The 444,233-nt window shown below is 34.9% G+C and overlaps 65 protein-coding genes, 2 long non-coding RNA genes and 1 other non-coding gene across 154 annotated transcripts in view; 35 read left to right on the forward strand and 33 right to left on the reverse strand.

Moving 5' to 3' along the window:
- LOC127067478 (uncharacterized) overlaps positions 1–6,331 on the forward strand; it is a 64,423-nt gene extending 58,092 nt beyond the window's left edge. For both annotated transcript variants that reach the window (XM_051002443.1, XM_051002445.1), the window contains one exon: positions 369–6,331. In XM_051002443.1, the coding sequence (XP_050858400.1) occupies positions 369–454 (86 nt within the window). In that variant the 3' untranslated portion in view covers positions 455–6,331. The remainder of the gene's footprint in view (positions 1–368) is intronic.
- A 71,201-nt stretch (positions 6,332–77,532) lies between these two features.
- Positions 77,533–84,240, reverse strand: LOC127067481 (uncharacterized). 2 transcript variants are annotated; one of them, XM_051002449.1, is made up of 4 exons: positions 84,111–84,240; positions 81,541–81,602; positions 77,921–78,308; positions 77,533–77,841 (listed from the first exon to the last, which is right to left on the reverse strand). In XM_051002449.1, exons 1-3 carry the CDS (start codon positions 84,238–84,240, stop codon positions 77,943–77,945), a joined length of 558 nt encoding a protein of 185 aa, XP_050858406.1. In that variant the 3' UTR covers positions 77,533–77,841; positions 77,921–77,942. The 2 variants fall into 2 exon arrangements, with proteins under 2 accessions (XP_050858406.1, XP_050858407.1); XM_051002450.1 differs by lacking the exons at positions 81,541–81,602; positions 84,111–84,240 and adding an exon at positions 79,089–79,379.
- Positions 84,241–85,885: 1,645 nt separating this feature from the next.
- On the forward strand, positions 85,886–89,256 carry LOC127067448 (serine-rich adhesin for platelets-like). Of its 2 annotated transcripts, none has more exons than XM_051002354.1 (5): positions 85,886–86,039; positions 86,565–86,771; positions 86,888–88,225; positions 88,313–88,465; positions 88,549–89,236. In XM_051002354.1, the coding sequence occupies exons 2-5, from the start codon at positions 86,684–86,686 to the stop codon at positions 88,854–88,856; spliced, it is 1,887 nt and encodes a 628-aa protein (XP_050858311.1). In that variant the 5' UTR covers positions 85,886–86,039; positions 86,565–86,683; the 3' UTR covers positions 88,857–89,236. The 2 variants fall into 2 exon arrangements, with proteins under 2 accessions (XP_050858311.1, XP_050858310.1); XM_051002353.1 differs by lacking the exon at positions 85,886–86,039 and adding an exon at positions 86,079–86,445 and having other exon boundaries at positions 88,549–89,256.
- Positions 89,257–91,962: 2,706 nt separating this feature from the next.
- LOC127067467 (serine/threonine-protein kinase meng-po) lies at positions 91,963–99,989 on the forward strand. Of its 2 annotated transcripts, none has more exons than XM_051002418.1 (2): positions 91,963–92,433; positions 95,895–99,989. In XM_051002418.1, the coding sequence occupies exon 2, from the start codon at positions 95,895–95,897 to the stop codon at positions 97,056–97,058; it is 1,164 nt and encodes a 387-aa protein (XP_050858375.1). In that variant the 5' UTR covers positions 91,963–92,433; the 3' UTR covers positions 97,059–99,989. The 2 variants fall into 2 exon arrangements, with proteins under 2 accessions (XP_050858375.1, XP_050858376.1); XM_051002419.1 differs by having other exon boundaries at positions 91,963–92,271.
- Positions 99,990–107,853: 7,864 nt separating this feature from the next.
- On the reverse strand, positions 107,854–109,984 carry LOC127067480 (uncharacterized). Its single transcript, XM_051002448.1, has 5 exons — positions 109,683–109,984; positions 109,431–109,561; positions 108,902–109,239; positions 108,577–108,761; positions 107,854–108,403 (listed from the first exon to the last, which is right to left on the reverse strand). Exons 3-5 carry the CDS (start codon positions 109,141–109,143, stop codon positions 108,123–108,125), a joined length of 708 nt encoding a protein of 235 aa, XP_050858405.1. The 5' UTR covers positions 109,144–109,239; positions 109,431–109,561; positions 109,683–109,984; the 3' UTR covers positions 107,854–108,122.
- A 142-nt stretch (positions 109,985–110,126) lies between these two features.
- Positions 110,127–111,768, reverse strand: LOC127067479 (ciliogenesis and planar polarity effector 2-like). Of its 2 annotated transcripts, none has more exons than XM_051002447.1 (4): positions 111,396–111,768; positions 111,003–111,284; positions 110,777–110,913; positions 110,127–110,690 (listed from the first exon to the last, which is right to left on the reverse strand). In XM_051002447.1, exons 1-4 carry the CDS (start codon positions 111,396–111,398, stop codon positions 110,483–110,485), a joined length of 630 nt encoding a protein of 209 aa, XP_050858404.1. In that variant the 5' UTR covers positions 111,399–111,768; the 3' UTR covers positions 110,127–110,482. The 2 variants fall into 2 exon arrangements, with proteins under 2 accessions (XP_050858404.1, XP_050858403.1); XM_051002446.1 differs by having other exon boundaries at positions 111,003–111,268; positions 111,396–111,767.
- Positions 111,769–111,991: 223 nt separating this feature from the next.
- LOC127067435 (heterogeneous nuclear ribonucleoprotein U-like protein 1) lies at positions 111,992–121,285 on the forward strand. Of its 9 annotated transcripts, none has more exons than XR_007782627.1 (12): positions 111,992–112,247; positions 112,681–113,774; positions 113,854–114,034; positions 114,126–114,865; positions 114,938–115,066; positions 115,185–115,353; positions 115,510–115,791; positions 115,878–116,127; positions 116,260–116,586; positions 116,994–117,145; positions 117,320–117,430; positions 117,509–117,640. XR_007782627.1 is itself a non-coding variant. In XM_051002318.1 (10 exons), the coding sequence occupies exons 1-10, from the start codon at positions 112,118–112,120 to the stop codon at positions 117,650–117,652; spliced, it is 3,390 nt and encodes a 1,129-aa protein (XP_050858275.1). In that variant the 5' UTR covers positions 111,992–112,117; the 3' UTR covers positions 117,653–121,285. The 9 variants fall into 9 exon arrangements, 6 of the variants coding, with proteins under 6 accessions (XP_050858275.1, XP_050858276.1, XP_050858278.1 ...); XR_007782629.1 differs by having other exon boundaries at positions 116,260–116,581; XR_007782628.1 differs by lacking the exon at positions 117,320–117,430 and having other exon boundaries at positions 117,509–117,654.
- Positions 120,097–132,751, reverse strand: LOC127067431 (histone-lysine N-methyltransferase ash1). 7 transcript variants are annotated; one of them, XM_051002287.1, is made up of 15 exons: positions 131,222–131,734; positions 130,978–131,060; positions 130,368–130,733; positions 130,045–130,259; positions 129,788–129,910; positions 126,160–129,710; positions 125,733–126,065; positions 125,365–125,645; positions 124,785–125,281; positions 124,236–124,657; positions 123,822–124,148; positions 123,544–123,716; positions 123,262–123,428; positions 122,961–123,164; positions 120,097–122,885 (listed from the first exon to the last, which is right to left on the reverse strand). In XM_051002287.1, exons 3-15 carry the CDS (start codon positions 130,537–130,539, stop codon positions 122,727–122,729), a joined length of 6,624 nt encoding a protein of 2,207 aa, XP_050858244.1. In that variant the 5' UTR covers positions 130,540–130,733; positions 130,978–131,060; positions 131,222–131,734; the 3' UTR covers positions 120,097–122,726. The 7 variants fall into 7 exon arrangements, with proteins under 7 accessions (XP_050858244.1, XP_050858245.1, XP_050858246.1 ...); XM_051002288.1 differs by lacking the exons at positions 130,978–131,060; positions 131,222–131,734 and adding an exon at positions 131,741–132,751; XM_051002289.1 differs by lacking the exon at positions 130,978–131,060 and having other exon boundaries at positions 131,523–131,734.
- A 526-nt stretch (positions 132,752–133,277) lies between these two features.
- Positions 133,278–159,252, forward strand: LOC127067443 (protein enabled-like). 3 transcript variants are annotated; one of them, XM_051002339.1, is made up of 9 exons: positions 133,278–133,490; positions 145,279–145,600; positions 146,454–146,668; positions 147,178–147,357; positions 149,150–149,211; positions 149,417–150,612; positions 150,714–150,902; positions 150,990–151,242; positions 151,319–159,252. In XM_051002339.1, exons 1-9 carry the CDS (start codon positions 133,486–133,488, stop codon positions 151,345–151,347), a joined length of 2,451 nt encoding a protein of 816 aa, XP_050858296.1. In that variant the 5' UTR covers positions 133,278–133,485; the 3' UTR covers positions 151,348–159,252. The 3 variants fall into 3 exon arrangements, with proteins under 3 accessions (XP_050858296.1, XP_050858297.1, XP_050858298.1); XM_051002340.1 differs by having other exon boundaries at positions 150,717–150,902; XM_051002341.1 differs by lacking the exon at positions 147,178–147,357 and having other exon boundaries at positions 133,279–133,490.
- A 2,572-nt stretch (positions 159,253–161,824) lies between these two features.
- LOC127067439 (uncharacterized) lies at positions 161,825–178,874 on the forward strand. 8 transcript variants are annotated; one of them, XM_051002333.1, is made up of 18 exons: positions 161,825–161,990; positions 165,700–167,068; positions 168,449–168,544; positions 168,757–168,936; positions 169,540–169,746; positions 170,124–170,398; positions 170,485–170,674; positions 170,912–171,104; positions 172,972–173,069; positions 173,321–173,344; positions 173,670–173,714; positions 173,840–173,906; positions 174,009–174,176; positions 174,631–174,775; positions 174,895–175,002; positions 175,078–175,230; positions 175,514–175,549; positions 175,822–178,874. In XM_051002333.1, the coding sequence occupies exons 2-17, from the start codon at positions 166,280–166,282 to the stop codon at positions 175,539–175,541; spliced, it is 2,766 nt and encodes a 921-aa protein (XP_050858290.1). In that variant the 5' UTR covers positions 161,825–161,990; positions 165,700–166,279; the 3' UTR covers positions 175,542–175,549; positions 175,822–178,874. The 8 variants fall into 8 exon arrangements, with proteins under 8 accessions (XP_050858290.1, XP_050858287.1, XP_050858288.1 ...); XM_051002330.1 differs by lacking the exon at positions 175,514–175,549; XM_051002331.1 differs by lacking the exon at positions 175,514–175,549 and having other exon boundaries at positions 174,649–174,775.
- Positions 178,875–185,156: 6,282 nt separating this feature from the next.
- Positions 185,157–188,179, reverse strand: LOC127067422 (SKI/DACH domain-containing protein 1-like). The gene has a single exon (XM_051002271.1). The coding sequence runs from the start codon at positions 187,877–187,879 to the stop codon at positions 187,112–187,114; it is 768 nt and encodes a 255-aa protein (XP_050858228.1). The 5' UTR covers positions 187,880–188,179; the 3' UTR covers positions 185,157–187,111.
- Positions 188,180–193,545: 5,366 nt separating this feature from the next.
- On the reverse strand, positions 193,546–196,917 carry LOC127067787 (cuticle protein 18.6-like). The gene is made up of 4 exons (XM_051003120.1): positions 196,715–196,917; positions 196,370–196,611; positions 194,308–194,500; positions 193,546–194,043 (listed from the first exon to the last, which is right to left on the reverse strand). The coding sequence occupies exons 1-4, from the start codon at positions 196,724–196,726 to the stop codon at positions 193,819–193,821; spliced, it is 672 nt and encodes a 223-aa protein (XP_050859077.1). The 5' UTR covers positions 196,727–196,917; the 3' UTR covers positions 193,546–193,818.
- LOC127067424 (neuropeptide-like 3) lies at positions 194,641–195,480 on the forward strand. Its single transcript, XM_051002273.1, has 2 exons — positions 194,641–194,884; positions 195,066–195,480. Exons 1-2 carry the CDS (start codon positions 194,873–194,875, stop codon positions 195,294–195,296), a joined length of 243 nt encoding a protein of 80 aa, XP_050858230.1. The 5' UTR covers positions 194,641–194,872; the 3' UTR covers positions 195,297–195,480.
- Positions 196,918–197,848: 931 nt separating the features above from the next.
- On the forward strand, positions 197,849–200,318 carry LOC127067788 (cuticle protein 16.5-like). Its single transcript, XM_051003121.1, has 4 exons — positions 197,849–197,882; positions 198,041–198,358; positions 199,574–199,687; positions 199,778–200,318. Exons 1-4 carry the CDS (start codon positions 197,868–197,870, stop codon positions 200,198–200,200), a joined length of 870 nt encoding a protein of 289 aa, XP_050859078.1. The 5' UTR covers positions 197,849–197,867; the 3' UTR covers positions 200,201–200,318.
- Positions 200,319–202,184: 1,866 nt separating this feature from the next.
- On the forward strand, positions 202,185–203,111 carry LOC127067423 (cuticle protein 16.5-like). The gene is made up of 2 exons (XM_051002272.1): positions 202,185–202,318; positions 202,516–203,111. The coding sequence occupies exons 1-2, from the start codon at positions 202,301–202,303 to the stop codon at positions 202,771–202,773; spliced, it is 276 nt and encodes a 91-aa protein (XP_050858229.1). The 5' UTR covers positions 202,185–202,300; the 3' UTR covers positions 202,774–203,111.
- Positions 203,112–205,427: 2,316 nt separating this feature from the next.
- Positions 205,428–207,511, forward strand: LOC127067416 (tubulin beta-4B chain-like). Its single transcript, XM_051002259.1, has 5 exons — positions 205,428–205,646; positions 205,701–206,165; positions 206,314–206,618; positions 206,688–206,985; positions 207,080–207,511. The coding sequence occupies exons 1-5, from the start codon at positions 205,590–205,592 to the stop codon at positions 207,296–207,298; spliced, it is 1,344 nt and encodes a 447-aa protein (XP_050858216.1). The 5' UTR covers positions 205,428–205,589; the 3' UTR covers positions 207,299–207,511.
- A 925-nt stretch (positions 207,512–208,436) lies between these two features.
- Positions 208,437–210,224, forward strand: LOC127067417 (cuticle protein 65-like). Of its 2 annotated transcripts, XM_051002261.1 has the most exons (4): positions 208,437–208,682; positions 208,770–208,964; positions 209,466–209,660; positions 209,771–210,224. In XM_051002261.1, the coding sequence occupies exons 2-4, from the start codon at positions 208,953–208,955 to the stop codon at positions 210,041–210,043; spliced, it is 480 nt and encodes a 159-aa protein (XP_050858218.1). In that variant the 5' UTR covers positions 208,437–208,682; positions 208,770–208,952; the 3' UTR covers positions 210,044–210,224. The 2 variants fall into 2 exon arrangements, with proteins under 2 accessions (XP_050858218.1, XP_050858217.1); XM_051002260.1 differs by having other exon boundaries at positions 208,437–208,964.
- A 151-nt stretch (positions 210,225–210,375) lies between these two features.
- Positions 210,376–219,362, forward strand: LOC127067789 (uncharacterized). Its single transcript, XM_051003122.1, has 6 exons — positions 210,376–212,152; positions 213,046–213,314; positions 215,083–215,514; positions 217,030–217,157; positions 217,442–217,616; positions 217,845–219,362. The coding sequence occupies exons 1-6, from the start codon at positions 211,768–211,770 to the stop codon at positions 218,790–218,792; spliced, it is 2,337 nt and encodes a 778-aa protein (XP_050859079.1). The 5' UTR covers positions 210,376–211,767; the 3' UTR covers positions 218,793–219,362.
- LOC127067419 (larval/pupal cuticle protein H1C-like) lies at positions 212,845–213,381 on the reverse strand. Its single transcript, XM_051002264.1, has one exon. It carries the CDS (start codon positions 213,318–213,320, stop codon positions 213,042–213,044), a length of 279 nt encoding a protein of 92 aa, XP_050858221.1. The 5' UTR covers positions 213,321–213,381; the 3' UTR covers positions 212,845–213,041.
- Positions 215,086–215,713, forward strand: LOC127067418 (cuticle protein 70, isoforms A and B-like). Its single transcript, XM_051002262.1, has one exon. The coding sequence runs from the start codon at positions 215,164–215,166 to the stop codon at positions 215,533–215,535; it is 372 nt and encodes a 123-aa protein (XP_050858219.1). The 5' UTR covers positions 215,086–215,163; the 3' UTR covers positions 215,536–215,713.
- Positions 219,363–221,577: 2,215 nt separating the features above from the next.
- Positions 221,578–222,744, forward strand: LOC127067406 (neuropeptide-like 3). The gene is made up of 3 exons (XM_051002250.1): positions 221,578–221,663; positions 221,808–222,002; positions 222,334–222,744. The coding sequence occupies exons 1-3, from the start codon at positions 221,652–221,654 to the stop codon at positions 222,439–222,441; spliced, it is 315 nt and encodes a 104-aa protein (XP_050858207.1). The 5' UTR covers positions 221,578–221,651; the 3' UTR covers positions 222,442–222,744.
- Positions 222,745–224,837: 2,093 nt separating this feature from the next.
- On the forward strand, positions 224,838–231,555 carry LOC127067400 (uncharacterized). Of its 2 annotated transcripts, XM_051002237.1 has the most exons (8): positions 224,838–224,930; positions 226,507–226,807; positions 226,881–227,051; positions 227,132–227,404; positions 227,525–228,331; positions 229,758–229,923; positions 230,008–230,365; positions 230,456–231,555. In XM_051002237.1, the coding sequence occupies exons 2-8, from the start codon at positions 226,508–226,510 to the stop codon at positions 230,814–230,816; spliced, it is 2,436 nt and encodes an 811-aa protein (XP_050858194.1). In that variant the 5' UTR covers positions 224,838–224,930; position 226,507; the 3' UTR covers positions 230,817–231,555. The 2 variants fall into 2 exon arrangements, with proteins under 2 accessions (XP_050858194.1, XP_050858193.1); XM_051002236.1 differs by having other exon boundaries at positions 227,132–228,331.
- A 395-nt stretch (positions 231,556–231,950) lies between these two features.
- LOC127067404 (uncharacterized) lies at positions 231,951–233,781 on the forward strand. Of its 2 annotated transcripts, none has more exons than XM_051002246.1 (4): positions 231,951–232,117; positions 232,177–232,409; positions 232,488–232,905; positions 233,123–233,781. In XM_051002246.1, exons 2-3 carry the CDS (start codon positions 232,218–232,220, stop codon positions 232,887–232,889), a joined length of 594 nt encoding a protein of 197 aa, XP_050858203.1. In that variant the 5' UTR covers positions 231,951–232,117; positions 232,177–232,217; the 3' UTR covers positions 232,890–232,905; positions 233,123–233,781. The 2 variants fall into 2 exon arrangements, with proteins under 2 accessions (XP_050858203.1, XP_050858204.1); XM_051002247.1 differs by having other exon boundaries at positions 231,998–232,117; positions 232,199–232,409.
- On the reverse strand, positions 232,899–233,414 carry LOC127067407 (uncharacterized). Its single transcript, XR_007782619.1, has 3 exons — positions 233,285–233,414; positions 233,162–233,216; positions 232,899–233,077 (listed from the first exon to the last, which is right to left on the reverse strand). It is a non-coding gene; the product is annotated as an uncharacterized LOC127067407 (long non-coding RNA).
- Positions 233,462–234,052, reverse strand: LOC127067405 (IQ domain-containing protein K-like). Its single transcript, XM_051002248.1, has 2 exons — positions 233,700–234,052; positions 233,462–233,617 (listed from the first exon to the last, which is right to left on the reverse strand). The coding sequence occupies exons 1-2, from the start codon at positions 234,048–234,050 to the stop codon at positions 233,462–233,464; spliced, it is 507 nt and encodes a 168-aa protein (XP_050858205.1). The 5' UTR covers positions 234,051–234,052.
- LOC127067403 (uncharacterized) lies at positions 234,049–235,767 on the forward strand. The gene is made up of 3 exons (XM_051002245.1): positions 234,049–234,511; positions 234,604–235,296; positions 235,396–235,767. Exons 1-3 carry the CDS (start codon positions 234,457–234,459, stop codon positions 235,617–235,619), a joined length of 972 nt encoding a protein of 323 aa, XP_050858202.1. The 5' UTR covers positions 234,049–234,456; the 3' UTR covers positions 235,620–235,767.
- Positions 235,702–239,467, reverse strand: LOC127067401 (uncharacterized). Of its 6 annotated transcripts, none has more exons than XM_051002240.1 (7): positions 238,694–239,467; positions 238,173–238,600; positions 237,503–237,864; positions 236,955–237,388; positions 236,583–236,882; positions 236,335–236,516; positions 235,702–236,289 (listed from the first exon to the last, which is right to left on the reverse strand). In XM_051002240.1, exons 3-7 carry the CDS (start codon positions 237,575–237,577, stop codon positions 235,754–235,756), a joined length of 1,527 nt encoding a protein of 508 aa, XP_050858197.1. In that variant the 5' UTR covers positions 237,578–237,864; positions 238,173–238,600; positions 238,694–239,467; the 3' UTR covers positions 235,702–235,753. The 6 variants fall into 6 exon arrangements, with proteins under 6 accessions (XP_050858197.1, XP_050858196.1, XP_050858195.1 ...); XM_051002239.1 differs by having other exon boundaries at positions 238,173–238,290; positions 238,398–239,467; XM_051002238.1 differs by lacking the exon at positions 238,173–238,600 and having other exon boundaries at positions 238,896–239,467.
- Trnai-uau (transfer RNA isoleucine (anticodon UAU)) lies at positions 238,148–238,239 on the reverse strand. The gene is given in 2 exon segments: positions 238,148–238,183; positions 238,202–238,239. It is a non-coding gene; the product is annotated as a tRNA-Ile (tRNA).
- Positions 239,468–239,762: 295 nt separating the features above from the next.
- LOC127067807 (TATA element modulatory factor) lies at positions 239,763–246,007 on the forward strand. Of its 5 annotated transcripts, none has more exons than XM_051003163.1 (12): positions 239,767–240,043; positions 240,327–242,013; positions 242,086–242,302; positions 242,372–242,479; positions 242,556–242,834; positions 242,940–243,278; positions 243,394–243,606; positions 243,696–243,842; positions 243,954–244,346; positions 244,421–244,661; positions 244,756–244,879; positions 244,948–246,007. In XM_051003163.1, the coding sequence occupies exons 2-12, from the start codon at positions 240,339–240,341 to the stop codon at positions 245,232–245,234; spliced, it is 4,023 nt and encodes a 1,340-aa protein (XP_050859120.1). In that variant the 5' UTR covers positions 239,767–240,043; positions 240,327–240,338; the 3' UTR covers positions 245,235–246,007. The 5 variants fall into 5 exon arrangements, with proteins under 5 accessions (XP_050859119.1, XP_050859118.1, XP_050859120.1 ...); XM_051003164.1 differs by having other exon boundaries at positions 240,327–241,443; positions 241,603–242,302; XM_051003162.1 differs by having other exon boundaries at positions 239,763–240,043; positions 240,327–242,302; positions 244,421–244,631.
- Positions 246,008–247,492: 1,485 nt separating this feature from the next.
- On the reverse strand, positions 247,493–262,136 carry LOC127067806 (serine/threonine-protein kinase SMG1). 2 transcript variants are annotated; one of them, XM_051003158.1, is made up of 16 exons: positions 261,991–262,136; positions 260,930–261,194; positions 260,592–260,812; positions 260,263–260,515; positions 260,047–260,176; positions 258,585–259,932; positions 258,351–258,507; positions 257,618–258,146; positions 257,190–257,377; positions 253,311–257,105; positions 252,928–253,201; positions 252,557–252,819; positions 252,196–252,472; positions 250,234–252,118; positions 249,159–250,121; positions 247,493–249,068 (listed from the first exon to the last, which is right to left on the reverse strand). In XM_051003158.1, exons 2-16 carry the CDS (start codon positions 261,163–261,165, stop codon positions 248,884–248,886), a joined length of 10,704 nt encoding a protein of 3,567 aa, XP_050859115.1. In that variant the 5' UTR covers positions 261,166–261,194; positions 261,991–262,136; the 3' UTR covers positions 247,493–248,883. The 2 variants fall into 2 exon arrangements, with proteins under 2 accessions (XP_050859115.1, XP_050859116.1); XM_051003159.1 differs by having other exon boundaries at positions 260,930–261,214; positions 261,991–262,124.
- A 628-nt stretch (positions 262,137–262,764) lies between these two features.
- Positions 262,765–264,107, reverse strand: LOC127067732 (ATP synthase subunit d, mitochondrial-like). Its single transcript, XM_051003022.1, has 3 exons — positions 263,702–264,107; positions 263,319–263,487; positions 262,765–263,193 (listed from the first exon to the last, which is right to left on the reverse strand). Exons 1-3 carry the CDS (start codon positions 263,815–263,817, stop codon positions 262,948–262,950), a joined length of 531 nt encoding a protein of 176 aa, XP_050858979.1. The 5' UTR covers positions 263,818–264,107; the 3' UTR covers positions 262,765–262,947.
- Positions 264,108–264,247: 140 nt separating this feature from the next.
- LOC127067719 (uncharacterized) lies at positions 264,248–272,986 on the forward strand. Of its 2 annotated transcripts, none has more exons than XM_051002994.1 (8): positions 264,248–264,729; positions 265,308–266,958; positions 267,057–267,291; positions 267,373–267,482; positions 267,597–267,843; positions 267,933–268,137; positions 268,334–268,535; positions 268,605–272,986. In XM_051002994.1, the coding sequence occupies exons 1-8, from the start codon at positions 264,503–264,505 to the stop codon at positions 270,168–270,170; spliced, it is 4,443 nt and encodes a 1,480-aa protein (XP_050858951.1). In that variant the 5' UTR covers positions 264,248–264,502; the 3' UTR covers positions 270,171–272,986. The 2 variants fall into 2 exon arrangements, with proteins under 2 accessions (XP_050858951.1, XP_050858952.1); XM_051002995.1 differs by having other exon boundaries at positions 268,608–272,986.
- Positions 272,987–273,103: 117 nt separating this feature from the next.
- On the forward strand, positions 273,104–275,913 carry LOC127067726 (cytochrome b-c1 complex subunit 2, mitochondrial). The gene is made up of 7 exons (XM_051003009.1): positions 273,104–273,261; positions 273,847–273,983; positions 274,195–274,386; positions 274,468–274,684; positions 274,804–275,235; positions 275,335–275,556; positions 275,664–275,913. Exons 1-7 carry the CDS (start codon positions 273,217–273,219, stop codon positions 275,748–275,750), a joined length of 1,332 nt encoding a protein of 443 aa, XP_050858966.1. The 5' UTR covers positions 273,104–273,216; the 3' UTR covers positions 275,751–275,913.
- A 17-nt stretch (positions 275,914–275,930) lies between these two features.
- On the reverse strand, positions 275,931–278,625 carry LOC127067724 (nucleolar protein 11). Its single transcript, XM_051003006.1, has 5 exons — positions 278,372–278,625; positions 277,519–278,047; positions 276,409–277,439; positions 276,179–276,314; positions 275,931–276,073 (listed from the first exon to the last, which is right to left on the reverse strand). Exons 1-4 carry the CDS (start codon positions 278,501–278,503, stop codon positions 276,186–276,188), a joined length of 1,821 nt encoding a protein of 606 aa, XP_050858963.1. The 5' UTR covers positions 278,504–278,625; the 3' UTR covers positions 275,931–276,073; positions 276,179–276,185.
- An 80-nt stretch (positions 278,626–278,705) lies between these two features.
- On the forward strand, positions 278,706–281,891 carry LOC127067725 (histone acetyltransferase KAT8-like). Of its 2 annotated transcripts, none has more exons than XM_051003007.1 (7): positions 278,706–279,029; positions 279,581–279,840; positions 279,911–280,001; positions 280,092–280,219; positions 280,288–280,518; positions 280,589–280,833; positions 280,916–281,891. In XM_051003007.1, the coding sequence occupies exons 1-7, from the start codon at positions 278,834–278,836 to the stop codon at positions 281,133–281,135; spliced, it is 1,371 nt and encodes a 456-aa protein (XP_050858964.1). In that variant the 5' UTR covers positions 278,706–278,833; the 3' UTR covers positions 281,136–281,891. The 2 variants fall into 2 exon arrangements, with proteins under 2 accessions (XP_050858964.1, XP_050858965.1); XM_051003008.1 differs by lacking the exon at positions 278,706–279,029 and adding an exon at positions 279,043–279,310.
- On the reverse strand, positions 281,614–283,491 carry LOC127067728 (D-aspartate oxidase). Its single transcript, XM_051003010.1, has 6 exons — positions 283,208–283,491; positions 282,779–282,899; positions 282,478–282,623; positions 282,251–282,407; positions 281,888–282,172; positions 281,614–281,828 (listed from the first exon to the last, which is right to left on the reverse strand). The coding sequence occupies exons 1-6, from the start codon at positions 283,390–283,392 to the stop codon at positions 281,715–281,717; spliced, it is 1,008 nt and encodes a 335-aa protein (XP_050858967.1). The 5' UTR covers positions 283,393–283,491; the 3' UTR covers positions 281,614–281,714.
- Positions 283,492–283,820: 329 nt separating this feature from the next.
- LOC127067718 (uncharacterized) lies at positions 283,821–295,516 on the reverse strand. 4 transcript variants are annotated; one of them, XM_051002993.1, is made up of 18 exons: positions 295,253–295,516; positions 294,378–294,522; positions 294,111–294,248; positions 293,929–294,009; positions 293,720–293,855; positions 293,133–293,603; positions 292,779–293,045; positions 292,489–292,706; positions 288,376–292,410; positions 288,151–288,292; positions 287,857–288,048; positions 287,341–287,754; positions 286,904–287,236; positions 286,622–286,778; positions 286,138–286,564; positions 285,437–286,058; positions 284,967–285,369; positions 283,821–284,789 (listed from the first exon to the last, which is right to left on the reverse strand). In XM_051002993.1, the coding sequence occupies exons 2-18, from the start codon at positions 294,502–294,504 to the stop codon at positions 284,493–284,495; spliced, it is 8,460 nt and encodes a 2,819-aa protein (XP_050858950.1). In that variant the 5' UTR covers positions 294,505–294,522; positions 295,253–295,516; the 3' UTR covers positions 283,821–284,492. The 4 variants fall into 4 exon arrangements, with proteins under 4 accessions (XP_050858950.1, XP_050858948.1, XP_050858949.1 ...); XM_051002991.1 differs by adding an exon at positions 294,901–294,940 and having other exon boundaries at positions 294,111–294,522; XM_051002992.1 differs by having other exon boundaries at positions 286,904–287,218; positions 294,111–294,522.
- Positions 295,517–295,948: 432 nt separating this feature from the next.
- LOC127067722 (DNA replication licensing factor Mcm2) lies at positions 295,949–301,586 on the forward strand. Of its 4 annotated transcripts, none has more exons than XM_051003000.1 (17): positions 295,950–296,154; positions 296,325–296,494; positions 296,582–296,745; positions 296,862–296,944; positions 297,026–297,208; positions 297,313–297,524; positions 297,618–297,810; positions 297,877–298,080; positions 298,188–298,419; positions 298,527–298,777; positions 298,861–299,025; positions 299,108–299,413; positions 299,526–299,708; positions 299,814–299,969; positions 300,097–301,035; positions 301,146–301,189; positions 301,490–301,567. In XM_051003000.1, the coding sequence occupies exons 1-15, from the start codon at positions 296,152–296,154 to the stop codon at positions 300,223–300,225; spliced, it is 2,634 nt and encodes an 877-aa protein (XP_050858957.1). In that variant the 5' UTR covers positions 295,950–296,151; the 3' UTR covers positions 300,226–301,035; positions 301,146–301,189; positions 301,490–301,567. The 4 variants fall into 4 exon arrangements, with proteins under 4 accessions (XP_050858961.1, XP_050858957.1, XP_050858960.1 ...); XM_051003003.1 differs by having other exon boundaries at positions 301,146–301,184; positions 301,490–301,553; XM_051003002.1 differs by lacking the exon at positions 301,146–301,189 and having other exon boundaries at positions 301,490–301,586.
- On the reverse strand, positions 301,186–302,250 carry LOC127067733 (zinc finger CCHC domain-containing protein 10-like). Its single transcript, XM_051003024.1, has 3 exons — positions 302,072–302,250; positions 301,790–301,939; positions 301,186–301,711 (listed from the first exon to the last, which is right to left on the reverse strand). Exons 1-3 carry the CDS (start codon positions 302,104–302,106, stop codon positions 301,486–301,488), a joined length of 411 nt encoding a protein of 136 aa, XP_050858981.1. The 5' UTR covers positions 302,107–302,250; the 3' UTR covers positions 301,186–301,485.
- A 72-nt stretch (positions 302,251–302,322) lies between these two features.
- LOC127067730 (uncharacterized) lies at positions 302,323–303,940 on the forward strand. 2 transcript variants are annotated; one of them, XM_051003016.1, is made up of 6 exons: positions 302,323–302,602; positions 302,689–302,878; positions 302,986–303,160; positions 303,275–303,327; positions 303,408–303,586; positions 303,687–303,940. In XM_051003016.1, the coding sequence occupies exons 1-6, from the start codon at positions 302,429–302,431 to the stop codon at positions 303,789–303,791; spliced, it is 876 nt and encodes a 291-aa protein (XP_050858973.1). In that variant the 5' UTR covers positions 302,323–302,428; the 3' UTR covers positions 303,792–303,940. The 2 variants fall into 2 exon arrangements, with proteins under 2 accessions (XP_050858973.1, XP_050858974.1); XM_051003017.1 differs by having other exon boundaries at positions 303,438–303,940.
- Positions 303,941–304,088: 148 nt separating this feature from the next.
- Positions 304,089–310,163, reverse strand: LOC127067723 (leucine-rich repeat protein soc-2 homolog). Its single transcript, XM_051003005.1, has one exon. It carries the CDS (start codon positions 309,595–309,597, stop codon positions 307,765–307,767), a length of 1,833 nt encoding a protein of 610 aa, XP_050858962.1. The 5' UTR covers positions 309,598–310,163; the 3' UTR covers positions 304,089–307,764.
- An 858-nt stretch (positions 310,164–311,021) lies between these two features.
- On the reverse strand, positions 311,022–312,631 carry LOC127067731 (mpv17-like protein). Of its 4 annotated transcripts, none has more exons than XM_051003021.1 (5): positions 311,979–312,631; positions 311,792–311,893; positions 311,652–311,728; positions 311,430–311,561; positions 311,022–311,356 (listed from the first exon to the last, which is right to left on the reverse strand). In XM_051003021.1, exons 2-5 carry the CDS (start codon positions 311,847–311,849, stop codon positions 311,102–311,104), a joined length of 522 nt encoding a protein of 173 aa, XP_050858978.1. In that variant the 5' UTR covers positions 311,850–311,893; positions 311,979–312,631; the 3' UTR covers positions 311,022–311,101. The 4 variants fall into 4 exon arrangements, with proteins under 4 accessions (XP_050858978.1, XP_050858977.1, XP_050858976.1 ...); XM_051003020.1 differs by having other exon boundaries at positions 311,792–311,924; positions 312,100–312,629; XM_051003019.1 differs by having other exon boundaries at positions 311,652–311,893; positions 311,979–312,629.
- A 294-nt stretch (positions 312,632–312,925) lies between these two features.
- On the reverse strand, positions 312,926–315,544 carry LOC127067729 (transcription factor E2F4-like). 4 transcript variants are annotated; one of them, XM_051003012.1, is made up of 7 exons: positions 315,210–315,266; positions 314,866–314,975; positions 314,496–314,772; positions 314,186–314,406; positions 313,746–313,855; positions 313,609–313,656; positions 312,926–313,529 (listed from the first exon to the last, which is right to left on the reverse strand). In XM_051003012.1, exons 1-7 carry the CDS (start codon positions 315,249–315,251, stop codon positions 313,420–313,422), a joined length of 918 nt encoding a protein of 305 aa, XP_050858969.1. In that variant the 5' UTR covers positions 315,252–315,266; the 3' UTR covers positions 312,926–313,419. The 4 variants fall into 4 exon arrangements, with proteins under 4 accessions (XP_050858969.1, XP_050858968.1, XP_050858970.1 ...); XM_051003011.1 differs by lacking the exon at positions 315,210–315,266 and adding an exon at positions 315,316–315,544 and having other exon boundaries at positions 312,927–313,529; XM_051003013.1 differs by lacking the exon at positions 315,210–315,266 and adding an exon at positions 315,084–315,206 and having other exon boundaries at positions 312,927–313,529.
- A 343-nt stretch (positions 315,545–315,887) lies between these two features.
- On the reverse strand, positions 315,888–321,611 carry LOC127067720 (transcription initiation factor TFIID subunit 2). 4 transcript variants are annotated; one of them, XM_051002997.1, is made up of 19 exons: positions 321,449–321,611; positions 321,098–321,151; positions 320,866–321,029; positions 320,572–320,788; positions 320,264–320,502; positions 319,948–320,169; positions 319,639–319,852; positions 319,280–319,531; positions 318,906–319,114; positions 318,557–318,796; positions 318,229–318,478; positions 318,009–318,149; positions 317,696–317,886; positions 317,410–317,621; positions 317,071–317,275; positions 316,830–316,986; positions 316,580–316,741; positions 316,315–316,488; positions 315,888–316,223 (listed from the first exon to the last, which is right to left on the reverse strand). In XM_051002997.1, the coding sequence occupies exons 1-19, from the start codon at positions 321,491–321,493 to the stop codon at positions 315,954–315,956; spliced, it is 3,618 nt and encodes a 1,205-aa protein (XP_050858954.1). In that variant the 5' UTR covers positions 321,494–321,611; the 3' UTR covers positions 315,888–315,953. The 4 variants fall into 4 exon arrangements, with proteins under 4 accessions (XP_050858954.1, XP_050858953.1, XP_050858955.1 ...); XM_051002996.1 differs by having other exon boundaries at positions 317,071–317,290; positions 321,449–321,608; XM_051002998.1 differs by lacking the exon at positions 321,098–321,151 and having other exon boundaries at positions 317,071–317,290; positions 320,866–320,890; positions 321,446–321,581.
- A 10,380-nt stretch (positions 321,612–331,991) lies between these two features.
- LOC127067790 (uncharacterized) lies at positions 331,992–334,348 on the reverse strand. The gene is made up of 5 exons (XM_051003123.1): positions 334,295–334,348; positions 333,133–333,275; positions 332,916–333,054; positions 332,247–332,389; positions 331,992–332,168 (listed from the first exon to the last, which is right to left on the reverse strand). The coding sequence occupies exons 1-5, from the start codon at positions 334,346–334,348 to the stop codon at positions 332,009–332,011; spliced, it is 639 nt and encodes a 212-aa protein (XP_050859080.1). The 3' UTR covers positions 331,992–332,008.
- Positions 334,349–350,856: 16,508 nt separating this feature from the next.
- On the forward strand, positions 350,857–352,223 carry LOC127067851 (uncharacterized). Of its 2 annotated transcripts, none has more exons than XM_051003232.1 (3): positions 350,857–351,051; positions 351,284–351,476; positions 351,586–352,223. In XM_051003232.1, exons 1-3 carry the CDS (start codon positions 351,030–351,032, stop codon positions 351,944–351,946), a joined length of 576 nt encoding a protein of 191 aa, XP_050859189.1. In that variant the 5' UTR covers positions 350,857–351,029; the 3' UTR covers positions 351,947–352,223. The 2 variants fall into 2 exon arrangements, with proteins under 2 accessions (XP_050859189.1, XP_050859190.1); XM_051003233.1 differs by having other exon boundaries at positions 350,859–351,051; positions 351,318–351,476; positions 351,586–352,219.
- Positions 352,224–352,498: 275 nt separating this feature from the next.
- On the reverse strand, positions 352,499–354,002 carry LOC127067850 (neuferricin). The gene is made up of 4 exons (XM_051003231.1): positions 353,434–354,002; positions 353,220–353,360; positions 352,950–353,136; positions 352,499–352,868 (listed from the first exon to the last, which is right to left on the reverse strand). Exons 1-4 carry the CDS (start codon positions 353,741–353,743, stop codon positions 352,691–352,693), a joined length of 816 nt encoding a protein of 271 aa, XP_050859188.1. The 5' UTR covers positions 353,744–354,002; the 3' UTR covers positions 352,499–352,690.
- A 263-nt stretch (positions 354,003–354,265) lies between these two features.
- On the forward strand, positions 354,266–359,036 carry LOC127067847 (DNA topoisomerase 3-alpha). The gene is made up of 11 exons (XM_051003229.1): positions 354,266–354,679; positions 354,776–355,122; positions 355,201–355,319; positions 355,699–356,045; positions 356,149–356,437; positions 356,512–357,010; positions 357,094–357,439; positions 357,521–358,010; positions 358,077–358,326; positions 358,397–358,641; positions 358,735–359,036. Exons 1-11 carry the CDS (start codon positions 354,479–354,481, stop codon positions 358,773–358,775), a joined length of 3,174 nt encoding a protein of 1,057 aa, XP_050859186.1. The 5' UTR covers positions 354,266–354,478; the 3' UTR covers positions 358,776–359,036.
- LOC127067852 (protein chibby homolog 1) lies at positions 358,699–359,919 on the reverse strand. The gene is made up of 3 exons (XM_051003235.1): positions 359,403–359,919; positions 359,230–359,345; positions 358,699–359,144 (listed from the first exon to the last, which is right to left on the reverse strand). The coding sequence occupies exons 1-3, from the start codon at positions 359,584–359,586 to the stop codon at positions 359,064–359,066; spliced, it is 381 nt and encodes a 126-aa protein (XP_050859192.1). The 5' UTR covers positions 359,587–359,919; the 3' UTR covers positions 358,699–359,063.
- Positions 359,920–360,059: 140 nt separating this feature from the next.
- On the reverse strand, positions 360,060–362,113 carry LOC127067849 (26S proteasome regulatory subunit 6B). The gene is made up of 6 exons (XM_051003230.1): positions 361,949–362,113; positions 361,674–361,766; positions 361,217–361,550; positions 360,931–361,134; positions 360,595–360,859; positions 360,060–360,493 (listed from the first exon to the last, which is right to left on the reverse strand). The coding sequence occupies exons 1-6, from the start codon at positions 361,979–361,981 to the stop codon at positions 360,175–360,177; spliced, it is 1,248 nt and encodes a 415-aa protein (XP_050859187.1). The 5' UTR covers positions 361,982–362,113; the 3' UTR covers positions 360,060–360,174.
- A 605-nt stretch (positions 362,114–362,718) lies between these two features.
- On the reverse strand, positions 362,719–364,062 carry LOC127067555 (exosome complex component CSL4). Its single transcript, XM_051002608.1, has 5 exons — positions 363,638–364,062; positions 363,415–363,530; positions 363,080–363,328; positions 362,928–363,009; positions 362,719–362,852 (listed from the first exon to the last, which is right to left on the reverse strand). The coding sequence occupies exons 1-5, from the start codon at positions 363,672–363,674 to the stop codon at positions 362,740–362,742; spliced, it is 597 nt and encodes a 198-aa protein (XP_050858565.1). The 5' UTR covers positions 363,675–364,062; the 3' UTR covers positions 362,719–362,739.
- Positions 364,063–365,099: 1,037 nt separating this feature from the next.
- Positions 365,100–366,799, forward strand: LOC127067550 (28S ribosomal protein S7, mitochondrial). The gene is made up of 5 exons (XM_051002603.1): positions 365,100–365,569; positions 365,738–365,899; positions 365,971–366,202; positions 366,287–366,424; positions 366,601–366,799. Exons 1-5 carry the CDS (start codon positions 365,505–365,507, stop codon positions 366,685–366,687), a joined length of 684 nt encoding a protein of 227 aa, XP_050858560.1. The 5' UTR covers positions 365,100–365,504; the 3' UTR covers positions 366,688–366,799.
- An 878-nt stretch (positions 366,800–367,677) lies between these two features.
- On the forward strand, positions 367,678–371,477 carry LOC127067534 (transducin beta-like protein 3). The gene is made up of 15 exons (XM_051002564.1): positions 367,678–367,835; positions 367,907–367,958; positions 368,041–368,248; positions 368,345–368,519; positions 368,601–368,771; positions 368,839–369,017; positions 369,097–369,296; positions 369,378–369,581; positions 369,702–369,891; positions 369,983–370,104; positions 370,164–370,322; positions 370,395–370,560; positions 370,650–370,874; positions 371,016–371,143; positions 371,228–371,477. Exons 1-15 carry the CDS (start codon positions 367,810–367,812, stop codon positions 371,441–371,443), a joined length of 2,421 nt encoding a protein of 806 aa, XP_050858521.1. The 5' UTR covers positions 367,678–367,809; the 3' UTR covers positions 371,444–371,477.
- A 148-nt stretch (positions 371,478–371,625) lies between these two features.
- LOC127067540 (pH-sensitive chloride channel 2) lies at positions 371,626–376,859 on the forward strand. Its single transcript, XM_051002582.1, has 9 exons — positions 371,626–372,148; positions 374,068–374,257; positions 374,366–374,595; positions 374,709–374,791; positions 374,879–375,034; positions 375,201–375,356; positions 375,430–375,595; positions 375,704–375,890; positions 376,015–376,859. The coding sequence occupies exons 1-9, from the start codon at positions 372,066–372,068 to the stop codon at positions 376,276–376,278; spliced, it is 1,515 nt and encodes a 504-aa protein (XP_050858539.1). The 5' UTR covers positions 371,626–372,065; the 3' UTR covers positions 376,279–376,859.
- A 118-nt stretch (positions 376,860–376,977) lies between these two features.
- Positions 376,978–385,007, forward strand: LOC127067535 (kinesin-like protein KIF19). Of its 3 annotated transcripts, none has more exons than XM_051002565.1 (14): positions 376,978–378,592; positions 379,185–379,256; positions 379,345–379,440; positions 379,508–379,711; positions 379,788–379,937; positions 380,148–380,363; positions 380,494–380,969; positions 381,043–381,218; positions 381,331–381,497; positions 381,599–381,812; positions 381,874–382,069; positions 382,618–382,764; positions 382,925–383,046; positions 383,336–385,007. In XM_051002565.1, the coding sequence occupies exons 1-13, from the start codon at positions 378,491–378,493 to the stop codon at positions 383,043–383,045; spliced, it is 2,337 nt and encodes a 778-aa protein (XP_050858522.1). In that variant the 5' UTR covers positions 376,978–378,490; the 3' UTR covers position 383,046; positions 383,336–385,007. The 3 variants fall into 3 exon arrangements, with proteins under 3 accessions (XP_050858522.1, XP_050858523.1, XP_050858524.1); XM_051002566.1 differs by having other exon boundaries at positions 383,919–385,007; XM_051002567.1 differs by lacking the exon at positions 382,618–382,764.
- On the reverse strand, positions 383,989–385,161 carry LOC127067556 (uncharacterized). The gene is made up of 4 exons (XM_051002610.1): positions 384,977–385,161; positions 384,679–384,898; positions 384,262–384,435; positions 383,989–384,131 (listed from the first exon to the last, which is right to left on the reverse strand). The coding sequence occupies exons 1-4, from the start codon at positions 385,117–385,119 to the stop codon at positions 384,072–384,074; spliced, it is 597 nt and encodes a 198-aa protein (XP_050858567.1). The 5' UTR covers positions 385,120–385,161; the 3' UTR covers positions 383,989–384,071.
- Positions 385,162–385,294: 133 nt separating this feature from the next.
- LOC127067547 (elongator complex protein 6) lies at positions 385,295–386,938 on the reverse strand. The gene is made up of 2 exons (XM_051002598.1): positions 386,403–386,938; positions 385,295–386,293 (listed from the first exon to the last, which is right to left on the reverse strand). Exon 2 carries the CDS (start codon positions 386,171–386,173, stop codon positions 385,313–385,315), a length of 861 nt encoding a protein of 286 aa, XP_050858555.1. The 5' UTR covers positions 386,174–386,293; positions 386,403–386,938; the 3' UTR covers positions 385,295–385,312.
- Positions 386,939–387,633: 695 nt separating this feature from the next.
- On the forward strand, positions 387,634–391,184 carry LOC127067548 (peptide methionine sulfoxide reductase). Of its 4 annotated transcripts, none has more exons than XM_051002599.1 (5): positions 387,634–387,928; positions 389,551–389,711; positions 389,795–389,915; positions 389,999–390,135; positions 390,248–391,184. In XM_051002599.1, the coding sequence occupies exons 1-5, from the start codon at positions 387,839–387,841 to the stop codon at positions 390,483–390,485; spliced, it is 747 nt and encodes a 248-aa protein (XP_050858556.1). In that variant the 5' UTR covers positions 387,634–387,838; the 3' UTR covers positions 390,486–391,184. The 4 variants fall into 4 exon arrangements, with proteins under 4 accessions (XP_050858556.1, XP_050858558.1, XP_050858557.1 ...); XM_051002601.1 differs by lacking the exon at positions 387,634–387,928 and adding an exon at positions 388,228–388,658 and having other exon boundaries at positions 389,514–389,711; XM_051002600.1 differs by lacking the exon at positions 387,634–387,928 and adding an exon at positions 388,232–388,658.
- A 103-nt stretch (positions 391,185–391,287) lies between these two features.
- LOC127067539 (protein phosphatase 1 regulatory subunit 16A) lies at positions 391,288–402,576 on the reverse strand. 10 transcript variants are annotated; one of them, XM_051002578.1, is made up of 9 exons: positions 402,525–402,576; positions 397,498–397,773; positions 397,101–397,403; positions 396,867–397,009; positions 396,643–396,768; positions 396,495–396,570; positions 396,175–396,392; positions 395,883–396,054; positions 391,288–394,016 (listed from the first exon to the last, which is right to left on the reverse strand). In XM_051002578.1, the coding sequence occupies exons 1-9, from the start codon at positions 402,559–402,561 to the stop codon at positions 393,703–393,705; spliced, it is 1,665 nt and encodes a 554-aa protein (XP_050858535.1). In that variant the 5' UTR covers positions 402,562–402,576; the 3' UTR covers positions 391,288–393,702. The 10 variants fall into 10 exon arrangements, with proteins under 10 accessions (XP_050858535.1, XP_050858532.1, XP_050858537.1 ...); XM_051002575.1 differs by lacking the exon at positions 402,525–402,576 and adding an exon at positions 397,969–398,285; XM_051002580.1 differs by lacking the exon at positions 402,525–402,576 and adding an exon at positions 402,093–402,451 and having other exon boundaries at positions 391,291–394,016.
- LOC127067558 (transmembrane protein 42-like) lies at positions 399,804–403,017 on the forward strand. 4 transcript variants are annotated; one of them, XM_051002615.1, is made up of 4 exons: positions 399,804–399,949; positions 400,829–400,985; positions 401,171–401,317; positions 402,639–403,017. In XM_051002615.1, exons 1-4 carry the CDS (start codon positions 399,903–399,905, stop codon positions 402,786–402,788), a joined length of 501 nt encoding a protein of 166 aa, XP_050858572.1. In that variant the 5' UTR covers positions 399,804–399,902; the 3' UTR covers positions 402,789–403,017. The 4 variants fall into 4 exon arrangements, with proteins under 4 accessions (XP_050858572.1, XP_050858574.1, XP_050858571.1 ...); XM_051002617.1 differs by lacking the exon at positions 399,804–399,949 and adding an exon at positions 399,958–400,104; XM_051002614.1 differs by lacking the exon at positions 399,804–399,949 and adding an exon at positions 400,244–400,341.
- A 2,421-nt stretch (positions 403,018–405,438) lies between these two features.
- LOC127067544 (dual specificity protein phosphatase 15) lies at positions 405,439–416,740 on the forward strand. 4 transcript variants are annotated; one of them, XM_051002592.1, is made up of 9 exons: positions 405,439–408,161; positions 408,357–409,081; positions 409,145–409,220; positions 411,190–411,306; positions 411,417–411,541; positions 411,608–411,779; positions 412,087–412,265; positions 412,398–412,595; positions 412,983–416,740. In XM_051002592.1, the coding sequence occupies exons 3-9, from the start codon at positions 409,200–409,202 to the stop codon at positions 413,218–413,220; spliced, it is 1,050 nt and encodes a 349-aa protein (XP_050858549.1). In that variant the 5' UTR covers positions 405,439–408,161; positions 408,357–409,081; positions 409,145–409,199; the 3' UTR covers positions 413,221–416,740. The 4 variants fall into 4 exon arrangements, with proteins under 4 accessions (XP_050858549.1, XP_050858550.1, XP_050858548.1 ...); XM_051002593.1 differs by having other exon boundaries at positions 405,439–405,894; XM_051002591.1 differs by having other exon boundaries at positions 405,439–405,713.
- On the reverse strand, positions 409,572–411,249 carry LOC127067561 (uncharacterized). Its single transcript, XR_007782660.1, has 2 exons — positions 411,171–411,249; positions 409,572–410,587 (listed from the first exon to the last, which is right to left on the reverse strand). It is a non-coding gene; the product is annotated as an uncharacterized LOC127067561 (long non-coding RNA).
- Positions 416,741–417,708: 968 nt separating the features above from the next.
- Positions 417,709–418,924, reverse strand: LOC127067553 (ER membrane protein complex subunit 8/9 homolog). Its single transcript, XM_051002606.1, has 5 exons — positions 418,694–418,924; positions 418,419–418,495; positions 418,266–418,339; positions 418,107–418,197; positions 417,709–418,023 (listed from the first exon to the last, which is right to left on the reverse strand). The coding sequence occupies exons 1-5, from the start codon at positions 418,901–418,903 to the stop codon at positions 417,852–417,854; spliced, it is 624 nt and encodes a 207-aa protein (XP_050858563.1). The 5' UTR covers positions 418,904–418,924; the 3' UTR covers positions 417,709–417,851.
- Positions 418,925–418,976: 52 nt separating this feature from the next.
- LOC127067557 (uncharacterized) lies at positions 418,977–424,513 on the reverse strand. Of its 3 annotated transcripts, XM_051002612.1 has the most exons (6): positions 424,213–424,513; positions 423,947–424,079; positions 423,741–423,861; positions 423,559–423,676; positions 423,351–423,406; positions 418,977–419,112 (listed from the first exon to the last, which is right to left on the reverse strand). In XM_051002612.1, exons 1-5 carry the CDS (start codon positions 424,343–424,345, stop codon positions 423,372–423,374), a joined length of 540 nt encoding a protein of 179 aa, XP_050858569.1. In that variant the 5' UTR covers positions 424,346–424,513; the 3' UTR covers positions 418,977–419,112; positions 423,351–423,371. The 3 variants fall into 3 exon arrangements, with proteins under 3 accessions (XP_050858569.1, XP_050858568.1, XP_050858570.1); XM_051002611.1 differs by lacking the exon at positions 418,977–419,112 and having other exon boundaries at positions 423,317–423,406; positions 424,213–424,512; XM_051002613.1 differs by lacking the exon at positions 418,977–419,112 and having other exon boundaries at positions 423,317–423,406; positions 423,947–424,122; positions 424,213–424,349.
- On the forward strand, positions 419,100–423,332 carry LOC127067533 (trichohyalin-like). 4 transcript variants are annotated; one of them, XM_051002560.1, is made up of 13 exons: positions 419,100–419,240; positions 419,328–419,542; positions 419,609–420,279; positions 420,358–420,879; positions 420,998–421,203; positions 421,292–421,457; positions 421,524–421,815; positions 421,924–422,156; positions 422,252–422,389; positions 422,459–422,623; positions 422,721–422,878; positions 422,970–423,105; positions 423,194–423,332. In XM_051002560.1, exons 2-13 carry the CDS (start codon positions 419,356–419,358, stop codon positions 423,284–423,286), a joined length of 2,967 nt encoding a protein of 988 aa, XP_050858517.1. In that variant the 5' UTR covers positions 419,100–419,240; positions 419,328–419,355; the 3' UTR covers positions 423,287–423,332. The 4 variants fall into 4 exon arrangements, with proteins under 4 accessions (XP_050858517.1, XP_050858520.1, XP_050858519.1 ...); XM_051002563.1 differs by having other exon boundaries at positions 419,139–419,240; positions 419,381–419,529; XM_051002562.1 differs by having other exon boundaries at positions 419,148–419,256; positions 419,381–420,279.
- A 235-nt stretch (positions 424,514–424,748) lies between the features above and the next one.
- On the forward strand, positions 424,749–427,267 carry LOC127067537 (protein Hook homolog 3). The gene has a single exon (XM_051002568.1). The coding sequence runs from the start codon at positions 425,071–425,073 to the stop codon at positions 427,180–427,182; it is 2,112 nt and encodes a 703-aa protein (XP_050858525.1). The 5' UTR covers positions 424,749–425,070; the 3' UTR covers positions 427,183–427,267.
- A 908-nt stretch (positions 427,268–428,175) lies between these two features.
- LOC127067546 (dehydrodolichyl diphosphate synthase complex subunit DHDDS) lies at positions 428,176–430,319 on the reverse strand. Of its 2 annotated transcripts, none has more exons than XM_051002596.1 (6): positions 430,174–430,319; positions 429,319–429,494; positions 429,070–429,231; positions 428,817–428,965; positions 428,558–428,742; positions 428,176–428,485 (listed from the first exon to the last, which is right to left on the reverse strand). In XM_051002596.1, the coding sequence occupies exons 2-6, from the start codon at positions 429,477–429,479 to the stop codon at positions 428,240–428,242; spliced, it is 903 nt and encodes a 300-aa protein (XP_050858553.1). In that variant the 5' UTR covers positions 429,480–429,494; positions 430,174–430,319; the 3' UTR covers positions 428,176–428,239. The 2 variants fall into 2 exon arrangements, with proteins under 2 accessions (XP_050858553.1, XP_050858552.1); XM_051002595.1 differs by lacking the exon at positions 430,174–430,319 and adding an exon at positions 429,601–430,121.
- A 1,403-nt stretch (positions 430,320–431,722) lies between these two features.
- Positions 431,723–442,599, forward strand: LOC127067531 (PH-interacting protein). Its single transcript, XM_051002558.1, has 22 exons — positions 431,723–431,871; positions 431,982–432,040; positions 432,120–432,149; positions 432,365–432,424; positions 433,191–433,341; positions 433,616–433,714; positions 433,823–434,160; positions 434,274–434,428; positions 434,504–434,821; positions 434,960–435,377; positions 435,492–435,717; positions 435,805–436,129; positions 436,214–436,409; positions 436,479–436,727; positions 436,826–437,050; positions 437,127–437,505; positions 437,633–438,032; positions 438,122–438,349; positions 438,427–438,607; positions 438,684–438,840; positions 438,951–439,058; positions 439,164–442,599. Exons 1-22 carry the CDS (start codon positions 431,811–431,813, stop codon positions 440,054–440,056), a joined length of 5,256 nt encoding a protein of 1,751 aa, XP_050858515.1. The 5' UTR covers positions 431,723–431,810; the 3' UTR covers positions 440,057–442,599.
- Positions 442,600–444,233: the final 1,634 nt, after the last annotated feature.

Genomic DNA, 444,233 nt, shown 5'->3' on the forward strand with positions numbered 1-444,233 from the left:
AATAAAACGTTTTTCTCTCGTACGAATGCGTCCTTTTAAAGATCGAGGACAAAACGAAACGAGATCGTGGTAAATTGTATACCACTCGCGTGATATGCATCGAGAATTTTTCAAACTTGTTAACTCCGTTTATGTACAAAGGAAGATATTATATATGCACGTAACATGCATATCTTCATGGTATACGCACGCACGCATTTATATATATATATATATATATATATATATATATATATATATAAATGAAGCAAGATCAGCTGACATTTATCTCTATCTCGCAAAAAAATGAAGCGATTAATGCAATTAAAAGCGTATTACGATCATGATTTTCCGATAATAAATTCCCACTTTTAATTACTCTGTTTCAGTTCAAGGCCAATCCAGTCTCTTGAGGCCGTCTGCTTGCTTGCTGGTGACTCTCCTCTTATTACAACGATTATTGGTGCCTCATTAGACACCTTAAAAGGGCAAGAGATTTTTTATATGACTTTTTCCCTCTCTCTCCTTCTCTCTCTCTCTCTCTCTCTCTCTCTCTTTCTCTCTCTCTCTCTCTCTTTCATCTCGGCTTTCTTAGCCTTATAAAAGAAAAGGAAAACGAGAAGGAATATCTTTGAAAAAGAGAGAGAGAGAGAGAGAGAGAGAGAGCGAGAGAGAAAGTATAAGAAAGATCGTCAAAAGAAGAAGATGAGAGAAAAAGAAAAACGGAGCTTTGAGTTTCGTGACGAAAGACAATCACACCTTCGATGCCGATCGATGGTGATGAATGATTATACGATTGGCAATGAACAGGTATTGGAGTAGTTTTCAATTAAATAAATCGTTGACTGTACAGTCTCTCGCGTTTTGCGAAAGGGTACAAAATATCTCAAGTTGTTATTTTCGGGATCAAGCACCCGATATATAAAGATTACCCGTAGATAGTCAATTGTGCGAAAGGAACGCCCTGAAGGTGTTCACGAAGAAAAACAGGAAGAAGATGTGAAGAAAATGTCGATTTACGAAAAGAGGTATTAAGAGTTCGGATAACGCACAAGCAAAAGAAAGAGAGAGAGAGAGAGAGAGAGAGAGAGAGAGAGGAAATAACATATATCTTTAACGTCGTCATTATCGAGCACTGAATATTTCCAGTCACTTTATCATTTAACGCGACGACGATTTTAGCTTCCAAATGGGGATTAGATTTTGTCCGTACGAAAATCATATCATTTTTGAAAAAAAGCGTTAGACGTATTCCGACTTTACTCTCGTCAAATGGAAATATCTAACGCGATAAAGAAAGTCATGAAAACTGCCATCGAGGAACGTAGAGTTTCGCGCGTTTCTTTGAGACGCGACATCTTCCTACTTGACTTCTTCTCCGTACGTAGAAGTAAAAATCGGGATCAAGCAACACGGTGCATACGTTTGAAAAAGAGAAATCCAACATTGATTCCACGAGAAAGAAAGAGGAGAGAAATAAGGGTAAAAGCTTCGAATCGGAAAGCTGCGGGACTTTTATTTTCTACTACGAGTATATCACAGAGAGTGCTGTTCGTTCTCGTCGTGTGTCGCAGTGTTTCCATTTCGGCGAACGCATTACCATGAGAGCGTTATTGCTGGTATGTATAAAAAATAAAATAAAACAAAACAAAAGAAAAAAAAAGAATTTTAAAAAAATAGGGGAAAGAAACAAAAACAAAAAGAAAAGCACCAGAAAAAGCAGAGTTCGTGCGCCGTGATCCTTTTCTATGATAATTAGTTCGTTATTCAAACGCGTCGTGCAATTCGATTGTACGCATCCGAGAAGATACGAGATAAATCGTTGAACGTATTTTCGATCGTTTATTCGTAAGCTTCGTCCGTAAAGATCGTCGCGCGAGCTTCGATCCGTAATCTGAAATATTTCGATTCGCACGACGACGTTTTTATATCTATCCAGAGGAAGTTGAAGCGTAACCGTGAGGGTACTATCTGATATATTTCGTAAAAGTAAAAAAAGAAAAAAAGGAAACCCAAAGAAAACAGAAAATAAGAAAAAAAGATAATACTAATAATACTAATGATAATACTAATAATAATCATAATGATAATGATAACAATAATAATAATAAGAATAATAATAATAGTAATAATAATAATAATAATAATAATAATAATAATAATAATAATAATAATAATAACGCAAGTAGGGGTCTCGAAATCGAGTTGGTTGATAAAATTCCAAATGAAAGTTCATTCCGTACACAGAAAACATAAACTTTGAGCAAGCACGTTGGACTTTTTCCGCGACTACGGAAAAGTCGTAGACGAGGAAGTAGGGAATTACGTTACGCGGTGAACGAACGAAGACGCGATGCGGACGAAAAGTTTAAGTAAGGTCCGAGCGAGAGAGCAACTTCGGTGTTACGTAGCATTTATAAAACTTTCCGAATGCCACTTGTCCACCGAGGCGAAACTTAAGATCGTTTCCCATGGAAACGCCTTCTGCCGAGGTAGTTTTCTACTATTCGACGAGTAGCAGTAGTAGAGTCGACTACGCTTATCTGCGGACGACCAACAGGAATGAGAACGTTCTCGCTCTTCTGCCTCGAGAACAATGGAATCCCATCAAAACGGTCAACCGACGCTCGACTTTGGAGAGATTCGCGATTAATCCCAAGTACGCAGGAAGGAAACACGAAACATTCGGTATAATAACGAGTCCTTAACTCAAACTACGTTTGATAATACTCGATCGTATAGAATAAAATCGACTGGGTCGAGACAACAATATCGCGATTCTGAGTCGAACGAACGTCTATCTACCGACGGTCTAGCTACCGATGGATATAAAAAAAAAAAAAAATGCGATCTCGATCGGATCTGATACATCGGACATCCCACCTGTAATACATTTTCGAAGAAGAATTTAATACAGCGTGAGGTTAGATCAAAGTATCGAGATACGAAAAGGAGTATTTAAGAAAAATCGATTGCAAGTAGGTCGCCTTCTAGGTTTGAACTTTCAGAGGACGACGTTATCGGCTCGTTCCAGTGGGTGACAGTAGTCGAACGTTCGTATAATCGGCCCCATTCAGAGAGCCAACGTCTTTCTCGAGAAGCACAAGCTCAAATCTTCCTCCCGTGATAGATGTTATATAACGACACTCGGCACTCGATAATAAACCCGCACACGTACTTACACAGAAATACGAGCAGACGCGTGATATAGCGCGCGACATATCAGAATACGTAGACCGTAATATGCGGTCGTCCTTCCATTATAGTACGCTTCCTCTACACGTAGTCTGGCCTATCAACCTTGCCGAATAGAAGAGAAGAGAAGAGAAGAGAAGAGAAGAGATGAGATGAGAAGTGAGACGTCGCATCGTCGTTAGACCACGCGCATCAAGCCACTCTGCCAGTTACTTTCTGCCTAAAAGCAACGTCTTCTAGGCTGGTATCTCGAAGAACCATCGATAAAGTATCGTTCCATCCACGGTATATAGTTTCCCCGAGTAAAGTAGACGTCGAAGTAGCAGCAATAGTTGTAATAGCAGTGGTGGTGGCAGTAATAGTATAGTACACAGTAGTAGTGTAGTAATAGTAGTAGTCGTAGTAATAGTAACACCAGTCTGACACGCGTGATAACGTCTTCCTGCGTTTTCAAGAGGATCGGCTTTTCAAAAGAGAGGCGCGCGAAAAATCGAATCGTCATTCGAACCTTTCTAGTCGCGATAGCTACTAAGAGCCCACATCCGACACACGCGTTCGGAGATAAAAGTAAACCTTGGAAAGAAGAATCGTGGCTGGCGAGAAGCGAAAAGATCGAAAGTAAAAGAGCAAAAGAGAGAGAGAAACACGGTGAAAGAGAGAGAGAGAGAGAGAGAGAGAGAAGAAGAAGAAAGGAGTAGGGACATTAAAGAGAGAACCGAGATCAGGAAGCTGAGAGATGTTGGGAAAGAAGACGATGGGGTAGAAGAAGATGAGGTAGGGGAGGGTGGTAAAGGAAAGAAAAATTTTCGCTAACGCTTCGTCGTCGAGCGAGCTCGTTCGAGCGAGCAAAGCCAAGCCAGCAGCATCCAGACTTCTCGCATCCAACTTTCCTATTTTCACCGCCTACTTTTATCTCTTGCACTTTCCTACTTTCTCTCTCTCTCTCTCTCTCTCTCTTTCTCTGTATCTCTCTTTGTGTTGCTTATTCTTTCTTTCTCTATCTTCTCCTTGCACGACACTAAGCTCACTTACTCGCTTTCGAAATCTCGTTGCACGGCCACGACTACGAAGGCGCCTGTTTCTATTTCTCTCAGTTTTCTACGCGTTTCTCGCTTCCTCGAAAATAACCTTTCATCGACACAACGTTGTCGTTGCAAAGTACATGTCTTCTGTCGTCTCTTTTTTCTTGTCCTACTCGTCGTCGTCGTCGTCGTCGTCGTTGTCGTCGTCGTCGTCGTCATCGTTGTTGTCGCCGTTTTCGTTGTCATGGAAAGAAAGTAGAAAATGAAAAAAGAAAATGTGTGTGGTCTACGATCGATGCGAACCTTCTCTCTTTTACCATTCAAGATAACGATTAAACGATCGACTCGGTAATAATCATTGAGAAGATATTTCGTTAATCCTCCATTAAGTCAAAGTTCGTTCTCGCGTATACAGTATACATATGTACGTCGTCTACGTTATAGGTCACGTCAAAATCTCCTTAAAATATTTAAACGACATAAAGTCCATTTTGAAAGCCCGCAGCTTCTTTTTCCTTCGGTCGACGACTGACAAAAAAAGAAAAGAAAAGAAAAAGGAAAACAGAAAAGAGAAGAAAAATTATAAATTCACGTCGTCCGTTTTTCCCTCTCTAACTTTCCTCCACAAAAATTCCACAACGACACGCAAATCAATATCATCGACGATCCGATCCGTTCAATCGTCGATATCGTCGCGCACGATCTCGAAATATTTTGTCACGCGTTTTGGTTCTCACGTTTTCTTCGTGACATAACACGATATATATATATATACGTACACACAAGATAAATACATAAATACATAGATGCGTACGTATCGATGTACGTAAATAGATACATACATAGATACATACCTTTTTGCTCCGGACGATGGCCCCGAGGCCGTGAAATCGTCGACATTCCTAGTCGAGAACGTGAAAATTTTAAAATCACTAAAAAAAAAGAAAAAAGAAAATCTCGACGAGAGATTTGTATAAACATTGTACATACATGCATATATATATATATATACGTGAGCAGGTGTATGTATATGGGAGAGAGAGAGAGAGAGAGAGAGAGAGAGAGAGAGAGAGAGAGTGAGTGTGTGTGTGTGTATGTGTGAGAGAGAAAGAAAAAGAGGTGAGGGTACGCGCAATGAACCAAGAGAAAAAGCGTTTTGTATCGCGATACACTAGCGTGGAAGCGAATTTCAAAGAACCTTTTGTGCTTTCGATGGTCCATTAAAAGAGTGAAAACAAAAATGATGCGTCCTCGTCGTTCGTGTATATACACACCTATACATATACATATACATACGTACATACATATATCAAATATATATATATATATATATATAGTTCGTTGGCAACATCATCTTCCTCCTTCGTTCGAGCGACGCAAGATTTTTTTTGCGATCGAACGAAATCGCTAGATCGAAAATTCTACTTTCGTCTCGTTCGTTCGCGATCGATCGCATTACACGAGGTTAGTAATAAATGAAAAAAAAAAAGAGAAAGAAAAAATAAGAAAAAAAGAAAAAGAAAAAAAACAAGTACTACTCAGTGTTGTTTAGCCTTCAGTTGTTACAAGCTTCCGATACACTGTTACAATTAAGGAAATTAAACGAATCGAAACAAGAGAGGAAAAAATAAGCTCTGTGTGTGTCTGTGTGTGTGATATGTGCGCGTGCGTTCGTTCGTTCGGCCGTTCGGCCATTCGTTCGTTCGAATATTCGTTCGTTCGAAGGGAACACGCAAAACCAATAAATGCATAATACACATTGTTTAATTCGCGGATCACTGTTCAAACGAGAAGCTTCGTCGAGTCGAAACGCATACACATGTACCTACGCATACACATATTATACATACATACATACATGCTATCCAATATGCATCACCGCTCGAAGAAACTTTTCTCGCCCGTTCGCGCGCATTTTATTAAGATACCCAAGGAAGGATACCCGAGAGAGAGAGAGAGAGAGAGAGAGAGAGAGAGAGAGAGAGAAAAGAAAGAAAAAGACAAGAAAAAGTATGAAAAAGAATATAAAAAAAAAAGAAAGAGAACAAAAAAAAAAGAAAAACAGGATTATGTACTTATGTGTATGGCCTAATGTATATATTTCGCATATTTAGTAATAAATCATATTTCATTAAGTCTTGATTAACTCATTTAATTCCTATTACGATCTTCTTCATCTTGGGCAATGAAAAACGGTAAGTAAAAATGATAGGATATATTCAACGTCGTTATATCAAATTGCCTACCTACCTACCTAGCTACCTACCTACCTACCTATCTATATACCTGCCTAAAGGAAAAGCTAGAACATCTTTGCGAGATGAAATTGCTGTGAGATTAGTTTGACGTAGAGTAGTCTTAAAAGTTCCAAGCTAACGATCCCCTTGATATTTAATTATCGTCAATAATTAATGATTCGTTTATTTCTTACTTTAACGAAAGATGATAATTCTCCGAATGATTATGTGATTATATGAAAAGGGATAAAAATATAATCGATAGAAATTTCCTGCGTGATACAAGGAAAAAATAATCGTTGTACGGAGAAAAAGGGAGAGTGAGAGAGAGAGTTCTGCTTTGAGATGACCCCTTCGTGCTCGATGATAATATCGTTTAAATAGGATGGGTGATTCACCGGCGAAAGAAAAATGATAAATAGATGGAGAGAGAGAGAGAGAGAGAGAGAGAGAGAGAGAGAGAGAGAGAGAGAGGGAGAGAACACATTGGAGAATAGCTCGAAGACGCAAGGATGAGCTCGATACAATATGAATTCCCTGGCGAATAAACGTTCGGTCAATGGCGCCGGGCCGGAAGGCGATTAATGCTAATGGTTCGTGCAAAACGAGAACCCATCGTGTTCTCTCGTTTGAATATGTATCGATGCATATTTTACTTGGAGAAGAGAGAGAAGGAGAAGGAGAGAGAAGAAGAAGGAAGAGGCTAGCATCGTCAGAAAAGACTCGTTGTAGATATTCTCAGCGATCGCTCGCCAGCTGAAAATCCACGATCGTAAAAAGGATTTAAAACGTCGTACTACTGAGACACAACTCGCTAGGGATAAAAGAAACCTTTTCGTCGTCGTCTTCGTCGTCGTCGTCGTTCCCGACGACGTCTTTACTACACTGAAACGTAAGAGGAGTCGAACACGAATCGAGAAATTTGCTCGTTTCGTACGATATAATATCGTTATCGATAGACTCGATATATTGGGTATTAACAATGGGAATTGGAATCCTCGAATATTTGCTCGAGACTATACATCTAATACATCTACGGCAAGGGTCAAAAGTATTTTTTTTATCAAGACCATGAATTAAACACACCTCATGTATTTTTCATCGTCAGGATTGTCTTATCTCAGAAGTTTTCTCTCGTTCTTTATATACCTTGTAACCTGGTTATCTTTACGATCCGAGAGAAAATCGTAAGAAAATCTTCAGTAATTTACTAATTACTCTCGTTAAACGACAGAACGGAGAAACGGGTGATATTTTTGAAACATATGGATAAATATATTATGTCACATCGACGTTCCGATAAAATTGTACCATAATAGAAGAAATAACGTGTCTGGTTGAAGACAGTACAACGTGCATACACGAGTGCTACAAAAATGCATAACAAAAATTCTCATCGCGGAACGTAGTCACGATCGATAATATACTAAATTAGTTCGAATTTTTATTTTCTGCTCTTTCCTCTTGCTCTCGTGAGTGTTAATTTCGCTTATTAGATGAAGGATTGATAGACAACTCGACGGATATAGGTAATCGATCGGTAATCATACGGAGGAATGAGCAAACCGTCCTCGTATACGCATTTGCAGAACATCGATATTGAGCAATCGCAAACAAATATGGCCGACGTGGCCGTTCGTCCGGGGGTTGTTGTCGATGCGTGTCACAGAATCGATCGTGCCGGAAGCGTTGATCGTGCGATAACTCCAAGCTCGTAAGGCGGTCCGCTAGATAGGTGTTACCCCTCAGCATGTAAACAAACGAGACGAGCGTCAGGAGTACTTATCTGTGGGACGCTTCGAATCTTTCTTTCTCCCCCTTGTTACCAACAATATTTCCTTACAATTATTATTCCAAAGCTTCCTTTACGATTTTACGAATCAACACGATACGTGTATAAGAAAAATATCTTGATATCTTTGAATTTATTACATAGCTCGTTAGACGAATAAACGGATTAATTAACATCCCGTCATCGATCGTATTATTGTATCGTCGAGAAATTTATATACGTACGTAAGTATCGTATATAAACACGAAGGACCGTAATTGTTTATCAACTTTGCGAGCGACGTCCCCTTTGAAAAGATTTCCTTATTGACATTTATATAATCCTAATCACCAGGACGTATCGATTCCCGTAGTCTCCATTTTAATCTCGAAGCGAGTGGACGACGAACGTGAATGTACTTACGCGGCCTCGAAGCGGAGAGACAGATGCTCGGTAATTGTTAAATCGCGTGCGGCGATCGAAGATATCGCGCGACTTTGAGTACCCTCGACTCCACCTCTTCTTTCTCCCCCTACCTTCCTTCCCCTTTCCATTCTTCCCTTTCTTCTACTCCGATACTCGTCCCTTTTCTTTTTTTCCCTTTATCCAACGCAATAACGTTTTACGAGCAGCACAGCTTTTGCTCGTAGGGTAGCCACCTTACGAGCGAAATGCGCGTCTATCGACGATAATAAAACTCGTTGGAGCTTACTCGCGAGCTTCGAGCTTCACGATATATTATCTTTTTCCTTTGCAAACGACGAAAAAAAAAAGGAGAGAGAAGAGAGAAAGAGAAAAGTAAGAGATAGAAGAAGAAAAATCAAAATTCGCGCAAATCCAAAACAAACGAGAAGAAATATATTATATATCGGTAATAGAATAAACGATAAGTAAAGGAGATGTATATGTAAGTAAGAAAGGGCAATGAAAAATTGATCTTCCTATATTTATCCTCCTCTCCATCGGCGTTTCTACTCTTCATACATATGTAAAAGTACGTAAGTACGATATTTTTATCTGAAAGCGTGTTCTTATCTGAGTTCAGAGAGTTAAAACGAATAATTTACTGGACGTAATCGAAATGTTTCGTGACGATACAACTCGTACGAGATTGGACGGAATCTTCGTGATAGTTTTACGTCGTTAATCCGGATATTAAATTATGTATTATACGCTTTTATAGGAAACGCGGTACATCGTTCCGGATATAAAAAAGGAAAAAAGAAAAAAGCCTCGTACGACGATGGCTTCTCCTCCCGAGCTTCTCGAACGAAATGAATTGACGCTGCGGAGAGAAAGAGAACGAACATGATTATAGAGTATATTTCGTACGTAAAGTATGGCTTAAAAGAAAAAGAGAGAGAAAAAGAGAGAGAGAGAGAGAGAGAGAGAGAGGAGACTAACTGCTTCGAAATAGCTCAAATTTATTACTTTCACCGGCTTATTTTTCCCTCGAGAAATTAGTTATTTTTAATATCGTCGCTTTGACTACTTCTTCTCCTTCTACCTATCCTCCGTCTACCTCATCCTCCCTTTCCTCTTTTCCCTCTTTTCATTCTTAATTTCTTTCTTGCCTCTTAATCTCTACGCAAAAGCCACAATAATAAGTTGGTTAATTGAAACGGATCGAAGCTTCGAACGAGATAGAAAAGAAATTTCGAAGGGGAATGGCCAGGGTGTTGGTGGGTGGCATTAATTCGATCGTTTCCTTACCGTTATGTAAATTACGAGAAGCTCGAAATCTTTTTTAATAACGTCGGACGTTCGAGAAACGACGGCGAACTGTGAGCAATGACGTGTATTCGAGCGAAGCGAGCGAAGGAAACGTTATCATTTCCCCGACGCAAACTTTATTAAAATTTTTCTAATATTCCCATTATTTCCCCGCTATGGTTTCCGTGTATCATAATAATATCCAGATTTATTCGATGGAATACAGTTACCGTCGATAATCGTACGAGAAATAAAAAGAGGAATATAAGGAAGGAAGTTCGAGATGTTTTCCTTTTTCTCTTTTTTCCTTTGCCTTTGTTTCTTTTTTGTCAATTTTCGAAATTCATTTTCAAGCTATCCGGAAAGCAAGACGGTGGGACAACTTTGCGATTTCCCATGTCACAAACTTGCTGGTACATCGAACCACTAACGAGCTGACAGAAGAGAAATTGTTTCTCTTGGCAAGATGCGATTGATCGATGGTATAGTTGAGTTGGCTCGAGAGAATCTTGTGCCTTTCTTTCTCTCTCTCTCTCTATCTCTGTCTCCTTTTACCCTTCGATCCCTTTCCCTATCTATTCGCGTCAACGAGTAAGGATCACTTCTTTCGAAAACGAGAGGCTCTAGCATAGATAGTATACTAACCTATACTCGCGAAATAGCGAATTCGTGCATCTTCGTTACTCTCTCTTTTCTCTCTCTCTCTCTCTCTCTCTCTCTCTCTCTCTCTCTCTATTTCTCTCCCTCTCTCCCTCCATTTCTCTGTCTCTCTCACTCTCGACAGGGAACGGAGAAGGACGCAAGGTCTCCTCTCTCGAACGTGAAAATTTATCGGAAAGGGATTTTTCGCTGTCCGACCGAATACGGCCCCGTATCTACTAATGCATGATATAATATTAAAGCGATAGAGGGCGAAGAGAATCTTTCTTCTTTCTTTTTTCCTTTCCTTCCCCTCTTCGAGACATTAAATAGTTAACGACGATCCGAGTTGTTCGTTTCTAGTCTGATGATCATTCATCGGAATAAATCTATCGTCCAGTAATCCGATACACGATGAATGGAAAAAGCAACAAGGAAAAAATAGAACAAGAGAGAGAATAAGAAGAAGTTATCGTATATCGTAAGAACGATATCTTAGATTAGTCTCAAAGAAGCAAAGAAAAAAAAAAAGAAAGGAAATATTAACGTACGCGCAGGGATCATCGTAGCATCGATAATTGCTAGGCGTTGAAAATCGTCATCGAAATCATCAAGCGTGATTTTAACTCGAGTGCGTCATCGCTTTAGCGAGGAAAGAGATCGCGTACAGATGCGGTAGAAACGCACGCGAACGAAATTTCGAAATAGCTTCAGCATCGTTCCCCGGCTACGAGCTTGTGACAGATACGAGCTTGTTATCGTCGAGCTGTCAAAATTTCTCCGCTAGTTCGCGACCACGTATGACCTCGATGACCCTTCATCCTGCCAGCATTCAGCAGGACGTTCCTGTTCTGGAAGCCGGAACACGCTGCGGAGAGCACCGGAGGAGAATGGAGGGATAAATGCGGGGTGAACGCGGAGGATACTCCCCGTTATTGGCATGCGCATACGTGTGCAAATGTGTAGATTCTACAGGGTGATTCCGTTGTTAGAAACGATCGATGTAAAGTCGCTCTTAACGTTTGATTTTTTCTTAAAATTAAAGTCTGATTCATAGAAACGAAAGAAAACTCGATCGTTCGTTCTCCTTTATTCTTTGTTATTTCTATGTTTTATTAACGCTCGTATAAATTATACAAAAGGGTAATAAAAATCACAATAATTAAACTTGTCGCCGACTGTTGAAATATACGAAACAGCCGCTTTTCAAATATGAATTATATTTTACCCGATAAAAGAAAAATTAGAAATATTTAATGGAAGAGCGGTTGGATCGACCTGTATAACGACGCGACGGATATATCTCTCTCTTGCGACATACACACATATGCATACATATCTATATACACATATCTATATCTATATCTATACATCTATATACATACATACATATATATATATATATATATATATATATATATATATATATATATATATATACACACACACATATAACACATGGCGGATCTGTCACCTCGTTGAAATCGGACGTTCGTCGGCCCCACCATTGGCAGTAGAGGCTTCCCCGAATGCGCGCGAGCCCTCAAAACCAAAGCTGCCTCCTTCTACAACACACGGTTGGCCGCATGCGGCACACATGCGGCCTGCACGCGAGCGAACGCGGTCACATAATCAGCACTATTGACGCCATTATGGCCGCGAGAAGGAGAGTAACGTCGGTGGACAGCTAGCCTCCCTCTAGTAAATGCACTCACCCTCTCGCAACCATCCCCTACGAGCCATTCCGTATTCCCGTTGACGATAGTCAAAGGAGACCCGCGAGTAAACAGGCCACGCACCTAATTGTCTCTCTCTCTCTTTCTCTCTCTCTCTCCCTGTGTCTCTCTCTCTTTCTGTTTCGTACCGTATTACAAAACTCGTTTTTACACAGCGCGCCAATCTGTTTTTTTATTACCGTTACTATTGTTTTAGAAAATAAACTCGTTTCGACGTTTGCCGTTTCGCATCCTCTTTTTCTCCCGCGTCATTTTTATTTCTACGTTTTCTCATTTCCCAGACATTCGCGCGTGTAAAAATCTTTCTTCTAAGTTTTTTTCTTTCTTTTTCTCGGTCTCTCTTTTTTTTTCTTCCTTTTACTTTCTTCTTTTCCATTTTTTTTTTTTTTTATTTTCATTTGAAGGACAACGTATGTTTTAGTACACACCATTCCAAAATAAATGGACAAGGACGCTAAATATTGACGCGAGGATAGCAACGTTGTTTCACTCGTCGAAAGCATTCCGTCCCGTTTGGATTTTTTAACGTAACGTCGTTGACCAAATTGCCGCATGTGTTTTCGAAATGAAATCAAAAGAAAATAAAAGCTAGAGCGTTTGGTATTTCGAGGGTCTTCGAGACTAGATCCAGTTTTATCAACTCGGACAAGTTAAACAAATTGATTACGCATCAAGTATTAAACGCGTTATTTCAAAAAGTTTATCAAATAACGTTCGATTGTTATTCCTTATTCATCGAATAACTTTTTACGGAAAAAAGAAATCGGAACATCGTTATTAGCTAAAATGTAAAATTATACAAAGGTCAAATACGATATATCAAGCTTGATGAAGAACTTAATCTTCGTACTTTGCTTTTATTCTTTATTACCTTTATTACGACATTCTCTCTTATTCTCGCTTCCTTTCATTTCGTTGAAAGGGTCTTAAGGGAAAAATTTCCGAGTGGATTTCAAAACCTCACACGTTAACTTGTTTCTCTCTCTCTCTCTCTCTTTTTTGGAAAATCTCGTCTTACTTAAAAAGGCAAGAAGAGCCATACTGAAAAACACAGACAACGATCAAAGACCATTGATATCGAGCATGCATCCTCTCGAATGTCTACAAGGTGTTCGGAAAAGGAATGCCTCGTTTAGTGTGCGTAAAGATGAAAACGAGAGGACGGCGATACCGGTGCTTAATTAAAATTCCCAGAGATGGCAAATCCAAAGGTGGAATTTATAAACTGAAGTCTTCTCGTACATGAAAATTTATTACGACACTGAGAGACCTAAAGAAGAGAAGGAAAGAGAAAGAAAAAGAGAAAGAGAGAGAGAAAGAGAGAGAAAGAGAGAGAAGAAGACTTCGTTCTCTTACCAGTTGAAGATTGAAAACTACTACAAACGTTTCTCTGTTTCGCTCGTTGACGCGTTCTATTGCCATTAAAAGAGCAAGAGAGAGAGAGAGAGTATGATAAAGAAAAAGAGAGATAGTTTTCGCGTGCACACACGCATACAAACTTGCATCGACTTCAATGCACACGTTGAAAACAACATCGAAGTAAACTTGGCTGCATACACAACAGGATTTTCTGGCAAAGAGGTAGATAGGTAGCGTAGGTAGCTATTGCCGGGAGGATAACGCACGCAGGCCGACGCTACTCGAAACAGCAATTTCGTAGGTATATTCGTAATGAGGCTTCTCCCCTCTTGCCCTCCTTCTCAGGCCGTACGTTCTCGTTTTACATTTCTCTCTCCCTCTCTCCCCCTTTCTCTCTCTTTCTCTCTGAAAACCAACCTTTCGTCTTTCCTTCCTTTTTACACCAGTACTATCTACCTAGCTGCTACTACCAGACATGATTGCGGCCTGGAAAATATTTACTGTAAATACTACGAATAGAGCGCTACAGTCGATTTAAGTTTCAGCTAAATTATTGCGTAGGAACATTGCTATATAGATATTATAGCTATCTACAAAGTATGTATAAATAGATATATGTATATCTATACATATGTATACATACATATGTACGAAAGGAGAAAATTTTATTTCTTGTCTCGAATATTTTTCTTGTATATTTTTATTCGCAAAAAATAATTCATACGATCCGTTTTCTATATGTATATAATCTTTTTTATTAAACTTCATTTACTCAATTGGTACTGATTACTACTCTGTCCTGATTAATCCTCCTTCTCCTCCTCCTTCTCTTTCTTCTTTTCTTTCTTTCTTTCTTTCCTGCTTTCTTTCTTCCTTTCTAAGTTTCTTTATATTTTCTCTTTATAGAAAGAAAGATTTTTATGGAGATAGTGTCACTTTCTCGATGCACAAAGGAAAAAGAAGAAACTTCTTACGAGACAAGATGAAATGGCGAAGAAGAGAGAAAGAAATATATATATATATATATATATATATATATATATGTATAGAAATGGTATAGTTTCTAAAGATTTTTCCTGACGATTTCCCTGAAAGCACCAGTCCTTTGACGAACTTCCGGAATATTTCTTAGTACGAAAAAAAAAAGAAAATTATAAAAAGAGGGAAAAAAAGGGAAGCATTTCTTCTTTCTCGCGAAGAAAAACGTAAAGAAAATTGCGATGGGACAAGTTTCGCGGACGAGTGATTTTTCGTAAAAGACGAAATCAATAGTTTTCACTTGGTTTCAAAGCTCTCTAATCGTTTTCTTTATATAATACTTTCTTAAGATAGCTGGTGCTTTTCTAGCATCCTCGAAGATTTGTCGATCGAAAAAGTACTCGGTCCGTCTTAATAAGGCAATTACGTTAATAAGACTAATAATCAACGTCTTAATTAATTAAAGGAAACATTCCAAGAATAATTTTTCAAGGTAGCTAGAGGAGGACGGAGGATGCTAACGAAGGGCGAACGAAAATGAATCAACGAAGATTATGGGAAAAATTAATCTCCGTTCTCGAAAAATTTTCAAAAGAAACGATCGGAATAATAAAGGAACGAAAGAAAAGTAAAAATTTCTCAATGTCCATCTAGTATCTATCTATTACAAATAAAAATATTTCGAAACTTCGTGCGATCGTGAAGATTCTTGAAATTTTATTAAAACATGAATGCGTCTCGCGATTTGAGACTTTCGCGTTCGGGCGAAACCACAAAAACGAAGAAGAATCTCGAGAATTAACAGCGTCGGTGTTACCTCCTTCTCTATTTTCTCGGTATGACCGAATTTTCTACAGGTTGGCGTTATCGGAAAATTTGAACAATTTCAATGAATAAGCGGAAGAAGTTCGGAGGAATGTTCCTGCGAACGTTTCAGTCTCACGAAATGCGAAATTTCCACGTGCACGTGTACGTACGAACATACAAATACGAGCACAAGCAGGCGCACACGCGCACAGAAATAAATAGATTCGTAAATGGAAAGGTTCGACCCTCTCGTTGCTCGTTTCCAAGGTGGCCAGTCGAATCGGTGGCCGGTCGGTGGAAAGAGGAAGAAGAGTGAAAATCAAGCGCAAATATTGATTTTCAATTACGCCATTCGTGACTTCGCGCAATGTCCCTGCAGAAGCGTGCACGGTAGCCTTGGCATAAAATAAAGCGCAATCTCAAGGTCCATCTCGGTGCAGTACCGTCGTATTATCGATTTGTCGCGAGTCACGTCTTACCTTACGTCGTGCAAATCTACTATTTCGCATCCTTGAACGTTTCTACATTGTTATTTCCTAGAAAGAAACTATCCAATTTCGTAACGAAAAAAAAACATAAATGAAAATCGAAATGATTTCCAATTAAAATCGGAATATTTTACTGTATCGAAATATCAAAAACAATGACTCACTTTTATTAATTATACGATTTTATATAATAGTATCCACTCGTTACCTTCCATCGTGTATAATCGATGTAATTTAAATGCTGAATTTATTATCGAGAGTAAACGATAAATGAATTAGTAGAGAAGTCGTTAATAACGAAATGGCTAACGTTGAGAGTCACAAAAATCGATAAAATATACGGTCATCGGAGATCGCACGTACGCGATCTTTTTCATTCGTTTTAATCACATTTTCTCGTATATCTCGATGTCAACGTTAAAAAGATAGCACGAAAATGTTATTAATAAATATCGTACATGTATATGTTTAACAACTCTCCCCAAAACGAATGACCGATGCAAGAGTAGGACCGAAAGAAAATAAAACATTGACTAAGAGAACGAACGGTCTGGTCGAATAATATACGATGAGGAAAAGAAAAAAAGAAAAAAGAGAGAAAGAAAAGGAAAAAAAACAGTTTCTTCTCGTGGTATCACCTGTCCGCATTGCTCGTTCTCGATATTTATCGATTCGTCCAATTTACCGCTTGAAATTCCATCGGAATCGATTTCGTCGTACTGCGAAACGACTGCGAATGACATTTCGAGTACTCCGAGATAACGTAATAAACGACATTGGCGAGAGTAGTATCGTTTACGAAGAGAGTATTGCGAGAGGACTGGTACGGACGATTTCTTTTTTTTTCTTTTTCTTCTTCTTTTTGTTATTTTCTGTTTCGTCGAAGATGAGAAAAGGAGAATGAGATGAAAGGTGAGAGACGAAACGACTGTGTGGAGCGGAATAACACGAAACGTAGTCGAAACTAAATAGTTCGAGAAATATTCTCCATGAAATAGCGACACGCAACGTACGTAGGTATGAAAACGTATAAAAAAAGAAAAAACAAAACAAAATGTACGAACGGAGTCAGTCGATCGTAGGACACGTTATCGTCGAAGAGACCAATGCCATTCGATGTTGCACCACGTTCGAACCAATTGCATTAAATTCCAAAACTTTTTGCGGCAGTAGTACGAACGTGGCCGAAATATGTTAGTCCGGCTAAGAATCTTTCGAAAAGAAAAAAGAATTTATACAAACTGCGTCGTATGCTCCTTGATCTCTCAATAACATATACATATACATATACATATATATATATATATATATATATATATGTGTGTGTATATATCGAAGAAAGAAGGACGTCGAAGAATACTAAGGCAGAGATGGCCACCATGTTTCCAGTCTTCGACAATGCAAACCTCTTTTTGATTCCCCATTCCGAATAACAATCTATGGTCACGTTCGTCGAATACTTCTGGAAAAAGGTTCGCTTGCATCACTATTATATATGGCACACCAGTCTATCACTAAACGACGAACGTTAGACTTCTGTTTCTTTCTCTTTCTTTCTCTATCCCTCCCACACACACACACACACACACACGTGTGGAGAAAGAAAGAGAGGGAGAGACGTTTCTTTCACTTTTTATTGCTTTCCTCCTCTTTCTTTCTACTCTTCTATTTCTCATAAATTCTCCGCGATCCACGAAAAGGTTCGTAGGTTCGTAGGTTCGTGGGTTCGTCGGTCCATGGCAAAAAGAATGGTTCGTACGAGAGTAAGCAGCGAGAAAGAGAGAGAAAATAGAAATTGAGAGAGAGAGAGAGAGAGAGAGAGAGAGAGAGAGAGAAGATGGTGGAAGGACGGAAGAAGCACTTGCGAAAGAGAAGTAAGCAAGTCGGTGGATATCGGAGAATAACGATGAACGCGAAGGTAGAAATAAAATGAGATAGAAAGAGAGAGAGAGAGGGGGGAGATAAAGATAGAAAATAAGTTGAAGGGGAAATGGGAGAGGAGGTGAAGGAGAAATGCTTACGGAGGACGAGAAAGAAGGTAAAAACTGCTTTCAACGAGGTAGGAGAAAAGCATTAATTAATTCGTAGCCCTTCCTCCCTTTGTAATTGCTGCCGGGCGGCTCTAAAACGAGCTGCAATTAACGCTCGATTCCATTAGAATTTCTCGAACGTGAAGCTTTTACCTGGCGGCGTCGGCAACGCCACTACCAACTCTCCGTTTCTGTTTTACTACTATTCTGACTGACCAAGATTCGAGAAACGACCAAATAGCATTCGAGTTTTCTGTATATGCGTCTGTGTTTGTATCTGTGCAAACGTATTGGTGCATCTCTCTCTCTCTCTCTCTTTCTCTCTTTCTCTTTCTCTTCTATCTATCTACCTATCTATCTATGTATGTATCTATCTATCTATCTATCTATCTATCTATCTATCTCGGTCGCATGTTTCGTACGATTATAAAGCAGCTCGCTCGGTTACTCGAAACGACACTTGCGAGTTCCTAGTCTGTCCTCGCAGTCAAACGAATTCTCGAGATTCCTCGACCTCTCGTCATTATATTCGTCCTTCTCTTCAACGAATTCTAATACCTCCAACGCGAGTGGAGAATTTCCATACTAGAAATAAATGATTCCAATTTTACTCCAGAGAAATAAATTCATTCGGAATAGATTAGATTATTTTAATTGCTTAGGACTGTCGAATTTTTCTTAATTATAATAACAAATATTTCCTATGCGTTTTAATGACGATCCGTGATTTAAAAAAAAAAAGGGAAGTAAAAAAGAGAAGAGCAAAAAGTAGAAGAAATAATACATATCAAAGAAAAGAGAAATAACAACAACAACAACAACAACAACAACAACAAGGAAAAAAATACTTGAAATCGAATAGGAAAAGCGTGTTGCGAGATTTGGTGTCCATCGAGAGTGGCGTGACCGCACATACTTTATTTCCCCAGAAGCATATCTTTTTTTTATGATGCTCCAACCATATTTCTTCGGAACGGACAGCATCTGATTTCCTCACACTCCTTTTTCTCTTTCTCTTTCTCTTTCATTTTTCTTATTCCTTTCTCTCTCTCTCTCTCTCTCTCTTTTTCTCTCTCACACATATCCATACACATACTATTTCTCTTTTGTTATATCTTTTTCTGGTAGTCTCTTATCGGGGTTCTTCTTCTATAGGCTCGGATAGCAAGATGGTAGAGCAGAGGAGGAAGAAGAAGAAGAAGAAGAAAAAGAAGAAAAAAGTTTCGCTTAAGGTGTTTCCTCGAAGATGGAGGAGGAGGAGAAAGAGAAGGAGGAGGATCGTAACGCGAGAACGAGATGGACCTTATGACGAAATCGAGTAGCAATAGCGTGAGAAAACGAGATAGCGATGCTATATGGCCCATGTAAACTTCTGATTGAGAAAAGGTAGAAATAGCATCGACAACAGATTGGAGCTTTCGATGAAAGACGGTCGAACGTCAACCTATTCCTTTTCTTTTTACTCTCTTCTCTCTCTCTCTCTCTCTCTCTATCACCCTACCCTTCTTTTTCTCGTTACCATCCTCTTTTATTTTTTATCAGTTTCACTCTTCAGCGAACTTTGTTAATCCGCTTTTGCGCGTAAGTATTAAAATGTGTAGGTGTGTGTGTGTGTGTATGGATGTACATGTAAACATGTAAGCGTATGCATGTTGCAGAATGGGTACAATTTACGACATTCGTGTCGCACGAAAAACGATGTCAACCGGGAAAACGAATGTCTTAATCCGAGGGAATATTGTTTATACTTTGTACATACATACATATGTATGTACATGTACGTATGTATACAGATCTATACATAGATCGTGTAACATTGGAGTTCGATGTTCAACTTCCATGTGACTAATTGATTCCAACGAATGGCTGTCTTTTTTTTCGGTTTTTTGTATTGCGCATACTTTTTTTTTCTTTTTTTTTAATATCGACGCTTTTACAAGTCGCGTCACGACGATAGTTATTTTCTCTCGCCCTTATTTCATTCAACCGACAAATTAAATAAATTGATGAAATAATCGTAGCTATGATAATTTTGCAATTTTCTTCGTTCTTTTTCTTTTTTTTTAGACGCGAGAAACAGCGACAATTCAATTAGGGCAATGTAGTATATCAGTTAACAGAGCTCCTTGATTAATAAGTCTGATTACCTTGTGGAAAGTAGATAAACCTTTGCGAAAGAGGGCACGAGAAACCGTACCTCCCGTGATTTCCGGCTGAACTCAGAAAGACAAACATTTGCACGAACTCGAAACTAGCAGAGGAGTCGAGAAAGAGGGCAGGTGGCTCGTGAAATGATGCAAAAAGCGGACGCCACTGAACGACGCTGCGGTAGCCACGTACCATCGAAATCGCGGCATGGGAAGGGGTTAGAGAAGCGCATCGAATTATAACTTTCGACCAACGAGGAAAGTGGTTGGAAACGATGAGAACTAGGAGTACACGACGTCGTTATAATACCTTCGAAGATTAACTTAAACGAATCTTGAGAATAAATTTCAATTCTAAAATAGATCTCCGTTACGTAGCTGCTACGTACTCGAAATAAAACGTTTTCGTTAGCAAAATTTTACTTTATTCGCGTCTCGGATTCGCGAACAAAACGTAGATGGCAGTCATTTAGGAGGGTAACTTTAACGACCATAGTACCGTTGGAAGTGATCTAACGACGCGTGACTGTGCTCGAGAAAGAGAAAGATAGAGAAGGAGTGAAGAAGGGGTGGGTGAGGAGAAGGGCTCGGGCAAAGGGTGTCGGGAGACTCTCGAGCGACGGTGACAACCGCGCGTTAGCATATCACGGTAAAGGTAATCGCGCTCGTTGAATCCAATTGTCTGCATCTAGGTAGTAAAGGAGAGAGAAGAGCAAAGTGGGTGGCGGATGAAAACTTTTAATTAAATCGAAACGAACGTCGTGCCGTTCCTCCGAATTTTACGTCGAAAGCTCCCCCGTGAAATCAAGAGAGCAATTAGCGTGCTAATGAGCGTTCGGTTTGAATACATTCCAGTCGGTTCCTTACCCTTCTCTGTGTATCGACTCCTAGCCGACGTTTATAAACGTGGTCGCACCCCTTCTCGTTCTCTTTCGGCCTTTGGCTATTGTATTTGACGTTTCGAGGTATCCCTCGAACATGAACTTCACCTTCGGATTATTTCTTTCTCCTTTTTCTTTTTTCTTAACATTTGAAAAATGCTAAGACAAGGACGCGACGATGGAACAGTAGATAAAATGGGGAGAAAGAGAGAGAGAGAGATTTTCGGATTAGAAAAGTAGAGTCGGTAGTGCGTTAGTTATCGGCTACAGGTCTCATTCTCTACGTTTAAAGGGAAATGGTGGGCGCTCGCACGCTTTCGTTCGAAAAGGGGTAGCCGAGCTTGATGGCAGACGAGATAAGTTGTTGGCGTTATGTTCGAGAAAATAGTACGGTGGTGGTCGTACGTACGTAAGAACGTAAGTGTGCGTTCGTTGCCACTAACGCCCTCGGTGCACGTCGCACTAAACAACCCCTTTTCAAACTCGTCTCCTCCCCTTCTTTCTTCTTCTTCTCTTCTTCTTCTTCCTCCTCTCTCTCTCTCTCTCTCTCTCTCTCTCTCTCTCTCTCTTACTCGCACGACCGATCGCTTCTCCCCACGTCATGTGCAATCATTAACGCGAGGATACGTACGCTTTATGCGCACCTAACTCCTGAATATTTACGGCCCCTTCCAAGAAGCTAGCCCGGAAGTTCCAAGTGCCAAGACCTTATCTGATTCCTAACTAATAGAGAGGGAAAGAGAGGGAGAGAGAGAGAGAGAGGAAATCCAAATAGCTCGAGCCACGTAAGCGTGATATTTTTCTTGGCCAATTAGCTTTTTTATGGATTCGGTGAGATCCACTTTACGCATACTTTATTAAGAACGAAAATTTTCTTAAAGACGACAGAGTAGAATTATTAATTACGGACCGATATTGACCATTATTTTTTCTATCGTCACACCGATTACCATCTACTCTTATCTTTTCATCATCGCTTATATCCACGCTCTTCAACGAAACCTATGCTTGGAAAAGATTAAGAAGAAGATAACGAGACGAGGGTCGTGAAGTAAAACGTTATTCCAGAGGTGGCACACTCTTTTCTTACACTTTTTCTCGCGCGTTGAAAAAGTCCAATTGAGATGTCCGGTCTCTCATATTTTCAAAGACCTGGAACGCCTAAGCGTGGAAACGAGTGCCTCGGAAAGTGTTTTTCGTTGCATTGACGGTGTCCTAATTAACGATGTGCTTACCTCTTTTATACGTCGACGTGCCATCAGAAAATCTATTGTTTTCGAATAACTCACAGCGTTTTTTATTTGCCGAGTACGATAGAACCAATTTCAGTGTAAACTTCTAAAAGAGAAATCTGCAAAGGAATACGCCAGGTGAATTTACTAACGAGTCTAACAAAAAGTTTTAAGATTCTTCGGAGCTGGCTTTTATCAAGTTTGAATAAAAATGAACCCTTCCGTTATCGATGTATCACTCGTAGAATCGAATTTCGAACGTCTCCATTGGAATCTCCATTGATATCATTGTCCGATAGAAATTACATCCCATTCGCAAACATAGGACGAACATAATTCTTCCGAAAGGGCAATTTATTCTCGTCCCTTCCACGAATTTCTAAGTAGAGTATGGGCGTTCGATAACAATCGGAAAATTTGTTACGGACGAATATTCGCGCACGGCCGCTGGGACGTGTTTCATTGGTGCGATAAAAGAGAAAAGAATATCGAGCTAACTTTCTGAATCTATCGAACGATATCTTTGTCCGAACGATTTCTAACTATACGCTCGAAAGAATTATGTTTTTACGATTCGAAGGGACATTTGGATTTTGATTGCGACCGTTCTTACCTGCAGCCAGTAAGTAGAACATTCCCAACATTTATGGTCTCCGTTTCTACGCGAATGACACGTCGATGGGAGATCGATCGTATCGTAATCATAATTTCAATAAAGATGGAGAACTGTTTCGTACTCCATTGTGGATATTTATAACTACGAGAGTACCAAGAAATCTAATTAATTTCGTTTCGCACCGAGTCGAATTAAGAATGAATGAAACGAAACGTCAATTTGTAAAACAGTAAAACGTCTGACGATGTTTAAAGAAAGTACGATATTTAAAAAAGTATTTATAATTTCTTACCGTCAATTATAATAAATGACACGACTTTGGATGCTTTAAATAAGAGAACTTTTTCAATTAAAAAAAAAGCGAGAACTATCCGTTAGACGGATTTCGTAGTGATCTGAACAGGAAAGGCGGCTGAACACATCGGAGTAATTCATTCGAATGCGTTTCAAGCCGTTGCGCGACGGACGGACGGACGAGCCAGATGAAATTTCGTTAATGAAATTACCGAAAGACTGGGACGAAAAAGACGATACCAACGTCGAGTACGACCGAGATGGAAAATACCGAAACGAATGGAAAGAGTAAGATAGAAACTTTCAAGACGGATGGACGAAGCAGATCCCGAAGTAGATAGATAAAGAGCGAAACAGAGACACGGACAGAGAGAGAGAGACAGAGTGAAAGAGAGCGAGAAGCCTCTGTGGAGCAGGGATGCTGTATCGTGAACGGACCTTGAGAATTCGCAGCACGTTTTACGCGGTCCACAGTCACAAACCTGGATCCTCGAACGAGTGTTCAAACTCCTCGAGCTACATTTTCTTTCTTTCTTCCTTCCTTTCCTTTTTTCTCTTCTCGTCTCTTCTCTTCTTTTCTTCTCTTTACTTTACTTTTTCTTTCCAGTCTTCTTCCCTTTCCCCGGGCCGGTCCTTCTATTTCTTCGTGCCAGCCTGCCTCGTTCTCTATTTATCCGTCATCCTCTAATATCGTCTACCTTTTCAAAATTTTCCGCTTCCGTATTTCCAACGATCTCCTGATTCGATTCCCTTGCCAAGACGAAATAATTTCTCTCGACGAAAGCGAACGAACCGACCGAAGGATCGCCGGGGTACTAATTAAGCGCGCGTCTTCCAATTATTCTGCTATTGACAGTCGGACAATCAATCTAGTCGACTATGTAGAAAGAGAGAAAAAGAGAGAGAGAGGAAGAGAAGGATAGAACGAACAAAGAACCGTTAACTCATCATCGATGTCTGCCACCGCAATCGCGTCCTCTCTTTCATTACCACTATCCATCCTCTTCTCTTCTTTCAGCTCCTTTTACTTTTACACATAGTCATCGTCTAACAATCTCTTCTTACTTTCCTTCGTTCTTTCCTCCCTTCCTCGAGATTTTTTGTTCTTTCTTTTTTATCTTTCTTCTCTTTTTTCTTTCTTTTTTTTTCTTTATTTTTTTCTTGTTCTCTCCCGCTTAGTTTTTTTTTCTCGTCTCAAATTCATCCACCGAACGAAACAACAACAAGAACAACGATCTTTACTTTAAACTCTTCTATACTTCGTCGAAGAGTCATGATTTTAAATAAGAATAAAAAAATCCATCTCCCTCCCTCTTCTACCTCCTACTTCATCCCCGTTCTTTTAATGTCTTCTATTCGAGATCAAGATCTTATTAAGGAATTATTTATGAGGATCAAACTTATTCGTCGTTACGAATCGTTCGAGATTTTTATTACCCACTCTCTTTCTATATATACCGAAAAGAGATCGATAAGTCGAACAGAGCGATCGTAAAACTCGAGAAAAGAAGGAAGAAAGGAAGGAAGGGGGGGAAGGACGACGATTCGTTCGAAGTAATCGTGAGACGAGTTAAAAAGAAACTTTTCGAAAGCGAGTGTTTTATACTACTCTATTTTTTTCTTCCTTTCTTTTTTGTTCCCTCTTTATATCGAGATAAAGAGATTCGTCGATTGATTTAGACGACTCGATTACTCAAATCTTTGAACAATCAATTTGTATTAAAGTCTTCTATTTCGGATCTAATCAAATTCGAGATTGAACTGATCCGAACGATAAAGATCGATACTTGCGCTGCTTGAGATTTATATATAACAGAAAGAGGGAAAAAAGAAAAGAAAAAACGAAGGAAAGGAAGAAAGGAAAATGAAAAAAAAAAGAAACAAAATAAAATCAAGAGATATGAAAAGATGTCGGTAGAGTCAATCAACGTCGGATCCGTGATAGACGGAATCGTCGATTATACGATATATAACAGGCGTATGTATATAAATAGATGTACGTATCTGACTCTCTATAAATAGAATATATCTATAGGAACGAACGGACGGATGTACGAGCGGATGGACCAAGCGGATGCGAATGAATATGAAAACGACCGTCAAAAGAACGCTCCGGCGAGCTGGTGGTCGATGAAAAACGATTCTGTCGATGCTTTCGAATGAAATTATTGTAACGGCGAACGACACCTTTGATCTCATTCCGTGCAGTCGAGTCCGCGACAAAAAAAGAAGAAAAAAGAAAAATATACTCGACCGGCTTCGTCAGCTTATTTTTCGCGACACGAATCCGTCCGTTCGATGTACTATTAGAAAAGTTCTTTATATCTTGTTTCCTTTTTTTCTTGTTTTCTTTTTTTTTTTCTTTGTCGACGTTTAAAATATGGATCGAACGAAAGCCGAGATCGACAAGTTCATCTCTCCTCTCTTTTTACATTTTTTCATGGACGATCTATCTCTCAGCATCCTTCGATGACCTTCCCATTTCGAACTTTGCTTTAAATTCTTTCGAGTTGTATCGCGCGTATGTTCGTTAAGTGGATACCTTCGAAAAAGGCTCGTTAAAAGGATTTTATCCGTTTCTGCGGAAAAAAAAGAAAAAAAGAGAGAAAAAAGAAAAAAGAGAGTAGCCCAAAAAATGTTACGGGTCTCTCAGGAATAGAGATAACCGATGTAATAGCTTTCGATTTCGATCGGTTTTATCGGTGTAATATCTGACGATTAGAGGGAATATGAAACAACGAAAATGTTTATATTTTTAACGAACCTGTGGCGAAATTGAAAGAGCGAATCTTTTAAAATGAAATACATACACACGCATATATATATATTGTATGTATATAATAAACGCGAAGCGTATTTGAGTCGAAAGGAAATGAAAATATGAAACGAACGCGACATTATTGCCGATCGTCGTACGTTTTATTAAAAAAAGAAAGAGTGGAGACGCATAAGATAGAAAAATAAAATATCTTGATAAAAAGAAAAGAAAATAATACAATCGAGCTCGACGTTCGAACGTTTACCTAGCGCGTTCGTTGTGCGAAACGAAAGAGATAGGCGTGAGGCAATCGAATGAAAGCAAGCCGAGTCGTCTACTTGGATGACAACACGTTTGGAATATTTGTGATAAAGCTATCTACTCGTTTTTTTCATTTCGCGTCTGAATAACTTGATTATGAACTCCTTTCTTCTTCTTCTTCTCCATCTTCTTATCTACGTAAACGCGCGTGTATATGTACGTATGTATGTGCGTATAGTTTCCAAAGCAACGAAGAGAAAAGCATTGCTCGTTCTTTCTTCTTTTTTCCTTTTTTATTTTTTTTTTCGACCAGATGCACATTTGAAAAAAGACTTTTCAAACTTTTCACGTTGGTAATGTCCCGAATTTTCACCTCGGAAGGTTTAGTAGTTTCCTTTCGACTTAAGAAAAAGAAAAAGAAAAAGAAGAAGAAGAGAAAGAAATACCCGTGGAGAATATCAACCGATCTGCAGACCTGCAATAAAAGACAAAATTTGCATTCGCTGACGTCACGTCCTGTCTGGCGCAAAGTCCTTACAAGTCAGTTTCGCGGTTGCGTTACGAAGGTTTCCCTTTCTTTTCTCCCCGTTCCATCCGTTCAACACCCTTTACTTCGTTCAAAGCGAGAGAAGGCAGTACGCCTAAGTAAAAGATGGAATAGTTGCCAACTGTTACTACTGGCAAACAGTACGTTAGAAAATGGAAAGGAAGAGGGAAAGAAAAAAAAGAGAAACTTGTTAAGTTAACCATAGACTTAGAAACGGAGAAAAACTAACTCAAAGAGAATAATTGCGAGTTAAAGATGGTAGTTTGAACTCTTAGGTGAAAAACGGAAGTCTTGGAGATACGTGATACGAATAAATATAATTCGTTCTTCTAATAGATTATCATTTTATATATTTTGCACGAGTCAGGACGCATAATCGAGTGATATCCGAATACGAAATGTGTTATAGAACTTCAACAACGAATGTTACAAATTTACACTATGCCATTCTCTCTCTCTCTCTCTCTTTCCTTCGTGTATATCTACGTATTTAAATTCGTAACCAAGGTGATTTACAAACATTAGAGAAATACGGATTGAGGAGTTTATCTTTATCCTCTTTGACTAGAATACGAAACGATTCGCTTTTATATAAAAGGAGATTTTCAACGTTTACTAGAGAAGTTCGAACAAAGGAATGCATAGAGTGGAATAATTGGAAGACTTAATTCCTGCCTTGTGACGATCAAGAGTAGTTAACGGGGACCTTTATCTGGAAAAGAAAGAAAAGAAAAAGAAAAAGGTTTAACGGAATAGTACGAAATAATAAAAGCGAGGCTTTTTATATACCGTAAAAAAAAGAGAGTTAATCTTTACGAAGAGTTGGTAATAAAATCTTGGAAATCGTGTTCGGTCGACCTAACTTATCTAGTTTATTAATTGCAACTTTGATGCAACCCGAAGAGTAGCATATTTAAGTAAATTGTAGAAGGTCGTAGGACGCGAGGTTCGTCTAATGGCACGCGCGCGTTAGATCGATGGCATTTAAGCGATGGCATAGGCGCCACAGCGTCGCCTCTTCCCAACCCCTTTTCCAAACCCCTTCCAAGCCTCGCCAAGTCCCATCCGTCGTCCTCTTCCCCTCTTCATCCTGCTCACTCTCTCTCTCTCTCTCTCTCTTCTTCTTCTTTGTCCAACTTCGACGCGGCCGCATTAAGGTAAGTGCAGGTGCACTCGACGTTCCATCATTGTGCGGCTCATTCTACTACCATCGTGCCCGCCTCTCTTCCTTACGAAACTCGAAGTTTAGATTTCGAGGACTTTGCAAACCGAAGCGGCATTGAAACGCAATGATAAAACGAACAAGTACACACCTCTATTACTTGCGAGAATTAGTTTCATCTACGAAGATAGGAATAGAGATAGGACAGTTAAATACATATACATATATATGTGTGTGTTATGTATGTATATGTATATAAATTTATAATTGATCGAGAACACTATCCAACCTGTACTCTCCTCTCGATAAAATCTTGAAAAAGCGATACCACGAGATTGAATAATTCTACTTATATAGGAGAGCTTTGACAAGGGGTTGAACGAAGAAAGAACTTCCCTAGATAGTATAATGTTTTTTATTTTCTCACTCCATCTCTCTCTCTCTCTCTCTCTCTTGGGGTACCATTCGCCGGAGCATAGACGGATTTTCATGTCACTTTTATCACGATGGGAAGCTTTTAACCCATTAACGTCTTGGATGAAAGAATAACTAGGAGCGCCGTAATTACGTAAGTAGCTACTCCTCAACTTAAAGCTTGCAAGCACGTAGTACTTTTAGCTTTTCCCTCGGTTAAGAGATTTTTTGTTTCGGCCGATGTCTACGAAAAGTCTTTCTTTAGATTTATCGTTTCTGACATTTACCATCCAACTTTATCGACTCTTTGGTAACATCCCGTCCGAGAAAATCGAAGTTTCCATGGGCTATCGTCGAAACAGGAAGACCTATAAATTTCGCTAATGTCGCACCGATAACGTTTACGTAACTTTAGATTTAGTCTCGCGGAAGGCCATTATTTCGCGGGAGAAACCACCGCACAGGGAAATTTCATTATCATTAAGTTGATATACGAGAGTTTTCCCGTTAAACCGTTATAATCGTTTTAATGGATATAAGGATAAGGATATGTTCGTTTTGCGACTAATTAACTGGGTCGTTTCATTCGCAACCTTTTATTCGTGGCTGCCTATTTTTCGAAAAGGTATTCGATAAAATGAATTATTTTGACAGAAATATTTCACTAGATTTAATGAGCGGAGAAAATTAATACGGGATATCGTAATCATTTATTCATGCTTATATGCATTATTGCGAACAAAATGTAAACTCTTGAACTGATTCGTAATATATTCGATTATCAATTATAATAATATATAGGTATGTGTCTATTTATAAAATGATTTCGTAGAAAAACATGATTAAAAATTTGCAGTCGCGGTTAAATTCTGACAGCCACGTTTTTACTCTCTTTTCCTTTTTTTGCGTAGTCTTTTCATCTATCTCGATTTTATGTATTATTTCTTACCATTAGCCAGGCAATAATGTTGCAATATTTATCGTTTTCCTTGTAATTCGATCGCCACGAAATGAAATCGATATGCCGCGAGGAAATACATTCGAATTAATCATTTCGATACCGACGAATATCCGATAGCTGCTACTCGCATCCATTCCGAAACGAAATCTATTAATGGACCGTATATTTCCTTTTAAACTACTCCATCACACAAGCCGAAAGTTTGAAACGCATACCCAGCCAAACCATAAAACCCACGTTGTTAGGTAGACTATAAAAGCGATACAAGATGTAACGTTTCGAAATAATACAAGCACCATTTTGTGCATTTTGATGAGTAATGAATTCCGAGCGTTATTATCATTGTTACTATCGTAGCTACAATTAATGAGGAAACTTCTACATTGAGATTCTTGCTTTTGTTTCGAGAACTCGACGTTCGTGAATAACGTCTTCGTTAAACATTTGAAATATCTTATCAGCGTTCGATAAATTTGTCTAGGATTCGTTTCGTACTTGTAGAAATTTTACGAGAGAAACCCGAATCGAGTAACAGGAAATAAAGCGTCGAAAGATTTTCGAAGCTCGCTACGAAGTCGCGATAAAACTTGATCCACTAAAATTCTCAAACGTTCTAGAAACAGTTTTCAATTTCTTTTACGCGAGTGGTGACTCGTCGTAAATCCCGGAGAGTATATGTTCTGAAAAGCTTATTAACTGATTAAACTCGGTATTCGCGCGGGTTTGCACAGCTGTCTTTCGTCTTCGGCACCCTTGACCCGTCCATATCGCTTTTATTACCTTCTCGGTATTTCGCTCGATTCGGTTTTACGAGGATGCGCTTGACATCGAGAAACGACGATTCGATCCGTTAGAATTTTGTCAAAGAAAGAGAAAGAAAGAGAACGTTCATAGAAAATGAAGAATCAAATTTGCGTTGCAAATTTATGAGACGCGATATGACATATCTTAAAAATAACTTAAACTCCATCTACGAAAATAAATAACGTAATTAATATCATAGAGTAATGAAAGACGCGTAATCAAATGTTTCTTTAAAGACGAAGAGGTAAAGGAAGAAACGATTGTTAAAACGAGTTTAAATAGTAAAGATTATTAAGCGAGTTACGATAGGTCAGGAATTATCGAAGTAGCTATGCATGTCCGACGGTAGTATATCCTCATACACGTCACTCGACCCCGGAGGTGGTGCTTGGGCTCAGGGCCGTTCCGGGGATATTTATTTACATTCTGGCAATTAGCCTACCATTAATGGAGCCTACAGGGGTGCCAGGAATAGTGAACAGAACTGCATCGTATCGCGTTCTCTCGACGACGACGACGACGACGACGACGACGACGACGACGACGACGACGAAGATAACTTGCAGAGTAGAGACGAACTGTGCTTTAATCTTTTACAGAGAAGTCCTATAAACTTTTTCAAACATTAAAATGAGCTGTCATACCGGGATTAGAAGAAATTAATTCTCGCTAACCCAGTTTTATTCGGTATCTCTTAAAGATAAGTACTTATTTACTTACGACTCCATTCGCATAGACAATAAAATTTTTTTGTCGGGTATATGAATAAGAAAAGAGACACATATAAAAAAAGAAAAAAGAAAAAAATGAACTTATTACCATTGCTAACAATGCATGACTGAAAAACTGAAAACGTAGGCTTGAATTGGACGACTGCCATTGAAACTTTTGTTTTCGCTTTGGACAATCGTTCACGATTTTTCTATTTCTTTTTCTCTTTTCTCTCTCTCTCTCTCTCTCTCTCTCTCTCTCTCTCTCTCTCTTTTCTCACGAAAAAATGTGCACACCCGCGCCTCTGTTACGTTCTAGTAGTCAAGCTTTGTTTTCCGTTGAACGATCGTAAATGTTACACCATAGGAAACGAGCCGAACGATATTTAGATAATCGATCGTTCGAGACGAGTAAGTACGCGTGCGCTTATACGAGTTTTATAGATACATATATATAGATATATACATATACATATATACTTACTACTTTGATCGATTAAAATTTCTTAAAAGGCCTAATGTCGTCGTCGAGTGTTAAAGCTATTTCGTTTAAACGATACAAGAACGGACACGCTTTATCTAATACCTTTTCGAAGATCGATCGCGTGTCATCGAGTATTTTTCCTAGACGAACTATCCCGAATAAATATAAGTTTCTCTGATATCGCGTTCGCGCTCGTGTGAGAATAAACTGAAATTTATTAGATACCAAGAGGAAGAGAGAGAGAGAGAGAGAGAAAGGGGAGGAGAAAGGCACCCTCGTAGTTTCTCGTTTCGTTCTCGAAAACGAGTGGTACAGTGAAATCCAGATTATCCGGGCGAAAGCTTCGAATGAAGAGAAAGACAAATAACGTATTCGCACGAAATGAGTTTTAATATGAATTAAGTTCTACGAAAGTAAAATTAATGTTTTGCATATAATTCACTACCGTATGTGAAATTAATTATAATTTCATTAATTTAAATATCTTTCAATAATAATAATAATGATAATAATAATAATAACAATAATAATAATAATATTAATGATAACAATAATAATGATGGATAAAGTAATAACAATGATAATGACGTCACGATGATAACACAGTGCTAGTACGTTGGTAAAAAAAGAAAGAAAAAGAAGGAAAGGAAGGAAAAAAGAAATACAAAGAAACAAAAAGATGCGATAGAGAAAGAGAAAAAATATAGACCGGGGGTTAAGGGAGGAGGTAAAAGTTTTAGAAAGTAGAAAGAATAATAAAGCTTTATCTGTGTATCCTTTTCTTCGTCTCGACGAAGTGAAAGACCTAACGAGTACGGACATCTCAACGTGTATAACCATGCATACGGTGAAGCGATAGCGCGCGCAACGCGTTGTTCTCTGTATAACAAAGATATGAAATTCATTGAATTAGAGCGCGCGCCAGCCGCGTATACCTAGCCAGAATACAGAACGGGGTTGGCTCTTCTTGTCGAGAACTCGCGTCTGCTAGCTCTTCCGCATACTCTATGTAATACCCGAGACAGAGATACGCGTGAACGCAGAGAGACAGATATACATGCGCACACACATACATACACCATATATACAGAGAGAGAGAGAGAGAGAATATATATATATATATATATTCTCGACGATACTACCATGAGGTAGCTAGAGCGCTTGCTTAAACAGAGGTGACAATCGCTCCTCGTGATTCGCATAATCTCGAGCGACGCGCGTGCTTCTCCGCTTCGGTTGACGCGCGATTTCACGGAGTGAGGGAAGACTACTATCGTCCTCTCTTCGCTATACTAGTCTATGATACTGAGAAGGAGAGAGAGAGAGGGAGAGAGAGAGAGAATTTCTCCGAGAAGACCCATTGAATATTGTTCGTGATACGAGCGGTTGATACATCGGCATCGATCGATCGCTATACTAGGTGATCATATTGGGATCTAACGCTAAGATTACAACGGATCCAGCTCCTTGTTCTCTAGAAATTGTATACGTGCGTGATATATCCGATATCTCTTGCTCGTCTTATCTTAAATAATATCAAACGAGAAAGAATAAATCTTATGTTCCTTTTTAAATATTTCTCGCAAGACGTAGAGAAAAAACAAGGAACGGTGTGATATTCCCGAGGTAAATCCTAAGTTCTAGAAGATAGAAAAGCCAGTAGAAAAGACAAATCGATCGGATTTTTAGAGTAGTAGAAGTGAAGGGGAAAAAATTCATTAAAGTCCGAGCGCGTTATACATAATACGTACGTATGTACATACCTACACGTATGTACGTGCGATGCAACCCTGAAATACTAAACTAGAAAAGTGAGGGGCTGATATTTTACTTCGGCTGGGAGCCCGCCACCAGAATTTCTCGCGACTTTTATACCGCTGTAAATCCCATGGATTTATTACCGTATAACCATATTGCAGTGACACGTAACGCGTCTGTGAAAACGATGAGTACGTACCATGTTCGAGAGGGTAATGGCTGAAACTGAAGCCAGGAGAAAAAGAGAAAAAGAATCAAAGAAAAAAAGAAAAAAGAAAAGAAAAGAAAAGAAATGAAAAGGAAGAAAACGAAAGATAAAAAAAGATGATCGATCGTTGATAATTTTCGACTGGATTCCGTCACCCTTTCCGGCGAATCAATTTGTAGGTGGCAAAAGCCAACGAGAGAGATATACAGAATGAAAGAGAGAGAGAGAGAGAGAGAGAGAGAGAAAGAGAAAGCCATAGTTTCATCGGGGAAGCCCGATGTTACCGGCCAGAATAGTGACAATCTGCATTAATGTGTTTCTCGGCCATTGGCCAGTACTGCTAAATATTGGATCGGGACATATACGCCGACATCGGAATTAACATGTCTGATAGGCAATTTCCGGACGAAACTAGCCAAATGCTGTACTGGTAAACGCTGTGAAAACCCTCCGAGCTCTTCTACGTGCTTATATATATGCATATATATATATATATATGTGTGTGTGTGTGTATATCTATAAAATGAACGAACGGGCTCGAAGATGGCGATGCCATTGCATTAAAGAGGATGAGAGAGAATAGAGAAAGGGTCGAAGGAATGGGGGATGAAGCTTGCAAAAGAGTGGCGAAGAAGTTTGGACCGAGTTCAAGATGGAAATGAAAAGGGGGTGGACAGAGAAACCACTTTATTAGCGGTGGGAGTCTTGAGAATGCTCGAAAAAAGTAGCGCGCGATGAAATGCGGGAAAATGCTTTTAAAAATAGAAAATACAAAAAAAAAAGTAAAAAAGAGGAAGAAAGAAAGAAGGAAAAGGAAAAGAAGAAGAGAAAAGCGGAGAAAGAGAATATGGTCGATTCCGTTGCTCGCCACGTGAGTGGCTACTCAGAAGTGAAAAAAAAACAGAGAGAGAGAGAGAAAGAAAAAAGAAAGCTCAAGACGTATGCATCGTATCTTTTCCACTACGTTTACCGTACGTGCTTCGGCCAATTTTTAAAAAAGAAAGATATTTCGTCGCGTTGCGGTGAATTTTCCTAATATTCTTCAAAATGCACTTCGTCCGCAGTAATGACTTTCGATACGATGCGTTTCCACGGATAGAGAATTATCCAGCGATGAGAGAACGAGAGGAATTATTATCTCGAATAAATCCGCACTCGCTGATAGTGGGTCTCGCATCGGTTGCGAGTAGACATTTATAAATGATTTGAATCTCTATCGTTTGCACGTTTAATGACGTTCAGGTGTCGATGATAAATTGAACATTATAAAGGTACACGATAACGATTGCTGTTGTCGGCGTTTTTCTTTCTTTTTTTCTCTTTTCTTTTTTTTCCTTTTCGTTTTCATTTTTATTTCCTTTACAATCGATTTTCACGATGAACAATAAATTATTCTATGTCTTGCGCTTTGTTCTTTTTTCCTTTTCTTTTTTTTTCCTTTTTCATTTTGAAAAAGTTCCAAAATTCATTTCCCCCACGTGAGTTTGGGACACGTTCGTTCTTATTTTTTCTCTTTTCTTTTCGGAGACATACGATCAGGATTATAATGAACGAACGTTCGAAATTCTCGTTATCATATGCATAAGGCATTTCTGGTTACAGAGTTAAGCGACGCGTCGATCTCGCGGAAACGACACAAAGGTTCCTACTGTTTCCCGTTAAATTCACGACGAATGGCCGTATGTCATGCGATCGCGAGCTAATCTCACGCGTTTTCCGTCAACCTCGAGGCACGCATAAACGCACCGGAAAGTTACCATGGCTACGCTTTCAGAAAACTTTCTCTTATGGACGAATTTATTTTCACGATGGTATAGATTAGAATTTCAGATAATTAAATAATTAATTAGAAGAGAAAGGAAAAAGGAACGGTTACAGTAAGGTAATCGAATAGATTTTGTCGAGAGTCACGAATTCACAATCGCGATAGGAAAGGAAAGGGTAGGAAAGGGTAGGTGCGGAAAAAAGAGAGAGAGAGAGAGAGAAAAGAAAAAAAGAGGGTCGATCGGGCTAATCTGATTAAGGGTTCGTGTTCCATCGGACAGTGCGCGCGGAAAGATAGAGGGGGTTGAAATGGGTAAGGGATTTGTAGTCGCGTAAACGCAGTGGTTTCAACATCACGCGGGGGTTTCAAGCTTTCCTTCCACTTTCTACCGGCGCACCCTCTCGTAAATAAAGTCAAGCATACACGACCGGCACCCCTTTTCTTTCTCCTACCCCCTTGCTCGGCCTTTCTCTAAATGAATGCGTATATATTACCATTGTGTCCCGTTGAATTCGTATTCGTTCGCAAACTTAAAAAGATTCAAGTATTAAATGACGTTCGTTAGCTAATTTTTATCGAATTCTACGCTCGTACACAAACATACACCCACGTTTCCTTTTTCCTCTTCTAAACTTCGTATTCCGAGTTATTTTCTTCGTACTTGAAAATTGTACGTAGATCTTGTCGTAGATTCTAAGTCGAGAGAGAAAAATACGAGAAAAATTGTATCGTATTTATTTAAGAAAAATAGGAACCCTGCGCAAAAGTCGACGCGAGGAAGGTAGTAGTAGGACGCTCGTGGTGGAATCGTTCGAAGAGGAGTAGAGAGATAGAAATGTAAGGAAGGTGATAGCATAGAAATGTCGCTAGAAGAGGAGAAACCGGAACGAAACGAGACAGCTGTGTCACGTACGGGATAGAAGATATATCCCGTGTTTTCCTCGTAAACTCCCCGTCGACGACCATCGGTCCTACCATCCATCACGCCCTATATCCCGAAGAATGTATCACTCTTGGAGTGGACATTACCTCCGGGGGAATCAAAATCTTCAAGAAATTTTAATAAATAGGTGATAAATAATATTAGCTGCCTTTCTCCTACGTCACCATTATATTGACAAACGATCGTAAACAAATGATACTGATCGATCCGATAGAAAAATATAATAGGAACGAAGTTAATGCCGTGATAATTTGACAATTATAAAAAGAAAAAGAAAAAGAAACGTTCTCGAATTCATTCAATTTTTAATACATTTCCTTTTATTTCCTGACGATTCGTTAATATTATTTTATGGATAAAATTGCGAGAAGGAATTACGTTCGATATTTGCAGTATCATTGACAAAAGAGTGAAACGGAGATTACCGAGGAAAGAGAGAGAAACAGAGAGGGAGGGAGAGGGGGAAAGAGACGAATAGCGTTTTATCGCATTAATCGCGTTAGCTCGGAAGAACAGAACATTCCTTTCTTTTTTATTGATCGACGTTAGTAAAAGCTGCCGTGACGAGGACGTCCGTCGGTGAGTTCTACCGGTGATAGAAATAAAATGGCGAATCGATAGAAGCGGTAAAGGTACGACGAGGGTAAAAGATCCGAGAGAGAGAGAGAGAGAGAGAGAGAGAAACGGAGAAAGGCAGAGAGATAAAAAGAAAGAAAGAGTCACAATCGAGACACAAATCGTTGTACGTTTCCGAATCGTGAACGAGGTAAATGCCGATATAATGATAACGTACCCATTCCCGTGGGAGTTACAGGCATCTCTCTCGATACGAGCCAATTCACACCGTCGCACGATACGAAACACTTTAATCCCTTTCGACTAATTCGCATATATATTATCGCCACGAATATACGCTTGAAATCCATCGAATTTTCAGATTCGAAAACGAGACAACGTATCCTGTCGTTTCCGCGTCGTGATTCCAACGTAATTCTCATTACGTAATTTCTCATTGAATAATCGATACCTGATCAGCCAACTCTAGGAAACGAACGCTTACGTATTACCGTCACATTTACGTTGAATTTCTTTTTTTTTTCTTGTATTTTATTTTCTTATTTTCCTTTTTTATCGAAGATCTAGGTCTTCCTTAACATTTCACTTTTCGAAGAAATGAAGTTTCATAAACCCGATTGCATAACGCGGAACGAAGACAAATGAGTAAAACGTTGAGTTTAAAGTTTGTCGAATGATATTAATACAGCAAACAATCGATGAACGATCTCGCGCGTTGTCGATCGGTCATTGTCAAAAACAGTCGAGTCCAAGGCGGTAAAGGGTCGAAATAAAAGTATTGTAAGAAGAGGTAAGATATTTGTTTGGAATCCGACGACGATTAAAAATAATTTCATTGCGAGAGCTACCGGAGGTACTCCGACACGTATTTAGTTACTCGTTTGCGAGCAGACTTTGTACTAGCGCTCTACAAATACTATAGAAATGACAATGACAAAGAAAATAACAGAACGAGACGGATATTTGCATTCGATCGTACGGACGCGTCCCAAGATTAATCGCATCGAAGCTCGGATCGGACAAAGAAAATTGTTGGTTTGGCGCAAAGAGGCAGGTAGTGCGCGAAGTAACGATTTTGTGTAGTCAAAGGGTGACGCGGTTGATACGAATCGAAAAAGAAACAAACCGTGGACGAAGGGAAAATAAAAAGAAAGAAAGAAATAGAGAGAGAGTAACTCGGTCGAGCGGATGGTGAATGGACGGTGTAGTGGTAAATGGGCAGGGCCTATATGCATATAAAATGTGTCAAGGTGTGCTATATCATGGCCGATTGCTTGGAAAACTCACGCGAAAATATCGATCGGTGACCCGGTAACTCTAATCAGATCGATTGCTGTAGCGAGGAGAAGAGAGAGAGAGAGAGAGAGAGGAACAGAGAGAAAGCGCGCGCGTGTGTCGATGCGATCGATATATCGTCGACAGGCATGAGTCCCCGATACCAGGACCATAGTCCCATTTATCGTATACCTCGCGATAAGTTTACGCGAAGCGAAGAATGATTTTTCAACGATTCGTCATGAACGTCGCGTGCCACGTCGTTTTATTTGTCGGTCACGAGACACCATTAACGTTGTACACCCTACCCCCGCTCTTATCTGGCCCAGATTTTTCTTCCTTTTCGTTCGCGCTTTACTTTCGTGCCGGACGTGCGAAATGGATCGAAGGGACGTGATGCCCCTTGGACGAGGAAAAGTTTCTCTTTCGATCAGCTTTGATTAATAGATTCGTTGATTAATAGCGTCCCTTGTATCTCAGAGTATCGTTTCGTAGAAAGATATAGTATGGGCAAAAGATGGATCGCACTAATGCGAACAAACTCGGAAAAATTAGCCGTCCTAGTACGAAGAACTTGGGGTCTACGTTACGTAATCCGCATAAAATAGAACTTTTTAAATTTTGACATACATATGTTAGATTCGCGAACGGGATAAAACAATCGTAAGTAAGTAAAAATTTATCAATTTGTCCTGTCGACGAGAAGGCGTCCGTTCTTGAAATAAACTGACAGATCGATCGATCATTTCGTTGGCTAATCGCTTTCGTCCTTGTCACTGATCGTAGAGAAAACAGGAGAATGTAAGAGAACAGCGAACGCGTTCGTTAAAGTAACGTCGTAAAACTCTCCTAATAATAAATTCTTCTAAAATTATTCTTTCTATGGATGGATACTGGATTACCTCTAGAATCGGATTCGCAAGCGATATACGTATACTCGACTTCTCGCAAATACGAAAACGAGGAGATAAATGCGATAAGGATGGTCCAACGTGGGTAGTAAAAAGAAGGGGAAAATGAAAAAGGGAAGTCGCGGTTGGTGGAAGGGAGGGGGATGCGTGATGCAAAGGAGGAATGGCAGAGAGAAGGGGGAGGATTTAGAAAAAGACAACTAGACGTAGGAACACAATTTAATTTCCATTAAATTTCACGGGTGAGCACGGTCGTGTTTGCGAAGTACACACTTCTAATTTGCAACTATAATTTCGCATGGTGGTGGTTCCACTTTCACGCGGAAACGTTCGCGTGTCGTTACGGGTGCCCTTATAAACTTTTCTCATAGGTCGTCCTTCTTCCTTCCTCCATCTTTTAAAACTCTTCCCTTTTACTTTCTTTTCCTTAGCATTTTTGCTTTCATTTTATTTGAACAAAAACGAACCACGCCGCTAACTGCTCCCGTTGGTACGAACACCAACGAGACTCATCTGCATTTGCTAATCGCGCATTAGAATATAATCATCCTATAAACGTTGTTATGTTAACAAGCGCGACCGCGTGGTTCATGTCCTCGAACAAATCGATACGATCGTGCTTACGCTAACCACCAAAAACGGATACCTATTCTCTGAACAACGAAACGTAACGAGAGAACGCGATACTATCGATTCGAGTAGATCGAACTGCAAGGTTTGTCAGCGATGAATGTTTCATTGCAATTAACGTGGGAATAAATATCCCGATGTACTCGATCGCAAAATATTAATGTGTAAAATAAACGTAAATACGTGCATGCGTATGGGTAGAAAATATATACAAGAATATTAAATCGTTTCAGGTAACAGAATTCAATTACCGAATATTCTTGAACGAGTCACAAGTTCCAGATGATGCGATAAACGAAGATATGGAAAACGAGAGATCCGTTTGTTAATTACGATAAGTCCGGGCAGTAACGAGCCGAGAATTTATAATCGTTTCGTCGAGCGTTCTTCTGGAATTCCTCTTTTCGCGGTTGTCGGACGGGTGTCGGATGCGAGCGACGCAGACACACACACACACACACACACACACGCATACATATTGGGTGGGAAGTTTATCCGATTAATTTCAAACGTCGACGTGTCCTCCTGCCGAAACCGTTGAAATATCAGTTATGGAAATTTTTTTAAGCCCTAATAATAGCGAACGAACGATGAATTTCAGCGAGATAGCAATAACGATATTCTCGGCGAATGGCATCGTCGTTTTCCTTCTTTTCCCCGTCTTACCTCGATACCTTGCCTGGCAACCCTCCGTTTTTCGTCGGGCGTTCGCGATTCGTGCCGGCGATCATAAACGGAAATGGAAATTAGGGTGAAAACAATGTTCCGTTTCGAAAGCACGACAATCTTCGTCGTTAGCTAAATATGAAGTAGGAATGGGAATGGCACTTGGTTTCTCGGATTAAGGTCGATATACTCGTCCTGTAAACGACTTTGCAATTATGCGCCTTTTCCTGTTATTCGAGGATAATGCGAATGATTTTCGCTCGGGTTGACGTCGGCACAAAAAAAAAATAAAGAGAAAAGAAAAAAAAACAACAAAAAAGAAAGAAGAAAAAAAAACCGATGAAAGGACTGCAGCAACGTATAATAGATAAACGACTTACGATATGTAAAATCGATCTCGCATTAAATTCTAATCAAGCGTCGACTACGACACCAACAAACGGAATTATTCATAAAGTCTCGCCGACGCTTCATTTTCAATCGAGGGCTCACGTTTCAACCGGCAATTTGTCGGAATGCTAAAAGCCGAGCACGTGACGTATATTGACGCGCGGCGCGCGCACCTTCTCCGATAATAATCGGAATAATCGCTTGTTTCCATTATAAAGACTATTGACACATTCTACCAACAACGTACGTTTCAATTCGCTAAAACACGTGGACTCGCGATAGTCAGGCTTATCAGGTATATCGATTGCTATAATAGACAATTAATTCTTTCGATACTTTCATTTTTCTCCTTCTACGGCATACATACTAGTAACTCGAGATTCTCGTCGAGACGTCGAATAAATTCTATTTCGAAATTACCAAGCAACTTTGTTTTTCGATTCTTTGAACTGCCGTGCTAATTGACTATTATTCGATACTTGTTTAAAGCATTGAAACGACTATTGAAAGGGCAAAAAAAATAGAAAAAAGAGAGAGAGAGAGAGAGAAAAAAAGGAAATGGTTTTCCTTGTTGAAATGCTTGAAAAAAAAAGTTTATTGGAAGCAAAGTCGATAAAACATCAAAAGTATTGATAGTATCGCATAATTTACTCTCTTTTATCCGCAACACGAACACACGCGTCTACACACATGTCCCTTCGTTTTATAGTTTTACTACGTTTCTCTCTCTCTCTCTCTCTCTCTCTCTCTCTTTCTCTTTGCTGACGTGCGCATACTCGTTATTATACAGCACTGTGTTTTACAATAGAATTGTGAGTTCCTCTCTGAAGGTTTAACAAAGCATAAATCAGCCACAATTGAAGCTACAATGACATAATGATATCATTATTCTTGTTGTATATATTTTCTGAAGAATAATAAAATGTCCTTAAAGTTTCGTTATTACTTTCAAATCGAATAAAAAATACATTTACGATTAAGAATAACATATATATATATATATATATATATATGTGCGGATAATTCGATGATCGCGCGATAAACTACGAATAAAAAAAGCGCACGCGTGCGAGAGCGAGAGAGAAAAAGAGAGAAAGAGAAATCTAAAATCATCTATCATAAAGCAGATATCTCGACTTCTTAAACCGATGTTTCGAAATCGGCTTTGGAATCGGTCGATCGAAAGTTTCGATAGGGAAATAATTTCTGGCTGGTAGAACGATCAGAATAGGGGTGTAAAACTCAATTATAAATTTAATGGAGAGGATAGCATGGTACACGCAGAGCCCAATACCCTTTTTCTCTGTGTTCTGTGTCATCAGTGTAACTGCTGACCACGGTTGAAAGAGAAAGAGAGAGAAGAAGAAGAAGAGAGGAAGAGAGAGAGAGAGAGAGAGAGAGAGAGAGAGAAAGCTTAACATCCAATACATACATACAACCATGAGTCGAAACACGTGGAAAGGGCAGAAGTAGGAGGGCAAGAGTAGAAGGGATTAATCCTCGATAACGAACCATTACCAGATACAGAAACGTTGCATTCTCTGTATGTGTATCGTCAGAGAAATATAATAGTAGACGTGCTTCCGATATACTATTTTTCTATGTATTTATATATATATATGATACACATACACACATATATATACATATGTATGCATTACATGCACGTAGCCAGATACAAACACGAGTACACGTATTCTCGAGATTTCTCGATTTGGTTCTATTTCGTTCCCGCCGCCATTTGTTCGCTTGTTTCCATCTACTCGCTCTATCGTTTTACCCTCGTAAAGAGAAATCTTGAATAGCTAGAATCGCCCCGGTTTTCCTCATCTACTTTGTATAATGAGTGGAACGAGAACGTAATGACGAACGAACGTGATGCCCGATTCACACAGCATGTATTTAACCATCTCTACGTCGATTTGCCACTGTTAACGAAGAACGTCCTGTTCGTTTAAAAAAAAAAAGAGAAAAAAGAAGAAAGAGAGAAAAGAAAAAAGAAAGAAGAAAAAGGAAAAATAATCCTATTGTTTCTCAAAAATACTAGGGAAGAAATATGATCTATTTTTTACAATGTTTCAACGTCCCTTTCATTCTAGCTTTGGTCGACGAATCGAATGTTCATGACTGACGTATCAAAGTCGGATCGGAGATTATGGTCACCTATATCGAGCAGTCTCCACATATAAATCGAACTGTTAAAATACGAACACATAGACGAATAATTGGATTGTAAATCGAGTTTAGTTCCACAATTAAATTATTGGATTCAATCCCTTTACAGGTAAATGACACTGCTTACTACTCGTACATACATCTACATGTTGTATTTTCTATGTGAAATTTCTACGATTATTCTATCTCTCTCTCTCTCTCTCTCTCTCTCTTTCTTTGACTGGCTCTATTCTCCTTGATCTCCAGTTTGATAACAAGTATATCCTAATATCAACCGTATATTCAAGTCAATATGTTCGAGAAACGAACGAAATTGACTTTATAGCGCCCGTAAAATCGATCGTCTACTAAATAATCACTTTAATCCAATTTCGTTTCGGATGAAAGCAGAATCGAGAAATTCGATTAACTCGACGTACGAACGTCGATGAGAATCATAGAGAGAAGGATGCGCGTTCCATCCTCGCAATATGAAATTGCATGTCCATGGAAGAAGCAAAGAGAAAGAGAGAAAGAGAGAGAGAGAGAGGAAGAGAGAGAGAGAGAGAGGGATCGAGGTTTAACTTTCTGTCCTTTTAAGGATTCCTTCGTATTAGGGAATGTTAATTGAAATGCACCAATCGTTTCCAAACAAGAGGAAATTTCTTGACCAAAATATTCATAATAATTTTTGAAAAAACATAATGTCGAAGCGAAATAAATACGTTATCTTATTTACTTTCATTCTTATGAATTTTTTATACTTTTATTTATTATACCTAAAATGAAATTAAATATAAAAAGAAAATTAATATAAATGATAATTTTCAAAATTAAAGAGAGAGAGAGATTGAGAAAGGAGTAGATAGATAAATAATAGGAAAATTAAATAACACCGAAATTAATTGATGCAGTATTAATACATAACATTATCAATGAAACTCGATATGCTTCCACTATACGAATATAGCTTTCAAAGAAAATCAATGCGATATCGTAGGACAACGTGTTATCCAATCTGATATCAATTTATCGAGTAATGCGTAACATCAAGATGTTTCCGAATATTATTCAATAGAACAAATTAATGATCAATTAATTGGATCGAATTCATATTTACAACGTGTAATATTTTTTATCTTCGTTGTTTTTTACTTTCTCTTTTTTTTCTCTTTCCTTTTTTAACGACAAACAATAATTGAATTACGAAAAAAGAGGAGGTAAAAAACACTGGTCACGCTCGCGTATGAACCATTGTGGTCGAATTACTTTTCAATTTCAACGAAATTCAACCACCCACATACACACATACATATACCCACACACATTCTCTTGACCAAGTAAACCACCTCTTTCTTTATTCACTTTCTTAGTGGTTTATGTTTCTTACGTGTTCGCGTTCCTGTTCCGACCTATCGGAACGATTCCGGAATCCGTACTTTTCCTGCGTCTACGAACGACGAGTTTCCTATAGAAAAGGAGGAAGAAAGAAGGAAGAAAAGAAGGAAGGAAGGAAGGAAGAAAAGAAAAGAGAAAAAATAATGGAAGAAGTCGAAGAGAGAAAGGCAAATAGGGATGAGCGAACACGGAAGAATAAGAGGATAAGAGATAAAGAAAGATAGAAAGAGAGATGAAAAAAGAAAGAGAGAAAATGGCAAGAACGGCAGCAACCCCCAATTTCCCTCTTTCTCCCCGAACACACGAATTCGTAACTTTCTACGGGAAAAACAATTTCACGTGATACGAACGAGAGAAACGTAGAGGAAGAAAAGAATGGTAAGAGAAATAGAAAAAAAGAGTGAGAGAGAGAGAGAGAAAGAAAGAAAAAGAAAGAGAGCGGTGGAAAAAAAATAAAAGGAAGAAACAATGGGAAAGAAAAGAGAAGGGTGGACCGGTGCCGCCAATAGGAGAATCCAATTTGGATTATCGAAAATTCATGGAAGCACTCCGTATCCGCGTGTCCGGCGAAAGAGACGTGGATGAGGTGGGGGACAAGGAAGAGGGTTGAAGAGAAAAGGGGTGTTGAAATGAGGAAAGAAGAGACGTCATGTGGGCTACGTAGCTATGGCTGCACCGGTTCTTCCTGACACACGGAAATATACCGGAGATAATATAAAACGTTGCTTTCATGAATATGTGGACTATCTTTCTCTCTCTCTCTCTCTCTCTTTCTGTCTCTATGTCTCTCTGTTTCTTTCCCCTTGAGTAGATCGTTTCTCCAAGCCGTGCACCACCCACGTACTTCTCATTCTTTTCCTTGTCATTCCCCTCCTACTTTTTCTCTTTGAACGTACCGTTTTACTGACTCCAAATATATCTACCTATCGTATAGGCCAGGCTTGCCTCTCAAAAATTCATCATAATACGTCGAACATACATATCCATCATTTCGGAATGAAGTGAACTGTTACAAATAATTTTATCCGATTTTTCGATAAAAGTTTATATATATATATATATATATATATATATATATATTTAACGATAAATAAATACGTATCTTTTCGTTTCTGTATCATCGAAAACGCGATATATCCAACTTTGTTTTATAACACGATATTACGAAAAATATATATATTTGGATTTCTTTTTTCTTTCTGTTTTGTTTTTTTTCGTTTCAAATAATATTTTACAAAGAAGGACGAGAAAAGATTTCTCGAAGCTTTTCAATTACTGGGACAGCGATCAATCTTAAAAGAAATTAACGTCGACGTTTTCGAGATACTCGAATGAATCGCAGAAAGGCGCATCTCCACGTTGTATCATTGGCTCATATTTCTCCATCTCTCTCGATCTTCCTTCGCGGCAGCGCACGTACAACATTCCTTCATTTTCTCTGTTCCTTTAGGTCGCCGGTGTTTCTTCGGCACGATTTCTGCTAGAAAGCTAGAAAGAAAGGATGAAAGAAGAAGAAGAAGAAGGAGAAGAAGAGGAAAAAGAAAAAGAAGAAGAAAAAGAAAAAGAAAAAGGAAAAGAAAAAGAAAAAGAAAAAGACAAGACGAAGGAGAAGAAGAAGGAGAAGAAGAAGGAGAGTCGATGCGAGCGTCTTGAAGAAAAAGTTTTTACGCTTCACGACGTTCCCCTCTCTCCTTTCCCACCCTCCATTCTTTTTCTTATTCTTTCCGTAGACCCAAAGGAGGAAAAGAATCGGGCAAAAATATTTTTCCTCGTGCCTCGTTGACACACGCTGGCGAACTAGCTGGCGAAGAAGCACGTACAAGAAAAACAAAGTGCCACTACGAGTGTCATGCTCACGAAACCCATCTTACTTTCTGCGGTATTTCCGATTGGTTCTTCGTTGGTGGTATCGTCGTTGATGGATAATAAGAAAAATGAAGGAGAAAGAAAATGACCATTTTCCTTCGTTTTTTTTTCTTTCTTTCTTTCTTTATTTATTTTTTTAATTAGTCTATCAAAATTTCTTATACTTAGTTTATATACTTACATATATTTAAATTTTATATACTCGCTTTAACTTTATGTACTCATTTATCTTCAAGTTTCTTATACTTACTAGGAAGGGTCAAAGGTTATCAATTATGCGTACTGTGTTATTCTTACGTTAATAAACAATTCACGAATTGGTCGGTTCAGTAGTCAGCTAGGTCGCTCACACGACTGCGTGCCGTTGATTATCATTACGATTTCCTCGTAGTCTGATAACCAGCGAAACGTAAAACAGAGTTGTTGCTATTCCCGCGGTTGTTGTTCTTGTTACGAGCTGAGGGCAGTCTCTACTACTGAGGTAATAAAACGTAATACGTTTCAAGCGGGTGGATATGTATCGATAGGAAACAGAGCATCTGTCAATAATGCGTATGCACGGTGGTACGAAGCAGCATAAGAAAAAAAAAAGAATAGAAATAAAATTAAACCGAGTTAAATTAAAAAAAAAAACAAAAAAATAGAGAGCAACTACACATACGAAACGCGCTAATAAATAAAATAAATAATATATACGTAGGGCAATACGCATGTAGTACGTAGAAAGTCTTTCCCGTCGAATTTTTCAGAGAATCGACGTGTTCAATGAAATTACGTGAGAGAGTACGAAGGGAGGCCACATTCGGTTTTTCGATTTCTAGCTCGACGAGCGTGCCACGCGCAGAATGAAAATTGAAAAGCCATCGTTTTCTATTTATAATCGTGTCGCGTGCTCGTTCATGCGTATGTTGCCGGTTACATATGTAGGTACGTATAGGCGGGAAAGCTCACGTTGTAACAACGAGATGGAGAGTAGAAAATTTTCCCTCGATTGTAGTAAAATAAATCAAGTAGAGAGAGGCCGGTAGCCTCTATGCGAGACCTACGTCGATTGTAAAACACGTCGGCTGTGACGCTCCATAAAATGAAATACGTTACGCGCTTTTATCGATTTTCAACCCTAAAATGATTTTATATCCTGACTAGAATTGACTGATCGATGGGATTAACGATCGGTACACTATCATGCTCGGCTTCTATTTCTCTTTGAAATTAAAAGCGTAAATTCTAGTCGTACTAGAAAGAAATACCCTATACAAACGCCAACCGAACGGATTAAGCGTATAACGCTATGTTCCATTAAATAGGATATAAATTTGCCGTGGAGTTGGAATGAAAGTCATATTTATAGTCGGTGAATCAAGTCGAAAGTCTCAGATTGAAAATAATTATCGATCGAGGCCAACTCTACCAAATTTACTGCTCAACGGGAATCGGAAATGATAATTATTTTTATAAATTTGTAGATCGCAAAAGAAAAGAAAATGTAATATGCACGAGAGAAGAAAAACAAATATATATATATATAAAGTAAATGTAGCTTCGATCGAAATGAACTCTCTCGCACTAACGAATCAATTAGGCAAAGCGCCTATAAAACTGTCGGTTATGAAATATCCATTCGCCGACGCGCGTAATCTCTTAAATCCGTGCGGGCGTCAATCGAAATCTCACGAATATTTCGTTGAAAAGCGAGAGAAAAATCGGTCACACGGTTCAAGTCGAAAGAGTCACCTCTCTCTCTCTCTCTCTCTCCTTTTTCCTTTTTTTGTGGGATCTTTTATTAGCTCGGATCGACGAATAAGTGCCACGTAGGTGAATTGCGAGAACAGTCGTCGATCTTTTTTTACTATCCTTTTCTTTCTTTTTTCCACCTCGTCGACTTTTCTTTTTTCGTGTCACTCTCATCGAGTTGATAAAATATCGAACGAACGAATGCATTTTCAAGTGTAAAATTTCCTCCTTTCACTTATTTCTTTCTTCCTTTATTTTTCTCTCCTGCCCTCTCTCTCTCTCTCTCTCTCTCTCTCACACGATTTAACAGCGAGCCACGTCTCCGTGGTACGCTCATTTTCTCTCATGTCAGCACGCGCCGGGTGCTGTGCCGACGGGCTCGATGGACGGCGACTATTTGTTTTTCGTTACGCGAAATTGCGACCCGGTATTTCTCGAGAGCTCGGCAAACTACGCTCGCCATTGACCACCAACTTGCAACAAGCGAGAACGCTCTAGCTCCTGAAGAACGTATTTGTTCTTCGCACGCAGAGCACCATTTTGAGAAAGACGGAAGGAATGAAAAAAAGAAGGAAATGGAAAGAAGAAGAAGAAGAAAAATAGAAAAGGAAATCGAGAAAGAGATGGATAAATGGGAATAAGCATCGATAAAAATCTATAAAAGAAAGTCAAATTTCATACTTCGGGCTCGTTCGTAAAAGCGTAAATTCCATCGAGAATCAAATAGGAATCGAATGTATCCGAATAACGTCTCGTTGGGTATGATGATAGACGATCTTTTCATCTCTGTGATCCTCGAGAAAAAGAGGAAGAAAGAGAAGGGAAAAATATAAAGGAGAAAGAGAGAGAGAGAGAATTCTCGGTGACGAAGGATAAAACGTAGACGATGTCGGCAAGGAAGATACGATTCATCCTTTTCGGTCTGCTGCCAGGATCTGGGATCCTTAAGGGCTTGCCCGAAGCCGTCGAAACTTCGATTTACCTTTCGAGACGGAAACGATGCAAGTTATAACGCGAGTGCTTCCCTTCGCGAGCCGAAAATATAGAATTACAAAGCGAATACGAAAGATATTTTTCAAGATACTCCTTATCGTTAACCCTTTAAACGATCTAGCATCGAATAGAGAACGATCATTTATCGAGATAAATCTTTATATTTGTCGTTCGTATTAGATACAAGTAATATCGATGAGATTAATAAATATTTATGCAAAGATCAGTTAAAACGTATTCTTTGTTCGATCTAAATAAATGTATATACGATATGTAAAGAGTATGGCTTGTACCGGTAAATACTTCTTTTTTCTAGCCCTATTTCCAGCGGACTGCATAAACTATGTTCGCACGATTAACGTTTGTAGGGTAACGCGTAGAGTAGGATTAATGAAGCGGTTAATGAATATGCATCGAGTAGATTAGAAATGTTGTGGAACCTGGATAACACTGGTAGCTGGTATAGAAGCCATGCTCGCTTGAACCGCGATATAATGATAACTTGTTATTATATGCATATATATTTTATGTTTCATATGTATTCTATGTATTATATGCACATATATGTATATATACATATATATACATGTATACGTATGTATATATATATATGTGTGTGTGTGTATGCGTATAGATTTCTATGACACATTAACGTTTCGAATACGCAGAAGTAACAAGTGTCAGTAATAGATATTATCTTTCTTTGAAAATCGAATATTCGATTATATACATTTTATAACGAGACGATAGACGATCAAAGCTCCACTTTGACCACTCTTCTGAATAGAATAAATAAATATAACATCGAGCTTCCAAACTTTATCGGAATCATAATATCGATACAAAAGAGGCCAAACGGTTTATGTATTCCATAAACGATAATACTTTTTATTTTTCTGAAACTATCGACTTCGGTCGAGGTTGCTGGGCCGAATTGTCCAATAAAGCGGTTCTACACATGTAGCTACTTACGTGGAAAGGAAAATCGATGAAAGCGTGTACCGGAGAGCTTCGAGAAAGTAAGGGATAAGTGGGTGGGCCAAACGTGGGCACGGAAAAATTTTCTTTTGACGAAACGAAGGATGTAGAACGTAACGAAATCGTTGAAAATACCTGGAGAAAACGTCGAGTGCTCTGGCAGATTGCCATTGTCGCCGGGACAATTCAATCGCGAAGTTAGCTCGTTCCCTATAGAAATCACATAATGTGCGGTTACCCAACTTTGCTCCTCTCTCGTCCCCTTCTAACCTCCTCCTCTCTCTCTCTCGCTCTCTTACTCTCATCATCCTTCTTCCTCTTAACCGACGTCGTCGTCGTCGTCGTCGTCGTCGTCGTCGTCGTCGTCGCGCATGGTCCTTCTACGAAAATATCTTTCACTCTCTCTCTCTCTCACTCTGTCTCCTATTCCAGTATATTCCCTTCCTTCTTTGTCTCTGTCTATTTCCCTTTCCTCCCTCTCTCTCTCTCTCTCTCTCTCTCTCTCTCTCTCTCTCATACATACACACACTCTGCCAACTATCTCGTGGGAGCTAACAAATCAAAAACACCCCCAAAGAGCCACCCGGGACGCCTCGACCCCGACTCACCGTCGCAAACTCGCGAAAGGGGCTAAATTAAAACGCATCGCGGGACGTGGCTGCATCGAATTTATGTCAGCCGGCATGTTCGACATACGAAACTACCAAAACTGCGTATTTATTATATACGAATCAACGGGGAACGAATTCTTTACTCTTTTTCGTTCTTCTTTTCCCTCCCATAAGCTCCAAAAAAAAAAAAGAAAAAAGGAAGAAAAAAAGCATTCGAACTATAACGAACGATAAATTATTTATCGGGATTACTGAATAGAAATCTTCCGATAACAAAACAAAATGCTCGATCCATTTCGGACATAAAAATTCGATCGAATTATTTGCAAACTAATTTTCGGAACCTGTATAACGTCCTTCATTGCGGCCGTGAGGAATTTCATAATATACGCGCTACCTTTCTGTGCAAGCAACGCGTTCCGAGATACCGTGAAAATAATCCACGGACGAGTCTCCTAATTCCAAGTTGGTCAGTTTGTAATTAGTTGAAATTTCGACGCGAGCGTCCAACGAAATGGTGACCCTTTGAAACGTATGAAAACTCAGAGTGAATAGTAAAATAGGAGAAATAGTAAAATAGGAGAAAAAGGAAAGGGGAATGCAAGGGACACTGTTATCGACTCCGAACCTTCTGCGGTAAGCATTCTGCAGAAACGTTTAATTAACAGCTCGACGATTCGACCACTTTTTACGAAAGTTAATACGAACGGTATTAATATCAAAGATTTAAATCGATTGTTCCCTGATTCGCAAAACATTAAATACTGTAAGCAGTCCCAGAGAGAATGACGCGAACGAAATCACTTACCAATATTTATAGTTGCGTTTATATATATCTCTGAAATATACCGGCGTGGGAGTATTTTAAACAAACGGAGTATTCAAGAGCAGTATTATATAAAGGCATTAACAGTTAAATCGTGTAAACTCTTTAGAAGCTATACCGTGAAACATTGAGGACTCATTCGTGTTTAAAAATCGTTCCAAATTCTTGGATGTGTACCGACTGTAAATTTGCATCGGTGCTAATTTCAAAAACCGGTCGACCTCGCAAAGAGAAATACGATATATAAACATAGCGGAAAATTCTCTTAATCATAATCATTTATCGATACGATATTAAAATACAGTCGATCAGAAAATCAAGTTGGATAAAAGAATCATGGTCGATTTCCAAGCTAGTTAGGAATAATAGATCTAATAAAGTTTTAACAAAGAATAATAGATTTAACAACGTTCACCGACGTAATAATTCATTGATTCATTAATTTTTCAACGATCATACGAACGTTATTACTTTCTTGGAGAAAAGATATATATATATATATATATATATATATATATATACGAGACTCTTCGAAAATGTACAATGCGTATCTACCAGAAAGGAACTATCGCTTCTAATAAAAACTTACTCCTATCATCCACGACATTTAGAGAAAAACTTGGAGAGAATAAGTCTTAAGATACCATCCGGAAGGAGTCTTTGGGGAGTCGCACCGACCGTATCTTTCTTCGTTGTTCGTCGAAATGTGTGCCACCGGTATGAAAAAAGAAAAAAAAAGTTGAAAAAGAAAAAGGGAGAAGAAAGTAGAGATTCCGTGAGTACCCGTCCAATTAAGCGAGCCTAACGCGCTGAGGATAGAAGACAGCGAGAAGATGGGTGGAGGAGTTTGGGGTGGGGACAAAATGGGAACGTAGAAAGACTGAACAAAGAGTGAAGAAAGGAAGAGGAAGGTGGGGGAGAAGTGCAGTAAGAGAAAAACACGAAAAAAATGCGTGCAGCCTAGAAAAGAGAAACGGATGGAGAACAAGAACTAAGAAACGTAAGAAAAAGTAAAAGAAGAAAAAGAAGAAGAAAAAGAAGAAGAAGAAGAGAATGCAAGTTTCGTAGCTGGAGATCTGCAGAGTGGCCAGTGTAGAGATAGAAGACACTGTTTGACTGAAGCAGGTGTTTAATTTAGCGGTACTTGGCAGCACACAGCAATGCTGTAAACGCGAAGGAAGATATCGCGAGTAGTAGTGGTAAGGACGGTAGTGGTGGTGGTCGCTCGTTGGTAGAGTGTATCATGGAAGAAGAAGAACGAAGAGAGAGAGGAGAGAGAGAGAAGGACTAACGATTGGAAGAAAGGTGAGGGAGGCGAAGAGAGAAGGAAGGGAGAGAGAAGAGGAAGAGAAGGGAGAAGAGGAAAGGGTGAGGTGAGCTCTTGGCTTTAGCGTGCAGAGTCTGCCTACTCATGGTAATTAAATGCCAGGCAATTTACAGGGCATGCATTTGCTGAAGGCCGAAGGAAGGAGCTCGACTCCTACGAGCGAAGAGAGCTTTACTCGCATTCTCTCTCTTTCTCTCTCTCTCTCTCTCTATCTGTCTATCTCTATCATCTCTCTCTCTCTCTCTCTCTCTCTTACTTGTTTCTAACTACCGTCGCACTCCCGAAGCAAGCTCAATACAGCAAACTCGCTTTGGCTCGACGCCTAACCGAAAGCTGACGCCGATGAAGGTACTAGTATGGCCGTCCACGCGTTCCTTATACACGAGCAGCGTCCAAGATACGCATGACTCTGTCGTCCTGTAACTTATCCATCCATCCTCTCTCAGCTTCCGCCGTTCTCATCTACAACCTATCCTGTAAATACCCAATGCTCTTCCCCGTTGCGATTAATCTAACGCAATTTACCTTTACCAGATTTACCTACCCGCCACAGCGGACTACGGACTTTGTATATAACGTTTACCGTCTACGTTGCATCAACCTTTGAATTAATAAAATGATAACCGGCGATGATCGTTTCCCTTTGCCGAAAGGTATCATCTTCTGTCCTTAATTTTATTCGATGCGCGTCAACGCGAATGAGAAATACATTGCACGTTCCACCCTTATTATTCCGAATCCGTTTCGCAACATTTCCCTCGACTTTTTTGCCGTATAAAGTCGGATACCAAGTCCGTGATAAAATTTTAATTAGATATTCATGGAATGTCTTTCTTATTGAAACAACTGGACGAGCGAGTTTATTTGATTTTCCCCTGGCACGCTACCGACACGCCAACACTTACCACGCAACTCTATTAGGATCGTACGTTAGCCCTTTCTTCCTAACTTCTCTCTCTCTCTCCCTCTTCTTCCTTTCTCGGTAGTTTCATCGATGCATACATATGTACGTTTCCCACGTTGCAAGTAAATACACGATAAGGAACTTCCCCTGTAAAAGTTTTATTGACGCGCTCAAAAGAGGATCTATCAATGATTGATCGAACGGGAAACTATCGCGATATAGATGCCCTTACGAGGACGAGAACGAAGGAAGGAAAAAGAGAAGGACCGATATACAAAATACGATGGGAGAAAAACGAGTGTAAAAGTATCGACAGATTTTAATAGAACCCATAAACGGCCATTACTATTCTTATCTCGACATTATCGCGCACTTCGATCGATCGAAAGCACTTTCTTCGAGTCCGTGTCACTTGCACGGAGAAAAGAGAAAATGAGTGATGGACTCGACAAAATTCTTTCTACCCAACACACCGACGACGACGACGACGACAACGACGATGATTCTCGAACATTGCACTCGAACGCGTCGCTTTATCGTGATATAAAAAAAAAGAAATAAAAATGAAAATAAAAATAAAAAAAAAAAGGAAAAGTATTCTCGACTTTTCCAGACTGGATTCGAACCAACTTGGTAGCAAGTTTCCGATCTACGTTGAACGAATCTCCTTTCCCCTCCTCGATTTCTTCCCATCGTTGCTATCCCCCTATCCCCTCCCGATCCCTCCTTTTTCCCTTTCCAACCAAGAAGACTTATCTCCGCCATTACCTTCGGATAACTTTTCGAGACTCCTAGACGCGAGTTTGAGGCGGAAGCTTCCACGATAACACGCACGGCGAAGCTACCTTCGCACGTTCCATACCTAGGTGTAAAACGCGTGGAAACGCTGACAACGTATTTTCGAACGTATTTTAGAAAATTTATCATTCGCTTTAACGAAAATTATTACATTCCTTTACGACAATGATTATTACTATTATTCTCTCTCTATTATTCTTCTCTTTCCAAACTCCTCGTGAAAAGCACGCTTACCGTGCAAAACCGTGCGAAGAAGATAAAGAAATAAAAAGAGGCAGGACTCGCTTTAAGGTTTAGAGGTTAATACACGTTATCGCACATTTTCCCTAAGAAATGATATCGAGCTTTTATATAAGGAATTTTATATAAGGAATACATATATAAATATATATATATATATATGCGTGCGTGTATGTGTTTATGTCTGTATTTATACGTAGTAGGTACTATCGAAACGATTTCGACGATTAAACTACTTACACCTATACGTCGTGAATGCGTAGGGTGAGAGGGAAGGAAGGAAGGAAGGAAGGAAGGAAGGAAGGAAGGAAGGAAGGAAGCAATGCTTACTCCCGTAACCACCTATGCATGGCGAAGGAAATCGATTTAAAACGCGTATTCGAGCAAATCTTCCATTTATAATGCCTTCCCTTTAACCGCCTTCTTCCTTTTCGATTACGACTTAAGTAGATAATACCATTTACATAACACATCAAATCAATTTCTTCTTACCCCCTGATCTACATTCATTCGAAAATTTATATCAATTTCATATTATGCGTTCTCGATCGTTTAACTTCGTTTAAGTCGCGACTATGAAAAAAACAAATCTGTTAATAGAAATGGAAGAAATCGATAATCGATATCGATAAAGATTAACAATATCGTATAGTTTGAAATACTTTCGAAATCGTTTTTTGTTAATTGCCATCGGATTAATTCGTAAATAGCTAATAATACGTTTCGATCTTGAAAGAACGTAATTACGTGTTGGATCCGACGACGATAAACAACCACGATTTCCAATTCGATAAAATCGCCATCGTCCAAACCACCGACGTGGTTTTCCGCATCAAAGCGGAAAAAGAAGGGGATGGAGGAGAGGATGCGAGAGAGAAAAGATAAGCGTACTATAGCGAGGTTTAGAGAATGGGGGAAGGTGAAAAAGGGAAGATAGAGAAAGAGAGAAATGGAGGAATAAAGAGAGAAATAAAAAGAGGGAAAAAGAGAAACGGTGTTAGCAACGCCCTAAAATTCGATACCGCTCAGTGAGCGTAACGAAACTGACGAAAGCGGATGGACGGTGTGCATTTTTCCGTTGGACGAATTCTTTCCCCTTCCTCCTAGTTTCCTGAAAGCGAAACTTTTATCTCGTTTTCACTCGGCCTCAACGACAACGATGACGACGGCGACGACGGTGACGACGACGACGACGACGACGACGACGACGACGACGACGGCGACGACGATCGTGACGGTGACGACGAAAAAGAGGGAAAGCGTGGCACACGTTATCCTTTTTTCCGGCGCGTAGTCAGCGAGAGAAAGAAAAAGGGAAAATAAAAATAAGAACAAAAAGAAAGGAAAAAAAAGAAGAAGAGAATATTTTCACATAATAAAGCTTCATCCATGACGGATTCCACGGCATTTCGCCAACGCACAATGCGCCTACTCGTCCGACGAGAAGCTTTTTTCGACCATTCGACAAATTCTCGATACTTCCACTACGTCGAGCACGAATTCATCGACGCGTGCTATTGACGACGTTTAGTTATCGTCATATCACGGAACGATATTTCTTATCTGATATAAAAAAATAAATAAATAAATAAAAAGATTTTTCTAATTCCTCTTTATTATATATCAATGATGTAATATATCTTTGCTAAGGACCGAGCAAAGATCATTACTCCACGAGAGAGATCTCATCTCCACGATTCGGTATTAATATACAACGTATCAAATATCGTCGGCCTTTATATTAATTATAATTAATAAGATGAGATGATCTTGACGAATATTACGTTTCTCGTATCGTATTATTTTAATAATAGATTTAATAATAGAACGAGGTATCGCATTGCATTCACCGTATTAAATATTTTTTTTTTTCTTTTTTCTTTTCATATTCCCTTCGCAAGAGCTTCTGAAAATAGCTTGGTCAGTCCGAGCACCAGCAGCAAACAATGCTCTTTCTCCTTTCTATTTCCTGGCCAAAAATGCGAGGCGAGCTGTTGCCGATTAAAATGACTCGTACAACGTAACAAAGTTAGCCGTAGTTTGAATAGAACCCCAACGCTGCTCGCGTGTCAGCATTTTCCAGAGTGACACGCGACGCGACGCGACGCGACGCGTCCTCTCCTCACCGCCTCTCCCTCCCACTCTCCCACCCATTCTCTCTCTCTTTCGTCTCGAAGCGATTGAAAAGAGCCAAACGCGCGTCGAACGTGTCTCGTTCCGTGTCGATAATGTTCGTTTTCTACGGAAGTCTATTCGATTTCTCTAACGCGAGAAATTTCGTGTCGGAGTATTGAAACAGATGTTTCGGAAATGAAAAAAAAAAGAGGAAGAGGAAGAGAAAGAGAAAAACGAAAGAAGCAAAATGATATGTTAACGACAAAAAGTAAGCCGTTGTGCGAAGAATCGCACGGTGTTTAAAAGGAAAAACCATGAGAAAAGGTTGGTAAATACTTTCTCGTCTTCGCAAAAACCGACTCGCGTAAAAGGTAAAAGGATATCTCGAAGGATTGCCGGTGTCGTTTCTCTTAAACGTCAACGGCAGAAACCGTTGAAAAGTTGAACGGTTTCTATCTTCTAAACGAACCAACTCGAAAGATAATAATCGTGGTGGAAGTTAAATTTCTCATGAAATTGCGTAGCTTCGTTGAAAATCGCCTGGCAAATTTTTCATTGAAAACTTTCAACCACTTCTTTATCATTTTTATTGGGTCCTTGGTTAAGATGGAAAAAATAAAAAAAAAGGAAACAAAAGTCTTCTTGTCGATACATAATTTAAATTGCTCCGTACGTAAATATAAATGAAGATACATAGAACATGGATGATTCGATTTAAAGCGAAAATTTGCTAATTACCCGAGAGGCAATATCGTGCGATCTACACTCAAACCTTACTACGGTTTCTTTGGGTTGAAGCTCGTAGATACGTGTGCAAGTACGTACTTCCATGTAGTCGTCAAAATCGTCTGACGTTGTAAGAGAAACACGCCGGGAATATGGTACGCCTCGCGAGCACGAAAGTTCATGCCTTTGTTGTGCTTTATCGATTTTCTCGAATGTAACATCCACCGCCGAACGTGTAAGAGAGCAAACGATCACGGCTGCTCTTAGCGATTTTCGTAACAAGATTTTATGGGTTTTCTTTCCCGAGAGTTTAACGCGTCAACCGTTGTTCTCCGATCGCATCTTGTTTGACATCGTTTTCGAAGAAAATTCGTTTTGAAGATTTCCTCGGATAAATTTCGGTAGTCGATAATGCCCCCGTCGACGTTACTTTGCGCCGCGACAAAAGGTCGAGGTCGAGGTCAAGGTCGAGCACGAGATTCGGGCAAACTTGGAAGGCCGCGCACGCAGACACGTATCGGCCAGGGTGCTGATTGCACCAAAGGCCAAACCACGCTCGCCAATTTCGCTTCCCTTTTCGTATCATTTTTCGTGGCGTACGTCCTTCGTAGATACGCCCACGCAAGAACCTGGATTCCATTCGCAAGGAACAGGAACCAATTTGCCGCAGTCACTGCGGCGAGAAACGCTAAGCTGTGGCGCATTCTACGAATTTTATTATAACTCCTAATCGCTGTCTCGCGTTTAGTACAAATCCTGCCTTACAATTACGGGAAAATAAAACGTTACGATTATCTTACTCCGATCATTTCTCGTTTCAATCACGAACGTTTATTTCTTCCTGAGTTAAGGACTATATACGTGTTTTATTTAACAGTCATTATATTTCTATTATCGGTCCTACGATAAGGTCACAAGGTGAAGGATCAACTTTTTCGATTTTATCCTTCCGACCTAGATCCTCTTTCCACACTTCGAAAGCTTTAAAACTTGGAGGTCTTAAGATCGCGATAAAGACGTCCGGCAATTTTGAAGATCTCCAATTTCGAGAGAATACCGCTCGAGATCCGACTAAAAGCTCGTAAGAGTAACTATCGTAATACCGTTTTATCTCGAGGGAAGGTACAAAGGGATAGTGCCGACGACTTTCGATATTCGAGAAGATATAGATAAATGGCGCAAAAATGGTTAGGATCGATGGATCGAAACGACTGTTTGCCAGAATTCCGTGAAAGTTCGTCGATATCGAAGATCCGATCGATATCTATCGACGATTACCCATCTCCTTGCGATTTTTTTTCTCGAATAAAGAAAAAGACTTTTTTTACTCGAAACGAAGCCTACGGAGGTCAAATAGTTCGATCTTCGCATCTCATCCGCATTCAACCGCAGAACAATCCCCTTTTAAGCCGCAAGAGTAGCGAAGTGGCGGCCACTCGAACGAGGAATGTTCCAGTAACGCACTCGATGTACGTAACAAGGGGAGGAACGGAGGGGCGAGTGCAACAGAACGATATCACTACTTGTCTCTCTCTCTCTCTCTCTCCTCGTGTTCTCAGTAAACGAGTATTCTCGAAGCAAGAGGCGTGCCTGAAACCCTGTCCAGGATATCCGTCGGAGATCAGTCTCATTCGTTATTCGTGGATTAGAATCTTGAGTTCCTTGTCGACCGTTAATTCGACGATGATTAAGTTCTCGGTACGTCGATAATTACGCAAGCGCGAACTAGGAGAATAGAGAAGTGGTAGCCTCCAGTTACGAAACGTTATATCCTCGCTAACCGTAAACGCGAGAGAAATACCTAAGTCGAGAGCCTTTATTCATCTACGAACTTTCATTTATTTTCTTTATTCTTTTCTTGATCTCTTTGTTTCTTTTTTTCACGATTCGTTCGAGCACGGTTATTAATAATTGTGTAGACGAAAAAATATAACGCGGAAGAAAACAAGGGGTAAAGGAAGGAAGAGGAAGAGAGAGAGAGAGAGAGAGAGAGAGATAGGTAGGTAGGTGGGTAGGTATGACCGAGATGAAAGAGGATAAGCGTGCGGCGCTGTTATCAAGAACCGCAGCGCACGAATATTAAACTCGCTGAGAAACGAGAAATCTGTGCTTGTATTGGTGTTGCACGGCTCTTATTCATTCTCTCCATCTCTCTCTTTTCTCTCTAGCAAGCGTTCAGCTAGTCTAGAACGTCCTCTTCCTGGCTAAAGGGAGTAAAACACACAGAGCCTAGTTTACACGCGGGCTTGTAAAAGCTACACTCTCTCTCTCCCTCTCTCTCTCTCTCTCCCTCTCTCCCTCTCTCTCTCTCTCTCGTATACCCCGCTCGTATACGGGCCTTAAGTCGGCCCGGCCCCTCAAAACGTTCCGCGATCGAAGGTAACGCCGAGTTTGCCCGCGAGGAAATTAATTGACGCGGTGAAATTAACGACGGCGTACGAGCGCCCTCTTTCAAGCGTTTTGTTGCTTTCATCGTACGGTCGCGTGATTGCTATGCTACGCCAGCTTCTTTCTAATCGACATCGTCGTTTTTTACCAGGGTCTTAATCCGTCCTTTTCTATTTGTCCTCCTTTCTTTTCACGAATAAAAGTTTCCGCGGTTCATCCTTCTTGATTAACGATTCCCTAGTCTTTTCAAGAAAAGAAAAAGAAAGAAAGAAAGGAGATAAGAAAGAAAGAAAACGGATTTTCGCCATGCAAAATAATAAAAGAATAGAAAAAAAAATTATTTAGCATAAAGTTTTATTTTGTGAGGGACAAGCGACGACCGTACGTCGTCGTATTCGCGTAATCGAGCGAGGAACGAAGAAATTTAACTCGCTTGAATTTTTCGTAAGACTCTGAGAGAACTTTTCGACGGGAAATTGATGAACACGAGAGAAAGAGAAAAAGAGTGAGGGAGAAAGGGGAAGGGACGAGAGAGAGAGAGAGAGAGAGAGAGAGAAACAAAAAGAAAGAAAAAAAATAGGAGAAGCCGTGGATGCCTTTGGGTCTCTTTAAGTAAGAACAGAAATTTCGTAGTTTCTGGATGCACTTGAGCTCATTGCTCCTCCCGATGACATTATTAAAAAAAGACAAAGCGTTCCTTTTCCTTTAAAGGAGAGTAGAAGGGAGAAAAAGCTACTTCCTCGACAAGGAGTTGTTCCGCGTAATTTTATAAGACCGCAATCTACGAGACGAGAACGAGGAAGACCGAGAAGGAAAAAGAGGAGGAGGGGAGGGGAGGGGAGGGGAAAAAGGATGAGAAGAAAGTCTCGCCATGTTACTCCTCTTTGAGACCGGCAATAGTCCGTGTCATCCAGCCGGAAAGCAACAATGTTGCTCTGGAAGTTCATTTCTTCTTCCCACCGCGGGAAAATCCAGCTTCCCTTCCACCCTTTCATCCCTTAGCCATCCCCTTCTGCCTCATTGTTTTCGACACCCTCTTCACTCGCATAGTCATCAGGATATTATATTAAAACTAGAACGAATGTCCTCTTTTCTTTTCTTTTCTTCATTTTTCTTCTTTATCGCACCAAAAAGGCAACGTTCTCGTCAGAGGAGAACGGAGAGGGAGCTGTAGATCACGTCCTTGAAGACGCACGACGGATCGATCACGACAGAGAGATTCAAAGATCGACGATGTTCTTCTAATTAATTTCACTCGATTATTTTATTCGTAAAGATTAATTATCTCTTTGTTACTTTCAATCGATACAAAGTATTGTCGTGGAATTTTACTAGAGCGATTATATATTATCTATTATGTATTGTCTATATTACTAGGTACTATACTAATATTATATACTTAATTAATTTAATTTCTTCTCTCAAGACGAATCTCAATGTATTCTTATTATTTCTAAATCGTCTTTCTCTCATTATGTACGAATTTTATTGTACAGGTTTGGCTTGAGAGAAACTACTACGAGAGAAATTAGTCTGGATTCCACTTGCTCTCTTAATTATTAAATCGAAAACAAGAAGATCCTTTCGCGAATTTTTCGGCACTTTAAAAATACTCTTTAAATTAGTCGACCCTTAACGTGGCTTATTGTTCGCAGTCCGAAACGAGCGCTCCGCCGTGCCATTTTTAGGCACTTGTCGTTAAATGGACGTGCAGTCGGTGAGTCGACGGAAGAACAATCTTCTTTCTCTCTTTTGCATTTTTTTCTTGTGCGCTTCTCGGTCGACTTTGGCAAGACCAAGCGTTGCCCTTTGTTCTCCAAAAAAAGACAGAGAACTCGGGTTAGAGAGTCGAGATTTTTCTCTAGACTCTCGTCGAATCGTCGAATCGTCGCGTTGTCCTCTCTCCCATGAAAAGCAATACCCTTCCCATTTTCCATTGTCTTCGTAAATTATTCACCATAAACCCAACGAGTCTACTTTAATAATTTCTTTCTTCTCTTTTCATTTTCTTCGTCTTCTTTTTTTGAAATTTTTCATTAATCCCAACCTCATGAATTCGTTGGTTAATATCCTTTATACAACTAAGAGTCAACCGGCCATTTTACATTGAACGAACTAAGCTTTCTCAAAATTATACGAATATTATTCCTATATTCTTGCTCTCTCGCCTCTTCCCTTTCTATATTTTTATGCCAAACAAATCTCACGTCAAGCTCCGATCTTAGGATCAATTAATTAATAGGAATCATTAATTATCAGACAAGATATTGGATCGCGCTCGATGTTATTTATTTCGTTGAAACAAATTTAACATTCAATTTAACAATGGTTGAAGCTTAGACATTTGCTCGTAAAGGAAACGTTTATCTTCAAGACAGAGATAGAGAGCGAGAGAGAGAGACCATACTAGCCATATCTTCAGCTTGTGTCTTCTGATAGCTAGCGCAACAATTACACGTGGAATGCGGAAGCATTAAAAGCAACAACTAAGCCAAGACGTTCTTGAAACTCTATCTATATTCTCCTTGTCTCAACGTTTCGATGTAACCAAATCTATTCCGTCTCTAGCAAGGTTAAGTGCTAACGTAAACGCACGGATGCTGTAGCTTCAACGTTGCTCGACCGATAAGCCACAAGACCGTGCGAGATAATGCGGAATTTGATTCGCGTCTCTTTGCCACATGCTATCGCATCCTTATTATCACGATCGTATAACCATGAACATGCAAAGCCAGATGGTTTCGTGCGCACTTTACGAGAATGTATCGTCCTGCTCCCTCGCAAAATCACTCACCAAATTTCGATCGATACTCATCATTGAGAACTCTCTCTCTCTCTTCTCTCTCTCTCTCTCTCTCTTCTCTCTATCTATCTATCTATCTATCTATCTATCTATCTATCTATCTATCTGCCTATCTATCCTTCTATCTATCTATTTACTTATCTATCCATCCATCCATCCGTTTTCATTCAGTAAAAGAAATAAAATGAAAAAGATTAAAATCATAAAAGTATTTACTTTCAAAGCTTTGTCGACAAATTCGATAAAACATTCAAAAGAACAACGGAAACACTACGAGCAAGGATAATCGCACTCGTTAAGACCATGGAACTTGAAAAAACAACGAAAATTAATCACGCTCTAATTATAAAGGTTTGCTGAGCTCGAGTTAATCCCCCACCCTATAGTTTCATTCACTCTTCTGTTAACCACCTCCGTACTCCCAAGTAGCAACCACAGACGATTATTTCTCGACCGTCGTCGTTAGCTCGTTATCGAACCCCTCGAAAGGCTCCACGAGAAAGCTCTTCGAAAGAAACTTGAAGCGCGTAAACGGCAGAAGAAGCAGTTTTTGTCTGATTAATCGCCTAACAAAATGTACATTTTGTGAAACGTGAAATGGAGTAGAAGTTTGGATACTGATAACTTTCTTATGTATGAAGACATTCAAGCACCCTTCGACATTTTTTTATGTTCATATACTGCTAGACTTAGAATTACAATATAACTTTCGAATAAGAAATAGTAAAAAACTTATTTAACAAAATACATTTACTTATGCGGAAGAGCGCTTAAAAATTCTACGATACTACGATATGAACAAAATATGAACTATAAGCGCAATACTATTTCCAGCATGCATCTATCGCATTGGTGCATAAACTTGTAATCTAACAATCGGATTCGTATGTGATAGAAATTTTTTTATGTAATATAAATAGTAGTACTATCTAACAAAAGCCATTCAGAAACGTACGCAGATTACATGCTATGTATTATTTGAAGATAGATTATTTGAAAACCATTTGTTAATTATACAAACTTTATATTTTTCGTAAGTAGTTAAACTTATACGTATAGTCAAAAATTCTTTAAGCAAAAAGTGACTCTACCCTTTTATATCAATACTATCAGATTTTCGAATAGCAATGAAATATGCAGCCATTCGCCCGATAGTACTTGCGTTACATAATCAAATGATTTCGATACATCGCAAGTGCTATCGACCCGGGTCTCACCACGTGGAGGTTGCTGCATCTGAAAACCCATTTATAATCTCCCGTGTAAAGATCTAAACCGATGTGTACTCAAAGCGGACAATTTTAAATTGATAATACGTATTAATCGGTAGTACATGATAGTACACGTATATGATCTTCGTAATGTTCTAAAAATGTTCTACTACTTAAATATTAATTAATCATAGTTCATATACCTCATGCGTCGTCTATATGTTAATAAAATAATTTCATTTATTAATTATTTCCTCTCGAATTCGCGATTTATATTTGTCGATAGATCAGATCGAATCTATTTTAGAATTCATAAATTATTTTAGATTTAAAATCTTATTAAGATCTATTTCTCGTATCTATAAATTTAAATATCATCGTTTTCTTGATCTGTGTTTCTCACGAACAAATCTATATATGTAATTCCAAATATTCATAACTTCTAATATATTCCGAAACCTATAGCGAACTAATTATATCGAAAATGAAAAATTCTTCAAATTTAATCTCCGTGTAATGCATTGAAGTTAAGAACACGCTATATATTAAGTGTACTTATCCTCGTGTTTACCTTTATTCGATGCAGTTTCAGTAGTCTTTACAATTGCCATATCTTATACATCTCGTAGCTATGACTTTAATATAAAATTTGATTTTTTAAGAATAAAATTATGAATTTAATTGAATTTTAGAAAAGAAAAAAGTGTAAAATTTATGATTTGATTCTGACATGGAATTTAATTTTATTAAGATGATATTTTATATTTTATTAAACTTTAGAGAGAAAAAAGTGAAAAATTTGACTGGACTTTAATAATAAAAATGCATAAAATATAAAATAATCCTATTCGCGTACGCTTGATAAAATGGGACCGAGGACGAAATGTTACGTCGTCTTAGCTTTTCTAAAATTTGCTTCTATATTCATCACCATGAGAGCCATTTGAGTGACAATATGTTAAAATTAAAATATGACTATGGGCCATTCTCGAAGGATTTCATTAAACCTTCGAAGATAACTCAATTACAGCCTCTTCTTTGTTTCATACCTTAAACAAATTGATCGTCATTCAAAAAGTGTAATAATAAAATTTGATTCTAGATTCTAAGATGTAAAAAAAAATCCTAACGAAATCCCAACACACCTGGAAATTAAAAACTTCATCTCGTTAAATAGAAACTTTGATTACCACCTTTTCGAGAGATAATTCTTCGCAGCGTAAAGGAAACGGAAATTAATATATTAATATCTGAAAATCCTGAGCTAAAAATTGATTAATTACTCTAGGGTATACGGACTGTGATTCTATAAGTCTCTGTCTTTTATCAACGACTTCACTCGACTTTTCTCTTTAAAAGCTAATGACTCGATCGAGAGACTTTTCTTTTATCAATAAAATTGATTAAATATTTAATTAATTTTTATTTAAAAATATAATTAAAAGTCCGTAGACGTTTCATCTTATAAGCGATTACTGTAATTATTACACAAATAATCAAACAAAAATAATCAATTTCGCTTGTAATCCAAAAACGATAGTCATCGCGAGTGACTTCTTGCTCATTCTTTATTAAATTCGTGAATATCGATTCTTTACTATTTTCGCGAGAGAAAAATATTTAAAAATGTATTAAAATATTCGAAACATGAAATAATTATAAACCTATTTGAACAAGAATACTCTATCCTGATCTAATAAATAAATCAAAAAATAAAAAATTAATGGCGAGTGAATTTTGAAAAAAATTTACTCGTGGTTATTCAACGCTCTTCTACGAATTAATTACGACCAACCACTCGTGCCGATTCGGAGCTTTCGTTCTCGACATGATTGAGTAATGGCAGAGATTTTTAAATTTATTTACTACTTAAGAAGTTTTGCGATGCCTCTAAAACACTCGTCTGCGATTTAGGTCGAAATTGAGGGTGGATGATACATAGATGGTTGAAAATGAAATAGATCGGCATCGAAGTTGCTTTTAGAGATCCTCCTCAGTGATGCACTGACTCTAATTCGGGGTAGTTATTTATTAACTGACTGAATTTACTTCGCGATACTCTACTCTGTTTTTTATAAACACAGTCTGTGCAACTGTTAAAAAAACAAAAAACTTTTCGAACAAACACTGACTCTAACGATTGCACGCAGTCGATCCAAGTTCACTAGTTTAAATCGCGAAACACGAACAAACAAACACTGTTTCTACTTCGCGGTATTTTTATTTCAACGATACAAGCACTCGCTTACTTCATTGCTACACGCGCGATTGCAATGAACTTGTGAAACAGAAAAATGAAAAAAAAAAAATTGATAATATATAAATAATATAACAAGAGACCGTATAAATTATTCAAGAAATACGTGATATCGTGATAGAATTTCGATGTTCACTCGTTGAAGTGCAAAAGAAAACTGATCCAATGATCTTCTTAAGCGAGTCAAGAGTCCGTTTTTGTTGACCTAACGCGTCAACAAAACCGCGAGATATTTACGCGTAACGATCTTGTAAATTTAATCCACTACCCTTTAAATATTAGTTTATTGTGTCCGGTGTATATTAAAAAAGTTCGTTTAAATAATTAAAAAATAATAATAAATATTATAAATTCTTGAAATTCTGGCCGTACCGACTGAGTATTTGTTTTGTATATATCATATTATATCATTGCTGCAATATCTGCGTTCATTCGACCATTTCCTATCGATCATTGATCTATTCTACTTGCGAGAAGAGTGCAACTATTGTATATTCTGATTTAGGATATAAGATAAACGAGATAGAAAGAGTTAGGTAGGTCGTCGTCTTTGGTGTAGACGTACATATGCCGTATATACGTCGGATAGCTTTCACAGCCCCTGTGACAACGTAATGTATTACCATTTACATAATAGAGAAAGAGAGAACGAAAACGAAGGAGGTCGGAAACGTGGAAAGGCGGGCGGTCTGGGTTTGTAGGGAATAACGCAACTATATAGCACGCCCGAGAAGCTCCAGACTTATAAAGCCGGCTACCTTCCTTCTTCCTTTCTCTCCTGGGAATATTTCCTACGAATAAAGGGGTAAAGGGAGAGAAGATACTCAAAAGAAAACGTGCCTGTCAAGGACCGACGCGAGACACGAACTTTGTTTAACGTTGTATCGTATTAAACCTTTAGACCAATTAATCCATAATTATCACCTACATTTATCGTGCTAATTACGTAAACTCGCTCTAAGCTAATATCAAAAGTTTATCTCAATTATAAATAAAAAATGATACAAATCGATTATGAAAGTGTAGGAATTAAAAAACTATCTGATTTAAATGGGACATTGAAAAATTCGAGCTAAGAGAAATAGCCGAGAAACGTGCGTTCATTTTCTTGGAAACAAAATTTGTTTAATCCACCCACGTTTTATGTAATAACAAAGCCGTACCAAAGGAAATATCTCGCGTATAATTTTACAATTACGTTCAAGACATTATCATTATAAAGTATAATCACGAGAAAAAGCTTAATGAAGCAGGTACATATACTTTTTTGCTTGGGAACTAAAAGACTTTGCGAAAGAAATGGAAAGAAAAAGGATGGGAATCTTTCCCCACGTAAAATTCCAAACACGTACGCATCGCGAAAACTCACGACGGCTTTCAGGATTTCTCTCTTGCATCTTGAAATACTCGTAAGGCAACACACGGCTAATGGTGCATGTCTTAAAGAGAATTCTAATTCTAATCGTTCCGTAGCGATTCCCACGCGTATATACCAACCATTAGTTTAATCCCACGTTCTCGTATCGCAAGACGTATATCGCATTATGTTTTCCTCGTCTCTAAAAATTCGTCGAAAACTTTTCAAATTACTCTTAGGCGGTCTGCCTTTTCAAATTCAAATAATATGAAATATCTTTCAACGAAGGAATACGTATGAATTAGACCTATCTATGTATCCGTTATGAAAGGTGCATGTTCATAAAGTCACGTCGAAAGCATCCTCACGTAAACGGGATTTCTCTGTGAAATTCTAAAGAGAAAAGAGACGCGAATTCTGAAGAGGTATTTTCGCTTGCCAAGTTACCGATCCCGTTTATTCGGTCGGATTATACACTCGATAAACCAAATAGCCAGTGCAACGTTGTGTTGGCTAGCGGTGCAATCTAATCTAATCACAGCGATAGCCGGCCGAGCTTTGGTCCTTCTCCCTTACCCTTCGCGCAGAATCTCGTGTCGGATTATTGGTACGAGAATCCTGGACATTCCTACGATCCTTCGCGATCTCGAAGAGATCTCATATCTGCCTCTCTCTCTCTCTCTCTCTCTTTCCCTCTCTCTCTCCCCCCATTCATCTATATACGTCTATACCTTACAATCCTTTGAATGACCAATTATCTTCATCGTACGAGGAACCTTTGAAGAAAATATTTCGCAAATACGTTTTACGTGTACTCAACCGTATAGGTATTTACATTTCATGATAAAAAAAAAAAAAGAGAGGATTAATATAAATTAATTCCCTTCGAAATCATTCGCGTCCACGTTCGTAACGAGATAGGTTTAACGACCCACAAAATTCATATAGTAGATTTATTAAAGAACTCTTATAAAGGAACTATGGATCTTGTTTTTCACCGATCGCGCAGTTATCTCTACGAGAGGCATGTTTTATCTCGTTCATTTTATAGAACGTAAAGAACGCGGACACGCGAGTTCACCATCGTTCACATTTTTTTCATTCAGGTGCAAAATGCAACACGTAGAAGCAAGAGAAAGAGAGAGAGAGAGGAACTTTTCGAAGCTTATTTTGTTATTTTTTCTTCGATGAAAATTATGAAGGGACCCGTAACAACATCTCCATCCTTTTTACGAATTTATAAACCCCTTTGACACGAGATCGAACGATTTCTCTTTTAGATTATTTTCTACCGAGCTTTTGGATTTTAAAGTTCCTGTCGCGTTGCTGAAATAGCCGAATAAACTTCAAACAGCACGGTATTGAAAATCGCCTTGAATAGGATAACGATCTTGGGGATTTCGATGAAATATGCGAATCCTTGTAATCTTATGACGCAAACAAATAGAACGGAATATCAAACGATATCAAAATCGAAGGATTTCCGATCGTCGATTCCGCTAATAAGCTTTTCAATCATTGACGTACGCATATCCATGACTCGTTAATAGCTGGAACGTCGAACTGCGGTCAGAGGCCGATGCCATCGTATTTGTTGCACTTTGTAAATCTACGGGAGACCGTCTAGCAAACAGAGAAATTACTGTCCATTTCGTTGACCCATGGTAACAACCCTTTTATTACTTTTTTTACGATACGCTTCTTTCGAGCTCGACCGCGAGTTATATATGACCAACAGCGAATTCCCCTGTGACGAATCAAAAGTAATGATTCTTTTTCGAACATGAAAATGCGTCAAATGTAGATAATAAGATTTCTTTCTTTCCTCTTTAACCATGCTCTAATAATAAAATTGTCAGCTTGAAAATTGTAATCTGTGTCAGTTTCGTTAAATAATTATAAAATAATTCGATTATGGATAACTTAATAAGAAATTGAAGATAGATGTTACATACGTTCTCTTTCTCTCTCTCTCTCTCTCTGTCTCTTTTACTCTCCTTCTCTCTTTATCTTTTCTCTTTATCATTTGGTCTCGTACACGTATATACGTATGCACGATCGTAAGAAAATGTTACTTTAGATAGTCGTAATCGATATTTCCTTATCCCTTACCGAATATAACCGAACATCCATGCGACAGGAACGTAAACTAAAAATATTTTCTGACCTCCTTCGATTTCTCCGTAGAAACGACAATTTTATCGTAGTTTTTACGATTACTCCGTCCCGACGTACGTTCAGTAACGTAACGAGAATGTTTCATAGACGGTAACACGCGAATATCGTCATCGAGGACACAAAAGAGAGAATGGTCGAATGAAAAATTGAAAGAAATGTCTAGAGACTGCTTTCATCCTCTTGATGCTGATTGAATGTTGTCTACGAAAGGAAAAAAGAAGAAATATTACGCGTCGTCCGACGTAAAATTTGTTCATAAAATTTTTTTCTACAAATATAAAATATTCTTATATAACGCATGCATACATACATACATACATATATATACAACAAACGAACAAATATACAATAACTTTTAACAATCACGGAACGTATTAATCTGTCGGACCATTGATCATCGAATCCTATTTACGAACGAACGAGAGAACGAGCGAACAAACGAACTAATCGTTGGGAATAAAATTCTGGACGTTTTTAGAGTCACTCGGTAGATAGAATAATTCACGATGCGTGACCGTTATTAACGCAATCATTATCACTTAGTAGTACGACGCTAGACGCTGCTGGCGTTCCTAAGAGTCTAATTATGACGTATAAACGCGGTTCATCATACGTAACGCGAAACTACGCAGCTTGTGTTAGCTAGTACGAAGACACAAGGAAAGGGAGAAGTGTAGACCCAGGTGGACAAAGAAGGAACAATGAGAATAGAGAGAGATAGCAAGAGAAAGGCAACAGAACGCAGGTGCAGGATAGCGAGAAATGAGATAGTTAAGCAAATTAACCGACTAAGCTCTAGGCGACTAACTTTTAGCCCGAAAACCCTGAACCTCTGCCCCGATGCGGCCATTCTGTTGTATGAAAAAAACTTTTTCCTTTTAGTTCTAACCTTCCTTTTCTTTAATTATTATCGTTATTATCCTCACGAGTCCTCAATGAGAACGAGCCCTCCACGAACGTGGATGCGTTTGCGCTAGGACATCCTCTTTGGCTCGGCCACTTCCTTCCACCTCGACTAAGAACCCTTTTCCCATTAACGTCCCTTTACCACGAAATACATGATTTTTCAAAGATTTTTCTCTAACTACCGTGAAAGATTGTTCTCTGTGAAAAGAAAAGAGAATGAAAATATAGAAGAGCGAGAAAAAAAGAATAAAAGAAAGAGCAACTATAGTTATCTCTATAAATTTTGTTTTATAACTAATGCGTGAAAAGTTTATTTCCTATTACAAAAGGACTCGTTTGTTTCCTCTATCCTCGGTAGAACGAAAACGTCTACGGTTTTAAAACAATGGTAATTCAACTTATTCGAAGCAAAGGGTAGCGCAATTTCTCTCTCATCGGGTGCGGTCGTTTTCATTTTATTACAAGTTGCAAATGGAAGAAGACTCGAGAGCCGAGTCAGCTCATTTCTCGAGATCTTAAAGGGTTCTCCTTTAAAACTTTCGCCCTCCCGCCTTTAACCATCTAACCGTCTCCAGTCCTTCTTTTTTATCGTCGACTTGCTACCTTCGTCACCGTCACAGTTACGAGATACTCGTAACTCCTTACTCCCTGTTGCATTTTATTTTATTTTACTTTATTTTATTTTATCTTATCTTATCTTATTTTATTTTATGTTTTATATGTAATATATGATACGCGAGGATTTTATATACATACATAAAACGCGAGGCCTCGCGAGCAAAACTTTGCGCACGTCCGATGACGGAAATATTAATTTTAGCTTCTTTCCACGTAACCATCAACATTTTCGAAAAATTTTTGTAAAAACAATTTTTCAAGGAAGAACACGATATAGGAGCATTAGAGAAATTTGTCTAGAAAATACCTGCCAACTAGAAAACATCTAATGTATGCAGATTTAACATGACGCGTCTTATGTACCGACATTTATAACGTTAAACTTAATGGGAAACTTACCTAATTGGTTAAGAGAAGTATCGGTAACTCGTGGAAGGAGGAATATACATATATAACGAAAATTCCACTTTCCTAGAAACGTATCGCGGAACAATAGACGGCTTACGCCAAGTCGCACGGCAAAATCTTCAACGATGCGACGAGTATTACATTTCTACGACTCGATAGAGTGTTGAAGCCTTAGACGAAGGAAAAGAGAGATAGACAGAGAGAAATATATATATAAAGAGAAAGAGAGAGAGAGAGAGAGAAACTTAAAGGGGTGTATCTGGAAAGATGGTTTCCGTGCTTCATTCAAATTGACAGATGCGAAACGACAATTTGTCGGAAACAATTGACGCGAATACGACTGCGAGTGGTAACACTCCCATAAGATTCCTCGTGTTTCAGCAACACCAAGGGAATTTATTCGTACCTATATACGTATGTAAGTATTTGCGTATGCACGTAGCTATGTACGCGTATAGGTGACTCCTTTCTTCAAAGTTAAAATTATTCGATGGTTTCTTTGACGTCATTTCCTAAACTTATCTTTTTCTTTCCGAAAGAGAAGAGATAACGTTCGGTCTCCAAACACGATTTGAAAAGTTCTACTTAGCCATGCAAATGAAATTTTTTCCTATCTTTCTGACATGACACTCTAATAAATACAGATATCCATGTACGTACACGTAACGCGACACTCGCGAGCAAGCTCTATCTCGTAGAGGAAAGTTTCAAGAGGAGGAGAAGGAGGAGAAGGAAGAGGAAGATACGTTATCGACACGAAATATTACGATTCTGTTTCGCGAGAGGTTGCGTCGCGAAAGAGAGATGCGTGTCGCGCAAACGGCAAAATTTTCTCCAATTTCCGTCAAGCTGAAAAGCCCATAAGCGTCAATAGTTGTTCGGTAAACAAAGCAGCGAATCCCATTGTTCAAGCACAATCATGGCCCACCCACTCTCAAGTTGAATACGCGAATGCACATAAATACTTACGTATGCATAATAACCCTTTGACTGTCACATCCATTTGCATACTCGTGAGGAATACATACTTGCCTTTGCTACCGAACTACATCTACTCTCTCTCTCTCTCTCCCTGTCTCTTTCTCTCCTCCTTTTGCACCTCTTCTTCCGAACCTTTCCCACCTTCCTACGCACGTACATAGAGTATATTTATCTTAAACACTACGCGATAACGATCTCGTTAGTCGCACACGAGACTCCAAGATTATAGAGAGATCCATACGCGAGAATGCTAATTCCTGTCTCTCGATATTTCATACAATATAATAGTTTGTCTATAATATCTACGTAGTATTTATCCAATAATAATGATGATGATGATGATGATGATAATAATAATAATAATAATAATAATAATAATAAATACGTGAGAAAAAAGAGAATATATATATATATATATATATATATATATATATATATATATCACGATAGAAATGTTACTCGCCTACTTTTAAACTGGCATCTGTTCTTATTCTGTTTCACGAGAACGCACTTTAGATTTTCAAAAAGTGCGAGCGGTACGTTTCTTTCAACGGAAAATAAAAGTCGAAAGGGAAAAAGAGTGTGAGTAGCGAACGAGTAGGTATGTAAGAGAGAGAGAGAGAGAGAGAGAATAAAAAAAGAGGGCTAATAGCACGCGAGAGGAGGAACTCTCGTAGAGACGCGTACAAAGCCTGGTTTAGAACGCGGCACAGTGTACGACGCGTGGCGCAAAGTATACTCGGCGAAACTCCACTACTACTACTACTATTACTACTACTACTATTACTACTACTACTACTATGGTATAATACGGTAGCAGCTTGGTAATGCGGTGCATTGTAACGTTTTCCTCCTAACAATCTCTCGACTGCACAGTGCACATGCAGATGCAAGGAAACTTCCTATGCCCTTCCACGGTGTCGACAACGACAAGGACGTTTTACTCGAAACTCGATCCCCTATCCGATCCTCGATCTAAATTGTATCCTCTCTTTGTTTTTTTTCCACTTTTTTGCTTCCCTTTGCTCTCTTTTCCAATCTCTCAATCTCCATCCTCCTTCCTTTCTTCCATTCTTCTTTTCTTTCTTCCTTCTTTTCTTTCCTTCACAAGACTTTCTTCTATACCTTTCTATAAACATAAGTTTTAAACGAATCCGATGGATTCGCACAACGAAAGAGTTTCTATACGTTCGAGCTCGTCTATAAATTTTCGAGTGAGAAAGTAAATAAAAAAGAAAATATTAGAAAAGGAACTAGAAGAAAGTCTTTTTAACATTATCGATTATTAGTAATAAATTAGTATTAGGATCTGCGTATGGAACGGTGAACGCGATATAGAAGAATCCTTTTACCGATAACAGGATAATAGATTCAGTAAAAGATTCTCTCTCTCTCTCTCTCTCTCTGTTTTTCTCTGTCTCTCTCTCCCTCTCTCTTTTTGCGAAAAGCTTTGTACGATTGAATACAATGGCGTATAGTTTAACGGTGTGATACAAACGACTGCGTACGAGTTCAGAAAAGTGGGTGGACGTAGTAAAGCGTTCTATTATTTTCGATCGGCAAGCTCCAATCTGGAATCCGTCGATAGAATTCACTTTGTCCTGTCGTAGCTGAAATGAATGTACTGATTACACGGTCAAAAAGATGTTTGATTCAATATCGAGTTTCTCTGCGTTGTCCAAGCCGCAGAAAACGTCCAAGTAACGCACTCGTGCGTGCGTGCGTATGTACGTATGAACGTATATACGTACGTAGATACGCAATCGCACGAACGAAATTCGATTACATGTTATCCCGACGTTTCTCTCTTCACGGAGAACGAATTGCCTTTGAATTAATCGACACTTTTTTCCTGTCCTTCCTTCCTTCCTTTCTTTCTTCCTTCTTGCTTCCTTTTTTCTTTCCTTTTTCTTTCTTTTTTTCTTCTTCTTTTCCAATTGACGATTACGACAGAATTTAATAAAAAATAAATAAACGAATAAAAAATGATCTCATTGTGAAAAAAAAAGTGACCCAGCGACGACTTTATTTATTTATTTATTTATTTATTTTCTTTTTTTTGCGTTTACGAAACATTAACTAAAAATGTAATGCCGACATTTTTCTCGACGATAAGTGAATATTATAGAACGAAGAAAATGATTGTCTACCAACACGGGTATCCGTTGCATTTAACAAAAGAGCCATTTATTACTTTCGCCGAGCTATCGTATGCACCTTGATATTTACGGTATCGCATAATCGTGGAAAACGAGATGGTACCGTCATTAGCTCATATTGCAATTCGCCTAGCGTGGTAAACGCTACATCGCCAACGTAAGCGATCGATCATCGACGTTGTTCCGTCCTGGCTTTCATAACAATCCGTGGAATTATCTGAACATGCTGATAATCGTACCAGGTACTTCATCAATTATTCCTCATAGCTGCATGTTATTAAGGTGGCTCTACGACGAACGATGATCTTTCGATGAGAGAGAGAGAGAGAGAGAGAGAGAGAGAGAGAGAGATAGCTAGCTAATTAACAATAACGATTCTACATAACATTCACTAGGAATATTACGCCGGTGTTTGAAAATTTACATAGATAAAATACAAAACAGGAAAATGTAAAAGAAAAAATACAAAAAAAATCTGACGAACGAACGTTCGAAATAAAACAAAAACGACTATATAATAATCGCGGGATTAAACGATCGAACGGGTGGATTTAACCGTACTAATAAATTCCCATATGAATCTGTTGGAATGATCGGCTCGTGAAATGGTCGATCTCTCGGTCAGTTTGTTGGGAAAAAGCCATTGAATCGTACAAGGATCGTTATGACGATCGCGTGTTCGTGAATAAGAGCTTTATTTTCAACGAACGTTAAATGCCAACGCGTAAACACGAAGGTGCGTTATTTGTACCGGGTAACCATTTTATTTTATTTTTATGTCTTGTTTTTTTTTTTTCGATATTTAACGCGAAATTGGTCCCGGTCGTCGCTTATTCGAGGTTACTATAAAACCGTAGGGAATTAGAATGCTAGAGAAGGTCCTTGTTAGACAATTTGAAATTTTTCAAAGTAAAAGAATGAACGAAGGAACGTAAACGATCTCATATCTCCGAAAAGGATCGAAACAATGGAGATAAGGAAAAAGTCGACGACGCTGGTAGCGTTTAAAACGTAAAAAACGAGAGCGTTTCTTTTTTTCCTGGTCCACTACACCCCTTTCTCCCACCCACTCACCCATCCACATACACAGACATAGACACCCCCACATCTCCACACCCCCTCCCCACCGATCTCTTCTTGTTTCTCCTCTCGCGTTTTACTTTATATGAAAAGACGAAGGAATGTAAAACTTTAATGGAGAAAACCGCACCCATGTAATCTCCTTCCGCAATTTACCTTTTAAACGTTTTTCAAGTTTAAAATCGGTCGAGTGAGAAGGGTAGGTGGTGGCAGGGAAAGGATGGTGCCTTACCACTCAAGAGTAACGTCGACCAGTAAATAAGCGCGTGAAATGAAACTCGTAATTTATCAGATATGCAAATGTCCTCGTTTTTAACACTCGTCTTTTGGCTCGCGAGTATGTTCGGCCGAGTAACACGATTCTGCATTGATTATTAACCCATATATATATATGTGTGTGTGTGTGTGTGTGTGTGTGTGTGTGTGTGTAGGTATTTACCAGAGTTTAATTTCTTTGGAAAAAAAGAGTATATACATCGTTAATGTTCGTTTTTTTAAGAAAAATTTTGCCCAACAAACTACACAGTTCGCCCGACGAAATTTCATTTTAAAAGAAAATTTGATGTACCTACGAAAAATGATGGAAAAAAAATGTTTTCCGATCTGGTAAACGATCTCGCCGTTCCATTCTCCTAGCAAAGTCGTCTGTTTGTTCTCACAGCCAAAATTCGTTTCCCATTACTGCGAAATATTCACTGGGATGTAATTAACGAGAGAAATATGTTGGCGAGGGAAAGGCGAATCAGGCATCCGGTAAAAAAAAAGAAGGAAACGTACATACGTAATATTACGTACTAGTAGTACGCGCGTTTTACGTAATCTGATCGCTATAATTAATCGTTCTAAGTTAATTGCCATTGAGAATATTCCGAACGTACTATTATCACGTCGAAATGCATTTTGCTTTACTTTGCATATACAAATTTCAAAGGCGAAACAAGTCGGATAAAAAATATGGTCGGTTAAAAAACGCGAGAATAGAGAAGCTTTCCTCGAACTATTTTTCTTAGGTTTCATTTAACCTCTGACGAATAATTAACGCGATAATGATGATAAAACCGAACGGAAAAATATCGAAAGATTCGTACAATCGATCGATTATCAATCGACGTAAAATAAAGCTTTATCTTATCTCGATGCAAATCGTAATCATCCTCGTAGATTATATAAATCATTTCTTTATCTTTTCGAAGGTAAATCATCGAACAAAGGGATAATAGATCGATAATAATCCGTTTAATCGAGTTTCCCTTCGCTAAGAAACAAAGTGCGCTGCTTGAGTTTGCAGCAGCTTTGTCATTCGAGAAAGAGAGAATAGGAGAGATAGAAAAGGAAAAAGAGAGAGAAAGCCAAAGTGAGACCGAGTGAGAGAAATAGAGAAGAAAGGAAATGGAAAGAGAAAAAAAAGAAGGTAAAAGTATCTCGCACAGAGACCGATGGAATGGGTATTAAAACGCGTTTCTCTCTAAAAGGGAAAATCCATTACCTTAGTACTTGACGATCTGCATTTGCCGGCTCATAAGATACGGTAGCTGTATACATCAAACTTGTGTCTCACTGAATGTATATATATCTCTATGTATAATATAGATTCACACACATTTTATACATATATATATATGAGTTCCAAGTTCAATTAATTTTGATATAAAGCTTCTCTAAGCCAGTGAAATGCAAGTAAGTCTTCTATAATTTCGTCGTTAATCGTTTGCTTGTATCAAAATTTCATCTTTGGACTGGCTTAAATTTCAAACGAAATTTTATTACAGTTTCATGTAACACGATGTAATCTCTCTGTTATAAAAATTATTACATGAAGCATTCCAATCTGTACGTACTATTCGTCACAGTAAATCTCAAATGGAAAATCTTGCTACGTTAATCCTACTTTTGTGTCGGAAAGGATTTGAAAATAATCCACAAGTTTTTCTACTTGTTATACGCAAATGCTGCCATCTTACATACGTTTCGTCAAACTCTTAAATATTTTTACCGACTCGATATACTGTCGGTATGAAAGTTTCCATTTCTTGTGCTCTACTTTATCAACGATTAATTTAACTAATTCATAAAACAGAGTCTTTCATATTTACCGATAAGGTAGGAATCGTTCAAACGAAGCTCCCGCAGTACGTTGCCGCGTAAATCAAACGACGAACCAAGTACGAATATATATATAGTTTTGATTTTTATTCATTCATCCTCACCTTCCTTCCCGTTATATTTTATTTCTCTTATATTCGTGATCACACTCGATCGGAATGACGATACATAGGAAAGATAAAACATAACTTCATTAAACATTATAATAAAATACGAATGATCGTACGATGCAGGCAACACGGGGGTAAAATCATTTGCTAAATATTTCCTCTCTGTTTATTTTAAATTTCTTGGAATGCCTTGTCCCCCAATCGACGTCGCATTTATAATAATGAATATTTAAATATCTATAAATCTTGATTCATTCAATTTTGTCTACAACATAAATAAAATATATTATAACAAGAAAGATACATCGATACGTTTTGTCTAAAAGATCTACGACGATACTCACGTAATTAATCAACAACTTCCTTTCATTGAATAGGAATTTCTTCGAAATCAGGATGACTGGAGATACGACGATTTTCCGGATTGGCCATCCTTTTAAGCACGTAATCGGGTATACTTTTTTCCGCAAGATTTTGAGTACCAGGTAGAATCGCGCGTATCTGAGTTCTTTCTTTTAAATTTTGATTGCCTGGTAAACTATCTGTTTCGATAACGTAAAGACGAGATATCGGTAACGCTTTCTCATTTAAATTCGTCGAACCGGGAAGACGAGCTTCGACGACTTCGGTGTCATCGTCCGCGTCATTACCTAGCGTGCGGAATTCACGATCCGTGAGCGGCTCGTACGGAGCAGCGATCGTTCCGTAAACGCCAAGAAACAGTATAATTATCTGCGAACATAAAATAAAATAATCATAAAACCAAAGTAGCTATAAAATCACAAAAAAAAAACATGTATAACTATTAATGGGACGAAAAAAAGAAATCGAATGAGAAAAAAAAAGAAAGATAAAAAATGATCTTATTTGACCCGTTTTTATCAAAAATGAAAGAGATATTCGCTAAATATTTTCTGACAGATATCTTTCGCTTGACAGAAATCTAGAAAGTCTGAAATATCTCAAATCACATCTACACCCACGCTGACTATTATAATATAATAAATTCTTTAGCATTCCAGTTGACCCAAATGACGCATTTCCAAATAAAAGACGGGCCATCATTTTCTTACCGACAATTTTTTTATATCGCCGATATAAACGTAAGAAAAATTATAATTTTTGCCTCGCGAAAGAACACTTACGAAAACTTGGCACACACGTACGCGTACACGTAAATGCATACATTCGTGCTTAATAAATCGAATTTTATCTCCTTTTTTAACCGATCTTGACCCTAACTAGCCATGAGATAAAACAACGACACTCTTTGAAAAAATTGATCTCAAAAAAAAAAAAGAAACAAAGATAATTAAGTAAAAGACGAATTTTTTCATTTGGAAATGGAGAAGACATTGTTATCTTCTATTTTTCTCTCTTTTTCGCTCGTCGTCGAAGAACGTAACACACACACACACACACACAGATCTATTCACTTTTGGTTTTAACTATTCAATCTCACTCCGAAATAATTATATACGTCGAAATCTGGATTCCTTGAGAATCTCTTACCTCGATCATGTTCGTTCGAAGCTTCGAGTCCAACTATCCTCGGCGAATGGCACGATGACACTTTTATATGGATATACGTATACGAGTATGTATATACACAAGCAACACCACCGGCACTGGTCTTACAACATGGATCAACGTTTTATTTTGATGAGTCAAGCGGTTTCTCTCGATGAGTCTTTCCACGGCTCTTCGACGAGATTTCTTCTCCAAATCGTTTTTCTTACGACTTATATCGGACTTAATTGGCAACCACTTCCATTCAACGCCCCCGTAATTAATTCGATAAGTTCTTCCATTTCACTGTTATCTTACTTTGACATTTTTTTTTTTTTTTGTATTTTTCTTTCAACTTTTCTATCTCCAACAAATACAGCTACTCTACTAGATCGACGCTTTTTATGCTAATGCGTTTTAAACAACGAAAAATCTATTCGGTCGAATTTTAATCGGAATTTAATCGACGAATGAAACAATATAGTAACTACAATTTCGTTGAAACGATATAACAGTGACTATTACTTACTTACGAAAATATATATATATATATATACGTGGCGACCATATTTTATTTATCGGAAATAATGCACGCAGCGTTACATTCGTGCACAGAGCGATCGTGTCACACGTGTTAGTACTATTATATTTATAACGATAGTACATCCATCGCGTTAGGTTTCAGAAATTCCCACGTATGTGTGTGCGTGTGTGATACGTCTTAACGTTTTCGAGCGACGACGTGCCGCAGCCGATCCTTTGTGCTTTTTGTTCCTTATAATGCTTCGTATATATTCGTAATTTTAATCAAATAACAAAGAGTTGACGACGCGATCGATCGTCAGTTACAATCGGTACTCGAGACCCGGAGGACGGAGGAAAAAAAGAGACTAAGAGTAATTAATTAATTACTACTTAACGTATTAGGTAAAACGTATTTCGTTGTTTTCTTAAAAACGTGCCAATTCGTCAAAACTCGTGCGTTTTTTTTATTTTTCGTTCAAGTTATTCTTTTCCTCTTTCTTTTTTTTTCTTAATTGTCACAAATCGATATATTTATACAGATTGTTTTCGCTTATTCCGATCGCACTTTCATACCGCATATCGTTTAGGCGTATGCATTTTAAGAAGGTATCTTACATCGACGAGTCAAGGCTACACATAGAAAGAAGAACGAACGCATACCAAACGTACGAAATTATAACTCGTTGATAAATAAATGCTCGAGAGGGTATGGCGAATTGAATACAATACCTGATGAACGATATCGTCGTCGGCTTAAATTTGCGTTTAAATTTATAGTCCCCACGTGCGATGAGTCTTAGCGATCTTTTTAACGATAAGTATGTACGTATGTACGTACGTATGCATTTTATACTTTTGAAATATAAATCGGTAAGTCGGAATCTTACACACGTTCGATCGAACCGAGAGAGAGAGAGAGAGAGAGAGAGAGACAGAAAGAGAATATTACAACTTGCTTCTATTTTCAAATAGTCGAAGCTAAATATAAAATATAGTCAAGCCCGAATTAGCAAGGAGATATCGATCGACGACTTCGTTTACGGTACATCGACCGATTATTGGGGGTTGTTTCGTGACTCGTATAGAAAAAGAGAGAGAGAGAGAGAGAATGAAACTCGTATTAAACATAGAAGACAATCTCTCCCAATGACGTCGCGTCGCGATCTGCGTAACAGTTCGATCGAATTTCTAATACCGAGATACATATGTACCTACGTATGTATATACGTATGTATGTACGTATGTATGTTTGTACGTACATCTCGACGTTGAAAATCTTATCGACTGTTTCCAAGGATATAAATATTGTTTCGCGAAAAGAAATAAATTTAATGGACCGTGGCGTCCAACGGTTGTTTGTCTATTTGTCGAAAGTCAAACGGCGCTCACGGTTTATTGAACGATAGTAGCTGATGCGCGTCATTGCGTGCCTGCAAAATTATCCTTCTCACGAAATTCGATCGAATCTGTTTCGTTCCAGAGACACGTGCAAAAGAACGTACAACTTACATGCATACAGACATATATACATACGTGCATACATACATAGATAAGCGATACAAGAAAGAAAAAGAGAAAGAAGGTTCGACCTAACATTTTTTTTTGAAAACAATTTCTTCTCCCATAGAAACTCCATTCGTCGTCTTCTTCGATCTTTTCGATGGTAGGAAGAATGAAAGAAGATGACGTCATTCGTCTATAATATACTGTCGTTTGAACGGTGACGTCACGCAACCCTCTTTTCTATCTTTCTATCTTTTTTCTCCCTCTTTCTCTTTTTTTCTTCTACCACGTTTTTTTCCACGTTTCTTTCCACTTCGATACCTACCCGGCGCCTATGCAAATTATCGACCCTACCCTCGGCATTGAACGAATCTCTAGTAGACATCAATGACGTCATTATTATATCCTTCGAACGGTACATACATACGTGCATACGTGCATATCGCGTCCTCGTCCTTCTATTCACGCTCGTTGCATCACTCGTCGGTCCTGAAAATGTCAATGTTTCATTGTAATCGATGTTCGTTGTATGGAGGTGTAAAGAAAAAGAGAGAGAGAGAGAGACGGACAATCAGAGCGTGTTATGTGTAGGCGCTATGAACTTGGCAATAGAACGGTGTGGTGTCTTTACCCAAGGATAAATTCGTATCTAACAAATCGTTCTAAAAGAAAAAGAAGAAAAAAAGAGAAAACAAACGAACAAACAAACAAAAAAAGAAAAATTAAAGCACGGATAAAAAAATGTTTAGACCAACGCTTCGATATCTCTTTGTAAAATCTTCCGATCGATATGACAACGCTTACATGTATACCTATCTAGATATGTACATATATAGGGACGCGTTTGCTTTACTTACTACGGCAAGGGGTCAAACGAAAATAAATGGAGAAAACGAATGATTAATTTTCGATTCGAAACGAACGTGCTCGTGCTATAACGTCAAATTCTATTCGTCGAAAGAGAGAAACTCGATTCGCTTTAATCTCGTTCTAGGATCGTTATTTAAATTATATTCCTGGATATCCATCTGGCGCGAGAAGTACGATTTTAGATCGGCCGAAAGCATCGCTAGGCGAACTTGCCGAACAGGTTCCAGATCTATTAATAGATAGTTAATTCTATATGGTTTATGAACTTGTTCTAGGAGCGCGACGAGTCGATGTACCGTCGTTGTCTCTCTATGGTCGTACGAAAAAGAGTAAGGTGAATCTTTTGTGTGCGTGTGCGTGTATGAGGAATTTTATATATATGAATGTTATATACGTATACGCATGATTTGTGTGTGTAGACGTATTATTTATACAGATAGATAGGTGTATATCGTATACATATATAGTTAGCAGCAACGTAGCGGCTTTCCCGGCAAACTCCTCGGCGGACTGCCAACGAGTTTCAGTCCGATTGTCAAAGCGGTTTCTTTGTTGACCGTCTTTAACTCTCTCGACCGACCAATCGACCGACCAACCACTTTCATTCTCTGTCGAACAAATCTCTATATCTATGTATACGTATGTACGTGTCACTTATTCGTGCAATCGCGTCATTTAAATGTTTCGAAACAGATGACGTTCTTATGGAAAAAGAATTTTCTTAAAGCAAAATCAAACGATAAGAATCTTCTTTAATATATCAATTCGGCTTCCCGATGTTTCGTTCTAAAAATTAGTTTCTTTTTTGTCTTCTTTCGAAAAAGATATATATATATATATATATATATATATATATATCCTACACTATACATTTTTTAACTTGGGGGATAAAATAATACGAGTATTTCGAACGAGTCGCAAAAGTACGCGAATAATTCGTATTACCATTTTCTATTTCAGTCCGACGCATTAATCACGAATTCATTCAATTATCCAAGTTTACTTCGTCGGGGTGAACTATAATTATTTACCGGAAAGATTCGACTTCTCTCCGCGCTCATAGTATCGTCTCGGCTGCCTCCGGCTTCGGTTATATAAAAAGACAACGTTGCACCACTTCAATATTAGAAACGCGTGAAAATGCAAATCCCATAACGCCAACGTACCATTAAGTTAATGACACCAGAGCCGTTTGCATTTATAGAGTTCGATTTTCTTCCAAATTCGTCCGAGACCAGACGAAAGAGGAGTTCTTCCATTATCGTTTTTCACTGAACGCAAACTTTCAGAATTTATAATTAATACGAACGACGAGTTACGAAGGAACGAATCCTATTATAATTCCGTTTTATATAATCAAATGTGGAAAGTCAATTCTAGAGAGTATATTGGAGAAACTCCAGAAACTTATACGCACGTACACAAGTATTCTACGGATAGGTATCAAAAAATCAAAACAAACAACGCCTTAAATCAAAACAAAATCTTGGTTGTACCATTCCGCCCGATCAGTAGAGAGGAGATATACGCGTATCGTGCGTGTAGAATATCCATCTCGGAATCCTCTTAAGAAAGATAACATCTTTTCTCGCGTTTTCTATTGCAACAGAAATTGAATCGATCGTTCGATCGTTTTCTTTCTCTCTCTCTCTCTCTCTCTCTCTCTCTGTCTGTCTGTCTGTCTGTCTCTCTCTTTCTGTCTCTCTCTCTTTTAATCTCTCATTTTCTCTCTTTCTCTCTTTTTACGTCTTGTCTTTGCCGCGCGGGCACGCGAGGAAGTGATAACAAGAAAACCGCTGACGTACGTTCGGTAAGTCTAAAATAAGCATACGCATTGGTATATACGATAATTTATTAGGGGTAACAGCGATATCTGTCTGTAGAATTGGAGAATGATTTCTCGCATCTGATATTTTTACCAATGTATTTTCGACCAGGTGGCCTAATAAAAGAAGAATTACAACTATCGGTACGGAGATGCGATCAAAAGCTCCGAAAAGCGTGCGAGAATTTGTTTTCGCTTGCTCCGAAGAAGCAATTCATTCTCTCTCTCTCTCTCTCTCTCTCTCTCTCTCTCTCTCTCTCTCTCTCTCTCTCTGTCTGTCTGTCTGTCTATCTGCCACCCACCTTCGACAGGAGACAAAACTTTCCCCACTGGCAAAATATATCTTCCTCGAAATCCTGAACTTTCCTTTATCTTCGCAGAAATCATCTGTAAATCAACGAAATGGCAAGGCCTGCTAGCGAGGAACAACATTTTGTCGAAATGCTTAATTATATAAGCGACAAGAGCGAGACGCCCTTAAACGTTAAAACGTCTATTGAGAATTGTTCCGCGAAGGACGATGGTTCTTTTATTGAGAACAATGTTTTGGAGGACGACGACTCATCGATAATCTCCAATGCTTCGTACTGCTCTTACTCTTCAGACTCCTCGTTCATCTCTTATTTTATCCAATTGGAAAATGAATCTTCTTTCTCAGAGTTGGACGATACCGAGGGTAAGTCGTGCTCTTTTCATTTGAAACCTCGGATCATTTTCTAAGATTGACATTTGTCTGTTCTCATTGTTAGAACGAAATAATTGTTCTAAGAAAATGCGTGACGTCGACGAAGCGTAGGTAAAGTCGTGACGTTAATAAGTAAACGGAAATCGATGCTTGATGGTTGGCCGTGTCCGTGATACGTGTAAAAGAGAATCATTTTAACATTGCCTGTGCCGTTCAAACGAGAAAGAAATGAGGAACGACGATAAAGAAAAACGATATAATACCTACGCCTCGTCGCAATCTCTCTAAAGTCCCGTAATATTAATGATCCTTACGTAATCGAAGTTACGTAAGAGAAAGTGGTCTTTTTTCTTTTTTCTCGCGTTATCTTTATTTATCCTCGTCCTCTCCTCCCATTTTTCTACGAATTTCCAATCGTTTCAAATAATTTCTCGCGCCCACGTTTCTCGAATCACGTAAACGAGAATCCATACCCGTTACCACTACTCTTCGATGTTTATTCTAAAAGATTTGAAAGAATAGAAAATTTTTATTTCCCTTCCCCTCTCCCACCTCCAAGATTATAATCTTACATTTATAAGGAGAATACTTTTTCCTTTCTTTTTCTTTTTTTTTTCTTCTTAACAGACGATATCGATAATTACTTGGATAAGAGCGACGATTCGTTGGACAGCTGGTGCATGATTCCATCCAACAGCGATTACGTTAATACAAGCAGCAGCGACGAAGGGAACACTAACTCTTATCTCAGCGATAGTTCGAGTCCGGAAAGTTTCTTCTTCTTGGATTCGACGTCCACGTCTGGAAACGATTCGAGTATCGTGTCGTCGGACGACGAATACTTCTACGATTAACATTTTGTTTGTTGAAAGAGTGATCAAGTTGAAATATTTTTTTTTTGTCAAATATTGTTTAATATTACGTTTCTATTTTAATCGTATTAAATAATCTATCGTTTCATCTCATTTTTCTTTCTTTTCTTCTTTCTTTTCTTTTTGTATTTTTCTTCCAACTTAATATCGTGCGCGAGAGAAAATATCCATTTGTTTTTATCCTCTAATAAATTTGATTACGCGTGAGAGAATCGCTCGTTACGATGTTTTCAATGTTAAACTACGCGAAAAATTTTTCCTCTCTTGTCTGACCTTCAATAAACAATTTCCAAAAGGCGATCTTCAAACTCTCGACATCTAAACAATAATCAACGGCAGAGGTCGAACCAATCGTAGAAAGAAGTTTTCGTTTAACAGGATGAATTTATTCGTGCTACGTATCTCGCGTTGTATAAGCGATATCAACACGAGCTGGACTTTGATAGCTTCTTAAATCGATCTTGAGTAAAAAAAAAAGAAAGAGAAAAAGAAAAAGAAAGAAAAAAAAAAGACCGTTCGACTCTTCCATCCTTTCTTTTTGTCTTTCGATAACGCGTCCAAACATTTGGCCCCTGGCTGTTACTACTTATTTATTCCTTGCGAATAAACAGGATATTTTAAAAAATAAACGTCCCTTGATGCAACGATACGATACGATACTACACGTTGTTGAGGTAAGCAAGCAAAAAAATACGTTTTCTTTTCTTTTCTTTTTTTTCTGTCTTTCTTCTACGTTTCTTCGTTTCTTCTTTTTTCTTCTTCGTCTTCATCAACTCGTTTTGAAAGCGATACGTGCTTTATTATTTATGTTTGAAACTTTCTGTTTTCGATGATCTTTTCATTCGGAAAGTAAGAAGAGGAAGAGAAAGAGAGTGAAAGAGAGAGGGATACAGATAGAGATAGAAATAGAAATAGAAATAGAAATAGAGAGAGAGTTTCGAAGAAAACACGTTTAACCTTTCCCATCGAACAAATACTTATTTGTAACCGAATCGTGTTAGACAATCGTTATCCTTCGGTCCGTTCGTTTCACAGTGGAATATAGCGAGAGAATGAGCACAAAATCACAAAGGAAAATTGGTAAATTTATGGTCGACAAGAATCGAGGGAGACTTTTGTGAAAATAAAAAAAAAATTAATGTTGATAATAAGACCCATTTGGCCGTAGGTTTATACGTTTAATTTAAATAAATTCACAGATGCCGTGGATCGCGTAAGAATCGGTTGGATCATAAATCTTATATTAAACCATAAAACTCAAGAAGAAATCGCAAAGGATATTGCCGATGGTATTCTTAACTTCGAGGAAATCGAAGAAATGTTCCCATGGAGATACGTACAGGAACTACGCCGAGGCAATCTCGAATCCACGCAAAACTTTTTGTACCGGTTTACACAAATATCAGGTAATTAAATAAATTTGTTAAAGTCTTTTATCCGGTTGGTTCCACTCATTCCGTAGATAGAATTTTACGTGTTCTTCTTTTCTATCTTTATCGTTTTCACTTTTCTCCGTTCGCAGACGATCGAATGAAAGTAATTCTGGACAAATTTTTGCGTCAAAAGAGTCGAAATGAAATTATCAAATTGATCAGCGATCACGCTCTTAAACTCGACAAACTCCAGGTATCCTATCTTTGGAAATATGTGATAGAAAATAAGGAAAATGTCAATTCCGAGGCGACACCGAGCACTTCGTTGATGAGTCCTAACGAACACATCGTCATTGAGAGCAGAGAATCGTCTAATACGGGGACGAAAAAGAAACAGACGACGAAGAAAAGCGATACGAAAGAAACGAAGAAGAGCAAAAAGAAGGAGACGAAGAAAAGCGACGAGGAAGAGACGAAGAAAAGCGGTAAGGAAGAGGCAGAAAAGAAAGTGGAAAAGACGAAGAAAGTTCGTACTGTAACGAAGAAAGTGGCAGACGTCGAGTCGAAAAACGTGAAACGAGTGGATAGTAACGTTGATGATAGAAATGAAATCGAAGAAGCGATCGAAGAGAACAACTCGGCGAAAGGGGATCTCGGATACGTGGAAAAAGCTTCGATCGATCTCGGTGTATCTACGAATCAAGAATCGCAACAGGAAGGATTAAAGGAATTATCGGAGACTTGTCAAGGAGATCGCTCGAAGGACGAAAAATCGACCGGAGCTAAAAAGAAAATTAGCAAAAAAGTCAGCAAGAAAAATACAAAGGCAAGTATGGAAAAAATAAGTGAACGTGACTCGAAAGATATGAATTTTCCTATTGAAGGTACCTCCTCAACGAACGAAGAACAACGAGTCGAGGAAAATAATAAATCGGAAAGTAACCAAAACGTGATTGAAAAAGAAGAGGCCAGTTTCGCGAAGACAAACGATAGTATTATTTCTTTGGAAATAAGGGACGACGAAAGGTTCGAGGAGGATTTGCAAAAATCTCGATCAAACGAGACTGTAAATATTTCATCTTTAATTGGGGAAGAGCAGGAAATATGCGATAATCAAAACCAGAAGGATCGTGACGTTCAAGAATATGATCTCAATATTCAGCTCGATGCGAGCACTCCAAAGAAATTGGATAACGATGGTAATATAATTCAAGTGAAAGAAGAACTCGAGGACGAGCGTTTCTTCAATGAAATCGATTATTCTACTAACAACGATCTAGAGAAGGATGCGGATTCGGAAAAGAATTTTAATAAAACGTCGCAAGTGATAAACGATGAAGAAGTTTCAAATTTGGGAAATCCGGTAAAATCGATAATCGTAAAACCAGAAAACGTTACTAGATCGCCCGGAAGCTCTAAGCCGGCAAAGCACAATCCTTCTTTCTTCGAAGCAAAATCGAAAGTTAAACAATCGAAACATAAAAAACGTAAGAAAAGAATCATCCTACTCGTACCTAATACTTTTTGTCAAAGTGAGATTCGTTTCATTTTTTGTATGTTTTTCAATGTTATAGAAACCGACAGATCGTTGGAGCGACAAAAGCAGAGCAAACGTAAGCGATTAAAAGAAAAAGAGCTACGAAAATGTGAAAAGAAAATTCAAAATACCATGGAGGGATTAAAAGATCAGATAAATAAGCTGGTGAAAGACATAAGATATCTCGGAGGTAAACTTTTGTAAATTTCTTCGTTTTTTTTTTTTCCTAGTAATGCACTGATTAAAATTTCTTTTTTATTTTTGTCCTAAAAGAAAATAGATCTTCCTCTTCTACCGACGACAGTTCCGAAAAGGAGTCATCGAGCTCCTCTGACGAATATATTTCCGAAGAGGAGTATTCCGGCTCCTCCGGAGACGATTACTACACTTCCGAAGAGGAGTCCTCGTACGAATTATCCTCGGAGTCTTCCTCAAAACTTGTCTTAGAAACTTCCGAGGAATGTTCCTGTCCATCCTGCATGTCATCAAAATATAATTCTTCGACGTCCAACTCGGACTCGGAATACACGATCTGTTCCTGTTCAAATCATTACAGTTCTACGGAAAGTGATGATTCTTAACCCTTTTGAATGCTTTTACAAAAATTGATCTAGAAATATGAAATCATTTTTAATTGCATTTTTATCAATTTATCAATGACATTCGATATATTTATGTTCGCGCTAAATGTCTTATCTCGTTGCTATTATATGTAAAAATAATGAATTTTTAGATTTGAATCATTAGAATAATCTCAAAGTTATCGTACGTTCCAGTTAATCTATAATTTATTTATCCGTAATTTATTTTTATTCGTGATAATAATCACGGCTTGTAAATGAATGAATTTTATATTTGAAATTCCGCGAAAGGCTCTTCAAACATGTAACGTTATCGTTCTAATTTCCACGAATGTATCACTGTATTAATAATGAAACAAATAAATTATTCCCAATCCTTTCGTCATAGCCGTCAGTTTTATTTCCTTTTCCAATAATCGATCATTCTACGTCGAAGGTCGTAACAGGTTTGATCTGTCGAAACGATGAGAAAGTTTCCCAATTAAATTTTTTTGTTCCTTTTTTCTTTTTTTTTTTTTTTACGAAAGAACTCGTATCTCGTATCTCAAGGAAATTGCATATTTAGATAAAGGAAGAAGATAGGAGAAACGAGATAACTGTCACGAGTCGATTTTTGGGCTCGACGTAAATACAGGTTGCGTCAGACACGAGATAGCGTTTCACGGAATGCCCAGAGGCAATATTATAATTATGTTTTCCACGATTCGCAAAATATCGTCACGGCTACTCCCATCATTTTTCTTTCTCTTTCGACTTGACTTTTCTTTCTTTTTTCGTTCTTTCTTCTACTTCTTTTTTTTCTTACACACCTTGCGCGCGACGCTGCACCCAATATCGTTGTTCTGGCACCCGATCGATTCGTGCCTTCGAGGAGGAGAACGCGTGGGCGCTCTGACTAAACGCTTCTGCGTCTCTCTTCTCCCCTCTTTTTATCTCTCTTTCTCTCTTTATCTTTCTCTTTAGTTTCGTTTCAACGAAAACGAGAGACATCACGTGTAGACGATTCCAAAACGACGTATTTAAGCTGACATCATCATCTTTCCCTCGGTAACGTACGACGAACTGTAAAGTTTTTCTGATATTTTCTAATACGACGCATTATTTTGAGTTATTTTCGTTTGCAAGAAAAAAAGAAAAAGAAAAGAAAGAAAAATACGTCTATCAAGAACGAACTGTGTTTCCGTAGACCGAGCGACGAGATAAGTTTCTCTTTCGCGGAATAGGCCAGATTTATTGAAAATCTATGACTAGACTATTTCCGAGAGGACAAAGTAGAACGCTAGTTTCAAAGTTTTGTGATAATCTATGTGTACACACACGCAAACACATACATACATATAAATGGATCGACGATAATAAATTTGAATTAGGCTCTTCGAAAAAATCAAAGACACGAAAGACATTTTTTCGGAAATGACAGTCGATCCCGACATTGTTTTTTCCTTGATACGAATAAACGCGCGGGAAGGTCCGGAAACGAAAAAAGAGATCGAGGGAGATAGAACGAGTCTCTAGAATCGAAATGTCAAAACGTTCGATCGTTCGGCCGTTAAACGAGAACTATTGTCGTTAGAAGGACAGACGGGGAAGAACGACAAGTACGACAGGAAATGTTCGTCCCTATATCAAAGTTTCAACGACGTCACCTTTACGCTTTGTAAAATCAACGGATTGTCGAGCTCACAATTTCTATTTGCATCTCTGTTGCGTACGCTTCTTAACGACGCTCTTTTCCTACCCCGGAAATCGAGTCGACGTTGAATACGATTCGACACGTGATATACGCAGCTTGGTATAACGCTCGGCTTAACGAACCGAAGAAACACAGCCCGAGATGAGGAAAATGACGATGACGACTACGACGTATTACACAATAGCCCTACTTGCATTTAAATTTGCATCGCCACACCGCCGGTTTCTTCTATTTATACTTTAATACCACGAGCCGCTGTTACGGTCCAGCGAACTATGGACATACATATGTACTTATGTATACTTGACATAGATTTTATAAATACTTGCAGGTGCAAATTCAATTACGAATCGGTCACGCATTCTGCGTCCATTTTTTTTTTACTATTTTTCACGTTCGATCGTTTTCTTTTATTCCTTTCTTTCTTCTTTTTCCTCTTCTTGCTTTTTCATTCGTCAGTCAGGAAAAAAAAGAACGAATGTACTTTCGAGAAACGCTGGGTATTCTCCGATCGTATCGTTTTCGCTTTTATTTATTTACCAGGGGTAAATAAACTTCCCGATTAGAAGGAGAAGAAGACGAAAGGAAAAAGAGGAAAGCCCGTCATCATTTTCTGATTATTGTCAACAGCTGGAACGCAAATGCATCACTATCATATTCTAAAATCGAATTCCGAGCTCTCTAAGATATTTTCTTTGGCCTGTTACCAGTTAAGTCGCAAATTGTCGATATCGAAATGCTCGCCTAGCGCCGCGTATCGTACGGTTTACTTTGCACAACACGTTTGTGGATTATGAAAATATAATCCTGAGTTTCGGCCCGTGTCGAACGCCTTAGACCGACATGAGTCTTTGAATATAAGTAAACTAAGCGAATTTTCATGGAAGAATTTTAGAGATCACGAACATAAGATAAATAGAGAAAGAGAGAAAGAGAGAGAAAGAAATACGTGTTGTCAGCTAATACACAAATTTCGTAGGAAATGTTTTCTTACTTCCTGCATATAAATTTGTTTACTTACAAGTGTAGAAAATAAAAAAAAAATAAACGCAACTCAAAGTATACTAATTCTTCGTAAGAACGTTCAAAACATTTCTTTTTTCTTTTTGTTTTTTACGATCCTAAAAATATTACGAATAATAAAATAAAGTTTGATATTTTCAGGCAATTAAAAAAACAAACGATCGGATTGTTGATCAGATTTACAGCAGTGAGAGGAAGGGAGAGAGAAAGATAGAGATAGAGAGAGAGAGAGAGAGAGATAAAGAGAAAAAAAAATTAAAAAAAAATACAAAAAAAAATGATAAGGGTAACGAGCGTTACTCTTCTTACTTCACCCTCGTAGATTCTCTTTCTCGATTCACGTCTGCGCGGCATGGCGGCGTGTCTATAAAAGCGACGCTGGGCGTCGCGATGCCTCCAGACGCGAGATACGCGCACGACTGAAAATGTTAACGCGCTCTACCGGCTTCTTTTATTCTCTTAACGTCGTTTATCTCATTGAACGAGGTTGATCTGTCGTCGATCGTTATTTGACAAGGAGGAGCGATTAGTGTGACAAACTTTATTTTCTTTTCTTCACGTGAGAAACTCTCGTACTATTTATTCATTGTTATTTTTAAACGACGATCGTCCAAGAGACAGAAAAAAGAACGTCGTCTTTGATCCCGTGGAAGATGTAAATGAGAAAGAAGATACTCGGAAAGACTTTTCGGTGACAAGGCAAGTGAAACGGACACTCGAGTGATCTCGAATAGTAAATAATCTATCGTGAAGAGAGATAGAGAAGGAGGGAAAAAGAAAAAGAGAGAGAGAGAGAGAAGATTCGACGTCTAGCTTGTGCAGTGAATCCTTCGTGATAATTTATTCGGGCCTTCGATCGTGGTAAGTTCACAAAGCTTCTTAGATGGATGTCAAATATATAGGATATTACGCAATCTGTATCAATGAGAAATAAGTCTTTTGAAAATGATTAAGTCGATGCGTTTTATTCGATCGCACAAACGTTTCGTCATTGTCATCGCTGACTACGCGAGCCTTCGACACAATAGCTTTGACATAATTAATAATCCATTTTTTATTCCTCTCTCTTCTTTCTCCCCTTACTTTCCTATCTCGCTCTATCGAAGTAACGATATTCGTAGAACACGAGTGTTCAATTTTCCGTGAATCCTGCTATTTAGACACGAACGATCAATGTGTCGCTAATGGAACATTCGCGAGATAACGAGTCGAAAATTATGGACGATATTTATGTGATATTTATCGATTCCAAAAAACGACGAGACGTGAGCCTGACGTTTCGCCATATACACCTATATCTGCATATTGATAACTGATATCTCGGCAAAACGATATTAATATTTCTTTTTTTTTTGCAACGATAACGAGGAGAACACTTGGAGATTATTGATCGCCGAGGAAGACGATACGAGGTGCTCGAGTTAATTCTTTTAAGAACGCGAAAAGTATTACTAATTGGTTTATGTTATCTTTGAAGAAACCTGCAATTTACTTTGAACGATCTCCGAATACGATATTCCTACGAGAGATAATTATTATTGACGCGTGATCGATCATCGATTCGTTCAATCACTTGATTCGATGTTAAATTCGATATTAAAAAAAGGAACAATTAATTTCTCTCCCGGAGGAAGCGAACTTATGTCAACGAGTATCGATCGTCAGACCTTTTGAATAAAACCTTTCTACTATATATCGATCTATATACTCGAAAATAGACAGCCGATATTTAATTTCAGGAATCATAAAGAACGTCCAGTTTTGCCGAAAATAAAATCACCACGTCGAATCGATAATCATCCATTTCTGGGACACATTTATCATCCGAATGCAACAAAGTTAACTTTAGCGGTCCGTAATAACTCATATAAAGTACGTATCGAGTGGCTCATAAAATCCTTTCGACGAATTTTATCGAGATAAATTCAGCGTATCGAAATATCACAAACTTTTCGACTCTGAATTCTGTCACGTTTGTCTTGATCAAGTACGGACGATGTATTACTCGAAAAAATAAAAAAGAAAGGAAGAAAGAAAGTAGAAAGAAAGAAAGAAGAATATTGACTTAGTCATCCAATGGCGTTACGCAGTCTGCTGATTCACTGCGTAGGTCATTCCCTCGTAAAACGACTCACTCGTATCTATTTCTATAATTTCGTAGTTCTTTTATAATAAGAACGGATAGGCCTTTAAAATATCGAGGAGGAAAGTGTCAACCTGAAAGGCGTTGCTTAATAATAAAAAATAAAATCAAAGTCGTGCCGTGAAATTTATGTTTTTCGATGAACGAGACACCTTCGTCAACACGTGCATCCTTTCCACGCTACTTAACCCTTTCTCGATCGTTTCATTGGACACACGCATTCACATCAAAGAATCATTCTCTCACTCTCTCCACCCCTCGCACGACATTAAAATAGACGCGGTAAACAGAAATGCTAAATATACTTGCGCCTAAGGCTTGTCAGAACGAACCAGTGTTAACCGGTCTAGTAAAAATAAAGAAAAATAATGATGACGTTCTTGGGAAAAAAAAAGAAAAAAAAGAAAAAGAAAAATGCGATCGGATGAAGCAAATCTCCCGACGGTTAAGATTCGATAGCTTTTTTTACTTCCGGATATGCATACACGTCAGAACTCGAACATCGACGCGACGATAAATTTAGGAAAAGTCGATTTCGAACGAGCGTCCCTATTTGAATCGATGCCAAACTTCCTTCGACTCCGTCAGGGTTTCTAGAAAGTCGCGAAATCTCCTCCGCTAGCCAGATTGCGTTGGCCAAACCGAGGTCCTTGCTATTGATCTAGGAGCCGGCTGTAAAGGTCCTGGGTTCACCCGGCCACCCCCTCCCTTCGTCCTCACCCTGCTTCCTTCTGCTTTCTATGCCATGCTCTTTTCTCCTTCCAAGAACTTTACATCTTTTACCGATCCATGCCGTCTCGGTCCCGAATTTCCTCGCTGCTTTTGAAAGGCGCCAGACATGTGGATAGACCGAGAATACGTGTTTGCGAAATTATAAAAACTCGTCAAAAGATCGAGGACACGAGTCTCGAACAAGTTCCTCGTTAAGTTGCCTAAGAGACGATCGTAATTAATTTCCTCTTAGACATTATATATTATTCATTTAATCGATTTCGTTTCTTTCTTCTTTTTTATTACTATTTTGCTTAGCCACGTCTCTCTCTCTCTCTCTCTCTCTCTCTCTCTCTCTCTCTCTCTCTCTCTCTCTCTCTTCCTCTCTCCATACCTTCTCCCTCGTACGAATATATTACCGAGCAGGGGCGTGAATCAACAAAGTTATAAATCGGTGGATCAAGCATAAATCTCCGTAAGAGATCCCCGACGATTTGGACGATACGTTTACATCGTGCGCGCATGCAGCTGGACGAATGACGCACGTGGAAACGTGCGTTCGAGCCTCGGATCGTCTTTGCTACAAAATCGATATTAATGTTGCACGTTAAATATATTTGATAGCTCCATAACAGTTTGATTAACTAAGATGAAATCGGATTTTACGTTCGACGATATTCTTGAGGAAATGAGAAAACGTTATTATCAATCTTTCCTTTGTAAAATCCCTTCGTATATTATACCTCTCTAGATAGAACGAACGGCCGGTGCTCGAAGCGGACTGACATAACTATTTTTGAAGTAGGGCGCGCTTTGTCACTGCATCGGAAACGTAAATATCCTCTTTTCACCCGTTAGAAGAAAGGAAGGCATCCATCACTCGGAGCAGACCCTCGTGCTTTCCTCACGGATGTCTCGCGTCATCGATGCATTCATCGTTTTCCGATCGAGCCGGTCGACGTTCGTATAATCGATACGTCTAGTAAACTTGCGACACTCGATCTAACGAGATTCGCTCGCACGGAGAAACTGGTGACAAAGTCGAGACGGTTTCCAGCACCCCACGTAAAACGATGCATTCGTGCGTTAAATCGTACGCCGCCCGTTCCGAAGCCTCGCCTCCTCCCAATTCCACGCTTCCTATCCTCGGGGTAGCAATCCCTCGAACCGGAAAACTACGCTGACGTAAGGATGACGTTGAGACGATAAACTTCCTGAAGATCGATTAATGCTTTGCTTTGCTTGATTAATTTAATCCCGCTGACAGGAAGAGTAGCGATTTCGCAAAGGTTCAACGCCGATGTCCTGTTAATGTCAGACGAGCGTGTTAGATAATAGAACGGTTTGCGTATTTCCTTGTTGATGTCGAAAGAATGACGTCAATTAAGAGTACATAAATCGTCTTAGATATCACTATCCACGTGCGAACGATCACTGAAATTTATAATCCTCCTCTTTGATGTTTCAGATGAAGCTGCACGAGAAGAAGGAATCGGGTATCCACAGGATACAAGAGGTACCGCTCGAAGAGTTGGATCTAGCAAAGGAGTACAACGTGGAGAAGACTTTGGGCGAGGGTAGTTTCGCCAAGATCCTTCTCGCGACGCATAGGGCAACGCAAACGAGGGTGGTCCTCAAGGCGGTTCATCAGGAACTCACCACCGAAAAGGATTTCTTTCGGGAATTCCATTACTCCTATCATCTCAGTCCGCATCCTAGTATACTCTGTTCTTACGCGGTTGCCTTCAAGGCCGAGAAATGTTACTTCTTCGCTCAGGAATACGCGCCGTTCGGGGATCTATCCGGAAACGTAAAAGCCGGAGGATTAGGCGAAGATGCCTGCAAGAGAATCGCCGGACAATTGGCTTCGGCTCTCGACTTCCTTCATTCCAAGCAACTGGCACACCGAGATATTAAACTCGAGAACGTGCTGGTGTTCGCTCAAGACATGTCCAAGATAAAGCTCTGCGACTTTGGTAGTACGAAACGCGAGGGTAGTCTAGTGAACAAAATCAGATGCACCTGGGTGCCATTTCAGCCGCCTGAGATCTACGAGGTTATCAAGAACGAAAGGTACGCCTGCAAGAGAAGCGCCGATTGCTGGCAATTCGGCATAGTCCTCTTCGTCTGTCTGACGGGCAATCCACCCTGGCAGAGTGCCGACCTGATCCAGGATCCGGATTACTCGGGTTTTCAGAGATGGCTCAAAAGACGTACCACCAAAATACCACCTACTTTCCGACGTTTCACGCCACGGCTTTTGAGGTACTTCAGGCGAGCCTTCGAGCACAAGCCCGAGAAGAGACCGCACGTGACGGAGATCAACAAATACCTGAAAGATTCTTGGTGCATCAGCAAAATCAGTCACAGTGCTACCTCCACGTCGGTCGACGTGAACGAGAGCCTAGCCAGGAGAGGCGACAGCCTTCTCTATTTGGACACGATCGTGGACGATCGTCACAACGTCGACGAGAACAAGAACAAACTGAGAAAACTCTTAAACAGTTACGGTCTCGAGACGACGGTCGATCAGAAGGTTGTAACGAAGAGAATCTGGGAATGGGTGATGCAATGCGATTCCACCATCCACGATCCCAGTTTCATAGGTGGATTTGGTACGGAGAATATGTGAGAGATGGTTAAATCTTTCAGCGAACCGTGCTTGCAGAGCATCAAGCAGGAACGCAAGTACAGCCTGGCAGATCTCGACGTGCAAGTCGAGCGTGCGAAATAATGCCGTGGTGGCGAATAAGCATAGTAAGCTATCGAACTGCATTATCCATGACGTGGACGTCGAGTGCAATTTCATGCATCGATCACATCTCCAACGTGTTCAGTAATACCGTTTGATAGACTTAATCGACGGACCGATAATCGATGAACTCTTCGCGTCTTTCGAAATCGTTCAAGGGCGATACCGATAAAAAACATGACGAGGTCGTAAGGTCGCGCGATGCAGAAGTGTACGAGTGACTTATCGACGATGCAAGAAGAAGACGAGAGAGAGAGAGGGAAGAGAGAACAATTACTTACGTTCTCTACATCTTCTTCTCTTTTTCTTTCTTTATTAGATGTACGAAAGAGTCTAGTCAGTAGATAAAAATGAATGTGATATAGAGGATGAGTAGGATGTAGTGATCGTGACACAATAAGGATAACGAAGTGTCAGCATGCCAGCCAAAGAGACAATAATAAATGTCAGACGAAACTTAATAGTCAAATACCTGTGTCCTTGTAGTCAGTAAAAAAAAAAAAAAAAAACCGTAGAGATGGAACGCGGATTTTTCCGCGATTAAGCACGAATTTTATCGGTCGCACCAAACTTTTCCTTTTCTTCGTGTTCATTCTCCTTTTGCACGCGATCGAGGTCAAGGTATCAATTAATATCCTAAAACATTCACGCGAAAAATGACGCTTCGACGATTGGATATAATTATTATTCGAGTACTATAGAAGTTCCTTTGAAATTATATTCGATAATCAATATGATATATCGTTCGAATTCTATCAAAGTATTACAAAAAAAGTTATCCCGAATATTTAAACAACAAATTCAGTAAACGCTAAATATCTTGACTAGACAGTTTTATTCTAACGAGTATGTAATTTTGAAAAGCAGTTCGAAAAAAGCTCCTATATCGGATTAAATGAACGGACAAAGCAAAACGAACGCTGATCGTGACTTGGAACTTTGATTGTTGTCTAATCGATAGAATAATGCGTATGTATATACAATATATATATATATATATATATATATATATATATATATATACACATACACAGACACATACACACACATTATACATATATTCTTGTAGGAATTTATAGTAGAATGTAGAAAAGTAAGAGGATGAAAAAACTAGTGACGTTGTTCCTTAACGACGAATGTAAATAGAGAAGAAAAATTAGAGAGCAACTCTGCCTAAAATACAAATGTCCGAATGCCGAACGTGTGTGCACCGAAAAAAGCAAAAGAAAAAGAAACGAGAAGAAAACAGAATGCAATCGTTACGAAAATCGCGGGAAAAACGACGAATGGCATTTTTGGTGCCGACTAGTAAGTACCTATCGCTCCAAAATTAATACTATCTTTTATATACGCTATTTAATTACCTAGCATATGACAATTGGATTATATTTTCTCGTAAAAAATTTTGATCGACATCTCGACGATTGTAAATCTTGTCTCTCAGCATGCATAACTATTTCTTGATACTTATACTCTTCAAATAAAAACGAAAGAATTATTCTTGACGCGTCATGCAATGGCCGATTGATTGACACCATTGCAAACTGCATCTTTACATACTGATTAAAAAAGAAAAAAGAAAGAAAACTGAGAAAAAAAAATGAGGAGAAACAAAATTAAAGGGGAAAAAAAAAGAGAAAGAAAAAAAAAGAAAAAAAAGAGCAAAAAACGGCGGAAAAAAAAGAATAAAACAAGCAAGCTTCGCGTCAATTCGTTCCTTGTTGTACTTCGTGGGTCCAAAAGTGAATCGGGAATAAAATAAGACGTATTTGTGATAATAAAAGTACGTAGGAACGATTTTGCAAGAGGCTACCTAGCGTAACGTTCGGTTTTCGGATCACTAACAAATAAATGCATCCTTATTGCTATCGATGAGCTATAGACTGGATATTAGAAAAGCTGTAAGAAAAACGCCTCATGACCATCCATCGTTTCTATTTTCAATGCTCGCATAGTGTATGTTAAATACTATATCGAATGGTTGCGAGTCAAAATCGATGACGAACCCTCGTAATAATTAATCCGTTAGATTGCTCCTCATTAATTGGCACAAATCACGTTAATGTTTTTATATTCATCGATATGTATTACTCAAAGAACCTACAATTAAGAGATCACAGAAATGTATGATGTCAGAACTAATTAATAAGCTTACGTAATGTTTCGTTACATATCAATGGCATTAGTTACGTGTTTTTAAATATATCGACGTGTTTGATAACGTCTCTATTTATTGGCACGGCGAGTATAATGTTCTTTTTCTTTTCTTTTCTTGTTTTTTTTTTTTCTTTTTTCTTTTTTGTTCTACGTACGACCAAAAGAGAAATTTGCCAATATTTTAGCGCCAAGTTTTACAAGGATTAACATGTTTCTGACGCCAGCCTAATTTTGAGAGGTTCGATGTCATCGATTTTTGCACACTACGCGTACGAAACGTTGGAAGAGAACGATTATTGTAAATAGATGTGTGAGCGTACGCGTGCCAAACACTCTCGGATCTCAAATACGAGGATTTCCGAGCAGGTTTGTCCGCTTTTCGAGCGACGAGACGATTTAGATGTATTAATGCGAAGAAGAAAGTCGAAAGTTTGCGTACACGCGTTTCTACATTTGTACGTTAATCCTGAAGATGTTTCAGTAGGCAAAACTCTTTGTAGATCCTTTCTTAGAAGAATTTAAACGCAAGAGGGATTGATTTTAAAGAGCGGCGGCGAAGACGACGATTGGACTACGTGGTGCGTGGCCTCTGTTAAACGTCAAGCAATGTTTTGTATATATCGAAATAAACGTTGAAATTGTATAAAACAGTTATCGGATGCATTCTAAACAATTTAATCGATCCTTCCCACGGCAAATTCAACTCTCATCGAGAAATGAAAAAAATTGTATCCAACACCGATCCCACGATGACTTCCTTCTTTAATATAACATTCGCATTCGATGTATAAATAAGAGACGCGATGTGTGACCCAGAAATACAAGTCGAGTAAAATATTGAATCGTACTTTCAAACCACTCGGAATAAAATATCCCACGACCTTGTACTATTTGGAACGGCATCCAACTATTTTTACGTGACTCATGTTTCATATAAAACGAAAATTTACCTTTAGCTTTTGCACTTTGTAGGTGGTAAAGGAAAAAAAAGTCTCGATAGGAATTTTCTTTCGTCCGAGAAAAAGAAAAAAAATTGTTCTAAACGGAAACTACTGATCTGATATCGAAGATAAATGAAAAGTTATTAGAGTCATTATGATCTTTCGATATCGAACGATCGTCGATAGTCAATAAGTCGTTATCCGATTGATTCGATATAAACGAATAAATTAATTAGAACGCGGCGGTGTAGTTCATAGCGGTGTAGCCTTTTGCAGCCCGCCACGATCCCGTGGCTCGAGGAGCAGAATGCAGTGGTCGCTCGTCGGAGGGTGTGTTGTCATGACGACGAAGCCCGGATGCCCGGGATAAGGGGAATCTACGGAACACCGCGCGCATTCCCACACAACTCGCCCACGCATGGTGCTCTCCGCAATATGGAGATATATTTCTGGTGCCGATAATAAACGCACCGTATGATTGCCGCCAAGTGTCCAATACCAAAAAATTAAATAAAAGTTCTTATCGAACGAGCCACCGACAGATTATCCGTTACGTGACATTTTCCCACTTCGTAAATGTCAACGACGAAAATATGACGAAAAAAAAAAAGAAAAGAACTTTTTATTAACATTCATTTGGATAATATCGATTAATTTTAATTAATAAAATGCACACTTACAAAAGTAAACGAAGCTCAAGGATACGTTTGTTCGACCTTCCCCACTAATGGAAATATACGTTTCTCCCTCCATCGAACGGAAATAAAGCACGTACAAAGTTCAATTAGAGCCGACTAATTGCGCGAAGCATCTTGATTTCAACCTTGAAGTTCTTACGACCGGGCTGGAGTCTGCCCCGCTGGCAAATATCCGCCCTTTGACCTTTTTTCACGTTTTCAACGTGCCAACGCCAAACGGTCCACGAACGTCAGCTTGAAAAACCACAAAAATGAACTAATTTAATCTTCTACTCGGGTGATGGCGATTTTAAATATCATCTCGAATAAAATGTTCCTCTATTGGATTTAACTATATCCCGACGAAAATATCCCGGATGCGCAATTTTTATATTAAAAATCGAATTTGTTACGTGCGCGGATTAAAATTCTACATCCTCTCTCGCGAAAAGATAATAGTCGTTGATTTAATTGAAAATAATAAAAGATAACAATATACGAACTTTGTTCTATCGTATTTTTATACCACTAGACTCATCGAATTTTCCCTTTCGATTTCTCAAAGTTTTTATTGCGAACTCGTGAGGTCTAACGACGTCGTGCTTTCGAGAAGTTCGCCTATAAACTTTTGCGGTACATCGTTCTGTGGAAGCATTAAAGCTCGAGGAAGTACATCGTCGGATAATAAAAGATTTTTCTCGCATTACCGGGATACTCCTCTCATCCGCATACTTTATTCGAGAACGATGAACTCAGAACGGAACATATGTTCGCGATTACACCGAGTTATCTCACGTGAGAATCTTACGATTTGTTGCCATCGTGGATTATTTCTTGGCAACGATCATGGGCCAAACGAAATACATTAGGTGTAGTAAAATTTGGGGTGGAAAAAACGTTTCGAGGAAGAAGGCGTGTAACGAGGAAGAGTAAAAGTCGTTTCACGAAACGTTCGTTTCGAAGATTCGAAAATCAAGGAGAGAGAAAAAAGAGGAAAAACCGATAAACCAAAAAAAAAGAGAGAAAGAGAGAGAGAGAGAGGAAAAAAATAAGAAGAAATAGAGGATACATATATACCTAAGGAAGTTTTTAAGGATGCACCCGTCGATCGTTGATCGCTCTATATTCCAATCGCATTGGTTTCTGAACTCTATCCAGGGATTTCAAACGTCACGAAGCCGAACGTATCAATCGAGCGTTCGACTTTAAGTTAGCTCCCACACGACGTCTAACGACGCTCGTGATTCGGTGCCAAGTAAAGTCGAGTGGCGACACGTCGTCCAGAAGCTCGTCTCGTTCGTGGTGTCATCGACTGCCGCCTTGCCACGGCTGAGGACGTAACACCTGACGAGGGTATGCCACGACGCCAACGTCCGGACGTCCTTCCCTCCTCCTCCTTCATCCTCATCTTCTTCCTCGCTCGCGTCGTTCGTTCGCGTCGGTACTTAAGTCAGGATGCACCCGCGTTCCATTATCTTGCGATTCGCTTATTTCGGGCCACCGTCTTGCTATTTCCGATCACGATCCGTGTATTCTTAGGCGCATGTTTTGACAAGCTCTCACGTTCGGCGAACCGACTCAATACAGACGATTCTTCGTCTTGTTCCAACCGTCCGATCCAAACGTCCAACTCTCTCCATGCAGTATACTTGTAGATAGGTATAACGCGCCACACGCGATTCTCTCTCACTCTCTCTCTCTGTCTTTCTCTGCCTGCAGTGTTTACAAATCCATCGAATGAGTTATAACCTTCCAGCGTGACGCAAATGTCTTCGTCTTTTTAGCAGATCTACGAATCCCTTTTTCATGCGATCTTCTTTCGATTAATAGAATTTCCATTTCGAGAATTCTTCGAGTGTCTATAAAAGAAACATTCTATATCAGGACAATTGAATTATCCATAGAAGAGAAAAGAAACAAGACGATCGCGATAATGATCAAAACAGACAATTGAAGCAATCGGATTGAAATAATCCTGAATGAGCGGACGAGGATGATGGAAAGTCGAGGAAATTCAATGAAACGACGTTCCTCCTCCGACGTTCGGTCCAAATAGACGAGCTCTCGCCTTCGTCGTCGACGAGGACGAGAAATCGCATCGATCCTCAGGTCCAACGCCCCGGTGACTATTTTCATACCCGCTAACCCATTTATACATCGTCATACGGACAATGTTCTACTTCTATCAGTCCGCGCCCTGGCGTGGCATCGGTCACAAGCAATATTTAACCACTCGACGTTATCTTGCTTTAACGCTTTAACGCTTTACCTGAACGCCCGAGTCACGGCTTAGAAAGATTAAAAAAAAAGAAGAAGACAGAAAGAAGGAAAAAAAGAAAAAAAGAAAGGACGCGAAACCGTGAGACGTAAATCCGTCGTAAAGTATAGGAGACGCAAATCACGATGAATAACTCGCCGATTGCGGGTCGTTCAAGGAACACGAGCAAAGATAGACCGCTAGATGCAGTGCTAGAGAAAATAATCAAGTTTCCCCTCGCTCTTGTACCGTTGGTTCAAAGATCTCCCTTCTATCGTGGTAATATCAATAAATTTCCCCCGAAATACGAGGGAGAGAGAAACACTGCCGTGAAACAGAAAATTCGTGACGCGTTGCAAAGGATAAAATGAAAAGGTAAACACGAGGGATAGTCTCTGGGATGTCGTGCTAACATCGGCCAAGATGCAGACCTTCTTGAATAGGGTAAGCGGGTGCGCGGGGAGAGGGTTGTTTAACCCCAACTGACCCCACCCTGATTGGGATAGCAAACGTGGCACGCGAGACAAGGCGCGCGCGTTTCGCGACGTGCAGTTCTCGGTGTATTTCGGTTCGGTGGCTGGTCTCGTTTTACGACGTTGCCCGATTCCCTCTGACGTCAAAGAGCCGCCTCTTTCAGGACGCGCTCGTGCCAGGTTCGGGGGAGCGGCGGGACGCTAGGGAGGAGCTGCTAGAGGTGGAACGACGCTTGGCCAGGACTCGAGAAAACTTAAAGGCCGTTCAACCACGGTCCAGGGTTCAAGCACCCCTCTCTTGTCTCTCTCTCTCTCTCTCTCTTTCTCCCTCTCCGTCTTTCTCTTTCTATCTCTATCTACTGCATACAACGTAGAAAAACGTGATCGCAACGAGCACGACGTCGGCCGGGATGGAGGAGGTGGTGCAGACTACGATGACGACGATGGCGACAAAGACGATAATCCAACGGCGTAAACACAGGCTTTCTCTCTCTTCCTCCCTCTTTCTTTGAAGCATCGAGCGAGAAAGATATTCTCCCTTCTCTCATCCTCGCTTTTTCCTCGGTCAATTTTCAAACCGCTGCAAGATAAAGTTCGATGACCAAACTGGTTATCTCTGCGACTGGATGCTTCTAAAAATGTACAGGTTCCTCGATAAACGAACAAAAATCGAAGACAGGTGCACCGGTACGTTCTTATTTTTGGATCCAAGAAAGCTTCGTCCTCCTCTGTGCTCGCTCGTTACGAGAATGCGTTCGTAATAGATGGAATCGTACTTTCTCGTCTTTAAGGACCTTCTTTCCGAATCATCCATCTTTCAAACTTTAAACTTCATCCTTCGCTTTCTTTGTTCGAAACTATTTGCCCTTTGTTCCAACTAAGTACATTTTCCTTCGTTTCCATATGACGTGGTACGACGTGGTAAAGTTCTTTGGATCGTCAGAATATGGTCAGTGACCTCGTGAAACGACTAAGCTGCTTGCGATCTTTCCGAAGACTTACGAGTCAGTAATCATTCGAAGATCTAAAAACGTCGAATCCGTTTCAACGCCTTTCGATAACTTCGACATAAAATATAAATACACACGCTCGCAGGAAAGAGGAAACATAAACCGGAGCGTACGGAGGGGTAACGTTTATTGCACAATTCGATGGACGGCATGTTCTCTGGAGTTAGGATCGCGTATCTCGTCGTCTTCGAAAATTTAATTTCTACGAATTTCTTTGCTTCGCTTTCAAAAATCATCCTCGATATCTTAATGGTTTGCATATCTCAAGAGAAAGATCCTGCGTAAAAAAATGAACGATCGATTACAAAAATATTAATAATAAAAATGCTCGTTGCAAATCGACACAACCAGCGAGTTTGATATTATAAAGTTACGTCTCACGAATCTGGGTTGCGTGAATACTAAAGCGTGTCACCTGTCGTTGGTTTAAAATCAGTCTGGAAGAATACGAGGGTGGTAGGATTATACGCTGCCAAAATCTGAGGCATTCGTGACCGATGGAAACGCCAGGAAGATTGATAATCGTTCTTCGGAAATCGTCGACGTGCGTGGGTGGATGAAAGGTAGATTATTAAATAGAGGAGGGCTTTCCTGTCACAAAGCGATCTAGTTTCTCGATCCTTAAATCGTTTATCTCAAAATATACGTTTGAGTGAATGACACGACGGAAGCGATCGCGTTCGTGCGTTAACAAAGTACATATGCGCATCGACCCTTCCTGCTAAATATTTCGAAGTAACCTAGAAATATTAAATAAAAGCTAATTGTTAACTTTTACAATCGTTTCATTTTCATTTGAAATTCTTTACTCGAAATAATGTATCTCGAATAAATAATGTTTATTTTCTGAAATACGAAAATCCTGCGAACGCCAAGATTCGACAGAAAGTTCCGTTGCGCACATTGCCTTCTCCGAAAGCTTTACGATTTTTCCCGTTGAAGAAAATGGGACGGATTTGTCTTTGCGTACATATAAATCTCTGTCTTTCTCTCTCTCTCTCTCTCTCTCTCTCTCTCTCTCTCTTTTGCGACTCCCAGGTGACGCACTTGAAACTCCATGACTTTCTGCCGAAATTAGCGACGACGCAAAGACGTGAAATTGCATTTTTCGATACGCGCTCGTGGCGTCCATACGCGTTGCGTATGCAAATCGAACGTGTCGAAAGAAAAATACTCGGGTCCTTCTTCTTTCTTGATTCGAACGAGCGAGTAGTTTTCCACCCTTTCGACGGATTGCAGTTGAGTACGAAAAAAGAAGGAGTAGCGATCGCACAATTCAACCCTCTCGCCAATCCTCTCTCTCCACCTTCTCCCTCGCTCTTGATCTTTGTGCTGTCTAGCGAGAAGGGAGTCGGGGCTGTTGCTGGTGTTGCTTCTGATGCCGGGGCGAAGTCTATTTTTGGATTCGAGTTAATATTTGACGCCGGCAGGGTTGCCGCTGGCAGATCTAAAAATACTCAATCAATACGCGCGAACCACGATGGAATTAAGATCGCAGGTGTAGCGCGTGCTCGTGAGCGTATGTATATATTCGAAAGATTCAACCCCCGAAGGCAAACGTACGGAAATCTATTACTCCTTACGATTTGCAAACACAAACGCACAGTTTCTAACGCTTCTTAGTAATCGATATTTCTTCGACGTCAAAGCTTCTCTGCAGAACATCAATGAATTGTTAATAAGGAAATGTGTAAAACAATATTCGAGCATCGATCTGACAATTTAGAATACATTGACATATTTAAATTCTCAATAATAATAATGATAATGATAATAATAAACCTGTATAAAAAGAAATCTATAATTAACCACGAACTTTGATTATTATTTTTACACGAAATCGAGCTAAGACGTTGTCGTTACTTCGCCGTTGCATTCAACCATCGACTAACGTCGATTACACACGTACGTACATATGGATAAAGTCCGTGAAAAAAAAAAAAAAGAAAAATAAAAAAGAAAAATGTCGACTCGGCCTTATTCGTGTCCTCCTCTTACAGCGAAAAGACCTCGACACGGTATAATAGAACGTTAAAGCAATGTCAAGTACGTCTATTCCAGGCCTTGTGAGATCGCCACCACGATGCACATATATACATACATACATATATACATACGTACATATATATATATATATATATATATATATATATATATATAAACACACATCGAGACACACGTGGCTCTAGCATGCCTTTCTCGATCTCTAAAGTTCGTTTCATCCCACGGCATCTCATCGAGTATCACGCTACGGTAATTCCAGAAACGTTAGAAGCATCGTCGAGCATGTTTCCAGTGGGAAAATTCAGTCGTAACGGAGATATCTAGCCTTACGAGCTTGTAAACTCGCAAAATATTGCAGCTTTTAGATGCGGCTCTCTCAATATTCGAAAACTTTCTCAATGGTACTAACCTCCCTCGTTTTTCCTACTTGTTCTTTTTCCTTCTTTTTTTGGAAACCTACAAAATGCACAGTTCCTTCGTAACTATCGTCGACAACTGCCCACGCGTTCAAACTCCTGGAACTGTACTTCGTAAAACTTTCCGTCGTCTGGTAACTTTATGATCTTCTTTATGAATTCAAACAGTTAAGAGCTTGACGTTCAATTTGATCTAATATTAGATTGATAAAAGTGCAAACCATTTAACTTTAGTCTTTTCATTTAAATCGTATCCTGTTTCGATGCATAACTACACAAATAAAATCAAATTGAAAAATAAAAGTGCGAGTAACGCGTACAAATCGCAAACAAATTGAAGTAGGAATTAATTGAAAGTGGTTACGGTGTAGTAAAACCGCTGTTATGATGTCATTAAATGTATTAATGTACGTTCTTGTAACGCGTGACTGATCCTGCGCAAGAATCGACTGTTGACGTAATCCTGCGGTGACGTCACGTTCAAGGATGATCGAAACTAAGTAATAAAACGTCCACCGAAATTATCTTCAAGATATTCGTTATCCGTCGTAATGAGAAACAATTGTACTTGCGATCTAGTGCGTTTTAATCTTCGGTATTCCGAAAAAAAAAAAAAATCGTCTATAACAAAGGAAAATTTGATTAATATAGCGACTAAATGTCTTACGGTACAGGTACGAAAAGATAGAATATAATGCGAAGAATAACGGAGGATGATATAGTAAGTAAAGTCAGAATCGTCATGGTAACTCCCCCAAAGTTTACTTTGGCTTAATATTATAAGAAATAAATTCCATCGCCGAGCACAAAGACCCATGATATTTGCACTAAAGACACAGATAAAACTTCACAAAAATATGACATTACGTGTGAAATTAAACATAAATAATTATAAAATGATTAACCTACTTAAAAAAAAAATAATATCGATATTTATTACAAAATTAAAAATTTACTTCCCTTTATAAAAAATAAAAAACGCTGTACCATAATATCGTTATTATTAGTATTATCTGTTTTCTACCGTTTTCAATTGTCTTATTTCTATCCCTTGGGATTCAAGCGAAGCTGATTCTACAAAATCTTTGTCATATATGTCCCACAATTTTTTAAATTCATCTACGAATCGTTTTACTAATACAGAATGATTGGTTATTATAATATTTTCTGTATTTCCAAATAAAGCCTGCATTGTCCAGTTAGCGCTTCCTGTGATAAGAATATCATCATCGATGATGACGAATTTATGATGCATAAGATTATCTGAGACTTTAGTTCTAACTTTAGTACCTGTAAATATATACATTTTTAAGACTTTTTACTTTATCGACTAATCGCATGAAACATATATAAGGTTTGTATAAAAAAGATATGAAATTACGACGATTCATTGCACGATATTTGTCGGTATTCGATATCAATTGATATTCAATGACATTCCTATTATTATGCATTTGACTTACTTGTTTTACGAAAAGCCACAGCTTGATTACCATCACACTGTGCCATATTAGCATCGATTATAACTTTAACTGCGACTCCACGCTTCTGTGCTTCCATAATAACATGGCTCAATTGTTGAGAAGTAAAAAAGTACATACACACGTCTATAGTACGTTTGGCAGAATTCAAATACTTTTTCAATTTACTGTAAACAATTATAAAAATTTTAATGTCTCAACAACACAGTGGAAACATCATACGTTAAAACTTTTTTTGTAAAACTTGCATAACGTAAATAAACTATTAAAAAATTTAACGAGATACTTAATTATTTTTTGCTCTTACTTTAAATTAGCCACGGCACAGTTGAATCTTTTGCAATTATTAGGAGAATTGAGATGTGGTCGACATAAAGCTGACTCTTCCGAAAAAAATAATACTTCCATTAGAGATTCTTTTTTTTCTTTAATAGCAGAACCTTTGAAAAAAGGATTCCATCTTAAATTACGATATCTTTTATATCCTTGCCAAATGATCTCCGACGAAATAACACCCACTGCGATAAAAAACATCGTTGATCTATTCATTTTTATACGCGATATTTCGTCCTTGGTCCTTTTTACGAATCCTATATATCTAATTGCGTGATTTGTTTCAATCGACTTTGCTTAATCTGTTTCCCGCTAAAATACAAATAATATATATGTGTCTACCCAAAAAAAAATCATTTCTAATTACGTTGTATATAAATACTTAATTGAGACTACAGATAAAAATCGCTAATATCATTTCGAGAAATTTACGATAAAAATTACAATAATCGAGGTTATATCGTAAAATAGAAATTACATTTATACAAATTTATTTTACTTACCAAAATGTTTCGCCATAGTAGATTGCGTTGCGAATCGGTGTTACGATGGTAAAACAGGATATCTTCAATTATTATCGACCTACATTTTTGTTTTATCGACTGTTTACCATAACAATTAAACGAATTTCTTCCTAGTACAAGCATAAATAATAAAAATATGAATAAAATAATGGACAGCGAGCATTTGATCAAAATCTAATAAGAAATTGATATAAAATTAATCCAATAAATACTTTTATGCATAAACATTACCTCGACACTATTTTTCGTTTTGGTTATCGTTTCGTTACATCACAAAATAAACATTATATCGCAAATAATATTAATTGTCGTGGTTGAAAAATCTCATCGCATGGAGATTGCTGCTTATAGAGATCCCCATTCTTTTTAAAACCATAGTACGAATGAAATATATTGGATAAAATATGTTTCGATACGATTTATAACAGCGTCGACTTATTGTTATATATTCCGACAAAGTACCTTAACCTAATGACCGAGAGAGAGAGTACAACACACGAACTCAATGATTCGTATTGTTTACATTCGTAATCCTTGATAATGTTTACGTATGACAGTGTGTTTTTATCTTATATCTAATTACGTACACACAAAGGAATCTAACTTTTGTTTGAAAGTACAGCATATATGTTACGACGTATAATATAAAGTACAGCGTTCTATCAAATAAAATAATTTAGGAAAGAACTAACCTATTTTATTAAACAGTCTTTTACATGTACACTGCAAATTTTTGAATACAAAATTTCTAATCCTTACGCTAGAAAATGGAAAAATCTTAACTCATGACGCCAGTCTTCCGTCTACTACGATTGCTCCTACGTAAATGACGAAGTATCATAGCAGCTACGATCCAATTGGCTCTTGACTTTCGCTAATCTTCTGATCGATTCAACGCGCGAAAATCGCATAATTTAAAAATGGTTATTTCAATATATTTGATATATTTGATCGTTATATCAAGTAATAATTAAAATAATGAAGAATACATCTACAACGACGTATTATAAACGATTAAAAATCGATAGTTATTAACTTTGAACAATTTGTTTGGATAAGAATTCTTTATCTCTATTCCACAAAATATTGCAAATAGTATTTAGTTGATAAGAACAGTCGAAAAGTTCGGATCTGTTGGTTAATTTATTTGAATCAATTTTAATAATCTTCACTTTCCACTTATCTTCGAATTCTTTGACTTGAGTCTCTTCCACCATCGAATTTGACCATGGCTTAAATCTGTTAACATCAAATACAATAAAAATAATGATTGTTTGTACTTTAATAATTATTATCTATAGTAAATATTATTTATATAATCTTACTTTGTGCCGATTACTATATTTGCAGGTTTTTCTTTGATTGTACTCATTGTGTTTATCAGATAAGGTATGTCATTAAAACTGGTTACATCATCGAAGGAAAATACAGAACAGATTGCATCTACTTTATCTTTACATGTCTACAAAGATATATACGTACATATATATATATATATTTATATATATATCAACTTTTCATGTATGTACTATGATATAAAAATAGGCATACTGGTAAAATATGATTATATTTTTTAATACTGCTTTCCGACGTATCCCAAAATTGTAATTTAAACAATATGACTTTATCCCATATCTTCACTGGCCAAAATACATTTGTTTTTTTTATACCATTCGTTTCAATATAGTTATTAGGTTCCGAAAAACCAGCTAAACGTGTTATAACAGAAGTTTTTCCTACACCAGATCTACCAATCATAAAAATTTTATAAGTAACTTCCTCAATGGAAGATGGCAATGACGGCTTTTCCAAAATACCTAAAAGCAAAAGATACTACTACCGAATAGAACGTATTTCCATCTCTAAAATCTTGAAAACAATTAGTAAAATTTATTCCATACATTATTCAAGAAATTATCATAAAAATTCGCAATTATCGATTACCATAAAATCTTCTCTTCTTAGATGAATTTATATAAAAATGATGCATCAATGATTCACCCTCGGCCGAGCTTAACCAGTTCATGTTTATTGCATTCATGATGATGTTAAATAAAGTATTTAAATTCCTACGTATAATTAATTATATCAATGTATATATATATATATACACACTACATAATGTCACATGTTAAAAACGTATATTAAAGTTTGTATCAACTACGTATATAAAAATACAAAACGCAAATAGTAAAGAAACATTACGCCGTCACATAGAAAATTCTTCGAGACAGCGTATGTATTAATTAAAATAATCGATGAGAATCGATTTCGATTATCGGGATTGCGTTTATTTATCAATATATCGAATGCGTAACGATATCGTCTAAAGTTTGTCGGTTTGCTCGTTCTTTTTCGCAGATAGATGCATCCAACGGTATTGACCAATAGAAGCAAATCCCGCCTTGTTTGAACCAATGAACGCTCGCGTTTCCCCCAATATCTGAATGACAAGCATTTCTATTAGCCGTGAAGTTAGCAGTGGTACAATATTCAGCGTTACATTGGCCAATAAAATCCACTGATCATACGTAACGCGTTGTTTGCAGTCATACCGCCATATTGTATATGTAGCGCGGGTCACTGGCGCGTGTATGGGACTTTTTGTGAATATTTCGTGAGGTAAAAGTGTGTGAATCGACAAAAATCATAGGATAATACACGCGATGGATCCGGCAAAATTAAAAGTGGTTGAATTAAGATCGCAGCTGTCTCAGCGAGGTCTTGACACGAAAGGCAACAAAGCGGTGCTTGTTGAGAGACTTCGTAAGGCGTTGGAAGAGGAAACGGAAAACAGTAAGTTATGCGTTTCAAACAGTAAACAACTTGCCTCTACAACCTTTGCCACCATTCTCCTCCCCCATTTCGTAAACACCGTTATCGATTTACTATATAACGTATACGTTACTGTTCTTATATTACAAACATTTTTATACTGCATAAATATTCTATTTCCTTTTATTTTACGTTTAGCGTTGATCATTATTATAGCACAGTCATTATAAATCGTACTCGGATAAAAATATTTATATCTTCGAAACATTCGATTTATCTTTATAAAATCGTATTTTTTCGGTCGTCTGTAATATCGCTTATACCATGGTAATACTTTTACATAATAAAGCCACCACCAGTGTTGTTTTCTTACCTTTATCAATGTGCTGATATATTTCTAGTAATTATTTTTTTTATCGTTAATTATTAAAAAAAATATTTACTTTCATTTTAGAACCAGAACAAAAGATGACTGAAAATACAGAAAATGTAGATGATACTGCTTTGAAGGAAGCAAGTAAAAAATCAGTCCAACCACCGAGAACACCTAGTCGTTCCTCTAGAAGTTCGTCCTTGACACCGACAAAAATTAGTACCAGAAGTACGCCAAAGCATGCAACAACACCGTTATCTAGTAAATCTTCTACACCAAATAAAGAACAGTCTATAGAAAAAGCAAAAGATTTATTGACTACAATACCGAAGTCAATTACAGAAGAACATATAACGACCGAAAGAGATCTAAAAACTCCTCCTCCTCTGCAAAAGGATCAAGAAGATGAAGATGAAGAAGATGAACAAGATGCAATGTTACTTGCGCAAGAAAAAGTACAAACGTCTACTTCTGAAGACTTAAAGGGATACTTAAGCGAAGATCAAAAAGAAGAAGAAGATAATTTATTAAAGGATGATGCCGATGAAGATGCATTACTGAAAGATACATCGGAAGATGAATTACTGAAAGATTCGTCGAGAGACGCATTACTAAAAGATTCATTAGAAGATGCGTCGATGGAAGAAGCATTGGAACATGTTGAGGAACGATCTTCTGAGATACCTTTAGATTCGAGTAAAAAATTTGAAGGTAGCCTAGAGGAAACGAATGAAAGAGAAGAACGCGACGTGGAAGAGGAAAAGGAAGAAAAAACAGTGGAGAACGAAAGCACTTCAGAGAATATTGAATCATTTAATGAAAATAATCAAAATACATCGAACAAAGAGTTGCAAAAGGACGTTGAAAAAAGTGAGGTAGAGATACGATCAAAGGACGGTATTTCCGATACAGACGGCGATGTCGAGATGAAAGAAAACGTAGAAGCGGTGGAACGTGTTACCGAGGAAGACAAAGATTCAACAGCGGAACAATCAATTTCGGTTATCAGTGAAAATCAAAAGGAATCTGATATAATACAAGAAGAAGAAACGTTGGAAGATGAGAAGAATACTCAGGTAGAAGAAACAACAATAGAGAAAGATGATCAACAACAATTAGATACGAAAGAAGCGACCGAAGAGGAATGTAATAACGACGTATCTATAGCCGATCAGGTAATTTCATACGAATTTTTAGTTTTGTTTTCTAACGAATTAACGGTTTGTTAATAATTGAATTTTCATCTCATTAAAGGATGTAGAAATGGTAGAAGTTAAACGCGAAGAAAATATAAAGGAAGATAATAAGGAGTGGAATATGGATCATAATGACAGAAAACGTAAGAGATCTTCTAGTCCTCCCGAAGAATTCCCTTTATTACCTCTACCAGAAAATGAACCTGAAATTGATAATTCTGCTGTAATTTTATCTTGGTGTAAGTTATTTACATTTTTAATGATCTCAGTATATGTCTTTATATATCATTCGTAATGTTTCATTAATCAACGATGTTATGATGTTTTCAGATGACTCAGATTTAAATTTGCTTATTGACAAAAATGGTTTCGTATCTGCTACACCGATGCACAATGATGGTTTCTGCTATATATGGGCAGGAGCTCGAGCGTCGTACGGATACACAAGCGGAAAAATATATTACGAAGCAAAGATCATTGATTATTGTTCTATTAATATACAAGACGAAGAATATTCGCATGTACTTCGTGTAGGATGGTCTGCTTCTTATACTTCCATGCAGCTTGGCGAAGACAAATTAAGTTATGGTTATAGTGCAATAGGGAAAAAATGTACAGAAAATAAATTCGAAGATTATGGATCACAATTTAATAAGGACGACGTTATTGGATGTTACGCGGACATGTCGCTTGAAAATGACGTTGTATTGTCATATACATTGAATGGAAAAGATTTAGGAACTGCGTTTTGTATTCCTAAAGAAGAGCTCGGAGATAAAGCATTATTTCCGCATGTTTTAAGTAAAAATTGTACTTTTACTTGTAATTTTGGTCAAGAAAAACCATGGAGCGAAGAAATTTTGGAAGGATACGCGGTAGTCGGTACCGTTGATTTAGAACATAGTACCCCTGGTCCACGAAGACCAGAGACAAAAGAAGATTGTGAAGTTTTAATGATGTGTGGCTTACCTGCTGCTGGAAAAACTGTATGGGCAACAAAACATGCTGCGCAATATCCAGAAAAAATGTACAATATTTTGGGAATAAGCACGCTTGTTGATAAAATGAAAGTACGTATATAAAATAAAACGCGTTTTCCATTATTTTCATTCGTAAGAAAAATAATCCGAATTTTGATTTAGAATATGGGCCAACCACGAAAACAAAATTACCACGGTAGATGGGAAGTACTTATCGAAAAATGTACTCGTACTTTAAACAAGTTATTAGAAATGGCATGCAGTAGAAGACGTAATTACATTTTAGATCAGGTGAGAAGTAATATTGTAAATATGTATATATATCGTTGAAATCGATAGGTCCTATTGAGATATCCGTATCTAAAAGACACTATAATCATTGCAACGTTTATATTTTTTACTCGTACAGACAAATGTATATCCTTCTGCACAAAGACGAAAAATGAAGAATTTCCGTGATTTTCAATGTAAGGCCATAGTTGTAATACCAACGAACGAAGAATTCAAATCACGTACTGCTAAACACGAAGCGATTGATGGAAAGGCCGTTCCTGATTCCGTAGTAATGGAAATGAAAGGTTTATAATTTTTCATAATAATTTTTTTGTGCTGACACCAGTAATCCTAAGCATGCTATATAAATTTCACACACAACTTTCGAATGATGTGTATACATTTACACACACACACACATATATATACAAATTTTCTAATAAAAATGTTCTATTTTAAAGCCAATTTTAGTGCTCCAGAGGTAGGAGAACTTTTCGATAATACGGTTTGGGTCGAACTTAACAAAGAAGACGGTAGGAAATTAATTGAAAAATACAACAAAGAAGGAAAGGAAGCCGGTTATGGCCAACAATCGGCTAGTAAACGACCAAGATTCGAAAGAAGTGAAGGTCACAAAGATAACCGTGATTCGCGAAATAGTCGTGATAGTAGAGACAGTCGAGATAGTCGAGACAGTCGAGATAGTCGAGATCATCGGGATCATCGCGACAGAAGAAATAATTGTGAGTAATTTTGTTTTCTTATCTAATGATGATAATAATGATGATACAATAATAATATGATTTGATCGTGTATTTTGGATTTATAGATTCAAATAGAAATCGTAATTCCATGTGGCGTGGTAGCAGTAGTATGGGAAGTTGGAGAGACAGATCTTTAAGAGGAGGTCACATGAGACACAGTGGTGGATATGGTCCACCAAGCAATTGGAGAAGCAGAGGTGGTATGCCTATCCCACCACATCGTGGAGGAGATAGGAGAGGTGGAAATAATGACAGAAGAAGTGGAAATGATAGAAATCGATCGGTAGCGCGACAAAGTGGATGGGGCTCTGCAAGGTATAAGATGTTTTGCGTTGATATAATATATATCTAATTAGGCGTTTGATTTTTTTTTTCCCTTTTTTTCTTTTTATCATCTTTCAAGAAAACAAGATTTATTGTTTAATATCTACTTTCGTTTATCATTAGTAGTTACCAAGGATCACAACCATCGGGATGGAATCAACAAGGTGGTAGTTGGTCAAATAGCAGCCAATCGCAAGGAGGAGGTTGGGGACAAGGAGGATGGGCGGGACAGCAGCAATCAGGCAGTTGGAAGAGTTATGGCCAAGGATCGTACAGCCAGTGTAGTTACAATCAACAAGGTTATGGCAATGGAAATTGGAACCAACAGTATTATAATCAGTATTGGGATCCGCAGCAGTCAAGTGGGCAGACAACTGCAGCTGGTAGCCAAGCTGTAAGCAAACAATAATCCAGCACAGTAAATGTTACCAGAGTGGAACAGAAAGTAAGGTATAGATGCCTTCAATTTTTCTTGTTTCTATACTGTTGTTCACATATTTATTTATGTAACTAGTTAAATAGCTAAAAATTATTTCGTCTCATACTGACGAATTACTTTTAGATTTCTAAACATGGAGTAAAGGAGTATGCTATAAGATAGCATAATTCAAGCTGTTACATATTGCACATTACATATAAAAGAATTATTAAATGACTGTGATGAAATACATCGACGAAGAGAATGATCGTATATCTAAACTTATTTTGTTTTCTTTTTGTGTTTATATGTATAAAAGAAGTTGATGGAGTTTAAAAATAATATTTATATTGCTACAACACATATTTTGAGAAAAAAAGAAAAAAAAAATACATATAAAAATCTGAACATTCTCATAATGTTCTATATTATTTTTTAGAAAGGACCACTCACTCTACCTCACTTTCTGATTCTCATTTAAGATAGTAATAAAACTGTACAAACACTAATGGTATATAGACAAAATAATCTTGTACAAACAAAATTGAACAATGAGTAATGAGATATTTTTTAAAGACTACACTTTAAAAAGTAAGTGTTTACTTACAGCAATAATAATGTTTTAAAATGTATTAAGATTATTTGCTTATAAAAACCATAGTGGATATTATTCAGTAAAATAAGCTTCTGTCTAATAATGCTATTGTATTATTTTTTTTTTATAAATACCTTGCTTGTTATTACGAGTAAATATTTCTTTTGTAGAGAATAGTAATTGGATTTACTTAAATTTATCATACCAACGTAGCATGTCAATATAATCGTGAAAATAATATTGATTTAAAATAATCAATTACTTGCAATGATATATTTAAAGTTCGTATATTCTAAATATAAATAAATAAATAAATATATATATATACATGAAACATGTATGAATATTCCTATTTACAGGTAAGCACAAGTGTAACAGAAATCTCTGAAGATTCAGAGGCTAAGTATAGTCACCCACAAAGATGGCAAGGATATACACAGACATATTCTTTCCCCTCTCAGAATGCTACTACAGACGTCCAACAGTCCCAACAACACAAGTAGAAAATATATTTCTAGATAAAAGAAACGTAGCAATAATGCATTCATTTTTTGTTTCACTATCTTGCAATGTGTATGTTTTTTAGGAAATATTGCATAAATAGCAATAAACGATATGCTTTCGATGCTTCAACAATACAGTAAACAAATCTTATAAAGGCATTACGATTATATCGTATCAAAATTCTAAATTATATATTTTACAAAGTGGTGCATTGAGAATGCAGAAAGCAAAATCATTTTACAAATTTAATTACTATATCATAGAGAATAATCCCACTATATATATATATATAATATATATTATATATATATACATATATATTATATACATATATATATGTATTGTATACATATATATACATACATATATATTTGTATAATATATATACATACATAGATGTGTGTGTGTGTGTGTGTATACATATATGTATATATATATTTAGTTATCGATTAAACGTAGTTCTAATTCTGCAAGTGCATTAATAATAACATTGACATATAATCGATATGAATAGTATAATTATTACTTTTATAACGGGTTTATAACAAATGTTTAAAGAGGAATATTACTATGTATGGATACATTACATGATTAGTATTATGGCAACAATCTTTACTTATTTATCATTATTATTATAAAGGAAACCGTGTAAATATGTACATATCTCATTATTGAGTTATGCAAAAATAATTGGTAATCTATATTTATATTTTAAGACAAATTTTTAAAAAATATTGTTATATTTTGTCATGCAGAAAATCAAGAACAAATACCCATTTTGTTTCAACTTTCCATATCAACGATGATGTATAAAGATATGGCACGAATGAATTATTCTTGGACTTATACAAAATTATTTTTTATTATACGAAAGGACTGTAAAGACTAATAACTATCTTTATCCTTATATACAAAAGTAGAGCAAAAAAAAAATGATATGGGCAAGAATATAAGCCTCTTAATATTTGGTACAAATGTCAGAGATCAGAACTGCAAAAAAAAATATATATATATATTTTTATTTATACTCTTTTCTAAAGAATAATAATAAGAATGATCGATTGAGTTTACGAAATAAATTATATAAGAAAAAATTAATTTCTAGTGAAACAAAATATTATAGCATGTAAATTTAAAAATTATGAAATAAATAACATAAAATATATTTCCGTTGCTCATGTAGCATGTTAAATGTATCTGTAATCCAGTGTAATTCCTCTGTCTATATATTCGAAAATGCAAATATCTTTTTAAATAATAATAAGAATTTTGTGGTTTTTTCTATTTTCAAGATGATGTATTATTATATATTATTCTCTTACACATTTTTCTGTAGAAAGTTAAAAAGCGTCGAATTAGTTATAAAAAATATATATCGCGAAAATTTTTTCATAATTGTGATCAAGTAAGTAATGTCACGTGACTATCTGTGTTGTAATAATATAAGCACTTGCATTTTAAAAATATATGTGAATAATCAGGGTTAATATACAAATGATTAACCCGATTATAATAATAATGGAAATTTTAAAAAAGGAAACGTAGGTAAAGCAGATAACTTGGCAAATGTCTATACTATCAAAAATCTTTGAGTTATAGTAAAGTACGTTGTACTTGTGCTATTATTAAATATACAAACCTTGTTATCTGCTCTTCCTTAAAAAACATTGTACAGTAAGAGACATTTCGAACGAACAGTCTTTACCAAGTACATCAAGTTGATTATACAATAAATTAGAATTTAGATGACTATATATTCAAACTGTGAGAATATTAAGAAGTATGAAGAGAGTGTGACATATTTTATAAGAAATAATCAGAAAATCTATTTAAGCTAAGTGTAGGATAGAATACCATTATAATGTTACCACAATTCAAAGTTCACAATATTCGCAATGCCTTCTGTAAAATCACCCAAATGCGTCATATTCGAAATTTTTTCTATACGAGAAAGATTATAGTGCATAATCGATAAATTTAATTGTTAACGAAAATGTGTACAAACTTATTCAAAGAAATAAAAGATTTCTTCTACCTATTTTATCAATAATTATTATATTATAATAACTTTAGTGACTAGTGTATATTTTCTAAATAAATTTGAATAAGAAGAAAATATTTATAAATTTTTATTCTTTTGGTCCTATCTTTGCACTAATCTTTAAAACTATGAATCGTTGTATAATAGAAAAAAAAATCATAATCGTCGTCTTTCAATCTCTTTTCTTTAAGCGTGATCCTTGCTGTCTTCGATTCTATGCAAAGTGATAGTAGACGAAAACAATAGAAGTACAACTTTTTTATTTGAACAATCTTTACATTTATGTATACGTTTTTACAATAATTTCAATTTCTTGTAAAAGACGACGTTTTATTAAAATTGCAATAATCAAAGGAAAGGAGTAAAATTTTCGAATAAAACGCATGTGTGTGGACAGTATAATTCGATTTTTATGTATATATTTATCTTTTTCAGAAAGAAATACAGTAATCTGTACATATTCTACTTATACAATTTAAAGAGTTGCCACTGTAATCATCGCGAAATTTGTATGTATGATTTCAATTAAATATTCGATCATCTGAGGAGTAAAAAGTATAAAGTTTATTACGATTTGTAGATTAACGACAAATACGTTTTTATTTTAATCGAGATTACTTTGTTTGTCTCCATGGGCTTTATTAAATCTTTTCGCATATTTTCAAGATTTATTAGAAACATTTCGATCGACATAATTTAGACGTAAGACGAAAAACATATTGGGCGAGATAAACGATTACGTGTTTTTAGTTATAGCCACTAATATGCAAGTATTTTTGTAATATTATAAAGCATAAGAGTAGATACTTCGTTGATTTTTATTATGCGCTAATACGAAAATTTGTATAATTTCGAAACGATTGCATTTAGATATGCAATCGAAAAAAAGAATATACGCGCAAACGATTAGAAAACGATCCTTAATTTAGAGGTATCTACTCGCGTACAATTATAGACTTACATATTTCATTATGTTTGATGACGTATTTTATTTACTTTTATAGAATGGATGTAATTGGTAGACAATGAATATTTGAAGGACACTTAGTATAAAAGTTATATAATACAAGTTTATATATTTTAATATATCAGTGTCTTGTATATTGTGATAACATAATAAACGTCATGGTATTATCTGTGTTTATATATATAGCAATAATGAAAGCATTCCAGAAAGCCTAAAACACATATTGTGTAGAGATGTTATGCTTCCAAACGATGATCCATGTTACACAATTATGATCATGTAAGTGCATTGTATAGTTTATACGATATTAACTGTTGAATTGTGAGCGATATATCTATTTTAAAAAAGAAACCAAAATATCTGTCATGGATAATAGCTCGTCCGTCTGTATATTATATGTTATTATTTAGACTTTTTAAGCTTTCTTAGATATCCAATGTTTAATAAAATCACCACTCGCTAAACTAATTTAGTATCCGTGATACCTCCACCCTTGTTAGTTCCTCCTCTTATATAAATATTTTTCTTTAAATATCCTCCTACTAATAATATAATATAAAAATTCATTGATTATAAATGTAAAACAAATCATTATGTTAAAATATATTTAATATACTTTGTTAATCGACCAATCTATATATATTTTAAGAAATGCACACAATTCGCACCAAATACTTTCGCCTTACGTCAGCTTAGATGAAATGATTAATTTAATGAAAATAGAAGTATATCAGGTAATACACTACAATTAAAATATAAAATAAATCTTACGCATATTAAGTGCATATGCATATTAAATACATTAATACAACATGATTACCATACTTTTTAATGCAGCAATAAATAGTAAGTTGTGTTTGTGTGCATGCAGCAGCTGGTGTCCATGTCTGTATCGCGCGCGCGCGCGCGCGTGTGTGTTTGTGCTTATACAGTCACCTTGACGCGTATACTGTATGTATATATGTGTATGTGTTGTGTGTGTGTATATATATATATATATATATGTTGTGTATGTATATTTATTTACAATTTAATTCATAGCAATGTTTAAACACTCTTGAGTTTTAATAACTCACACAGATAAATTAAATACATTAGTCAAACTTGCTCTATTAATTGAAAAACCTACTATACACTTAATTCAAATGACACTGGGTTTTATGAAAAATATAATATTACTTTTGTGCAATAAATTGTCACACATTCTTTCTCTTCTTTTCCTTCTATTAATCTACATGTTCATTATTTTCGTTTGTTCCTTCGTATGATCTCTTTCTTTGTGTAATTCATTATTTGTACATTTAACTACATCAACTATGAAAGGATTTACAAATGATTCTATACAATTTTTCAATATTAAAGTAGCCTGCTACACCCAGATAGAGAATAACGTTTCTTTTGCTTTATATGCATTTGAAATCGTATATCTTTAGATAATTTTTATTTATATGAAAATCACCACTAGTAAGTCAAAACAGTTACAAACTGTACCCGATATACTATTTGGGATTTTATTTTATAAATAATTAGCGACTATTTTCTCACTGAAACTCGAATCAGAACTGATATTCTTGCATCAGTATGCCAGCATATTATGCCAGATTTAATTGGCAAAATTAAAGCCAATCTCTCGTTACGATTATTTTCGAAGAAATTCTCATAAAAAAGTACTATACAAAGATTCGAAAGTGTCAGTGAAAATACAGTCCTTCACATAAAAATACGAGAAAAACTGTAGAAAATTTTCGAGCAAAGTAAATTTTCTATAGTCTTTTTTTTTTTTTTTACACACGGAGACGATATATAAAAACATCTTAATTCATGTAATTTATCCAGGAAATGTAATGCATGTCTACGTTTCCAATACAGATTATATGAATGGACGGGTTGTATGAAAAAGGAAACGCTTTTTCAACATTTTTTTTTTTAAGAGAAGGACAAAATAGTACATTTACGTATTGCTGTTCCGAGTTATCTACTGATTAGCCAGTTTATCTACTCCAATCGTAGTAAAAGTTTGTTACCTACACATAACACAATATTATTGTTGTTGTATTATCCAATGTCACGGATTGAGTCCGATTGGTCTTTTACGATTTCGTCTGTTCCTTTCCAAAAGGAAGGATAAATCCAATGGATCTTTCTTGTTTGGCATTTTTTGCAACAAATTGATCAGAATGCTATTCAGTCTCTTTCTCTGTTCTTCTCTCTGTAAAAGGTTTATCTTTACAGAGCTTATTTTATGAGAGAAGGAGAACTTGAAAAGAATAGAATTGCAAGCTGTTATCGATTGGTTTACCTGAGCATAAGACGTAACGGTTGGCGTGATTGTTATAATTTCACTGGATCTCCGTCTAGTCTTGCTATTAGACGGTTTATCCTTATTATTTGCTTTTGTATTGTCGGTTGATTCTGTTTTGTGATGACTATCTGCATCTTGATTATTCTTTTTCTTATCTTTGTTAATTTTACTTCCAACGTTAATACCATCGAGACTGTGAGGCTAAAAACAATTAACATTAGATTGCCATTGATTCTTTCGACGTATCCTTTAACTAACGATTAATGAACTCTAATGCTACAAAGTATTATTGATTTACCAAGTATGTGCGATAATGTTTGATCCGTTGTGGAAATGTTTCAAATGCATAAGGTTTCGTGCACACTTGATGCCTGGCTCTTGCGACTTTCGTAAATAGACGTGCAGCACGATCAACGCGATACTCACAAACATAAGTATGTTCTGGTGTAGATCCGACTGGTCGGCCTATGTTCGTTATAAAATATTAAAATAAAAAGAAAGAAAAAAAAAATAATTCGCACATGTAAATATATATATATATATTATATCCACCATTGATACCATGTAATTACTATAATACCTTTACAATAAGTATGTGGATCAAGGACCCAACAACGTTCGGCAACAAGATCACATGGAACTGCTTCGTACAACGGAGCGCATACTACTTCATTTTCATAAAACTTTCGAGTTGGTTCATGATAAGTTTCATGAGGTCTTAAATAATGATGACCAAACACAAACCTTTCTCCCCTGCAAGATAATATATTATATTATCGCAAATGTAATATTTCGTATGGCTCGATTTTTTTTTGTTTTGTTTTTTCTTTTCACATTGAACGTTCGACGAAAACCTACTCGGTATTTTTCCAAAGTCGTTCAATTCTAAAAATATCCATCTGTTCGTAATCTGGCTTTTGAATAGTTTTATATGTATGTTTTTCAGGTGTATCTCTTAATACATATACTGTGTCCCCTTGTCTAAGTTGTAGATCTCCTCGCAATAACGTTACGTAATGTTTCTTGCCTTCTTCTTCCTCCTCACCTTCCAATGGTATCTCTAGATCAACCGGTCTTGGCTGACATCTTTCGCACAAATAAGATTCAATGCTTGTATCAGCTTTGACACAATCGCAATGTTGCCAAACGAGACAACGCTCGCATTGAATCATTAGGCCTTCGTCCCTGAATATTAAATAAATTTGTGTTACTGTAGGAAAGTAAATACGAAAAAGATTAGATCGTTCAAAGCATTTGTTTCCTCCACACTACCTATGCAGTCCACATATACATCTAATGACATCTTCTTCTCCAGCGGTAGATCCTCGCGGAGGTAAGAATCCTTGAGACGGAGGCGAACCCGTTGCTTCCGTGATAGCTTCTACAAAATCAGGTTTACTTCCCAAATATAATTTTCTAAGTCTTGCTGCCGCGATTCCAACTTCGGACGTTCTTCCAAAGAACCTGACATTGTTATCAAAAAGTCTGATCATATCTTGATCAAATTGTTCTGCGGTTTTATAATGACCAGTGCCGATACATTGATCTATAGTATTCAAATCTATAGGATCTGGTATTTTTTCGTAATAATCAGGCAATTTTCTTTTAGCAGGTAAATTCACAAATGGCGTGCACAATAATTGGCCATTTTCATCATTAGCGTTCGCTACTATAGAGTATAAATCTTTTAGCACCTATAAAAAAAAAAAAAGAAAAAAAAGAAACAAAATAAAAAAAAAAAAGAACAAGAAAATATGAAAATTGTAGGTAAATGCGATTGGTTTGTAGGTGGGTTTTAGCGTATAAAAAAAATGTATGAACCTTGGCTAACTTGGCAGTCTTATGCACTTCTGGATCATCCTGCGCTTGTGCAAGTCTTCGCGTACGTACGGTTCTTGCATTGGTATTCGTTAATGCCGTTAATTGAGAAAAGAATGCGTCCGATTGCGTCTTCGAATCGCCAGAATTTTTTTCCTTTATATTATGCGTACTACTACATTTTGTTTTACCATTTTGTACTTGCACTTGATTAATCGAAGATTTAAGTCGTCTTACTTTCTCCAAGTTTCTTAACAGGAAGCAATGATGTTGTTGGGCGAAACAACGTTGTTGATGCGACATAGGTTTCAGCATAGGTGCATTAACGAGACTAGAATCGCCTACTTTACGCGATTTGCAAATTCCCTTAGAATTAGTAGATTGCACCGTGTTGGATTTACGAACATTTTTACGGGGTCTACCCACTGATCTTCTCTCCGCAGGTTCTAATTGAGAAGGAATCGAGGTAATAGTTCTTGGCACCCTTTGACTTTTCCCACCTGATAAAATGAAAAACAAGATATACGCATAAAGATACAGACGACGTTTTCATCCTGATAAACGAATGTCGTATATCATATACCTATAACTCCTCTACACGCGCTACTACCGCATCTACATTGCTGACCTTCCGACGGATTAAAAAGAGCAAAGTTATAATCATATGTTAGTTCTTCCCCAGGTTTTATATCTCTGGACGCAAATAAAGCCATTCGCGGTAATCCATGTACACTCCATTTTTGCATCTCACAATTAGGTTCGCACGAATGATTAACAAACCTCCCATCGCCACCCATACGGTGACCATCGATTACCAAACCTCCGTCCAAATGTAAACAATAATGATGTGTATCATTGGCGTATCTAAATGAGGAATGAGCCAAGAAAAATTATTATTTCTTGTTTATGACACTAAAACTTACAAAAAACTAAACGAAAGAAGTAGAATACCTAGTCGCCATCCTGGATTTAAATTCTCGTTCCGAAACGACTTCACCGACATATTCCAGAATAAAGTCTCCCGATTTAATGGACTGTTGGGTTCTCACACCCCAACCTTTGTCTTCGGTCATAAACCTCTGCAGTCCTGGTGCCCAGTCGTGTTTTTGAATTCTTTGATTTTCACATTTCTCGCCACAAGGACAGAATTGCGGTGAACATTCGCTAAATACCATACGATTAATGCAATCGTCGCCACAACCACTTTCTGGTTTACACTCACAGGCTTGTGCCTCGTATAAAGTTGTTGGTTTGACATCGTAATAAACATTCGTTCTAATTTTCCTGCAATTCAGTGCATACGTATTACAAAACGTAAAAAACAAAAACAAACAAAATGAACGCTCCGGATGCTACCTAAACAAAGCGTTCCACTTACTTGTAATTCCAAGATGGCACTAAATCTCTACCTGGTAGTCTTGAATGAGTATGTAACCACCATAAATCATATGGCAATTGAAATGGCATTTTTCGTTGACGTAAAAGTTTACCACATTGATACGAGGCAGGTAGTAAAGCAGATGAATGATCATTCGTATCACATAATAATTTATTCTTCCCAGAATTAGACTCAGTATTTGAGATCTTCTTGGAATCATCTTCCTTGGCGTATTCGGAAAAAATGCCTGCCTGCAAATAGCGTTTTTTCCATCTAGATTGTTTCTTTCTGGTGTGCGGTATACTCGATTGTTTCCCGGTTTCATGCTCATCGCTAGTTACATCACTGCCAGGAAGAGCATCGCTTTCGGTATCATAGCCCGCGCCTCGTAGACGTTTCGCATTCCTCAATGTTAAATTACATGGACTAGCTGATCCTCTTCTCTTCTTATGATTATTATTGAAACAACTAGATAACTCCATCTTTACATTAGCATGAGCATTTGCACGTTCTAACTTTTTTAAATTTTCTTCATTGAGTTCTGCTATTCTTTGATTCTGAGTATATCTTTCAAGAGATTCTTCCAACGACGCATTCTCGTCATAAATTCTACAATCTTGAAGTTTTTCAAACTTGACCGGATATATCTTATCGGAAGGAGTACTACTGTCGGATTCAACGAGGTCTTTACGTACTCTCAATTGTCCCGGACAAGAGTCTAATATCTCATCAGAACCGCTATGACTGGATGTCATATTGCGTCCTGAATTAGAATCCTCGAAATCTTTGACCTCTACGTGACTCTGTGATTTAACATTATTTCCACTTTTGACCTTGACGTCATCCTCAATCGTAACATCATCCGAAATTTTGTCATTTGACAGAGGTACTTTACTATCCACCTTACTTTCTTGCACATCTCCTTCCGTACAATCTTGATCCTTAGGCATCGCATTACTTTCGGGTACAACAGTTCCCTTTTTCATCATAGTCGTTTCATTATTCTTAAATGTTTTCTTTTTCTTCTTCTTTAACGTCGGAAAACCTGTACGATTGATGGTCTTGCGCCTTCGCATTTTTTTCTTGGTAAGAAGCAACGCCGCAGAAGGATTTACCGGATTTGGAACGTTCAATGCGTTGTCTTGTTTAATCTTTTTTTCAAGCCCACCCTCTTGCGCCTCACCATTCTCAGTTATATTTTCCTCCGTATCAACTTTTATTTGTTTTTCTAAGTGGTCGTTATCGATCGACGAATCAATTTTTTCCACTTTATCCGCTTGGTTTTTATCAGCTTTTACAATTTTTTCTGCCACTACTTTGTCCGACTTGCTCGATTTGTCTACATGATTTTTCAAGCTTTTCTCGTTCGTAGATTTCTCAGATTTGTCAATTTTCTCCAATAACCCGTGATTTTCGGACGACAACTTCGTAACCGTGACTCTGAGATCTTTTACAATCTTCTTCTTTCTTCGAGGTTGTACTTCCAATTGATTTAACGGTTTATCTTCTAGAGATTCACCAGAATTGTTTCCTTGCTTTTCAGGTACTGCATTTTCACTATCTCTAAGTCTCTTTTTGGGCGTAATTACGACATTTTCGTCATGAACAGAAGACGCCGAGCTGCCGCCATACCTATTTATAGTAGCTTCGATTGCTTCCTCTATATGGCTTTCGGTCGAATTGGATTCATTCGGATTAGTATCGGTACAACTAGCATTTGAACTCTGGGAGCTATGCGGACTAGACACGTGATAATGCCTTTTTTTTAATGGCAATCTTTGTTCATTTGGATTAGAATTTGTACTCGTGTTTGTATTGCTCTTTGAGTCCGAGTTCAAAAGTACTTTTTCCTTCTTCAAGCGTCTTTTCAACTTCTGTTCGTCGTTCGAGCTAACGTCACCTTTCCTTTTCTTCGTGAGCTTTTTCACTCGAAAGATTTGTGGTAACTCCGTGTGATTAGAATTATTGTTATTTCTGCCTAAACTACAAGATCTAGTGAACTCCTCGATTAGCTTTTCTAATTCCTGTATGATACATGGGTCGATACGAATTGGATTTTTCGGTGGCATCAACAATCGCCGGCGATGTTTATGATGGTGGTGCTTGTGACAATGAGTGTGTATCGGTTGCGTCGCTTTGTCGCACTTGTTAGATACATTATTTACATTTTCCGTCTTCAATACTTCTCCGATAGGTAGGGATATCAACGTTTGGACACCAACTCCATTGGTTTCGAACGTCGAATTACTCTTTTTGTTACATTTGTTTTCTTTTAAAACGCGCCGCGTAGCAGCTTGCGGAACGGGTTTCTTCAACGAGCTTTGCTTTCTCGTTGTACTCGCGTTGTTTCTATTTTCCTTGGAGCTTCTTTTATTGGGATGCAAAGTTTTCTGTTCGCTCGCGTTACGCTCGCAAGAAGATTGTTTCTGACGCGTTACCGGGATCATGCCTTTGTTAGACGCATTAGGTTTCTCTTGTTTCACCTTCTTATAAGCTTTGCTATCGCATTGTGTCGTTTCTCGCATAGCTTTGTTCGTTACCGTTCTGCTTAGGCACTTGACTCTAGCTGGCGATGCTTTTTCGTTTTTCTTACTAGCTTTCTCCTGTAAAACTTTCACTGTATTAGACCGTTTATTCGGGAAAGGCTTTTTATCTTTGACTTTTTTGATCACAGACGTGTCCTGTTGAGCTGTCGTTGATTTTGGCAAGGGCTTGACCTTTCCTCTCTTTCCCGGAGTTACTTCCTTCTTGACAACCTTCTGCTGCAACTGAGTACTTTTTTTCTCGTGTTTCTCGACTTTCTCTATTTTCTCGGCGACTTCTGGCTTTAATCTGGGCCTTCCCGGGCCACGGGGTTGTGTGGACACGGTCTTTGCAGGCCTACCCGGTTTTCTCTTAGGCGGATACAATACTCTATCCACGTTGACAGCTGGTTTCGGTACGATAGGCTGTACAGGCGATTGCGTGGGAACTGGCGGGCTAACAGGGCTAATCGCTAAATGCAAAGGACTATTATCTACGGACTGAATGCCTGAATCCGGTGAAACGTTTGATACGCAAGGATATTCCGTATCATTGAGTTTCTTCCCCAATTTGCTACGTCTTTTTCGAGGCTCTGACAAAAGTGCCGTTTTTTCAACGAATTGTTGTAAAAGCGTAGAACTATATACAGGTATAGGATTTTGATCACCGTTTTCACTAGTGTCCGAGTCTGCTCCTAACGACATACGTTCGATAGCTTTTGATACTAAACGACCACTTTCCGAGTCCTCGAATCCATCGAACGGGGCATCTTCGTGTTCTTGATCCGGTAAAATAGCTGCCAAATCTTCTTGATTTATTTCTTGAAGCGGCTGATGCTGCTGCTGATGCTGCTGTTGCTGCTGCTGCTGCTGCTGTTGCTGCTGCTGTTGCTGCTGCTGCTGTTGCTGCTGCTGCTGCTGCTGCTGCTGCTGCTGCTGCTGCTGCGATTGTTGAACGATCGCTTGCTGCGTGTGTTGAAAATTCTGACTTGCCGACGAATCGGAGTCATCGCTGCTGCATTCTGAAGACTGATCGCACGGAAGAATAGTATAATAAAAACAAAATCTACGTGTCAATCTAAATTGTCGCGTTATAAGAAACTTACTTTTACTCCACGACTCGTCGCTTTGATCTTTTTCGTCATATTTCTTCGATTTTTATCATATTTACTTTTATCGATATCTTCCTTTTTCGGACCCTTCATGGTGATCTTTAGTTTAAGCGCTCCCTACAAGATAAACCTTTCTTATACGATATAATTACAAATAATAAACACAGATCTGATTTTATACTTATTATTTTGTCTACTTATTTCTTCCAAGTTTCTTTACAATACACGGAAGTATACATTTTTACGCGTACCGATTCAAAATTTGTTTCTTGGATCGAAAATGTTTGCTCGCTATGTTCAGATGTACAATCTGAATTAGATCCCGTGTCTTCCCCTTCTTCTTCCTCTCCGCTACTTTCGTCGTCGGATTCTGAATTTGAATCTGAATAAGAACAGCTACCCTCGGTTCCGCCAGAACTTTCCTCGTCGGAATCAGAATCTTCTTCGGAATCAATCGAGTCAGTTCCTAAGGGAAAAGCACGCGATAAGCTTACGCGCCTAACCAGTTTACGAATGAATTTACTCGCCGTATCGAAGCCTATAAAAACTAAACAATGCGATTTTATCGTAGTACCATTAGTTCCATTAGCAGGATCCCAGCTACCTCCACCTTTTATGGCATCCATATCAACCGTCGAAGGAAGTTCTCTCTCCTGTTCTCCATCGTTTTCTTCCCAATTCCAATTCTGTAATTCTAATTCTGAAGGATGATGGATAACAGCACTCCATCCTGAATCACCAGACATTTTTCAGCTTATCTGACATCCAGGGAGAATAGAATAGAATACCATTCCTTATGTTTTGCTTCGACCATTAAGCCCGGTTAGTATCACATTTTCGAATTTTGAAATATTAGACGTTCGCTGGAGGAGTATCGTACAGAGTTCTTTTCTACATGTCGATACGTTTCTTTTTCAAAGATGCACTGGGAAGAGGAATACTGAAAGTCAAACACATCGATTATAAATACAAAAGTAAACATTGACCGCACGATCGTTCCACTGTTTATACGGGCAAGATTATCCATAAACACACAATTTTCCACAAATATTTGATACAAGCAAATAACGGGACACAGTTGTTATCCCTTGACGTTGTTCTTACGTGAAATTTCTCAACACTTGAATAAATAGATCACACATATTTATAGACAAACGCATTTATAATAATTCTGAAATAATTACAATTCCATGAGAGTCCAAACGATGAGACAAACTTGGAAACAAAACCGAGACTCGTTTATGCCATTTGTCATCGAAATTCATGACTAAAAAAATTAACGAGAGATAAACGGTAACCGACTTTTTCGTTTTAACGTGACCGAATTGAAAAACATAAGGCGCATTATGAGAACGGTTATGGGACGGCTCGGAAGCAATCGCTGACCGAACGTTAGCGACGTTAAATGGATCCCACGAAATGATCTACCTGGCCGGATGAGCGTCCTTTAAACGTAAAAATCGACGACCGATCGTGGATATCCGAAAAATCGGCAAGGAAACGGACAGCTGTTTGTGAGGTGTTGCGCCAGGTGCGTTGTGCCGGATTTGGCGCGAAACGTCTCTAAGGAAGGAACAGAAACGGCTAAACCATTGCGAGAGTCATCGGTCTCGAACGATCGCACACCTATCGTATTATACTTTTTCCTTCGATCAATGAAAAATTGTCTCGTCGTTCGCGATAAACACGATTAGAAAGTTTTGATGTTTACGTCGCGATGCGTGCTCACAAAATGGCGTTTATATCCAAGAGAGACGTCCACCCGCTGATTTGATCCGCGAAGATTCCCGCTATTTCGCGTTCTCGCATAGAAATTTATTCATTCGAATATTCCTTCGTGGATCCTGACGCTCATACCGATCACTTCACCGATCCTCGATTCGTTCTTCTCGCCGAAATACATATATTTTTTGTGAAATAATCGAATACACGGCGCGTATCGCGTACCTTGATCGGTGCGTTGCTGACCCCTCGCCACGGCAAATTTCGAAACTATCCTTTCATTCGATGCCATCGATAACATCGGTAATACAGAATCATCCAATTCTTTTTTGGCCTCGTCTCCAAGTATGACCAACGAGCGACTTCACCGTTGACTTTTTTCTTTTTCCTTTCTTTCTCCAATTTTTGCCTCGTAATTTCAACTTCCTCGGGAAGGTTCTCTCTCATTGGTCGATCCTTCGATTCAATGCCCCATAACTCTTGACTTACGATTTGGATTTTCTTCGATTTTCATCCTGATTACGTTTCTATGCATCTTATTCGATAATATCGTTTACGATATTTTCTTTTTCTCAAGATTTCCATTCAAAATCCAAACTGTTGAGATCTTTTCAACTAAAGAATTATCACAGATAATCGTTTCTCCTTCTTAATCCTTAAGAGGTTACGACTCGAAAATCGTCAAACGTAATACGTTACTTATCCTACCGTTTTATTATTGTATAAACGTATTACAATAGTAAGGAGGCATAAGTACGGTAAAGCCAAGGGTCAAAAGGTTTATTTGTATACGGTAGACGCAGGTAGAAATAAGCAAACAAAGAGAAACGAAGATTCTCACAAATCCTATTAAATCGTTGTAAACCAGGTATGCTGGTAAATTTTTAATTATCGAATTTAATATATATGTATATACGCGTGTGTGTGCGCGTATGCGAAGGTAATATCTTAAATGTCGCTTATGTATACAAATCATCTCTTATAACGCGATACGTCGTATTTTTAGTAGCCGTTTGTTTTTCTTTTTTTTTTTTCAGATAAGGCAGGACAAAATCACGGTCGGTGCACTTTCGGTCGAAGGAGCGTGTATGAAACGTGATTAATTAGAGCATTACTAATTAACTTTGTAAATCTCTACACGCAGGAAACTCCGATAGAAGGCATAATCGCGGAACTCGCTAAATATGCTCGAAAGTTCTTTAGTTATAACTCTCGTTACACGAGCGTTGAAAGCTGTTTCCTGCTATTCACCGGTAAAGGAGAGAACTTAATATGAATAAATAACGTAAAGATATCACATTGTGTGTGTGTATATATATATATGTGTGTATATATATATATATATATATATATATATATATACGCGTAGTGATCTCGAGATACACATATAAGACATTGTTAAACGAGAAGAGTAAACAAAAAAATAGAGAAAGAAAAAACCAAACAAAAACAATAAAAAGCAAATTAAAATCGAAAGTTGGATCGTTCAATAATTAACATTTAATCGTATCGTATCGGATCGAGAGAGAGAGAGAGAGAGAGAGAGAGAGAGAAAGTGAGAAAGATATAAACATTCGATCAGCGAATAAGAACTCGAAGAAATCCGACGAATGGGAAAGGACCAATGACAAAGCGAGTAGCGGAAGACGCCATCTGGTTGGTGGATCGCGTCGAGCGAGGGAGCGAGCGTGCGAGGATAGTTTCCCTATCTATGATGGCGCCCGCGCACCAAGACGGAACGACGAAGGCGGTGGTGGTAGGAGTAACGAATCTCGAGAGTCGGCAATATGGCCGGCCAGATGTGCAGTAGCAGGGTGTCACGGTGGTGTTAGTGCCGCGCGTTATTTATGTCGAACTACCGAAAGTCTTGTCCGAATCTCGCGTGTTTTCATGGGATCGGTGATATACTTTGTAGAAGCAGGAATAACGCTTGCACGAGGGCATAGCACACGCTTCCCGGCCAAGCAAATATGAAGTAAGTAAGAGCTTTTTTTACTAGTAGACACACGGCATTATCGAATACACACAAATCGAGCGAACCTACGACGAGGACGACGACGACGACGACGACGACGAGGAGGAGTAATATATATATATTTCTTCGAAAGTGTTAAAATCAGTTAAGTCGATTCAAAGCCGTTGGATTTCTTTCTTTCTCTCTCTCTCTTATTATTTTGTCCCTACATATTTTTTTCTTTCTCACTCTCGCTACGCTCGTTTGTTTTTATTCAAATCTTTCTTTCTCTCTCTCTCTCTCGCTCTCTGATTCGCTCGTTCGCTCTCCCTCTCTCTCTTTCTCTCTTCCATACACTTTATTTCTCTGCTTCACCTTTTCGCTCATTCTCCCCTTCCAAGGCCTTACATGGGGACCTAACGGACTGTTTACGGCCCTTGACCCTCTGCCACCCGATCATCCTGGCAATCCCCCGTCACGACGCTCGCAAAAAGGATTCTTTCCATTCCTCTCTTCTCTCTCTTTTTAGCTTCTCCCTCGCTAACTCATCGGTTCTCTTTAAAATTCTCGTAGAATCTAACAGAGTTTAAAGACTTCCTTTTGGTTGAGAACAAGCAAGTTTTTTTTTCTCTCGACAGGAGATGGAGTCACACATACACACGCGCACAGAGAGAGAGAGAGACGACAGGAGCGTGTATACGTATACGAGAAAGAGAAAGATAGGGAATATAATAGGAAAGGGCGAGGAAGGATGTCGAAAGGAGGGGAAGGAAAAAGGAGAAAGAGAAAGATATTGTAGGTGGTGTGACGGGGGGACCAAGTAACGATTTTTGACAGAGCATTTCGATCGAGCATCATCCGCGGTATCGTGCATCGTGAAAACGAGCAACGCCACCAGCTGCTTTCCTGCCCTTCTTTGCGTCCTCGCCCTTCGACGTGTCCTCTTCCATCTCCCTCCGTTTCTTTATATATATGTATGTATCTATCTGTCTCTATCTTTATCTCTCTCTTTCTCTTTCACTCAACATCCTTGCATCGTCCTTCCTTTTTCCAAGTTCGCCAGCTCCTACTTCTTCTTCTTCTTCTTTTCTTGTTTTCTTTCTCTGTTTCTCCAATGAGAAGGTTTCTTGTATGGAGATCTCGCGATACTACGCACGTACGACGTGGTGGCTTTAAAATGCGATCGATGTCAAGGCGAGTGCGATGACTTTTCGTGGGACTCTCTTTCTCTGTCTCTCGCTCGCTGGCTCGCTCGCTCTCACGCACGGAAGGAAGGACTATACGCGCGCGTATCCTGGACCGGCTGCTTTAAAAAATGATTCTTCCCTCGGTAACTTGTAATTCTTCTTCCGTACGAGAAAAAAGACCGAAGAAATATCGTATTTACGTTTCCAGGAATATCGAACGAAGTAAAGAAAATTATTATAGATAGGTAGGATTGTTATATAGATAATGTAAATTATATACAAATTTTTAATTAGAAAGAAAACGTAAGCTAGTGTAATAAAAGAGAGATCTAGTCCTCTCGCTTCGTCGATCCTAGCTTATTTTCCTAGATATTTGCTAATCAGTTCCGTATATTTGCGTTCGTTGTTACGCTCCTCGAAGAATGAATAATAATCTGAGAATAGAAGATATACTTATGACCCACTTTTGTCCTTGGAAAAAGAAATGACGGAAGAAAGATCGGTCGAGATCGCGATTGGAAGTCGCCGATAAAGACTCGAAACAAGGGGTGGAAGTGGGGGAAAAGAAAGAACGGATCGCGGATGATTTCATGGATCATTACGAATTGCGATGCGATTAGTCGACGTTATTATCTCTCTATTATACTTTCGTAGAATTGAAAAAAGGTATTTCGTTGCAAGATAAGAAAAAGATATTTCTTTTTTTATTTATATATTGTTATTACAACGATAAACGATATCGATCGAATGAGTCATCGAAATGCGCGCGTGTGTGTGTGTGTACGTACGAAGAGGGGGAGGTGGCAGGAGGGGTGTGCGGGGGGCATTTCGAATCTCTTGAGTTTCGTGTACGTGGCAAAGAAGGGCGAGCTCGATCGATATTTTCTTCCTAATTTCACTAGGATATTTCTCTTCGTCATCGGGAACCTAGTGTGAGAAAGAGAGAGAAAGAGAGTCTAACGAGCGTGCACCTGGAAGTCACATGTAACGCGAAAGATGACGCATCTGCGCGTTCACTCGAGCAAAGCTTCTCGCATGTGTGCGCCTTCTGTATGCGCTTTTTACTGGTCGTGTCGCATAGAGAGCTTCAACGACCTCGCTATTTCCCATTATTCGGTACTACTAGAGGATTCAGGTAAAAATGTTGTCAATAAAATTGAGATCGAATGGAAAGAAGCGATTATTTTTGCCGAGTATACCATTTACGATTGCACTACATGTTCTCTTTAAAGCATTACAATTCTCTTTTCTTTTTGCTTAACTTCAAACGTATCCCCTTGCCTTTTACTTCTTCATTTGTTCTTATTCTTCCTCCCCTCTCTCTTTCTCTCTCTCTCTCTCTCTCTACCTATCTTTCTATCTCCTTCTTTTTCTTTCATTCTCTTCTTCGACTCGAAACGCTTTGCGAGTTTTACGACCGACAGGAAACAAGAATTATCCATAAAATCCGATTTCCTTTCGTATAATCGCCTTACGAACTACCGGACAAGTAGAATGAAAGAAAGAGAAAGAGCACGCTTTTAAGTCCACCAAACTCCTCTATAGAACTACTACTACTACTATTGCTACACCACTACACTGTTATTGCTACTACTATTGCTGCTACTACACTACTACTACTACTACTATATTACACTGCTACTACCATCGCTACTCTCGTTTGGTCTTTTAAGAAAGAGAGAGAACCTGTTCGATGATCGATACATCTTCTGAGTTCTGTTGCACGCATTATTTTGTTGTACCTTCGTTCAATTATTTTTGATTTATTTATTTCATTGTATTTTTAATCCTTTTTCTTTTTTTCTTTTTTAATTTAATTTAATCGATCTTTATGACACAGAGATCGACTTTTTTACGATCATACTCGTGCGTACTTTTATTGGTTCGGTTAAATGCGAGAGTTCATGCTATAAGTTAATGCATACGTACAACTGGTTTTGGTAAAGCGTACAAAAGCGCGTTAACGAGAAACAAAAGGCTTGCGGACAGGTTGAAAGAGTTGATGGTACGACGACGACGACTACACGACGTTTAATAAAGGAACGAATCAATGCGTTTTTCTGTCGTTCCTGTGTCGTCCTTATTCTTCGATCGAAAGAAAAATAAAATATATAGAGAGAGAGAGAGAAACTTTTAGTCCGTTCTATAATAATGTAAGGAGAAAAAAGTGGAGACTCGGAGCAAATTCACCGAGAAATTCAAACTCTTCCGAACGTGTTAGGGTCAACGTACCACAGTTATTTGCATCGTCAGCTTCCATCGTCTCTTTGCGAAATAGTTCGAGGAGGCATCTCGCGACGATCGAGACAGAAGACAAGCCGTGAGAAATAAATTTATAGGTAAACCCCGTTCGCGATAATTTCCGATATTAATGAAAATATTATTGTTATGAAAATTGCGTAGATTATAATATATCGGATTTCGACGATACGTTATTCGCGATCGATTATTGTTACACGTTTAATCTTACCCTTTGTCTCTCTGGTTCGTCGTAAAGCTCGCTTAAAAAAGATAAAAAATAAACGAAAGCTCGATAAGAGAGGTAGTAGTCCTCCTCCCGCTTGAATTCCAAAGGAACGTCGAGGCATAATAATCATTGTTCCAATTGCGGCACACGGGGAGTAACCACAGAAGATTCCAATGCTAATGGGATTGCGCATGTTAATGATGCGCAAAGCGTCGCAGCAGGACGATGATGCGATCGAAGAAGAAGGAGTAGAAGAGAGAGAAAAAGAAAAAGAGGTACAAGTGTCGTGGCATTATTATGTTGCATCGAACGAAACTTTTTCGTTACGATCAAATCTCGTAACAAAGGTGCTTTTGTTATTGAAGATCGATCTCTCTCTCTCTCTCTCTCTCTCTCTCTTTTCTTTTATCACGTATTTATATCATACAAATCCGTTATTCTTGCCGAAAAATCCACCTTCCTCTTCTTTGTTACCTTTCCTCTCGAAGGAGGAAACTCTTTAAGTTCAAACGAGATTCGTTGACGTTCTCTCATAGCCTTATATGCCTTTGTTACGAATCGTTCCACTTGTCTAAAGCTGCCTTCTTTTTTCCTATGCACACTAACAGAGTCTTCTCGTGCTCACTCATGAGTTTAATTAAGAGGTACGTGCCAAAAGGCACAAACGGGGTCGCTTCTGAGTTAGTTAGCAATAATTGCTGCGTACCTTGAAAAGAAAGAAATGGAGAGCTTGAAAGAGAAAGAAAAGGAAAATAGAAAATAGGTACGAATAAAACAGAAGACAAAATTTTACGCTTATCAAAAATATATCTTTTTCATTTTCGTACGACTCTCCTGATCGTCTTTTTCGCAATAACTTATATTTCTTTTAGGGTAAATAAAATGTGGTAAATATAATGATATAAGAGAGAGAGAGAGAGAGAGAGGGAAAGAGGCGCAAAACAATACTGTAGAAAAATCAATTGACTTTTTCTGCCAAGCGACTAAGTAGATACAGATTTCATAGCCGTCCAACCCGTGTCAAGACTTCGATTTAGTTCCGTATATTTTTGCGACATCCGATCGACAGGGAGTTCGAAGAGAGTTTGAGAAAACGAGGTTAGTGGAAACCGAAACGTCTTCTTCTTTCCGTCGAACTTTGGCAGTGGCTGGATAAACGTCTGTATACTCGTCAAATTTCGTTGGGAATGTTAGAGACGTTGAAGTTATGCCGACTATCAAACGGAAACGTTAGACGGGAGCGTGCATTGACAAGTACGATTTCTATCTCTCTTTTTCTCTCTCTTTCACTCTTCGTCTAACGAAATAGATCACAGAGAGAATACAGACGTCATCACAGTCGTGTCGTTACAACGGAATTGATAGAGCCTTCTCCTACTACTTCTTCTACTCCTGCGTTCAACGTAGAAAAATATCAAGAGGAATCTTTGGACGTAGAATTAAACCGTTGCAACTGATAGATTTATAAAATTCTTTAAGGGCTCGACTTACATTTAAGTCGGTATAATGTTCGCGTCCAAGCTGTCTCGTACACAAAGGGCATGGTATGATAAAAAGAAGGAGACGAAGAAGATACCTCGTAGATTTCTACATCCCTCGTGTCCTTGGTAGCTCCGTACCTTTATTTCGAAGCCGGTGATACGCGAGACTAGTGCATGGTCCCCCGGTGAAAAGATGATACATCGTACGTTCACAGGGGGTAAAGAGGGACGTGGGTGGTTTAGGAACGAGGGGAAAGGTGTATATAGGTATATGTACGTACATATGTATTATACAGGGTGTTCGAAAAAGCTACTTAAAAATGTTAACCCTTTGTATAACACAGAAGCAAGACGAACGAACGAGACGTAAGAAATAGATAGATGTTCGACAGAAAACGTTTCACTTAGATTTCGATCCGATCGATCCTAATTTCCTTATACATTTTGATTAATTCCTCTCCGATCGAAGCGTGTACTTCTTTTACACCCTGTATATTAGACGCATAACATCGGTCGAACGAACGAAGAACTACTCGAGTGTCCGTTCGGGGCTTGACTTACCTATCCAATTAATGTACCCGTTCAGTTACCATATGCTGCTGCTTTCGGCGATTGTATCGGGTTGTCTTTAAAGACAAAGCCGTACCCTTTCTCTCCTCCTCCTTTTGAAGAGTATCCGTTCTAGGTTTCAACGGCGACCGAATAAGCCAGACTGTCGTCTCTTACGATCTGACTCACGCTCCACTGTCAGGGACTTTTCCTCCCTTTCTTCTACCTTTCTTAGCCAGATTAGAGAACGTCGGTGGAGCCTTTAGCCTTGTAAACCTAGGACTAACTTCGAGATTAAAGTCCATTGGTGTGAACGAACTCGTTGACCTCGTTGTTGTAACGCCTGGTTAGAATTTTCTTGAGAAAAATCTCTTTAATGGATACAATGTTGTTGATTTTCTAGGAAATCAATGTAACTTATACGTCGTACGTCATCACCGAACGACCGCGGAAGAGAATACTCGAGCCGAGAAAAGATTTATGTTAGGCCGGTGCAAGGTCGAACAAGATGCGTCGAGAAACCTAATAAATTATTATACAACCGGTGCGCTCGGTACTACAGGGGAAAATGCCTTAGGCAATATAAATTTGTCGTGCGGCGTTCCCAATAGCGCTCTCGCTCACATGTTTGTTACGCTTTGCAGGATGTTGTAACTCTCGGAGCATAAAGCATGAAAAGCTGGTATCTCGCGGAAGTAACTCGATGCTTCTCCGGGCTAACACCGATAGCCCTCGTGCTCTCTCTCTCTCTCTCTTTCTCTCTCGCTTTCTTGCTGAATAAATATGCATATGCATTCACCGTTTCCTCTTCTCCGTCTCTTTTCGTCTCTTTCCTTCTCTCTCTCTCTCTCTCTCTCTCTCTCTCGCCATCCCTATGTCAAGAGAAAGAGATAAAGAAAGTACATATCAGTCGATTCGTGCATACAATCTTATATCGCTTCTATCTCTGATATTCGAGGAGGGAGAAAGAGAAAGAGAAAGAGAGAGGGAGAGAGAGAGAGAGAGAGAGAGAGAGAGAGAGAGAGAGAGAGAGAGAGAGAGGAGCGTAGGCTCATTTGCAAAACGAAATGATACGTTGTTTAGTGCGACAATCGCATCATCGTTTTACATTGTTGCATTCGTTATAGAGAAAGCTTTGGGATGCAGTCGAGTTGGAGAGCGGAACGGTTCGCGTATGTCGTATATCTATGAATGTATTAGATATCTATACAACATCATCGACGTCATCAACGGAAGTGAGAGAGTACAAAAGGGAAACGGAACGTTTCTTCTATCCTTTTTCAACGTATTCATCGGAAACAGTTCGATGAAAATGCGAAGGCAGGTTTTCTCTCTCTCTCTATCTTTTTTTTATACTCTTGAAAATGAGATTATTATTGGTAAAGAGAGAAAAAACGAACGTGCTGGAAGATCAACGAGACGCTCTCGATTTTTTAAGAGAATCTGTGTTATCGTTAATCTACACATGTATACGATAACGAGCGAGAAATTGACGTCACCGATTCGTAATTGAAAAATTTATCGAGGATCGATCGGATAAATCTGTGTAGAATGTTTCCTGGGTATCTCGATATTCTTTATTCGGGCAGCCTCGAATAAAATTAAATCTCGCGGTCGTCGGGTCGATATTTAAATTCTTTTCTGAAGCGTCGCAGTCATTAACCCGAACAATTAATCGTCCTAATTCTCGACAGTCGCCGACACCGAAAGGAGCACGTGGTAATGCTGGGGGAGATGATTGTTATGACCTGAATTTCTTAACTATTTCGTTCCTATTCGCAGAACGTCGAGCGATACGAAAAAGAAAGGGGCCGGGGAGGAAAGAGGGGAGGGGGAGGGGAATAAAAAAGAACAAAAAAAAAGAAAACAAATCGCAAAGTTCTTTCTTTTATATTCTTTCCAACGTGTGATTCTTCTGTACACTAGGACGTCACGTTGGTCGCGATACGATAGGAAAAATACGAAAATAAAGCGAAAGGAAACGCGAACCGTTCTTGGACTGTACCACCCGCGTCGAGTTCTCGAGAGTGGAAATTCGAGAAGTTTGAAATATTTGGACGAGTATTCTAATAGTTGACGCGTTGATCTTTACGGGAACTCGCACGATTCGTAGAGAACAGAGAACACGAGTAAACCACTCTCGAACGATCGTAACACCGAGTGTTTACGAAGCGCGAGAATGTTATTATTTGGTTTGGATCTTTCGCAGCAGGTACTTACATGCTTACCTATTCTCCTATACCACAGCCTTTTCTTCTAACTATTGGAAATTCTAATCGCGTCTAACGTAATGTTACTCGAGGTGCTGTTCGATTCGATGGTACGTACGTACGTATGTAGGTAAATATCAGTGTTTTTTTACGTTACCTTGACATTTTCAACTATATATCACGTTTATCTCTCCGCGTTAACAATACTACGATCAAACTATCGCATTGTTTATCAGTGAAAGAACCGATAACCACGATTCAAATTGCGAACTCCCTCAAGCGAGCCGAATTCAAAATAGCGTTAAATCGATAATTCATTCGGTGGTTCAATAGGGGAAGCTTCCCTGCAAATAGTCGACGAGGAGTTTACCCTGACAATAAATAACTATGGACGATCATCATTTTCGTTGAAATCTAAACCGTCCTCGTCGATCCTTGCTAAAACGACTCTTAGAAAATTCAGAGGGTTTTAGTTATTTCGTGGAAGTCCGACCTACTAAAGTTCCCGATTTATATCGTCCAATATTTTTCTTTCTCGCGACGAGCGTCGTTCATCGATTCGGTTGTTCCACGAACCACCCTCGAGTACGATCTTATCTTTAGAATTTCATCGTAAATTTTGTCAAAGCGAGAGAAGGAATAAACTCCTGTAAACGATATCAACGAGTCCGAACGAAATATTGCATCGAGAGTAAATTTTCCTTATATATCTATAAAAAAAAAAAAAAAGAAAAGAAAAAAAAGAAATAAAAAATGGACTTTGCTATCGTAGAACTTTCAAACGTCACCCATCGATTCTCGATCGATCGTCGATCGATTCCATAGTTGGTCGGTTAAACGCGACTATCGTCGGTTGGTCAAACCTCGCGTCCAACTCGCGTTATCGCGACTTCTAGCTTGGTGTGTCGAGTGGTAAGTACTACGTGCGACAGCACCGAGGAGGAAGTGATGGATGTGGCAGTATCTTAGCCACATCCTACCTCGTCCTGTTCCCGTTTCGCGAACGCACGGAGACTCGTTTTAACGATCAATCGCGGTGAAAGTAACACCATCCAGGAGTTCTTCCGCGAATCGATGAGCTAATTTTATCGTGCTTAGGGTTATCCCCATCCCCACCCCTACCTTCCTTCGTCTCCATCCTCCTTTTTATCGTCCTCTTCGTTTACTCTTCTCTCATTTTCGAAACCAGAGAGGTCAGAATTCCGAACTGTGGAGGTGCGCTCGATTATCGGAGCAAACGGAAACGCGATTAAAATAGAAAGTTTTAGCTCGACATTCGCGAACATAACGTTGATCAACGTTGTTACGATCTTAATTCGTTTAAAACGTAAAGTTCATCCGTAGTCAAAGGTTACTAACTTCGATAATCGGTCAACTAACGCGCTAGGACGTATTTCGATTTTATTTAAATTCGATTTTTAAAACCAGACGACATCGTTCTTTTTTTTTTTTTTCGAAAGAACTTCATCGATTTTTCGGATAAACTGGTCGCAAAGCGAAAGCTCGATCGAACGAGTCGAAGCAGCGTGAAATGTCATCTGTGATTTCGAGCGGAAGAAGCGGATAAGAATAATTCGTTGATCGTATAGTTTGCGTCGATTATTCGAGTGACAGCGAGATGTAATCGAAATGTACATATGTACGTACGACGCGAGATCGAGCTTGACTTTTGCTAAACTCTCTTTAGTACCGCACTCCCTCTCTCTCTTTCTCTCTCTTCCCCTCTCTCGTTCTATCGGAATGATCGTGTTATACATGGAGAACTCGAAACCGGCTAGACGATGAAAGACGAGGAAGAGGAGGAGGAGGAGGAAGAAAATCGAAGAGAAACGAAACTTATACATTCACGGGATCGGAAATCTCAACGGGGAGTAATTGTAACTGTTCGATAGAGAGCTACAAGTTCGTCTTGCGCGAGATCGAAAGTTTCTTCTGAAATAGCGACAAAGTCGAGGTAACAGGTTGAGGAAGACTTAGAAGGACGGTGATCTAACGGTACACCCCGTCCTGAACCGAGCGTGAATATGAAACCACTACGAGCAATACGGTCTCGTCGCGACAACGAGCAACGACGAATCGACGAGAGCTACCTATCTGGGAATATCACTGGGCATGGTAGTGCTGCATGCTAATATCGGCTTTTATCTCTCATCCTCTATCTAGCCGTTTTTTTTCTGTCGGGTATCCTCGACAGGCGCCGTCCGATATGGCAGAGAGAGAGAGAGAGAACAAAAAAACTATTTCACAGGAACATTTCCCGAGACACCGCCATTTTGTCCGTTTTTCTTTTTTCTTCTTTTTTGAAATTTCGATCGAGTTTCCCCTTCCTTTTTACATTAATCTCTCTCTCTCTCTCACTTTTCTTTTTTTCTTCTGTGCTTTCTCTTTCCGTGTTTACATATATACAGAAACTTGTATATACGGAAATACACAGGAAAGACATTTTATGTAGGACGATCGAGGTGGAAGATACGCTTCGTGTCATTTTCGGAGATAGTCCGACCTGTTTTTTTTTTGTTTTTTGTTCTTTAAAACGCGATCTCTTCGTCTCGTCGTCGGAGTCAAGGAAGCAAGAAAAATATCCGTCTACAAGAAGCAGTAGTGGCAGTAGCAACGGCAACAGCTACAGCAGCATCGTTTCGTTTCGAATCAACGTGTAGCCCGTTGAAACAGCTCGCGTTCTCAATCTCTCCGCGAACCGAGAAAGCCTTGCGGATTTATCGTCGGAAATAATCTCTCGTGGAACTTAACCGAACATTTTCTTTCTTCTTCTATCCGTATCTTTCTTTTCCTTTCTTCTTTTTTAATTACTCTGAAAGGTGTGTCCTTTAGAGATTAAATGCGGATTATTGCTTTGACATCGTCGCGAGAACGATAAGAGTCATGTTTTTAAAGGAAAAAAGTAATCATAAATACTAAGCGAGCTTTTCTCATCTCGTGCTATTCGAAACGCGCGCTTTCGCGATACGATACGATACGATACGATATGCGATCGTATCGAGAAAACGTTTTCGAAGCATTCACTTTTCTCTATTTCAAAAATAAAAAAAATAAAAATAAAAGGATGGAATTTTTAACATTATTGTCATTCAAAACGTTTTCTCTTTTCATTCACAGACGTTTACACGGATACGTGAGGAAACTCGAAACGATTCGAGGTACAAATAACGCGCGCGCTTACATCGATGTAGTAGAGAGCTTCGATCTCGTACGATACTCGAACGATACTCGAACCGGACGAGAAGTCGAAGGGATTTTTCATCGCGTTGGATGTTACGCAAACAAATTGAGTGACTACCTGGCTCCTGGTGATACGTACATAATAATATATATGTCTATATCCATACAGATATACGAACGTACGTCAATGAGCTGCTTTGCGTTCTCACTTTTACGTCGACCTTAGGCGTTCTTTTTTAAGCAGCAAATCGAGTCACGCTACTTTCACGCGTAATGTCGTAGAGAAAAATAAAGTTGCATAGCGTACTTGTATACCACCTAGATATGTAGTTTTACGCGTATACGTATATATCTTACACCGTTGAATACCGTCTCGCGTGCGATTGCATTGGCTGATTAGAAATCTGAGCTGGTACACCACGATTAAACGTTATAACGTTACGAGTAACATTATTAATTAATTGCAAGAGAATTATCGAATTATACCAAGAGGTCGAAGGTTTTTCACGCTTGAGAGTTATTTAAATCGCTAACGAGCAAAGGCAAGTGTTCAAGCTCGTAGTTAGCAGGTACCTATCTCGGTCGCGGAAGATTCATCTTAACGAAGCTTTTTCATTCTGTTTCTCTCTCTCTCTCTCTCTTTTCCTCCTTTTTTATCTTGCTACAGTGATCCCTGGTTTTACCAACTTTTTCATCGTAATTAAAGAACAACTTTTTTTCTCTAATTATTTTCAGCGAAGTGAGCATATCATCCGCTCGGGCGGCGGTGATGGTCTACGACGACGTCAACAAAAAATGGATACCGAGTGGTACCTCGGCAGGACTTTCCAAGGTCCAGCTATATCACCATCAGGTGAACAACACCTTCCGCGTCGTTGGGAGAAAGTTACAGGATCACGAGATCGTTATCAATTGCGCCATCCTTAAAGGACTGAAATATAATCAAGCAACGGTCACGTTCCATCAATGGAGAGACAACAAGCAGGTTTACGGACTGAATTTTTCTAGTAAGGACGATGCCGACGCTTTTGCGAGTGCTATGCTTCAAGCTCTTGACGTAAGTTTCCTCTTCATTGAAAAAAAAAAAAAAAAAAAAAAAAAAAAAAAAATCAGATAGTATTCAAAACGTAAGAGTTTTAAAATCGTTTCGACGTTTGCGATTATTTCCGGATAAATCTATTTGTATATATGAGCTGAAAAATTCGCGAAAAACTACGAGAAATTTCTAGGATGATTTTTCATTCTCAGTCCCTCTTTTACGATCGCTCTTGTTAGCTACTGGGACAGGACGACGACTATTAGCTGACCGTTATCGCGTGGTTATCCAGACAAAAAGAGGGTGGTCTGTTAAATTAATTTCGGTCATCATCCTCCTCCAAACGACCTTGCATCTTTTTTTCGGCATAAATTTCAAAAGACGCCGCTTCGTCATCGCGTCGTTAATATCGCGAGATAAAGAAGAATGGTGGAATAATTAGTTTCGTGGCAATTACAATTAGTCCATGGTGACCTTAGAATTGATCGTATCTCGTTACCGACACGACACTTTTAATCGAGTATCTACTAATTATCTGGAAACTCTTTCTTTCGTTTATATAATAACTTAAGAAGGCAACGTTGGAACATTTCCAAAGATATCCGACTTTTATTTCTTCTTTCGGTTACTTAAATTTGCGTCTTATCTTGTAAATTATTGAGAAGATCATTACGTTTAACTTTATAAGTCTCTAGTCGAATTAACGATCGTTTCTTTTTTCGACCTTCTTTCTCGATGGTCCGAAATTAACGTAGGTGCGAGTATTAAATTTTTCCCCGCATTTACGCTTACCCTCCTCGATGCCGCAGTCCCAGGACATTTAACAGAGTATAATTCAATTCAATTCGATTCAATTGTTCGACCGGTTGCGTAGGTGCTAAGCAACGGAAGCAACATATCAAGAAGTCTGGGTCCGGCAGTCGCACCGACGACTCAGCAGCAACCTGTTTATCAGCAGCAGCAGCAGCAACTGCAACAGCAGCAACAACAGCAACAACAGCAGCAGCAACAACAGCAACAGTCGCAGCAACAACAACAGCCGCAGCAGCAGCTGGCGAACGCTCAATACGAGGAGGACATGGGATACAGGTCGGTGATCTTTTGCTTGTCGAGACTCTTTCCTTTTTTTTTGTCCTGTCTATGGACGATCACGCTGAAAAGAGTGCCGTGCGTAAAAGCGTTTTGTTATTAGAATCATCGAACGAGTTTGAAATATTCATTTGTCAAAGTCAATGTATCCCACTGTTTAGCTCGAACGAACTTTGTTCCGATCATTCGTTAAAATTCAGTCGATCATTTTGACCGAGCAAAAAACAGTCTGATTCATTCGTACTGAACCTACCGATTGAATAAGCTCGTTCGTCCAGTGTCGCTGGATAATTATTTCGGTTACCAAGATTTAAGGCTCCGCTGTAAGAACGTACATGCGTTTCTTTCATATATATATATATATATATATATATATATATATATATATATATATATATATATATATATATGTCAAAACGTTAGAGATTTTGTCAAACGGAACGCGTAGACGTTCAATCAGCAGCCCCCTTTTGGGTTGAGAGCCTTTGGTCATAGTTGCGTGGTTCCAGTCAAGGTCATAGCGCGCGAGTCTCCTTGTCTTTGGGCCATCTTCCTGCCGGGGGCCAAACGGGTCTCTCCGTCGGGCCCCCGACACCAACCCCCAGTCATCATCCATCCGTTAGTAGCGCCGTCACCACCGTCATTCAGGTGGGCTGTTCGCGTGGCTCACCGGCCGAGGGACTCACGAGGTGATTTTGCGCCTTTTAAGCGACGATATTATCCATGTACTCGTGATTTACGATTTGGGATATCTCACGTCTGATCGTAAAAGAAATTTTGTGTTAAATTTATTCGACGATCTTCGATAATCTCGATTTTTATACGAGTCGAAATATTCTGATAATATCAAAAAAAGAAGAAAAAAAAAGAAAAAATAGATAAATAAAAGAACGAGAAAAAACTGCCTATCGAAATAATTTCACACAATATTTCTTACTTATTTTCATACTTAGTTTGAAAATCATTTCACCCTTTCAAACTTTGTCCTCTCATGACTTTCATTTTTTGTCCGCCCCTCACCCCCCACTAGAATCACGATCACTCTATCACACGATGCAATGATAGCTTCTGCATTCTTCTAATTGATAGAACATTTCTTTGACATTTCAATGCTTAATTTTCCTACAACACGTACTCTGGTGAATGTGTACGAATATAAAAGGAGAGAAAGGAAATAACCTTTTCGAGACCTCCGAAATAATGTTCAGAGTGTATGCAGCAATGTCGACCGTCGACGAAAATAACTCGAAATCGTAAAATGTCGGTATACACGGTCGTTTTTGATTTTTCGCGTTACGTTTCGTACGTGTGGTTGTAAAAAAAAAGAAAAAATAAAAGAAAAAAAGAAGGAACGAAACAAAAAGAGAGAGAGAGGAAAATTTATAATTCCGATTCGAGATATTGCATTTTCGTGTAATATATCAAGTCACGTTGTCGCTGAGTGTGCTCGCTCGAAGTTCCATTGAAAATAGTCATCGTTCGTTAATGCGTACGAGCTATTCGAGGAGCTACGGCAATTCGTTTTTCTACTTGTCGTCTCGCCATTCAACGCTCGCCAGTATTTATATTGAAACCATCCATTCCGAGAAATGTTTTTCTCGGTTGAACGAACGCCCTCTCTCTCTTTTTGCAAAAGAAAAGAAGACAAAAATATTCATCGTATTAAAACCTGAAACCCGGAGACGTCCTTTCGTTCGCGTTGATTCTTTTACTTGCTTCTTTTTTTTTTAATTTTTTTCAACTTTTCGAAAAGATCCGTGGATGAAAATGTTAAAGAAATTCGTCTAATAGTAATCGCAGTGGATATTTCACATGGGCGATGGTTATAACGCAGATGCAGTAGACACGACGACGGTACAAGATTAGAAACGGTACTGGGGTACTCAGCTGTGTTTACTCGTTCTCTCCACCTTCTCTTTCTCTATCTCGTATCCATGGCTTTTTCATCTCAATACTCCTAAAACGCCGGGTCCTCCTCTGGTACTTGTTAGATGAAGCGCATAAAATAATAGCAATAGCGATAATCTATGTAAATAATGCGTTGAACCTACCGATAAGTTTTAGACGTTAGTTGACATTTTCCAAGAGCGTCCTTACGGGTGTGTAACGTGATATTGATGTTTAGCCACCTTAGCGGTAGCCTGCGATAGCTTTAATCTCGAACAAATATCGCATCGAGATTACGATTGTATGTTATTCGTTTCCGATTATCGTCGACGTACACGTCGAAAATAGATATATTGGTTTGTTACATACTCGAAAACCCGTACGTAGGATGGTTAATAGAAGCACTTATCGCTAGGGTGGTTGAGACGAACTTTAGACACCATTGTTCTCTAGATATAGCTGATCGTTAGAGATATAATACTTTTCTATTTGTTAGTCTAGTTGGCTGATCGAACACGCTTTGCACTAACCATACGTGCATCACCCTGCGTAACAACGTCGTTCGTATTGTAATCGATTTCGTTCTGAATCTAGGACTATGACCAGAGAAGACGTGGCGATCATTCAGGAGCGCAGAATGTCCCAACAGAGTCAAGGTACGTTACTTAAGAGCGCTCTTACAGGTTCTTGTTGGTAACCGGAATGGACTCTAACTTTCTTGTAAGTTGTAACCATTCGTTATTATCAGAATTAAGCTGTATAAGGTCGTACATTAAAACCCGTATGGGAAAAGAAAGAAAAAAGAAAAAAAAAGAAACAGAAAAAACAAATTCTCTAGAACGTTGAAACGCTTCTATACAGCAACGAACAGTCCGAGCGCCATTTCACCGAGCTGCCCGCCAACGACGCAACAGCAGCAGCAGCAGCAGCAGCAACAGCAGCAACAGCAACAATCGGGTCATCACAGAACGTCGTCCGCACCGCCGGCGCCGCAACCTCAACAGCAGCAACAGGCCGCTCAACAGCAGACGCAACCGCAACAGCAGCCGGCGATTCAGGGGATGCAAGGACCGATAGTCTCTTCGACCGGTCCTTTATCCGCTGGCGGAGGTGGACCTCCGGTACCACCGCCGCAACCACCCGCGGCGCCACCCGCTCCTCCGTGTCCGCCGTCTATGATAAACTTCAATGCACCCGTACCGCCGCCCCCGATGATGATAAATCAGTACGCACAATCGCCATCCTCTCAAACGCAGGCTCAGTCGCAATCGATCTACGCGGCACAGAGTCAGGGTAATCAGTACGGCGGAGGAGCGCCCGGTAACAATCAGTATTCGAATCCCAACGTGACCGGATCCGTCGTGGTCGTGGGTCAGAATCCGAATCAGTACGCGTCTGCCGGTCAGAACAGCTTTTACGGGAACAACGGACAGGGTAGTAACGTGTACGGTAGCGGTGGTCAGGCTGGTCAGACCAGTCAGAGCAATCAGTATGCTGTGGTCGGCGGTCAGGGCACGCAATACGGTGCCGGTGGCGGTAGCGGGCCTAGCAATCAGTACGCGAGCAACAGTTCGATCGTTCAGTACGCCGGCGGTCCACCTTCGGCGGCTAGCCAATACGCTGCCGCTGCCGCTGCCGCCGTGGTAGCTCAACAACAAGGCCAGACGCAGTACGGTGTCGTGTCGCAACCGCAGCCACCGTCTTACGTTACCGGACAAGTGCAGGCTGTCGCCAACGCGAATCCTTATGGTACCCCCTCGAATTCGGTGAACCAGTATGCCAGCGGAGGACACCACGCGGTCGCCGCTAGCGCTTACGCTCCACCGCCGCCCCCCATGGTACCATTGGCGGCTGGTCCCGCTGCCCCACCTCCGCCTCCACCCCCACCCGCGCCTAACGCAAGCAATGCCTCGAATCTTTCCGCTTCTTCTTCTTCTTCTTCCGCCGTCGTATCCTCGTCCCCTTCGCCCTCCGTAACCACGAACAACGATCCACCGCAACCGGATGCCAATTCTCTCGCTGCGGCCCTGCAGGCTGCCAGGCTCAAGAAAAAGCAGGTTGGTATGTCGGCCAACGATGAAAACTTAAACTCTCCTCGTCCTGTTATATAAACGACGCTTCTTCTTCTTCTTCTTCTTCTTCTTCTTCTCTTCGCCAGCAGCAAACGCAGCCCGTGGAAAATAGCGGTTCGAGTACCAGCAGTAGCGGAAGCGGAGGAGGCGGTGGCAATTACGGGACGTTGGGAAGAGGCGGAGGTGGCGGTATGGCTTCTATGATGGACGAGATGGCGAAAACGCTCGCACGTAGACGCGCTGCCGTTGAGAAGAAGCAACCTGAACAACCACCGGTTCGTTTAAGCGAGTCCACCTTCTCGAGCGTTCCCTTTACGAGCCAAAATATCTTTTATTACGAGCACCCTCGTCTATCCTTTTAGGAACCCGAAAGTTCACCGGACAAGAAGTCTTGGGACAAGAGCAGTTCGTCGAACAATAAATTTTCCAACGGAGCCGAATCACCAAAGTCGGTTCGAAAAAGGTTTGGCTCCGCTTCCGAGGACACGCTTCTCAAAGTCAATGGCGTTAACGACGGTTCCTCCTTGACGGCGCAAGAAATGGAGGCGTTTAAAGCAGAGATAATTAAGGAAGTGCGCAAGGAGTTTCAAAAGATGAAGCAAGAAATAATCGATGGTAGGAGTTTGAATTAAATCGAATCGATGGTGTTGACGACGAGTTGAAATTAACTTTTATTTTTCTCTTTTCCTAGCGGTAAGAACAGAACTGAGTAGAAGGTAAAAGACGACGAACGAAACTAATCCGCACGACTAAAAGGATCTACGAAGACGGGACGAGGAGGAGGCAGTGAAGGAGAGAGAGAGAGAGAGAGAGAGAGAGAGAATGAGAGAGAGAGAGAGAGAGAGAGAGAGAGAGAGAGAGAGAGAGAGAGAGAGAAACGAAAGATTTGATTAGATGATAGCTCGATCGAAGCATTATCGACATTCACACATACAGGTTTTTATTACATATTTGCGAGAACGCAGTGTAGTTATACCATGTATATCGATCATTTGTGTGTAAGTACGTTATCCTAGCTTAGTATCTTAAGTGATCGTACACCTTGGTTACCTATTTCGACAAAAAAAAAAAAAAAAAAAAATAATCGCGAAATGCCGTTGGATCAATTGAGCCGCACAATCGTTCGTAATTGCATATGATTTTAGAATTTTTATACGCACATGAGGGCGATCTACGTGTATCGTTGAGTTAAATACCGCGTTAAAACGAACAATTATTCACGCACAGTACATTCAACGTAAATTACGTTAACATTGACGTGCAAATACTAAACTAAAACGTTCGTAACGTATTTACATAATCACGATCAGTTATGTATGTATAAGCAATAGTTTTTCAAGCAAAGGTTTTTATTTTTATCGACTTTTAACATCGAGGATATAATGAAATTGAAGATTAGCTCAATTGACGCAACGCGACGACGATTCATTATCATATATTTTTTAATCTCATATGATCAAGTAGGATTTTTAAAGCATTTTGTAATAACGTTAAGACAGATAGAATAACGGTCCCGTTATAAAGGATAAATGTACAGAATTCATTCACCAACGTCGTGGCACATTTTACTCCTTGACATGATTGAAGAGAGAGAAAGAAAGAGAGAGAGAGAGCGAGAGAGAGAGAGAGAGAGAGAGAGAGAGAGAGAGAGAGAGAGAGAGAGAGAGAGAGAGAGATAGAGAGCATTTAGTTTCATCTAGATTTTCGCGTAAGTTTTGAATGAATCCAATTGCAAAAATACGTATCTACGTCAGGACGATACATTCCAAACGCGAACAGAAGATCGAAGCGAAGCACTCTTTTGTTTGTCGTTTTTTATCTTTTTTATTTTTCTAATCATCATCATCATCATCATCATCGTCGTCATCGTCATCGTCGTCATCGTCATCGTCATCATCATCATCATCATCATTATTATTATTATTACTACTACTTCTTTTTTCTTTTTTATAAATTCATAAAGCATCGCGACACGGCCACGACTTTGGACAATCAGATTCGCAATATTTCCTACGTCTCAAACGCGAATACAACGTAAAATAAATGCGTTATTATAATAATAATAATAATAGAGATGCTAGAACAGTGCTTTGCGCTTGTAACATTGATAAGAATTTTCTTACGTTATTTTTCAAATAATCTATGCCGAGTCGTTTGGTATAAGTAATTTTTTGTTTATTTTTTTGTTCTTTTTTTTTGTTTTTATACACCGATACGTTACATTGTACACTGCGTGTCCTCGACGATGGCATTACCCATCGGCTATTGTAAAGGTGATAAAAAGAAAAAATTGTAAAATGTTAATGTAACAAGTCGCATGAAAAACACAAAACGATAACGTACCTTTTACACGCGTATGTGTGTATATACGCTGAATTAACACACACGCTCGCATACACCACGTACACGATCGTTCGAACAGTTTTACCATTTCTCTATTTCAGTCATCATCGGATTAGCCGCATTCGTAAAAGTTTTGTTTTTTTTTATATATATATATAAAGTGGCACGATGACTTAACCCAATCGAGATTTTACCGAGCTAAAACTCTTTATCCGATTTATCGACCTACATATAAATACATAAATAACGATAACACATATTCCATTTGCCAGGTGCATCCAAGAAATTCCATTTTATACGAACGGTCATAAAACTCGATCATCCATATATTCTACGATGATATCGCGTTGAAAGTCGCGATGGGTTTTCCTTTTAAAGGCTGACGAGAAGACAGGAATAAGTTTCGCGCATACGTAAAACGATTTCTCCTTTTCGAGGCTTCGCGCCGTGAATTATAACTAATTATAATCTTCTCGTACGTATTATTGATAAGTACTCAAAATAATCTAAGAAATTCGAAATTTTTCGAATGTATACCGGTTCGTCGAAACGATTTCTAGTCTGTCGTCGGAATGAAAAAATAATTTGAGAGAGAAAGCGAGAGAGCGAGAGTGTGTGTGAGAGAGAGAGAAAGAGAGAAAGAGAGAGAGAGAGAGAGAGAGAGAGAGAGAGGCGGCATTATCATTTTTTTCTTCGGTGTTTCAAACGTGCCGAAAATATCGATGGAAGAGTCAAGAAAGAAGAAAAACAAAAACGAAAGAAAAGGAACAACGTAGAAATAGAAAGAAGAGGAAAAGAATGAAAATTACGAACGAACAATGGAAGACAAAAATAATTATCAGCGATCGCCCGTGGCAATGCATTTTCTTTTTTATAAGGATAATCGCGACGTCCTCTTATAATTTTATATATATCTCTTTTTTATATATTTTATATATATACACATACACGCACACACGTATACACACATATCGATACGACATCGATGATACTAACGCTACTTTTCGTAACGCACCATTAGAACGGCTAAGCTTTTTTAAACATTTTCGATTCGACTTTTCATAGAAATGAGAGATGAAAAGTCGTATTAATTTTTAATTTTTTTCTTCTCATTGAGAAGAAACGAATGATTAATAATAGAAACGGTGAGATAGAGATAGAGAGACGGAGAGACGGTGATACGCGGAGAAGGGAGGGGGATAAAAAGCGTAACTAAGGAAAGGAGAAAGCAAAATTGAAAGAAGAAAAAAAAAGAAAAGAAAAGGTCGCGCGTGTGTGAACACGTGATATGCAATTGATACGCAATTATTAAAATATGCAATTAGATACGCGCCAGGCACGCGTACGTACGTTATTGTACACGGATCGGTATTTTTTATCTATATATTTTTTTAAAGTAATTTCTACTATCGTTTTCTTACCTTTGTAAATATAAATTATCATCGCGCATGGTTCTTCCAACATAATATATATTTATTTTTTACTTTCTTTACGGTAAACGTAGAGAGAGAGGGAGAGGAGGCGGGATGGAGTGAGAGGGAGAGGGAAAGGAAGAGAGAAGGAGAGAGCATGTTTATTGTACGTAAGCGAACGAAAGACGGAGTTAGTGAGACGCACGTTGCTGAAGTCAAAGGAAGGTCTCTATCTTCTTTATGCATATATATATATATATATATATATATATATATATATATAAATACATACATACATACATACATACGTATACATACGTGCATAGCATATGTAATTTTGTTCTTTTCTTTTTCAATTACAATCATCTTTTTCTAAATTTTTACTCGAGCTCGCTTTCTTCTTTATCGCATAACACGAGTACACACACGCATGATACAAGACCCTAAGAGGAACAAATACGAAGGACATGGGCACACACGCATACATACATTATGCACGCATGCCATTCCAATTCGATTATTCGACGTTCCTGACTCGCACTCAGGGGAGAATTCTTTAAAGTTCATAGGACTAATTGCAATATCTGTTATCTCTTGATTATTAAGGAAAGGGAGGAGAGACACTCTTTCTCTCTCTATCTCGTCATTTATCTTTTTTATATTCTTTGTGAAGGACGCTCTCGAACGTAGGAGAGACATTCGCATTCTTATGTCTCGAGTATGGTGTTCCTTTTTCTTTGTACTATTTTTTTCTCTGTTCTCTTTCCCCACCCCTATCTCTCCATTTTTTCTTTCGTCTAGTAGTAATAGTAATAACAACAACAACAACAATAATAATTGTTATAATAACAGTAATGATATAATAATAAAAATAATAATAACAAGAATAATAATTATAATATTATAATAATAATAATAATAATAATAATAATAATAATAATAATAATAATAATAATAATAATAATAGTTACTCACGCTTTTTTGGAGGTTCATCCCTTGATCGGAGTTATTACTCGAGAGAGAGAGAGAGAGAGAGAGAGAGTGACAGAGAAAAAAAAACTACCAAGTACCTAAAGCATTCATTGTTGTCGTTTCGTAGGAGTGCATAAGAAAATAAAAAAGAAAGAAGGGGAAAAAATATAATGACGCAAGTTCCTCCAAGGATCTACCGATTTCTCGTACGGACGTTCGGGACTATTACGCGTTGTGAAATAATTAATTAATCATCGAGTTTCGATGATTCGAATCGAGTTTTCATATGGCGGAACGCGTCGTAAGAAATCGCGAGAACGGGAGGGATGGTTCCTTGATGCCTTTGCAATAGTTTTTCGAATAGTGCTCGGTATATTCACTGAAACGCATTATATCATAGATATTAAGTGTGACCGTTATAAAAGGGTTAAAACTTTGTATAAACATTTAACGAGTAAAGGAAAACATGCAAGAAAGAAAGAAGAAAAAATGAACAAAGAAATAAATAAAGAAAGAAAAGGAGCAACGTGCGCACGCTTTTTAAGAATGTAGAATACTTCTCACCGAAGTAGAATCGTGTTGTTTCGCAGTAAGAAACTTGGAGGGGCGAAGAAGCATAGGGGAGGGGGAAATATGAAGAAAAAAAGAGAGAGAGAGAGAGAAAATAAATAAATAAATAAATTCGATTAAAGAAAGAGAAATTTTGGTTGGTATCATCGAACTCGTTCGGTAACAGATTGCTTTTGATTTTTTCTTTTCTTCTTCTTTTTTTCATTTTCCTTTTCCTTCTTCTCTTTTTATTTTCTCTTTTATTTTTCTCCTGACGTTCGAGATCGTGAACGAAGAATTCGAAACGGCGATCGTGCCTCGTTACTTCCGACCTTGATAACCGACGATAAACGAAGCTGTCAAATATACATATATATATATGTATGTATGTATGTATGTGTATATGTATGTATGCATGTATGTATGTATTTGCGTGTGCGTTGTACCCTAAAATGAATCGTCGAAACTATCGGTGATAGTAGTATCGGCATACGCGCGATCGGGATCTCGATCTAATACTTTTATCTAAAAGCTTTAAATCTGGATCGACTTGGCCTGAAGTAGAACAACGATCCTTGTATAATAATCGCAACGAGACACGATCGTTCGACCTTTGTTCGAAAAGTTGCGATAATATGTTACATCTTAACTATATAGAAAATGAAAGCAAGCAAGAGAGAGAGAGAGAGAGAGAGAGAGAGAAAGAGAAAGTTAGAATACGGGAAAGAATGAAAGTGTGACGAGTAAAAGAGAGAGAGAAAGAATGCGAGTGAACGTGCGAATGAAAGAGAGAGGGTCGAATTAAAAAGAAACGGCTGTTTGTAATGTGCTCTTCGGAAAGCGGCGATCTCTTTTCCTTTTTTTTTTTAGCGGGATCTTATCGTCGAAAGAAGGAAATAAAAGGAAGTTGAAGAAAAAAGAAAAATACAAAAAATAAGAGAGAAAATTGCTGCAAATCTGTTACGCGAATAAAACAGCTGCGGCACTCGCAATTACCTTTTTTAGTATTAGAATGCATTTATATATACACACGGATACACATACACATACACACACATGCATACGTACATACATGTGTATATATATATATGTGTATGTATGTATGTATGCATATATATGATAGATACTATAATTTTACTATGGTAGTCCTAACGAGAGTATTAAGAGTGTTTGTTATAATTAAAAAATTATTTAAGGATCGAGCGAGATGTACGAGAGAGGTCAAAATAAAACTAAAAAGATATAAAAAAAAAAAAATATAAGAAAAAGAAACAGAAAAAATATTAAAGAATGAGAGAAAGAAAGGAATAAGAACGAGGAGAGATGATAATAGGCGTACGCGTCCGTGATGAATATAATCGATGAGAGAAACGAGGAGAGAAAAAAAGATATAGTAACCGAGGCCATTTATAAACACTGTGTATTGTAATTACTGTGCTACCATTGAAATATATAAAGGATTAAGAACCAGACGCTTTTTCGGACGCTCGCGATCGTCGACGCGAACAGAAGGAAGAAAGAACTAATCCCCTCATTTTTCTGACGCCGTCGTCCAAGTTTACCTTTTCCCCGTGAATCCGGTTTTTTATATTTCTAGAAGATATCTAATGATTTTGTATATAATCGATTCGTGCAACTAACTATATAATAACCTTTGTCGTCGATCGCGAGCGTTTTGTTTCATCAAGAAATTCGTATAAATACTTATTCTTAAGCGGAGGAAGCATTTAAAGAAGGAAAAAAGAAAGAAAGGGAAAAAAAAATAATAATAATAAATATAATAATAATAATAATAATAAGTTTTACTTATGTGATGATCAAAGATTAACTTGTTAAGCGTTTATACATTAAGCCAAATGGGGGATACGACTTTGCTCGGAAGAGAAAATCAACGTCTTTTTGAAAATTCGATAAACGAGATGAACGAATGAGAGTGGAAAAAAAGAATGAAAAAAGAAAAGAAAAAGAGAATAGTCCTTAAGTTTTATGTCTCTCTTTCTCTGCCGGAGCAATATCGATCCCACGATGATAGAAAGCAGATTCCAACGTATGGAATTCGCTCTTCGACATAAAATCCGAAATTTTGCGTCGAGTCAGGATACATATATAATAAGAAAGTCACTTCAGAAAATCGTTGCACATCGAGACGTATCGTTGTACTCTCTCTCTCTCTCTCTCTTTCTCTCTCTCTCTCTCTCTCTCTCTCTCTCTCTCCTAAACATTTTTTAAATAAGACTACTGGTGATATGATACATTGTTCTCAATTAACTTTTAAACAAACTATACGTTTACGTAAAACTCCAATGATCGACTGCCAAAAAAAAAAAAGAAGAAAAAAGAAAAGAAAAAAAAATATAGAAGAAAACTCGTTCGAACGGTTCTTTTCTGCACGAATACGAGCGATTGTAAACGATATCGTCGAACTTAACTAAGGATAATTGTTATTAACGAAGAGGACGAAGATGAAGAGGAGAACGAGAACGAGGACGAGGACGATGAGAGAAGAAGGAAGAAAGGAAGAGAAAAGGTTCTCACAACTATACAATAATTTATAGAATACGAGAGGCTGGCTAATTTAAATAAGCCAACGTGCTTACGAAAAAGTGCGATTATTATAATCCATTTGGACTCGTCGCGCTTGTTTCTTCCGTGAACAAACAAACGTTAATCCTCGATCAGATAAATCCCCGATATCCTTTCATCAACGATATACAACTTATATTCCTACGGATCACCGGCAACGTCCACCATCGGCAATTGGTGAGACCGTATTCCTATTCGTTGTTGATCCGTATGTTGACAGGATTATCATTATCATTATCATTATCATTATTATTATTATCATTATTATTATTATTATTATTATTATTATCATTATTATTATTATTACTATTATTATTATTATTATTATTATTATTATTATAAAAGTAATAAGAGACAGGAAGCTTCATTTTATAACGTATCACGTATTATTAACGAAAGACGGGGGCCGAATCGAAGCGGAGTTCGACGATGAGGAAGAAAAAAAAAGAAAATTAAAAAAGGGGGGAAAGCTTGGGGGAAGGGAGGAAGGGTGAACAAAATGGGAGTTTTATGTATTCGAAGAGAGAAGGAGGGAGGGGGGTTGAACAAATTTGTATCAAACGCCGTTTAACCGTGCTGGTTAAAGCGGTAAGAGAGGAGAGAGAAAAAAGAAAAAGAATTTAAAAAAAAAAAAAATAAAAGAACAAGAAATGGCGCGAATTAAAGCGAGCACTGAATATCGGCGACTACTTCGTTTCTTAAGACGTATCTTGAAAATATTTGTATGTAAATGAATGACAAAATAATAAAAAGTATACGCTGTAAACGTTCCGTATATTCTTTTTATGCGGCATGATATGATTTTTCAGGGATTACTTTAGAATCTTACTGCGAATTTTTTCGTAGAGATTCTTCGTAGAATCCCTTAGGTTATCAGTGAAATACATTTTGAGAACCACTGGGATTAGAGATTTACGACCTTCCAGGTCGCCCAACTGGGACACTCCGTTCCCTTACTGTTCACCGTTTACATTATCTTCCGTGTCTGAATCCTTGCCGTTTCGTCTTAGAAAAGAAATGATTTTAATAGATCAACGATATGCGTATCTCCTTCTTTACAATTATTCGCTTATTTCGTTTCAATTTAACGGATCTTAATTATGTGCGTGTATAATAATCCGAAAGGAAGTCGTGCTAAATAGCCGTACCACGAGCACGCTTGAAATAGGCATGACAACGCTATCGATTATGACATCATTTTCTTACTCGTTATCACGTTTTAAACATGAATGTTATTTATGTTATACCACTAACAACGCGTATACGATCTACATATAATTATTTGTTAAACCTTTTTTTAAACGTTTATTTAGACAGTTCTTTGTCGACACATTTCGAAAAATATTCCTTTTATTGTTTTTTTGTTTTTTACATAACAATTATTTCTACGTAAAATTATTCGAAGAAAAGCGAGCGATCGCCGACTTAAATTTTGATAAAACAATAGCTGGATATCTCCTTTGAGAAAACGAAGGAATTCTAACACGACCTTTCTAATTCCTTGTCGAGATCATCGACTTCGAAGGAGATCATCAGCGAGTGTTCATCATCGATGACGTCACCTTTCTTTCTTCACCCACAGATCTCACGATGATATAAGAAGAACGAGGCTATGACACAATATTCATCCTACTCCTTTTCCCCCTCATCCTCCTCTTTGCTTCTCGTACCGCGCAGAATCGAGTGACGTCGCAATCTTTACGAACCGAATCCACGCGAGGGAAGGGGAGAGAGAGATAGAGAGAGAGAGAGAGAGAGAGAGAGAGAGAGAGAGAGAAGCAGAAAGACATAAACGCACACATTTGCACGTTTACTCGAACAGGATCGTGGTACGTTAAGGTCGAATGACGTCACCGTTTCGCGTAGACCGGGTTCTACGATCGAAAAGAAAATGAGCAACGTTGCTTAATCGTCGATTAGAGCGACTTACTCCGATCGTTTCATTTTTTTTTTGCCAAGCACGATGATATCACGTTAAAAACGAAAATAACGCGAACGACGTTACGAGCTCGTGCTATACGTTAAATTCTATTCGTGACTTCTTAATCGATCGTGCACGTTCTACATTTTGTAGAAAGACATTATTGTTACGCACGCCCCCGCGTTGTCTCTCTTTCTTTCTTTTTTTTTTTTTTAATCGCCACGTGCCGAGCCCTTCCGAGTCATTAATAGAGTTGGCCGAATAGTTTAACGTTCAGTACAATCATACCGACGTGATACAATCGAACATTAATCTTTAAAATAGAAATGGGCTGAGAGAAAATTTGTGATGTTTAAGGAAAAGTCCCTCGATGGATGCGGATGCGGAGGAAGGGGTCTAGGGATATGAGAAGATTCGAAAGAATCGAGATCGTTGTTAGAAATGAAAGGGGAGGCGGGGTGAATTTGCGAATGGGTGCGCATTGGATCGATATCATCAGGGCTTGCGGGCCACGCGTTTTCCCGAGGGTTGTTTTAGACGACGCTGGCGCCGCTAGTCGCGACGGCACAACGAGCTCTTTCTTTCAACGAATCATTCGCAACATTTGTTTTTCTTCTCGTTTGACAGGCTAAAAGAGTCATGGAAATTGGACGTAAAAGTAAATTTGGGAAAAACTATGATAGACGAGTGAAACGAGGAAAGCGAACGGAAAAAGCCGCTTATCATTAATCACGAGTCTTGTAAATTGGGATCGTTGAGATCATTCTTTTAGGGTGAGCCGTTTCTAAACCCTCCCTCTTAGTCGTCTCTTTACGACTTCTTCCCTTGGACGGAAAACGAGCTCCGACGTGCTGGCGCCTAAGACGTCGCACTAAAATCCTTCTAGAAAATATAGAACGTTATTACAAAATGTAGATCGATCTTTTCTTGATAATAAAAATGCGATAACGTAGAAAAGACGGAAGAATTATGTAGGACGGAGTGGAAAGCGAACGTAGGATAAAATTTTGCTCGACGATTTTAAAAATCGATTTGCATCGTGATATCGAAATAGTCACTTATGTTTCTCGACGAACGAATTAAAAAGAGAGGTTCTCTTACGTGGTCTGAAGCGGAAGAGCGATAGGATAGAGGTCAAAGAGTAGGAAGGGAAAATATTATAAACGTGATCTCGCAAGACGTTAGTCGACCTTCTTCAGTTTCGCGAGGTCCTCGAGTCGCACGTCAAAAATCCTTGTCGAGGGATCGGTTGAAGGATGGGAGGGGTATGACGACACAGACACGAAAGATCGGCAAAACCATCAGCAAGAACCAACGAAGCAGTCACAGCAACGAAGAAAAAGAGGGGGATCCGTTGGTGCAGGCGCTGCCGGCGCGGTGTCGGGCCGCAGTGGGGTGGGGTAACTTAGAAGAGTGGTGGGGGTTGTAGGTTCCCCTACGATGGCGTGGCGACCCATTCGTTCGTTCCATACGCTTTAATCGAAAGTCAGATCGCCGCGGACTGCCGCGTCGTCACGCGGACGCTCGTCGCATCTTTCCCCTATCTCTTCTTTCCACAATTTTGGCTGCATAAAATTATCGAGGTAATTTTCCTTAGTTCCTTCTATCTTTCTTTCTCTTAACCTTCTTTCTAGTGCGTATTTGTATCCAAAAGAAGTATATATACGTATATATATTTTACACGTATTTCGTCGAAGATTAGAAAGTGTGTCACGATTTTTGTCGAAGCAACGTGTTACCTTTCTCCTTTCCGCTTTGTTTTTAGGGTTTAAGAAATGTATAAAGGAAAAAGCGAGTGTTAAATGAGAGTGAGAAAATCGAAATATATACTCGTGCGAAGTAAGTGTAAACAGAAGAGAGAGAGAGAGAGAGAGGGAGAGAGAGAGAGGTTTGTTGGTGCGTTACACAAAGAGAGTATTTACCCGTGTAGGAGGACGGTTCACTGGCCGTACAAAGTACTGGTAATGTTGATAGTTCTTAGGTACACATATAAGAGCAAGCACAGCGGTACGTCGTTGATTTAATAATTAAACGTCGCGCTTAATGTATCTACGTATTAAAAGGATCGTAGCAAAAGGAATATTTATTGGGCACGTGGCACGTGACAAGATCTAGTATTTCACGTACGAGATATCACGTTCTCTCGATACGATCAACGTTCGAGATTTCTCGTAAACAATAGACCTAGACTAGCCACCTTGGAACTGTATGGCGCCAAACGACGAGGGTCGCTGATATCAACCACTCCTACGCAACCGAAGTACGCTGCTTTGTATACGTTTGCGACACGCGCGAATACATTTTGCAATTACGTTTAATAACAAGAACATTATTTGAAAAGCTTTACGATCGATTTCAAAGAATATTTTGAAAAGTCATGATGTGGCATTAAATACGACAAGCTTTTCTCAGCGATGTTTACGTGTTTTGTCATTGCCAAGGAGTATCGTTAAGGTACTCTTTCGAAAGAAAGATAATAAACGAAAAATCGACTAACACGTTTTAAACAAGTCGGACAAACTTATCGTTTCTAATCGTTGAAGGTTCAACAAGGATAGACACGTGCGTGTTCTTTCAATACGTTCGATCAAGCGAGATAAGAATTACACGAAGCGACACCGATGAAACTCTTCGATGCAACTCGAGAGTATCGATTTTACGATCGCATACTTCCCCCGAGACATAAATTCTTAGCCGTCCCTATTATCGAATCACGTAGCGTGTTCTCAAAATTGATATAAAAAAAAAAGAAATAATAACAACAACGATCAGTTCCACGCTCGACGATTTTCCCTTCGGTACAAATATTCCTTACTGCTACATTATTCTATCTTACGGTGGAATCTACGATAGTATCGGAAATTAGTTCGAACTTTGAAAGAAAACTTTTCGTGAAAACATTTCGCGTGACAAGCGCTCGTTTTTATCGTTCGTTACGTCGATTCGATAACTCCGAAGGAATCGTCAACGTTTTTCGAACTCTTATCGAATTACACTTTACGCGTCGATCGGGATCGACTTCCTTCGACGAATCGCTTATTCGTCTATTTAATTTTTTTTATCCGACGTTATATATAAATCCCGTAAAATAATAAATAAGAAAACAGACGCGCTGAGGTTTTTCCTTAAATTTATTTGGCAGACCACGTTTAAATGGCTTTAACGAGATTTAAAAGAGAGATTAAACGCGGAATAAATGGCGCACCGACACACGTTCGTGCGGTCCGGATACGAGCAATTTGCAATTCGATCGAGTGCTCTCTTGCTATCTCTCTATCGTCGGCGACGAAAGTCTCGCATTGCCGGATACATTGGATCGGCACGGTAGGTCGCTGCTCCGGATGATGTCAACGATGATTGATACGCTTTTGAAAACCTATGGGAGCAAACGAGCCCAAAGGGAATTTCATTCCGCGCCTATTTATTTCGCTATTTTTCCTTTGTTTTCTCGACGAAAATTAATAATCGTTGAGTATCGTTTTAATTTTCATTTTCTCTCTCTCTCTCTGTTCCCTTTCTTTTTTATTGCAGTTATTTTCCATCACGAGCGTAACACGCATATACAAACACAAATGCAAATGACGCGGCCAATAAAATAACAATAACAACAACAACAACAACAATAACAGTAAACGCAAATAAAACGACAGCTTCTCTTGTTACGAACGACTATTAAAATTTACGGTGTTACATATCGTGGGTCAAAGGTTAGAGTCGATTGACATTTATCGTTTGTTAATGTGAATCGACAAGACGATGATCCGGTCAAAGGTTTACGACGAGATTTTACAGGGCGGCTCGCTTAGTAGGTGAACATACGAAATTTTGATAAGAGGAAGATAAACGTTTCTTTTTGCGCGTACTTACACACACATGCACGCGCACGTATATCATAATTTCCGAACTTGACCTAATTTATATAAAATTATCTTCGGATGGGTCGACCCTGTTCGAAAAATTGTCCCCTTCGAATCATCTTCGTAATTAAACGACCCACTTGAAATTTAACAGAGAGAAAGGAAAAAATGAAAAAAAGAAAGTGGAAATAATTACGATGACTTCTCGCGTCATAACGATTCGGACATGCACGGTGAAATCATGGAACGGCGAAGGTGAAATTAAACGAGAGGAAAGGAAGGGGAATCTCTCCGTACAAGAGACACGTGCCGACCTTGAATCGTTTTCTACGATCAAGAGTCGTTCCAGAGAAAGATATATTTAATTATCCGTTTTTTCTCCTTTTTTTAAAGAGCAAACAATAAGATGAGAAACGTTTCGAACGAATCGACCTCCCTCTCGTCGTTCATCTTTTTCTCAAAACGTGAGTCATCGATGGTTCGTGTCATTGCATAAAAGATTATGCGAGTGCTACATGTATCGATAAAGAAGCGTATTTATCGCCAGTGGCATTGACACCATCGCGTTAATCGCATCGTGTTTATTGACACTACTCCTGCTCTTTACCACCCCTCTCCCCTTCGATCATTAATTATCGTTTTATTCGCCGTCCACGAGACATCGCGTGCAGAACGCATAATGTTCTTAATAAAACGAGTATTACGAATCTTTTCCCGCCATCGTTAAAGACTTTTTTTCCTTTTATTCTCTCGAACGTTTCGATCGTTCTAACAAAATGGATTAAAATTTAAAAGTCACCACGATGACCTTTTGGAAATTCGCATTTTGCCCGACGCCTGACATTTCGTTGTTGAGATCGTTTTGTGTTATCCGGTGTAGGAAATGGAGGGAAAAAAATATAATCGAAGCGATAAAGATCGTGCGAACTAAAACCATTGGCATTGGCACCGATGCGTCAATAGCAGGCACGATTCACGGTCTAGTTTGTTCTTCGGTTCGAGTGTTTTATCGTTCTCTTGCTACCATTTGGTTTATTAGCGAGGAAATACACACGCTTACGCACGCAGGTAAATTAATATTCGAAGAGAAAAGGAAGGTATCCTTCGGTGATATCGGTGTTAATCATAGCAATCGTATTTGGCTATCGATCGGCTAGCTAGCTTATCGATTCGCCGATACGAAGATAACGCTTCGATGAACGTCGTTAAATATTCGGAAATGTTTATACGTCGCATAACTGACCTTTTCCACGTGTACGTTATCGCCTCGCAGAGGAAATGGTAGAGTAATGGTAGCAGCAGTGGTAGTAGTTGTAGCAGTAGAAGCAGTATAGTTGTAGTAACACCCATCGCATTTATCGGACAGACATCGTGTTCTTTTGCATAACGTAGAACGACTTAAGCCTTTATAACGGTCCTTTGGTTTTTTTTTCAGAAAACTCAACGACATGTACCCCGAATAAAGAGAAACACAAAACGAACGAATTTGGAAACCCCTCTCTAATTTCTTTCAATCGCATTCGAACTTTGATCGTCGTGGAATAATGATCCATCGTGTAGAGGAAATGGAAACTCGATAGACGAAACAAAATAGGATAAAACAAAGTAGAAAATCTTTCGAACGCGAACGTCGAATATTGGGGATACTAATCGTTGATCGATAGCTCGCAAGAAAAAAAAGAGAGAAAAGAAAGGAAAAGGAGAAGAGAAGAGAAGAGAAGAGAAGAGAAGAGACGAGCGAAGGATACCGAAAGAGAGGCGTCGGGTCGCGTCGCCTCGCCGACGGTTTGGAAGAGTTGGAAAAGCACGAAAATCGGAAGTAGGAGTAAGACTGAAGAGGAAGCTCGAGGCGGAGGCGAGAAGAGCGATTGGTGCGAACTCTTAGGCGAGTAGCGCGCGTATCAACGGTATAGTCCGGGGGCATATACCCAGGGTATATGCGTGGCGTATTAATAGACGTCGGTAGCTCGTTGGTGGGGGGGACGACGCTTGCTCGCGGGTGAAAATAGAAAAGAATGTTTTTGGAATCCAATTGGACTTGGTTGGCAGAACGATGGGTCAATATGGCCGACTTGGCCGAGCGGGTGGACGATCTGATATGCAGTTTCGACTCGGCTGGTGACACGACCATGGATACATTGTCGATGCTGATATTCGGTTGGATGTTGTTCGGTCTCGTGGTGTTGTGCGTCGGCAAGTACGTTTACAACCGTTTTGTCCTAAACGAGCTCGGTACCTCTCGCACCGCGAAGGACGGCCATGTCTTTCACGGCGATAGTGTTGTGGTGACGAGTGGTGCTGCTGCTGCTGCTGGTGCTGGCGCCACCGGGGCCAAGTTCCTCGGTCATCAGGAAAGATCCACCAAATTATCGGCGTCGTCGGTCGGTGTTGCGTCGGGCTCGAGCTCGAAAACATCGACTTCGACCGGTCCCATCGGAGTAAGCGGTGCCGTGTTAGCTGCCGCTAATACAGCCGCATCTTTCGGGGGAGGTGGCAGCGGCGCGTCCTCGACTATAGCCGCGGCACCCGTTGCATCCTCGCCGTCTCCCTCCTCCCCTGGCTACGTCCCACCAACTCCGCCGGTCCGGAAACGACTGACGAGGAAGACTTCCGGTGCTCTTATCACTCCTGCCAGGAGTTCGAGGGCCCTTCATTTACCTACGGCGACCGGTGCCGACGCCGAAGCCGTCCGTTGGGTCAACGAACTGATCGTCTGGTTGCACTCGGACCTTGTCATCCTCAACGAACTTCTCGCCCTTTGGGTGGCTTCCTTGAACGACTTTACCGCCGGCTCCGTCGACGAGGTCAGTCTCTCCCCCTCTCTCTCTCTCGTCGTTCTCGAGCCTCCTCGCAAGCGTTATTTTTTATTCGCGGAAGACTCGCCTTCGTGAACCGAGCTCGTAGCGTGTCAGATGGCGCTGGGGAATCCAAGAATAGCGGCTCCAACCTGTTGGATGACTTCGTTTCGTAGCCTTGTCTACAGAGACTCGTTTATCTTATTAACGGGAAGCGCGGAGATACATCTTTCTCATCGGCCGATCAATTTCGTAATTGCTCTTTTTTCGATCGTCGAAAATCTCGTATTCCGCAGAAGCGGAAAAAGAAAAAAGGAAGAAACGATAGGGACTCGGGGCGCCAGATAATGTATCGAGCGGAATGTTGCACGCGTAGGCGTTTGTCGGTTACGAGCGAGGCGACGGATCTCTAAGATGAAACGGCTCGACTCTACGAGCACTCAATTCGAGCCAGTCGGCGAAAGTAATTTGATTCGAGCGAAAGGCGTTTAATTCGAACAACGTGTTCTTGATCGAATTTGATCCGATTGAATTATCTCGTTGACGTGGCAAACTTGACCTCTCGCGTGTCCGAGGAGCTCAATGGAATCCAAAGCGTCTCGATCCGCTCGCGAAAGAATGCGTTTGTTAGTTCCTTTAACAACGTACCCTCTGCCCCTTCTTCCCACCCTTACGAAACGTTATCTAACGCACCTAACATGCTAAATTCGTTTTTGGAATCGCGGGCGTGTTTCCAATTCCTCGTACATTCTCTCTCGTCTGACTCAGGATGATTTATCACGACGAAAGCTTCGGTCACGCGACTCGACGGAAGACGTCGCTCACTTTCGTCTGGGTTATGAGATCTCAAATGGGAATTAGCTGAGCATCGAGCAAACGTTTGGTAGTCGCATCTCTTTCGAAAGGAAAGATATTTATAGATTCGTTATGCACGTACGTACGTTACACGCGTACGCGTAATTATCGACGATCGCAACGATTAAACGCGGCCTCGAAAAAACGGAAATGAGATACAAAGTGGTTTCTTCGGCTTATCGATGCAGATCCAGAACGAAAGGAATCTCGCAAGTTATTCGTTCTTCTATGCTTTAAGATGCAGCCAGTCAACGTAGCCAAAAGTATTTACGTTGGAAAGGGGAGCCGTAATTTATAGGCCGTAAAATGTTTTCGCGTGATACCGCCGGCCCGAGTGCGTTCGTTTCTTGCCAAAATTTTACAATAATGTTATTATCTAATCGTACGTTCGTAGACACGTCAGGAATTCTTGTTGATACATGTTATACGTTGTTATATTACATACTTACGTACGCATGTAATAAATACGTTGCAGCGAACATTCAAGAATATTTTCTCGACGAATCGTTGATATCGACACGTCTGATGTTACAGCATGGAGTGGGCGTCGAATTTGTTCGTGTTCTTCCGGAAACGCATCCGCCGACTCTGTCAAATATTTTCTGCGAATGCGACTCCAAAGACGACGTGGTAGGTAATCGTATTCATAGAATAAGTTTTTGCGTCTTTTTTATGTCTTTTTTCTTTTTTTACATCCCGGAGAAAAAAAAAGACCGAGACACCCTGTATACGATATAATGCCTCCATTCATTCCTCTTTCAAAGACGTCTTCCTATTCCTCTTTCTTTTTTCTTTTTTTTCGCTGTCGTTCTCGTATAATACATACCTCCTTCATTCCGTAGACCATAACGTGCGACTGCGAGGCAACGCCAGCCCTGCAGTTGAAAGCGTTTCGTCAAAGAGGCGACAAGTTGGAATCTAGTCACTATCGCGTCAACGTAAATCGCTTCCGTGCTCGGCTCAACGTCGTTTGCATCACCGAGAAACTTCTAATCGATCTGAAGTGCGACGGATGGCCAGAGGTTTGTTTTCAATTAACCCCTTATAATACCCTGTGAGTCTTTCGGATACATCTTTCAAAGATACCGCGTACAAAAATATAAAAAATATGCGTTTTTTGTGCTACCTATTAAAATCAACAAATTTCTCTTGAGAACGAAGATACGTTTTTATCGAATGATATAGTTTTTCCTGAACGAATAAAAAACTGTTTTCCTTAAATAAAGATTTACAATGAACGGCGAAAGAAACTAATTTTTCTTTCGCGACAACGAACTTGTACGATAACGTCCGAGACAAAATTGCTCGATACATAGATACTTCCTATTCCCTTCGAACTACGTAAACTTAGCTCTTAAAAATAAAATTAAAAATGGAAAGCCGATATATCCGTTGAAGACAGTTTTGCGGAAAATCCGCAAATCCGGATATATGGGCTTTGAGGTGCATTGAAAGGTTTCGATCGTAAACGATCTTCTTTTCCAAACGCAGTCGTACTCGCGACGCGGGGAGAAAAGAAGAAGAGAAAAGGACAGATCCATTCTCCGATAAAAAATCATTTCGTTCGATCGAAGGTAGGACGTAAAAAGGAGAGGAAGTAAAAATTGTTTTGATGTTCGTACCAGGTGAAGGTATCCCTGGCACAGGTAGGAACGATAAAGAAGGATTTGGACGAGAGCCAACTACAGGAAGTAGTGACGGAAATTGTGGTTGGTGCTTTGAGAGGTACGAACGTTCATCTTAATCTTTCGCAATATCCAACGTGTCCACGATTATGGAGAGAACCACCTACGCAACCTGGCTTCTCTTTGCCGGTACATTACGACAGTATGGTAAGCAAAAATCGCTTTATCTCGAATAAATTCATTTACGATCGGCTAATTTCATAATTAATATATTTTATCGAGATGTCAGCTAGGATGTCAGCTATCTACGTTTATCTATGTATTTTGCTGTCGATGAGAACGCGCAGAAAAGATCGTGTGCACTTTTACTTTGCCAATCGCGAAACTCACTTTATTACCATCGATAAGCGTGCGTTTATCGATCGCAAAGAAGTGGACTTTGCATGCGATTACCAAAGTAATTAGAGCAGTGTCTCTTTTTATCCGAACGAATCGGAAAAAGTGGAAAAGATTTTATCGATTGATCTAAATTAAAACAATGGAATTATCTTTTAATCTTTGACGCTTTAACGCTTCGCTCGTAGAGCGGCTCGAATTCTATGATACACAAGGCATCTCCTCAACGTCTTCACGCTCAGCGTCATGCCACTTCCGCGGCGCAGCTGCAACAGCAGCAACAGCAATATCTGCCTGGCGAAAAGCGTTTGCTCGTAAAGGTCGTAAGAGCAACCGAACTTGGCGGGCAGCATCCCTCGGTTGAACCGTATTGCGTCGTCGAACTGGACGAACCACCGCAAAAGCATCAAACGTCGATCAAAAAGGATACGGTCAATCCGATCTGGGACGAAGCTTTCTTGTTGTAAGTTAGACCTTCTTTCGATCCGTTGACATAAAAAAGTCCGAGAGTATATCAGATCGTATAAACAAGAATTTTATTCTTACCAGCGATGTCAGTCACAACACGACGGAGGTACTACTGGAAGTTTACGACCACGTAAACAAGAGCCAAAAATTCTTGGGTCTCGGAATAGTAGGGGTCGAAGAACTTCTGGCAAATCCTAGCCAGAGGCAGATCATACCGTTACAAGGTAGACCTTACGAGGAGGACGACGTAACAGGCACCCTCACGGTAGAGGTAATCGATTTTTCGAATTCAACCTCGTGCATTCGTCTACTCGACCTATAACCTATGACTTATGAATTATAACCCAGTTTCGATACACGCGGGCGTCTTTACTATAGCGACAACAGCGAGAACTCGTCATAGATTATTTCTTTATGATATCGGAAAAGAAAAACAAAATATGTTTACGTGCTTGTGTATCCGTATATACGTACGTGCGTACGTTTAACGATCGTTTCGTTCATGCAGTTTCTCTTCATCGAGGGTGCAGAGGTGCCACAGATCGGATCGAAGCCTTACAAAGTGAAGGAGACGATAAAACCGATGTCCCCGACTCGTACCTACAATCCAGCGACCAATCTCGTCAGCAGCAATAGTCTTAATTACAACAATGGTAACAGCACTCTTATCTTGTACGACAATACCACTCTGTCAGACGGGGGTAATTATCGATTGCTTGTCTCAAAGGTATTGCATACTTTGATGTGTGAATCCTTAGTGGTTTTTCGATTAGTCTGAACCAACTTCCACTTCCTTTATCTCTTTCATTCCTTATCAAATTATGAACAAAAAATTCAAAAGGATTTTACCCTTTGTATTCTTTGTGTATTTGCAAATCTCGATCGATCTTGTCTCAAACTTCGATTCATCGACGTTTTCGCGAAAAGACGATAATCGTTAGTCATTCGATCGTTGCGACGATTCCAAGGAATCTCATTTCGATCAGAATTGTCTCGCGTTTACGTTTCAACATCGTACGTCTAAAGATTTCTGTTTTCTTTTTTTGTTTCTACTTTTTAGTCCTATAAAAAAGTCCTTTACTTCCGACCCCTTGCAATCCACAGACACACAGTAGCTGGCATGAAGATTTTTGGTTTTTTTTTTCCCCGTTTGGCGAGACCCGGTTCTAATCATAATTTAGATCTACTCTCACAATCGATTCCCTCAAGTAGAATAAGTCCCAATTACAAGTTTTTAGGTATTTCATTTAGTAAGAATAATCGTAGGATATTTTCAATAGTTCGCAAACAAACAGAAATGATTGGTCTTCTTATTTTCGATGGTACACGAGGCGAGGGAAATGTTTTAGAATATCGAGATACCTCGTATCGCGCGAATTTTTATATATTTTCTGTAACGTAATCATTTTAAAACACGCAACACCGATGGTCAAAAATCGATCTTATGACGTCGATGGTATTCGATTACACGAATAAAAAGAGGGCATTTTCCCCTTTAAAATGGTATTTGTTTCACTTCTCTACGGTTTTTAGTTCCGGAGATATAATCGTTTAAGATTTATCATTCATAATTTCGATGATCAGCTGACGCGAGTATGCACGTAGTAAATAGAAAAGACTGTTTGTGTCGGCCCGACGGCTAGCGTAAATTCCAGGAATTTATGTAGGTCACTGTGTCGATTCATTATATAGGTCAATATGGCGGCTCAAATGTAGGTCAGTAGGGCATTCCGCTTGACCTATATTCACTTATATTTAATTTCGAATATCTCCGAAACTAAAAATCCTAGAGACTTCAAACCAGCGCCATTTTAAAGAGTATTTTTTTCTTTACAATCTCGTCATATTATAAACAATTAATTAATGATTTGTTATAAACAATTTGTTATAAATAAATCGCCGAATTTATTTTCCACAAACGAACGCTAAAATACACGCACAATGCATACATAAATATATGTTTAACAATTTGTTATAAACAATTTGTTATAAACAATGTTATAAAAAAAAATAATCACAAACACGATTTTTCGAAACTTAACCAGACGCAATTCAGCGTACGTATGCACACGCGAATTATAATTTAATAATTTCTCATAAACAATTTGTTGTACGATTAAATTGTTATAAATAATTTTTACAGATAATTTCTTAAAAAATCAACTTTTTTACATTCTTCTTTTTACCTTCGAGGAAAATATACGATTTCGCGTTATGAACAATTGTTATAAGCGAAAAGATTAAATAAACAAATCGTTATAAATAATTGTTATAAAAAATTTCTTGGAAAATAATTCGACGTTCTTGCCTCTTCTCTGAGAAGAAAAAGATGCGTTTCTGTGACGGGAATGTTTATACGTATCTCTATAATTATTAATGACCATCGGTGTACACATAAGTGAATAAAACATTTCTATCGATATTTATGAACTTGAAGGATAAATCGTGTTTACGCGAACTACGATTAATACAAATAGATGATGCTTTTTAGGAATCGATGAAACGTAGATCCATTCGATACGAATCCATGAATCTTTGACCATTGTTCCAAAGACATTTTCTTCGCAGATCCTTATCTGACGAATGGTAATGTCGTCGACTCGCCATATAGAAGCGGTCAAACGAACGGTAACAAAGGGACTCTGATCGTGCATAGCCAGCAAAGGGTAAGCAGAAAACGATTGAAAACATTTCACTATTGATTGCACTGCACGTAGAATGTGTGAGTCTACTACACTAATAATTTATAAACAATTTTTCATTTTAATATCCGCGTGCACGTTAATCGCACATTATTCCGAATTTATTTTTATACGTGTCACGAATTTGTTCATAGCGTATAAAAATAAATCCGAATATAGGCGTGTATTAATAATAGCGACAGATTTAACGATCCTTTGCTCTCGTTATTTTACAGCAAGCAGAGCGACAAGTAGTAAAGGTGAGCCCGACGACGACGTCCCGAGAGATTTTTTTTTCTTCTTTTTTCTTAATCATTTTCTTCGATCTTGTAAACGCAATTTGCATTTACGTTCTATAATCAACTTTCCAGTTCGCACGCGAGCACGCGACGCGAACTGCAAACGAATGCGAGTGTTTATTTGTATCTTTTTTTTCTTACTCGTTTTTCTTGATTCAATATTTAAGTCCATCCTCCCGTTCTATTTTCTTCTCGATCGCTGACGTTTACCTTGAGTTTGAGTGCCTTTTCTGTTTCATAAGAACGTTAACTATCCTTGAATGCCGTGTGTTTACTAATCCAACAGGTAGCTCTGACGGAAAATGGAAATTGGCAAGAAATTTCCCCTGAGGTAAGTGTACTATCGATTAACTATATTTTTATTTACTTCTCCTTTTTTACCTTCATAGATAATAAAACAGCGCTTTGATCAAATATACTTAGGCTCAATGTCTAATCCGATACGATTGATTTCAGCACGGAGCAAAGGATACCAGCATGACGTCAGGACCAGAGAGTACGCCAAATTCCTCTAATTCAGAAGGTAAAGCGTGAAACGTGAAATTTAAGAATGGAAATAGATTAGAGTTTTTGAAATAATTTCGATCGCGAATATCGATAACGAGTACGACGTTTTATCCTTCAGAAAGAGGAAGAACGCGAAGAAAACGAAGAGATTTCTTTGGCACGATAAAAAAGCGTTTGAGTCGATCAAAAACGAGAAGTAGATCGGTGGGGCCGGAAGGTGATATTAATCACGAGGACGCACATTCGAGGTCAATATCCGCTGACAGAGCACGAGATCCTGGATCGGGTAAGTTTCAATTAGTTTTATTTCTTAAGTAGACAATTGGATTTGACTAGTCGACATTTTGAAACTTCAACGTAGAATACGACCTTTCTAATCCTTCTTACGTCGTTGAATATTCGTTGCTTTTAATGGTTGATCTATATAGACGTTTCTTGCGTATTCAACAATGATCACTTTCGATTCCCAAATATAAAGTTTATCCCTTTTCTATGTAACTCACACTTTCACGCTCTGTCCTGCTTGCGTAACCGTTGTGTTAATTGGCACTCGATGTTGGTAAGTCTCTCCTCCACTACGTAGACAATCCATATAGAGATACTTTAGCGATCTTAGATCGGCCCCGATTTTCTACGATAACTGTGAAATAGACGATATCCGTTAAAACATTATCACTCCTCGGCTACCCCCGTGTCGCTTCCATTCCACCCCTATCCAGCAACGAATCTCGTTTTTACAGCACATTTGTCGATACCAGGAAGGGAAGAACATTCGAGGAGATCAAGTTTGAGCGAAGCGTCCGGTATTAGCGGAACTTCTACGAGAACTTACGTCAACGAGGCCTCTACTCTCGTTTTAGAAACCTTAGAGAATGGTATCAAGAAGTGAGTATTGTATATAATCAACGACGTAGTACATTCCACTTTCATTTTCACTTAAAGTGAAGTACGTACGTACGTACGTATGCATATGTATATTAACATATTTATTTTTTAATATTTAGACATTATTTGGTACCACTCTCGCTCGCACAAAAGAGCAAGTGGAGGAAAAAGGGTACGAAACTTCATATATTCAACGATCACACTTTCATCGCCAAACACATGCCAGGGTGAGTTTGTAATTAAATGTTATTCATAGGATCAATTAAATTTTCTCTTATTTATCGTTATATTTATGCTTATAGAGGTACAGTCTGCGAGGTCTGTAAACGAACGCTCGCTCGAAGATTAGGCAAACAAGGATACGAGTGTAGGGACTGTCAAATGAAATGTCACAAACACTGTCACGTTAAAGTAGACACAACGTGTCCTACGTCCACCATACAGAGCATCGAATTGTAAGTATAAATCGATTCGATTAGGAAATACTTTTTATATTTCTATTCCTTTTTTTTTGTATTTTATTTTAAACATAAAACGAACGTACCTACGTGCATGAAAATATTTATAATCGCCGTAAGATCGCTTTAACACACATGTATATCTATACATATATGTATGTGTATATATATGTGTGTGTGTATCTATATATATATACATCGTATCGGATTTATAAATGATTTAAAAGTTAAACGATATATCTCCTAATGCTCTGCTTTCTTTTGACCTTTCTCGCGTAAGGTCCCTACTGCCGGTACTGAGCGAATAATAAGATAGGTAAGCCAAAGAAAAGAGAATGAATATCATTTTTAACGAGTGTATTCTAATTCAATCGTGCATGCGACGAAAATCCTTCTCCTTAGTTACAAATCCATGGGATTTATCGAACAATCTATATTTTTACTTTCCACCTTATTCTGATACAACTTTTGCATGCAAGCTATTTTCAAACTTTTCTTTGCAAAACGCGTGAGAATATCCGCTTGATTATGTCTCTGTTTAATTTAATGTCTCAAGAGTAGACGATTGATTTGTCATTTTTTTTTTAGAACCTACATAAGGGTTCCTGAGTTCGTGAGGAAGTCGTCGATACGTCTATGCTGATATGGGAACCTCTACTACTTCGATCTAAGTGGTCTTTTTATTATTAATAATTACAAGACGGTAGAATGAAAGAGGAAGAAGAAGAAGAAGAAGAAGAAGCAGCAGAAGAGGAAGAAGGAAAAAAGAAAAATAAATAAATTCAAAAAAGAGGGAAAACAATGGAAATCAAAGAAAAAATATTTTAAGCTTGTGGTCGAGTTTTATGTACTTACTTACTTCGAAGATTGATTAGATAAGCACCGTCGGTAAGATAGATAGTTTTTTTTTTTTTGTAAAGCAACATTTTCATTCACTTTCGGTAAAAATCGCTTTGCTCTCACAATCTTCGGCTTTGAGAGAAGCTCCGTTCGATTTCCAAGCGAGAAGACGACGATGACAACGACAACGATCAAAAAAAAAAAAAAAAAGAAAGAAGAAGAAGAAGAAGAAAAAGAATATTCGCGTATACGTGCGAATGTATGATAAAGATTAATCAAAATAATGGAGTCAAAGAGATAAGCGAGTTTATGAAAACCGTCCTACCGCTCAACTTCTTCTATTTAAGTTCTTATCGATTATTTAAATCCTGTATTCGTTTTTGATTTTTTTTTTTTTTTTTTAAGTACTGACTTGCGATTTACACGTACGGATATCGTAGAGAAGACAGCAAATTCTTTCAATTTTTTTTCTTTTTTATTTTTTATTTTCTTTCTATTAAAATTTTTTTTTTTTTATCGTAAGGAAAGATGTTATCCTCCTCGTACGCGCGAGGTCGAACGATTGACTTATAGATTTTTACATATAGAATTTTTCCGAATCAACTGCACGATTAATGAAAAGCGGCACATCTGTTCATATACATGGTATATGTGTGGGTTATATAGATAAGATCTAGATCGAAACGAACGATGGATGATTAATCGTATCCCTTTTTAGACCGATTAGTAATTTCTTATTGAAATAAAGATATCGATTCGAAGATGACGGTAGAACTTAGTTAACAGTCGAATTTTTTATACATCCGAATAAAGCCAAAGACACACGCTCGTTAGCCTTATATATAGTATTTCTAGGAATAAATCCTCGAGCACGGGTAGCACAAATATTTCTACACCTACGCGTACACATCGGACACGCACATGAACACGGTCACATGTAAGTAGGTATGCCATAAGGACGAATCTAAAACGTGTTACAGGCACATTATTACCGTGTGGATAACGAGAGAAATACTAATTAATGATCTGGCCTAATTAAGGCTGATATAAGTATGATAATAATAATATTAATAATAATAATAATAATGATAATAATAATAATGATAATAACGTTTCTAATTATATAAGGGAAAGATATATATTACGGCTTTTACGTGCTCGATCGTAAGGAACGTTTAAATTCGACGAAAGTAAAACGAAACTCTATGTATGCATATATATACACTCGCATATACGTGTGTGTGTGTGTGTGTATCGAGGATGCGTCTAGTCTTCATCTATTTGTTTTTGTCTTTTGTTATTTCTTAAGAGAATAATTAAGCCGTTTTATTCCTTGATCGCGTCGACATCGATTCGATTAATTGTATTATACATTATCATTGTTTCAACACGGACGAGCCTTTTTGACATTTTGTAAAATTAATTCGTGTAAAAGAAAATTAGTGTATATACAATGATATACGCGGTCTCTCTCTCTATATATGTATATTCTTTTTCTTTTTCTTTCCCTTCGTATACGAAACCTTTCGAAATTCCGCACATCCTTCGTTTATTATTCCAATATTGTTTCATCGTTTTGTCCATTATAATAAAAAGAGTGTGTGTGAGAGAGAGAGAGAGATTGTTTTTCGACTAGCAACTAGCGAGCATTTGATACCACCATTTTAAAGGAAACGCAGATGTTGGATTAACGTTGATGGATGATCGAACCAAACGAAAACGGAAAATACACGCACACGAATACATGCACAATGCAAGCACAGGAGAAAAATAATTTGAAATTTTTAACTTAGAGGCTGTGAATGATGAATCCATGGTGGGAAGGCTGCTAAGGTACAATATAGAAAACGATTGCCTTTATAATTATCGAGATGAAAATGTGAAACGCTTTACGAGCAAACTCGTATTTCTTGGCCGGCTCAAGGGACGAGAAGGCAATAGAGAAAAGAAGAAAAAACAAAGAAAATAAAATAAACCCCAGAAATACTCGCTCAGAATAATTTTAAACGATGAAACGTCAACGATCGATGCTTTTATTTATGTATATCCTTGTTATATACACGATAATAATCGAACGGCACGTTTTTAATCTCGATCTCCATATCGATCGTCTTATCGTACTTGACTTACTTACCTACGTGTCTCTAATTTTGTTAGTTTTCTTCGGATGCTCGAAACGGCATTGTCGAAAACGAACGATCATGACAACTATTTATTAACGAACAAACGAAACGAGAGAAATCAGGCCGAAATTGAAGAAGCGAGAAGAACTTTTGAACGACGAGTTCGAATAATATTACGATAGTGCCTACAATTAATATTACTGTTACATGATAATATTGTACGTTTGTCATATAGATGCTTTATTTATAGAAAGTATTTCCAATTGTTCTTGCATAGCTTTTATCGTCGATCGTCGGATAAGCAAGTACGCAAACGCCGTGCACGAGGCGAAAGAGATTAGTGTGACGATGTCGATCATTATGCATTGCCCGTTTATAATAATAACAATTATAGTAATAATAATAGAAATAATAATAATAATAACGATTATGAGGATGAAGATGATGATGGAGATGATAATAACGACGACGACGACGACGACGACGACGACGACGACGACGACGACGACGACGACAATGACGATGATAATAATAATTGCATGTTATTATTATTATTATTGTTGTTGCTATTATTATTATTATTATTATTATTATTATTATTCTCGCAATAATGGGATAAAGGAATATTCTGTAACGTTAAGAAAGAATAATATACGATGATCTTACATACCGTTGAAATCTTATTGGGAATTTTCTCGTAAGACGTAAGAAATATTTCTTTTGCAGCATTTACGAAGAAAAGTTCATCGTAAGTATGAAAATATTTTACTTCTTTTTTTTTTTTAATCTATGAATATTAAATGTCGCCATTAAAAATATAAATAGTCGCAGAAAAATATTTGTTTCGCGTCCGATCAATAATTAAGGGAATCAATAATTTCGATATTTTCGTGAAACGAAAAAGAAGGAATAATGTATGATTAATAATGGAGAACTAGCCTTTTAGAAATTTGCTAAAAATATCTCGAGAAACGACGAGAGGTAACGCGTTGACCGATTTTCTCGGTGATCGATACGGTGCAATAACCTCGGGATGCCGTAGGAGATATCTATAGAATGTCACGAAATATTAGAAGTGCTTGGAAAGAGAAAAAAGAACAAGAAAAAAGAAAAGTATTTATTTACTATCAAAGTATAAATGATTTTGAGATCGAATCGTTCGGGATACATCAATGGATCATTTCTTGCCACTCGTAACATTTAATTTTATAAATTTAGTTGGTAATCAATGATGTCACAATAGCGATACGCGACGTCACATGCGATAAAGGTTGTACGTTAAAACGACGCTTGTTACGTCATAGACCGTCGTAGATCAATCGCGTCTAAGAAAGGGTATAAGACGTCTTTATATCGACGTATCTACCCGAGACTCGTATTTATGTCTTTTAAGATAAATGTAGAACGATGACGATAAGAGGGAGGAAGCGTTGAAGAAGGTTCGATAAAAAAAGATATGGACGACACGTAAGGAGGATCGGCGGAGCGTAGGGAAAGGGTCACTCGGTCGATGAGTACCTTGCAGAAAGATTCGTCTCTCTCTCTCTGTCTTCTATTTCTAGCTAGAGAGAGGAGAGAGAAAGAAGGAGGGAGGGAAGTTTGGAGGTAAAAGAGGTAAGGAGGAGTAACGTGATTCGCGAATCACGAGTCGTCGGTTGACCCAGATCGAGGTCAGAGTCCCTGTTTCCCGGAACAGTTGCGTCGCGATATGGATGGTTCAACGTGTGGATCAAGGAGAGGGATGCTGCTGAGTATCCATGGCAACGTGACGCAATGGTTACGTCATCGAAGGGAGTGCAACGACCCTCCGTACCTATCCTTTTTGCCACTGCAGACATACTCGCTCGTTCGGTGAATGGGGCCATGCGGATCGATCTTCGATCGTCCCTATTACAGATCGATTCGAGTAGCTTCCGTTTCAGTGAATCCGTGACGTATATCTATAGCCATTTCACTATTCATCTTCTAAATTCCTTCGATGCTCGAATCGAATAAAATGTCATTCGATGAAATTTAATATCTCTCTCGAGCGGATAGGAACGTTTCTTTCTTTTTTTATAGTATACGTATATAGGTATATACGATATGTATGTATATATGATAAAATAAATATACTATTTTCGTTCGTCCATAACCGAGCTTAGCTTCGTTAAAATTTCTGTGGAAAAGCGTCCGTCGAGATTATTCTTTATATATCTTACGTCATAGAACGTTGTTGCACTCTCGAATGCGGGTCAAAACGTATTTACGTTAGGCGCTGCGACTAGGAACGCTGGTACCCGAACTATTTGGCGGAGAAACCATTAGAGCAGTCCAGTCTGTAGAAGACCATGAACGTTTCACCAGAGTAGATCTAATGCGATCGGACTAAACTCGGAGAGTTAGATCGGAGCGGTTAAGTAGTAAATCCAAATGGTGCCCAGACCGTCTAGTTTTCGCTACTCGCAAGCGCAGTAGTAAAATACGATGTATGTCGGACATTCGACAGCTATGCTTCTCATCGACGAAGAAAATATACATGAAGGAAGAAGAAATAAAAGAAAAAAGAAAAAAAAAGAAGAAAGAAGAAAAATAGAAAATTATAAAACATTCGTAATTCACGCAAACCGATCAAAGAAATTTGTCGAGGATGATAGTATAGGTTCCCTCTGGAGACACCGATCCGACTCGAAGGCTCATCTTTCGAGAAATAGCGACTATCCATGGGGAAAAGGAAGTGACCCAGATTGGACGGTGTAAGTGCACATGGTGTACGTCATGCCGAAGGACAGCGACGAATAGGGTGCGCGTACACGCGACGTCGATTCCGGTCGGGTTCGGGACACGTTTCGGAAGGCTACGAGCTAGCGGAGAAGGCAACGTAGTAGCTAGGTTTATACGTAGCTGCGACGAAGAAGTCAAAGGGTATGGGATTAAGCTCCGACCGAGTTTGCTCGGGCAGACTTCGCGTTCCCGGAACTGGGCCACGTTGTCAGTGGCCTTCTCAATGACGACGATGACGTCATTACGTCAGAATCAAAACTGGGTCGAATACGATGGATAAGGCGAAAGGGGGGGGGGTGGGGACTTTGGTCAAAGGGTGTTAATGGCGGTGATGCGCTACTCGAATCAGAAGATTCTACGAAGGCGAAACGATCCGTCGGCAGAGTTCTTTTTCAGTTTCTCTTTTTTTTCGTTTTTCTTTTTATTTCACGAGTTCTCGAATCAATTCAAATATCTTTTACTGCATACGTACACGCATTAGTCACATATGACACATTTCGTAAGATCAAGCAAGCTCGCAATAACCCGGAGTGCCTGATAAAGCGAGTGTGCTTCCAGCCGAGCCCTTTGCCCATCGATGATTTTTTACGGTTCGTTTGTATCAATAGTATTCGACTTGGCAAACGTCCCTGAATCTGTCTCTCCTTTCATAGAAATTTCACTTCGAAACGAAAGCTTTCCTTTCGCAGAGGATAATAATAGCTATTGTTTGCTATTGTTCGTGATTGTAACGGAGTATTAATGAAAGAGACATTTATCGTAACTATAGTCATTGTTTTCCGTGTAAGAGGAAAAGAGATGTATTCGAGGTAAACCGAGCGCGAAGTAGATCGAGAACAGCTTTTGCCTTCGTCATTGAGCGTGCGTGCATGCGTACTCCTTCTGCTACTTATGCGCGTATCGGTTAAACTTCCTACGTCAATGAGTTATGAGAAATTTTTATTGCATAACGCGTACGTCTCCCTTCTAACGAAATGATAAAAATTGTTCACGAGGCTTGAATCAATCCGGTATCGATAGGGAAACGTTAAATAAATTTCTGAATGAACTATGATATTTCATGGGGAGTGACGCGTTCCTGATCTGGGTCAAGCTGTCGTGAATGGGGTTACTCTGCGCACGGGTGACGTCACCGTTACAGGGTGCAAACCACTGCAACTGGGTCATTTCTTACATTAGTTCTGTCATGGCCATGGTAAAATGCAACTCGCATTTTCCTCCCTTTCTCTCTCTCTCTCTCTCTCTCTCTCTCTCTCTCTCTCGGTCTCTCGCTCGCACGCACACATTCACACCTGCGCGTACTGTATTCTATATACGTATACGTCGAACAAACGAGTCGCGCGTAACGCGTATTTCTTGATTAGAAACACAATCAATTGAACGAGATGAAAGAAAATAGGAGAAACCGAAGCATTGTGTTATTTCCATTACGTTTACTTTGCCTTTCAGGTAAGCGCTGATACTGAATGAATTAAATACATCAATGAACGCGTACGTACGCTATAACGCGATGTTACTTCGTTTTCTCGTTACGAGTTCGAACTTTTCTTTTTATACATTTCTTTATTTTCGATTTGTTTCTCTTGTTCTTTCAACTTAGAAGAACATTATGCTATATGCTAATCGGGAAAGTAGTTCTTACAAAGGAACTTGACGTGTTCCAAGCTGGTCGATTAATCGAATCACGTAATACACCCAGTTCGCGAACGTCTACCGCAAATCCCGATAAAGTACTTATGGTCCCTCGACCACCTACGGTCCTAAACAGAAATTAGGTCGTCGTGCGATACCATTTTCGATGACATATATGGGTCATCTTTTCTCATTCTCGAACGTTACGTTACAAGTTACGTACACGTAGTTGATACTGCTCGAAATTGTGTCTTTAAATTTTAATTTTATATCAAAATTGTTACATACGATAGCAATAATTCCTAAATCGTAAATAAATTTCATACGATGATTCGTTTTATTGGAATTATTCTCGACGATAGAAAGGTCAAGCTATTGCGTTGCAAACGAGGTTGCAACGAAGGTTACGTTAACAAAGCTGCTTTTCGAATTTGTGTATATCGATGTAAAAAAAAGTGTATTCGAGGTCGGTACTGATCAAAGGGAGAAACTAAAGACGTTCGATCGAGTTTTAGTTGGAACAAAACGCGATAATGAGCTTAGACGGGAACGAGCTAGATGGGTATGGTCGATGATTGGGATTGGAATAGATTATATAACAATTATCGAGTATCCATGGAAATTTATCTTGTTTAAAGCACACTCGCTTGATAACCAGGCTCTGTTTATGAAATCTTTGTGTTCCTAGAATCAATGGATTTCATTGTTCGATAAGAGAGGATTTTAATAATGATCGATTGAAATTAATTTGTTATATAGAAATTATACAAGTATGTCCGCGTTTCGATTTTTTCAAATTTAAAATTACCTGTGACGCAGATACCTTTCACCGAGGCCGAGCTTAATGCACCCTCTTTCCCCATTTAGTCCAGCCTGTAATATACAACTTAACGAGTAGCTCGATCTGTCCAAATTGAGATCAAGAGGGTTGCCCAAGCACGAGGGAGAGAGCGAGAGAGAGAGAGAGGGGGGGGGGAGAAGGAAAGAGAAAAAAGAGGGAGGAGGTGGGAAAGGCAAAAAAAGCTAAATGGGATCAAAGCTTTCCGAGTTCAACGACCTACGGATAAAGTCTCGTATTACTGCGAAGCTTTTCGGAAACTTTTTTCCTTTCTCTTCTTATCAACTTTGTTATCCTTTGTTCTTTTTCTTGGTCTTTCCTTTCCAACCTTCGTCTCATCCTTTTTCCTGTCCTCGCTATGAAAGGGAATACAGAACGAGGACACGTCTGACGCATCTTCCGCGTAAGCGATGCTTCGACGATACGATAACGATGCCATTAAAGAATTCTATGTGAATTTTTTTTTCGTCCTTATTTTTTTTTCTTTTGTTTTGTTTGTTTGCTTTTTGTTTGTTTTTTTTTTTGAAGCGTTACTTTCGATCAAAGCTATTTTCGAAGAAATTCTAGTATCGCTATTATAGGAATAATGTTATATCTATTCTTAAAAAAAAATATTTATAATTTGGATAATTCTAGCTCGATCGTTGGAAATACATGTGTTTAATAATATAATGCCATGTATGTATTTATTAATGTATTACACCAATAATATAAGATGTATTTTTACTTGCAATAGTATTTCTTCGGGAAAGGTAAACTCGTGGATGGCTTTCGGAATGGGGTAGATAAAAAAAGAAAATGAATAGGAAAATCAATAGAGAGTTTTAGAATGAAAAACGTTTATTTGAAACATAAACTACGTTGACATAGATAATAATACAAAACATTCAGTCCTGTGATAATTGATCATCTCTCAATTTCATTCTTACACGACAACCATGAATGTTACATGTCGTCCCTTCTTTCGCTTATTTTAATTGATTTATTTTTTTATATTTACATACGTGCGTTCATCAATTCACATTATTAATATTTGGCAATCGACTCACGTTGATCATACGCGAAATGGATTCGCATATTCGCACAGACACGCGGGGATATCTACAAGGCACTAGATGGGTCGCACAAACAATCCGTCGATGAAATTCTCTATCTTTCTTTCTCATTTTTTTACTTTCATACTATCTGACTTATCTTTCTATCTCTTTTCTACGTATTTTCACGTTACTGTCACCATCGTGCCGCCTCGTTCATTGCGAACACATAGGAAGGGGAGAATGGTCTCTTTATTCGTCGGACGGGAAGAAAACGCGGCTCCGTAAATTTTTTTTCTTTTTATCTACCGATAAAATACCCTTCTTTCCCTGTAATTAATTTCTCCTTTTTTTGTTCTTTTCTTTTTTGTTTTTTTCTTTCCTTTCTTTTTTGTCTCTTCTTAATACTTTGGACCGAAAGTTGAAAGATCTAAATGACGTATCGTTCTTTTTATCCGCGTTATGATATGTACTGATCGAATCGTTGATAACGCTAAGACCGCACATCCGTTCCTTTTCTACCCTTCTTTAAGATTATCTACTCGGAATTTTTTCTTTCTTTTTTTCTCTTCTTCTTGTGACGTTTATCTAAATCAAAGAGTTCGTCGGCCGTTCATCCTCGTTGATAAAAATGTGCAAACGCGATATTTCTCGATCTATATATCGAGAAAGATACCGTTTGGAGAATTTAGGAAAATATCTTTTGGAATTCGTTCGAATAAAGAGGATGCGAGCTGTGAATAATACGTTCCTTTCGTTTCTCTTAGAGAAGAGTAGATATTTGTTCGGTCGTTTAATGGGTGAGGGGAGGGAGGAGGAGGCCCTTTGTTTTAATCATTTCGTTCGATCATTTTAAACTAAACGACGGTCGTACGCGTCGACGTAATTGACATTTGGCTGCGCACGACGACGCGAGCAAACGTCGACGCACGTAATTATTTTACGTTCTAAAGTAAAATGTCCAACGGAGACGTCGAATAGGGTGAGCAAGCGCGGGATGACATATAAAACGCGTTGACGCGTTTCTCTTTTTCTTTTTTTCTTTCTTTCTTTTTGGTTTTTTTCCTTATACACAAGCACGAGCAGTTACTTTTAATCCTTCGCGATCTTGAACGATCAAAAATATATCTTTTGCTTTGTTTTTTTCCTCGAATTATTACTCCTTTTACCAATTAATTTCGTACCGATCATCCCCAGCAGTGAGTTTCGATCGCGAAGGATTAACAATGTGACGACGATCCATCGTTAGACTAAAATCCCTAAGGCTTGGCATCGATGAATGAAACTAGTAACTCGGAAGATTTAATAATCTTACGAGAATTCGTCTATGATATTTTCTTAGATGTCGACTAATTAACTCGATTAAAACACGTCGCTAATTAATGATTAATCGATAGAACTGCTACGTAAGGAGAATATAGATTGCGAGACAGTCGTACTACGACGTGACTCCAAACTGTTTTTAGATAATTATGTACGTATATATGTATGCATGAACAAGTAATTATCTGTTATTCTCTCTGTCTCTCTCTCTCTCTCTCTCTTTCTCTCTCTTCAAGCGGTTTATTCGTCATTAAAACCTGCAACTTCTAAAATACTCCTTTCTTTTTCTTCAAATCTACACAGTCGACGCGGTGTTAGCTTGCTTCGGTTTTCTCTTTCTTTTTACAGAGATCGATAATCGTAAGATTATGGAATCTATGGATATTTAAATGTCATATCGTCTCGCGTCTTCGTATATACTTTGTCTAATCTGTTCCTTGATATTGTGATGATAGGCTCTCTGAATATAATATATCTATATGTATATCGTGTGAATGTATACAAGTGCGTGTGTGTGTGTGTGTATATATATATACATATATATATACGAATGTTTAAATGGGTGTGGAGGGAACTTTGGCTCCATTTTTTTCTGTTTTTTTTCTTTTTTTTCAGAAACGAATCGCCTCGTGAAATATTTGCGATGTACTAAGCCGCTCGACATTAAAAAGATCCTACGTGATCCTTGTAAAAATGCGATGAAAAAGTTGTTTTTGTCGTCGTCCTTTCTTCTTAATTATTCCCGTTGTTTAGAAGCAAAGCCATACTTTACAATCTCGGCTTCCACGTAGTCTCGAGTATCCAACGATTCTTCGAGTCTTTCGAGACTCCAGCAAGTTGGACAGAATTCGCAGCTCGTCAATTTTTTTGTGTCTTTCCCTGTTTAAGTCTTGAGTAAAAGTATAAATATATCACATATACGTATACGGTATGTCATATAAAATACTTTCGAAATAAACGTAGAAAGAGTATTCGCAAAAGTTTAGTTCCCCGTGAGAGCGACAGTAGAAAAAATTCCAAGAGCTCTCGGCAGGATGTCGATTAGATTTTTCCTCGAAAAAGATCGTCTCGATGCGATATTAGGCTCATATACGGATTGATCCCATTCAATGAATTCGTTTCGATATTTCGCATTCGATTATACGCATTCGTTTTATCTTCGGAAGCGTAAGCTACGAAGAAAGCGAAGTGAACGAATCAAAAGGAAGATAACGTAAGAGGAAGACGATAAAGATTGCTCTCGATGTCCGAATCTCCAAACTTTTCGCAGAAACCTTGTAACTCTGGATTCCGTTCTAAGCGGAGACGATGGAAGGACAGCAAACTTATCGATAGAGCCCTATCGAGTCTTGACAAGTGCAGGGCATCATCAGCTGCTGGGTCGCGTTTCTGGGCACTCTTTGAGTCGGTAGACCGGAGAGTCCTCTTACGTAGGTATAGGAGACCGGACTTCTGAGGATTCTCTTTGGACTCTTTTTCGCGTGCTTCTTATCCTTGCTCTCCCATTTCGATGATATTTTGAGGGTCTGGAAAGCGCGTCTAAGGGTCTCGGCGGTGGACGACCTTTTCATGCTGTCGCTATCGCTGCTACTGTGAGCGTCCGATGGACTTGGCGAGTAAGAAGGAGATTCACTTACGCGTTGATGTCCCCTGACATCGCTAGGACTCCATGATCTCGATGACTTCGCTCGTGTACGCTCGACGCTTCTCTGCACGCTCGACAATCGTTCCTGCGATCTCGTCGGTCGACCACGGAATCTGTCCAGATAGCAATGACTTCTAGGAGATCTGTTGACTCTGCAGAGACGCTCGGCGCTACCACGACGAGACAATCTTTCGGCGCTACCGCTGCTACCACCGCTGCTGCAGCCACTGTCGGTGCTACACTCGTCGTCGATCAGCTCTAATCTATGACCACTGGGATCGCGATTATGCTGACGCGACTGTTGCCGATGAAGCTGTTGCTGATGAGGCTGTTGCTCTTGTTGACGATACTCGTGATGGTGATGGTGATGGTGATGGTGATGATGATGATGGTGATGGTGATCGGGACGATGCTCGTCCGAGTCCGTTAATCTCGTTGAATCTTCCATGCTCGATCGAGTCGTATGCACCAGAATCACTGGCAATGACCTGCGCCACTCGGTTACGCTGGCACCGAGTCGGAAAAGATTCTTCTTCGGTTGATCCAGGTGTACGGAATGAATTGCCGTTCTTTTTCGTTCGATCGTTCGATCGCTCGGTGAAATCTTATTGCTTCGATTGTTCTTCTTTCGTTCAACAAAACACCTTCCACTTTGAAAAGCACCACTTCAGCTTTCGAGCTATTATTCGAAGTAAGGAACTAACTTTTCTTTTCAGCGAATAGTGGATCGGCACTTCCTCAACGTCGAAGCTTTGTTTACGATTTCGAACTGAGCTGGTGGCGATGGTCGCGCACCTTTATAGACCCTGCTAAGCGATGTCACGTCGCGCGCATGCTTGCCGCACCACGTGAGGGTGTGAGAGATTCTCCGAGGGTGATGAACAAATAGACGAGGAGAGAGTGAAAGAGAGAAAGGGAAAGAGAGGGGATGAATAGGGGCTCGAAGATGACTCCGAAAGAAACGTAAGACGAATTTAGCAAGAATCTTTCCATCGGTTCCTTTGAGATTCTCTTCGAGACACTTCATTATGGAAAGAAAAGTCAACAAAATTACGAGTTCGTTTATTCGAAATTTTTCTTCGCGACGAAACTTGACGCCTTCGATGATCGACAATCGTTAAATCGAATAAAATTGCCGTCGGAGGAGGAAAAGGTCACGAGAATCGAAGTATGCGTTTCCGTTAAATCGAATTTAGGGTTCATTTGGCGAAATATTTCGAACGTGAAATTTTCCTGAACTTTGATATTAGAAAAAAAATTTGCGAGAATAAAAATACGTTCATCCTCCCACTGTAAGTACGAAAGGTAAGGGGATTTATAAAATGACTTGGGTCATTTATTTGTACGTTCGCATTGTTTCAAACGCAAAATGGATTTCGAACGGATTAGACGGTTAAGATACGAAGAGACGAATATTTGGGTATCGATCAGCGTCGATTTCGAGCGGTGGTGTCTCTCTCGAAGGATTAAAGGATTAAAACTTATTAATCCGTGGTCCGAGCTCTCTCTCTCTCTCTCTTGACGTACGTAAGAAAGGAAGAAGACATGGCGTAGGTCGAGGTTTCTCGTCTCGAACGTAACGTCATTATCCTTTCCGTCTACGTCTCCGTTAGGAACGAAACGTCTTATAATATTTGAGATCGATTATTAAGCCAGGTCTATTCGCTTCTTTTTAACTTTATCACTTATCCAACGTTAGCAAGGAACAATTGCTCGTTTTCATTAGATAAGTAGATACATATTAATAATTACAAAATCATTAGATATTCCGAACAGAATGTGGGCAGATGTATTGTAGGATCGTCGTAGCACGTGTAGAAACACGCGAACTACGAGTTATACGTTCGACCGAGAGTTATGCGAACAGATCCTATTTCTATATTTCTCTTTCTGTCGTGTTACCTCGAACGTAAGCAATCCGATCGAATTGTAACTTTGATCGAGAAGAATATATCCGTTCCAAACGAAGTTTATCGCTCGAGAACATTACACTTTTTCCCCAAAGGTAAAAGGCATACGGCTTACGTTTCATCGAAAGCCGAAGACTTCGTAGTTCTTCTTACGACCCCACTCCGTCTCTGTTCTATAGGTCTATTCTATGTGGGCGGTATCTTGGGTCCTTCTCGAGTTAGAAAAACCTACGAAAAGTACATATCTTGTTACCAGTCGGTACTCTTGCTTCTAGCCGAGGAAAAGAAAAGGACGGGGAAAGAAACTTTATATGGCAACTTTTTTCTCTCTTTCTCTCGCTAATTTCTTTTATTCCGATCGTCGATGACATTGCACTTACTCTCTTTCCTTCTTTCTTGTCTGCAAGGATAAATTAAGGAACGAGTCGTCCGAAGACTACGGTAAAGAGTCTTAATTTTAATTGGCGAATTATACAGGAATTATTCGGAGGCTGGATAATCTGAAAACGAATTATATATCGGTCTTTGGTTTGGGGTTGCCGCGGCTATTGAACTCGACGATCGATTTGAAAGGGTGGATGAACTGGTGGTACTGTCGCTTCTAGTGCTGTTGTTACTGCTGCTGCTGTTGCTGTCGCTACTGCTCCGTTGATAACAACGTGGTGGAGTGTATGCACTCGCGAAGAATCAATATCTCTACTCTGGCTCAACTGATGGCTATTTCACGATCGTTTGACGAATTTTTAATGCGAATATCTCGCTTAATCCTATTTTTAGAGAAACTGTAATATGATATGAATATTATTGATATCCGAAGATCATGACGCATGGAAAAGAATTATTACATAAAATGTTTACGAACGACGTATTCTACAGACATCGAGTTCTTGCTTCTCCTCGCGAAAATATTTACGGATCGTAACATCGACTCCGTGATCTATTTTTCGTAATTCTCTTGTATCTTTGTAATTTCACGAGGAGCGGTGGACAAGGATGCGCGGTGGGCGTAGATTATTTTCGCGATTGTCGTAGTCAATCTAGGGTTGTTCGAGGGTCATGAATGCCCCCTTATCAAGGAATAATTTATCCGTGCCCTCAATTGCGGATACGTCGGGAAAACATCGCAGCGTCTCTCCCTCTCTCCCTCTCTCCCTCTCTCTCTCTCTCTCTCTCTCTCTCTCTCTCTCTGTTCTCGTACCACGTAATTTTCAAACGATTGCGGAATATTACAAGTGACCTCGATAAAAAGGAATAACAAGAAAAAACGGTATAAAAAAATTGAAGTATACGTCACATAGAGACCTTGCTCTTCGATTAATTCATTTTTTTTTTTAATGCCAAATGATTAGTATAGGCTGTGGAAAATTTAAGGTACGAACGAAAAGGAAACGAAGCATTCAACCTCGTAATCTTTTTCGTCTGTTTTATTTTTGGCTCTTTCTTTCTCTCTCTCTCTCTCTCTCTCTCTCTCTCCGTTTTTTTTCTCTGTTTATCGTCGAGGAAGATTAATTCGAATCTCCTGCAACTCTCCTCGATCTCTCTGACTCTCTTAGTCGAAAAATCGCGTCTTAAAGATGAAATTTATTTTAAATCTTGAGATAAACGATAGAAATGAAATCGTCATTGAACGGACCTAGGGACAGAAATCATTTTGTTAAAAAAACAAAGACGCACGTAATCGTGACATTGTGTTTACATTCACATAATCATCGAGTATTGTTATCATCGGTTACATAATTATACCATGAAACGTAAAAACAAAAGCTTTTGCGTTATGCAACCATACACGGTACATTCGAACGTATCGTACATGTATAGTGACGATCGTCAATGTTGGGACAGAGTTCGATTGGTTTCGAGTGCAATTATTCAAGTTCAAAAAAAAGAAAGTTCAAATCGTCGATGTTTTCTTTCATTTGATCTTTGCATAAACGAGCAAGCCTCTGTTAAAAAATGTTAACCAGTAATGACGAAAAATTAGGACAACTCTTAATAATATATTCCAACCGAGAAAAGTTTATTCCTCTTTGTTCCAAGTCAATCCGTTTCTCTTACACGCAATATTACGAATTTCCAATAATTTAAAACAATAGTTTTCCTTAAGCTGCTAGTTATGTTATATCGAATTGTGACAAACGTAAATAATTATTTCTGATAAAAGGTTGCGCAATAGACGCAAATACAATATAAGCTCTCCTGAAATAGCGATCGTTGCGTACATTATTACGGATTGGAACATCTCGTATTTGTCTGTATATTCAATCAGATTTGTAAAACTGTTACGCGTTCGTTAATAGAACATTTCGTAATTATATGCGTTATGTCTCATGATAATAATAGAAAACAACGCAAATATATGTAATTGTAGCGCTTATCGAATCCTTTTATCATAAATCTATATAATCTGGATGCAATCGTTTCTTCGCAGAAATATAATTTCGATCGTGATCCAATCGTGTCTTTGTCATTAAAATACGTTCAAACTTTGAACTAATATCCGTCTAATTTTAATCGATCATCATTTATTTTCACGTCTGATCGGAAAATAATTCTTAGAAATAATATTTGATTTTTAACAATTTCCGAGAAATATTATTGTTAGAAAGTATCTTACGTGAATCTATTCCGATATTTAATTAGCAGCTTATGTATTAACAAGGATTACACAATAATGTCAATTAGGAGATAAAATGGATAATAATAGGAATACGTATCGCATGATTATTATAGAGAATATAGACATTTGCATTTGATTATATACCTAATTATCTAAATACTTTCGTCATCATTTATCAGATCCGAATTCTCACGTATTCGACAAATATTTATCAACGTTATCTGGGATGAAACAATATAGTTATTTAATCAAAGCAATTTATTATATTAAAACTATCACGTAACTAAAGTGACTGAGACACTCGACAAGTCCATTTTTTGTCTTTACCTACCTTTGATGATTTAAAATTCACCCGATATCGCTTAAAGTTTTAAATGACCTTCCGAAAGAAGCGTCCGCCGCGTCTTCCGTGACCGTCTTCTTGAAGTTATTGGTCAACAACGGTCTGCAACTATCAAGGAGCCGACTTTCTAAACCTTTCAGAATGTGCCTTCCTTTGGTAATACGTGCATGTAATTTTTAGTAGTAATACCTCTATAGGTATATTCGATTGGCAGAGTTTGCGTTAAACATTTATTACGTTATCGAAGATAAATCATTGTTTCTACTAAAAGTGTAATATCAAGGCGCAAAAAAAAAAAGAAAGGAAAAGAAAAGAAAAAGAAAAAGAAAAAAAATGGAAAAACGAACAATTCATGCGAGAGAGTAGCAATTTACTTGAGGAAATTATAAATAACTCGCGGTCACAGGTGCGAACCTGCAGTTTCAGGGACGGCCAACGAACCCTGAGAACGAAATGAAGAATGTCTAGTACTTGCAGTGTACACGTATGCATGTATACGCGTGTATATACACACATACACACGTATACATATGTACGTATGCATGCATACATATACGTATATGCATTATTACATTATTCCTCTATTCGTTTTTAATAAGTAAGACGAAACACTGATCGTTCGTGCAAGAAGATAATGATAGAACGTCTCTATAAAAATTCGTAATAAATCGTTGTCGAAAGAGAAGAAAATCTGTGATTGACGAGTGGATGAAATTACGATTGCAGACCTTGCTCCTTTGTGTTTCGTGGCCTTGGCAACGAGCAATACAGCTCCCGGCGGATACATCGCCGGTGGACCAGCGTTACCTTCCAGCGATGACCGCACCTGCGTTCACTCACAAAGCGTCTCTGGTCTAAGCAGCACAACAAAAATAGTTCCATGATGAAAGCCAAGAAATCGGACGGTACTCGATCACGTACGATTACGAATTTTCGAATTTGGCCCTCTTTCCCTCTCTCCCTCTCTCTCTCTCTTTCTCTGTCCGTCTGTCTGTCTCCGTCGGCTTACGTGACAGGAATCTGTCGTAAATTTTGATCGACTCGCATCGAGGAATCGTAGATTTATCGTAAATCTACCTACTTATCTGCATACGTATTCTCTTTAGTCACGAACGAAGAAAGTAGTCAAGGCAATTGCGTGCATTGCCTGAATTATTTTGTCCAAATACCAAAAGGTGAAAATCGGTTCTTAATTTAACGAAAAAATCGGAAGAGAAGAAAAGAAGAAAGAACAACTGCGTGCGTGCCTTTCTCAAGCGGATTTATTGATTTTTAATTGCATGTTCACTGATGACTGGGATCGACGAGATCGATAATAAAAGGATCGGGAAGAATTTCGAAGGATTTTATCGGGACATGTTCGCAGAACGTACGGGCGATAATACGTGGAGGTAACGAAAAGAAAGTAGAGGGAAAGTAGAGGCAAAAAAAGTAATAAGAGGACAAATTAATAAGGAAGAAAAAGAAATGGGAATCGATGAATCGTAGCCAGGGTCCTGTTGAGTGTCTTCCTTTTTCTAGATGTAATATCCAGCTTTGTAGGCGTAAGGTACATAGCTGTACGGCGAAGCGTAGGTATTGTAAGCAAGCGGCGCTGAATATGCGGAATAGGCCACTGGCGTGCCGAGACTGGAAACGATCGGTGCACCAGCATAAGACGTCACCAAGGGAGCACTCAGAATAGCACCAGGTGCCGGTGCAGGTGCAGCTGCGGCAAAAGCCAATAAGGCGGCGAGGAGGAACTAGATTGGGACACATCGATTTTCAGATTAGTCCAAACCAAATATCAAATCTCTGTACGTCGAATCGTTTAAATCGCTTTGATCGATCGTTCGCGAAACGTCGTTGATGCGATAAAATCGTATGTAAAAATTCAACGTCTGTCCGTCGTTTATTTTTAATTGAAAAACTTTTTAAGTGAAAATGTTCGTATTGGCGTTACATATAGAAATAAATTCGAGTGCAAAAACTCGAAAGATATAACTCGGTAATATGTTTCAACTCACCAGCTTGAACATCTTGTTGATTCTAGCGTACGAACTGATTGGCGGTAGCAGAGTAATACCTGAAAATACGAGACGCGGCTCTCTTATATAGGAGGATTCCCGTGGATCCTCTTTACGCCCGCTTCCCCTTGCCATACGCATTGAATTTCTATACTCGGCGTCGTTCAGACATCGTACGGTGGAGGACGTCGCCCTATCGTCGTCGTCGTCGTCGTCGTCGTCGTCGTCGTCGTCGTCGTTGTCGTCATCGTCTTTGAGGTACAAGAGAAAACGAAAGCAACAGTTTGTTTCTTCCTCATCTCCCTTTTTTTTTCCACGCGACGGAACCAACCAATAGATGCGATGGACGCTCTTCTCAACGCTTTGCAAGAAAGGCCTGACCATGCATCAGAGTAGCGAGTAGGGAGGACGTGGCAATCCTCAAGGTTATTCCCGCTTCCAAGCCGGGCTCCGCGTTTCTCTCCTACTGTTCCAACTTGATCTCGCGACTATAAAAGAGAGCCCTCGATATAGGGAACGTTATTACTAGTTCATCGCGACCAGTAGAAAAATCAATCCTCCAAGAATGTTCAAGTTGGTAAGTGTTTATATATCTTTGTCATTTGTCGTGAAATTATAAGAACGGAAGGACTTCAAATTTTCGTGGAAGATTCGTGACACTGACTCTCTATGAGCAATTATAAAAATTCATTGATTCATATATCTGTACAAAATTATATTTCAATTTGTATTTGTCTGACAAAGAATTAATCTTTCAGATCGTTTTCATCGCCCTCGCGGCCGTCGCAGCGTCCGCTCCTGCACCAGCACCCTCGCCGATTTTCGCCGGGCCGATTGCTTATTCTGCCCCAATCGTTGCCGCACCTGCAGCCGTCAGCTCGTCGTACTCCTATTCGGCTCCGTTAACATACAAAACGTACGCAGCCCCTTTGACCTACGCCGCACCGTACGCACCTCTCGCCTACAAAGCAGCTTACGCGCTCGTCTAACCATCGCGACCCTTTAAACTATCGACGACCTTTGATTTCTCTCGTCACAGCCTTGAACCATCATCGTTCCATTGCAATTCACTTTTCGTACGGTAGAGAAGCAATCGCATTACGAAAACCTGATCGAAAACGAACAATGTTATATATCTCGAAAAGCAAATAAAAAATCTGCTAACTCTTTAAATCCTATTGTCGTCTAAATATTCTCCTCGTTATGCAAATCATTATGAAAATATTTATATGCATTCGTATGAAGCAACAAAAAATGCAAAAGCGCGGAACTCGTAAATTAATACATAAACGAGGAGCGAGAGTGCGAGAAGGCGATTAAAATGTGAGTGGCTCTCTCTCTCTCTCTCTCTCTCTCTTTCTTTCTTTCTCTCTCGTCTCATGAGAACCGACCAGACTCGGCGAACTTGAACTTGAGAAAAAATATGCGAGTTTTGCCTTGAAGTTCTCTGACATCACACCGAGATCCGGTTGAAGCGAACGTTCGCTCGAAACAGGATCGACCGTATGCGGAAAATGGTATCGCATTATAGAGCTCTCGACGATGACGGCGTCGAGATTATCTCGGGGTTGTTCGGTTAATTAAATGAAAATCAAACTCCGGACGCAATGTCGTTGCCATATTTGTTTAGCGCGACAGCACTTTTCCTTTCAAACTCGTATATAAAAATATGGTTCGAGCCCGTTATGTGAATTTATGGCAAATTTTTATTACATTCTTTAATGCATTCTTTTAACTACTTCTCCGGCACATTTCTAGCCAGCACAATATCCCGAACCGAGCCCGTGACCACAGAAAATTTCTTAAGAATTCTCTACCTTTTAAGGGCATCTACTTTACGCTTCTCTGGTATACCATGTCCTTTCACAAAATAGACGATTATTTGAAAATGACAAAGGGTAAGAAGATAGACATTTCAGAGGAAATTTTCTTGGAAGATGATTTATTGAATGAAAAATAAAACAGGTGACAAATGAACCAACATTTTTCCGTGCGCGATGTCACTTCTTTTAGTACGTATTACATGTGTGACGATAAGGAAAATGAACAAATATCGATTTACACTAAGGCAGGAGCAGCGTAGGCGGTGTATGCAGGTGCGATTGCATGAGTAGCGTAAGCCACGGGCGAGGCGGCATAGGCGATAGGTAACGCTGCCAAATTGTTGTAATTTCTCGCGATATATTGGCTGCTACTGGCGGTCACCAGCGGAGATGGCAGAGCCGCTAAGGCTGGCGCAGCCAAGTATCCTGGTGCTGGTGCAGGTGCACCGTAGACGGCGGCCACGATAGCGAAGAGGACACACTGAATAGAAAAACGGCGTAACGAGTTAGAAGTAAAAATTGAGATTAGAAAAATTATACACAACGTTGTAAACTATTTCTCCGTAAATGTAACATTTACTAACCAGCTTGAACATCTTGAAGGAAGTTGAGTTGGATCGACGATTACGATGGAATTTGAAGTAGAGCGTTTGGATTCTGTATCTTCGATCGAAACGGAAAGCGCTTTTATACTCGTCGCAAAGCTCACCCCTCCAGTAGGAATCTCTGCTTCTTCCTCTTTTTACATAACCTTGAATGCAGGATCTTGTACGTGGGTACGCATCTCGTCTCCACCTGCAAATATTTACTCGAGCGACGATCAAGAAGATTCTCTCTCTTTCTCTTCTCTTCTGTCATTCCGTATCGACATCGTGATCTATTCATCGATCTATCATTTCATCTCGCATCCATGAACGCTACCGAGGAATTTTTATGCAACGCCGTTGGGCTGCGTCTTTTAAAATTCAGCTCGTAGCGCCGAGACCTGGGCTAATCGTGCATAGAACTTGCCACATACTTCTCTATACGCGAGACGCATAAAAGAAAGAGATAGAAAGAGAATTGGGGGTATTCTGTAGTCGTGCATGACCTTGCCACACATTGTCTCCAAGTACGATTCGCGGTCGGAGAGATTATACAACCACCTACTACGACATAGCTTTACGTAATTTCTATTGGTCGCCTTCGATCGCATCGTACGAACTTCCGAGCTTAATTTCTATTTTAGGGTCGATCGGTCGATAGAATCGATCGAAACAAGGTCATCGAATGTGATTGAAAGGATAATACTCATTTGCAGGACTTCCACTATTCACCCTATCGATATTATTCGTCGAAATTAAAAAGAAATAGGAGAAGAGAATATTCAAACGATATTCCATGCAGAGATGCATGGAATTATTGGAATTATTATTTTTGTTAGATTTACATAAACCTTGGGAGGTAGAATGATCTGAAAAGGAGTTAAAAGGAAAAGTAGAAATTCGAGTATGGCGAAAGGAACGAAAGGAAGGTTTTCCTTCGAAGCTTATCGATCGAAAATCGGTGGGAGCAACTAGAGCTCGAAACAATACCACTTTGCATTCATTCTTTCGACGACAGTGAGAGCGATTTCGAACGAATTATTTCGTAAGGCTCGAACGAGAAGGGGAGCGGTTGGATGTCTCCTATAAATTGGTGGCAGGACGATTCGTTGTCACTCGTTGTCCACTCGTCGAATCAACAAGTGAATTAAAAATGTTCAAGCTCGTCGTAAGTGAAAGCATCGTAATTAAAACTCTTTGCCATAAACAATTGAGATAATTTTATCGAAGGCATTTAAGAAGAGATATACGATTTAAACGATAGATATTATTTAACATCGTCGGGTGGAGAAAAAAGATACGTATTTACACGAACGTTTGTTTCAGAGCTTCTTCGTCCTCGTAGCCGTCGCGTGCGTAAACGCCGCGCCAGGCGGATTAATCGCAGCCCCAGCAGCGGTTGCGGCCATTCCGGCACCAATTGTCACTGCTAGAAGCAGCCAAGTTGTCGCGAGAAATTACAATACGTTCGCTGCCGCACCATTGGCCTACACCGCAGCTGCTGTCGCAGCCCCTGTAGCCGCACCGGTTGCTTACACCGCACCATTCGCAGCCGCACCAGTGGCATACACCGCACCATTCCCAGCGGCAGCACCCTTCGCATATGCCGCACCCGCTCTCCACGCCGCACCCCTCGTACTTAAATAAGAACTTTTACTTTCTTCCTCGGCTCGATTATGTCTACTGATCTTATGTTAGAAATATAAAAAACTTTTTCATCCTACACAAACCATACTTTGTTTTTAATGTCACATCCCTTTCAGCTTATTATCTTCAATATATGTATTATAAAGACAGCTTCCTATAAATATCTCGATTGACATCGATGAAATATCTGTCATATACGTTGGCAAAGTAATTATTGGATATAATGCTAACATTGCGTCTCTTTGATCTCGTTACAGTGTCATAAAATTATCAATACCTCTGAAGATTCTCTCTCTCTCTCTCTCTCTCTCTCTCTCCCTCTCTCTCTCGTTGTTGCAAGTCATTGTCAATCCAACTGAACCACGTTTGTAAAGATCCTACGAAATGCGCGAAACGAATAGCTCTGGATTCAGATATGACAAGTTTTTAATTAATGCAGATGGCGAACAAAACGCGTCGTTCAAACGAGAAATGGAAATGACATTTAGAGGAAATGAGGTTCCGAAGAGACATTGAATGGTGCTAGAACACTTGCTCCTTTTTCATTACAACTAGTTAGAATTCTCGATTGTTTCATCGTGAAACTATCACCTTTAATAACATTTTTAAAACGATTAAGACGCCTCAAAGATATTTTAATTCATTCATTAAATTCGTCTTCCTTTCTCGATCAAATATATAACGTTTCGAGAGTCGATACAAACTTTTGTGATATAATATGTATTGCGTAGAGACGCATGACGATATTTGCTCGACGCAGAGTACATAACTAATATCGATAGGTAAAATAAAATTGTTGTTTGAATTTAAATAGAGCTTATGCAATTGCTTTGTTAACTTTCTTCTCATGTTGTTTATTACTATTTTATTCATTCTATGAAGCAATCGAAAATCGAAAAAAAAGTAAATAAAAGTGTACGCAAACGTAATGAATAAATGATGTCTGCCGACGATAATATTAAAAATATAATCCTTGACATTTTCTTGGTAATTTATACGAAAATCCTTTTCGTAAAGGAAAGGTCTTTGTGAATCGTGAAATAAGAATCATTATTAAAAATAATAATTCCTAATCAATATGCATGAATTTATAGAAATCGCGGTGGCAGTAAAGTCACGGCTTATCGCTAAAACCTTAACGTTCTAGGTCGTGAAGTTCGGTTCATCCTTTACGTAATCTATCGAGAGCTCATTGTGAGCTCGATCACGTAGAAGAAAGAAAGTGTATTGAATGGTCGTTGGGACTGGTATAAAAACGATAGCAGTTCGGACATTGGCATTGTACGGTGCTTCTTCGAATCGAGCAACATGAACTCTTTCGTTACGGTGAGTCCGATCGATGGGACATCGAAACGATAAAAGACAATCTCGCCTAATAAAATTCTGTCGTACTAACGTACTCGGGTGTATTTTCAGGTAACAGTCGCGGCTGTGCTCGCAATGGCGCAGGTTGTCCTGACCGGAGTGGTTCCTGCGGCTCCACTCGTGGCCGCTCCTGCGGCACCGATAGTAGCCGCACCAGCAGCGGTTGCGGCACCTGCGGCAATTGGCTATGCCAAGGCTGTACCATACAACGTTCCACCGTACGCGTCTAGAGTCGACATCAGCTCGAAAACCATCGCTGCGCCATTCGTTGCATCTGCACCCTTCGTAGCCGCAGCACCAGCCGCACCGGTCTTAGCCGCGGCACCAGCCGCACCGGTCGTAGCCGCGGCACCAGCCGCACCAGCTCCGATCGTCACCGCACCTGGCCTCTTCCAAGCTACTTACGCCGGAAGTTTGACCGCTCCTCTCGCTCAGTTCGCAGCTGCGGCTTACGGACCTACGGTTTTCGGCTAAACTCCGATGAAATTGGATTGATCGACGACGATGTTGCATCTCTGGCTGTTCATCTTCTTTTTTTTTCCTTTTTGTTAATGCTCGTCCACCAATAAACGTTTCTTACCACTCTTAATAATCTTTCTTCTTTCTACATTCTTTTCCAAAGCAAAACATTGGGTATCATCTCGTTTGGGTTCGATGGTTCGTTATATCGCAATTTCGATCTCTTTCTTTCCTTACGAATAGAAAGCATGCTACGAATAAATTTCACAGTCCTTCCCAACGTCTTCGTTAGCGTGAGAAAGCAAATTATTACCCGATATAATTAACCCCCAAGGCGACTTATGTTTTGCCAACCTTAAGCTCTTTTCAACGAGAGTGCCTTTCCCTTATGAAATTGTACACGTTCCAAGAAATATGCACATACGTCCTGCCGCATGAAGGAATTGCTCGTGATATTCTCGATTTTCCCTTTTGCGGGAAACAGGCTTCTACGTAAATAACGTATTTTTTATGTGTGCGCGTGTGTGCGCGTATAAGCACTTCTCTTTCTATCCGAGTGCATCCTGAAAGGAGCCCGAGAAAGAAAAGGAAGAACGTGAGTCCTGTAAAAGAAATCCGGGCAACGATCGACAACTCGATCTGGTTCAACCTTGCAGCAGAAACCTTGAAGATTATATCCTGCTTTTGAAATACGACAACGACGAGTAAGAAAGACGGGAAGTCGCTGAGAAAGGCTCGCTATTTGCGTGAAATTATTATAGAACGAAGAACAAACTAAAAAATCAATTTTACACAATGATCGTTGGATTATAAGATCGAAGAATTCGATATAATGATCGTTAAATTAGAAGATTTAAGAATCCAATAAGTTTGAGAAAGAAAAAAAGAGTATAGTCTATAATCGAGAAGCATTCGTTTTATTCTGCAATAAATAATTTCGTTAATAGATATCTCGTTTCTACGCACTCGTTACGAAATCAAGCCAATTAAGACGGTAATTAACTCGAGACAAAGATACGAAGGGAGTCGACTAATAAGGATTTAAGAATAAAAAGGATCCGATTGATAAGAGATTTTGATGTATGTGTATCAGAGAGACAGTAGTCGGTAATATCGCGTTTCACGGTACTGATATCACGAAAAAAGAAAAAACGAGGGGCTAAGACGCCATCGTTACAAAAAAGGTAAAAAATTTGAAGAAGAAAGTTTATAAAATATATAACGCTGTTATACATCGCAACGATTCGCTTCGTCGATAAAAAAATTCGAGACACGTTCCGAGGTGGACGATAGCTGCTTCACCCACCGATGTCTCAATAGGGAGAAGAAATTGTACGAAACGCTTGTTAAAGTATTTAGGACGGTCTCTAAGCGATTAATTTTCCAGAAGGTGACCGTTGCAAAAGATGATTAAAATTACCTCGTTAAAACGTAGACGTAACATTCTGATACGTAATCGTACTATCGATGATTCGTAGGATATACATTTTTTGCTTTTGAAGTAATATATAAGTTTTGGAAGCAACATATATATATATATATATAAATAATCGAAACGAATATGATTTTATATGGTCGCAATATTCATTGCCGCAAATATGCCAATCAAAAAGATCGCAAGCACGTATACGATCGATATCGATCTCGTGGAACGATCGAACGTTTTGTGAAACGAAATCTACCCGATAAGATCCGTAAGAAAAATCTTTCTCTTTTCAATGTCAATCTGCCGGAAGTTGCTCCACGAGATAGGCTCGCAAATCACCTACCGGGCACACCTACGATACGAAACTAAGCGAAACGCGATCTTTGTTTTTCGCCTCACGTCTCGAATCACGATCGAATTTCGTTAAATCGTTCGATGGAGTTACCAAAAAAAGAAGTTCCTCGAGACGAAGGCGCAACGCCGATGGAACGGGTGGCATCGAACGGGCGTGGCCAAACGTACGCAGAGGTCATCTAGTATGCAAGACCGTGATCCTCGGTATTGTGAGATAGAAGACCATGGGGTGGGAGTCTTTGTTGGAAAGCGAAACCACCTATAAAAGACAACCGCGCTCATCGATGCCATCGCAGTTTTAGCAGCTTAACGTCCGAGCGAAATCTCCAAGCAAAATGATGACCAAGATCTTTGTAAGTCTTTTTATCTATTAATAATCTATTACAATTTTCAATCGATCCCTTCAATGGTATTGAACGTTCGCTCGTTGTTGAAAAAAAGTCATTCATCATTTTTGAAATCTCTCGAAATCGTTATCTCAAAAGAGATTTGCTTTTATCCGATCGCGATCTAACTCACCCCTTCTAACGAGATCTATCCTTTCTTTTAGATTCTCATCGGCGCCCTCGTGGCTGTTTGCTCCGCCGGTATTGTACCAGCCGTACCAGCAGCAGTTCCAGCGGCACTCACAGTTGGTACTTACGCATCGAGTTACAACGCTCACGCCATCAATCATGCCCTCGCTGCACCTTACGTCGCTGCACCCGCGGTAGCCGCTGCTCCTGCAGTTGCAGCTGCACCCTTTGCCTATTCGGCCCTACCAGCTGCTTACGCTTACTCCGCACCCCTAATCGCTGGAAGACGCTAAAATTTATCATTAGGCAAATTCAACGTTCAAGATGATATCCAACGACCTTGACTCAACCATAGAACCGGACGAGAGGATCTCTCTCGACTTTTGACAAGAGAAAAAACCACGTTCTACCGAATTTTTCCATCGAAATTGTTTTACGATCGAATCATCACCGTGCATCATCCGTAGATAAGTAGATCCTAACTGCGACGATGCGATCGGATAAAACTGGTTCTGATCTCGACTACACCACGATGCGAACGATGACTTGGTCTCTCCACTCTACACCACATCGCTTTCTCATATCACGCTCCTACTCGGTCGATCAATAAATCATTTTTTCGATACCGCAAGTCTCTATAAGAATTTTTTAATCCTTCGAAAACAGTCCTAAACATATCTACTTATCTCTTACTATACCAAAGGAAGGAAATATATTTTTCAAAAAAAACATCGATTAAATAGAAACGCTGCTGTTGGACCAAGACGATAATTAAAAGGGAATTTTCCTTAGAATGCGTTTAATGAAACTGACCAGAAGAGTTTTACAATCTAATCATCCGTATGGTGTAAGTGCGGGAATCTTTGAAACATTAGATAGAATACCTTTCTAACGTACTTGACGTTTAACATTTTCTTTCAAATCCAATTTCCAAATCCGGTAAACGGATATATATACATATATATCTACATAAGCGTACAGGTGGATCGGCGTTTACATAAATGTCATAATAGCTAGGTTCAAAAACTCTTGCTCAATTTTTACGTGCGTAGATACGCCTCTTTTATTATTACCTCTATTCGCAAAAGAACTCGTTGTGCGTACATAAGTCTTCTAACTATTAACGCGAGTTCGAGAAAAGATAACAGGTACCACACGACACGCCTATAAGACACTGTTCGGGAACCACTTCTCACGTATGCAAGTCATGCGAGACAGTTTTCGCATCGAGTATCACGACAGTGAGCAACTCGACGTCGTTAACCTCCTTTCATATAGAAAAAGTCGACGCATAACAAGAGACTCGTCGCTCTATTCGCAAAAGAGTTTCGATATTATTTTTGCAACAGTCTTTAGGAAATAATAATAATAATAATAATAATGATACCTTACTGTTTTCACTACGTGATTGTCCAATCGACGATGGTTAAAAATCGACAAAAGTCTACAGGAAGTAAGTAGGATGCTTCCGCTAGTAGCAGTTATCCTAACGATCGTTGATAATATTTCAAGAGAAATGGAATAAAAATAGAAAATCCGGTTTAAAGGTCTTTATTCGAAGCAAATTAGACTGTCTATTGGTAGGAGATGTCGTAACCGATAATAATCCATATTATATATATGTATATTGATATATATATTTATAAGATATCATCGATATCGACGAGGTGTGCCTAGCCGCAATTATGTAATTTGAGCAGCAATCAAGAGCGCATGAGTCACAAATTCTGCAGTACGGAATGTATCATTGATTTAACGCAAATAATGATTACGATACTCTGAATCGAATCGGTCTCTGATTTACACCGACGAAAATGCATGTGCTTCGGTAAAAGTGAAAGGTCTTTCGCACGATATCGAAGCCCTCCCACGAAACGGAAGTAGTAGAAGCGATCGTTAACATAGAGTATGAAACGTATAAAATATTTATACTTGTGATATATATATATGTGTGTGTGTATATATAAGCCCTATAAGAAGAAATGATTAATTCACATCAGAGCGATAAAAAAATCAGCTCATTTACTCATTACGATGTAGCAATTTATCCAAGAATCGTATTGTTGTCATAATCGATATTAGAATCATACTGATAAAACTAATAAAACGACACCTCGGATAAATAACTTTCGATTTCGACGATTATTTATTTGAAGAAATGATTAATTCATGTTAGAGGGATAAAAAAGTTAGCTCGTTTACGTAAGGACGTAGCAATTTATTCAAGAATCGAATTATCGATACGTCGATTAGACGATCATAATGAAAAAGCGATTGATACGATTGACGTCAAGGTCTCAAAAATCCTCTCTCGAAAGAAATCAGCGTAACCTATTGTAGGGACGTATCCTATTGGCGAACGAGATGGAAAACTATATATTAATCGTTACGCGTCATCGTTGCTCTATGTTAACGCCTCGTACAACGCACGTATGTACATTTCACTCTCGCTTCAAAGTCCTCCCTTGAGTGAAGTTACCTTCGTTCAAAGACGCAGAGATAAAAAAAGAAAAAACGGATGAAAGATTTCAAGCGGTCGTAAGAAGCAAGATTGCGTCCTTCTGTCTCCGTTCAGTTTTCTCGTTCGCATACTATGTATTTACTTACGTGGTACGTTCGTACGAGCGTTCATCGTCCACCAAATTGCTCGTGATCGAAGCTTCTTCGACGCGGCCATTAAATAAGATTTATATGAAAAGCGAAAGGTAGTTACGAAAAAAAGAAGAAGAAAAAAAAAGATCTTTCTTTCGCCGTTCTTTTTTTCCCCTTTCTCTCAATCTCTTTCTCTCTTTCTCTCCTCGTCGCAAAGTAACGAACACATACGAGTGACTTATTTTAATTACGATCGATGCGTATCCGAGCGATATCTACTTTCTCATCCCATGGCCTTCTTTAGAATGCCTCGTCCCATAGACTCACGCGACGAATCCAAGGCGACGAAAACAAACGAATACTCGTTGACGTCCATCATCAACTTCGACGATATTTTTTTTTCATTTCTCTTTAGCGATAAGATTTCTTCTCCGGCTTAGGCGTAGGGCATCTTTTCGTTTCGTGATTTCGTGCGTCGATTAATCAACTGGGACTAGATTGTCAGGATTGTACAAAAATGCGTGAAATCGCTCATCTTCAGGCTGGCCAGTGTGGCAATCAAATTGGTGCTAAGGTAAATTACGATCTCAGCGGTTTACGTCTTAATCGATTACAAATCGCTTGACAGTTTTGGGAGGTAATATCCGACGAACATGGAATCGATCCTACGGGAACCTATCACGGTGACTCGGATCTGCAATTGGAGCGTATAAACGTTTATTACAACGAAGCGACCGGTGGAAAATACGTTCCAAGAGCCATACTGGTCGATCTGGAACCTGGTACAATGGACGCGGTACGATCGGGCCCATTCGGTCAAATATTCCGACCGGACAATTTTGTCTTTGGGCAAAGTGGTGCTGGTAACAATTGGGCGAAAGGACATTACACGGAAGGCGCAGAACTGGTTGATTCCGTCCTCGACGTCGTCCGCAAGGAAGCTGAAAGTTGCGACTGTCTTCAGGGTTTCCAATTGACCCACTCCCTCGGCGGTGGTACCGGTGCCGGAATGGGCACCTTGCTCATCTCCAAAATTCGAGAAGAGTATCCGGATAGGATCATGATGACCTTTAGCGTGGTACCATCTCCCAAGGTATAATTCACGATGATAATTTATACGGTAACAGTCGTATAATTCGTTCGTAAAGGGATACGCGAATGCGGTCGCTTGACGTATTATTAACCTGAACGATGTATCAAATCGTTCGCGTCCTACGCTCTCTTCCTATCTCCTTCTCCAGGTGTCCGATACAGTCGTCGAACCTTACAATTGCACCCTTTCGGTACATCAACTTGTTGAGAACACGGACGAGTCCTACTGTATAGACAACGAAGCGCTCTACGATATTTGCTTCAGGACCCTTAAATTAAGTACACCTACTTACGGAGATTTGAATCATTTGGTCAGTGCAACTTTGAGCGGTGTTACGACCTGCCTAAGGTTTCCTGGCCAATTAAATGCGGATTTGAGAAAACTGGCCGTCAATATGGTACCTTTCCCACGATTGCATTTCTTCATTCCCGGTTTCGCGCCTTTAACTTCAAGGTAAACCACAAGATGGTGGATATTCGTTCGATAAAAGATATAAACTATGACTATCGATTTTATTTGCAGAGGATCGCAACAGTACAGAGCGTTAACTGTCCCAGAGCTAACGCAACAGATGTTCGATGCAAAGAACATGATGGCTGCCTGTGACCCTCGACACGGTCGTTATCTCACCGTTGCCGCTGTATTCCGTGGAAGAATGTCGATGAAAGAGGTGGACGAGCAGATGTTGAACATCCAAAACAAAAACAGTAGCTATTTCGTCGAATGGATACCGAGCAACGTTAAAACAGCTGTCTGCGATATCCCACCACGAGGTCTTAAAATGTCAGCGACCTTTATCGGCAATTCCACGGCTATACAGGTTATCGCGTTCGCAGATAGATCCTCCGTCCTTATATTTTTATCGATCGATCGATGAGATTTCACCTGTCGAATATGTTTTTCACCTTTCTTAGGAACTCTTCAAGAGAGTCTCTGAACAATTCACGGCCATGTTCAGGCGCAAAGCTTTTCTCCATTGGTACACGGGCGAAGGAATGGACGAGATGGAATTTACGGAAGCCGAAAGCAACATGAACGACTTGGTATCGGAATATCAGCAGTACCAAGAAGCAACGGCCGAAGAAGAAGGCGAATTCGACGAAGAGGAGGAGGGCGAAGGCGCTGACAATTGATTGACTATTTTTTTCTTTTCCCCCCTTTAGATCCTCCTCCTCTTGCCCTCAATCTCGATCGTATCTCAATTATCAACCGTTTCAAACCGCATGTATAATACTCGGAACGAGAAAAACGGTTCGTGTAGGAGTACAGTGTGTCTGTCGTTTATCGAAAGTTCCATTAAAGAATGCAATGAAAAAAACTGTACAGAATAAATGACTTTGCAATAATATATTTTTTATTCGTGCGTAATCGACAATCGATTCTCTTTTCGCGCTAGGTTGAAAGGAAAAAAGGCTTTTATCGTTTCCAACGCGTCCTCGATAGGCTTCGCTTCGTCAGGGCGAGATAAAGTAATAATAATATGCACGGATGGAATTTCTAAGAAGACTTGATCGCCGATAGGTACGTTCATTGTTATTATTCAAGATCGTACGAATCGTAAATTTTAATAAGTGGGTGTGGTCGCTTTACGCCGTTAGTTAACGAGAAAAGCTTGAGTACCCTGTCCTTACCGTGGAAAAATCTCGTCTTTCCCCTGACTTCGTTCAGAATGCGGTTGACAATCGCGTACGATAAGATCATCGTCGTAATTACCTAAGAATTACAAAATTATCTGCATTGACCTTATAGGGAAGGAAAACAACAAGAAAATAATAAAATAAAAAGGAAACCGTCACAAGTGATATTTCCTTTCCCGTCACTGGGTAGAAATAAAAGACGCAAAAAAAAGAAAGAAGAAAGCGACAAAAAATCCAACACAGCCTTCGACATGAGGACACGAAAATTTCTCACTGATCGAAGATCCTGCTACATTTAGCAAAGATCAAGAACGTATTCGCGTTCGATCGAGGATCGATCTCGACTCGAGGCAACCCAGACGCACGATTATTCTACATCCGATCGGTCGAGGTCTCGCTCTCTCTCTCTCTCTCTTTCTTTCGCTCGCTCAATAGAGTCCTCTTCACGCTCGAAGGAACATAGACAAGATCATAGACGCGTAGATAATTACTGAAAGCATGGCAAAGAAGTGGGGAAACGTCATAGAGGGGCGATGTATCTCTTTGAGAACGCGCGCGCGTGAACGTACACACACACACACACACAGAGACAAATATGTAGTTGCGGTGAAACATATACAGACACGTTTTCTACCTCTTTCTACGTTTTCGAGCCGTAACATCGAGCTGTCAAGGTAACCATCTAAGAAGTTCTTCTCACGAGGGGAGTCGTGTTATTCGAGTGTTACACCGGTAGTCCGCATCGCGATAATGATTTCGTCCTTCGTCCCAACCACCTCCACATACCGTGGGTCATCGAGAAATCCACGGATCGTAGAGACCTCGTCGGATCTAGGTGAACGTGTACCAGTAACGACAAACCGTATACTTCGTCTATCCGGTGAGCTACCCCGCCCAACACACTTTAGATCCCTCGCAATATATACTATACCTACGAATTCGTAACTTACCTCCGCTCGCCGCACAGGGAGAAGCTTTTTTTTCCCATATTTCCACCGTTCTATGTGTTTGACGCCTAGACGAGAAACGATAGAAAAGGATGAAGAAAGAGAGAGAACGCTTTGCTGGGGGTATATAAGTGATACACTAGGTACGTTCCTTAGTCGGTCTACGGTACCTACTGACAACATACATTCAACAATCAGACAACATGTTCAAGCTGGTGAGTTGGTTTACTAGCCGATCGCGGGAAAGGGCTTACATTCTTCTCGAGAATTTTTTTTTTTTTTAAATCTATCTGTATAATATTTTTTATGTAAATATATGTATATTCCCACCGACGCTTACGGCAACGAGTAGGAGGAATTACGAATCGAGTGCCGCGCATATATTTTTCTCGACTTTCGAGAAAGTAAGTAACGCGTATAAGAACATGACCGGTACTGCATACAATGATAAAACCATCCATCCCATTGCCCGTATGCAGAACTCGTGCGTTTAAAATGACTCGGAGAATAACGTGAGTAATTCGTAACATTTAAAATGAACTTTATACGTTGTAGCTCGCGGCACGACGTGTCTCTTGAGTGAGTAAAAATCCGTAAGAGTAGCGTGGCGAACAAAATTTTCAAAGCCCATCTTTGAGACTCTTGTTTAAGAAAAGAAAATAAAGAAAGAAGAAAGAGAGAGAGAAAAGGAAACACACGCTCCCGACTATTTTCAGCTCATTATCTTCGCACTGGTGGCATACGCCTCCGCCGGATTGTACTCGGGATACGGTGGATACGGTGGATACGGTTATGGTGGATACGGTTATGGAGGATACGGTTTGGGCCATGGAATCGCAGTTGCACCAGCTTATTCGTCTGCTCTCGCTTACCATGCCCCCGTCGCCACCAGCTATGCAAACACGTACAAGGTAAAAAAGAATCTATGTTAAAAAAAAGTACATCGATTCGACGCGAGAAACGGTAGAATCTTAAAAAGTAAGAAGATATAATATACGTCCGCTCGTTTTATTTTTCTCAGGTCGCGTTGGCTCCTACGGTGACCAAAGTCGCGGTTGCGGCGCCTGCGGTGACCAAAGTCGCTTACGCGGCACCGACGATCGCGAAAGTAGCTTACGCCGCACCCGCTATAACTTATGCAGCTCCAGCCGTGGCTCCAGCCATCAGCTATAGCCACGGATATAGTATCCCACCTTCGGTCACCACTTATGGCCATTCTCTCGGATATGGTCTGGGATACGGATACGGACTCGGACACGGATACGGATACGGCCATGGTAGTTACTATCATTGAAACCGGAACCCGAACGCATCGATGGTCCGTTCTAATCGATTCTTTCCATTAACGAAAGATGTATAGCGATTGTACATAATGTGTACGACGACTGAACCAATCCACCTACCGTCACGTACGATTATCACCAACCTCCCCCAAAAAAGAAAAATATATCATGCATGTAATTAATTTCCCTTAATTATCGGTGCCTTGTATTATTTTCTCTATTTCATTTTTTACCTGAATATACGAGCGGCGTATATCGGCGAGCGAGCCTCCGTCAAAGTTTCGAACATCACTGAGACTCGCAGTGGTGTTTTATAGGCTTATCTTAGAACCGGTGTACAGTCTACCTGTCAAAAGTTAAAAGCTGCGATACGAGTTTAAAAAAAAAAAGAAAAGAAAAAGAATGAGAGAAAGATGAAATAGACGACGAGAAGTGAAATTCGAAAGTGGGTCAAGGATGAGGGAGGTTCCTTCGGTGGTATTATACGCACCATGATCGATCTTTTTCTTTCATTTATGGTGAAACGCCATCAACGTGTCAAAATCATCCGATGATCCATTATAATCAAATTTTTATTCCTACATTTTTTGTATATCGATTTCGTTTCGTACGAATGACTCTTTCTTAACGAAATAGTCGCTCTAATATCGTACTAATTATTATTCGATAAAACGTCGTTTAATAATTGATCGAGCGTTGAATATTGGTTAGCTTTGAAATCAAAGAGTCGATCCTTTCGACACAACGGAATTATTATTCTCTTGTCGATTGCACAACGAAATGAGTTTCGTCCGTGCGAGTAAATGGGACGGAGCAAATAATAGCGTGTATTCGACCGAAAGCGAGAACTCGAAGAGATTGATAGTTGACATCCGATCGAGATAAATCAATTTCCCCGCTATTTACTCGAATGTTCCACCGACTAAGGACCTATCGCGATCGTCGACGTTTGTTAACCTTTTCGATTATCGATAGATATTCATGCATTATGAAAGTCGCTTGTTTACGAGCCTCTAGAGCTTTGAAACTTCGTTATCGTACTTCGAGGATCGTTGCGTAAGAAAAATCTGCACCTCTGGTATGGTTTAAAAATATTCCAACTAGAAAGCAATGAATTTCAGGACCGTACGAAAATTCTTCATACGATAGAAAACTCGTGGTAACGTTAGAATGTGTAGATACTTGCGTATCGCGAGTGAAATCGATCGTACAACTTGCACGGCGTACGTACTTTGATCCGACTAATACTCGTCAAGCGATTATCGAGAAGATACTGGAGTCGATCTGGAGTCATCCCTCTCGTCATATCGTAACGTCGAAATAAGAGGAAATTTCGGGAAGCCAAAAGGAGGTTAAAAATCTCGAGCGAACGAGATTCGTGTCGCTTATTTATTCTGCACGATACGTACTCTTTATTGGAGCAGGGTCGTCGTTTGGTCGGGCTCCACCCAGATCGCCTTATTGGAAGAATCGAAGGGCAAGATAATATTCTGCGTAGGTACAGACCGGTGATCAAGGTTCCTGCAAATAAAGATCGTTCTCGACGCGACGGGAATCGAGTGAACGTACGTCGATGAGAAGGACGTCGTTACACCTTGCACGACGCAGCCAATGTCAGATTTCATTGGTACGAGGCATATAAAAGGTGGGCCAGTTCTACCAACGAGCATCATTCGATAAGCAGCAGCGTTTCGAAGTTTCCAAGAGAACGAGAAGTCAGGAAGAACTTACGAAGATGTTCAAGCTGGTAGCATTCGTCGCACTCTTGGCTTGCGTCTCCGCAGCACCAGGAGGATTGATCGCACCGGTCGCAGCACCGGTCGTTGCGGCCGCACCAGCGGTTGCAGTGGCTCACACCATCCCGGTGGCTACCAGCTACGCCAACACTTACAGAGCACCGGTGGTCAAAGCTGCACCGGTCGTAGCAGCCGCACCAGCCCTCGTAGCTGCACCGGCCCTCGTCAAAACCGCACCGGTCGTAGCGGCCGCTCCTGCCCTCGTCAAAACCGCACCCTTCGTCGCCGCGGCTCCGGTCGTCCACGCTGCCGCACCTCTCGTCCATGCTGCTCCGGTTGTCGCTGCCCCGGCTCTGATCAAAGCTGCACCCCTTGCTGTCATCCACTAAGAAGACAATGCTCTAGACTAATATTTATTTCGCCATGACCAGATCAACCTTTTTTTCATAAATAAAGCAACAGTTTTATCCCACATCTTATTTACCAATTATTTCAACGAGTCGTACCTTGTCCAGTTTGAAAGATGGAATCATCGTTACCAGATTATCTTGCCAGATGTCTCATTTTCTAATTGTCCCAACAAACTACTACTGGAATTAGAAGATTAGATTTTGTTTCATGAACTTCAAATCGTTACGATCGTGACACAGAAGGAAGTTTTCAATTTATCTTATAAATTTATCTTCGATCTATGATACGTAAAATAATCATATAAGATATATATTATACTTTTAAGGAAACGTAGACAGAGAATATCAAGCAGCTCCAACTTCTTACATTTCGTTATTCTTCGAAAAGACTTTCTATGAGATTTATTTACGCACACGTATTCGACGCGTGCGGATAACTCGACGATGCGTACGTACATCGATTATTTTTAATTACTTCGTTAATCAGCACACGTGACTCGTCGTGAATCGACGTTACGGCCTCTTCGGTAATCGAACTATGAAATAGGCAAACTTGGAAGAAATCTTTCGACGTTGTATTCCAAAAGTACGAACCAAGAGCGGAGATTGAAAAAGAAGGAGGGAAAAGATATCGAAAGACAACGACGAAGAAATAAAAGAGGTAGATTTCAATTGAAGTGCGTTAATAACATTTATTAGATATTTATCATAATCGTAAAATTTTCGTAACAGCGTATATAACATCAAGATTCATGACGAAACGAAAAAGAAAAGGAGAGGTCGGTCGGTCGTAGTCGTGTTTCTCTTTGAACATCGTCGCAATTCGTTCGATCGTTCATCGATAATCACGGTTTCCTCGTGATCTAGTGAACGAGACTGACGGCTGGTGCGGCGTAAGCGAAGTGAGAAGTGTGTGCGGTGTATGCAACCGGGGCTGCATGTGCGGCATAAGCAACTGGAGCTGCATGAGCGGTGTAGGCAAGAGCCGGTGCATGTGCAGTGTAGGCGAGGCTCGCTGGGTGAGCCGAATAAGCCACGGCTGGTGCAGCAGCGACGAGAGACGCAGGTGCGCCGAGATATCCTGGTGCAGGTGCAGCTGCAGCGCAGACTACGAGGATGGCCAATACAACGAACTTGTACATGGTTGAATTTCTTCGGCGTTCTCACTCGTTTCTATTTTCGACGACTTGTGACGATGCTGTCGATCGACTGACTGATGCCATTCCCAAAAGACATAGCCTTTTTTATAGCTCCTCCACGCCCCTAAAATCGAGGTAAAAAAAGAAAAAAAACTGGTTCCTCGATGGACGCGCTTGGCACGGACTACCGGGCCAAGGACTTCCGGATTACAATTTCGTCGATTAGGAGATTAAGATCGCGAGAAGAAAGGCCCGGAGAAACCGGAGCGTGTACGCCGTCCGTTGCGAAAATATGTATCGTCAAAATCAGAGAGAAGGGGCTCGACGTACCCGAGACCGTCTCTCCGACCGTGACCGCTCCTTCTTCTTCTTCTTCTTTTTCACGTTTCGTGATTCGTCTTTTCCTTCTCTCTCCTCTCTGACTTTAACATTTATTTTTCTCTCCTGCGATACTCGACGAAAGTAATCGCACGCGTTCTCGTTTTTTTCGAGGTACCTACTTAACATCTTAAAAACCGCGCGAGTACTTCAAGTTCGTGGGAAATGATATAATTGCGAACGAATTAATGTTTTTATTTATTTTCGTGGTCATGCCATTTAACGAGATAATTATAAGACGCCGAGAAAAGTAGGAGGAGGTCGAAAAGAGGAAAAACAGGGAGAGGGAGATAAACGGACTCTCTCGTATCCGAAAAAACGAACGAGTTTGCTCCATCGCACGTACATACGTTACGTGAAATTAAGTAAGTCGAGCATCTACTTTCGCGGATTGTGTCACGCCGACGTCTCTTGTAACGACCCCTCCCTTGCTCTCCTAGAAACGACAATGTCCTCGTAAGTAGGCGTTCAAGTAGTTTCGCGCCAAGTTGCCCAATGTCGTGTACACGACTCATCGGGATAAGCGCGTAATAAATACAACGTTTCTCCGTATGCGCTTGTCACCAAAATAAACGTACGATTACGATAGAAATCGTGCCAATTATTTAACATCCCGACCGCCCAACCACCATTGTCCTGCGTCCATCTGTACATGGCCAGCGATTTCACATTACGCATATCTCCTACCATTTTCTACTATGCAAATCCTTGAATTACAATAATTACGCAACGCGGATCATTCCGGATCACCGACCTACTCTATGTACGGTGACGTACGATTGTCAAATATCCCCTGGATAGTAAAGCCGTTTTGGTCTTTAGTCCGCGTCTTTAGAATTGGAATAGAAAACATTAATTATACTGCCGGAGAATCTATCTATCCAATATCGGTTTGAATATTTAATATGCGAAAAGCCGTCAAGCGACCCTTATCGTAATTCGCTCGAGGTGTTTACGAGCCATCGACTTCGCGTTCTATGAGACTAGGAAGTAAGAACGTGTCTCAAACGTTCGTTAAACTTGCCTAAGATACGCACGAGGCGAACGATAACGATCCCGGATCCGTCGAAGATCGTAAGGGCCGCTGTTGTTGATCCTTGGTAATGTTTGTCGAACGTGGTAAGTGGAAAGAAAAAATCGAAAGACTATTGAGAGACCCTGAAGGAGACCGAAAGGAAAGGAGGAGAGAGAGAGAGAGAGAGAGAGAAGGAAAGGGAGAGTGAGGGAGAGAGAGAGAGAGAGAGAGAGAAGTAAGGTAGGGTAGGAGGAAGTCAGACAGGAGTGGTAAATGGTAGAGCGAGTAGCAACAGGACTCGCAGGAAAGCCATTCGGGAGTTTTGGTGGGAGAGGTCAGTCTCTTCGAATAAAAGGGCGACTACTCTCGTAGTCCGGCATCACTCGCTCTCGAGCAACTCTCAAGCGGTTTAAAGTTGGAATAGTCTCGACTATCGAAGAAAAGGAAGAAACCATGTACAAGCTCGCTGTACTCGTCGCCCTCATTGGTTGCGTCGCTAGCGCACCAGCACCAGCACCAGAACCAGCACCAGGCTACCTCGCTCCAGCTCTCCATGCCGCACCTTTGGTGGCTGCAGCCCCTGCAGTAGCAGTTGCCCATTCCGTACCGGTCGCCACCAGCTACTCCAACACCTACAAGGTCTCGGTGAAGAGCCCGCTCGTAGCTGCCACCCCCGTCGTTGCGGCTCACGCAGCTCCTCTCGCCTATGCAACCCCGCTCGTCAAAGCTGCTCCCGTCGTCGCGGCTGCGCCTGCTGTCGTCGCTCATGCCGCACCCCTTACCTATGCCGCCCACGCACCCCTCGTCGCTGGATACATCCACTGAAAATGAGACACAGAGAGGGAGAACGACTTCGGCTCCGATTCTCTAGTCAGAACGACATTCAAACCGGCTGTTACAATCACTTTAGACATCTGGACGAGACATTGGCGAAAACTTGGATCATAGCTCGTTGATATTATCATGATCGATCAATAAATTCCTTTTCTATCCCCTCACAAAATTATCTTGTTTTTGTTATTTCGTTCGTTTTACTTCGTTCTCGCTCTTTCCTCATTCTTTTCTTTTTCTCTTAAATCTCCACCCGAGTCCCTTCTTATCCCATTATCGAGTGTGGCGATTTCTATAGGAACGGCTTTTCAAAGTTCTTCGTCCGAAAAGATAACGTATCTATCGTCTAAGAGGAATTCTTCGAGACACAGAAGTACACTTCGACCTTACGTAATCGAGATTGACCAACGCGAATCGAAACGCGATCGATTTCGTGACTCGTAACGTCGAATTTCTTATTCTGCTCGCGCAACGTCCGACGCCTCTTCGACATTTTCATCCGTTAACTTTAAAATGTCGTTTGCCGATCTATGCGCATTATATAAAAAATACGTACACACGCACGCACACACACACACACACGTATATACGTTCGAGACGATTCGCGGCATATAGGATAACAGGCTATTAACTCGCTTCTCTGAATGTTCAAAGTATCATTGCGTAATAATATCAATAACGCTCGGTACTAATACGAGGACGACGGAGTAAATACATTTGAACCCTTTTACAATCCAGATACATAGTCATTTCCGATAGATTATATAATTAAAGTTGCGTAATTGGATCGATCCGAAATGTATTCATCGTAATGAAAATGTGCACTTGAGCGCAAGTCCCTTCGACGTGTTCACCATGTGTCATTTTCGTAGCTTTGTTAGATTTTTGTGTTGAAGCTCTTTTTCATGAAATAAAGCAACTACATTTTTTTTTACAGCTTTAGATAAATACTAATCAATATTCATGATAACCGACGAAGCAAATTATAAACTACTCCTTTCTATTTTGCCACAAATTTCGGGGATCCTCGGTTGAGATAAAATATTCTAGATTTTCATCTTTGATATGCAAATGTCGAAAGAAAATTTTTCTTCGAGATACGATTATCCTTGAGGATAAACGAAAGAGGATAAGGTAGAGAAGCCGAGAGAGCCGTCAAAGATAAAGAAACCGGAATACACGAAGCGAGAATATAAAAACAATGGAAGTTACGAACATGAGGGAAATAAGTACGAAATGCAGACCTTGCGAGCAAGAAGGTTGGTCCTCTTGGAAAAATCACGCGAGGTATGCGAGAGAGAGTGAGAGAGAGAGAGAGAGAGAGAGGGAGAGAGAGAGGGAGGTCCGGTTTTACTCGACTGAATCGATACGCAGAAAAATCAACACGAGCTCGTGGGCTACCAGGATATCCTGGTGAACCGATAACGAAGAGAAGAAAATCATCGGCTTGAAATAATTTAAATTTTAGATTTACAAATGATGCTTAAGAAGGATCGTCAACCTATCGAATCGAGATCTCGATACAACCTTGACTGGTTCCCGGACGTGAGCAACTATCTTCGCTGTGCCTACGCATACGTTTTCGGTCAACGACCCTTATGTTTCATATGCTCGACGTATCTTTTTTATAACGTACAATCGAGCATCTATTCGCTGCAAAATGTAATATTTCTGAAAAAAATATATCGTTTCGTCCAAATAAATGTCCTATTGGCCGAGGCTATCAAAGAATCACGTTACTTATTTCCGCCTGCAATAATTAGTTTATGAATTCGTATAGACGATAGTCAGATTCAAAGGACTTGAAAATTTACAATTTCAGTTTTACATTTGTTACCTTACGAAAATTTCCAAGCGCGATTACGATTCGTCATTTAACAAGTACTCGATCCTGACGAAGCTGTAGTATATATCCAGACAGGGTGTTACTACTGAACAGACCTGTATCCGAAGGTCTTTCGAAGAGCACGGAAGTCTTCTACTATATAAACCTTGGAGAACCTCATCCGTGCAGATCAGTCGCAGATTCTCAAAGCGCAGCTGGAAAACGAAGAAGCTCCGACATGTTCAAGCTGGTGAGCCGATTTACAAAACAATTGTTTAAATCAGAAATGCGAACCCACGTGAAAATATTTAACGATCTCCGATTTTCAATATACGATTTTTTCAATTTCCGATTTTACGATTCAAAAAACTTCTCCATACGTCGGATGATGTATTCAAATCGAATTATTTCAAACGAATTCTTCCAGAAGATAAAAATCTGAAATTTACAGACATTAGAGAATTTGTTTCATTCACAGGTGGTCCTGTCCTGTCTGTTGGCCGTTGCGCTGGCGAAACCAAGCGAAATCGCGCCAGCTATCGTAGGAAATCTTATATCCGAGAAGAGCATCGAATCCCACGGGAACAGCGTGGTTCACTCGGTCGCGCCGGTGGTTGCACCGGTGGTTGCACCAGCCATTCCGCTGGTAAAAACTATCGAACCGGTGTTACCGGTGGCCAAGGCTGCAGCCGTCGTCGCTGAGAAAACAATAGAGTCTCACGGACATTCGATCGTTCATCATTCAGCCCCGGCAGCAGCCGTTTCCTACTTAACACAGGCGACTCCTGTCGTTTCAGCAGCACCGCTCGCGATAACTGAAATCAAACAGTTGTCAGAGAAGTCTCAAAAGACGCAAGAGACTTTGGAGAAATTGGAATCCCCTCAGCAGAGCAAACAGTTACTCGAGAAGATCGAGAACGTCGGTCGACAAGCGATTAATAACGAAGCTTCCAACGTTTCACCGAAAGCAGCAGGAATCGTTCAGGCTTCAGAAAGAACAGAGTCTCAAGAAAGGAACGAGTCCGAGAAGAGCAGACAACTTTCGGAGAAAAACGAATCTTACGGACAACTCATCCTTCATCAGCAGCCTGCACCTGCGACTCTCTCTTACTTGGCAGCTACTCCCCTCGTTTCTGCTTTAACACCCGTAGCGCCGAGCGTGATCGCTCACACCTTGAAGACCGGCAACGTCGTCGAGAAATCGGAATCACTTCAGTCGAAGCAATTGGCGGAGAAATTGGAAGCTCTCGAGAATAGTGCTATTCAGGAGGCTGCACCTTTGCTACACGCCACGCTGCACGCCGCCCCATTCGCCTACGCAGCCTCTGCCCCTGCTGCACATCTTTATTATTATTCTTATCCTGCCGCTGTACTCGCTGAAAAATCCATCTCCAGTTATGGCCATAGCATCGTTCATGGCGCTTAAATTATCATCATCAAGGATTCCCGTTAAAGCTGGATATCTTTCTCGTTCATCGTTGACCCTACATTTTTTAACGATCACGATAAATTGACGAACGACACCCGCCAATGCTCTCGTCAAAACCCATTCTTTGGTTTGGACCACCTAGCTCGAACTGTCGATCTCTACTCGATCGGTGATTCCTTCTTTTTATTTTTCTTTAAACTTTCTTTAACTACTCTTATCTTATTTCCATCTCGCAGACGACGCATTCTCCTCGCTCATTATTCCTTAGATGCATAGAAGCTGGAACAGAGTTCTCGAGTCCTTGCATATCTTCGAATTCTCCGAGACAACGAGAAGCGTCCTCGTCTTCGAGGCCCCGTGTTTTAAAAATCTTTCATTTCGGACGAGATCTTTGTCACTCCCGACAAGAAACTGCCAAAAAAACTGGCCGTCCGACTGCGACTCGATCTGCTTTATTTTTAAGTATTAGCTTTAGGTACGAAACGTCGATACTTTTGTGTACGAAAAGAAAACAATTAAGCATTGTATACGTACTACTTCATGCTTTTATGATTATTATACTTGAATACATTTATCATTAGAACGATCTTACGTTCCTAAAACCTTCGCGGATCCTTTTTCACAGAGTATCAACGATCTGTAATAAAAGCAAACCGAGCTATATATCTTCTGATACGTCAGAACAGACGAATAAAATATATCGACTAAGTAACAAAAAGTAGTTGGGGAGACGACAAGGCCATCGACGAGACTTCCGGCTAAGATTTATTTCTTTGGGATACATCGTCGGGCGTGTCGCAACTTCATTTACAAGAGTTTCGACCTCGAAGTGGAAAGTGACGAATTTAGTTCGGCCGATCGACGAAAAAGCCGTTTCACGGTTCAGCACGTCTATCGATCAGATTGAAAAAAAAACCTAACGTTCCGAGTTATGCGACTACCGAGCAAAGATTCGCTCTGAAAACGTCGCAAGTAAATCGACGTTTCGAATGAATCGATTCGTCGAATCACTCCCGTAATTGTCTATCCCCCGTGAAACGATAAAAATGTTCGAACGATTTTGATAATCGCAACGTCATCCTCGATGATTCTTTAGAATATTTTCGTTTATATTTCTCTCGATATTCTTCTCGAGATTATTCGAGAATCGGCTTCGAGCGCTCGAAGGTACAGACAATAGTTCGTCGGGTACGGTAAAATCGAAGGAGACCTCGGTAGTACGCGCCGATCCACGATCGTTACGAGTTACGATCCGCAAACTGGTCACGAAGATAGTCCGTATTTTTGTGGTCTGACTAGGCACGCCCTTATCCCTTCTTCCAAGCCAACCGAACGATTCACTCGTTCGAAAGGAAATATCGGCAGGTAGTAAATCCATAACGTCATTCTTTTCGTTTTTATTTTTTTATTTTCTTTTTGTTTTGCTATTTGTTTTCGTCCTCGTCGAATAATAAAATTTCTATCGTATTTTCTCGTGGAGAAAATAATATGTTCACGACGAAATTTGTTGTACTTTTATCCAGAGGAAATATTTTCTCTCTTTTTTTTTCTTTTTTGTTTTGCAAGATCTTTCGCTTCTGATCTCTCTCTCTCTCTCCCCTCCCACTCCCCAGTTGTTAGAGAAAACCGACTCCAGAAACTTTATCGACCAGGTATGCTGTTCCTTCCCGAGTACCCGATCCTGTCTGACTTATGCATTGACTGGATCGCCAGTTGTAAAGCCGCATAAGGATATCTACGAGCATCCAAGGTCTCGGGTGAACGAACGAGGAGAATTGCAATGTACTTCGTCTCCTCTCAGAGTTCTTGTAGGCTCCTTCTCGACCTATCAGCTTCTTCTCTCTTCGTTCGTTTTCAGGAATCCCGATAGCCGCATTTACGAGAGAACGTACTTACCGATGGAATTACAGGAGGAAAATATAGGGCAGTCGCCACGAGGAAATACGAGGCGTGATTAATCGACAATTTTCATATATCGTCCCACGGTATTAATTTTACAAATGATATTATTTGCCCGCAATTACGAGTAACGTTAACTCAACGAATATTTTCATAATTAAATAGTTTTATATAATATCGATCAGAAGATACATCGAGTAATTGGACAAATATTCTCCCGTTAATATTATTTAATCGATATTCGAGTACATACGTATATGTACGAATTATGATCCCGATAAATATCATTTTGGTCGGAGCATACTCCCTTCAAATTTACATCGTTCTCAAGTAATCTTAATTTTACTGTCATGCGGCACCGATGTGTCATTAATTTAATACTTACCTTGATGTTGCAGTTGATTAATGTAAAAAATAAAAAAGGAGTCAGGTTTAAAGAACATTGTAACGTTGCTCGAATATAAGTATCTTAAGAAATTGAAAGTGAGTCGAAATACCGGTTCTTCGGTAACTTAATCGTCGATTAATCGAATCGTTCAGCGATACGATGTACCGACCACTAGATTGATCTTGGCGATCGCTCAAGATCACGGTCCGACGATCTTTTTTCTCGATTATTCTTCCTCTAAAGTCAGAAATTTATTTTTATTCGGTTCTACGTACGAACTGAACGAAGGATAATCGTCGAAAGAGACGAGGAAGTAAAAAGATGAAACAGCGATCGTGCGTATCCCTGTTTAGAAAACTATTCGCACACAACGGTGTACCACTTGGTACCAGAAAGGAATGCGCCATGTGCGTAGGGACGCTTCTCGTAGGTACCGGACGAGTCTACTTTTTTCATTGGCCCTCGCTGAACCCCTATAAGTACGAGAGGGCTTCAGCGTTCTCGCACAGAAATACAGAAGAATCATCGAACGCGCTCCTACGGGCTCATCCTCTTCAAAATCTGCCAACATGTTCAAACACGTGAGTAGGAATCGATCGATTTTACATAATTTATTGACTGACATGTCGTTTATTGCAAATGTATTTTAATGAAATTCCAAATTGTTCAAGCGTTATTCCTGCTTACATCGGAAAAATATTGATGCGAAATTGAAATGTTCGCAGTTAGTTCTGATCGCGCTAATTGGCTTGGCCTGGTCCGCCCCAGCACCTGCACCCAAACCAGCACCAGCACCGAAACCTCTCTCGGTGATATCAGACATCAAAACACCAGCATCCACCGCTAAATTGACACCTCTTGTCGCACCGATCGCTACGCCTCTAATTTCATCGATTTCTCGCGTAGCTCTCCTACCCCAAGTACGTACCCAATTAATTTCCTCTTTGAAATTGTAATCTTATCGTTTCTATTTCCTAGAAATTTCCTATATATATTTACTCTACCAAAGACTTTCATCGATTTCTCGAATCACGTATTAAATAATTAATCCGATGAATGTATACGGTCTATCCAATAACATCGAATAATTAATAATCTGCTACTTTTACGTAATAACAAAATGTCAGAATTGTATACTCATTAACTACAGAATGTATTAGTAAACAATCTGTCGTCGAAACGAATCGTTTAGTTAAATTAATTGAATATATTGTCTTTGTTGAAATAACAACGAATCTTGCTTCTTTGCAGTTGACACCGTACGCCTACGCTTATCCGGCAGCACTTGCCCCTGTGGAAATAGCCGCAGCACCTTCCACTTACTCTATCGAACAGCACGGATATCACATTACCTACTGATTCTTTCATCGCCACCTTGAGTATTGACCTAAGTTTAGCATGAACACTACAGAGAACTACCTTACCTTTCACTGATAATCGTCATGTATCGCGTATTGATAAAGTCATTCGCGCAGAACAAATATTAGCAAAAAAACACAAAAAAATTAAATTGTGACATTTTTTATTTGACATTATTTAATAGCCATTATTATCCGATTGAAATTCCTTTGATAACTCCTCGCTACGATCTTCGTCGTCCTTACAGTAGAAATATCCTTCATTGTCATATATATATATATTCTTCTCCCTTTTTTAAACTTGGAAATGTCAAACGCGGTGTAATGTTCCTATGAATAATTCACAGGAAAAATAAAGAAAAGGCATTAAACTGAGAATAAGGATGACGAGTCCATTTGACGAGAGAAGAGACTAACTAGAGTCGATAAAATATATCTCTAGAAAAAGTCTCGTCCTTGTTCCCCATTTTATACATGAAAGCATAAATAGGAGTTTGAATCACAAAAGCCGATGATAACCGTGTCGCTGATCACAGGATGCGATGAAAAGGAAAGTGAAAATATCGGAAACTTTCTCGAGAACATCGAAACTCTTAACACGTTCGTCGACGTCATTGCACCTTGAACGGACTCGTCGTTACATAACACTTAACATAAACGCCAACTAACAATGTTTTCGGCAGAAATTGTCCGTCGATCATAACTCTCATAAATAAAAATCGTAAAAAAATTAGAAAATAAAAGGTAAGAAAAAAAAAAGGAATTTATTAGTATTATTTTTTTTTCTTTTTCCTTATTACTTAAGTTCTACTAACACGAACAAACACCTTCGTCGCTTGTTGGAAATAGGTCAAGACGATCTTACCTTCATTTTCTTTTAGATGGTAGAGACGTATGTATACGTCATACAAAAATTCTCAGAGATAGTTACAACACGCGTCGAGCTAAAACACACGACGGAAAATCCCTGTTGTGCAAGAAAGAACGACCGGGTGCATCGAACTAAATCGACCGGCCAACCGATAACAAAACCGGCTCCGCGATCTTTTTTTCTTATTTCTTTCGAGAAATAAACGAACGACCGAAATCTAATTTTTTTTTTTAACAAGTCTTACGTGAAATAACGCGGATTTATTTTTTACTTATCAAACGACAAAAGACAAACGTTTATAGATCGTTCATAATGCCAAATATGCATAATGTATTCGTAAAAGCGATCTCTATTCGAAGATTATTATTACACTCTTTAGCTTTGAAACATCTTCGAGAATACTTTCTCCCGGAACCTGAAACAAACACAAACCGTAGGAACTGCGGTTCGCAGTTTATTTCGTCAACTTGTTATTATACGTGAAAAATGTTTAAACATTTTTCGACTTTGAAAAAAAAAGAAAAATTTATTTCGATACTTTTTACCTTTTCTTAGAAATCATTTGAAATTAGCAAGACGACTATCTACCGTCAGATCGAATTTCAGGCAGGATGATGTCAAGGTTGACGAAGAGGATCGCCGAAAAGAAAGCGTACGCCGTTCGTCTGTAACACCTATGGATTGTTTCTCTTTCTAGGTAGTAGATACGCACGTGTATAATGTTTCCTTCGAATACGATGAGGAGACCTGAACTGCACGGATATACACCGAGGAACTTAATGATCTCCCGGTTCCGCTCTTCTACCTGCGATCAAAAATAAAACGTGCAAACGAAACGAACGATACGAAATTTCACTAGTCTCCTATTCACAGGCCTTTGAATCTTTGAAATCGATCTCGTGCGAAATGAGATTTTATTGAATTGTTAATCGTGAATCTTTAGAACTTGCGAAATTATCTTATAATCATATCATTTCTATTTATTTGGTTATTTGGAGTTTATTCTAAATACCGGCCATCTAATTATTATATCTGCTAATACTTTGATTAAAATATTGACAATTCTTGTATCGATCGGTATATACTGATCACTAATATTACATACTCCTTATAAATTTATTTAAAACACCAATTAAAAAATTTTCTTAAATATGGATCCAATAAATAGCCTAATCATATAATATTATCATAAACTTTGAATTTAAATTTTAAATCATTACGAATAATCACGATCTTTAAAGTCAGCTTCATAATAAATATTTCATAATTATTAAGCATACAATGTAACCGTGTAAAAACTCTTTTGATAAATAAATTTTTCGGTAGATCAGAAGGGGTTGCATACGCGGCGATTAATTCCAATTTGAAACGAATCCTAAAGACGGATGTCCGTTTAAAGAATGAGTCACGCAGATTTACCCCACCATAGCGTTCCAATCGCGTAGCTGCCTCAGCATCCCCGAAAGAGGTACGAAAGTATATAAGATTCGAGCCGTCTCGGTAAAAGCACAGACCAGTGTTGTACACGGAGAAAGTGTTCGTAGTGAACAGACATCGTAAGACGTTCACAAGGTGTCTCAGAAATTCCGTATCATCCTCTGCGTATTCATTAACGACAGGTATATAATATAAATTCCAATATAATCAAACTTTTTTATCATTAAGAATATTACAGTTTTATCGATTTAATTATACGTGAGAATTCAAAATTATAAATTTATTATCTCATATAAAACAATTCGAACGAATGATACAATTTTGTATATCTGTAAATTAATATTGATTTAATTTAGGGTTCGATAATAGAGAGATATCGATGTATGATTGTTTGACGATAAAAAAAAAGCAAGAGAAAAAGAAAGAAAGAAAAAAGATATAAAGAATCACCTATGCGTCGGGGTTCAATGATTCCTTAACTTTCTCCTTCTCACTGTATGTCACGTGTAAGAGTTATCGATGTTGTCTGAGAAAATAGCCATTGTGTGTTAACGATCAACGTTTAACACAACGATTTCTTTCCATGACCTATATATATGTACGTATATATACACTTATATACCCTCAACTATTTTTACGTTTCTCGTCTCTCAACTTTTTTATTTTATCACTAGCTATATTTCGATAAATAAAACAATCAAGAACGTTTAATCCCGTTATTACGTAAGAACTTTCTCCAGTCGAAATAACGTCTTAAAGAATAGATGAAACATTTTTTTCATGGTGTATTCTGTATAAAAAGTTTATATATATAGACACATACACACACATATACATGATATTATAGCTCTGCAACCGGTTAAACGACTTTCTCTCAACTTCCTCTTACTTTCGTTGACCCTATCGGTTACAGGATCGCATCATCGTTCGTTTCTAAACCGATCTGTTTTTCGAAATCCGATTGATTCTTAATAGATGAGTAGATAGTTAGATCTACGTTAATTACTCGTTGTAATAAATCAAAGGTTAAGGATTTTGTTAATGTCAGAAAATAAATAGAACTCTCTCGCGTTACTCGAGATAAATTAAGAAAGAAGCAAGAAACGAAGAATATTCGGTACTCTTTAAACGCAATGCGTATTCATTTTCAATCCGACGTCTCATTTTCTTTCTATCTACAAGTGCATCTTTCTCGTGTCAGTACGTTCACCGGGTAATAAAAACGGATCGGAGAAAGGTAAGATGCACTTTCACAAGACTTGTTTGAATTAAAACGAAGAAACGACGTAGTAGACGATCGCTCGTCGGTAAAACCCACATCGTTAGTAGGCGTCTACGAATTTGGTAATCTTAACCATATAAATATTATGTAAATCATACGTTTAGCGATTTGAAATTAGCACTTACGTGTTTGAAAAGTTCATAGGAATGACAAAAGAAAGAAAAAAACTATATCAAAAGTGACGATAAAATTTAGAATAAAAACATCATTAAACAGTGATATGAGTATCAAATTATTATTACCTTGAAAATATAATAAAACGATGGCTACTTTATTTTTAAATACGGTCGAACGACTGGATCACGCCTACGCGTGATGAACGTTATGGATCCTCGAGTATAAAGAACTTTCTAAACATTTAAATAAATAGATATCCATCGAAAAATGAAAGCTATGTTATATAGCGTATGTAAGAAAATTAGAGGATAGAAATGATCGAGTGAAAATTAAATTATCTTCCTTTGTTTATTTTTTAGAATGAAAACTTGGCCCATTCTGCTGGCGTGTCTAACGACATGCACGCTGGCGACTCAAGTGACGTATCAGACGTCATCTTCGTCGCAGAGTTCTAGCAGTACGAACCAACAACAGCAACAATGGTCTTGGCAAGGTCAAGATTTACTTGGTGCTCCTAACACGCAAGAAGAATCTTATCATCCCGTCTCGTTCACTGCACCCGATGCTCTCAAACAAGAACAATCGCAGCAGCAACAACTGTACAACCCTAACGTTCAATCGCAATCGAGTGGAGTCGGCGAAGCACTTGATCAACGAACGGTAAAGAAAATATAAGAGTTCAGATATAGTAAATAAAAATATAAATAAATAAATAAAAATGTATGATTTGCAGGTGGATTCTGTGATCGATAACATTCTCATCTATAATCGACAGGGACGCAATCTAGAAGGTTACGACGAGCTGTATGCCGATCCAGACGTGAAAAATGCTCTTCAATTAGGGAACGATACCGTAGCGCGTAGTTACATCAAAGAGAAGCTATGCTCTCTCGGTCTTATGAACGTGAGTTTAATCATTTTATTTGATTACTATATAATTACTTGAATGCGTTATCGTAAAACAAGTTTTTTTTGTCGATGTAGTGCGAGAATCTGGAAGGTCGTCGTCCATATTACTCACCTCATCGTGATATCCACCCTCACGATGTAATCTACGCTCAACCCGTCACGATAAAACCCGTTGGTCATCCGTTACCAGCTGTGCCTGTAAAACGACCGTATAGATTTGGAAAACCGGAATCACTATCGCCTGGCTTCGCTCCTGGATCAATTTTGTCGGGGCCACCGCCGTCTTTCATCGGAGCTGGACATGGACCGATCTATTCAAGACCTCCATCAAGTTTTCTCGGCTCGCAGGTTGGTCTGAAGAAACCTGGTGGACCGATCTACGCTACGAAACCAATTTATGAGCCTGGCTTGGACGCTGAGGTCGATTTCGATGATAAATTCGTGAATAAGAAACAAGTGATCTTACAGCAACCGGGTGGTCCTGTACAACAACACGTACATCATCACTACCACCATGGAGATTCGACCGGTAACGTCGGATCCACTCCGATAATCGGACCTGGACCTATTGGCAACAACGGTTTCAACGCTTACGGCTACGGCAATGGTGGTTCTTACGCTGGCACCATTAACGATTTCGAGGACTATAGAAAGAACTTTAAGATCAAGACATCCAATTCCGGTAACAGTTTGAACGAAGCCGCATCGTCGAACAGTTACGCGAACGCTTTCTCAACTTACGAGAAAGTAAAGGGTGATTCCACGGTCGGTGGGTCCAGTTCGGTGCATACAGGAAAACAATATCCTGGATTCGGTAATAGCAATCCGTACATAGTCAATAATAATTTTGCTTCGAATGGTAACAACTTCGCCGGTGGTCTTGGATCCTTTGAAAATGGTTTCAACAATGGATTGTCATCGTCGAATTACGAGGACTGCGTGTGCGTACCTTACGAACAATGTTCGACCATCGACCATGTTGGTCGCAAGGACGATCTTTATTTGGCGATCGATCCTCGTAATCTTGACAAAAATATCGAAGCTGAAACCGTTGAAGTTGTTGTCACCGATGGAAATGGTACAATGAGTATCGTAAGAGTCCCGAAAGGAGTCAACGCAACTGATCATGCTGAGCATCGCAGAGAACAGGATAGCAACGGTCAAACACCGGATTCCGAGGAAAATAACGACTTTGTCGAAAGCGACAAAAGAACGAAGAGAGATACCGTCAAGAGGGCTGAACAGAAAGAGGAGAACAAAGCAGAAGCTCAAAGCGTAAGTTTACACAAATGTTTATCGTATTTAAAGACGAGCTATCTGTTCGTAGCGAGGATCGGTCAAATTCTACACTTTCCCTTTCTCATGCTGTCTATAGCTTTCTTTATCTTTATCGTACACACGTTATAATCACATTGAACAGTACGAAGAAAACGAATGCTCGCCTCGAACCGAATGCTCGGAAATTCATTATTATTTCGATATATCGATGATTAACGCTTTAACAGGCTTCCGTTCTATGGTATTGAGGTGGATTATAAGAGATCCGAGTTTCGAATAATATAAATGTAAAAATCAGTGATAAGATGTCGGTAAGAGAAAGGGAAAGAAACGGATCGTAGAGCTGCTAACATTTAGGGCGTCTCTTCTAAAAAAAAAAGCTCGGATCTCTAAGTGACTCTTCGACTCTCTCGTTGCAGAGATTGGTCGTTGGCGATCTGGACACCTCGAAACTAAACGTGAAGCCTACTTGGGGCGTTAGTTTCGGTCTGCCTCAAAGCTACGTTAATCCGATAAATCCATTCGATGGATACGGTGGACAGGGCATAAATCTCGGTTTGGTATCCGTCAATCCTTTGGTGGCCATTCAAGTCACCAAGGATGAGTACGGCGAAAAAGTTGTTAAACCACTGGTGAATCTCCACGTAACACCAAATCCAGGACTCGTTCATAAATTGGGAAACTTGCTCTCGCATAAGAAAGAAACTTTACTAGGCAATTACGCGCCAGAATATTATCCAGCAAGGCCAGTGGTCTACGAAAAACCGATTCATCCCTATCCCTCCAAACCCTATTACCCAACAATCCACGGTGGTCCTTTCTATCACGAAAAACCCTATCATCAAAATTACCACTCCGGTTATCACCATAATCCTCACTACCAAAATGGTTATACCGATTATTATCGTGGTGACGACGATTACGATTACGAGCCAGACAGTTTGGAAGATTATAACGATTATTACAGAAACGCTCGTACCAATGCGTCATACTACGACGATACTCAAAGATATCCAATTTCCGCGAAGAATTCATCGAACGAGAAGCAAAGCAGAAAGATAGTTTTTCGAGATAGAAAGAAGCGCGACGTGAAAACGATCGTTAAGACGGAGGAGGTAAGAGTTTGAACGTTGAACCATCCTCCGAATCAGATTCACCAAAGTGTTGCAGGGTCATTAGAGAAACAGCACGATTACCGATCGCTGACGAGAACCAAATGACGTGATATCGAGTAACGCAAGAATACATCGTCATTATTGTGTCCCTCTATTGTACAAACCATTTAAGTATAAATGCTACATGCACCCAACGATTTTAAAATATCCTTCGAGACAAAATTACGGACATAATCATAATTATTCATTAAAGGTCAAAAAAATTAATTAATAATATTATCCTCATGTATGTTATTTTTTTCCAATAGAGACAATTTGGTCGTCCACCAGTTTGCGGTCCACGTCATGTATGCTGCCGAAGTAGCCACATAATTGCTTCGAGACCACGACCTGGTCAATGCGGTACCAGGTACACGAAAGGCGTTAACGCTAGGATCAAAACGCCAGCTTACGTCGACGGAGATTCTGAATTCGGTGAGTCTTCGGTTTAAAAGTAAGAAAAACATTGTAAACAAAATTAATAGAAAGTTCTCATACAACGAAACCGTACATATTTAGGTGAATATCCTTGGCAAGTAGCCATATTGAAAAAGGATCCTGCCGAGAGCGTTTACGTATGCGGTGGAACTTTGATCTCGCCGCGACACATCATTACTGCTGCACATTGCGTGAAAACTTATGCCGGACGTGACTTGCGAGCTCGATTGGGCGAATGGGACGTCAATCACGACGTAGAATTTTATCCATATATCGAACGAGATATCGTTAGCGTTTACGTACATCCCGAGTTTTATGCTGGCACTCTCTACAACGACATCGCCATCCTCAAACTCGACCATCCTGTCGATTTCGATAAAAATCCGCACATCAACCCTGCTTGTCTTCCGAACAAACGCGACGATTTTAACGGAGCAAGGTCTGTGGAAACGTTCCATAGTAATTTCAATTAACGAGTACAAAAGATAGGAGCAGCGTTTATTTATTTTTTTTTTTCTTATCTCCTCAGATGTTGGACGACTGGGTGGGGTAAAGACGCTTTCGGGGAATTTGGCAAGTACCAAAATATTTTGAAGGAAGTCGACGTGCCTATAATAAACAATCAAGTCTGTGAAAGTCAAATGAGGAGAACGAGACTCGGAGCAAGCTTCAGTCTTCATCCTGGCTTCATCTGTGCCGGAGGCGAGGAAGGCAAAGACGCTTGCAAAGGCGACGGCGGTGGTCCCATGGTATGCGAACGCCATGGACAATGGCAACTTGCTGGCGTCGTTTCCTGGGGCATTGGATGCGGCCAAGCGGGTGTTCCTGGTGTCTACTCTCGCGTTTCTTTCTATCTCGATTGGATACGACAAGTGATCGATCAATATTAATAACCACTCATTCAATTTAATTATTCTTCTCGAAATAAGTTCTCGCAGTCGAATTCGCTATCGGAAAAATATTGTAAAAGTTGCCACGATTTTATTATTTATTTCTATAGACTGATGCGAACGAATTCGTCTCTCTCTCTCTCTCTCTCTCTCTCTCTCTCTCTCTCTCTCTCTCTCTCTCTCTCTCTCTCTTCGTGTTAAATTTTATTTAACCTATCGGGTCTATTATTTTTCTTTAAATAACAGTCGAATTCCCTATCGAGAAAGCAGTATGAAGGTCGTCATAATTATTATTATTTATTTTGATAAACTTACGCAAACAAAATCGTCTTTCTCGACATTAAAATTTATTTAAGCTATCGGTTTCATTATTTTTCTCGAATAAGTTCTCGCAGTCGAATTCTCTCTATCGAAAAAATATTGTTAAAATTGCTACGATTTTATTTATTTTGATACGACAGGTACAAATATTGATGATAACATTCCTCGTTACGTTAGTCACAAAACAATGTTATATTTAGGAAATAATTTATTGTACATACTTCGCAGGAAATAACTCGGGCTTATATTTAGATATGTTTATTTAATGACTTCGTTCGATTCATGCTATTATCGTGTGACATCGAATATTTGATAAAAAATGTGATTCGGACTTAGGCGAGTTCGGATCGAGAAGTAATGCATTTTCTTTGCAATCTATTTATATTTCTATCAATAAATAATCATCTTATAATATATATATGTGTGTGTATGTATATGTATCACACAAACGAACCAATGAAAAAAACTATAATAATTGAAGAAAAGCATTTTTAACGAGTTTATATTCATTCATTATTCGATATATTTATATATACGACTACCCGCCATTTGTCAGATATTCCGGCAAAAAGTGAGTTTTGTTGACAAAGATTTATTATGTCTTGTGCGATACCTTTCCAAATATCTACTAAGATCTTTCGTAAATAATCGATATAAGCGTCGCTCACTGGTGACGCGACTGTTCAGAAGTTTTGTTGTCATCCGAATACGGGTGACGCAGCAGTCAAAGTGATAACAGGAAAGCAAGATAGACAAAGAGTTATTTGAGCAGCTGTATAATATATTTATAGATTGCGCCGTTAGATGGCGTTACATTTGTCAGTAGTATTAACAGCTACTTTATCTACTCTAGATAACCTTATTAATACCTCTCGTAACTTTCTTCGTGTCAGGAATTTAGGTTATGTGTAATCTATGTAATATTAAGAATTGTAATATTTGTTAATTATTAATGAAAAAGAAGAAATCAATTTAAAAAGGTAAGGCAGAATATTTGATTAATTTTAGTAGCTATTGCTCATATTAATACTTATTACAGTAAACGTTTTGTTATATCAAAGTAAGGCACTTGCAAAAAGAATGCCTATAAAATATATCGGTCGCACAACAGACTTTAAAGGAAAGACGTTATGGGAAATCTTAGGAAATTTAAAAAATTTTGGTGTGGGAAGAATGATAATACGCAATAAATTTCAGAGATATCCTGAACCTTGTTATATGAGGATATTAAAAATTGCTACCTTACCTGCACCCGCGACGGAAAAACCGAATGTACGTTACAAGGCTATTCATTATATCTGTTTGTACAAATCAATGTATATATTGTAATGTATTAACTTTATTGTACAGAAAGAACGTAAGATTGTAGCTCTTATTCAAAATACCTTCCGTGGAATAACATGTGAACCAGAGCAAATAGATGGATCAACTTATAAAGCAGATTTTATTTTGATCCCTAAGGATGAGGAGGATAAATATACGCGTTACAATAAATCATTAGTCATGAAAGTAGTACCAAGAACAATGGATTATCCGCCGCTTCTTAAAGAATTAATAATACGACAAAGAAAAGCGGCAGGAATACTCGACAAAGAAGAACCAAAGATGGAAATTATCTATCAAATGTCCGGTGTTAAACGGTATAGATTAGCAGAAGAAGGAGAAACGCCAACTGTAAACTTTGCAATAAGTCTTGGAACACCTGATAGTCCTAGTCTTTATGCAAACATCAAAAAAGAATCATCGACATAGAGATTTATTACAGAAGGTACTTTCTATTCTAAAACAGATTTAGATTTAATAAATAATATTAATGTACCTTTATAGTTTTATTATATTAACAAAGTAGTATTATATCGTTTTCTTATACTTTCCTAGTAATTTGTAAAATTCACACATATCATCAATTTGCTCTTCCATTTTCAACTCCTCCTTTGATCCTAGAATTATATTACAACTTTCATATCTCTTACTTTCTTTACTAGATTGACAAGAAGAAATATCGATTATAAATATAAAAATACCTAGATCCTCGTCCATCAAAGTTTCAGTAATATTCGCTTTTTCCTCTGCAAGAGCCTACAATATTTACAAAATAGCAAAGCGTTAGTATAATATTGACATGTAGTAAGTACAATTCCAAATACCTTCCAAAATTGTCTCATTTCTTGTACATAATCGCGCTTTCTAACTAACCAGCCACGGACATATCTTTGTATATACAAAGCTGCCTCATCCTTGGTTAAGAGCCACGACAATGGAAAGATGGGTCTTGGACTATGAAATGTAATCTTTTAAATAATTTATATAAAACTTTAATTATCCTATCTCATCCGACCGTACTGTAAACGTAATAACAGCTTAAATTGCGGTATCTCAAATACCGTGTGCCATTTAATTGCACGTTTTGGATATTTCGGGTTAAGATTCCACAAAGTTTCAGCCAAATAATCGATCCCATTAAATCGACACTTTTGTATCTAAATACGATTTATAAAAACAATTAATTTTTATAGAATATTTTAAATTCGATATGACAAAATATACATATGTATAATTTACTCGAAGAGCGTCCCATCGACGAGCTTCAACTAACATATTTTCCATTGCTGGTAATAATAAAGGAAATATTTTTCTATTCAAATAGTTAGATGATACATCTTGATAAGGTACTACGACCGCCGAAGATTCCTGTTCTTTTTTCCATTCGGTGTACTGTGATTGTTTTTCTTCATATTCATCGACGATAGATTGCCATAAATTTTCCTCTTGTTTATCATCGATACGTAACTCTTGTGGAGAAAAACTTTCTGCTCTTTGACATTGAACGTTATTATTAGTTTCTACATCCTGAAAGCAACCAGAACAAATTTCATTTCCAGCAATATATTCTTTGGCTAATCTAGAAAACATCGTTGCTTCTTAAATAAATGATTACTCTTACTCAAATAAAATCTCTCTTTCTTTTTATTTGTTCGAAGGAAAAAAAAGAAAAAATAAATCAAAGAACGCGATCGATCAATCGAAACGTAATTAATATGTCAATAACGGAAGCACATTTCGTTATATCCCGTCAACATTTAAAGTAGTGCAAAATTATAATATGAAAGAAAATGCGTTAATAAGAATAAAAATATCGAACGTTACGTTTGCAAAGAAATTTTATTAAAATATGTATCTAAATGAAGGATGCTTCATCTTCATCTTCGATAATAACTGCCCAGAAAAGTTTAAATTTTCAGATAAACGTGACATAGCCTATGTAGAAAATTGTTGTTAAATTTATCCATAGAAATATTTAAGTAATCGAGGCACATAAATGCTTAGTTGTCCTCCACAATGTCCGACATTGAGACGTCAAATTAGGGAAGAAGGTACTTTCTTTATCTCTAACTCGATATTGAACGTTCGTAAATAAGATTAAAAAAAATAAATAAATAAAAATAAAAATAAAAATATTTCGTAGTTAAAAAATCAGGTTGGACAGATGAATATATGCGAAACATCATCGATGTCCAGAGAGTGGACATCACAGAGGATTGGGATCGAAAGGTGAAACCGGATCCACGTAAAAGAATTCGTAGAGTACCGTTAGATCCTTCTAAACGGGTAACCAGAGAGCCAGCGATAGAATATGACGATCGATATAAGGAAAAACCTAAACGAAAAGAATATCCCGATAAAATAGTTCAAAATTCTATACGTATCACTGATTTCAAAGAAGTTATCGATAAGGATGAAATTCCTTTGGCTTCATTGAAACAAGAAACTATTTATTATACCGAAGAAAAGGAAATCGCACGTGTAGCTCCGTTAGTTAAAAGAGTTAGCCCTGAAGTATCGAGACCAGGAATACCGAAAGAAAGAAAAGTTGAAAGACCGATCGAAGAACGGGTTTATGACAAAGAACAGGTGAAAGATACTGCGGCAATTCAATACAGAATCGATTCTGAAGAAATCGATGACAGTTCTCGGATACCTGTTGATAGCAAAATAACAGTAAAGGATCAAGAAAGACCTAGAATCGCGGATGATAAGATCAAAATTAAACGTAGAGACGATTCTCCAGATAGTTATTACAAATATACACCTAAGGAACTTTCAACCGATTGGCCGCGCGATGGTTGTGACGAAGCTTGTCTCGCAAGAGTATTAAAAGGCAAGAATTAAGGAATCCTTTAGATATAACTTATAGATACCTAATTTCTAAATATCATTCTTTTTTTTTCTTTTCTTTTTTTCTTTCTTTAACTTTCAGAACGTGCTGAAAGATTGTTGGAAGAAAAGAAGAAGGATGATCGTTACTTGATGACAGGACTAAGTTATTTCGACGATGTTTGTACCTGTTCTCTTAGTTGTATGATACATACTTTGAAAAAAGATCGTTTCGTGCGCGGTATATTAACGTCCGCAATTTTATTCTCCCTTGGTATAAAACTATGTTCGGAATTATATGGCTGGTACTTACCCAATCGCACTTGACAAAACTTGGCTAATTTTTACGAAGGAATGAAAGAACAAAATCAAAAAAAAAACGAAAAGAAAGAAAAAAGACAAATGTCAATTTCTACTTTAGGAAGCTTAAATTTAATAAAAATAAATATAATCACATTTGTTTAATATTTCGCAATTCTTTGTTTTAAAAGTATTCTAATTGTACAAAGCAAAGCTGCTGTAATCGATAACGCGCAACCAACAAAGACATAAGGGATGACCAAGTGAAAACGAAAAAGATCTTCTCGAACGATCTTTTCTTTGGGAAGATTAACTCTAAAGGAAATGTCATTTTCCCAATCGATAGTATTATTATGAGTTTTAACGCTTCTAGATCTTCTATTATGTCCTGCTGGACAATTCAAAATACAATCCGCTCCTTCTAAACAACCCGTTACCTTAACAGTTAAAAATATCTCGTCGTTCTCTCTCATATTTTCAAACATGAAAGCTTGGAAGATCAGATAAGTTTCCAAAGGCGATATCCGATACTGTTCTCTCGAGCAAATCTTTCGAACATCCGGATTCAAGCATCCATTGGTATCCAAGATCCATAAACTGTTCATTATTTTCTTTTGTTGTTTCTTTTCTATATAATGAACCGTCAATTCACCGATCCTCGAATATTGCCAGCCTGGAAATAAAATTTTATCGATCTCTATAACGCGTATCGCATTAATTTTGTATTAAAGATCATTTTTACCGTTTCCATCTCGTACGAGAACACGCAATAATACTTCTTCTCCCAAGATAACGGTATCTCCGGATTGTATTCTAGTGTCAAACACTTTTTCGGAATGAAATGTCTTTCGAAACAATCCGACATCGATCTCCAAAGTATTTTGAGAACCACCAGTAACAACGCGGGGCACCATTCTTGCCGATCTAAAATGCGGGAGCAAACGTATGTAACGTTATGGCATAGACGAGACGTTACGTTAATTGTCTTACGTATCGAGAGTTTTCACTCTGATTTGTTTCGTGCGAGAGACAGTCTTTTCTTGTACTTTGCACCGCAAGGTGATCTTCGTATCGTCTTTCAATCTGAGACCCGGTATCAGTGGAAATCTCAAATCGAGACAATAGAATCTTTCGGTGTCCGTTGAACATGCAACAACGCCGCAATGCCGAAATCGTTCTTTTTCTAGATTTATCGTATACTCGTCTTTCACCCTTGTAACTTTACATACCTCGTTCTCTACGTTATCTATTACAGGCGATTCCTTCGCCGTAGTCGTTTTTACGGATGCTCTAAAAAAAACAAAGTTGTCAGATAATCGTTACGAGAGGAATATCATTCAAACCGTTATTCCAATATCGTACTTAAAAAATACATCGTCGTCCGTATCACGACAAGATATTTCTTCTATTTGGATGTCATTCCCTTGCGATAACGACTTATCGGCACTACTTATGCTTTCGGTCGTACTCGAGTGAACCCGTTGAGATCTGACTTGCAAATGAGAAGATGGTCGCCGATAATAATATCGACCTTCTCGTCCATTGACTCCAAATGGAAGCTCTTCGTTGTTCTCCACAGTTGAATCGATCGTTAGAGAAAACGACGTGTTCTTCGATGCTTCGTCTATTTCCTTCATTCGAGCGATATTCGTCTCTTCGGACGGTACATAATGATTCACCACACCGGAGTCGTTATATTTTCGAGAGAAATTAATCAACACTGTATCTTGCGGCTCTAGGGAAGTCGCATGATCGAACGAGATCGTTAATAGGGTCAGCAACAAGTAGTTACGCGCCTACGATATTAAACAAAAAAAACGTAGAATAATTAGAATTCTTAAGATTGATAAATGATGAAAGGTCAAATAAACGTCTTCGTTCGAAATAATAATCAACTATAAATTTCCCACCTGTCCTATTCGCGTCGATAAGATTTTCTCTGCGCTAACATGTAATAATCTCGAATGGTGGAAGCACCGTGTCATTTTCGTAAGATCGACTACAAAAGACTGGCAAACTTGTAGAGTTTGATGAACGCTTTTAAAGGTTCTCCTTTTATTCAAGCGATACCTTTGTCACATTGTTCGGTACGTGGATTTACGGGGACACCAACGATGTCCATTATTAGGTACATACGATCTTTCGTGATTCGACTGATGAAGGAGTACTTAGCATAAAACATCATCCGTATCCTCGATTTTAACGCCGCGTCTGCCATTAACGTCGATATCGATTGCTCTGTATGCGTTCGTCCGTGTATTCTTGTATAAGCCTGCGGTATTATATTCCAAACAATTTGGGTCAAAGAATTTCTTTTAAAAGAAGGATTACACGAAACGCATATGTACGAATTGCGAATGATTTCTAATTGCGTTTCTTATCCTTTAAATTTATCCTAAACTCATTGCCGAAAAAAACTTTTAACTAAATTACGATCGTCCTTTAGAAAGGAATAATTAGAATAACAGAATGATAGAATTTATTTGAATTTTAAACGCATGATAAAAAAAGTTAATCTTGATGCGATAAAAAGAAAAAAAGCGAATAAAAAAAAATGCTCCAGGTGAGGCTCGAACTCACAACCCCGGCATTGCTCACGAACACTGTCTTATAAGTACCGTGCGCTAACCAATTGCGCCACTGGAGCAGTTGGTAAGAGGATCGCTAAAATATTCTTTCAGTAGTAAATTCGTTAAATCTAAAAATAAAATTATTAGATCGTATATTGTTTTTGTTTATTTATAATTAATCATGGCATTTAATGTTCTTAAACAAAAATCCGTCGAAATAATATTAAAAACTCACATATATAGATATTGTTACTATAACAGAAAATTTATTGTTTCTTTAACCAAAATCATAGATTTTTATCCAAAAGATCAAAATCATAAAACTCTTATCGTACATACATATTCGCGATCATTTAAGTGTATATTAATAACTCGTAAATCAACGACCAACGATTAAATACGCGTATATTGTAGATCTTAAATAAAATGGCATAATATCTAAAAACAATACATATCAAAGGTTAGATAAAGAAAATGGCTTGACATTTTTCAAGGTTTATCAAGCAAATCGATTTAAGATTCTTTACGTACATATTACTTTGCAATAGTAAAAATTACTTTGTGAAAATATTTCGAATTTTTATGTCCTGCGATACTGATAATCACCATCATAATTGCAAGTAATATCGAGTTAATGGCTGCTTAAGTACACTTTAACTGTTTATATAAATTTAACTACAAACAAAAAATACGAAGTTTCTACAATTAACAAACACTTTGAAATTAATCTAACCTGGCATATGGTTTTTTCTTGTTTTTGTCAAATGTATCACTATTTTTACTACATAGAAAAATTTCTATAATACATTCATTCGATTGTCAGATACGCACGAAAAATACGTAATAAGTTTATACATCGATACAATAGATACGTAATGTATCCCTATTGTACTTGTAGTTCATAATCTGTCCATACCTGTCGCTGAACTCATATACGTTATGAGCAAAAGATGATAAACAACTTTAAAAGATCACTTTCTTGAAATATATTTTGCTCTTTACACGTATATTAAACGAACCTATCTTTTTCGTTGAATAAAATGCATTCCGCGCCAAAAAAGCAAGATCGACAACTTAATTTTAAAAAAAAAGTCATCTTGAAACAATATTAAATAAATAAACCGAAATCCTATCTAATATAATGAATTCTAACTTCAAATCAATAGCATTATAAATTAAAAACATTAGAATGTTTGAATTAGTGATAACAAAGCATCGATTCGTATGTACACTGCATATACATATATACATATGTATAATATGTATATATATATATATATACATGTACATATATACATACGTGCTTCGTCGACATACAACGTATATACGTATAAAATAAATTGGTAATATTTTAAACTTAAAAAATAACCTATAAAAAGTGTACTCTTTTTCACAATTTCATCTTGTATAATGATGATATGCAAATAACTTTGTTTTGACTTATTTATTCTTGTGCCATATATATATATATATATATATACATATATATGTACATATATCCAGCCGTGTTTTGAAACTATTACTAATGAGATGAATCAATTGAATAAATTATTGATATTACAATGATAATAAATAAAAATATACAACAAACATTGAAAATTTGTAAAATCGAAAAATCCAATATTTTCACAAATAATGTTGGCAATAAAAAGATAGGTTGACAAGACTGATCTGCTCGAGTTTGTCGACTGCTAATTATGTTTTGACAAGTACACGTAGCTGTTACCTAAGTATTATCAAAACTCATATTTATGTTTTTTAATGCGAAGAGAAATTCACGTAGAAATTCTGATATTGTGAAAAAAAAGGATATTGAAAGAACGTCCCAAACAAAATGTTATTACAAGGCTCACCTAATGGTTCTTCATTCGACTACGTCAAGTAACTTTGTTAATAATTTTAAATAGTTATTTTTTTCATACTTGAAAACATTGATAATTTTATCATTTTTTTTTCGATATATATAAGTTAATCATTTGATTTGTTTATTTACATTATATTTCATATTAATCTTTTTAAGTTATTCTTTTATAACAGAATTTTATTTGTTGATGGCAGTCAAGGTTTTTAAATTATTCATATCTATTAAGAATAAATATAATTTTTGATAAAATAATACCCTTTATCTAGCAATGATCCTTATTGAAATATTAATCTATTTTAGATATGAAGAAGAATGAGTTGGTTTGATGCTACAGGATTTGCCAATTTGGCAAAATCTGCTCTTAAAGAAGCTCAGAAAACTATAGATAAAGCTTTAGATATTAAAGATGAAGAGGAGAAGGTAATTCAAACTCATACGGATGAACCATCAGATTTTTTTGCAACTTGGGAATTAAAAAGCGACGAAGAAAACAATTCACAAACTAAAGTATTGAATCAAAAACAACAGAATACTAGCAGTATATGGGGAAGTTTCACAGGATCATTTTTTGAAATTCCTAAATTTGGAGATAAAAGTACGTCAAGTAATATTAAACATTCCAAATCATTACAAAGTACATCTATAGAAAATGTAGAGAAATGTCAGCTTACACCATCGACGTCTCTTCCTGGAAACTTAACTAGCGAAGAAGTTTCTGTTCTTTTGAAAGAGAGTGAAGAATCACCTACAAATGTTTCAAAAATACCATGTGAAAAACCTAATGTTAATGCATCAAAGAAATCTACAAATGAAATTCTGTTAGAATCTAGTAAACAAAGTGAAAAGTATTCGTCAGAAAATACAAATACTATTAAAGTTGAAATACATGAAACACAAAAGGATATTAATACGGTAAAATGTAATGCGATAGAAAATGACATTACTCAAAATTTAGACGATGTTAATAAAAAGGATAATAAAAAAAATATCAGAGAAAATGAAGTGGAAGAACAGAAAAAAGAAGTTAATCAAGAAGAATCGAATGCATGTAATACATTAAATAGAATATCTATCATTTCTTCTGATAGTGATAAAAAGAGTTTAGAAAGTGTAGAAATTCTTGGTTCTCAATCGAACACAGATTGTACTACAACTCCAGAATCTGATGCTAATTCGGTTAGTGATTCGATAGGTCCATGTGCTGTAGGTCTTAAAGTGAATTCAGAATCAGTAGAAATATTACCAGATAGTCTGGTAACATCTCCAAGTTCTGTAGAAATTCTAGGAGAATGGAAAAGTGATAGTAGTCCTTATTTATCGCCTATAGAACAAAAACATTCTGAATCGTCCTCTATATTAGATAGGGATGATTCTACTACCCCTTGTGGAGACAATATTAATATGTGGGGAGATGAAGGTAATATTATCCAAAAAGACGTTTCATCTTCTAATATATCTCCATATTTATCATCTATGGAGAAAAATAAAACAGATCCTAATAATACTAGTAGTAGTTCATTATCATTACACGATAACTCTGTCACTTCTCAAACAAGTAATAGTTTATCTGTCATAGACAGTAATAAAGCTTCGCCAGAAAGTGTTGAAATAATACCAGATGTTGATGAATTGGATGAATTAAGTTTAGCTGAAGATTCTTATACCTCTGCATCTGAAAGTACTGTGATGACTATTATGGAAACATTTCAACAATATGATCAAACAAAACAAAAACTGGAATTTACTGGTATGAATGTTAAGATGCATGAATCTTATCAGGAAGGCAAACAAGTTTTACTAAAATCTTCTATGGAATCACAATTAAATACAAGTCTTGATTCTTTAAAAGAAAAACACAATTTACATTTACCATTAGAACCTATTACAACTCAACCAATTCATAAATCAGAACATCTAGAGTCTGTAAGCAAAATAATGGAAGTAGATCCATTTAGTCAATTAACGATAGAACCGCCAGAACTTGAAGGTGACAATGAAAATGAACAGTTGCAGAGAACGGAATCAGTTGAATGTAATGATCAAGTTTTAATTTTAACAGATTCTAGTTGCGAAGGAACGCTGATTGAAAGTAGCTCTGAAGATAATGCAACATTAGTTTCTTCTGCTGCTACTAAAGCTGTTGAAACTCATTTAACTACTAGCTCCTATGTAAAAACAATGTTAGCAGATGCAATGGTAGAAAAGCATGAAATTATAGATGTACAGACTCACTCTACAGATGCGCCACGTGAAAATTCACCAATCTCTTCAGAAAGGTGTGTGTGTGTGTATCTCTTTTATAACATTCATATATTTCGTATGTATCTCAACATTGTATTTTCTAGTTTTAGTCGTTCTGATTTGGTAAAAATTGGATCTGATCAAACTAGTGGACATACCAGCGGAGATGAATTAGAAACTACAACATCGAGTGATATTGAAGTAATATCCAGGTATGCAAAACGTTTCATAATAATCGTGAAATTATTTAACTTCAATGGCAATGTATCAAAAATACCTTTTATTTAGTCCTAATGGAGATTCAAGTTCCACTCAGTCAAGGCAAAGTCCAGCAAAATTACAGATATCCAAAGGAAATGATCTGTTGACAAAAACTTTGAAGACAAGAGGTCATTCCAGAGAACTTAGTGAAATTAGTATAGGGTCAGATGAAACCAATTTAGAAATAGAAAAATTATTAAAACGTATACAAGAATTAACCGAAGTGTTAGAAGCGCGAGAATCGAAATTGATTGATGTTAGCAGAATAAATATGGAATTACATGAACAAAACAATACTTTAAGGAAGTAAGTATCAGTTTCAAGTATGTTCAAAGAATATATACTTAATAATAGCTAAACAAAGGATTGTTTCATTGCTAAAAAGAACATCATTCATGCTTCCAATTTCAGACAATTGGATAGTTTTGAAAAACGTGCAGAACAAAGTCAAAACTTAAATCAAATCACAGACGAGTATACGCAACGTTTGTCAGCTTTGGAAAGAAAATTTCAGCAAGCTATAAGAGAAAGAGATACTTTACGAAAAAATCTAGAACAATTGAAACAAGAAGCAGCAACACGGTTGTCGTCCCAAGAAATGTCTAGTATCAATGCAGAAAAGGATGAAATTATTAAAGAGCTTAGAGAAGAAGGGGAGAAACTTAGTAAGCAACAATTATTGCATAGCAATATAATAAAAAAATTGAGAGTTAAAGAAAAAGAAAATGATGCTCTTATCAAACATCAAAAGTATGTATGTGTAAAATAACATTATTTTACACTATTATAGATCATAAGTTAGATTATGATATATATTATAATTCAGTTTATAGTCTCTATTTAAATCTCCTCGACACAATTGCAGAGAACTTATTGAAGAACAAAATTCAGAATTGGAAAGATTAAAACGATCGTTACATGCAAAGGAAGAAGTCGAACGAACACAAATAGAAGCTGTGCATACGTTGACAGCAAAAACAAAGAAACAAGAAAAGGAAATTTTAACTTTACAAGAAAAATTAGATAATGCATTGCACAAAATGGATGCTTACAAAAAAAGTTTAGAAGCTGCAAAATTGTTAGTATACAGTTACGATTTTTATTCCTGTAATTTTTAATAATAGGCATTTCATATTTAATGTCTATATGTCAGTTTCTATTCTATAGGGACTTAACAGAAACAAAGAAGAATTTAATAGATGCAGAACAGGAACTCAAACAAGCTGTAGACAATGCCAGTGAATCGTGTCAACTTTCTGCACAAGTAGAAGAGCTCAAAATTAAGCTGCGCCAAACGGAAGAAGCAAATGTTAAGTTAGTTGTATCTTGTTATTACTCAATTTTAAATTATCGTTTAAATACGCGTACCCGTATATTTCTATCTATAAAAAAAATATATATGTTTTTTTTTTTTTAATAATATAGGAAAGAAGAGTTCCTTAAACATGTGAATAATACCTTATTGAAAAGATTAGCAGATGCAGAAGCAAGAAGTGAAGAATTATCTGAATCTATTTCAACAGCTACAAAACCATTATTAAGGCAATTGGAACAAATTCAAGCAAACTTGTTACACAAAACAAATATTTACATGAAACAGGAAAAAGTACTTAATGAAAATAATGCTGAGTTACAAACAAAATTAGAAAATATACTAGAAATATATCGTGGTTTGAACGAAGAAAATATAAAACTCAAAGCTAAAATATCTCATTTAGAATCAAAAATGAATGCTAAAAATGCAGAGAAAGAACGATTGGAAGAGCTAAATAAAAAATTAATAGAAGAAAATAAAACTCTTGCAGAAGAAAGTTTACGGTAGGAGATTATTACGGAAATAAGAAATGGTAAGAGAAAAAGTCTTCAATAGTTTTAATATATTTTTTATGCAGTCATCAGCAAAGTGTGGAAATGCTTCAACAGTCTCATTCAAATCAAATCACTGATCTCAAAAGAGAGATAAATGCATTAGAAAATAAAGTAGCTATTGAACGTGCAGCTACAGATGCAGAAAAAAGAAAAAATCATGCTATATTAGAACAACAACAAAATATCGACGACGAACTTAGACTTAGCCCTACTCTTAGTATTGAGAGAGACTCTGTGAGTAGTGCAAGTAGTGTATGGCCAGCTGTATGTATATTGAGATTCTTATTTAATTGTAGTTAGAAGATTTAATACTTTCATGTCACAGTGAATAAATGTTTTCATATTGTAACGTTTCCAGTTCAGCGATTCAGTATTTGATAATGGATCAGGAAGGTTCCCTGCAGTTTATGGCAATCTTAGAGCAGGATCCAATAGTACATCTGTGTTCGAAAACTTACAAGCTCAATTAAAGCAGCGAGATGGTATGCGAAATATTCCTTTTTTATATCTTTATGAATAATATATTTATATATATACTTTTAATCTCTAGGTGAAATACAACAACTTCAATGGGAATTATCACGACGTAACATTGAAAGAGATGCGCTTAATGCAGAATTATCTGTATTAACTTTAAAAGTGGAAGATTTAAGCAATAAAATTGTAGAAATACAAGCTTTAAATGAAAATCTAAATGAAATACAGACTAGATATGACGCTCTATTGCAAATGTATGGAGAAAAAGTGGAAGAAAATCAAGAGCTACGATTAGATCTTGAAGACGTCAAGGATATGTATAAAAGTCAAATTGATCACCTTCTTAAAAGGGATACTTAATCAAAAATGTTTTTGAATAATATATATATATATATATATATATATATAGACACACACGTACATACATATACTGTGCTGCCCAAATAGATTTAAACAGAAAAGAGAAATTGTATTTAATATGCCTTATACACTTACATTGAGTGTATTGAAACCTATGCAATTTAAATAATTTCTCAATTTCTAGATGTTTGCATACCAAAAGATATTTTAAGATAAAAATGTGCAAATAATACTGGACAGCAACAAAATATATAAATATACAATTAAGAAACTGAATAACAGTAGTTATTAATAACCTATATAAAAAAATATAGGAAAAACATTTTATAAGAATCAATGAAAGTCTCTTCTTAAAGAGTCGATCATAGATTATGAAATTTAATAACAGAAGTTTTTGTCATATATTGTCTATAATCCTCCCATAGCTGTTATTTGACGCACTTATTACATGATAGAAATTTTCATTTATTATTATTAATTTTTATTCGCATATGCGTATTAAATGTATATTTATATGTATGTACATGATATTGTCTCTATTTGAAAAAAAAAGAGAATAGAGGAATGAGGACATGGGAATATATTATGTTTGAATATTATAGTGTACAATTTGAATTACAATGAAATTTATTCAAACTCATATTCGTCTGTCCTACCTTCTGTTACCATACTGATTACAATGAAATTTTATTGCATAATCAAATTTGGAATTGCATTAGTGTACAAACATAAAACTAAATATACTTCATTATATAATGACATTATTTCTCATATACCTGAAACTATTATATTTTACTAATATTCTTTTTAATTAATCCGTGACACCCCCCTCTCCCTCCCGAGAAATTTATAATGGTAAGCAATCAAAAATTCTTGTAGAAAACTAATATAATTATAGTATAATCTTGGTTGATACAGCATTATTCGATACTACAAAATAAACGCACTATTGTTTTAACAAACATTTTTATTATAAGCAAGAAGAGATCATAATTTGCTCTCAATTTTATTGTTACAAATATTCGATAGTTTAAACGTACGAAATAAAAAAAAATATTTTTAATGTATAGAACATAACATAAATTCTCAAGAAAATTCGTTAAGCTTCTAGAGAATAGATCTTTTAAAACACACTGATAATATAGAAGTTTGGGTGTAAAAACAATTTTGAAGTTTTTTTTCTATTTGGTATTGATGAGATTTTAATACGTGAAAATACATATAATAAAAACTATTTTATCCCTTGATTGAATACCCATATGACAGAATTAATTGAAACTGATAATCTATAAAAGTAAAGTTATTACAAATTGTCTCTACCCTAATATTTAAGATATTTTCAAAATAAAATATATATTTAAAAATGCACAAAATATTAATGAAAGATAGCAAAATAGAAGGTAGTGTTTTTGAATAGCTTGATGTTATTTTTTGAAATTATACTTATATTGTGTCTAATATTCCACAATTTCTTAAGAGAAATTAATGCATAATAATATCAAATATTATTTTCTGTTATTGCACTTCTATTATTTATTGTATATTGGGCATTCATTTTTGAAGGGAAAAAATAGAATCAAACTTTACCTTTTTGTTTTTTAAATAATTATAACTATTTGTAAAAATATATGAAGATCTTTTAAATAATTCTTTTAAATTGAATTTCATCGTGGAACAAAATATTAACAACCCTCCTGTGCTATAAAAATAAATAAAACTTCATATTTTTATTATTAATTAATAATTGTAAAAATAAAATCACTGATCAATATACAACATCGTGTGTGTAGGAGGATTAAAATTTTATTAAATAAAAGATATTTATGTTATGTGAAAATGATTGAGAGTTCATAACTGAATAGATTGTAACACTAATATTGCATTTAAATAAAATTGCAATGCCATGTATACCACAGAACGTGTGACAGGATAAACGTCAAAGAATAAAATCTCCAAGTTTTATCTGAAATAAGACTCTTCACAAAAATTTATAATCATTATACAGAAATATAAAATATTTTAGTATTTAATGGTTTATTTAATGATCAATAATTTCTGCACTCTGGGTAGTTAATTCTGTTCCTCTGTATATCAGATATAATAAAATTATCAATAACTTATTGGATTTTTACAATAGTGATCAATTGGAAAAAATATATTCACACATACTATTGCCAATGGGGAATAATGAACTAAAAAAATTTGATTCTTTTAATTTAGATTAGGAAGATTAATAGGTTTTCGAGATATAAGATCTGTTTTTTTATTTATTTTTTTTTTTTATTTTTTCTTTTTTTTTTATTAGTATTAATATGAAATCAGTAAAGACGAAATTTCATTTGAGCGTTCATACATCAATTTAAAAATTGGAGAATCTATTAATTTTATAGCAACCTTGGTCCCTCTGAATACCCAGATGTACTTTTTTGCATATGAAAAGTGAAGTATTATACTTTTTAATTCTATCCATGATCTTATTTTACTACCCTGTCTGCACGTCGCTCCTGCATACATGCGTATAAAATTATAAATTGTACTGTTATAAATTATAAAGTGATCTTCTACTGAACATATATCAGCAATGAAACTCATAAATAACGACATCAGATTTATAGTATTCTGACAAGAAAGTGCTTCTCATGCTGTACATTATAGTCATAGATGCTGTTATCACGATCATCATAGTCGTTGACACTTACATCGTTATAGATCTTCTCAGTACGATTCTCAGCTGAACATTTTTCTCATTAATATTTCTCATTGATACTTCATTATTGTAAACACCCGGCAGATTCTATGTTTTTCCCAAACATTATAAACCTTTGATTAAATAATACCTTAAACTTTAGGAAAAAGAAACTTAATACCCAATGTCGATCAAATTATTCTTCCCATATTGTTGTTCAGCTGTAAGTGACGTATCAACGTTAATGTATTAGACTTTTACACAGTAAACATAATATTTACCTGTACCAATTGGGTATTAATGTATTATTTTCTCTTTTTGTTAATCATTTATTATATACCTTCTTTTCACACAGACCACCGCGTTCCACTTGTATTATCTCAATTTTCAACTTTTGGAGTTTCCCATCTTACTTGTATCAATACTTTATCTTTATTTATCAAAACTTTTGCAGGCTTAACATTGAATAAGATTTCTTTCAATACATTCTGCAAGTTTTCCCTTTCTTTCAATAATAACCACCCTACTTGCAACATTATGTTCTGAACTCTACTCTGTTAAAACTTTCCAAAAACATATGTTTTCTTCTGCATCGTTTAACAAAGACGAAAGATACGATAGAGCTTATTGAAGTAGAGCATTAAGCAATCTGATAGAATACCATGACCAGTAAGATAGGAGAGGATTGTACGAACAACATAGACGATCGTTTTGAGATAATCATAGAATCAGAGCCCAGAGTAGTTTTAGTCAGCTCGCAAGATTTTTCGTTGCGTTGGCACAGCCGACCATTAACCGGACTTGTGTTGACTTTTCTCCCAGGTGATATATCACCAGGTCGTATTACACCTGATCGTACAGACGTCTTTGCCTCTACGTTGTAGAGCACCGAATGGTACAAATTAGAGTACCATATGAGACGAGAGTTTAACCATCAACGCGTTTGCGTTTGCTTTCGTTCCTTCAAACCCATGGTGTCCAGCCCTCATATAAGAGAGCTAAATTATCAGTGCTTTGTGCTTCACGTATTACATATTCCACTTGTTCGGCCGTCGTATACTTGCGCGTTGGATATGGATCTCGTCCCTCTAATTTCATTCTCACGCGTCGCCATACATTTAGCGCATACGCATTTCGTTCTTGAACAGCTATTATAAATAAACGAATAGGTTATTTATTTTATAGGAATATTTTTCATGAAATAATATAATATATTTATGCGTAAAAGACATACACACCTTTGCCTGTAGTTGGATCCCTAGCTAAAGGAATTCCCTTTTTAGGACTAAGACATACGCTATCTTGTCTCATTAATTTAGCTTTCTTTTTAAGAGAACATTCTTTCTCTGATCCTTTATTTGGATTTAATCTGTGTTCGCTAGCAAATTCCAACAACTCGTTATATAAGTTCGGTACCATAATCGCCATATTCTCTAATTCAGACTTTATACCAATGCCTCTTGTGGGATCTAAATTGTCTGATTCTAGTTCTTTCACGACCGTAGATAAGGTTTCGGTGAATGATCGATAAGTATTTAAAAATTCTTGCAGTCCGATAATATTTTCTTGCTTAACCATAGTCTTTAATAGAACTCGAACATCGGACATTAATTTATGATGTTCTGCAAGTATATTCTGAAGGCTTGTCACTCGTCCTCTTAAACAATCATGTGCATTGTGTAAAATATCTTGCTTTTCTTGTAATTTCTTTTGCGTATCAATGATCGCCTCAGAAATAAGTTTCTCTGCTTGTTTCAACCAGTTAGCATCGACATTGTTTTCTAACTGTAACAATTCAATAAGACTTTCTTCTATTGGACTAACGGTAATTGTTAAATTTACTGTTAACAAACAACTCTCTTCCCAATGCTTAACAAGCTTGATAAAATTTGCATCGTGGGTAACACTTTCCGATGTTCTAGTCCGTAATGCTTCGTAATGTAATATAGAATTACAAGTATTGATAACAGCAGCTGCGAGATTATGTTGTTGCGTTAATTTTTCACACGAAGATAACACCGCATTGTCGAATGCAGACATGACTTCGCCTAATGCTGGATTTGCACCAGCAGCCCATTTTAAACGCTGAATAGCGCTGGACACCAGATTTTGTTGCTGCTCTCGTGCCTCGCATACTCTTGATTGTAAATTAGATAAAGCTGCAGCTGTTTTTCTTAATTCCAACATAAAGGCGGAACGATCTAAAAACAAAAAATATGTATATGTGTGTGTGTGTGTGTGTCTATATATATATATATATATATATATATATATATATTATCAATTTGAAAATATTACATCAACGTAACTTACTTAATGGATTTATGGGACTCATATTAGATCTCAGTAGAAAATTATCTTCGTGTAACCAATTATGTGCTGTTAGCTGGAGTTGCAATCTTTGCACACTAGCTCGTGCTAATTCAACACCTTGTTGCGCCAGTCTTGCACTTTGCTTTCGTCTCCATGCGCTCTCTAACGTACTACTCAATGCACTAGCTTGAGCTAAAACAGATCCCGTAAACAAACCTTGTTTTAAACATAAGTCAACCATCTTTCTACATAATTCCTCGATTGAAACTTTGCTCTCTGCTCCAATATCTCTTTGTTCAATTTCAGTAGTAACATTTAATCCCATTCTTTGTAGTAGAAAACACAATGCAATGGCGAGCGTTTGGGTCGTTACTCCAAGGAGTTGTCTCGAGACATAATCTGCAGTAAATACTCTTACTGGCTTGTTTAATCTTTCGTCGTCATAAACATTTGCCATTTCCCCTCTAAATGCTGTAGCGATATCTCTACACATTATAAAAAATTCTTGTATTGTATATAATCTCTTTATCAGGAAAATATCTTCTAAAACTTGCCGTGCTGCTTTATTAAATATAGGCGCAGCCATTTCTTTAGCTTCTCTGATTTGATCGATCTTTTTCCAATTTAGTGGAATATCAAGGGAACTCAATGTAATCACCAAAGCATTACCTTCCATTTGTAACTTTTCAAACAATCCATTGAAACCCATTAAAAGCATTTGACCGGGTGTTAATGTTTCATCGTGATTAAGTTCTTGAATATCTGCAGGTCTAGATAGCAACGTTTCGAATCTTGATCTCATATTAGATACTAAATTTTGTACCATAGCATGTGGACTCTCCATTTCCATTACAGTAAATCTAAGGTGTATTTCCAGTTGTCTAAGAATATCACCTAGGGGTATTCCTGTCGATATGATTATTTCATTTAATTCGTTTATCATCCTAATTACAGTTGGTTCCTCTGTAATAATTGTCTTCATGGCTTCTGGTAAAATAATTGTATGAAAATTATAATTAAGCTCTTGTAATCCTTTATAGATAGAATCGGCACTTTTAAGACATTTCAATACAAGGGATATTTTTGGATCGTTATTCGTTTTATGATTTTCAGGTATCAATGTAACAAGTTCAGATATCAATGATGACATCAATCTCATTTCATCTAAAAACCAATCTCCTTCCCGTGATGTGAGATCAACTAAACAATCTCCTGCACATTTAGCAGCTCCTTCCATCATTAAATATCTTTTGTTCAAAGCACAAAGCGCTGTTATATTAACGCACTCAAGTGCTCTTTCTGCACCTTTTTCACGTCTTAAAAATCCTGTAATCTGAACTCTTGATTCCGTATATGCCTTTTCAATTCTACTAATTGCTTCTGGTAGACCCTCAGATACCATCCTTTCATAAGCTTTTTTAAATCTCTCATTTGCTTCATTCAAGATGGCTTGCATATGATAAGAAAATGTCACTATTTGTTGTTCCTGAGAATTATTTCCATTAATTTGACCAAAATTTGCTTCAAATTGTGTTATGACTTCATGACAAGTTTCCACTGTTCCTGATGCCAGCAACTTGTTTGCCCAAGCATGGTAAACAACAGTACGATGTTGTGAAACAATACTTATTGGATAAAGATTACATATTGCTGAATATTGACTCATAAGATCCAAACAACTACGAATAAGAATAGACTGTTGAGTAGCTAATTGTGTTAATTCATTCTCAGATTGCTCACACTGAAGGATCATTTGATTTTGACCAGCATTTTGTAGAAATTCTTTAACGAGATCAAAAACAACATGATCTTCTCGTGTAGCTGATGTTCCTAATTCCGTTAGCCATTGGCCTAGTTGTGGTCCTCTCACAGAAGCCAATGCAATCTAAGAATATCATTTGCAAAATTCAATGAATTGTAGTTTACATTTTTTTATATACAAATAAAAAAAAAAGAACTTACATTGTGCATGTTAATTTGCTTTTCACATTCATCTATTTTTTCTTTCAATCCTATTCTGGCTTTTTCATGCGCATCTCTTGCTCGTTTAAACGTATTATATCTTTTTACCACCGAATACAAAGCATGATTACGTCCCATTGCCTGAGCCTCTTTTACTAATGCAAGTTGTTGATGTCTATCTTGCAATAAATCTTGACACTGCTGTGATGCTTCAGTTGCCTCAATCCAACATGTTAAGTGATGACACAGCAAAGGAAAAGTTTTAACTAATTCATCCCTATAGGACATATAATTATGAGATAAATAAACTATATAACTTGTAATATATAAATAGCTAAATAAAAATATCTCAAGAATATACCTGTTTGCAAGCCATTCTGCTCGCATTTCTGCTATTCTAACAGCAAACATAGCTCGTGTAAGTTCCTGTTCTAATTGTTTTCGTCCTATACCAGTACATCTTGCTCTAGCTTGGCATGCTCCATAACTTGCGATACTATTATCAGCTCCAGCTCTCCAATCTACCAGAGGATCATATACAAATGCTTCCAATAAAGTAAGTAACGTTTCTCGTCCTCTACGCATAACTCTAAGAGTATGTTCACAGGCCAATCGAAATATACCCTGTAATATAATTATACCAAATTAGAAAGTAATACTAAGATAAAATAGGAAACATAATTCCTATATAAGTAAAAATATCAATACAATAAGTAATGTAAATTAACTGACCTCGACACCAGTTACACCTAGTGCAGCTTTGATATTGGGCGTCATTCTGAAAGGTACTTTTTCTGGGACACGTAAAGTCTTTCCTTTTTCAAAGCATACATTATAATCTATATGTACCACTTCTCCAGTATTAAGATCAACCAATACATTATCTAAGTGCCTATCACCCAAGCCTATAATGTAACCAATAATTGACATAACAGCAACAGAATATGAATAATTTTTAGTTGCCTGCCACCAACATCCCGCATTAATGCTGTTACACCAGATTTCTCTAAAATTCAGCAAAGTTTATATGTAAGCAATATTGATCATTTATAAATTTTTAATACTATTCAATATTACTTTTGAATTAACAATAATACTTTAGAAAATTTACTAACTTAGCCAATAAATCCTTTGGAGTCTCTGCCATTAATTCTGATAATACTTGTTTAAGCACTTGAAGAGGCCATTCTTTCCTATTATCCAATGCGATACCTCTTTCATTCAGTAATGGAGTTAATTTATTATAGAACAATTCAGAAGGTCGCAAAATTGCTGTGTTTCCACTTTTATTTGCCATTGCACTTTCTCTTTGTTGCCAACGTTTGTAAAGAACAAATAATGGCGTAACGCCATCAACCCATTGTATAAGACCAGATCGTGGACCCAAAGGGATGACAGAATAATGACGTGCTCTATAAACTTTCTTGGTATCATTGTTTTTAGACATCATAGTATTACATATATTTAAAAACTGCATGATTCTTTCATCAAGATGTAAGTCTTCTAATCCTTTAAATAAATATGTATAAGTATAACCGTCCGAACCATGAAACATAAGCTTTTTTGGTTTTGTTTTAGTTGGTAATATTTGTACGTTGTTATCAACAGATTTAATAGTAACAACTTTATTGCCAATAGCAGCAACACCTGGCATAGCGATGCATGTATCCTTTAAATTAGCTAATACTGGGCTAATATCTGTCATTGACAATGAATAAGTAGTGCGTTTTTGTACACGTTGCGCTAATTTCGTTTCTAAATGTTTTAAAGACAATCCAGCCATTTGAGGTTTTGCAGGATTTTTCGGATTATTTAATCTACTAATTACTTCTTGAATCGTAGGGCCAAACTTGTCTTGAAAACTTTTTTCATGTGGAGTTTCTGCTGATACAGATGTCATTGCTAAAAGATTTTCAAGGATAAATACTATTGGTTTCAAAATGATCCTATGCTTTTCAGCAATTAACTTATCTTTCTCTTCTGGGGTAAGCCAAACATTGTCTTGTACTTTTTGAACTTCGAATTCAAGCTGTTCAAATCTCTTGCTAATTTCTGTGTGATGTTGACACAATGTTGCTAACCATAATTCATCCCATAACAGCGTAATTCTACGAAGTTCCTTAACAAGTATTTTCACTTGACTAACGGAATCTGGGATTCTATTAGATAGACAATCAACTAATTGCGCAAAACAAGCATCCATAAAGCCTTGATTTTCATCGTTATAAGTAGATTCATTATCCTCTTCTATGTAATCTAAATCATTATGCTGGGATGTATCATTTTCTGCCCTTTCATAAACCACTTTGTCATAATTTTTTCTTTGGCCAGAAACAGCTCCTACTACAGCAGGAAAAGTTATCAAATGGGGGGAATTTTCTGCCACTCTACATAAAAGTTCGGAAACTTGGGTTCGCACATATGCTTCTGGATGACTAAGTCTTGAAAATAATTGTGGTATAATTTCTTTCCATGGACCAGTGGGCGTCGTTGAAAGTCCAGATTCAAGTACATTCTGAAGTTCTAGAGCATGTTTAACAACAAGACGTAAAAGCCTTAGCGTAGCTGTGATAGTATCGCAATTGTTGTTTTCATTATTTGCTAATTGCAAATATTTAAAATAAGCATTTGCAGACAATTCATAATAAGAATAAATTCGTTTCTGAGCTTGCCTCCATATATCAACTAACATTCCAAGGTGTTCATTACTAGCATGACATAAAATCGGAACATTTCGTAATTGATTTTCTATCATCTCTGATGTATTTATATCGTTCGTATCTATATCACCCTCATCTTCTGGAATGGTTTTGTTTTGACTTAATATTGAAAAAATCGCGTTAAGATCATTTTCTGTAATATCTATAGGTAACAAAGACTGTATATTTATTCGATCTGTATCTGTAAGTTGACCAGAATTGGAATTATCAACAATTTTTCTACCCCATTTGTAGCACCATGCTGCAAAGCTAGACCATGCTAAAGGCAGATCAGGACATTGATTTACACCTAACTGCATTAACTTCCCAATTATCATATCTGACGTAGGTATCAAATCTGTTGTATCTCCAAACAATTTATTCATTAAACCATCATTGTGGACAGCTTCAAATCGTAATAAATCTTCTAACTGATGATTATCAGTTATATTAGCATCTTGTTGTATCCATTTACTAAGAGTGAGTAGAAGTTTAGTTCCTGTTTCTCTTAAGTCTGCCAATTGTTCTCCACCTACAATAGATTGAGAAATTCCTAGTGATGTGGCACTGCATACTTTCAATGCTTCCTCTATATTTTCCATATCATATAGCAATTTTGCAAATTCTCTAAACGCGCGCATATTATTTTTAGACCATTTTACATGCATAGATTCTGTAAGCATTTTTTCTATAATCTCTGTAAAAGTACAGTCCTGTATATCTTTGATCTGGAATAAGTCTTGCTCAATTTCAAAGTACTTTATCATCTCCCGTTTTGCTAAATTAAAATTGCCTTCTTTCCTTGCACTTCGAACCACATGTAATCTCAAGCTAGCCACTTCGTTAGAGATAGCATTATTTGTTTTACAGAAATAATCTGACCACCATAAAATTTGTGTCAAAATATTAGTACTCAAATTATTAATTTTATCCTCTTTATATAATTCGAATACATTGTTTTGTTTTCCAGCTAATAAATTTTTCAAGCCAGTAGCAGAATATTGTATTAATACAGAATCACTTAGATATTCTGAAGGTACATTTCTTAAGCCTTCCTCCATTGTTTTTGCAGCTACTTTCTGACATCTCTGTATGTCTTTGTCGAACGAAGTTTTATACTCATTGATATAAGCACTCATTGCAATATTAGTTAATGTGTTATTGCATTCAATAAGAGTCTTGGCACAACTCCAATTTGTTCTCGTTTCTTCATCCAATAGGTTCCAATTAGATAATTCTTCCATAGAAATAATTTCACCAGCTTCAAACTTTTTTAGACATTTTGCCTGCTGAGGAACTATATTTTCCATCATCTGCTTTTTTAGGAGCATATTTTTTTCTTGTGACAGAATATCACTTTCTATCACTTTCCATGTTTCCAACTGAAACCAATCGTTAACAGCTCTATAACACTTAGTAAGATGCTGCATACAAAATGTTGCTACTTGATTGTCACCATCTATTTTTGCACCTCTTGTATCTTCATCCATGGTATACCAATGCTCTTCGATAATTTGTTTATAATTTTCAGCAGCTGATTCATAATGACCAGCAGCTTCTTCCATTGCTGCTTTCAGCCAAGGAAATTTCCTATCCTTTTCTTTCGTATAAATATAAAGTCCTTGTAATGCTTCTGCTTCTCCTAACATAACCATAGCTTGAGCTGTGCAAAGAGTTGCTCTCTCGAACTCAATACCTTGAGTATTTTCACAAATACTTAAATCTTCTAAAAGTCTTTGACCATTTCTCAGAGCTGCTGTTGCCAATCCCGAATGTAATGAAACAACGCATAAAGCCAAACGAATGCGATTTAACCATTCTTTACATGTAGATTTATTAGTGTGGAAGAAAGTTCGTACTGGTTTTGATAAGGGTGATAATGCTACTGCACATCCCTCTGCAGCATTGTGAATAACTCTTTCTAAATGTTCCAGGAATTCTATAAAAAGCCTTACACGTGTGTGCTCATGCAACAGATAATCTAAACCACGATTATCTTTTTTCACTATTTCTGGATTGTATGATATCTCACGAGCTAAAATTTTCAAGGCTCCTTCAATACTTGTAAATGTTTCTTGTGGTTTCCCAAGAGAAGTACGCAATTTATTAATCACGCAATGTTGTGCAGCTTCTAGGCCACACCAAAAAAATAAGAAAGAACAATTTGCAAGTGCCAGTGCATACATTTTTGTCATTATTTCATTTTCAGACCTTTAAATGCAAATTAATAAATAATTGAGAAATTAATGATGAATAAACATAATTAAAAAATAAAAATTAAAGATTTAAACTTACACTGTTGGCCAGCACAAAGTAAATATTTCAGCTAAACCAGATGCATCAATATAATGTTCTTGCAATAAAAATGCCATATAGGTTTTAAAATATTGTGCTTGCATTTCCCCATTGTTGTTACCTCTCATGTGTAATCTTTGTGCAAGGATTAAAGATTCTAATGAATAACTCTCAATCTCTTGAAATTTCTAGAAAATATACACGTACGAAATACACACAAAACATACTATAATAGAAAATATATAATTTTGTATATATATATAATTATAATTATATATAAATATAATTTTATATATATATATAAATAATCAAATAAAAAATTTTGTATTTTTATTCTTCATAAAGTTGCAACTTAAATGCAAAAAAAATTTTTTAGAGTTAGAATAAATGTAAAACTTTTTATATTTCATTTCATAAAAACAACTTACCTTCGTTTCTGACGGTAAACATTCTTTATTCAATTTTGGAATAACAATATTAAGAGGCACGTTCATAAGTAGTTGACTATACTTTTCACGTACATGCTTGTCATATGAAGTCAGATGTAACATTGCAAAGTCAACAATACTTGAATAAATTTCTTGTCGCCACACAACATTTTTTGAACTCAATAAAATTTCAAAAATAGAACAAATAGCAATTAAAATATCATGATCAGTTGTAGCACCACAAGCAATTAAACTGGTAATAACATTTTCACATTCCTTAGTTTTACTCAAAATACCAATGTAATTTTCAGATTGTATACAAATCTCTTGCATCCAATTAGATAAAAGTAATAATGTTCTATTTGGACTTCTTTTGTTATAAGTCTTTGCTATAAGATTAAGTATTATAGATAAATGACCGCTTGTAGGTGAAGTAGTTGGTACATCTAACGTTCCAGGAAACATATCTATTGGGCGGCATGCAGTTGTTCCTGTTATTAAACTAGAGCTTGGTACAAAATGATTATACCTGCAAGAATTTCAAATTACATAAAATATTCTAATTTAATAAATTTAATACTTAAATAATCAATTTTATATAAATAAAAAATTTTCTAATAAAAAATTATTAAATTTGTATATTTAGCAATTCTTATGTATTTTTAAATTGATAAAATAAATATATTTTTCATATATATTTATAAAAAAAAAAAGAATATAAAAAAGACATTACCTAGAGCAATGTGCATAAAGCAAATACAAAATGCTGTATTGTAGCAGTGGACTGGCAATAGATAATCCTGGGTCATATGGTTTTAATTTAACAGCAAGAAGTTCTAAGATAGTTGGTTTTAATGCCCACATTCCAATTATTGAATTACTTGCATTTGCTGGAAAGTAATTAAGATTTCAAATATTTGAACATTAATGAAAATGATATATGTCTACTTTTATTATTATATCTTACCTATATCTGAAAGTGCACGTAGAATAAAAATAATAACAATTTCTGCATCTGACTTTTTATATTGCACATCAGTGAAAGGATTGTCTATGACTAAACAATCAATATCTCTTAGAATAAGTTTGTAAGCCATTTCTAAATCAGCTAATATATATCTGTATGCCTCTTGTAGTAATGGTATGTTCTTCAAACTCAAGAGACTGTGATATACACCAAGGCTAGCACTTTGTATGGATATAGAATTTCTGAACCTTAATTTTAATAAGGTTGAATTTTTTCCAAGCAATTTATGCACCAGTTCCAAAGGTAAATTTGCTGATACCTCTTTTATTACTTTTGAGATAGTATTCAACATAGAAATAATTGTATCATCCCAAAAAATGTTGACTCTTTGCAATTGAAGATCGATAAATTTATAAAGTAGATCGTGATTTTTAGTTACGCGACTTTGAATGTATCCTAGGAGCAAAAATGCACATTCATTTGCTACCATGATCAATTCCTCTTTTTCTTCTGACAGATCAACATTTTTTTTTCTTTTTAATTCCATTGAAGCGAGTATGTTCATCAAAGATTGTTCCTTTTCTTTTGTTAGGATATCTTTATTAAGCATAATTTTAGAATTTCTATTATCATTTCTCTTGTTAATATATAAACATTTGAGCATCTTTATTAAATTCTCTTCACTAATTTCTTCCTTGTTAAAACTTTTTAAAAGTGTTTCAATATACTTTTGTGATGAATGCATATGCCTTGCACATTTAATTACATTTTCAGTATTTTCAAATGGTGCAATAAGATTTTGCGACCACTCCTCATAACCTTCATTTAACTCAATTGCTTTTACTACAGTTTTCAACATCTTTGATAGGCAATCCATTAAAAAGGACCATTGTACATTAGGTGTAAGATTAGGATTCAAATGATCAGATATACTTTTAGTCACAGTATTAAATACAGATATCAAAGATGTAATACGAAGTATACATTCTTTAGGTGTTGGAGATGTTTCGTCGTTAGGTGAATTTCTGCCAGATTCAGGTATAGTTAATTCTTCGTCATAACTTTCCATGTCTTCCAAAAATTGTCCTAATAAAGTCAATGTAAATTGCAAATCTGCAATCCAAAATGTTCGTAACTTTTGCAAGCTTTTACTTGCATAAGCTACAATGGATCTTTGTTGTGTTGAATCTATGTGCCAACCCACTAAAATATCGACTGTATCACGAAAATGATTGGAAAAAGTCTCAGGATATGATTCAATTAATAATAATATGGCATCCACTGTTGCCACCAATAAATCTGATCTATCAACATTTTCCAATGTTGATTGCAATTGTGACATCATAGACTGAAATAAATAAATTATAATTATATATCTTGTTTTCATCATGCAAAGAATACCTAAAACATATATTTTTTTAAATATATTTTGTATATTAAAAAAAATTTTTTTTATGTATACCACTGAGAATTCCTTTAATCTTGGTGTTTCTGCATCCAATTTAAGCATTTCAACAAAAGATTTTATTAGAAGACATTTTATGTCATCTTTTCTTTCCAAGGAATACTTACTAAAAGTCCATTCTATAAATCTAAAATAACAAAAATAAAGTTAATCTTCACCGCGAAGATAAACATTTTTTCTACTTATAAATTTATAACAAATTATTATGAATACCTTTTGAAATCTTGATCTACGACATATCCGATACGACCTAAACATTTTGTCACATGTTGCTTTGCATCTGGTCCAGGACCAGAATGTAAAATATCTAATAAGCTTTCACAGATATGTTCTAAGTTCCGTCGTATATATCTTTGATTTTCAGGTGCTAGTATACCTTCTTGTACTTGTTTGCAAAGCATCATGAAATGATCATAATCATCCTCACGGCATAATCGCCTCAGAAGTTTGGAAATTCTGGAGTCCTCTATAATGCAACACAATTATTATTAACACGAATACAAAAGACAGATATATAGCTATAGAAAATAATATATTTGAACCATTTATTCTTTTATCATCATAGTATTTGTTCTGGGAATTTTCCTGATTTTTCAGCGATTCTTGAAACTTGGGTTTAGGTGTAGAATGATAACTGGATTCTGTATTCGCATCACGTTCAGATGTTTTCTTAAAACCCCGGCCACGTAAGCCTCCTCTGCCACGATCTCCTGAACTGCTACCACGAGCCATTCGAGGTTCATTGCGTGGTATCCCACTAATTCTACGATAAGATTTGAACATTATAACGAAATTTTTCAAAGTCATTAAATATAATATAATATTACATGTAGATAATAAGGCAATGAAGAAATATATTTTATTAAAATAAAATATATACCTTGGTTTAAATTTGGAGAATGAATGATCTGATAAATAATTGTTGGAATTTCGTTGGCAAATGACCAAAGTGCCACGAGGGACATTAAACTCGTTAATTCCGTAGCTAGTCAAAGTACCTCCTTCTCCTTTTTCAATATCACTTCCTTGACTATTACAAGGAGACTCTTCAAGCGTCTCTGAGTTCCTCAGTCCACGTAACTTCGTGTTAGTATTAAAGCTCCCACAGCTATTCATTACATTACTCTGCGGATGGTCTGCATGACCTATATTTCATAGATATAACCTATGATTAATTAAAATACTTAGACATATCAAAATATAAATAATAAAAATATAATATATATAGTATATTATATTCATTAATTCGCAAATAGATAGATGCAATCAAATACATTGTTCTTTCAACACATTGGGACACAAATATACACAGATATTTCAATTTGTTTACACGACCATTCTCTTATCATAATATTATTTCACAAAACTATTTTAATGTTCAAACATTTTCTCAAAGATGCATAATTATTTCCACTCCTTAGTTATTATCATAAATATATTATGTATTATAAAAAACGCTCTTCTGTTGCTCAATGATAACAATGAAAATTAAAGTCACATAGCTTGTATTTTATAGCAATTTAATATATGTCATAATTGCCCAAAAAAAACAATTCTACATAAATAATCTTGATTAGGACAAATATTACGAAAAAAGCAACGTATCATAACCAAATACGTAAAGTAAAATGTAATTGAACAGATCATTTCGAAAAAAAATAGACAAAAGTATATCTACGGAAATATAAAATTATTTATAAGATAAATTAAAGTTTCATATATATATGTATGTATGCATATATATATATAAATATATATATGAATATATATGAATGTGATATATATATATACACACACTTTTGTATAGAAATATTTTTAATATTAAACTATAAAGGAAACGGACAGATCGAATTATAAAGAACAACGTATCGAAATGTAGACACCTTCTATGTCTGTAACGCATAACATTAGGAAATAATTTATTATTAACATTAATATTACCTTTTTTCGACAATAACTTTTTGTGAAATGTACTAAATATTGTGCAATCGATTAATCAAAAAAGAAGCATAAGCTAATCAGCGCACAACATGCGTGATTTTCGCAAACCATGTAGCAAACGCATACTGAACATTTGCATAAACAAAATAGTTCACAGTATGGGTACTCTGATACTGTACGTTACAAACTTTAAGTCCATTCTTATGATCCCTATTCTGTTAAGGTTGCATTCAAAATATTTGTTGAAAACAGACAAATTCTTTATTATATGAAATAATATAAGAAAATTTATTAAATATATTTTTCAATTAATTAATTTAATTTAGAATTATAAATTTATAAACTAAAAACTATTTTAATTGCCAATACAGAGATAGCCAATCAGAACTTACAAATGAATTGTACCATATCTTTTGTCAAAGCAAAATGGGTATATTCCGTGTTTTTATTCAGTCACGAAATCTTCTAAGCATTTAAAATTCAATTGAAGCAGCAAATTGAAATATAGATTAAAATAAATATTTCAATAAATTTATATGTGTGTGTGTGGATATAGTTCTGTCTTTTAAATATAAATGTTAACTTTTTATTAATTATTCGAGATATATTTTAATCACTTGTTTAAAATAATCATTCATTCATTGCAATTAGTTGCATATATCGAAGGATCACAAAGTTATATATTTCTGCAAAATATCTTTAATATGTAAAAAAAAAAAAAAACTACAAAGTAGCTTATCAATAAATATTTCATGTTACACATAGAGCATCATATCATGTTGTATATCATATGTATTTATTTACAATAATGTATAGATCAAAAACATTTTTTAATATGTATTAGGACTTAAATGTTTTTTATGGACATAGGTTAATTCAAACATCAATTATTGTATGCCAATAATATTCTTTAGATATTTATAGACTACAATATTGCTATAAATTTGTAGAAATAAATTAATGATCATGATCATCTTCTCCAGGAGGCTTTAAAGCTGCCTCTTCGCCTTCTTTCATTTCAGGTGTATGTGGCCAAATTGATGGATTGTTTACTACGCCACAATGACATTCTGGATGATATTCCACAAATTCTTCCATTGTCATTTCAGCATAAGGCATTATAGCTCTTATAGAACTAATAGACGCATTGATATCCTCAATTTGTTTTTCAGATCTTCTGCGATATTCTTCAACCTCAACAAGCTAAACATTTTGAAATATATATCAGAGAGATATATTATATATAAATTTATATTATATTTTAAACTACCTTTTTTATATATGACTGGATAAAGAAAAAACAAACTTCTATAGATAAAATACTTTACCATCTGTTTCTCTTCACTATCAATAAGAGAAGTATATTTGTCAGCAGGATATGGTACTGTTAATGCTTCGTACTCTTTTCGAAATTTTTCAACAAGACCAGGTGTTGTCACATTCTTTTTGTAATAATCCCAATTAAGTTTTGGTGAAGATTCAGGATTTGCCAGCATTCTGTAATAAAAAATGAAATGCAAGAAAAAATATAACTTATAAATGAATCATTTGACAGTTGTATCACTACACTATAAAAGATATTTAATATATACATATATATATATAATAGTTTTTTTTAATCAAATTAAATATATTTGCTTATTGTCACAACTTTCATATTCACTAAAATATTACAAAATATATTATGTAATAGACTATTTTTTGGACTAACCGACGTAAATATTGATCAGACTTCGCTTTAAATGCGAAAAATAATTGTTTTTGTTCTTCTGGAACTCTTTCTGCTATTGCTGCCCAATTTATTGCTTTAATCGCGCTTCGCGACATTTTGTACGCTTAATACGAAATACAAGGGTTAACGACTACGACAATCTAAACCAGAGGCACCAAGAACTACACTAAAGCAGACAGGCAGCTTGAGAGGACCACGTAATCAGTGCTGGTTTTACACAGTTTACATATATTTAGAAACTTCCAGTAAGAATTGACTAGAATTAATATAATCCGTTTTTGTCCAGAAAAATGCTTGAATTGAGCAATTTAAAATGAAATTACAGATAGGTAAGAAAAGAAACAGAACATTTACATAATACTAATTTGTATAACTTTAGTTAATTCGATTGCTCAAATATAAACTGATCTTGAAACTATCATGTGAAATAGGCTTAAGGAAATGCACAGCGAAGAAGGGGAAGGAGCTTGACAAAAGGAAAAGGAAAGGGTAATGAAGTTTCCAATGGTGTACGAACGAGGGCGTTACCGAGTGTTGCTCGACTCAAGATCAGAATCGAGTTCGTTGAAACTCGGCCGAATCGAGACGAGTTTGTACGAGGAGAACTGGATCGATAAAACAGGAATATGGCCGTGAAGGGGGTAGACCGGGGTGTCGGCGAGGGTGGGCGGCGATCAGGCGGTTGAGCATAAAGAGGATAGGATAATATCGGTGTGCGCGCGTCCTCTTCGCTAACTTCGATTTCGCCACTTTAATGTCGGCGGAGACGAGGATGTAGTTATGCCGAAGAAAAGCACGAAGCATGTGAAGGAATCTGGGATAACGAGAAGCTCCCATCACGGTTGTGATTCCGGCACGAGTACGGATATCAAAGTGAAGCACTTTCGAAGTGTTCACATTGGCGTTACAAATGGAAAGCGTTGGTTATCTCTTAAAAAAAGGCTGGGATTGTCGACGGACGAAGACCTCGCAGTTTATCTTCTCGATCTTGCTGAATCAATCGTCAGGTAAGTTCAACGGTTGTACAGCCTATGACGTCTTGTTGGTGTGCATTAAACATCTCGACTTGCATCAAAGAGTTCTCTTTCCCTACGCGCATGGGGTAGCTGTCACTCTGTCGGGGTTTCCCCTCTACTGTCAACCGTCTGTTATACTGAATCGCCATCTTGCCGCAACGCGCCGGAGGGGCAAGGGAGGATGATCGATATCTGATCAAAAGCGCGGGATAATGGTCTTGTTTCCAAACTTTTCGAAATTGTGTCAGTCGCATTTATCTTGTTATATTTAGATCAAGATCTTCTTTTGATACTTTTATTAGAGGAAACTGATAAGAAAGATTGTATATTTCAAGGATTTTAATTACTATTGTAATTACACATTTTCATTTGTATAAAAGAAAATAAAAAAAACACCCGGACGCGAATCAGTGTTACTTCTAATAATAACGCCTAGTACGAATGAAATTAATATATCGAAATAAATTTTTACTGTTATATTTAACTGTATAACAATTTTTATTAATTTTATGAAATTTATAGTAGTAAATTATAAAGACATTTGTACATGATGATTTTGTTATTTTTAGACAAGATAATAAATGCAATGGTCTTGAAGAATGGAAAACAAATGGCAAAGAAGAAAGGGACTCAGAAATTGTCAAGACTGAAAATTCAATAGATGATACGGAAGAACCTCTTCGTCGAAGCCTAAGGAAGCAAAGTACTTCTATATGTCCAGAACCTGATGTTTCATCTACAGACACAATACAATCTTTACAAACAGAAGTACATGATGACATTATTAAGCTCCATGTACGTCGTAGTTCAAGATCTAAACATCATAAAAATAAGGCTAAACATCATAAAGACAAACGCAAGAAAAGAAAACACTTGAAAAATGCACAGAACATGGAAACAGATAAAGATTATAGGTTACAGGAAGAAAAAAGTCCCAATAGAAATCTAAATTCAGTTATTTGTAACACCGAGATAAATACAGAAGCAGATACTAAATCTAAATTAGATGTAGAATGTTTTCGTGTCGCTCCAAAAAATATCGAATCTATTATGACAAAGACTGAGCATATAGATAGTATAGGATTTATAAAGGATGTAAATAGTGAAAAGAACGAGTTAAATTGCAATAGCAAAGGTATCGATATACCTAATGGAGTAGCACAAATTGGAGAAGATACATCTAAAAAAAATATACAACTGCAAACTACTCCAGCTGTCTCTTCTTCTGAAAAGAATATTATGAATGAATCTGTTGTCAAAGTTGTAAGAGATATATTAAGCTCTCAAAATATGGAAAATACAGAAAATAAAAAAATTAATGAAGCAGAAATCAGATTACATAAGGAACAAAACACAGAATCTCAGGAAAATAGTAGTTCAATTTCTAATGTGTTAGATGAAGCGGAAAATGTAAAAGCTTTAGAAGAACGTAAATTAAAAAAGAAAAGAAAAAGACCAAAACATGAAACTGATGGAGAGGAGAATATTGTCAGAGATACGCCTGATGATTTTTTGGATGATGCTATGCACAAACATCGACGAAAAAAGCACAAGCATACTAGTGAGCACAAAAATAAGAAGCATCATGATGTGCGAAAAGCACCACAAGATGGAATCATTACTCAAGAAGAGACTCCAAATTTGAATATAGTAGAAAATGAATCTGTTATTTCAGTAATAGATAAAACTCAAATTGATGTAAACTTTGATGGTAATATATCAGAGCCTCATAGATTAGCAATTACAATAAAACTCTGTCAAGATTGTAACAGTCGGCATTTACAAGATGCATGTCCACTCAATACACCTCAATATACTATAACAGACTCTATAACGTATGAAGATTGGTTAAACAAATACAAAGAAAATCTTGAAGTAATTAAGGCTTTAAAATCTGATGATCCTATGTCAGAAGGTTATGGAAGATTACCAGATGATGGTTTTGAGTCAGATGAAGATTCAGTACCTGTAGATCATTGTAAATCGAAAGCAAAAATACAGAGGGAAGAAAAACAATTACTTGTAGATTCAGACAGACCTTTGTATGCTAGAGATTCTTTACCTGAATGTTTTGAATTAAAAATTACAACAGCAGAACATGGTCTTGGAATTTATGCCAAGAACCCAGTTCCCATGTATGCCAAATTAGGTCCATTAGTTGGTAAATCTGTAAAAGAAATGGACATACCAGATGATTTTCCTATGAGACATATTTGGGAGGTAAATTTAAGCGTGATAAATTTTTTATTATATTAAAAAAAAATAAATAAATAAATAAAAATGCTCTTATATTAAAAGATTACTTATTTTCTTTTTAGATAGATAATAATGGTAAAACTTCATATATCAGTACCACTAATCCATTGAAAAGTAATTGGATTCGTTACATGAGACCAGCTGAAACAAAAGAAGGAAGAAGTGTAACAGTAATTACAAAACAAGGTGAATTACATCTTATCACTACACAAAACATTATGTCAGGAATGGAACTGACTTATTGGGCAGATTCATTGTCTTCAGCGTGGACTAGGAAGAATAAAATTGATAAAACAAGTATGTAAATATTATTGATATAATATTATTAATGATATAATAAACTTTTTAATTAACTAATCTAACTTTGATTATTCTTAGATTGTGGTGGATGTAATTTAAATTTTACCCATCCTATATATTATCGTTTGCATTGCTGCATTTTTCATGATACCAATTATAGTTTGACTATTAGAAAATACCATTGTAAGGTAAGATGTAGACTAATTTTATATTTGCATAATAATATTCAAGCTGATTAATAATTTTGCACATTACTTTCATAACATTATATTTTACACATATGACAAAAGATTTTATATTAGGTATGTGGAGCTGCTGTTCTAGGAAAGGATAATATCATGAAACATGCAGCAGAGTTACATGCAGGACGTGGTGCATACCAATGTCAGTATTGTAAAAAATTTTTTTTAAGACTGAACTATCTTGAAATGCATAGAACATATGGATGTGCACAGAATCCGCAACGTTCTAGGCCATTGTGTGATTTTTGTGGACGTAAATTTTGTCAACCTCAAAAACTCAAAGTACACATCAAAAGAATGCATAGTGGTAAGAATACAATTAATATATATAAACTATTACAGATAATTTATACATATATTTTTCTTATTTAATTTTTATTTATTTATTTTTAATAGATATGTCCGAAGTACTCAGGGAATTCCAATGTAAACTTTGCTTAAAGCTTTTGGGCTCTCGTGCAGCTCTTCAACGACATATGAAAGAGGTTCATCATAAAGATGTAGTAGGAGCAGCAACATGTGATAGATGTGGAAAAATGTTCCAAAATAAAAGTAATTTAAAAATACACATGTTGACTCATAGTGGTGTTAAACCTTTCAAGTAAGAATATTGTGCCAATATAAGTATCATTATTGAATAAAATTACTTCATTAAAAGATATTATATTCTTTATATATATATATATATATATATATATATATATATATATATATATATATATATTTTGTATATATATTTATGTGCTATTTTTTGAAAAAAATTTCATCTATCTCTTAATGGAAAATATTTTTCATAGGTGTAAAGAAAATAGTTGTAAAGCAGCTTTTACTACAAAGCAATGTTTGCAATTTCATTATAAAAAGGTACATGGTCTCACAGAGGAAATGATGCCTAAAATCGAAAGATCGGTTGCATATACTTTCGATGCTTATAGTGGTGGTCTTGTGGAAGATGTCGGACGTGGTAAAACTCCTCGTTTGAGTAGAAGAAATTCACAAGTATGTATGATATATTTATAATAATATATATGAAATATTCGGAAATGTAAGCAATATTTATTTTTATAGCAGGATAATAGCAACAGTTTACCATCTTTGGATGATTGTAGTTCAGAAAGTAGTTTAAAAGTTGAAACAAATACAAATTCTACACATCCTGCTATAATGGAGTTCCCAAGTGGAACAAATACTACATCCAAATATACAGTGGAGCATGATACTAAAGTATCGAGTGCTTCTACTCGTGTTACAATGCCTGTACCAAGTGGTATTGATACGAATGTAGAGGATGTACGTACAGATGTAGATTTGTATGCTGCATCAAGGATACAAAGTAAAGGAAGTAAAAAATGGCTGGGTGAATTTAATCCTACTACAACATCGGACATACCAACGTCGCATCTACCATCTGTCCCACCAGATGTATATGAATTTGAGGATAGCAGAAAAGAAGAAGAAGAAAAAACTGTCTCTACAACTGCTACAACACAATCTCTACTAGATAGTAGTAAGCTGGGTCTTAGTGTATACAGAAGAACAGAAAGTGCGAATGCTAGCTTACTTGTTGAAGCAGCTTTAGATGCTGCTGAGAGAGACATAGGAGCAGTTTCTAGTCCAATATTGGAAGACAATGATCGTGATGCAAATTTATATTCTATTTCTACACAATTACAGTCACCATTACCACAAAGATCTCCAAGTCATTTAGATTCATATATTCAACAACAAGATGAATTAATATCACCAGCACCTACACCGGATAATCGACATACTCCGCCTAGTCACTTGCATGTGGATTATCATCTTCACCGACCTGTGGATTATATGAATGCATCAAGAACACATAATATCGAACAGTATCTACATCACGAAGATTTACCACGTGTTTCTTCTCCAAATAGTTATATTCACATACCACAAGAAGACTTGGTATCTCCGTCAGCTACACCAAATCCACGATATCAAGATATACACCATCACCATCAAATGCCCACTGATAATTTATCAAGCGATGAAGGTGATTCAGTAGCTCAAAATCTTAGTCTTTCTGTTAAAGAGAAAGCTTTACAACTAGATTTGTCAACATCATATAAATATGATCCTCTTGAATCTGATTTTGGTAGAGAAAGATCAAATTTTGAGCCTCTTGTATTGAATAGTGGGGAACTTCAAGGTCTAGATATGTCAGCTAGAGGATTTCATCATAGTTTTGGTGCTCAAGTACAAAATACAAGATATCATCATCATCATTTATATGAAATAACCGAACGGCAAAGTGTCGATCTCAGTAGGACAGGTGGCTATTCCATGTCTCCACCACCACCACCTCCTCCACCCTATTCTCATAGTGATGTTTTGCGGGTTGTTAGTCTAGATCTTACACCTGGTGGAAGACACAGTGTTGATCTAAGTCTTTCAAGATCACATCATTTGCACAGTTCTGGAACTCGTGTTATTACTAGCCCGCAACCAGCTAGTTCTTCTACCCCGCATATAGTACCTGACACAGTTGAAGGACGAATTTTATCTCCACCCCCGCCTCCCTTACCAGGATACAATCCAAGTTATCCTGTAAGCCCAGCTCCATATCATCCTCCTAGGCCAGCATACCATCATTATTCTGGTTATTATTAATAAATCGTAACATAAATCACAAACCTTAACTTTTAAAATTACATTTTAATTACGAAGTACATTCATATACAGAGCTCAAGTCTGCAGTTTGTATACGATATAATGGAACTATACGTCGTTATTCCATTTTATTTTTATCTTAACAACCATATATGATATATATAAATGGAAGGTTTAAGAAAAATATTGTTTTGTTTAGAGTCTTTGTTATTGACACTATGTTATTTTGTCATATCATTACTTTAATCAGCATTTTGCGATTTAAAAAATTTTATTGTTTTTTTGAGAATTTACTTTAACAGATGATACTTATTGTATTATCAAGTTGATTAAGAAAACTGCCACTTTAACATATGTATGTTTAAGATAGAAAGAGATTATTTCATACTATAATAGCTTGTTCCCTAGCAGTGGAAAAAAGTATTGTTTTATCAATTAATTTATATATTTCTATTTATAATTAGAAAAATTTTATGTTCAAACAAATTTTATGTCAAAACTAAAATTTTATTATTCAAACTAAGGACAGGAGGCTTTTATCAAAAAGATAATATTACATAATATATATGTTATATTATCAGTATGACATTAGGATCTGAATTATGCACAAAAAATATATTTGCATTAAGATGAAACATTATATCATTTCCAAAGTATCTGTGTGAAAGAGAGATATATAGCTCAGCAAATGCAACAGTATGTGTGTGATATAAGAGTGATACATGTATGTATGCATCCTTTAAATTGAATATTATTTTTTTAAGGTATTGGATAATGAAACTTTATGAATAGCTCTGTTCTAGATATTTAAGCTGTATGAACCGTTAAAAATGATTAAGTTGTCTTTGGTTATGTAGCTATTAGATTTATTATTTATTATATTCTTTTTTCCATTTTTATATGAAACATGCGATATGTAATGGTTATCCCCTGTTAATATGGATCATTGGAATAGATAAATTTCAGATATGATCCAGTACCACGTCCGTGATAATTAATGTTATAAAAAGTTGTTACTTAGCTTCTAGCTTATATTCTTCTATTTCAGATATATACTCCCAACAAAAAATACTCCATATAAGATGAGATTAGTCACTATTTCATACTAATAACATCCTGGGTAGTTTGACATTGCTGTCATTTATATTTTTCAAATTAAAGACATGTGGTATATAAAAGAAACAATTTTAACATGTAATATTATGCTTATGATTCAAGCAGAAAGTTATAGCTTATAAATATGTATTTAAAGTTATTATCTCATTAGTGTGCAATTTTTAGAAAATAACACATTTAATTAATTATTTAAAGCATTACTATATAACGTTAATAATACATAAAGTTGCAGACAAATGATTTAATTACTTTAAATGTACAAAAGAAGATTGTAGTGAATAGTATTACCCAGGATTTTAAAATTTATGAAATAATTCAATCAGGATGCCTAATGGTAGCACTAAGTATACATCTGTATGGTGATAACAAATTACAATGTTCTTTTTTTATTCTAGTCATTACATATATGTAATAACATATTAGCTATGTAATGAATGGTTTGGCTATTGCAGATGAGTGCAAAGCATAGTGTATACATAGAATTTTTAAAAATATGTATCTTAAACATATTTGTTTATTCTTAATATTATTTTTTCAGTATCACATCAAGTTTATTCTAAGAATCGCTCGAACAAAAAACAAAGTACAGAAGTAATGAAACATAGTATGTTTTTTTTTTTTTTAACTGATGTTATTAATCGTACTATGGAATAATTATGAGATTTTGATAGAATATATGTATTAAATATACATATAATTTTGCATATAATAAACATTTATTTGTATATTTTATTTAATAACACGCATGTATTCATTATGTACTCATTTGCAAAATCCATATTTATTTGCGTGTAGCTTCCAACTCTTTATGATTGCGCTCACTAGCCATTTATTGAAACCAAAGATCTAGATCTATTGTAACATTTGTGCCAAATTGCAAGGCGCTCATTTTTATGTATACAGTTTTAATTAATATAAATATCATTTCTTCACTCTATAGGTGTACAAAGAAATACTATCTTAATAATGTTAAAATTTTATGATATTTTGTCAAATTTTGTGATTATTTTATTTTATATACATATACACTGTATGAAGATATGTAAAAATGTTTTACATTTATATATGTTATATATGAAAGGTACAGTATATAATTTGTAAATTTATATTTTTATTTTTATAATTATTTCGATAGAAAGTGCAAACAATTTTATTTAATTCGGCACAAAATATTAATAAGTAACATTTCTGTAAAATCTTTGATTTCAATTTTTTAAAAAGTGTGTGAATTGAAGATACACATATCCGATTATTACAATGATGTGTTATGATTATTATAACTATTGCACTAGAACAGTTAAATTATGATTAACGAAGCTATTGCTATGAGATTTTTATAATTATAATATAATCTATATTTAAATTGGTCATATGTTCATATTCTATTCATATTCTTTTTAAAAAATAATGGAGTTATAAAAATATTATAAAATACAGTAAATATCTCGATCATTGTAGGACAATGATTTCAATTAATTTAAGTTACATTAATTGTACTCAGTTCAGTTAAAAATGTATTTTATATATTATACGTAATGTTAAAAAGAAGCTTAAAATGAAAAATATCGTAAAAATTATGCAAAATTCAAAAGAATAAAATTCACGAGTACAAATGTGGCACAGAATATATTTGTATCGGGTTTATTAATATTGTAATAATAATAGAATGCAGCAGTCATAAAACAACCCAAAATAATACATTTTGTGTCTTTATTCATTTATTACCTCAATTCCATTATTTATTATATCAAAGTGATATTTTGTACACTAAATTTTCTACGTGTTAAAAACTTTAATACGATAGACTTTTAAAAATTCGCGCCTCAAATGGTTATCGATATTTGACTATGTTCTTTCTAGTTCCAGCGCCACGCAACACACACAATCGTCTTTTTACATTTTCGTGAAGTAGTCGTCAAGGAACACGAAAATGGCTTGTTCTGCCGTACGATCACCTATTCTACGTAATTCTGCGGTAATTATTAATTTGTATACTTTTATTTATAATTATTTATAAAATAAACATATAGACACTATAAACTTCTTTATCAGGTGTAAAATACAATCATGTCTGCTGAAATATAGTATTTCTGATTAGTATGAGTGTTATGTAAATGTTCACGTATTTTATATGTCAGGTTCATATTTGAGCTTTTAAATTTCTGTTCATGTATTATTCATGAAAAATATTTAATTTAAATATAAAATTAAAAGAATTTGTATAAAATAAATACTAACATCATATACAGAATTAAAATGTGGTGTAAAAATAATTAAATATTTTATAATTTTTATAATAAATTCTATAATAAATTCCACTTAATAAGCAACTGATATAAACTCGCTTTGCATTTTGATATATCTTTCAAATATCTGATATTATTGAAATTTATAAATTATTTCTATTATTTATTTTAATGATTTCATATAAAATCCGTTAACATTATATTTATTATATTTTCTCCTTTATCTATGATCAAGTAACTGATATGACATATTAGTATTTTTATATTTTAAAAATATTATTAATAAATATAACTTAATAAATTTTATATTTTAGGTGAGACATTATGCAACTGCCACTGCTACCCAGACTTCTGCCGCAACTTGTCTTGAAACTAAATTATTAAATAATAAAGTTATAGCTGTATCTCTTGATAATAATAATCCTGTATCACAAGTTTCTATTATCTTCAGGTAAATTGAAAATATGAATACAGAGCATCATTCATATTTTTATAGTATTTTTATAAATATAATTACATTAAATATGATTAAAAAAGATTATAACATTCTAATTACCAAGTTCTAAAAAACTATAATCAGTTAAATATCATGTATTATTTAAGATACTGTTAGAGAATACATATCATATAATAAATTAATAATAAATAAATGTTATATTAAGGGCTGGTCCACGAAATGAAACTTATCACACTCAAGGTATTAGTCATCATTTACGTATTGCAGCTGGTTTGACTACATGTCGTTCCAGTTATTTTGGTATAACCAGGAATATACAGCAACTTGGAGGAAATATAATTGCTACAAGTGATCGTGAAAGTATTGCATATACATTACAAGTTACACGAAATAATTTGTAAGCAAAATTTGTATTATTTTTCTTACATATTTCATTGTCTATAGAAAAAAAATATCCACATACTTTATGCTTTACTAGGGATCAAGCTTTACAATTTTTAGAAGATGTTGCTACACAACAAGTGTTTAAGCCATGGGAAATATCAGATCAATTACCTAGATTACGTTATGAGTTATCAAGAATACCCGAAACCACACGTCTGCTTGAACTTCTGCATAGAACTGCCTATCGTTCAGGTCTTGGCAATTCCTTGTATTCACCAAAGCGACAAGTAGGAAAAATTAGTTCAGAATCTGTAAGTAGTATTTCAATTTATTATTTTCTATATAAACATATCCATTGCATATTAACAAGTAATATATACAACAAAAAATTATGTATATATGATAGTAATAAATGTTTATTACTTTGTAGTTACAGCATTTTGTTAATTCATGGTTTACGGGATCAAGATGTGCTGTTGTTGCAACAGGTGTTCCATTTTCGAAAATATGTTCATTTGCTTCAGCCTTAAATGTAAAATCAAGCGATGCTTGTGATCAACCTGCAAAATATTATGGTGGAGAACTTCGTAAGGAGCGTAATTCGTCTACAGCCAGTGTAGCAATAGCTGTAGAATCTGCAGGTTTGAATAAGGAAAAAGATGTTTTAGCATTGGCTGTATTACAAAGAGCTTTGGGTACTGGACCACAAGTGAAATGGGGATCGAGCGCAAGTCCACTTTACAAAACAGTGTCTGGTATTGCTGGTAAACAATCATTTGCTGTTTCCGCCTTTAATGCTGTTTACTCTGATTCCGGTTTATTTGGTTTTATAATCTGCAGTGAACCTAGTATTGCTGGATCGGTGAATATCATCCTTACAGTTATCACTATTAGATACGTTAATATACGCAAATAAAACGATAAAATATATATGTTTGAAATTATATAATATATATTTCAGATAACAGCATGTACCTATAAATTGTTGAAATCTCTTCATTTGTCAGATGCTGACATTAATCGTGGTAAAAATGCATTGAAAGCTGACATTTTATATGCTACTGAAAATGATATTGGACTTTTAGAAATTCTTCGACAGCAAGCTTTATTTAAGGGTCAAGTTTGTACAGCCCAGGAAATTGTTGCAAGTGTAGATAAAATCAATGCATCTGATGTTAAAAACGTATGTAAATCACATAGATTAAGATTTTCTACATGAATCTTAAATAATGTTTCAACTAAATACAATAGTTCGCTAATTTCTTGAATCTTTAATATTTGTTTATTTAGGTAGCTGGAAAGTTAGGCTCTGGTAAACCATCTCTAGCTGCAATCGGTGATATTTGCAGTGTTCCAAATTTAGATGAATTAAGTTAGATAATAAGTCTGATATTCTTACGAAATTAGTATCAATTGTTAATAAACACCAGATTCGTAAAGCGAATGAACGCTTTTACCAGTGCTTAAAAACAGTATATACATGATCCATTGCAGTTGTAATGTAATGCTTCTGTACATACCAAATAAAAATAAAAATTACTATCCTGTTTTTTATTTCAAAAATATATTAAAACATGTGTTACATATAAAATTTCAACAGTATAATAATTAGGTATGTACAAGTTACCATATATAAACTGATCTTAAGACAGATCAATAATAATTTTGTAGAAAATGTAATTCCTCTAAAAATGAGAAACCTAAGGAAAATGATTTATTTTATCAATGTAAGTAAAAATTATATTACTGTTTATTTACAGAACAAATATAACTTTAATAATATAAATTATAATGTAATTTCTTACATATTTTTTAATAAAATTTTATTTCTTCTATAGAATAAAATTTATTGTAATTTTTCACAGAAGGCTTCAGCGATTTTCCATTTATTATTCTTTGTAACATAGGTCTCAAATTTTCCAAATCCTTCAATAATTGAAACTAAAAAAAAATGTTAATAAATTTAATTTATTGCTAAAAAAAATAGATCTAGTATAAAAAGTTGAATTGATTATTAATCTCTAAAAATACTTACATGTTCCTCCAATATTAAACTCAACTTATTAAGAAGACTTAAAACTTGAGAATCTTGTGATAAAATATAATGTTGATAATGAGAATCAAGAAGAAGATTAGACCAATCATATAACTGTTTGTTATTTGGCTCAAATGTATCAAGCCCATTATTTACAGAATCTTGAATATCTAATTTTTCAATTAAATAATTTAACAATCTAAGTACTTCGTTAAAATTTAAACCTGTCTTTAGGTATGATAATAAAAAAACATCAGAATAACTAATACTAAAGATTTTGTCTAGAAAATTACTTCTTGTATAAAGAGTTTTCTGGTCAGACATACCATTACTTATACCATTTTGCAAAGGAATAAATACATCATCTGAAGTTCTTAATGAAAATGCTAATAAATCTGTTAATAATTTTTCAGGTAAATCCTTGAAAGTATTTAAACACCAATTTATTGCAATAATGTCTTTAAATTCAATTAATTGTGGTATTAACACTTCTTGTATTCTTGCATCACTCAATCCTTCATTTATGTAAGACAATATTTGTTTCGATATATTTTGTGGTATGTCATTTTCCAAAAATTTTGATGGTTTTGGTTGTGTATTTTCCCATTGAGCTATTATTGAATCTTGCACTATAACTACTTCATCTTCTTCATTTTCATTATTGTTTTTAAAGCGTACGGATGAACCTAGCATAGCTGCTATCCTCTGTGGTGCAAGACGATACGGAGCAACAGCTAAATGTCTATTTGCTGCAAGTAGTAATTTATCTTCTACTCTCCACAATTTAGCTTCTTTCGTATAAAGTTTTAATTTTTGAGTTGCTTGCACTAATTTAAATTGCACATTATATATCATTAGAACAGCACCTTCTTCTGATACATCTGCTCCATAAGCAGCTATCATTGTTTCATTCAACGCTGTCATTATCACAGGATACTTTGTATCAATATTTGTAATAACACTGAGTAATTTACTTGGCTCTGAATCAGAGATATCCATTAATGAATGACTGTACAATCTACCATGAGACCCTAAAATTGAATAGATAATAATTTGTTACAGATAATGATATAATTTTATATTGATTAACTTATCAAAGTATTTACTTACACAAAGTTAAAAGATATGCATTACATTTGTTCTGCATGACTACATGAGCAACAAGTTCTTCTGAAGTACGCTTCAATTCTATTCTTTTAATATGATCTGATTGTACACAGTTATCATTATCAAGTTCAACAATAATATAATTATATGTTTGATCTATTTTTGTTAATCCACATAAACTTGCTTTGCCATTTAAGTATATTAACTGACAATCTAATAATTTTTCTTCAAAATTTAAAATTCCTTTGTTACACCAAGATTTTCTGTTCTGTAATGCCCATTCTAAAGATACTGTAGCTCCATTTTGTTGCACCAGTACTGGTGGTAAATCATCATGAACTAAAATTGTATGGAAGGGAAATTGAAATTTATATCCCTTTACATTATTCAAGTCAGATTCTTCAGCTGACCATACTTTAATCTTTCTTTCATTAAATACAGCTGCATATCGATGAGCTGTTTTATCATAAATTACTGAAGTTGTAAGTCTTTCTTTGCTTGACCAACTACTTATTTGTTTTAAATCTTGCAACTAAAAATATAATAAACCTATATATTTATATATATTATTTATGTACATATATACATATAGCACTATTTATCTTCAAGAAATATTTAATTCTTTACATAAAAATATATAAGAATTGAACAAAGCCAATAATGTAAACAATAAGAAAGAAAACTTCTTAATATCTTTTACTTATGTGGATCCCAAAGTTATTTACTCATTTCCTTTTGCAAAAAGATCATGTTTTAAAGATATATAATTAATAACAAAACCAATTGATTGTATAAAATAATATTATTAAAACAGTATTATTGTCTTTGATTAATTAATACTGGAGCAAAATCTAACCTTATATCTTATCACAATATTTCTACCAAGAGTAACGATAGCACATCCCGGATCTGAATCTTTTTGGACTCCTAAAAGATTTTGTTGGTCGATTAACGGACACAACGTATAATATGAACTGAGTTTCGCCATTTCATAAATATTTTAGAAAAAAGCCGAACATCAGCAGAAAACGCGGTAAACTACGTACACGTGAGTATTCGCGGTACAAGTTAATATAGTGGAATACACATACAACTTCACACATTTGACTAGAGCGACGCCCGGACTTATCTGAAATCAGTCATTGATGTAGTACGTATATATTGAAGTAAATAATTTCAGAGGGCACCACCGTGAATAATAGCACGGTATAAACGTGAAGGTGAAGGTGATGGCGTCAGTGAATGCAATGATCATCTATTTACAGACGATTCTCGATGACGAATATCGTCTTATCGTGTAGTAATATACTACTAAAAAATGGCTGAACCACAAGAACAAAAGAGTAAAGAAAACACAAGTGCTGGATTAAAAGATGTAATGGTAAAGCACGAGAAACGTGAGGGTACGCTGACAAATGGCGGGAAGGGATCCGGCGATGACGCAGACAGTCTTGAAGAATTACCGCTGGATATTGGCGAACATTATCTTGTTCGAAGATCCGATGATTCGTGGCGTAAATAAATAATATCATAGCATGCTTATTTATTTAATTTCATTCGATTTTCTTACTTTATTTTTCTTTAGTTTTTGTTTCTTACTTTGCCGGCTTTTACACGATACTGTAAATATTTTCATCAGAAATTAAACAACAGACATACTATTCAGTTAACGTAACATACAAAAAAACAAGAAAATTCTATTAAATCCAAAGAATAATGGTTATAATGTTGTAACTCTGAAGATTTTATAAAATTTCAAGAAATATATACAATTGATATATTTTATACTGATAAGGTATAGATTCATAATTTTGTAAAATAATTGATTCATTTCCACAGATAATAATAGTATTTATTTAAATAAGATATTTACCAGTATTATGATAAATAGATTTGTTATATATTTAAAAATAAGTTATATTTTTTAAATAATTGGCAATCTAAGTTTATAAATCTATAAATGAATTTCTTTTCAAGAATTAAAAGTTTTTATTTATGTAATATTATAGAGTTAAAATAAGATTTGAATTACTCATGCTTGTTATTTATGAATTATCGAATTTAGATCCTGCCGAAATTATTCAAACACGTTACAATGAAAATGAAAGTCATTATGAATACTATGTTCACTACGAAGGACACAATAGAAGACTCGATGAATGGGTACCTCGTGATAGAATTATGTCCAGTAGATTTGATATGAGCGATCGAAGTTGGAAAAGTGGAGATAGAAATTCTAGTAATGATTTATTAGCAGATTCTTCTGATCGTAAAATTACAAGAAATCAAAAAAGAAGACACGATGAAATTAATCACATACAAAAGGTATATTATTTTTTTATTACATATAAAATTCATGTTGAAAATTTTAATTTCTATTGTTATACTTTTGTAGACTTATGCAGAAATGGACCCAACAACTGCTGCTTTAGAAAAAGAACATGAAGCTATAACAAAAGTTAAATATATTGATAAAATTCAAATTGGTAAATGTTGATTTGTGTATTTTGCATATTTATGTGCAATGCATATTTATCATAAAATAAATCTCATGACTTTTAGAAGTTTCATTGTAGGAAAATATGAAATTGATACTTGGTACTTCAGTCCATATCCAGAAGAATATGGTAAACAACCAAAACTTTGGATTTGCGAGTATTGCTTGAAATATATGCGTCTTGAAAAAACATATAGATATCACATGGTAAGATCTACTTTATTAAATTATTCATATATTATTTATTAGTTCATAAATATTAATTTTTTTTTCAGAGTGAATGTACTCATAGACAGCCTGTTGGGAAAGAAATATATCGTAAAGGAACATTGAGCATTTGGGAAGTGGATGGTAGAGAACATAAAATTTATTGCCAGAATCTTTGCTTATTGGCAAAATTATTCTTGGATCATAAAACACTTTATTTTGATGTTGAACCGTTTCTTTTCTATATTTTATGTGAAGTGGATAAACATGGAGCACATTTAGTTGGATACTTTTCTAAAGTAATAGATAGTTTATTTTAAAAATTAATCAAATAGATATCTCAAATATATAAGTGGTTTTTGTTTGTAGGAAAAAGAGTCCCCTGATGGCAATAATGTAGCTTGTATATTAACATTACCCCCATTTCAAAGACAAGGATATGGAAAATTGCTTATTGCTTTTAGTTATGAACTTAGTCGAATTGAACAAACTGTTGGAAGTCCAGAAAAGCCATTAAGTGACTTAGGAAAATTATCTTATCGTAGTTATTGGAGTTGGATACTTTTAGAAATTCTTAGGGATTTCCGCGGGACACTTAGCATTAAAGATTTAAGGTAAACTGATAATAATATATTACATAAAAAATAAAAATATATATATATGTATCTATATATAAATTAACGATTCATTTTTCAGCCAAATGACTAGTATTTCACAAACAGATATCATATCAACATTACAAAGTATGAATATGGTAAAATATTGGAAAGGTCAACATGTAATTTGTGTAACTCCTAAATTAGTTGAAGAACATATAAAAAGTAGTCAATATAAAAGGCCCAGACTTACTGTAGATAGTAGTGCATTAAGATGGGGTGCACCACCTCGGAAAAATGTGAAACCTGGTAAAAAATAAAATATGAAATGGTTTAACTCAACAATTTTTGCTACTATAAAAGTGATCTATTAATTTTTTTGACTAGTTACGTGTTATGAATAAAGTAAAGCTAAAGATAGAGAGATATATCATAATATTAATTTTATAGAATTCTTTATGAATATACATAATGTGAAAAGATCGTATAAATTTGATATATGTTTAGAAATTGATACAGAGAGTGCTTTGTTCATTTGTTGTAGCTTTCATTTTTATAGTAATTCAAATGTCTAAAATTTGTATAATATTTAGAATTTTATTATCTCATCACATTTTAAATTAGAAAACAAAATAAAAAATATTTATTTATTAATCAATATGTAATTTTCAAAGGGTTACCTACACACATAAAACATAATTTTTCAAGTTTATAAAAATTAAATATTTCAACTTTTTACATAATTTGAAACACCTTGTATGAAACAAAGAGCAGGTGTGATATATAATATTAATATAATTCTTTTTTATAGATTCAGTAATAAAATATATATTTATCAGACAAATAATATCTTTACAAATATTAATTAACTCTCAGTATTAACATGTATTAGACATTAATTACAATTTTGCGATAGATGATCTATGAGCATTTATAGCTAATTGTACAGCATATTGAGCAGTACCAGGAGCTGTACAAACACCATAACCACCATGTCCATAATTATGTATTATCTACAACAATTGTTTTATAATTTATATCTTTAATGAACAAATATGATATTGATACTAACCGTAGTTTTTCTACACCCATTAGCAATGAATTCTGCTTCTACTCTAACACCACCATCTCTGTGTGGTCGTAGTCCTACTTCTTCTCGTATATTTTCAACTGTTCGAAGAGATGGCACAAGCGTCTCGCATCGCGTACGAATTGCAGCAGATTCATATGGACATAACTTCATATTCTCAGAATCAAAATTTCTAGTTCCACCTAGAGTAACTACTCCATTAAATCCAGGAATTATATATGTATCTAGCTCACCATAAAAAAAAGTTTTTAACCAAGGAGCAGCAACCTATCCATAGAAAATGTATGCAAAATTAATCTTTGTTAATAAGCAAAGTAATAATTTATATTTATGCATAAAACATACTTTAATAATTTGTCCACGTATTGGAACCATATGTCTGTCACTGCATAAATTTCTAGCTTCGAGTCCACTACAGTTCATTATTATATTATATTCTGTAGTTAATTCTTTCAATGAGTCTATTTTCTGTTTCTTTACAACAGCTCCATTATGTTTTAATCTATAAAACAATATTTACAATTTTTTATTGATTGTCATATCGATAATTTGCAACATAAAAAATAACTTACTGTTGTAAAATCCAAGGAAGATATAATTTACATTCCGTAAGTAGTGTTGTAAAAAAACAACCAAATTTCCAATTACCTCCCACTAATTGGAATTCTTCTTTTGTTACATTTCTGTATATGGGCACTAATTTTTCCATCCAATGATTCTACTTACCAATGATTTTAATAAAAAATAATTATAATATTTTATAGAAGAGACATATTACGCGTGCAATAGTGGTATAATTATCATTATTATATTTCCTTTTACTCGAAAACATATATACGTATATATTTATAATTAACAAAATTTCATTACAACCTTTATAATGCTTGGAGAATTAGCGAATATATAACCCGAGATAGTTGTTATTCCTGCTTTAGATGCATCCGACAGTTTACATATACTGTCATAATATGAATATGAATCTTCTATCCATTTTCTACAAAAACATCGTTTGTAATTGAATTTTCTTGTGCATTCTATTATATAAAAATTACGCACAAAATGATTTTTAAAATATTTATTTATTAAAACAAATGAATAAAATAATTCTAATGTTAAAATAATCAATACCTATGTATATGCAATTAAAAGTATAATGGAATTAGTAATAGTATACTTCTTTTTAATTTTTGACCAGAAAAACATAATTTTGACAATATCCTTTGACCATTAGTGAAATAGAATATGAGAAATAAAATGTACAAGGAAAACAAAAAACAGAAAAGATCACGTTATATTATTTACCTTGTTATCTCTTCAGTAGGTCCACTATATGACGATCCAACACGAAATATTCCAGCTGCGACATTACTTACAATATTATCGAAATCGGAAGCAAAAATAGTTATTTCAGCATTATGCAATGTACGTTGTACTTGTAATGCAGTAGTTAAACCTACTGCACCTCCTCCAATAACTGCAATTTTCATTTTCTCTTTCAAAGAAGAATTTTACTGTTTGATTACCACTTCTTTAACAAAAAGATGATAAAAATTGTTATCTACGAAAAAATATCGCAACTCAACATCCCATTGGTCTAAATATAAAATCTACATAAGCAACATATATAAAGTGATATATAATTATTAAAGAAAAAAATAAATAAATAAAAATATAAAAAAAGATAAAAAAAATATAAACTAGACACTTAAAATAATTATGTATTTAGTAAGAAACTAAAATGATTTAATTTCGTATTAACATCTTTTTTTTATAAATTAATACATGCTTTGATCAAGTAGTATCACATGATCTAACATGTTTATTTTCAAAATTTATCTAATAAATACAATACAAAAGAAATATTATATACTTTTAGATTATTGGATATTTATAATAAAATGGTTAAATAACAAAATCCAAATTTACCTTGTTCCTTTATTTAAATGATTACTTTTAATTGGAATTATTCTTAATATTAAACGTACACATATATGTACGCATATATATATATACAAATTTTGTTATGTTTGCATAAAAATTACAAAGCAAGAGAGGAAAATTTGTCGTGGCTAATTTTAAATTATTCACAATTTTAAAAAATGAACAATGTTAATAAACTACAAAAATAAAATATACATACGTTTATCCTTAATATATTAGCAATAGTTTTAACGAGATTATTTTTAATTCATATTGTAAACATTTATCGCTGTATTTTCTTCATTTGCTATCAAAAATATACGAATGCAATGAACATGAAAAACAGGATGTAATGTATATTGGAACAAGGATTAACATAATTTTTTTTAGAATATTATATCACCCTAGTTATTGCAATCGACCAGCTATTTACAAAAGCAATAAATTGCACTGTCTCGAATAATTTTTTCTCTTTTATCATTAATCACATAGTATTCAAGATAATGCTTCATTACTTTCCTTTATACCAAATATCCTATGTTGCTTTTTATTTTTCCACGAAGAAAAACTGGTATAAATTGGCTATTTCATAATTACTATATAAAAGAATTGTACAATAAGATAAAATTGAAGTTTCAATAAAAAAGTAGACATTGCGATTAAACACTTATGCCTTAGTACAAGGTTGTATCGTATAATTTAGTGGCGGTGGAGGAACTAGAAGTGGTAATGGAGTTGGTGGTGGTGGAGCTTGTACCGGAGTTGGTGTTGAAACAATTGATTGTGTTTCAGTAGCTCTAACTGTTCCACTATACGCTGAAAGGTAACTGGGCCATAAATTTGGAGGCGGAGGAGAACCTGGTGGTGGTGGCGGCGGTGGAAGATCATCCAATTCATCAGAATCTTCTATCATCATAGCGGACAAAGGAGTAAGGCGTGGTTTCTTCAACTTAATTATTTTTACCTAAAATATTAATATATATTAACTTCAATATGTATAACATATATGTAACAGTATTTTGACAACAAATTATTCAATATAAACTTTTTTCTAATTAAAAAAATAAGGATACAGTAATATCCATTATTGTATATATACACATAAAAAGTTAATTAGAAACCCTTAATTTTTTTAACATACTTTAACTTTCTTCTTTGTTTTGGGATGTCTTGCTCTCTTCTCTTTTTTTATTCTTTTAGAAATTGACCTCTTTAAGTCACAAGGACTGTCTTGAGAAATCGTACTTGAAGGAGGAGGTGGAGATGGCATATCTCCTTCTCCACCACTGGGACTAGTCCCTTCACCAGGTTTTACACCATCAGCAAATTGAACAGATTTTTTTGTTCTTTTTTTCTTTTGTGATACTTTTACCTTTAACTTCGTTTTATTCTTTGTCATATTAATTTTATTCTCACAGGTGTTATCTCCTTTGTTTATATCACTTGTTTTTTCTATATCGACCTCCTCTTTATCTATACAATCTTCATTGTCATCATCTACTGTAGTAAGATTATCTATATTTTCATTAGAAGATGTATCTTTCCTGCAATATATGTTGTCAATATAAAACAAATATAGACGAATATTTTTATATTGAAAACTTTACGTACCTAAAACCAGGTGATATAAGTATTCCTTTTAAAGGTGCTACAGGTAATAATGGCCAATCTTTAGGTTTGGATTCTACTTGATTTGTATTCGTATCGTTTAATGGTATATCTGTATCTTTAATCTCTTCCTTTCGATTTTCTATTTTAGATATTGGCTTTTGATCATTTAATTCTTCTTCCTCTTCATCATCTTCAGGATCTTCGTAATCGTCATCTTCATCTTCTCCTTCTGCTTCCTCTTCTTCCTCATCATCCTCGTCATCATCTCCTGCAACATCTTCTTCTTCTTCCACAGAAGTTATTAGAGAAACTGAATTATCTGGTTCCTTTCCTGATTGATCATCTAAAGTAGCTTCTTCATCTCCTTCATGAAGAGCTTTTATAACCGATCGATCTATAGATGGAGGTATCTTTCGATTATCCAATAAAGTTGTATTTTCTGATTGCGGTGTACCTATTGTTTTTTTCTCAAGAAGTCGAAGTGCTCTTCGATTAACTTTTTCTATTCGTCTGCGTTCTTTTTCTTTTCTACGCATTTCGCGCAATCTCTTACGTTCTTCTCTTTCTTTTCGGCGAGCTTCGAGTATTGCTTCATAATTATATACTGGTTGTGCTGATACTTCTATAATTAATATATAATTTAGTATAATTTTATTTCCTATTTGTTGAAATAAAATTTAACATATAAAAATGTAACTTACTCTGTACTGTAATATCTGATCTTGGATATGCTGCTGAAGAAATTGGTATTGGTACAGGTGCAGGTACAGGAATTGATAGAGACAAAGGCACTGGGGACAAGGTCGAACTTTGTGTTGGTGTTGATACTACAGAAGGAATAGTGGGTACTGGCATGGGAACAGGAACGGGTACAGGAACGGAAATTGGAACTGAAATAGGAGAAGGTGAAGGATCAGTAGAATATGAAGTTGTTCCTGGTTGATCCACAGTTGATTGCGTAGCTCCGCTCCAATCTAAAGACGTTGGTACTACTTGAAGGACATTACCAACGCGTACAACTTGACTGGATCCATGTACGATCGGAGGTGTTGTAATAGCAGGTATTTCTGTACGTGCTGGAGATATTCCATTATAATCTGCAGGTACCACTTGTAAAACGTTGCCCACCTGTACACGTAATTGTTGTAATATTTATTAATTACACACGCGCGCGTATTTATTTACCTGCAATACTGTAGGTTGACGGCGATACAATTGTTGTTGCTGTTGTGGCGGAGGAGATGGATATACAACAGTATTTGCATTAAAATTATTGGAATAATCAGAGAGTATATTCGTTTCTTGTTCATGCTGTTTTTTAATTCCTAATTCTAATTCCAATCTGCAATTAAATAAATAATTACTGATCTAAAAATGTAAAATATAAATCATTTAGGCCTAGTGAAACGTCTAACTTATGGAAAGATAAAATTGATAAGTTAAAGTTTGTGTTACTATAGTCACTACCTGTCGTCGAGCGATAAACGTTTTGGAGAACTTGCAGCAGAATCATCTATGCAAGGAGGATAAGTTAAGTTATTCTCCGTATAATAGTAATCATTACTAGACTCGTTCACACCAGAATATTGGAAATTTGAAGACACATTATCAACACCGCCAGTAATCTGCATCTCTGTATCCATGACAGTAGAATCTGCCGTTACCCTCGTCACACTAGATGTTGACTGCACAATTGTCTCTATGCGTCTACCAGTTTCTTCACAATTTTTTCTACTATCTCTTCCTTCTTTTCTTTCTCTCATACTTCCATTGATTTTATCCCTTAATAAAGAAGGTGACCTGATTATATAAAAATGTATGATTTAATATACATTTACATATACATATATAATGAATTGATAAAAATCTTATTGTATAAAAAAAATAATGAAATAATATTATACCGAGAGAGACGTAGTGTTTCAGATAATCTTGATTCATATTCCAGGGACTTCGAGGGACTTCGTTTCCTCGATCTTGAATTCGATCTTGTTCTCGATGTCGATCTAGACCTTGATCTAGATCCTGATTGCAATTTTGATCTTGATCGTGACCTCGATCGCGACCGTGATTTTGATCTCGATCTTGACCTTGACCTTGATCTTGATCGCGTCCACGATCTTGATCGCGATCTTGATATGCATCTAAATCTGTCCACGGATAATCTAGATGGTGAATGTCTTAAACATGGAGATAGTCGTAACCTCCTTGGGAATTTTTCTGTTCTTCGCATAGAATGGTTATATTTTTCTAAATCTGTAGAATCGCCTACTTTTGACCACTGCATATCTCGTCGTGTGTTTAGTCTTCGTTTTTTGCTGAAATTAATATAATGAAAATAATATAAAAATGTTTTTCATTCATAAATTGATATTCAATTTCATTATTATTATTATAATATTCCTTCAAGGAGAAAGTACCTTCGTCTAGAAGAAATAGGACCTTCCATAATTTCTCTTTCTAAACTTTCGTCTCTAAAGTAGGATCTATTATTATAGTCTAGATTCATATCCTGTTGATTACTAAATGAATCCAAAGATTCTCCATCGCGTAAAGCATTGTCCATTTCAAATTGCCAAAATGTTTGATCTAACTCCTCTTCAATTTGTATTCTGAAAGATTTGAATGTATGTACGATCGAATTAATGTATTTTAATTAATTTGATTTAATTGTATAAATGATCAAATGATATGCATAGATATTAAAACAATACCTATTTTCAGAATGTTTATTAAGTTCCATATTTCTTTCCCTTAAAATTTCGATTGGATCATATGGTTTCATTTCTTTCTCCCGATTTTTATCCATATTATCATATTTTCTTTTATTCCATTCATCACGGTTGTTTTTATTTGCTACAAATATATTTGTTTTAAAGTTATGTATTTGCATAATTCAATAAACAGTATACAATATAGTATGCATATTGAACACTTACATTTGTTGTAACTAGTAGTAATTGATCTTTCCGGACTTCGTGTAAATCTATCTTTTCGATCGTCTGTATTCCTTGTTCTAGTAGATCTATTTAATTTTCTTTCTCTATCTCGAATATATACAACAGTTTCATCCCGTCTTCTTGGGCTTTTACTTCGACTTCGACTCCAGCTACGGCTGTGGCTACCACTTCCACTTCCTTCGCATTCCCAAGAAGTACACGGACTATCGATGTGCTTCCTCTTGTTTCTCATTGGACTTATTTTTCTTCTGTTTTCATTGTATTCCATCCTAGAACCTCTATAATCTCTCTTATCAATTCTGTCTCTGATCAATTCATTACTTTTTCTACTCCTTTTATCCTTATTACGATCATTGTATCGTTTATCATCTTCCTGCTTAAGAGGTCTTTTTTTTCTCTGCTCTCTATTTAAAGGTTTTGTATTTCGTAGTATGTCTATATCGCTATTATCTTCAATAATAGTAAGTTTAGATGTTTTATTATTCTCATCTTTTGTCTTATCTTTATTTTTGTATTCATCACTTTGATCAGAATATATGTTGGATGTTTGAAATTTCGAATGAGTACTTTGTAGCTGCGAATTTTGTAACATTTCTTCTTTTGATCCCAATTGAACATTAGTGGCAGTTATAGCATGATCAATAGAAGAACATTCATCAGTACTTATAATATTGGCATCGACACTTTTATTTGCATCCGTTATACATGTAGATGCAAATTCTGTATCTTCTTTGTCATTGCCTAATATACGCGATTGTAAAAGCTTTTTCTGGATTGTTAAAAGGGCTGCAACTTGTTGTGCAGAATCAAGTAAGGGCACTTCAGTCTTTTTTGATTTATCATGCTCGTTAGAGCGTCGAATTAAAAATTGTTTTGGAATAAGTTTAAAAGCTGCTTTTTCTTCGTTTGTCTCATCATTTTTTATATTAATTTCTGTTTTTGCATCAACATTCTGAACGTTTTCATTATTATAAGATACATCTGTTTCATACTCTGCAAACATATCCATTTGTAAAGATTTAGATGAATGTGCATCGGAACATGAATCATTGACAAGTAAATTATTAAGTAACTTTTCTGAATTTTCGGTAACAACTGTATTACATTTTTCTGTTTTTGAGTGAACACTCATATTTTGAAGACTATGTTTTGTTGTTGATGTTTTAGGAGTTATGCATATGTTTTCATGGAACTTCTTTAATTGTAATGGTATAGTATTCGCGGCTATAGTGGAAGAAGATATTGATTTTTCTTCTATCTGACATAATTCTTTATTTTTGTCTTCGTGCGATCTAATCTTGCTCAAAGAAGTTGAAATACTGCCATTAGAAGAAGCTTCAATGTCCTCAGACTTCTGAGATGGTGCTGGAGAACTTGGGCTGTATAACTCTATGTTCCTTTGACCTAATTTGGTATCAATATCCAGAATAGTTTTTAATCGTTCTGTACATGGACTTTTTTTATTCATAATTGATGTATTTTCTATAATTGTGTCAATATTTGCATTTTCACTCCATGATTGTTCTAATAATTCTTTATCATCTAACTTCAAACTACAAGATTGCATTCTTTTAAGAAAATTTGTAGAATTTTCCGAGTATTTAGAATTGAATGTCTCAATATTTAATGGTTGATTTACAACATGGCAAATATCATCTTTGACTTTATCTTTTAATGAAATCTTTTCATCCATAGATGTTCTATTACTTGTATGTTCAGATTTAGTTCGATTTGACCATTCAACGCATTCCTCTTCCCACATAACAGAAGCTTTGAGTTCCATCTTTTCATCAGATTGCGATCCTATATCCCAACGACTTTTCTTAATTTTTTTATTGATATTAAATTCATTTTCCTTCAATTTATCACGCATTTCCACGTTATTTCTATCTTTACTATTTTTAACATAATTAATAATAGGTAAATCGGATTGAGCATTGCAAGAAATATCAATGTCACTAACAATAGTTGTAGTAACACTATTAGCACTGGCTATACTACTCGTATCAATGTTATCTTTCCCTTTTTCATTAGTATGCATAAATGATTCTTCTTCAATATCCCAATCATCTTTCTTCCTTTTATTTTTCTCTTGTACGAGCATCATTGCTTCTCTCTCACCTTCCTCCTCTTCATCTTCCCATATTCTTATAGTACATAATCTCTCTATTCTCTTTCGATTTTCTCTTGCACTTTCTTTATCCACTGCAATATATGTATCCGTTTTTTTATCATATTTCACTTCTTTTTCCAATTTTTTTGTAGAACTATAAGAAGCCTTTCTCTTATTAACGGTTAATTCTGCAATGGCTTCTAAACTATCTACCTCCCATTCATCCGCTAATAGTTGCCCTTTACTAACTTCTTTTTCAAGTTGTGTTAATGACGGTACATTCAAAGTATCAAATTCTGTTTCTCTCCATTTTTCCTTCTTATGTTTCTCCAGCTTTTTTGAAAACTTCATATCATCTTGTATTATTTGCCGTGCTATACGTTCAGTTTCTCTTTCCCAATCAGCAAGAAACTCAGTGTTACTTTTCTTATCCTTGTCCTTTTTTCTTTTCCTTTTTTCATCCAAATCATTTTCAATTTTTTGCTTTCCTTCTGAAAAATTGTCATCGGATCGTTTCTCATTCATTTTTTCAATTGCGATAACGTTTTTGTCTCCTCCTCTGTCGGTCTTTTTAAGCTTATTTTGCTCGTCATCCTTCAACTTACTCACATCACGATTCATTTCCGAAATTTGACTTTCAAGTCGTTTGGCTATAATTACCGAATTTACTTCCCATTCCTCTAAGAATTTATCTGCAGTTTTATCTTGCTTTTCTTTGTTAATTACAGATTTGTTTTTATTTTCCCATAAATTTTGTTTTTCTCCTTCTACATTCATTTCTTCCTTAATTTTTTTCGATGCAGACTGTATTTGTAATGTATGTTTTATAGATGAATCTGAAACCTCATTTATTAATTCTCTGCTATCAATTTCTTTTTCATTCAATACTTTTCTGCTTTTTAATTTTTTTTTGTTTATTTTTTTTCTTTTTCTTCTTTCATCAGATTCACTACTACTCGATGGCGAACTTATTTTTCTTCTACGTCTTTTCTTAATCCTAGCTATTCTTTTTGCTTTCCTTTTTCTTTTTCCAATTTTTCTTTTTTTCCTCTTCTTCTTTCTTCTTTTATTATCCGAACTGAAAGACTCGCTACTACTACTTGTACTACTACTTTCGCTACTATCAGAATCAGATGAACTTGAATCCTGTGATAATTTTCTGCTATGGCGTCGTTTTGTTTTCTTATCTTCGGAATCTGAGGAACTACTACTACTAGATGATTCACTACTAGATGTTTTCTTTTGTAAGCGTTTTTTCTTTCTCTTTCTTTTTCTTGGTTCAGAGTTTTCATCGCTCAAGTGTTCTACTTTGATCCTAACATTTTCCCAATCATTAGGTATAGATTCTGACTCTTCTATTTCTTCTTCCTCACGAGTAATTGAATTTTCAAATATTCTTTCATTTTCTTGCATAGGAGCTTGCGAGTTCACTGACAAAGTGGAATGTTCAGAAGGCTGAAACGTTATACACGAATTTTCTAGACATTCGTTTTCTTGCAATTGTTTCTCAGTTAATACTTCATTAGTAATTTTATTTTGATTTTCACATGCTATACTTTTAGTTGTAGAAAAAGTGTTACATTTATCTTCTGATGATGTGACTTCTATATTAAATTCATGATAATTTGATGGAGATACAGATTTAAGCAAACATTTTTCCGAGGAAAATTTTTGTACTGTGTTTACTGTATCTGGTAAAGGAATATCTGTACACACCATTTTCATGAATTGCTCGTATTCTGAAGCTAATTTTTCATTTCCTGTAGATAATAAAATTGGAGATGCAGATGCTTCATCTAAAATTTCAGGTTTTTTAACGTCAGAATTATTCTGATTATCTATATTTTCTATATTTTCGCTATTTTTAGGCGAATCAGAGATCGATGCTGATACTTTGTCTCCTAAAAATTAAATTTTCTATCTATAAAAAAAATTTTGTACTTTCTTATATATTATAAATAATATGTTAATAATCTAACCTTGTTCAATGATATTCTCTATTTCCATTTGTTCTTTCTCATTTCCTGTTTCATTATTTTCTTGCGAAATTTCTTCATCTTCACTATCCCATTTTGATTTTGGTGGTTGTACATTAATGGATAATTGCCATTTTGTGTCACTATTAGGTTTAATTATATTTATTTTTTTATACCAATTACGAGAACACAATGATTCTTCATTATCCTCTATGTCGATTCTACAACAATCAATAGCTACTTAGATTGTAAAAAATAAAGGAAAAAAATTGAGAAGAAAAAATTGTTTATACTGTATAGATGTTGCATCACATATATCTTGTAACTTTTCCCGACGATCCAATGTAACAGCCTGAAATAATTGTTGTCGATTTAATAAAAGAGAAATTCGAGGATTTTCACAGTAAAGTAATTGTCGTCCACGTTTTGTTAATTTGATAGATTCAGGTGGAAACCCTTTGGGTCCATCTAGTCCTTCAGCAATTAAGGCAGTACGTTTCAAACGAAAATTATTCAACATCAACATCTGATCTAAGTAACGTGCATAATCTTGCACTGTCCTGCAATAGTATAAACGTTGATATTCCATTCAAGTTATTTCTTCTTTTAATTCTATTAGAATTATGAACTAAATAAAAAATACAAACCTGCTTTTTATAGATCTTTCTGAAACGTCTTGTTTTCTTGATTGAATGACTTCATCCAGAGTTATACCTGACTTTTTCATTTCTGCCCACGAATCATACTTTTTTATTTCTCTTTCTTTTTCTTTGTCTTTCAATTTATTGTTATCTTTTTTAGTTTTTACATCTACAACACTTTCTTGCAAGTCATTTTGTTTTTCCTTTCTGTCCCTTAATTCTTCTTTTTTTTCTTTTATTTCTTCTTTCTTGTCTTTATAATTTTCCTTTTTATCTTTTCCATCCTCTTTTTTATCGCGATTTAACTCTACTTTGGCTTCATCTCGTTTACATTTATCATCCTTCCTTTCTCTATCTTTTCTTTGTTGTTCTCTATTTTGAAGAGACGTTTTATAGTTATATTTTTCTTTACTTTCATGTCGTTCTTTAGCTTGTTTATTTGCACTTCCTTCTTTTTCTTCTCTGTTATGTTTTCTCCTTAAAAATATTTAATACTTTATATATCATGCTTCAATTCTTAATGTCTTAATTTTATTGCATGATGCACAATAAAAATTAAACTAGGAAAATAGTTTAATATTTATTTTACATACTTGCGTTCTATCATAGATTTATTTGAACCCCTTTGGGAAGAAATTGCGTCTTTTTGTCTAGATCTTCCTTTTAAATTTCTAGAGGTTTCCCACATAGTTGAATTATTTCTGTTAAAACTCTCTTCTTCCAAACTTGCTATACAAAAACATGTTGAAATTACATAATACATTAAAAATTTGTAATTATACGTTACGTAAAGTATAATTACCTGCAGCCATGGCTTCAGCCAATAATAATTTACTTTTAGACTCTTCTCTTCTAATTTCTTCTATTGCCAAAACTTTTTCTTCTAAATAAAAAATATGAATCATGTAATTAGATTTAATACTAACTAAAAAAGAGAGAAAAAAAGAAAAATAAATAAATAAAAAATCTATTTCATTTTTATACCTGTTTTCTTTCTTAATTTACTACCACTTGAGAAACGATTGTATGATTGCTGACTATGTTCTGTCTTTGTCTTTGATTTTGTATCACTGGTATTATCTTCATTGTCTGCAGTATCTTTTATAGTACCAATAACTTGTGCTTGAGGTACAGAAGATTTATTTGAAGCTTTTGGTAATACATTAAACTTATTTGCAAATGCCATTAATCGCTTTTTAGCTTGAACTTTACCAAGAACTGGTTTAAGCATTCTTGGACTTTCTAACCTACATGTATCTCCATCACTTGCTTGGCCTCTCGTACTTTCAGGTGTTTCAGGCATCTGTATATCTATTAAAGACATTGAAATGTCTGGTGTAGGCTCCTCTGGGGCATAAGCATCCTCAGTTCCAGACATGATGCCTTTTTCCAGAAGCTAATTTAACAAAATTAAAGAATATAAATAAAAAACATAATAAGATCAAGAGTATATATATATATATATATATATATATATATACACATATACATATAATGTATATTCATATATATACATATATAATGTATGTATATATATATAATAAACATCCTTGAAAATTATTTTTCCTTCTAAGCATTGTTGTAATCATTTATTAAACTTCATTTTTATTATAGCATTATATTTATTCAATTAGGAAGAAATTCAAGTTCCATTTAAAAATATCAAAGCTTCTACTATAACAAATTCATTGAATAAATATTTATAAAATCTAGTAAACCAAAAAAGTAAGCACATTATATATTTTATACTCTACATATTATATTTTGTACTTACATATTGCTTTTATTGCCAAAAGATTCAAAGCAGCACATTACTTTAAACATTTAATTAATTATTAAAATTCAATGTTAAAATGGTTTTTTTAATTACATTTTAATGGCAGAAAATTAAAGAAACTTTATTAACTTTACGTTATCCCTAAATCGCATAAACAAAGAAATTCATATTCAAACAAAAAACATTAAACAGGTTAAGACGAATTTATATGATTACAGTTAACTTTTTGCACAACAAAAAATTGTAAAAATATAACTTCATTATTAAAATGATATTGTTACATAGCAACAATATTTTTAAATCATAAAGATCAAATATATATTGAATCGTGTAAATGATTGTTTCTTACCTTGTAACAATATATTTAAGTAACAAAGCAATACATTTTTTTTGCAAAATTTGTCAAATTATTTTATGAAGTGAAAGTTTTTTAATAGATAAAATATTTCTAATATAATATAAGTAAGTTTGTTCCTACTATTTGCCAATGTTCAACAGATTTTGCAAATGAAAAGCGTCAGACATTTTATTTAAACGACAAGTCGACACTACAAATGAGTACAAACTGTTAGTAGGTTAAAAGGTCTGATCAAATCCGATTCTCCCTTGTATTTAGCTTGGTTCACTGTTTACAGCGCCTCTGGTGGAAATATGTTACAATAAGTTTTTATTTAAATCTATTAAGCTCTACCAATAAGAAAAACTATAATATGAAATGTGCTCAAGCATATATATATATATATACACACACAAATATAAATATCTAACACGACATTTCAACTATATTTTCAAATAAATATTTAATCGTTTTTCTTATAAATAAAGAAACATTATTTTACTACGAAATATAAAAAACAATTAACTTTATGTTTACAAGAAATAGCTATTAAGTAAAATTCAGATAATTCAAACAGAATTGAATAAACTTTAATCAACTTCAATAATTTGAATAGAATTTAAGGCGGGAACTATTGACAAATGACAGTAATTTGGCGGGAAATTTATTAATTCAACGCCACCTAGTGTCCTTACTCAATGTGGTTATATGTGTACGTGTGTATTCGTATATCATTATTATACCGTACAAATTCATATTTTAAATTAATGACGATATTTTTACCATTATTTATTAAACAATAATACAAAAATTATATGTTTGTCACTAATTTATATTTCGTAAAATTACAAAATTCTAAATTCTACTTACTCTTATAATTTTCATTCTTTATATTTTGTGAATTAAACATTATGGTAAGTAATTAATTATTAAACATAATTAACTAATACATTAAAATGTAAGTATCTAAAATATAACATTTTATTAAATAATCAAATACTTATAAGAAACTAGTTAATTTTTATCCAAAAACCATTATCTTTTTTGTAATTATTTGTATTTTCTATTATTATTATTATCATAGAATCAAAGTAGCTCTCCTGCTAGATCCGATAGAAATATAGATCCAATGACATCCCCTGCACCAGATATAGATGAACCTTTTGAAGATGAAAGTGAATTACTTAATGAAGATAATGATATTAATAATGAAGAAGAAGAAGGAGAAGAATTATTTGGAGATAACATGGAGGCGTAAGATGTCATATATGCAATGTTATAATAGATTTATAAATTAAAATATTTATTTTTTAATCATATTGAATATATTATATTGCACAGGGATTACCGTCCTATGCCAGCTCTTGATAGATATGATCCAGCCATGCTTGATGATGATGAATATTCTGAATTGTCTCAAGGAGAACGTGTTGCAGCTGAAATAGAAATGCGAAAAAGAGATCGCGCAGCTGGAATTATAAGAGATGATAGAGATTTACTTTATGGTAAATTTGTCTTTATATCATTACATTATTTATAGAAATATTTATTTTTACTTCCAGTTTTAAATATTATATAATTATTAAATATTCTTATATTTACATATTATGAATAAATGTAGATGATACAGATGAAGATGAAACACAAACTCACAAACGACGCATGGCTGAGAAGGCTGCTACTGGTGAAATTGATGACATAGAGGTAAAAATTTCTATTTATTATTTATTCTACAAATATTATTATTTATTGATTACCATTTAAAAAATCTGTTTTTGATCTCAGATGATAGAATCTATAGAAAACTTAGAAGATACAAAAGGTCATTCTATCAAGGAATGGGTTACAATGTTAGGACCACGAACAGAAATCTCCAATCGTTTTAAGAGTTTTTTACGTACTCACACAAATTCAAAAGGACAGTATATGTACAAAGAACGTATTCGTCACATGTGTGAAAGTAATCAGGTAATGAAATAAAAACATCTGTTTTTTGTATAATTTTTTGTATACTAATTTTTTTATAATTCATTTTGATAATAGTCTATTATTTTTACAAATTTTAATGATAGTCCAGCTTTATTGTGGAATTCCCCATTCTTGCAAGTAAAGAACATGTTTTGGCTTATTTTTTGCCAGAAGCTCCATTTCAAATGTTACAAATATTTGATGAAGTAGCCAAAGAATTGGTATTAACTATTTTTCCTAGTTATGAAAGAGTTACAAGTGAAATTCATGTTAGAATATCAGAACTTCCATTAATAGAAGAATTACGTACATTTAGGTAAAAACTATACTAGTTGTATTTTTTTATAAATCTGATGTGATTTATACTTATATTCCTTTCAATATTATTTGATATATGTTGAAAATATAGGAAACTCCATCTTAATCAATTAGTTCGAACTCTTGGTGTTGTGACAGCTACAACAGGAGTGTTACCACAATTATCTGTTATTAAATATGACTGTTCTAAGTGTGGATATGTTCTTGGTCCTTTTGTACAATCTCAAAACTCAGAAGTCAAACCAAGTTCTTGTCCAGAATGTCAAAGCTTTGGTCCTTTCATGGTAAGCATATTTTGTGTTAAAGATATAGATAATCATTTCTAACATACTCTGATAAATTATTTTTAGATTAATATGGAACAAACAATATACAGAAATTATCAAAGAATAACAATTCAAGAATCTCCAGGTAGAGTACCTGCAGGCAGAATACCAAGAAGTAAAGATTGTATTTTGTTGTCTGATCTTTGTGATCGATGCAAACCAGGGGATGAAATAGATCTTACTGCTGTATATACTAATAATTATGATGGTTCTTTAAATACAGAACAGGTAAATTGTATATTCAATATAATTTATTATTAAATAATTGCTTTATTATATTTCTTAAATTGTTGTTGATAATTATATAAAGAATTATAATTGTTGATCTTGACCAGGGGTTTCCAGTGTTTTCTACAGTATTATTGGCTAATTACTTATTTGTAAAGGATTCTAAAGAAATTGTAGAATCTCTAACTGAAGAAGATATTGCTAGTATTCTTGCTTTGAGTAAAGATCATCGTGTTGCCGATCGAATTGTTGCAAGTATTGCTCCTTCTATATATGGACATGAATATATTAAACGAGCACTAGCATTAACCATTTTTGGAGGAGAAGCAAAAAATCCTGGTGAATAAATTACAAATCTTAGATAAATTAATTGCAGCACGTTTAAAAAAGAAAAGAAGATCGTTTGGTGTATTTGTATTACTTGAGATATTCTTTTATTTTAAAAGGTAATAAACACAAAGTAAGAGGAGATATAAATGTTCTAATCTGTGGTGATCCAGGAACAGCTAAATCTCAATTTTTGAAATATATTGAAAAAATAGCTCCGAGAGCAATTTTCACAACAGGTCAAGGGGCTTCTGCCGTCGGTTTAACCGCTTACGTACGTCGACCACCTAATACACGAGAATGGACATTAGAAGCTGGTGCTTTAGTTTTAGCAGATCATGGTGTTTGCCTAATTGATGAATTTGATAAGGTAATATATTAGCTATAAATTATAAAAAGTAATATATTAGTTATATATTGTATTACTTTGAATTTTTAATATTATATTTATAGATGAATGATCAAGATAGAACATCTATACACGAAGCTATGGAGCAACAAAGTATCTCTATTTCAAAAGCAGGGATTGTTGCATCATTGCATGCTAGATGTTCAGTAATAGCTGCATCCAATCCAATTGGAGGCAGATATGATGCTAGTATGACCTTCTCAGAAAATGTAAAAAGTCACTTATATTTAAAAATTACCGTTTATAAAGTATGTCATATATGAGTTTATATTTTGGAGCATTGTATTTTAGGTAGATTTATCAGAACCAATTATTTCCCGATTTGATATATTGTGTATAGTTAAGGATGAAGTGGATCCTATGCAAGATAGACATTTAGCTAAATTTGTAGTAAATTCGCATATTAAACATCATCCAACAAATTCAGAAAAAGCAGTACCAACAGAATCAGTGGAAACAACACAAAATCTATCTATTCCTCAAGATCTTCTTAAAAAGTATATTGTTTATGCAAAACAAAATGTTCATCCTAAATTAACTAATATTGATCAAGATAAAGTAGCCAAACTATATAGTCGTTTAAGACAAGAAAGTTTAGTAAGTTAAAATAGTACAGTAGTAATAAGTAAAGAAACATAAAATTTGACATCTATATGCTCCAAATAATTTACTGAATTACTAAAGTCATCAATACTGTATTATCTTATAGGCTACTGGAAGTTTACCTATAACAGTAAGACACATCGAAAGTATAATTCGAATGGCTGAAGCTAGTGCAAAAATGTATTTACGAGATCATGTACAAGAAGGTGATATTAATCTTGCTATTAGAATGGTTTTAGACAGTTTTGTTGATACACAAAAATACTCTGTTATGAAAAGTATGCGGCAAGTATGTAATTGCAATTTTGGCCAATATTCATGTATATTAATTACTCTTAACTCATATTCATTGACTGCTTCTTTTTAAATTTGCATTAACATGTTATTATTGCAGACATTTCAAAAATACTTATCATACAAAAAAGATCATAGTGAACTTTTGTATTATATACTTCGACAAATTACATTGGATACATTAGCATTCCAAAAAGCCTTACATGGGAATCGAATTACAACTCTTGAAATATCGGAAAAAGATTTATTGGACAGGGTAATATACTCTATATTGATTAAAAAAATTCATAAATGTGATAATAAAATATTGTATATCCATTTGTAGTTATTTATAATATTTCTAGTAAATTAAAAATTATATTAATTTCATTAAAATTTTTCAGGCTAAACAGATTGACATACACAATTTACATCCATTTTATGAAAGTGATATTTTCAAAACTAATAATTTTGTATATGATTCTCGAAGAAAGGTAATTATTCAAACTCTTCCTGAAACTATTGATGACTGAGAAATCCATGAAATATTTAATTATTTTAAATAATATTTCTTAATTTTTTTTCATCATGAATGCATTTTTACGAATTAATAAGCTTTTATTTTATAGACATTTTATATGTATTCATGTAATTGTTTATACAACTATTTTAATATTAAACATTTGTAAATGAAATATTTACTAAATTACATAAAGTTTATTATACATTGTACATTTGTTTCAAAGATCCACTTTTATCGGTATTGTAATAACGATTTTTCTCTAAAAAAATAAAATTACATAGACATATATTGCCAAAAATATAATTTATATATTTGTACTAATATTAAAAATATATTTTTTTCTAGTAGAGCTCTTAATTAAATTAAATTTATTTAGTATAAAATTAAGTATAGATTTACTTTCATATTAAAAAGGAGCGGTTTGATAAAAAAGTTTTCAAAGTGATCCTTCTTACAATCTCTTAATCTAGATGTAATTAAATTATTAGAATTACAATATTTTAATAATTAAAATGTGGGATGAGTTGGAAGTGCTAACAAAAATATTTAGTTACATCTTTCATCGTAATAGCGCATTGCTTTGGTAGAGAGTGTGTTTTGTTTTGGAAAGAAATTGACCCGAAAATAGTATGAATGTTTGATGCATGATGTAAGTGAGCTATTATCGAGTGTCTGTAAAAAGCGATTGTGAAAAACGATTCCTAAAATGCATATAGAATTAGAATTGGAGTTGGGTTGAAATGATAGTCCAAGATGAAGCATAAGACGAAAAATGAGATGAACGACGAATGATTGAGATCATAGTATACGGAGAAGTACAGTGAGTAATGTGGAAAATCAGTGTCATTGGACTTTAGAGAGTGTGCTATTAAAATAAAACTTTGTTTGTTAACAAATAGAATGTATTTTTTTAATTTTCCGAACCCAAAGCTCTGGTACCATAAGGATCCTACAAAAATACATTTAAAAGTCAAGTAATAAGAATTATTATTTCAAATTTATATTACACTTAATTGTTTCCTATGTGTTAATTTCACATTTAGACATTTAAAAAAAGAAAAAGAGAACATTTCATTAGCAAATAATTGATAAATTTGTAATAAAATATGTAATATATAAAAGATATTAGGGATATTCCGCAAATGTCTTGTGTTATTGTCTAAAATAGAAAAACATATGTAATATCTTTTAGGGAAAATAAAAAGTGCTATTTTACAAAAATAAGCATATAGTATATCAGGAATAATGATTATTAAATATATCACATATTTTAGTGTGAAGAGTTACTGCTACTGCTGCTACTGCTACTAGAAACACTATCATTCGAGTCTGACTCACTGTCCGAAGAAGAACTGCTACTACTACTTTCACTACTGCTACTAGAACTGCTACTATCAACACTAGAAGAGCTTGTATCACTGCAACTACTTGATTCTTTTCTCATTTTTTTTCTCTTCTGTCCATGAGATTTCTTAACTTCCACTTTTTGTTCTTTTCTGTAAATAAATGATAAATTCTATATTATCTTTATAAATCTCAATGTATATATATAATAATTTTTTAAAGATACATACGTGTCATTTTCTTCTTGCATTTTTAAAGCTCTTTTAAGTTGTACAGTACGAGAAGATCTGTGTAAATATTTTCGTTTTCCTTTACATTCATAACTCCAGTGTCCAAATTCCAAACATTTTTGACATCGCATTCCTTGTGGAGATAGATTACTGCAATTAAATAAAATATTAATAAAAGATGATATATTATAATCATAAATTCATATTAACATTAAACTCACTGAAACAAATATAACAGAATAAGTCAACATATCAATAAATATATATAAAAAATCTACTAACGTTTTTTTTATTACTTCTATTTTATTCGAACTCATTTTCTCTTTATGATTGTTATTTAATATTTATCAAAATTAGTTAAGATTTTCATATAGCATGGACAAATTTCGATTAGTTTATTTACATATAAAGAAAGATTATTCCGAGAGGTTATTTCACAGATATTTTGTGTGAAAACAAAAGTGGGGATAAATATGAAAGGAAATGAAATATTTATCTTTAAGTTGGTAGGTGGCGGTATTTGATAAATTGGCGCCATTTAACAAATTTATTTTCTAATACAAATGTAAATAAATATATATATATGCATATATGTATATATATATATATATATATATATATATATAATGATATGAGAAAATGGATTCTTATAATTATTATAGTAAATGGTTTAATTCAAACGAAATTGTAAATAAAATAGAAAATGTGACTCCCGTAAGTGTTGAAATAAATATTATAAAAAACATGATAGATATGTTTGAAGAAAGTTTTCGACAGAAGGAAGTACAATTAAATAATATGAACATTCAATTGGTAAGCGATTTATAGAAAATATAAAAAATTTTTATGTTTTTATATTTCGAAGTTTATTGGAATATAGTATAAGGCATTTTTTTTAGAACAATACTGGCCAAGAAAAATGGATTATAAGAGATCAGTTTTGTTGTCAAGTGTGGAACTTTTCACACGATCATGATTTTTCACAAGTTTTTCAACATTATCCATATATTATAAATTCAATTAAACCTCATAATTGTTCTTATATTAACGAAGTTAAAAGTATTAGAAATGAAAACAATAATAGAGCAGGTCATTATTTATGGATAGTATTGATAAATCAAATAATTTTGTTCTAGTAGTCATCATTTTTTTATTCCTATGTTAGTATCCTAAATTTTTTTTCGTACGTTATATAGATGTGCAGAATAATGCAGAAAATATTCAAAAGCTTTCAAAAGATATTGCTATTTTAACAAAAAAAATACTTATTATTACTATTAATAGAAATACACAAGAAATAACAATAAAAAATTTGTCCACAAAATTAGAACAACTACAATTATTTTCAGAAAAAATGGTGGAACTTCTTAGGTATATTTTAATAGTTATTTCAATATGTTAATAGTTATTAGATACATTATTTAATTTGTTTATATGCTTTGTTGTTTATAATGGAGGAGTTTGTTCTTCTATAATTATTTTCAGGTTAATATCTACTGTTGAGAACTTAAATGATAATAAAAAATTTGAAAATAATGGTAAATATGTATTAATTTTTACTGTGTACATTTTCATTAAATTTTGTAAAATATATTATTGACTATAAATTAATACATAGATTTAAAATGCAAAAATAATAACTTGATAGTTCATGCAAATAAAGATAATACGTTGGCATTTACTACGGCAAAAAAACTTCTTGGGCAATTTAAGCAACTTTCTCCTGTTTTAACTAAAAACAGTATCGCATCAAAAACAATGGCTGCAAATAATAACACAATAGAACATTTCATTGAAGTAAATATAACTTTTCTATACAAACATATTATTCACAAATGTTATATCAATCAAAACCATTGTATTAAAACAAATGATATTCTATTTACTTATTTTACAGTGTAATAAAAAATTGAAAACCAAATTTTCATTAAAAATACAAAGTAATATATCTTTACAGTTTGAGCAAAATCGACGTCTTAAAGAAAAAGAGAAAAAATGTTAATATCTTTCTTACATTAAACTTTTGAAATATTTCTAATAATTATATTTAATAATATATATAATATATATAATAATAAATAAATATTTCTAATAATTATAAAAAAAAATTATTATATAATTGTTATTCCATACAAAAGATAATTAAAAGTTTAATTATAATAACTGATAAGATAATGCTTCTTAAATATTTATCCAATCCTATAAAATTTTTCTTAAAGAATCAAAATAGTAATTGAAATGTGACAGAGTGCATTTACCATTTCTTCTGTATTTTAAAAAGTATGCAAAAAATAAAGCATTTACTATATAGTATATTTATATATTTAGAAATATTTATACAGGATTCTATATGATTATATAATATACATTGAATTACATTTTTTAAATTATACATATAATATTATGCCATACCATCCAACATACCATCCAACACAATTTGAGAATAGCATATTCTCTATTTCCAAACAGCATTTAAACTAGTGACTTCTAATCCACAGGTTTTTGTTACTTATTTATTTTAAAACTGTTAAACAGTTTATCACAATAAATTGTATTGTAACATTAATATTAGCAATATACATGTGTATCTGTAATACATGCAGGTCTTCATAATTTTCATTAAATTTGAGTTCATGTTAATTAAATGATTGTTAAAATAATATTACATAATATCTACATAAATATTCGTGCTTTGATATTAATTTATTTGATATTAATAATATAAATTATCTTTCTTTAGGGAATTTTAACTGAATAATTAGAGTAAATAATGCAATTAAATTGCTTTATAAAAATTACAGTTAAAGAAAAAATATCATATATATATATATATATATATATATATATATATATATATAATATAATATAATATAATATAATATAATATATATGTAAAACAGTATGTAGCTGTAATAACATTCTTTGAGAAAACTTTTTTATTTTGTTAAGTATTATGAGGATTAATTATTCATAAAGTATATCCTCACTAAAACACTAATGTATACATATACAGAATTATATGAATTCTATAACAGAATATGATTCTAAATATTAATATGATAATACATATTTAGTTAATAATAGCATAGAAACTCTTTCATTTAATTATATTTGAATTTTCTGTATTTTTTTGTTCTATATGCTACATTTTTTTATTATTGTAATATATGATACAAACTTTGGAAAACATTTACCAAAATAATTCAATAGCATGTCATTATCACAACCATTTGCTGTAACAATGTTTAAATTACAATATATATCTGCAAAAAAGTATAAATTAAAATGAAATTATCATTTATTATATGGTGATCAAAGAATATTAATTTAATCATTAATAAAAGTTCTTCAATATCTTTCTATTGTAAAATGAAAAATAAATAAAAATTAATTCCACACATATTTATTTTCTAAATTAAATATTAAACAATACAGAAAGAGTCTGATGCTTTGCATATACTTCCACAGACAATAGATAACAAATAGAATTATATTTACTTTCCATACATCTATGTACTTACATAAATGTAAATAGCTATATTCAACAGAATTTTAAGCACTGTTAATTTGAAGTTGAACTACAATATGAATGAAATGTATAATTTAATGCATACGGACGTAATATGTTACTTAAAATAATATTTATGAATACACGGAATCATATTTATAAAGTATGTTAATGATTAAATAATGTTTTTAATTTATTAATAAAATTATATTGGTCGATTGAAATCTTACACTTAAGTTATGAATAACCTTATATTAGAAAAAAAAAACATAATATTTAAGATACACATATAAAGATGAGCAGTATTGTTAATAGAACTTCTATGCAATATTATTGTATTGCTCATACATTATCTATTGTATAAGAAGAATAATGCTGATAACAAATCACGATGTGTAATATGTTCAATGTGTTAATCATAGAAGCTTTTTGATGTGTGAATAGCAAAATACTATAAATTTGACTCTTGCACAACACGAAATCTGCAAATATCAAAATTAAGATGAAATTTACACAAATAAGAATATTATAGTGTTATTAATATAATCTTATCTATATAACATCAGCCAAAGAGCTAACAATATATTTGTCTGTAAATAACAATATAATGCACATATGGATATTCATAAGAACATTTGTATACAATTACTTAACACTTATATTGGCACTATGTCTCTGTGTACAGTCAAGAGAATATTGTAAACAATAAGAAAAATACAATTTTATGCTCATGTGTACTTAATATTTATTATTATATTAAATGTTTATGTTTGGCAGCATTAACCCTTGTCATGATAATGTATTGTAATTATTAATTTTACAATCTAGACTGAACATGTAATGATTATTATAATAATTAAACAGAACTGAAATGATTTTTATTATATTTTAAAAATGCTACATATGTTCAATGATACTCTTTTTAATATCTTTTCATAACATATGTGTATAAATGCTATTAAAATAAATATTCTAGTTCTTTTAACAATATAAAATCAGCAATTTATAATTTGTAATACTTTCAATATTAAAAATGAATGAAACTATCATTATAAATGTCTCTTGACTGACACTACATGATAATACATAAAATATATTACTTCTAGTCTAAATGCTTTCAGCAACTATTTATTATATTTATTAAAATAATGTTACAATTTATAATTTTATGCTTTGTATGTAATAAAAGATAGATATTGTGTGTCCAATATTCATAAAATTTAAAGAAATAAATTTAAGATTTAGAAGCTTACCATAGAATTGTTACTAAATAAAAACTTTCATAAAATATGAAATAATAATTGTAATTACAACTTTTATTTTCCTTATTTTTAGAATCAGTATACTTATGTCTATAGCTGCATATATATTTATACTGTCAAAAATAAAAAAATAATGTGCTGTTTAGCATATTTTACTTAAATTAGATAAATAGATCTCTTTTAGTTATCAGAAGAATACCTCCGTTTTGAATTTCTTATGTTTAATTTTATACCTGATAAAATGACAATTATGTTTGTATTGGCAAAAAGAATAAGATGATTAAAAGTAAACATAATGTATATGGTGATAAAAATTTAAACACCTCTACGTATTTGTAATACATGTATACAGTTGGCAAATTGTGTTCAATAAAATAACAATACAAGAAACACAATGTGATATCATTGATGTCGATTCTTAATATTTTTTCAATCATGTAGTATAAAGTAGAATCAACATTCATTTGATATTGAAAATTTGTGGATTTTAATCAAATATATTAATGTTCAGCCTCATAAATATTGTATGTTTAATGGAAAATCAGAACAGAAGTAAATTATCTCTAATAGTTTGGGAAGATAAAATTTATGTATTCAAGAATTTACTTTTTTAACATATTAATATTATAAATTTTTTGCTTTCACACAATTTCAGGCACAGATTTTGTTCTTATGCATTACCATATTATATTTCCAACTCTCTTAAACATATCAAAGATAAATAAATAAAAATAAAAAGAAGATGTTAATTTACTTATCATTAGACTTTAAATCATTTAATTATGTTTCAAGCATCATATAATATAGGAAATATTTCAAGGATAAACGCAATTGAAATTCATATATTCTTAAAAGCTTATATGAGGATTCTATCATGATTAAACATTTTTACATATTTTTTGTACTAACAATGTTATATAAGTGTGATTCATGCTATCATAGTATCTAAAATAGCTCATCATTTATTTGCAAAATAAACTTCCAATTCAGCACCAGTTACATATTAAATGTATGTTCCTCTTTATATTGAAAACATTACAAATATGTATTATCCATTTTGCAACAATAAAAATATTGCTCACTTTATACAATGCATATCAGTAACATTAATACGTTGTTATTTAAGTGAGATCATTATAATATCATACTTTGTATCACGTGCATTAAGAATCGACATCTATGTGATATATAGAAGGCTAGATTTGTTACATCGATCGATAAGGACCTTGCATCTTAAGAAACTGAATAACCAATGACGGACCTCCTGCAACTATCTCTGGAGGAATTTGTGACAGAGGACAATTCTCAATTGACATAATACTAAGATTTGTGCATAAAGCTAGTTCAAAAGGTAAATTATGTAAATTTGCATTATCATTAACATACAGAGAATCTAAATTTTCTAATGTGCCAATCTCTTCAGGTAGATAATTAAGATTATTTTCTCCTACGCTCAAATGCGTTAGGTTTGTTAGATGCCCAATTGCACGTGGTAATGATGTTACTTGATTTGACTGCAAGATTAATTTCTGTAAGTCTCGTAAAAATCCAATTTCATTAGGAAGAGACTCTATTTTATTTTCTTCAAGATCTAGGACCCTGAGTTTACGTAAATTTGCTATACTGGCAGGAATACGTTTCAATAAATTATTAGATAGAATTAAAATCTCCAAACTTTGAAGACATTGAATATCATCTGGAATTTTTGTTAGCTGATTTGTACCAAGATTTAATTCAACCATATTAATCCATGTTCCAGTATCCAGAGGTAAAGCAGTCAATTGATTTTCTTTCATGTTCAGCTTCGTTAGGTTTTTAGCTCTAGAAAAAATACCATAAGGTATTTTATCAATCTGATTATGTTCAAGATTGATAGAGTAGACATTTGTAAACTGAGATGGTCCTCCTGATGGATATGCAGTAAATGCATTCCTAGACAATGTAATCGTCTTCAAATCGGAAAGACTCGAGAGTAATCCATCTGGCAGTTGGGAGACCTGATTCCCTTCTACACTGAATTCATCCATTAATTTACAGTTTGCTAATGATTTTGGGATACTAGATAATCGATTATATCGAAGACCTAATCTTGTGATCAATACCAGATTTCCAATTGTATCCGGTATGTCCAGAAGTTCATTATGCTGAAGATCGAGTGTAGATAGTTGCGTACAATTGCCTATTTCTTCTGGTAAATGTTCCAGATGATTATGAGATACGTCGAATGTTATTAAGTTAGTAAGTTTGCCAATACCGGCTGGAAGTTCCTTGATTTTATTTTCTCTCAGACTAAGCATAGTTAAATTCGTTAAATTTCGTATATTTTCATTAACATACCTGACGCGATTAAAGCGTAAAAACAATGTCGTGAGAGATGTTAACTTGTATACAACATCAGGTATCTCGTTCAATTTATTATGCCTCAAATCAAGAACTTTTAAAGACTTCAAATTTTCCAATGTACTTGGTAAACTCGTAAGAGAATTTTCGCTGAGTGCCAAAGTCTCCAGATTGGCAAGACAACCTATTTCTGGTGGAAGAGTTACTAATTTGTTACCGTAAAGATAGAACTCTACTAAGTGCGTCAAATCTCTAACTGTGCTCGGAAGATTCGTGATACTTGATTTACTTAAATCAAGACGCTTAACGCACTCGTCCTTGCATCTTACGAATTCTTTCGAGACATCCAAGTCAGCTTGAATCGGTTTTCCTTTCTTAGTGGTCGGTTTAGGCTTATTTGATTCAGGATGTTTGACAGTTACGGTCTTTTTCGTATCGGGTCCAGCTATGGAAGCACTAGATAATTTTTTCTCCTTCAAGTGCTCCCTATTATCCCGTAAAACCTCCACGGCCTCGGGCATATCGCCGGCCGTGCAAGTTGTCAGACCACAGCCCTCCAGATATTCGGGTATATCCTGCTCCTTCATGTAAAAAGTTGGAAGATTATCCTGGAGGTCTCCTCGGTCCCTCTTCACCTCCGACAAACACACTGTCGAAATATTACCCACACCCGTCCAATATTTAGTCGACTTTTTCATAATCTAAACCACTAGACGCGATTACGGACTCTTACGCGAGTTTCTATCTTTTTCAATCGTATTTACAACATCACATATTTTTATCAACTCTCCTTCTTTTATGACTCTATTGACATTATTGACGTTCGCCTGACGCGGCGCAAACGCGGAACGGATTTGGAAACGGTGATATACGATAGGTAAACTCTCTTTTATATATACGTTATATACGTTATATACGTTATATACGTTATATACGTTCTAGATGTTTTCTTCGTTTCTCTTGGAAAAATGTCTACAAATTATTTTAAATTATTTACACCGCTCGATATAATATAAATATTTTTTTGAATGATTTTCTTCCAATTAATGTTCCTAATTCGGTTAATACTGACGGATATCACAGAAACTTAAATATTTGATACGCAATGCATATCTAAAATCCTACTCGCTTACTCTGTTTTTTACAATTGCGCTACTTGCGCATGATGTCTCGTTCACTTTCGTTCCAGCTTTATGCGAAGTTGCTGCTCTTGGCATCCTTCGATCGAATCTTAGATTTATCGATTTATCTTAATCTGCACTTTGTATATACTTTCGGTATATGAAATTGTATAAAACAATTTGTTATTATCATTTTATGATGATTGGATAAACTAATGTAAGATCATCGAATAGGCTTCCACAATTTGGACCAATTATCGTATGGGTTTCTTTTATTGAGAAACTTTTCATATATCCATTCGTATAGAACAACCAATCACATTCAATATTTTTAAAAGTTTGCGAGATGATATAACAATTCAAGGTCAGATTCATCATACAAATACAAGAAAATGGAAGTCCATTAATTGTTCTTATTCAATAAATTCATTAGTATGCTTTCTCTCTCTTTCTCTCTCTCTATGTATATGTGTGTGTATTTAGGAGTGAAAAAATATAGGATCAAAATAAGTATCTCTCTTTGACTCTCAATTTTTGATAGAAAAAACTTTTATACGATTCAATAAGTTTATTATATTTCATTCTTTTGCGTAGAATTTCATACAATTTATTGTCAATCACATTTAAATATTAATAGATTTTTTAAACAGATAAACTTTATATTTTTTATGAACACCATATACTTTCAATTTATGAGATCATTCAACGTATTTCTTTTATAATTTTTAACTTATTTTAATAACTTTTGATATAATTTTCTATTTTAATTATTAAATAGGGTTATATTTTATTCTGAAGATAAGGAAATGTGTTGTTTCCCGTAAACGCTAACATTTATTAAAGTGACTAGTTTTGGATTAGCACGATAATATGATATTATCCTATACATTTGTATAAATATATAATGGAATCTTGAGTTTAAAACTCTACTTTCATAATAATTTTTCCATTTGTTTTTCCATAAATATCATGTGCTCATATTAATAAAATATAAACAGGAATCTTTTATATAAGTATATGGAAATTAAAATTTATACAAATAAATTAAGCTAATATTGTAAAATTTACTACAAAATCTACATCATAAAGAACTTGATCTACTTTTTTCAACTGATCGAATCATAGATTTTGCATTCTGTGTATTTTCTAAAAATTCCTTTTCATTTGTACCATCATTTGCCATTCCTTGTTGTTCTCGCTTAGCTTCAAGTGCTTTCATATACGCAAGAAAAGATGTCCAGATGAAACTGCAGACACTTACATAAACTACACGATTATGCTCTGGAATTAACACGAAGTTAATAGTTTGTAGAATAGGCCATATGCATATTCCGACCTAAAAATAAAACAAAATATGATCTTTATCTATCATTTTACCACTTTAATTGTTATTATACGATTAAATATACCTTATAAGTTGGCCAGAATTTCTGTTTTACTTCTTCAGCACATTCTGAAATAGATTTTTGTTCTAGTAAATTCATTCCAAAGAAAAAACAACACATAGCAGTTGGACTATATGTAACTTGTTCTACCAATGCCTGTCAAAAATCCATATATATATATATATATATATATAATAACACATCTTTACTCAATTATATCATAATATAAAATCTTTGAAAACTTACTTTTGTGATTGCAGATTTAAAATCAGATTTTGGCCAAAAATGTGAAGCGCATCTTAACCAACAATATAAAGTTGGTGCTACAAAAAAGCCACCATACAAACTAAATCTTAATGCTTCTGTATAATTCAATTCTGGTCTACCTGTTATTTTTTGCTGAAATAAGCTTGCAGTTGGCCAAATAATAGTATAAGATGCCATACCCCTTACAATAGGATATTTTTGAGATACTTCACGGAATTTTACTAAAATGATTCGCATTTTTTTATATAATCACTAAAAAGGCAAATTATTAATTATTATTTATTTTCTAATATTTATCTCGCACACCTTAATAATCGTACGTTTTTACTTCTTGTCAAACATTATACAATTCAATAATGAATATACTAGTAATGAAAAAAACATAAATGATAAAAAAAAGGATAGCTTAAAAGAAGGAAAAGATTACGTTTTCAGATAACGAAGAATGTAAATCTACTGTCCTCTCTTTTACATGTTTTTATGTCACGTACTGATAACAGTTAGCGTATCATATACGTGAAAAAGGCGTATATATCTACTTGAAAAAACTGTTGCGAGACCAATCTACGATATTCCTTAGTGAAGATTTTGAAGAAATAGCGATTTGACAATATCGCTGCATCGGGAAACGATTCGCTACTACGGGAAACTCGCGCATATTCTCAATGACACGGACGAGACTTATGCGCGACACGCGCAAAACTCCCGCCGGTGATGAAATTAGTCGATCCATTCTTGTCTGTCCTTGATTACTTAGTGGTGGTCCTTCACCACGGTCTTGGTTGAGTTTGGTTCTACTTCCAATATTGCGCAAACGAGTTTTTCATTTTCTGTTGCCATGGTGATGCGTCGTGCATGATAATCCAAAAAAGAAAATCTTAGATATGATAATGTCTGACGTTTCAACAAAGTTTCTTTCGAAATACAGATGCCGACGTTTAAACGCGTCATACGTGTACTATTATTAACATAAACGTGCTATTCTAAACATAGTACGTAAGAAAAGGAAACGTTTATTTCAATGACTCATTTATCAATTTAATACAATTCCACCCTGTTTGGAAAGAAAATGTTAACGTTTAATTTAAATCTAATGTTTTCCAAATATATAATTTTTCCTTTATTATGTGAACAATATCGTACAAAGAATATAACTCAATAATTATCTATAGTTATCAATTTTATAAAAAGTTCAAAAAGCTAAAAATTTCATAATTATATGTAATATACATTTCATCTGATATTGTCCCATATGTAATATGTGGATCAAAATAATTCTACCAGAAACAAAGCAAAAAAAATATATATATATGTACTATTATCTACATAAAATAATTAAATAAAAAATTGCTGATTTGCATAATTATACTTTAACTCAAAAATGCTGCTTTATAATATTTAATGATTAAACAATATAAAATAATATTAGTAAATTGGGTTCTATATAAATACGGATATAGATCTTGGATCATTAATTTTATCATGTAGTATGTCAAATATTCAGAATTATTTTTAAATATACCATGTATGAATTGATTTTTATACAGATTTTTTGATCACCTTGCATTAGCCTTTAATGATAAAAAAATACTGCACATTCTAATATTCGTGATTTACATCCATTATTTAAAATTATATACACTGCATATTAGCATTAATTAATAATATTAGAATAATCCCACTGATGTTGTGAATATTCAATTGCCTAAGTTGTCCATTGATTTCTGAAAACTACTAAATGTAGTTTTCACTTTGCTGCAATGTCAAATAAATCAAAAATCCCTTCATTTTCACTAAGATTAAATTGGTAATCTTTTTCTCCTGGTGGTGGACTTAATCTGACAAGTGGACCACAGACTATAAATAAGCAGTACATAAATTTGATAAGCTATTAATATTGAAAATATTAAAAGAGTTAACTGAAAAAATTACTTACTATCGGAATAAAATTGATCAAGTATTTCAAGTTCTCCTTGAATAATATCTATAATAAAATAAATTAATTTTAATTAGAAATAAATAAAAGTTATTCATAATTTCAATATTAAAGAATTATGAGTAATTTTTATTTACCAGATGTATTTACATCGCGAAGAACTATCTTTGCTTCTATTAATTCCGGATCATCCTCATCTTCTTCGTCAGATAACGTAGAGCCATGCTTGCTGATACCTTTTGGTGGTCTGTAAATATATATACACACACACACGTACTATTATGTATGTCTATACTTTTTAATGCTTCATTATTCAATATTTTATTGTATGCAAAGGATAACTAACAAAATAATATTTTTGTATGGTTTATACCAAATGAACAACATATTCTCAATAGTTATTCATCCCCTTATAAGACCAGTATGGTTACTGTTTGCTCTGAGCAGATCAATAATACTACTTTTTTTATTATTGATATATAAAGAGCAAATGTTTTTCTTACGAAAATAGCACAGATAAATTTTAATATCAATTATCTTTTAAATTACAACATAATTTAATTGCAAAACTTTTTACCTTCCTACTTTTCTCTTTGGTTTAACATTGGTCTCCTCTTTTTTTTCATCTTCTTCTTTTACTCTTTTCATACCCTTTGATTCTTCTTGTAACCTCATTTCTAATACTTTATTATCATAAGTTTTTGCTAAATCTGGTTGAACCATATATACTTTAATTTCACCTGAATTACTTTTTAAAAGCATTTCATAATTTATTTCTCTTTCTTCATCCTCTGCTATCTAACAAATAAAACATTGTTATTACAATTCAACAACACCAGATCATATAAATAAGCCTTACAATATATTTGTAATATATTTCCACGTACATTCACTTGAGCCATATTTGGCACACTTAATTCTGTATCTGGTGGAGCTTGAATTCCTAATACAAAATCATCAGGGAAATTTTCTTTGACATCTTCATAAGAGATATATGCATACTTTTTATTAACTATATCGTTCTCAATATTTTTTATACTTTGTTGAATCCACTGTGTATGCGTATCTAATAAATGTTCATGGTCCTCTAATTTTTTAATTTCATCTTTCAAATCTGACAATTTTTCACCAACTTCTTGCGTATTACAACCAGGACCTGCACCTCTACATAAGATATAATAAATCAGTATTTATGTTAAATTTAACTGTAAAATATTGTAAGTTAGATGAAATATAATAATAAATCTGCATACATACTTCCATTGGATACTATTTTTGCTTTTCTTCTCTATAAGACCAATGCCCTCAAGGACATTTGTAATATCGTAAATGCGTCTTTTTTGTCTAACTTCTAGAAGATCTGCGGCCTGCAACATTATAAATAGACATCGTTATCTTAATCAGTAAACATAATATTGATATAAAACGATGGTATCATATTTATAATTCTTTATGTTTAGGTTATGTTTACCCACATATTGAATCATGACAAATTATTAATGTAAAAGAAAAAATAAACAGAAACAAAATTTTATAATATTTAAATTTTTCTTTAGATAGAAATTTGCAATACTTAATAAAAAACATCACATTATTGGTACACTTTTTTCAAAATTCCCGCAAGCTAGAAATGGCGTATACATCCGTAATAACTTAACCTCACATGCAAGCTAACTTTTTGTCTCGCAACTTGGTGAAAGTACTTACGACTTTTAAATCGAGAACGCCGTCTTTCGCTTTTTGCAAAAGAGTAACAAATCGAGTAGTCAGTAAACCAAGAGATTTTTCAAATCTACTTTGCTGATTATCTGCCATTTTTAAGACCGTTGTCAAAATTTTCAAAACTGACTACCCTCTTCGAAATTGCCGCAACACCTCGGACGCCATCCCAAGCAATGAATAAATAGTATTTAAATAAAAGCGCGTCTCTAGTATCGATACATTTTTCTCAGTAAAATTAATTTTCAATTATACTAATGTGTTATAGATTATTTCATTTTAAAGTTAACAATTAATTTCATTTTATGTAATTTAAATAAAAAATTTCTTTAAATAAAAGAGAGATTGCTTGTAACTATTCTAATGAAAATAATATACGAGAATTTGTTGATACATAAAAATATGTGTATTAAAATATGTATTAAATATTTTTTAAAATCTAATAATAAAATTATAAATTGTAAGACATATCTAAATTTATAATACAGCATGAAATAAATTATTTCATATATATGATCACTTAATGTTATGTACAATTAAATGTTCTATTTATACCATAATAAATAGATAATCGTATTTAATCTATATAAAATATTTACAGTAACAAAAGTATTTACAAATTTTTATTAGGGAAAAATAAATTCATTAGTTGCAGTAGTTGCATCAGGACTAAGACTGGAACTTGCAGAACTGAGAGTTTCTTCTTTAACCTTAAGCATAGATGAATCTTTATCTTTATTTTTATCTTTGTCCTTCTCTTTTTCTTTTTCCTTGTCTTTCTCCTTATCTTTAAGTTTATCCTTTTCTTTTTTATCTTTATCTTTTCCATGTTTATGATCATGTTTGTGCTTATGTTTATGCTTGTGTTTCTTTTTATCTTTCTTCTTCTTTTTATTCTGACAAAATAATAATTGCATAATAATAATAAAATAAAACACATATAATAAAAAAAAAAATAAAAAAAAAAATAATAATAATAAAATTTACCTTATTGATTGAATCAGATTTCTGTTTATGTTCTTCTGAATCTTTTTTAAACATTCCAGGTTCAAAACCTACAGGACCTTGTGTTCCCATAATACCTGGTAAAGATGCAGAATTATCACTATAATACTCTGATTTTACTTTACCATCATTAGGTACTGGTGTAACACGTCCTTCCTATTACAAAAAAAAAATTACAAATTTCCTGGATATTATGTCATTTTTTTAATAATATTTTATACATATAATAAATAAAAAATGATCATACATTGTTTACTTGCTTTAAGCGTTTTACTTCTGGGATGTAATCTGCAGAATTGGATGGCCCTGGTGTATCCTTATTTGGCGATGCTTTGCGTTTGTTAGCTCCACTTATATTATCTAATTCAATTACTGATTCATTTTTTATATGTTGAATATTTGGTTTTATCTATATAGTTGGATGAAGTTATTTAAATAAAATATCTCTATGATAATATATTTTTTTATACTGAAATTATATAAGAGCAGAAACTTACTTCTCGTTCTGGGCTATTTTGAAGACCAATTTTTCTAGGCTTAGTAATAAGTGCAAGTTCTGGAATTGGAAGACAAACAGGACGTTTTGTACCATATAGAGTATAGTACAAATCAACTAAATCACATCTCAATTTGGCGTCATGTGAAAGCATGCCACTAAATAATGAAAACATTATGTAAGTTTATCTTTAATGGGAAAAAAAATCAAATTTATATTTAACGACATTTAATTATACATACTTAATTAAGTTCCAAATACGATCCACTAATTCAGGTTTATCTAAATGATGTTTCTGAACTTTTTCAAATGGTGGATTTTCAACCATTAATCTTACTAATCTGTGACGTACTCCAGGATGTGGATCTGTCTCCGCCATATCCAACAAAAATTCCAAATCTTCCCATTTACCATCGACTCTTGTAAAATCTACTAAAGCTTCTAAAGCTGCAATTCGTACATCTACATTAGAAAGACAAAAATAATTAATTATATTTAAATTATACATGAATTTTACACACACACACACACACAAAGCATGTTAATATACCATATGAGCATTGTATATTTCATGTACATACCAATGAATTGTCCATATGCTGCATAGGCTCTAAATAAATGTGGATTGCTTGGAAGATGGCCAAATTTTTGTAAAATTCTTATAACTTTTAAACATGCTACACTAACAGTATATTTATAGCAAGGCAATAATTTTTCTAAATTCAGATTCCTTGTAACTTCTTCTAATATAGCCTTTGTATCAATTGATAAAGATTCTGCAGTAATAGCTGTCCTAATATATTTAATGAATAATAAAATTAGGTTTATATGATTGATATTTTAAATTACAAAAAAAGTATATTTTACCCTTGCTGTACACTAATAACTGGTGTCACAGTTGCTCCAAGTGCCTCAATTAATGCTGCTCTATAATAATTATCTGAGTATCTATTTTTACTGTTATCATTATATTTGAATAAATCCATTAGAAAAGCTAAAACCTCAGGAGGACAAATACCATGAGCATTACGCAATCCTGCCATAGCGACGGGAATAGTCTGTATGTGTAATAAATAAGATGAAATTTTTAAATCTATATATATATATATATATATATATATATATACACATGTATATAAATTAATGTTTTGAAAGACACATAAAAAAAATGAGAATCTACCTTTTGTAAAAAATAATGTTGAAAATTCGAAAAATTATTTTGTTTAATAATTCTTCTGCAAGATGCAGAACCAAATAACTTTCGGAAAATTGCCAACATCGCTGGTGGACCTGCCCATGTTGCCACCATTGCATTAGCAACCTATATAATATGTCAAAGATATGACTAAAATCTTTAAAGTTTACTTTAAATAAGTTACTTTATAAACAAAGAATATTACTTTTGTTAAACAATGTGCTGCTCTAAGCCGCACTTTGTAGTAACAATGTTCATTCTCAATAGTGTCTGTTAATGCAAGTCGCGTTGCAGGTGTTGAATGATTCTGTAATGCCTCTATAGCTTCCAACTGAGCTGTTACATCTCTTTCATGCCTTAACTGATATTGCCATTGATAATCAGGTTGTTCAATATGAACTGCACGCATAAGAGTCATATCTGGATCTAATCTTATCCATAAAACTGGAGAATCACTATGAAAAAAGAATAAAATTATCAGACTTTATCGATCATATAATTACATAAAGTTATTTATTATAATTATTACTTACTCCATAGCAGAAAGGTCCATATCAACTTCTTCTCCAGTACAAAGTGGAATCTTTTTTTTCTTATTTCTACGGCTTTTACTATGACACGTTATATCTGCTTTAGCTGCAGTACCTTCAATTTGCAAAGTATGCTTAAATGTACCATCTAATTCTTGAATATTTACTAGTAATGGGCCTACGTATTTTCTAATCCCCCTTTGATGAATGGTGTCTTGTCGAATTTCTAACTCAACTGTATTTCTATATGTGGCGTGATTACATTTGTATTATTATATATTTATCAATACACAAACACTTTACTTAGCAAAAGAAAAATATAGAAACTCTTAGAATTTTTAAGCATAGATACCTTTTTCTATTAAACACAAAACTTAAACTAAACTTTGCATGACCACCTGTTCTGACCCATAAATCTATAAAAACAGCCATATCTTTCCCAGTCACTGTAAAAATGGCTTTTGTAAATACATTTGTGCTAATTAACATGTGAGACCACAGACCAGAATCAATTTTTTGTTGTGCAGCATTTGCAGCAAGTGACAGCTGTTTATTGAAAACCTATTAAATAAAAATAAAAATTAATTTTTAAATAATGTCTATTTTCTATCATTTAAGTATATGCGCATGCATGCATATACGCATACTGATATGTATACATATATATAATGTATAATAGTATAATAGTATAATATATATATAGTAATAATGATCAATGATAAATACTTGAAGAAGTAATTCCTGGCCTATTCTATGCTCTAACATTCTTATGACTAAATGAGCTTTTTTGCGAAGTACTTCAATGTATTTTGGTGACATAGTATGCAAATTCCTTATAGGAAAATAAAAACCAGGCTCAGGTGCTCTAGGAGCTGGTGCTGGAGTATTTGCAGCAATGGGCAATGGAGCAGGTGGTTGAGATGGATCCAATATTATACCCCCAAATTGTTCTTCATATTTTACAACTTCTTGAAGTTCCTGAAAACAAAGATTATAATGTAAAGAATTTAATTTAACATGATAATACATTTAAACGTATTTTAATCAATATGATATAAACTAAAAGAAAACAATTAATGACTCACTGATTGGATCCATTCTCTATATTCGTTATTACCAAAACATTTTTTTGCATATAATCCTGTTAAGTATGTCGATATACCTTTTGGCAACCACGTATCTGACCAATTCTGCATAGATATGAAACAACCAAAAAATTGTTCTGCAATTGCTTGTGCCATTGCTTTCTTTGTGATGTAAACTTGATCAATAATTGCAGTAGAATGCAATAAATTTGTACTATAAAAAATGATTTTATGTTGTAATATAATTTATAAGAAAGAGAAATCAACGTTTTCATAATTTTAATGTAACAAATTTAAATTTCATTGTACTTTAAAATGCTCATAGTTGCGTATGCATTGATATCTTCATCTATTTCATCAACGAACACTTGTTTATAACAGGAATATGGATATCTATTGGATAATGTTTCTTCATAAAATTCAAATGCTTCATGCATATATTTTGCAGATACTTTTAAGGATGGTAAAAGATGCGGTAAACAGAAGTGTGTTACTTCATGCATATAAGGATCCACAAATATTTCAAAAGGTCTGAAAAACAGCAAATAAATGTTCAATGAACTTCGATGACTATCAATTGAAAACATTTTTTATATAATCCTGTTAAAACAATAAGATTACTTACCCAACGGCAAGAGCAATGTTTGGAGCACAAGCTGGAGTATTAAGAACATAATGGAAAGTTTTCCTGCGCATGTCAGGAGTATAAACAACTTCTACTAGATCTCCGCAAGATATTGCGGTCATGGAATCATCAACTGTGAACTCTAATTTCCAAGTACAAGGTTCTGCAAAACTATCAACACAAGGGAACCATAATCTTGATGAATTTTCATAGCTATATGTATACATATGGGCACCTCTCTAGAAAAAATATAGATAATCATGTATTAAGACATTATTAAAATATTTCATTTACTTAAATATGTATACCTCTGCTAGAGTGCCTTCACAATTTGGTACTACAAAATGAACTCCACCTTGTGGTTGTTCTAATGAAAACTCAATACTAATTCTTAAAGGACGACTTTCTCCAACCAAATGTGCTGCATCTGGTGGAATTTGTACAACTAATTCACCTACATTATTATCAGGGTCAACTTTCTGTGCTGCTGCTAAATGAAGATTCGAAAAGAACTCCAATGAACGCCTATATAAATATTAATAACTGCAATAATTATAAATAATAGATAGAAAAGAAAAAAAAAGGACATTAAAATTACTTACTGTTTACCATCTCCTTGACATATATCTAAAAATGGATCAAAATATTGAAATGGTGCTTCATATGTATCATTTAAACATACTCTATATATTCTACATTGTTTTGCATTAAGTTTTACAAGTCTCAAAGTATCTCTCAAAGGAACTACCGTCAATTCAACAAAACCCTGTTTATAACATAAAATATTATATATTTTAATATATAAATAATTATTTAATGAATTTGAATACTTACAATTATACTTTTTCTTGGAAAACTTATGCCTGTTAAGCTCACTATTTGATGAGCTGTAAAATAATAATTATTTGGTTATAAAATCATTATAAATAAAAGCAACAGAAATACAAAATTATGCATTAACGTTTAATTCAAATCGAAAATATTAAAATAAGGTATTATATTTTCAGTAATATATCTTTATTACAAGTATCTAGAAATATGTAATAACGCATTAACTTTTGAGAAAATTATATAAATTGTATAAATTGCAAAACACAACAATCAGAAACTTAACCTAAACAATTTTGAAACAAACATAATATAATTAAAATATACTTTTATTTTATACAAAAAGAAAAATACTTATAATTTATATGGTCTACTATTATCAGCCGTTCTTTCTTTCTTCATTGTTTTTTTTATAAAAAAATCACTTTGTTTTAAAGAGAAACGTCCAACACCATATCGACCAAGCTCCACTAAAGAAAGGATACAGATACATAGTTCACAGACTGTACCTCCGTCGCCAACTCATGAAAAAAAAATATAGTGATATCGACTTGCTCCGAGTATAATGTGATAATACTTAAACAATAGTATATGCCGATGAGTGATTAACGGTGATACATTTAACTAAGTAAAAGAGAATAAAAGATAATAAATGAAAACGAATAAGACAAATATATACAACAACAATAAAGAAATTATAATTGTTCTGCAGGTTTCTTTGAGAAATTAATTTAGAATTTTCTTATACTTCGTCCGTTTATATACCGTAGTATCATCAGACAAGGAAAATGTAAGTACGTTAATGTTTAGTTACAATCAGAGTGAAAAAATTTTTTAGAGATTATTTGAGTAAAGAGAATTTAATTGAGGTATGCAGCCATTCGCCCGATAATACTTGCATCATATTGGATTGCCTCATACAAGTACTATCGACCCAGGTCCCACCGCGTGGAGGTTGCTGCATCTGGGGACCCGCGGGCTAACGGAGACTCTACTCTAAAATTCGCGTGACCGGCGTGATCAAATAATCGGCGTTCTATAAAACGAAGTCCCCGGTAGGACTATTAATCGCGCCCGAACACTCCCGTGAGTGTTATAATTACGGTGACTCTACTCTAAATTCGCGTTCGCGACGTTTCACGCACTAACCGAGACTTCAGGCAACTAACTGGAGGAGGGTCAGTCCACGCTTACGGATAGCAAACCATACTACTCGGCAGCGCATAAACCGACACACGACCAGTCATTTATTCGTTTTAGCAATCAAACGAAGTCCATCACCGTAGGACTTTTAATCGCGCCCGAGAACACCACCCCCGTGCCCGCCGACACAGGCGCGAGTGTTCTTCCTATCTTACCCGTATTCGCGTCTAACAATCGAATATAAACCGAACCGTTCGACGATACATCGGGCCAGCGCCAATACATCGAAGAAGAGGAGAAGAAGAGAAAGAGGAAAAGAAAGCCGGAACATGCGCGCATGTGAAAACGATAGAATTCCGAAGAAAAGAAAGAAAAGAATATTTGTAAAGTGGAACATCGGAAAAAGATGAAATTAAAAAGAAAATATGGACATAGAATATCGCTGCACCGGAACAAAACTAGAGTACGAAAATCGAGCTCGATTTTTCGGTACTGAAAGGAGACCCGCACAGAAGCCCGCGCCCATGAGACCCACCCATGGGACCCACCCGATACAACCTATGATAATGTCGAAAAATTATGTCAATTATTGGATAGCTTTGCGCTTCAATGAATAGAAATGACTGAGTATTTACTGCCGAATATACGAAAGATATAAGAAACAATGAAAAATGTATGTCCTTTGAGATTCAATTTGGAATAACATCGAAAAGATTTTGGAAATATATCGAAGAACACAGCCATTTGCTCGGTAATACTTGCAGCATACGAGATTTCGACATATCACAAGTACTTCCGACCCAGGTCCCACCGCGTGGAGGTTGCTGCTTCTCGAGACCCGCGGACTAACGGTGACTCTACATTTTACTACTTCTACTATTATCAAAAAAGCAAAGCAACGGGGCGACTTCCACTCCCGACGAATTCAAGCCTCCAAACGCTAAAATTGCAGCCCCATGCGTCTCCGCATTTGGGAACCGACTTACGCATAGCTCAACTATCCAACATCGGAAGCTTCGATCACCACTTGAGCACAACCGATTGTGCTTCGCGACAAACGCCGGAACCCAAAATTGAATCCTACCGTACTCACGGATACTTACGCGAGTATTCCGGAAACACTCACGCGAGTATGTTGAGTACGTTGGAGCCAAGTTTGGACTTAATCGCGCCCGAGAACACCAACGCCTATGCCAGCCGACGTAAGCGAGTGTCCTTCTATCTTGCCCGAACGGGAGAAAAGAATTCCTTCTACGCCTGAGGTAGAAAGATTCTTTAAACACCCGTATAAAAATCTAAATCCCTCCATGGTCCTTGGCCGATGGTCCTGCGGCACGCGGAAATACACGGGCTAACGCGGATTCTACTCTAAAATCCGCGATCCGAGATGCCTTTCCGCCTCGGGAGCTTCGGGCTTCTCAGCAAACTGGAGATGTATAAAACCCCGCTTACAGATTGCTCCACTGTCCACACCGTCGGCTTCAGACATCTCGAGACACGACCGGTCGTGTCTATATTTCGATTTCAAAAATCAAAACGTAGTCCTCGGTAGGACTTAATCTCGCGTCCGCGAACACCCACGCGCGTGCCGGCCGTCACGCGCGTGAGTGTTTTCCCTATCATTCGCGTACGGAAGCAAGGAGACATACCCTTCCTGCATATAATAAATATTACATGCAGAGAGGTTCCTTTAACTTCTGTATAAAAATCCCATAACGATCCATCAATCACCTAACCTGAAACAGAAAAGAATAAAAGTAGAGAAGACAATTATATTCAAAAAGACATTTATATTCAAAAACTTCCCTGCAAAATTAAACTTGTCACTATCGTCGATCTCCCGATGATCTAACCTGAAACTGAAAAGGAGTAAAAGCAGAGAAGATAATTATACGAAAAAGTTATATGCAAAAAGACAATAATATTATATTCAAAAAAATAATAAATAATGTTATAAATAATATTATTTCAATAATTACATAATAAATTACATATTAAATTACAATATTATATTCATTTATATTCAATAAATTCCCTGTAAAAATTAAATTTTGCGATTATACATTTTTTGATGATCAGTCCCTCGAGGATCTAACTTGAACCAAACAGAATAAAAGAAGAAGAGTAAAGGAATAAGAGTTAAAAGAAAGCAGAAGAAGAAAAGAAAAAGAGAAAAATAGTTGCAAAAGATGCCGAGACGGCAGCCCGCCAAAAGGCCCACACCCGAGGGCCCCTCCCAAGGGTCCCACCCGAAACTAATCATTGATAAATGTTAATAAAAGTAGTTAATAGAATAAATAATAGTGTATAAGTAATAAAAGTATATAATTTATAAAAGTATATAATTTATAAAAGTATATAATTTATAAAAGTATATAATTAATAAAAGTATATAATTAATAAAAGTATATAATTTATAAAAGTATATAATTAATAAAAGTATATAATTAATAAAAGTATATAATTTATAAAGGTATATAATGTATATAGTTCACAAAAATACATAATTAATAAGAGTATATAAGAATAAATAGAAATGACAGCGAATATAAGTGAGACAGAAAAGTTTTCTGCGCGTTCTGTTAGAAATTTAACTTAGCATTTTGATATATTTAATTTACTTATCTGTGGAAATGTAACTAATAAATTAAAATATAATTAATTTAACGTCTCATTAAAATTAGACAGAGAAGAGATCTTGGAAAAACATTGATATATGCAGCCATTCGCCCGGTAGTACTTGCGTTATATAGTTATATATACAATTCAGTTATAGATTTTAGATATAATTTAGACACAGATTTGCACATATCGCAAGTATTACCGACCCAGGTCCCACCGCGTGGAGGTTGCTGCATGTAGAGACCCGCGGGCTAACGGGGACTTTACTCTAAAATCCGCGATCCGAGATGCCTTTCCGCTTCGGGAGCTTCGGGCTTCGCAGCAAACTGGAGATGTATAAAACCCCGCTTACAGATTGCTCCACTGTCCACACCGTCGGCTTCAGACATCTCGAGACACGACCGGTCGTGTCTATATTTCGATTTCAAAAATCAAAACGTAGCCCTCGGTAGGACTTAATCTCGCGTCCGCGAACACCCACGCGCGTGCCGGCCGTCACGCGCGTGAGTGTTTTCCCTATCATTCGCGTACGGAAGCAAGGAGACATACCCTCTCTGCATATAATAAAAATTATATGCAAAGAGGTTCCATTAACTTCCGTGTAAAAATCCCACGATGATCGGTCCCCGGATCACCTAATCTGAAACAGAGAAACATGAAGCAATAGAAAAAAAAAGAATAAAAATAAAAATCAAATATAAGTACAAAAATTAAAAATAAAAGATTAATAAAAGTTAAATGAACAGTAAAAATTAGAAACATAATGAAAATTAAATATAAGAGCAAAATTAAAAGGATAATGAAAATTAAATATAAGAACAAAAATTATATACAAAATTAAATGCAATAAGATGTTCATATTTAAAAATTTCCCTGTAAAAATTTAATTTAACGATGATCGGACCCTCGATGATCGCTCCCTGGATGATCGCTGCCTCGATGATCTAATCTGAAACACAAAAGGATTAAAAAAAAGATGAGAAGAAGACAAAAAGAAAAGAAGAAAAGAAAAGAAGAAGAGGAAAAGAATAAAAGAAACCGTGAGTATTTGCGTTAGTGCGCGTGAGAAAAGTAGAATTCTGAACGATGGCTATGCATTTCGAAAATCGTATCACTTGGCGAAAATCAGAGTACCATAATTGAGTTCGATTTTTCTTTAGTAAGAATTTTGATTTTTCTCTAGAAAGAACGAAACCCGCCTAAGGCCCACACCCGAGGGCCCCTCCCCAGGGTCCCACCCGAGACTTATCATTAATAAAAATTAATAAAAAGTATGTAATTAATAAAAGTAAATAAGAATAAATAGGAACGAAAGAGAACATAAGTGCGACAGAAGAGTTTTCTGTGCGTTCTCATAGAAAATTAACTTAGAATTTTGATATATTCAATTTATTTATCTGTGGAAATATAACTAACAATTTAAAATGCAATTAATTTCATGTCTAATTGAAATTAGACAGACAATAGACTTTGGAAGAACATTGAAATATGCAGCCATTCGCCCGGTAGTACTTGAGCTATAGGATTATATATACAATTTCGTTATAGATTTTAGATAACATATATAATTTAATTATAGATTTAAAAAATAATTTAGATATAGATTTCACTATATCGCAAGTACTACCGACCCAGGTCCCACCGCGTGGAGGTTGCTGCATGTAGAGACCCGCGGGCTAACGGGGACTTTACTCTAAAATCCGCGATCCGAGATGCCTTTCCGCTTCGGGAGCTTCGGGCTTCGCAGCAAACTGGAGATGTATAAAACCCCGCTTACAGATTGCTCCACTGTCCACACCGTCGGCTTCAGACATCTCGAGACACGACCGGTCGTGTCTATATTTCGATTTCAAAAATCAAAACGTAGTCCTCGGTAGGACTTAATCTCGCGTCCGCGAACACCCACGCGCGTGCCGGCCGTCACGCGCGTGAGTGTTTTCCCTATCATTCGCGTACGGAAGCAAGGAGACATACCCTTCCTGCATATAATAAAGATCATATGCAGAGAGGTTCCTTTAACTTCCGTGTAAAAATCCCACGATGATAGGTCCGGCGATCACCTAACTTGAAACAGAAAAAGAATAAAACAAAAAGAGATAATTATACACAAAAATAATATGCAATATTATATGGAAAAAGCCGTTTATATATAAAAATGCATTTAAAATCAAAATACAATTAAATAATGATATTAATAATTAATAAATGAATTAATGATTAAATCAAATAAAAAAAAACAAATATACAATTAAAACTTCCCTGTAAAAATTAATTTCACGATGATCGGTCCTTCGATGATTTAACCTGAAACAGAGAAAGAATATAAAAAGAAATGAATATATGAGCAAAAATTAAAAAGATAATAAAAATTAAATATAAAAGCAAAAATTAAAAAATCACGAAAATTAAATATAAAAACAAAAATTATATGCAAAATTATATACAAAAACTTTCCTGTAATAATTTATTTTCACGATGATCGGTCCCTCAATGATCGGTCTCTCGATAGTCTAACCTGAAATAGGAAAAAGTAAAAGAATAAGAGAAAAGAAAAAAGGAAAAGAGAAGAGGAAAAGAAAAGAAAATAGAAGGAAAAACGAAGAAAAGAAACACGGAACATGTCCGAAAGAAAGATAGAACTCAGAACGATGGATATCTCGAAGATCATTTCACTAGACAAAATTCAGAGTATCATAAATGAGTTTAATTTTATTCCTAACGAGAGAACGAAACCCGCCTAAGGCCCACACCCGAGGGCCCCTCCCAAGGGTCCCACCCGAGAGAAGCTAAAATAATTAATCTCGAATGATTGTTTCAACTATTACATAGCTATGCGTTTCAATGAATAGAAATGACTGTGCATTTATTGCTGAATGTATCGAAGATGTTAGAAACAATGTGAAATGTAATTTGGAATTATATAGAAAAGATTTTGGAAAATTCTTTGAAATATGCAGTCATTTGCTCGGTAATACTTGTATCCCATAAAATTTCGATGTATCTACAAGTATCACCGACCCAGGTCCCACCGCGTGGAGGTTGCTGCACTTTGGGACCCACGGGCTAACGGGGAATCTACTCTAAAATCCGCGAACCGAGATGCCTTTCCGCTTCGGGAGCTTCGGGCTTCGCAGCAAACTGGAGATGTATAAAACTCCGCTTACAGATTGCTCCACTGTCCACACCGTCGGTTTCAAACATCTCGAGACACGACCGGTCGTGTCTATCATTCGATATTTCAAAGATCAAAACGAAGTCCTCGGTAGGACTAAATCTCGCGATCGCGAACACCCACGCGCGTGCCGGCCGTCACGCGCGTGAGTGTTTTCCCTATCATTCGCGTACGGAAGCAAGGAGACATACCCTTCCTGCATATAATAAAGATCATATGCAGAGAGGTTCCTTTAACTTCCGTGTAAAAATCCCACGATGATAGGTCCGGCGATCATCTAACTTGAAACAGAAAAAGAATAAAACAAAAAGAGATAATTATATACAAAAATAATATGCAATATTATATGGAAAAGCCGTTTATATATAAAAATGCATTTAAAATCAAAATACAATTAAATAATGATATTAATAATTAATAAATGAATTAATGATTAAATAAAATAAAATAAAAAACAAATATACAATTAAAACTTCCCTGTAAAAATTAATTTCACGATCGGGTCCTTCGATGATCGGTTCTTCCATGATCTGATCTGAAACAGAAAAAGGTTAAAAGAAGATGAGGACAAGAAGAAAGAAAAAATAAGAGGAGAAGAAAATAAGAAGAGAGAAAGGAAAAAAGAAACCGAGAATATTTTTGTAAGTACGCGTGAGAAAAATAGAATTCCGAACGATGTGTGTACTTCTCGAAGCACGTTTCACTCGATGAAAATCAGAATATCATAAGTGTATTCGATTTTTCATTAGTGAAAGAACGAAACCCGCCTAAAGCCCACACCCGAGGGCCCCTCCCAAGGGTCCCACCCGAGAAAAGATAAAGTAATTAATCAACAATTTAAAATAATTATTTAAACTATAATACGCAGCCATGCGCTGGGTAATACTGGAATCCTGTTAGATTTCCTTCCTGTGAAAGTGAGCGGAGAATATGGTATATATTTAAATGTTCTTATTTCATTTGTATGTGCACCTCCGTTCAGTGCAATTTCGGTGTTTTCCGCAATTGCATTTTCTTATTCTGTGCACTTTTAGTTAGTGCACTTTCAGTGGTCCTCACAATTGCCATATTTTAAACGTTTCGAAATTATTACTTTAATATAAAACTTGATTTTATAAAAATAATATTACGAATTCAATTGAACTTTAGAAAAGAAAAATACAAAAAAATTTGTTACTCGACGTTAATAATATAAATATATAAAGTACGTAAAAATTCTATTCGCGTACGCGTGGCAATGTGAGATGGGAGACGAAATATCACGTCGTCTCAGTTTCTGGAAATTATAATATTATTATATAAGAGCATTTTGAGTGACAATATGGTAAAATTAAATTATGACTTATTAATTATGACTAAGAGCCATTTTCGAAGAGTTCTGTAAAACTTTCGAAAATAACTCAATAGTCTAATAGTTGCCCTCTTGAGCCACAATTTGTGGGGGCCTCTTCGGCACATAGCCTCTTCTTTGCTTCGTGCCCTAACAACTACTATAGATCATTTGAACTATCGTCAATGTCAAGAAATTAAAACCATCAATTATTCTAAAACGTGGAAGAAAACTAATAAATCTAACGCAACTGTAAAGCAATCCTGAAACGAAAAATCGAAAAAGCACAGAAAGAGATACAGGAATTAATATATTAATTGCTGAAAATCCTATGCTAAAAATTGATTAAGTTATTGTATGTTCTACGCATTATGATTCTACAAGTCTCTTTGTCTTTTATCAAAGATTCTAATCTACTTTATTCTCTCAAAAGCAATGACTCTACTTTATTCCTTCAAAAGCAATGACACTACTGAGACTTTTCTTTTATTAATAAAACTAATTAATCTTTAATTAAAAATTTAATGAAAAATCATTGGACGCTCTTTCTTACAAGCAATTATTCGAATTATTAGAAAACAAATTATACAATTTCGCTTGTAATCCGGAGACTATCCATCGCGAATGTCTTCTAGCTTGTTAATTATTAAAATTCACGAATATCGCGATACTTTACTATTTTCGTGAGAGAAAATTATTTAAAAATGAGTTTAAATATTCAAAATTTCAAATAATTATAATTAACGCGTTTAAACAAGAAGACTCTATCCTGATCTAATAAATAAATCAAAAAATAACGAACCATTCACGAATAAATCTCCGAAGAAATTTATCCGTGGTCACTCATTGCTCTTCTACTAATTAATTACAACCAATCACCCGTGCCGATTCGGACCTTTCGTCCTCGACATGATTGAGTGATCAGAGGTATTTAAAAATTAACTTACTACTTGAGAAGTTCTGCGATGGCTCCAAAACACTGGACCGCGATTTAGGTCGAAATTGAGGGTGGATGATTCGTAGTTGGTTGAAAATGAGGTAGGTCGACATCGAAGTTGGTCGAGATCCTCTTCAGTGATGCACTGACTCTAATTCGCGGTAGTTATTTATTAACGAACGATCACTGAATTTATTTCGCGAAACTCTACTATCTTTTATAAGTACAGTCTGTGCGACTGTTAAAAATGAAAAATACTTTACGAACAAACACTGACTCTAACGACTGCATTGCGCGCAGTCTATGTAAAAGCACTTATCGTTTAAATCGCGAAACGCGAACGAACAAACACTGCTTCTACTTCGCGATATTTTTATTTTAACGATACAAATCCTCGATTACTTCATTGCTACGAGCGCGATTGCAATGAGGTTCTGAAACAAAAATCCAAAGGAAATAATAAGTATCACTGTTATAATGAAAACTATAAATCATTAAAGAAATATGTGATAGAGAAATATACTTACTTTAAGTCTTCGTTACAACTCGCTCGAATGACATTCGTGAAAATTTCTAAGTCCATTCGTGGAGATAGATTTCCAAAGTCCTCCGGGAGAGTAAAAATTTCTAAGTCCACTCGTGGAGATAAATTGTCAAAGTCTTCCGGGAGTGCAAAAATTTCTAAATCCATTCGTGGAGATAGATTTTCAAAGTCCTCTGGGAGAGTAAAAATTTCTAAGTCCATTCGTGGAGATAGATTTTCAAAGTCCTCCGGGAGAGTAAAAATTTCTAAGTCCATTCGTGGAGATAGATTTTCAAAGTCCTCCGGGAGAGTAAAAATTTCTAAGTCCATTCGTGGTGATAGATTTTCAAAGTCCAACGGGAATGCAAAAATTTCTAAGTCCACTCGTGGAGATAAATTGTCAAAGTCCTCCGGGAGAGTAAAAATTTCTAAGTCCATTCGTGGTGATAGATTTTCAAAGTCCAACGGGAATGTAAAAATTTCTAAGTCCACTCGTGGAGATAGATTTTCAAAGTCCTCCGGGAGAGTAAAAATTTCTAAGTCCACTCGTGGAGATAAATTGTCAGTCTTCCGGGAGTGCAAAAATTTCTAAATCCATTCGTGGAGATAGATTTTCAAAGTCCTCTGGGAGAGTAAAAATTTCTAAGTCCATTCGTGGAGATAGATTTTCAAAGTCCTCCGGGAGAGTAAAAATTTCTAAGTCCATTCGTGGAGATAGATTTTCAAAGTCCTCCGGGAGAGTAAAAATTTCTAAGTCCATTCGTGGTGATAGATTTTCAAAGTCCAACGGGAATGCAAAAATTTCTAAGTCCACTCGTGGAGATAAATTGTCAAAGTCCTTCGGGAGAGTAAAAATTTCTAAGTCCATTCGTGGAGATAAATTGTCAAAGTCCTCCGGGAGAGTAAAAATTTCTAAGTCCATTCGTGGTGATAGATTTTCAAAGTCCAACGGGAATGCAAAAATTTCTAAGTCCACTCGTGGAGATAAATTGTCAAAGTCTTCCGGGAGTGCAAAAATTTCTAAGTCCATTCGTGGAGATAGATTTTCAGTCCTCCGGGAGAGTAAAAATTTCTAAGTCCACTCGTGAAGATAGATTTTCAAAGTCCTCCGGGAGTGCAAAATCGAAGACTAAGACAAAAGAAGTAGTGTAGAATTATGAAAATCTGAGTGACAGAAAATATACTTGCGTCTATTCTTCGTTAATCTCGCTGGAATAGCATCCTTCGAAAATTTCTAAGTTCCCTCGTCGAAGTCCAAAGCACAACTGAACTAGTAACTGTAAGAGTCGGTCGAAGGACCGTCTTTGTTTTCCTCCCTCGCAGGCGAGTATCCCCACTTCGCAAATTAATCTAAAATCAAATAAACTGTACAGAATACTGTAAGAATGAGAAATTCAAATGTATATTTTATTAACTGTTCGTTAATACTTGCAGTAATGTTCTCCGGGAAATTTTCTAAGTTCCCTCGTCGAAGTCCAAAGCACAACTGACCTAATAACTGTAAGAGTCGGTCGAAGGCCCGTCTTTGTTTTCCCCTCTCGCGGGCGAGTATCCCCACTCCGCAAAATAATCTAAAATCAAATAAATTGTACAGAATACTGTAAGAATGAGAAATTCAAATGTATATTTTATTTACTGTTCGTTAATACTTGCAGGAATGGTATATACGAAATTTTTCTGAGTTCCCTCGTCGAAGTCCAAAACACAACTGAACTAGTAACTGTAAGAGTCGGTCGAAGGCCCGTCTTTGTTTTCCTCCCTCGCAGGCGAGTATCCCCACTTCGCAAATTAATCTAAAATCAAATAAACTGTACAGAATACTGTAAGAATGAGAAATTCAAATGTATATTTTATTTACTGTTCGTTAATACTTGCAGGAATGGTATATACGAAATTTTTCTGAGTTCCCTCGTCGAAGTCCAAAACACAACTGAACTAGTAACTGTAAGAGTCGGTCGAAGGCCCGTCTTTGTTTTCCCCTCTCGCGGGCGAGTATCCCCACTCCGCAAAATAATCTAAAATCAAATAAATTGTACAGAATACTGTAAGAATGAGAAATTCAAATGTATATTTTGTTAACTGTTCGTTGATACTTGCAGGAATGTTCTCCAGGAAATTTTCTAAGTTCCCTCGTCGAAGTCCAAAGCACAACTGAAGTAATAACTGTAAGAGTCGGTCGAAGGCCCGTCTTTGTTTTCCCCTCTCGCGGGCGAGTATCCCCACTTCACAAATTAATCTAAAATCAAATAAACTGTACAGAATACTGTAAGAATGAGAAATTCAAATGTATATTTTATTAACTGTTCGTTAATACTTGCAGGAATGTTCTCCGGGAAATTTTCTAAGTTCCCTCGTCGAAGTCCAAAGCACAACTGACCTAATAACTGTAAGAGTCGGTCGAAGGCCCGTCTTTGTTTTCCCCTCTCGCGGGCGAGTATCCCCACTCCGCAAAATAATCTAAAATCAAATAAATTGTACAGAATACTGTAAGAATGAGAAATTCAAATGTATATTTTGTTAACTGTTCGTTGATACTTGCAGGAATGTTCTCCAGGAAATTTTCTAAGTTCCCTCGTCGAAGTCCAAAGCACAACAGACCTAATAACTGTAAGAGTCGGTCGAAGGCCCGTCTTTGTTTTCCCCTCTCGCGGGCGAGTATCCCCACTTCGCAAATTAATCTAAAATCAAATAAACTGTACAGAATACTGTAAGAATGAGAAATTCAAATGTATATTTTGTTAACTGTTCGTTGATACTTGCAGGAATGTTCTCCAGGAAATTTTCTAAGTTCCCTCGTCGAAGTCCAAAGCACAACTGAAGTAGTAACTGTAAGAGTCGGTCGAAGGCGCGTCTTTGTTTTCCCCTCTCGCGGGCGAGTATCCCCACTCCGCAAATTAATCTAAAATCAAATAAACTGTACAGAATACTGTAAGAATGAGAAATTCAAATGTATATTTTGTTAACTGTTCGTTGATACTTGCAGGAATGTTCTCCAGGAAATTTTCTAAGTTCCCTCGTCGAAGTCCAAAGCACAACTGAAGTAGTAACTGTAAGAGTCGGTCGAAGGCCCGTCTTTGTTTTCCTCCCTCGCAGGCGAGTATCCCCACTTCGCAAATTAATCTAAAATCAAATAAACTGTACAGAATACTGTAAGAATGAGAAATTCAAATGTATATTTTATTTACTGTTCGTTGATACTTGCAGGAATGTTCTCCAGGAAATTTTCTAAGTTCCATGGTCGAAGTCCAAAGCACAACTGAAGTAGTAACTGTAAGAGTCGGTCGAAGGACCGTCTTTGTTTTCCTCCCTCGCAGGCGAGTATCCCCACTTCGCAAATTAATCTAAAATCAAATAAACTGTACAGAATACTGTAAGAATGAGAAATTCAAATGTATATTTTATTTACTGTTCGTTAATACTTGCAGGAATGGTATATACGAAATTTTTCTGAGTTCCCTCGTCGAAGTCCAAAACACAACTGAACTAGTAACTGTAAGAGTCGGTCGAAGGCCGCCCGTCTTTGTTGTCATTTCTCGCAGCCGAGTATCCCCACTTCGCAATTTGAATCTAAAACAAAATAAATCGTATAGAAAATTAGAAATAATGTGTGAGAATAAAAGTACTTACATAAACTCTGTTCTATTACTTGCGGAGAACGCGTACTACGAGAACTGCGATGTATACTCGTCGAAATTCAAGGCAAGACTGAACCGTAATCGGTCGAACGCTCGACTTTGTTGTCGTCTCACGAAGCCCAGTATCCCCACTCCACAATTTAATTCTGAAACGAAATAAATCGTATAGAATATTGTAAGAATGAATGATATAATTATGTACTTACATTGACTCTTCTCTGTTACTTCCAAAGAATGCGTACTACGAGAACTGCGATGTATACTCGTCGAAATTCAAGGCAAGACTGAACCAGCAGCTGTCAAAGTCCATTTTATTGGCGTCATGGGTGGGAAAGAATCCCCACCTCTATAATTTGATTCTAAAACGAAATAAATCATATAGAATATTGAAAGAACTAGTGATAATAATATACTTACATTAACTCTTTGTTATTACTTGTGTTACTACGTGCGTACTATGAGAACTACGATGTGTACTCGTCGAAATTCGTAGCAAGACTGAACCATTAATTATTAAAATCGGTCGAACGCTCGACTTTGTTGTCATCTCACGAAACCCAGTATCCCCACTCCACAATTTCATTCTAAAACGAAATAAATCGTATAGAATATTGAAAGAATGAGTAATATAATTATATTACATTAATTTTTCGTTATTACTTGCGGGGAACGCAGTGAGAACTGCGATGTGCACTTGTCGGCGTACAAAAGGAAACTAACAAAATAATAGTCAAAGTAAATAAAAGTCGTATATGTTTGTATTACACAAGGCCAATGATCGCGAAACGAAAATTTCTAAATATTAAAATTATGAATTAAAATTATTTTGATTCTCTCGCGTTACGATCTTTGTAACATTATACGAATGTACTATTGTTTAAATATTAATCTTTTGTATTGCACGAATATTAAAAACTATTTGAATCTTTGTAAAATTATCGAAAATATTAATTTGTGAGATATGAAAATGATAATTTCTTTCGCCTTTGGAAAGATAGATTTTCGATATTCACTCGTCGGAATACAAAAGAAAACTAATTCGACATTCTTGTGTAGCTATATAGTAAATGTGTACAACCAAATGAAAAAGTATTGGTTTGCTTACCTTCGCATTGAAAGAATTTCTCTAAAAGATTATGGATGCATCGTATCAATTTACACAGGTTTGTAGATTCACAGCTTGGAGACAATGTTTTATACTCGGTTCCATGTTTTGTGTGAATGTGTCCAGTATCTGTGTGACAGCAAACAAGAGCGAATATTTTTGTCCGCATATTTTGCGATGAAATACAGATATTTTTGCACAAAATGATATTGGTTGATGTGCTAATGCTTTTCAGAATTTATACAGATCAGTAATGTTCGAAAATCTAGACGAAATCCTTTTTTTTTCTTACCTTATTCAGATGAATTTCTTCTTCGTTACAGCCTTTTCTTCTTCCAAAGCGATTAGAACTTCTGGTTACCAACGAGTACATAATAAATACTCTCGAACAGAAATTATTTATGAATTAATATTTATAGATCAATCTATAGGCAAATATAATTAAATGTCATTCTTTTAGAACATTTACAAGAGATATTGATCATAGAAAAGATAAATTCTTTGATTATTCCATTTATTAATTAATTATCTTTTGACACCCGAAGTAGAAGACAAAAGAAACCTACGTATATAATTACGCGGGTATTTATGTATTTGGAGGGAATCTACATATTTGGCGGGAATTTTATATAACTTAATAGAAAGTAGTAAGACGTTTCATAACAACTTTCAATGATTTTTTTGCGATTGAATATTATATTTTGTGCTATTTTTCAATAAAATGTTAAGAAAAATTAATATATTTATTAATGCGTAATATTTCTAAAATGACGTAATATGTATGTACAACGAGAAGCTACACCTTCACGGTGCAGATGACGCCATTGCTGCTTCAATTCGTACCAACCAAATACGTCTCCCCGTTACATGTAATTAGAACATTTTTTCCAACGTACACTTTATTACTATACACCAATCGATAGCTAAGTAAGCGATTTTCAAAAGGCCGCATTCTCAAATCGGAACATCGTTTCGTTTAAAAGTTATTCGCGAAAATAAAATCGGTCTCGTTGATCCCCGGGGAGCTATTGCATTGTACTTTTTTTTTTATTTTCCAGCTTAATTTTTTCAATATCGATACTTCTCCCGCTTTTTAACAATATTCTGATCAATAATTTTGCGTTTATAATCATGATAGATCGATATTTTATATTATATTCGATTTTCAAACAGATACACACACACACACACCAACGTATATGGATATTTTTACAGATTATATATACACATACACTTTCTTAATCTTCTTCTTTTTACACACACACACACTTTTAATATTATCCTGTATTAATATGAGATTTTACATTTATCAGATTTTCAAGAATTTCACGAGATAAGACAGAGCATCGAATTAGAATTAGTGTATCGTTCTTCGTCTTCCAGAATTAAGATGTTCGTCGTTTGAAGGATCAACAGCTACTACCGCTAAGCGAACTTCTTTCTTTGTCTTCTGAGCAACTGTGAAAAATGAAAAAACGTAATCTGTGAGAATGTGTACATTATAGGACGTTTCGAAGAGGTGATGCATGTAAAATATATATATATATTTGTGTATATGTTTGATACAATTATTACGAATGTGTTGGTGCGTTGTTCTGAACTCGACAATCTTTTGTGTCTGTTTTTTCTATCTTTTTGTCATTCGTTTTCGCTTCGAATACTGAGAAGAAAAAATAAATTAGATTAGTAAACCAATTCAGTTCTTGTTATTTATGTAGGTTAGTACTGTCCAAAAATAATGAATAGTTTTTGTGATCGCTTTTTAATTCTCGTCGTCTATATACATTTTAACGATCAGTTCTCTATATATTTATTTACATATATATTATTTCTCCTTCTTTCCTTTCTTTTCGATTTTCGATTATGTATAATTATTATCGACATGATACATTACTTTGATCATAAATTATGTAATTATTCTATATATCTAAATAAAAATTCAAAGAAGTATTACTTTTTTCAAATGTTTATAAAATATATATGTAGTCATATATACAGATATGTATGTGTATATATATATATATATATATATATATATATATATATACGCATCAATACATAAATCCATCGAATTATTTTGATTTAACAATTACTCATTATTTCGCGTAATGTATAAAGCATAGGGATAACCTTGTATTACAAATGCGTATCTATTTAACATTTCTATATCTTTAAAAAATATAATGTTTTTATTAGAAAATTATTATCTATGTTTAAAATTCGAATTAATTACATTTGTCATCCATATCGTATTATCTACATACTTATATTATATTTTTTATTATTTTTCATTGGAAAATATAATATTTGATTTGATTCGATTGTACCTGTGATGACGTCATCGAATTATAGGGTCTACTTTCCTTCCTCGCCACTAGTCTCATCGCCATTTTGGACGCAGTGACAAGTGTACACGGTGTTTCGTCGCTCCGCATAATTACAAGTAATTAATAAATTTTTTCTAACGTACACTCTTTTCCTATATATCAATCGATAGCCAAACGCGCGATTTTCATGAGGCCGCGTTCGCAAGTCTGGGCATCATCGCGTTAAAAAGATATTCGCGAAAATAAGATCAGCCTCTCGTAGATTGCCCAGGAAGCTTTCGCGTCATATTTTTTCTTCTATTTTCCTGTTTTATTCTCGCAATATTAATACTTCTCTCGCTTTTTAATGATACTCTGATCAACAATTTTGCATTAATAGTTGTGATCGATTGATATTTTGTATTAAATTCGATTTTCATATACGATCATACACACTCACACATACACACATGCATGCACGTACACAAATAGAAATACGATCATATATATACATATAGGTATACGATTATATATATATATATTATATATAGTATACAATCATATATATGTCTATATATATATACGTTTACGACAATATATAATTATACACACACACACACACATCTATGGATTTCCCTATACATATTACGCACACACTTCTAATCTTGTCCTGTAGTAATATGATCTTACTTTTTCTCAGATTTTCAAGAATTCTCGAGATACAGTACAAAGCGTCGAATATATCCAGTGTTTCCTTTTCTTCGATACATACAGGTAAGTTTATTTTATTTTAATAAATATAGCAAGGTTTAATAGAAAGAGATAGGTAACATACGACATGGAAGTTACGTTAGATTGTGTATTTCTAAAAGATTCTTCGATCGATATCAAAACAAAAACAGTCGAGTGTTCAAACTCTCTCAAGGCCACATGAGAGATCGTTATTTCTATATAACATTTGGACGAGTACAGACGAAAGCAGATTAATTTCGGCATCGAATTTATTTCTGCAGCTATTATTTTATTTTAGAAAATTTATTATATTTTTATTAATAATTGGGTTCCGTATGCAGTTACTTCCAAGCAGTGAGACTTGGGCAGTCGATATTGTTCGAGTTTGTATTTTAAGATACAAAGCAAGCAATATCGAACAAATGGCTGCATACTTTGATACAGTTCAAAAATACTTAGCTTTTAATAATTTCAATTTTCATAATGTACTAAATTATTTTTTAATGAAACGTACTGAAAAATTCTAATTTCTTTATTATTTTTATTTGTTCTTGATTATTTACTTTTATTTATTTTTATTAACTTTTTTAGGTTAAATATTATATTTTCTATTCTATTTATGTTCACTATTATATGCGCATATTTTTAAATTAAAAATCTGTTTTTAAATACATATCATGAGCTCCTTAATAAACAGAGAAAGATAGCATATAAATAATAGTATCCCTAACAATTGCCAAATAATTCTTGAATTGAAATTCTTAGAAATGAGTCACCGGCTAGTAACAAAAGAAAATCGTGATATTATTCTGTTATAGGTACATCTATATACATGTATTTGTATACGCTACGTTGTACGCAGTATTTAGGAGGTACCGACAATAGGCATGTAAACAATCAAGGAACGACCAACAGGACGACTTTCTTAGTTCATTTCTACACACTCTTCGTTTGTATCAGCAGCCGTCCAGACGTGTTCAGACTTGTTCCTGCTTCTTCAATTTTGGTTCGTCTAATTTCTCATTTACATTATATATAATATTTTATAATCTTGATTTAATCATTTACAGTTTATTAATCTTATTTTATATCATATTAGATTTCGATATATAATATAGCATTTATATGTTGAGTATGCAAATCACATTTATGTGCGTAATCTTATTCTCTATTAATGTTTGAATATTTTCAAATAATTATTCATCATATTGACCAATATAATATTCACCATTGGATTTGAAATTTTAATTTAATTTTAATTAATATAAAAAACTAGATGTTAATTCTAACAAACTATCTATTGTGTTATACGATTTCATGTGTTCTGTCGTAGTCTTATTATAAGTTTCTATGCTCTATTATATCCAGAACTTTTATTATATAATATTTTATATTTTTTTAAAGAAATTTATATATGGATCCCCATACGCAGCTACCTCCTTGTGGTGGGATCCGGAAATCGGTATTGCGAACGTTCGTATATTTTATATTATATAACGTACGCACTACCGGGCCAAAGGCTGACGTTCGGTGTATTAGGAAATAATTTATTTTTTAATTAAATATTAATTTATTAAAAATTTGTTGAAACGTATTTTACATTGAATTTAAAGAATATTAAGAAACACCGAGAATAATGAAAATGTAATTAAAGTATAATAAAAGTTAAATTAAAATAGAATAAAGTTTCAAGATGCGTTTAATCGTTTAATTAATATTATAAATATTATAATTTCAATTTTACTGCTCCTTGTCTAGTTTTACTTTAATGCTATATCTATTCTGATTTATAGGTATCCACGCAATTAGTATACTTCTGTGAACATATCCCTATCGCGATTATATCTATTTTTAAACGATAGATACAACGCGATTTTGATCGTTTGCTTTTACATATTCATTTATTTTAATATAACTTACAAGTATTGCAGTTACATCTTTTGAATAGTATTTCTTTATTATTATTATAGCATATACAAAAGATGTAATATAAATTTATAATTTTAAATCATGTAATTTGAATAATATGATATAATATTTAATATTCAATATTTATTTTTTAATATATGATATTTAATAAAATATATACGCCACAGCTTGCTTTAACAATTTTTATTCAACAGGTCTTCAGTTGTTGATCGCGCGCAATGCGATCATAGAGTCAGTGTTTGTGCGAAGTAATTTGATTGTTTTGCAACCAAACAGGTTGCTTTAAGAATAAAATAAAATAAAATCGCGAATTAGAGTCAGTGTTGTTCGCCGATTAAAATTTCTCGGTCGCGTTAATAAATCAAAAAGCAAGAATTTATGTTATATTCTTGTTAAAAACATATATTCGCCGCGTTGTTAGAATCATTAACACACTTTCGGCCTATTCGGGAGAAGAGGATTACGTTGCGATAAATATTGTAATGGTCGAAAGTGTGAATTCAAAAATTCATCCTCTTCATCTTTACCGACGATTGTAAAGCTTCGTCTGGATACAATTACATGTAAGTATTTTTCTTTCTTCCAATCGTAACTTCTCTCGTTCCTCGTTTAAATCATATATATATATTTTTTTAATCATTTTCATTCATTCATAAATATATTAGTTCGATATGGAACATATAATTAATCTTTTTCTTTGTTCTTTTCTATATTACAGATTCATCGAATCAACGATAATTTCAATCAACTTCACGACATCATTCAACCTCCTACGAGGGGGACGAGTGTTTTGGAGCCATCGCAGAACTTCTTAAGTAGTAAGTGAAAAAATTTAAAGTTCCTCTGGTGCCCATCATGCCGAGGATGAAAGGTCCTTATCGGCACGGGTTACTGGTTGTATTCGCAGACGTCCCATGTCCGAAACGAGCAAAAGTGTCCGTGATTAAAATCTTTGATTTTATTCACGAGTGGTCCCTATGTTTAGTTAGATATTTTCTTGTGAATATTTTATTATTATTATTATGTGCATATATATAGCTCAGGCCAGGGTCTTCTTGTTTCAAAGTCGTTTAATTTACAGTGCTGTTTATTAGCACTTTTTCTCTTCGTTTTTGCTCGCGATATTAGTAATGAAATCGGGCATTAATTTACCCGATTTCGTATAAAGCATATAACGTGGTCTACGTTACATGCATTGCTTCGTACTTAGTCCATTTAATCGCGATTTACATCGATATTTCAATATATCGATATACCAATAAATGAGCAAGAAGACAAACCCCTTCCGCGACGGATAGATTCTGGCAGTTAAGTGGTGGATTATAATCCCGTTCTTTCATTAGAACAGCCATTTGATGAAAGGAGTCGTCCGAGGTTTTTTATTAGAATTATATATTTTTTAATAATGAAATTTCATAACTGCATAATGCGTATGCATATATATTAGCTATGTGCATATTTCATCCCTCCATGTCAACGACTGCCTACCGCGGGTCGCTCAAAGGCCCTTAAGCGGTGCATACAGGTGGGGTTGCAAAACTATTTTTGCCACTTATTATTTTTTTACCACTTTTAGTGGTAAAACCCATATGTGGTGGTCACACTCATATGTGGTGACCGCCTACCATCATCCATCCTTGCTTGAGCTCTTGCTAATAAGACGTGCAAAGAGACTCTAGAGTCACAGTCCGCTTAAATTTTTTATATATATATATTTTTCATATATTTTTTTATATATTTTTTTATATATATATATTATAAATTAATCATTTTTTAGCTCAGGATTTTCAGCACTAATATACTAATACCCCTTTCTCCCCCATGCTTTCTGCGTTCTCATCTATGCGTTTAACCCAGGTGTTACTCGTATGGGTGAGGAACAGTCAGTGTGGATTTAGTTTTAAGTTTCCTTTTCAGCGACTGTCATTGTGCCGGTGATTGCACGGTGTACCTTGCACTTGTATGTGCGTTTTAGGAAGTGCATTGTACATCGTTTCGCGATAACTTTTAAATAAATATATTATATATCTAATATGTAATTATATTAATATCGGTTTGCATAATAGTTACCACATTTTTGTGGAAAATTCTAAATACTCGTATATATTACTAGTATTTATATATATACTAGTATGTACTAGTATTTTTGCTTTAGTCATATATGCAATAATCATTAGCCTTGGCAGTCGATTTCAGCAACTGGTACGTACTCCTAAATATATTAGAAAAAATACGCGGTTGAACTAGGGTGTCGGAGGTGTCCCGGGACATGCTCTCTAGTGTAGGCTTTTGCACCCTGGTGGAGTGTGAGAGAACCGTGGAGTGTATGTGTTGGTGTGAATGTTTGCACTTTTTAAATATAGGTCATAGGCAGGCAGGTAGCATACTTTTCCGAGTGAATGTTTCAATTAATTTTAAGTAGGTAGGGACCGGGTAAGGATGCGATTCTCACTCAGGAGTGGGAAGTCCTTTCTCCGGGGATTTGTGAAGTTTCAGCAAATTTTACGATCTTTCAGCATGGCTGAACTTTATCTTTTTATTCTTTTTTTTTTCTAATTTTTTTTTCTTACATTTTTTGCTGACACTTTGCATCACGTGATATATCTGTATCAAACAGTTCGAAAAACTTTGCACTCAATGAGAACATCAGATACATCCCATATCTTTTGAACTTAGCAAAGGATTTTGAATTTGTTCGATACTTAGTTTTAAATTAACTCTTGCACTTCGCGATTCTTAAAATATTTACCATCTATATATTTCTTATTTAGAAATAGAATATACCTGCATAAGTAAAATGGAGATATTACAATTTTTGTGATCTTGACATTTTACCGAAACTATATTCATCTTTTAAGTGCAACGAGTTAATATTAGTTTGTAATAGGTTCATCGATTAGAACGAATATTATATCTGCTGGAGCATTCGATTAAATGTGCCTGTGTTATTGTGTACGGTTGGTGGATTCTTCGAGTCCATTAATCGTCCACAGGCTAGGATAGCTTTACGGTTTAGTTCGAATATTTATATACGAATATTTTACTTTTATTTTTTTAATCGGATAAATAAATAAATAAATAAATAAATAAATAAATAAAGATCGTTAGAAAATCGAGACGCACCTAGGCAGAGTAGAAAACGCAGTTGAGAATACGCGTTGGGACTCGTCAGTGCCGTTTGGGGTGATTCATTCGCGAATTTTGCCATACTTCAGTGGTTATACTATTTAGAAGAAATCGATACTTTACGTCGCAAGCGCTTACCACTCGTTAGGTTAAGAAAAAAAAGAAAAAAAAAAAAAAAGAAAAAACAGAACAAACCTGCGCGCGAAAATGTGTTTTCACTTCCCAACCCCTTAGCTTGCGATTATTGCGTCTCGTTTGATGCGTGCGTTTACACGAGTGGTTTGAGTCTTGTTGCGTAAAGTGAGATCAGGTCGGGATTAGGTCGGTTTAGCTTAGGGACGATTTCATTCTTGTAGTAGCAACCACTGCAGTATGTCAATCTTTGTGGGTGCGTTGCTTCGAACGGTAGGGCGTTTTTTGATGCGTAAACTTATCTTGCGTCGTACGTAAGGAATGCTCCAATGCAGTGGTTAGGGCACGAAGCGAGAAGAGGCTATGTGCTGAAGAGGCCCCCACATATTGTGGCTCAAGAGGGCAACTATCGACTACAAGTCATTTTTCAAAGGTGGTCGGTATGTCGAACCCTTCGTTAATGGCTTGTGGTCTTACCAAAATCCCTTTTACCCTTTATCACGTTGACACTTATGCTCGTAGTAGTTTGTTCCTGGATGGAGATGATGGACCATTCCATCTCCTTGCTACGGTGTTCCACACTCGCGTTCGTGAAAATTTGATTTTTTTTTTATTAGAGTCAAGCTTTTGCAGTTAGTTATTAATTAATAGAGTCATTGTAATTTTTTCTTAAAGTCGAGTCATTGTATTTTTTAAAAGTAGAGTCAATTTTTTCATTTCAGAGTAGAATCAAGCCCTTTGCATTTTCTATTTTTATTTTTATTTATTTTTTTTCTAATTAAAGTTAAGCCCTCCCTCTTTTCATTTTAAATTAAAGTCGAGTCCTTGCATTTTAAAGTTTTCAAATAGAGTCTTTTCTTGAAGTAGATTTTTAGTTATAAAAATAGAGTCACGCTCGTTAAATATTGTGTGGACGTCCGTGGCCTGCAGCAGCATTGCACTCAGAAGTGCATTTGGATACCCAAGCATGTTGATTTTTAATTCGGAATAATCACATTTTTTTCGCTTTCATGTTCATAATTTCATAATGCGTATGCATATATACGAGATATATGCATATTTCAATGTCAACACAGCTCTACCACGAGTTGCAAAATGACTCTTATGTGGTAATCATTATCGTTATCATCTCCATCCTCACCCTCATTATCTTTTCGCAATATGATTCTGATTATTCTGATTAATCTGATTATTCTGATTATTCTATTTATTTTGGTTATTCTGATTAAAAATCTACAAGACTTGATGACGAATTGAAATACCTGCATTCAGGAATGCAGATGAATATATAATATGGCAGCCAGCACTCAGGAGTGCATATTAAAATATGTCAAGAGTATACATTTTTATTCCAAAATTATCAATAAATGAATATGAGATGAAAGACTTAATAAATATATATGTGAGAGAGAAAGAGGGAGTATTTTTATTATATATATGAAAGTTTCATAAGAAATATTAAGAAAATATAATGAATGATACAAAGATTATTAGTAAATATAATTATAAATAATTATATTTATTAATAATCTTTATATAATTATTTATATATATTTAATTAATTATTTATACATATTTGAAAGAAATATAAATATATTTTGGAATAAAAAGGCATAAGTCTTGGTATATAAATGAAATGAATAAAATGGCTTGCCTGCACTCAGGAGTGCATAAGAAAGGTTTACAGTAAGTACATGATTGCATTCAGGAATGCAAATAAACAAATTATAGTAAGGATATACATTTCACATTCGGAATAATCAAAGATGAATGACTAATAAGGATACTTAATGAAGAAATATATAAATACGTCGAACTCTGGTGATATTTTTTTCAATATACGATATTAAACTTATCTAAGAATAAATAAATAAATTTTCATTTTATTCTATATATAATAATTGAATGATATTTAAATGGAGCGAGTAAATTCAAGGAAAATTTGAATTATTCCGATAAGATATGTATAAGTCTTGCTAGATGAATGAAGCGACATAAATGGCAGCCAGCACTCAGGAGTGCATATTAAAATATGTCAGGGATATACATATTTATTCCAAAATTATCAACAAATAAATATGAGATGAAAGACTTAATAAATATATATGAGAGAGAGAAAGAGGGAGTATTTTTATTATATATATGAAAGTTTCATAAGAAATATTAAGATTATTAATGAATGATACAAAGATTATTAATAAATATTTATACGTATTTAAGAGAAGTATGAATATTTTTTGGAATAAAAATGCATAAGTCTTGGTATATAAATGAAGCGATTGAAATGGCTTGCCTGCACTCAGGAGTGCATATGGTAGATCACAGATAAGTACATGCCTGCATTCAGGAATGCAGATGAATCTATTATAGTAAGGATATACGTTTCTTGTTTCGAATGATCAAAATGAAAATGCACTTATGAAAGTATATAATAAATAAATATTTAAATATTTTAGTGTTATATAATTTTTTCAAAGAAATAATATTTATTTAATAATAAATAAAGATTATTTCATACTCCTCCTAATATAATAATATATTTATATTTAAATAGAGTATAAATGAATGAAAAGAAAATTTGAATCATTCTAAATTAGAAATGTATAAATCTTGCTAAGCGAGCGATATGAAACAAAAATAACAGCCTTGCACTCAGGAGTGCATAAAATATGTCAAGGGTATACATTTTTATTCTGAAATTATCAACAAGTGAATATAAAATAACAGAATTGATAAGTATATATATGAGAGAGAAAGAGGAGAAAGAAAGAAGGGAGTATTTTTATTATATATATGAAAATTTCATAAGAAATATTAAGAAGGTATAATGAATGGTATAAAGATTATTAATAAATGTTTATTCATATTTGAGAAAAATATAATTATTTTACGGAATAAAAATGTATAAGTCTTGGTATATGAATGAAATGAATGAAAAGACTCCCACACTCAGGAGTGTGGGCGATAATAGTTCAGGGACAGGTTTGCATTCAGGAATGCACCTGGATACTCAAGCATATAGATTTTTATTTCAGAATAATTTTGAATTTTTTTATATAACTATTAGTAGATCAATAATTCTTTCCGTATCTTTTTTATATACATATACTCACTTTTTGGTGATTATATATTTATATATATATACTTTATGCAATTCCAACATAGTCTTATCACAAGTTGTAGGATGGCTCATTTATTGTAAGAGTCATTTTATAACTTGTATGAATATAATCATCATCTTATATAGATTCTAATTATTCTGATTAAAAATCTATAAGACTTGATGTAGTTAGGGAAATTAGGATCTGTTAAAGCAAGCAGTAGCGATAAAATAAATTCATAGGAATAATATGCAAGAATATATTAAAGCTATTTTGTCTTTAATGTATAATATTTTTTATGTATAATCTTATTTTTCTCTTTCAGGTTTTATATTTCATTACTATTTCATATTCATATACAAACTATATGGTTTTAAAATTGTGAAATTATATTACTATATTTTTTATAATTTAATAGATAAAACAATGTCTTATATATTGACAATGTAATATGTACATCAGACACATGATGTAACTGTGTACTTCGCGTTAGTATAAACGTAATAATATAAGTTATATGTAATCTATTGATTAAAATATATTTAATCTCGTTATGGATATGTTTATGGCGGTATACAAAATTGTGTATGTATTTTATAATACGACACAAGTTGCAGTGTACTTTTGTTCCCTTTTCTCTCTCTCTCTCTCTCTTTTCTTTTTTTTTTTTAAACGCGACTTAATTCTTAAATATTGTGGAATATTCACAATTCTTTCTTTTTTTTTTTCATAACGTGTCTTGAATTATTTACGATATGTATTTTAATTGTATTAAACAATTGTCAATTCATTATGCAATTCTATCTTTATATGTGTTTCCACATATTTCTATATATTTCTACATAAAATTCATTCAATTTCATATTTTTATTTAAATGTAAAACATATTTTCTAATACATTGAGAATTCGATATATTCAGTACCAATTTTATGGCCATTTTAATATTATATTTTTTTCTATTTTTTTCTATTTTTTATTTTTTTTCAGCATTACAATCTATGGCAAAATATATATGTATAAAATCTTTTATTTATTAAATTATCAAGATTATGAAAATATTTGCCCATAGATTGTAGATAAAAATTTTGTCTTTCCACATATGCTTTTTTATAGTTTTCTATTACAGAGAGGTGTCGTTTTCACGTTTCAAGATTATAACTGTGGGTATTAACAACAGTGTTGAAAATAATCTTTCAAAATTTGTCATACTATCATAGTGTATGACATAAAAATAAATTGATAAAGATTATGAATTCATCATGCATAATTTTTGTTTCAGGTTTCTCAGGTGCTTTAATTAACAAGAAATTAAAGCAAAGTAATAATGTGGAGATCTAATTAATTATTGATGACGAATGAAGAATCGGAATTATAAAAAATAAAAACAATGTAGGATACATTGTTTGCAATCATTTTTTTTCGTTTGAAATATTAAAGAAATTTTAACTAAACATAGTTAATTTCTGTTTCAGGAAATATCATCTATATTGGCCAGATTCGATTGCACTCTTCGTTGGTTGTTCTTTTCGTTTATGAGATATGTATGTGTGCACGTATATGTGTGTATAAAATAATTCTTATTTTAATACGTTTCATTTTTAGAAAGTAATAAAATTATGAATTTCTTATGTCCACAGATTACTTGTTTATTATATAACATATGTACATTGATTTTGATGTTTTATGTTCACAGGTGACTGAACAGCAGAATGCTAATTTATTATATGAAATTTGCATATTATTTCGAATGCTTCTTGTTTAATTATAAAATGTTACTAATGTTTTATGTTTACAGGTGACTGCTGATTTATTATACAAAATTCGCATATTATTTCGATTGTTTATTTATGAAACGATTTAGATGTTTTATGTTCACAGATATCTATGCTGTTTACATCACATGAAGAAATTGTGTACAGAATTATATGTTAAATGATAAGATATGTAACGCAACAAAAATATTTTATTTTTGATTTCAGCATAATGGACATCCACGTTAGTTTAAAGAGAATAGAATTCCGTATAAAGGGTTCTATTCTTTACCGGGGAGGTAGGTCGATATTAAACGGATTCATAAATTTTCATCTAATTACGATTGATTAGAAAAAAATTTTTGATTCGTTTCGCGATTGATTTTCTTTCTTTTTCCAAATTTGTAATAATTCCTATTAAATATGTTATAATAATGATTTTATATAATAAATTAATTTTATATAATTCCAAACTAATTAATAGTAAAAGTAGAGTCTTTAGCCCGTGGGTCTCCGTATGCAGCAACCTCCATGTGGTGAGACCTGGAAATCGATATTACTTGCAATATATGACTAATTCAATTAATGCAAGTACTGTCGAGCTAATGGCTGCATTTTAAATTCTTAAAATTAAAATTTATTATGATTTCTTCCATTTTCCATATTTTCTATTTCTTGTATTTCAGTATAAATATAGACAGATTATTTTATTACTTAATATATTTATTATTATATTTGTTTTGATATTATATACTTGTATTATATAAATTATACATATTAGTTCTTCGAAAAGAATCTTTATCATAAAGTACTGTTTTTTTCTTTTTTTTTTCCTTTAGAGTAGTTTATACATAAAATAAAAATTTTCTAATAAATTCAAAAAGAGATTTTGTATAAATCATCATCTTTGAAATGAAACTTTGTTCATCAAAATCGGTAAAGAATTACATATGAATTCATTGTTAGTACAAATCATTACAACATTAGGGTTGATGAACAGCTTTAATTATCTAAATATATCCTATGTAGTCAAATGTTACATCTAGGTAATAATTATTTCTTGTTCTTTAGAAATTATTCTATTCATTTATTTTTTATAATAATAATAGTTATAATAATAACAATAATAGTAATAATATTCTTTTGTGTTAAAGGTATAAAGCCAGAAATAGCGCTCTCTATACTTTTAGCTATTCATACCGATGTAACCTACTTGTTTATCATAAGCTAATCTTCATTGGGTATGATCAATCAATATCATAACGCCACAATAATATATATAATTATAAAAATATATATAATAAATAGAATTGTATATAATTAATACAAATGTATAATAATTCAATAAATAAATCTAACGATGATCGGTCGCTCGATGATTGATCCTTGCATGATTGTTCTCTCGATCATATAATCTGAAACAGAAAAAGAGTAAAGGATAAAGAGTTTAAAGGAATTATTATAAATAATAATTAAGAAAAGTGAATAAGAATAACTAGGAACGACAGCGATAGAAAAGTTTTCCGTGCGTTTCTCTACAAAATTATTTAAAAATATTATTATATTCAATTTATATATCTCTCGAGATATGATTAACTGGAAAATGTGATTAATTTAACGTCTAGTTGGTATTAAACGAAAAAAAGATTTTAGAAAAACATTGAAATATACAGCCATTCGCTGTAATACTTGTATTTGTAACTTTATCTACATGTATAATTTTGATACCAAACAAAAAATACTGTAATTCATTTCCAGAGAAGTATAATCTAAGAGAGAGGTATAACCTACATGCTCGAATGCAATAGGAACTTTTTTAGTGTTCACGTATTATCCTTGTAGTTCTTAATTTGCCCATACTTGTCGCTAAAGTCTCTTATTCTACGAACAAAAATTGACGAATAGTCTAAAATACTTTTCTGATTTTTAGTCACATTATTTATGGTAAATATCTACAATATTGTGTATATAGTTGTATAATAGATACTACATAGTCTATGGACTTCCAACCAACCAATCATGTGAATGGATTTTAAATTCAAATATTCAGTTAATTATATTAAAGATTTATGCAAATATCAAAAAGATCAATTTAAACGTAATCAATTTATAATAAATTAGAATAGATGAAATTGAAATAATTTATATTAAAGACGTAAATATTAAATATCAAATAATAAATACTAACCAACTCTTATAAGTTAAACTTTCATTTGGAAACTGTACCAACTATATACAAGAATGTACTCAATGAAATCGTGATGGACAAGTTGGTTCATTTATATTGCTTGTAGTTATACAAATATAAACAAATATCGAATATATAATAAAAGAATGGATTCATTTTTAATTATTCAATGGTTTTTCAGTTGAATTAATAACTAGACAAATGGATGAAGAATTTGTTGAAACAACGTGAGTAGCATAAACATATATCATTTAACATGTACATGTCGTTTATACATGCATACATGGTTTTTACATAAATATATTTCATAAAATAAATTAAATGATAAGAAAATAATACAACTACTATATGCCTTAAGAAATACATATATTATATGTGAAATATTAAAAAAGAAAACGACTCTAATTTTTCAATAACTTTAAACAAAAGTGAAACTTACACTCAATATTTATATTTCAGAATTGTGTAATATTATAACTGTATTATTTTTTAGTAAACTTAACCATACTATAGATGATGTTAATATGCCAGCAGTGACTGCTAGCTTAGAAATGTTAACAGTAAATACTAATTTACATTCAATATCAGAGAATAAAAAGAATCTTAGAAAAAGAATACCAAAAGCAGTTCCCGCAGAACTTTTGAATAGAAGGTATTTACATTTATATATATATATATATGTGTGTGTATGTGTGTGTGTATATATAGACATCTATATATACTTTGTTTTAAACTTTTCTTTTTATTTATACAACGATTAGATGCAGTCGTAGACCAAAAAAGAGAAATTGTAAAGAAATGGAAAGTAATGAAGATATTAAAGATTACTATTTAGATAAAAGTTTTAAAAAAAAGGTAAATAATTTGGAAACAATTTTTGAAGAAACGGCAAATGCAAATGAAAATTCTATATATATGAGTGTGAAAAGGTACAAAAGGATGATCCAATTTCAACAACAACCTAATGATTCTAAATTGCAAAAAAGAAGAACTAAAATTAAAAAAATGTTTGGATCAAAGATTAATTTTAGACGAAAACATGGATCTATGCAAGCATTACTTAATAAGTTAAACTACATCAGATCTAATTCACCAGTGAATTCTGAAAATAAAACGAAGTGATTGTTATACTGTAAGTGCTTAGTAGTGCTATATTTGATTATGCTATTTTTATAGACATTAATGACATGTGAATTTATATATCTTAAAAAATATAATATTAAGAAATATTTTATGTGGAATCAATACAATTTTCAACATTATACATATCAAATATTTGGAATGCATATTCTAACATTAGTCAGAACAATTGAAACATATGTTTTATATATATAATAATGTTTGTAATCTCAAAATTACCAAACACTTAATAATAATGACTGATATTTTTTTCTATAATTCTATATAAGACTTTTTATATACATATATATAAATAACATAAAACATATATTAAGTTGACAGAATGACGTTAATTCACATTAACTGTTTGTACACTTATAAGTACTAGTACAGTGGATAATATGAAATATGATAAAAAATATTTTTTGCTACCAAAATAATACTTTGCCAAATATTATAATTTTTACATCTTTTTTTTGTAGAAGTCATTTCATAGTACATATAAAAATATTGAAAGTTTGTTTAGAACCTTTTTAATCGATGAAAAATAGGAAGAATGTTATATAATCAGCTTTATTTATAAAAATGAATTTCTTACAAAATATAAAAGTACATTATTCTTTAGTTTTTTTTTTTTTTTTGCTTTCTATTCATTTCTATTCATTTCATTTATACTAATAAAAATAGAATTAGTATCAAATACTGTTGTATTATAAATAGGTTTCAAAAATATTTCTAAGATAGAAATTACTTTATATTACATTTTATCGAACTCGTTGCACAACCATTGTATTCTTTAAAATTACCTTTATTTTCTTCATATTCTTTACTATCAAGATTAATACAAGCACATCTGTGCTGTTTTGAACTGGGCATTTCAAAATACATTCTTGGAACACCAACCCAATCCCTTTCTATACCACCACTATAAATTAAACAAATAAATTATTTGTTAATATATATACGCGCGCGTGTGTGTGTGTGTCATTTTTTGTTATATTATTACCTTCTTTTAGAACACCACACAGTAGTGCCTACATTGACTTTCCATTCCATGTTGCAAGTTGGAAATAATTTTTTCTTTTGTTCTTCATCTGCTATTTCTTTTTTTGCATCTATCAATTTTTGCTGTACTTGTAAAGACTCGAGGGTTGGAGTACCATCTTCATTGAAGTATCTTCCACTTAATTTTCCTTTAAAAAATATCTTTTTTGATTATATTAATGTTTAATATATACCAATTTATAATATATATCATTTTTATAATATTGTATACCTTTATAAATATAATTTTCATTATAAAACTGTACCCAGTCATCTAATGCTTTAATTTGTTGGGCAGACAGTACAGAAGTATCATCCGTTATTTCTTTCTCATCAAACTTTCCAGTAACAAATGCTAAAGATGCATCACGGCCTAATAATGAATATAAAATTATTTTGTTAAAAATAATGTTATATTCTTGTAATGTATAACAAAGTTTCTTTACCAACAAATATGTGATAAGATGCTCCAGGTTCATAATGTTTTGCTCCTTTTGTAACATCAAAAACTTGACCTAATATTGAAAGATATAATCCATTTTCAATATTATTATATTTTTTTAACTCATCTTTAGTAAATACTTTCTGTTTTTCATTTATATCTAATAATTTCAATTCTGATATACTGAATAATACATGTGTTACATTGTTTAATTCTTTGGGTAAAAAGTACCATATTATTGTAAAATATTTCTGTGAATAAAGTAAGTAAATAGTTGTAAGTAAAAAACTTAACCAGAAATATCTTAAAATCATTATTTTTGTATTTCGGTTAACCAGTTAGGTTAATCAATTGCATACAGTATTTTACATGATTAATATATCACAATTAATAGCCTTTAACATTATCTTAAAGTAAAAAAACTAATCTCTGTGAACCACTGAAACTGATCAGAATTGAACTGAGTTAATTATAGTATATTTTGTAATTTTTTATTATGTATAGTATTATTTATTTCCTGTGAAAAAATTTACGAGACGCTAAAAACTGTCATATTGAAAAATAAATTATGGTTTTATATTAGTTTCTATTTTATTCAAACCCTGAAATTGGCATTCTTTAACGACAAGTTTCTAAAAAATCTAAATCATTTTCATTGTTCTAATAATTACTATCAAATAAGGTACAGAATTTTATTTTCTAAATAAATGTAATAGTAAATGTAGTAGCAAAGTACTTGTGATTTAGACATAATACTATGTAAAACGATCTAATGCTTTAGCATCTCATATATAGATACATGTAAATACACCCAAATGCTACACATATAGCATCACACTACATTACAATGGCGGGTTCTATGTCAGTCAATACAAAATGCGGTTTAATTTGAAAAAGAAAAGCTTTTCTGAAAACATTTCTTGTATTGTATAAAAAAATAATTTTTTACTATTTTTTTAAAATGTTTAATTAGTTTGTGTGTTGTTAAAAATGATAATAACAATAGTTTAGAAACTTATCAATGTATTACTTTGGAATTGAAAACAGTTATGAGATACATCACGCATTATGTGACTTTTATATCAGCCTTTAAGAATATAAAGATAAGTACGATTAAATTAACAAATAATACAATTTCTATTGTCAGAAATAAAAGTACTAATCATATTATGAAAGTTCTTAATGTCGCTGAAAAAAATGATGCTGCGAAAAACATTGCTGGTTATTTATCACGCGGCAATTGTAAAAAAGTAAATATTATTATTTGTATTTTAAAATGAAAGAAAATTTTACAGTCATGTATTTAAATAACTAAACTTAAATTAAATTTTTTATTTATTTCGCAGAGGGAAGGTTTATCAGTTTATAACAAAATTTATGAATTCAATGTACGCTTGTGGAATGCAGATTGTCAAATGATCATGACATCTGTTTCTGGACACTTGTTGGGCTATGAATTTGTAGGTGCTTATAGAAAATGGCAAGGATGTCATCCTTTAAGTTTATTTGATGCTCCTGTTATAAAAGATTGTATAGATGAAAAATATTTAAAAATAAAAAGAACTATAGAAAAAGAAATAAAGAACTGCAAAGCTTTGATTATTTGGACTGACTGTGATCGAGAAGGAGAAAATATAGGATTTGAAATCATAGAAGTATGCCAGGCAGTTAAACCAGATATACGTATATATAGGTAGTATGTGTTAAGATAATAATCGATTTTTTATGTTATTTTTAAATTATAATACAAAATAAATATTTTATTTTTTAGGGCAAAATTCTCAGAAATCACACAAATATCCATAAACAGAGCTCTTCAAACTTTGGATACACCAAATAAAGCTATCAGTAATGCTGTAGATATAAGAAGTGAATTAGATTTAAGAATAGGTATGTTGCAATATTAATTGCACTTGCAAGCAAGCATAATTGTAGCATTTTACAGCAGTTCTGAATATAACTTATTCGTAACGGGTATAATATATTCGTTATACTTATGAGAGAAATAGGGTTGTATAGAGACAATTCACTGATTAATTTACTTTCTTAAATATACATAAAAGTATATTTTTTAATCTTCGTGAATCTAACTTGTAGCCTGTCTGACACACGGCTACTTTTTTCGCTCGTACGCTTCAGCATCACTTCCTCGATGCTTGTTTGTTGTTATATATATGTATAAATATATATATACATTGTCACGCTTATACACTACAATAATATTATCTGTTTGGTAATTAAATACTATTCTAAAATAATTGTGGCTTAGGTGCTGCGTTTACAAGATTTCAAACATTAAGGCTACAAAAAGTATTTCCTAGAACACTTGCAGATATGCTTATAAGTTATGGTAGTTGCCAGTTTCCAACATTAGGATTTGTGGTGGAAAGATTTCTGGCTATAGAAAGATTTCAATCAGAACCATATTGGAAAATAAAAGTACTGAATATTCATAATGACATTTCTGTTGAATTTCGTTGGGATAGAATAAGACTTTTTGAAGAATTACCATGTCAAATATTTCTTGATATGTGTCAAGAAAGTCCTATTGCTACTGTAATTAAAGTTACTAGTAAACCCAAAAGCAAATGGAGACCATTACCATTAGATACAATTGTAAGCAGCAAAATCAATAATGTTACAATAGTTTATATTTGATATCAAACTTTTTTAACTTATATTACCTTTATATTTACCTTTATATTCCTTTATATTTCAGGAATTAGAAAAGCAGGGTTCTCGGAAATTGCGTTTAAATGCAAAAGAAATTATGAAGATAGCAGAAAAATTATACACGCAAGGCTTAATTAGCTATCCACGCACAGAAACAAACATTTTTCCTAAAGAATTAAATTTACAATCTTTAGTTACTCAACATAGTGATAGTCCAGTATGGGGTCAGTTTGCACAACGCTTGTTGCAAGATGGAATATCTCCTAGACAAGGCAAAAAGTGCGATCAAGCTCATCCTCCTATTCATCCAACGAAGTATAGTTCTACTTTACAAGGTATGAGTAAAGAATTGTTTTTAGAATTATATGAAGATAAGAATTTTTTACTTCATCTTTATATTTTATAATAGGAAATGAAGCAAAGGTCTATGAATTTATTGTAAGACACTTTCTGGCTTGTATATCCAAAAATGCAGAAGGTCTAGAGACTATAGTAGAAATTAATATAGCTGGAGAAAAATTTGTTGCAAATGGTCTTCAGATCATAGCAAAAAATTATTTAGATGTGTACATATACGAAAAATGGAATGATAAAGAAATACATAGGTATCAAGAGGGACAAACATTTCAACCAACTAGCATTGAAATGGTAAAAGAAGAAACTTCACCTCCTAAATTATTAACTGAAGCAGATTTAATTGCTTTAATGGATAAACATGGGATTGGAACTGATGCAACTCATGCAGAGCACATAGATACAATAAAGTCAAGGCAATATGTAGGCTTGCAAGATGATCAACATTTTATGCCTTCAAAATTAGGAATTGGACTTGTAATGGGTTATGATAATATGGGATTTGCAATGTCTAAGCCAAATTTAAGAGCAGATTTAGAAAAAGATCTTAAATTGTATATTATTAAAATTTCATTTTTTTTCTAAATTCTATTTTAATATATTTATGTATATATTACAACATTCTTTTTATCTGTAGAATTTGTGATGGTCAAAAAGATCCAAAACTTGTCCTACAAGAGCAGATAGCAAAATATCGTGATGTATTCAAATTAGCAATACAACATGCTAATTTAATTGATAATGCTATAGCAGAATATATTGAAGAACAACCAACACAAGTACAAGAAACTGATATAATTAATACTTCTACAAACATAGTTGTTTTCAAATGTCCTAAATGTAATTCTGATATGATATTAAAAGATAGGAAACAAGGTACAGGAAAGTATATAAGTTGCATGGGATTTCCATCGTGCAATAATGCTATATGGTTTCCTCAATCGATCGAAAATGTTACAGTATTGGAGGATACGTGTACTCAGGTCTACCTACTTCTCCATTTGTTATTGTTTAATCATTCCAGGAACTTATAATTTGTAACTGTGAATTTTTTGTTCCTTCAGTGTTCTGGAAACATGCATAAACTGGAATTTAAATTAGCACGGAATATGTTTCATCTTTTTGGAAGTACATATATAACTTGTATAGGTGGTTGTGATCCTAATTTTAATGAAACAATAAATATCAAAGATGATACTATTAAAAAAATATCACGTATTACTGATAGCGGCTATGAAACCACAAACGACAGATCTGTATCGAGCAGGACTGAAATACATAATAATATGGGAGAATCTATATCAAATTCGAGAATGATAACTCAAAGAAGTGAAAACCGTTCAAGAAATCCTAATAATAAAAAAAAAGGCAATATTACTAAAATGAAAAATAATACTAATAATTTCAATCAGACAATAGAATTTCAATCAGACAATCGTACAAACCCTAATGATATTGTATCCTGGGGGAACATAGATAATGATGCTGAAATAATGTGTCAATGTCACCAGCAAGCAATTCTGTTAACAGTAAGAAAAGATGGTCCAAACCAAGGTAAATTATATCTACATGAAATACTATGAAGTAGTATATAGAATTAAACATTTTAAATATTTGTAGGAAGACAATTTTATAAATGTGCACAACCTCAGGGTAGTGGCTGTAATTTCTTTTTGTGGGCTTCTGATAGACCACAAGAAAATACAACAAATCATAATGATCATAATAATCAAATTTCAAATCGCTCTTGGATGACACAAAGCCAAACACAACAGCCTAGTACTAGTAGTAATTCTACTGATTGGAGAAATACTAGTATTTCAGAAGCAAATAACGTTATTATGTGTATTTGTAATGAACCAGCTAGACAGTAAGTAAACAAGTGCTGATAAAAAATACTTTACAATAAAGTTTTACCGTTATTTTCATACATTTTATAGATTTACAGTTCAAAAAGAAGGACCAAATAAAGGTAGACTCTTTTATACTTGTCCTAAAGGTAGGGACAGTACATGTAACTTTTTTAAATGGGCTGATGTAGATGCAAGTGTTAATACGAATGAAAGAACAGATTCGCGAAATTCTGGAAACAGAAATAATAATTTTAAACCCAAAGGAAATAGCTCTTCAAATAAACTTCAAGGAACTCGTGTCAAAAGAAAATGTGGCATTTGTGGAACTGAAGGTTTATACTTTATAAAACAAATTATTTTTTATATAATTCCAATACTACAGAAATTGAAATTTACATCAGTCTGTTTTATTTTATTTTTAATAGGTCATACACGCAAAACATGTCCAGAAAATGTCATGGATTAATCATAACATTACAATATTGTAAATTATGTACATTCAGATAACTATAATCCAAGGTTATTAAAAGTAAAGGATATTATAGTGATATACATAATATGATCATTCGTGCCTTATTTTAAAAATTATAAAATTTACTTGAGATTAGAGATTAGTTAATCTCTTTGTTTATATATAAGTTTTATTTGTCATATTAATTCATCATATTAATTGAGTGCATAAAATCAGCACAAAATAAAATTATTCTACAAACTATTGAGAACACTACATATTGTGTAATATATGTTATTTTAATTATCTATCAGATGATACGCTGTTCCTTAATTTTTCCAGTTCTTCTTTTTGAGATTGAGCTTCTGTTGTAGTTTGCGTTAACTGTAATATAATGATATAAACATATTTTAAATTTACATTAAAAAAATAAGAATTAAAATATAATTATTATCAGTTTAATATTTACCATGTCTAACATTACTTCAAACTTCAATTTTAATAAATTATTTTCTTCTTCGAGTCTTTTAATTTCTTTTTTCAGTCTTTCGTTTTCTTTAAATGTACCACTTACTTTTCCAGATTCTATGAAAATAACAACAAATGCATAAAAATAATAATAAAATAATTTAGTTTCTGTACCTGGTATCCATAAGCCATTTTCGAAAACTGCTTCTTGATCTCCAAGTCGTATACGGATAGATCCTATATCAGGGCCTAATTCCTTTTCTATTCTCTTAGGACTTAAGTCTTTGTTTATTAAAAATGTTGACACTTTTCTCGTCGGTGTTTTCTTTGGGGAAAATTTATTTGAAAATAAAGGCATGTTTGGAGATATAACTGCATAATAATCTACCAAAATCTACACTTGAAGGTTAAGTTAGAAACGCAGAATCAAATACTACAATCCTAATGACTTTATAACTTAGTTTGTAATCATTATTTTCGAAAAATATTCGAACAAAGTTTAGAAGTACATGAATTAAAATAGATTCATATTTACGCCATAAACAAATCGTAACGATAAATGTAAATAAACCACATTGTTTCTCTCTCTTCGGAAACAACTAAACGCCATATTTTATAAATACACCCAATATATAGCATGCCATGAGAAAGCTTTTTTTTTCGATTTGTAAAATCAAAATTATAATTTTCACGATTCGTTTTTACTTGACTGGCTATAAGAATGAGATTAAGTGGTAAAAAAGATGGATAATCGTGCAACATACAAATATACATAAAAGTAGTTAAAAGGTTATCCGTGGGAGGTGTATATATATATACATATATGCAATATAAAATGATAATTTTGTATACATATATTGAGTACTACATTTATAGCGATACATGAACTTGCAAATACATATTATAGCATAAAGTATGAGCATAAAACGCGATTAATCTTTCCATTCTACTTGTAAAATTCGTGCTCAGACTCATCTTTTTTAATGTTATTCTTGTAACCTTTCTCAAAGTCCTTTGCCAATACTATATAGCGATTTTCTCGAACCGCATGCATACCAGCTTCTTGGCAAATGGCATTTATATCAGCACCTGAAATTCTATCCGGTCGAGCTACATAATCTTCAAGATCTACTTCTTCGCTTAAATTCATTTTTGCTGTAATTGTCGAAAATATCAAACGTTTCTGTCGACGATCAGGTAGAGGAAATTCAATCTTACGATCTAATCTACCAGGACGCAATAATGCTGGATCTAAAGTGTCAGCTCTAGAAACAAATAAAATTGTATTAAATATAGATAAAATAATCTATAATTAAAACTATGTATCTATAATAAAAACTTGCAGACTACATTGCATTCATTTTACCTATTAGTAGCCATTATAACTTTCACGTTAGTAGTTTGATCAAAACCATCCATTTGATTGAGTAGCTCTAAAAGGATACGCTGTACTTCACGATCTGCTCCAGTTTGTGCATCAAATCTTTTTGTAGCTATAGCATCAATTTCATCAACAAAAATTATAGCAGGAGAATTCTCCTTAGCTAAACGGAAGACATCTCTGACCATTCTTGGTCCTTCTCCTAAATATTTCTGTACGAATTCAGAGCCAACCACACGTATAAATGCAGCTATATGAAACAATTTATATTAATTTAAATTATATAGTTAAATCTTTATTAATATACAGTAAGATTAGTACCTGTAGTATGTCTTGCCACTGCTTTTGCAAGCATAGTTTTTCCACATCCTGGTGGACCATACATCAACACACCTCTAGGTGGGTCAATGCCAATTTGTTTATACAATTCAAAATGTGTCAATGGTAATTCCACTGCTTCTCTAATTTCTTGTTTTTGCATATCCATTCCACCTATATCACTATATTGAATATCTGGTTTCTCATCTATATAAAACATAAATTTGCTAAAAATTAATAAAATCCATTTTTGTACCTTCGCAAATATCAAGATGTAAGTAAAAATCACCTGCTTGAAGCATCGAGATACTTGAATCAGCTTCTGGTGGAAGAACATCAACCAAAGCATTACTGTGCTTATGAAGTGCTACACTAGCAGAAGGCTTCAACAATTCTCTATCTATTGTAGACAAAATTCTGACATAATAATTTGAACCTGTCGTCGATCCTACTATTCCAGTGTTTTGATCTACAGCTTCTAAAAATTGTCCTATGACCAAAGGTACACTCTGTATACGTTTGACTTCTTCTTGGGCATGTAGATATTCTTTCTTTAAATTTCTTTGTTCATCTTTAATATATTCTTCTTGTACCTCCAGAAATTCTAACATTCTTTGCAATTTCTGTTAAAAATATTAAATAACAATTGTATACAATGTAACAATTGTATAGGAATAATGAAATCTAATTAGAAATATATAATATTAGAAAATAATGAAATCTAAAAGAATATTTGTGTTTCTTGCCTTGTACTTAGTATATAAATCTTCGACATCTAATTCATCGCCAGCTCCCGTATAATGACCAATTGCTGGTTTGGAATCGATCTCAGTAACATCCTAAAGTAACAAAAACAGGAAAAAATATATCAGAACAAAAATAAAAGAATATAAATCGAAAGTGAATATTGTTCTTAATCGAGGTTATGAGCAACCACATGAAAAAACGATAATTTATTAGATTTTTAATTCTCCTTCTTTGGAGAATACAAAATAAAATAATTAGAATAAAACGTATTTACTTTGTCCGGCAAAATGATTCCAATTTCTTCCATTATCTTCAACAAACTTTACACGAAAATAAATCAATGAGGTATACAGGAAATCGAATGACTTGAGATTTTTCGAAAGGCTCGGACGAACAAGGTATGTGTCAGAAATGGCAGCCATTAACTAAAAAATTGTACGAAGAAAGAAAACTTACTTTAACATTTGGTATAATATTATTAATATAAATATGAAATATTACATGTAAAATAATATAAAGTACATATAAACTAATATAATTCATATATATATATATAGATATATATATAAACAAAAGTTATTAAATTATTGTATACGTAAATTCTTAATTTATCATATAATAGTAGCGACATTATTATTCGTTAAGCAAACAGTAATAAAATGTTTAGTAAGTTATTTTTGATATTTTTATAAATTATATGTTAAGCTTGAATGTCGATAAAAATATTTAAGATGGACGTCTTCATTATTCAATCATATTTGACTAGTTTATTTACGTTGTGTTCTAGTATTTTTCAATGGAAGTTTTAAAGCGAAAAGATTTTAATTTTATAAAATTTTTTAAATAGTTAATTTTATAAAATTTTATTATTTCAGAGAATTTTTATTTGGAATAATTGTCTGAAATTCCCTATAATTTTTTATCTATATATTATTTTGAAATAAAGTTTTTAATTAAAAGGTTTTTTTGCATATATTTATATATTTATCTTTGATTCCATTTAATATCATTTTTTATGGATAGAATGTAAATGAAAAGTGTTAATTGTGTATAATAAATTTTATTTTAATATTCAGCTATAACATGTTCAGGTACAACTTTGGCAACTTTTCTATATTCTTTGTACAATGTCTTTGGACATTGCATTTGGGTCCAACTTATAGGTATCATTGCTACACCTAAAAGTTTATAAGAAAATCTATTTAGAATACTAAAATAAATATATTTTTGTGAACAAAAAATGATAAGATTACCTTCTTCACTATGAGCAATCGCTACTCCTAATTCATTCTCTGCTGTACTAAGTTGATAGGTATGTGCTTCTGTCATTGGTAACTAATTTATTTATAGGAAATAATACATAGTTATATAATTAAACATGTAAAAGATTTTTATGAAAGGATACAACTCTTGCAAGAATAATATCTCCAGGTCGATAAGATTTATACATTTCCACTTTATCTTTATCAATGGCACATACATCCTCTTTCCATAACATTCCTTTATATGGTCTTGTTAATACTACGTCACCTATACATTTAATATTACACCTGCAAAATCTTTGATTAACAATGGTAACCATTGCAGTAACAATATCACCTGGTGCTGGTACTATACTTTGCTCTGTAATACCATGCACCTCGATAGTACGTGTCTAAAAAGAAATGCAGCATGAATTGTAATTAAAGAATTAAGTTAAAAAGAATTAAGTAAAAAAGATCAAATCATTTCTATGTATACATTTTCTTCCGTTATAAATTTAACAACACCAGCTACTTTAGAGTAAATATAACCTTGCTCTTCATATGTTCCAGCTCCTGGTATAACAACTTTATCAGAAGCACACAATCTTTGTCCTAAAACGATCATTATTATGACAACAAGTATATGTAAGTAAATAATTAGAAAGTAAATAATATTGAAAATTTTCCTTTGATATGAAATAAAAAAAATTTTCATTTACCAGGCACACAAATATTAAGAGCTTTGTCTTCGTCCATTTTTATAAATTACTTTTTATTATTACAATTTTAAAATAAGTTGACATTCATAAACTTACAAAAACGTTTTTACCTTATACACTTATCAAACGTATATACTTTATATATTTTTGTAAACGGATGTACTTTATATGCATACTTTATATGCAATGGCGCCACTTTAAGTCGTATATCGGTTCTATTGCGACCATAACAAAAGTGCCTAGATAATGAAATGAAAGAAGTTTCGTATCATTTAAATATTTGTTAGTATTTAGATAAATTCTAAAGAATAAATATCTCTGGTAATATAGTATTACGTCCTGCGCTGACCCGTGCTTACAAAATAAAAACTATAAGATTAAGATTTCAAAATTCTCTAAATGTAACTATAAATAAACGACATCTCTTTCGTGAATTGAATCGAATTAGAATTAAAATGAGAGTCGGCCTTAAAACTGTATAATAATTAGATATAACGTTTCAGCGTAAATATATATAAAATATTTCCAAAAGTCATTGTACTACGAGCGGTGTGATGTAGCCAATTTAAACGAAAGAAAAGCGGAAGAACAATGACGTAGCACATACACAACACATGGGCGAATCCACGGGCCTTCATCCCCACCACCAACACGTAGTACCTCGTACGTCCGCAGTCGTCGTGCCAGGAGGAATCTCTTTGGACATTTCTGCCGCCAGTAAGGGGAGAGCCACCACGAGCCAATGACGACACCGCGACAAGTCGCCTTCTGTTGATTAGTCAACGCTCTGTATTTATTCGGCCGCACACACCCGCTCTACGAAGATGTAGCTCTTAGCTCTCGTAGTACAAAACTTTACGTTTAGATTTTAGATTATTTCTGTGCTTAGATTTTGCTCTTCGTTGCGCGCTGTACTAAATTATCATTTCAACTCAGTCTTTGTTACGATTATTCTTAGCTATTATTTATTTTACTTATTTTTTAGTTATCATTATTATCTTGAACCGATCATTCTTGTATCTATTTGTTATTGCTATTTATAATAAATTAAGTATTGTCGGAGCAATCTAAGTCGATAATCTTGGTTGTGCCTACAGTAACGACTCATTCTCCTAATTCATATCGAGATGAATTTTAATTTCATTTTTATTTCGATCGATTACAAGTTACTTAAACGCGATCTAAGAATTCATACATCGCAGTATAGTCGACAAACTCTTTCGTACAATTTCGCCGCCAATTATCTCTACTTCCTTCTGTACTACATTCAATCCATCAATGGAAGGAGTGGATCGCAACGACATATTCCCGTCAGCCAATCCTCTTGCTGAGACGTCTCTCGTTCTAAGGTAAATCGCAGCGTTCTTATTCGTCAAACCGTAAGGTAGGTGCTATCTTATTCGTGTATTTCGTTTGACATATTATTAAGTCTCGTGCCATAGAACTGCACACAGCAGGTAAAGATCAAAAGGCATGTAATCTCACGTCGTAGGAATATCTCAAAAGTATTACGTGAGACGTAACAATAACGTAAGATGTAATGTCGTTGTAAACAAAAACATATACATCGTACTTCTTTTTATCTCGATCTCGCATATGAAAATTCTAATCGAGATTTATTCTTCACAATCGATAGATTTGTTGCGACCTCTATGAGTGAAGAATTTTATTCCACACTTTCCTAACTATGTAAAATTAAAAGGATGTGTAGTATCGAACAATATTTATAATTATTTTGTAAACAGAAGTTCTTAATATTCGGTGTTCATCTATAAATAATACCGAATAATATCGTACTATAAAATATATGTTTAATAAAGTTGTTTGAAGCCGATATATATATATATATATATATATATATTTAATTATGTCAAATTTACGTGTATTTCTTACAAAAACAATTAATTTATTAAATTTATGCACCAATCAAAGGTATTACATATGATATTCTTTTAATATTATTTATATTTTGTTTGTATGAATTATCCAAGTATATATGCTATAGTTAAAATTATATAGGATATATGTAAATGTATTTAAAGAAAACGTATACTTTATCTATTTTTCTTTTACATAATAGCTTAAAATTTTATATATTAGACATTACAGTGTATTTCCACTTCATTATATTAAACCAACATATAATAAGGAAGAACAACAAAATTTACGTATATCAAATGAAATAAAAGAAATTGTTCATAAATCTATTAAACCAGCAATAACTACTGATACATGTTCAGTATTTTATAATGATACTATAAAGTAAGTATTTTAATAAGAGCTTTTTTTTATGCTTATAATTTTATATAATTTTTTAATCCCTTCTATCATAGTCGATTTACAAATTATATTATGAGAAAAGGAAATAAACAATTAGCTAGATCATTACTGCAAGAAACTTTTGAAACTATTAAAATAACACAACTAAAGCATTATCATCAGGCTGATCCTAGTCAAAAAAGTAATATTGAATTAGATCCAAAAGTAATTTTCATTAAGGCTATTGAGAATGTTACACCAATTTTAGAATTAAAGAATCATAAAAAAGGTGGTATAAATTATAAGGTAATTTATATAAATTTGTTCTTCTTTTATTTTTATATATTATTGTGAGAAACTATGGGGCAATAATAATTAATTATATTTTAGATTCCTGTAGCAATAAGTGAAAATAGAGCTAAATTTGTAGCAATGAACTGGTTAATACAAGCAGCAAAAAATAAAGATAGATCTATACATTTTCCTCAACAATTAGCAAAAGAGCTTATAGATGCTTTTTATAAACGGGTTAGTGCCAGTTTTCTTTAATGTATTTTTTTGTATTATGTGTACTTCTTTTATTGTTATATATTATAAATAATTCTTACAAGAATATAATATTTTTATCTAAAGTATAACTTAATTCTAATAATATAGAATAATTTTTACAATTTATTGTCCTTATTTCTATTTTTTTATTACAGGGTCGTATTATTATGAAAAAGCATGATTTACATAAGGAATGTGATGCGAATCGTGCTTATGCTCATTTTAGATGGTTAAAAGGATAATACAAATAAAATATTTTGTTTAACCAGATATATTTAGATATTTTAATATGTACATCAATCATTAAATTTAAGATTTAAATATATAGATATTATTCATAATCACCTAATACACTTACAAGTTTTTCTTTATTACTAATTATACTGCAATTTACATATAGTTTAAGCGGATGTTTAAGTGATCCAATATATATATTTTTAAAATGTTTATTTGCTATTGAAGAAGAAAGGCTTTGAAGTGGCTTAATATCATTAATCGAAGTATCAATGTCTATCCTTTTGCCCCATTCATTCACATATGCAATTTTTATAGATTCGTTATCCTTGAAATATATGATACCAATTTGATTGGAAAAAAGTGTTCCAGTCAAGTACATTGACAATGCAAATCCACTTACTATATAAGAAAAGATCATTTTTTATTAGTTGAAATAAACATGCAAATGTTTAAATTATTTTTTATTATAGTAAGGCTTACCAATAATTGATGTAAAAGTGGCAGGTATCTCGGATATTATGTTTCCTTGAGATAAAAAAAACATTACTGGTATCATTAGACCACTGGTTATTAACATATTTCGTTTAGATTTATGAAAAAGACATATATATTTCATATAAGGAAATCTATAGATTATTTCATATTCAGGATACTTCGATTCTGTTACGTCTTTATTTTTGATTGTAGGACTTTTCTGTTGTAGAGTTTGTTTTTCTTTTATTGAAATTTGACATAAGAATTTTATATGAATCTTAAAATGATTTATTCTATAAGACGATCTCAGCACGCATTTATTAATTATGTGATAAAACATTTTGCATAATTCTACTTATTCATAGATTATGGTCGGCAATTTATTTTGCTTAATTAAAACAATCACGTTAGATAAAATTGTAAACTTAACCAAAATCATATATATATAACTCAGTGTAGTTATTAATGCGCTCTCTAGCGATGATATTCTATAATAAAAATCTTACTAGATGAGTTTACCTCGATACATACATGTGGTTAACTTAAGTATACAATCGACGGCGTCACATTTAAATTAAAATATTAAAATAAATCAATAAAAAATATAATTTTTTAAGATTTTATATTATTCGTTCCTTTTTTTTAATATAACAATGAGCAAAAGTATCTTAAAGGAAGCGTAAGTTACGATATTTATGATTATTATAATTCTTCCTTTTTCATAACCTAAAAGATATTGTTTATTTCTAGTTTTGAAGTAGAATCTATGTATGGTGCTTTTTACACAGGAGGTGATATTCATGTATGTTATAAAAACTTACGTTGTAATCAGTCTCAATAATTGTAAAAATTACAAAAAGTATATATTGTTATTGTGTTTATAGTGGACTATCGACGGAAAATATATATTTTGTCAAAAATGCGGGGTTATATCTGTGTTATCAGTAGACACAGGTACTGTGATTCAATCTTTAGGAGAAACAGAGGAAGAACAAGACGAGGATACAATCCATTGTTTTGCTGTCAGCGACGACAATTTGCATATATTAGCTCACTGTAAAAGTAGTCTATTTAAGTTATGGAGTTGGAAAGGTATTTTAAAAATAATATTTTTATTATTTTATTTGTATACTTTTGTAGATAAATTTATCTTGATTTTATTCTTTTATAAATCTTATATTCTTTTAGAAAATAAATTAATAAAAATATGGAAATCTATTCATAAAGGACCAGTTGTAAAGATCTCTTTTTTAAATAGTAAAAATTTGATGGCTTCTGGGGGAAGTGATGGTAGTATTAGGTTATGGAATTTACAACATCATACTTGCATGTGCAATATCAAAGGAATACAAGGTGTTATTAGGTATATAATTAATATATTTCTATTATTTTCTATTATTTTATTTAATTAAATATACTTATTTTTTGAATATTATGATTTCAGCGTGTTAGCATTTCATCCTGATACTAAAAAAGAATTATTATTTGGAGCAGGCGATGATACCAAGATACACGGTTGGGATATTAATACTGGCCAAGAAAAAATTCTCCTTTCTGGGCATTTTAGTAAAGTAACATCACTGTGTTTTCATCATAATGGCATCAACTTAATTAGGTAATATATAACAATATATTTTCATATTTCTATAAAATTAAAATTGTATACTTTGCAAAATGTATAGTTCTGGAAGAGACAGGGTATTAATTTTGTGGGATATTTCTTCTGCAACTACAGTCCGTGTTCTACCTGTATATGAAGGAATAGAAGGGGCTTTTATCGTACCAAATAATATTTCTTTTCCAAATTGTCCACATGGAACTAAAACAGATTCTATTTATATAGCTAGTGGTGGAGAGAAAGGTTTGATATTTTTCATTTAAATATTTTTTTCTACACATTATTTAATGAATGAATAACATTTCCATTTGTAATTGTTTAGGTATTGTAAATATTTGGGAAATGAATAGTGGTAGAAAATGTTATGCACAACAGAATTCCTTGGTATCTGCAGCCAAAGAGGAAGGGGGCCTTTCCATTATGCATTTACTTTATAATCAAGTTATTAATAGCTTTGCTGTAGTTTCTGTAGATCATAATATAATTATACATTCTATGAATACATTTGAATGTACAAAACAAGTATGTTTTTATATATTTACAAAATATCTTTATATCGTTTATCATGTATTGTTAATATAAACAAAATTTAATTTATTATAGATAGTAGGATATACAGATGAAATATTAGATATTGCTTATGTTGGAAATGAAGACTCGCACATTGCACTCGCAAGTAATAGTTCGGATATAAAATTATACGAACTCAATTCCATGAATTGTCAATTACTTTCTGGTCATACTGACATCGTTTTATCTCTTGCTACAACTCCTGCCAATAGACAATTACTTATATCTTCAGCTAAGGTAATAGAAATTCAATTCTTTTTTTCATATATTGGTAATCATTTTTTCTATATTTATTAAATCTACTAATATGCAAATGAATATATTGTTAATATGCTATATTTATATTATTATCGTTAGGATAATAGTATTCGAATATGGTTTATGGATAAGGAAACAACTAAAATGACATGCATTGCATCTGCTGTTAGACATACAGCTTCAGTTGGCTCTGTTATTATTTCACAATTATCAGCAAAGTTCTTTGCATCAGTCAGTCAGGATTCATGTCTTAAACTTTGGTCTTTACCTGAAAATATGGCAGCAGCATGTAAGTCGATCCATTTAAAATTTTAATATGACATTATTTAATAAAAATATTATTACGCGCATACAAATTATTCAAAGGTTGATATTTACAGCTGAACAAATTGTCGTGAATGCAACTCATACAGTGTTAGCACATCAGAAAGATATTAATAGTGTAACAATTTCACCAAATGATAAGTTTATTGCAACTGGATCTCAAGACAAAGCTGCCAAGGTAATATATTAAAATATAGCATAACTTCCATATAATTAACTATTTTGAATATATTTTAGTTATGGTCTGCTGATGATCTTCAATTACTTGGTGTATTTAACGGTCATCGCAGAGGTGTATGGTGTGTACGATTTTCGCCAATCGATCAAGTATTGTTGACAACATCCGCAGATTGTACAATTAAGATATGGTCATTGTCTGATCTTTCTTGCTTGAAGGTACTTAAAGACATTATGTTATTTACGTTTATGTAACATTTCTTGTTTATACAATTTTTTCGTATTATTTAGACTTTGCAGGGACATGAATCTTCTGTTTTAAGAGCTGAATTTATGTCCCGTGGTATGCAATTGATTACCGCAGGTGCAGATGGTCTTTTAAAACTTTGGTGTATTAAAACATCCGAATGTATTTGCACCTTGGATAAGCATGAAAATCGTGTATGGGCACTTGGTGGTTAGATTATTTTACATATTTGATATTTGCTAAATATATATGTGTACAAGCATTCTGTGATCATATCCATTTATTTATTTGTTATCTAGTTAGTAAAGACGAAAAACATGTTATTAGTGGTGGAAGTGATTCTTTATTGGTAATTTGGAGAGATGTAACTGAAGAGAAAAAGAATCAAATGGCTGCAGAAAAAGAACGAATTATATTAGAAGAACAAAAATTAGCAAATTTACTTCAAGCAAATGAATTATCTACTGCATTACAAATAGCTTTGGAATTGGAGCGTCCATTACAAGTTTTAAGGATTGTAGAAGGTATAAAAAAATATATAATTAAAAATATATTGTAATAAAAAAGAGAAAAAAAAGAAAATTAAAAATAAGGATAAGTTACTATAATTAAATTATAAAAAAATTTATATGAAAGTCTTATAATCTAACTTTACAACTATATAGGCATTTTAAAAGGAGAAAGTAATGAATTAAAAAAAACAATTCATGAAATGACACCTTCTTGTAAGGAAGCTTTATTGCGTTGTGCAGTTACATGGAATACTAACAGTAAAAATGCAGAAGCTGCTCAGGTATATCAAGAAACAATAATTAAAATACAAGAAAATTGTCTTATTTGTCTGAAACTTTAAATTTTATAATTATGTAATTTACAGACAGTTATACATGTATTAACAAGTGAAATGGAAATAGAAGATCTTCAAACCACGGGTCTATTGTCTTCTCTTGAAGGCATGATACCTTATACAGAACGTCATTTTAAAAGATTGACTCGTCTTATGCAAGATCTACATCTATTAACTTATACTGTTAATAGAATGAAACCACATATTACACTAAATGGTACAGATAATATAAGAAATGTTACTTAAATAAATTCAAAATAAACATAGTATTTGGATTCAATGTACATATTTATTGAATTTTATATTAATTTAAATATCATAAATATAAATATTATAAATATGTCGTAAACCAAAGCAGATAAAAAAATGATCACAATAGAAATTTATTGATTTCTATCCGTCGTGAATATTACATTTTCAATAAATAATTCTGGTATAAATAGTAAAATATACATACTTAAAAGAAAGATTAGTGAGAGTATGTAAATGTAACATATATACTAAGGACCAAGTGGTGATGTAATATAATTTGATAATATGAAATAATTATACTTTGTTTAAGCGGATTATATTTTTTTACTCAATATTTTGAAGATTTACTAATACCTAAAAGAATCGTGTATCATAAGAATTTACAATGTTAATCTTTAAACACACGACATAAGAATGTGTATGTAGACTAATTTCATCTGCTTGTATGTGTCAATGCATGTGTATTCTCCAAGCAGGAGAGCACGTAAGTGGGAGCCAATGTTTGGTTGGTGTCTGTTTTCCAGTAAATTTGCTCACCCAAGTACTTACATTTGGTTTCAAGGAAAGATCAGTTGGTGACTACCGGTAGTACAGTTAAGTTGTAAAGAAGTTGAAAATGACTCTTGGAGGAAGAGTTTTTTTATTTGTGTTTCTTTTGTATTCCCTACCAAAAGTATTATTTGCAAATGTAGCTGATATGTAAGTAGATTTGTAATTATAAACTTACTATATCTTTTTTAATAAATTAATTGTACTAATCATAATTTCATACTTCCCTTGATTGCTTTACTTTTGGTATGTGTAAAACTTTTTAAATATATTTTTAATATTATATAATATTTTTATAGTATAATGCTGAATTATAAATGTTTTTAAACATATCATATAAAATTCATTACAATATGAACATTTATTAATATATGGTTTAAAAAATTATATTTTAGTGGAGTTTGTGGGCTTACTCGCGTATATTATTGCGCGTATAAAATGATCCGAGAATGAGAGTTAATAAGTCTTTGAATTACAAGTATTTCAGTTGAATTTTACAAGTAACTTCGTAATAATTTTACGTTGTAGCTAATAAAACATTCTATTGTTTTTAGGCATTATATTTATTTAAGTTTCTTACGACAATTAATACTGCATAAATTTCATATTATCATATATGTATAATATATCTTATATTTTATCGAATAATTTATGTTAATTTATTATTCAACAATAATTATTGTTACCATTAAATTTTAATAAATCGTTGTTAAAGTATAATGCTACTTGATGAATTTGAAAATATTTCAATTAAGTTGTAATTACTTTGAAGTATATTTTTCATTTCTCAAATCTATCATTTGAATTATTACTGTTTAAAAGGTAATTAATTATAACAAACACTTATTATTAGTATATATTTAATTAATAATATATATCATTTTATGATAAAAGAACATATTGTAGTCTGTATGAAAACAAGATATTGTTGATTTATTCTCACTTGGAGTCTGGCATTTCAATAGAAAATAAGAATTGACTTGAAACCACTTGTTTAAACAGAGGGATTTAAATTTAATGTTTATTTTATCTTCTTTCAATCAAGTAACATCAGTTAAATTTTTTATATCATTTTCATTGAATATACCGAATGAAAAATATATTAATAAAATATACATTACTTTTCAAATAATATATTTTTTATAACATTTGTAATTTAACTATGTTTTTTAAAATTTCACAAAACGATGAATATAAAGAAGATTATATAATATTAAAAATATATTAACAATATTTCCCTTTTAATCTTTATCATTTTAAGAGCAAAGATACCTAAATATTGATAACTTGTTCAAACAGCATAAAATGTGATACTGTAAACTCTTGATATTACATTAGATAAGAACCAACTCTCTATTGTCTTCCTGTTAAAGATTTAAGAATAAACTACGTCATTATTTAACGATCTTTGTTTTTCTCGCGAACACGCGATGACATACTTGTGGGTCTATATGCAAAGATGATAACGTTTTATAATGAGCAAATTATCCTCTACATATTTGTTTGGCATTAAATTTATAATCTACATTTTTTTGTTGTTTAAAATTATATCATACTTTAAGAAATAAAAAAATTATTATTTATCTGTTATTTAAGTTTTACTCTTAGAAAAGTCTAGATCTAACATTTATCTTCTCCGTTTAATTCTCCGCGTAGATTCAATAGTACGGAAATTCTTTGTATATTGTAAGAGAGTCACATGCACCATGCTTATGTCATCTGCATTGGTACAAAGCAGCAATGAACCATTCTTTCTAACAGATAAGGTCTAGAATATTAATTTGAAGACCTTTTCTATGCATTATTCGCGTTATGTTAATTCTTTCAGAACCAATACAAGTATTATTATATCTGTACCTATAATTCAATTTTATATATATACAAAATATATATAATATATATATATGTACCAATTATTATTTTACAATTATTTTCTATTGTTTAGAGCATGTTCCTTTTAAAATATGAACTTTATAAAAAATCGTAATATTTTTAAGCCCAATATCATTTCTTTTCTCCGATGTTATTTTATCTTAATATCTTCATTTTTTTTTCTTTTTTTCCTATAGAGCAGGAATTTGCCCAACTATGAAAATTGCTGGCAGTGTTACACAAACTGAACTTTTACAAGAATTAACCCATGATTGTCGTTACGACAAAATGGCTAGACCACCGGGTCAAATTAATTCTTCTGATCCCATAAAAGTTTATACAAGAGTATACATATATATACTTAGATCAAATATGGCTAAAACTCTGGTAATGTAGATATTATACATTTTATTTTGTTCATCGACCATTTTCTAGGAGTATCATATTTATCACGAAGTAAATAGAACTCTCTAAAATGATTACATTATATTATAGCAATTTGGTGTAAATATGATGTTACAATTTCGGTACGTGGATAGACGATTGGAATTCTCAGATATTGCACCAAATTTAACTCAAATATATGGCGGAAAAGTGGCACATGATCTAATTTGGACACCTTCCGTGTATGTAGCTAATGAACGAAGTTCTGCTGTTGTGGGAAATAGTGTTAAAGATTTGCTGATCTCCATTAATCCATCCGGGATGGTTGTTTTGAATACCAGGTATGTGAATATTTTTAAATTCCATGCCTGTTGTACGTAAATTTAATAATTGTAATAATTTATTAATATTTCCTCTTTTTCTTTTTTTTTTCTTCTTTTTTCTTTTTCTTCAGAATGGAGGCAATTCTTAATTGTGGACTTCGTTTAGAAAAATTCCCATTTGATGTACAGGAGTGCCCACTAGCTTTCGAAAGCTGTAGGATGTTATTTTTGTTGTTTTAATGCCACATGAACTATATTGTTCCAGTCTGCTGCTTGGAATGAATGGTATTTTTACCTACAGGGACATACAATGTACAAGATATGGAACTGGTTTGGGATGAAGATCCAATTGTGCTTGCCGATGAGTTACATTTAACCGAGTATAAACTCGTAGAAAAATGGGTAAACCAGTCTCAAGTCTCATATACCACTGCGCAACAGCATTATGGTCATTTTGGTAAGTATTTAGTTAAGGAGAAAAAACAAATCAGGTATCAGGTATTTACAAATAATAGATATAGATAATAGACGATAAAAAAAAACGAAATGGTATCATTACCTTGCAGTCTGTATAAAAAATAATTTTAATTTGATATGATATATTATCATTTTCATCATTTTAGCTGGTAATTTCAGCTCAATTACCATAACATTTAAGTTAGCTCGTGAAATGGGATTCTTTATGATGGATTATTATATACCGTCCATATTAATCGTTGTTATATCTTGGGTATCCTTTTGGTTACACATGGATGCAGGTCCTCCTCGAATTGTTTTAGGTACTTTATAAAGCGATAATACTGGCTTCTCGTATGATTTAAAATGGAAAATTAATATAATTTTCATCTATAGGAACAAATACGATATTGACATTTATGACTCTTGCATCTAAAGTAGAAAATTCTTTACCAAAGGTATCTTATATAAAAGCCAGTGAGATTTGGTTTCTTGGTTGTACGATATTCTTATTCTCAGCCATGGTTGAATTTGCATTCGTAAATACGATTTATAGAAGAAAGTATGTATTATAATATTTTTATTCTGAATTAATAAGACTTTTTTATCACTTGGAATAAAAAATAAAAAGATGTAAATAAAGGTAAAATTGATAAATATTTTCAAACAGAAAAAATGTGCCATTAAAAAAGGTGAACAGCAAGTATATACTCAAGTCCACTTTAACTCCAAAATTGGCAAGGAAACAATTTCAAAAGAATACAGTAGGTTTAGAACGATCGCGTTCTTGGTCTTCGCTCGACAACGGTACTGTCAGCGAACAAGATTATTCAAGCCAAAATTACCTCACTGTACACGTAAGTCTACGTACTTGTAAAATTTACGTTATATCATATATGAAAAGCAATTAAAATTAGTTTCTATTTAAAGTAATAATAAACAAAAATGTAATCAAACTTCGACCATTAACGTGTTGTGTAGAGCTTCCCGAGTACAATCAATATACCTTCGGTAAAGATCGAGGAAGATAAGGATCAAGAATGTTCCGTGGGGAGCATCATGACGATTGACAGTACTCCACCACCGAAACCTTTTACAAGAAGGCCGACCCTAGCACAATTACACAATTTCACAACTATGACGCCCCAAGAAATAGCTCAATGGATCGACCGACGAAGTAGAATAGTCTTTCCTGTGGCGTTCATCATATTTAATATTCTATATTGGTCTTTTATTTGGATTTAAATATCTAATATTCTTTCATTTCCTGTAATTGTTTTTAGAAATACAAAGAAACGCGAAAAATTGTTCTTCCAAAGTTGTCTCGACTTATAAAAATGATGAGTCGCCGATAAAAGGGATTAAAATATGAAGTATAATTTGCATTACAAAAATAATTTACGTACGTTTTTCGTTGTTAAATCTAGGCTCTCCGGTAGAATTTAAGTTATTAGATCTTACCAATCCGTATATTGTTTAATTTACTATATAACAGATCTTATTAAGCTTACATAACAACATCTTGTTTATTCGGACGTATTAACATCAAAGTATTTTGTATAATAGCGATAGTTTAAAATGTTCATTTTCGATAACTAAAAGGAAGAAAGAACTTAATGCGATTTTGAATGAATTTTACTCTCGCATTTACGAATTCTTTTTATAACAAAACGATAAGTTGCACGAGTTTATTCCATAAATATTCAAAAAAGTAAAAAGAAAATGTTGAAGGTCGACACTTTTTATTTCTCAAGAATTTTAAGTGAGGGAACGTGCGTGTCTCACGCAACATCTTTTTATAAGTGAAAATCACTCTTTTTCTCAGAGCGCAAGCAATTACTTATTTATCCCCCCCTTTTCTTTGTTATTCCTTTATACACGTACGCATAAATAAGTATATAGATTTTTCTTCTAGCTTTCTAATGAATTTATTTTAAAAAATTTAACCGCGTCAACCGCATACATTTATGTATGTACTATAAATCAAATATACGATCCGAGAGATCGCACGAGAACATCGTAAATTGCAATATTGAAATTTTATGAAAACAAAATTGCCAGTGTGAAACAACGCTCTTGTGAACGGATCGCTCTCTCTCTCTCTCTCTCTCTCTCTCCTTCTCTCTCAGTCTCTTTCTCCATTTATTTCTCTTTAAGCCGTCACACGTTCGTAGATTCATGGTATTATCATGGTCAAAAATTCGATTCACTCTAAAAACATTTCGTTCAAAGCGCGTCGCATAATGCCGACTAATGTTCCACATACGTAATATCGATCGATCGTATCTGACCGTCTAGCTCTGACCTCGATGCTTAACTTTATTCAGCATTGATTATTTTTGTCTCTTCGGAAGAACAGTAAAACCGCATAATTATGCGTAGTGCAACCATAAGTACTGGTTAACGACCGTAGAATCATATAACGTCCTGGCATAATGCTAAAACGTAATGTTTATTTGTAACTCGACACGTGAAAACATGTCAAACAAATCACGCATCTGATTTATGATTATCGAATCTTGAGACAACTAATGCTTCTTCGACGAAACTCCTCCGTTTCTTATTATCTCCAAGCAATATAATTACTGCGGCTAAAAAAAAATGTTTTCTTCCTACGTTTCATTTCGTACAATATTAATCGTATTATTCGTTAAGTAATTTCTTTAATGCAGTCATGTTTCAACAATGATTTCGACTATCGATGAGTTACGGAAAACACGACTTTTGATAATTCCAAGTTACCAAGTGATCGATGGAAAAACGTTTAAATCGTATCCTTTCTTTCTTGAAAAGTTTCAACGTAGTAGAAAGTTCGTAATTCTTAAGGGTAAGCAGTAACTCGTAAGCTCACACGTTTCTCTAGAGGGTGGACAGGTGCGCGCTTCAGTCGGCCGTCTGACCTCTAACCGATAACGTGCGTTAAAATATGCTCAAGTGAAACGTTCTTTTACCGCTCGAAAAAAAAACCTTGTACAAAAATAACATTTTCGAACCTACTATGAGAAGAAACAAATTTAAAAGATTCTATTCTTTTCACATGACTCATTCGTTATTTTTCACGACTTCCGTCACGAACAATTTTCCAAATTTATGAACTTTTGTAAATTAAAGCAAAAAGCTTGAAAAAGTGGTGCGTATGATTAATTTTCTATCTCAAAGAACCATCATTTGGAAAATATTCGAAAAGAAAATGCGATTCGCTTTGAAGTGCCTTGCATTTTAATACATGCATAATAATTTCATTTTACGATCAAACTGATAAAGAAATTCTAGGATCATAACGAAACAAAATAATTGTTAATATGAAAAAATTCGTGCCATAGGAAAAAAAGAGTAAAAAGAAAAGAAAAAGTACGTTTTTTATGATACTTGAGTCGAAAGATTTCATCGATCTTACTACCGTACAACATTACTTTATTAATTTGTCCATTGTATTACGAATTGAGAGATTAATAAGATGACGCAGTACAGTAGTAGTGGAAGTAGCAGTAGCACGAGTAGCAGTGGCCATCGTGATTTTAAAGATCGATCATCGAAAGCGATCGAAGAAAAATTAAAGGTGCGTAAGTATTAACACATACTTCTTTCCGATCTCTGATACTAAAAGCGATAAATAAAAACAGTCTTCTTTTTCCCTCATTTGTAATATAACATCTACGATTTTGAATACTCAATCGAAGAACATAAATCGATCATATTCGTGGTTATCTCTTGGCATCACATTAAACCTCGCGATCGATTACAACTGATATAATCTTAAATATTTAAGAAAAGTTAATATGAAATGATGGAAGCAAATAATTCATCAGCAAATGCTTGATAATAGCGTGACAGATGCTACGTCGCATGTGTCGAACGAGAAAGACGTAATAAAAAATTAAGCATGGGTCGTTGCGCTTAATCCTGTGCATATGACAGTGAAAGAGTCGCTTTGAAAAATCACTGACAAATTACTGATAAGTCCAATGATTTGTTAACAATGTAGAAATCGACAATTTTATATCGTTTTTTTTTTTTTGCAAGTTCACTTATTACGCTTCCACAGATTTCATTTGGCGATTTCCACATTTCTCTTACGACCTTGTGTACATACTTTGAACTTATGTATATGCATAAGACAATAACCAGTTATAAATTATGTTATTGATTAGGTCGCCGTACGTATAAGGCCCCTCACTTCAGGCGAAACCTGTGGTAGAACGCTTCATGCTATTAACGATAAGGTAAGGGATCGACGCTAATTAAATGTCATGACATAAAACGGCAATACAAAAGGCAAAACGAGAGCTAACGAAATATAAAAACACACAGATGGTCATGCTGGAAGAAGTGGTCGGTGAGAAGTTAAAACGTTCTTTTCCACGACAATATCTTTTTGACGTTGTTTTTGGCGAAGATGCAACACAGGTAAATAGGTTTTTACGATAAGAAGAATCGAACTGAAGAATATCAAAATAAAATGTTTACTAAACAGGAAGCCGTGTACAATGGTACAACGAAAAATTTGGTCCAAGACGTTCTCAATGGCTACAATGCTACGGTCTTTGCGTATGGAGCTACGGGAGCTGGAAAAACGCACACCATGGTCGGGACATCGTCCGATCCAGGGATTATGGTTCGAACTTTGAACGACATTTTTCTGACGACTCAGCAACTATCGAACGACGTAGAATTTACTGTAGGATCATTGATACCACGTACGAACGGTTTTGTTTCTATTCAAATACGTTTGAGTTCGTTTTTTAAATGTACAGGTTACCATGTCTTACGTGGAGATATACAACGAAAATATCCGCGATCTGTTGAACCCTACTACAGGATATTTGGAGTTGCGTGAGGATTCTCGAGGTCGCAACGTTCAAGTTTCGGGTCTCACGGAAGTGTCTACTAATTCGACCGAGGAAGTAAGTCACGGAATTTTCCCCCAAGTTATACCTACGAATGGAATCAATCCTTAATGGATTATTCCGTAGATCGAATCTCGTTCGCTCGAACGAACCTAAGCACTCGTACCTAAGCACGCGTAACTCTTCGAATGTGTAACTTGATACGACGATCGATATCATCGTTGAGAGATAATTATTTATTCGTAAGCATGTTTCGTGCATCGACAGGTCATGCAACTCCTTCACAAAGGCAATAAAGCGAGAATGGTAGAACCGACGGCTGCGAACGAAACCTCTTCGAGGAGTCACGCCCTCCTTAGTGTCACAGTCAGACAATCCTCTTCTCCTGCTAAAGAGAGTGGACAACGTCTTCGCACGAAATTGAAGCAGGGTAGACTCTTCATGATAGATCTCGCTGGTTCGGAGAGAGCCAAACAAACTCAGGTGCAGGAGCCGCTTCAAATTCCTTCTATCACAAATTAGTTTTCTTCCTATCTACGGACTTATTAATCTAAGAGACTTCTTATCTAAGAGATCCTTACGAATCCAGTTAACATCGCGTTCGTGTGTTTAGAACAAAGGTAAACGTCTTCAAGAGGGTGCGCACATTAACAGATCATTATTGGCATTGAGCAACTGCATCAAGGCGTTATCCGGTGGAGCGAGATTCGTGAATTATCGTGACTCCAAATTGACCAGATTGCTCAAAGATGCTCTCGGTGGTAACTGTCGTACCGTTATGATAGCTCATGTTTCACCGGCGACCGTTCACCGCGATGAGAGTAAAAACACCTTGAATTACGCGGATCGAGCGAACAAAATTTCGAACAAGGTAGAAAGAAATGTTCTTGACGTTAGTTATCTTCACGTTGCCCAATATCGGGACATAATCAGTGATCTGAAGAGCGAGATATCGCGCCTGCGTAATAAAATGAAGGAAGACAGGCCTTCGGATAGATACGACGAGAAGGAGCAGGACGTTCATGGTTCGGATTTTAGGTCTTTGAGAGAGAGAATTGTATCCGCTTTTAAGGAACAAATGCGCTTGAGGTAATATTTCCATTAAATCGACATTAGAAAAAATAATTACTTACAGTTCTATGTAAAAATGATCGATGAACAGGAGGAAACTTATGGAACTGGACAGTCATCTTCTGGGATTAAATATCGCTGCGGAGCAACAGCATTCGACGATCTCTCAGTGGGAATCGAGGAACAATAGAGTGTATGGATCGAGCAGAGATTCGGTAAATCGTCGTCCTGGAACGGATTATCAAGTGGAAGAAGTCGATGACATAGGCAAGTGGGATGTCTCGTTATAGAGAGAGAGAGAGAGAGAAAAGGAGAAGAAAGAAAAAAGAAAAATAATCAATACCTTTTAAAACGAAGATTCAAAATATGTCGTTTGTAGAGGATGTCCTTCTAGAGGATACCGATCTCGAAGATGATTCACTGGTGCATCAGGCTTGGGCAGAATTAGCGGAGATCTCGAAGGAACAAGAAAGGTATGTTGAAATGCGCGCCGCTACGGAAAAGGAGCTAGAGGCCTGCAGGAAACGAAGTGCCGCACTAGAAGATGTAAGTGTCGCATTAAATTTATGTTATCGTGATTAAAGAAAAAGAAAAAAGGATATAAATTTGGAAAACGACGAGTACTGACAAAGATTATTTTCTTGAAGGAACTCCCATCTCGTATAAATTCGGACGAAGAACGTGAGCTTTTAGCGTTGATGTTAAGAGTCCACGAATTGGAGGCAGACAAAATGATGCTTCAAAGCGAGAGACTCGTGAAGCAACACGAACTTCGAAGACGAGAGCTTCTTCTTCTTCGTTATGATCGACAAAGACAAATCTCTGATGAGATAATCACGAGACAGAGACGAATAATGGAAGGTACGTTATAACGAATTGATTGATACAAATCTCAATATATCGATGTTCTCATTGAACGCAGACGGACGTCTGACTCTGCCACCGGATTTGCAAAATCTTTATGCGCTCTATCAACAAGAGATCCAAGCTGCTACGTATGTAGACAGTAATCTGGCAGATCTGACGTTCTCATCTCTGGCGTTTGGAGCTAAACTTCCACCTATATCTAGTAGATTGAGTTATGACACTTTTAACAACGACAGCAGAATACCAAGCAGGTATGTGCAATAACAGGAACCGATAATATGAATATTATCGATTAGGTTGTTCTTTTTATATAGCGTGCTCGTAGTTATTGAACGGCTTGAAATTCTATTGCGGCAAAGTAGTCATGATTATTCATAAAATATGTTAGCAAAGTTTGCTCCGATAAAAAGTATTTTTACCGAGACTCCGAAGTTGCGCTAGTAGACGAAGTATCTTTATGGATTCTGAAAAAAACAAGTGTAAAATAAAGAAAATTCGTCGATGACCCCTTTTCTTCTATGCGTTATCGATCGTATCGCATAGTAAGTACAAAGTAATACTTTCCAACTGTGTAAACTTTTCTTCCCTTCGTACATACAAACGCATCATCGATTTTCTACCGCGTTTTTATGTTTATCTGGCACGTTACACATTCACTCACGATATATCGAAAAGGAATATTGAAATACTTTGCGCATCGATAATAATACTACGACGCAATTAAACGTTCTTTAAGGATTTTCAAGAACGAATGACGTACGGTAATAACAACGTATTGTACGTGCGTGTGTGTAATTAGTTCTACAGATTCTGATTGGGATCAATCACCCTTGCCACCGATTCAAGAACCACCCGATGTGGAAAGAGTAATGGGTCCTATAGTACAGCCTTTAATTTCTCCAGCAGTTCTCTTCCCACCGATTCCATCCTCAAATTCGAGAAATCAGTAAGAATATAGTGGGCCGTATATTCTCCGTATGATTTCTTTACTTTGAAAGTAATATTATAAATTAACATTGTTTTCTTTTTCCTTTTTTGACACTGACAATATCGATTTACAGAGACAAGAAGAGAGATTTATTGCTTTCGATTTTTCTGTTGTAAAGGATTAGAAAACTCCGGCGCATAGCCAGCGACGATAGCATGGATTCTGTAAGATTTTCACAAGGCAACGATATTCGATATAACGCGTTAAGAAGGACGGACGAAGGAGAAATGCCGAGCTGAAGTAAGTAATGAATTATTGTTATGAGACAACTCGTCGATTTGTTTTATTCCAAAATTAATCGATTCATACCCAAGGAAGTAAAGTTATATAGAAAGTATAATGTAGTCGTATGACGCGGTTAGATAACGATAAATGTCAAAGTAAATTTAGAATATCATTGACGAGACGATGGACACTCCTTTAATCGATTGTATCGAAAATATTAATCATTTCTTTTATGAATGTTTAAATATCGCTTAAATCTTAAATATTGCTTCGTAACATTCCACTGACCTATCATTCATTTCAGATCGAAGCTGAATTTTTGAGCCTCTCGACGTCTTTCACGCGCCGTATTTTCAAATTTACGGAGTTCCACGTCTTCGGCAATTGCCTCCTCTTCGTCGTCTTCATCGAAGGTTCGATCGTTAGATGGGATCACTATACGACTGCTTCTCAATCTTGTACGAAGTATTCTAGGATCGTCTTGAGGATCAATGACCTCACGGACGATATTAAAAGCACGAAATCTTTCCCGAGGGTTCATGTTCGACGAATAAGCTTGTTCCCACGGTTCCGATACTCTACGATCAGACATTTTCAACGATTCCCTACGATACTTGTTCTCCGTGGAACGGTTATACTCCCATGATTTGTCGTCGAGCTTGTCTTTTTTGTTGAACTCTTGTTTCTTATCGTCGTTCGTTGTCTAAGAAATGATTGTTGACCGACCGTTTAACTTAACAATTATAAAAGATGATATTTTTCATGAATAGTAATCTAGAAATGAGTAGGATGATTCTAGTATATAAGGCGATTATTACAAGAAGATATTCTTACTTTTTCAAATTTAACACTATTCTTGTTATTATTATGTTCTACTTTCGATTCAGGTAATTCGATTGTCTCGTCTTCAATTTCCGAAGTGTGTGCCGTCGCGCTGTTATTCTTAATCGAGGGATCCAACCATTGCTCCAAGGTCGAATTTTCAATACTCCACATGTTCAATAACATATCCCAATCCTTTTTTCTGTCGTTCCAATATGTCATGGTCTGACCGAATACCAAATTGTTGACACATAACTTACAACGACCGAAGTACTACACTATCGAAGTAAATCGATTGCCAATTAAATTGAGCAGTAATATAGAAATAAAACGATACGTAGGTATATTATTTGTATATAGAGACATTAAGTCATACGCTTATTATCAAGAAATGTTTGCAAATTTTACCGATTTCGGCCTAATTTCCGTGTCGGACATTTCGTAATGACGAAACTTTTCCATCTTATTTACGATTCCATTTACAATACTATTTAAATACAATTTCATTGCTTTTTGGCATTTTCCAGTCATATACGTTGGAAATGTTCGTTCCAAATATTGCAGAAAACTCATTTCGAAATTCTAAAGGTAAAAGAAATATTTATAATTTTACGAACAAAGTACGCGCATTTACTGATAATGACGATGAAATAATTAATGGTTATTCGGATTATAGTCGAATATTCATTAACAAAATTAATAACGCGCTCAATAATTTTGTAAAGATGTCTTCGTGAATAGTATTATATATTAATACATAGTAATAAACTATTGAATTGCATTCTTATGTAGCAATAATTATTATTAGTCACCATAATGACATACTGTCATGTCTTCTTTATCTAAGCGCATATCTTTGTGAACCATAGCGATGTAACCAACCAAACGATCCAATTGCCTTCGATTTCTGTAAACATCTACTACAAGATATCCTATGGCCTCCATAATCAGTGTGAATTTCGCGCAAAGCCGAACGTCCACGCCAAGAGGAATATGTTGATTCAAAGTATAATACTTTATATACTGTGGATAGGTTCCAAGAAAACTAAAGATTTTTTTTTTATTTTTAAACATATATCATTTCAATTGGTAGTAGTTTGGAAATATTAATTATGAGACATACCTTGTAAAAAATAAATTTCCATAATACTGAGGCTTATTTTCAATCTCTTTCCATAATTGTTTAATTAACAAATATTCTTCGTATGATAATTTATAATAATTTTGAATAGTACTACTTTCGTATCTGCTCTGCTTTATACCCATCTTGTTCTAGTTATTTCAATACTTTCAGAAGGAATAGACAAATTTTACATTAAATAGATGACATTAATTAAAATTGAATATCGCTATGTGAAGTATGCAAATTATCTGTCATAAATACCCGAACTTAAAGACAATAAAAGGATAACTCCAATATAAATAATATAATACATCGATGTTTTCATCAGCAAATCTTTTATGTCACAAATGTCGTTGCACCAGGTGCAAATATTTTTACATGCCAATCTAGCAATTTATATAAATATGTCATTTTTTCTGTCCAATGATATTCGCTTCTTATAGAATCTACATTCCAGCAGACTGTTACTTTTCCAGAGGCATCACTAGAATGACCAGTCACTAATGGTTCTGCTATAAGAACAAGATCTGCCATATATTTAAGGTTATTACAAATGAAATCAAGAATACAATTTTGCGCATTGTTGTGGTATGTATGTACTGTAACACATAACTGTGTCATAGGATGAGATTCCATAAGCGATCTTATATATCTTACATAGTACATAGAATCTCTAAGACTTAATCCTAAATCTGACAGATGAGAAATATCCTCTATAATAATTAAAACTGTTTTGTTTTGACTTGCTACTTCATTATAGCTATCTCTTAGAAGTTTAAACATGTTATCAACCACGGTCATACCATCGAATCTGTTATCTTTGCTACTATCTGACACTTTGATACATAAATCGGAGAAAATTCTATTACCAACATCCATAGTTTCGGTATCCGTGCATATCTCATTTATATTATGCATTAATTCTTTCATGGGTTCCACAAGAGCAACTTTACCCTTTTCTTTTAATGTCATTAGGTTATAACCAATTCTCATACCTACATTATGATAATGACTAAATGTATTATGAAAAAGTACAAAACAAATTCCACAGTCTTTCTTCAATGCATTTGCAATAAGTGCATTCACTAAAAAATTTGCATCACAACCATGTTGCTCTTCGATTAAAACCATTCTTTCACGCATATCCACTCTATCAATACCAATAGTATTGCATATGGAATCCATTGAGGTTGCCATATTGTAATAGATTGTACAAAAATTACATATATAAAAATAGAGCTTCACGATTAATATTTCTATCGCTTCCAATGATATCTTATTCTTGTACTTTCATGTAAAACTATTTTGTATTATAGCCTATAAAAAAAAACATTTATATATATATATATATATTGATATAGTACCATCATTAAAGAAACATTGAATAAAATATTATAATAGGTACTAATAAAGATCGTGCACGTACCTTAGTCAAACAAACATAAGTATCCGTAATATTTCTAACCTCAAAAGCATGATAATTGAACGAAGACAATTACGTACTGTATACGTTTAGATTGTGTTATTTAAAAAAACAAATCTTGTAAATATTAATAAGTTTTTTAAAAAGCTTATTAAAAAAGTAAAAAAAAAAAAAAACAATGAGTTGCAAATAATAAAACCGGATCAAAGAATTCTGACAAAGAAATATCGTAATGCAACAATCTTATATGTATTAGAAACAAGAGTATTAGAAACAAAATATCGTTGTGAGACAATGGCAAGATTTTAACTTATATGTTAAATGATACGACAAAATAACATTAAAAAAAAAATTAAACACTTTGACATCTTAATGGTTTGATAAAGATGTGAAAAAAATTTGGATTACTCAGCGTCTCAAATAAACGAGGAATGAATACGGTGATAACAATATCAACGATAGAACTGCTTTAAATGTGTAAGAGCATGCTAGTCAGAGGCTTAGTATTGTCAGAAGAAAGATTACATCAGTCAGTGTCCTGCAATTTTATTTAATCAAACTTGTACCACTTGCTTCTTCTGATGCAACTCATCGGTAGATTATTAAACTTCATAAATCGTCAATTGTTGTTACTGCGATATTGAAAGAAATATAAAGTGACCGTAATGTGGCAATCATCGATCTATCTATCAATCAAATTAAAAGCTTTCCACGTGAATCGAACTCGAGTATATATCCTTAAAATTTCCGCTATTTAAATTTTTTTTTAAATCTTGGCTATTGAAACGTTAAAACAATAAAATATAAATATCTATTGCCGTTTTTCGTTACAATCTAATATTAAAAATTCGATTTACAACACGGTTTGACAAAATTAGATTTGAAATTCGTATAAATTCCCGCGTATTTTTACTTTTAACGCAATCTTATATAATCGTTGTGACACTAACGAATTATTCTAAAATCTTTATTATCCAATTAATTAATCCGTCTATCGTATTCTTTTAAGAAATTGGTAATATAACTAATTTAGAAATAAAATGGCAGAGTCTACAATATAATATACAAATGTATTACAATCCGCGTGCTACTTTGAAAAGAGTATACATATGTATCGAAGGGTGATATACTTAACCACACTCGATACTTTTTACGCATGTGAGTTTATATTTTCGGTGCATGCGCCGAGTTCTTACCTTGAGTAGTGTGAAACAGTGAAAGTATTTAGGGTTGATCGTATTACGCGTAACCTCTTAGCATTTTTACAGTGATCTGTAAAAGATTTTTAACTAAAATTATTATATACAATATTTTTTAATTATATAAAGAAAGATTACGTGATTTACATAGAAACAGGAAATTTTTCAAGAAAACAATCATACACCTTAACCTTTTTTTTACGAAACGTAATTGTTTAGAAAAATTAAAAATATTCGACAATGGCATCGCGAGTCATTTTAAAGACTTGTAAAAAGACAACGAAAATTGGTGGACCTTCGCAAATTCGCTTTTTCAACGTAAATGTTAAGGTAAGTTGTACTTATCCCTCGCTTTCCTTTATTTTGCATAAATTCGATTGTCGAACTTGTTCTATATAAATATCAATTGCTACGATTGGTTTATATTTAGCTGATGTAATTGGCTGTTGCACATTTGAGGACAATCGTAGTTAAACAAAAATTTTTAAAGAAGAGAAAGATAAAAAAAACAATATTGATAACAGAATTACCTTTATAAATTAGCTAAACTATATATACAGTTTTTAAACTTTATATTATATTGTCTATAATTATTATATTATATTTTCTGTAGTTATACCAAAAATTGTCAGTTAAATTATCTATGTATGAAGATGTACGAAAACGAATGATCACGTGAAGTTTGTTACGAAATTTGAATTTTTATTCTCGGTCGAAGTGTCAGTTCAAAAATCTATAACTATCTTTTATTATAAGAAAAAATATAAAAAGAGAATAAAAAAGATACGTTCAACAAAAGAAACGAAAGTTGCGAAAAAACAATGCGTGCACGCGAAGAAGAGTTATTGAAAGACGATCTGCGAAAAATGGGGGAAGACGAACTTTGTGGTGGGGGAGACTAAACGCTTAAGCACAGATAAAAAGTATAACTCGACTCGTTTGGTAGTAATTCTTGTGACTTCACTTTGTCGAGAATTACAGTTGATTTCGTCCTTTGACTCCCGGACGAACGCTCCTCGTTTAGATTGTGCAGATCTAACTTGTTCTATAAACAAAAAAGGTAAATTTACAATCTTTGATCTTACGTACGATTTTATGTAACATAGGTACAATCTTCGTTGATATATTTCTTCATTGATATTTTTCATTATTAATACAAGTATATATAGAGATAATATTTTCAATTTTTCGCGCACTAAACGAAATAAAATCTAACACCGAACGTTACCGCAAACCACGTCGATTATTTTCAGGTTTATTAGATTAGACGATTCAATATGAAATATGTTCTAAAAAAAATTGTATATGAACGAATGATATTAAGATGATCAAGCAAATTGAAATTCGACGGTTCTCAAATTCTATCTGATGGTTTACGATTTGAAACGTTAAGGTGCTTCCACACGATTCGATCATAGACATATTGGAACAATAAAACTTATTCGCTAAAGATTATTACACGTGTGTTAACGACAAGAAATCTTTTTTTAATTGCGAATGAAATTTTTTTTTAATGACAAATCTTTAAGTAAATTTTTGAGAATCCTTATTAAATGAAATTCTTTCTCGTGGCAGATATCACCGATTAGCCTTGACCAGATCACGCGCATTCTGTTTGTACCAGTAGTCAGCACTTATTTTGACACGTGGACGCGTTCGTTCCCACGTGTATCGCGTTACTTGAACTCGAATTATCTTTACGAGTATTCTTTCATATTGAATTTTTTCTTTCTTCCTTAATTTTTAAAGTGTATAAAAAAAAAAAAAAAAAAAAAAAAAACAAGGAAACAAAATTAAACGAAATGAATAAATTAAATGTTATTGACCTAACATTGACGATGATACTCCTATTTTCTTTACCACGAACGGTGATCTCTTATCTGGGTAACTGTTCTATATCCTATTATATGTGCAGCACTGATGTGTACGAATGTAACTTTTGTCTGCCAAAGAAAATGCCTGGTCAGCTGGAGGAAGTTGAAGGAAAGCATGCCACTTTTGGTATGGGATGTTTTTGGGCTGGTGATTCTCTCTTTGGAGCATTACCCGGTGTTATAAGGACTTGTGTAGGTTATTCTGGTGGTACTAAGGAGACACCAACATATAAAAACATGTAATATATTCTTTTCAGTTTCATTCAATTTTATAATTGATCGCTTGATACGATTACCAATATTGTTTTTGGTTTTATTACAGAGGAGACCATACAGAAGTCATTGATATTGAATTTGATCCAGATGTTGTATCATACGCGCAATTACTTAGTATATTTTGGAATAACCATGAATATAGTTTAATTACAAAAATTAAGCGACAGGTAATTGGCTTTCTCTGATCAAATTTTAATTTTGTATTAAATGTTTTTCCAAATGTTTTTTAAAAACATCTTGAAATTTACAGTATATGTCATTAATTTTATATCACGATGAAGAACAAAAGATGATAGCTGAAAAATCAAAAGACCAGGAACAAAACGAACGTGGAGAAACATTTGTCACTGAGATCAAACCATTTGAGAAATTTTATCCAGCAGAAGAGTAAGTTATATCTGAACTTGATAATAAAAGTCATTTGTAATAATTTTATTTTTAGTAATAAGTACTTGTAATAGATGTAATTAATGAAATTTCAATTTATTTTGATTTTTAGTTATCATCAAAAGTATCGTCTTCAAAATCATCCATGGTTGGTTGAAACTACCGGTCTTACAACAGGTGAGATATTACGTACTTCTCCTTTAGCAGCTAAATTGAATGGATATATAGCAGGAGTTGGATCATTAGAGCAACTTGAAAAAGATTTACTAAATTTTGGACTTAGTGACAAAGCTGCACAGTATATAAAAAAATATCTTATTAAAAATCAAGGGACTGGTCTATATTGTTAGTTTATTATACAAATGAAATGAATTCTACTGAAAAAATGTAGACTGACGAAATTAGTTCCTTACTACAAGGAAATTTGTTGCTTAATTTAGTTTAATTTATAAAACTTTGGTATAAATTGATTCATAGATACAAAATTTTACTTCTGCTGAAATTAAATGTGAGGTATTTATTATAAAATCTAAATAATAGTATTATAGCAAATCATATTTTTTTCTGTTTTTATATCATGTTGTAAGATATAGTTAGTTAAAGTTAAACGCAATAGTTTTATGCATACTACAAACACCTTTTTTCATATATGATGATATTTCATATTTTTACCTATTTTACATTCACAGTATTATCCATATTTCTATTGAGAGTATAAGAATAAAAAAGAGTACCATCATGGAGATTTTATATATATAATAGTGTACTTGTATGCTATAATTTGTAAAGATATTACTTATGCAGAAGCAATTTTTAAATATCGCGAATATATTATAATATAAGTGTAATATCAATTGAACCAGTTGAGAAAAGTACCTGTACAATAGAGTATAGGTAGTACATTTGCAAAAGTATCTTTACAGAGAAAATGAAAATATATTTTAAAGTGGTTATTACATTATAAACATTTATATTTCATAGAATTTTTGTCATATAAAAACCTAAGTTGTAATGATAATCAAATTAAATATATATTATATTGTTTTTAATATTTGAGTATAATGATAAAACCCCTAGATCACACTATTTTTGAATGAAATATAAAAATAATAAAATATAAAAATATAAAGTGAAATAATATAAGAGATGAATATTATTATAAAAAACAAAAATATCTTTCAATTTTGCTTAAGTAATTGATCGTTATATTCATATACAATTTTAATATCTAATAATTATTATATACAATCATTTTATTTTATATGATGAGCACCATTTCAGAATGTTTAGTAAGTATTCCATAATAACTTACATTATAATCTTATATGTTATATATTTTACACTATATTGTGCTTTTTATAGACAAAAAAAGCGTAATTGTTTTTTGCTAAGACAATATTATCTAATTATACGAAAACGTGTAATAATTATCTTATTTCCTGCGATAATTCTAATAAAGAAAATCTTCATAAATAAAATCTTAATAAATAAATAAAATTTTTTCCGAGTATTATGCATTGTATTAATATATGATAAAAAAACACTTTCTATATCATCTAATTATTTAATATCGGAAAAGTGCATATAGTGATACATTTACATATATTATACAGTATTTATTTCTTTTTTCTACTTAATAATTTTTTATATATATTGTCGTGATATATAGACAAGTTACGTTATGCAAGACATAATAATGATCTTACATTTTAATGCTTGCCTACAGATAGTATATATTTTATTAGTTTACTTGAAATTTTTCATAAAATTTAGGAAGATATCTGCATTTGTTTGTAAAAATGATTATCTAAAGAGCATAGTTTTTTTGTGAAAATTGTAGTACTAAATTTGCTTCAATGAATATAAATATTAATAGTGTTTTATAATTCTGAATAAAATCTATATTGAATTTTAATTAAGATAATCAGTTAGGGCAGTTAAGATATATATGAGTTGTCACTGTGTTTGGCATCACAACTTGAATATTACACATAAAAGTCTAAGAAAATTATTGTTATTACAAGAATATTAAGAACTATTATTTTCTCTGAACACATTGATACTGATTATATAGGAAGATATAATTTATTATTTATGGTATAGGCTTTTTTTTCAGCAATTGTATTTGGCATATGAGATTTGAAGTAACGACTCAAAAAAAAATTCCAATTGTGTTCTAATAATATGGTAAAATAAAAATTATTATATTTTATATACATATATATTTTTTACAGCAGATATCTTGTCATTTATAAGGTATTTTTAAAGAATACCAATATATTATTCTGTTTAAATGTCATAGAAAATTTCTTCATTTTACTAATCACATTCTTATATATTGTTACTTTGGATATAATATAATTATCTAATGAATATATCATAACACATCTTTTTAAAAAAATAGATGTCTTTAGTTTATAGATAGACATTTAACATATATGTTATAGTCATTGTAATATGTAATTTGGAAAATCTAATTATTTTTCTAATACTTTTTAAATGACAATGTGAAATATTTAAATTGCAATGGTGTTTTTTTTTCTTTTTTTTTTATAATTGAAGACATCATTTTAAGTACTTAACATGCTAATATAGATATATATTATATTTTATATAAGCAGAAGTAGATATAAAAATCTGACTGCTTAAATTAATACAAAATTAGCACTTATATAGTTATTATATTTTATATTTCATAAAAAAGACTGGAAGATATTGAGTGTAGTCTTATGTTTGGATGTTGCTTATGAGAAGATAATTTTTTATAGAATATATATATACACACATATATACATATACATATATATATATATATATGTCTACTCTCTATTTAGAATATTTTTTTTAAATAAATAAAATTCTGTACAACAAAGGTCATGTGAAAAACTGATATAATAGAGAAATTCTAAAGCACTACGAAACATTAAATCAAAAGGAAGTTTGTCTATAAATTCATTTTTAATTTGCATAAATGTATTTTTCGTAAGATAAATGCGCTGTTATCACATACATAAGAGATATAATAATTGAAGCAAAAAGAAATGACTCGCAATCAGTTTTCTACAAGACCATCGTGTTGATAAATTAATTATTAAAATTTTATAATGATAGCTAATTATTAACTAAATAGCTAAAAACAGTTAAAATTATTAACTAATTAACAATGTAAATACAAATGATAGTTTATGTACAAATGACAGAATAGTATATGTCAAAAACTTAACTATAATACATTGTTACTATAACTGTTAAGTACATATTTAATCATTCCAAAATAGGATAACATTTCTAAAATTGATTTGATAACATTTTAAAATACTATTATTAGTAACATACATTACAGAGAATGTAATGCTTATTCAGGAATCCCAATAAGGGTAATTAAGTATATATAAAAGTATATTTCTAATATCATATGAACTTTGAGCTATGAAAAATCTAAGAAGAACTAAGTACAGATCAATGAAATTAAATTTTATCTAAAAAATGAATAGATATATTTACCATGTTGTGTTCAAGGAACATTTAGTTTAGTGATGTGTAACTTTATCTTCGTATATGTACATTTTACATTACAGTACAACAACTCTTTTCTGAATGGTTATCACCAATAATTTCACTTGTGTTTCCAGTAAATCGTTGAAAGTCACTTGTGCCCAAATCAGAGTTGGATATAGATGAAACTGGTACAACTGGAAAACCATTTCCATTAGTATCCATGGAACCACTTGATATATGTCGATTTTGTGCCCTCTTCTTTTTCAAATCTGATAGAGATTTGACAAAAACTACAGACACGTGTATGTTGATCTTTCCATTGGTATCATCTGTCGAGTAAATAGGTTGCTGGCTGCCAACTGGTACATCAGGTTCTGTCACTGCTGAGGCAAATAGGTAAATCCAGTGCTATTTTCCTTCAAGCTCAACTTCTTTTCGTTGTAAATCCATTTTGCGATCCCTTCACCTAACCCCTTATATGCTATGCACTGATTATGGTTGGAAATGATGTTTCAACTAGACTCATGCACTAAGCATGACATGCTTGAGCATAAGCATTAAACACCGCATAAAGAAGTACCATATCACCAGTGCGCAAATACAGTATATAGCATATTGCAGATCAAAGTCTTTTTAACTCAATGTGTATATGAATATATAGAATATAATTATATATTAGATTCAAAAAAGGAACTAGATTTTAGTATTCTTTGTTCCAGTTCTATGTTTCTACATATAATAATGATGCAATTACAATAATAACATATTTTTAACATGATGTCATTATTATAAAAGTTCAGTATTATTAAAGCAACTGTACTGCATTTTTACAAGCTATCATAATTGAACAATTTAGCTATGCTTGCTCATGGTAGACTGAGTAGTATTGAGATAAAATAGCGATTACAATAATAATTTTTTATAAGACTATTTTATTCATGTATAACAAAATCTAATATCAGTTTGCAGCAAGGCCTGCAAATATTTTTTGTATCTTCAAACTACAACTGATATGTTTATTATATTGACTAATATGATTTTATTCAATACTATTCATCTATTCACCTTAATAACCTCAGAAGATGATAAGATACAGTAAGATGCTTATTAAGCACCAATTATATACATAAAATATATAAAAACTTCATGTTAAATATAAATTATATGAAAGCTCATAAAATTGTAATATAATCATGCTGTACTACACTATAGGCCATTAAATATTTGGTATTTTATGTAAAATTATTAATATACCAAACAATAATAATCTTCTAAATATGCATGAATTTGTAGCGAGTATATTTTATATAGATTTCTGCTAAGTAATGAATTATTTTTTCCTATTGCACTTTTAATCATTATTATAAAATTTCCTTAGAAAATTTCTATTATTCCCGAGTTTTAAAATATCTCCGAACACATGGAAAAAATTTCATATTTAACAAAAAATGGTAATTATTTAATTGCTATATAAGTATTCATCATTACTAAAGTTCTGTTAAGCCAAGCAAATGTATTATCCCAGTGAAATGATTCAGTATAAGAACTTCTACAGAACAAAAGAGCATATTGGTAGATAAATGTACTATATATGTTGTATAAATATAAATCAGATATATGCATGATTGCAATGTATATACAAGATTTTAAAAAATCAATCAATACACTTTGCTCAAAAATGTGATTAAAGAAATAGGAAAGTGACATAGAAAACTAACCTCAGAATTAGTCAGGAGCACGCAGTAATGAAAAAGAGAAAAGCAGGTAAATGATAGGTAACTAACATATTTGGACCACGTATTTGGATTACACGCAGAGTCTTCTATTTATATATTTATAAATGTTAATCTATGTCAACTAACATAGACATCTTGAAATAATTTCATTTTCAAAAACTTTACAACTTCTGAAGATACTTAAAGATACATTGCTGTATCGCAGCATATAATTATTGTCATTTATATATTCAAATTACATCCAATGAGATAATCATTGAGTCATAACACAACTTAAATTTAATAAATTATTGACTGAAAAAATCAGAGAAGGATGCAATAATTCTTAATATACATACATAACATAATTTGGTACATTATAAAAGATAATGAAACATTATTATGTGTGAATATTAAGATCATGATGTGAAAAAAAAATGTTCATTTTTAATGATTCTTGGGAAAAAGCTACCATTTACCACAATGTTCTACTAAACCACAACCAATACAAGCATAAAAAGAATTGGAATGTACCTGAATCTTTATCAACATCTTCATGCATAAAAGAATCATTATCCTTTCCTTCGGGCCCTTTGCGCACAGCAGGAGTCAGTGTACTCGAATCAGTTTCATTATTTACCACATCTTGTGTATTTGTGCTGTTTTCTGTTTGTGGAAGATTAGGAGTTGGAATACTAACGTATGTCTAAAATAAATCAAATATTCTAATGTACTTTTCATAAGCTAATAAAAATAAGCACAATTTGTAGTTTATAATTACAAATATTTTATAAAATATATTGACTGTTTAATTAGGCTATTTCACCTGTTGTGCCTGTAACCTCAGTCTTGCTTCCTCTTGAGCATCTTTTTTTGTTGTGAGAACTTTGTCTCTGATCGATGTCCGTCGTACACTTTGAGTCCGGGTATTTATACTTTGTGATCTTCGTACTCGCCGACCTTGTGCTTCTCGTAATCGTTTACTTTCTTGTTCCGTTTTAAGTTCAACTATGCGTTCTCTAATTTCAGGGTCTTCACAAATATCTATAGTTCAGTATTGACATTATCGTAAAAAATTTGTATATCTTAGTCATTCGAGGAAATAAAAATAAAATTTCTTCTATTTATATTTAAATGAATCTTTACCAGCAGGAGTTTCGTCATGTTTATTTCTTGCATTTAAATCAGCCCCATTCTGTACCAATAGCTCTAGAACCTCTAACTGAAATGTTTTAAAATTGATTTTAAAATTAATTTTATGGTCCAAATATTGAATACATAATAATGTACTTACATGACCCCAACATGCTGCTGCATGAACAGGTTGCCATTTATCATTATCTTCTATATCCGTAGAAATGTGTTGATCGAGAAGATATTCGACTACCCTTAAATAACCATTTGCTGATGCTATATGAAGCTATAAGAATTATATCATAAAACATATATAATATGCAATTTAATAAATTTAATAAATAAAATTATATTTCACAATAAAATAGACGAATTGGAACATACAGGTGTAGCACCTTGATGATCCTTATACTCGAGATCTCCACCCATGGTAACAATTTTTTGTAGATCTCTCAACATTTGAACTTCCGTGGATGCTCTAGTTTCATCTATTAATTCCTGTGTAACGCCTCGTCTTGCCATTTCCCCTACAATGAAAATAATATAGATTTTCAAAAGATTAACTTAAAAAGTAAAAAGATGTACTATTTATATTAACTATATAAATGGAACATTTACCTTCAATGCAATCTAATGTTTTTTCATCCTCACAAATATCATAAGGCATATTTCCATCAGCGTTAACAGCCAATAAGTTTGCACCTCTAGCTATCAGATATCTTACAAGATGTAAATGACCACAGGTAGCAGCAGCATGTAACGGGGTCCATTTTTCACTATCTTCAGCATTTACATTAGCACCAAATTCAACGAGTAACTTCATCATCTCTTCATTGTCATCTATACAGCATTGATGCAATGCAGTTAATCCATCTTCATTTGTTGAATCAGGATTCACTCCTTTTTTCAACAGTCTCCTAACTAAAGATTAATTTATTATACATTAATAAAATTTTAAAGTAATAGAAAGTAAATATTTTTTTTTTATACTGGAACCTTATTCTGTTATACACACTGTTATTGTTACCTTCATCTATATCATTTCTTGCAGCAGCTTCTAGTAACATGACACTATCATTGAAGTATATATGACGCTTATTGCTTGTATGCCTGGTTTGATGCCGTAGCCATTCTTTTTCACGCTGACGCCACACTTTTAATTGCTGAAGTCTACGATGCCGTGCAAGATGTAGTCGTTCTTGCGTAGTGAGCCTTTCTACACGAACCATATCTGCTACTAAATCTGCGTGTTCCATTGTTACGTGCTTATGGTTCTTACAGCTGTATTTTCCTGCCAAAAGAACATATTAATTGTTCATAACAACAATTTAATATTTTTAATTCAATTATTGTAATTTTATACTTTGCCTCAATTTTGTAACTCATATAATAACTATCAGGAATATATTGTAAGTATATTTTTATTATTTTTATTATAAAAATAAGAATAATATATGTTCAGATCACAAGACAAAGATAAATTTACCGCTATGTTTGTACCACCACGACTTCATTTTTAAATACTTGAAAATTTGTTGATAAATACTCATCATCATCTTGAAATAATACAGAGATTTAGTTATTTCAATAATGTACATATAACTTGAGCAATATATTTTTGGTTGACTGCTAGAGAATTTATAGTATATTTTAGCCTGGTGCCAAAATAAACTTATTAATTACTTAGGTAGATAAACGTATATTTGCACAAATGTTCCAGCACATATACGAAAATATCTCTTTGGACAAGTGATGATAATTTTATATATGTTTAGCTTTTTTAGAAATTATAAATATTTTTCTAAAGAATAATATCAGTTAGATTATATGTCAATATTATTTTGCTGGAACAATTTAAAGAAAAACTTAGATAAAAATATTCTTTTAACGAAACAAAGGGTCTATTTATTATATTATTACAAAATATTATATATAAGAAAATAATATTGCATATAAAAAAATAAACATAATATAATATGTAAATTATTCTTGAAAAATAATATGTCAATATATACATTCTATTTGATAGCTCTGTTATAATGATAAAGGTATTGGCTCAAGTGTGAAGATTAAAGTCTTAAGATCAGATCAAAGAAGATATCACATACTAATTGGGTATAATTTCAAGTTGTTAATATATTTTTAATATGGTTTAAAGTAAAATAACAAATAAAACAGATGTCTGTGTAATATATTCTGTTTCTTATGAAATACATTTAAAGTGGCATTGAATTTAAGAGAGAACAGCATTTTGAATAATTCATTTCATTTAGGCTTCCTTTGAAGATATAATAACTTATATAAAAGCTAAAGTAGAATTGACATATGCACTGATATTTAAACATAAAAAATGAGAAATAAAAGGAAAGAAATTTACCGAATCGAATCTCAAGTGAAATTACAGAGAGTTGAATTAGGGCTCTTATCTGTAAGAAAAGGAAAACTCGCGATCGTGTATGAACGATAAAGACCTAATCTCACAGAACAGAATAGGTAGAACGGAAATTAGAACGTTCGTTTCCTTGCAGAGAAGGCACCTGATGTCCCGTATTTAAAAGATGTTTGAACGAAAGAAAAATTGTGGTAGGTCAGTCGGCACCGAAAACGACATCGTCGCTGTCGTCGTTGAGTTTTCCAATGGTGAAAAATCGGAGCCGACGTTGAGAGGGTTCGACTCTCCGTCCTCGGTACGATAAAGAAATGAACATAGAGTACGATAAAGTAGAGACATTGGCTCGGTGTACCCAACGACGACGACGGGCCGGTTTACCTTACGCACCTGCATGCACACGGCGACTCAAAGGGGACTCTCCTCCTCCACCACCTCTTCTACCTTCTCCTCTGCCTCCACTGCTGCCTCCACCACCTTCTCGTTCCCTTTTTGTTACTCTCTCGTGCGGCTTCGAAGCTGCGACGACGTTCGATATCATACGACGAGGAAAGCGCGGCGGCTTTTCGACCGGCGAAAAGACGGCATTTTTATCTCCTCCAACACTTTCCTCTTCCTTCCTTTTCTAACGAGAGAGAGGGAGAGAGAGAGAGAGAGAGAGAGAGAGAGAAAGGGGAGAGGAGAGAGGGAGAGAAAACGAAGGAAGAGATTTTCATCCACGCTGGCAAAATGAGAGAGAATAGATATAGGATATAGAAAAACAGAGGAACGATAGAAAAGAAGCGATACAATTTATTCGTGGAACGCGTTGCCGATAAGGAATAATTCTCTTGTCCTAACAACGACTTAGCCTCTCCTTATTGTTAATAACGTTCATGACAGCGCACGCTCCTTCCAATAACGTTTACCTGTCCGTCGCCATTTTTAAACTACCTGTAGACATTTCGCGTTCGCGCGCCATTCTTCATCCACGATTTGTTTCTTTATTTTGAATTTGCCGCGCAATCAAACGAACTGTGAAACATCGACGAATGAAAAAAATTCTACGTACAAAACGTATCAACTGTTGGAGAGAAAGGTGAGAAAGAAGTTTGTTACTTTCTACTAACCGATACACATCCTTACGTAGAATATTTCGACGTTTATTTTTATAGTAAAGTATAGATAAAAATATTCATAAAAGATATAAATCGTTAAAGCGGTACTTCGTTGTGAATTTCTTCTATGATCAAGGTAAAATTTTGCAGGCTAACTTTCTCGAGATAAATTTTGGGAGGTTTCGTATTCGAGACTTTCTTTTACGGGTTAATAGAGAAAATTAAAAACATTAACGAGTTAAACGTGTACTAACCCTTTCGCTCCGAATGACGTACGTACACACCTCTTGATGAGTGAACGCTCGAATACGAAGAACGTATATGTACGCCATCAAATAATTGACGATCAAATACGAACTGCGTATCAAACATTGTAAGCGCTTCGTATGGCAGCGTTAAGAATTTTCAGCGATGCGTCTCGTCTACGACGAACGCATTATTTTACAAGCGAAACGGTTAACATGTATAATATTATCGTACGATTAAAAAAGAATCGATAGAGAAGTATTTTGCCTTGATATTCTTTAATATTCTTTACAAAACTTCTTTAACCACTAATTCATCGTCCGCTGGTATGCTTTTTCTCATAATGTATAATTCGTCTAACGATATAATTCCATTCATAGACGTATCATACATACTTATTTTCTTACTCTCAAGCTACTACTTCGAATACTGTTGCTCCTTCCCATCATTTATATACATTAGATATCTTCTTACTTCTTATTTCCCCCACTATCTTTTTCTCATTACTATGCAAGAATCAAAAGTTTACTCGATCGAGAAAGTCACATTATCCACCGTAGTCATATTTTGCGCTATATTTCTACTAATTTGAAGATATCATTCATTGCCCTCAGCCCGATGGAATTTGTGAAAGAAAAAGACGCTGAACTATCGACGAAATTCATGGAGCAAGGAAAAACAAAGATTCACCTGGCTGTGTGCAGCGGCATTCTTGCTACCTGCGGCAGCTTGTTTGGCAAGCTAGCCGGTGGCGCTGAGTTCGTCTTCTTGGTGAGTGGCGCGATATTTGAATATATCAAAGATAATTTTTATATGATTTTCTATATACTTTGTAGGCTAATATTTTTTTTATAATTAATGCATATATAAATTAATTAATCGAGCATATATAAAGTGATTGAATTTTTGATCAACGAAGGTAATAGATTAAATGAATAAAACATTTTTGATAAAAGAAACCAATGCTGCTAAAAGTAAGCCTCCTCGTGCTCATGGTCGTGACCAACACAATAGGCTGCACATTCTTCGTAAAAGCTCTGAACGGAAGTGAATCTTCTTTACCTGCTACGGTTGCCAGCACAGCGATGAATTATGTTTGTTCGGTGAGTAATCGAATATTTGCCGTTCACGGTCGAGGACTGTTAGCGAGAATATTATCAGACGGCATGTTAATCGCGTCTTTTCTTCGCGAAAGTATTCTAAGTGGTAAGACCAAAGCAAATTTGCAAAGTATCACTGCACTAATTTGTTTGCAATGGCATAGTTTCCTTGTCTAGTTTTCGCATTTCTGTCGATAACGGTAAACGTACTATCAATACCATCGCGCACTTATCTCCACATCGAGTAGGCTCACGAGTCTCTTAAAGGCCTTTGATTTTTTCACGCTCTACCCTCGACTAGTGCTTTCGATTCGTATGTTAACGATTGGGTACTCTTCGAATATAAAAGCCTCTTTCTCCTATCCTCGTCGCACTGAATCACAAGTTTTATCTTTAACCCAAAGCTAGTTTTGCCAATAGCTCACAATTTAACAAGCTCGTTTAAAAATCGTCCGCGATATCTATACATTTTTTCTTCGCATATTCAAATAAAATTATCTTTAATTATAAGATCGTGCGTTCGGAAAGGAATTATCGTATGGAAAGTTATAATTATTGTCGATACGATGTTTGACTTGTAATTACTCGTATGTACGTCGGATCTTCCTTCGTCCCTTATTTCCTTCAGCGTCCTGAGCGGGACGAGATTTTTGTCCACCGTTATATAAAATTGTAAAAGTATAAAAGAGTGATCACTGTACCACGCTTCACGGTTCTCTTAGTAGACACTATCACTATTCTATGTGTTAGTTAGTTCGAATGAATTCATCGGGCTTACATTAGCGTTGTGCCGATACGTTTTCCCAGAAGCAGCTTGGCAAGAGTGAAAGGTGTTCCGCAAGCTAGACGTATCACCGATCTACGAGAGAGCCGGTATAATGCGATCGTGGCAATTACCGTAGATCTGATAATACAACGATACTCCTACGTGAGTACTCGTACACCTCGTAATTCGCGATCGAGAGACATGTCGGATATAACTCGTACTCTCTTTAAAAACGATGCTCACGTGAAGCGTCGACGAGTTGCCTGTTGCATAATAACGGCACACGGAATACGCGTTACGCGATTACAAATCTATACGTCACGGATACACTGTATACCCGGCGATATTCAACAATTGATTTTTCCTACTTTTAATAATTATCAAGTACAATATGGACATATAATAATAAATATAATATAAAGATAAATAAGAGATTAAACTCACGTTGATTAATTCTTAGGATATTCCTTTTGGATATCATGTTTTGCTATCACTATCCTTATGTTTGCCAACCATAGATACTTTTAATTCGTTAAGTACTTTTCTTCTAATTTCAAGGCGTTCCTCGGTTTTATAATATTCGGCGAGTCGACCTCCTTAACTTGGTGGTGTGGCGCATCCTTGGTGATCCTCGGCTTGATTCTCATCTGTTATACACCAAACAAAGAAGACTCTACGAGCCAGCAGCGGAAGCTCAAACAGCAATAATTTACAGAAAGCATTTTTGCAGCCGACTTTGTAAGAAGAACGAGTGACTCAGATCGTTGCTCAGGTAAACCAAAGTCGTTTCGACGTAACGTCTTTTTCTATTCCTTACTTAATCGTAGATGAGCAAACAATGTTTAAAGGATGTTCTGTTTGATTTAATAATGTAAATTGTATCGAGTTATACGGAGATAATACAAAAGATAATTTTATCGAGGGTGCAATAGGAAAACCCATATTTTTTCACTTTTAATTCACATAACTATGGCATCTGGGTTGCTCGTGAACACGTCGACCCTATGCGATAGAGAAAGAGAGAGAGAGAGAGTGAGAGGAGAATGTGGGGGACCGTGAATTCCCTTGCGGCAAAACGCCATCGTCGTAGGATTTGCGTAACTCGTTACGCATTCATGCACAAATGCACAAGGGACTGCTCGCCTATCAACGGCGCATCCGTCCATCCACGATGATTTTGTCTCACGTGCCAAGAAACAATAACGAGAGGCATTACGAGAGAACGAAGATAAAAGATGGAGGGAAGAAAAATGATCGAAACGTATTTGCGCTTCGTCTTTTTATCCGAGGGATAAAGAGCTCGATCATCCCAATCATTATTATCCTACCTTCTCGCTAACTTTATTTGCATAAGAATGCCGACTGGTGATAGTAACTGCATTCGTAGATATTTTTACGAACGTTGTCACGCCTCGAAGCTTGTTTATCGTGACGTACTCGAACGACCAGACGGAAACCTTCCACGTTAATCTCTCCTTCGTAACTGTTATTTTGTAACTTGAGCGCTAAGTTCCAAATTAAAACTCTATCAACTATATCGTTGATTATAACGACGCTATAAACGCTTGTTTCTCTTGAAAAACTACCAGCGATCGATTGATCGGTCTTTTTCTTTTTATTTTATTTTTTTTTTTAAATAAATGGCAGCGTTCGTGTCTATGAGAAAGGAAAATGATCATTTTTGTTTACCTATTTGTGACGTAAAATATGTTATTGCGCTTACGATTAGCTACGGATAATAAAGAAATAATAATAAACGAAGGTTTTCGTTACGTACGGATACGGTCACGTAATTCCCTTAAAATCTAATAGAATACGCGGTCTTTTCGTGGATGAAATGCGCAGAAAGAAGCACGAGGAGTGAGCAAAGGAGTGACGGAGCGAGAAGAGTTAAAGAAAAAGAGAACGAGTCTAGAAGTATATGGAGAGACGCTTGTTTTAGCACAGTAAAGTGGGTCTCCGTGCCTCTAGTGCTACCGGATAGAAGTAGAGGAAGAAGAGGAAGAGGAGGAGGATGAAAGGAAAAAAGAAAAAAAAAAGAGAGAAAGAGAGAAGAAAAGAAATTCTCTTTTATGAGTATTCTCTACCTTTTACGAATTTCATATATGTATTGCATCGCTTTCACCGACAGAAGCGTAAGAGAAATATTTATGCCGCTTTGAATCAAACAATCTTTTTGTTCGTTTAGGAATTCATCTATGACTAAGAGTTCGTCAAGAGATTAAACGGATATTTAACCAGCGCGTGGCTTAAAAACAAAAGGAGAAATATACGTTCTTCGAAAGGCTTTTCATCGATAAGAATTCATGTGAAATTCACAGAGCGGAGATATATGAGAAGAGAACCGATAGCCGTCATTACGTTACAAGCAACAAATATATGATAGAAAGGTATAAAAAAAAGCGATACAACTGATCGCATATAGATTATAAAGAAAAGAAAAAAGAGATATAACTACGGAGAGAGAGCGAGAGAGAGAGAGAGAGAGAGAGAGAGAGAGAGAGAGAGACACCGAAGCAGGATGTAGCGAGCGTTCATTCAGAGGTTGCGCGAGTATAGCGGCCGTCCCATTTTCTATCAGCATTCCATTACTCTGCGAACGTAGCCCAGTTAGCTGTATTCGTTGACTGGCCCTAGTAGACCAGATTTACGGTTTGTGGAGCAGGGTCGGGGGTAGTACAGATGACGAGGAGGGTAGTGGGGGTAGATAGTTCTTTATCGAGCGGCGCCTGCGCGAGGACAACCCGAGCTACAGCGATGTACGTTGGACAGTTCGTCCCGTTCTCGAGCGCTCCACCCCTACGTTTCTTCGCACGTTATACACCCCTCCACCTGTTCGGTATGCCGATCCACGACTTTGCGACCTACCACATAACCACTGGAGACACAGACCAACGCCGACAACATGAAATTCTTCGCGACGAGGACCTAATCAGTTTTCCTCTCTCTCCTATTAGACATTAGACCATAATCATTTCATTCGATTGGGGTTCGTTAATCGTGATCTCGTTAGTTGCTTTGACCAACGCTTCTCATGTCTTCCATAAATTTCCTATTTTATAAAGTTTCTTTCGATTGTCAGAAAATTTATAAAATTCCCTTTTTTTTTATTCTGGAGATTTATCCTTGAAAAATGTAACTCCTATTTGGATATTCGATGTTTTTCATTGGTATTCATCGACAATCGTTTCGGATTTCGCTATTCGCTTGGTCCAAGGTAAATTAGAAAGGACGTGTATGAAATGCGAATTTGCTGCGTTACCTCCTCCCCACCACGTGGCCCTTGCCGTTGCCCCTTTCACGGTTTGATGTTTCCCCTTCTACCGACACACATATACACACGCAACACACACACACACACACACACATTCTCGCGGACGCCTTTACGTCTGCTCCCAACCTGACAGTGTCCCTGTATCCTCGCAACACTCCTTCCTACACGGTGAGCGGGATAGTCTTCGCACGACGCGCCCTTCCATCAAAGCTACCAAACGAGGGAAATACGGCCAAGCCATTTCTATCGTCGTCCGTCATTAGTGCACGGATCGTGTGTTGTTAATCATCGGATCCGTGTCGTGCCGACGAGATGTGATTTGCAGGATCTATGACGGGAAAAGAAATTCTTATGGATTGGTGAATACCAGACAAATGGAGAGCATTGCTTTTTCCTCTTCTTTTTGTTTTATTTCCTTTGCCAGTAAGAAGGAGAGCATGATCGTGCGCCTATTTCGTGCCAAAATATGTGATAGGACAACTCCGTTCTATTTTTCCTATCGCTCTTTTTCGACATGAACCAGTCTGGATCGTCAGTGGGGTGATTTCTTATAATTTTTCTTAGATGCTTCCGCTTTGTCGATAGGGGATATGATTCCGTGATGTTCCTCGTTATCGTGACACGGAAGGATTTCATTTGAGATATAAAATAAGCAATGGCGTGTGAAACTGTAAAAAAGTCGGCCGGACTGAGATTTTCGCTTCTAATTTTATCACTTTGGATGAAACAAATACGAAATAATGTTTGACACCTTTGTTTATGAATTCTGTTTATCAAAGAAATTGTCGAATATTTGATAGGTTGTCGTTACATCTATTAAATCGTGACGATCAAACTCGACTAATGCGCGCATCATTGTCGGTAGTTATTAGCATGTGATAGCATAGTAACGCTTGATTACTGGAATATACGATTTTCTGATATATCCGAGTTGACACACTAATGACTTTTCATGATCATCACGTTTATAAATATAATGATACTTTCTACTGATCAAGCTAATTCGTATCGTTTGCTATTTGCAAAATTATTAATAAGAAATTTAGCTGGATGCTTTGATCGCAAGAGTGTGAATGTAATTGTCAGGCACATTCCACGGATCGTCCGAATGTTCAAGGATTTTTTAACAGTGACGCTTTATCCGTTCGATCTTTAGCAAATAGTCTCGTTTGTACGCGACCTATCACTTTCAAGGAACACTGGATGTACACACGTTATTGACACCCTTGCTTTTGCCTTGACTATCCACTTGATCGTGACGATTTGTGGAAAGAAAAAGTTTTTTTATCCATTTAAAAATAATTTCATCGCTGATCTATATTCATCACGTTTGAATTATTCACTCAAGTTGCATTCACGAAGAAGCGTGATATTTGAATTCTCGGTTAAGTCTGAAAATTGCATCACAGGATCACGATTGAATATGTAACCGCTTGTATGCTTTCTTATAAAAGACGGAAGCATTACGCGCTACGATTTTCTCATTAACGTCGCATAATTAATTTCATTCGGTTTCAGGCATGCGAAGACTCGTGATACGCATGGTTAAGTTTCACCTCGTCGAACTGTCACGTCTTTTTTTTATTTCTATTTTCACTCGGATTCTTTCTCATTGTACACGGTAGATTGAAAATCAATTAAAACATCATTAAAAAGTCTTCATCGTTTATTGCATTTCGTTGCACCGCAAAAGGTTTTAATTACATTCCTATAGATCTGTTTACTTATTAATAATACTGGATGATTAATTCAACGAGAAGAAAAATTATTAAAAATTACTTTAATGTCTAAAATGACTGAGACCCGCGCGTATCGTAGTTTTACACAAATGATCGTCTTCATCTAAACTTGTAAACATATTTTGTCGTGGCGTACGATAAGAAAACATGTTTTCTTGTCCATGATACACGCGCATAGATCGGTGTTAAATTTTCTCGAATCCTAGCAATATCCAAGCACATGCCTTCATTCCTGTCGCGTATATGTATGTGCATATATATATGTGTATGTATATACATACATATATATATATATATATGTATATATATAAATGGAAATGAGACCGCAGATAGAAATGAATTGGCGAAAAGTCGGGTTTTCTTTTTTCGAAATTTGGGAAAGTTTATGGCAAGCATCGTCGATGCCTGCAATGCTTTACGCTTTAGCACAGTTTCTAAAGATATCGGTAGCACGGATTCCGAGTTCGAAAAATTTTGAAATATCCACGATCAATATGTTCGTGAAAACACTCGTCATGTAATATATATACATATAACATAATGTAAAGAAAAAGATATCTCGCTAAATTAAAGTAGGTTGGCATGTTTCCAAGTAAATCGTCTGTCGTCAATGCCGCGTAATTTATTTTATCGATTTGACTGCAATCGATATTATTGCAGTACGACGTTTAAATGAAACTCGTTCTTTTTTCCTATTCCTTGCGTCCACGCTTTCTCTCTTTCATCCCAGTTTCTCTCTTTCTCATAGGATTTACATCAGACATTAGCTTTCATCTCTTGCCTCTTTGATCCTCTATCTCTCGTCTTTAGTTGTTTCTCTATATCAAACGTTTACAATCAGCTTTATCCACATTTTCGTCTTGAAATATAACTCCCTCGTTGATTGTGAATAAGTGTATATTCCCGTGGGAAGAGCCACTTTCGAACGTTTACGTTTATTCAAAGGCTAAATACTCTTGCGGATTCGCAAGAAAGAAAGGAGGGTAAACGCAAAAAGATGAATCGATATTTCGATCGCACACAATATCTGCACGATAAAAAAGAAGAAAAATAAAAAAATATTTCCAGGTTCAATGATTTTTTTCTGGTATCCGTATAATTTTAAGAATTTCTCAAACGTTTTCATGCTTTCGCTGAAAATTTTCATTCTCATTAAAAAGTTTATTTTTGGATCATCTAAGCGTTTCTTTCTCTTTTATTTTTTTCTTTGCTTTCTATCCTCGTCTCTCTCCAACTTTGGCTTACTTCTCATTCATCTGACAGAGGCAAGCAGAGGGGCGAAGAGGAACGGTCGGTCTTTAATCATGCCCGCTCGTTGAAAAAAAGCGCTTCGAAAGAAGATAGCTACAACGAGGGAGGTGGGTTGGGACAGATATACAAAAGGAAATTCTGAACCTGTGCTTTCCAGCTTCCAGTCAGCGAATGAATTTCTCTCTGAACGGGATGTATCCCTTTCGTTCGTCGATCAATTTTTTTCTTACATAAAGTCGATTTGAAAGCGCTACCGAGATCGCGACCAAGCCCTCCGAGCGTCGCTTCGAAGAATAGATAGAGAGACAGAGAGACAGAGAGAGAGAGAGAGAGAGAGAGAGAGAGAGGATAGAAATAGAAACAATACTGAGCTAGAAAAGTAATCCACGATGAATCACGACAGTGCGAGAACGATCAGAGAGAACAGTTTGAGGAGATGGCTTCTGCCGAATCGACAGACTTTCGATATCGTTAAGAACAACTCGAACATTTAAAATTCGATTTTAACGTTGGACCGTCTCGTAAAAAACTCAACGAGACTAAGAAGAAAAACGGGAAGAGATTAAATATCGTCGACTCGTGGGATTCGCTGGCAAAATACGAGCTTATGTGTTGGTGATGTGTTGGTCGAGGATAGTGCTTCAAGAACAATGCGGTCTTCGCGATAACGAGGATCAAATCGGATCGTCGGAGAGAAAGAGTTGAAGAGGCTGAGGACTCCCTGGGAGGCTGAGAAAGTAAGTCCTGGGGAAGCGGATTCTTGCGATTAAAGACGATAAACTCTCTTGTTATACATTCAGGACTCGAATTCGAAATAACGGAGACGACGACGGCGTTTTATCCAACGTAGACAACATGGGGAATGGCATGAACAAGGTGAGACAGGAATAAAATTCTAGGTTTTAAGAGATAAAACTGACATGAGTGAGGTATCTGTGTATATAGATAAGAAGGTTGAAAGATCAAAAGTATTTGTACTTTGAAGTATAGGTACTTCTACATAAAAAGCCGCTTTTCATTTGCTTCGTTTAAGCGAGGTAATTAGTATTAGCTACCTGCCGCGGGTAGCCTCCTGAAAAGAAATGCAAATCAATAGAGTGGCACTCGAGCTCGTGCTTTTCAAACTGGACATACATTACGAATATGCTGTTTTATTCAGAAACGTTCTGGGAAAGGAAGCAGAAAGTGAATGAGTCAGTCAACGAGAAAGAGAGAGGGAGGGAGAGATAGAGAGAAGAAGAAATTTATTTATTTATTACATTGTTAAATATATAACACGTGGTAGCACTTTTCGAAGTTAGCTATAGAAAAAACAAGCGACGGATTATAATAATCGTAATAATCTGACAACGGTTCAACAAGTAGAGCAATCAGTCGCGAAGTATGATGGAAATTTGTGCGGAATTACGAGTCGCAAGCATACGATATCCTTGGGCGGAAAAAGTTCAACGCGATGCATTGTGCAATAAACGAGGACGCTAAAGAAAACGGGTCGACGATCTAATCAATGAAAAAAGCGGTTACGGTCAAGTGACCGAAGCATGATTTTTATAAGGAAAAACGCTTCTCGAAATAAGAAATTAGAAGCTACCGAACAACCAATGGCCAATTAATTATTCCCACTCTCTCGACGATGCTTTAATAAATGCATCGTTCGAGCTCCTTCGTGCCGATGAATTTCACTGACGTCCTTTTGCTTTAACCCTGAAAATTCTTTGACACAGTTCGCGAAAATATGTTGACGTATCGTGCGCAAAACGAAAGCCACGAGTTCTCAAAACACTCCTATTACATACTACGTAGTATTGTACTAACTGACGAATATTTTTGGCAAACTTCCAGTCGAACGCAACGCTCGTTCGATCTTTAACTTTTGCAACACGCATATCGGCCTGATTAGAATTTCTATCTTTCTGTTATAATAATTGAAACGTCGTTCATAATCAAAGACATCCTCTCTTATTTTCACATCATTTAATTGCAAAAAATCGTTCCAACTTCTAAGAAGGATTGAATTGTCAAGAGACGATAAATTTGCTAATGCAATGAGATACAAAACGAAACGTTTTGTTCGATCTATTAAGAGAAAAATGAAGATTGGATATAAATACGTTTTATTTATACAATAAGCAGGTATCATTAAATTTCTTTCAATTAGCTGGCACATCTATAGTTCTCCGTAAAAGTGTATTATAAAGATGAAAATTAACATGCTTTGTCTTTCCGTACGTTTAGTAATTTATCTAACGTGAAAAATCTTTACATAGTTTATATATTATTAAGGCATTAAAATAAACGCCATGTTGCTTTTTTAACGATCGCGTGACACATTGAACGATCGATATATTTTGATTTCTGATATATATCTATACGAAAACGTAGCGATACGCGATTATTTTATTCAAATGATATAATAAATAAAAATATACAACACACTAAAGATCTAATATTCTTTTTTTCAATATCGTATTATTCGTCGCGTGCAGACGTCAATTAATAAAGTTTCTTGATAAAATTTTGACAAGTACCCTTGTAAAAATCACCTTGCGGCAAGAAAAAACTTCGAACTGGGGCATCGAACTTTTTCCAGTAAATACAATATATCTTTTCTTATTAATCTTTTTAAGATTGTTTTAAACCTTTTTATATAATATTTTTGATAGCATCTATGGGAATTTTGAAACGACGTGTCACGCATACTACGACGATAAAGATTCTTGATAGAGATGTATTGCGATTTAAAAATCATTTGTATTCGTTCGGTCGTTAAAAAAGTCATGCCACCAGTACGAGCCAACTTCTACTAATATATTCATTAATTCCTACCTTTGCAATATGTGTGCAGGTGCTTCCCGGCCTTTACATTGGTAATTATCAGGATAGTAAGGACGCAGATCAACTGGAAAGGTTCGAGATAACTCATATCCTGGCGATTCATGACACGGCTCGTCGATTACACTCTGTAAGTTATAGTCTAACGATAAATGATAAGCGTTTCGATATTAATTATTTATGAAATAAAATAGAAACAAAGAGAGAGAGAGAGAGAGAGAAAGATGTATTTTCTTTCAGAATAAGCATTACCTATGCATCTTAGCCGCCGACAGGCCGGATCAAAATTTATCGCAATATTTTTCTCTCTGTAACGATTTTATCCACGCTGCTCGTTTGCGCGGTGGCAATGTTCTAATACATTGGTGCGTATTTAAAAGATTTGAAAAAACAATTTGCAAACAAGCCCGATAAGATACTATTCCTTTTAGCCTGGCGGGCATGTCGAGAAGTGTGACGGTCGCAGTCGCCTATATCATGAGCACCACAAATCTATCCTGGAAAGAGGCACTTAAGGTCGTGAGGGTAGGTCGTTCCATCGCCAACCCAAACGCTGGCTTTCAACAACAACTCGAGGACTTTGAATCGAGCCGTCTTCAGGAGGTACGTTCACATAGAAGGAAATCTTTTTGATATTTCAAAGATAACGGAGGCATTGAGAATTTGCATTACAAATTGCCCCTTAAAAAATGGAAACACAAAGGATACCGAAGCGGAGATACGATAATATCGCCTTTCTTCGAGTTTAATAATAAGAAGTTCTTCCTCACTTACAAATCGAACGATCGAAGTTTCTATTTTAATCGTCCTAAGAATCATATCGTTGATTTACAAAAATAAATTTCGTAATATGAATTCTTATAAAATTTGCAAATTTCCATACGACGTAATCGTTTAATTTCGTCCACAGGAACGACGAAGATTGAAGGAACGATTCCCTAGTCTCGCTCTCGCAGAATCCGACGCGGAAGCATGTAGAGCTACCCTTAAAAATTACGAGGCGTTGGTGCAAGCACGAGAAGTTTGCGAAGGCAAATGTGCCATGGGTCGTCCTTGTCCCACTGGTCTCTGCCGTCAACCGTCCAAGAGGTAAATTCCCTGTATTTATCTATTGCGATTTATAAAGTAAGTATGTCGTATGAACATTGGAAATAAAAATTGATTAAACTGATTATTTGATCGTCGAACGATACAGTATTTACAAACAAAATTTCAACGTAGGACTCCCAGAAGACGATCATCTTCCAGTAGTTCCGGAAATTTAACACCTGGTAGAACACCACCACAAACGCCAAGAATGCTTCCATCCGCACCACCCTCGCCAGCTCTACCTAGATCAGCCAGCGTTATGTCCGCTACTCGGCCAAGAAGCGGTCCTGCAGGTTTACATTCCTACACCGGATCTGCGCCTCCTTCCAGGTAATCCACACCCTCGTATTACACCTATCTAACGTTTAACTTCATGGAAAAGATCTTTTTTTAATTTTGATTTTTCCTAATGTTCCGCGCCTAAAAGCAGGACGCACTTCGTACTTTGTCGATAATGTTGCTCGCGAGCGCCATCTATCGGTTTTTTTTTACTTTTCATGATAGGCAACACGGTACATCGTTCATGTATCATTGCGTTGCCTATTAAAAAGAATCAAAAAAAATCTTCATATCTATGATGGTGCGCGCACTCACGATTATATAAGATTCATCAACTCATAAATCATCTTGTTATCTATAAAAATGTCAAAAATACAATGACAATGGAATGAAGAAACTCATTGAAAGACGATAATGTGAGAAAATCTATGTTCATAGGGCCGTTTCGAGGGTGGATCTGTCAGCCGCCGTAGCTTGCAGTAGTAGTAATACGAATTTGACTGCCGTTGGCAGATCCATCACACTTTCTGGTAGTAACTGGAGATTAACAGCGGGATCAGCACCGACCACACCAAGGCCGACACCTCCGGTATCGCCTCAACGATGGCCGAGACGACTTTCCAGGCAAACGCCACAATTACCTGTACCATCGGAAGCTCATTCCTCGATGACGTAGCAGCACAACAAGATCACTCTTTTCAGTCTTCTGGAACGAAGCCGAGAAATATCCACGAGAGAAACGGTGCAGATCTCTTCAACTTGTATTCAAGACGCGTTGTCTTGAATTTCTTCTCTTCCTTAACAAGTTTTTCACTCTATCTATCTCTCTGTCTGTCTCTTGCTCTCTCTGTCTCTCTTTCTTCTCTTTCTTTCTTAATCAATTTTAAGGTGGCAGCTTCACGAAAGACCGACGATCGTCGAAGTTAAAATTTGTCGTGAGACAGGAAAGACCATAGGAGATATTAGGACTGATACTGCTTTTTTTAAATAAGTCTAATAATAATCTGCTAATCTGCGATCGTTTCTGCATCTCTGCTTCAACTCGAATTCGATGTGTACTTACTACTTATTGGGTTAATCAGTCGCCTTATACGATGTCAATAAGTAACATGACATCCCGCGGCCAAGACGCAGAAAAAACTGGCTAATTTGTATATCATACGGGTTTAACGGGTCGAGAGTATTTATGTTGGCAATTCGCGAGATTGAAAATACATTAGTGGGAAAAAAGAACTTTGACCGATTTTGTACGTTTGTAAAATCATTAATCGTCGTGCTTTCGAAACGAAAAACAAAAACTCAATGGGCCGAGTAAAGAAGCAAGATTTTACTTGGAGAGAATTTTTCTGATAAGTAAACATACGATGAGAATTGAAAGAAATTTTGGAAGCGAAGTGTGATATGTTGTTTTATGACGTTATCCCATCACCAATTTTGTTCGCAACCGTCCAAATAATTGTTGGCTTTGTAGCGGGATCGCGCTGTTTATCGCGAATCGTTGTTGACACTCTGAAAAATATATATATAAACATATACATATACACATGACCGAGTGTCACGTTGTTATGAGAGGTTTTGAAAGAGTATAACACGTAGTTATATGTAGATTAACGAAAAAATAAATAAATATATATATACATGCATACATACATATATATATATATTTCACAAGCACACGCACGACTTACAAGTAATAATTGATATAAAATGAAAAGATACATAAAAGTAGCACGAAATTTGGCAGGCGTGTTTTGAAAATTCGCTCGAATTTATTCATTAAATGATTCTTTTCTCTTTATCTTACAAATAGTCTCTCCTCGTTGCGTTTGTAATTACCAATCTTTCTTTTTCCTATAAATTTAGAAAAAAAGCAGCGATTAAAGAGGAAACACATAGACTACTTTGTCGTTCTTAATATTCACGTATTAATAAATGTGTACATAAATATGTATCCGTCGATTTAAATACCGGATACTGGCTGTTATATTAGTTGTAATATTTTGTAATAACACCGAATATATTGTTTTCATAGGAACTTGCGTATTCGCTAAGTGAATAAGATGAACGCGAAAGTAAAGACGGCATAAAGCGATATTTTTATCCAAGCAATCACCGTGTATTTAGGGCAATTAATTCCACTGACACTGAACGAACCAAAAAAAAATCGCGTAGATTAGACGATAAATGCAATAAATTGTACTCGTATTTTTGTGCGCCTTTCGAGAACGTTCGATCGTTCTTTCTGTGAAATCTTCATGATACGCCCTTGATTTGAAAAAGAAAAAAGAAAAAAGTAAAAACATCTACTATATCTCTCTGTAATTAGTTACTGTCGTGTAAAAATCATATCGTGCAGAAAAGTAATAACCGTACGACGGCGAAGAGTCTCCTTCTTCCGTATACACATATTTAGATGGTAGGATGCCGATGCATCAGGTCGCTTCGAAGTCGAAGAGTAACGTTCTCGAAGGTTTTCCATCGTCTGTCAAACATTAAACTAATTAATCTGTAGTATACACCCTATATTTTCTTGAACAAGCGGCTTAGCTGAAGTAAATATATAATATTAATACTATTAGATCGGCGCGACAAATCGCGTAAAAATATTATCGATCGTTTCGTTGTCAAAATGAAAATATATCGGTGAAAAATCCACCCTAGTAAGAAAGTAAAACAAAAAAAACGTGTTCAAAATTCGTAATTGTGAATTTTGTGTTATCTTACAAAAGCTCTTCGAATAATCCGCTTGTTTGAAGATACAGGCAAAACATCCTAAAAATAACATATTCTACTGTTGCAATATTCTACTTTTTTACAATGCGTTCATGTGCGCTAACCGCGCTATATGTATTACGTACGTAGATGCTCCATGAAAATTTTATTCGTGCTCTTTGGCAATTTCTAAACGTAAGGGAATTTCGAAATTGTAATAAAGAACGACGAATGTGTCGAGGATTTGTAGAAACCGATCGGAAGATGAAAATATCTATTTAACGCAAGTACGTGCGATTTTTCTATCAAAAAATATCAAAGTTTAGAAGCAACATTGGGAAGGAAAGTTTTCTATAACGAAATTATATAAAATTGTATCATTGTTTCATATCAATAGATCGCTGGTCGATAAAAATTTGAAATCAATATTTGTGCGAGATCGAGAGACGGTATCAATTATTTTTTTACGGTTGGTTATAATGCCGGTGATCGAGTGATTCAAAATTCTTGACGATTCTGGTCAATGAAACATCAAAGAACGTTAATGATGTCACGGGAATGAAATTTTAAATCCATTGCATTTATTTTTGTATTCTCTCCTCCTCTTGTTGTCATTGTCGATCTATCCTCCGAGAATAAATGCATAGAATATATGGAATGTTAATTACGATAAGAACTATTGAATGCTATGCCCTAACACATAACTTTGTTACTCACATAGAAGTGGCTAATTACTAATTAAGATATTTTATGATTTAACTTAGTGACTTAGAAATGCTGATCATGATTATTAAGGAATATAAACCTTACGCATACGATTCAATTTCAAAATTCTATTCGAATCATGCTCGTCTCATGAGAAATATACTATTTGAAATTATTTCATTAAAATGTAATCTAATCTTTTTCGAATCTTGTTTTTAAACGATCATGATACGACTATGAAACATACTCGAACGGATACACCATTCATTATAATGCGAAACTTAAAATTTGATTTCACGATCGTTCCAACCTGCGAAGTAATCTAAACTGTTCGATTATTAGATGTATCGTTTATAGTGAACGAGAACGATATATGAAACGAGTCGCTCAAGTGTGAATATTTTTGGCAATATTATGTTAAAATTGAATTTAACGCTAATTTAACGTTAAATTTATACGTTGTTAATAGCTATAAATATATATGGAATGGGCACTTAAAAAATTTTACATACATATATCGACATACATATACGTCGATCATGCGATCAGCTTACAAAGTCAATCGTTTTAGATATTCATAGATGGACACAAATGCACCGTTGCATTCGTTCAAGTATTTTTGATACATCCGAATAAATCTGTGATGCGTCTTATTTAAACGCACTACATTTCATATCATCGTTCGTCGGTGTTACATCTCGATGAATTGTCTAATGTTAATTGAAAAGTATTATACTCGCATCATCGAAATAGAAATAAAGTTTGAAAAAGCTTGGCAACCATGATTCCATAACCATGACTATGAAAAAAAAATTACGTTCGCTCGTTTACCTATACATATATTAAACCAATTCGAATTTCATCTTAAGTTCACCTTTCCATTCGATCACGTACACTGTCTTTCATACATTTTTATAAATTCAGGAGTGTAACACAAAAAAAAGAGAGAAATACATTACCTAGAATGTCACGCATTTAAAGTGAGATATACAAAATTATACATTGTTAGTCACGTATCGTCTGTATGCACAAAAGAAAATACGTGTACGAAGGGATTAAAAGGATTCTAATGGTAAATTCAAGGAATATTTTTTCTAACATCTGCTGAGAAGACGTTCGAAAAAAGATAACTGTGCAAATGCAATCGTTAAAGAAATCGCCAAATGTTGCGAATAATGCATAATTCAATTTATATCGTATATTATTGGACGATACATTCGGCTAGCTTTTAGTCACAGAGCAACGTTAAAACGTTAAAACAAAAAAACATGCAATATTTTTCCATGTGGATTTATAATAAATCCAGAAAAATCAATGGAGAGAAGCTTTTCGCTTCTTCTAATCGACAAATCGCATGGAACTTTGAACAAAATTCTGTACCTGAATCTATCTAAAGCCGTATCACGATTCGTTATACGCTTTAGAAAAAAGGTGTGTGATAAGTTCGACAGAAAAAAAAAATTTTCTATCTTCACAAAGGCATCTTCGTCCCGTCAAGTGGACTATGGTATTCATTAAAATATTGTCCTTGTACTTCGTTATCGATCGGCACACCACAAAAATTATATCGAAGCTACGAGACAATTAATAAAAATCTGTTCCTGGCACCAAGGCTTTATACCTTGCATTCTTCATTATTTCACCTTTTTTGTCAACACTTTTGTAATTGTAGAATTTCTTAGTTCTATCTTAATGGATCCAAGCATAACTAGTATATGAAAGGGATTAGTAAAGAAACCTCGTGATCTAAAAACAAGAAATAGCTGTTTATAAACTCTATGGCATATGTACATTTGTTATTTTATCGAAATTTGATAAGATACAGATGTGGTGCGGTGTAAGGTACAAATAAAATGATAGTTTTCCGATAGAACACTTTTCTGGTTTCTTCTATTCGTGCTCCTCCACAGTTTCATCTATTACTTTGTTAAGTTTATGATTTTGCCAATCTAAAGTAATATTATCCAGGTGATTATCAAAATCGACAAGATTACGATATTGTTCTCTTTCCAATAAGGAATATAGTGCATCCGTGGGAGCAACTCCTCCTTCATAAAATATGCTGTAAGGAATTAAGCAAGTTTTTATAATATAAGAGATAAATTTATGCATTAATATCTAATGAAATATTGAAAAATATATTACTTGGCCTTGTCTTTGAGTTTCCATTTTCCATCCGCATACTGTGAGATACGTAACGGGCTTGAGGTCATATTAAGTGTCATCTCTTTATTATCTACCTAGTAGAAAAGCAAAAAATAAAACTGGTGTAATAACTTAATTGTAATATAAACGTGAATATACCTACCACAACAAGTACAGCACCACTACAGTTTTCTGCAATTTTATCTGCTATTCTGTGAGCTGGCCTATCTGTACTGTAGTAAGAAATAACAATATACTTATTATAGAAAATATTTAAAAAGATACAGGCGACTATATAAGAGAGATATTTACCTTAAATCATTAATATTTTCATTTGCAAGATAATAACCTGCCAATATTAGACCTTTACTCATAGCTAACTGATCCACCTATAACGATTAATATAACAAAATTATATCGTTTAAATCAAAATGTCGCGCGAGAAATATAACCTCAAAATATGATACTTAGATTAAGAAGGATACTATACATATATCGTTACTATTGATAGAATGGTAATAAATAAAATGTTTTCTTTATGATCTTAAAGAAAATAATTATATAAAAAATAATTATAAAACACTTACAAGAGTAAGAGCAATTTCCGCCATTGGCGAAACATGTAGACAAATATGGAACAGCGGGATTGCATCCTCGATACGTAACTCCGAAGATTTTCCGTCGTTCTTACTTTTTAGTCTAGCAAGTAACAAACCATTAATAGCACAATGTGGATACTTTGCAGCGTGCAAGATTATTTTACAATATGCACGAGGAGAAAAGATAACGTCTGCCATTTTTACTGACAACGAACTATATTGCAGCAGATGAACATGTAATTACCCACGTCATGCTTTCTCAAATGATTCGCTTCCCTTTTCGCATCACGTGACTCTTGACTAACCAATCATCAAACGTAAGGGCCGTCGTAATTTCGTTACCATAGTGATGGCACAGCTGATCGTATGTGTAAACAGACGCTACTATCCGAATGTGACAGCTTTACCTGACCGTCAAACATGAATGACATGTATATTCGATATCGAGCGGCGTGATATATTAAACATTTGTTACACTTTCCTCTGATTTTGTTTAATAATTTGTTTTAGTAATTTTATAATTACTTTCTACGAGGTAAACTTTGCTCTTGGTAATTACAACATAAGGATAAATTTTATTTTATAAATGTACTCTAATAATTCATTATTAAAATTTGTTCAGTAACAAGAAATCTTTATATTTTGTACAAATGGCTGATCTTTCTGATGATTCAGATATAAATCCAGAAGAAATTGCACGTATAGTAGAAGATATTGATAATCTAGATAATGACTTACTTAATAGCTCGTTTAAAAAAGCAAGTCGTACTAAAATAGATACTGAAGATTCTACATTACTGAATAATACAGACATCAAGAAAAAGGTTCTATTCAAAGGTTTGAATCATATTGAATATTTTGTTCTAAACGTATATTGAAAATAAAAACTTTGGTTCTCTGCAGACTTTAACAAAGATGATCCTCTGGCAGATTTAATATCAGATGAAGAAGAAATACCACTAAAGCAAAAAAATGTAATTACACAAAATGCTAAAAGTACTTTAATGGAAAGTTTATTTGGTATAAAAACTATAACCAGTTCTGCATCTAGTATCAGATCAAGCGATAGACCTATACATCCACTATCGGATGTAAGTACAGATAACATTAACCTGGTAAAAAGTTCATTAAATCAAGATAGTCAATTAAATTTAAAAGATGAATCTATAATTTCTGAAAATAAGCCATTGAAGCAAGTAAATATACATAAAACGCAAAGTACTTCTTATATTAATGATGGTACTACAGCGAGTTCGCTTAATAAGTTGAAATCAGCAACTGGTAAATCACAGAAATCATTATTAATAGAAGACTTATTTGGAAACAGACAACATTCGACTTCCATCCAGAATATCAATTCTCAACAAACTCTTGATAGTCTTGGTACCAAAACAATTACAGAATACACAGCAGATGTTATCAAAGAAGATAATCCAATCAAATCTACAATGCTTGGATATGCTCCTACTGTTTCAGTACCTAGAGAATCTCGTAGGGGAAGAAAAACCTCTAGTATAATTCATGATCCTTTAGGTTTACTTTCTTCACCTCAAGCTGAATATACTTCAGAATTGGTAATCTTATTTTAAATTCCTTTAAATATTATTTGTATACACCTACATTATACTAATACATTTTTTGTAATTATAAAGATATCCAAAAAAACTGAAACTGCTGAAGATTCAAATAAAAAGAAATCAGCAAATCAAAATCTACCAGAATGGCTAGGTGGAACAAAAACATCAGACAATAAAAAACTACAGGAAGTTGAACAATCATCATTGCATAATATAGAACAAGATATTACACAACAAAACCCGTCTTTTGAAAATACTCAGATACGTCATAATTACACAAGTAAAGCAATAGAGACAGATAACGATGACATGAATAATACAGCTGTACGAGACGAAGAGTTACCAATACTAATTGGTACACAGTTTGATCAACATGCAGCAATTATGACTATGCAACAGCAGGAACATGAACTAAGAACAGCTACAACTTTATCTCATCAGAATGATCAATTAAGTAAGCTGATAGAAACTCAAAAATACAAATTAACTGAACAAGAAAAACAATTTAATATGCTTATTAAAAAACAAATGGACAGACAAATTTTGCTTGAAGCACAAATGAGACAACAACAAGAGCGTATTAATCATTATATTCAGGTGAGTGATATATATGTATTGTACATTTAAAGAAATAAGAAATAATTATTTAAAATGTTATAAAAATTTTAATCTATCTCTACTTTTTTGATTTCTTTCCATTGTTTTCATATTTAAGACATTGATGGCTCAACCCACATCTTTGCCAATACCTATTAATTTTTCAATGAATCAAACTACAGAAGATACAAAAGAGGAAGATACTAAAGTTGTTTTAGAGAAATCTATAGACAAATTAGAATCCGAAAAATTATATCTGGAAAATATACTAAAAAGTTTAAATGAAAGACATGAATACGAATTAATAATTCATGAAGATTCGTACAAATAAGTATTCTAAATAAAGTTTAATGAAATGTTAAAAATACATATACATATATATGTATATATATATATATATATTTTCTCTTTGCAAAAGGCAGATTACATTTCTTCAAGAAACAATGGACAAACTTGAAAAGAGATTTCGTCATGAAATTGAGACTTTACAAAATGATTATGAATTACAAATTGAAAAAATTAAGGCAGAGAAAATACAAATAGAAATGGCGTATAAAGAAGAAATAGAAAATTTAAAGGTAGCATTAAATCTTTTTAATTCCATGGATTCTAACACAGGTAGTCATTAATTTATATATTTTTAGAAAGAACATGTAAAATCCATTCAAGAAATTTATGAAAGGCATTCTATCAACATACATATTTTACAAAAGGAACATTCGCAAACTCTGGAAAATATATCTAGAGCTAAAGAATGTGAAAATTTAGCAGTAACAGCTGTAACAACTCTCAAATCAGATATGGAAGAGATGTTGCATAAAACTAGTATTTTAATCACCAATATAAAGACTGTACACGAAAAATTAAAAAAAAAGGATGAAAAAATTGATAAAACAAAAGACGAATATCTAAAATTAGAAAAAGAATATTTGGAAGGTATACTTTAAAGTAAAGTTTAATAAATTTAAACAAATTTATATTAATAATTTTAGCAATACCTCTTTATACTTATTTTACAATTACATTTTTTACAAATAACTATAGCAGAAAGACAAAGTACGGAAAGGCAAAAGGGAATCTTGGAAGAAGAACGTAAAGAAATTGTGGAGTCCATGAAAAAGCTTGAATTACAATTTGTACAGCTTACATCGGATATCCAAAAACGAAGCCTACAATATGATGAAGCAGAAGAAAGACTTAAAACAAAAGAGCAAACATTAACAAAAGAAAGAGAAATATTTGAACAGAAAGTAATTTGGGAACATAAACATTTAGAGGTATAATATATTTTCAATATTTATAATTATATACTTTCAAATATAATAAAAATTTTGTTTATGTACATACGATTATCAACATATAATGCTTGTAGAGTTTAAAGGATGCATGGATAAAAGAACAAGAGAGACAGTTAGGATTAATTGCACAAGAAAGAGAAGCAGTTGTAACTGAACGTGCAAAATTAGAAGTTTTTGATAGATTAAAATGTGATGATATGGCAAAGGCAGAGGTATTGGTCAATAAAGATATATTAGAATGTATTTACATTTTATAAATATTATTAATTTTTTATTTTTAGTTAGAAGCTGCTATAAAAGCTGCTCAAAATGCAAATAATCGTGCTAATCAGGAGAGACTGAAATGGCAAGAAAAAATAAGAGAACTCGAAATACAACAGCAACAGATTCAAGGAAAAGAAAATGAACTTATACTACGTGCTAAGGAACTTGAAAACCTAACACAGGTGAAATTTGTTCCACTTATTAATTAGAAAATAATACAAAACATAAATACAAAATTAAAATATTTTTTTATATTAATACACATATACTACTGAGTAGTCTGCATTAACAAAAAGAGATGAAGGAATAAAGGCATTAAAACAAGCACATCAAATTGATAATCAACATAAGGAAAGACTGGGTCAGTTACAATTACAACTTGAAGTATTAGCACAAAGAGAAACTAAAATTGCTTCTGAAAAACTACATTTAGCAAGGTAAATATAGAAGTACATGTTTTATAGTTGAAATAAAGTAATAAAAATAACACAATTAATAAAATTAAGAATTATGCCTCTTTTATGATAGAGAGAGATTAGCATTACGAACTTCTCAAACAGAAAAACCGGTAAAAGACATAAAAGCAAATATTCATTCTACGTACGAAGATGGTTCAGCAGTTTTATCAGAACTTCCTACTTCACAAGTTATACCATCTTACATGGTAATGATTACTTTGTTATTAGAGTATTAAAAAACCATTTTAGAAAAAACTTAAAAGAAAAATATTTGTTATTGTTTAAATGTTTTAGGATATTATTGATCCTCAATTAATAATGCTAAAATTAAATTTGGATGATCAATTAGATATCACCAATAAATGCCTTGAAACAATAGGTATTTAATAAAACATTAAATAGAAGTCTATACAAAGATTATGTCCATCCATTTATTAGAAAAATTACATACCTTACATATGAGGTCAATAGATTATGAATCAGATGCACTTAACTCTGCATTTTCATCTAATAAAAATCCAAACAGATATAAAAAATATATTATATAAGTATATAAACATGTATAATATAAAATTATTATTTTATATGATTATATATAAATGTTTTTATACATGATTACATTTGTCAAATATAAAAAAGGTATAAAAGAAAAAACTTACCATCAGAAATAAAGTCAAAATCACATAGAACTTCAATATTATTTCTGACTTTTTCTACATGCAGAAATGCAGATTTTGCTTTATAAAATTCATTGCTTACATGGTTGGTACATGCTATCTACATAACCAAATTAAATATGATGATATAATTATATTTATATGACTAATTCATTTTTACTTACAATATCATTATTTAACTTCTCAGTATCAACATTATCCTTTTGTAAGATTTCTAAAGGTCCATCAGAAGTTTGAAAGTTGTTTAGAAATTCTAAAGCATTTGAGAAAAATTCTATGGATTGTCTAAACAGATAATGTTTTAATAAATATAAATATTGGAGAATGAAACTTTTGTAATAAGACTTATACATAATAACATTATACATACTGATGACAGTCATGAGATATTGGTAAACCCGGTACATGTTTTGAATCATATAATAATTTTTTTACTGCATTCTCATTTGTAATTAAATTAATGCAGTTTTTACCAATGATTTCTTGACATTGCATACTTTCTTCTAAAAACACGTGAATATGAGTCATTATCCTATATCCTATATCCTATATCATTAGCAGCAAAAATGTTAAAAAAACATTTGTTACCTTATATAATAAAAAAAAAAAAGAAACAAACAAACAAACTTTAATTACCTCGTAAAGCTGTCAACTGCTTCATTAAATTATTATATTCTTCTATCTGTTTTTTCTTATCATTTTCATACTTTTCGTGGTAAATATTTTTTCTTTTCTGTAATAAAACTTTTATAGTTTCTATTTCTTCCATGTCATAGAACTAAATAATGATTAAAAAGTTGTAACATTTCTTTTTTTTTTGTAATAAATCAGTTATTCGATATACGTTAGGACACGTTATTTTATCATACAACGATAATGGATGTTAGTAAACTTTTTAAACAAAGGACAATTATTACGACAGTTGAACGTGCCATTGTTGCCATGTTAAGATTGATTAATATACCTATCTATAATAAGATACGCTATTATGATCCATAATGTTCTGATAAATTAAATTCTATTAAAATTTCGATATGTATTTATTTCTTTTATAAAAAGATCATATAATTTTTGTTAAAAAGTTTACAACTATTCTATTGAAGAACTTTTTGATGTAGCGAATTTAGGAAATTTTTGCGGGAAAAATATGGTAACAGTGTTTTACACTGTGCTTCGATACACGTTGCCTGTCTGAACGTTTGCTGTTGTAAAGATGACGTGACAGTACATTTTTTAACAAGTTAAACAAATAGTAAAGTTTGTCTTTTATTTCTATTGTTTTTTTTTGTATCTGTTTGATATTAAACATTTTTATCTATAACATAGATTTATGTCAAAACTTTTTACTATATACAGTGAATAAATTGCTTTTCCTTGGTATTATTATTTATTATATGTATGTTGTCTTTTCAATACATATGGAATAATTCATTTACACAAACATACAATAAGGATTTCAAAGGATTTCGTTTTATTGGATAATTGTTCTGAAATATGGGTGATCAGCAGATAATTTGCTTGATCAAATGGTTAGATACCTTTGATCTTCAAGCTGCTCATTCATCGCCAGAGGATATAAGCGATGGTGTTGCATTGGCTGAAGTTCTAGCTCAAATAGCACCAGAATGGTTTACAGCAGTTTGGCGGGCAAAAATTAAGACAGATGTTAGTTCTAATTGGCGTCTCAAAGTCAGTAATCTTAAAAAAATTATTGAAGCTGTCATGGAATATTATATAGAGTGTTTAAATCAACAGTTGTCAGGCTATGTAAAGCCAGATGCTGCTAAGATAGGAGAACATTGCGACAGAGACGAATTATGTCGTTTATTGCAACTTATTCTTGGGTGTGCTGTAAACTGCAATCAGAAACAGCAATACATAACTAGAATTATGAGTATGGAAGAGTCTGTGCAACAAGCTATCATGCAAAGTATTCAAACATTAGAAAGTAGTATGCATGGTCCTAGATTAAGTTTAGGCACCAGTCTTAACTTTGAATCATTAGATGCGACTGATGGTGCTCAACAAAGATTATTGTCAGAATTGCAAATTGCAGTCGATATGAAAGAACAATTAGAACAGAGATGTCATGAACTTGATCAACAACTTTCTCTTCTTCAGGAAGAAAAAGTAGGATTAATTGCTGAAAATAAGAAACTTCAAGAAAGATTAGACGAGTTTGAAAATCCTGAAGATTCAGGTTCTATTTTAAAATATTCTAGTCTTCGAAAACAGGTAGAAGCTCTCAAAGATGAAGTATTTAAATTGGAGACCTCTAGGGATGATTATAGATTAAAAGTAGAACTGTTAGAGAAAGAAGTATTAGAATTGCAGACTAAGCAAGAAGATTTACAAAAATCAGCAGATGAAGCAAATATCCTAAAAGATGAAGTAGATGCATTACGTGAAACAGCAGACAAAGTAGCAAAGTACGAACTTACTATAGATTCTTACAAAAAAAAGATGGAAGATTTGAGCGATCTAAGACGACAAGTAAAAATCCTAGAAGAAAAAAATATGGAATACTTACAAGCCAAGATTGATTATGAGGAAGAGATAAAACGAGCTGCCATGTTACGTAATCATCTAGAACTGTGTAAACAGCAACTTGCAGAAGTTAGTCACAAGTTAGATGAACAAAGTAATAAATATGATCGACTCGAATTTGAAGGCAAAAAGATGGAGGCAAAATTAAGTGCTGTGCAAAGAGAAAGAGATAGATTAATTATAGAACGAGATGCTTTGAAAGAGACTAATGAAGAATTAAAATGTACGCAATTACAAGCAGCAGAAAATGTTACTAAACCTGTATCAGATGATGCGGTAGGAAGTACAGAAATGATTCCACTTGAGATTAAAGAAAAGTTATTATTTTTACAATATGAAAATAAAATATTAAAATTAAAACAAAAAGGTAATGAAGATAAATTACCTACTGTACAAGCACTACTTGAACATTCTGAAGAACAATTAAATAATCTCAGAGGACAAAATCGTGAAGCTAATCAGAGGATAATTGAATTAGAAAATAAATTGGAAGAAGCAATTGGGAATCAATCTAGTACTGATGCTAAAAATGATAATATTACTCTACAACAAAAAATAACACAATTACAGGATGAATTAAGAAGAGCACAAGTAGAACGAGATCGTTTGGTATTACAAATTGAAGATCGAGATAATGCTTTACAAAGTCAGAAACAGAAAGCCTTTACATTACAAGAAAAATTAACACGACGTGAATATGAAAACGCGGCGCTTGAAGAACGTTATAAGAAATATATTGAGAAAGCAAAAAGTGTTATAAAAAGTTTAGATCCTAAGCAAAATAATTCTTCCCCTTCTGAAATTGTTGTCTTACGTAATCAAATTTTAGAACAACGTAAAATAATTGAAGATATGGAAAGGTCTTTGAAAGAATCCAAAATGGTCAGAGAAATGGAAGAAAAGTTAATGATATCAGCATTTTATCGTTTAGGATTATCTTCTCATAGGGAAGCATTAGATCAACATCTTGTAGCACTTAGCTCAGGACAAGGGCAATCCTTTCTTGCCAGACAAAGACAACCTTCGGCACGACGTTATCCGCAATTTAACTCTAAGTGAAAATGACAAAATATATCCTATTGAAAAGTTTGTAGCATAACTCTAGATTTAATATATAATTTTATTTTATGTGATTTATACATTATACGAATGTATTTATATATTTATTTACAGATTACTATAGATGTAATTTATTTTATTATAAATATTACATTCATATGTATATACATGTACAGATATAACATAATATGTAAAATTATTTATTGTAAATATTGTAAAATTTGATAATGAGATATTACCGTCTTGTGCTAAAAATTAAATATACCATCTACATAGTATAAGTATCACAATTTGCACATTTACTATAGATATATTAGCTTTAAATTTTGAATTTTTATCAAAGTATACGATTATTAAGATTTCCATAATTATATATAAATAATGAAGTTTTATTTAAAAGATAATTATCATTCTGCATATGCATATATTGTCCAAAGAAAGTAAAATATTAAAAAATTTATGGAATATAAGAAATTAGTCAAAACTATTGAGGAATGTAACTTTATCAAAAGTAAACAAGTATTAAAAGTTATATAAAAATACCATTTTCATAAATTATTATTATATATAATACTGAAGAAATAAGATATCATGTTAAAAAGTGAAATTTGTTTATAATATCTAATATAATAAAAATATTTCTTTGTGTAAATTGTAGTATTTTATATTAATATATCCCTGAGTTTTTAGATTTATGCAGTTGTATACATACAATATGCTAAAAGTTATTTACGATCATGTTAACATTTATTAATACATATAAGTAATCCGTAATTGCCAATTTTTTGCCTGGCTATAATTTTTTATAATTCTATTAATATTTTTATAATCTCCATTAATATTATTTCCTATTATACAGATATTTGATGATAACATCACAAATAAATAAAACATATATACTGCGTGAGTAAAGATTTTTGATAAAAAACTGAATAAAAATAAATACAAAAATATCAACAAAACAGTATAAGGAAAATAAATAAGATGAAAAACATATTCTTATCTGTTCTGTATAATTATATTTTTGGTAGATAATTATATATATTCTATTTTTGGATCATTTATTTCCATTGTATGCTAGAATTTCTGAAGCACATATATTTTGCAGCATAGCCTGCCGTTCGTGATATAATTTATTAAGATAATTAGTAACTCTGCTATTATAATTAGTTATATTTTGTGCTTTTGCAATAGTTTGTAAATTTGTATAACATCTTTGATAATAAAAGATTGCACCAAGTAAATCCCAAGCACTGAATTCAGGCCATAATACATCAGCGAAATAGATGCAACTGTTACTAACCTGTAAACATTTGTGTACCATGCAAACTTAATAAATAAAATAAAATGAAAATGTGACGTTTGTAGAGTTTACCTGCCATATAAGAAAATCACTAAGACGAATTTCTCCAGAAGTACGAATAAGTAAATCAGGATTAGGAGAATTATAAGTGTATAAACACTTAGAAATAAGGTCTTCGTTTATATCTTCTGGTAGAAGATCCGCATTTTTAATACCTCTTAATATATCTTTAATTGCATGCGTCATTTCATCTCTTGCTAAACAAATTATAAGTAACACTGTTGAAACAAATTACAGAATTACTTATTTCTAATAATCAACATATACTTACATGTATAAGCAAAAGCAATATTAAGGAATGCTTTATTATTATTTTTGGTAATGATTATAGCTTCTGCCACTAATTTACGTAGATCCTCTGGAAGTAATTCTAAATTTCCTATAATACGCACACATATGCCATATTCCATCAATTTTTCTCTAGAGATAACAAAACATTTCTAAATTGCGTATCATAATAATTTCAATGGAGTAATCATCAATCCTAACAGTATTAGAAATATTATATAAAAAAAGATAATTACTTCTCATCTAACAAACTCTGAAATTTTTGTCTAGCAAGTTCCATAAGCCCATTGACTTCCTCCTTGGACCTCTTAAAATTTTCTATACTAAATGCATAAACTGTTACTTCTGGAATACCAAGGTCTAAACACCACTGTAGAGTTTCTGTTAATTTGTGAAACCTAATTATTTATAAAAATTATATTAATTATCCCATTAATACAATATATAATTTAATTTTTTTTTTTTTTTAAATAAAATATGCATACCCTTGTGTGTGCCCATTTATTTTTTCAAGATGATTTTTGTTAGCATATCTTCTATTTCCATCCATAATAAATGCTACATGTTTAGGAATTTGACCACTTTTTAAAATCTTTACTGCTAAGTACTGAAGACAATTTAACGTACTTTCTCTTATCCAAGACATGGTATGTTTTCGAGTCTTAAATCACAAATATTATTATTTAACCACATAAATAAATTAATAATTTGAAACATATAATAGAAACTAAACATTTAATTAAAAAATATTTTTTACGTGCAAGTACCTGAATAGTTTTTATAAGACACTAAAATTGTCGACACTGTTCAAAGGTTATACTATTATTTAAAGCCTCATTTGGAGACAGTTAATTAGGTTTATTATCGACAAATTAGTCCAATTTTTATTTAAAAACCCGTTATCATAAACAATTTTACACTATTTATTTCAATGTCAAATAGAAAAAATTAATGACATTCATGTGACCACTTATGCAAAATTTAATTTGTAAATAATGAAATTTTATCAAATGATATAATACACAATAATTAGCAAAAATTTTTACGCAAAATTTTATCCTATCGACACATCTTCGATCAGCCTTTTCGTAAATTCATTAAATACTTGCATCATCTTAGAATATAAAAACATTTTGAATATATTACAAGTTTGACTATAAATCGCTTTTGATATTTCGTATAAAATTGCATTGATTCATTGTTAATTTCATTGAAACATATTGGCAACCGAAAAGAGCTCCACAAATGATCACGCGCAACCTGTACGATTTCGAGTTTGTTTCAAGTTTCGCAGCAACCATCTTGAATATCTACCTCATAATGATTTTTTTTTCTTTTACCTTCTACAACTCTTAATCGTGCAAAGATGATCGATGTGTCTAAACGGATCAGTATCGCATTACGATCAAATTATAATTGTAATCGAAGCGAACTATTACATGATAGCAAAAAAGGTTAAATACTTTTTTTCTACAAGTGATAATAGTATAGTATAATATCAATCATCTAATCATTTTTTCACGTTTACAGAGTAAAAGGATTACGTCATTAATGATACAACAATTTTCAGTAAAAATGTTTCTAATAAGGTATAAGAATATGATATACTTTGTCCAAATTCTTACATTAGTGTAATTTATTACTTCTTTATTTGTTTTGTCTATAAAATGATAACATATATGTAACAAGATTAATATATTTACACTTATGATTTACATCATTAAGAAACATATATGTAATTATAAAATTTCTCATTCTTCTATTATCGACATTTTCATTTTTCTTTCTTACCGACAAAGTACAAGTTTTAAATACACATATATGTACATATAAATCTAACCTAAAGTAATCCCACGTAATAAATTTTGTGATACGTATAAGGCACAGACTGGATTATATCAATGTCATTTTTCTAAAATTATTAATTTTTTATATAATAATATAATTATTTTAATCTCAATATTTGTTTTTGAGCTTTCGCTTTATCAATGACCAAATAGTCAATGATCTTGTGAAATGTGTCACTTCATTGTTGTAGATGTGCACGTATTACTGGACATACATTCACCTACTTTAGAATTAAAATTAATGTTTTTATCTTTACAATCTTGTGTCGGTGCGGTATATTATTGTTTAATACAAATATCTTTCGAAAGTTTTCTTATTTAGAATAATGGCGTCAATCGGAGAATCTCGCTCGTAGAAGTTGGCATTGTACAATAAGTTGGACGTAAGACAAAGTAGGGTAATTTAGTGAATAGAAAAATATTTTTTTCTTCGTTTATTTTCTCATATCGTAATTATCAGTTTTGATAAAAAGGTGTGGAACGTCGTATAAATCTATAGAAAACATATATGGATTACGTTATTTGTAAATCATTTAGAAACGAGTGCTCACTAATGTATCAAAACATTACCCATATCGCGAGATGTTTAGCCCAATAATCTATCTTGCAAGCGTTACACTACTACATGTAAATATCACGAGCCAACTACACAAAAAATACTATATGTGTGTGCGTGCGTGCGTGTATATATATATATATACGTATATATATCCTTCGTCCGTATTGTTTACCACAAAGGGAAGAAAAATGTTAAAAATATGGCGTGAGAGCCGTACGAGCTGCGAGGAAGTAGCGAAAAACACAAGATCGTGAAGGTGAAAGAAATATCCGATCGTAAATGAATAAAGAAAGGAAATAAAAGAAAAAGACAGCAAGGAAGGTGAGGGTGTCGAAGAATAAGAAATACATCCCTGGATAGCTGCTTCGCGATTCGTCAGTTGGAGTGGAAGGGGAGAGGGGCATGGAGGGGAAGTCGAGGAGGCGGGGGTACTACTTTCCGTCGAGGAGGTGAGCGTGCGTGTGCGTCTCGCGGTCGAGATCTCGCGAGAGAAAATGAAATCCGAAATGGTTATCGCCACGCTATGACCCGAAAAAAATAAATCTTTCTTTACGTCCGTGAGTGAATAACGATGGATTCGCCATACGAAATGGATGCCAGTGTATCGAGAAACGAGTCTGCTATAGCACCAGGTAACGATTGAGATGCGATAAGCGAGCATAACCGTCGGCAAAGCCGCCTAACCGTGGCCGTGCGTGTGCGCTTCGTTCCCCTCTAATCGCCGTTCACTCGTTCTTTTCAGAGCTCTACTTCTTGATAGCAAAATTTCTTGCGGCAGGACCATGTCACGAGGCTGCTACGGTAAGTATTCGATCGGATTTAACGTCGAGCTAACGTCGACGCGACGAACGTAACGAAAGAACGTGTATGTTTGTTTCAGACGCTGAAGCGCGATTTGGAGCGAGCGAAGGTAAGACGAGATTGGTCCGGAGTTGACGTTTTGCCGGACTGACACTATACATAGCGATCGTCTCCCACATGGTTTGCACGTGGTTTCTGCTTGTCAAAACATTAGAATTGCAGGGTCGATGATCTTGATTTTTCTTCATAAATTAGTCACTTCGTATGACCTTATCGATCCGACGATCGATCGATCCTCGTCATATTTTCTTTTTCTTTTTTCAGGTTTTACCAGAAAGGATCGATTGGGAGGGAAATGTGCATAGCCAAAGTTTCCAAGAATTGGTAAGTGCATCGACATTACGCGAGCATCGTTATTACGCGACTTTGATTTCCCTTTAGAAGATAGATCAGTCTCTGTAATCGCGCGATTAAAGGGCCTAAATTTAAGGTTACGCGTCATATCGCGTATGTGGCTTAGCTCTGTCGTCAAATCGTTGGTCGAAATAATATCGAAGTATGTGCATCCCTTTCTGAGGGGCGCTACCCCCTTTTCCATCCCACTCCTCATCCATTCTTCTAGAGTTAGCGTCGCCATTGCGGAAGATTCTCCCCACTACTTTGTTCTCTGTGCCAATGGTCGCTTGCTTTGAGCCATCTTGCGTGAGCTGATCAATGAATATACGTGCCTACGGCTTATTTATAGAACTTGATCTCGTGCACGAGTGCTACGCCAAGATTGGATGTCTTCCTTCTTTCGAGCGCTCATTGGTTAATACCAGGCACTACTTTACAATTCGTTTTAAATATTGGCGGGAAATATCGATATCGCATTTTTTCAAGTCATTTATTCTTTTTTAAAGTGACGAATTCATAATTTGGTTGATCTTTTTAATCCTTAACGTCACTTTATTTAAAAGTCACGATAAAAAGCTTTTCTACTTAAAAGAGAATTATTTTATTCGATAATGAGTACCAAAAATGATAAAAATTGGATTCTTCATATAATTGAGAGGTGCAGTCATTCTGTAAACTCTTAAGAAATTAATTTTCAGTTCGTAGAAAAATTTTTTTAAATACTATTTAATATTAATTCAATTATTATCAACAGGAAAAGAAATATCCCCACATAGGATCACAATATTTGCTGCAAATATGTGCAAGAATAGGTCCGGTTTTAGAAAAAGAGGTACCGCCATGTATTCCAGGAGTTATATCGTTACTTGGAGCTGGCAGACAATCTTTATTACGCACGCACGAAGGTATACGTTAATTTTATATAGAATACATTATGCAGAGGGTTCTAGCAACAGTGGTACTACCAAACAGAGAATGATTTCTCGTGAAATAATAAGTCGAAAATTGTAAAAATTATTTTTCTCTGGAATGGCGTCTCATACGCAAAAACTGTATTCTACAATTTTCGACTTATTTTTTCATGAGGGATCAGTGTTCGGCGGTACCATCGCTGATGGAACACCCTGTACATATATTTAAGATGTAAAACGTTTAATATTGAATATTCTTGTGTGATAGATCTATCCCGTCGAACACGCGGTATTGTTGCTTGCTCTGGAAGATTAGGAGGAAAACCTTTTATGGATCTTCCTTATAGTTTATCAGTGACTAATATAGGTAAGTAATGAACTTTATCATATTTCATATATTCGTTAAAATTTTTAATTTAGATTTATTCTTTTATCTTGATAGTACTTTGTAACGTGTATCTTATTTTTCCATCAGTGCATGTTCTTCAAGGAAGAGAAAACTCAGGTCCTATGAGTCGTCAAGAAGCGATACCAACCAAATTTTATAGTAAAATGCAACTTTATCGACATACATTAGGACATTTATCAGCAGTTTATTGCGTTTTGTATGATCGTACGGGAAAATACATAGTAACTGGTGCAGACGATTTACTTGTTAAAGTATGGAGTTCTATAGACGGTCGACTACTAGCTACATTTCGAGGTGCTTCGGCCGAGATTATGGACATAGCAATAAACTTCGATAACACGTTACTCGCAGCTGGCAGTTTAGATCGGATACTTAGAGTCTGGTGTTTTCAAACTATGTCTCCTGTATGTAATATATAATAGAGTTATTAGAAAAATTTTATTTATAATATCAATTTCATCTTATTTACACTATAAGTAATTTGTCTTTGATTTAAAATTTATGTAAATTTTTTAAGGTGGCTGTTTTGTCTGGACACTCTGGTATGATAACATCTATTAACTTCTGTCCTATTTCTTGTAATGGTGTTTATTATATGGTATCCACCAGTACAGATGGTTCAGTTGCATTCTGGTCTCATACAAAAAAACCAAAAGAAAGAGCAGTATTTCAGTAAGTAAACGATTAATAATAATAGATTAAGTATTAATTGACAAAGATGATTAAACCTGGTTAGTATAATTTTAGACCTAAGCCGATTCAATATCATGAAAAAATGAGACCTGGCCAAGCTCAAATGATATGTGCATCGTTTAGTCCTGGTGGAGCTTTCATGGCAGCCGGCTCTGCCGATCACCATGTGAGAGTTTATGCAATGTTAGGAGACGAAGGACCACGTAGAGTTTTAGAAGTTGAGGCACATTCTGATACTGTTGATAGTATTCAATGGGCTCACAGTGGTTTAAGATTTATTTCTGGATCTAAAGATGGTACTGCGAATGTATGGCATTTTGAACAACAGCAGTGGGTGCATAAACGCCTTCTTATGACCACAAGACTTCCTGGGTACATAAAGCATATGACAGATATATTCGATAAAGCTCGTATATTTTATATATACACACACACACACACACACACACACACACACACACACACACACACACACACATTCATATATCATACGAATATTTAATTTCGTAGAGAACCAGAAACAGACGATGAAACAAATAAGAAGGCTAAAGTTACTATGGTTTGTTGGGACGTAAGTGACGAATGGGTAATTACCGCTGTAAATGATAGTTCATTGAAAGTGTGGAACTCAAAATCGGGAGAATTAATAAAAGTCCTTCGCCGTCATAAAGACGAGGTGTTTGTACTGGAATCTCATCCGATAGATCCTCGTGTTATATTAAGTGCCGGTCATGATGGACAGCTCATTATATGGGATGTTCTAAATACAGAACCAGTGGCTTGTTTTCAAAATTTTATCGAAGGACAAGGAAATGGTGCAGTTTTTGATGCAAAATGGTCTCCTGATGGAACAATGATTGCCGCAACTGATTCTCATGGTCATCTTTTAATGTATGGATTTGGGTCTGGCGTAGAAAAATTAAAAATAGTAAGTATTCTACTTATAACACGATAACGCATTTTTATAATGCTAAACAGTTGAGATATACTTTGTAATAATATCCATGCAGGATATCCAATGTAAGAAAAAATATAATTACAGGTACCAAAAGAACTCTTCTTTCATACAGACTATAGGCCGTTACTTCGAGATATAAATAATTATGTTTTGGATGAACAAACGCAAACGGCTCCCCATTTAATGCCACCTCCATTTCTCGTTGATGTGGATGGAAATCCGTACCCTCCGGCATTACAAAGATTAGTCCCCGGTAGAGAAAATTGTCGTGGGGAACAATTGGTACCTAATATAGCTGTAGGTGCTGGAGGTAAAATGATTGCAATTTTCATTAAAATTTTTTTCTCTATTCGATTGTACGAAGAAAATGAATTTCACACAGTCTGATGTATAATAGGAATGCAAGAAGTTATAGAAGGTCTTCCTGTGCAAGAACCAAGGTCCAACATTGACAGATTAATTGAAGCTCTTGCACAAAGACAAAATATTGATGCAGATGGTGATTTAGCTGCGAATGACAGAGAAGATAACGCAGGGGAACAACCAATTCGTCAAATTGCTAGTCCTCGTGGTAGTAGACCAGGTTTAAGGAGAGCCGGTGATGTTGAAGGTGTTAGGCAAAGTAGTGGTAATTGGCAAAGAGATAATACCACACCTTGGAACAAACCAATTCTTGCTCGACCTATGAATCAAGCTACTAGGGAAACACAATTTAATTCACTGTATGTTTACACGTTAATCATTTTTTATGTCGACAAAGCACGTTTCTATATGAAAATGTTTACATAGATCTTTTACATTTCTAGTCGTGCAATGGCGGATATGGAATTAGAAAATTGGAGGCGAGAAATGCGAAGTAGACCCCAACCTGCTTTGAACACTGCAGCTGTTCAAGATAGTATAGGAAATAAAGTAGCAAATCGAAAACGAAATAGAGGTGCTAGACACGGATATAGGACTAGAGCGGCACGAGACGAAGAACGAGATGATGAAGAATTTGAGGTATTTGAAGTAGTATTTATCACACATTTTCTTATTTTATTTTTATACTCTACTGCTACTTATCTATAGAATCTTGAAAACGGAGGAACCACAGGAAGTTCGGCTAGTAGTAATAGTAATGATTCCACTGCAAACGAAGAAGATTTATGTTCAGATAGCTCTAGTTCCGAATGTAGTACCCAATATTCAGATTGGATCGCAGATCATGGTTTGAATCTTGAACCTCCTAAACGCAGTAAACGTAAGCCTGTTAAGAAAAGATCTCTTACTCCACCAAGCGATACCGATAGAAGACGCAATAAAGGTCGTACAGCAAAGGTGAAGTTTTGCAATTCAGAGTTTTAGTTTGTCATTCAATACAATATTTACGTATCGATCACATTTTTGTTAATCCATATATCAATTTCTTTTATCAGAAAGCATATATTTATAGTGAAGATATTACCGAAGTTCCTGAAGTTCTTCGACCTCCTGAGTGGCTCACCGAAGTAGTACCGCGTAAAGCCCCATATTATCCACAAATGGGTGATGAAATCGTGTATTTTCGTCAAGGTCACCAATTTTATTTAGATGCAGTTAGAAATAAGAAAGTTTATGAACTTGGTCCAAATAGTGAACCATGGGCTAAAATGCGCATAAGGGTAAGAATTCAATTTAATCGATATTAATGTTATTTTATAAAGTGTAATTTTCATACGACGCATTAAAATATTGTAGGCGCAAGAGTTCGTGAAAGTAGTAGGTATAAAGTATATAATTCGTCCACCTCGACTTTGTTGTTTAAAACTTGCATTGATGGACGAAGAAGGCCGATTTACTGGAGAAAATTTTACAATAAAATATCACGATATGCCAGATGTGTTGGACTTTTTAGTTCTACGTCAAACATTTGACATAGCATTGGCTCGCAGTTGGTCGGAAGGTGATAGGTTTCGTTGTATGATCGACGATGGATGGTGGATGGGACAAATTCAATCCATGGAACCATTAGATGAAGATTTTCCCGAATCTTTCTTTATGTGTTTCCGTGTACGTTGGGATAATGGAGAATACGAACGAATGAGTCCATGGGATCTCGAACCAATTGATGGAGATAGTAAGTTTATTACTTAACAAATATCAATTGTTATTTCTATGCTAAGTTTAATATAATTAATAAAAAAGATAAGATGTTGAGGATTTTCACAAAGGTGCTATGAAATTTAAATAAAATTATGTTGAAGGATTGCCTGCTGAAATTGGAGGAGCAGTTCCTGTGCTTCCAGAGGAGATACAAGCCATATTGTATCAACCTACTCCAGAAGAATGGCCAATGGGTGACAGAGATGCGACATGTCGTAGAATTATAAGAGGTCTTGACCAAGTAATGAGCCTCGCGATAGCAGAACCTTTTGTGGCACCAGTAGATCTCAATGCTTATCCTGGTTATGCATTCGTCGTACAATATCCCATCGATTTATCAACTATAAAAGCTCGTTTCGAAAATCATTTTTATCGAAGAATAACATCTGCTCAATTTGATATTAGATATTTAGCAACGAATGCTGAGATATTTAATAAACCTCATAGTGGGATAGTGAAGTGTGCAAGGATAATCACAGATTTATGTTTGCGTATAATAAAGTAAGTAACAACGAAGTTATTATCGTTAAGTATGTATCGATAATCAAGGGAATGTATCGTTGATTATACTGATTTTGTTTTTTACGCAGAGAAACTACGGAGTTAGACGTACCTGCGGTATATCATCAATTAGTTGATACGTATTGCTCTTCAGAATCTGATACAGATATGGCTGCAAAAGATAAACCTTCGACAAGTACACAAAGATCAACCTCTAGTAGAAATCTTCGATCACAAGAAATATCGCAAGATTGGAGAGTGGCATGTCGACAGTTATTGGATACCTTATGGCAGTGCGAAGATTCAATCCCTTTCAGGTATGATGTCATATTGACAATGATGATGGTAGGTTCGATTGTTTTAAAAAATTTGTTTGTTTTGATATTGTTTATAGAGAACCAGTTGATAGGTTGGAACACCCAGATTATCATCAAATAATAGACACACCGATGGATTTACGCACGGTGAAAGAAGACTTGTTAGGAGGCAACTATGAAACACCTTTGGAATTTGCAAAGGATATGAAATTAATATTTACAAATAGTAGAAATTATAATACCAACAAACGTTCAAGAGTAAGTAAAAAGAGATTATCAAACAGACTCTTATTATTTGTAGAAAGATTGTCTTTCATGTTGTTATTATCTGTAGATATACTCTATGACAATAAGATTATCAGCCATGTTTGAAGAACATATGCGTAAAATTGTTTCCAACTGGAAGTCTGCAAGGAGACGTAATAATAATGCAAAAGTAAATGTAAAAACGAAAGTACAGAAACGAAAGCAACGTTTAACAAATGGCACTGGTAATTTTTGTTCTTTAAAGAGTTTGGACCATGAATTATATTCTGTTGCTTGTAGTAACATATTTTTTAAAACGACATATTTTCGTCTATCAACAATTGTATCATTATAGGACCATCCAAAGGAAAGTTCACATGTACTGAAGATGAAGATATAAATACAGAAGATGAAGAAACAGTTGTGCAACAGAAAAGAAAGCCTGCTAATCTACATGAACCAGGTATATATGACTGTATGACTTTACTATACATATATATAGTCTACTTTAAGAAATATTAGATTATGCTTAACTAGTCGACCTAAATTAATCTTAATTTTCTTAAAGGTCCATCCCGAATGACTAATGGTATTCAGAAACAGACAGGTAGTTCAACGCGTTCGATGATAAAGTTGAGAATTCCTAGATCTATAGTGCAAAGGAAAGTTAAAAAAAGTGACAGTGAATTAAGTGAATCCGAAGCATCATTGGAAAGTGATAGCAGTCATGGTCCTCCTGTTCGACGAACTAGAGCAAGGAAAGCAGTAAGCAGTGAGAGTACAGATAACGATTCCGGAGAGGTTTATACTCCTAGTGGCCGTGGAAAACAGACTCGTAAAAACCGAAGTAAAAATAGTAAAAATAATAGACAAGTGAAATCAAATTCTAAACAGTTTGTTATTCCCGACGATGATGCAGAAGACGATGCAGAGGACCAAGATCAATTTATCTCGGAGTCTTCCGACGAAGAAAGCGAAGAAGAAGTAATTCATAGAAGTAATACAAGATCGCGAAAGTTGCCACATGCAGTAGGATCAAAACATACAGCCAACAATAAAAGAAATAATGTTTCTGAAAGTCATTCCGACGATGATGAAGAAGAGGAGGAGGAGGAGGAGGAGGAAGAACAGTTGCATCATGGTACTAATAATGAAGATTCAGATAGTGATGATACAGATGAACTCGTAGAACCTTCGACATCGCAGAGAAAATCGCGAACATGTAGAGAATCCGATCATCGAGATGTATTATCAAATTCTAGGAGAAGTGGAAAGCGTGCACGTTATAACGAAGAAAGTGATGAGAGTAGTACAGTACCAGTGAGAAATAGACGTAAAATAAAACGACGTTATTATGCTGAAGAAAGTGATGAAAGTATACCAGAACCTGGAATTAGCATAAGTAGTAGAGGTCGAGTGAGGAAAATGACAGCCCGTGCACGTGCTTTTCTTTTAGAATGACCTTAACATCATCTTCTATGTTAGTAATGTAAGATATACATTGGAGTTCTAATCAATTTGCAATTGTACATAAAGAAAAACATGATAATTTAATATGCAATTTAAAAATTCACATTTTGAAGATAGTGTATCTGTATAGATAGATGACACTATATGAAAAATATCTAGATCAATGCCAGATGTATAGCCTGAGAATTACAGGAAATTCATATGCAAAAAAGTGTATACTTGAAACTATTAACAGCAATATGAGTTTAATACTCCTGCAACAATGTACTTCCACTATTATGAGACAGAGAAATAAAGGTATTTTTTAACGTTTAAGTGCAAGTGTAAAAAAGACTATGAAAAAGAAATTGAAGCAAAATGAAAGCACTGTAATCCGCCCTATAATACTCTTATCACGTCTATATTATTTAATGACATTTGAATCAATTGAAAAAAGACAGTTAAAGATTTTATAAGTGTGGGTGATCATATTTTCATATACGTTAATTGCTTATCTTCGAAACGAATGAAATGAAATAATAATTTCGTTTTATTCAGAGTTTAAAGGAACTTGTTTTATTTTTGCTATTTACTGCACTGCACTGTAACTTCTATTTGTAATTGATTCCATACTGATGTTAATTATGTGGATTAATTTCAAGCATCTGTGTTTTAGCATTTTTTACACAGATCTGATTATATTAATTATATTGATTGCACATTAAAAAAATTGATTGCACAGTAAAAAAATAGCAAAGAAAAAAAATTCCAAAATATTATTTTTTATAAACGTATATTATTTATCTTGGCTAATAAAAACATCATTCTGTTATAAAAATAATAGAGCCTTATCTTGACAAAAATTATTTTCATTTATATGGATTATTAAGAAAATTTACAATTTACCTTTTAAGATGCACAGAAGTACCTTTGTGAAATCATTAATGATTGTACTTGTGTCAATATGAATTTAATTTTTGAATATATGCATATTATATCACTTAATTTAATACTTAGATTGTGTAGTTGTGATTATATATAATATATATAATATATATATATATATGTAATTATATTATTATATATATATATATATATATAATTATATATTACACACCGCGCGCGCGCGCACACACACACACCCCTATGACGTTTTACGCAAACAGTAACGTTGTTGTTACTCGAACCGAATTAAATGTAAACTTGAATGTAACATTTTGTAAATGACAATGTTACATGCTTTTTTGAATATTTTGTAGAAACATCGTTAAAATTAGAAAAGATACAGGATTTTTATGATAATCTTACTACATAGATTTCTAAGATACATTATATGTAATTAAGGAATCCTAAACAATTTTTTAAAAAATGTACACTACGATTACAAAAATATTCATCCGTGTAATGTATTTACTAAGATTTCCTTTATAGACAGAAATATTTAATCTTCTTAAAGAAGTTTGAGAGCAGAAGACATAAATTAACTATATTGACATTTATTTACCAAATAAGTTGTGTAAAAAGAAATAAGTAGAATAAGAAAATGTTAATCAGTTGACGATTATGTCTTCTGTACTCAAATTCTTGAAGGCACTAAGTAAATCTAATTTAGTTCACTGAATTATTCAATCATTCACACTAATTCTAATCACGACAAAAAGATTCTTATTCTTAGAATTCTGTAAATTATATTAAATAAGGCAGTGCCTTTACAAACCCTAACACTTACTTTGAAGAGATACCTGTGCTACTTATTCTAAGATGGATATCAATTAGTATGAATGTGTAAGCAATCATTTAGTTAGGATTATTTCATTACTGGCAGTGATAATATTTAAAATACAAATACTATGTAAAATTGTACAAAAATTTTGAACTAGAACTAATTTTTTAAAAATTACCTTAAGATATAATTATATACTCTGTTATGAAAGTGTTACCTTTACATGCAGTTTATGTATTTCTTACTGCATCATAAGTCACTGATTGTGCATTTTTTATTCATGCAACTAAATATGCTTTGAATTTAAACAATACAAAATTCAGAAATATTAAGTAATTCTGTAATAAATAACCAAGGCAGTTGCGTAGATTAAGCGTAGATTAAGATCACGTGCACAAATACTGGAAATCTTGACTGTCTCGAGCAATTGTGATATTAGTATAAGATTATCAAATACATAATATTATAAATATTCGTAATTAGGATAATGAATATTTTTTTAATAAAGTCTTAACTTAAGAAAAATATCATATAGGCTCAGTGAATTACTAAATCTTTGCCATCAAATATGTTATTTCACATAACTATATCTTTTGTTATTTCTTTGATTATATCAGTTAATATGCTTCATATCTTAATGTTCAGAATTATTATAATTCAATGTATATGCTTTTTTGCGTTGGGTGATAGGATTTCATAAATAATGCAACAGTAATAGTTTGTTTTTATATAATATAAAATATTCTATTGTAAAATCATATATTGTTGCATACGGTATCATTTTCTTGGACTCCCACCGCGACTAATAAAAATTACACCGAGTTGTTTAATATTTATATCTTATTTATTCTCCGAAACCACATCTGACCTATATAATTAACCTGAAATTAAATATTTATTTTTAATATCGTTCCTTTTAAATATTCTAATCTTTAATTCTGATTATTACGTAATATGCAAGAGTGCGAATAGTAACATGAACAGAGCATATGGCGAGGATAAATTAAACGAACGAACGATACAGTCTTCATTTCAAGATTTACGTTTAGAAGATGTCATTTTAGAATAAAAAATTACATAAAAAACTTCATTATTTTGTCACGTTTTACATTAAGCAGCCATTAGCTCGATATTATTTGTGGTGGAATGTATATTATGTAAGATATAATGTACATTACATCGCAAACATATCAATTGCCCAGGTCTCACCACTTGGAGGTTGCCGCTTCTGGAGACCCACGGATTAACTTTGACTATTTTTATATTATATTATTTAACTTCAATGTATGACATACACATATGTATGTATCTCTTATATATCGAAGAAAAAGTATAAAAGAAATTCGCCAAGGTGGTTGAATAATTTTATTAATCAGCTTATTATTAAAAGACAGTATAGAATATTTAGAAAGCTAGGAATATGAAAATCACGAGAAATTTTATTAATCGTAATCGTCAATCGTCATATGTTACGTAAACGTAAATCTTTCCTAAAACTTTCTACATCGCGGCCGAAAAGAATTATTTAATTAATTAATCAAATACTCACTTGTATAGATATTCTAAAAAAAAATATTTCGTAAAATTTTTATTTATGATATATTAATTATAAAAATTAATTAATGTGTTAAATAAAATATCACGATTCTAGAGTAGTCGAGGATTATTAGAAATACTCTGGAAGAAGGAAACGACATAATATACGCGGAAAAGTAAGAACTGGAAATATTTGATAAATGTATGAGAAAAAAAGGTTTTGACCGATATATTTAGGCACTATTGACCTATATGAATTCCGAGAAAAGGAGTTGGCTCACTGATCTATATAATTTCTTGGAAAATAACTATTTTCAATGCCAAGGTAAACGATAAAAAACAATTTCTCGATTGCTTCCGCACAGACACTGCACACATGCATACTAATCTCGTTCCGAACGACAGCATACGAACGGCGTTTGTAAAAAACTTTATACGTATTTGAATCTCCGCAAATGATTTTTTTATATATACATCTACATATCTTACAAAAATTCTTGGAAAAATAGGTTATTTTATACAACATGGGTTTGTAAGTAATATATTTTTTTCTTTTCGAAAAGAAATAATAGCATTGATATGTAAAAAATGCACAAAATTTTTTCTCTGTACATTTATCACGAATTATCATCAACATTTATAAAGTACAATGATATTCTGTACTATCGTTAGTATACGCAAGTACGCAATAAATATGACTAAAATTATTTTATATTCAAGATGCGTCAATAGCTATGTTATGTTTAAACGAATGCAGTATTTTTTATGTTAATTAGTCATAGAAATTTAATAAAAAAGAATAATTCTGTATAGGCATTAACAGTTTTACTGAGTCCACTATTTATTTAATCACATTTATATTTAACAATAGATATCACGTAACGTAAATTATTTTTAACTACAACGCAAATGTAGATCTTGATAATTATT

The sequence above is a fragment of the Vespula vulgaris genome, chromosome 11 (assembly GCF_905475345.1).
Source record: "Vespula vulgaris chromosome 11, iyVesVulg1.1, whole genome shotgun sequence".
Lineage (NCBI taxonomy): Eukaryota > Metazoa > Arthropoda > Insecta > Hymenoptera > Vespidae > Vespula > Vespula vulgaris.

What these genes read in the sequence shown, in the direction of transcription:
- LOC127067418 (XM_051002262.1), top strand. Translation starts at nt 215,164, where the DNA reads ATGTACAAGCTCGCTGTACTCGTCGCCCTCATTGGTTGCGTCGCTAGC.
- LOC127067789 (XM_051003122.1), top strand. Translation starts at nt 211,768, where the DNA reads ATGTTCAAGCTGGTAGCATTCGTCGCACTCTTGGCTTGCGTCTCCGCA. An exon ending in TGCACCCCTTGCTGTCATCC is followed by an intron (nt 212,153 to 213,045) that starts ACTAAGAAGACA and finishes CTCGTGATCTAG; the next exon opens with TGAACGAGACTGACGGCTGG. An exon ending in ATGCCGCCCACGCACCCCTC is followed by an intron (nt 215,515 to 217,029) that starts GTCGCTGGATAC and finishes ATGATGCTTAAG; the next exon opens with AAGGATCGTCAACCTATCGA.
- LOC127067725 (XM_051003007.1), top strand. Translation starts at nt 278,834, where the DNA reads ATGGCTGAACCACAAGAACAAAAGAGTAAAGAAAACACAAGTGCTGGA. An exon ending in AAGATCCGATGATTCGTGGC is followed by an intron (nt 279,030 to 279,580) that starts GTAAATAAATAA and finishes TATCGAATTTAG; the next exon opens with ATCCTGCCGAAATTATTCAA. An exon ending in CTTAGCATTAAAGATTTAAG is followed by an intron (nt 280,834 to 280,915) that starts GTAAACTGATAA and finishes TTCATTTTTCAG; the next exon opens with CCAAATGACTAGTATTTCAC.
- LOC127067416 (XM_051002259.1), top strand. Translation starts at nt 205,590, where the DNA reads ATGCGTGAAATCGCTCATCTTCAGGCTGGCCAGTGTGGCAATCAAATT. An exon ending in GCGTGGTACCATCTCCCAAG is followed by an intron (nt 206,166 to 206,313) that starts GTATAATTCACG and finishes CTCCTTCTCCAG; the next exon opens with GTGTCCGATACAGTCGTCGA. An exon ending in TTCGCGCCTTTAACTTCAAG is followed by an intron (nt 206,619 to 206,687) that starts GTAAACCACAAG and finishes TTTTATTTGCAG; the next exon opens with AGGATCGCAACAGTACAGAG.
- LOC127067733 (XM_051003024.1), bottom strand. Translation starts at nt 302,106, where the DNA reads ATGAGTTCGAATAAAATAGAAGTAATAAAAAAAAC. An exon ending in ATAGAAGTAATAAAAAAAAC is followed by an intron (nt 301,940 to 302,071) that starts GTTAGTAGATTT and finishes ATTTAATTGCAG; the next exon opens with TAATCTATCTCCACAAGGAA. An exon ending in ATGCAAGAAGAAAATGACAC is followed by an intron (nt 301,712 to 301,789) that starts GTATGTATCTTT and finishes ATTTATTTACAG; the next exon opens with AAAAGAACAAAAAGTGGAAG.
- LOC127067556 (XM_051002610.1), bottom strand. Translation starts at nt 385,119, where the DNA reads ATGGGTATAAAGCAGAGCAGATACGAAAGTAGTACTATTCAAAATTAT. An exon ending in GGAAATTTATTTTTTACAAG is followed by an intron (nt 384,899 to 384,976) that starts GTATGTCTCATA and finishes AAAAATCTTTAG; the next exon opens with TTTTCTTGGAACCTATCCAC. An exon ending in CGGAAATTAGGCCGAAATCG is followed by an intron (nt 384,132 to 384,261) that starts GTAAAATTTGCA and finishes TTACTTCGATAG; the next exon opens with TGTAGTACTTCGGTCGTTGT.
- LOC127067726 (XM_051003009.1), top strand. Translation starts at nt 273,217, where the DNA reads ATGGCTTGTTCTGCCGTACGATCACCTATTCTACGTAATTCTGCG. An exon ending in CAAGTTTCTATTATCTTCAG is followed by an intron (nt 273,984 to 274,194) that starts GTAAATTGAAAA and finishes TGTTATATTAAG; the next exon opens with GGCTGGTCCACGAAATGAAA. An exon ending in AACCTAGTATTGCTGGATCG is followed by an intron (nt 275,236 to 275,334) that starts GTGAATATCATC and finishes TATATATTTCAG; the next exon opens with ATAACAGCATGTACCTATAA.
- LOC127067807 (XM_051003160.1), top strand. Translation starts at nt 240,339, where the DNA reads ATGAGTTGGTTTGATGCTACAGGATTTGCCAATTTGGCAAAATCTGCT. An exon ending in AGTTTAGAAGCTGCAAAATT is followed by an intron (nt 243,607 to 243,695) that starts GTTAGTATACAG and finishes TCTATTCTATAG; the next exon opens with GGACTTAACAGAAACAAAGA. An exon ending in TCAATTAAAGCAGCGAGATG is followed by an intron (nt 244,880 to 244,947) that starts GTATGCGAAATA and finishes TTTAATCTCTAG; the next exon opens with GTGAAATACAACAACTTCAA.
- LOC127067404 (XM_051002246.1), top strand. Translation starts at nt 232,218, where the DNA reads ATGCCTATAAAATATATCGGTCGCACAACAGACTTTAAAGGAAAGACG. An exon ending in CCGCGACGGAAAAACCGAAT is followed by an intron (nt 232,410 to 232,487) that starts GTACGTTACAAG and finishes TTTATTGTACAG; the next exon opens with AAAGAACGTAAGATTGTAGC.
- LOC127067540 (XM_051002582.1), top strand. Translation starts at nt 372,066, where the DNA reads ATGACTCTTGGAGGAAGAGTTTTTTTATTTGTGTTTCTTTTGTATTCC. An exon ending in TTTGCAAATGTAGCTGATAT is followed by an intron (nt 372,149 to 374,067) that starts GTAAGTAGATTT and finishes TTTTTCCTATAG; the next exon opens with AGCAGGAATTTGCCCAACTA. An exon ending in ATGGTTGTTTTGAATACCAG is followed by an intron (nt 374,596 to 374,708) that starts GTATGTGAATAT and finishes CTTTTTCTTCAG; the next exon opens with AATGGAGGCAATTCTTAATT.
- LOC127067720 (XM_051002996.1), bottom strand. Translation starts at nt 321,493, where the DNA reads ATGAAGAAAGAAAGAACGGCTGATAATAGTAGACCATATAAATTA. An exon ending in TGTCAAGGAGATGGTAAACA is followed by an intron (nt 320,789 to 320,865) that starts GTAAGTAATTTT and finishes ATATTTATATAG; the next exon opens with GCGTTCATTGGAGTTCTTTT. An exon ending in GCTTAAAGCAAGTAAACAAT is followed by an intron (nt 316,489 to 316,579) that starts GTATGATCATTT and finishes TTTTTGTAATAG; the next exon opens with GAAGGACGTGTTACACCAGT.
- LOC127067548 (XM_051002599.1), top strand. Translation starts at nt 387,839, where the DNA reads ATGGCATCGCGAGTCATTTTAAAGACTTGTAAAAAGACAACGAAAATT. An exon ending in TTTTCAACGTAAATGTTAAG is followed by an intron (nt 387,929 to 389,550) that starts GTAAGTTGTACT and finishes TGTCTGCCAAAG; the next exon opens with AAAATGCCTGGTCAGCTGGA. An exon ending in TTACAAAAATTAAGCGACAG is followed by an intron (nt 389,916 to 389,998) that starts GTAATTGGCTTT and finishes TGAAATTTACAG; the next exon opens with TATATGTCATTAATTTTATA.
- LOC127067439 (XM_051002330.1), top strand. Translation starts at nt 166,280, where the DNA reads ATGTTTTTGGAATCCAATTGGACTTGGTTGGCAGAACGATGGGTCAAT. An exon ending in AGTGCGACGGATGGCCAGAG is followed by an intron (nt 168,937 to 169,539) that starts GTTTGTTTTCAA and finishes TGTTCGTACCAG; the next exon opens with GTGAAGGTATCCCTGGCACA. An exon ending in TCGTGCATAGCCAGCAAAGG is followed by an intron (nt 173,070 to 173,320) that starts GTAAGCAGAAAA and finishes GTTATTTTACAG; the next exon opens with CAAGCAGAGCGACAAGTAGT.
- LOC127067847 (XM_051003229.1), top strand. Translation starts at nt 354,479, where the DNA reads ATGAGATACATCACGCATTATGTGACTTTTATATCAGCCTTTAAGAAT. An exon ending in CACGCGGCAATTGTAAAAAA is followed by an intron (nt 354,680 to 354,775) that starts GTAAATATTATT and finishes TTTATTTCGCAG; the next exon opens with AGGGAAGGTTTATCAGTTTA. An exon ending in TGAATTAGATTTAAGAATAG is followed by an intron (nt 355,320 to 355,698) that starts GTATGTTGCAAT and finishes ATTGTGGCTTAG; the next exon opens with GTGCTGCGTTTACAAGATTT.
- LOC127067400 (XM_051002236.1), top strand. Translation starts at nt 226,508, where the DNA reads ATGAAAACTTGGCCCATTCTGCTGGCGTGTCTAACGACATGCACGCTG. An exon ending in AAGCACTTGATCAACGAACG is followed by an intron (nt 226,808 to 226,880) that starts GTAAAGAAAATA and finishes TATGATTTGCAG; the next exon opens with GTGGATTCTGTGATCGATAA. An exon ending in CGACGGAGATTCTGAATTCG is followed by an intron (nt 229,924 to 230,007) that starts GTGAGTCTTCGG and finishes GTACATATTTAG; the next exon opens with GTGAATATCCTTGGCAAGTA.
- LOC127067851 (XM_051003232.1), top strand. Translation starts at nt 351,030, where the DNA reads ATGAAGAATTTGTTGAAACAAC. An exon ending in GAAGAATTTGTTGAAACAAC is followed by an intron (nt 351,052 to 351,283) that starts GTGAGTAGCATA and finishes TTTATATTTCAG; the next exon opens with AATTGTGTAATATTATAACT. An exon ending in GCAGAACTTTTGAATAGAAG is followed by an intron (nt 351,477 to 351,585) that starts GTATTTACATTT and finishes TACAACGATTAG; the next exon opens with ATGCAGTCGTAGACCAAAAA.
- LOC127067724 (XM_051003006.1), bottom strand. Translation starts at nt 278,503, where the DNA reads ATGGCGAAACTCAGTTCATATTATACGTTGTGTCCGTTAATCGACCAA. An exon ending in ATATTGTGATAAGATATAAG is followed by an intron (nt 278,048 to 278,371) that starts GTTAGATTTTGC and finishes TTATATTTTTAG; the next exon opens with TTGCAAGATTTAAAACAAAT. An exon ending in TGCATATCTTTTAACTTTGT is followed by an intron (nt 277,440 to 277,518) that starts GTAAGTAAATAC and finishes ATTCAATTTTAG; the next exon opens with GGTCTCATGGTAGATTGTAC.
- LOC127067547 (XM_051002598.1), bottom strand. Translation starts at nt 386,173, where the DNA reads ATGGCAACCTCAATGGATTCCATATGCAATACTATTGGTATTGATAGA.
- LOC127067555 (XM_051002608.1), bottom strand. Translation starts at nt 363,674, where the DNA reads ATGGACGAAGACAAAGCTCTTAATATTTGTGTGCCTG. An exon ending in AATTTATAACGGAAGAAAAT is followed by an intron (nt 363,329 to 363,414) that starts GTATACATAGAA and finishes ATTTCTTTTTAG; the next exon opens with ACACGTACTATCGAGGTGCA. An exon ending in GATTGCTCATAGTGAAGAAG is followed by an intron (nt 362,853 to 362,927) that starts GTAATCTTATCA and finishes ATAAACTTTTAG; the next exon opens with GTGTAGCAATGATACCTATA.
- LOC127067546 (XM_051002596.1), bottom strand. Translation starts at nt 429,479, where the DNA reads ATGTCTTGGATAAGAGAAAGTACGTTAAATTGTCTTCAGTACTTAGCA. An exon ending in ATAAATGGGCACACACAAGG is followed by an intron (nt 429,232 to 429,318) that starts GTATGCATATTT and finishes ATAAATAATTAG; the next exon opens with GTTTCACAAATTAACAGAAA. An exon ending in GTGATTTTCTTATATGGCAG is followed by an intron (nt 428,486 to 428,557) that starts GTAAACTCTACA and finishes AAATGTTTACAG; the next exon opens with GTTAGTAACAGTTGCATCTA.
- LOC127067787 (XM_051003120.1), bottom strand. An exon ending in TACGCTGCTCCTGCCTTAGT is followed by an intron (nt 194,501 to 196,369) that starts GTAAATCGATAT and finishes CGACGACGATAG; the next exon opens with GGCGACGTCCTCCACCGTAC. An exon ending in TCAACAAGATGTTCAAGCTG is followed by an intron (nt 194,044 to 194,307) that starts GTGAGTTGAAAC and finishes GTCCCAATCTAG; the next exon opens with TTCCTCCTCGCCGCCTTATT.
- LOC127067790 (XM_051003123.1), bottom strand. Translation starts at nt 334,348, where the DNA reads ATGACAACAAAGACGGGCGGCCTTCGACCGACTCTTACAGTTACTAGT. An exon ending in TTACAGTTACTAGTTCAGTT is followed by an intron (nt 333,276 to 334,294) that starts GTGTTTTGGACT and finishes ATTTGATTTTAG; the next exon opens with ATTATTTTGCGGAGTGGGGA. An exon ending in CCCGGAGAACATTACTGCAA is followed by an intron (nt 332,169 to 332,246) that starts GTATTAACGAAC and finishes ATTTGATTTTAG; the next exon opens with ATTAATTTGCGAAGTGGGGA.
- LOC127067722 (XM_051003002.1), top strand. An exon ending in GTGAAATTGATGACATAGAG is followed by an intron (nt 296,945 to 297,025) that starts GTAAAAATTTCT and finishes TTTTGATCTCAG; the next exon opens with ATGATAGAATCTATAGAAAA. An exon ending in AAAAAGATTTATTGGACAGG is followed by an intron (nt 299,970 to 300,096) that starts GTAATATACTCT and finishes AAAATTTTTCAG; the next exon opens with GCTAAACAGATTGACATACA.
- LOC127067553 (XM_051002606.1), bottom strand. Translation starts at nt 418,903, where the DNA reads ATGGCAGACGTTATCTTTTCTCCTCGTGCATATTGTAAAATAATCTTG. An exon ending in GAAAATATTAATGATTTAAG is followed by an intron (nt 418,340 to 418,418) that starts GTAAATATCTCT and finishes TTCTTACTACAG; the next exon opens with TACAGATAGGCCAGCTCACA. An exon ending in AAACTCAAAGACAAGGCCAA is followed by an intron (nt 418,024 to 418,106) that starts GTAATATATTTT and finishes AATTCCTTACAG; the next exon opens with CATATTTTATGAAGGAGGAG.
- LOC127067550 (XM_051002603.1), top strand. Translation starts at nt 365,505, where the DNA reads ATGTCAAATTTACGTGTATTTCTTACAAAAACAATTAATTTATTAAAT. An exon ending in TTTTATAATGATACTATAAA is followed by an intron (nt 365,900 to 365,970) that starts GTAAGTATTTTA and finishes CTTCTATCATAG; the next exon opens with TCGATTTACAAATTATATTA. An exon ending in TAGATGCTTTTTATAAACGG is followed by an intron (nt 366,425 to 366,600) that starts GTTAGTGCCAGT and finishes TTTTTATTACAG; the next exon opens with GGTCGTATTATTATGAAAAA.
- LOC127067534 (XM_051002564.1), top strand. Translation starts at nt 367,810, where the DNA reads ATGAGCAAAAGTATCTTAAAGGAAGC. An exon ending in AATGGCATCAACTTAATTAG is followed by an intron (nt 368,772 to 368,838) that starts GTAATATATAAC and finishes CAAAATGTATAG; the next exon opens with TTCTGGAAGAGACAGGGTAT. An exon ending in AGTTTTAAGGATTGTAGAAG is followed by an intron (nt 370,875 to 371,015) that starts GTATAAAAAAAT and finishes ACAACTATATAG; the next exon opens with GCATTTTAAAAGGAGAAAGT.
- LOC127067481 (XM_051002449.1), bottom strand. Translation starts at nt 84,240, where the DNA reads ATGTTGTTCCTCGCTAGCAGGCCTTGCCATTTCGTTGATTTACAGATG. An exon ending in AGTTTTGTCTCCTGTCGAAG is followed by an intron (nt 81,603 to 84,110) that starts GTGGGTGGCAGA and finishes TGACATTTTCAG; the next exon opens with GACCGACGAGTGATGCAACG. An exon ending in CGCGATATGCACGTATGCAC is followed by an intron (nt 78,309 to 81,540) that starts GTATGTATGTAC and finishes TTATGTTCGCAG; the next exon opens with ATAATTATACTGTTTCTTGG.
- LOC127067849 (XM_051003230.1), bottom strand. Translation starts at nt 361,981, where the DNA reads ATGGAAGAAATTGGAATCATTTTGCCGGACAAA. An exon ending in ATTTATATACTAAGTACAAG is followed by an intron (nt 361,551 to 361,673) that starts GCAAGAAACACA and finishes TATTTTTAACAG; the next exon opens with AAATTGCAAAGAATGTTAGA. An exon ending in AGTGGCAAGACATACTACAG is followed by an intron (nt 360,860 to 360,930) that starts GTACTAATCTTA and finishes TGTTTCATATAG; the next exon opens with CTGCATTTATACGTGTGGTT.
- LOC127067731 (XM_051003018.1), bottom strand. Translation starts at nt 311,909, where the DNA reads ATGCGAATCATTTTAGTAAAATTCCGTGAAGTATCTCAAAAATATCCT. An exon ending in TTAAATCTGCAATCACAAAA is followed by an intron (nt 311,562 to 311,651) that starts GTAAGTTTTCAA and finishes GATTTTTGACAG; the next exon opens with GCATTGGTAGAACAAGTTAC. An exon ending in AATTCTGGCCAACTTATAAG is followed by an intron (nt 311,357 to 311,429) that starts GTATATTTAATC and finishes TTTTATTTTTAG; the next exon opens with GTCGGAATATGCATATGGCC.
- LOC127067533 (XM_051002560.1), top strand. Translation starts at nt 419,356, where the DNA reads ATGGCTGATCTTTCTGATGATTCAGATATAAATCCAGAAGAAATTGCA. An exon ending in GGGAACATAAACATTTAGAG is followed by an intron (nt 422,157 to 422,251) that starts GTATAATATATT and finishes TAATGCTTGTAG; the next exon opens with AGTTTAAAGGATGCATGGAT. An exon ending in AACTTGAAAACCTAACACAG is followed by an intron (nt 422,624 to 422,720) that starts GTGAAATTTGTT and finishes ACTACTGAGTAG; the next exon opens with TCTGCATTAACAAAAAGAGA.
- LOC127067435 (XM_051002318.1), top strand. Translation starts at nt 112,118, where the DNA reads ATGGATCCGGCAAAATTAAAAGTGGTTGAATTAAGATCGCAGCTGTCT. An exon ending in ACGTATCTATAGCCGATCAG is followed by an intron (nt 113,775 to 113,853) that starts GTAATTTCATAC and finishes ATCTCATTAAAG; the next exon opens with GATGTAGAAATGGTAGAAGT. An exon ending in TGCTGTAATTTTATCTTGGT is followed by an intron (nt 114,035 to 114,125) that starts GTAAGTTATTTA and finishes TGATGTTTTCAG; the next exon opens with ATGACTCAGATTTAAATTTG.
- LOC127067448 (XM_051002353.1), top strand. Translation starts at nt 86,418, where the DNA reads ATGAGCACAAAATCACAAAGGAAAATTG. An exon ending in ACAATCGAAACATAAAAAAC is followed by an intron (nt 88,226 to 88,312) that starts GTAAGAAAAGAA and finishes TCAATGTTATAG; the next exon opens with AAACCGACAGATCGTTGGAG. An exon ending in AGACATAAGATATCTCGGAG is followed by an intron (nt 88,466 to 88,548) that starts GTAAACTTTTGT and finishes TTGTCCTAAAAG; the next exon opens with AAAATAGATCTTCCTCTTCT.
- LOC127067535 (XM_051002565.1), top strand. Translation starts at nt 378,491, where the DNA reads ATGACGCAGTACAGTAGTAGTGGAAGTAGCAGTAGCACGAGTAGCAGT. An exon ending in CGATCGAAGAAAAATTAAAG is followed by an intron (nt 378,593 to 379,184) that starts GTGCGTAAGTAT and finishes GTTATTGATTAG; the next exon opens with GTCGCCGTACGTATAAGGCC. An exon ending in AGAGAGCCAAACAAACTCAG is followed by an intron (nt 380,364 to 380,493) that starts GTGCAGGAGCCG and finishes TCGTGTGTTTAG; the next exon opens with AACAAAGGTAAACGTCTTCA.
- LOC127067729 (XM_051003011.1), bottom strand. Translation starts at nt 315,423, where the DNA reads ATGGCAGATAATCAGCAAAGTAGATTTGAAAAATCTCTTGGTTTACTG. An exon ending in GCGTTCTCGATTTAAAAGTC is followed by an intron (nt 314,976 to 315,315) that starts GTAAGTACTTTC and finishes ATAATGTTGCAG; the next exon opens with GCCGCAGATCTTCTAGAAGT. An exon ending in CAAATATGGCTCAAGTGAAT is followed by an intron (nt 314,407 to 314,495) that starts GTACGTGGAAAT and finishes TTTATTTGTTAG; the next exon opens with ATAGCAGAGGATGAAGAAAG.
- LOC127067422 (XM_051002271.1), bottom strand. Translation starts at nt 187,879, where the DNA reads ATGGAAGATTCAACGAGATTAACGGACTCGGACGAGCATCGTCCCGAT.
- LOC127067405 (XM_051002248.1), bottom strand. Translation starts at nt 234,050, where the DNA reads ATGTTTTCTAGATTAGCCAAAGAATATATTGCTGGAAATGAAATTTGT. An exon ending in GTCGATGGGACGCTCTTCGA is followed by an intron (nt 233,618 to 233,699) that starts GTAAATTATACA and finishes AATCGTATTTAG; the next exon opens with ATACAAAAGTGTCGATTTAA.
- LOC127067431 (XM_051002288.1), bottom strand. Translation starts at nt 130,539, where the DNA reads ATGTCTGGTGATTCAGGATGGAGTGCTGTTATCCATCATCCTTCAGAA. An exon ending in GTGCCATCTTGGAATTACAA is followed by an intron (nt 126,066 to 126,159) that starts GTAAGTGGAACG and finishes ACTGAATTGCAG; the next exon opens with GAAAATTAGAACGAATGTTT. An exon ending in TCCACATACTTATTGTAAAG is followed by an intron (nt 123,429 to 123,543) that starts GTATTATAGTAA and finishes TAACGAACATAG; the next exon opens with GCCGACCAGTCGGATCTACA.
- LOC127067719 (XM_051002994.1), top strand. Translation starts at nt 264,503, where the DNA reads ATGCCGAAGAAAAGCACGAAGCATGTGAAGGAATCTGGGATAACGAGA. An exon ending in CTTGCTGAATCAATCGTCAG is followed by an intron (nt 264,730 to 265,307) that starts GTAAGTTCAACG and finishes TGTTATTTTTAG; the next exon opens with ACAAGATAATAAATGCAATG. An exon ending in TGAGTAGAAGAAATTCACAA is followed by an intron (nt 268,536 to 268,604) that starts GTATGTATGATA and finishes TTATTTTTATAG; the next exon opens with CAGGATAATAGCAACAGTTT.
- LOC127067732 (XM_051003022.1), bottom strand. Translation starts at nt 263,817, where the DNA reads ATGTCGCGAAGCGCGATTAAAGCAATAAATTGGGCAGCAATAGCAGAA. An exon ending in TCTGATCAATATTTACGTCG is followed by an intron (nt 263,488 to 263,701) that starts GTTAGTCCAAAA and finishes TTTTTATTACAG; the next exon opens with AATGCTGGCAAATCCTGAAT. An exon ending in ATAGTGAAGAGAAACAGATG is followed by an intron (nt 263,194 to 263,318) that starts GTAAAGTATTTT and finishes CAAAATGTTTAG; the next exon opens with CTTGTTGAGGTTGAAGAATA.
- LOC127067557 (XM_051002612.1), bottom strand. Translation starts at nt 424,345, where the DNA reads ATGGAAGAAATAGAAACTATAAAAGTTTTATTACAGAAAAGAAAAAAT. An exon ending in ATATCTCATGACTGTCATCA is followed by an intron (nt 423,862 to 423,946) that starts GTATGTATAATG and finishes TTATCTGTTTAG; the next exon opens with ACAATCCATAGAATTTTTCT. An exon ending in AGAAGTTAAATAATGATATT is followed by an intron (nt 423,677 to 423,740) that starts GTAAGTAAAAAT and finishes TTGGTTATGTAG; the next exon opens with ATAGCATGTACCAACCATGT.
- LOC127067406 (XM_051002250.1), top strand. An exon ending in GCGTAGCTCTCCTACCCCAA is followed by an intron (nt 222,003 to 222,333) that starts GTACGTACCCAA and finishes GCTTCTTTGCAG; the next exon opens with TTGACACCGTACGCCTACGC.
- LOC127067419 (XM_051002264.1), bottom strand. Translation starts at nt 213,320, where the DNA reads ATGTACAAGTTCGTTGTATTGGCCATCCTCGTAGTCTGCGCTGCAGCT.
- LOC127067417 (XM_051002260.1), top strand. An exon ending in GCTATGCAAACACGTACAAG is followed by an intron (nt 209,661 to 209,770) that starts GTAAAAAAGAAT and finishes TATTTTTCTCAG; the next exon opens with GTCGCGTTGGCTCCTACGGT.
- LOC127067730 (XM_051003016.1), top strand. Translation starts at nt 302,429, where the DNA reads ATGGATTCTTATAATTATTATAGTAAATGGTTTAATTCAAACGAAATT. An exon ending in TAAAAAATTTGAAAATAATG is followed by an intron (nt 303,328 to 303,407) that starts GTAAATATGTAT and finishes ATTAATACATAG; the next exon opens with ATTTAAAATGCAAAAATAAT. An exon ending in CAATAGAACATTTCATTGAA is followed by an intron (nt 303,587 to 303,686) that starts GTAAATATAACT and finishes CTTATTTTACAG; the next exon opens with TGTAATAAAAAATTGAAAAC.
- LOC127067539 (XM_051002572.1), bottom strand. Translation starts at nt 399,412, where the DNA reads ATGATATCGAACGTCGTCGCAGCTTCGAAGCCGCACGAGAGAGTAACA. An exon ending in GAGTCGCCGTGTGCATGCAG is followed by an intron (nt 397,774 to 399,261) that starts GTGCGTAAGGTA and finishes TTCTTTTGGCAG; the next exon opens with GAAAATACAGCTGTAAGAAC. An exon ending in AGATGTTGATAAAGATTCAG is followed by an intron (nt 394,017 to 395,882) that starts GTACATTCCAAT and finishes TATTTGCCTCAG; the next exon opens with CAGTGACAGAACCTGATGTA.
- LOC127067718 (XM_051002990.1), bottom strand. Translation starts at nt 294,504, where the DNA reads ATGTCTGGAACTGAGGATGCTTATGCCCCAGAGGAGCCTACACCAGAC. An exon ending in GGCTGAAGCCATGGCTGCAG is followed by an intron (nt 293,856 to 293,928) that starts GTAATTATACTT and finishes GTTTTTGTATAG; the next exon opens with CAAGTTTGGAAGAAGAGAGT. An exon ending in AAATCTATGATAGAACGCAA is followed by an intron (nt 293,604 to 293,719) that starts GTATGTAAAATA and finishes AATATTTTTAAG; the next exon opens with GAGAAAACATAACAGAGAAG.
- LOC127067401 (XM_051002238.1), bottom strand. Translation starts at nt 237,577, where the DNA reads ATGACACGGTGCTTCCACCATTCGAGATTATTACATGTTAGCGCAGAG. An exon ending in GACGACGATGTATTTTTTAA is followed by an intron (nt 236,883 to 236,954) that starts GTACGATATTGG and finishes TGTTTTTTTTAG; the next exon opens with AGCATCCGTAAAAACGACTA. An exon ending in AGAGTGAAAACTCTCGATAC is followed by an intron (nt 236,517 to 236,582) that starts GTAAGACAATTA and finishes CCCGCATTTTAG; the next exon opens with ATCGGCAAGAATGGTGCCCC.
- LOC127067531 (XM_051002558.1), top strand. Translation starts at nt 431,811, where the DNA reads ATGGATTCGCCATACGAAATGGATGCCAGTGTATCGAGAAACGAGTCT. An exon ending in TTTATTACGCACGCACGAAG is followed by an intron (nt 433,342 to 433,615) that starts GTATACGTTAAT and finishes CTTGTGTGATAG; the next exon opens with ATCTATCCCGTCGAACACGC. An exon ending in TTTATCAGTGACTAATATAG is followed by an intron (nt 433,715 to 433,822) that starts GTAAGTAATGAA and finishes TTTTTCCATCAG; the next exon opens with TGCATGTTCTTCAAGGAAGA.
- LOC127067788 (XM_051003121.1), top strand. An exon ending in CCGCACCCCTCGTACTTAAA is followed by an intron (nt 198,359 to 199,573) that starts TAAGAACTTTTA and finishes TCGATCACGTAG; the next exon opens with AAGAAAGAAAGTGTATTGAA. An exon ending in ACATGAACTCTTTCGTTACG is followed by an intron (nt 199,688 to 199,777) that starts GTGAGTCCGATC and finishes GTGTATTTTCAG; the next exon opens with GTAACAGTCGCGGCTGTGCT.
- LOC127067723 (XM_051003005.1), bottom strand. Translation starts at nt 309,597, where the DNA reads ATGAAAAAGTCGACTAAATATTGGACGGGTGTGGGTAATATTTCGACA.
- LOC127067852 (XM_051003235.1), bottom strand. Translation starts at nt 359,586, where the DNA reads ATGCCTTTATTTTCAAATAAATTTTCCCCAAAGAAAACACCGACGAGA. An exon ending in AAATGGCTTATGGATACCAG is followed by an intron (nt 359,346 to 359,402) that starts GTACAGAAACTA and finishes TTATTTTCATAG; the next exon opens with AATCTGGAAAAGTAAGTGGT. An exon ending in TTGAAGTAATGTTAGACATG is followed by an intron (nt 359,145 to 359,229) that starts GTAAATATTAAA and finishes ATTATATTACAG; the next exon opens with TTAACGCAAACTACAACAGA.
- LOC127067467 (XM_051002418.1), top strand. Translation starts at nt 95,895, where the DNA reads ATGAAGCTGCACGAGAAGAAGGAATCGGGTATCCACAGGATACAAGAG.
- LOC127067403 (XM_051002245.1), top strand. Translation starts at nt 234,457, where the DNA reads ATGCTTAGTTGTCCTCCACAATGTCCGACATTGAGACGTCAAATTAGG. An exon ending in ACGTCAAATTAGGGAAGAAG is followed by an intron (nt 234,512 to 234,603) that starts GTACTTTCTTTA and finishes AATATTTCGTAG; the next exon opens with TTAAAAAATCAGGTTGGACA. An exon ending in TCTCGCAAGAGTATTAAAAG is followed by an intron (nt 235,297 to 235,395) that starts GCAAGAATTAAG and finishes TTTAACTTTCAG; the next exon opens with AACGTGCTGAAAGATTGTTG.
- LOC127067544 (XM_051002592.1), top strand. Translation starts at nt 409,200, where the DNA reads ATGGGGAATGGCATGAACAAG. An exon ending in GGCAATGTTCTAATACATTG is followed by an intron (nt 411,542 to 411,607) that starts GTGCGTATTTAA and finishes TATTCCTTTTAG; the next exon opens with CCTGGCGGGCATGTCGAGAA. An exon ending in TGCCGTCAACCGTCCAAGAG is followed by an intron (nt 412,266 to 412,397) that starts GTAAATTCCCTG and finishes ATTTCAACGTAG; the next exon opens with GACTCCCAGAAGACGATCAT.
- LOC127067728 (XM_051003010.1), bottom strand. Translation starts at nt 283,392, where the DNA reads ATGAAAATTGCAGTTATTGGAGGAGGTGCAGTAGGTTTAACTACTGCA. An exon ending in CTTCCTTGGATTTTACAACA is followed by an intron (nt 282,408 to 282,477) that starts GTAAGTTATTTT and finishes ATTGTTTTATAG; the next exon opens with ATTAAAACATAATGGAGCTG. An exon ending in TACGTGGACAAATTATTAAA is followed by an intron (nt 282,173 to 282,250) that starts GTATGTTTTATG and finishes TTCTATGGATAG; the next exon opens with GTTGCTGCTCCTTGGTTAAA.
- LOC127067480 (XM_051002448.1), bottom strand. Translation starts at nt 109,143, where the DNA reads ATGAATAGATCAACGATGTTTTTTATCGCAGTGGGTGTTATTTCGTCG. An exon ending in TGTGCCGTGGCTAATTTAAA is followed by an intron (nt 108,762 to 108,901) that starts GTAAGAGCAAAA and finishes AATTGTTTACAG; the next exon opens with TAAATTGAAAAAGTATTTGA. An exon ending in TGTGGCTTTTCGTAAAACAA is followed by an intron (nt 108,404 to 108,576) that starts GTAAGTCAAATG and finishes ATATATTTACAG; the next exon opens with GTACTAAAGTTAGAACTAAA.
- LOC127067443 (XM_051002339.1), top strand. An exon ending in AATGTCCCAACAGAGTCAAG is followed by an intron (nt 149,212 to 149,416) that starts GTACGTTACTTA and finishes GCTTCTATACAG; the next exon opens with CAACGAACAGTCCGAGCGCC. An exon ending in AGCAACCTGAACAACCACCG is followed by an intron (nt 150,903 to 150,989) that starts GTTCGTTTAAGC and finishes CTATCCTTTTAG; the next exon opens with GAACCCGAAAGTTCACCGGA.
- LOC127067806 (XM_051003158.1), bottom strand. Translation starts at nt 261,165, where the DNA reads ATGAATAGCTGTGGGAGCTTTAATACTAACACGAAGTTACGTGGACTG. An exon ending in GTTTACCGTCAGAAACGAAG is followed by an intron (nt 257,378 to 257,617) that starts GTAAGTTGTTTT and finishes TATATTTTCTAG; the next exon opens with AAATTTCAAGAGATTGAGAG. An exon ending in AGCAAATTAACATGCACAAT is followed by an intron (nt 252,119 to 252,195) that starts GTAAGTTCTTTT and finishes TGATATTCTTAG; the next exon opens with ATTGCATTGGCTTCTGTGAG.
- LOC127067479 (XM_051002446.1), bottom strand. Translation starts at nt 111,492, where the DNA reads ATGAATGCAATAAACATGAACTGGTTAAGCTCGGCCGAGGGTGAATCA. An exon ending in AATATAATCATATTTTACCA is followed by an intron (nt 110,914 to 111,002) that starts GTATGCCTATTT and finishes ATATCTTTGTAG; the next exon opens with ACATGTAAAGATAAAGTAGA. An exon ending in AATATAGTAATCGGCACAAA is followed by an intron (nt 110,691 to 110,776) that starts GTAAGATTATAT and finishes TGATGTTAACAG; the next exon opens with ATTTAAGCCATGGTCAAATT.
- LOC127067558 (XM_051002614.1), top strand. Translation starts at nt 400,259, where the DNA reads ATGAGTGAACGCTCGAATACGAAGAACGTATATGTACGCCATCAAATA. An exon ending in CGAACTGCGTATCAAACATT is followed by an intron (nt 400,342 to 400,828) that starts GTAAGCGCTTCG and finishes CATTGCCCTCAG; the next exon opens with CCCGATGGAATTTGTGAAAG. An exon ending in GCGCTGAGTTCGTCTTCTTG is followed by an intron (nt 400,986 to 401,170) that starts GTGAGTGGCGCG and finishes TTTTGATAAAAG; the next exon opens with AAACCAATGCTGCTAAAAGT.
- LOC127067850 (XM_051003231.1), bottom strand. Translation starts at nt 353,743, where the DNA reads ATGATTTTAAGATATTTCTGGTTAAGTTTTTTACTTACAACTATTTAC. An exon ending in TGAAAATTATATTTATAAAG is followed by an intron (nt 353,137 to 353,219) that starts GTATACAATATT and finishes TATTTTTTAAAG; the next exon opens with GAAAATTAAGTGGAAGATAC. An exon ending in GTGTGGTGTTCTAAAAGAAG is followed by an intron (nt 352,869 to 352,949) that starts GTAATAATATAA and finishes TTTAATTTATAG; the next exon opens with TGGTGGTATAGAAAGGGATT.
- LOC127067537 (XM_051002568.1), top strand. Translation starts at nt 425,071, where the DNA reads ATGGGTGATCAGCAGATAATTTGCTTGATCAAATGGTTAGATACCTTT.